General features: G+C 40.5%; 29 protein-coding genes and 2 long non-coding RNA genes across 58 annotated transcripts; 15 read left to right on the top strand and 16 right to left on the bottom strand.

Moving 5' to 3' along the window:
- Window positions 1-2,363: 2,363 nt before the first annotated feature.
- On the top strand, window positions 2,364-11,668 carry LOC117814502 (S-adenosylhomocysteine hydrolase-like protein 1). The gene is made up of 16 exons (XM_034685876.1): window positions 2,364-2,645; window positions 6,405-6,516; window positions 7,016-7,153; window positions 7,272-7,372; window positions 7,519-7,621; window positions 7,709-7,803; window positions 9,085-9,191; window positions 9,284-9,400; window positions 9,487-9,550; window positions 9,649-9,737; window positions 9,864-9,934; window positions 10,016-10,110; window positions 10,194-10,292; window positions 11,220-11,288; window positions 11,366-11,444; window positions 11,544-11,668. Exons 1-16 carry the CDS (start codon window positions 2,364-2,366, stop codon window positions 11,666-11,668), a joined length of 1,746 nt encoding a protein of 581 aa, XP_034541767.1.
- Window positions 11,669-21,880: 10,212 nt separating this feature from the next.
- LOC117814941 lies at window positions 21,881-34,397 on the top strand. 2 transcript variants are annotated; one of them, XR_004631670.1, is made up of 3 exons: window positions 21,881-22,250; window positions 26,823-27,085; window positions 34,310-34,397. It is a non-coding gene; the product is annotated as an uncharacterized LOC117814941 (long non-coding RNA). The 2 variants fall into 2 exon arrangements; XR_004631671.1 differs by lacking the exon at window positions 34,310-34,397 and adding an exon at window positions 29,180-29,276.
- LOC117814940 (ubiquitin-conjugating enzyme E2 H-like) lies at window positions 24,547-37,804 on the bottom strand. Its single transcript, XM_034686528.1, has 7 exons — window positions 37,481-37,804; window positions 32,894-32,970; window positions 32,742-32,816; window positions 32,607-32,646; window positions 32,282-32,334; window positions 30,933-31,061; window positions 24,547-26,995 (listed from the first exon to the last, which is right to left on the bottom strand). Exons 1-7 carry the CDS (start codon window positions 37,531-37,533, stop codon window positions 26,871-26,873), a joined length of 552 nt encoding a protein of 183 aa, XP_034542419.1. The 5' UTR covers window positions 37,534-37,804; the 3' UTR covers window positions 24,547-26,870.
- A 5,004-nt stretch (window positions 37,805-42,808) lies between these two features.
- On the top strand, window positions 42,809-51,408 carry LOC117815073 (kelch domain-containing protein 10-like). Its single transcript, XM_034686744.1, has 10 exons — window positions 42,809-43,079; window positions 43,948-44,040; window positions 44,761-44,982; window positions 46,468-46,622; window positions 46,724-46,872; window positions 46,964-47,048; window positions 47,138-47,204; window positions 47,293-47,340; window positions 47,434-47,573; window positions 49,152-51,408. The coding sequence occupies exons 1-10, from the start codon at window positions 42,995-42,997 to the stop codon at window positions 49,359-49,361; spliced, it is 1,254 nt and encodes a 417-aa protein (XP_034542635.1). The 5' UTR covers window positions 42,809-42,994; the 3' UTR covers window positions 49,362-51,408.
- On the bottom strand, window positions 51,400-64,542 carry LOC117815072 (putative cation exchanger C521.04c). The gene is made up of 20 exons (XM_034686743.1): window positions 64,341-64,542; window positions 62,287-62,448; window positions 61,838-61,944; window positions 61,628-61,736; window positions 57,888-58,004; window positions 57,740-57,801; window positions 56,105-56,257; window positions 55,800-55,991; window positions 55,608-55,707; window positions 55,340-55,481; window positions 55,046-55,229; window positions 54,645-54,744; window positions 54,018-54,142; window positions 53,896-53,927; window positions 53,660-53,772; window positions 53,417-53,562; window positions 53,236-53,330; window positions 53,077-53,155; window positions 52,866-52,974; window positions 51,400-52,020 (listed from the first exon to the last, which is right to left on the bottom strand). Exons 1-20 carry the CDS (start codon window positions 64,408-64,410, stop codon window positions 51,947-51,949), a joined length of 2,271 nt encoding a protein of 756 aa, XP_034542634.1. The 5' UTR covers window positions 64,411-64,542; the 3' UTR covers window positions 51,400-51,946.
- A 7,275-nt stretch (window positions 64,543-71,817) lies between these two features.
- Window positions 71,818-76,843, top strand: LOC117813978 (glutenin, high molecular weight subunit PW212-like). Its single transcript, XM_034685062.1, has 8 exons — window positions 71,818-74,297; window positions 74,863-75,047; window positions 75,140-75,237; window positions 75,323-75,483; window positions 75,748-75,940; window positions 76,123-76,270; window positions 76,345-76,420; window positions 76,505-76,843. The coding sequence occupies exons 1-8, from the start codon at window positions 72,161-72,163 to the stop codon at window positions 76,594-76,596; spliced, it is 3,090 nt and encodes a 1,029-aa protein (XP_034540953.1). The 5' UTR covers window positions 71,818-72,160; the 3' UTR covers window positions 76,597-76,843.
- Window positions 76,844-84,407: 7,564 nt separating this feature from the next.
- On the top strand, window positions 84,408-88,201 carry LOC117814513 (zona pellucida sperm-binding protein 4-like). Its single transcript, XM_034685890.1, has 8 exons — window positions 84,408-85,227; window positions 85,447-85,631; window positions 85,726-85,823; window positions 85,909-86,069; window positions 86,204-86,396; window positions 86,579-86,726; window positions 87,178-87,253; window positions 87,993-88,201. Exons 1-8 carry the CDS (start codon window positions 84,408-84,410, stop codon window positions 88,082-88,084), a joined length of 1,773 nt encoding a protein of 590 aa, XP_034541781.1. The 3' UTR covers window positions 88,085-88,201.
- Window positions 88,202-89,640: 1,439 nt separating this feature from the next.
- tmem263 (transmembrane protein 263) lies at window positions 89,641-94,934 on the bottom strand. 2 transcript variants are annotated; one of them, XM_034685888.1, is made up of 3 exons: window positions 94,700-94,934; window positions 92,252-92,322; window positions 89,641-91,209 (listed from the first exon to the last, which is right to left on the bottom strand). In XM_034685888.1, the coding sequence occupies exons 2-3, from the start codon at window positions 92,316-92,318 to the stop codon at window positions 90,881-90,883; spliced, it is 396 nt and encodes a 131-aa protein (XP_034541779.1). In that variant the 5' UTR covers window positions 92,319-92,322; window positions 94,700-94,934; the 3' UTR covers window positions 89,641-90,880. The 2 variants fall into 2 exon arrangements, with proteins under 2 accessions (XP_034541779.1, XP_034541780.1); XM_034685889.1 differs by having other exon boundaries at window positions 92,252-92,339; window positions 94,700-94,920.
- Window positions 94,935-96,210: 1,276 nt separating this feature from the next.
- si:dkey-103i16.6 (SIRT1 domain-containing protein) lies at window positions 96,211-111,184 on the top strand. Its single transcript, XM_034685050.1, has 8 exons — window positions 96,211-96,491; window positions 105,014-105,242; window positions 106,953-107,168; window positions 107,343-107,575; window positions 107,931-108,031; window positions 108,847-109,008; window positions 109,257-109,469; window positions 110,630-111,184. Exons 2-8 carry the CDS (start codon window positions 105,022-105,024, stop codon window positions 110,747-110,749), a joined length of 1,266 nt encoding a protein of 421 aa, XP_034540941.1. The 5' UTR covers window positions 96,211-96,491; window positions 105,014-105,021; the 3' UTR covers window positions 110,750-111,184.
- A 516-nt stretch (window positions 111,185-111,700) lies between these two features.
- ric8b (RIC8 guanine nucleotide exchange factor B) lies at window positions 111,701-122,593 on the bottom strand. 2 transcript variants are annotated; one of them, XM_034685048.1, is made up of 10 exons: window positions 122,327-122,593; window positions 121,886-121,933; window positions 121,178-121,807; window positions 119,848-119,942; window positions 117,705-117,855; window positions 117,376-117,474; window positions 116,555-116,699; window positions 116,297-116,441; window positions 116,072-116,191; window positions 111,701-114,179 (listed from the first exon to the last, which is right to left on the bottom strand). In XM_034685048.1, exons 1-10 carry the CDS (start codon window positions 122,408-122,410, stop codon window positions 114,071-114,073), a joined length of 1,626 nt encoding a protein of 541 aa, XP_034540939.1. In that variant the 5' UTR covers window positions 122,411-122,593; the 3' UTR covers window positions 111,701-114,070. The 2 variants fall into 2 exon arrangements, with proteins under 2 accessions (XP_034540939.1, XP_034540940.1); XM_034685049.1 differs by having other exon boundaries at window positions 117,376-117,471; window positions 122,327-122,581.
- A 3,026-nt stretch (window positions 122,594-125,619) lies between these two features.
- Window positions 125,620-141,891, bottom strand: rfx4 (regulatory factor X, 4). Its single transcript, XM_034685946.1, has 17 exons — window positions 141,811-141,891; window positions 141,465-141,525; window positions 138,547-138,670; window positions 137,066-137,127; window positions 136,550-136,763; window positions 136,001-136,078; window positions 135,713-135,876; window positions 134,779-134,879; window positions 134,614-134,672; window positions 134,357-134,501; window positions 133,074-133,168; window positions 132,432-132,549; window positions 130,845-130,964; window positions 130,196-130,357; window positions 129,925-130,090; window positions 129,682-129,820; window positions 125,620-126,937 (listed from the first exon to the last, which is right to left on the bottom strand). The coding sequence occupies exons 1-17, from the start codon at window positions 141,824-141,826 to the stop codon at window positions 126,665-126,667; spliced, it is 2,097 nt and encodes a 698-aa protein (XP_034541837.1). The 5' UTR covers window positions 141,827-141,891; the 3' UTR covers window positions 125,620-126,664.
- A 6,438-nt stretch (window positions 141,892-148,329) lies between these two features.
- polr3b (polymerase (RNA) III (DNA directed) polypeptide B) lies at window positions 148,330-174,922 on the bottom strand. The gene is made up of 28 exons (XM_034685751.1): window positions 174,733-174,922; window positions 174,385-174,417; window positions 173,579-173,635; window positions 173,430-173,494; window positions 173,230-173,305; window positions 172,210-172,310; window positions 171,924-172,015; window positions 171,720-171,837; window positions 171,369-171,477; window positions 169,949-170,071; window positions 166,586-166,702; window positions 166,373-166,507; window positions 165,028-165,189; window positions 163,674-163,874; window positions 163,335-163,497; window positions 161,216-161,369; window positions 161,005-161,079; window positions 160,773-160,871; window positions 160,520-160,647; window positions 159,194-159,403; window positions 158,899-159,057; window positions 158,029-158,146; window positions 157,696-157,838; window positions 155,188-155,291; window positions 151,324-151,490; window positions 149,373-149,486; window positions 149,013-149,186; window positions 148,330-148,692 (listed from the first exon to the last, which is right to left on the bottom strand). Exons 1-28 carry the CDS (start codon window positions 174,802-174,804, stop codon window positions 148,563-148,565), a joined length of 3,399 nt encoding a protein of 1,132 aa, XP_034541642.1. The 5' UTR covers window positions 174,805-174,922; the 3' UTR covers window positions 148,330-148,562.
- Window positions 174,923-176,216: 1,294 nt separating this feature from the next.
- Window positions 176,217-180,772, bottom strand: endouc (endonuclease, polyU-specific C). The gene is made up of 8 exons (XM_034686587.1): window positions 180,561-180,772; window positions 180,356-180,412; window positions 179,491-179,590; window positions 179,302-179,413; window positions 179,075-179,196; window positions 177,349-177,461; window positions 177,032-177,182; window positions 176,217-176,909 (listed from the first exon to the last, which is right to left on the bottom strand). The coding sequence occupies exons 1-8, from the start codon at window positions 180,755-180,757 to the stop codon at window positions 176,634-176,636; spliced, it is 1,128 nt and encodes a 375-aa protein (XP_034542478.1). The 5' UTR covers window positions 180,758-180,772; the 3' UTR covers window positions 176,217-176,633.
- A 1,895-nt stretch (window positions 180,773-182,667) lies between these two features.
- Window positions 182,668-215,775, bottom strand: ppfibp1b (PPFIA binding protein 1b). Of its 7 annotated transcripts, none has more exons than XM_034685742.1 (27): window positions 215,558-215,775; window positions 204,713-204,795; window positions 202,874-203,079; window positions 201,792-201,881; window positions 201,544-201,657; window positions 198,312-198,440; window positions 196,596-196,688; window positions 195,348-195,465; window positions 195,131-195,175; window positions 193,176-193,237; window positions 193,001-193,085; window positions 191,839-191,978; window positions 191,506-191,603; window positions 190,199-190,256; window positions 189,351-189,534; window positions 188,885-188,917; window positions 188,203-188,344; window positions 187,878-188,006; window positions 187,518-187,671; window positions 187,280-187,391; window positions 186,022-186,110; window positions 185,317-185,439; window positions 185,079-185,204; window positions 184,802-184,990; window positions 184,274-184,438; window positions 183,800-183,865; window positions 182,668-183,700 (listed from the first exon to the last, which is right to left on the bottom strand). In XM_034685742.1, the coding sequence occupies exons 2-27, from the start codon at window positions 204,774-204,776 to the stop codon at window positions 183,617-183,619; spliced, it is 2,898 nt and encodes a 965-aa protein (XP_034541633.1). In that variant the 5' UTR covers window positions 204,777-204,795; window positions 215,558-215,775; the 3' UTR covers window positions 182,668-183,616. The 7 variants fall into 7 exon arrangements, with proteins under 7 accessions (XP_034541633.1, XP_034541634.1, XP_034541635.1 ...); XM_034685743.1 differs by having other exon boundaries at window positions 187,518-187,668; window positions 215,558-215,774; XM_034685744.1 differs by lacking the exon at window positions 188,885-188,917.
- Window positions 215,776-218,439: 2,664 nt separating this feature from the next.
- si:ch211-245j22.3 (uncharacterized protein LOC563798 homolog) lies at window positions 218,440-223,390 on the bottom strand. The gene is made up of 5 exons (XM_034685405.1): window positions 221,735-223,390; window positions 220,968-221,100; window positions 220,681-220,830; window positions 220,442-220,547; window positions 218,440-218,915 (listed from the first exon to the last, which is right to left on the bottom strand). Exons 1-5 carry the CDS (start codon window positions 221,800-221,802, stop codon window positions 218,779-218,781), a joined length of 594 nt encoding a protein of 197 aa, XP_034541296.1. The 5' UTR covers window positions 221,803-223,390; the 3' UTR covers window positions 218,440-218,778.
- A 561-nt stretch (window positions 223,391-223,951) lies between these two features.
- arntl2 (aryl hydrocarbon receptor nuclear translocator-like 2) lies at window positions 223,952-252,607 on the bottom strand. 9 transcript variants are annotated; one of them, XM_034685396.1, is made up of 23 exons: window positions 252,245-252,607; window positions 249,819-249,878; window positions 249,009-249,129; window positions 248,154-248,309; window positions 247,642-247,734; window positions 234,830-234,980; window positions 234,534-234,548; window positions 232,938-233,064; window positions 232,775-232,828; window positions 232,655-232,696; window positions 232,326-232,483; window positions 232,035-232,114; window positions 231,516-231,608; window positions 230,575-230,692; window positions 230,330-230,479; window positions 228,994-229,237; window positions 228,645-228,751; window positions 228,381-228,531; window positions 228,216-228,286; window positions 227,968-228,079; window positions 227,707-227,797; window positions 226,084-226,183; window positions 223,952-225,976 (listed from the first exon to the last, which is right to left on the bottom strand). In XM_034685396.1, the coding sequence occupies exons 3-23, from the start codon at window positions 249,009-249,011 to the stop codon at window positions 225,819-225,821; spliced, it is 2,274 nt and encodes a 757-aa protein (XP_034541287.1). In that variant the 5' UTR covers window positions 249,012-249,129; window positions 249,819-249,878; window positions 252,245-252,607; the 3' UTR covers window positions 223,952-225,818. The 9 variants fall into 9 exon arrangements, with proteins under 9 accessions (XP_034541287.1, XP_034541288.1, XP_034541289.1 ...); XM_034685397.1 differs by lacking the exons at window positions 234,534-234,548; window positions 249,819-249,878 and having other exon boundaries at window positions 232,938-233,067; XM_034685398.1 differs by lacking the exons at window positions 234,534-234,548; window positions 249,819-249,878.
- A 269-nt stretch (window positions 252,608-252,876) lies between these two features.
- Window positions 252,877-255,715, top strand: LOC117813843 (intracellular protein transport protein USO1-like). Its single transcript, XM_034684881.1, has 2 exons — window positions 252,877-254,560; window positions 254,624-255,715. Exons 1-2 carry the CDS (start codon window positions 253,149-253,151, stop codon window positions 255,381-255,383), a joined length of 2,172 nt encoding a protein of 723 aa, XP_034540772.1. The 5' UTR covers window positions 252,877-253,148; the 3' UTR covers window positions 255,384-255,715.
- Window positions 255,716-262,778: 7,063 nt separating this feature from the next.
- LOC117813885 lies at window positions 262,779-269,933 on the bottom strand. The gene is made up of 3 exons (XR_004631480.1): window positions 269,727-269,933; window positions 268,696-268,814; window positions 262,779-263,519 (listed from the first exon to the last, which is right to left on the bottom strand). It is a non-coding gene; the product is annotated as an uncharacterized LOC117813885 (long non-coding RNA).
- Window positions 263,339-275,561, top strand: slc17a8 (solute carrier family 17 member 8). The gene is made up of 12 exons (XM_034684933.1): window positions 263,339-263,824; window positions 265,489-265,744; window positions 266,688-266,806; window positions 268,709-268,823; window positions 269,715-269,802; window positions 270,480-270,566; window positions 271,265-271,407; window positions 271,545-271,694; window positions 271,805-271,937; window positions 273,239-273,349; window positions 273,806-273,933; window positions 274,399-275,561. Exons 1-12 carry the CDS (start codon window positions 263,727-263,729, stop codon window positions 274,726-274,728), a joined length of 1,758 nt encoding a protein of 585 aa, XP_034540824.1. The 5' UTR covers window positions 263,339-263,726; the 3' UTR covers window positions 274,729-275,561.
- A 3,748-nt stretch (window positions 275,562-279,309) lies between these two features.
- On the top strand, window positions 279,310-293,156 carry nr1h4 (nuclear receptor subfamily 1, group H, member 4). 4 transcript variants are annotated; one of them, XM_034685961.1, is made up of 9 exons: window positions 279,310-279,623; window positions 282,873-283,250; window positions 286,980-287,120; window positions 288,221-288,363; window positions 288,469-288,567; window positions 289,004-289,103; window positions 289,228-289,374; window positions 292,178-292,291; window positions 292,414-293,156. In XM_034685961.1, the coding sequence occupies exons 1-9, from the start codon at window positions 279,527-279,529 to the stop codon at window positions 292,650-292,652; spliced, it is 1,458 nt and encodes a 485-aa protein (XP_034541852.1). In that variant the 5' UTR covers window positions 279,310-279,526; the 3' UTR covers window positions 292,653-293,156. The 4 variants fall into 4 exon arrangements, with proteins under 4 accessions (XP_034541852.1, XP_034541854.1, XP_034541855.1 ...); XM_034685963.1 differs by lacking the exon at window positions 279,310-279,623 and adding an exon at window positions 279,935-280,039; XM_034685964.1 differs by lacking the exon at window positions 279,310-279,623 and adding an exon at window positions 280,441-280,479.
- Window positions 293,157-294,191: 1,035 nt separating this feature from the next.
- On the bottom strand, window positions 294,192-303,380 carry si:ch211-219a15.3 (uncharacterized protein LOC563077 homolog). 2 transcript variants are annotated; one of them, XM_034685410.1, is made up of 3 exons: window positions 303,283-303,380; window positions 299,269-299,468; window positions 294,192-295,873 (listed from the first exon to the last, which is right to left on the bottom strand). In XM_034685410.1, exons 2-3 carry the CDS (start codon window positions 299,297-299,299, stop codon window positions 294,804-294,806), a joined length of 1,101 nt encoding a protein of 366 aa, XP_034541301.1. In that variant the 5' UTR covers window positions 299,300-299,468; window positions 303,283-303,380; the 3' UTR covers window positions 294,192-294,803. The 2 variants fall into 2 exon arrangements, with proteins under 2 accessions (XP_034541301.1, XP_034541300.1); XM_034685409.1 differs by having other exon boundaries at window positions 303,244-303,357.
- On the top strand, window positions 302,554-315,038 carry ube2na (ubiquitin-conjugating enzyme E2Na). Its single transcript, XM_034685411.1, has 4 exons — window positions 302,554-302,703; window positions 309,948-310,194; window positions 310,457-310,597; window positions 313,786-315,038. Exons 1-4 carry the CDS (start codon window positions 302,674-302,676, stop codon window positions 313,830-313,832), a joined length of 465 nt encoding a protein of 154 aa, XP_034541302.1. The 5' UTR covers window positions 302,554-302,673; the 3' UTR covers window positions 313,833-315,038.
- Window positions 315,039-320,267: 5,229 nt separating this feature from the next.
- Window positions 320,268-335,078, top strand: nudt4a (nudix (nucleoside diphosphate linked moiety X)-type motif 4a). Its single transcript, XM_034684739.1, has 5 exons — window positions 320,268-320,699; window positions 327,594-327,704; window positions 330,268-330,312; window positions 330,616-330,703; window positions 333,517-335,078. Exons 1-5 carry the CDS (start codon window positions 320,601-320,603, stop codon window positions 333,741-333,743), a joined length of 570 nt encoding a protein of 189 aa, XP_034540630.1. The 5' UTR covers window positions 320,268-320,600; the 3' UTR covers window positions 333,744-335,078.
- A 1,220-nt stretch (window positions 335,079-336,298) lies between these two features.
- eea1 (early endosome antigen 1) lies at window positions 336,299-358,036 on the top strand. Its single transcript, XM_034685910.1, is given in 29 exon segments — window positions 336,299-336,478; window positions 341,088-341,165; window positions 341,302-341,414; window positions 341,489-341,543; window positions 341,743-341,808; window positions 341,938-341,968; window positions 342,056-342,160; window positions 342,427-342,548; window positions 342,871-343,026; window positions 343,813-343,929; window positions 347,083-347,421; window positions 347,559-347,708; window positions 348,450-348,569; window positions 348,667-348,870; window positions 349,004-349,204; window positions 349,295-349,358; window positions 349,361-349,407; window positions 349,549-349,704; window positions 349,791-349,930; window positions 350,057-350,387; window positions 350,477-350,773; window positions 350,896-351,015; window positions 351,115-351,300; window positions 351,396-351,527; window positions 351,915-352,100; window positions 352,197-352,435; window positions 354,981-355,101; window positions 355,187-355,285; window positions 355,378-358,036. Coding segments are annotated over 29 exon segments (4,122 nt in total). The 5' UTR covers window positions 336,299-336,454; the 3' UTR covers window positions 355,501-358,036.
- Window positions 358,037-359,961: 1,925 nt separating this feature from the next.
- Window positions 359,962-376,472, bottom strand: plekhg7 (pleckstrin homology domain containing, family G (with RhoGef domain) member 7). Of its 2 annotated transcripts, none has more exons than XM_034685287.1 (16): window positions 376,412-376,472; window positions 369,576-370,348; window positions 368,869-368,885; window positions 366,484-366,602; window positions 365,511-365,551; window positions 365,083-365,184; window positions 364,502-364,651; window positions 364,143-364,238; window positions 363,542-363,640; window positions 363,077-363,190; window positions 362,519-362,693; window positions 361,551-361,666; window positions 361,086-361,253; window positions 360,840-360,993; window positions 360,540-360,637; window positions 359,962-360,249 (listed from the first exon to the last, which is right to left on the bottom strand). In XM_034685287.1, the coding sequence occupies exons 2-16, from the start codon at window positions 370,212-370,214 to the stop codon at window positions 360,139-360,141; spliced, it is 2,199 nt and encodes a 732-aa protein (XP_034541178.1). In that variant the 5' UTR covers window positions 370,215-370,348; window positions 376,412-376,472; the 3' UTR covers window positions 359,962-360,138. The 2 variants fall into 2 exon arrangements, with proteins under 2 accessions (XP_034541178.1, XP_034541177.1); XM_034685286.1 differs by lacking the exon at window positions 376,412-376,472 and adding an exon at window positions 370,915-371,326.
- Window positions 374,981-446,664, top strand: itpr2 (inositol 1,4,5-trisphosphate receptor, type 2). 4 transcript variants are annotated; one of them, XM_034685284.1, is made up of 57 exons: window positions 374,981-375,364; window positions 380,516-380,586; window positions 381,639-381,757; window positions 381,847-381,933; window positions 382,542-382,700; window positions 383,477-383,575; window positions 383,746-383,829; window positions 383,968-384,114; window positions 385,662-385,757; window positions 386,069-386,113; window positions 388,130-388,281; window positions 389,282-389,381; window positions 389,489-389,649; window positions 389,747-389,888; window positions 389,984-390,142; window positions 391,405-391,577; window positions 392,096-392,215; window positions 392,428-392,610; window positions 393,368-393,619; window positions 393,710-393,857; window positions 393,946-394,093; window positions 394,945-395,132; window positions 395,232-395,355; window positions 395,451-395,508; window positions 395,655-395,820; window positions 396,135-396,302; window positions 396,842-396,928; window positions 397,016-397,141; window positions 397,236-397,358; window positions 397,618-397,818; window positions 398,048-398,299; window positions 398,440-398,565; window positions 398,757-398,885; window positions 399,207-399,327; window positions 400,988-401,169; window positions 401,700-401,842; window positions 402,360-402,468; window positions 421,462-421,582; window positions 421,879-422,066; window positions 422,174-422,354; window positions 423,130-423,383; window positions 423,464-423,664; window positions 424,128-424,238; window positions 424,383-424,478; window positions 424,603-424,722; window positions 426,842-426,976; window positions 427,103-427,295; window positions 427,492-427,617; window positions 430,812-430,987; window positions 431,067-431,231; window positions 431,335-431,518; window positions 433,005-433,079; window positions 434,100-434,221; window positions 434,395-434,560; window positions 434,648-434,808; window positions 441,466-441,627; window positions 445,369-446,664. In XM_034685284.1, the coding sequence occupies exons 1-57, from the start codon at window positions 375,273-375,275 to the stop codon at window positions 445,447-445,449; spliced, it is 8,058 nt and encodes a 2,685-aa protein (XP_034541175.1). In that variant the 5' UTR covers window positions 374,981-375,272; the 3' UTR covers window positions 445,450-446,664. The 4 variants fall into 4 exon arrangements, with proteins under 4 accessions (XP_034541175.1, XP_034541173.1, XP_034541174.1 ...); XM_034685282.1 differs by having other exon boundaries at window positions 397,597-397,818; XM_034685283.1 differs by having other exon boundaries at window positions 396,135-396,323.
- A 3,894-nt stretch (window positions 446,665-450,558) lies between these two features.
- sspn (sarcospan (Kras oncogene-associated gene)) lies at window positions 450,559-459,714 on the bottom strand. Its single transcript, XM_034685448.1, has 3 exons — window positions 455,763-459,714; window positions 453,355-453,441; window positions 450,559-451,513 (listed from the first exon to the last, which is right to left on the bottom strand). Exons 1-3 carry the CDS (start codon window positions 455,973-455,975, stop codon window positions 451,154-451,156), a joined length of 660 nt encoding a protein of 219 aa, XP_034541339.1. The 5' UTR covers window positions 455,976-459,714; the 3' UTR covers window positions 450,559-451,153.
- bhlhe41 (basic helix-loop-helix family, member e41) lies at window positions 456,911-461,478 on the top strand. Its single transcript, XM_034685447.1, has 5 exons — window positions 456,911-457,888; window positions 457,979-458,045; window positions 458,206-458,313; window positions 458,405-458,516; window positions 458,831-461,478. The coding sequence occupies exons 1-5, from the start codon at window positions 457,827-457,829 to the stop codon at window positions 459,772-459,774; spliced, it is 1,293 nt and encodes a 430-aa protein (XP_034541338.1). The 5' UTR covers window positions 456,911-457,826; the 3' UTR covers window positions 459,775-461,478.
- Window positions 461,479-462,439: 961 nt separating this feature from the next.
- LOC117814230 (ras association domain-containing protein 8) lies at window positions 462,440-477,819 on the bottom strand. Of its 3 annotated transcripts, none has more exons than XM_034685444.1 (6): window positions 477,478-477,819; window positions 472,052-472,253; window positions 467,858-468,663; window positions 467,519-467,716; window positions 466,786-466,930; window positions 462,440-464,385 (listed from the first exon to the last, which is right to left on the bottom strand). In XM_034685444.1, the coding sequence occupies exons 2-6, from the start codon at window positions 472,152-472,154 to the stop codon at window positions 464,264-464,266; spliced, it is 1,374 nt and encodes a 457-aa protein (XP_034541335.1). In that variant the 5' UTR covers window positions 472,155-472,253; window positions 477,478-477,819; the 3' UTR covers window positions 462,440-464,263. The 3 variants fall into 3 exon arrangements, with proteins under 3 accessions (XP_034541335.1, XP_034541336.1, XP_034541334.1); XM_034685445.1 differs by having other exon boundaries at window positions 467,864-468,663; XM_034685443.1 differs by having other exon boundaries at window positions 467,519-468,663.
- A 4,415-nt stretch (window positions 477,820-482,234) lies between these two features.
- kras (v-Ki-ras2 Kirsten rat sarcoma viral oncogene homolog) lies at window positions 482,235-495,840 on the top strand. Its single transcript, XM_034685422.1, has 5 exons — window positions 482,235-482,511; window positions 484,749-484,866; window positions 485,652-485,830; window positions 487,272-487,431; window positions 493,205-495,840. The coding sequence occupies exons 2-5, from the start codon at window positions 484,756-484,758 to the stop codon at window positions 493,319-493,321; spliced, it is 567 nt and encodes a 188-aa protein (XP_034541313.1). The 5' UTR covers window positions 482,235-482,511; window positions 484,749-484,755; the 3' UTR covers window positions 493,322-495,840.
- A 29,333-nt stretch (window positions 495,841-525,173) lies between these two features.
- LOC117815101 (zinc finger protein 469) lies at window positions 525,174-567,489 on the bottom strand. Its single transcript, XM_034686796.1, has 2 exons — window positions 567,181-567,489; window positions 525,174-538,355 (listed from the first exon to the last, which is right to left on the bottom strand). Exon 2 carries the CDS (start codon window positions 538,165-538,167, stop codon window positions 526,297-526,299), a length of 11,871 nt encoding a protein of 3,956 aa, XP_034542687.1. The 5' UTR covers window positions 538,168-538,355; window positions 567,181-567,489; the 3' UTR covers window positions 525,174-526,296.
- Window positions 567,490-568,819: the final 1,330 nt, after the last annotated feature.

The raw sequence follows: 568,819 nt of genomic DNA, 5'->3' as shown, positions 1-568,819 counted from the left end.
TTTAGTGTCAGACAAACAGAGCAGAAGGAGTGAAACTACAATCCTCACACCATCCTTACACTGAGTAAAGAAAGGACGCTTTGTTTCTGAGTCTCATCTGCGGATAAACATTGCTGCACGCTTTGCAACTTTTATGCCCTCTAGTGGAAAGACACCATCTCTTTTAATAATACTCCAACACCTGAAGGCCTGCAAGGGAAAATCTTACTATGCCCACTTTACCCCACAGCAAAAACAGTGGCATTGGGAAATGCATGAATCAAGATTGTAAAGAGAACTTTTTAAAATTATGACCAAGCCTTTATTTTTACTTCAAGCTGCAAATTATGAAAATCAAAATAGAAAATTTGGATACTTCACAATGTAATCGCCTATCTATGTTTTTTAAATGTCACTACAAAGTCTCTCATCAACTTTTACTCCAAACCTTAACTAAAATTTCTCCAATAACCTCAACCTAAGGAGCATAACCTTCCTGACTGTAGCTCTTGGGAACTTTTTCTTTGTGTCTGGGGATTTTTTATTGACATGAGCATCAGAGAACTGACATGCCAATCAATGACTCCTATAGATGAGAATTATGACACAAAGTGGGGAACGAAAAGGAGGTGAAAACATTTACAACTTCTTCTCTTTAGAAACAAATAACCAATTCACTCCCCTGCTCAGAGCCACATAGCTTTGAGGCCTCACAAAAAAAGGCATCAAAGGACAACCTGCACAGATCCAGTATGAACTTCAACTTTGGGACAACTTAGTTCAACACATCCATAGCAAACTTGCAGTCAAGTATAGGTCAAGTTGGGATAATTTACACATGCACACACATTTGTATCTTCCTGGCATGTGAGGGGGACGAGAACAACTTGGATGACATCATGGACTTTAGCACACTCACACAAACTCATCCACACAGAAGGGACAGTGGGTGGATGCTAACACCCTATCTAACACCTACACCCTCTACAGAGAGTAAATATCAGGGCTCCAACACTACTCTGGCCTTTCTTGCTCTCTCTCATCTTCTGCTCTGTATCTAGTTTACTCGTGGAAAGCCTACAAATCTCTTGGGAATCACAACTGACTCAGAAAGAGGAAAGGCAATTATCCTAATAGAAACCTGTCTGACAGGTGGAATATTGGAAAGTCTTGGGAATAACTAAAGGAAAAAAAACAAGGCTCAACCTTCACTGGAAATATCTTGGCAAAAAATGATAATAACAATAATTATTGCTCCTCTCTGAAGGAACCCCCAAATTATTGGAAATCATACATACACACATAAGTGCACAAAAATCTTTGAATACAGGAAATGTATTAAAAATGTATTCTGAGTGTTGAATTAACTCTTGAACAATGACTGGTCCCTGAGGAGAGAGGCTCCAGTCTCTCTCTAATTCAATGCCTGTAAACTTCCGGCCCGAGTTAGTCGCGCCCCCAGGTGACCTCTCCTGACAGTGTTGATTTCGGCACTGCCTGCGGACAAAGTGGTCTGTCTCATCTCTTTGCTGATCTTGTTCTGTACATATGTAGATCATGTTTTTCCACAAATAATCTCATCCTGATTTCGTGTAAAAGAAAAATGCATCACTTATTTTGAACATTTGCTTTGTCTGGTACCTTCCCTGTGACAGCAGATCCTGTCTTGATTTTTTTAAGGTCACATAGAGACATCACTATTAATTCCAGTCAGTTTCTTTAGCAGTTAAAAACTCCTCAGGGGCTTTAAATTACCACTTGGGCACCCTTACAAACATGTGAACAGGATTTGGTTCCTCCCATCATTTCCTTCTGTTCATGAGGGAAAAAGAAACAAGAAAATAAAACCAATGGCCTTTTGTCTTCCTCCAGCCTTTCTTCAGACTTGTGGACAGAAGTGGTTGGTCACCACAGCACTACTATTGATGCTGGTGAGGGTTTAATGTAAACACGTGACCATTCCTGTTTGTTTATTGTGTAACCGTCATGTCTTTGTGCTCAGTGTGAATGTATCCAATGTTATCAAAGACAACACAGAAACAAAAGCTGGCTCCAGAGGATCAAATACCCAAAGTTTTAACAGTAAGGGATATTTCTTTAACACAAACAAAGGGCCATAAAGCACAAAGGATTGCATAACAACATCTTGACATTGTACCTACACTTAAGTTACACTTTCAGGTTACATTTCTCTAAGTGCTCCTATCAGTGTTTATCCTGCAAACATTACATTTATGACTGATTATCTACTTTATGCTGAGTCAAAGTAACACATGAACTGCTGCTGTTTAGAGTAAATAGACCCTTCAAGGGAGAAATATCAGACATATGTGGGCCTTCACCTGGTATATGTCACATCATCTGAGTACTTCATTTGTGGAGTCATGACTGAGGGTCATGAGCAGACAGGAGCCTCTTTGGAGGACCTGTCACTACCTGATGAGTTTCCTGAACCACACACAGATCACAGGTCAAAGCTGAATGAAGAGGAAGAGGAAAGAGCCTCTCCTAACAAAGATCAGTCAGTGAAATGCAGCCCAGACCTGCTGCGGATGCTGAAAGCAGCAGAGAGCAGGAGGGCAGCTCTGGGTCGGGACAGAGACGGGGCCGAGGCATCACAGTCTGAGACGGGAGAGCTGGTGGCTGAAGCTCTGAAGACAGATATGGTGAGTGAGGACACTGCTGCCTTTCTTTGACTCTGACTTGTGCTTCTGTAAGTGACCTAGAAAGGAAGCGTGAATCTGCATATACTCAGGTTGTTAATGATTTTAGCTGCTATGTGGCTCTGTGAGTGTTTGACCAGGTCATCTGCATACAAATAGCTCTCATTCAATCTCTTTCAAAACTCAGAGCAGCTTTGATTTTGGTTTGGCTGCAGCAATAACCAATTAAATCATGTAGTTGGGAATTTTTGTCTAACAGGTATACAGAGAGCAATTCAAAATGTCATGTTTGGGTCTACTACATCCCAGTAGTTACAGTCCTCAATCATTAGTGCATTGCTCCTTTAGGGTTCTGCAGAATAGCAATCACCAGAATGGTCTGCATTAAAGCAGCAGAGGCAAATATATCCTGTCTATTGTACCTACAACATGGGTCAAATACATTTAGTCTATCATTACAATAACATTTTAGTCATCAATTGCCTAAGAAGAACTTTTGGTTGACAACAATGTTGTTCTTTGTTGCCTAACTTCATTATACCAACAAACAATCAGTTAACACAGGTTGACCAGGTTGACCCTGTACAGTAAAACACAAAATACATCCAGACTGAAGACTTAATCTTTTGCACTTGTGTCTCCTCTTTTGTTGTTTGGTTTCTTTACTTCAGAAAAGGCAACATTTAAAACAATACTCTTAGACGCAGGCCTCTCAGGTGCTTGTTCACCCAAACATAGATGTGTTTATTTAACATCTTCATTATCTCTACAAACACTGCATGATAATTTTATGTTTATCTATGAACCTAAGAAACAATTTATGTAGTGACAGATAGTTGGTGATGTAAGGAAGTGTCAAGCATGACTCATAAACTAGAAGCAGCATTATTTGCATACATTTGATTTTTCAATTGACCAATTGTGAATCATATGTGTTCTCCCTCTGCTGTGTCGGCCTAAAGTTGTATGAAAGCCTTTAGTCTCATATGATTGCTGGTTTTATCTGACAGTAACAGCAAGGAAGCCTGTGATAAAGATTAAATGAAAGGCCCATGATGTCCCTACTCCCTTGCTCTAAATTATAAAATTTGACTTCATATCATTTGGGCAAATTCAACCTTATTTTACCCTAAACAGCTCTCTACCATGTCTCCTTAAACACATTCAGTCATTAATCTATTACTCATGTGTGTGCATCCCTTATATGTGTTTATACTGTACTGTGCATACTCACATTCATCTACCTCATACCTTTCCTGACAATTCTCTTCTTCTTCTCTTACGTGTCCTTCTGTATTTTCCCAGACTTCCTCTTTATCAGCCTCACAAAGACTTTCTTTATTTCCTCTTTCTTCTCTCCACCTGTCACCTGGGCTTGCTGGGTGAGGGTGTGGCATAAAGTGTCACAGAGAGCTCTCTAGTCACTTTGACCTCAGCAGCAGCAGCAGTTGCAGTTCTTCGGAGTTACTGTGTCTCTGTGAGCGAGCTCTGTCAGCATGAAGAAAGTGTACAGTTTAGTGAACATTACTAAAGCCAAGGACCAGGAGGCAGTGCAGTCCATCTGCATTAAGGTATCAACACTTCTATTCTGCTGTTAGTCTCTTCATGGGAAACATTTTGAGTTCTATGTTGGAGGGCACAAATCTGCATGTTGATAGAGGTTTGATTGGAGTTGACATTGTAGGAATAAGAGCTAACTCCAAAATGATCCTTTACTTCCTTTTTATCTTCTACAAATTCATAATGTATTGAGTTGTTGTCAATTTCATGGACAGAGATGAAAAACAAAGTATAATCCAGACTTTTTTATGTTACAAATCTATACATGAATGTTCCCCAATGATTGTTTCTTTTACTCATTGAGGCCTGCAGCCACTGTAATCAAAATAATTATTGATTGTCATTATGCTCTCGGAGTAAATGTTTCTATCCTGAACATTCTCTCTCCAAGAGAATTATTGAGTTAACTTTCACACAGCTCAGTCACAGTATAATTATTCTCTGTGTTAAAGATTACCCAGTCAGTTTTGACTATGTACATATGTTGTATTCAGGTGATCCTCACTCAGGACAAAAACAGTTAAATGTTAACCAAATGTTATCTAAAAGGCACCTTAAAAGGAAGTTTTAAATCAGATTGGTAACAGTTTCTACATAGATTTGTCTTAAATGCTGCTTTTGGATTCAACCCTCTAATTCAGACTTAACGTGAAAGAAGATGATTTCAGCCTTATTAGCCGTGGTTTATGTTTAAAACAGAGGGACTTTCAAGTCACATCAATATGATATGTTTTAAAATGTTATGCTCCATAAAAGGGTTACAGTGCTTGTTAGTGTGTGAAGTGTGTGTTAGGAAAATGACTGATAACAGATTTTGGTTTTATGTAATTATATCATTAATTGTAATTACTTAGTGAATCACCTTGTAAAAGGTAACTGAGATCACCAAGCCATTTGCACCAACAGGTATTAATTAATTACATCAGTTTCCAAGGGTCCCTCAGGCACTGTAAGCATCAGTGTTAACTTTTGTATGTGTCATCGCCTGCTAAAATCTCCTCTCAAAAGCTTTAAAGATACAGTCGGGGTTTGATTTGAGCAAGCACTTCATGACCTGGAACTGGGTTTGAGCATATATCACTATTTAATATTGAATTACTGCACTGAACCATGATGTTATAGTTAAACTGACCATAAGACCAGTTTTACAGTTAAAATTGTGTAACAGACAGCAGAGTGTTTTATGCTAACTAAGCTAAACCATTAATAAGTAGTACATGATGCCAATTAGTTGTCTTTAATTTACTGCAAAGTTAAAAATCCTAAACAATACTGTGAAATATTGCAAACATTCCAACTTCCAAATACACTGGGTCATATATTTCCCATAATGCAATTCAGTTTTCTTTTTACTGTAACAGGTGAATTTTCACATCTTCCAATCTTCCTACCAAGACAACTTCATTAAGAAACAATGATCTCTTAGTTCAGGCCAGGAAAACTCTGATGACATCAGCATGACATCAGCAAGGTTATTTTTTCTTGAGCCAAAGGACACATCATACAGTTGTGTTCACTAACTGAGTGCTCCCTATTAGAAAAAAAGTATAAAATCAGCAGAGTACCCCTCTCACAAAATGCCCAGAAGTTTTGATTCAGCACAATATATTTGCAGTTTAGTCCATGAGAACAAAGCTGCCCACTCTCACAAGCTCCAATCATAAGGTGAGTGTGTTCACTGCAAGGAGGTGTGTCTGTTTTTGGGGGGCGTAAATGTACATGTTTGTGTCCACGTGGGTGAGAATATGAGAGCAAAACTGAAAAAACAGCCAGTTACAAAGGCAGGAGACTTAGGTAGGAGGGGGTAACCCCTCAGTTAAGCCTTCGGTTATTGGGTTTTTGTTAAGCTGGACTTGGAGCTCAGGCAGCAGAGTCAGGCGAGCAGACATGGACAGGTTGGATCCCTGCAGTAGCAGCAGCAGCAGCCACAGCAGCAGCCCAGCTTTCAGACAGCCACACTGGAAGGTGAGACAGTAGAGACAGAAGTAATGACCAACAGGAGAGGGGGATTTGTGATAGTGACAAAGATTAAAGTGTATTAGAAAATCTCTTGTGATTTGAGTTGCTTTTTGGCTTTTATGACTCTGTCTGTCAGTCAGTCTACAACTTCATGCTTTTGACCTGCAATTATATAACAACTAACTCTGCATTTTTCTCTTTTGGATTCTCCCTCATATATTTGTCCTTTTTTGGACTCAACAGAAAATCCAGTTCACTGACCAGAAGCAAGAATTCAACAAACGTCCCAGCAAGACTGCTCATCGCTCCCTGTCTCGCTCCATCTCTCAGTCGTCCACAGAAAGCCTCAGCTCGGGTAAAAAAAAAACACACATGAAAACACACGCTCATAAGCCAGATCACATGTCTTTGACATATAAACTGAGCTGGTTTTGATTCCAGCAGCACGAGAACTACAGGCCCTGAGGATTAGCCTTGGTTCTTTCTCCTTCTGCTAAATCTCCATTAAAGGGAAAAATCTGATGGAGAATTAAGACTCATTAATTTTGGGCCTAATCGGTTCTTTAAGCCTTTCTCAAACGTGTCAATCACTGACTTCAAAGGCTTAGAAAAAGACTCACCTAGCTGAGACTGATCCCAAACACTATTAGAAACAACAGCTATCAGAGCAAGTACATAATGATTCCAGGTTAAGCCAAGAACTGTCAAGGTGAGTAGTGTAGGCAGAAAGGTAGAACCCAAATGCAAATTTATGAGCAGGGGTCAGGAGGCTCCAGGAGGAGGCGAAGACTGGCAGTGAAGTGGATGGAAACTGAAAAATAACAGGAATACAGACTCTAATGTCTGTGTTGCAGTGTGCAGTGACAGCTCCGAAGATGAGTCTTCACCCAAAGACAAGCTTCAGAAGACCTCCACCGGCCTGTCTGACTTCTGCATCAAGAACATCAAGCAGGCTGAGTTTGGACGTAGAGAGATAGGAATTGCTCAGCAAGGTAAGGACTAAGAGTCTCCACTTCTCTGTCTGTGTCGTAGTTTCTATAAGACGATAAAAAGATAAAATAAGTCTTGAGTTGTTTATTTTCAAATGAAATATGACGTTGTGATATTTAGAGATGCCGGCACTGATGGTCCTGAGGAAAAAAGCAGGTGGGGAGAAACCTCTGGCCGGAGCCAAAGTGGTGGGGTGCACACATATCACTGCACAGACAGCGGTCAGTTCAACACACACACTTACAATACTTTCAGAGAGACACAAGTTTTGTGACTGATTATTTCCATATTGAAATTTAAGAAGTTATACAAAATAATAATTTGTAGTGACAGAGGTTTAATATGTGCTCGGTTAACTGTCCTGCAGGTTTTGATTGAGACTCTGTCTCTGCTTGGGGCTCAGTGTCGCTGGGCCGCCTGTAACATCTTCTCCACTCAGAACGCTGTGGCTGCTGCTCTGGCTGAAGGAGGTACAACTGTTTGCTCCTTCACCAGACTCTCTCACTTTTAGTCTCCCATTCTTTCTTTTAAATTAAATCAGCTGCTCTTTATCTCAGGGACATCAGTGTTTGCGTGGAGAGGGGAATCAGAGGATGACTTCTGGTGGTGTATCGACCAGTGTGTCTCTGCTGAGACCTGGCAGCCCAACATGGTACTGTGAAGAAACCTCAACATCTGCAACTGAGATGATCTGCATAACAAATATTGTTCTCATCAATACGTTTAAGCAAGATTATACTTGAGTCCAACAAGGCAGTGACAGTACTCCAAATATGTTCTGTATTTGATGTAGGGCTGTACGATAAATCGATTTAATCTATTAATCGCATTTTTGGTTTCAGGCGATTTTTAAAAAAGAAAATCGAGATTTTCTCCGTAACCTTCTCCGCTTCAAGCTGAACATCTAGCTGAAAGTTATACTGCTTTTATTACTATGGTCGTGTCTGCCATTTTGTTACAGGCACATTTCTAGGCTTGTATTTGTTTTCAAAGGCCTTCAAATTATATTGTTTTTGAATTCAATGTTAGAGAAACTACATAATGCACTTTGAAAGAAAAGTTTACAGTTTGCACTTTTTTTTAGGTACAGTGTGTGGAAATAGGACGATTTAGCAATGTCTTAACAGTCAGATTTTAGACCGAAACGCTTCCTTTCCCACCCCTCCTGTGAAACAACAGTGGCCTTTGATGAAAATAAGTTCCTGTGATGCATGATAAGTATGATGGTTCATTTGTCAAGTTTTTACCATCAAAAAAGGTCTATCAATACAATGAATATTGTTTCCCATTCCTACCAAGTCTGTTCTGTCACTACTGCACACTGTACCTTTAAGGGGAAATTCAGTTTGCCTTGAAAATTGTATTGATAAATCTAAATCAAAACTTGTTGTTAGTCATTTGTAGATTTCATTTTTCAGGAGAAAACACAAAATCGGGATTTTATTCCTAGGCCATATCGCCCAGCCCTAATTTGACGATTACACAAATGCAGTCTCACTTTTTTTAGATGTTAATTTTTAGCTCTATAGTAATGCCAAATATTTTTTCCATAATTTTTCATTTTGAGAGTATTTTTTTATTTTTTTATTTTTTTTTTATTTTTTTATTTATTTATTTATATATTTATTTATTTTATTTATTTCTTATTATTATTTTGTTTTATTTATTTATTTATTAATTTTTTTTTTTTTTTTTATTTGGATCCCTATTAGTTACTGCTAAGGTAGCAACTTCTCCCTTCATGAAAATGTGTACAATCCGCACAAATTACATCATAAGGCACAATGTAAAAACAATAATGACAACAATAACACACAAAGAATAACTTAAGTTGTTTAACTTTTTGTAACTTTAATTACTTTTCTTGTTCAGCATGTTAAAGAACTACTACTGTCAGAAAACCTGAATAGCCAGTTTGCTTGTTTTTTGTCAGATTTTGGATGACGGAGGCGACCTGACCCACTGGATCTACAAGAAGTACCCAAGCCTCTTCAGAAAAGTCAAAGGCATCGTGGAGGAGAGTGTCACCGGCATCTATCGGTTTGTTTCACACTGAACTTAAGTAATGTTAGAACCTTATTCGATAGAGTCCTTCTCCGGCTCCAGCATGTGTCTGTCTGTCTGTGTCTCAGGTTGTACCAGCTGTCAAAGGCAGGTCGACTGTGTGTCCCCGCCATGAACGTGAACGACTCAGTGACCAAGCAGAAGTTTGACAACCTTTACTGCTGCAAGGAGTCCATTCTGGATGGGTAGTGAACCATGCAGGAACATAAAGATTTATATAAACTGGTACAGTACAGAGAAAGGGTTTGAACACTCTGACCTCTTCATGCAGGTTGAAGCGAACCACTGACGTAATGTTTGGAGGAAAACAGGTGGTGGTGTGCGGATATGGAGAGGTCAGTAAAAAATTAATAAATTTTTCTTCTTTTACATTTGATATAAAAGAATGATTTCATTCATGCTGCTCAGATCAGCCTCTTTTCTCTCCCTGTAGGTTGGCAAAGGCTGCTGTGCTGCCCTGAAAGCATTGGGTACAGTCGTACATGTCACGGAAGTGGATCCCATTTGTGCCCTTCAGGCCTGGTATGAATGGAGGAAGCTTTTAGCAGCATAGATGCAGAGTGTGTTTACATGTTTTAGAGGCACAGTGAAGAAAAACAGCATGAAATATTAGAAAAATGTTATCCTCTTTTTCTGTGCTCCTTTCAGCATGGATGGCTTCAGAGTGGTTAAACTGAGTGAGGTGGTCAGACAGGCAGACATGGTCATCACCTGCACAGGTAACAACTGCCCTTTTGTAAATAACACAAGCTACTATTTTGAGTATCAATGCAGTTCATTTTGATTGTGTCTGTTTGCAGGTAATAAAAATGTGGTGGGGAGAGAACATCTGGACAGAATGAAAAGTGGCTGCATCGTCTGCAACATGGGACACTCCAGCACAGAGATAGATATAGTAAGAACTGAGAGTGCGTTTATTTGTGAGTTCATTCTGTGTATACATTTGCTTCTGTCAAACATGGACTCTCTCATTCTCAGGCAAGTCTGAGAGCTGCTGAGCTGAGGTGGGAGCGTGTGAGGCCTCAGGTGGACCATGTGATCTGGCCCGATGGAAAGAGAATCACCCTGCTGGCTGAGGTGATTATACTGTTTTTATTAGTTATCATGAAGCATCACCACTGGGGATGACGAATGAAAACCACTTCAGCATGATGGCTTTTTATTTGTGTTGTTAAAGTTAATATTTGGAGGATGCTGCTTTGTGCAGTTACAAATTAACTTTGTGCAGTTTCTTTAAATATTTTAATTTTTAACTACAACTGAGCAGATGCTGCATTGTATGACTCCCGCTGTATTTTTTTGTATTAGATGAAGTCTTTATCTCCTTCATTTTATGGTTGGTACTATGAAAACCTGCTTCTTGCTTATTGAAACAGAGTTGCTAACATGATATATTCCTTGGCTCTCAAATCCTGAAAATGCTGGCTCACAGATATTTTTAATTAAGATGATGACAGGGAGTCTGAACAGATCTTGAAGATCCATCTTTCCTCTGCTTGTGCAATTTGATGACCCGCTGGGTAGTTCTTACTGATCTCTGGCAGTTTCAGCGAAAGTAGGGTGACCCCCTTTTGATTATATTTTCAGTGAGCATCGACGAATATCAAAGGTCACCTTGTTTCACCTCAAACCAGTTTAGTTTTCAACAAAAACCTAGCAAGTGGGTTGTAACAATCTTACTTCCTGCAACCAAATACAATTAATATACACCATTTCAGAAATAAAATAGACTCATCCTGTTTCTGACAAATATTTGACATCAGTGCTCTCCAGTACAGTCCTACAAGTCAACTCATGCATATCTGATCCATTATAAGTGAAGCACCAGGAAGAGATTTACCCTATCGTTGTCTCAGTATTAAGCTTTTTATTGGATCAAATGTGCAGAAGAGGGAATATAGGACAATCAGATAATAATCAGACACTTTGGAGAGTCTTGGCTTATGATCAGTGTCTGCTGTCATGTCACATCATGTCACTGAGATCTTTTTAATGTTCTCTCAGGGCCGTTTGCTGAACCTAAGCTGCTCCACAGTGCCTTCACTTGTCCTATCCATCACAGCTACAACTCAGGTATGACCATGTCATATTGAGGCCATTGGTTGTTAGATGCAGGGACTTTATCCAGGACTTTCCCTGTTTTGTGTCAGGCTCTGGCTCTCATAGAGCTCTACAGTGCTCCAGAGGGACGATACAAACAAGATGTCTACCTGTTGCCAAAGAAGATGGGCAAGTCCCCCGTTTCAATATCTTTGAATAACCATTGTGTCAATTTCTTATGTTTTTAATCTTTTTAATGTAAATGATAACAAATGTTGATAAATGCAGATGAATTTGTGGCCAGTCTTCACCTGCCGACCTTTGAGGCTCACCTCACTGAGCTGACTGATGATCAGGCCAAGTACCTGGGCATCAGCAAACATGGGCCCTTCAAACAAAACTACTACAGGTGAGGACAGAAAGGCTGTTTCTTTACTCACAAACAAAAAACACATTTGACTTTGTTTTTCATATAACAGAAATGGGTTTTTTTTCATACAGGTATTAACTCTATGCATGAAGCTGGGAGACAAGCTTTCAGAGGTGCTGCTGTGCATTTTATGAGAAAAAGCCATGACAGTCCTGCAGATGGAGCACTGACGCCCTCTACAGTCTGAATCTGATCCAGGCTGACGATCCTGCAGAGACTGGATGAAGACTTTTTATTTCTTTTTCATTCTTTTTTTTTAATGTGTATGTTTTATTTGTCAGACTGTGCCTTGTCACAAGTGTTCACAGAATGTAATCAGAGTGAATTTGGGGGTTACAGTTAAGAGAAACTCAGAGCTCTAAACAGACATAATTTACTGTTTGAAAAAACAACAATATACTTGAGTTATCAATAACATTTATTGAACTCACCATATTAAAATCACGTTTGCATTAAAATAGTTTTATGCTTCTAAAATTTTAGTCTTATGTTACCGGATTTATTCAAACTTAAAGAAGCAGTAAGCAACATCCACATTCCAATGGGAAAAACTTTCTCTGCTACCTCTGGGTGCAAGATGCCAGCCTCTGTAGCGTTTTACGCAAACAATAACAAAATTGTTTTTATATTCAGGTGATAGTACACTAATAAAAACATACTTACCAATATAACATTCCAATTCTACCATGCCTGTTTTGCTAAATGCCACTAAGTAATACACACTGCACCTTTAAAGGTTAGGAACGAGCCTGTCCTTTACCACAAGGAGAGAACAAGGTAGTGAGAGAGAGAGATAGGGTGCATCTCAAAGCTCTTGACTTCCATCCTCGTGTCGTTCACTCACGTCTTAGCCCCGCCCACCAGAGATGCGAGGAAATGAAATGAGAGGAGAGAGGAAACGAGGAGATTTGTATTAAGAGAAATGAGACGTCCTCTCCTCTGGAGCGTCACGTGAAGCGATGTTGGTTTATGATGACAGCTTTAACAGCTGTTTGTAGGGGGGAGGGAACTCCTTCACCTAGAGGTCAGTTGTTCTGTACAAAGTAACTGTGATTGGCTGGTTATATGCAAGTTTACCCTGATTGGTTGTTTGATTCAGACCAGACCGGTTTAAAGATGTTTTAAAAAATAACAACAAAGGGGTGAGCACTTAAAGACAGATCAGACACACTTATTCATTTAAAGAAAGGGCATTTCAATGTAATATGCTGTTAATGATAAGCAATGATTAAAATGTGCTATTTTAACCAAAATGATAATGAACTAATCTTACCTGCTGTAGCTCTAATCCCATCCATTAATGAAACCTCTGACCACCAAAGGTCCATCAAAATAAAAATAAAAAACAACATGACTTGTTGACGTGTTAATCCAGAAGAACTGATAACCTGTACTTGTGCTTCAAGTCTGATTCATGTTTTTATTGACTTGAGTCTGTGACAAAAAATATTTCCAAGGTGTTTTAAAGATGATGTTATAAAAAGAGTCTCTAGTGTGTCACGAAGAACTCAAAATAATTAGTGCTTGCATCATATTTTGGTTAATGCATATACCCATTGTTTTAAAATGTAAATTGTGGTAAACAAACAGGAACTACTGACAATTCTGAGCAGATAAATTTACTGGTTGGAAGAGACTGCAGACAAGTCAAAAAGATTTTTTTTTCAAACGAACAGTTGGCCTGTATATCAGCCTTTTTTTATTTCTGTGAAGAAAACAAGATACATTTTTGGAATTGGAATTTTATTTATCATTTGTAAAAATAAAACTGACAGTAGTATTTAAACTAACAGAAAACATAACACAAAACCACTCAGAGTTAAAGGAAACTCATGAGCAGAAATTAATCTTAAAGCTCCGAAATACCAATTTTACACAATTGCAGTTATTGTGTTCACTTTTTGAATTAGTTTTTCAGATTTTCAAGTGCTACTAATTTGTATTTTAAGTATTTTATGTAACATCTTGAAATTATGTTTAGTAGTCAAAAGTTGAAGTTGATGAAAAAGATGTCCCTGAAGGAAACGTACTAGGAAAGTTACTCAGATGAGGGACTTCATCCCCACTAGGTGGCGTAACAACACTTCTTTCTTTGACTGAACTTCGCCTCGCCGTCCACCTCAGTCTGTATGCGAGAAGATCTGAATCAATGAAAAATGTATCTGCTCAGTTATTACTGTGCTAACGACCATTAGTCTTATCAAGCAGCCAGAGCTTTGTGAGAGGAAATCTGATTTATGGATGGCATTAACTATATTTAAGTCTATGCAGCTCTTACCTGTTGTTTTCTGTTTAGAGGCATTAGTATGGATACAACTTGATACAATTATATTATTAAGAAAAAACAGGTCATTCTAACTGGTGCCCAAGAAAGCATTTTATGGACCATGTAGGTAGGCCTACTGTTAAACCTTTCTTATGTGTTATCACACTTTTTGCCACATTGGTCAACACCCTTCTCCCACAAGTGCACAATTAAAGCTCTTACTATTCAGAGTACTTTTTCACTTTATTAATTTATGATAAGGTGCGCTGCTGACCTCTGGGCCAGGTCACCCTTGTGAAAGAACTCTTGATCTCAGGTTATTTTCATATGAATTCACAAATATCCTCTGACACTTGTCGCAGCTTCATTTGCTGAATGAACGTCATGGTTCCTGCAAGACGCTCAGAGTTCATTCGGCCAGTCGATTGTTGCATCCTGTCTGTCTGATCATGATGTCCTAAAAATATCTCCTGTCCCTGGATTACTGTAATCCAGAGTCTCCAAATGTGTGTGTGTGTGTGTGTGTGTGTGTGTGTGTGTGTGTGTGTGTGTGTGTGTGTGTGTGTGTGTGTGTGTGTGTGTAAATCTGGTTAATTTAATTTTTAGCAAATTATCTAATTTCACAGGAAAGTGATCAACAGGAAGTTGGAATAATTAGTGTAAAAAAAAAATTATATGACATTGAAGCAACACTGATGAACAGTAGAGAAGAACAGTTGTATCAATGGCATTTAAACAGCCTTTAAATTAGGAGATGAATGAGGAGATCCATTGGCTTCCACGCCCAATCTAATCTAATGACCACTCATTGCCCCTTATATCCCATAATAACGTGTGTGTGCATGTGTGTGTGTGTGTGTGTGTGTGTGCGTGCGTGCGTGCTTGCTTACGTGCTTGCTTACGTGCGTGCATCATGCGTGCGTGCATGAGTGTGTGTGTGTCCTGGGCCAGAGTGTCTCATAATCCATTGGTTGGTGGTGCATCTGAGAATGACAGATGGTCTGTGAAGCCTGTGTACTGTATGACCTGTGCGTTCAAAGGCAGTTTTAGACACCAAGAAGTTGTGGTTCAGGATTCTGTGTGTGTGTGTGTGTGTGTGTGTGTGTGTGTGTGTGTGTGTGTGTGTGTGTGTGTGTGTGTGTGTGTGTGTGTGTGTGTGTGTGTGTGTGTGTGTGCGTGTGTGTGTGTATCAGTGAGTGTGTGTCCTTGCCTCCTCCCTGTTAGGGATTCTCCCTAAAGAGCTTTGATGCCTTCCTTGCATCACTCCTTGGTCTAATCACTGGTACCAGCTGTCAGCGTGTGGGCCTCCCTCCTTCCTCTCTGTGTGTCTGCAGCACCACTTAACCTCACATCCTCTGCAGGCAGCCATAATGGACTCACAGTGCTTACACTGAAACATTATAAAATGCACATTTCAAACACTAATAGCTGTGACTGCTCAGTTCACCTAATGTGCTTTAATGCTTAGCACTTAAGTGAGAATAAAAGCTAATTTCTGAATCTTCTCTCTACAGTATCAAAAGCTAAGGCACCTCAAAACCTGGTAAACCTATTCAAAATGTAAAGTAACATTTCAGGGTCCAGGCAGGAGGTCTTTTTTTTCTCCGTATGAATTATATCAATGTTACTGTTATGTTTTCCACACACTTTAACTGCATACATGGTTTTCTAAATTCAGGTTCCAGTATTTACCCAATTCTAAATAAAAATGATAGTATACCAAAATCCCTTTGTTATGATGTGTAAGATCTAAATGAATTTTTAATTTTTAATAGATCAGAATCGAAGTTTAAAAACTTGGATGTAGTTTGTTTGTGACTGTAAGGTGTTCACTCTTCCTATGATCTTATTACCCCAAAATTCAAGATACAACACTGAAGACTTTACCTCCTCAGTGATAGTCAGTCTGCTTAAAGTTCATGCTTGTGTACAACAGACAATGTGATGTTTATTCATTTGAGTTCTCCAAAGTGTCTCATATGTCAACATTTCCCTCATTTCCCTCCAATGTCACTCAAGTTGGGAGGCTCTAATGCTAAAATAATGTCATCCAGCTGATTTCCCTGTTGTAAATCACATAGATTGACTTGATTGTTTTTTTTACACTTCAACACTTTGAGGTTACTCACTAACTTAAAAGACATGTGAAAATCTGGAGGCAGTGCAGGTCATATTTTGAGATAAAACAACACAAAGGATAACCACCTGACTGTGAAAAAACAGCTAGAGCCACTCACTTGATGGTATTAGCCTACCGTTAGCTAGGAGAATAGCTGAAAGTTAACATTAGCTTATAGCAGTTTTAGAAGATATTTTAAATATGGCGTAAATTTCTATCTGTTGTTAGTTTGGAACAAATTAAAAGCTACTGTACCTACAAGCTAACATAGTTTTAGCTAATGTGTTGTTGTGAGCTTCAGCACTAGCTAAGCTGTTGTCTAAATGTAGTTAATAGGTTATCAACAAGGTTGTTTCACTTTAAAATAGGCTGTACTGGAGAGTATTATTAGGTATGGGATGACAGCATGGTATGGCAACCTCTCTGTTCAGCTCCAAACCAAGCTCTCTCGCCTGGTGCAGACTGCCAAGAAAGTCATAGGGAAGACTGGCAACTCTACCCTACAGGCCATTTATGAGCAGGGTGCTCTTGGGCAGGCTCAGAGAATACTTGTATACCCGTTGCACATCCTTTATTCTGAGTATGAACTTTTACCATCTGGAAGAAGGTACAGAGTCCCCAAGTGTAATTGAGTCGTTTTAAAAACTCCTTTGTGCCGATATCTATTAGAATTTTACATAGTAAATAGCCTGTTAGGGTTGGGACAGTGTTATGGTGCTCTCTCTCCTTAAGATTATGCTCTGTGTTGTATGACAGTGTATTATTTATTGTATTTTTTTCTTATTTATTTGTGTGTTCTTGTGTCATTGTGGTGATTTTTGAAGGAGCAGGTAACATGTGCAGCACTGATGTCAAAGATCAATTTCCCTACAGGGACAATAAACTACATTGTATTATATCGTATCGTAAAATATATATACATATGGCCAAATGTATCTTTTAATTTCTAATATCAGTCCTCCTTTCAGTTGCTCAAAATTCAGAAGCATGAAATGACACACTATTCATACAATCTGCAACTCGGAAAATAAACATGACATCAGAGGAAAATGGCCACCAAGTCTAAGTGGTGAATAATGAACCTTTGCAGTGCCAAGACCCAGAACCTTTTTGTAACTGAGCAGTATCAGGTTGCAGCATAAACTGTGCTAGCTGCTAATTCTAACACCAATAATGAGCATTTACAGCGACCCCTAGGCCTTCAGCTGTGGGTTTCACAGCCAAACCAATGAACAGGACTGACTTGTTGATCAGGGCAGATGATAGCTACCTCAGTGCTTGATGGCCTGTGTATGGATTTATGGGATATGTCTCCTGTAGATCATACCTCAGTTTGATCTCCTTAGCTATGATCAGATAAAGACAATGGAGGAGAGAGGGCATTCACAATCAAAAGCTGTTGAATGTGTCACATAAAAGCATAGAACTGAAATGTATTTCACATAAACCACTAACCATCTCGAACTGATACGAGGTCATATTTTATCTGTATCCCAATGTATATTTGACATATTGGTCCAGAGGGATCATTTATATTTTATCATATTGACTCATTTTTTGGGGGTATGTGGGTCCAAAAATATGCAACATTTTTGGAAGGCATTTCCTAGATCAGAGTAAGAAAGCTAAAAGATAAGGGAGGACTCTGTATTGATTTACTCAATATGCTTGTGTTTTCTATACGTGCAATTTACCACCTTGATTCCCCCGCTTTGTGATATAGGAATGTGCTGTGCTATGTGGAGAAGTCTAGGGTGATTTGGTTAGGGATGTGAGTTGTTATTTCAGGAGAGAGAATGTGTTTTCTGTGGGGGGTGGGGTATAAATGTAAAAATCTGTATATTGTGTTTTAATTATATGATGCATAATTATTTACCCCAAAAAAACTTTCAAAAAGGAGGTTAGAGGCAGGTCAAGGAGGACCTCTCACTTGCAGATTCACTTTCTGTGTTTACATGTTTTGAGTATTTGCAGAAATCCTCTGGTGCTCTGAAACTGCAAGAACGCTCAGGGGGGAGAATCAGATTTTAACCCCTCACTGCTCCGCCTGCAGCCACTCACACATTGTCAACCACAACCTCCCCCTAAACCTCCACCTATGACCTTCTGTAACACTGACATGAAATAATCCTTCTCCCTGGATGGGTCCTGAGATTGTGGAGCGTGGATTAAAGCTCTCGACCAGTTGTTGGCAAGTCTAGAACCACCGGATCCTCACAGCCCACCAGAGTGAGTTCTACCATTGCCAAACACTGTGGGAGAGAGAGAGAGAGAGAGAGAGAGAGAGAGAGAGAGAGAGAGAGAGAGAGAGAGAGAGAGAGAGAGAGAGAGCATGGAGATCACTGCCACCAGATCGGTGTGACGAACAGGGTTCAGGTTACACAGGACAGCGTGTCGGAGATAGAGCACAAGCCTCCGTGGTAACCAGCGATATCTGAGATAGGGGGCACAATTGATCACATCTACATCTCATCTTCTACATGATTTTCTCCTACAAAGATAACACAAGTAGATAGGAAACACAATTTAAAATGAGTCGAGTGTTTTCTTCTCCTATATTGGCACTACACATGATTGCTCAAACAAGGAGAAACAAAGCAAAAATGTGCTAGTGCCAAAATGGGCTAAGAAGAGGGTCAGTTTTACCTGGTTACATGTAAAGCAGGTGGGGGACACAGGCAGTGTGGTTCTGTCTCTACTCTGTTTATGGCCCTATGGTAATTCACTGATAGTGTGCTGTGACAGTGAATTCTACCAGTGCCATACACAGAACAGGAGGAGATACATGTGCAGACCCACATTTCTGCGAATTTGCATAGTCTGCCTTAAAACCTGACATCCTGTGTTCAGAGTGAGTAGTCCCTCACTAGTTTTCTAGGGGGGGTTAAGTCCAACAGCCATCTGCTGCACAGGCCTGTAGTCCTTCATCCTAAAGTTTATGAAGAAATTCCTCACAAGAATCAACAGTTATACTCACATACTTTTGATCTTATTTAAGTATTATCATTGGTATTAGTATTTTAGGAAAATGTCGGCCTCCAGGAGCTTCTGGTGCAGCTGGAGGAGCAGGTCTGATGCTCACATTGATTCTGGCTGTAGGGAATGATGTGCTAAGTGATTTTTGAGATGCTCCAAATGGGTCCCAAAGCAGGGCTCATCTTTCCGTTTCCGGGAGAGATCAATAGAGTAAAAAGCTTCAGAGAGTGACGAGAGAGAGAGTGACGAGAGAGAGAGAGAGGAGGGGGGGTTTGCCATGAAGCTTCTTCGCTGTGTTGCATGTTTTAGTTGCTGGCCTTGGTTGTTCTTTCTAGTGATGATTAGTCCAGGACTTACTGTAACAAATCAACTGAAACATGTGATACCTCACCCTCAATGATATCCCAGCAGCAGAGCTGATTTATATATGCTGTTATAGTGAAACAAATCCTCATGCCGCCTCCTCTTAGTCTACAGAATGAAATTTTTAGAACTTCACGTCTAAAGGTTTCCTTTCTGGTTAAATTCTCCTAATTTCAAGGAGTGGCATTTCTTCACTTTTTCCCCTGACATGACTAAACGGCCTCTTCTTAATCTAGAACACACGCCAACACATGACAAAATACGCACCTATTCATATTTTTGGGATTTACATAAGATGTCCACACATATCGAAGAGGCCTTTGAATTCTTACCTTGCGAAATGACCCGATATCCTGCACACAATACTTCAGTTACAAAAAGGAAGAAAGAAACCGCTTAATGAGAATCCAAGCGTGGTCTAAAAGCAGAAAATCTGCAGAACCACATTGTTTTTCAATAATATTAAAGGACAGAAATTAACCCGCTGCTCCTCCTGGTTTAAATAAAACTGCCTGATTGCTAAAATCTGACTTTGTTTTTAGTATCTCTTCAGTCCGCTCGTCCACACTGTGCCAGCTTACCCTCCACAACTCAATCTCCCCGCGCGCCTCACGGCTCCCTGCTTGTTTGGGCTGCATGGCAGGGGATTTTAGTGGACAGGTAATTAGTTGGTAAGCATCTTAACCCACTAGTAGTATAGTAATCCACGTCGCCCTCCTCTCTATCCTTCTGGTGCCTCTTTATGTAGGCCTACAGCACATCTCTGCGTATTTTACGCACGGAACGCGCACTGCAGTGGCGATGATGATGCTGTCCAAAGAAGTTTGTTTGAAATAATAAAGGCTACAGAAAATTAAGCACTAAAATAAATGTTGTACTACTACTGACAAAGTCAAACTTCACGTGCTACACAATAAACCTCAGCTTACAGCAAACCTACCAGAACCCCGGGTGTGGCACCCTGCTGCAACCTGGTCTGAAGCTCCGCGCGGTCTCCTCCCTGCTGCACGGGACCAAAAGTTTCTCCTAACCAAGGCCTCCTCGGTTCCTCTTTATATACCGGCATCCGAAGGTCCCTGTAGGTCTCATTTACCTGCTGTCGGTGATTATTAGCCAGATTGCAGGTGGAAAAAGAGGCATCATCCTTTCAGCTGATGTGAGAGCGTCAGAGTGGGAGAGGACAGGTTTGGGTTACGGCTCTTTCAAAGTTGACGCTGAAATCCAGCCGTGCAGCCTTTGTCCTCTCCATACATTATGAAGGAGGTGCAGCCGGACAGCAGCGGCTCCTCAGCCTCCACACAGCACTACCAAAGCCGCTCGCGTTACTCTCTGATAACTTTATGGATTAAAAAAACTGCAGCACTGTTATTAAACGTATCACCCCTCCATGTCTTGACTCCTAAAAAAATGTGTTTTTTTTTGTTTAATTTGTAACATTAAGATATTTTACCACAAGGCTGTTCTAATTAATAAACCATGTTTAGCCTTATAGTATTTTCCTTTTATTTATTTCCTGATATTTTTGTCTTTTTTTCTTTCTGTAAAATAGGCCATGCGAGTGAAGCATTGGGCTGAATGAATGGCACTACAAATCTGGTCAATTTCTAAATCGCATTGTATCGTTGAGAATGAGTGCGACGAATAAATAGCATAATACAAATGTAAAAGCCTCTCTGCGTGACGCTAAAACCCTGCAGTCAAACTAAAGTGAAATAAGAAACCTGGACGTGCCCCGAAAGGCGCTGCAGGGCCACAACAATGAATATTTCATAAGATCATTATGTGAGCCTGTTGGCCTGTGTCTGCTCATCATACTCATACAGCATCTCAAAATTCATCCACATGCGTTCAAGATGCTCCACAACCGAAACGAGTTTTATTTAATACAGCGAGAAAATAGAAGAGGGAGGTCTCCAAAAACAAAGTTTGGATAAAACTTGTACTAAGGCCTTTTGTCTTCTTATAATGTGTAGAGAACTACAGCCAATGTCTGCCAAAAACAAAAACGGAAAAAAGAGGGAGACTTTGCATCCTATAGTTAGAACTGAAAGAATGCCTTTTTAAAATCATGATTATGAAATGGTAGGGGGATTTTTAAAATATAGAATGTGATGTTTAACTGTTTGGATATTTGCAGCTTCTTTTTTTTTTTTATAACTTTTATAGGAAAAAATAACATCAAGAATGAATTTTTATTGTTGATGGTAACACACTGAATCAAGGACACAAAGGAAAAAAACTGTCGAGACAGTGGACAAATTCAAGTCTATTCGATCAGGCAATGTTCGGCCCATAGTGAATCCAATAAACACAGGCAGATCTGTTGAAAACGTCAGGCAAAGGCTAAGTCCAAAACACAAAAAGGTCACAACAAAAATAGCTTACTAAACACCAGATAACGCTGGAGCGCTGTGACAAAGGAACAAGACGAACTGGCACAGAGGGAGGGGAACACAGACTAAATACTCCAGGTGAGCGGGGACAATTAGGTGCAGGTGACTCAAATTAAACAGGGGCAGCTCATCACACGAGGGGACAGGAAGTGGAGGGGTTGACGCGAGACATTTGGATGAATATTGAAATAAAACACGAGACATAAAACGTGAGGAAAACGAATAGGCCAACTATCCAGGGGACATGGTGAACGTGTTCCAGTGAAAAATAGGAGTATCACAATGAGCCACCATGCTTTATGTAGCCTAAAACGTCAGGACCCAGACAGCAAAAGACTGCGAAATTAAGCTATCAACTGTGTTCATTTGATACGCTTTCTCACATCAGACATGAGGATAGACCTACTGATCCTTTCCCCTGAAGGCCTCTTAAGATAGCGGATTTAAGGTAAGCCCAGGGGTGTCCTGCCCCCTCCTTGTAATCTGATTGGTCACTTAAGGTGCCACTCCAAACCCTTAACTTTGATTGGCTCTTTACCTCGTAAGAGGTGGAACTTCCATAAAACAGGCAGTTTAATATTTGTATTAACATCAAAAAGTGAGCTGCACCCATAGACTGTATAAAGGCTGCACCTTATACACAATGTGACCAGATCTCAGTTTGAACTGCACAGAGTGGTATTCTACTCTGTTACAGTATTTTATCCAGAAGATGGCGCTCGATGAAGCAAATGACTGTGGATGCATAAATGCTGAAGGGTTCTTGTACATAGTTTGAGTTAAATGGTTTCTGCAGGTTATCAAATGCCCCCCCCCCTTATTCCTCTATGTTTCGTCAAATTAAGCAGTAGAGCCAGCGTCCTGGAACTACTTCCACTGTCCACCACTCAACTCAATGCGGTTTGGTTGTTCTTTTGTTTAGTTTTGTCCCTTTTTAGCCAAATACCTGGATGCTGCCTCTGCCTGCTTGGTAATGTTGGCTATTAGCCGCTTCCTAACCAGGCCTTCAATTCAAAGCAATCCAAGAGCTCCCCAGAGTGTATTCCCTGCGAAGCCCCTGCAGCCGACTTCCACCGGTAGATTCAAGGTCCTCCACCCCTTATTTTATTGGAAGTAGTGCCACTTTTTCACACTTTTTCACACTTTTCACCCCCCTTTAGGTTATCATCATGCATTTAGAAAAGACTCCTCAATTTAAGCAACGCAATGGAAGATTTTCAGGCAGGAAGACAAATTAAACCTTTTTCCCTCTGTTACCAACGGACTATTACATATTGGAATATAATTTTACAATATAAGTCCATTATACAACTTATATTGCAGTGCAAGTTACATTCCAGATTTAATGGTATGTGAAAATCACTGAAAATGGCTGTGTTGTGACAGGATCCAATAGCTTTCTTTGCATTTCAGTGTGGCACATTTTCTCTTGTTAGTACCTTATATTCTAACTTTGGACAAACATCTTCTGTTTGGGTACAACAAGAATAACACTTGTCATCATTTAATGTTCATTGTGCGTGTTTGTTTTTCCAAACGCTCCATGCCATCCCTGCCAAATTCAGTGCCCCTGTTGGGCCACCCCACAGAAATGTCATAATCCGCCCCTGTTTATAAATATAACAGTGACAGTAGGTCTGTACGATAAATAGATTTAATCGATTAATTCGCATTTTTGGTTTCAGACATTTAAAAAAAAAAAAAAGAAAATCTAGATTTTCTCTGTAACCTCCTCTGCTCCCTACTGCTTTTATTACTATGCCATTGTGTTACAGGCACATTTCTAGGCTTGTATTTGTTTTCAGAGCCCTTAAACTTATATTGTGTTTGAATTCAATGTTAGCAAAACTACATAATGCACTTTTAAAGAAAAGTTTACAGTTTGCACTTTTTTTAGGTAGTGTGTGGACATAGGACTACTTAGCAATGTCTTAACAGTCAGATTTTATACTGAAACGCTTCCTTGCCCACCCCTCCCGTGAAATAACAGTGGCCTTTAATGAAAATAAGTATCTGTGATACTTGATAAGTATGATACTCCATTTTTCAAGTTTTTACCATCAAAAAAGGAATATCAGTACAATGAATATTGTTTCCCATTCCTACCAAGTCTCTGTCACTATGTACTGCACACTGTACCTTTAAGGGGAAATTCCGTTTGCCTTTGTCAAATTTTATTCATACAATTAAATCAAAATTTGTTGTTAGTCATTTGTAGTTTTCTTTTTTCAGAAGAAAACACAAAATTGATTAAAATCATAAATTGAGTTTTTGTCAAAAAAAACCCTGGGATTTCATTCCTAGGCCATATCGCCCAGCCCTGAGTGACAGCATGTAAAGTAATGCCCGACAGATAAAGTTCAAGTTATATGACTAAGCTGCTATGGGTTTATTTTAAATACATTATCAAAGGATGGAGCTGAACTTGTAAACCTGTGTCAGCTGAAGAATCAGTCGGGTCTGTACAGTCTGCGAGACAGAGATATGATGCCACCTGGTGGACATAAGAGAGATGGACGTTATAGAGTTTGTTTTCCACCAGAGTTGCACCATTTTACTTTGTATAAAGACCAGATTTTCAGATATGGCAGTGACATGAGAGACTTCTCTGAGACCTGTAAAACTATGGTTCAAATCAGTCAGTCTATTTGAATTGCTCATTCAAATGAAATATCAAGGATGAAAAATAAATGCCATGCCTGAGGCAGTCAAACACTATCACACACAAAAGCAGAATAATAATATAGTTTGTAATTTTTTGTTGTTTATTTCTTTCTTGAAGTTACAAGGGAAGCACATTTATTCATTTTTTTGCATTTTAAAAAATCAGGGTTATCAACTTGTATCCCGGGCTTTTAAGACAAAAAATCAAAACATTCAAACAAATGATAGGCATCAAATATTTGTGTCTCATCTATAAAAAAATACATTATACACTGATGATTCCAGATGGGGAGAAATAACAAGGCTTGACAGTGGTTTAAATGACTTTTATCTGTGACATCATGTAGTCCTAAGACCTACACCAACTTATATTTGGTTACCAAGGCTAATTAGAGCCATTTTACTAGGCTATATAATAAAAACATTTTCATGCCATGTCAAAACGGTGACATACAAGTTTGAACAACTGTAACATGAATGGAAAACCTCTTGAAATACACATGGAAGAAATATAAAGGGATTATCACTTCATGTTTCGTGATTAATTTTCCTCCAAACAAAAAGACAGAGTCCATTTCGATGGTGATAAAGTAAGATACAACTTTTACCTTTCAGAAATAATACAAACAGATCTGCTTTGCAACGGGTGCATGTTTTAAAAACATGCATCAGGCTTAAAGCCTATCCTAAAAACGGAGCAAATTTAACAGTATACCGTCACTGCTCAGTAACACCTCCTCCATTCAGGCACACGCACCTTCCAGGGGTAAACCAGGACAAAAAAGAGTTTGAACTAATCAGGAGAAGGGAACATATTACATCTTCTATTTTCACCTCAGTGTAAACTTGTTTATCCTTCAATCCATTCTGAGGAGGATTTCAAGGTGAAACTAAAAAGTCAGATCTGTTAGATATTGGTCCTACCATTTTGGAAGTAACAACCAGCCATCCACAGCATGAAATGGTACATGTGACAGTGTTGAATGGCTGAAACAATGAGCACTTCTGTCTGTCAACATAAATCATCTTTGATGGACACATTTGCATAAGAAGAGGGGGCTGCAGGGGATCAGGGATGAGACATGTCTTTGGAGGATTTGATTTAACAAAAAGTCATCCCAAAAACAAAGATGTATCCATTCTCCTTATCTTTACAGGGCATGTAGTTATTCTCTTAAGTATCAAACCATGTGTTATGACAGGATTCACCACTTGTGAAATAAAAAGAAACTATCCCTACGCAATTCAGACACCTATTATAGTTCAACACAAGCAACAGGCAGAGTTCAGAAGTTCAATAGTTCAACAGGGACCTTGATAATCTCTGGAAAACCCCACCCAGCATCCTCCACATGTATCCAAGGCCTTACACAACTTTACTTCAGTGTCATGCCACAATATACAGAGATACTCAGAGAACGAATAAGACTTTCCTAAAATGGAGAAGGGGGGGGGGGGGGGATAGGAGGAGGAAGAGGAGATGCTTAAGAGGAAAAGAATGAGAAGTATTATGAACCTTCTTTTTTTTGGGCATCAGGGGTACGACATAGATCATCAATATATATACCATGATTCTCTCTGAATTACATTCCTGCACGCACACGCACGCGCACACACACACACACACACACACACACACACACACACACACACACACACACACACACACACACACACACACACACACACACACACACACACACACACACACACACACACACACACACACACACACACACACACACAGATGTCATATTGGGTGCATTGGTTGTTTGACGTGTGATGCTGAGTCAGCAGGTTTGCACAGAGGGCAGTCCGGTCCAGTCTGTACGGTGATCACTTGGCCGCACTGTTGCCTTCTGGTCTTCAGCTCCTTTAAGGGAAGTGATGATTGTAACGATGAATCCTCAGTGTCAAAGAGAAAGAGAATGTTAAATGAAAAAGGAAATCAATTTGAGGCAGAGTACGCTTGGTTGTCATATTTCATCATCCTGTGGTCCCCGGTCAGCCCGATGATGGAGTAAACTATTCAATCAGAAGAAAAGAAAAAGATGTGGCTGGTGTTGCTGGTTGATCCAAAAAGGAAACTGTGTGTAAACAGTCTTGTTTCTATGATAGTCCTCCAGACAGTGTAAAAGCCATGATTGAAGCATGGAAACAGAGATGCACTCCTTTCTGATCCAAACAGGCCTCTGTAGAGGTGAAGAGGGTGAAGGGCAGGTGGTAATGAACTCCTAAGTTAATGTTAATGTTCTGCAATATCATACTGCAAATCCTTGTGTAGCAATAAAAATTCTTGTGTTGCTGTAAAAAATTGTCTTAAATATGAATAAAGTACTATGCTCCTGCTCTTCAGGACATGTCAGTCTGCTGCAAGGTGAAGGGGGCGGGGCTTCCCCTTTCACTACAACTCCATGTCCTGAGCCTCGTCTTCCGAAAAGTCTGACATGGAGCTCTCTGAGGAGGAGTCCCCTTCCCTCTCCTCCTGCTCCTTTAGAGCCTCTTCAGTGGCATATCTCTGGATGTACTCTGAAAGAAAAACACAAGGACCCCATGAGACGTCAACAACAACTGAGCAACAACTGAAGCTTCACTGCATCTGACAACAGATAAGTTCAGGTAGGTTCAAAGGTGAGAGAGAAAGTGGTCATTAAGGTCATGATTTTTGTCTCATCCTAAAATGATTTAAAACAAATAATCTATTCAGCTGAACTTTTTTATCTACATTACCATGAAAACTCAGCAAAATTAATCTGCTGATGAAAATTGTCTTACAAAGTTTATTTCCAGTTTCCTGTTTTAAGCCAATTTTGAATTTGTCTCTAAAAAAATGAAAGAAATCTGAAGAAAATTCTTCAATTAAAAAAAACAAAACTTTGCGATGAAAAAATTGCATTTTAACAAAAAAATCTAACCATACAAGACTCTACTTCACCAAAGAGATAAAACATATTAATGTGGGGTGATAAGGAAATAGCAAATATTCTTTAAATGGTATAAGTCAATAGTATCATTTCACAGAATTGGATTGAAAAGCAATTAAGTTACTTTTTTTTTTCCAGATCACAGTTTCCAAATTTCATGTTTGATTAAACAAATTAGTTTAGTTTTGATCAAGTCTAGTCCTCCTCATGAGCTAATATTTTTTAATTTAAATGTGCAATGCATCTATTCTTTTTAGAATCATCACCAATTTCTGGAAATACCAACACACAGGTTTACTGTTCTCTGTCCGTCTCATCATGAGACACAAAAACTCTGATCTAAAACTAAACTACAGTAAACATGTCTGACCGCCTTAAGATGATACTTGGACCTAAACAATATGTTGAATCCTCCTAGCTTGAATAGATTTAGTAGCTCTTCTTACATTTGCATATTTGGACTATGAGGTCAAACTTTTGTTTTCAAAACACAGCAGTTTGTGTTTTACTTTGCCAACCCAGGGCTGGGCCATACATTGATTTGATCAATTGATTTGATCAATTGATTCACATACACTATTACTTACAAAAGTTAGGGATATTCAGCTTTCAGATTCAATTTCAGAATTTACCGTAATTGCAATATAACCTTTACTTAATTTGACCTTCTCAAAACTTTTCAATTAGCATGTCCAACTGTTCAATGTTTCAGTACTTATTGCATAACACACTGTTGTCTAACAAGGTGATCAACTGCAACCAGTGTCTGATCCATAAATCGACCACTAAATGTTCTAGTTCAATGAAAATTAGTGTTTAAACAGTCCTCTTTATTATGCTGTTTGACATAATGAGACCAAGACAACACCTAACAATCGGTCAACAACAGTACTGAGTCGTCATGTAGAACAGGGGTTCCCAAAGTGTTGGTCGGGACCCTCTGGGGGGGTCGTGAGATGTCTTCCAGAATGTTTTTATTTTTTAAGTTACTAAAATTTGTGCATTTTACCCATTCTAGTAAAAAATATCCACAAAAATAGTAGCTAAACTTGAAATAAAACCTTGAAAATAGAAAATGCAATGAATTTTCTGCTTTTCTCTTTTGTCAGATGACTCCTAAGTTTAGGGTTAGTGAACAGTTAATTATCTGAAGCATCAGTAGCAGTAGATTAATTCATAAATGCACAGGAAACACAGCCACATGCTCATATAGGTAGGAACATTTTCTGCAGACAAGCTAAATGAAGACACCTTAAATCACTTTGAGGGACAGTGAGGGTCACGAGTCTTTGGCACCTATATTTTGGGGGTCGCGGGCTGAAAAGTTTGGAAACCCCTGATGGAGCGGGTCAGAACTCTGCACCCCAGAACCTCAATGGCCTGAGGGCAGCCCTTCAAGAAGAGTGGAATGCCTCAGCAGACAACAAGTCGACTTGTGAACAGCATGAGACGTCGATGTCAAGCTGCAATTTACTCTCAAAGACACATGAGAAGTTATTGCGACATTGACATTTTTTTGTTGTGGCATACCCACCACTGTTTGTTTCAATAAATTGTTTGAGATGAAGAAATTACCATTGCATGCTTCTCCTTAAATGGCCTACATTCATGATATAATATCACTGTAGCATCAACTTTTTACATCTTCCATAAATGTCCCCTGAAAGTTGAATATCCCTAACTTATTGTGAGTAGTGTGGTTTAGGACATTTTTTCTCTTTAACTCCAACTGCTGCTTCCCTTTGAGCTCCTGGAGTTCACACCCTCCCCCCTTGTTTACTTCCTACAGAAACACACAACAACAGCATGGCTGCCAGCGTTAATGAAGACTTTGTTCCCAAAAAGAGGCCCAGTTCCATCCTCAGACAAACCACAGCCCACTGCAGTTTGTTTAAAGGCTGCTGCAACTAAAGGCAGCAGCATGACCAATTTAGTTCAATATCTTAAACAGAGGCATGCAGCCATGTGGGAGAAATGTGTCCCACTATGAGATGCACAAGACTGCTACAGTCCACAAACACCCACTGACATTAGCGGCATGATTATCCCATCGCAAACAACATCTTTGTACAACAAGAAAGGCACATAGAGGGTAGACGGCTATCACTGATGCAGTCACGCTGCTTATCACTTAAGATGTGGTGCTCAGATATCCGTGGAGAAGCCTGGGTTTATCCAAATGAATAAAACTGTAGACCCAAGGTGTGTGCTCCCCAGCTGCAAGTATTTTACTGAAGTTGCCCTGCCCCATTTGTACAACTGCACTGCAAAAAGCCAGTAAATATACAAAAATTGGGGGTATATTACTTAAACTTAGCAAAATTATCTGCCAACAGAACAAGAAAATTTGGCTTGTCAAGACTTTCCAAAACAAGTAAAAATATCTAACCTCAATGAACCCAGAAATACCTTAAAATGATCGTACTTTCACTGATAACAAGTGCATTTTTCTTAATAGAAATAAAAAAAAAATAAGACTTCTTTTCTCAATATATTGAAAAACATTCTTAAATTAAGTAAATACTAATGCCATGATCTTTTTTATTGGGCTTTAACACTTTTTCTTTGTAGAGGAGAGGACAGCGGATAGTGCAAGAAAGTGGAAGAGAGTGGGGGAATGACATGTGGGAAAGAGGCCACAGGCTGGATTTGAACCCGGGCCAACAGCTTTATGGCTGCGCAACTTAACCATTCGACAAAAGTTAAGAATATATCTCTCATTATGTAGGATCATTGTCTGCCTTGTAATTTGGAAGAACTTATCTGAATGTAATTTTTTCTGTTTGAAACCGTTTGAAATGTTAAATGTTTAAATATTAAGTGTTAGTTTACAGTACTGTGCCAACTGGACTAGTATATAGTACTAGTATTTTCTATTGTTTCATTGAAAATAAAACAGTAGATTACATTTGGCTGTCATTTGTTTTAATTGTGTGAAGAGATACAATTGTGTCAACGTCTTGATTTCTTGTAGTTTTTTACTTGTGAGTATTGATGAAACAGCTTTGTAACAGTTGATATTCAAGTTTCATGCAGGTATTACTCAATATAGGTCATAACATCTCAGTAACAAGCTGTAATATCTACACTCAAACATAAAAACTGCTTAGTGAGAAAAACTATCTTATCAGGCAAAAAATAAGCAAATTTCAGCCTTATCTGAGATATTCAATCTTACTTAGATTTCAGTTTTTGCAGTGTGTGAATGTGAAAATATCACTAAAGAGCTGCAGTGAAGGTCGCTTTATTCCACTGCAACAGACATGTAGTCCAGTTGAACCATGCAGTCCTACATGTGTTTGAAAACTCTGCAAATTGTCTCCCTCCAAACAGCTAACTTTCCTGATGACCACAAAGGTGTGAGACATGTTTTGAGTCATTTCCTTGTTATTTATTTATTTATTTTAGGAAAAGAAAAATAGCTGGAAATTTTATATCAAGTTTGTTGTAAAAATAACTAAGGCTTTTTAAGGTCATATCCCCTTCCCTTATCCCCACGCATCACCCATCTCAGTAGATTTGTAGTGCTTTTTTTTTTTTACCTTTGATCTTGTGTTTGTAGTCCTCGGGTCGGTGCAGATACATGGCGGCTGCATCTCCATTCAGAGGGTCGATGGGGTTGGGGTAGGCGAGCAGCTGGGGGAGGAATGACTCAAAGATGTTGGTGAGATCTGGAGGATGAGAAGAGATAAAGATGAGTCAGTACAGAGATCAGCAAAGCTACTATGAATGTTGCTACTACATAATCCACTAGAGGGCTCTCATGTCACTAAATGTTAAATTCAAATAGCTGTTCATGATATGGAATAATCCTCATCTTTTACATCCATAGTATCTTCAATTGAACTGTGTATACATTCAAAGCATGTCCTGAGGGTAGCTGTTTGTGTTTGTCAACAGACGCGTACATGACGTGAGTGATCTGTGAGTACATCAGCAGCACAATCAATACAGAGGTCAGAGATCTCTGACTGAAGGTCATCTTGAATCATTTTATGACCGCTCTGAAGAGATTTGTGTTTCAGAAAAATGCAGTCAAGTACATCTGAAGAAGATTTCTGTTGGTTCATGACACTCAAATGTGTTTCATCTAAGTACTTCTACATCATCAATTGAACTACACGCTGATGTTCAATATAATGATGTAAGGGTTTTATTAACACCTTAAAGGAGTCATAAAGCTGCATCACTGGAGGTTGAAACAGAGTGCATTCTGCTCATTGTGTTAGTCATCCTAACTTAACAGAGCTAACTGCTCATCACACTGAAATCACACCGCCCCCGCAAAACACACAAATACTTATCAGGGTGTTTTCAAAGAGACAACACACGACTAAAAACAAACAAATGTGGATTAAAAGCAGGCTGAACAACAAATAAATCGAGTTATCTCTCAGCTGTGATCAATATCCGAGCCCACCCCCTAATGTCACAGTGATGGACTGTTGAGATACATATTCCTGTAATATATGTCTAAAAACAAATATATAGACATGACAAAATAATAACCCAGATAATGGCAATTTAGATATATATATATATTTTTTTTTAAGTTATATTTTTTTGGGCCTTTTTTGCCTTTATTATATAGGACAGCTGAAGAGAGACAGGAAATGTGGGGAGCAGAGCGGGGGAAGACATGCAGGAAATGGTCAACCGGCTGGGAATCGAACCGGCGACCCCTGCGGTGAGGACTGTAGCCTCTGTACGTGGGGCGCTTGACCGCTAGGCCACCAGGGCCCCATAATGGCAATTTTTAAGTGAGACAATCATGACATAACACTCAGTCAGAAAACCCTTCCAGTGATGTTCTATTACCGTCAGTCAGGCTAACCCAGTGACGAGTAAACTAAATAAAGCTGTCACTGCAGGAGTCCTGTCTGTGGCCTACCGTAGAGAGCTGTCCATGTCTGGTTGATGACATCTAAGCACACAGTTCCTGACCTGAAAAAGACGAAACACTGTGAGTACAACAGGACAGGAAAAACAGGCGGGTTTTAGAGTGATGTCAGCAACCTGAACACAAAGAAACATCAGCTTATCTACAATCATATGGATCAGTTTAAAGATGCTAAATATGAGACTCTGCTTCAGGCCACAAGATTTAGGATAACACAAGTTAATAGAAAACTTTCATATTGTTGTAATAACGATTAATTCCCTGCTGGTCTGTTAACTACAGTAAACATTATCTGATATACTGTGGGCCTACTTACGCTTCATCAATGTTGGGATGAAAGATTTTATTCATGAATCCTGTTAAGAAAAGAAAGAAAGAAAATGGTTTAAACTATTTCATTATATAGTTTAACACTGAGATTTAAAATATTTGTACTAGAGTTAGTTCATACCTATTGATGGTGATTTGAAGGGGTATTTATCTGGTAGGTCTACTCTGACCTTCCACACACCTCCTTCATACGGCGCTGGGGAAAAAAGACTCGTCAGTATTCAAACGCGTTATCAAAGAGAGAGAATAAATGTGAAAATCAGAGACTCTTACTTCCTTGTGGCCCATGGAACTTGACCACAAACTCATTGAGTCCGCTGAGGATGGTGACCTCGTGTTTGCTCTCGATGCTTATAGCAAGTTAGGGAGAAGGGTCACTCAAAATGATGGCAACACAAGAGAATTAGAGCTATATCAAACAAGTCTTCAAAAACACAGATTAAAAAACAACATTCACTGCTGTGTAGGTCGGTCAAAGTGCCTGTGTGAACTTGTCTGGGTAGAGATGGGATCAATAACATGAGATCAATAATGCAGTGTTAGACAAACCCAGACAACAGGTCTGAACCTAAAGCAGCGCAGGGAGACAGCTTTTAGATAGCTGTCAGTCTTACAGTACAAAAGTTCAGAACACATCAGACTGCTGATTGGGTTTATGATCACAGCTTCACTTGAGTGACTATTTAACTACTCTGACTGATCAACTAACCACCACTGATTATAAGCCTCCTAAAGAATAAAAAGGGAGATTTTCAAGTTTTTACCTGGGTTAAAAGACTCTTAAGGGTTTTGGACAGCCTATTTATGTTCTTTTTGCCCCTGAGATCCTCTACCACTTATTTTCTTGATGCTGACTGTAACATAAATCACTCACCACTACGATCTCTATAAATTGGTGTAGTTGCCCTCCCTTCATACCCGGCGGCTTCACCACTGGCTTCATTTCGTGTACAAATCAATCCTGGGCAAGACACCTCCCTACCTGTCCTCTCTTCTTCTCGTCACCCAAGCCTAATGTCGCACTAGATCCAGTGAATACATCAAGTTCATCATCCCCGGTACTTCTACTGTTTTCGGCTGTAATTCCTTTCGTTTTACAGCAGCTAACGACCGGAATAACTTAAAAAACACCCTCAAACTCTCAACTTTGACTCCACTCACAATCTTCAAGCTAAAACTTTAACAGTTTTTAGTTGACTGTTGCTCCTGCTGATCACTTCGGACTTTACTTACATGCATACTTATATACACACACTTTTTTACACCTTGTGCACATTGCTTGTTACTTGTTCACTTTTGTTCTATTTTATGTTTATATGTCTATGTGTGTGTATGTGTTCCTGTTGGTGCCTCTTGGTCAGGTCATGTTTGTAAATGAGAACTGGTTCTCAAACATTTTTACCTGGTAAAATAAAGGTCTAATAATAAATCTTACTCTTAAACATCCTCTATTTTCCAATAGGACATATTTGATTGTTTCTAGAATATTTCACTTTAGTTTGTTAGTCATTTCATTGTTTGGTTTTATTACACAGTATTTGCTTTTTTTCCTTCTCTACTTCTCCACATAATTGGAATTAATTTGAAGTTCTCACCTTGCTTAAAAGGTGTCATATAAATAAAGTCAAAAACACAGATTGTACAGACATCAGCTCAGCAGTTAAGACACTGATAGGCTCTGTTTTTCAGGTAACTTCAGCCTGAGACGACCATTGCAATTTTGGTGGGAAGGATGTGTCATAATCACAGCTTGCGTTGACAACAGCAAGGTCGAGCGCTTTCAGTCAACGACTACGTGAGTGTGACACAATGACAGACTGAGCAGAAGAATAAACACTAAACCGCACAGGGAGCTGTCACACTGTGTTTCATCATGCTGTCATAAATCCTCCTGTCATCTCTATCCACACACTCCATCCGTGGTAACGTACACATGCTTACTTAGCCAAACTGCTCGGGTACAAATAACAGCGCTACATAGCTTGATTGCATAACTGAGAGGAGGCAATAAAAGTGAAAACATCTATCAGGGAGTTTCTCAATAGAAAAAGGTTCAGAAACCACTGACCAAGAAGACCGAGTGGCTCTAAAAGTGTTCTGAGGCGATGGGTTCTATAAATAAAACCTGCCAAAGACTGGTGCAGATAAAAACCTGTATCTCTCCTTTATGCATTTCCCTGAGGGTCACACATAGAAATCCAAGCACATGCTCACTCAGGAGTAATGTAACTACACAAGGGAGAAGCTTTTTGTAACAAAAGTTCACAGAGCACAGAGGTCTAACTCTCTTGCTTTTTCACCTCATTTCTCATCTAATTTAAGCCACAATATAAACTGTCTAAAGCAACTCTTATTAAACAGGGGCGCTACACTCTAGATTCCAGATTCAACAACAGCAAGGACAAATGGATCCTTATGTGTATTTCTAAGTGACTCCTACTACCTATTCATCTCTTTAATATTTTATACTTATGTCAGTAAAACGATAGTAAAACCATCAGCTGTTTGCTGAATTTGTATTTTTCCTTTGTTGAGATATTTTCATAGATCAGGCTGTACATCCATGAGTTTGCAACTTTGCTATTATCCTTTGTAAGCTCAATAACAATGCCTATTAGTGAATGCCAATCTACTTTAGGATCCTATCTGCCTATATGTGAGCATGCCTAAAGTTCCTGATAAAACCACACATAGATATCACATACCAAATCGCTCTAGCGAGGATTACAAACCTTATTTCATTAATTTTTCATTAGTAAAATGTTATTTTAGATGTTCAATGCAATTGTAGGAGAAACTTAAAACATAAAGGAAGTTTTAATTATTCAATTGGTTAAGAGTGACTCAAGCACTTCACACTGACTATATTTTAATTAGTACACATTTGTGTGTCTATTTTACAGTTGATTGTCTCAAACACAAAAATTGTTAAACTCAAACTCTCAGTCGACATAAACACCAATTTTAAATTCAAGTATCAATTTTTGTCTAGTGTGTATTCACTGATAGCATCTGTCCATAATGTTAACATATAAGACCTAACAGTGAATGCTGCTGATAGACATTTTTGTTTATTTCCATTTTCGAATGTTTGAAGTGTCCAAGGTTTTTTTAAAAACCCCTTTGTGTTGAATGAAGAGTCTAATATTTCCCCCATATATTTATTAACGTGCAATAATTACCCATTCCTCTATTCTTACATGTACAATACGTTTTTTCTACTCATCTTCACAGTTCTGTTCTGTACACTGTTTTATACTATGCTACAAGTCTGTGCACATTTTTCACCGCGTCACTGTTTTTTTTATAATATTTGTAAATTTCCATATTTAGTTGTTTATACGTCGTAAGATATGTTTAATTCTACTTCTTTAACTGTAATTGCTAATAACTTTTTAATAATTGCTATTTTATATGCTCTTGTTTGCTTTACACTGTCTTGCACTGTCTACTTTGCTACTGTAACACTTAAATTTCCCCGTTGTGGGACGAAAAGGATTATCTTTTCTTAAAACCAAATGTCGATTACGAAAACTGAAAATGTAAAATCTGAATCTAAAAAAATGGAGAAACTTACTACTAGATACTACTCTGTCTGTTTAAAAGAAATGTGATATGTGAAATGTTGAAACAACATGTTCAACCAGTCCAGGTCAGTGTAGTTTATAGTACACGGTTCCTGCCCTGGACGAGATGTTCCCAGCCCCCATCCCCTCATGTGCCCCGCACTGCACGCGTGTTGTTCCTCGATCAGCTGTGTGTGAAGCCCCGCCCTCCACCATGTTCCGGATGGTAACAGGCTGGCCAATCAGAGAGCAGCATGTAGCTGCAGGACAAAAACAAAACAATTCTTGCTCACGCTGTCGGAAACCCTTTCATGCAAACTTCTGCAGATAACTGTCATAAATAACACAACACATAGGTCCTGGGATAACTTAATGCAGCAAGACAACACCAGTCAGCTGTAGACCAACCCAAACAAAACATCCACAAGGAGATTGATGTTAGTCAGAAAAACTGTAATAATAAAAATGGGGGGACACCAATCCGCATTTTTACCCATTGTTCAGCTGTGTTTATAATGTATATCGAATTCGTATTTTTTACATTAAGATTAGTCGGAAAACACCAACCATGACTTATATAGTGATTTAATGTGTTGTTTTTTCTTCATTACTTTGTTGTTTAACTATTAAAATAACACGATGGGTCGACTTCGCTTTGGCCTGTGATGATTAAATACATTTAGCTGTCGACTTTACAATTTTATTTGATTAAAAAAAAAAAGCATTATGTCACGCAGCATCGACCCTGTTTGTTCTCCCTGGTTGTAGAAAGGTACACGACAGCTACCCCGACGTTAACGTGACTAATTCATGAAAAAACAAACTCTTCTTTCTGAATTTGTATTTCCAAAATGTGAAGAAGTTTTCTCCAGTCCTTCACATAATGTTGTCAGTCCGGTGGGACCCCAATTTAACTCTTTAACGGTTGAACTTTCTCGAAGCTAAGGCTAACAGTGTTTAAAGCATAGTTCACAGACAGGGCTGCTAACGTGTTAGCTCGCTAACAAGCTAACAGACAGAATAAATGTAAAGCCTCCTCTCCGTCCTGACAACTTCACTGTGAGCTAGCTAGCCCTTAAAACACAACCATACCTTAAACACGGAGCTACACATTTAAGATGGAAGTGTTTACACTTTTCTCTTCACATATCAATTCTCACGCAGCTATTAGTACAATTATACACAACACAAACAGCAGCTATCAGCAGCTATAATGAAGAATATCCACCAGCAGCAGAAAGCAAGCTTGTTTTTTTGTTCTCCACTCTTGTAGTTTATGATCTGAAAAGGATACAGTTTCACCACGTCGGTATCCATTCGCCTCTTGCCCGGACTTGGAGACGACATTTTTGTATTCCTTTACTGAAGTGAGCTAAAAATACTGCGGCGATGAGGCTACCTCAACCTTTCAGCTTGAAAAATCAGCTAAAAAGCTCTGTGGACTGTATCAACAACAGCCTTTCCACAGTGTCCATAAACAAGACCTTAGCTGCAACATCGCCCACTTTTTCCTCTCCTCTCTGTAGCTCTTCTTCAGTGTTTCTCTGACCAGCTCAGTCCTGTCCTGAAGACTCTGCTGCTGCTGCTGCTGCTGCCTGTGACATCAACCTCCAGCGACCACACTGAGGAGAGGAGGGGCCCGGGCATAGAAATACACTCCACAGAACACAACTCTACTCCTATTGTCAGTGGTGGACTGGAACAGAGTAAATTGAGTACTGTACTTAAGTACATTTTTTGAGTATCTGTACTTTACTTGAGTATTATTCTTAGAGGAAAAGTATTACTTTTACTCCACTACATTTCTATCAATGCTCTAGTTACTCACTACTTTTGCTTTGAAGTCAGTTCATGAATTCCCATCTCTTTTCTGAAATCTGATCCCTAAGACAGTAAAATGTGTTTGTGTGTTTCTGTTTGTCTCAGTGGTTTAGTCATACCTGTATGTCGTGCGTCTCCACGGTTGAATGTGGAGCAAACACAGAGAAAATGTCACTCAGATCAGGCAGGTCATTTAGAGGTGGTGATGGCTATAATTATTCATCTAAGTACCCATGGTCATTTCTTCAGCCCATGTTAGAGGTTTTTGAAATGAAGAATGATACATATCATTTGAAATGTTCACCCTGTTTCTGCCCAAACATACAAAAATTCACTGTCCCACCTGAGAAAGCATGTTGAGCTTTAACATTTGTTTAAATCCAGATAAACATTTCAAACTAAGTTGTCTGTGCTTGGAGTAACTTAGTTGCTGTTTTTATTCCATGGTATAGTTTTTAGAGATTTCAAGTAACGGTTTTGGGACAAACATGATGTAACCGAATGTACACCTATGTAGTCTTTCCACTCATGTATTGTGAAAATACAAAGTTTTGAGATATTTTCCAACGTACTTTGAATACTTAAGTATTTTTAAAAGCAAGTACTGCAGTACTTTAACTCAAGTAATAATCTGACAGAGCAACTTTCACTTGTATTGGAGTAATATTTGACATGAAGTATCTTTACTTTAACTTAAGTAAAGAAGCGGTGTACTTTGTCCACCACTGCCTATTATACTGTCTGTGACGGTGAATACAAGTGTGTTATCATTCATGAAAAGATAAAAGTCATTACTCAAATACTAGTTTCCCCTAATTTTTTGAAGCTGGTTAAAAGGGATCAAAGTAAACATGCATGCTTGTCTAGTTCTGCAAATATCTATGCTGAAAATAGTTAAATGGGTAATGAAGCAAGTAAAGCACACAGGTCAAAGTTGTATTTCTTTCTCAGTAGTCCTTTTCAACCAAAATGAACCCATAAATTGTGAATATGAATTGTGAATGGGTAACATTCGGCCTCCTAACCCACACTGAAAATTTGAGGGCATTAGCTGGTGAAAAACACAACATGTTCTGTTTTGTGAGTTAAAGCTACAAAGTACACAAACTGGGTATAATTCAATAGCATATTATAACACCTAATGTCATATATGTTATTTAATGTATATAATTTGAGTCTCTGCAGCTCTACCAAACGTTTCTTAACCCCTTCCTCACATACTTAAAGGTGACATATCACGCTTTTTTCATTAATATATATTGGTCTAAGAGGTCCCCAAAACATGTCTTTAAAGTTTATGCTCAAAAAAACACTTTGAAATCAGATTTTGGCATGCCTGAAAAGCCCTCTTCTTCAGCCCTCCTCAGAACGGTCTGTTTTCCCTCTGACCACGCCCCCTCAGGAAGTGGATGTGCTCTCGGCTCTCCGGCGTTGATCTAATGTTTACATGTTGGCTGAATATACACGGCTGCTCACAGATCACGTTACTTCAACCCTCTGAATTTGATCCAGAATCTGATCCTGACGGAGAGGCACCTGTAGCAGGACCTTTCTGAACGATTGGTCACAGATTTAGTGTTTCTTGTTGTTTTATTTGTCAGTATGTAGACGTGTGTCTTGGTACACAGCTACAAACATGTAGCTATGTGGCTATGCTAACCAGTGCTAGCACCTTTCCATGACAAATAAAAATCCTCCACTAGATCTTCAAATCTGCAGACGTGGGGAGTAAAACCGACCTTTGTGTTTATTAAGACAGCCTACAACTAGCATGCCTCCCTCCTAAGTTCCTTGTTAGCACACATTTGTGCAGGTAATGAAAAATGGAGGAGAGTTGAGTTGTATTTTATACAGTCTATGGGCTGAACAAGCTCCGAGCTCTGACTCCGTGACAGACCGGATATTGTTGTGACGTAACAAAAACACAGAAGTCTGAAACGGCTCGTTTCACACACATTTACAGAAAGGTGTAGAAACATATTTCAGGTAGAGAACCAATAAAAAGTCGATTTTGCATGATATGTCACCTTTAAGGATGTAAACTAAAGACAAATTATATCATTACTTGTGCAGACTGTAAACCCCTTTGAGACAAATATGAGTTTGTAATATGCACACCGAAATAAATAAATTAAATTAGTTTTGCATGATGTTTTTGTCAATTGTAATGACATGTGTGATATAAAACAATGATGACTTCAGTTTGACAAATTATACAAGCTTCCATTTGTACTGGCACATGCTTTTTAACAGTTAATACACTGATTTGATTTGACGTTCACTGTTTGTTTATAGATGCAAACATATAGGGAAAACACAATAAAGATATATGAAAAAGTCAAACTTACCTGATGAGGTCACATGGGGCACAAGAGAATCATGTCCTAAGATTTCATTGTGGTTACACAAATACCTCAACAGGTCATGGGACCTCTTTGGCTTGCTGATGCCCCCATCAAAAATCACATCAGTACTTTTTTTAAGTAAAAAACTTCTAAAAACTCCTCATATGGGTAGTTTTAAAAACCTGTTAAATGCTTACAGTTCAAATGCCAGAAAGTTGCATATTTTAGTTGATGGCTTTGCCAATCAACTTTAAACAAAATGACTTGGCTGTAAGAATGGGTAGACAGTGTTAAGGTTACATTTGTGATTGATTTAGACACAAGTTAAAGTGTTAAGTGTTTGTAAGAGAAGTTGATTGAGATGTTGCTGAGAAAGCTCATCTTCTTTCCCAACTTTCAGGGTGCTTCATAGAGCTAATGAAAATGTGGATAAAAAAAGTTTTGTGAGGTAGGCTTGTGATGTGGTGGTGGGGCCCAGTCTGGTGTCTTTTCATGGGGCCCAGGATTCCTGGCAATACCCCCGTCTAAACCATTTGGCTGATATCAAGTGCCACCCTCCATGAGTAGATCACTGACAGGAACAAAAAATGTTGATGACTCATATCCTGTTTAATCTCATTCACTCAGCTTTAGCTCATTGTTTGAGAATCTCTCCTGTTTCACTGATATGTGTGACATAAACTGGCCCATTAAGGCATAACTTGGAGAGTCAATGCTCCAAAATGGATCAAATGACACTTCAGTTCCTTCTATTGATAATCTGCCTATTCCTCGGTTCACGTTAGTCATTTTGTGTACTGCAGTTTCAAGTCAGAGGGTAATTTGTGCAGACTCTCTGAAAAAAACATTGATGTATGTGGATTTCCTGTTGAAATGGGTGCAGATGTCTCCCAGTTTATCACAACTATGTACCTATACATGGCAGGCAGCTAGGGACTTAAGTTGCTAAACGTTTACATGATTCCATGCTATTAAAAAATGATGGGTCAAAGTTTTTAACTGCAGGAAAACAACGCTTAATACAGTGTTTTAGACCTGACCTTTTCTTGAACATGATCTGCATTTGACATTCACAGAAACAGCTCTTTGTTACAGTTCTTCACATTTTCTCTATTTTCACACAGTCTACATAAAAAAAGCTGATCTGTGGTTTATGTTTTGCTCCTTCAGCCTATCCCAATGAGCTTCAAATCCAGATTACTGCATGTCAGCAAACAGCCCCCACAGATCTGGGGTAAAGGTTGACTCTTGGTTCAGTTAATCAAAAGGAGTCACTCAAAAGTAAAAAGTAGTTTCTCCCAGCTAAGCTTTCTTTTGGCAAAATGTGTCACTATAAATCTCTTTGTTATTGTCGAATCTTACGTTACATCCAGATGACTTACTGTTGAAGAGGTCCTGTGATATTAAAGTAAATGGTGAAAAAGTGATTAACAGACTAATTTAAATCTTTGGATGAACTCTTCCAATGTGCTTCAATTCCTATATTTCACTTTGATTAACTCGCACTTGAAAATCATTAAGATTCAACTGTTTAAGAAGCATTTTTAGCTCATGTATCCAACAGAATAATCCTAAAACATTGCATTTTTGGTAAGCTTAGATTGCTTATTTGACCAAAAAAGAAAATAGAGAATAAAATCATATTTTTCTTAATGTATTCTATTTTAGGTTGTTTTTATGTACAGCACTTTGTGTTACAATACCATTGTATGAAAAGCGCTTTCTAAATAAAGTCTGATTGATTGATTGAAATGTCTGAGGGCCACTGCAGCTTAACCCTCCTGTAATGTTGTGGGTCAAATTGACCCTTTTTAAAGTTAAAAAATCTAAGAAAAAAATGTTAAAAATATTTTCTTGGTATGAAACGTCTTTGCTTGGCTTAATAGGTGAAATCAACATATAAAATCACAGTGGTTCATTTCACATTTTAGGCAATATATGCCTTCCAAACCAGCTAAAAACAGCCAAAAAACTGGGCAGCATGCGACCGAAGCGGCGGTTGCTGTTAATTTATCAACATCACTTCAAAAAAAAATAATAGTTCAAAATTCAAAATAAAATGTAATGTAAAATTATTGTATTTATATTTAGGTCTTTTCTATGTAAATTAATACAGTTTTAACAAGAATTTTCATTAAAAATGAGTGACATATCCTCATTGAAGCATGATCTGTGAGAATTAATGAACACAATTGTACCAAATATTAATTTAAATGGTTAGTAATGGAGTTAATAATGATATTTTAAATTTTTTTTATTGTTTGGTTTTTTTTTTGGGGGGGGGGGGGGGGGGGGGTTCTCACACTTTTGGATAATTAAATATGCCCCGTGTCAAATTGACCCAGGAACATTACTGCTGCTCCAGAGAAACGAACATAACAGGGGGGTTAATAAAAGTGTAAACATCTCAGTATGACTCTTGAACACGACACGCACGGCTCCCTCCTCTGATTGGTTAGTCCGGGCCAGCTGGCTGTGACGCTGCAGGCAGCAGCAGCAGGTGTGGACGCTCGGTGCCTTTAATTTTTTTATTTTGCTTTGATTGCTTGAGCTCGCGGGCTCATGCCACAACGTGTAGTCCAAGTGAAGCGGATCCTTGTCCAGCTCTTGATGTGAGCCCGTGTGTGTGGTTCCCTGTCAAGATGTCGTCGGTCGAACAGGACGGAACCTTCAGTCAGCTCAATAAGTTTGAGAAACTGTCGTGGAGGCCTTCAATCCGAGACTCAGGTTTGTAAACAAAAGCAGCCAGTCTGCAAGAACAAACAGCGCGACACAGCATGTAGAGCAAACTGTGAGGTAAAGGTCAGTGTAGGTAACGTTAGTCATCGTTGTGTACTTAAATATGTATTCTAGGATACTAGTTCTGTCTTTAATGCTAGTTGTTGTGTATCACTGCTAACTACAGCTCACAGGCCAGAGCTAGCTAACGCTGCTGCGGAAGCTAGCAGAAATTAATAACATAATAAGCACCCAGCATGCATCTATAGAGATATCTTACATTTTACTTCTGTAGAAAGAGATTCACGTATGTGAGACTGATAGATAGGGATAGGAAATATGGAAACTACTTGATGGAGGGGACCCAGGTGCGAGCAGAAAACACTGCACGCTTTCTGCTGCAATGTTATTATTCCACAGCTGATACTGATCAGAAATTATTCTGACTTACAAATGGTGGTAAGTTTAACACAGTAGAAAATTGTGACTTTTTTATAGTATAAAAGGACATTCAAATCCACTCAACACTGTCATGAAAGAGATGGCATGTGGTATCATAGAACTAAGATGGATATGAATGGATAGGCCACAGGACTGAATGTGCAGCCTCGCGTTGACAAAAAGCTACTTTACAAGGTTGAAATAGAGACAAAAATAGACATCATTAACTACAAAAGCCATTATTAAATGTAACTCATTGTTCAGTTGATAAACAATGTAACCAGACTTTACAATTGATTGATTTTCTTACAAAGGAGATTTATCCTGAACAGGTTAAATCTTGCAGGTCAATACATGGCGCTGGTCCAACTACTGCTATGTATACATTATATTAAATGTACATATTTTTGAAACTGTCGTGATGTCTGACTCACAGGCCCCAAGAAGCGAGCAAGGTGGCTTCAGGCTCGGCGCATCTTCTCTCCTTCCTGCCCAAACCTGCGGATCCCCAACAGGTTTCTGAGAGAAGGTAAAGAAAGTACACACCTTCCTACAATGTCTCACAGTCCTCTAATGGAACCCTCTTCCCTTGTTGCACAGTGAATTGAAAGCCCCACAGTTAGGCATCCATTTTGCTCCACCAGGCTATAAATGAGCTCCATTTGGTGATAAAAAAACATTCCGACTGTTCTTATATTTATGTTGATGAATAAGGACTTCTAGTGATTTTGAAACACTTCTTTTATTTACTTTCGAGCATTGCCTTTACACTGCTTGGCAGTACCTGCATCCAAATTGACTTGACACACTTTGTTACTCTTACTTATCTTGTTTCCTCTTGTCTAGATCTTTACTTGTGTTGTTCTTGTTCTCGTATGTACGTCGCTTTGGACAAAAGCATCTGCTAAAGTACATTGTAACATTTTAACTTCTCTAGGATGCATCAAATATCCATTCATACATTTTAATTAGTTGTTTTGTTGTGGACATCACTATTTAAAGCCCAACCTACTTCTCATCAGACATAACTCACAGTATATGAGTAAATGTGCGTGAGTGATCCTAGAAGATACACGTAAAGATACAGGCAAAAATCATGACTGCATTTGGTTCAGACCACAAGCTTCACATCCTGTTGTCTAGTTTTGTACAATGGAGAAGTTCCTAGCTTACACAATCTATTTCTAATCCTCTCTTTTTCCAGTAACATCAGGGAGCTTTGTCTATGTTGTATTCATCCCTCTCACAGGACACTGTGTCCCCCCTGCTCGAAGTGGACACCGCTGTGTTGCAGACAACGCTAACCTGTATGTGTTTGGAGGATACAACCCTGACTTTGAGGAGGCAGGAGGCTCAGAGAATGAAGACTACCCTCTTTTTAGGGAGCTTTGGCGATTTCATTTTGCCACAGCGACCTGGCAGCAGGTCCGCACTGAGGGTTACATGCCCACAGAGTTAGCCTCTATGTCAGGTAAGCACCCATGTGAGACCCTTCATTATCAGATTACACACATTCTTTCTCCTTTAGAACCAGTGACAAGTCTTAACTGAAAGCTCCTTTTTGAGGTTTAGCAGGTAAGAGAGCTATGGAAAGATGTTGTAATGAGTGAGCCCCTGTTTTTTTATCCTTTGCTTATTCATGGGGTCTCACTTACAAACTTTCACTCGGACTAGTAGTCAAGAGTGGACTTCACGGTGACCAACAACATCTGTCATGATCGATGCATGGACAATACCCCTCAAAATAGGATTGTGTTGATATTTTTCCTGATAAATGTAAGCATATTTATGCTGTTCTATTATTTGTAGGGTTATGTACTCTTTCAAACAAGTATAAATATGTTCCTCATTATTGCCAAAATACTAATGGAGGAAAACTGCAATGCTGCTTGCTGGTGGAGTAATTCAGACACAAGGCTGTAACTGTAGTTAGTGCAAAAATATACACACAAGGAGTTGTAGTGAGGAACAATAAACACAGACCTTTGTTGACAAGGATACCCCACAGGGCTGTTTAAGTAGTCTGACACCCTGTAAAGTGCAAGCAATCAGTGTGTAAACATCATAGACTGTATAAATAATGGACGTAGTATCTGTGACGTCACCCATCTGTTACTGAACACTGTTTTGAAGCCAATCGAAGGCAGTAGCCATATTGGAAACTCAACCAGGCAGAGTGTGACGTATAGGGCCGGAGTTTGAGCCTCCTAGCCAACAGCTATGTGTTCCTTTCTGTCAGTCACGTCAGTCATGTCCTTATTTGGGCAAAAACTCGTAATGTTAATATCTTCTGAACCGTTGTTAGAAAAAGATTCACCCCCCGTACAGTGTGTGCCGATAGAGAAATTAGCTACGTAGAGCCAAGCCGTTTTTTGAACCAGGCTGTAAACATGTTTATTAATGCTGCAAAGATCGTCTTTTTCGAATTGGTATCTATGTGGTTTCTGGTGTTTCTGCAGCCAGCCTCAAGTGGATTCTCGAAGAATTGCAGTTTATAACACTCCCGCATGGGCTTCATATTTTGAGACCGGAGGTTGCTGCTTGGTAAACGTATAACAGTCAAGTCACGTTCAGAATTAAGTCTTCATGAAACCTATGTGTGTCCTTACTTTGTCCTAGGACAGTACAATCTTCCTAGGACAAAGGAAAAGTTAAATTATTCCTCTTGTGAAAAATTTCAAAACATTTTTGGTGAACTTACAAAAATTCCCCCCCAATTCTGTCATGCCTTTTTAAAATGCGTCATTACCATCAACCCAGTTCAGTCAGCAGAGATGTGCATCATGGATAAAAGAAACGTGAACTTAATCATCCATATGTTGCTGAATGGTTCCACTGCTGGTCCAATTACTTTGTGTCCAGTATTTAAATTTGGAGCATTGTTTTTATGCAGATGATAGCAAAATTGTTAAGCCGTAGCGGAGTCTGATTGTGCTGATGTGTTTTCCCCCTTCAGCTGTTTTACACGGCAACAACCTGCTCGTGTTTGGCGGCACTGGGATTCCCTTTGGGGAAAACAACGGCAACGATGTACACGTCTGCAATGTTCAGTACAAACGATGGAACGTGCTCAACTGCAGGGGGAAGAAACCCAACAAGATCTACGGACAGGTAACAGTGTGTGGGTCACTACAGCCGGTTTAAATAAAGCTGTAGTCCTAAATGTTGCTCTCTTTGACTGCTCTGTGTTTCTCTGACAAACCTTTTATCAGGCAATGGTCATCATTAATGGCTACCTCTACGTGTTTGGAGGAACAACAGGCTACCTTTACAGCACCGACCTGCACAGGCTGGACCTGACCACTAGAGAGTGGACCCACCTTAAACCCAACAATGCACCCTCAGATCTCCCTGAGGAAAGGTCAGATGGCAGACAGTTTGAGCTACTACTACATGTGTGAAGTTTTTTAATCAGCATTGAAAGTAGACAAAGTTATTGCTTGGTCTTACAGGTACAGACATGAATTAGCTCATGATGGACAGAGAATATATATTTTAGGAGGTGGGACTTCCTGGACATCATATCCTCTGGACAAGGTTGGAGCAGTGAGCACATGGACAGTATTTGATAGAGAACATGTCTTACTTCTTTATTTCATCATTTTAACTCTGATTGTCTTCATCAGATTCATGCATATAACTTGGAGACCAACTCCTGGGAGGAAATTGTCACCAAACCTCATGAAAAAATAGGTTTGTGATTCTTAATCTGCTTTTCATCTGAATGTGTCACTCAAAGAACATGCATTGATTTAACTTTTATTTGTCATTATCTTGACAGGCTTTCCTGCCGCCCGCCGCTGTCACAGCTGTGTGCAGGTCAAAGATGGTAAGGAGGATTTTCACACAATATTAAACAAAGAAACATCTATTAATAAAAGCAGTTTTTTCAATTGTGCCTTTATTCGGTTTACATCAACAGAGGTGTTTATATGTGGGGGTTATAATGGAGAAACTATCCTGTCTGATCTGTGGAAGATCAACCTGCAGACTTTTCAGTGGACCAAGCTGCCTGCCATCATGCCAGAGCCCGCTTACTTTCACTGTGCTGCCGTCACACCGGTCAGTAAAATATCAGTCACACACATCAGTCTTCTTCTGCACAGGCCGACATAATCCACTATGCAGCTAAACCAATTCATCTACCAATAAATCATCAAATGTTTTTTTCTTTTAAATGTAAGCTTAACTATTATAGTTCTAAGTGAAAACCTAGACCAAAATTAAAGCTGGCTTAAAAAGAGGTCATCAGTTATAAGTGCTTTTAGCAGCCAGTAAAAAATCAATCACCAGAAGGTGGCTTAAACCAGCAGCACCAACAGTGGATGACTGGTTTGGAATAATTTTGGAAATATTTAAAATGGAGAAGTTGACTTACTCTCTGAGGATCCAAAAGGACAAATTTTTATCAAATTTTTTTTATCAAGTAGATTCAATTTATAACCCCAGTGTGAGCAGATTTTGTATGACTCCACCAACAAGGTATTAACCCTCCCCCTCCTTAGAGAATAAAACATAAAGGTGAGCTCCCCTAGTTCTTATGTAAATAGTTATATATCTGATGGTTTGTGTAATAGATGTATGCAGGAAAATGAGTGTTGATTACTGACTGAAGAGGTGAGGATTAATGTATATGTATGTGTTTAAATGTCAAGAGTATAAATTAATGCATTCACCCGGAAAGATGGTAGACAGAAACATTTCAGGACTGAGCAGCTATCTGGACATACTCTCTATGCATACGCATATAAAAGACTGGAAAAGGATGAATACAATTATCCAAGTGTTGTACATTTTGTATTGTTACCCTTTCCAAATAAAAATACAATTTAAAAAAAAAAAAAAAGGGTCATCAGCTTGAAATCAAAGGAGAGTTTAACATCCTTTTAACACATGGGTTCCCAAAGTTGGGGTCGGGATCCCCCAGAGGGTCCCGAGAAGTCTTCAAGATTTTTTTTTATTTTAGTAATTTAAGTAATGTGAAATGTCATATTTTACCAAGTATTTTAAAAAATATCAGCAAACATGGTAAATACATTTGAAATAAAACCTTGCAAATACAATTTTTTTTCATTAGTTTTCTGCCCTTTTTTTTGCCAGATGACTCCTAAGGTTAGGGTTAGGGTTAGTTGACAGTTAATAAAAGCCTCAGTAGCAGCAGGTTAATTCAACACAGCCACATGTGCATGTAGGTGGCTAATTTTCTGCAGAGTAGCTAAATTAAGTATGAAGCAATATTTAATCACTTCTAGGGACAGCAGGGGTTGCAAATCTTTGGCACCTACATTTTAGGGGTTGCAGGCTGAAAAGTTTGGGAACCCTTGCTTTAAATCATAGAAATAAAAAGAAACTCAGAAGAAGCAGTCACCCAAGTCCTTACTTTTACCTTTTTTTCCCCACGGACCTTATGTAGGATAGTACATTGCAAAGGATGTGCACAGGTTCCCATATGCTCACTGCCTGTGAGTTCAGAATTCAGAAACATTTATGAAAACTTAAGTTTGTGAAAAATGTGCACCATTACACACTTTTCATTATCCATGCATATTTAAATATTGAGAAACCTGCATGAAAAGCGAGGTTGACACTGTTTTTTTGTTTGCATCTAATTCCCTTATCTTTGCTGCTATTCTTCTTCAGGCTGGCTGCATGTACGTGCACGGTGGAGTGGTCAACATGTCCGGGAACAAGAGAACTGGCTCTTTGTACAAAGTGTGGTTGACGGTGCCCAGCCTGCTGGAACTGACCTGGGAGAAACTGCTGAAAACCTTCCCTCATGTAGCCCAACTGTCCACTCTTCAGCTGCTCAGCCTGGGACTGACACACACGCTGATTCAGCGGCTCAAATAGACAGAGCTCAGAGACTGAAGGAGGCCGCATGTGATGGAGCTGCATCAACACTAAAGTGACCCAGCAGCACAAGGTTCTTGTCAGGACAAGGAAAGTCTGATGTCATGAAAAAAGTTTTGAATGCCTTTAACTTCGGTCTTTGGTAAGTGAGGTGTTTTTTTATTTTATCTTTTAAAATGCAAAGTGTGATGAGTTTCTCTGTAGAGGAATGCGTCAAAGCTGACTTTGCACACGTCTATCAGAAGCCATCACTCTCTGCTCATTCCATGAACTCCATCTACTTCAGAGGCTTCCTGAGTTTTGGGTCCACTATTGTGCATTTTTTCTGTTTACTATTCTACAGCACAACTGTCATAGGAGTTAGCTGAGCCTGAGTGGGGGCAGTTCAATGTTCAAGAAGACCACTCTTTGAAAGGCAAAATCAATGTTGCTTCTGCTTGTGTAATTTCAGCTCCCATTCAAAGGCTGACATCAGCTTGATTTTTCTGTCACTGCAGAGACAACACGGTGCAACTGGCCACCATTCTTAATTTGTTCAGTCAGCTGCTGCTATGTTCACTGTGAGATGGTCAGTTGAGAAGTAACAGTAAAACTGTGCTGATAGAAACAAGACTTTCCATTTTATGAATCCAAAAATTCTGAAGAAGCACACTGCTGATCATTTATGTGCACAATATAACTGTGAAACCTCTCGAGAGTCTGATTAGGTCTTTTATTTATCAAATCGTGTTTTAGCCTTCAGTCTTGCATTAAGTTTTTATCATTGGGCCTTCGGTTGAATTGAAAAATGCTCTCATGACTGGTCCAGTCAGGCCTTGTAATCAGATAGAGAACTCTTTAAACACCACTAACATGGCATCACTGTGAATCTTCTTGTGCCTCTTCCTCTTTACAAAGAATGAAGCCTAGAGATGAATTTATACGTGTAGCTTCACAGTTATCATCGAGCATTTATGTTTCCTCATTTGGTGCCTTCTGAATTTCCAAGTTGCACACACTTTGGTTTTATATTGTTGTTAATCTTTGTACAGTTGTTTTTTGCTTTTTCCCCCCCTGAACTGTGTACATGTAGCTTTCTAAACTGGCTTTTCACACATGAGCCTTTTGTGGCTGAATTATTCAGTTCAAGGTTCATCAGGACATACTGCTCTTCTTCAGTTCAGAGATGTTTGTTACATATTTATTTAAATCCCTTATTTTATTACCAAACTCTGAATTGAGGCAGAACTACGTTGTTTGATTTTATTCTCATTATATTTCCTGAATTTAATTTCAACCTTTTTATACTGTAACATAGGCTGTTATTTTTATTACATACATTTTTTTTCAATTGTGGTCTCGTTTTTCAGAAGACTAGTGTAGTGCAGTGGTACTTTGAAAGATAGCTGGTACAGGACTTTGTTATCTAGGAACCAGGAGGAGCATGTACAGTGCACTCAGGATGTTAAATACTGTGATCAGACTCAGTCTGCAGGGCTCCGCAAACATTCAGCTTGACGAAATGTCAACAGACACAGCCATTTTTGTGAAACCAGGTATAGGTTTGTCAAGATGTTTGGTCACTGTGGATTGTAAATCTTAAAACTGTTGTCATACTCCCTGCTGCTTGTGTTGAGTCACATTTGCCTTTTTTGTCACCTGTCCTCTATTTAGAATTAGAGTTTTCACTATCTGCAGCTTCTTATTTCACACGATCACTGTAACTGTTGGCACAATACTAAATGCACTCATCTAAAACTTACTGTGTCATGAAACTCTTATTTGTATCTTCTGGTGAAGCAGCAGCCTGCTTCTGTATGTGCTTGGACTTGATAAATGTACTGCCTTGCTCGAGATAGGGACGTTAATATTTGCATCATTTTTGATGTTAAAGTGAAATGATCTCTTTTGCATGTCAGTATGGTGTGCATGCCACTTTACATAAAAATCTCTCTCTTGGGAGAAAAGGTGAATGTCTCCTCAAAGGCAGTTGTGGCTGTAATGTTCATTATGTTTTGTAACTCCTGTCTGGACAGACAATAAAAACATAGACAGCCCGTTTTTCAAATAGTTGTCTATTGTCATTTTTCTTTCTCAGCACTGCCAGCATGCTACTTTTCCCACTTGAAGGTGCCAGGGATTTATATAAAATATGTTAACTTATCTTATGTACGCACACAGATATGTACTAATCTAACATTTTGGAATTAAAAAGTAGATAAAAAGTACAACAGTACCTATTAACAAATGAGCATTAGCATAGATTTGTTACATCATAATGTCCATTCCTCTGCAAAAATACTGCTTTTACACTTAACAAAAACATTACAAGTCTAAGTACATCAAAGTAGGATGTCAGTTTGCAAACTGTACATTTTACAACAGTTGGAGTGAGATATTTATGCAGTCAAAACATATCCGCACATTAAAAAGCTGAGCGCTGAGAAGGTATATTTCAGTAAACAGTGTAAGAACAAAAATACTTTCTAAAAGGCCTGTCAGGATTCACTTCCTTTTAGGATAACATCTCATTATTAGCACATTCAGTGTCCTCCATGCTTAAAAAAAAAAAAAGTTAGTCCAGCTTAAAAGCTCCAGTCCTGCAGTCAGCAGCCTGCTGGAGATGGAGCGTAGAAATACAGAGCCAGAAGAATAAGATAGACGATCACAAGAGCAGTACCTGATTCAGAAACAAGATGGGAAATAACATTTAGTATGAGATGAGTCTCATGGGGGTAAACATAGTGCTAAGTTCCCTTATGTTTGTGATGGCAGTCCATCAAAGAATATATATATAACCTATCATAAGGGACATTTTATTCAGCCTCAATATTCTGTAATGCGAAATAAATTCAACGCACTAAGGGATTACTGGTTCAGCCTGTTTGGCACTTAAACTGCATTGTGTGAATAACTCTTCACTTGTTTTCTCCTTCCTTTCCATGTTTCCCTTCAAGTCTGAATAACACCAAGGAAACTCTCTGGGACACTGACTGGTTTTTTAAAACTGTAGTTGTAATCCAGCTAAGTTATCCTGATGAATAGCTAAACCTGAATAGATGTAATAAATGATAATATTTGCATGGCTTATGGATTCACTGCTCTTTTACAGCCAATGTGTTCTCTGCTAATTCAAGTAGAGTTGTCTAGCTTACAATAAATTCAAACAAAACTTTGAAGTCAAACCAAATGTTTACTGCGGTGGACACCCACCAAGTTGGTTTTTAAAGCACAGAAAGGGATGGAAAACAACACAAAGGCCTCACTATGAAACTTTGTGTGAGTTTTTTAAGCGGTAAACTCTAAAGCACAGTATCAACTGTGCACCTTACACACAAGGAACCATCAGGGGATCCCTGCATAGTGACACATGCTCATTCCCTGTTCCTCACTAGGGGGCAGTATATGAACAGGTTTCTAATCTAAGAGTTTCTTGATAATCCAAGAGATATCGCTTAAAAAGATTATGTAGTTTAAATTATTTTGTTTTCGAGTGGATTGAAATAAAAAACACTCTAAACTTACCCTGAAAATAATCGGACTTGCCGTCCATGAAGATGTAGTTGACCAGGATCACACTGAAGATGCTGGCCCACAGATGCAGGTCGCTAAATAACAGTACAAAGCCCACATCCTACCGCAAACAAAAGGCAGTTTTAGATTAAAAAAAAAAAAAGTTAGCTGACACTGTTATTTTATGAATGAATAAATGAAAAAGTTAAAGAAGGGGTCTTACATAGAAGGCATTAAATAAGACCAGAATAGGAATCTGCAGCATACAGACTTGAACCGCGATACAGATTCCCACCTCCAGGCTGAAAAAAAACGGAATCATTTAGATACAGATATTACTTTTAAAAAACTTCACAGACCTTTAAATGAAGACAGGATTTACCTTAGACTGATGTTGTTTTGGAGAGCAAACTGGATCCCATTAACTATCTCTGGGATCTCAGGAACCATAGCGAGAATTGTCACTCCGATAAAATACTGCAGAAATAAAGACAACATGTTAGCACAGCAGGAAGCAGGTCACTTAGAAAGCTGTCTGAGTGAACACAGACCCATGTCCTGACCTGAGAGACGTTGGGCTGGTTGAGTATGGGCTGGATGTGCTCTGTGGCCAGATCGGCACACGCAGACGTGAGCACAGTGGCCATGATGAGGATGACCAGGGACCTCCAGCGAGACCAGTGGACCACCGCCCCATGGTGCCCTGTCTCTGCAAAGACAAACAAAGAGATGATAGTATTTTAGCAAAAGACAAGGAGATTATTTTACAAGTAATTAACTATGCTGCAAGAGAGGGACACTCCTACCCTGCCTTTCTCCAACCTGGATGTCATAAATGTGGGAATGTGTCTTCAAAGTGAATATCAGACCAATGATGTAGGCAGCTGGCAAGAGTGCAGACAGTGTGTACACCAGTGGCCTGAGGACAACAACACACACAGTACAACCATGTAGCTTCTTGTTTCTGCCCTTTTTGACCTTGAATCAATGGCAAACGTTATAAATACTGAGCATAATAATAAAATAATACATTATTACTTACTGTACATGGCTGTGAAACAATGTGCCGTTGTTCTGTTGGGGAATAAAATCACATTAAACATTAGTGTATGAACTCTAAATCATATAATGTTGCTTTCATAATAATGTAGCCAAGACGCTGACCAGATCATAGTGACAGTTGTGGCAGACAAACGGTCCACTGCTGTTCCTTGTGCCATTTGAGTTAGTGCAGGCGTCACACACCAGATTCCCATAAGCCTTGGAGAACAGCGTTGGAGCAAACACACCTGCCAATGCCAGTCAGAGGAATAAGTCCATGTGTAATGATAACCATGTGTAAAAAGTCTGATCCGATTGTTTCCTCCGGACTTTTTGAGTGAGCAGGGAGGCAAACAAACATGTATTTGTTGTTTTTACTGTATGTGTCTGGCAATAAAATCATAGTCAATCAATCAATCAATCTTTATTTGTATAGCGCCAAATCACAACAAACGTTATCTCAAGACGCTTTTACAAACATAGGAGGTCTAGACCACTCTATGTCAAATTATGAACAGAGACCCAACTTCAAGACAGGGTAAGACTCAGTCTGACCCCACCTTAATCCATCATGAGCATTGCATATCGCAGTATTTAGCTAGTTACAGTGGCAAGGAAAAACTTCCTTTTAACAGGCAGAACCCTCAGGCAGAACCAGACTCATGTTAGACAGCCATCATGCCTCGACCGAGTTGTGTCTGGTACATCCATGTGGTGTCATACAATACTAATATATATGCCAATACTTGCCTCCTACTGAGATGAAAAGCAGAGCAGAGCTCACTCCTGTGGATCGGCTGTTGAACGACTGCTCGCTGTGTTTCAGCCCTCCGATGATCATGCAAATGCCCTGAGGGAAAAAGACAAACAGGGAGCCCCATTGTTATTGTGTTTGACCATGACTTTTTCCTCCATTGAGATGTAACTAATTCAAAGATCTAATCAAAGATCTCATTAGGTGTACAGATTGAAATTATACAGTTTTAAAAGAAACGAAACAATTTGCAGATTTCAGAGAATATATCTTTTTGTTTTCACCGTTCAAAAGTTTAAAAGAGAGGGTAAATACACACAACCTTCATTCTGGTTAAATGTTTTTCACTGCTGTTGAAATATGTATGTTATTTTAACATAAATACAGCTCAGCTCACAGGGATGAAGAGGATGCATCCCAGTAGTGTACCAGTCAGCGCTGCCTTCACAACCTCCTGCAGACACGGGTTTCCTTCCCGGTGGCCTCTGAGAAGGGCTGTGATGTAAAAGGTCAACTCTGTGATGGAGCCGAAGCTTGCATTCACCACTGCACCCACAGCAAAATTACTTTGTGCTGAGATACTGCAAGAAATGAACATAAGTGAGTCCTTTAACATTTTGGTACACTGAAAATATAATTTCTCTAATTAAATCACCTCACAGGTGAGTTTGAAGTACTGAAAACAGCTCACCTGGCAATGCCCATTCCAATATAATACGACAGAGGAATGATGGAGCAGATGGCTATGGCAAACTTGACCTCAGAGCTGGCATACACGTTTTCTCTGTCAATATATCCAATCACCATAGCAACTATTACTAGAGGGAGCAGGTCTAAGATGGAGGTCAAAGATTATAACGGCTTTGAATTATTCACACACACACACACACACACACACACACACACATACACACATACACACACACATAGAATACTCAACATATACTGATAAAGGATACTGACAGCAAACACATTGATCCCATCAACAGTGTACTTGTAGTAGTACCAGTTTGCAGCATGGTAGCAGCACAGCAGAGCTCTGGTCTCATAGGCTTCATGCTAATGGTTGGATGAAACAATCAAACAGAGTACTAACATTGAACCAACAGTGTTATCTACTGTGGATGGCTGATATTAAATCTCTCCTCTACCTTCCTCTGCGAGCACGTTGAGACAGACACATCCTCAGGAGCTAAAAGAAGAATGACGCCCAGGGTGCGTGCGTTCATCTTCGAAACAGGGATGGTGAAGACAAGGATCCAGGATAAGAAGCACGCCAGACAGTGGACGACTATCAGGGGAGGATATCCCAGCAGCAGCCACACATATGTGGAGAAACGTCGCTACAAGAAGGCCACTTATTAAAAATACAATATGGTTGACTTTTCATGAGGCAGAAATTGTTTAGTCATTTATAAAAAGGTGCCAAATTTTTATTTTAAGTGACAAAAGTTACCCAGTAGGGAGTTCGCATAGGTAGAGAGGGAAACTCTCGGAGAGGTATCTCTATGGGTGAAGGCAGCAGAACTGGTGAGTTATCTTCTGTGTCCTCTGTGTCACAGTCACAGTCTGGTGCTTGCTCACAGCATCTTCTCAGAGTATTCCCAAACTGGACAAATAAATGAATGAAAGGGTTAAAACAGCAGAGCCAAAAGATACTGCATGTAAAGACAGAACACAGCAAATCTTTATACACGAGGAACTGCTTTTATTTGGCATTTCTGGTCAAGAGAAACCTTAAATTATTAAATGAAGAATAAACAAGGATATTATATGTTTGTACTTTTGGATGCACAATCTCTTGCATCATTGAAAATCATATTTCAGAAATTTAATCGAATCAGCTGATCTCTGTCTTCACTCAGGGGTGCAGAGATTAAAACGTTCAGCATTGTGAGCTGCTGAGGATTGACTGTGATTACATGTCATGAGTGGAACATAGACATCAGATAATCCAAATTGACACTAATGACGGAAGGAGCGAAAAAAGACTTCAGCTTTTCTTGTGGGAAAAAAACAAAATTGAAACTGTCCGGGTGCTAAGGTCAAAGTGCAGAAGCTGTTTTATTACAGTCATCACGTGAGCTCCTGTATTCACCTCTCACAGCTAACAGTTAATAGCTACAGCTATTAACTGTTTCAACTCTTGGTTGATGTCTAACACAGATCATCAGCAGGTCAGATTGAAATCAGGATTTGGTTTGCATCATCTGGGTAACACGGACGCTTCAATATATACTGATGATTGGCATATATGACATTCAAAAGGGCTTAAAACTGAACCTTGAGGAATGCCAAAATGACATTTACTGGATGAGATGAGGCGTTAACATAGAAATCTGACAAATACTGGCACATTTTTGAAATTAATAAACTGCATCAGTGAAAGAGGATTTTTTTATGCAAATTGTTGTACCACCCCTCAAGAGAAACATCTAGAAAAATATGAACAACCCAATAAAGAGGCACTACAATGGTGCAGTAATAAATACTCTTACATTAAACTATATTCCAAGAAAGCCACCAATAGCTAATACATTCATGTCAGAGTCATATCAGATAGTTTTACAATGCAGTCCACTTCCATGATTCAATGTTAATTTACTGAGTCACCACAAAATTATTCAAGAACTGCTTTTCTGTAATACGACACTTAAAGATACAGTGAGGAACTTTAATTTTGTGTAATTCTTGGCACCCCTGAGGATAAAGATGTCAGTCCTATCTTTGTTGAGCCTGTATGTTGGACAGCTTGCTGTAAATCACTGTCTGACACTTAATTGCAGCAGTGGGGACAAGCATTCAAAATAACTATACAGAAATACTTCATTGTGTTTCTGGTGTTCTTTGTCTTCTAAGTTCTAAAGATATATCAGTATCATTTCCAGTCTGTTTGATAACAAGCTAAAAATCCCCACAACAGGTTTTAATGCAAAAATCTGCAAAAGAAAAACGTTCACAAGACAGAGGAGAATTATTTTTGATTTGCTATCTTCATTGCTTCTATTGTTTTGTACTGATTGTATTTAACAGGAAAAGAAAAAGAGACAAGAAGAAAAGATCTCAAACATCAACTGAGCTCAAATGGTACCTCGTGGATGGACTTGCCAAACGGCCACAGGAAGTAGCAGGACAACTTCAAGCAAAGCTTGCCTGAAAAGTGAGAGACAAAAAACAATGATGCCATATCTGATCACTAAAAGCCGTTATTATACTTCTCTGCAAACTAGCTCACCTACCGTACGGTACACCAATGATGGTGATGAACATCAGAAGGCTGACCAGGAAATATGCCAGAGAGACCCAACAACCAAAGAGAAACACATAAAGTACATTTCCACATGTGATGAGATGTCCTGAAAGAAAACAAAAAAACAAGACCTTTATTAAAAACTTAAGTAGTTATCCATCAACAGTAATCATGTGTCTCCATGTGGTTCATCCATTTGGCATTAATGAAGTTAAGGTGTTAACTTAGATTCGGGAGCAGGACCACGCCTAAACCACACCCTCAATCACCTGACAAGCCTTCTTAAACGTAGCCAGCCTACTCCAACTGCTTGTCCGTGATTCTTCAAAGACGGACGGACCGTGCTTCAGGCTTCACCGCTCAGATTTCGGGGCAAAGGAAAAAGCAACAAACTCACCATGGAGCTTCCTCTGTACGGCTCCGGCGTTGATCTTTACGGTTAACCTTCCATGCAGAGTATCCCTCTCTCGGAGACGGGCAGTCACACCACAGCCGGTAGTCGCAGCGGAGCCGCCTGCGCTCCGGTTCAGCATGCCGCGGCCACGTCGTACCCATTCATGCTTCCCGGACAAGGTGTCGCCTTCTCCAATAGGTGCACAGGCTTCGTCCTCATCGCCAGGGAGAGCCGCGGACCGGAGGCGCCCCGAGCTTCGCCGAAGCAGACCGTACCTGTCCTCTCCACGTCCTTCCCACTGCTCCGTCACCGGTAATCCATCACGGGGCGATGCGCCCCCTTCCTCGCGACCGGCTCCACGTTCTCCACAGGAGTCCGACCGCTGGAACTGGACCGTCGCTTGCTTTCGACGCTTCCGCAACCTCGAAAGGCGTTCTCCTCCACGGCAATGACAACATGGTCGGATCGTTCCATTCGTACTCTTCATTCATTGACGCCACAGCGTCAAAAACCGAACTTCCCGCGCTTCCTGCTTCCTCACCTGGGCCTACTACCGCCAGCGACGTCAGGCGTGACGTCAGGCCTCAGCCGCTCCCACAGCCTCTACCGGCATCATCGGCTCCCCCTGGTGGGGATCAGGTTGTATCTCCCCCTGTGCCTGCTCCCTCTGTGTCTGACTTCTCTCAGGCTATCACAGCCTTCTTTACATCCCGTGTCCGCAGGCTTCACAAACTCCCCTTGCACATGCATCCTTTCATCCCATCATCCCTTCCTCTACCCTTCCTTCAGCCACCCGCAGCAATACGGCTTCTGTTCCCCCTCTTCCCACCATAGCCAGCTCCTCAGCTCCATCAGGAGCCCCTTCACAGTTAAATGGAACTGGCTATCCTCGACCCCCTCTTTTCCTACTGACCTCTCCTTTCAACCCTCCCTCCCCATCCCCACCCCCTCCCTTCCCCAATACCCAAATGTTTTCTTGCACTCCGTCGACGTCTACAGCGGCACTACCCATCCGGCCAGCTTCTGCTGTTAACTGCATCTCACCTGTCTCACCTACATTACGCCATCTGGAGTGAGATCGGGTTGTGTCGCCCCCGTGCCTGCTCCCTCTGTGTCTGACTTTTCTTGGACTATCACCGTTTCTCTACATCCCTGTGTCCGCAGGCTGCACACAATCTCCTGTACATACGTCCCCTCATCCCCTCATCCCTTCATCCCTTCATCCCCTCATCCCCTCATCCCTTCATCCCCTCACCCCCTCACCCCCTCATCCCTTCATCCCCTCACCCCCTCATCCCTTCATCCCCTCACCCCTTCACCCCTTCATCCCCTCATCCCCTCATCCCTTCATCCCCTCATCCCTTCATCCCGTCCTCTTCCCCTCTTTCCGCCGCTCATGGCGATATGGCTTCCGTTTCCCCTCCACTACGCTATCTGCATCGTTCCTGGGGCTCAATCTTCCTCTCCAACCCCCTCACGCAATCTGGGGCCGTTCCCATATCACGCAAACTTAGCTCCGGCGGTTGTTTCAGGGGACGTTGGTTCGCTGCCACCTGGCCTCCAGGGCTAACGTCCTTCGATTCCGCATCCCAGTCTCCTTCATCCGCTTTAATGACCTGTTTCTCATCACCATTGCGTCCATATTTTGGGGTCCCGAATGGTTAAGAAAGTCAATACTCATACACTCTGATAACACGGCAGTCGTCGAAATCATCAGCCAGGGCCGTCACACTCCCCAGTCATTATGCCGTTTCTGCGCAGAACCGCATTAATCTCAGCCCACCATCAGTTCATTCTCAGAGCAGATCAGAATCCTGGTTATCTCAACACCATCGCTTATGCACTCTCATTCTCTTTTCAGAAATTCAGACTTTGGCCCCAGAATCCGATCCGCATCCCATACCAGTCCCATTGTTTTCAGCAACAATATTCAGCTATCTCCACAGCTAGTGAACCTCTCTCATCTCACATGAAGCTTCCTCAACAGCCTCGCTCCAAGCACTATTCGAATGAGCCTGATCGTTGATATTCTGCACGTCACACATGTGCCAGTATTCCATTCCGTCAGTTATATGCATTTTGTTGCTGTAGAAAATACAATTTAGGGGAAAACAACCTATTTGGCATTGTTTTTGACGTAAGAATAATAATGTTTTATCAATTCATCGATAATTGATCGTTAACATTTCCAAAAATCGATCACGGAAAATACTTAAAATGTTCATCCCTAGTTTCAACTCCAATCTTAGCCCGTACGAACCACTTACTAAATACATCAGCTCTCGGTATGTCGCTATTGCATCTCCTCACGACCCACTCTTCATCACTGAAACCTGAACAAAAGTGGCATAACCTCCAAGCACTGTCCTGCCCTTTCATTCCGCATTGCTGCAGTGTCCACAGCAGCCTGGTCAGGCAACTCAGACATAGCCATACAGATCCTAGGGCTTTGGTCATCTCAAACATATCACTCATACATCCGCAACAGTCTCAACGATCGTGTCAAGCTCACGCTCAACTGAGCTCCATCTAATTCAACTCTTTTGGGGGTCAAGATCAGCTCCGGCAGGATAACGCTGAGACGGAACCCCCATCCTGAGTCTCCTTCTGCTGGGCACACCACGCACAACTAATTCATTAAATGTTCAACTTATATCCTTGTGTGGCGTGGTCCTTGCTAGTGAAATGAAGTTAAGGTGTTAACTTAGATTCGGGAGCAGGACCACGCCTAAACCACACCCTCAATCACCTGACAAGCCTTCTTAAACGTAGCCAGCCTACTCCAACTGCTTGTCCGTGATTCTTCAACCCACCCTCCCTCACCTTACTCTCCTGCCCTTAACCTATTTCCTTGTCCTCTCCTACTCATCTCGTGCTCGCTCCTTCTATGCCCTGTCTACTTCCAGGTAGAAGTAGGGTCAAGATCAGCTCCGGCAGGATAACGCTGAGACGGAACCCCCATCCTGAGTCTCCTTCTGCTGGGCACACCACGCACAACTAATTCATTAAATGTTCAACTTATATCCTTGTGTGGCGTGGTCCTTGCTAGTGAATGACTGTTTATTAGTGCTTTTTGATATACAGCAGTACTGTGAAGCCTTTCACAATTACCCTGAGGGGGCGTACTACCTGCTCAACCAATCACACATTGTAAGAACTGAAATTGAGGAAGTGGGTGAGAAATGAAAGGTGGTATCCTCCCAGTTACAAGTTAGCAAACCAAAAGGTTAATTTTAAGGTAAAATTGTGACATTAAGTTTGTTTGAGACATTTTGTATCAGACCTGAGTAAATGTGCAACACTATTCATACCCACTGAGCAAAATCATAGAGTACCTGAATTTGGTTTAATGATTTTCAGTTCTGAGTAGAGCTCTTTGACGACCTCTGACCTGTCTTCAAATGGGCGCTCTGTCACGTGGCTTTTCCATTTTCTGAAACCAAACTGACACACAGGCACAAACACAAAATGAGGGATGAACCATTCTGCCTGTTGTGACCCACTTTTAATTTGTATAGGTTGACATTTGCCTTCAGACTTCTTACCCTGTAGTTGTTAACCAGTTTGTTTGCTTCAACTTCGTTCTCTGCTCTGATTGTTCTCTTGCTTTGGATCTCAACCCAGGCGTCATCACAGGCGTGGTGGCTCGGACCTGAAATGTCCAGCAACAACAGAACAAATACACCACTCAGGTATAACATTATAACAATCTATGTGATCTAATACAACCCAATAAAACAGTGTAGTGTTCGATGTACTGGAGTGCAGTGTACCAAAAGGGGTTCCTTCCATTTAGTGTACTCTATTAACATACATGAAGGGAGCAATACCACAACACCTGTCTCTCTCTATATATATACTATATATACTGTGATGCATACAAGTACACCACTACCCACTATGACTTTTATAATGAAGTTATGTCAGGTGGTCATTATGTTGTGACTGGCCTGTGTAAATGTTAAATTAAAACCAGTTGGTACTCAGTACTCACATGCATGTGCAGATATGCATTTAGTTGTACACAGGGAAGGACAAACGGAGTGAATTGGAAATGGAGTGTAAGACTCTGCTGAATTGAGTTGACTTCCACACAGTCGCTCATTGCTTGGTTCATGGTTGGGACCATCCTGGGGATCATGCTGCCATGGAGCATCTGCAACAAGAAGCAGGAAACGTCTTATAGTTATAAAAAAAATAATACTTTTATTATAGTCACAAATGATGTGGCTGAATTATTGGTATCCAAGATATTATCGAGGCTTGTAATTCCCCTAACACACCTGTAATTCTCTCAGTGAAAACATAAAGGCTGTATACACTGAGAGAATTACAAGTGTGGAGAAAAAGTTGGGGCTAAAGTTGTGACTCTTTAGTGTGTTTCTAATTCATCAGTCAATTCAACAGTCAATTTTTTTGCAGCCACTCTGAAAACATTCAATTTAAATGCATAGTTTGCAAATACTGCTGATAGAGATATGTAATTTTAAAAAAGTAACAACATAAGTAGTTTGATTATGTTGTGAAGTAACGTAGGATCATAGGGGGCGTTATTAATCTTCTAATCAATTCAGAACTCTTCATTAACCATTTGAGACAAGCTGGAGAAGTCATATTTCATCTTAGAAGCTAAAACCAGCAAACAAGTCAAAGCATTTTGTGAAAATGTTTTCCTTCAAACCACTCAAATAGATGAACAGACTGTTTTTTGGCTGTTGTTTTAACACCATTATCTCACATGCTCAAATGGAAGTTAGTTATACTTAGATTTAAGGGATTCACATTTTTGAGTGGAATTGGATTTAGTGATTTCTTTAGAGAGATAATAAGACTTCTAGAAAATCACAGGCTGCCATACAAGACATGTCTTTGTCTTGTGAACAACATCCGCGTGCACCAATTTGATGCTGGTCCGTGTCTGTTACACAGTGTGTCTGCACTGCAGTTCTCTCATTAGGCCATCAGACAGGCTGAGTCAAACTACTGGTTCTTAAATATACTGCACTGCTCACCATTACACCAAGCATTACAGTTGAATTTGTTCTGCAGGGATCCCAAAAGCATGACTACAATTAACTGAAGAGCAAATCGCCTGGGGAAATTGATATATCTACAAGATTTATCTCTCACAAGATGCTGGCATAATGAATGAAGGAATCCAACAAACCACTGCTGTCAGAGCAATCGTGACTTCCCCTTTCAGACTTTTCGAAACAGTTTGCACACACGCTTGAGGTGTCTAGTTTTGTTTCCTGTTTCTTTTTTATTAATGTTTCCTGAAACTTAGAAATAAAATAAAATTAGGAATCACTGATTTCTAATTTTGAGACAAGAAACTAGGTCTTTAAGGCACCTGGAAAACATTCCAGTCATCAGCTAATTTAACAAGCAGCTATTGTGATGACTGATTAATAATTTACAGCAAATTAGACAAAACAAATAATCCCTGACAAACTCTGGTGATCTATTATCAACTAGGCCTATTGATCACTCTGATTAACAATGGATCACTTTTTTATTTATTTTTTAATTTTTACAGTTTAGACCCAAAACATAACCAACAGACTGATAATTCAACTACCCATGCTGCAGCCTGGTTGTATATGACAATGAAGGGCCTATCTAATGATCCAACATCACACACCACACTCAAAGTGCACTTTTATTGACATATTGGTACACAGAGACACTGGCACGCACACGCACACACACACACACGCGCGCGCGCGCACACACACACACACACACACACACACACACACACACACACACACACACGTAGTGGGGGCGTGGAGCGTGTCATAATCAAAACGACGTGACTGCCCCACACTCAGCCCCACTGTAAAGCGAGTGAACGTGTTATCACTGTTTATTCACATACTGATATCCAGATACACAACAGCAACACAACATGCGGACGGATTTAAAATGGAGAATGCATTCAAGTTGCTTTAATAATGCACAGTCGACTAGTTACAAATTAAGTTTAGTTTTTTCACCGCACCACATGTTTAAATCATAGTTTTAAATAAGAGCTCTGGTCCTCACCTTGTGTGTGTTCAGCCGGCCTCCTCCTGCGGCTGGATGTGTCCGAGCTGTGAGTGGATGAAACAGACATTTTAAAAGCACGGCACCTCACCGTTAAGACTTAGGTCAGCTGGTCTGAACGGCTCATATCTACAGTGAACAGACGCTGCTGTCGCTCTGCTCTTGCGAAGAGGACGCACTTTCACGGACAGCTCTATACCGCAAAGGATTGTGGGAAGTGTAGGCCTCCGTGGTTGAGTCAAGTAAAGGGAAAAGCCTATTTAACCTTTTGTATGTGCTAACCTCCTGAGGCCCAGAAGAAAAAAAGTGTTGATTTTTTTTTCTAGATAATATAAGTATTGGGGTTAAAAGAAACATATTACAGAAAAAAAATCAATAATTTTGTTAATTTAAAGGCACTATGAGGAGTTTTTCACCAGCTGAGAAACAGATTCAAACCCAAGGAGAAGTTCCCAAGGCTGGTGGTGAAGCTTTCAGCAGTGTGACTGCCCCCTGGTGGCTGGCTGCAGTACAGGTCAAAAATCCATCTCCCCCATTCATTTGAATGGGAGCGGTCAAACTTTAAAAAATAAATACACGTGGTATGAATGTTTCTCACATCCTTACGCTGTGGTGATATGTAATTAGTATTTGACTGTTTTGTGTCCAAGGCCTCTTTTTCCTGAAAAGTTTCTTTTTCGTTAGTTACTAAAGTTTAAAAAAACGGGCTTTTACTTCAAGGTTTCCTTTGATTCACAGCTGCCACAGAGGGAAACTTCAAAGGACACACAGCGTCTTGTGACGTTACGCTGTAGGGCGGAGCTCGTTACAGTGGCTTCACAGGCTCTGGCTGCACAATGGCTGCGCCCAGGAGCAGACTTTTTTGGCTTCAGAACCGTACAACGGGAAGAGGCGGAGCAAAGCTGTCCATTTTTATTTACAGTCTATGATTCAAACCAACACTGATGCCTCTTTATGACCTTCAAAAGCAAACAAAACCATAAACAACAATGCAGATACCTTCTCTGTTGTCATTTTTAATGCCTTAAACCACTCAGAGGGGGTAAGTGTCAGACCACATGATTGACATTTGGCTTTAGAAACACCCTTTTTCGGCTGTTTTCATGGCAAATAATAACATTGAGTGATAAATCTGCCTGTTAAAAGTCAGCAGGGTGAGGTTTTTGTTGAAAACACTTCTTTTGCATGTACAGAACAAGAGATAAGAGGTATCACTTTGTCCACAATGGGGCGCCAAAATTGATATAAATCAAAAGTTCCTCACACCAGCTTTAATTTTTATCATCTGTCCCTTGTAGCTGACATTAGGTCTTGATAAGTCACAGAATTTAATTACATTATTTCATGGTCTGTGTATTTCTGTTAAGATTTTTTATTTATTTTGTATTATTTATTTATTTATTTATTTATTTATTTATTTATTTATTTATTTATTTATTTATTTTATTTATTGCACATATAAAAGTACAAAACAAACATTGCATGTTCAATAACATGAGCCAATATATAACAGATAAAATTCAATAATAAAATTAACCACTAACATGTTATGTGCAGGAGGAGCCAAAAAAACCCCTATCAGGCTTGTCAAGTGGCCCTCCATAGAAAATAACCAACACAAAGACAAAGTATGAATGTAGAAACAGAATATCTACATACAAAACAAAAAAAGATTTATACGAGAGATTCATATCTAAAACAATGATGAAAAGAAAAGAAAGGAAAGTTAAAGAACAAACAAAACACAAAAGAACAGAATATTTGTTTATAAGTTAGGAAAGTGACATTAAAACACTTATATAGTGGGAACACATCAGAACATTAACATATAATTTCAAAATGCATATTCAACCCTTGAAAGTCACCAGTGTGCATTTATGGGCATGTGTGTGTGACTGTGTGAGTGTGTGAATGCATGTTTGCTTGGTGTGTGTGCATTTGTGAGTGTATGTGTGCGTGTGTGTGCATGTAAAATCCTCTCAGCCTTATTCAGCCCTCTGCTTCCTGGAGTACAGAAATTGGTTAAACACAGATGTATTTAGTCCTGCTGTCCACTACAAAGGACACTGAATAAAATTTGTGTTTTGAAAGGGTTAAAATTACTGTACATTTGTGAAATCTTACTAAATTAAGGGTAAGACTCTTACATTGAAGAATCAATTTGATTATTTGCAAGAGAAACATGATATTTGCAACAAAAAGAAAAAGATCCCTCGCCTCCTTTGGTGCCATGAAATGTGAAAGTTGAGTTTGCAGCCATTTTGAAAAGAATTTATGTGCTCTGTTGGCCACACCCCCACAAGTGAGACATCATTAGAAGGCCCAGGATGTCTTCTTCACAGAACAGTGGGGTTTTTACAGACTGCATACATGGTGCTTAACTTAGCTGGCTAAAATGCATGTCCTCCACAGAGGACAAAATTAATTGCCGGGTCTCAGGAAGTTTTTAAACTTTGTTTTGCTTTACAATGGAAGTGTTTTCTTGATTTTTTCCCCCCACTGAAATCCTTGAAACAGGAGAATAATTTATTTATCCATTAATTAAATACATGTGTATTTTTTATAAACATATGTTTTATTGATTTTCTACATTTTACAGGGTATGTACAGAATGTATCAAAATATATAGAAAACACTCAATGCTCCCTCCCCCGCCCCCAGAAAAGTGGCTGAATTTTAAACACACATAGAAAACATCAAATAAAATAATGTTACTAAAAAATATAAGATACGTTTTTTATACTGAAAGCACTAATTATAAATTAAAACTAAATAAAAGTAATGCACGAATTGTCAGAGTACATTTTTAAATAATTCCAGTAATAACCTTACAGTAAATCAAAATATGTAAAACAAAAATATTAATAATAATAATAATCTTGAGTAAAATATATTAAAATATTCTAAACATAAATATACTGGCACATTGAATTTATCATTCACACATTCGCACATCTTCAGTGTCAGAATTTTGATACAATTCAAAAATGTCTCCCAGATATCAATAAACTCAGAAGCCTGATTGTTCACAACATAGGTACGTTTTTGTAGAGCCAAATTTGCTGTTATTTCTTTCAACCAGCAACCAAGAGAGGGGCAACACATATCTTTCCAATATAATGCTATTTAACGCCTTGCCTGTAACGAACAAAGGTCCACTAATATTTTTGTTTTAATAACTTTTTGTGCGCTACAGACCAAAGGATGATGTTGCCATAAAAGCGAATAGCAGGCAATTTGAATATGTTTTCTTATATGCTAGTATGCTTGACATATCAAATGGATGTAGACTACTGCTTTGATTACATTTATGTCTCCCATCAAAAATATTTTTTCTTCTTTGGTGCTGAATTTGAGGTGTGATATAAGCTCTTTGAAAGTGGTGTGAAAACATCACTAAACCTGCCCCACTTGGTCCTTTCAAAAGTAGAGCCACTGCACCAAGTTGACTTCTACCGCCATCAAGTGTAAATTATTTGGTATTGTAGGTTTCAACAGTATTCAAAGCTCTGGTTTGTCCTTTTGTCTGTATGTAATATTTGCCGGTGGTAAACAGTAACAAAGTAGATTTACTTGAGTACTGTACTTAAGTACATTTTTTGATTATCTGTACTTTACTTGAGTATTATTTTTGGGGGTACTTATTACTGTTACTCCACTACATTCAGAAGGAAATTATTGTACTTTTTACTCCACTGCATTTCTATCAGTGCTCTAGTTACTCTCCACATTTTCTTTGAAGTCAGTTCATGAATTTCCTTCTCTTTTCTGAAATCTGATCCCTAAGACAGTAAAATGTGTTTGTGTAGTTCTGTTTGTCTCAGTGGTTTAGTCGTACCTGTATATCGTGCGTCTCCACGGTTGAACGTGGAGAAAACATAGAGCAAATTTCAGTCAGATCAGGCAGTTCATTTAGAGGTGGTAATGATGGCTATAATTATACATCTGAGCACACATGGCCATATTTTCAGCCCGTGTTAGAGGTTTTTGTAATGAAGAATGATACTTATTGTTTGAAATGTTCTCCTTGTTTCCCACTCTGCTCAAACATACAAACATTCACTGTCCAACCTGAGAAAGCGTGTTGAGCTACGTAACATTTGTTTAACTCCAGATGAACATTTCAAACTAAGTTGTCTGTACTTGGAGTAACTTAGTTGCTGTTTTTATTCCATGGTAGAGTTTTAGAGATTTCAATTAATGGTTTCTAAATAAACATAATGTAACAGAATGTACTCTTATGTATTCTTGACTGCCATCATGCTTTGTGAAAATACAATGTTTTGAGATATTTTAAAAGTACTTTGAATGCTTAAGTATTTTTAAAAGCAAGTACTTCAGGACTTTAAAGCTGGGGTTGGTAATCAGATTTAGATACACTTTTTGTCATACCTACTGGTTAAAATGATCTTTATGTCCTGATGGCAATCATTACATGATGTGTTCCTAAAAAAGAGTGAAAAAAAGCTGCCATCTACAGCCGGAGCAAACCTGGGAAAACACTAACCAATCACCGATTTTTGGCTCCCCAAATTTTAAACCAATCAAATCCCGTCCAGCCGTTCTGCCCTCCTCCTGCGCATACATTTCCCCGGCGTGCACTCCTCCGAGTCCCCGTCTCCTGCCTCTACTTCCCCTGACTCTACTCACTGCCCCTCTCGCTCGACCTCGGGCCTGTCCCCTCTGACCTGATGAGGTGCTTTGCTCAGGACTGTAGTCCGGATCAGAGTCTAAAAAGCTCTAACCAACAAGCAGAATAATTAATGACGTTCAGTAAGTCCTACAGAAAATGTATATTTATTGTAGCGTCCGTCCGGACGATGTAGTGATGACGAGCCGATTCCTGAACCCGTTGAGCTTTAATAACCGGTCACTGTCGGCCGTGATCACGACAACCAACAAAGCAACAATCAATGTTTGAATGAATGAAAAACTTCTCCTCTCCTCTCTCCCACTCGCACTCTCTACACCTCTCCTGATGCCTTCACTGACCGTCAACACTGTAGGAATTAAGAACATCTACACTGAACACGTTTAACAAACAGTAGAGCTGTTACAGTTTTATATGTATTATAACTTTTCTCCTGATATCGTGTCACCAGTACAACTGGATAATGCTAGCATGATAGTTGTGAGTACTAACAGCAGCCATGTTTGTTTGTGTTTTTAACTTTCACTATGATAATGTTTTGGTGAGGACCGGTTTTGAATCAGTCACGATTATATGGTCGAGAATCAGCGGCGCTCGTGCATGTGAGCGGGGGGGCGTCGTTTTGGAGGAGCTCCGAGGGAGGAGGGGAGGAGACGGAGTCATGAGGAAAAGCTACATTCAAATTCATGCTGGTTTTCCGAGACTACCAACCCTAGCTTTCACTGTATACCAAAAATCTGTGCTTATTTACACACAAATGAAAATGGTAATGTAGATGATGATGGCTTGCTTCTTTGCACCAGATAACTCCTCCTGGTTTAAAGGGAGCTGTCACCACTCCTATGTGTTGAAGTCAGATCAGTGTTGTTGGTCTATGTAGTCATGTTAACAACAAGATGCGATACTGAGAAAGGTCTCTGAAGAACAACGACAGCAATACAACCATTATTAGGGCCTAAGCACCAAGCAGTGCAGGGACCCTATTGAAATCGGTCCTTTTTATTTTTCTTCATGCCTGATAGGGTATCATGCCTGATACCCTGTTTTTGGTTGGCTTAGCTAAATGGCTCAGTGACACCACCTAAAGAATTTCAAAAGTTCAGTTTCCACCGCACGTTTGACCTCTACTTGTGAAACTTGTGTACATTTCACAAAACACAAATACATTTCAAAAAACACAAATACATTTCAAAAACACAAATACATTTCACAAAACACAAATACATTTCACAAAACAAAAATACATTTCACAAAACAAAAATACATTTCACGAAACCGGAAAGGGTAGGACCATGGAACTTGTTTGTGATTGGCTAAACCCAAGTCTGTCCGGCATCAGTCATTTATCATTTCCTAGTTACACTGGATACTGCAATAGCAGAGCCACTGCAAAATTTCAAGTGTTTACTAGGATGGAAGAGGAGCTTGAGTTGCTAGCGCAATACTTCAACAAGGGACATACTGTACATATAGTGTGATCCAAACAATTGTCCAGGTCCCAGCAGCTCTGATGATGTTGCCCTCCTAATGACATTCAATGAAGAATATCCGCCCCTTATCTGCAGTCCGAGGTCTTTTAAGCGTGATTTAGGGGTTCCAATTGATATGTGTATTTCATGATACGAGGAGAGCATTTCAAGAATCACACTATATGTACAGTATGTCCCTTGTTGAAGTATTGCGCAATCAACTCAAGCTCCTCTTTCATCCTAGTAAACACTTGAAATTTTGCGCTGGCTCTGTTTAGCCAATCACAAACAAGTACCATGGTCCTACCCTTTCCGAGTTTGTGAAATGTACTTGTGGTCTGTGAAAGGTTTTTGTGTTTTGTGAAATTTATTTTTGTTCTGTGAAATGTACTAGTGTTCTGTGAAATGTACTAGTGTTCTGTGAAATGTACTAGTGTTCTGTGAAATGTACTAGTGTTCTGTGAAATGTACTAGTGTTCTGTGAAATGTATTTTGTGCTTTTGAAATATTTATTACTATTTGCCTTCAGGACCGCTGTACTAAAAGGCAGTAAGCGCTGCATGACAAATCTCAGTGGGCAACTTTTGAATTAACAGTATGCTTTCACTTCATGCTGTGTCCAAAGACATGATAATTCAGAGCAATTTTTCTGCTCTTTGTCTAAAAAATATAAAAATAAAAATATGTCAACACCAATAGCTGCAGACCCCTCAAGTGCTGCTTGGAGTATTACGCAAGAGCATAATGGTAAGTATTACTCCAGGTAAACAATAATGCTATTTCTGTATTTGGTCTATGCAGAACAATCAAAACTTTAAGCTGTATTAGTGACATATAAGTTACATTTCTTGTTATTTTTAAAAAATCTAAGTACCAAATCATTCTTTCCTCTGCCTTGTGCTTTTCCACACTGATCAATTGTGATGTTCCCAAAATGAATATACATTAAATAGATGTTTTTAAATGTAAATACACGTTAAAGCTGTTACTTATTGGATGCAACATCGGGACTGTATAAATACTCAGTGTTGTCTATATTTTATCAATAAAGTTTCACTGTTGAGGGGGAAGGCATTGTCCAGTAAGACAAAGGACAGCATAGTTCTTAAAACTCATCCCCTGCAAAGCCTTTTTTCTGCTTGCTGTCTAATGCAGGGCAAAGTGAATTTAATTTGTCATGAGTAAGCAAGAAAAAAAGGTACCAAGGATGGGATTTGTGCCCTCTCTTTTGACCTTATTCTCAGTGTCATATATCTTTGACCTTCACTGCTGAAGACAAACTCCTATATAGCAAATTATAAAAGGCCTTCATAGTGTACACTGGCAAAGTAAACATTTGATAATACGTCTGGAGGCCACAGGGACCTTACAAAGGTTTGTGTGACCTAATAGTTTGACTTGTCAATACATTTTAATGTCACACAGTCATCCAATTCAGTTACCAAACACATGTTTTATCTTCTGACCTAAACAAATGACCTTTTGAACTTACAAAAAGGCTTTCACAACATCCTCTTGACTGATTAACAAAACATTAAAAGTTAATCTCAGGAGTGGTTCCTGAATAGATGGTTGGCTGTGATTGGTGGTGATTCAACATCAGAGGTGGGGTTCCCTTTTAACATCATGCTAAATGGCATTATAAATCAAGCATTACAAGTTGTACTCTGTGGCTATCAATACCAGACTGCTGTTTAACCATGGCGAAGCGATGGAGTGTCACATCTTCTTTGGTTCTAGCACTGCTAGGATGCTTAGTTTGGACAGGGGCAGCTACTCAGGATTCATGGCAGAAGCCCACACCATCAGTGTCAAAGGTCGCTCCTCGTCCGCAGACACAACAGGTCTATCAACTTCCTCCAAAGGGTCCTCAATATCCTCAAGCGCCACAGGTCGAGGCGCCACAACTTCCTCAAGCTCCTCAACTTCCACAGGCTCCAAAATACCCTCAGATGCCTCAAGCTCCACAACAGCCTCAGGCTTCAAAATACCCTCAGATCCAAGCGCCTCAACAGCGTCAGACTCCTCAATACTCTCAGACTCCCCAGGTCCAGGCTCCACAACAGCCTCAGGCTTCAAAATACCCTCAGACGCCTCAAGCACCACAACAGCCTCAGGCTCAAAAATACCCTCAGATCCAGGCTCCTCAACAGCGTCAGACTCCTCAATACTCTCAAACTCCACAGGTCCAGGCTCCACAACAGCCTCAGGCTCCAAAATACCCTCAGACACCTCAAGCTCCACAACAGCCTCAGGCTCCTAAGTACCATCAGACGCCTCAAGCTCCACAACAGCCTCAGGCTCCCAAATACCCTCAATACCCTCAAACTCCACAGGTCCAGGCTCCACAACAGCCTCAGGCTCCTAAGTATCATCAGACGCCTCAAGCTCCACAACAGCCTCAGGCTCCTAGGTACCATCAGACGCCTCAAGCTCCACAACAGCCTCAGGCTCCTAAGTACCATCAGACGCCTCAAGCTCCACAACAGCCTCAGGCTCCTAAGTACCCTCAGACGCCTCAAGCTCCACAACAGCCTCAGGCTCCAAAATACCCTCAATACTCTCAAACTCCACAGGTTCAGGCTCCACAACAGCCTCAGGCTCCTAAGTACCATCAGACGCCTCAAGCTCCTCAACAGCCCCAGGCTCCTAAGTACCATCAGACGCCTCAAGCTCCACAACAGCCTCAGGCTCCTAAGTACCCTCAGACACCTCAAGCTCTACAACAGCCTCAGGCTCCTAAGTACCATCAGACGCCTCAAGCTCCACAACAGCCTCAGGCTCCTAAGTACCATCAGACGCCTCAAGCTCCACAACAGCCTCAGGCTCCTAAGTACCATCAGACGCCTCAAGCTCCACAACAGCCTCAGGCTCCTAAGTACCCTCAGACGCCTCAAGCTCCACAACAGCCTCAGGCTCCAAAATACCCTCAATACTCTCAAACTCCACAGGTTCAGGCTCCACAACAGCCTCAGGCTCCTAAGTACCATCAGACGCCTCAAGCTCCTCAACAGCCCCAGGCTCCTAAATATACTCAAACTCTGCAGATCCAGGCTCCTCAACAGCCCCAGGCTCCAACATACCGTGAAAGACCACACGTTCAACCTGTCTCTGCTTCATGGTATCCTCAAAACCCTCAAGCACCTCAGTTTACTGGAAGTCCTAGAGGATTTCCTGATTTTCAGTCAGGGCTGCAGGATCCTAAACCACAGCAACCATATGGTCAACAGCAACCATCTGAGCAACAGCAACCACCTCAACCATCTCAACCATCTCAACCACATCAAGGATATAAACCGTCTCAACCATCTCAACCACATCAAGGATATGAACCATCTCAACCACATCAAGCATATCAACCATCTCAACCACATCAAGCATATCAACCATCTCAACCACATCAAGCATATCAACCATCTCAACCACATCAAGCATATCAACCATCTCAACCACAGCAACCATCTCAACCATATAAACCATCTCAAGCACAGCAACCATCTCAACCACATCAAGCATATCAACCATCTCAACCACAGCAACCATCTCAACCATATAAACCATCTCAAGCACAGCAACCATCTCAACCACATCAAGCATATCAACCATCTCAACCACAGCAACCATCTCAACCATATAAACCATCTCAACCACAGCAACCATCTCAACCACATCAAGCATATCAGCCGCAGCAACCCCATCAACCACAGCAATCACAACAGAGTTGTGAGGTGGCAGACAGTCAGAAAGTCCCTTGTGGTGGTCCTGGTATCTCTGCTGCTGCTTGCGGAGCCATTAGCTGCTGCTTTGATGGTCGACAGTGCCACTTTGGAAAAGCAGGTAGGTTATTTGAAAGATTGTTTTTCTTCTAATGTTTTGGACAAATGTTGTAAATACTTCAATGTCTCATTCAAGGGTAACACAAGTGCTTTACTTTACTAGTAAAATCGTCCAGGTATAACATTGCCACTGTACTAAGACTTTTTTTTGCTTTAAACACAACATATCATCAAGAATTGCCTGTAATGCTGTTTGTTCAAAAACAAGCTGCAGAGACTTCAGTAGTAAAGTAAATATATTACTTGGTTTAGCATCCTTCAATATAATAAATGACATTAAAACTATCATTCCGCTGAGTTTAAGCTGCAAACTTTTTGGTGATAGTTAAAGAATGTTTGAGACAGCATGCCAAATTACAATGGCGACAATCAGCCTCATCCATCCATCAATCCATTATTTGAACTTAATCCCAATTATCAGCCTGTTTAAACTTTCATTATAAGTCCCTCAGTATGTAAACTTAAATATCAAGTTGATGCTGAAATAACTGCTTGAATGACTTAGCATCAACGTTTACTTTGGTAAATAATGTCTAATCTTTCCACTTTCTGTTTTCTGCCACCAGTGACTGTCCAGTGTACCAAAGATGCCCAGTTCATTGTGGTAGTGGCCAAAGATGCCACTCTGCCTAACATTGATCTTGAGACAATCTCACTGTTGGAAACAGGTCAGGGCTGTTCACATGTTGACTCTAATTCTGGCTTTGCCATCTACCAATTTCCCGTCACTGCCTGTGGCTCTGTTGTCACGGTGAGACCTGTATTTTTTCTTTACTTTCCAATCTGATCATATGCTTCTGGAGGCTGTGCTCTCACCTGTATTTTATTTTTGACCTTTTGAAGGAGGAGCCTGGTGTCATAATCTATGAGAACAGGATGTCCTCCTCATATGAAGTTGGAGTTGGGCCTCTTGGAGCCATTACCAGGGACAGCTATTATGAGTAAATTACCTTTCATTTTAAAGAGGTTTCCAGAGTTCAATCAAATGTTCAGATCCAAAAACATAATGCAAGTTCTTGTTTTCAGGTTGCTCTTCCAGTGTAGGTACACTGGCACATCTGTTGAAACCTTAGTTGTACAAGTATTTCCATTAGACAATCCTCCTCTACCAGTTGCTGCTCTAGGACCAATCAGAGTACACCTGAGGCTGGCTAATGGACAATGCTACACCAAGGGTTGTAATGAAGGTATGTGTGTGTGTGTGTGTGTGTGTGTGTGTGTGTGTGTGTGTGTGTGTGTGTGTGTGTGTGTGTGTGTGTGAGTGTGTGTGTGTGTGTGTGTGTGTAGGTGTGTGTGTGTGTGTGTGTGTGTGTGTTTGTGTGTGTGTGTGTGTGTGTGTGTGTGTGTGTGTGTGTGTGTGTGTGTGTGTGTGTGTGTGTGTGTGGCAGTGTTGTTTGTCTATCATTTCATAATGCCGGCTGTCATAATAACTGGTATCTCTGCTCTCACAGCGGACGTGGCCTACAGCTCTTACTATACAGACGCAGACTACCCTGTGACCAAAGTGCTGAGGGACCCTGTGTACGTGGAGGTTCATCTTCATGGCAAGACTGATCCCAACCTCGCCCTCACCCTTGGGCGCTGTTGGACAACCACAAGCCCCAACCCTCACAATCTGCCCCAGTGGGATATTCTGATAGACGGGTAACTTCAGAATCAATTGTTTTATATTGTCCTGCTTGTAAAAAATAGTGTTGGATAACTATGAATTGCAGTTCTTCATGTATCTCATGCCATGACATCTGAGTAAAGAAATTCAAAACACTCACTGCCATATACATTTTGATTTTCTTGTCATTGCTTAAATTCGTTTTGTCTCTGCCCAGGTGTCCATACAGAGATGATCGCTACTTGTCATCACTGGTTCCTGTGGGCCCCTCCTCTGGTTTGGACTTCCCAAGTCATCACAGGCGATTTGTTTTCAAAATGTTTACCTTTGTGAACCCCAATTCAATGGAACCCATGAGGGAACAGGTAGTCAATATATATCCACTCATGAGAAATCGATGAAACATATTAGCTCGGCTAACTCTGTTTCTCTTCTTCAGGTCTACATTCACTGCAGTACAGCGGTTTGCTCTACTGCTACCGGCCACTCCTGTGAACCATCATGCTACAGAAAAAGTAAGCGTTTAATTAACAATTTGCAGAATTCCGAAGCAGCATGTACCGAAATCTGACCTCATTTGTATGATTGTGTGTCTGTAGAGAGAGATGTCGACGCTGTGGCCCAGGAGACAGCTGAACCAAAGGTTGTGGTTTCTGTCGGACCTGTGATCATTGCCGCTCCTGAGCAATAAACGCCACAGAGTTAAGACCAATAACATGGATGAGAACATGATGTGAAAGAATAGGAACATTACTTAACCCCCTTTTTTAGTTATTTGTGGTATGTACATTTTGTTACATTTGCAAAAGACTAGTGTTTAAGTTGTGACAAAGCTTCTTCAACGTTCTGTAGTCAAATTTTTCTTATCCTCAGTAAATTTAGTCTCTGTTCATCTTTGTTTGCAAAGAATTGATTAAACTGTACTATCTGAGGCTGTATTAAGTGGTCCAATTGTATATTATTCCAATTCATTAAAAGTTGTTTGTTGTTCTTTTGTACATAAAGAAGTAAACAAAAGATTACAAAAACATCTCAATTTTATTCAAAAATCAACAGCATGAAAATAATCATAAAATAGTCAAATCAACTCTTGTATTGACACAGTCTAAGAAAAAAAATAGCTATTTTAAAATGTATTCCTTTATGTTCTCAAATCAATGATTCAATAGATATGGACTATTAAAATCAACGATGAACATTGATAGTAATGTAAAATAATTTCCAAAATAATAAATGAATTAAACTGGAGAGGTCATTAGTCATTTTTTTAATATTAGCAAATGTATTTTTAATGAGTTGTATGTGTACAGCAGCAATGTGATTGCAATATTAGAAGGAAATCATATTTACAGTCATATGTACACTGCCAGAGGACTTGAGGTGAGCAAGTGTAATATAACCACATGCAACCTACATCTGAAAATACAACTCAAAGAAAGAAATCTGCTTTAATTTACAGAGTCAAAAGTATTATAATAGAGGACTTTTTATTTCGCTTTGTTGTTTAAAAAAATGCAACTGTATTCACAAGGCACACAGTGTGTGTGAAATATATTAGAAGTAATTAGTTATAATTGGTCAGATTCATAATGTAACAAAAAGTGTAATAGTGTAAAAGTTATTCCCAGAAATAGCATTAGCAATATCTGTAACATTGAATGTTTTATTATTGCTACCTCAATAAAAAACATTTAAACCAAAAAAATAAAAATAATAAAAAAAGAAAGAAATAGCATTAGCTCAGCAGAACTAAATCAAAGATACTCAATCACGCCTTAATGTACTGCCCGGTACTGCCCAGCTCTGATTCTGTCATGCAAAGAAAGCACCTTTTTTTCTCTTTTTTTGTATTCAGCATATATGGGGAAACTCCAGGATTTGTTCTGACATCACATGATCCCAGCACACCTCTTTAATACTCAGGGATGGTTGCTCATAGTCACAAGTTAATTTTCCTAAATGGTCCCAGAAATAAAGTTTACTTCTGTATCACTACAGTTTAAATGAATAAAACACATTTTCAATCAACAATTTTCTTACAGGACTTGACATTTTCCTTAACACATGTCATCACTGACATTTTAAGAATGGTATACTTGGTGGGCCAGTTCAGCACAGTTAGTATAGTAGTCCTCCAAAACCTATTGGTAGCTTTTTAGCAGAACTCCCAGAATTTTCATCCACTCTTGTTTTAAATTATGACAGAGTTGTTTTATGTGGGGATTTTAATATTCAATAATATTCATGTTGATGACCCGAATAATCTTTATGCAGCAGATTTTCACCACGTCAACTTTGAACAGCATGTGAACGGACAAACACATAATCGTGGTCATACTCTCGACATTGTTTTTACCCTGGGCATGACAATAGCTTCCATATCATCACTTGATTTTACTATATCTGACCACAAATGTATCGTTTTTAACTGTGATTCACCAGCCATAGACACTGTTCCACCCCACTCACTGTGCTCTCGCATCTTCAACGAACATAGTGCCGCAAAATTCTGCCAAGTATTTGAAAGCCAATGCCCTCACTCACCCGTACATTCACCTACCAATGACTTAACTGACCTTTTTAACTCTACGTGTTTGTCCTTTTTAAATATCATTGCACCTCTTAAAGTAAGGTCTAAGTCAGCCAAAAGGAAGCAGCCCTGGATTGATGAAAATATCCGTAACAATAAAAGGAACTGCAGGAGGGCAGAGCGCAAATGGAAGAAAACTGGCTTACAAGTACACTACAACATCATGAAAGACCTTTTATCTCAATACAACACCTTGGTTAAGAATGGGAGAGCACAGTATTTCTCTGAATTGATTTTAACTCATCAACACAACCCTCGGTTTTTATTTAAAACGGTCGATCAACTTGTAAATCCAGAACCCCCTCCTGCCCCAGTTTTTAGTAACACTGACTGTAAGAAGTTTTTATCATATTTTACTGAGAAAGTGGATTTTATCAGAGCCTCGATCACTCCTGATTTTAATTATTCTGACGCCCCTATGACGGTTTTAATCCCTTTTATCAGTTTTATCCAGTTACTTTGGTTGAACTTTTAGAAATGGTATCACATATGAGAGTGTCCTCCAGCCTTCTTGATGTGATGCCTACACGGTTTTTACTGAAAGTGATGGATTCTGTGGGGCCTTGGCTGCTTTCCATTTTTAATAGCTCCCTGTCCAACGGTTGTGTCCCTGATGATTTTAAAAATGCCTGTGTCCATCCTTTGTTAAAAAAACCTGGACTCCCAGAGGAAAATTGTACTGCTCAAGGCTTTCTCTTCTAAGTCTCCAGAGACAAAATTGAGATTCTCACTTCAGCCTCATTCAAGTTTCAAATTGTTCTCATTGGTTTCTCATTAGTTTCTCCTAAAATTCACTAGGAGAAATAGTTGAGACCATGACATGAGTCTTATTTGAGATTTAAATGAGAGATCTCATGAGAGAGGACTGTAGCCTCTGTATTTGGGATGCTTAGACTGCTAGGCCACCAGCGCCCAAAATAATCCACCCCTTTAATTGTAACAATCTGGCTAAATCTGGTCGGCCCTTTTGCGGCCCATATTTTAAATAAATGGTCTGTCATGCCTGGGATGAAATCTCTATCTTTTGCAATTTCTCTCAAATCCACAAAATCTTTGTGAAGTTGTTTTGTTCCAAACAGACTTGTAAAGGAAGGACCATATTGTGAAGTCAAAGAAGAGATTATTTCACATCTAAATAGCTGATCTTGAAGTGGTTCAAATGTTTTAATGAGAATTGTAAGTTTGTGGACAATTACATTGAAAAATTTAATTTTGCAGGGCACTATACATGTTCATGAAAAGATGAGCTCAGGCTCTTTCTTTGCTCCATCTGAGCTCACCTTGAGACACAAAAACTGAGTCTGACAAAAACAAATGGATGAGGTTAGATTGAGAAAGTTGAGATAGCTCCCTGATTTCTCCACCTGAGCTCAAAAGGAGTCACAGCACTTGAGAAATACCTGAGTACCATTTCAAATTCTGACCAGGTCTCCTTTTGAACTGAAAGGGAGACTAAGCTTTTTACAACTTTTTTTTCTGGAGGCAAGAATGAGAAACAGGAGACATAAGCTATAGTCTCATTTTGCTTTCAAACAGATCTCATTGTTGTCTAGGAGACAGAAATGAAACACTTTTGAGATCTCCTCTCTAAATTTATTTTCCTATGGGCTGGATCCTTCCCTTCCCGAGAATTACAGGCCCATTTCTAAGTTACCTTTTATTTCAAAGATTTTAGAAAGATTAGTGTCAAAACAACTCCTCTCTGTGCTGGAAAATAACAAGACTTTTGAAAAATTCCAGTCTGGCTTTCGCAAGCATCACAGCACAGAGACAGCACTACTTAAAGTCAGTAATGACCTTTTAATGGCTGCCGATCAAGGCATGTGCTCAGTCCTTGTGCTCCTGGATCTGAGCGCAGCCTTTGACAATATAGACCACAACATTTTATTGGACAGATTAGAGCATTGGTTAGGGGTTTCTGGTACGGTTTTAGAATGGTTCAATTCTTATTTTAATAATAGAAGGTTCTGTGTGTCTGTAAATAATTATGTTTCTGGTTTTACTGAGGTGATGTATGGTGTTCCTCAGGGGTCGGTTTTGGGTACGATTTTATTTTCCTTGTATATGCTCCCTCTGGGGCACATCATAAGCAAGCATGGTGTTTTATTTCATTTTTATGCAGATGATTTACAGTTATACCTGCCCATCAGACACACAGACCCTGGCATGCTGAGTTCACTGAATAATTGCTTGTCAGAAATAAAGAGCTGGATGTCAAGAAACTTTTTTACAATTAAACTCAAACAAGACAGAGATAATTTTAATCGGACCACCACACATGACCAAGCAGTTACTGCCATCTGCTGGTCAAATGGCGAATCACATAAAACCTGTTGCAAAGGATCTTGGCATCTGGTTTGACAGCAATTTAACATTTAAACATCATGTCACAAAACTTGTACAGTCGTGTTTTTACCACCTCAGAAACATTTCTAAAATTCGGTCCGTTTTAACCTTTAAAGACACTGAGATGATTTTACATGCTTTTATCTCCTCACGCCTGGACTATTGTAACAGTCTTTTTTAGCAGCCTGAACAACAAATCCCTGGATCGTCTCCAGACTGTACAGAACTCAGCTGCCAGGGTTTTAACCAGAACCAGAAAATTCGACCACATCTCTCCGGTTTTAGCTCCCTGTATGTTTTAGAATTGATTTTAAGATTTTACTGATTACTTTTAAAGCCCTGCATGGGCTTGCTCCGAGCTATATAGCAGACCTTTTAATGAGCCGACACGTACATTGAGATCCTCGGGCAGAGGTTTACTGTTCATTCCAAACACTAAAATGAAAACAAAAGGGGACAGAGCATTTGCAGTAAGGGGTCCGACACTCTGGAACCTTCTGCCCGAGGAGATCAGGTCTGCTGAGTCAGTGAGCTCTGTCTTCTTAAAACGTACTTTTATCGAAGAGCCTTCCCGGATTTTATCTGAATTTATTTGACTTTATTTTATTTTAACCATCTTAAGAAATATATTTTGAAAGAATTTTATTCCTTTAGAGTTCTTTTAAGGGAATTTTATGTCTTTTAAAATATGTTTTATTTCTTTATCTTGAATTATGTGTTTTTATGATCTGCCTGTTTTATTTTGCTGCCTATGTAAAGCACTTTGTAACCTGTTTTTGAAAGTTGCTCTACAAATAAAATAAATAAATAAATAAATAAATAAATAAATAGACGGCAAATAGACGGAGGGAAAGTTCTCTTCACATTATTACTGGACTGGACTCCGACCCTCCACCCAGGAGAACATGTCATCATCACTCAACATGTTTCTTGTCTAACCTCAGCTGTCCTAACACTTCAAAATACTTCAATGCAGCCGACATGTTGAAACTCTTTGTTGGTGTGTGTAACCTGTCACCGCTTGAGCATAATCAATCAGTCAGTATGTGTCATCGCTGTAAAATGTTAAGGTTGTATTGATTTAAAAAATCATAAATAAACTTTGTTAAAAAAAACATTTGTTGCTGCTTTAATAAATTGTTTCAACACTTTTGTTCATCTGGAAATACAGAAACAGAAGCAAATCAGTTAAGCATGGCTACATTTTGTTGTGCTGAATGGAGCGTGTGCGCCATTGACTGGATGACCTATGAATGGATGTAACAACTTTAATGTGACCTATTGACTTAGAAACTGCATTTTGGAAGCCTCAAGTTCAGCATTTAGCTAATGCCGTGTTAGTTTGCTTGTGCCAGAAGCTCCTATAATTGGATGTGCAGTTAGGAATTTGCAAATGCAGTAAAATCAAATCTATACAATTTGTGACCATGGCTGATTCATTTTATGACAAACATTGGACAAGCTTACTGACAAGGCAGAAAAAGTGACCACAAACATCTATGCCTGCAAATTGTTGCCAATACAAAAATCACAACATTAGACTTTCACCATACACTTTCAATTTATTTTTGCTAAGAAAGTATGAAATTGTTGGATGATCTGTTTTAAGGCAAAAGTGTGCAGCAAGCCATAACGTTTGTCTTACATTCCAATAAAAAACCCTAAAAGATGCCAACAACAAAAACACGGCTGAGGTTAAGTTCAGTGATTGTGTTGGCCAAGGTCACACCAAGAAACTGCAGGCAGATCCTCTCTGTTGCTGAAGGTGATACATCCATAATTATGCATTACTTGATGCCTTCATATAACTGAAATGTGTGTGTTAAAAAAAAATCACCACTGCACAATTGTCATAAATAGAGATGTTAGCTGCAGGGTTGGTTTTTTTTGCTGTAAGAGGTACTTCCGTTGTTAATTTGGGTATTTTGTTATTGGGCCAAAGGGACATTGATTCTTCTTTGGAGTTTGGACCAAACCTCAAGTGGACACTTGTGGAAATGTTCTAGTGCTGAGTGTTGCTGCCAGGTTAAATTTTAAGGAGGGGGGCTGTGTCCATTTATATGCTCTTAAGTACTTAGGGTCCCATGTGTGCCCTCTAGACCTCAGAAGTCCAGACCCCAAGTTCAAAATCGGTGACACAATTTAGAAGTTAATATACTGTGTAATGAGAAAGACCCAATTTTATTACAGAGGGTCAACATTTCTGCCACAAGAACTCTTCTGATATAGTTTTTTTTCCATTTCCAAGTGTTTGCTTGTCAGAATTTCAAACATAAAGGATTAGCATACATGCCTGTTGTGTGACAAGTAACTCAACACCCTGTTACCTAAACAATAATAGTTGTACAAAGATATCCAACAATGGAAACACCCAAGTTAGTTTGTATTTTACTTTATTAAATGTCCTTACATTAGAGTACTTTTCAATAATGCCTTTTATCTTGAGATCGTAAGTCAGTTACTAAGCTGTCTTGAGATGATGAACCTTGTATCCTTGCAACAAAGAGTTACTTGATCCCTTTATCTTGAAAAAGTAAGGGCTGATCAGTATCCACCAGATAAAAACTTTTGTATTTTGGAAATCAATTAAACTAAAGTAAAAGATTGGTCCATTACACCACACACAATTTCAACCTTCAAGATTGAAAAACTTGGAGTTCTATGCCCAAGAGGTTCAATCTTTCAATAAGAGTAGACATAAGTGTCACTACATGTATCATTGTCACACTGAGGGGATGGGATAAAATACTATTCAAACTAGTGGTACTGAGGGATCAGTAAAATATCAAGGATCTTTAATGAAGTTATTTCTTTTCATTCGTTTGGTAAATGAAACAAGGTGTAAGTAACAAATCACACTATCATCTTATGCTTACACATAAACTGCACAACCAACAGTCACCATAACTAGATAATTAAGTAACTCAACCCTCCATAGCTTTAATAATATGCAACACTGTACAGGTTCATCTTTAGAAAAGTCTTCTTACATTCACAAATGTACTTTGGCTGACATGCACCTTTTCATTATGTTTGTTTATGCTGCAGAATTATAGCTCCCTATTGGAAAATAAGACGTGGCTGTTTAAATGAATGGTAGTAAGAGTAAATGTGTACATTAAAGGCTACACAGCACTGGTGTCAACAAAGTGTTCAGAATTACATTGTAGTTATTGCAACTTCCCTTTCAGATTCAGGACAAAGAAAAAAAACTGATAAAGTCTACAGCCATGCTGACCCCCAAAAGGTGAATGTGACCCTAACGTTTGACTTGTCAATATGTACTTAGATGTTAAAATGTCATCCAAGCCTGTGATTTGGCAGGACACCTGTTCCACCCACTTGTTTCACCCATACAACTGAGCTTGTGAGCTCATCCACTTGAATGATGTAAAAACATGACATAATACTCCCAGGAAGCTTCTGAATGGCCACTGTTAAAATGGGAGGATGTGATTGGTAGTTATATGGCCATAGAGCATTTTTTGGCATTAAACCCTGTCATATAAAAGTATCAGCAGAAGTGGTTTACCAGGGGACAACCTTGATCAGACTGCTATTAAACCATGGCAAAGTGCTGGAGTACCATGTCTTTAGTGGCTCTAGCATTGCTAGGGTTCTTAATTGGGACAGAGGTAGAAGCTCAGATGGCAAAGGGCGCTACACCTCAGGCTCCTCAGGCTCCTCAATATCCTCAGGCTCCTCAATATCCTCAAGCGCCAAAGTTCCAACCTGCTCCTCCTCCTCAGGTTCCTCAGGCTCCTCAGGCTCCTCAATATCCTCAAGCGCCAAAGTTCCAACCGGCTCCTCAGGCTCCTCAGGCGCCAAAGTTCCAACCGGCTCCTCAGGCTCCTCAGGCTCCTCAATATCCTCAAGCACCAAAGTTCCAACCGGCTCCTCAGGCTCCTCAGGCGCCAAAGTTCCAACCGGCTCCTCAGGCTCCTCAGGCTCCTCAATATCCTCAAGCACCAAAGTTCCAACCGGCTCCTCAGGCTCCTCAGGCGCCAAAGTTCCAACCGGCTCCTCAAGCTCCTCAGGCTCCTCAATATCCTCAAGCGCCAAAGTTCCAACCTGCTCCTCAGGCTCCTCAGGCTCCTCAATATCCTCAAGCGCCAAAGTTCCAACCTGCTCCTCAGGCACCAAAGTACCCTCAATATGATCAGTCCCCCCAGAATCCACAGGTCCCTCAACCACAGCAACCGCATCATCCAGTGCCACAGACACCTTCTACTTACAAACCAAGTGGGGCAAAGCAACCATCTGCCCAGAGTTGTGAAGTTGAAGGAAGTTTTAGAATTCCATGTGGAGCTCCTGACATCTCAGCTGCTGGATGTGAATCCATAAACTGCTGCTTCGATGGCCGACAGTGCTACTTTGGAAAGGCAGGTGTGTTTTGAAGGCTATGCTATCTTCATAATGTTGTGGTTAAAGTGATTGATTGTAGAGCTTAGTTTGAGTATCAATGGAGGGTGCAATACATCCATTTAAGTGTTTTCCCACTAAGACAAATCCCCTCAGAAAAGCTGTTTAACATCTTTATATTTATACCTTTGGTTATTAATGTTTCATCTTTTAACCTATTCCTTTCTGTTTTTCTGCCACCAGTGACTGTCCAGTGTACCAAAGATGCCCAGTTCATTGTGGTAGTGGCCAAAGATGCCACTCTGCCTAACATTGATCTTGAGACAATCTCACTGATGGAAACAGGTCAGGGCTGTTCACATGTTGACTCTAATTCTGGCTTCGGCATCTATCAATTTCCCGTCACTGCCTGTGGCTCTGTTGTCACGGTGAGACCTGTATTTTATTCTTTACTTTCCAATCAGATCATATGCTTCTGGAGGCTGTGCTCTCACCTGCATTTTTGTTTCGGACCTATTGTAGGAGGAGCCTGGTGTCATAATCTATGAGAACAGGATGTCCTCCTCATTTGAAGTTGGTGTAGGGCCTCTTGGAGCCATTACCAGGGACAGCCATTATGAGTAAATTACCTTTCTTTTTAAAGAGGTTTCTAGAGTTCAATCAAATGTTCAGATCCAAAAACGTAATGCAAGTTCTTGTTTTCAGGTTGCTCTTCCAGTGTAGGTACACTGGCACATCTGTTGAAACTGTGATTGCTCAAGTATTTCCATTAGACAATCCTCCTCTACCAGTTGCTGCTCTAGGACCAATCAGAGTACACCTGAGGCTGGCTAATGGACAATGCAACACTAAGGGTTGTAATGAAGGTACGTGTGTGTGTGTGTGTGTGTGTGTGTATGTGTGTGTGTGTGTGTGTGTGTGTGTGTGTGTGTGGCAGTGTTGTTTGTCTATCATTTCATAATGCCGGCTGTCATAATAACTGGTATCTCTGCTCTCACAGCGGACGTGGCCTACAGCTCTTACTATACAGACGCAGACTACCCTGTGACCAAAGTGCTGAGGGACCCTGTGTACGTGGAGGTTCAACTCCTTGAAAAGACTGATCCCAACCTCGTCCTCACCCTTGGACGCTGTTGGACAACTACCAGCCCAAACCCTCACAGTCTGCCCCAGTGGGATATTCTGATAGACGGGTAACTGCAAAATCAATTTCTTATATTGTCCTGCTTTTAAAAAAAGTGTTGGATAACTTTATGAATTGCAGTTCTTCATATATCTCATGCCATGACATCTGAGTAAAAAAATTCAAAACACTCACTGCCATATACATTTTGATTTTCTTGTCATTGCTTAAATTCGTTTTGTCTCTGCCCAGGTGTCCATACAGAGATGATCGCTACTTGTCATCACTGGTTCCTGTGGGCCCCTCCTCTGGTTTGGACCTCCCAAGTCATTACAGGCGATTTGTTTTCAAAATGTTTACCTTTGTGGACCCCAATTCAATGGAACCCATGAGGGAACAGGTATTAATACAAACCATCAATAAATTTGGCCACACATATGCTGACAGTAATGCTGGCTAGTAATTCTAGCAATGTTTAAATACAGTTTGTAATTCTGTAATGCTAACAATGATGGTACAGGTGGTTGAATGCTTACGTAAGCTAACATAAGGTAACGAAATATTCAAGCAATTCTTAGCCATAATTACAGTTTGTGAGGGACTTATACTTGTATTAAGCTGTCAAACTGCAAAGTTAGCTAAGAACAAGTTAAATGCTAACATCAGCTGATGCTCATGCTAATGTTGTTTCATTTTTAAACATGATTAGATGTGCCTTCTATCTTTGTGCTGAGTCTTTATCCTTTGGGAGTAGAGCATTTGTGTTTCCTGCCTTGGTCTTGACATTACAGAAAAAGGGCCGCCACGTCAACAGGAGAATTTATATTGTTAACACTCTTTTCCTTCTTCAGGTCTACATTCACTGCAGTACAGCGGTTTGCTCTGCTGCAGGGGGCCGATCATGCGAACCATCATGCTTCAGAAACAGTAAGAACTTACATTATTTTATTTATTCATTAATTAATTAAAAAACATTTTTATTGAAATTGTACATTCAACATTTCCATGGTATATACATCATCTCTACATTCTCCTCATAAGCTTTAAAATCATAATTTTAAAATCACATATATAGGCTACCAACAGAATTAAATAACAACAGAAACTAAAAGGAAACTATGTACAACAAGGGAGTAGTTTTTTCTTTACTTAAAATATACTATAAAGCTATTAAGCAGGGAAAATAAAATCTGTTCTATGGAGGGTTACAAAATTAACCCATTTCCTCCAGTTAGCAGTGAACTGCTCTGACCTGTGATTAACAAGTGCTGTAGTCTTTTTCCATGTTGTAAATTTCCATTGTATTGTCCATCCATCCATTTAGAGTTGGGCTCTCCTGTGTCAACCATTTCTTGGTTAACGCCTTTTGAGCCGCAACAATCAGAATGTTCATTAGATACTTGTCTTTTTTCGACCAATCTTTAGGTATAATCCCAAAGTACAACATTTTGATCTCAAGAGGCTTTACATCTTCCAAAATATCTTGTAGGGCATTGTGTACCTCTCTCCAATAGTCATGAATAACAGGGCAGTCCCACATAACATGGTAGTGGTTTGCATTTTGGCTACCGCAGTTCCTCCAACATGTGGGAACTTACATTATCTTAAGTAGAATTCAGAAGCAACATGTACTGAAATCTGACCACGTTTGTTTTTGTGTTTGTAGAGAGAGATGTCGACGCTGTGGCCCAGGAGACAGCTGAGCCAAAGGTTGTGGTTTCTGTTGGACCTGTGATCATTTCCGCTCCTAAGCAATAAACGCTACAGCGTTGAGAACAATAACATGGATGAAAGCATTTCCTAAAAGATTTGGAATAATAAATAACATTATTCAATTATATCTGGTGTTAAATGAATAAAACATTTCATATTTAACTTTTAGTTTTATTACACTCCTCTCAAATAAAAAAGTAGACTTTTACAGGCTTACTGTAATTAATATGGCTTTATCAATGAATCAATGTCTTGTTGTGCTCACCATAGATCAGGGGTGTCAAAGTCATTTCAGTTCAGGGGCCACATACAGCCCGAGATGACCTGAAGTGGGCCGGACCAGTAAAATCATAACATAATAACCCTTTAAATAACGACAACTCCAAATTTTTCCTTTTGTTTTGGCGCAAAAAAGTACAAGTACATTCCACACATTTTCACATTTAATGAACTATCTTTCTACAAAAACACCTATTGTATTTTTCGCCATGATGAGTGTCATAGTCGGGCCGAATATGATATTCTTAAGGACTGAAACCTGCTGCAGACACAACAAGCACACAGGTTTAAGATAAGATAAGATACTCTTTTGTTCGTCCCACAATAGGGAAATTCATGGAGTTACAGCAGCAAACAAGAAGGTGTACAGTACAAGAATACATAGAGACGACAGCTTGGCCATAATTCTCCCAGTCACCTGACACAGTAGTGCTAGTGTTAGTAGTGAAGGAGCGCACCTATGACGCACCCACATGTATGGTAAGCACATGTACAATATGAGACTTCTTCCGAAAATAGTGGATCCACCGCTTCTACGCAAACTTTAGTGTTGGATCTTGAAGTGCTCTAAAAAGTCTATGAAATTCAACCAGATTATGCAAACTGCAAATATTATTTTTCCTCCTCATAGGTAAAAAAACAAATTTGAAATAGTAGTTACTTTTATTGAAAAATTGAAGTAAATGTCTTATCTGCAATTTTTCACTTTGCAAAGTCATCCCGCAGGCCAGAGTCGAACCTCTGGCGGGCCGGTTTTGCCCCCCGGCCATATGTTTGACACCCCTGCCATAGATGGTATAAAAAGTCTAGAGCCTCTCCTATACTGCAGTTCAGCCATCACATCAACACATTGAAATACACAAAGGTAATATCTTCCAATGTGTGATTTCACAATGCTTATGGCACAGTGGGAGCGTTAGGGGCACAGCGAAGCACAACATAAACACACACTCAGACATACACACACACAAACTGCTGCTCTGCCCTTTCAGCTCCAATGATCCTCTGTTACAACGCCCAAGGGCAGATCAGGGGCTGAATGACTTCCTCCATTCCTCCTCTGTGCATTACACATTTCAGATGAGTCGTAACAGGAACATAAATATCCTGGCAATGTGTAAGAGCTAAATGGTATAGAAAAGATTAGACCAAAAATGTTAATTAGAATAAATATGTAAATTCTAGCTGCATCAATCGAGCTGGTTAGTTCTATTTAAAAGACAATTTATTGTGGGTATTTTTTCTATTGTATTTGGTGTTTTAATTATGACATATTACAATGGTACTCATTCTAAAAAAATAGGATAGGGAAAAAACAAGACTAAAAAATATATGCTTTATTTGAACAAGCCCTGAAAATACTACCATGTTTTAATAAAGTCTAATTGTTTAACACACTTATAAATACATTGACACACTGATACAAGCTTTGAAACCTTCATCCTGTATTACCAATTTACAGTGAAAGGCAGATTTTAAAAAACAATTGTCTTTATTAAATGTAAATGTAGGTTGAGATTGAGTTGATGATACTTGAGATTGAGAATGCAGTAAGAAATTCATCCTTCAGATTGAAGTTAACACAAGATCCTAGTCAATATGGAGAAGCAGTAGTAACAAGTTGATGTTGCGGACTAAGATATTGCACTTTGGCACAGTGGGAGATATTTCTGCTATACTGAAGCTACAGTGCTGTCTATGGCAGCATTGGAGATGCTGTCATATGTACTTTACATGAGATAACGCAAACACCATGAAAGTATTGTAGAGAGCATTAATGAATTACCCTGGATTCAAAAAGTATTGGCATATAGCCACAAATTGCTTTATAACTCAAAATAAAGTACATTCATTGCAATCAAAACACTGTGCATTTAAAGATGTGACAGAAATACGTATTTCAATCAATTGTTTTTATATCGAAAGTACGATTCAAGTTCAACTGAACACAGTCCAGAGCCAGCAGGAGGCTTGGATATTAAACTTAAATTTACTTTTCAGATCACATCTCTGATCAGACATGTTTGTCTAGAAAAGGACTAATGACACTCCACACAATGAAATACTTCCAATACTTCTCAAAAAACCTCCTGGTCATTTATTTATCATATCTCATCAATGATTGTCTTGCAAGAGAAAAAGGTAAACCAACACTCTTTTTACGGTACTAAAGTAATGTGAACAATTCTACAGCTTGCAGTAAAAACAGTGTTTTAGCAGTGGCTTTATATCAAAAATGAAACACGGCCATTTTATTTGAAAATTTTCAGGCACGGGTGAGAATATTTGGTGTGCTTTTCTTTACTGACAGAGCAGGATAGTCTTTGTTAGCTCTTGCTTTGAAGGTCCTTGCCACATGATCAAATAAACCTGGTTTTACCAACAGTCACATGAAAAATAAAGTACTGAACAAAAGAAAAAGAAAAAACCCTCACCGCCATGTGTGTACACTGAACCTTTGAGTCCTCTGTTGCTCTTTTCCTGCTCATGTATGCTAAAACAGGCAAACACAGTGTAAGCCATACACCTCAGCTGCGTACATTCACACATCTCCTTCCCATGTCAGTCAGATTTGTCCTTCTTTTTGCCTCCTCCTCCTCCTCCTACTATGGGAACTCTGCTGACGACTGCAGAACAACCAGCAGTTACTCCTCCCGCTACAGCAGTTACTCCTCCAGCTACAGCACACACTCCACCTTTAACCAGCCCCACTCCCATCGCAGGTACAGCAGCTACAGAGCTCACAGCTGTTTTGGTGAGGTCCAGACTCTTTCCTCCTATCCAGGTCACACCGCCCACTGTGGCTCCTAAAGCTCCCTTGGTGGCACCGTACAGGCCCCCTGCCAACCGGCCGAACATGCCCGGCTGTGTCTGTGGGTGGTCCTTGTTGTCTGATTAAAAACAAAAGAGCAACAATTAAGATTAATTAAGAAATATCGTGGCCAAATAGTATTTATCTTTGGAATTGTACCCATTATTTGTTTGTTAATTTAGTGTTTCAAGAATACAGCATAAACCAGTGAAAGTTTCCAATTCAACCTTATTCAGTTATCTGTAAAGTGATAGCAACAAATCTTTGCATAGAAAAAAACCTACAAATCACTCACCAACTATAGCAGTTGATTTTCTGTAGATCACATATGTTAGTTGTACCTGACTCTGGTATCTTGTCACAGACCACTGGCTTAAATTCCTTTAGTAAATCCCAAACTTAAAATCAAAAGCTTTCTTGTTTAATTTTTGACTTATTCACAAAGCTAAGAGAAATATTGCTTATTGAGAAGAGCCAGCCTACATTTAAACCCACTTAACAACTATATAACACTCACATTTGGCTTGAAAAAAAAAAAGAATTACATGGTTTATTGATAAGGACAGTAAATATTGGTTAAAAATGTTAAAGTCCAAAATCAACACAAGTAGTTGATCAAATTTTGTAATTCTAAATAAGCCTTCTGCGTTTCTACTCAACTGAAAAAATTGCATTCATTAAACAGTACAATTGATTCAAATGTGTTTAAGATTAAATTATGGTGGTGAAAAATGTTTGAAAAAGCTGGTGATGTTAATTTGGTGCTGAAAACAACACTCATTTTTTATTTTTCAACACATGCATTATTTTTATTTTCAGTCAAATATTAGTTTGGTCTCAGAATGCGTGAAAAAAAAAAATCATCCAAAGGTTTGTACATTTTCCTAGACTTAAGCTGATGTCTTCAGAGTGCTTGTTGCATTCAACCATTGTTACAAATTTGTTTTGCTGATTTTCTTTGATCTATTTTACTTCAAAACCAAGAATTGTTGTAGATTTCACCAAATATTAGTTCAAAGTTGTGGACAATTGAAGTAGTTGCCAGTTAGATTATCTTTGAGCACATGTTGGTGTGAATAAACAAACATTTATTGCTGTCAAATGACTTTTGCTCTACTTACCTGTAGATTCTGGTTCATCTTTGAGGTATGCAGGCATGTCCTCAGGCACCTGCTCCGCCTGACTCATCTCTCTGGAAAAATAAATGACCTAATTATCAAAGATAAAATAAAAAATAAAAATAAAATCAAAAACAAGTGTGTTGATAAAGTAAAGGAAACTTTGGGGGAGGAGATTTAGTTTTAATACTAAACCACAACCTCAGTTTTGTAATCCTTTTAATTTCTTTTATGTTGTTAGCCTTGATAAACATCAGATTGTGCTTGGTGTTGCATAATTTCCTGTACTCATCACTGTTTTTCTGTTGAGTGTAAAACAGCAGCGTGGCAGTGTGTTGTTTTTTATCCATTTAAAAGCTGCACGCTGAAGTATTCCACATAAAGATATATGTATATATGAGCTTGACACAGCTTACAAATGTATGAGCTGCTTTAACTTTCACACCCCTATGCGGGAAAGGTCATACTGTATGTCGCTAAGAATCTTCATCTCAAAAAGAAAATGTGTTTGATCGAGTCTACAGGGACAGCTTTATCTGACAGCAAATGGTTAAGAGACTGGCAGCAGTGTGCATTAAGGAAGAAAGGAAAATAAGACAGCTTGCTTTGGGTGTGCTGCAGATCCTAAAAAACAAGGCAGACCAGTTCATGCTCTGTCAGAGTTGTACAACTACAAACATGGACAGTCGTTCTTCATTTAAAACAGCTAATGCTGAAGAAAGCATTGTATCCCTTTGAAGAAGTGTTGAGTTTCTTTTACTTGACTTTTGAAATGACAGTAAGCACCAACAAAAACTGTGAGTTCCAAGTCATGGACTACATATCTCTGGCAAAGTTATGATCCCACATAACTCCATTTGGTTGATGGCCACCTTTTTAGTTCTAAGATGTACCATCGGTTTAGTTTTCTCATGTTTGATGTTGATAAAATGTGAACAACGCTTTGTTTGGAAATCAGCTCAGTTAGAGGCACTGCAAAGTCCTGTGTTCAGTGGTGGACAAAGTACACGTCTTCATTACTTAAGTCAAAGTATAGATCCTCCTGGTCAAATATTACTCCAATACAAGGGAAAGTTATTCAGTCAGATTATTACTTGAGTTAAAGTACTTGCCTTTAAAAATACTTAAGTTTTTAAAGTACTTCTTAAAAATGTTGTATTTTCACAAAGCATGATGGCAGTCAAGAATACATAGGAGTACATTCTGTTACATTATATTTATTTTAGAAAACATTACTTGAAATCTCTAAAAACTAAACCATGGAATAAAAACAGCAACTAAGTTACTCCAAGCACAGACAACTTAGTTTGAAATGTTTATCTGGAATGAAACAAATGTTACGTAGCTCAACAGGTTTCTTTCTCAGGTTGGACAGTGAATTTTTTTATGTTTTGGCAGAGTGGGAAACAAGGAGAACATTTCAAACCATACGATTTGCTCTGTGTTTGCTCCACGTTCAACTGTGGAGACGCACGGTGTACAGGTATGACTAAACCACTGAGACAAACAGAACTACACAAACACAGTTTACTGTCTTAGGGATCAGATTTCAGAAAAGAGAAGGAAATTCATGAACTGACTTCAAAGCAAAAGTAGTGAGTAACTAGAGCATTGACAGAAATGTAGTGGAGTCAAAAGGACAATAATTGTCTTCTGATTGTAGTGGAGTAAAAGTAATAAGTATCCCCAAAAAATAATACTTAAGTAAAGTTCAAATACTCCAAAAATGTACTTAAGTACAGTACCCAAGTAAATTTACTTTGTTACTGTCCACCACTGCCTGTGTTTCAGAAACAGATGAACCTAGGTCGACAGTGAAGTCAGTACTTCCTAATAAAACGGTGAAAACATGAAGTGGTGGCCAGCCAACATCTTGAATCTGTGGTTGCTGGTTAGGTTGCAGTTTACATTCATAAATACGAGAGTACCAAGTTGGCTTTAAAAGGCCTGTGACTGTAAACTAGGTAGAAGCTAACTGTAGCATCTGTTTGGTGGAAGTCAGAGCTTACGTCAGGTTTACGTGCACTAACGTTTAAAACAAGGCGTAGATGTTTGCCTAAAAGTCGTCGAAACACCAAACAAGTCACTTATCGATGCTTATAATGAGTAAACTCTAAAGCTATAATGATGTATTTGTAGTTAGTTTTGACCCATTATAAAATGTGTTGGCTTTAGACGCCATAAGTTGTTCAATCAAGTAACAGACACGTCACTCCCGAAGTTACACAGAGCATCACTTTGACGTTTTTACCTTTACATGAACTATATTTGTTCGGTTCATCCTCTTAGTCAGTCCCTCAAACACTAACAGTCGTGGGGATTTACTTAGACGTTGGCTGATAAGATATTTTAGCTCACTTTTATCTTAACTATCGCTGCTGATGGTTCTGCACAAGTTATGATGTCTGACTTTTATCCCCCCTGAACAAGCGAACATAATGAAGCACTTACCTTGTCTTTAACGTTAGCAAACTGACCCGATGTAATGTAGAAGACCTTAACCTAACTGAGGTGGATCAATACCAGCTTCCTCAGCTAGTACCGTAGCTGCTGGGGCTTAACCTGACTTGTGTTATCTGTGTGACTAAATTTTGGAAGTGGACCTCAGTCTCCACCCATAAAAACACAGAGGCACACACTGTTCACAGACTGGAGCTCCAGCTGCAAGCTGAGCTCAGAGAACTACGGTGGCCCTGAGGGAGATAATAAATGTATAAAATATCAGATACTTTTACAAAGCTTGAGACAATTTTACATTTTGGGAAACATTTTTACATTTTGGAATTTTTTTTTACATTATATAAAACAAAATAATTTAGCATAACATTTGTACAAAGTTGGAGACACATTTACGTTTTGGGAAACATTTTTACATTTTATAAAACAAAATAACATCAGCAAAACACTTTTACCAAGGCCTAAAAATATTCACATTTAAGGAAACAAATTTACAAAAGATGAAACACTTTTACAAAGTTGGAGACAAATTTTCATTTTGGAAAATATTTTTAAATTTTATAAAACAAAAGTATCTCCACTAAAGTTTGGTGAAATAGGCCTAAAGCAAAGCAGGCAGAAAGTAGCCGGAAACAGTAAAAAAGCAAATTTCCTGATTGAAATACTGACTGTATACGGTTTTTAGATCAGAGGTGTCCAATCCGGCCCGCATAAAGACTTCCCAAAGTGAAAAATTTACAAAGAAGACATTAACTGGAATTTTCCAATAAAAGTAATTACTATTTCAGATTTGTCCTCTGGGGGTCGCATAAAATCTTAGTGCTGAAGGAGCGTCCTGAACGGTGTTCCAGGACTTTTTTTCTCAAAGTGAGAAAATAGATGACTTGCTGTTTGCATAATCTGGATGGGATTCATAAAGACTTTTTAGAGCACTATAAGATGATCCACTAACTACTAACACTAGCACTACACCCCTACACTGTCCAGCAGGAAAACTCTTCAAGCTGGATCTGAGGGGTCCAAAATAATCAACTTTACCTTCTTCATAATTATAATCTATCTGTTCTTTTGATGTAAACATTAAACTGTGTGTGTCAGGTGAATGGTTAACCTGTGAGTTTGGTGTGTTGGCAGCAGGTTTTAGGGCTTAAAAAGTAAAATATTCTGCCCCACTATGAGACACATCATGGTGAAAAAAATACAACAGCTGTTTTTGTAGAAAGATAGTTCATCAAATGTGTACATTTACAGAGTGTTTTTTTTTTTGTTGCACTAAAACAAATAAGGGACACATTTATAGTTTTCCTTATTTAAAGATTATCATGTTATGATTTTACTGGTCTGGCCCACTTCAGATCAACTTGGGCTTTATGTGGCCCCTGAACTGAAATGAGTTTGACGCCCCTGCTTTAGATTGAGCCTACAGCTCTGGATTGAGGAGCAGGCATAGACTGTAAATAAACCAGGCGGAAGAGCGGAAGAGCCGCACCACGTGACTGTGGCTCTGTTTCCCGCCTGTATTTGTAATGATTTATTCAGGACCCGGAAACTGCAGCGGAGTGACAGCTCTCTGTGCCCTAACAATAACAGTCTGAGATGCTTGGATGCAATTGTCTTAATTTTAGAAGAAGGAGGCACATGTTCAACGTCTGAACCCCTGGTGGACCGGACTACAGAGGATTGTGGATAACAAAAACGAGTTTGGTTTACAAGGAGTGTTTTTCTGTCTGCTGTTTGCCTCCGCCGTCTGTGCAGCATTCAAAAGGTCCGCCTTCTGGAAAGACAGGTAATGTTTATGATGATGACTTTAACCCTTTTACTGGCACCATCATTGTATGTTGACAATGAAGAAGTAGAGGAAGTAGAGAATTAAAAATGTAACCTTTTCAGCAATGGTTTCCTGAAGAGTAGTATATCAGTCACAATCAGCTGCAATGTGGGTGTTTCTGCTTATTGCCCTTATTTCTTACACTTAGCTTACACTTTTTAAACTAAGTTTGTTTTCCCCAGAAAATAAAAGAGCTTTCTCATGAGAAGGCTAAGAGTTTGACACTTGAGGGATATTTTCACATTCAGTGGGAAACATCTGTGTTTACCCTAAATCTCAGTTTAAGGGATGGAGGTATGAGCATGATTTCTTTGGGAGCAAATCTTGTTTCATTATGTTCAGGGTGAAGTAGAAACTTAGAGCCTCTGGGTCACCTACATCAAGAAAAATGTTAAACTTTTAGAACACCACGTATATGCATGAGAAAGCAATTCAACTTGTTTTTAAAAGGAGGCACAATTCACTTTGATATTCTTGGATCCCGTCATGCTTAAGCGTAGATGGATATCATAGACCTACTCTGCACATCTAACCAATGTGTTGCTAGTTTTTTGTATATAAATAAAATGTAAAAAACCACTGAGATTTCTACCTGGGTATGATCATCATCAGAAGCAACATCTGCTTCTTCTCTTGTAATTATATATTAAAAAGAAACATAAGGATTTAATGTCCATCAAAATATCAGTGAACTTTCTCTTTATATGATAATCAGTGGATCAAATTCCTCCTATCAACAGGAGACCCCCTGTTTTGTATCCAACAACTAAAACCATCTACAATCAGTGCATGATTTGTCAAAACACTCAGTGTATGTCTTCTTGTGAGTAATTTAAATCAATCAATCAATCAATCTTTATTTGAATAGCACAAAATTCCAGCAAAAGTTATCTGAAGGCGCTTTTACAAACAGAGCAAGTTACAGCAGTAAGGAATAACTTCCTTTTAACAGGCAGAAACCTCGAGCAGAACCAGACTCATGTTAGACAGACATCTGCCTCAACCGAGTTGGGGTTGGAAAGAGGGATAGAGGAGAATAAGAGAGAGAGAGCAATAATACTGATGAGACGAATAGTAGTAGTAGTAGTAGTAGTAGTAGTAGTAGTAGTAGTAGTAGTAGTAGTAGTAGTAGTAGTAGTAGTAGTAGTAGCTGTTGCCACTGGAGTCCGTTACATAAGATAAGATATTACTTTATTGATTTACTTTATTTATTGACATCAGTAACAGCTGGAGTTTGTAACGTCCACAGCAGCAGGACCTCTACGGCAGCGACTAAGAGGAACCTACAAGACAAGGGAGCCAAGGGACTCCCAGAAAGGTTCCCAGTGTGCCAGTTCCCCATGCAGTCTAAGCCTATAGCAGCATAGCTAAGAGCTGGTCAAAGCCTGAGCCAGCTCTAACTATAAGCTTTATCAAAAAGGAAAGTTTTAAGCCTCATCTTTAAAGTTGAGAGGGTGGGGCGCTGGTGACCTAGCGGTCTAAGCGCCCCACATACAGAGGCTACAGTCCTTGTCGCAGAGGTAGCCGGTTCAACTCCCGGCCGCAACCTTTTCCTGCATGTCTTCTGAAGGTCCCACACTACTACAGCCTACAAGTTCACCAATTTGTAGGCTGTACTCTTTGTTGCTGGAAAAACTACAAAGCTTATAAACATTAAAGTAAAAGAAGTGATTCTTAAGTGAGGAAATACATTGGTAGATGTCCTGAATTCAAAACTTCACTTAAGCCTAAATTACCGTTACGTACGAATCAAGATATGAATAATACCCTGGAATTATCAATATCCACACACACACACACACACACACACACACACACACACACACACACACACACACACACACACACACACACACACACACACACATATATATATATATATATATATATATATATATATATATATATATATATATATATATATATATACACATACATACACATATACACACATATATATATACACATATATATAATATTATTGGACACTAATTGATGTCTCAACATCACTTACATTTTGCTGCTGGTAATTTATTTAATTTATTTTTTTTCACTGTAGGATGAATAGACCAATGATGATATATGATAATTTAGATATTTATTTAATCTTTGTTTGAATATTCTTAATCTGCACTGTCTAGTTCAGTGGTCAGGTAAATATGATGGAGTAAAACACAGATATGTCAGAAAAGCTTTAAACACAGTATACTTCTGTAAAGTTTCTGTGTAAGTGGATTTGAGTGTTCAAAGGTGGAACAATCCTACAGAATCGGTCACACTTTGCACAGTGTGCCACTGAGCTTTCTTTTACTGGAGTTCAGATTCCAGCAGGTGGCAGTGTAGCTTCACTTTTATTGAAACCTTTTTGACACCTGACACTCGATTCAGAGGATGTGTGCACTCAATGTAGTGTGTGCCTGAATTTATTCAGATGTTAGAGAACCCAGCAACTCAGTCTCCTCAAAGTAATAATAATAATGATAATAATAATAATAATAATTTTATTTGTGGAACACTTTTCAAAACCGAGTTACAAAGTGCTTCACATGGGCAGCAAAATAAAACAGGCAGTTCATAAAATCACACAAGTCAAGATAAAGAAATAAAACATATTTTAAAAGACATAAAATCCCACTAAAAGAACTCCAAAGGAATCAAATTATTTTAAAATATACTTCTTAAGACTGTTAAAATAAAATAAAATAAAATTCAGATAAAATCCGGGAAGGATCTGCGCTAAAAGTCTGTTTTAAGAAGGGATTTAAAAGAGCTCACTGACTACGCAGACTTGATCTCCTACTCGTCCTCAACAACAAGCTTTGCTAACAAACCAGCTAATGTCCCTTTAATCTTAAAATGTTTAAACTATGATCCCCTCTATGATGAAGACTTGTCTATTTAGGAGACTACTTACATATCACTTTGTAATTGTATATAAGTATATAGATATATCGAGTACAAGTCTCCATCATAACCAAGGTATCTTTCTATCTGCTGTCTTTCATTTGAAAAGTTTAAGTTTGCAACTTTATACTTTTTTTATACCCCTGAAGTTCATCATACACATTATTTGGTTAATACTCTAAGTCAGGGGCATCAAACTCATTTCAGTTCAGGGGCCACATAAAGCCCAAGTTGATCTGAAGTGGGCCGGTCCAGTAAAATCATAACATAAAAACCTATGGAGAAAGACAACTCCAAATGTTTCCCTTTGTTTTAGTGCAAAAAAGTACATTCTGAAAATGTTTACATTTGATGAACTATCTTTCTACAAAAACAGCTGTTGTATTTTTTTTCACCATGATGTGTCTCATAGTGGGGCAGAATATTTTACTCTTTAAGCCCTAAAACCTGCTGCCAACACACCAAACTCACAGGTTAACCATTCACCTGACACACACAGTTTAATGTTTACATCAAAAGAACAGATAGATTATAATTATGAAGAAGGTAAAGTTGATTATTTTGGACCCCTCAGCTCCAGCTTGAAGAGTTTGCTTGCTGGACAGTGTTGTATGCAGGGGTGTAGTGCTAGTGTTAGTAGTTAGTGAATCATCTTGTAGTGCTCTAAAAAGTCTTTATGAATCCCATCCAGATTATGCAAACAGCAAGTCATCTATTTTCTCACTTTGAGAAAAAAAAGTCCTGGAGCACTGGTCAGGTGTGCTCCATCAGCACTATGATTTTATGCGACCTGCAGAGGACAAATTTGAAATAGTAGTTACTTGTATTGAAAATTTGCAGTTAATGTCTTCTCTGTAATTTTTTCACATTGCAAAGTCGAGCCGTGGGCCAGATTGGAACCTCTGGCAGGCCGATTTTGGCCCACGGGCCGCATGTTTGACATCCCTGCTCTAAGTTTTACAAAACAAACAAAATGTCACATTTAATCTTTAATTGATATTAAGTTAAGATGTGCATTGCCTTGATAAATGACTTCAGTTATCAAGACATCCTTAACCAGCCATAAGAATGGCTTGTCAGCATAACAATGGTAGTTCAATATTTGTATCGCAAACCTTTGGGTTTGTCTTTACTTAGATATTATTCTGTTAAGTTGTGAAAATAACATCACAGCCATGTTATTGGTTAATTGGTGTTTAATTTGGGCCTGATGGCTCTCAGAAGAGTTACAGGACGGGCAGAGTCATTAGTTAGCCATCGAGCGCTCCTCTGCGTGAGCAAACAATACATAAACACAAATCAGGACTTGCTGCTTTGTGTCAACAGGGAGCACAACAAAGATGCTGCACAGAGTGATATGTCATTAGTGAGCAGGTGGGGACGGAGGACTGAGAGCTGCTGCCTCTCCAACTAAGTAATGAAGAGGTTTCCGTGGCAACCCGGCTGCCTGTTTTCATCCTGTGTGTGAGGGCAGCCGAGATCAAAGTCTGCTGTCCTCGATTCAGCTGTGAGTGGAGGGTTAAATGGTGGGGTTGCAGGGGGAAAGCCCCTCATTAAACTTAACCAAATCTGCTTTTAGACACAGCTGACTGTTACTGCAGAGGCAGCAGGTAGATTAAGCCCCGACTGTCCACAGGCGCACACTGCTGCTGCTGCTGCTGCTGCGTGTGCTGAAAGCAGTCAGATTCTGTTGCTGAAGGGTTAAAAGTTTTTGCGGTCTGCATCACTGTGTGTAAACAGATCTTTAAGAATTTATTATAAATCCACAGAGAAGACGTTGTTTCTTTAATTGTCATTGTGTGAGTAACATTTAATAAAACACGAAGAGTGTGAACCGAAATGCAACCAGATTCATTTCAATCAAAGTCCAGTTTTGGAAAGATTTGAAGGATTTTCAGGGAAAGATGAAAAAGTCTGGAAAAAATGTGTCCAATCCAGAGTTGTCAAGTAACAAAGTACAAATACTTTGTTACCTTACTTAAGTATAAATTCTGGGTATCTATACTTTACTGGAGTAATTATTTTTCAGCTGACTTTTTACTTCTACTCCTTACATTTTAAAAATAGCCTCGTTACTCTTATTTCATTTCGGGTTGTTTTCATTCCGGCTTGTCATCGTTAAAAAAAAACCACATTCATGTACATTGATGTTCCCATAAAGGCCATTGATAACATGCCTGTGAAGTTTGACTTTTTGCACCATTATAATACTTAAAGGCAACCAGTCATCATATCTTCCGTTCCATGAAACACGTTAATGCTCAGTAGTACACATATATGGTTCTTTAATGTATTTGCATTGTACAAAAATGCCTTCCTTTTCAATGGGCATAAATGCGGCTGAAACAGGTGCAACCCAAATATTTCAACATTGACATACTTATATAACATTATAGTCATTATAGCCTCTGTGGCCTAAGCTTTTGTCCTTAATGGCATTTTTCCCCCGTACATTAGAATCAGAATCAGAATCAGCTTTATTGGCCAGGTATGCTTGAACACACAAGGAATTTGACTTTGGTAAGATGTGCTCTCTTTGTACAAGGCATAAGAATAAGAATAAGAATAAGACCTACAAATAAAAATAAAATAAAAATAATAACAATAACATCAGCTATAAATACAAAAGAACAACAAATAGGCATGACTAATATGTACAGGCTAAAATAATATGATAAAGTGCATTGGTGAGTTGCAGAGGTAGTTTTTACATTATAAAAATAGTAGTTAAATAATACAAAAAATAGAAATATGGAATTCTGCTTGGAGAATTGTTGCATTGTATATTTACATGTATGTTTACAGAGAGTATTATCTGACAGGTATGACACTGTTATGGTTTAGTGTTCATCAGAGTGACAGCCTGGGGGAAGAAACTGTTCTTATGGCGGGTTGTTTTGGCCCACAGTGATCTGTAGCGCCTGCTGGAGGGTAGGAGTTTGAAGAATTGTGTCCAGGGTGTGAGGGGTCAGCAGTGATGCTACCTGCCCGTTTCCTGGCCCGGGACCGGTACAAGTCCTGGATGGGGGGCAGGTCGACACCGATGATTTTTTCTGCAGTCCTTATAGTCCGAAATTACTTTTGAATCCAGAACTTTTGCACTTTAAGTTGAGTACAAAGCTTGAGTTGATACTTCAACTTCTACAGAAGTCTTTTTAAACCATAGTATCTATACTTCTACTTGAGTAATGAATGTGAATACGTTTGACACCTTTGGTCCAGTCCTTACCCACAAGTATTTAATGTATTGCTCATTTGTATCATAAGCTGTATAACTTTGAGTTCTTGCCATGGTTTGAAAAAACAGATTTTTTTTTTTTTTTTGTTCCCAGTTTTCTGATGTTTTCGGACGAGAAGTTTAATTTTCCTAAGTTTTACCTTATAACTTTCAAAGTAATTAAAAGCAAAGGTACTGCGTTTCGTAATAATCAAAAACAAGGAAACAAACTAACCTTACTTTTTTTCTTAAAGGTTCCTTTTTTACGTTTTTTTTTTCCACACATATGAACCAGGGTGACATTTCAAAGACAAAGCTACAGTTACGGTTCTTCCCCTCATCAAGTTGTTTGTCTCCACCACAAACGTTTGCTGCATGTCAGACTGCAGCCTCTTGTGCTAAATGTCAAGAAGCTGCTTCACTTTCTTTTTGTTTTGTTTCCACACAAACTTTAAGTCCTGCTGCTCTTTGCTGCTTTTTTTTTTAGCTTGTGGTCCTTTAAGTAGTAAAAGGATTACCCTGACTGTTTGGGGGGTAATGGTGATCAGTGAGGTGTGCCTGGTGTTGTAGGACAGCTCTAATTAGATAACTGTAACCCTCATATGAGCAGCGACACTCCTGGTGGTCTGGCACTGGGACACACTGACTGGGACACGCTGGACTCAGCTTTTCGACTGTGGATAGCTGTGAGAACAACAGTGTGAAAGGCCTGACAGAGGGAAAGGGGGGCTCTCTCAAATCCTGTTTAAGCCTTTTGTCATTTATACAGGGATTAATTTGTCATTAAAGAAAACTAACAGAACAGTTTGCTCTCTTTAAGATACAATAGATGAGCTCTAAAACATAGATATTCACTTTGATCTCATAAAAATCACTTTTTTAAGAAGAACATCTAAAAATTCCCGTTAGCCTTTTTCAACTTTGCTGTTTGCTGCTCTGTTTTGACTGGATGCAACCTGTTTGACTGTGTTAGTTAGTCTGAGGTAAACCTTCTTAATCCTGTCTTTTCCTGCAGGTGTAACTTGACTTCTGTGATTGTGTGTATGTGTTTGGTCTGCTGTTGCACTGCACCGTCTGTGTGAGACCTTAATAACTGGGCTGCTGATTTATTGCCTGTACTCAGCAGTGTCTTCTTTTAAAGAGGAGCCCACACAAAAGCCGAGACGATCGCCCCCCTCGCCCTCCTGTTGTTTTTAATAGTTCTTTAGGATGTGTAGGGGAGGGGGGGGGGGTCTAAAATGGAGGGGCTTCAGTTTTTAGGGAGGCAAAGTGAGAGAAGATTGAGTACTAAAATGAAAGAAAAGAGAAGTTTGTAGTAGCGACCATACAGTTTAAAGTCAAGAGTTCTTAGTTTTCTCAAGATGTTAATTTTATAATTAGTGAAAGGTTTTTAGGTTGCATTTTCATCATTTTGTATTCTAAAGTCTGCTGTTTCTTCTTCTTCCCTCTCCTCCTCTCGTGTCCCTCTGGAGGGCGATAAGGTGCTGCTGGACAGAGGCCGGGTTTATCTCCCTGCTGCCCTCTGAACAGTTGTGTTTTATGGGTTGTAGCTCTTTTGTTTCCTTGTTCGCTCCCTGATCACTCACACTCATTCCTCATGGAAGTTGTTAGAAGGCCTAGAATAGCTTTGAGAGAGTGGGGACCCCTCCTCCTCCCTCTCTCTCTCCTCTTCTCCTCTTTCTCTCCTCCTCTGTTCCCTCTTTATTGAATCCCTCCTACGTATCATTTATCTCTGCACTCCCCTCCTCCTCTGTGCCTATTTTCTCAGTTGAAGGGGGCCGTTAGGGGGCATCCTCTCTTCTCTCCCAGCTGGGTTTGTTGACACACAGTCAATCTACGGATCCCTTTCACCTCTGCCACTCCTCTCTTTTACTCTCACCCCTCTTTACACTCAACCCTCCGCTTTCCCTGAACAGTAAAGCTGCCACAGCTGTGGACTGTATTAGCATAGCCGCTGAGGGGCAGAGGGGGGTTGCTAAATATATTGCAGCCATTACCTTTTGTTCAACACTTGACACTTTTAAAACATTTCAGCTTCTCTGTGTGCAAAGGGAGCGAGGAGAAAGGGATGATTTCAGTGTAGCAGCTTTTTAAATATGGGAGACCGAAGATGGAGGGAGAGCAATGTGGGAAGCAAATCCTTGTAAACACGTTAGTATCTAATTAGTGCAGTTAAAAACAACTCATGGAAATTATGTAGAAAAAAACTAGCAGAGAGGCACAATGAAAATAAAGTGACCTCAAATGTCATGTGGACCTCTTTGAGCAGATCGCACAATTATGACATCCTCTAACAACTCTGACTGATGTTTAATTTAGCCCCAATAATTAGATTTGGATCTTCTCTTGATGTCAACAGGTGTGGGAATGAACAAGTCCAGGTCCAGCTGGGATAAAAAAGCTTCCCAGCCTGCAGTCACCAGGATAACCCGCAGCTCCAGCTCTCAGGCCAGACATCCTGACCCTGCAGAGACTCAGGACCCGGGTCCAGGTTCATATGGAAAACAAAGAAAGAAGCAGACAGACTCTGCTTTGGCCCAGGACCTGAGCCTGATGAGTGTAAGCAGACAGGACAGTTTACCTGCGAGGTGAGGATTACACATTAGTGTAACGTTTTTATTATATTTGAAAAATGTGTTAACGAAGGCCTCCGGATTGAATCTTTCTCAACTCAACTTTATTTATAAAGCACTTTAGAAACGACCACAGCCGAAACAGAGTGCTGTACATAAATAGACAAGCAACGCAGGCATAAAACAATTAAAACAATAAAACAATCAAAACAATAAAACAATAGAAACAATAAATAAAAACAAACCATAAAACACTAAAACAGGAGCAGAGTCTCATGCGGGGTTGAAAGCCAAGGATTAAAAAAAATAACGAGTTTTAAAATGGACAGTGAGGAGACTTGTCTAATGTAGAGTGGAAGCTCATTCCATAATTTAGGAGCATTTAAACATCATCAGGAAACTGAGGGAAGCAAATGAGCTACCTGTTGCATTTCAAGGTCTGAAGGAAGAGGCTGCTGAATTAACTTGGGGATTATGTCCGTGGTTGGACGACTGAAACTCATATTTTTAAAGCCCCTGTGAGGAGTTTCGAACTTGTTTTGAGAAAGACTGGAACTGATACTGATGCCTCTTTGTCACCTGCAATAGCAAACAAGACTTGAATATAGTTGGGGAAAATATATTTGAGCACAATCCTGACTAAAACAACCAGATTTCATGCAAGTACAGTTGAATATCTATGCTATTCCACAATCACATGCACATAGCACACTGCTTACTGCAGGGCTATTGAGACCACACCCCCTACATTCACTGTGCATTCCTCCATCACATGCACAGATGATTTCTAGAATCCTGCAGAAGCTAGGCTTGAGAAGCTTGAGGGAAGATGCTTTTTTATTTTGCATGTTGAATGGATATTTTTGGGGATTTCATTTTTGTTAATTTTTGAATGGGTTGGGTCGGGGGATGAGTAATATTTAACTCAACATTCATGTTTTTGGTCTTCAATGAAATAATTGATTGCTCAATAAAATATTTAACACTTGATAAAGGTTTACTTACAAATAAATCTGTTTTAATTGTATTATTTTGGATGGATGTCTGCTTATAACAAAACATAGATATGGTAAATGGACTTGTACTTATATAGCGCTTTTTCTAGTCTTTCTGTCCTCTCAAAGCACTTTTACACTACTTGTCACGTTCACCCATTCATACCCATTCACTCACTGATGGTAGAAGCTGTAGTGAGGCACCATTAGTATTAGTTGATCTCATTCGTTCACATTCACACACCTCTGAACAACAGAGGCAGCAATTCAGGGTTCAGTGTCTTGCTCAAGGACGCTTCGGCATGTGACTGCTGGAGCTGGGATCGAACCGCCAACCTTCCAATTGATAGACTACCGACTCTACCCGCTAAGCCACAGCCGCACCAGATATGCTTGGATATGATACCTTTCCATTAAATTACCCTCAATTACCAGTTAATTCCCATAAATTCCCATAATTCCTTTGGAAAGTTTCCAATTTGGAATATTTCCAAAATTCCCCAGCTTAACTTCCCATGGACATTTACCGGAAACTTTCCGGAAGTTAACCGGAAATGTTCCATCCCTTTGCAGCCCTATGGGTGACACATTTGACCCTTCCACACATAACCCCTTATTTTCAGGTACTTGAAACCCCATGTTTTAACCTACTACTGAATATAAACAAATAACTTTTGATCATTCTGAGGTTGTTCTGTTTCTTTAAGTCCCTTCTATATCTGCTCTCCAGTAAAGGAAAGTCAAAAGGCAGCACTGTCTCCATTCAGGCTGCTCACTCCTCTGGGTCCGGATCTGATCAAGAAAAGTCGTCTGTGTCTTCTGTAAAGTCCTCATCCAGGGGAGGTCTGGCCTCTGTGGGTCGGCTGGTGAAGCTTGGTCGCTGTAAGAAGGTGGTGGTGGTGGCTGGAGCAGGAATAAGCACAGCTAGCGGCATTCCTGACTTCAGGTTAGTATCTCTCTACATCTTCACTTTATTTTTGTCTTTAAAGAGATACCAAACAAAACTTATTTGATTACGTTTTTGAAGCTTTACCTTCAAACATTATCTCCTTTTTAATGAAAGATTCATCAGATGGCTGACAAGGCACATGTCAAAATGTCTCCATGTGTTTATTTTCAGAACTCCAGGAACAGGTCTTTACGCCAACTTGGAAAAGTACAACATCCCGTATCCAGAGGCTGTTTTCAACATTGACTACTTCACCAACGACCCGCAGCCTTTCTTCTCTCTGGCCAAGGCTCTGTATCCTGGCAGCCATCGACCAAACTACATACACTACTTCATCCGCATGCTTCACCACAAAGGCCTGCTGCTCCGCATGTACACGCAGAACATCGATGGACTGGAGAAGGGTAAGATAGATCTTTAAAGGAGACAAAAACAATTGTCCAGTAAAAAACATGCATGTAAATTATTATTGGTGGCTGTTTTTAGAGGTTTTCAGATCAACTTATGTGTAACGCTGGAACAATATGTAACAGTTTTATGTGATAGTATTAAAAATTTCTGCATCTCCATGAACACACTAACAGGATGTTGGTAAAGTTCTCTTCCTCACTATCATCCTCCGAGTGTTTCTGAGTGTTTGACGATTTCACGCTTACTGTCCCTCAGCTACCTCAATGATCTCTTATTTTTTGTTATGGTGTCCTTATTTGTTTTAAATCTCAGCTGTAAAATTTTAACTTTCTATAACTGTCTTCACAGTGTGTGGCATCCCTGATGACAAACTTGTTGAAGCTCACGGTAGTTTTGCCACAGCTTCCTGTCACCTGTGCTACACTGCCTATCCTGCTGAAGATGCTCAAGTATGTCTGAAAAAAATATTCCAAGTAATTTATCCTGCATACAGTCGGCTAGAGCAGGGGTTCCCAAACCTTTCAGCCCGCGCCCCCCAAAATATAGGTGCCAAAGGCTCACGACCCCCTCTGTCCCTCAAAGTGATTTAATGTGGCTTCATTTAGCTGGTCTGCAGAAAATTTGCCTACCTATATGAGCATGTGTCTGTGTTTCCTGTGCTGTTATGAATTAACCTACTGCTACTGATGCTTTTGATAATTAACTGTTCACTAACCCTTAACTTAGGAGTCATCTGGCAACAAAGAAAGGCTGAAAACTCATTACATTTTCTATTTTCAAGGTTTTATTTCAAGTTTAGCTACTATTTATGTTGATATTTTTTACTATAAATGGATCAAATTTACTATTTTTAGATAACTTTTGTCATTCAACTTTTTTATTACACTTTTTTTGGTTATTCTTTGTTCACCACAAGTTAACAAATTATATATAAGTAATACAAAACCAACAAAGAGAAGAAAAAATAAATAAATACAATAACAATAACAATAATAAACAAATAATAATAATTAACAGTACTTACAAAAAGGAAGATAAACCTGAGGAAACAGGGGTAAATAAACAAAAAATTTTAATAATAATAATAATAATAATAATAATAATAATAATAATGCATATTTTTAGATAACTTAAAAAAAAATCATTCTTGAAGACATCTCACGACCCCCCATTTCTGTATCGCGACCCCCCAGCGGGTCCCGATCCACACTTTGTAAACGCCTGTGCTAGAGTAATGCTTCCTTTCTTTATGTTTGTTTTTCAGCATGCAATCATGAATGATAACGTTCCCATCTGCACGTTCTGCGCTGCAACAGTCAAACCTGATGTTGTGTTTTTTGGAGAAGATCTTCCTCAGAAGTATTTCCTGCACACTAAAGACTTTCCCAAAGCAGACCTGCTTATCATCATGGGAACTTCTTTACAGGTAAACATTTGTTTTATCTATATGAAGTTCTTTAAATGGGCTTGTCTCTGATGGACATTTTTTTATATATATATATTTTTGTTGAAATTCTTGTACTGTACATCTTCTTGTTTGCTGCTGTAACTCCCATGAATTTCCCCATTGTGGGATGAATAAAGGAGTATCTTATTATGTTCTTATTATATCTTAAGAACTGGTTGTGAGCAGTCAACCTCTGAGTTGAGGAATATCTGAAATCCTTGTTTCAGATTGAGCCGTTTGCCAGCCTGGTGAACACGGTGCGCTCCACTGTGCCGCGTCTCCTCCTGAACCGACACGCTGTGGGTCCTTTTGAGAAGGTCCCTCTGCGCAAAGGAGACCACATGGAGCTGGGTGACCTGGAGGACACAGTGCGAAGGTTTGCTGAGATGCTCGGCTGGAGCAATGAGATTGAAGAACTGATGAGGACTCAGGAGACAGTGGTGGGTTCCAGATCAAACACTAGGCCTTTAAAAAACGTATTTTTCAGATTATACAAAAGTAGACATGAGAAATGCAGAGTAGAGGACTCGTAATATTCTACATGTACACCAGAGGCTTATGAGTCCTCAGCTGATTTAGAATTACACTTCTTTATTATTGATGAACTCTAAGAATCAAAATTGATGCAGCCATGGCAGGAATGTTGTTTATTTATTCACTTTCTTCTTTCTATTGCAAATCTGGCATTTCTTTACAACTTAGCATCTTTAACACTTTTGACAGTTAGGTTTGGTTTCAGGTGTTGTGCTAATAGCAGTTAATGTCAGATGTAACCTCAAGTGGTCAGCAGCAAATATAGACTAAACACAACAGTTTCAACATGACTTTTTTTAACAATAGTAGTGCTGTTTTAATTAGCACTCTTTTATTTCTAAACTTGGAAGAGTTCCCTTTAAACCAGGGGTGTCCAAGTACGGCCCGGGGGCCAATTGCGGCCCAAGGTCCATTTATTTATGGCCCCAAGCTTCCATCTTAAATTGTGTTATTTATAGCAAAGAAATTAATCACAGTTTCTTTCTACAAACAAAACTAAAGTCAATCCAGAAACGTCTCAAACAGCTTCATATGGACTACCTGTCTAAAGCCAAAGCTCTGGGAATTCTGCAAGACGGCAATAAAGAAGAAACACAAGGACTCTTAAAGTTGACAGGTTTTCATATTAATGTTTTTATCATGATGTGAAAATGTTCTTGATGATCACTAAAACTTCAGAAGACACAAAAGAGGACACAAGACACAAGAAATTGTGCAGAAAAGGCAAAATTTGGTGCATCAAAAAATGTTCAGAACTCAGGCAAATAATTATTTTGCTCTTAAAATGTTGCCTGCTTGTTAGAAAGGTCTTAAAAACCACATAAAAAAGAAGTGTGATGAAATCCAGATCATGATCCTGCCATAGGAAAATAATGAGACAAAATTTAAAATTGATTGTTATTAAATAGAGATTTCATATATGACTTTTGGGATTCCTAATTCTCAGTAGGAGCCACTGGCCCTGAGGTATTCTGACAACATCATATGTGGCCCTCTTTGAAAAGAGTTTGGACACCCCTGCTTTAAACTATCTCTGGACACTGATTATTAACTTTCCTCCCTGTAGAACATAAGTGGACAGACACCTTCAGTGGAGACATGCAGGTCCAAACAAGACCCTCAGAGAGCAGCCAGCAGCGGCAGCGAGGAGACAGACTCAGAAACGGACAGCAAGAGCTCTGCCTAATGGAGCTGGAGCGAGCGACACTGAATGTTTCATAAACCACGGCACTGGAAATGTCTGTGTTTGAACGAAGGTGGGAAGATACTCTCAAACTGTTCTGCTGTTAACTGTTCAGGTTTCTTCTTGTGCTCGTGTGTGTTGGAGCGTGAGACATCTTTACCTCATCATGTCGGTGTCATAGAGTGAGTCATGTTTTTTTTTTTGCTATGTTCATATGTAAATTTAAAAAATGTATCAAATACAGTTTATCAAGCCCAACAAGCATATTTAAAGCACTTACTATTCAAGGAGGGCTCATCCTGAACACTAGTAAATACATATGAGCCCTGTTTCTTCAGGTGTTTTAATTATTCCATGTCTAAGGGTATTGTTTTATATCAGCCTAATACTATATTTTAAACAGTATTCAATAAAAGTGTTGTGTCTTTTCCTTCTCGACTTTGCTTCATGTTTCATGGGTGAAAAACAAGCGGCAACCTCCGGAAGTGTTATAAACTGCAATTTATCGAGAATCCGCTTGAGGCTGGCTGCAGAAACACCGGAAACCACATAGACACCAATTCAAAAAAGAAGATCTTTGCAGCATTAATAAACATGTTTACAGCCTGGTTCAAAAGACAGCCTGGCTCCACGTAGCTAATTCCTCTATCGGCACACACTGTACGGAGGGTGAATTTTTTTTCTAACGCAACGGTTCAGAAGGTATTAAGATTACAAGTTTTTACCCAAATAAGGACATGACTGACTTGACTCCTGGTTGGGAACACATAGCTGTTGGCTAGGAGGCTCAAACTCTGCCTCTTTATGTCACACTCTGTCTGGTTGAGTTCTGCATTTCCAATATGGCTGCTGCCAATGATTGGCTTCAAAACAGTGTTCAGGAACAGCTGGGTGACTTCAAAGATACTACGTCCATTATTTATACAGTCTATGGTGAAAAAATGACAACTTGACTGGATTTCCATTTTTATTAACATTTCAGTGAAAGTCTGACTAAATAAAGCATGGTGAGTGCTTTATACAGTATGGAAAGGATGTGCAAAAAGACCTAAACTGTACCCAAAACATAAGTAAGCAAGTAAGCAGCATGCAACTGATTTATGATTATTGCTGAAAAAGAAGGCATTCACAGGGGTTAAATAAACTGATCTACAGATGCATGGCAAATAAATGAGGATAAGCAAAGACACAAGAACATAGGAGTCAAAAAAAGTATGAACATTTAGTTAAAATTTGAATTTGGCCTTTACACTGAAGTTCTTCTTAAAGCTTGTATTGACCTAATTTCGTAGAGACACTTGATGCTGGTTTTACCTTTAAATTTGTGACCCATCAATATATCGGCTCTCCAAGCAGGTAAAAAAAAAAGCATCTGATGAATCACATTTAAGCAGCTTGAAATGAGTATGGTGTTTTATGCCAATGTAAAGCCAAGTCCATGTCATTTTAATGTTTATTTTTATTGATGTGGATCATCTGTGTGAGCAGGCAGTAGTGATGACTCAGGTCATGTGAGGAGTCTGCTCATGATTCTTCACTATTAAACAAGTGATCCGTCACAGATTTTCTTATAAGACATGTTTTCTGGTTAAAGCAGTATCAAGTTTCTGTGGACTCATCATGATGAAAACAATAGTTGTGACAGTTTTCAGAAGCAGGTTTCAGCTCCGAGGCCAGATGTTTTCAGATGACTTCAGGTGGCTTTTAAATCAAGTAAGTCAAACCAACAAGAAGGCATTTTTTCCATTTTTACATACACTTGTAAACTTGTTAATTTATAGAAAATTTACAAAATGTCAATCTAGAAAACAAACAAACAAAAAATAACATGGCAGAGAACTGATTTCACATAATGCAGATTTGGCAGAAGTAACGTGGATCAGACAATCATCATAGGTTTACACATTTCTTTGTCAAGAGTCCACAACAGGCACAACCCATCACTTTACTACCATCCACTGAAGGGAAAAGTTGAATCATTCAATTTAAAGTTGCTAATTCTAAATAAAACATAGTGTTCGTGTCCTAAATGACTTCCAGTGACACAGCAGTGAGCCAACAAAACCTGAATTTGCAAAGTTTCCCTTGGTGACTAACTGGTGTGCCACATACACACGGCCTGATTTCCAACATCAACCCTGTGGTCCAAACTTGACAGATCTCATGATTTTAACCCGGGCACAACATTTACTGATGACTTTTCAATGATTATAAATTTAATGTTTTTTATAATGCGCACTTGAGTTATGTAAGAAAAAACAGAATGAACAATAAAAAAACAATACAGCAGAAATAAGAGACACTTAAAAAAGTGAAAAACAGAAGCACAAAAGGAATGATTATTCAGACCCAATTACACTTAAACAAACCATAACAACAGTGCTTTTAATGTGATACACATGATCCAGCAAATATATTATCATCTCGACTAAGGAAGCAGTAAAATAAGCAATGATGGTGCAGCAGTCACCACGGGGGCATCCTGTGCACTATGATGTCACTGCAGTCTGTCTGCACATTAAGTCCATTTCTTCTTTAGAGAAAGGCTTTCAGCTGCGAAGGACCCTCTGTATTTTCTTCTGATGTTTGGAGCTGTGTCCCAGTTCAAGCCCTGATCATCAGATGTCACATTTCTGGACTGAATATATCACAAGAGGCTAACTGGGCCTGAACTTTGACTTATGAACTTTAACTCTGAATGAAGCTTAGAAAAGGGATCCTGCTTTGTCTCACACTGGTGTGTTCAGGTGACATGTTTTAACTAGCAGTATTTCAAATTGTTGCTTCACTACTGCTACTACTAGATTATGTATTTGCATTTAACATGCAAGCAGGGACTGGTTAAATTATAGCACATGATTATTCACACTGTGGGTTGCAAAAATGGATGGCAGAAATACACGTACATTACCTTTAATCTAGCGTGTTGTTTGCCAGATGTGTGCATTTCCTACAGTTAAACAGTGTAAGTAGTTTGAACTTGCAAAACTTGTTCAAGTGAACCGTTTTTAGGGCCTCTTCCTGCTGAGACAAGCTGAAAAGTGAAGCCTAAGTTTAGCCTAAACTTCTACCATTAGTTTTGATTTCTTTCAGAGTTGTACCGATGATTACGGGTGGATCTCCTAACTGGATTCTGCTCTACACTCCATGACAGCCAACTCTTTCATTTAAGGCGGATTCAGCTGGCTACAGCTCCTTCTAAAGACCCACCTTCATCATGTGTGCTTCATTCAAAGGATCAGGTCCTTGAAGTGGGACACAGCTTTAGTTGTGTTGAGGCTTGGTGAGGTCAGCCCAGGAAATGTAGCCTGGCTGTTCAGAGCACTAGTCTGAGTCTGATCCTGAGTCGTCCACAGGCGCATCACAGAGAGTTTCTTCAAGAGGTGCTAGAGTCCCATCAGGTCTGACCCCCATCGGCCGGATCACATTCTGCCTGTGGACACAAAGATAACCATCGAGGATTACCACTTATTGTATAGAAAGGTTATAATTACACTCACATTGAATCAAACTCGTGTTTACTTTCAAGTTAAACTTGTAGACGACTCTTTTCAAGGCCTTTCACTTGTACATCTTCACTCTCGTACATCTAGAGCCCAAGGACCCCCACCCCTTTATGGACACTTGCCCCTGTCAGGCCATCCGCTCTCCCCCTCCCCTCTCCTCTCCTCTCCTGTGGCAGTTTAATTACAGGATCACAGCTCTGACTAATCTCCTCAAAGCCATGGCTGCCCCTTCATCCTAATCCAATTATACCTGCACTGAGTGTCACCACTCCCTCTGAGATGATTCATCAGAGAAATATCCATCAGAGAATCAAAAGGACCGTTTACATTCATTTGAAAGAGGTTCAAATGTAAATGACTTTGTAATACCGACTGACTCCTGCAATTAAGTTTCACACTTCCTGAGAAAACTACTATAGTTCAGTTCTTTTAAAGAAGACTTGAAATCAACCAACAATATACATGTACATATTATTAGAACATACAATCTCTCATCTTGCCCGGCTGGTCAAAGTCAGCAGGTACAATGGAGGCTAACATGTAAAGAAAGAAATAAACAACCTATAAAATAATCTCTCCTAATTACAGCACAAGTAAAAAAAAAAACCCTCATGTGCTTCTCAGAGTGATGGAGTGACTGGGAGGGGGGGTGCAGATCAGAGTGGGCGGTGGGTGGGGATGCAGAATATGTGCTAATTGGAGGACCAGTTAAGCAGTTAGGGGAGCACATTCTTGCCGGGCTCTGACCGATCTCCTTAGAGGCCGTACTCCAACATCATCACACCTCCTTTACCGAGGAAGAGAAAAAATCTTCCTCTTCTGAGCACACGTGCCTCATTACAGCTCAACCCTCTTTTTGGCTTAACAATGACAAGGTCAGCTTTCCTCTGTTTTCACATTTGTTCACCAGCGTCTCGTCCTCCTTATCCACGTTCCACCAAAATTGCTTTGTCTAGTTTCGCTGTCTCAGTCCACTCCCTGTCAGACAAAACGACCGACTCCTCAGAATACAAAGAATAAAGTCAGGAAACGTGTTATTAAAAAGCAGAGACACAAAAGTGGGACACAAAAGACTGTGTGTGCCAATTAGATGATAATTAACAGAGTGGTGGTGATGATGCTGCAGTGGCGTGCCGGCAGCCTTTATTTACTCCAGCTGAATGCTGCGGCATGCTGCAAGTCTAGGACTAATTGAGGCTTCAGCTAACGGGAAGAGATTCTTCCTTTGATAAGTCAGTTGGCAGGGAGCATCTCTCAGTTACCTTTGTACTGATGTCATGCTCAGCTAACGTTAGCCTCTGCTCACAAAGAAAAGGTCAACACAAATACAGCAGGGCTCTATGCAGAGGAAACAATAAATAAAGTCAATCATTTGTGCCGGGAAAGAAGACCAAAAAACGACACTATCTTAGTGAAGCCTTTGCAAAAAGAATGACTTCAATATTTGTGTAAGACTCTGGCATCTTCTTATGTTTGTAGTTAGCAGCATATCTTAAAACTTAGTTACTTTGAGGTTACACATTAAGATATAACAACACACGAAACTGGCGGAGGGTCAGACGTTGACAGTACATCCATATTGATTTCAAAGTTGTCTAAAGCAGGATGCCCTCCAAGCTAAGAGTGGTTTGGACACTGAACATGTTTCTAGACATCCCCTGATTGAGTCCCCCAACAGACCTTTGATGTCCTATTTATCCTCTTATACCTCTCATATCCCTATTTTTAAACATAAAAAAACATTTATAGGATTATTAATAATCAGATGATTCTACATTCCCTTGTTAAATTCTTTGCATGGACTCTTTTTTATATCTACCTTGATAACTTGTCAAACATATTGGCAAGCTTTTGTGCTTCGTACTCCTTCTGCTCCTCCGTCATCTCCTCAATAGGGTTCGGCATTGGCTCCTCAACGTGACCAGTGATGGGGTTGATGCTGGAACAAGATGTATTGATGCAAACAAATACATTATTGATCCATACTGAATAAACTGACATCAGAATGTCAGTGTTTTATTTAAGCTTTGTTCAGAGCACTCACAAAGGTTTCGCAGTTTTGTACTCCTCTGTGTCTGAGTCTTCATCCTCAGAGTACTGGGTCTCTCCTCTACCTCCTGCAAGAAGCCCTCGAGCCACCAGAAGTCCTGCTGCATTCCCATATCCTGTGTACTTCAACAGGTTGTCCACTGAAAGACCAGACCACAGATACACAAGTTAAAGAAGTGACATACAAAAGGTCTTCTGTTCACTACTTTATCCTCTGCTGTGTTGGGACCCCGTGTTTCTCCCCATCACTAACCGCTTTCTTTGCAGAGCACAAAAAGAAACTCTGCAGCCATCTGCTTTACACCCATGTCCACATGTGTCATAAGGCGAACCAGTTTGTTTCTGACAGCGCTGCCGATCTCTGGCCTGATCTTCACATCCTTCAGAGGAGGAAGTACCTGAAGAGACAAATATGATCAATATCTTACTGTGTAGTGTTGTTTTTTCTGGGATATAAAGCCTAGTCACAAGCAAATGAACACACAACAACAAAACTAAACAGCTATAAAAGGTTAATTTAGATCACGTTAGGATCCTGGTGAGTTTTAGTTTTAGGGGCGGCTGTGGTTCAGGGGCGGCTGTGGCTCAGGGGCAGCTGTGGTTCAGGGGCAGCTGGGGTTCAGGGGCAGCTGTGGTTCAGGGGCAGCTGTGGCTCAGTGGGTAGAGTCGGTCGTCTTACAGTCCGAAGGTTGCCGGTTCAATCCCAGCTCCGGCAGTCACATGTCGAAGTGTGAGCAAGATACTGAACCACGAATTGCTCCCGCTGTTGTTGTGCGGTGTGTGAATGTAAATGAATGAGAGATCAGCTAATACTGATGGTTCCTTATATTAGCAGCCTCTACCATCAGTGAGTGAATTTGTATGAATGGGTGAACGTGACGAGTAGAATGTTAAAGCGCTCCGAGGGTTCAGACAGACTAGAAAAGCGCTATATAAGTACAAGCCCATTTACCATTTACCATTTAGTTCTTCTGCAGGATCACTTACCTCATCCAGATCAAAGACGCAACTCAGTAATTGCATTTTGAAAATCTATATATTTCATTATGTCTCTGGATAATGTTTGCACTGTACCTGAGCTTTGATAAATCTTCGAATCTCCCTGTGGTGCCTGGATCCTTCAGTCATAAGGCTGAGCACCGGAGTCAAACCCTCTTTGTAGTTGGAGCCCTGCTTGGAGTGACACAATTCACAGACACTTCACAAACTAGAACAGCGGCTGGATTTTAATCAGTTGTTCTTATGCTGCAAGGATTTCATAAAGAATGACAACATTCTCTAAATCTAACACAAATCATTTGTATTATGAGTGTGTGTAAGCTTGAACGTTTTTGATATGTCCTGTAGAGTCAGTTATAACAGCTAAGATTTTTACAACATATTCAAGTCTTTTCTTAGTCTACCTTGTCGATCCTTTTCTCCATGAAGTCGAGCAACACCTGGATTACGTCCATGTTTTTCCCCCCATATTTCTCTTGTCCTCCCTGCACAGGCATGTCAATCAGCACGTCCAGGCAGGACACTGGCAGGTTATTCAGCAGGTTGACAGCGTGGCTGGAGACAGAGAAGCAAGATGTTTTAATGATAAAGATCTTTCCTAAATTTGACATATAAAGTCTGATTAAAAAAATGGAAATGTGACATCATCCCTCTTTGAGATTTAACAGTGAAAGTGGCAGTTATGTTCAGAAGGCCAGCATATGACAAAATAAGGTTTAAGGAGTGGAACTGATGCTTCATAGCTGAACACTTTGGGGCTGCAGGTATTAAAAATATGAAACTTTGTCACAGGCCTCTCCTGACAAAAGACCACACAACTTTATTTGTAATCTACGTTTTCATGCAGCTGATCAAAAGGTGAATATGTTGTTAAGACAGTAAAACATCAAATTTAGTTTCCACTTTGCAGTTTGTGTGGTTGAAATATATACAAAATCCAAAATCCAACACTTCTCGCAGATTCAATAGAGCCGCTTTTAGTTTGGAGTTTTATCAATCAAGTGTACAAAACTAGTACTGTCTACAATGACCTGCCACAGCTAACAGGAGACAAAGAAAGAAAGCTTGCATGGCAATCTCAAATGGTAAATTTGATAGTCTAAAAATCTGGTGCCTCAGGCAGCATCAATAGAAGAAACTTCAGCTGAAAGTTCACAGGCATTACGATTCCCAGAAAAAAATAAGTCTGTTTGTCTGGATCATAGGCTGTATAAAATATGGACGTAGTATCCGTAACGTCACCAATCTGTTCCTGAGCGCTGTTTTGAAGCCAATCGACGGCGGCAGCCATATTGGAAATGCTGAACTCAACCAGGACACAGGCTTCAGTTTGTGACATAAAGAGGCGGAGTTTGAGCCTCCTAGCCAACAGATATGTGTTCCCCAACGGGAGTCACGTCAGTCATGTCCTTATTTGGGCAAAAACTCGTAATCTTAATATCTTCTGTTACAAAAAAATTCACCCCCCCGTACAGTGTGTGCCGATAGAGGAATTAGCTATGTAGAGCCAAGCTGTTTTTTTGAACCAGGCTGTAAACATGTTTATTAATGCTGCAAAGATCGTCTTTCTTGAATTGGTGTCTATGTGGTTTCCGGTGTTTCTGCAGCCAGCCTCAAGCGGATTCTCGATGAACTGCAGTTTATAACACTTCCGCATGGGCTTCAGAGTTTGAGACTGGAGGTTGCCACTTGGTCTGGAAGTTTTAATCCATTTCTTTGCCACCTGGGATTTGATAACTCCAGATTTCAAGGCAGTCAGATATAGTCTAGTGTGCTTCCTGCTCACATTTGGTTATAAAATCCCAGCTCACCAAAGTGCCCTTTTTATGCCTGGCTGAAGTGTTTGTGGATAGTGGACAGCAGCAAAGCAGGTTGTAAAACCTGTTCTGTCACACACATGACCAACAGCAACAACATTATGCTGATCACTGGGCCAAACTCCTGAGACCAGATCAGCCACTAAAAAAAGGATCCATCACTTTTACATGACACTGTTTAAATTTCAGTTGGTGGTCACGGATTCCTGGCATTACTGCATAAATTACCAGGAGAGACCGCCCTGCTGCAACTTTAAGTTTAAGCCTTTCAGAGATGAAACACCCAACAAGACTTTGATGAAATGTTTCTTTCCGGTGACACAAAGGTCTGGTTTCAGAACCAGCCATCAAGTCTTATATGGACTGTGAGTTGCTTTCACAGTCACTGAGGGGATACTCTGTGATTGGCCACATATGATAAGATAATCCTTTATTCGTCTTACAATGGGGACATTTTCAGTGTAGTTCATAGCAGGTGGGGTTTCATGGAACAAATGGATACAGGTTGATGTGTTGTGTGCTTTCCAATGCAGTTTTGAGGATCTGCTGAACAGCAGCATTCAAGTCAAACAGTAATCTCTAGATTAAAAAGGGAGGGACATATATATTTGCATAATAGTGCTGGGTCATTTAATTCTTGTTTTGTTTTCTTACAGAGGTTGCAAAGAGCAGAGCACCCTAACATCATGTTAAAAAATTAGCAGATTGAGTAGTTGAGCAGATTTCCCACCTGTGTGCTTCCTCTGTTTTCTCCTCCGTCTCAGTCCTCTGCATCAACAGATGACGCAGAATAGCAGCTATGAGTCGGAACTGGTGGTCATCCTCCTATCAAATCAAAGATGTAGAAAAAAAGAACAAAACATCAAGTACACAGTTTGTAATTCAGTTGGAGGTAAAACGCAAAACTAAATCACAATGAAGTGAAAAGGACAGGGAAGCAAAAGCCCTTACTACAACAACAGCCACTTTAAAATGTAATAGCTTATCACCCCTAGTGTAGAGTTCAAAAATCGATACCAAAGCTTATAATCTGTATATAAAAAACAGCAGGAGGAAGCAGAGTTCAGATTTCAATGTTTATTCCTTCACATCATAGGATGATTACGTTTTTCTGTTTAATAAGTATGCAGATTAGGAAAGGTTGAGCTGTATCAAATAAAAGTAGACTAATGCTGTATATTACTTCTACAAATATTGTTTCAACCATTTACTTTGGCACAGAAGGAAAATTGTTGGTGTAAATTATATCAAGATAGCTGAATTCCATTTAGCTGACACAGTTTCAGGGTCCTGGTGGATTAAATAATGGACAAATTAAAGGATCTGGTTCACTTATGGATGTTCATGTGTAAAATACTTTGGTTATTCTGAAGCAGTACGAACAGTATATGATATAATATAAACAGTATATGATATGATCTATTTTTTAGTTGGTTTAAGATTTGTGGTTAGAGGTTCAATTTTGTCAATACTCATAAATTCTGTATTGACGTATAAGTGCTGAGTCAACCTTATTTTCCCACAGGTGTTACTTACAACTTCAAAGATGGCTGACTCTGACTCTGTTTAGAGGACCATGAGATGTCTTCCAGAATGTTTTTTTTTTAAGTAATGTAAAAATATTTATTATTATTTATTTGTGTTTCTTTACCTTGTTTTAGAAAGTGTAATGAGTTTTCTGCCTTTATTTTTGCCAGATGACTCCTAAGTTTAGGGTTAGTGAACAGTTAAGTATCAAAAGCATCAGTAGCAGCAGGTTAATTCATAAAGGCACAGGAAACACAGCCACATGCTCATGTAGGTAGGGTCATTTTCTGCAGACCAGCTAAATGAAGCCACATTAGATCACTTTAAGGGAAAATGGTGGTCACGAGTCTTTGGTACCTTTATTTTGGAGGTCGCGGGCTGAAAGGTTTGGGAACCCCTGGTCTAATATATGACTGAGCAAATAACTGATTCATCCAGTTCCTGGTGGTGTACTCCTGACCTGCTTTTAACCCCTCAGTACTAGACACCCAAGCATGGAACACAAGTATTTACTGTAACTTAAACACACTCACCTCACCACCCATGTATGACAGCGTGAGGTTGAATGACGCTTTGAGTGCCTCCATTGCTCGCTCATTGTCCTCTGCAGGCATGGGCAGGGCCTCTGGGTCTGGTGAGGCGGCTTCATATGGACCAACCCAGCGCACATCCAAGGTGTGCTCCAGTACCTCTGTCAGGAGTTTCACACCATGCAATTCTCTCCTCATAACCCCCCTCACATCAGGTCTCAGGGCAGACAGCAGGAAAAGAAGGCGCAGCGTGAAAAGGCCAACCTCGTGGTTCCATGTGCTGGCTGTACGCAGGCTTTTGCAAAGGCCATGAGCCAGCTGCACGTCTACACTCACCTGCTGAGCTGCAGGGCTGTTGTAAACCACATTGCAAAGGCACTTCAAGGCCTCGACAACCACCCTCTCCTCCTCCTCTAACAGTGTGTCTTCCTGGACACTTTTCTGGTTGTCATCTACTTCCTCTTCAGGGTTCAGCCTTGCCATCCGTCCCAGGATCAACATGCCCTCCCTGGTGGCTACAGGTGAGAGGACATGCTTGTCTCTGGAGAGGATGCGAAGTGTCTCTAGACATGTCTTCTGACAGCTAGGCTGCACCTGCTTCCCGAGTACAGTCAACACACTCTGACACAGCTTCTGTAATGACACAGAGAGAGGATATTACAGATTTGATCATGATCATGTATTATAGACCTCTCAGATGATCATACTCACGCTCCGGAGAGATTCCTCCTTCTGCTCAAAAGCAAAGGTGTGGCTGTTCTGAAACCGAAGAGATGCTCAATGAGGATGGGAACATTTCAGCCTGATATATAACATGTTTTATAACACATAAATCCTAGCCTCTTCGAAGAACATGAACAATGATAGACATTTAAAATCCAATGTTTGCTAACACTTCAGTATAACTACGTAGAATTGAAAGGCAGCAGCGTTAGCATTAGCAACACTGCCATGGCGATGTAAACAATAAACTATACTGGCCTCATTCATAAAGTCATAAATCATGCTTTACACTGCATACCAAAGGTCACATAACAGTGTTAACTTCTCAGCAAAGCAGGATGGAAAGTTGTCAAGCTTGCTCAATGCTATCTGTCAAGCTAGCTAGCATGCTAAGGCTAGCTGTTTGTTTTGAAAGAAAGAGAGACTCACCTCCTCATTAAACTGAAGGAGAAGCTTCTCCGTTTCCTGCTCGTTGCAGGTTTCAAGCTGTGACAAGACGTTGTTTAAATCCATGTTGGCTTTGTATATAAATCGGATAGGGTGCTTGTTTTAGACGCCGACAGTAAATGTTACTCAGGTCGCTGCCCAGCTGTCAGGCTAGCTCGATGTTTGAATATCAGGTCTGAATCAGGATCAGGTCTGCGGGTGTGAGCTGCAGGGAGGATGAGCTGCTCCAGACCGTCTCCATCACAGAGCTAATACTCCGAGGGGGATATCAAGTATAATCCAGTTTACAAGAATATAAAGCCTATTACAACATCAACATTCACTTCTAACACTAATATTTACAGAAAAGAGCAATTAGACTTATAAATAAGGTGAATGTTATACTAACAGTTTGTTTATCAGCTCATATTTGATGAAATTTAAAGATCTAGTTCACTTTAAAAAATATATTTTTTACGGAAGAGGATTAGGACCACTGGAAAAGAAAATTAAGGTCAATTTTTTATTATTATTATTATTATTATGAGAAAAAAAATCAGAAAGGTTGACTTTAATCTCAGAATCTCAGAATTCTGAATTTTTCTCAGAATTCTGACTTTAATCCTAGAATACTGACTTTAATACTGACTTTAATCTCAGAATATAGACTTCAATCTCAGAATATAGACTTTAATCTCAGCATATAGACTTCAATCTCAGAATATAGACTTTAATCTCAGAATATAGACTTCAATCTCAGAATATAGACTTTAATCTCAGCATATAGACTTCAATCTCAGAATATAGACTTCAATCTCAGAATATAGACTTTAATCTCAGAATATAGACTTTAATCTCAGAATATAGACTTCAATCTCAGAATATAGACTTTAATCTCAGCATATAGACTTCAATCTCAGCATATAGACTTCAATCTCAGAATATAGACTTTAATTTCAGAATTCTGACTTTAGTCTCAGAATATAGACTTTAATCTCATAATAATAATAATAATAATAATAATAATAATAATAATAATAATAATAGTTTTTTAAAAAACGACCCTAATTTTTTTTCCAGTGGCCCTAATCCTCTTTCCTAATTATTTATGTTTAAAACCAGAAACAGATTATTACCTGAAAACTTATAGAAATTGTGTTTACATCTCATGAGGAGGCTCATAGACAGAAAATTAATTTCAAAAGGCCATACACGCACACTACATTAAAGCAAATGTGTGTTTCAGTTTCTGGATTTAAACTTTGGAATTCTCTGGATGATGATATAAAATGCTGCTCTAATATTTTACAGTTTAAAAGAATGTTAAAAGGTAAAGTAATGGGGAACTACAAACTCATCCAGTAAATCTGTATTTGATTGTTTCAGTGTTCATTGTTAATTTGATGTTTGGTGACAAGAGAAGGTGATTACCAACGGGTTAGCCATCTGGTTTAGTGGTAGATCATGTTGTGATTAAGGGGAGGGGCAGCTATTATAAGTGTTTCTTCTTCCTGTTCCTGTTTGTTCATGGACAGTGTATATTCTATTTTGAGAAGAAGTGTATCAAATATGTTGTGTTGTCAAACACTGAAGTGAGCAAATTAAACTCATTTTGGGACTTCTAATGGGTTTTACATTAATAGACTTACGTATATAGATAGATCTTTGTCCTTAATAAGGAAATCTGTTGTCACTGTCTGTATAAGAATACATACACAATAAACACCCACCCAGCCTCACAACAATGGTGCACATCATCCCACATATATACACACCGGACACATACACACCAGACACATATAACACACAGGACACATTACTGGGGTATGTTGTTGAGGAGTGCTATGGCGGACGGGAAAAAGCTCCTGCCAAACCTGGCTCGTCTACAGTATGGAGATCTATATCTGCGACCAGAGAGAAGCAGAGTGAAAAATGAGTGAAAAAAATATACACTCAAAAAGTCAGATTTTTATTGTAACCAATGTTGAAAACAATCAAAAATACCTCCATTACCCCCCCTACACTTAAACAATTACATTTTGGTGTTTATCTAAGCAAAACAACACAGATCAAATTAATTTTAATTTAGGAGCTTATAACATGATACAAATGTGGAATACTTTTGTATTTTTGTCATATCAGTTTAACCTTTGCATGCTTTCTTTTTTCAAATTTATACTCTTGTAGCAGAACAAAGACATGCAGGCAGATCAAAAACTTTGTCTTCTCTTTATACTTGTTCCCAAGGCTCAGTTCCCCTTCATGAACTGGAACATTATTATTATTATTTTGAAAAATGATTCCTCAATTGTGAACTTATAAGTAGTTTTTAAAAAATACTTAAACAAATAATTTAACCATTTAAAAAATTGAAAACATCACGTCACTGTTTTATTTAGATGTTTTCTTGATAATTGAACCAACATGTAAAACACTTCTTTCATAGAACATAAATGTAAAGGGAGCTGTTATTTTCTCCTTAGAATAAGCAGTGTTTTGTTGATCCATTAGCACACGTGTCTCACAACTGATGGCAATGCCCTCTTTCTCACCCATGATCAGCAATCTTCTTCTACAATCTTCAGCGGATATTGATATTGACACTCAGGTCGGGTGATTCAATCATATTATTCATCAGATTTGTGTGGCTCAATCAGGGTTTCTGCATTCAGATTCTCGGTTGTGAATCCTGCATGATTTTGTATTAACAACACATAGGATCTATGTTCCAATAAACACAAACCTAGGCAGGGGTCAGAGGTCAAAGGTTATGGGACTGAGGTGCAATGACCCCAGCACAGCAGGACATTCTCTCTATAGAAATGTAATTCTTTCTGCAGTGTGGCCCCTGTGTTACCAGCCCAACCCCCCACTGTGTTGTCACCACATGGAGAGAGAGAAGTAAAATCCAGGAAATCTTTTACCTCCTCCAGCATTAAAATGCAAGCAGAATACTCGGAGGAACTTTTCAGAGGAATGATTGATTTTCAAAAGATGACACATTTCAAATTATGAAGTCAAAATATCTGGCAAATTAGTGAAATCTACCTAAAATAATCCTTCAACAGCTGCCCTACAATCATGCATAGAAAGTAGGGAAAGAGTAGAACTCAGTAGACAGTAATTATTGATTTGGCTTCACTGCTGACATTGTTTGGGGTTATTAAAATAAAACAACAATGTGTATGTATCTTTTAAAATATCTGGACATATGTGTGTCTTGTTTGCTGGAATTTGAAAGTGAAAGGATGAAGACAAAGCTAAATATAGAAGAGAATTTGACACAGACAACTCACTGTTTTAAAATGTGAAATTATTTATGTGGCAATATTTCTCCCACATACACATCAGTTTCCACTGTGATAGTTTAACATTTACTACAGACAGTTTCCAGTGCTTTTATTTACAGAAAAGTGACTAGACTTCATGTTACTGTACACTTTGATATTTTCCCTTTTTTATAAATACCCATAGGGTAATAGGTCCTCAGTAGCTTTGAGTGCATTATAAAACACACAACCCTAGGTTAATGCGTCTTTTACTATCCATAGAAAACAGAGAACAAAGTACCAATCGTAACATAGAAAATAAAGGATACACCATGTTACAAAGTTACAGAAAATACATACTATATTTATATATATATCGAACACATGTTTTGAGTCACAGCATTTAATCAATAAAAAAAATATCCAAGATAAAGACACCTAAACACAGCGCTCAGGGCCTTTCATGAGTCTGTAATGTTTTGGCTTTGTGCCACAGTGGGTAACTGGTGTCCCAAAAGAAAGTTAAGGCAGTACAGTTCATCCACAACCTGCGGCAAACACATCTGCTGTGAGGAGCCCACGACAAGAAGCTGCACAGTGTGGAGCAACAGGAGGAGACAGTCGTGTCACTGAGATTGTACGGGTGTCAGTGACAGTTTACAGCACATTGATCCTGCAGTCATAAAACAGACTGCGGGTTGGTGGGATGATGTGTGCATTGACTTGTGAGACTGATGAGGGAAACTGGCAGAGGAGTACATTCCTTAAAACAAAGGCACAGCTTGGCAGCAGCATTGCACTTTTATGATTTTGCTGCAAGTTTTAACAATCTACATGACTTTAACTGATAATTTTCACCTGGCAGGGAGCAAAAGCACTGATTGTTGAAGAAATTTCACGAAACGTCTGCACAGATTACACAACAATCATCTGGGTATTTTTTAATTGTCAGCACGTCCTAACCATGATTCCTAATACTTGCATTGGTATGCTCCACTATCTGCTCCTCCTTTTTTTTGATGTACATGATTGGAAGTGTTTGCGTCCACCGGTTTGGCAGGAGGGCCTCAAGTTATTTGGCCCAGCCGGTGGTGGCCTCTCCATTGATGTAGGCAAAGCCAGGGAAATGCTGCGAGTGTTCATACTCTGAGTTCCTGCGTGGGCCCAGAGGAGAGTACATGTCTCCAGAGGTGGCATAGCGGGATGAATGCATAGGTGGGCTGGTGTAACAGCTGTTAGCTGGCGACACATCTGGCCACCGGGGGGCGACAGGTGCAGGGTGCAACCGAGGAGTGCTGCCCATCAAACAAGGCTCCATTCGAGACATCTGGCCGTTGAGCTGGTACTGAAAAGATGAGGAAAATAAGAGGAAAGGAGTGAGGGAGCTGGTCTTCAATGAGACAATCATACAATCATTAGGAGATTCCTCGACAAATGTTTCTTCTAATTGTCTTATTGTATCGTGTTTAAAAACCCACATTATAATTTTACAATCGAAACCTGACAAGTTAGCAGGTTTTAGAAGGAAGACCCATTAAATGTGTATTTTTAGGACCACAGCAAGTTTTTTTCTTTTAACTTTAAAACTGTAATTTTTCAAAGTTCCCCAAATGCACAAGTTACACTGAGATACTGGTAACATTGTATATATATCATTGTTTCTGGTTTTCAAATCTGGGATTTGACAATAAAGCGGTAGCAGCAACTAGTTTGTTTTGTTTAGCATAAAAAACTGCTATGTGCAAGGTAAGAAAGCAATAAGCAAAATAACCCATTTTAAAATCTGTTTTCATGTGGATAAAACAAACAAGTTAAATAAATATTTCTAACTGTCATATTTTAACAGGCTGGGTACGTTTTTTTCCTTCTTTTTTATCTTTATGATAAAAGATCCTTACATTTAATTAACAGATATAAGACTAGTTTCAATCCTCATGTGTACAGGACAAGATCAGAAAAATTATGAGGTACCACTTTGTCCACAGGGGACGCCAGAAGTGACACAAACACAAAGGTCATCACACAAGCTTGAACTTTTTTCAGTATTATTTTTGTTGACCTTTTTTTCTTACTTTGTAGGGAGAGCTAAGGACAGGACATGTGGGGAAGAGAGTGAAGGGATGTTGGAAGCCAACTTAATTTAAGGCAAGGACTTGGCCACCGTACAAAGCACAATATACTCTACCAGGTGAGCTACAGGATGCTCCATTGTCATCATTTTGAACATGCTGACTAAGAAGTACTTCTAACATGTAGGTAAATTCCCATGTAACTCTGAAATGACAGTATCTTAAGCTCTACAGAGGAGCTAACCTCCATGTCCGCACAGGTAGCTACAGCCCTCTAATATCAGATTGATGCTGTGAGGTTCTGTGTGCTGAGCATGATCTGACCCTGCAGATGGTAATTTCCTGTCAGGGGAAATTGCTTCACAAGTTGCACCACAGTGGTCAAAATAGAAAATTTTGCCACTTAAGAAAATTAGCTATCAGCTGCAAAGTGTTTTTTTTCCCTGTTACACTTGTTGCCTGTGGTAACCGAACCAAAACAGCCTCAAACAGATCTGCCCGTTAACAAAACCGTGTTGAACAGATGGGACCCGACAACTTTCTCTGTTCATCTCTGCTCTGCTCTGTCCCAGGACTCTAACATGGACAGAGCAGAGGCATTGTGCCCGATTTATCTCAGACAGGCTTGAAAAAAAAAGTGGAAGTAGGACCCTTTTCCTTTTTCACACTAAATATAAACACGACAGTCCCTTCCTTTATGAGGGATCACGGCATGGAAAGAGACAGTCAGAGCAGGTCAGAGAGCAGAACAGACGGCTCAGCTGCCTCTTGTTCACTAGCAGAAAAGACACCATTGAATAACAATATTTTAATAAACGCCCCCTTGCCCCGCTCTGTGGCTACTGGCTCACACACATGAAGAGACTATTGAGAGCTGGAGAGAGGAGAAACAGAGCAGGCCCCCCCCTGGCCCCGGCTGAGCCACCTTTCACTGTCCGCTTCCGCTGCGTTGAGAGGGTGATTCTGGGACTTTTAGAAACACTGCTACCGCTGAGGCCCAGCTGATCCCCTCCCACTATAAAGCAAGCGGAGGCTGGAGGGCCCTTGACAGGAAATTACCATCAAAAGAGTAAACTCACACCAGACGCAGTCGTTACACTAGCAACGCCTTCTCACCTTAATATGTTTGGTTTACATCACGTTTAAATTATCTCTTAACCCTTTAAACAATAACTCCTGTGTTGAAAATATGTTTTGTAATATTCTCATCCATAGACGTTACATCTAAATACATTCGTAGATATTGTATCTCACATCTTTCAAGGCAAAATGAAGCTCATCTGCAAATTCTTTCACAGCAACTTCTTACAATGTTAAGAGCCAACAAGGGCGATCGTAACACACATTGTAGATACTAGTGGCTAAGTTACAATTACACTGAATTTTGTGCACATTATTGTGACCAAACATCAACTTCTTTTTGCTTTTTGGTTTGACTAATGTGACACTGGGACAGGTTTTTTATCCCTTGTGATGGACATCAGATCATTTCACTGTACTCTTCTAACGTACAATTTGAGGAACTTCTATTTTATTTTACTATTGGCACTAAAAGCCACTTAAAAATTACATTTCACTAGTATCAGAGGGAAATATTGAGATTTCTGCTCCACCACATTTACCTCAGACTTTTAAAAAGTGAAGGGTAGTATAAAGTAAACATAGAAAACAGCTGAACTGTTTGTAAAAGAATGTATTGTAATAAAAACACATATCACACCACATGGCACGTTTGACATTGTTATAGGTTACATTTCATGCATACATTGTGTGTCAATACTTAAACACAGTAGCTCGTCCTGTACTATCGTCAGCTGTTGAATGAACATTTTGCCCAAATTCTCCCAACGCAAAGTTTTGGCTTCAAACTATTTGTATTTTTCTTCTTTCCATGTCCAGGTGATATTGTTTAAAATAGCTTCACTCGCAAAAATTTCAGTTAGACTCAAATAGTACAGAAAAAAGGTATTGACTTGGTTTCTTTCAAACCCCATTAAACTCCATCTTGTCTGAGACTGACCTGTGCAGACGAGCGGTGGTAGGCGGAGTAGTGGAGGGGTGGTGGGATAGTTGAGTCATGGGCCAGGCTGGGATACTGGCTCTGGATGGAGTGAGGATGCTGGTTGGCGTAGCTGCCATAGTTGTAGCTACCAGTGTACCTGGAAAGGAATGCATTCAAAATTCAATCCCAAAATCCTCAGACTAATTAAAACGTTACTTAGTTAGCTTAAAAAAAGGCTTAAGAGTCTAAACTGATAATTACCCATGCTCCTCTCTGTGCGTGTAGACCGGCATCCTGTGGGCGGAGGAGGGCGGAGGGACTGGAGCACTGTTCCTCATACAGGACAGCTGCTGGCCGGCCTCTGGAGCGGAGCTGCCTGCTGTTGTCACTGTGTATGTAAGGGACCAGGTATATGACTGAACAGCGCCTGGCAGACACATATACACACACAGAGACACATGTGTTTGCCCAGAGAAACTACATGCTTCTGTTTATTGAAGGTATTTGTATGTGACTGTGAAACCTGGCTCACCTGTGGTGGGGGTGACTCCGGTGTACTCGGGGGACACGGCGGCTGTGGGGGAGCTTGCCGAGGAGACACCCACAGAGTGGACTGAGCGGGCGGGAGAAAAGGATTCTGGAGACGGGGAGGTGGGGGTGGTTTCTGTCAGCGTGAATTCCTCCTCTCTCTCTGCTGAGCGTGTCGACACAGGACAGACGATTTATTACATTACAGCAGTGTTTACTCACATTAGCTAATGAGTACAGTGATTCATGACCCCGTGTTTAGCTCTCACTCCGACACGCCCCATGATTTGACAGTTAGGCCTTTAAGGTGAGTATAGTTTTTTAGATTACTCTTGATAGAGTTCTTTTGAGAAGGCCAAAAAGATTCTCGTATTTATTTAAGAATAGCATGAAATAAGTGGCTACAAATAATGATTTCATCTGTTGAATGAATTTTAGGCTAATCTGTTGCCATCCACTCTGGTATACATATCTTAATGTTTAAGAACCCAAGGTGATGTCTTCAATAAGTTTGGCTCTACAAAGAGTCCAACAAAAATTACAAGGTATAATTTAATAAGCTAAGACATTTTACAATTTCATACAAACTTCCGATACTTTTGCCGCTGCTTTGTCATGAATAAGAATGTTAGACCTCCAGGTAGTGGTCTCACCTGTGCTGCCCTCCGCCTTCATGGCCCTCATGAGGTCATTGGCCCTCTCCTGGCAGTGCAGGGATTCCAACAGGTAGAGCACGTAATCATCAAACATCAGGTGAATCAGGTGGAAGGACCCTGAAGCAGACAGATAGGATGAAGAGGTTCATATGTTACAAACACTAGAGGAGAGTACATAAGTTTAAGAAGTGATGGATGTGAGATAGGGCTGAAGCATTTCTAAAACTATGTAAGTGATGACATCACATCCTGCAGACTGAGTGGACAGCTGCTGTTATTAAAAAAAGAAGCAAGCCTGCCTGAGTTTTCCGTGTACAGAGTCAGTGCCAGAAATATATCTGCTGACCCCGGGGGTCACACAGAAGATGGGACCTTGGCATGTGAGGGAGTGTCACAATTGTGTCATTGTGTCGGTCGAATCGGCTGCCGTGCGCATAATAAACACTCGTGGCCATTCAAGGGAGCGGAGCGAAATACTGACCGGTCATAAAATGGAAAAGACAGGCAAACACATCGAGAGAGGGGAGGGGCGGCTTTTGTTAATTAGCTGTTTGTGCACAGAGAGCTGCTTTATCAAAACACTGCAACCAGCTGTGTCTTTGATATTCACAGACAGAGACACAGGACACAAGGAGTGAGAGGGGAAGCCATTTTGCTTTCTTTCTTTTTTATAACTCTTCACTTAGTGTTAACCTCTGTCATGCACAACCAGCTAATAAAGCAGCAAGTGTACTCATTCTCCTCTCCTCTTCCGCTACTAATCTTTGACTTTAAATTCATGCTATGGATGAATCTATAAAAAAAAGGCTTGATGCACTACATTTATCAGATTTTATCGGAGTGCACCAGCTTTAATCAAAATCTATGATTGTGAAAACAAATATGAGAGTTTTTTCAGGGGGAATATTTATTCACTACTTTTGGTTGAATTACTTATTTGTTTATTTAATTGTATTGTTTTATACAGGCTACATAGTCTTCAAAATACTCAGCAGAGAAAGATTGTTACAAGGACATTAAACATCCAACATGTTGTCTTATGAAAACAATTACATTCTGACATAGTTGAAGTTGGATTATACCGAAAGTCAAGTTTGTGTGAGATGTAACAATTGACTCACTGATGTTTAATTTCTGGTATCTGGAGGATTTTATAACTCTTTGTCTTTTGGGTTCATGTATGATTCTAATGAGTCTAATCTTCTGCTCTACACCTCGTCTCTTTTTTTCATGATTTATGGAACCATCTCATATTTTCGTGTTTCAGCTCAGACTTATTTTGTGTTTTTTTTAAGACAAAGCTTAATTAACCTGTTAACTTTCAGGATTATTCTAAAGACATCAAACAAATATCTCATTAACAGAGTATAAAAAGCTATTTTAACATCCTGTGAGAGATCATGATTTAATAGCATTGCAGACTGGTTATGTATGTTTTGTGGTTTTAAAGTTAGAATCTGTTTAAAGCTTTGGCTACAATGAACTGTGAAAAAAAAAAAAAAGGTATCCTCATGCAGCGTTGTTAAACATCTCTACTTCTCGTCTGTTGCATTGAAAAGGCATGACAAAGCATCAGCAGCTCACCAAAGCTGGGTGCACTGTGGAGGGTCATATCCCGGATGACTCTGGTACCGAAACAAGACCACATCAGCAGGAACTGTTGGGCCACCTTCTTCAGACACCCAGGCCTCTTCCCTGCCACCTAGAGAGAACATTTCCATGAGAAAGGAGGGGGAAGGGTCGGGATGCCAGGGTAGAATTAACCCCTGGGTCCGCATTGGGGCTTAACCCTCAGGAACGAAAAACATGTCAACAAGTCAACTATTTAATTTGCCCCCGGGGACACGCCTTCCCATTGAACTATTGTCTGAGCAGTCCAAGACGTTGCCTGGGCGACCAAATTTTACAAGCCAATATCTGGCTCATAATGGACGCAAATGGGAAGCTTGAAGACATCATTAACTGGGAGGATTGCAAGCTAAGTGCCTGTGAGGAGAAAGAAGCGCAGAGACGAGTGGCCTTCAGCAGCAGCAGGTGTCTCTTAAGGGTAAAATAATCTAAAGACTTCTACTGCACAAATACTTCAGACATTTACTTAAAGCTACTGCCCAGCCTCAAATAAACCAACAACTGCATCTGAGCAACCCTAACACATACTTTATGCAAAAATGCTGAGTCAGACACGGTTTTCACACACACACAGGAGCAAAGTATTTAGTCTCTGACCTTGACGACACAGCGGTCCACCATGGAGTCCAACCACTCGATGTACGCCTCGATGGGAGACTGCTCCTCCAGTAGACGGTCAAACTCCTGATACACTGTGACGGCAGAGGGAAACACTCAGGTTACATAACATCTGACATGTTTGAAGGTGGAAAAACAGGAACATCTGGAAGCAAATAATTAGGGATGCAACAACATATCTGCTGAGCACCCTCTTGATACATATCGGCCTGTTAGCCAATAATTTGGTATTTACCGAATACAGAATGTATGTATCTTTAAATATCTGTTGTGTTGTATCAATGTAATGATGGCAAGGTAGTAAGGTTTTTGCTTTTGGAAAAATTAAAAAAAAGTTAACACATTAGCATATTTTGTATTAAAAATAAAGATGAGGTGAAAGGTGGCTGCAGTTATTATTTTTATTATTCCTAATTATAACAAAATAGTGTTTTTATATTGTTAAAAATATAGATTTTTTTGGGGTTGTGCAAGCTCTACAAAATGTTTGCGGTTGTGAATGTACAGCCAAAGAGTCTTCTGAAACTTTTTTGTTATATGCATTTTTTTATCCATAAAAAGCTGAAAATTAATTGGGTTTTTGATTTTTCGCACTTTGTGTGACAGAGTTTGTGTGACAGAGTTTGTGCTCTCACAAAGATAGTGTTGTGAAGGCTTGAATAACTTAACAATGAATGGTTTTGTATTGAAGATTTATTTGAGCCACTGGCTGAAGGGGGAATAAATGGCAACAAAAGTAAAAATAAGAAACAACCATTAAATGGAAAAACTAATTATTGGGTGCCAGTTTTTTGAGAAGGTGCCCCATGTACAAAGGTTATGGTCCTAACAGTATCTACTGTCAGTCCCCATTCTCTCCTCACATTTCTAGTCTCTCTTCAAGCTGCTCAAAAAGAGTAAAGAAGTAAAGAAAACAACCTTAAAAAGAAGAATTAGGAGGATATTCAGATTCTTGAACATTAGTATCAGCTCTGATTTTCTTAATCGGTGCTTTCCAATGAATAACATCTTTACACAACCTCTCCATATCGGTGACCTCTGATCCAGTCAGGATTGATTCAGAGGAGGGAGGTCAGAGTGAATCGTTGAAGCTCCACAGGGAGTTTCATAGGAGAGAGAACTTGTTTAACCTCTTGGTCTTAATCATTAGTGCTTTGACTCTGCTGGTTGTGGGAATGATCGTCCTTCTGCGTGTGGTACATGTAGAAGTAAAGTGTATTCCTCTGTGTGCCTGGTAGTTGTTTTAGCATTTTTGTACTTACAATGGATAATAAGCTGCCTATGCTCCTCTTGTGAGTCCTCCATGGTGTAAAGTGTCTGCTTGGTGATGCTGTTCAAGTCCACATTCCTCCAGTCCTCCAGCATTTGAAAGGTGATGTCGGCACTGTTTATCACAGTCCGAGATGCCTGGAGACAGATAAATCAACAATATTACTCACACAAGCATACCCATATCCCTTATCAGCTGTGTTTGTTCATATGGATTTTATTAAAAACACATTCAGTCTGTGACAGGCACCTGGCAGAGATGGTTTAATGATGTTTGCCGCTTTAGAATCTGAGAAAATCTTCTGGACACTGAAAACAGAAAAAAAAAAGAGAATATACAGTTCAGCCTGTGAGTGTCATTATTTACACGTTCTGATCAGAAATCATTGTGTAGAGAGGTGGAATTCATACTGACATTCAAATTTGATGTTCCTCAGGTTTTCAGGGAGGTCATGAAGTGCTATTTTAAGCCACTCATCCAGCTGTTTGGCAAATTTTCGGATAACCTGAGTCAAACTGAGCAGATGATAAAAAACAAGAACATTATTGATTACAGCAACAACTGACAAGAAGTTTTGTTATAACGTCATTTGCTAATCTCTTTTCAAAGCCGATTTATCTTTTAGAATGCACTAACAAAAACATGAAATTACTTGATGCTGTTCTTTGAGAAACCATGACTCCCAGAGAAGACATTAAGCTCACTATCATCTATTCTCTGGAGAAGCTGGGAGAGGATAATCTACAGTGTTCCACTATGTCAAGGGTTCCCAAATTGTGGGTCGGGACCCCTTGGGGGTTGTGAGATACAAATGGGGGTTGTGAGACGTCTTCAAGAATGTTTTTTTTTTTTTAAAGTTGCCTAAAAATATTACATTTTACACATAATAGTAAAACATATTGACAAAAATGGTAGTTAACTTTGTTATAAACCTTGAAAATAGAAAATGTAATGAGTTTTCTGCCTTTCTTTTTGTCAGATGACTTCTAAGTTTAGGGTTAGTGAACAGTTAATCATCAAAAGCAACAGGTGAATTCATAACAGCACAGGAAACACAGCCACATGCTCATATAGGTAGGCTAATATTCTGCAGACCAGCTAAATGAAGCCACATTAGATCACTTTAAGGGACAGTGGGGTTCACGAGTCTTTGGCACCTATACTTTAGGTGTCGCTGAAAAGTTTGGGAACCCCTACACTATGTATTTATCTATCTTAGCAGTATATTGATGCCTGAAGAGCTAAAGTTTATACTTAACATTTCTGCAAACCTTGTTACTCTTACACTAAAATGTAAGTCATGGGGGAGCTATGCTGTGACAGTAAGTTTAAAACACCTATCGCTCACCTATCAGGCAGTGCTTGCAGGACAGTGGGCATCAGCACCCCAGAGATGGCCTTATAGAGGATGGAGTCACAAACACCGACTATGTTCACCACGGTGGTGGAGCCGAGGACGGGGAGCATGTGTGGAGGCATGCCCTGCCAGAAGTGCAGCAAGAAGCTCTGGACCTGAAACACACACCCACACACACACACATTATGATTCAATATAACAGGAAATACAAGTAGGAATTAGCTGAGTATGAAACAGACTCTAAGATGTGCATGGTGTAAAGAAAAGAAGGAACCTTGCCTCATCAAAGTTGGCTCTTATTACAGTGTCCAGTATCCTCTGACAGTGCGTTCTGTACATCATAATGAAAGTTGACACCTGTGGGTAACAACGGAGTTGAAATGAAGATTGAATCACAAAATTAAATTATTTTTCTAATGTGGGAAACGAAAAAAAGAAGTGTTGGAAAAACAAGAAAATAAATCTTGCACAAAGCATGTGAACCAATAAATACATGTAACAGGTCTAGGCTGGAGCGGAGTCATATAAAGCAAGCTTTAGAGATCAGCAGAACACAAACCATTTAAAATCATGGCCCCTCTTTAAAAGCCGGACAGCTAGTGCCTGTCCTTTGTCCATTGCTAGATCTTATTATCTCCCCAAAAGATTAAGAGTTAGTGAGGAGCCAGCACATAAATCCTCAAGGTCCCTCTCTAAATGCAAACCCAGTGAAGGTCCCGGGGCAGATAAAAGGCCGGAGCCAGAGGGGGCGCAGAGATGGTGAGATGGTTTAGGAGAGGTGGAAGGAGGGAGGGGTTGTAAGGATGGACTTTTAAAACTCCTGTTTACCCTCTCCTCTGGCAGGCTGGCAGGCAAATTTAGGTCTTTGACATTTGGAAACTCTGGCAGGAGTGTCCCCAGTTTGGAGCGCGGTGAATACGCCACTGTCTGCTTCGTGACCTCTTTCTTCCCCGTCTCGTTCACCCACGCCGCTCCCTTTTTGGAGTACATCACGTCATAATACTGAGAGGTCTCCTTCACCGCTATGCCATAGTAATGGTACCTGAGGTTAAAAAGTGGACAGCATTGTTTAAGGACAAGTGAAATCACTACAGATTGGAAATGGAAAAGAAAGTCAACGAATGAATTTGTTCGATTACAAAAGTTAGTGAAATGAGATTCTCTGATTCTCTCTTATTTTAACAGCTGTTTAAAATTGCATCTTTTCATTCCAGATTTATCCTGATATTAAATGATACAAATACTTAATGTCAGTTTTAAATAAATTTGATGTGGATTTTCAGTATAATAGGACACTAAAACACAGTATGTGGTGTTTAGATATTTATGATAAAACCAACTTACTTGGACTGCCCTCTGGTCCCCAGTCTTCTGGTGGTCAACGCTGGAAACTGTTGCCTTATGATCTGTTCATCACAGAAAATAAAAAGTTATCAGTGTGCTGCAACCACAGAGAGAGACCTTTTAAAATTATTGCAACTTACAATTTATGTCGACCTTCCACATAACTCATTAAAAAGAAAAACAAACACAGGATCTTTTTAAACAGCTACTTGCATGTCATAACTTTGTGACAGAAAAAGCAGTATGGAAGAAAAGTATCTATTTTACTTTATTTAAATTTGATAAATGAATACACTTAACAAGATATACAGCACACCCACAGTATCTTCATTTGTCAGGAAAAGAACATAAAGTGATCATAGCTTTATCAACAGAGCGGTCTGTGATGAAAAAAAGTTTTCAGTGCCATCCATTTATGACATCCAGGGCATTACTTTGCTCTATATCGACCTCCCTTCATCTTCCCTCCCACCATCCCCTCTCCATCTCACTCTCTTTCTCCTCTCCTCTACCTCCTCCTTCCTTCCCTCTCTTTTTGTCCAAAGAGATTGGCTCCTTGGTCCAGCTCCTGGTGCAGAAACTTTAGCAAACAGTGTAGCTCTCCATTGTGTGGGATGAAAAAAGAGGCCAAGCTGTGAAGTTTCTGTCAGGCCCCGCTTGATAAATGAGCAGACAGGGAGGCAGTCCGGGCCCTCTCTCGTTTTTTTGTCCTGAATCAATGAAGCCTTCCTAAAGGACACCCCACACTGCTCCAGCCACTGATCTAACATTCCGCAACATCTCACCCTTCCAAATTTCCTTTAATTACACATTAATCCAGGCCCCTTCTCTTTTTCAATATCTTCCGACAGGAGCTGCAGAGGGGCGGGGGAGGAACGGGTTGGGGGGCTGGGGCCGGAGTCCAGGGTACAGAGGATGGCTGGGGGTAGGAAGGCTGAGGAACTTCTTGGGGTTGTGGGAACAGACGAAAGCACATCTCCTTTGGCTCTAGATTCAGTGAGCAGCCGCAGAGCTTTGCTTGCTTCACACTGAGCTGCAGTTGATATTACTTCAACAGCAGCCAGAGCCGCTGCAGCACAGAAACTAACCCAGGCATGAAATGGCCAGAGTACTGCTCATGGCTGAAGTGAGGTTATCACTTTTCATAAGGAAGCAACATCTGAAGGCTGCGTATTGTCTTCTTCTTTTTCATTTGTTACTTTAAACCTACAGTGCGAGTTTAAAAGAGCATTAAAAAAACTCAAAAGAGGAGAACGCACTCAGATCTGCTGCTGGGTAGTCGTGTTGTTTCTTCAGGACTTACTCAAATGCATCATTTATCAAACATCTTAATGAGAGACACCCATAAAGGATGGTACTGAGCTCATGTGCGGTAAACTCTCATGTCATTTCAAGACATTTTAGGGACATTTTAAGACAAACTGGGCCCATGTGAAGACAATGATGAGCTGCCGTCATCCCTGCTGATGTTTGAATCTTACCTTCCCAAAGCTGGCTGCGTTCACAGGCTGCGTGTCGTGCTTCTCACTGAAGTCTAGGTAATGCATATAGAGGGCACTTCGGGGGATACACACACCTTCAGCTATCTCATAGTTTTCTTCTAGCCTGGGAATAAAAATGGTGATGGTAAGTGCTGAAAAATATACACTGTGAGAGTTGGAGCATTATAAATATAAAAGAGATAATATGAGAGAATCAAAGCTTCAAACAGGCTTTTTTATGATACAATGGCATGATTGAATGAATGCTGTCACATGATAATCACATTACATAGTGCATCAAAATGAAGCATCAATATTTTTGGCACTAAAGTGAACATCACAGCATGCGCTATAGGACAAACTGGAACCAGATTTAATTTTTTTCTTAACTGACAGACGTTTAGGGAACGTGCTTTGGCATGCAAGTTTAGGTTTTCATACTCAGCAAACTTTAAGTATTAAAACACGTATATTACTTGTACTTTTCATTTTTTTTGGGTACAAATTTTCCAATAAAGGAGGTCGTTTCACATTTCACTTTCAGACTCATTTGAATGTAATATTAAATTACTTTTGGATTACGTTTGTGACATAAATGTGCTATTTGTCATTTTGCTGTGGAATCAATTTGCATAGAAATTTGACTCATGAACTAGTTAAATCTCCATAGAGCAATATATTATATAATAATACAGAATCAAATAAATCTCTATAATATAAAATGGTTACTGCTACAGCTAATGCTGCTAATCAACACAAGCCATCGCAGCTGTCTGTCTTTGCGTTCACATTAAACCAGGTGGAAAGCGGTTCTGACGTCCCTCAGGGGCTTATTCTCGACCCTCTTCAGCTTCTCACCGTAAACCCTCTGTCAACAGAATACTGATTTTAATTTCTAACAGGATAACATAAACATATATATATAAACATATGTCTCAATAAGGCTTTGTAGAATTGATCTCTTATTTTCAATGTCTTGATTTGATAAAATAAAACTGGATCTCCAAAAATTGACGAGTCTTTCTGGAACATGTTATTCCCAGTTGATGGGGGTTTAGATTTCATGTCTTAGGTTTCATTTATTCCTTTTTTTTTGCTTTTACTGTATAAAAATGTCCAACTTTCTTTGCCGTCAACAATATCTGAATGTGATTAGCTGCTTACCCACACACACTTGCTAAAGTATTTATCACAAACATATGCATCAAAGCGTACCATCATCACTTACAGTGATATGTTACTGGTATTACATTTTGAAACAGCTTCCCTATTTTTGTCACAACCCTCAAATATTTCAGTAAAAGATCTTCTTAATCATTGATGGCATTGAAAGCTTTTTTCTAAATATCACACATTCAGACTTCTACTAACACACGACTTCTGTTCATGTCAGATAAGACGCTTTAGTTAAACAGTAGACAGAAATAACATATCCAGCAAAATAGAGCAAAGAGGTTTTTAGTTTGACTTTCTTTGGTGTTGTCAGAACACTTGAAACAACTCCATCATTTATAGATCACAAATACTGACGATGGGTAGAGCAGTACAAAGTCAAAATAAATCCTTAAACAATGCTGAAACATTAAAGAGATAAAAGCATCATAGACGGGTTCACTCCTGTGAAATCCAGAGTTGTGTAGAATAAGCAAACGATCTGACAATGATCATAAAAATGTTGAGTCTTAAATCACTGCCTCTTACGTCCCTCTTTGCTCTTATGAAAAATACATGTAGTATGTGAAGCCCTATCCTGTTGTTTAATGAGAAACAATCATACAGTCTCAGAGTGAAAATAGAGATGTTTGTGACTTTACTTTCACTCAGAAGCATGAGCTGTCATCTGATTAAAGACATAAAATAATAACAGTTATGTTTTCAGTGGAATCGCAGCTAATCAACAGTATGGATTCATAACTGCTCACGTATACAGGTTACCTCACTCATTATTATTCTGCATGGCAATAATATAAAAGTAAACATGAGAGTGAAACTGAGATGAGCAGCTTGGAGGTACATTTTGGCCAAACAGCATTCTTTTTTAAATTTTGTGATTAAACAAAGAGAAGCTAAACCACTACTAGCAAACTCAGCAGTACGCTTGCAAATCAAGAGGTGTTTACATCCAACTACAATTTAAATCAAATTCCATCAAATTTCATGTGAGTGAAAATGTTTCATGTGCACGATGACACCAACTACAGCAGCATTTATGTCAAAAGGTTTCCCTTTAAAAGGTAGACCGAATGCTTTTAAGTAAGGGGTGTTATGGTCATGAGCGTCTGTTAAAAGTGGGGACATCTGAAGTAGAGGTATGTGTGAGGTTTGAATTATTAGTATAGAAGACGTAGACTAAAAGGTATGTGTCATGTCAGAACTCGACTTTATTGATAGACATCCATATTGCTTAATAGCAGTGCAACAAATTCCATGTGAACGAATGAAACAAGATCTGATCCATTGTGCAGAGTGAAGATTTGGAATAGACAAAGTCAGCACTTTAAATTCTCTTTTGGTTGTAGCTGTGGCTGACTTCTTTACCTTTAGGCTGATTTTTCTACAAAAAAATTTCTACACAAACAAACAAAAAATTACACATTTAAAAAGCAAGCTGTCTCTGAGATAGCAATCAATCAATATTATCTTTATACACCAACAGAGAAACCAGACTGTAAAGAAACTGGTGTCCGCAGTCTCATCTGAGTGCAAAATGTAAAACAAATAAATTTGTCTTCTTATAAAATGATTTTTAAAAAATGCTACAGACTTCATCACCATGTGTCCTCCGTTGATGTTATTTAAGAATATTTGTGTTTGATTGAACAGTTTCATAAAATTAGCTGAACACTGTTTGCATTTTTTTCTCGCTTATTTTTACACACACAAATAAAATAAATGTGTACAATTTTCTGAGAACTCACCATTCCAGAGTAGCCGGCGTTGAATGTGGTTTAGAGGCTCTGTTGTTCTCTTTTTCTTCATCTGTAAAAAGAGATTTTACAATTTAGGTCACAATTCAGTTATTCAGGTAAAATGACATAACACTAATGTGGTAGTGTTAAAAGTCCACATGATAGACAAAATAGAATACAAAAATTTAACAGCTATCCATGACCTCAAAAATCATTATAGATCATTTATTATACTTAACATAATATACTGTAGCTAATGAGTTTTTTATTTTCTACAGGCCTGGGAAACAGCAGTTTACATGATGCCTCAGTGAATCGTGCAGCTGAAGTGAAACAGTGTTTTTGTTCTGCTTACGTTCGTCGTTGGACATGTTCCCCAGAGACGTGTGACTGGAGTACCGCTTGCTCTCACTCTCGTTGAGGCATCTTTCAATCCAACTCTCTAAAGACGACATGACGGAGAACAGATCAGGGCAGAATCTAACGTGAATGTGACACCTCGTAGTGCCCATCAGAAAAACAGTGTAATGTTCACATTAAGACAGAACTGTAAACTATTGATAATGTAATGATACAACTTTTCTTCTGAGCTTACTTTTGTGATTTAACTTTCTGTTCTTCCATTGCTATTTTATTTTCAGTACTGTTTCTCTGCATTTAACCCTCATTTACTCTTTATTTTACAACATTTTTTTTATTATGTTTTACTGCTGCTCCTTTGTGTTACTCATATTTCAAACTTTAGCTATGAAGTGATCTTGATTTCCCCTGGTAGTAATCAAGTTTTTTTCTGATCTTTAAATGAAAGGATGAGCTTTTTGAATGGCCATTTCAACACCATTAGGTTTTCATTTTTCCTGAAACTAAAATTTCAAAGCTCACAGCTCTGGTTTGAACTCATTTTGTCCTTTAGTAAAAAAGAACTAATGCTTTATTTACATAAACAGTGCAAATCACCGCCTATAGAGGACACTTTCAATGTCACTAATGTGACAGGCTGAGCTGACAACAATCGATTGTATGGGCAGTGGTGGCGGCCATGGCTCTATTTGAGATGTTTTCAGCAGGACGGCAGGAATCCAGCTTTGTTCCCGAGGGACTATGAGCGAACACACTTGCTTAAAAGAGCCTGTGCACATTACTGAAGCAGTCTGCTGGAATAGAGGCCATTGTCCCGTTTTAATTTCTACTTAGAAAAAGCTCAACTGGTGTTCTTTTTGTGACCGAGCAGCAGCAAAACACTACAGCTTTCATGTAGAAGCAGCCCGACACACAGAGCTGGAATGAATTTTAAATTCTTACATTTGTTTTAAGACAGGTGTTTGAGTATTGATAAATCTAATCAAGGAAGAAGTTGAGCCTGATTCATCACCTTCCTGTTTATTTAAGAGCAACACAGAGAAACAGAGTTTAATTTTCTATCTATTTAGAAGGATTATTTTTTTAGAATAAACTGTGAGTTTAAACTGAGAAATAAAATGACTTGTTTTCTTCAAATCTTGGTCAATAAAATATACTATAACCATTAACTCTGTTATATAGTAACCATATAACCAAAAACTAAAGAAGAGCTAACTACTCATCACTACACATTTCTAAAGTACATTTCTTAACCAGCTACTTTGACCTGTACATCAAAATAAAACTCTCCACATAATATTTCCTGAAACTGTTCATCATATATTCTTTAAACTAATGAGTAGAACCATCAAAGCATCTGCTGTTAGGACAGAGTGCTGGCAGGACTACCTGTTGTTGCAGCATGTGTGTGATCCAGAACAGACTTTTAAGAGTTTTAGTATTTTTCCCACTTGATTGAAAATACCTCGACGTTCAGCACGTGCTGGTAGAAGTCATCAGACAGCAGTTTACAGTTTACAGAAAGCCCTCCAGAGACAGGCCGACACTCTTTCTTTCCCATCTTAGAGAACCATTATCACTGGAAGCTAACTCTTAAATGGTATTTTATTTATACATATTACCAACGTCACATTACTGGCTTATTAAATGTACTGCACATGCTGGTATATTATCAAGCTACTTACACTATTTAAAGATAACATTTGTTCTAATCAAACACTACCACTGTCACTGTCATCCCCCTCTTCTTATAGCAGTATTTGTTTTGTATATTATGTAAAAAAAAAAGCTACAAAAAAAAAACCCTAAAACAAGCAAACCCTGGGAATTAAAAACCGAACCCACTGAAGTGAAGCTAATTCTCAACACAGGCTCAGACCTCAAGCTTCATTTGACACAGGAACAGATAAGTTGGGGATCTAAATAATTGGATTATATTTGATCTGCAAGTAGAGCGGATGCTTACTCATTTAGAAACACATTCATAGTTAAACTACTCTAACAGGACTACAACCAATAACAGTATTCCTCCTCACTGTTTCCAAACCTTCATTGATCACTTTACAGAACCAGCAGTAACAAACTGTTGCATATTTGCTGTAGAACATTTTTTTAATTTCCGAAAATGTAACACTTAAATTTACTGGATAAGATTTAAAAATATTTAACTCCTAAATGTAGTTTTGAAGCTTGAGTTTTCTGAATGTTGGTCTCAAAATAGCAGCAAAATAAGGAGAGCAGGTGCATAACATTTGCAAGCATTTTCTAGGGTGTTAGCTTAAATCGCTTTTAAATAGCAACAGAGATATTTCAATTTGTTGGACTGACAAATGTATTTCCAAAAAAAAAAAAGCGATCAATTGATTGAGTCACTACTAGAGATTTAAGATCTGCGTCCCTGTTTTATATGACTATTTTCAATCATACAACACTGACATAGCAGCACTTCTTATAAATGTGTGTGACCAATCACAGTCATTCATAAATTATTCAATGGCTTCAAGAGATAAGAGACAGAAAGATTAAAAAACAGAATAAATCAACAGCCGATTGTCTAGACACTGACACTACAAGAGTTCAGAGAAAGTTTTCCCACAGCAGCAGAAGCTCTCACAGTGTTTCTGAACAGCAGTGAGATTTCAGTCAAAGTGAGGAGAGTGTAACAGGACTGACCTGTGGAATCCATATCAGGCTCCTCCAGCAGCCCGCAATGCATCCTCTTCCCATCAACAACACTGGCTCCTCCAAGAAAATGGCTTAGTGCACGTTTCCCCCTCCTCAGCAGCTCTCCCCTTTGCTTGCTCTGTTTCCGTGACCACTGCCCGTCACGGGAGATGTTGAGGATCTGAGGTTCGCCCAGAGAGGGGTGGACTTGGCGGACGAGAGGGGGGAGGTGGGAAGAAGGGAGGAAAAAGGGATGGGGTGGGGGGGTAGAGACTCCAGAAATCCAGCGGGGGGAAAGCCAGACCCGTCAAAATGTTTGCTGATGTTTCATGGGAAAGGGGCTGATTTTATAGGAGCCCTGATGGGGACATGTCATTGATAGGCTTGGAAGGCTGATGAATGGCCCCAAGTCAGATGGGGATGTGGCAAGGCTCACTGGAAGTCTTTTGTGGGGCTGTTTTGAATAAGAAAAGCTCCCTCCCAACGAAAAAAAAAGAGGCTTAGATCTACGCAGTCCTAACACTGTGGCCTCCCCGTCTTCCATTATGGCATTTAATACGTTTTTATACACCCCAGAGCTCCATATAAACATACTTCCCTACACAACCCCTGCTCCGGTCTACCCTTATGTTTTTAACTCACACTTTACATCCTCAGGACACTTGTTGTTTCATTTTGTCTGTTTCTCACCTCATTTCATCATTAAACCATCTTCGTGCTAACTTTTTTCACAGTTAATGTGCAGTCAGACTCAAATCCCCCAAATGACACAAAAATTGCACCAGTGTGAATTTACGAGTGGAGCTCTCTCCTTCTTTTCGCTCACTCTCTGGCTGTGGAAATCTTATTTTTGGTGTGCCTCTGAGAAGAGGGAACAGTCACAAAGGGGGGGAAGTAAAAGTGCAAAGCCCGAGGCTGGGAGGGCTCTGATGGAGTGCCTGAGAGCTGGAGAAGGGAAAGCTGTGATTAGAATATGAATGGAACCACAGGAGAGGGGGAGAGGAGAGGGGAAAGAAGAGGGGAGAGGAGAAAGGCGGATTATGGCTGAATTACTCACCACACCATGGATAGCAAAAGGGGGACTTTCTCCATCAGTGCGCAGGCGTGGGCACAACTGATGCTGCTTCTCAGTGACACACACCACGCAGCCACCTGAGAGCAGGTGTCAGGCAGGGTGGCAGCAACATCACATGTTCACGCTCTGTTAAGACATTTCAATACATCCATTCCCCCTCAAACTAGAAAGAAAGAGCTGCTGGAGTGAGTGACAGCTCAAATAGACTTGTAAAATGACCGAATAATCAAAACTATAAATCATTTTGAGCTATCTGCAAAGAAACGCAGTGATAAAGGCAAGATTAAACAAGCAGAACACTAAAACAACACATTAACGACACAACACTCAAAGGCCAGTGCAAAGCTGTGACTTTAAGGAGGATCTAATTAATTTCAGTCCGATAAAGAGAAGGTGGAGTCTGCACCTCCTTCAGAGGACGTCCTCTTTTTTCAGTGCCGTTATCTGCTTATTAGAGCCTCATAAAATAGGACAGGTGCAGCCACCAAAAAGCTTCTTCCACCCGTCCTATTCTCACACACTCTGCTCTCACAAACGGATGTGTACTGCTTTTGTTCACTGAAAAGGCCCCAATTGAGTTGTGTGTGTGTGTGCGTGTGCGTGTGCGTGTGCGTGTGTGTGTGTGTGTGTGTGTGTGAGAAAGAGTAGGGGGCATGGTTACGCTACATACAACATGTTGGTGGGTTTAAGAGGAAACAGAATGACTCAGAGACACTTTCTCTTCCTGATGTCATTAATGAGAGGAGTGTTTATTTTCAGTTAACACTCATCTCTGTATCCAAATATCCAGCTGTCTGCTTATCAAAGGTCGTCGAACTGTCAGCTTCAGAAAGAACAACTTAGATCACCTGATGAAGAAAGTAAGCACTTCACTTTCAGCGTTTTTTATGAGCTGAGTAATGATTACGTATTATTGCTCATCAAATTTCATGAGAACCGTGTTATATGGACGTTGTCTTAGTAATTACAAGCTGTAAAAAAAACAAAAATTATAAGGGTGTAAAGTTGAGTAATACATCAGTTAGCTTTTGTGAGTCTTCATTGAGAACTTCTACGAGATGAAAATGTGTGTGTTTCATAAGTTCCCCACATTTAAAAATATATATATAAAAAAAAAAGAATAAACCATGTACTGTTGTCCTAACTTCAGGCTATACAATTATAGTATTGCTGTCATGAAACATCAATATTTTATATAAAAAAAAACACCACTCTATCAATTAATTTCTCTTCTGACTCCTCATAGTGTTCTAATTACATTATTCCTGTACTTTTCCTTTTAAGGGACTTTTTTTCCTTCAATAATCAGATCTCATGATGTATCATAAGCTGATTGTTACTAATTATTAACCCTCCTGTTATGTTGTGGGTCAAATTGACCCTTTTTAATGTCTATTGTAAGCAATATATGTCTTCCAAACCAGCTAAATACAGCATAGAAATCTGGGCAGCATGTGACAGAAGAGGAGTCGTGTTCATTTATCAACATCACTTCATAAAAAAATTTAAAAAATCAAAATGTAAAATAAAATAACCAAAAATCTATGTCTACAAAACTATTGTATTTATATTTAGGGCTTTCCAATGTACATTAAAAAAAGTTTTAACATTAATTTGAATGAAAAACGAGTGAGTTGTCCTCACTGAACCATGATCTGTGAGAATTAAAGAACACCAATGGACTAAATCTTGATTTAAATGGTCAGTAATGGAGTTAAAGTTAGATTTAAAAAATGTAATTGAATATGCTCTGGGTCAAATTGACCCAGGAACATTATTGCTGTTCCAGAGAAATTAACATAACAGGAGGGTTAATATCCCAGAATTGCTGTGTCATGATATTGTTGTTATCCTGGGACAGGGTGTCACATTTTATTCAATATCCACCCCCGACATCAAATGTGTAGTTTTTATCACTTCATTTATTTGGGTGCTTTTCCCTCCATTGTCACTTGTATTTGTATAATCACTTCATTACTCTTTAGACTCTTCTCTAGTTGTGAACCGCTGCAACAAGTGAATTTCCCCTGTGGAAGATTAGTTACAGGTAAAATCATTTTATGATATTTCTACAATTATCCTCTCATCTGGTTATAAATGTAACTTTCAGCCATTAAAATCATAAAGTATCAACTTTATTATTTTTCTTTGGTCTTTTAAAACTCCTTATAATAAAAAACATTAATAAAAATAGATATAAAAAAATATCAACACACTATTATTATTATTTCATCATTTTTCCTTGAGGATTAAAAACCTTCAATCTTTAAGCCTGTGAATAAATTTAGAAGTCAAATGTCAAATCCCTGATTGGAGCTTTTCTACGCACATTAACATCATCAATGATCCCTGACATTAACATGAAGCGTACAGTAGAGAGCCAGAGGCTTTGACATGTAACTAATAAATGTGGATCGACTGAATAATGTATGTCACCTAATACTCCCTGGATCAAAATAACTTTACACAATATTAATCTACTAATCTAGAGATGATCATCTCTGGCATGAAACCCAGTTGTTGTCTAAAGAGAAGAAAATACAGCATCACAAACCCTTTCTATGCTTCAGAAATATTTTTAAAAAATCCAGAATTTTACATTAAAAAAATGTTATTGTCTAATTAAAGTGTAATAGAAGACTGAAAATGTTAACTTCCCCCTCTGCTTCATTTTTGATTCAATGTGTTCAGATTAAGCAAATATAAAGTATGTTAAAATTTATTTGTAATAAATATAGAAATGTATTATTGAAATTAAGAGCCCCACACAGTAGCTGAAAATGAAATAATTGTTCTGTGTTTATTATGTACACATACAAAGAGCGTAATGATGACAAAGTAGCAACAAAAATTTCACATTTTAGGGTTGTGAAAACCAACAAAAGCCAAAATCTCTCATTTTAAAGCTTAACGACAGCTCTGGTATCTTTACACATGATGTACTTTCAGACTCCTTACATAATCTCTACCTCTGATCCTTTCACTCACAGACTGTGTTTCTGTCCTGGTCACTCGTTGTAGCGCGACAGTTTGAGTCGGGGGATGATGTTCATGGACTGAAGTTCCTGGAACAGCAGCTTGCAGGCGTACGGGATACGCAGTGAGGAAACATGGCAGGATGACTTACAGTAGTGACACCTGGAAGATGAAAGGCTGAGAATCAGACTGGAGACAATACAGAAGAATACTAACTTTACTCTATCACACATAAGGACTCGCTTAGAGATCAATCTTGACTGAAAAGTCCTTGTGAAACTGAAGAAGTTCATGCAATATCTACTTTGTTGTGCTTAAACATCCTACTAAACCTATGCTAGTTTTACCCAGGCTGAGGACATGAGGCAGAAACAGGATGAAACAACAAGATTATTGAATCATCCAGTTTTTCAGAGAGACGCTCTTTAAAATACCCCGACAAACTTTCCCAGTTCTTCGAGAGAAACTGCTGTTCCACTTACCACCCTGAGTATCCCAAAAGGCCACACTGTCCGCACACATCCACCTCAAATGCATCACTGGAGATCATGAGGCGTTCCAGCAGCAACATGCTTGCTCCGTAGCCAATCAGACAGTCGCGCTCCATCTCGCCCAGACGGAGACCTCCATCTCTGGAGCGGCCCTCAGTTGGCTGCCTAACAGGGGGACAGACACATTTAGGAAATAAAGAGGGCTGCAGTTTATTACTGGACCTGCTCCATGTCTAAAGGATGATAAACAACATTGTCTTTTCTGTTTCAAAACTTCTAACAAATAAGCGCAAAAAAAAGACAAAAAAACAAACAGACAAACTCTGAGGTGTGCTTTCTTATCATGTTTACCTGGTGAGTACAGCTCTGGGTCCTCGAGCTCTGGCGTGCATTTTGTCGAGGACCATGTGCTTCAGTTTCTGATAATATACCGGGCCAAAGTAGATGTAAGCCTCCAGAGGTTCCCTAATGATAACACAGCAGCCAAACAGAAACACAGTTAAAACATCCATAAAGTACTAAACACCTGCTGATGACATCTTCTCACACGAGTCATAACCACCTCTCTGTATCAGTTTGTTTTATTGGAGTTGTTGTCTTGTGAAAATCCACTTCACAGTGAAAACTTCTGACAACAAAGGTTCACTCTGTGTAGCTCAGAAATTCTATCTCTGACATTTGGCTGCCAAAACACTGTGCTCCTCCTCACAGGTGTATTAATTAAAGAGGTCTCCCTGCAGTATGTGTTGAGTTGTCATTACTGCAGCATTACCTTAAAATCTGGACATCGCCCTGAGAATGCTTTGGATGTAATGAACTAGATTTATGTCTTCATGTGCAAGTATCTAATGTACACCATGTTCCAAATTATTATGCAAGTTGTATTTTTGTGAATATTTTAAAAACTATGTCAACAGTCATTTTCAAATTTGTCAAGAAGTCAGATAGTGAATATATTCCTGTAACTGTGTGGTTAAAATTATGCTTTTCAAAGTACGTTGACTGTATTTTTAAATAAATGCAGAATCTGCAGAAATTAGTGTGCCAAATTCTTATGCAAGTTGGTGATAAGAGCATATAACTTGTGAAAATTTAAAACTAGGCACAATTTTAAACGTTCTGTTGATTGAAAATAATAATATTTACTACATCTGTATTCAAACTTCAACAAAAACAATAGTTTTCTTTACATTTTTATACAAAATAAAACTGTTAAAGTCTTTAAAACATTTCGTGATTCTCTAATGTCCAATATAACCTCCTTACTCTCAGTGAGGGTCAGAGGTCACTGGTAAACTGATTTAGTGAGGTTTCTGATGACTTCTCTGCTGACACTGTGTGCTGTACCTTGTATGGCTTTCCAATATGGCTCTTTTGAGCTGTATTTCTTGCCATTGCTGTAAATTATCTTCTTTATAATTGGCCACAAGTTCTCAGTCGGGTAAGCAGGCAGGCCAGTTCGGTTTGTTTTTTCCTCCATGGAGGAAAAGATATTCAGCTAAAGTGAAAAAGATGCTAATGTTCATGCATGAGCACAATGCACCGTCACATGCCTCATGTTCCCAGGACAGGATGGCATCTCAGGGCTTTAAAGAGGATCGCCTCATGAACTAGCCTGCCTGCTCACCCGGTCTCAACCCGACTGAGAACTTGTGGTCAATACTGAAGAAGATAATTTACAGTAATGGCAAGAAATACAGCTCAAAGAGCATCTTTGGAAAGCCATACAAGGTGCAAAACACAGTGTCAGCAGAGAAGTCATCAGAAACTAAATCAGTTTACCAGTGACCTCTGACCCTCACTGAAAGAAAAGGAGGTTATATTGGACATTTGAGAAACACTTTAGATTTGAAATGTTTTAAAGACATAAACAGTTTTATTTTGTATACAAATCTAAAGAAAAGTGTTGTTTTTGTTGAAGTTTGAATACAGTTGTAGTAAATATCATTATTTTCAATCAATAGAATGTTTAAAATGGTGCCTAGTTTTAAATTTTCACAAGCTATATGCTCTTATCCTTGCATAATCATTTGGCACACTCATTCTGCCTTTATTTAAAAATACACTTGAAAAGCATAATTTTAACCACACAGTTGAAGAAATATATTCACTATCTGACTTCCTTACAAATCTAAAAAGGACTGTTAACATAGTTTTTAAAATATTCATAAAAATTTGGAACACTGTGTAAAGAAATGAATTAAAATTGAAAGAATCAAAGATGAAGTCAATAAAATAAGGTGTTCTTTGGATTAACGTGAAGTGTTATTTTGAGTGGGATTAAACATGAGCTCTTGATTACCCGGTGATCCCCGAGGTGACGTAATCTTTGCCCTGGTAGTTGTATCCATAACGAATGAGATCCTCACACACATCCTTCACCTTGCTTCCTCCAAAGGCCGTACCGTAGTGAAACCGTCCATCCAGGACCCCGGCCTTCCCAGCTAGCAGCTCTATCAGCTTTCCGACCTGACGGAATCAAACAAACTCTTTGAAATGCAGAAACATAACTAGTCATAACATAACGGTTTTGTGACCTGCACTCTCTCCTGGGAACAAATGCTGATATTTAAGGTGAAATTAGATTACACATGTACGCCTCAGGATGGGACCAGCAGTCCAAGGGTGACTGATTTCAACAATTCCACTGAGGTCGCATTCAGATGACCTCTGACCCCGCCACATAAAAGGAAACACCTACTCCCAGGCCACAGAAACATCCTTCTGAGCCAAACATTGCTGAGTGTTTTCCATGACAACCACAGAGTAAACACGCTGACAACTTCAGCAGTAAAGATCGCTCAAGTTTTTACAGTGTAAGGGACAAAAAGAGGACAGAATCTGAGCCAAGTTTCATGTCATTCTCATTCAGCACCACCCTGCACTTCAGATGTACTGCGCACGTTTGATAAAACTTCCACACACTGCTACAGGCGGCTGTCTCCGTGGCAACAAATATCTTTTTGTGAACAGTAAGATTGCTGCTTAACGGCATCAATGGACGTGTGCTCTGGGAGCCAATGATAACCCAGAGAGAAGAAGAGGGAGGATAATAAGAGGTTTTGTTTCAGGAAAGAGACACAAACTCCTGAACAGACAAAGTTCATTCACAGATAACTGTTTAAAGTTTAAAGTCTGGCTGTAAGAACACAAACTATTAGAGGTGGATTTAACCTGAGCCACAAAAATCACACACAATAGAAGAGATGAGTTCATTTGGTTACTAATTAATAAGATCAAAACAAACTATTTTAAGGCTCAGTTTCACACCATTTCACTATTGATAATAGTTGATCATAATAAGTCTGATGTAGGTTGGAAGTAGGGATGCCCGATATTGGATTTTTTTCCAATATCCGATATGCCGATATTTTACAACTCATTTAGCCGATTAACGATACCGATATTTTTTTAGCACACCTAATTGCAGAGATCATCAATTCTCTTCTGTATTGGAATTAGCGTACAGTATTATAGTGATACTCTTATCACATTTGTTCTGTAATATTCATTTCTTGTGCAAAGTAAGAAAAATACTTGATGCCTAAAACTGCATATTTAATTATGACAATTGCTTTCAAACAAAAAGTCATACAAAGATACATCCTACTTAAAACTTGGATGATGCTCTCCCTGAGACAATCATAACAAAACCCACAACCAGGGCAAATTTGGCCAATTTCACATTTGACATAGAAAGTAAACCTAACCTCTGTTCACAGGGAACATGTGGAAAGTGCAACTGTACAGCAATTAAACCCAAGTTAAATAAAATGGTTTACTCTTTGACAGTAAATATGCCTAAATTAGTCAGCTACATGAACCTTACAGACTGCTGCTTAAATTCAAATTTAACTTAAAACATTTTTTATTTATTTATTTGTTTGTTTGTTTATTTCAACAGGGACAGTGTAGAGCCATTTACTTGTACCAGAATTAGCTAGCAGCTAATTTACATCTGTAGTCCCTGGGCAGGAGACAAAGGCGACGCCTCTGTTAAAAACAAATAATACATCATTTAAACATGAGCCCAACATGTGTGCAGCAGCCCATTATTTTATCGGTTAATATCGGCGTGTTGGCCGATATCCAATAGTTCATTTTAAAGCCAATATTGGCCGATACCGATAATGTGCCGATAATATCGTGCATCCCTAGTTAGAAGGTCTGAAGGAAGCAGACCCAAAACAGACTTATAGATGAGATTACACCAACGTTTTCGTCTACTCGCAGACAAGAAAGACCATTGAGATTCATCGATTTGAAAACCTAGACATCTGTTGTGAGACAAAAAAAATCTGTGTGAACCCTGAGAAGTTTAAAATAAAATCATGACACTAAGATCAAGTCCACAAAGTCAGATAGGAAAAACAGAAGTAAAGGGAGTGTTGTCACAGCCAATGAATATCAAGATCTGCATGTTTATATGTTGAATCCGTGATTGGTTGCACTGGATGTGAGTTGTCTTGCCAGCAGCAGCTGTTTACAGTGCTGCATAAAGTTATCAATAAACCAACAGGAGGAGCCAACATGTTTGTTCTCTCCATGTCATCGCTGTGATCCAAAGTAAAGAGTATGGAGCGTAGGAAGTTGTCAACCAAAGGAGTTAAGTGAAATAAAGGAATCCAGGTCAGCAACAAAGTAATTCAGTTCAGGCTTTTCTTTTGTCCCAAGCATAGACTGCATAAATAATGGACGTAGTATCCGTGACGTCACCCATCTGGTCCTGAGCACTGTTTTGGAGCCAATCCACGGCGGCAGCCATATTGGAAATGTGGAACTCAACCAGGCATTGTGTGACGTAAAGAGGCGGTGTTTGAGCCTCTTAGCCAACAGCTATGTGTTCCTGTCCGGGAGTCACGTCAGTCATGTCCTTATTTGGGCAAAAACTCGTAATGTTAATATCTTCTGAACCGTTGTGTTAGAAAAAAATTCACCCCCCGTACAGTGTGTGCCGATAGAGAAATTAGCTTTGTAGGGCCAAGCCGTTTTTTGAACCAGGCCGTAAAATGTTTATTAATGCTGCAAAGATCGTCTTTTTTGAATTGGTGTCTATTTGGTTTCCAGTGTTTCTGCAGCCAGCCTCAAGCGGATTCTCGATGAATTGCAGTTGATAACGTTTCCGCGTGAGCTCATATTTTGGGACCGGAGGTTGCCGCTTGGTACCAAGCTGAACGGTTATGATGCTTTACGTCACATGGAAACAGAAAGATGAGCCAGTGGGGCGATGCTGTGGATAAATGAATTGAACTCAAGACCTGTCATCAAAATCAAGCAACACGTCTGCTCGCCAGCTCTGAACAGTGAATAAGCATGACGTTCTGTCCAGACAGAGTGCTCCAGATACTTAAGGACAGCGCAAAGGATGGTTTCACATATTAAGACAGGTAATGAGTGATAGCATTTGTCTTCAGGAGACACTGCAGTACGAACATGTTCCTGAAACTGAATGCTGTCAAGGTCAGTCCCAGTGACGCTAGATCGACTAACATCAAATACACCAATAGTGCTGTAAGATCCCAAAACAGGGTTAAAAAAAAAAGTAGAAGTGTCCTTCAGTTTATAAGTCAATTCGTGAGTGATCAATTGTTATCACCCCTGGCATAAACAGATATCATTCAGGCAGTCATAAACAGACGAACAGTCAGGCAGACGTGCTGCCTTCTTGGATCTTAAATGGTCGATACATAAAATACAAAACAAGACATATGAAGATGCCATCATGGGTTTATCATTAATACTATTTATACTAATACGTTATTTGTTCTGTTTAAGGTTAAAATAACTATTAGTTGCTGCTCTGATGCTTCTCCCACGAGTTCAGGGAAAATGTCATCACTCACGTCTACCTTTATGTTTTGTGATTAACTATTAACTTCATTGAAAGGACAGCTGAAGAGAGACGTGGACTATTTTGGTTAAAGGTTGGGACGACACACATCATGAGGGTGTCGGGTTGAAGGGCTGCAGCAAAGACATCTAAAGGCCTCTGCATTTAGGACTTGTGCTCTGACCACAAAACTAAATCAACGCCCCTTTCCTGACTTTTTTTAGATTTAACTTTTCAGGGATTTGTTTATCTAATACTCTGTAGATAAATCTGCGGTAAAAACAATCATAGATTTGAGTTTGAAAAAAGTTCCTCTACAGGTGGGGAGAGTCGTACCGTCATTCTGGAGGGATATCCGTGAGGGTTCATGATAATATCAGGACAGATGCCGGAGTCACAGAACGGCATGTCCTCCTGAGGAACAATAAGACCACAAACACCTGAGACAGAAACACACACACACACACACACACACACACACACACACACACACACACACACACACACACACACACACACACACACACACACACACACACACACACACACACACACACACACACACACACACACACACACAGGGATAGAGAAGGAGAGACAATTTAAATACACACATTTTTGCACAAAGTAGTTCAACTATACATTTACATAAACTGCAAATTAAGCATAGTAAAAATGTGAGCGATGTAACTTCAACTCACAATGCAAGTCAGACATAAAGTCTACAGAAATATCTTTGAATTTTATCCAAAAGTCAGATGAGCTTTTCCCACAAACTTAACAAACTTGTAGTAAAACATTTTTGTTTCTTGCTGCTCCTCTAGCTGAGCATGGCATTTCCATGATCCTGTGGACAGACAGGCTGATCTTTTGATTCACATGACGTGGAGAGACGAGCGCCCTGGTAGCCAGGAGTTTAAGTGTGAGTGCAAATGTTTGCTGAGGGGGCCGAAGCACTCTTCCCTGGCCAGGGTAAACAGATTGTCAACCCATTTGCAAATGAAAAAAAGAGAAAGAGGAGAGAAGAGAAGGAGAGCAGGAAGTGGAGGAAGGTGAGGCAGGGATTACACATCCATGACTTTCAGTTCAACTTGGAGGAAGTGGGAGAAGATCAACTGGAGAGGAGAAATTGAATCCATGCACGTGGGAAAAATTCACTATTAGTTGAGCAGTCAGCAACAGAGCGACTGTTGATGCCCGACAGGATGTAGTAACAGGATGTTGACTGGGAACAAGTGCAGCAATTTACTGGAAAGTCATCCAACAGCAGGAAGAAGGTGTATAAGAGAGGAGAAAAGGCAAGAACACCCGCGCCAGAAGAAAACATAAAAGGGGAAAATCAAAAGAGAGAAAAGGGAGTAAAAAAAAAAAAGCTTGAATATCGGGGTAAAGGAGTAGGATGAAAGCAGAAAGAGAGTAAGAGGAAGGAAAGTAGAAAATGGAGGAGAAAGTTGAAGGAAATAATCAGAGAGAGGGAGAGGGAGAGGGAGAGGGAGAGGGAGAGGGAGAGGGAGAGGGAGAGGGAGAGAGAGAGAGAGAGACTCTAGTTCTCATAGCAGACATCCACGGTGTTGTTTGTTTTGTGTGAAAGTGAATGATAAAAGAGGCATGAAATCAGCAGAGAATGGCAAGACAACAGCAAGGGTCCAGAGCCCTCCATCACAGCTCATAGAGCTCCACGCTGGCGGCTTACACAATGGGCCCCTACTACTGACTACCCTGCACCTCCTCCCCCACCCCCACAGCTGTGAGAGATAGAGAGAGAGAGAGATAGAGGGGGAGAGAGAGAGAGGGGGAGGGAGGGAGAGGGAGAGAGAGAGAGGGAGAGAGTGAGAGGGAGAGAGAGAGAGAGAGAGAGAGAGAGAGAGAGAGAGAGAGTGAGAGAGAGAGAGAGAGAGAGAGAGAGAGAGAGAGAGAGAGAGTGTGTGCGTGTGTGTGTGTGTGTGTTTGTGTGTGTGTGTGTGTGTGTGTGTGTGTGTGTGTGTGTGACCGGTAAATAATTAACTTATTTTGCTCTGCTGACCAGGACTTATGAGACTAGTCATGAGCAGCCTGATGATCTATAGCTGCAGGGAAATTCACTGCTAATTGATTAATTAAACTTACTTTGGTGTTAGTTTTATTCTTCTGTCAAAGTCACGTGCAAAATAAGAAAATGTGTGGTTTCAAATGAAAAAAATATTTGAAGTAGAGCAAAAAATAAGGCATTTCTTGAATCTTAAGTTACTGTGAACACCTCAACGTGACTTCAAACACTCTAATTGAAACTATCTGTACATCAGTTGCACATCTGGGACTTTCCATTATAAATCTGGCCCAGCTAACCCCACGGTGACCTTTCTCTCTCTGTCATGATCTGAGACAGAGGACATTGTCCCGTCCTGAGCTGACCGCCCAGTGGCCACAGCGTTAATGAGGAGAGTAAATTATGCATGGCGCCAGTTAGCTTTTTGATTAAAACATCATACCAGCCCTCTATAGGGGAGGTGCTGCAAAACAATGGAGGTTGTAAACACTTTTTCCCCCAGTAGCAGCAGAATACTGCTGGGGTGTAATAAATTTGCATAGTCTGGCACTGGACAAAGAGCCAATTAATTGAAAAGAGCTCTTGAAAGATGAGGACAGGGGGGCAGTGACAGAGCAACAGCCACTGGGACTTGACTCAACAAATGCTTCAGCAATGAGACGACCAAAGTTTTTTGTCCACCCGAGTCATTTACCATCTTCTATGACAACATTTAGGGCTTGAATTGGGATGCGTATCAGTAAGGTCCTCTGTGTTGTGCTCATGTAGGTTTGAAATGACTATTAGGAGGCTGAAGGTGAAAGTGCTGAGGTTGGCACCTTTCTGTCCGTGCCGACTGCTGAATTTGTCCCCAATCTCAGGTCTCCTGGTCTGCCTCAGGAGGATCTTGATGAGGAAAGCATCTTCAGCGTTTGAGGATATCATCACCTTCTCAATGTACGAGTCTGTTGAGCCTTTATAGCTGCAGAAAGGAAACGAGAGAACGGCAGGAGTGAGTTTACAAGAAATACAAATGTTTTTATTTAATTAATTTCTACATCTGGTTTCATACAGGAGCTCAACAGGTGTGTCTCACACACACACACACACACACTGAGGTTACAGTAAACATGCTGAGCTGAGGTGTGTGTGTGGGGCTGAGATAAACTCACCTGATAGGCACGTCTCTGTACTGGGGCTGGCCTGGCTGGGTACTGCCCTCCAGTGGTGTTTGGGTGACAGTTGGCATGGACTTGTTCACCAACACCTGCTTGTTCTCCACTTTCTCACCTGTACCACACACAGGACACATAACAGATTATCACTGATAGATCAGCCTGTGTATGTCTGTCCGTGTAAAGTTTGAATCAGGTCCTGAGTGATAAGTAGAACCAATACGAGCAGACAAAAACATAAATATGGGATTTCTGAATTCTGTGTGGGCTCTTTATCAATCCTGCAACTGAAACCTCTCTCACCAAGAGGCCACCAGTATGAAGCAACAGTATAATTTTAGTGAGGCACTGAACACCTGAGCTACACTGCTCTGTAAAATGTATACCGATCAAAGTACTCGTGAAAAGACTGGGCCATATGTGCAACAGTCTGTTTTTAATGGTATAGTTGATCACATTCAGACAAGAAAGGGAGTCTGGTAGAAAGGAACGACTCATTCTGAGTCACTTCCAGTAAAAGCAAACTTAACAGAAGGTCTTAAGCTGTAGAATTGAAAAGATCAAATTGGCAAATTTGAAAACATCTAAGAGAACTTTGAGGAAAAGTCGACAAGTTTATTACTCTATACTGTAATTACAGGTTCAGAACATCTGTTTTAAATAAGACTTCTTGAACTGATGGAGTGGTCACTACATTTTTTCTATAACTCTGGGATAAAGTGATTAATATCATTTGTAATTCACATTGTCGCATTAATTTCTGGTCTGTCCCTCTCATTAAATAAGGTGTCTTGTGAGCTTGTTTGGAGCTGGTTATTTGACAGGACACATGCATTAAATAAAACATCCACACTTGCTGCTTCTCACCAGGGGAGCAGATGCCATCAGCATCCAGAATGCTGTGCCTCCAGATGGGCTTTCGCGTGGCAGCATCCAGCATGGGCCCCATCACCTTGTCAAAGGTCTGGTTGGTGTAGCGCCGCAGTGTGCACTTGGCGTTTTTATAAACTAGGCAGCGGCCAAATCCTGAAACACACAGATAAGGCTTTCTAAATGTCTTCAACATGAAAAGGTTGTTTAAAATATGCTGTGATACAACAGTCTTTGAGTACAATGTGATTCAAAATGTTTCAGTCCTCTGTGACGTGCAACATGCGCTCACCTCTGTCTAGTGAGGCTTTGTTGAGGACCAGGGCATCCTCAATGTCGTAGCCGCTGTAGCTCATCACAGCCACAGTGGCATTCTGACCGGCAGGAAGCTTCTCAAAGTCGATTATCTCGATGGTTTTTGTTTTGACCATGGGCTTTTGAGGATATGCCAGCAGGTACATCAAGGTGTCAATACGATTCCTCTGGTTGTAACCGATTGTACCTGCAGAGGGAAATCAAGGATTTGTGCAGTGTTTGGAAAACTTTCAATAACTTGCTCAATAACATACGACCATCTTTTTATTTTTTATTTTATTTGGGAATGTATGTAAGTCATTATTTTCAATCTGTATGACTGTCTTTTAATAATTAATTAGCAGATTATCGTCCATCATCCTCCTGAAGGGTGGGTGGGTGGGTCAGGCCTGGGCCCAGTTATGACCATCTCAGACCAGCAGATTTCAGGAGCAGGGTGAGTTATGGCATAAAGCCTGGCCTCCCTGGAAGCCTTGACATTTGTCAGATGCTATTACTTCACAATCAGGCTACAAGCACAAAGTCTGTGATAATAGGCCCGAGCCACACAACCAGATTTGCACATGTATAGAACCAGTCACACAAAACAGACAAGGCAGAGGATATTGGGCCAAATATAGTTCCAGTCCGTGTTTTTGTAAAAGTCGGGGGAGGGGAGGAAGGGACGGACGGAGGTAAAGCGGTGGGGTGGGGGCTCTTACGAATGTTAGCAGGGCTGTTTGGGGAAGTTTTGGTTACCAAGGAGTTGCGGGTGCGCACTCTGTGGTCTTTCGCAGCTGAGCACACTGACCCCCTGAGCACAGCCAGAGCAGACACAATGAATTGCTAATGACACTCTGGGTGACTGGCAGGGAAAGGGCCTCCGCACACACACAGCACAATAGAGAACCTACGCAAGCGCCCCATGTTTGATGTCCATGCGCATACACACACTGACACACACATAAGAAAAACACTCAATCACACATACAAATGTATTCTGACGTGAAGTAGAACAGGAGCAGGGTTTTGGGGGGAGACTAACCAGCAGGCTTCTTGTATCTATAGTGTTTGTTATTCTAATGTGCTTTTGTATGATTTTAACTTATGCAAATAAAACTGTAAACTCTGAACCTGCAGGTTTAAAAGGCTTTAAAAAAGTATTGAGGGGAGATTAGATTACTGTCAGTATCGGTGTTAGTGTGTCTGCATGCACAGAAGTGAACACTGCAGCTGTGTGGAGGATGTTTGAGAAAGGATTTGAAATCTCCACAGCTGAATGCCCTCTCTGCTGACTGAAGCTACCAGCTCAGCTGACTCTTACCCATTGCCTGCTTGCCCATAGCGCACTGGTATGTGTTCCTGGGGGACTGGTTGTGGTGGGGGTAGGGGATAAGGCCTGCACACACCCCTAACAGAGTGAAGGGTTCGATCTCCAAGTGTGTCGTGTCTCTGCAGAAATACAAAACAGCATTAAAAGTGGCGGAGGCACTGTGTGAGTGTTAGATGACTTTAAGAAAAAGAGGGAATTCCAAACAATCTCCTGGAACACCTCAGGTGACTCTCAGGCCACTCACTTGTAAATCATGTGTTCATAAAGAGCGATTTGACAGTCGTTCTCCTCGTTTACATCCAGGTACTCCACCAGGCCTTCGTGCAGAAAGTCTTCAAAGGTTCTGAGAAAAATGATAAAATTCAGAAGTTAAAAGATAAGCAGGGCAAGTTACACAAACTTCCACAAAGTTATATGTATATGATTATCATGACATTTTAGAGACTGTGCCAACAAGAGGTTCTCCTGGATCTCACCTGTAGCCCTGTGACAAGTCCTCAATGTGTTTGTTTTTCACCATCGGCTGTCCCTTCTTCACAATGATGTACGGCCTGAAGAAAGAAACAGACTGTAAAATTACTCATCAAGACAGTCACTTTTAACCAGGCCTTTTGATGATTAAGAATGTTCTATCAATTTAAGATTTTAAAAAAGTGTCCTTGAGTTTCTATCATTCATGTTCCCCACCGGCAGAGACGTCCTCCATCAGACGAGATGTAGACGCAGCGGTCGGTTAAGTTAGTCGAGATGGACACAAACTCATTGATGAAACCCGCCCTGCGCATCAGTCGGAAGGTGCTGACCAGCTTCTGATGATCTCGAATCACACCTAGAATGTTACCTGTTGAGATTGTTCAGACAGATTCAGATTAAGATGGAGACCCACACATTAAGATTTATCAAACTAAAGAAACACCAAAGTTCTGCTTAACAACATATCACAGTACATTTGACAGAAAATTAGATTCACCGCACACAAGAGGGCGGACTTGCTTCTTATTTTTACTTAATCCTCATTTTCACATGTGAATCTGTGAAGATAATGTTTTTATATTCTGTCAAGTCTGGATGCTAAGATGTATGTCTTTAGCCAAGGACACTATTTGATTCTGTGGTTATGATGTTGTCATTACAAGTCCTCAACAACACTCTCACACAGCTCACTGCCTTTGTGCTTCCATACTGATCTAGTAACTGTGTAATATTGGTGTCCCAGTGCATCATTTCACATCGAACACACTCGGATATAACAAACACACACAGCGCTCTTCTGCCCGCTCCACCATCTCACTGTGATCCCGTCTCAGAAACACCTTTGTTACTACCTCCAATGCCAACACAGCGGTGGGACAACATTTTCCGACCAGCGAGAGTTTCACTCTTTCATAATCTGTTACCAGGCATATTTAAGAATGAACAAATACATGTTCATGATTTCTTTGTTTAACATTTCTGAGCTGAATTTGTGTCCGGCTTGTGTTTTCTAGAAGAGTTGCAACTGATGATTGTTTTGCAGAACACATTTTTCCAAATTGTTTATTATTATCCCGTCTGCAAAGAGTCAGCTAAATAGAAATGTTAAAATGTTAATCATAGCTTTTCTTCTTTAACCTAAAGAAAAATAAATAATGTAATTTTGATATTTGAGAAGCTGGAATGCAAAGTTGTTTGGTGTTTTTTTTGCTTGAAAACAAAAGTGTTCTTTTATTTGTTTTTAAATCTTTAAATGGTCTGGCCCCGCCTTACCTCTCTGTGCTCCTTCACCCCTACACTCCTGCTCGGTGCCTCAGGTCAGCTGATCTGCTGCTCCTGGAGGTACCGAGGTCAACACCGAAGCTCAGAGGGGATAGAGCTTTTTCTGTTGCTGCTCCTAAATTATGGAATGAGCTTCCCCTCCACATTAGACAAGCCTCCTCACTGTCCATTTTTAAAACTCAGCTTAAAACCCATTTTTATTCCTTGGCTTTCAACCCCACATGAGACTCTGCTCCTGTTTGAGTGTTTTATGGTTTGTTTTTATTTATTGTTTCTATTGTTTTATTGTTTTTATTGTTTTATTATCCTGTTTTTATTTGTTTTATGCCTGCGTTGTTTGTCTATTTATGTACAGAACTCTGTTTTGGCTGTGGTTGTTTCTAAAGTGCTTTATAAATAAAGTTGAGTTGGTGTTGAGTTGAGTGTTAGATCCATAAAGGATCATAAAGTTACAGCACATACTTTAATTTACCTCAAGACCACAAAGCTGACTCTACTCATGTGTTAAAAAAACACGACAAACTTTAAACAGAGAAAAGGGTAACAGTGCTCAAGCACATTAGTGTACATGAACCTCCTCTGCTGAGCTCAAACTGCCTGCAGAGGTTTGTTCATATCAAGCCTGACAGACAAATGAGTTGAGAACAGAGGAGACACTGTGCTCTGCCTCTGTGTGAGGGCACACGTGCAGTGAACACACTCTGAAGGGCTTTGACACCTGCTGCTACAAACTAATTAAATGGTATGGCAGCTAATATAATTTGACAGTTATCAGTGGCAAGACAAACATATACAGTAATTAAGGGGCCAAGTTCTGACTCAAGAATAATACCTACTGCTGCCCTGAAATTAATGACTTATCAGCTTCTGTGCAAAATACAAAACTGCCTTCTGTAAACTAAACACAATATTTCCCTTCATGTTCATAAGCAATGCTTTCAAAAAAGAGAGGATTAGACTTTCTTTTCATGTGATCTAAAGTAACAGCATCCAGTTTTAACTCTCCATGTTTATTTATTCATTAGGCTCTGCTTGTGGAGGGGACTTTTACCATTGAGGAAGACCAGGAAGACGCTCGGGTACGAGAGCTCCTCTCCACACAGCAGGTTGACGTCTTCTACGCCCAGGTTGAAGGCTAGCTTGATGATCGGACCGTCCTCCATGTCGGTCGTGATGTGAGTCATCAGAGCCAAGTTCTTCACCAGACCACAAGCCTTTCACAAGAACAATCATGAAAAAAACAGGTGTTCAAAGTTTGATACATACATGATACATGTGCTGCTATTACTGTTTGTTTTACCACAGCTGGAGTAGGTTTGGTTTTTAGATGGCTGACATTAGACAGATGTTTCATGTTGTTGCTCAGGTGTGGCTGCTGCAGCTTACTCACCTCTCCCTCAGGAGTGTCAGATGGACACAGCATGCCCCACTGAGACGGCTGCAGAGAGCGCGGCCCGCTGACCTTCCTGGTCTTCTCAAACTGTGAGGAGATTCTGGTCATCATGCCGAGAGCAGAAATGTAGGAGAGACGGGACAGGACCTGGGTGACACCCTGACGGTCCATTTTAAATCTCTTCAGGGACCAGTTTCCCTGTGGACAGAAATGTCTTTTTCACTCTGCACACTGGTTTGATGAAGATCACAAGGTTTTAATATAATGACCTCTGACATGGGCCCTTTTACACAGGCACAGCTATACTAAACATAAGCTGACATTGTCCAAGTGGAGTGCATGTGTGAAGGCTAACTGCCGAATTTGTTCACTACAACTCTAACACGGGACTTCCACCAGATCCGTATCCAGTCCGTCTCCGGTCCGTGTCCGGTCCGTCTCCAATCCGCTGTGGTCCGGCTCTGTGCTCTCTCTCGTCCGTCAACACCCACTGGTTGCATTTTGGGAACGCAGCACGGAGCAGGACCGCCGGACATCTGGAGTCATGTTACCGAGGTTTTCTCGCAGTAATTTCTGAATCAAGGATTCTCCTCCTCCTCTCCTCATCCATGTTGTCTTTATGGTCCTCTGAAAAACTCTGATCTGTTGACTCCAGGCCTGCCTCCGCTCAAAATGACAGTTTGTTGTTGTAGTTAAGTTAAAAGCGATCTAATGATAACACGGAGTGTTTTATTCTGAAAATTAACCCGATGTTTTCGTTTTGTTTTGGTGCCTGACTTCCTGTCCCGCTCCATCTGCTCTGTGCTGAATTGATGAGTCGTGCTCCAGCATCCAGCGAAAAAATTTGAAGTCTTGCGTATCTGATCCATTGCATTCCGACATGCCAGATCAGAGGTGCAGCTGGAATGCAAAGGAGCGGATCCAGTGGAAGTTAACACATTGACTAGAGTAGAAACCTATCAGATCCGGTGCTGTGGCGGATCGGAGATGGATCGGGGACGGATCTGGTGGTATTTGGCCTTAAGTAGATGCTTTATTGACAGACCTAGTAAAAAAAAAATCTGTATGAACACAGCAGGTCGAGAAACACCTTGAGTGAGTGGGCGAGGTGATGACATTGTTCATGTTGACCCGGGTTTTGCTGTTTTGTACTCTTAACTGATTGTCTCAGTTGCTACAGTATTCTCCTAATATGTTTATTTGGTGGAAACCAGAAAGAGTGACCGTTATAAAAAGCTCCTTCTCCTCTTGCACACTGTGAAGATGTATGTGTTTCAGGCTACATTTCAGGGCATGAGGTTATCTAGAAACTGTGAGGAGTACATGTGTAAAAGGGGCCGTGCTCACTTACTGTGGATATGGCATTGACCATGCCATTGGTGATCTGATCCTGACGCATGTGCTTCACTACATCAAACTGAGCCGCCCTTTGTTTTGGGATGATCTGGTCGGCAATTTTCTTCAGTTCAGAGTTAAACTTCTTAAACAGATCTTCAAACAGCAGAGACAGGAGCTAGGAGAGAAAGAGAAGTTGTGATTTCCTTTCTCGCTTGTTAATTCTCTAAACTGGATGTCAAGTGAGAATAGTCATGCCAGACAGTCGTCATTTCTTTTCCTACAGTCTGACTCCCAGGTGAAACTGTACATCTGCTCCTGCCTCTAATCAGAGCTGAGGTGTGTTCAGAAGTCGGCTTTAATAACCAGGTGTGGCAGCCCGCTGATAAGCCTGACCTGGCCTCTGTCCCAGGTCCCTGTCCTCTTTCACCGGGCCTAAAGGAGGCAGCCTCTCCCACAGCACCCCTCAACCCCCTCACCCAGCCTGTCATTAGCATACATCAAAACAAACAGGCAGCTCTGCTTGAAATTAATAAAGAAATTAAGCTTCCGTCGTGCAGCCAGGCCAATTAGTTGAATGTCAGGGAACCATAATTGGAGAGTGAGGAGATTGCGAGCGTTGTTAGTGTGTAAGCCCCCTATTGAAAGAAGGCTCTGTGCCCCCCTCCTCCTGCCTCCTGCTCCTTATACAGAGCAGGTTGGGGGGGAAATTAAAGGCCTTAAGACAGCAGTAATTACATTATCAGAGCCGAGCCTGCGGATTAGCTCAATCGCTCCAGTCAAGGCAGTAATTCTATTGTCGCGCTGCTGAAAAATCCCCATGCTTTCACAGCTTCTGGATTTTGGTGCCACCTCATATCTCTCTCCTGACAAAGCCAGGCTGAAATACAGGGGGAGGGGGAGGTGAAAACAAAACAGGGAAAAACAAAGCTGAGAGAAAATAATGAGAGTCTTATTAAAAGAACGAGGCAGGAACAAAGATGCAGGTGAGAGATCAGGACTGGAGCAGACCCTGCACTCTGGTTCAGTGCTGTGATCAACTGGCTCAGAAGCTCATGAGCCTTGTTTGTACTTTTTCTACACTTGTATTATTAACCAGCCTCAAGCATGTCTTGTTTTCTAGAGGAAAGAAAATTCAGTAAACATCTTTCAGTACAAAGAAATGAAAGAAAAGAACACTAAGGTTCCTTTTAAAATGAAAACAGAACTCATTGACGACTTCCTGTTAACAATTAGAAATATAAACACAACATAATGGACCAACGTGTTTCTGTCACATGACGAGTTTGAGAAGAGGACTGATTGGACCCGTTTTTTAAGCAGTGATAAGAACACAAGGTGGATATATGCATGAGGCTTACCTGTCCAGCCAATTCAAGACGTTTGTTGCCATAGTAATCTCTGTCGTCCACCTTGTTGTCGCCCTGAGCCAGGATCACTCTCCGCACCATCACAGCCAGGTAAATGCACTTTGCTCGAAAGTTAAACTCCTTCACCTACAAACGAAAGGACACATGATACGACCCAGTGGAGTTTACCTAATACTACCTCTGATTGTTCGTCTGCAGACATACAGGCACGTGTGTGAGGATCAGTGACGCCAAAAGCTCTCTGGCCTCCTCCATCTTGGTCTTCTTGGGACCTCCCCACATGCGCTGCCTCCGCACTTTATTCCCAAGGTACCTCAGAGCCTGAAACATGGAGCAGCAGAGACACCAGAGATCAGAGGGCTGAAGGATGTTTTGCTTAAGTTTTAGATTTAGGTACCAATCTGATACCAAAGTCCTCAAACTTGCTCCAAAACAGTATTCGTATTTATTTGATTTATTTGTAAAGGGACCATGTACAATATTTAACATAAATGTCACCATTTGATGCATTCACCAGAGTTAGCTTAAAGCTAATTTACATCTGCAGTCCCTTGGCAGGTCAGTAGATCAATTCATTACTTAACAGGAAATACATATTTATTTTTTCACAAAACTGCCCTTCCTCTTTTCTTCCTCTTTGTACATCAATCTGGACTTTATTCATCACTTCATTTTAATGTTTATCTGCATTAATTCCTTGTGTTGTATTTTAAGCGTAATTTAAGGTTTGATTTTGTTCAACTAATTTTATTTTTTCTTAATTATGTGCAGCAGATAAAAAAAATTATATATTCAAGGGTTTGGAGGTTCAAAAGTTAAGCTAGCAGTATGTTAATAAACTGCTTTGTTACACATATTTTTGTAAAATTGTTTAAACAATGTGCAATTTTCTAGAGAAGACAATACATCCGTCTATCTCTCTCTCTCTCCCCCCCTCATACACACGCACAAACACACACACACAAAAGCACACCTGAGTCTGTCTGCATGTGTAGTTCTCTACAATGGAGAGGTCAAAGGTTAATGAGGCTAAAGACCACCCACCCTGTCAGGTATATTAAATAAAATAACTTAAAAATATATATGAACATAATTAATGGAAAATGTGTTTAAAAATACCAAATAAATTGAATAAGATGTGTAACGGACTAATTCATAAACATGTAAAATATAAACATGTTGATCGAATCATGAATCTTTATAGCTCGGTGTCTATAAATAGAAGAAAGATGACATTTAAATTTGGTTGATACAGATGAATGATCATAATCTGTTAACTATGTTTCTTAAGCCTTATCTGCCTTTGATTATATAGATTTAGGCCTCATTGTGCACAATACAACGACCCAATGAATACCATGAAAAGACATCATGGAGGCCGGCAGACAGACGAACATGAGAGCTGCGGTGGCCGGTTGCTAGGAAGCAAATGTGGCCTCATCAATGCATCAGTGGCTCCTCTAACAACATAATCTTTATGAAAAACAAATTGGCCGATTGCATTCATCTGTAGATGTGAAAGAAAACAGGCGGGCCCCTTGAACAACACATGAAAATCATTACTTAACTGGCTGCAGACAAAATCTTAGTCATCTGATCACAAAGAAAACGCCCCCATCAAAAGACGGCGCATGTCTCTCTGTCTGAACAACATCCAGCTCTTCAGAGTGAAAGAAAGGGCGAATTAAAGCTGACTGAAAACTAGTTATTAGTGTTTTTAAATTCTAAATGATCCTTTTCTATAAAATGTTGTCATGCCATCATTAAAGTTACTGTTGAACAAATTAAAAGTTCAGCACAAGCTGTAAGTCAAAACACAATTTCTTTTTTTTTTCAACACAAAAACCTTAATAGACAGTTTGGAGTCGTAATTCATTCATTGTGAATTGTTTCAATTACTCTGTGTGTGCGTCGTTTTTTGATTTTTGCCCCTGTCATTACTGGACAGGACAGTGGGCAGTTGGAAATACAGAAACAATGGAGATAAAGTTGAGGACTGGAGCGTGGGCTTTAATCGCTAAGCTAAACAATCAACACGGTTTTAAAATTTGTAATACTTTCATACTTGAATGAATGAATGAATGCAGAGTCATGGTATGCTTGGTTTTTTGGAAGTATAATTCTAATTTCCAATTATTCTGAGAAATAAACTTAATTTTTTTCTTGAGTTGGATGATAGGAGGACCACTCTCATGTCTTTATGGTTAACAAACAAGGCAAACAAGTCTCTGAAGCTCACCGATCACACAGTCATTATTTTTTAATCTGTACAAAATCAAAGCTACATCTTGAGGTTTTACAGGATGTGGGTTATATGACTCCCTGATTACTTGCATCATTTTAAGGTTGCGACTAACTGAGCAGAGACTATGTATGTAAGTATGTTTTCGAAACAGCCTGCTACATAGTACCCACTAATGTAGTAGTCTGTAGGTACTGCCTAATACATACTGCGTTTGAACTTAGCATGTAGTATGACTGTTCTGTTCGATCTGTGTTGCAGTACGCTGGGCCAAGCGTCACTGGATTTCCGGTTTCGGAAAACGGAAGTAAACAACCACGAAGCTGATAGTGAAACTGCTTCTTTAGCATCCACTTATGATTTAAAAATGTAGGAAGTGGTTTATATGGAACTGAATAATTTTCACAGCACCTAAAAACTGAGTTCCCCCTGTCAAAAAAGAAGAGAAAAGAAAAAGCGGAACGAGCGCTGAGAACTGTGGGAAACGGTACGCGAGGCAGACTGGTTCGATGCATACTGTGAAATTTTCCCGAATCAGTAAACATCCGGGGAGTTTTGGCATACTGCAGATTTTGCTCTTTTTCACTTACTGCTTACTACTGACTGAATTTTGGCCAAATCAGTACGTTTCGAAAACAGCCTACGTTTTTAAAAGTGCTGATAAGTGTTTGTCTGTCATTGGACACAGCCACTCTAACTGCTACCTGTTGTCCCCTCTTTGTGCTAAGCTAACCTGTTGCTGACTAAGGCGTTGTGTTGACTGTACTTAACAGAGAGTACAGTAGTATTAACCTAGTCATCTAACACCCAGGAAAGAAGTAAACTACACACCAACAAACACACACACACTTGTACCACAGAGGTTGAGTTAAAGGTAACTAAAGAGTTATTTCTCCCTCTTCATTCCTTTCTGTAGGCAACTTGACGTAGTCCAAGAATGATTGTACATACAATGGCTTTTTTCTATATTTTTGTTGTCATCCATCTATGCTTACTTTTTGTTGTTTTCTATTCCCTTTTTTTCTCCTTACATTTTTTTTTACATTATTTATAGTCAATCAGGTTTGTTTTCAACCTGTGAAAATTGTTTAGAATATGCATGAGCAGTCAAGGCTTGTATATTTTGTTACAATGACAACATTTAAAATTTCTTTGTCCAAAACAGATGAATGTTAAATTCAGACAAACTAAGGGCCTAATGAGGATCACCTGTGCCTCGTAAACAAATTCTGACCTGTATTATCTCTGAATTATTCCTGTAATGTTCTTTTAATATTCATGGTCACATCACTCAGGTCTGGCTCACATGGACCATGATGAGGTACCTGAGTCTGTGTGAAGATCTGGGCCTTCTGACACTCCTCCAGGCTCGGGGCAAAGCTGGCCATGACGTGCTCCTCTGTACCGATCATCTGCACAATCTCCTGGTCACTCTCCACACCCATACCCTGTGTGAACAAGGAGAGAGTGTGTGATGTGACCTGATGGCTCGATGCAAGTGAGGGAAGAGTTTAAACATAACAAAAAATACTTGATATTTAAATGTTTTGTTTATTAACCCCTTAAAAGCCTTAAAAATGTGACATCTTACATGTTACTTGAGCAAGAATTGAGCCAGGAGTCATGGGGAGGAGAGGTGTGTGTATAATGAGGTAAAGGGTGAACTGAGAGTCATAAGGTTGTGTGACATTTGCTTATGGAAATGTGAAGCTCTGGGAACTGAATTGTCTGTCCCAAACTGGCTCTGTTGTTTTTTTTTTGTTTTGTCTACAGCTGCCGCCAAACACAGGAAGAAGTCATCCAGGATATAAAAGTGCACAGTAAACAGAGCGAGCAGGCAAACTCTGGCCTGTGGATGTTGACTCCAGATCAAAACACTCAGCACTCACAAGCTGACATGTTTGAAGAGACTTGTCCTCAGAGGGGGAAAGAAGTTAATGATGCCAGCTGGCTGACTGACATTTTCACTCAGAGCAGAGGGCAACAAGTGAATCTGATGAAGAGCAACTGAAAATATTTATCTCCAACAGCACACCTTACCTGCAAAAAACCTTGACACATAACTTCAACCAACACAGACCACTCAAAACAATGCAGTAAAACAGAGTGAAACATAAAGACAAATCACATAATATAAAAAAGTAACAATCATCAGAAACAATCAGAAAATGCTGTTTGTGCCTCTGAGAAAACTATAATAAAAGCAGCATGATCAACTTTGATCTAGCTGCCTTATAGCACCCTCTACTGGCCGAACTCAACTCAACTTTATTCATATAGCACCTTTCATACATAAAAACCTGCAGCCCAAAGTGCTTCACAGGATAACAGAGACAGAAAATAACAGCAATGGTAAAATTATTAAAGGCAGGATTATAAATAAAATACTTAAAAATAAAAGAAAATCAACACAGTAAAATTAATAAAATAAGTAAGAGTGGAAAGAAAAGTTAAAAATAAGGTAGAGTTAACAAGATCAGACAAACACATGAAATAAATAGATAAATAAATACATATTTTGGATAAGCGGAAGAAAATGGATGGATGGATGGATGGAAATACATATTTTTTATAAATAAGATAAATAAATGTTAAAGCATTGATTAAAATAATAATGATTAAAATAATAATAAAAACAATGAAAATAATAATAATAATGCAGTCCAGGGCTTAAAAACACCCAGAGACTCTCCGAAAGCTATGACTATGCTGCTTCTTCTTCATCATCTTCAACATCTCATTTACCTTGAATATGATGGCAATAGGAGCATCCTCTGACAGGGTGTTGTGCCTCAGGTAGAATCTTCCTTGTTTGACAATCATGTTGGTTCTGCTTTTCTTCTCATGAGTGGAACTGGAAAAAAAACACAGCAGGTTAAGAAGAAGAAAGTTTCATAAAAAATGTTCCCAAACACAAGAGTTGAAACTATGGAGAAAAATAGTCACAAATGATATCCTAATATCTTATTTACACCTGTAATAAGATACATTGTCTTTTAGTTAAAGGTTTGATACAAGTTTTTTTGTACTTAGTGCACATGTGAATGTGCTCCTTTTTAAAGCTCTGTTTCTTCACTGACTGAACTTTCAGGGTACCTGGTGACTGAGGCTCCGACTGCCCCCTTCCTGTCCTGCTCCACTATGATTCGATTCTTGGACAGCTGCTCTTGGATCAGAATGACTTTCTCCTGACCTTTCACAATAAAATAACCCCCTGAAATAAGAGAGCAAAGATTATGAAAATATCTGTTTCTAACTGGATATTGTTATTTGTCTGTTTCTGTGTCATCCTTCATGTACCTGGATCCAGAGGACATTCATTCAGCTTTGAAAACTCCATCGGTGTCTTCCCTGTGAGAACACAGTTAGAGCTTCGCAGCATGATCGGCATCCTGAGAAAAGGAATGGATGTACAGGAACAACAAACATTCTCAATAAATTACATGATTTAATGTGTGTTGGATCATTATTTTTTAGAACCTAGTAAAGTAAAGAACCGCAGCAAGTCGTTTACAATTAATCCAGACAAATGAGTTCACCAGGCAGGATTTTACACTGTCAGACGTTAAAAGAAAAACTAGGATACCTCCCGATGGGCAGAGCATTACGGATGATTCTCTGACTGCCACGAGTGTACTCTATGTCAACTGTGATGGGCGCTGAGTAGGTCATGTCCCTGAGACGACACTGTGGAAACAAACAGGAGAGATGAGCTGTACCTTTATGGCAGAGTGTCCTTTCTTATGTAATTTCATCATTTTAACAAAGTTATGACCAATTCAAAATATCATAGCTTTAACCCTCCTGTTATGTTTGTTTCTCTTGAACAGCAATAATGTTCCTGGGTCAACTTGACCCCGAGCATGTTCAATTATCAAAAAGTGTCAGAACCCCCAAAAAATCCCAATACACATTTTTTAAATCAAATCTTTTAAATCAAGATTTAGTCCATTGGTGGTCTTTAATTCACACAGATCATGGTTCAATGAGGATAACTCACTTGTGTTTTCATTAAATTCCTGTTAAATTTTTTTAATGTACATTTAAAAGACCTAAATATAAATACAGTAGTTTTACATGACATAGATTTTTGTCTATTTTATTTTACATTTTTATTTTTTATTTTTATGTAGTGATGTTAATAACACAATAATGACACTTGCTGTCACACTGTCACATGCTGAGCGGATTTGTATGCTGTATTTAGCTGGTTTGGAAGGCATGTATTGCCTAAAATAGACATTAAAAAGGGTCAATTTGACCCACAACATAACAGGAGGGTTAAGGAGTGTATTTAAATAATAAATTCATGAATGTTTAATTCATTTAACCCATTTATGATTCAACCCACGAATGCTGAAAACTCATGATGATGAACGGCTCCTGTAAGTTTTTAAATCAGTGATGTGTTCACAGGGCTCATTTTTGTGTCACATCAACAGTCTTAAATAAAAAAACATTGAATTATCAATGTTATAAAACATATATAAGATAAGCTTCAACCAGCATATTTGTTTATTTCTTTCCCCAAATAGGAAAAAAATCAGTTTAATGGCATTTACTTTAAAGTCACATGTTATAGTGTTGCTCAACAAAATAAGCTCACCTCATGAGGAGACACTGGTCTGGTTACGTTGAAGCTTTCTTCAACATCAGGCATACCTACATAGATATTGAGATATCTGAAAAAAAAACATTACAACATTTAAACTCAGGATTGAATCTGGAGGCTCCTTCATACATATTTGTGGAGGTTATCAGCATAGGACTGTTTTAAGACAGAATCTTACACTTCATACGACTTACTTGAGGTACCACATTGGGTCAGCATCACTTGTGATCTTCTCATTGGCTTTCATTATTTTCTTGATCTGAAAAACAAGATACAAATATTGATATAAAGACACAGCTGAAACACCTGCAGCATCAGGATTTTAGCTCATGTTGTGTTTTACCTCCACATTGATGAAATAGTTGAATGAGTCGATATGCTGCTTCACCAGTCCTTTCACCTGGAAAAGAGAATGAACACAGGGTCAAAAATAATGCTGAAATTTTAAGATATACACACTGAAATAAATGCTGTTTTTTCACGTAGACCGTTAAGATTTGCCTTTTAAGTTAAAAACAGTCGATGGATAAAATGTATCTTCTAGGACCAGATGAACATTGGACATATGGAAAGCACAGAGAGTATTCATACCAATAAATAAAGATGGGATGTCTTTTCTTAAAATATAACTCAGAAAATGTAGCTGATAAACAATGTAGTGTATAATTGATCAGTAGTTAACCTATGGATTTAATCATCTAGCTGTCAATGGCACATTTTTAAGTAATATAAGATTTCAGTATTACTTTCATGTGACAACACAAAGATCCTTCAGGTATTTCATTTAATACATTAAAAAAAACATTATGATATGGTGGCAGTATGTTATTTTGTTTTATTTTTTATAATCCACTCTTAATGTTTTATCTTAAATGTGTACTGTGGTTTGAAGGCAGGATGTATGATTTGATTTAATTCTCTTCTATTTGTGGAAAAACAAAAAACAATAAAACTCTGTTTAAAAAATTAATAATAATAACTTATCCATTTATTTTAAAGGTTAAATATTTCTTATTTCATATCAGTGTATATCAGGTATTTATTTTGAGATGTATAAACTAAGACTGAACATATTTTAAAAGGAATAAGGTTGTATGGACAGTATGAAGGGATGAAGTCAAGATAGTGCGTGAAGGTCTGTTCTATTACCTTCAGAAAGGCTGGCAACAGTTTCCATTTTTCCTGTTAAAAGAAGAAAAGAAAATAAACAAATGCACACCTGACTTTTCTATTAATTGTTTACTGGATTCTGCTGTCATGAAGCAAGGCATCATGACAAACAACACAGCAAAGACAGCTCCTCCGACAAAATGTGAACTAATTAGAATGTTTGAAGCCAGTAATTACACTCGACACACAACAAAATCATTTAATGTCTGCAGTTGGGACTCTTTCCTTCACAGTACATGTAAAGTTTGGCTCTGCTGTTAGCCACTCTGCTAGCTTGTCTGTGCTCGTGGTGTGAAGCTTTCCTTGATTATTTTATAATAAACTCACCGTCACGGTGTTGACAGGAGCCGCCAACTCCTGAGGAGTCATGTCACCAAACTCTCCTCCAAGAATCTCCATGTTTATTTCTACTGTTCAACAGTAAAAACATGAAACTATAGTCATTACATCAATGTTGTTTAACAACACCGGAAGTCCTTCCAGCATGTGTCTATCTCGTGTGTGCCACTTTAAAACTTCCGGGCGGGTAGATTCAAGGAATTCGTTCCGTTACTGTGCTCAAAAATTAGGCAGGCGTTTCATCATTTTAGATCGGGTCTTGAGATGCTGGAGAAAATAGAGACTGCATAAATAAATCGCACTACTAGATGTAAGTACGGTGGCCCTGAAGGACAAAACAAATTTACAAAAGATGAAACACTTTTACAAAGTTGGAGACAATTTTACATTTTGGAAAACATTTCACATTTTATAAAACAAAATCACATCAGCAAAACACTTTTACCAAGACCAAAACAAATTTACATTTAAGGAAACAGATTTAGAAAAGATGAAACACTTTTACCGTTAAGTCTGACTCCTTTGAGCCTGACTCCATTTAGCCTGAGGCGATGTGGTCTGAGGCCGTTTCGTCTGAATTCTGACTCATGATGAAGGTTTTCCAGAGATATGACAGAGCTTTTCTGGAGACATGATGCTTTTTCATCTGAGGTCTGACACCTGTCTCTGAGACCCGAGGATGTTCTAATATGTAAACCATGTCCATCTCTGTTTGGTTTATCTCCATCAAAACAAACTAAATGACCCCTCACTCGATCACTTCCGGTATTTGGTACATTCCCTTTCCATAAAAATTAAATGTTAATTTGTTTCAGAATTGGTTAAAGTGTTCCGTTGTTTGTAAAATTGTCTCCAACTTTGTAAAAGTATTCATATTTGTAAATTTGTTTCGTCCTTCAGGGCCACCGTTTGTAAGTAATACAATTGTTATATACTTGAAATAGGGAGTTTCAAAAGTAAAATGTATTAGAATTTAATCTTCAACACGATATCTGTTGTTATAGTTAGTCCTTATCATCTGGATTTTTTTTCAATTGCTCATTATTCTTTGAGCTTAATATTTAATTATGGTAGTCTTTTAATAAAAGGACAGTATGTGACATCATGATTGATAGCTCTGTTGAAAAATGTGGGCTCCTGCAGCCTTCTGTGCTGGATTAGCAAAGCAGAGGAGGAGCGGCAAGAGGAATCATAATGAAAACTAACACAAGTCATTAAACTCTCTGCTTTCTTCAACACAATAATCTGATCCACCTGAGAGATCTTCAATGTTCTATCAGTAAGTTAAAAGTGTGTCCTGGCTGACAGGTTACTTCTGAGCTGGCTGGTAGCATCCGAGTGTTATGTCAGCACCCATGGAGGTGGTCCTTTGGCTTTGAAGCTCACAGAGGGTGGAAATGAAATGACGTTGTCCATTCTATACAGTCAATGGTAACACTTGACAAATCAATGATCAATGAATACAAAGAGGGTCATCTTTATTTTAAAAATCATTTTAATTGTGGTCTCTGCTCTGTCCAACCACGCTAAAAACACAATAAACAAAGCTTTTCAACTAATCTATTGGTAAGTGGCCTGATGTCTGACATTTAGAGATCTGAATAACTTGGAGCTCGTCTTGTCATTTGCTCATAAAGAGTTAAAAACAGTTCTTATTTGAATAGGTAGGTATCCCCATCAACGTTTCTCTCTGGGTTACATTGAAACAAAGACAAACTCCACATTTGTGCATTTACGAAACTTTAAAGTACTGCTCATATGTTAACAGATGATTAATGAAACAATCCAAAAGAAATCATTCCTTACAGTTCATCAAACCTGTATACATTGATTACATTAGACTCATGGATATTATGGGGGTATAACTTTGTATCACATGATCCTCAGCCTCAGTGTGAGTGCTGTCTAACATGTCGGCTGTTGCTGCTGAGCAGTTTGGGGTAAGCTGTCCCGAGGGAGCGTCCGTGTCTGATGACCACCAGCTCCATCTGACACTGGTCGATGTTGACCAGCACTGTGGTGCTTCTCTCCGTGTTGATGAGGAAGACGATGGTGAAGACTGCCATTTCAAACTCAGGGCTGGTCCCGATGAAGGCACTGCCAACGGGCTTCACCAAACCATGCCAGCTGAACTGGAGGTTCAGGACGTGGTCGTCCTGATCAGGCTGCAGACAGAAACACATCAATGATGATTTAGAGGAGAAGGTCAGACACATCTGGATGTAAACACAAAGAACAGTTGATGTTGTTACAGGAAGAAATGCACCTCTTTATGTGTTGTACATACCAAGTCATTGTCCCTGGCCTTGTATCCCTTGTAGTCCAAGTGGTTGTTTTTTTCTTGCAGGTAGAACTGGACCCAGTTGTGAAATCCAACTATTTGTGTTTCAGATTTTGTCTCCCCAACAAACACATGCTCAAACCCGCAGGAGTCCAGGCTGGAGAGTGTTTGAATGTAGAAATACAATATTACTTCAAAACAATACAACATACAGTCTTTGAAACATTTGTAATTGAATATATCACTTATTTGCTTCCTGTTCACACAGTGATCTTATAAAAAAATCAACACACAGTTTTCATGATGATGTCTGTGCACCTCACCCAGCGTTTCTCTGTCTGTGGTAGAGCTGGAACCAGATCAGGTGCAGCTGACTCTTAAAGAGCCTCAGATTAGAACTGGACTTCCCTTGGCTCACCAGGTGCCTGTGAGCGTGCTATAGAGATAACACTTAAATGAACATACACACATCATATACAATTTATAAGCATACACTCTGATGTAAGACTTATTTTAATCATAAAAATAATCAATGAATTAATTGGCCATGTCCTCTGACGGTGTTGGTCCACTGAACCTTATTGAGTCAAAAGTCAACACAAACGTCTACCAGGAGATTTTAGAGCACTTCATGCATCTGCTGACAAGCTTTATGGAGATGATGCTGTCCTTTTCCAGTGAACTTATCACCTGCCCACAGCGCCAAAACTACCAAATGATACTGTGCTTGATTGACCAGCCAACTAACCTGACCTGCATATTTCTCTAGGAAGATCGACTCAAAAATAAAGAAGAGCTGAAGGCCACTATCAGAGCAATCTGGGCTTCAGTAACACCTCAGCAGTGCCACAGACTGATTGCCACCACGCCATGTCGCATGGAGCATTTTTTTCACCTTTAATGGACAGGATAGCTGAAGAGAGACAGGAAATGTGGGGAATAGAGAGTAGGGGAGGACATGCAGTAAATGGTTGAGGCTGGAATCGAACCTGCAACCTCTGCGACGAGGGCTATAGCCTCTGTACATGGGGCGCACGCTTAGGCTCCTAGGCCAATGGCGCCTCATTTTGAAGTACCTTTGAGTCATTCCTCAAACTCATTCAAATTGGGAGTAGTGCGGGGCGCTGGTGACAGCTAGGTCTGAGTGCCCCACATACAGAGGCTATAGTCCTTGTCTCAGAGGTTGCTGGTTCGACTCCCAGCCGCGACCATTTGCTGCATGTCCTCCCCCACTCTCTACTCCCCACATTCCCTGTCTGTCTTCAGCTGTCCTATCAATAAATGCAAAAATGCCACGCCCCCACCCCCCCCCAAAAAAACGTTTTTTTTAAATCAAATTTTTAAAAAACTAGGAAGAGTGCTTTCAATGTTAGATGGCCCTAACCTTGTTCTGTGTAATTATCGGGTAACCAAAGTAATTTGATCAGCTTGGACAATCTGAATACCAGGATTAAGGATCCCTTGCTCAGTGTATGCACATGTCTTACTGTCTTATTATGTGTATGTGACTAACACATTCTAGAGTTTGATTCTATTAAAAAATATGAATGACATTTTTCAAAGGTTGATTAAGAACAGGAAACACATTCTTGAACTGAAGGTCAAAACTTTGGACTTGATTTGAACTGCAGCCATCAGCTTGATCCAACACATGCGTGTTTCCAAATTCAACAAATACTCCCGTCCACATTTTCCCCTCCACAGATCCTCTTTGGGGAGTCCACTGCAGCCAACACAGCATTCCTCAGCTGCACACAGATGTTTTCAGATGTTTTTTCTCATCATAACATCTTGAAGTTATGTGTTCATCGAGCAGTGAGGCAGGAAGAGAAAAAAGTCCCTGTGGAGTTCAACTCCAGCCTCAAACCCATGAAATGTTGGAAAACAAAAATTAGGGAAACAACCAGAGGGAGCAAAAGACCCACTACAATAAGTTTTTTTATGTGTGTTATCTCATTAAAAAAACCAACAACAAGATGTTAGACAAAGTGTGCTGCCAGAAACTTTTAAGTAAACTGCTTAGGTGTAAATGGCTTGATGTGGATGTACCTTCATGACTTCTGTCTGTAAGACGGCATCCAGGAAGAGATTAATCTCAGTCTGCTCCTCTGTTGTGACTTGTTCAGCCGTGCCAGTGGACCGCTCATAGTTGTCCAGAAGTTTTGTGAACCCTGTAGGAGTATAAATCTGAGGTTTAATAGTGAAGTCTGCAAATGAGCTGGATATGTTGGAGGAGAAGGAACAAGAAAAAAACAGTTTTTTGCAGACACACTCACTGGAGAATGTGGTGATGTTATTCATCTTGTTTTCATTAACGCTGGAGAACAGAGGCAGTGCAGCATGATCCTGGACAACATGGCTGCCCTGGGTTACAAAATTGGCTCTATTCTGTATAAATGAAACACAGAATACATGGTTATACAAGTGGAGGATAAGTGCCATCTGGATGAGAATATACTCCATACCTGAACTGAAACTGTGTAGTCCACACCCGGTGTCATACGACTCACATCCAACCTCCACAGCTCATTGAAAATATTGGATAGTTCCTGGTTAACCGCAGGTCTGTGATACACATTGAGAAATACAGAAAACTTATAAGATAGATACTTTATTTCAGACCCATAGGTACATATCAGCACAAGAGTAACATAAAAGACTAAAAATAAGTAAAATACATGTTCAGCAAGAAATGAAAAGATTGTATCACAACAGTTTACACATTCATTTTGATTAGAGCATAAAAAGGCATTTGTTCCAATGTTTCCAAGAAAAATACCATGTGTCACTTAGTGTGGGCTGAGTGAGCTCCCTTAAAACTTCATTTTCTGAATCAGCTAAGCAACACAAACTTATACATCAAATTTCTCAGTACAGCATGAAATGTGGGGACATTGTTTGATACAAACATAAAACTTGCACTGATAGTTTAAGGAAAATTCAATATGCATCATTATATGTTACATGAAGCTTTTTCATTTCAGCTCTTCTGTAACTGCGCCACAAATGGGCAGTAGATAAGGTAATGGGAGTAGACAACAGAATCAGAATCAGAATCAGAATGAGAATCAGAATGAGAATCAGCTTTATTGGCCAGGTATGCTTGAACACACAAGGAATTTGACTTAGGTAGACTGTGCTCTCTATGTACAAGGCATAAGAATAAGACATACAAATAAAAATAAAATAAAATAATAACAATAACATCAGCTATAAATAAAAAAGAACAACAAATAGACATGACTAATATGTACAGGCAAAAATAATATAATAATAAGTGCAGTGGTGAGTAGCAGAAGTTATGAAATAAGTTCTTGTGGGCTACTTTACCTTGCTGCATTCAGTCCAGATAGAAGCACTGTAAGAAGGACAAAGACTCCACCGAACCTGAAAATCACAAGTAAAAAAAAACATAAAAACGAGAAAAAAAGTGTAAAAACTATCCTGCTCAATTTTTTTAGCCGCATAAAATGCAATCTGAATCTGACTCCATGTTTGAAATCCTTCAGGGATTAGTATAAATGAAGATACACACCTTGCAGCCATGATTCGTCTTACTCGCCTCCTCTCGTGCAGCTTGAACAACAGTGAAGTATTCACGTTTCTCTTGCTGATCAAGTTTCCACCCGCATGTCCTGCAGGCGGGTGGAGGGGGATCCTTTTACTGAGCACGTTCAAACAGTTCCTCTGAACAGACACCAGATGGCGCTTTGTGTCACTCGAACCAGGCATGTTTTCAGATGTTTGCAACACCTGTGCTGTGAAATCACAGTCTTCAGATTTATAAGATATATGGTATTTTATATTATTCGTTATCGTGTTCCAATCAAATCAAATTTCTGTTTATATGACGTGAACTTAAACAAAGAGGTCCACATTTAAATATTCACGTGTTATATAAAAAAGAGTGGTAAAATAAAATTGTTTGATAAACTTTAAAGTTTTCTCACCTGTTTGTCTGTCCTGCATAAACTAAGGAGAACTGTGTCATTATTATTTGAATCATTGCTTTAACATATATTTATCTTATTTGATTATTTATTTATCTTTTTATTTCTTGTATTCACCTGATCTCGTTATCACTACCTTATTTTTAACTTTTCTTTCCACTATTACTTACGTTATTAATTTTTACTGTATTGATTTAATTTAATTTTTAAGTATTTTATTTATAATCCTGCTTTTTATAATTTTACCGTTGCTGTTGTTTTCTGTCTCTCTGTTATTCTGTGAAGCACTTTGGGCTGCATGTTTTTATGGATGAAAGATGCTATATAAATAAGTTACACTATGTTTCATTGTTTTATTCAATGATGATGGTCCACCCTCTATAGCAGGGGTTCCCAAAGTGTGGGTCGGGACCACAAGACACCTCACGAGACACAAATGGGGGGTCGTGAGGGGTCTTCCAGAATGTTTTTTTTTTTTTCAAAGTTATCTAAAAATAGTACATTTTAACCATTATAGTAAATACACTGACAAAATAGTAGCTAATCTTTAAATAAAACCTTGAAAATATAAAATGTAATGAGTTTTCTGCCTTTTTTTTGCCAGATGACTATTACGTTTAGGGTTAGTGAACAGTTAATTATCAAAAACATCAGTAGCAGCAGGTTAATTCATAAAGGCACAGGAAACACGGACACATGCTCATATAGGTAGGGTCATTTTCTGTAGACCAGTTAAATGAAGCCACATTTAATCACTTTGAGGGACAGTAGGGGTCGCAAGTCTTTGGCATCTATATTTTGGGGTTTGTGGGCTTGCTACTTAAAAAAAATCTCCTTTGGTTCCAAGTATTGCATATATTTACTTAATTATGAATAAAATCTTATATTTGAGAAGTTTCATCATCATATTTCATCAAATTTATTCAGCTGTTGACAAGTTTTTGGATTTTGTTTTAAGTGCGTCACTTTTGTCTGATATTTCTTTGAGAGAAACAGATAAGAGGGAAGGAGGTGGGGCAGACTTACATCCTGTCACTCAAAAATGTACTATGAATGAATGTATATTGAGTAATATATCACTTCTTTCCAGTTTTTATCTTTAGTAGAAAAAAGAGGGGCGTTAAGGAGGTGAGGTGGAAGGGCAAAGGTCTGTTCCATCAGGTTTCTGTAAAAAGTAAATCCCAATTAATTCAATGTTTTACCCCAAAACAAATTTATATATAACTATAATTAAAACTGTGCACAAAGTTAGAATCACTGAGAGTTGAGCTGAACATTTAGCTGAGAATGAACAATATGTGATTCTTCAGAAACCAGTATTACACCACAATGAGAACTGAAGTGACTTTGAAATCTGATATCTGACTTGCACACTAAACACACCGCAGTTGTTTGCATGTAGTGCTGCATTTCCTGTCTTGCCTGTTTTCTGTAATGCACTTATTTCTACAACAGGTCACTGATCACTATAGGGGATCAGGGCAGAGCTAAGATAAATAGAAAAGATTGATATAGAGATGCTTTTGTTTTATAATATCTCAAGTTTTCACATTTACACAAACGTGTTTTACACCATGCTTTAAGGACCCTTTGTCCTTTCATTGTCATCAGTGAAATCCAAACCTTTCCCTTTATCTTCTTGCGTGTGTGTGTGACAGACTTCAACCACATTCACTGGGGAAAAATACAAACTGATTTAAATTACTTTATTGGTCTTAGAAATGGGTAAATGTAAAAAAACGGTTTATCTTTTCAGGTATTGTAGAGGGATGAATTACAACATTATTATTTTTAATCCTGACAGAGTCTCATCACAATTCTGAACAAAAACAGCCCTTTTTTAAAAATAACTATTGGCCAACAAGGTTCCATTTGAAATACATTTATAGTAAAGATAAAATAAAGAAGCTCTTTTATAAATGTGTTGAATTTCAAAACCATGCAATAATATTTTTTAGGCTTTGTTCTATATGATATGTATCTGTGCAAATGCAGGTAGAGTATTACTTCTGAGTGAAATCCTGTAAAAAGTTTAAATAAAACAACTTTCATTTCATTAGAAAGATTAAGGTCTGTAAAAAAACATAGCAGCTGTTTCAAAGTTATTACTTTACACTAACCTTTAAAATCTGGGGATGTCCACCTTTTCTCTATATGTCTACGATAAGAAGGCAATAAAAAAAGACATATATTAAAATCTATCTACACTAAATTGTAGACGTCCTCATCCTGCTGGTTCACACACCTGCCCAGAAATTGATCACTTGATCACCTTATATCAGAAATAGAAAGATGCTGCTACATAGCTGAGCACAAAACATCTCCAGAATCCAGCTGGCAGGCAGACAGGCATTGGTGTTGCTCTAAATGTTCCCTCTGACATCAGACGGCTGAGACGGAGACAAACTTCAAGAGTGATAGTGGCTACAGGACTGAATGTTCTCACACCACCTCTGTGTGAAGCTGAAATAAAGTCGACACTGTAATACTTTAGGCTCATCTTTGAATGTCACTCTGAACAGAAACCTGGCGGCGTTCTCGAGGTTTGTGGAGAAAAAGTCTCTTTGAGAGGGGGGAGTGTCAGCACAGAGCTTCATTCACAGCAGGACCAGGTCTCACGGTGTTCTCCATGCTCACAGTCTCATGCGTTGGACTCTTCGTCTGTTACGCTGAGGTTTGGTGAATTTGAATTCTCTTTGAAGAATTCATCATCTTTCAGCATGCTCTGGTGAAGGGCACAGTGGAGGAACAGAGGATGTTAACGTCATGTGACCACTTTACTGACGAGTACAACGTGTGCGACATTCAGCCTTGAGATTCTCACCGTTAGGTTTTGAATTCCCTCAGAGAAAGCTCCGATCTGTCTCACGGTCCCCTCAGAGTCGTCCATCTGTGATACAAGAAAGCAACTTAATACACTCCCAGTCAATGTAAGAAACATAAATTGACCAGTCTCTTTCCAAGCAACACTTGTTATTTTTAAACATGATTATCAATATACCGAAACACATGATTTAAAGCTATTTTTTCGTTTTATGTAAGTAACTGCCTTAGGACTTAGTAAATATCCAGCGTAAATCAAAGAGGATAACCACATCACTTTACTGCTCATGCACTTAGCTGCTGCTTCCTTTATGCGCCAGTGTAACTGGTGAGACTAGTGTGGGCATAAGTTCCTCAAATGGTGCAACATTTTTCTCATCATAGCATCCTTATTTTTGATGTTTCAGGTATAAAATATATTAAACTCTTTGATAAATGATCAGTAATAAAACCACCATTCAAAGAAACAGCTCACCTGTTCTAGCCTGTCAAGGTCGTCTTCGTAGATTTGAAGCTCAAAGCCTTTCTGAAAACTTCGTCCCTTCGGCATCTCCACATCCATCGGACACACGTACTCCTCATTGTCATCCTGCTTCTTCTTCCTCAGGCTGCCAAAGTTACCGAATGACAGCTTCCTTGGCTGGAATGAAGACAAATAAAGACAGAGAGATATAATATATTCATTTCATGAGATACACTTAGAATGATTAAACCCTGAGGGACTCAGGCTTGTATCTCAAACACATAACACTAAGTTATTGTGAATACAAAACAGCGGTGTAATGAAAATATATGTTTAAAGGTCTACTTGTAGGAACAGGTTGGAGTTTAAAGAGTCTGTAAAAGTGCAGTGAAGCCCTCTAAGTTGAATTTAATTTAATTAAATTATGTGTGAGTTGAAGAGATTTTCAAACCATTCCACTTCAAAAATGATCCTGGTCAACCATAACCCTGTAACCAGTGTTAGAGACATACTAAGGGTACTCAGTCTATTATGTATCACCTTGACTTTAGTGGTGGCAGTGAGTAGAGTGTAGTCCGGGTTTTCAAGACACTCCTGTTTGAGCTGCTGGGCCTCTGACCCGATGAGCAGGTTGAAATGTGTGGCCAGGTGGCGACGTAGCAGCGTCTTGTTTGGGGGGATGTTGAGCAGCAAAGCCATGGTCTCCACGTTGAACCGAGGCTCCAGAACCTGAAGACAGAAGATAAGGCGTATTTGTACAGGACACTCTGCAGAGTTTCTCTGTTTCCAAGAAAGACTGAAAGCCAGACTGCAGTACCATCAGGCCCCCATGCACTCCGCTGCCTCTCAGGTTGGGAGCATATTCAGCGAGATCCACAGAACGCAGCCACTCCATCACCCTGTGGTTAGTCCACTGGGAGATCTCTGCCGGAGAAATATTGTTCTGTGGGCACAAACATAGAGTGATGATTAGAAAATGTAGTGCATTATAAATGAGCATGTCGATCGACAGGCTGCTAAGCTAATTTGTGATGTGACCGTGGAAGTGGACGCACCTCATCTGATGGCCTACGACGTAAGCAGTTTGGCTCGTAGCTGTTGAGACGGAGCACCTGGATAGCTCTCTTAATACTGAGGTGATGCAGGACACTCCCCACTTTCAGAGAAAGCAGGTCATCCTGACGGACAGAGACACACATTGATTATTTATTGTAAACCACAAACAATGAGAACTTCTGCCTTTCAGATGTACTGTCTGCTTTTGCCAACCAGTCAAGTTGCAGTTCAGATGTAAAGCTTTAGCTGGGATGAGATTCAGGGGATACATTTGATCATTTGCTCCCTCCAGTGTTCTTCTCATAACGTTCTGAAGAATGGGACAACTGGGACATTGAAAAACGTATTTCAGGACACAATGATGTCATGTGCCAACAGTTGACCTTTTGCATAATTGCATTTTTGAGTCAGGGCCCAAAACCCTGTTTTGAGAGATCTTAGCAAACAAGACCTTTCAGTCTGAGTGATTTTTGTTTTTGAGGAAATTCCCTCCAGCAGTTTCTGTGATGTTGCATTCACCAGACTGGGATGGCTATGCGAAGAGACAGCCTGAATAATAAGAGAGGATTTGAGACAGTAGGAATTCTTGAGCTTCTGCAGTGTAATTATCCTAACTTGCTGTAGAGATTTATTCACTCAAAGGGCTTATTTGCCACTTAGACTTATCCCCGGGGTTTAAGGAGGGAACGCATGTCGACACTCACCACTGTCATGTAGTGCAGCATGCGACCATCCACCCTGCCCTCGTCAAACTGGGTCTTATACTGCGGCAGGCCGATGTCATCCAGCCATCCTAAGAGGAATTGAAAACAACAGAGTGTCACGTCGGGTTGTAAGTCGTGCATGTTACAAAGTTCAACTTCTAAAGAAAGAGAGGCAAAAAGTAAATGACATAAAATGTAATGTGCATGGGTATGTGAGACGGAGGCTGTTTTTGAGGGAAGGGAAAGGGAAAAGGTTCGAACTGTCTGCGTGATGACTTTTATTACATTCAGTTTAATCCACAACGTGAAGTTTCTGTGCAGCTGTGTAGCTCATTCTTGTACCATCTGTTTTCACCATCCTGCTAGCTACTGGTAGTTGAGCTCTGTCTAGGATAAAGTTGATAGTTGTGAGGTACAGACTGCCTGCCTAAAACAATTTGCTAACACGGGACTTCCACCAGATCCGTGTCCGGTCCATCTCCAATCCGCTGCGGTCCGGCTCTGCTCTCTCTTGTCTGTCAACACCCACCGGTTGCGTTTTCGGAATGCAGCTCGGAGCAGGACTGCCAGACAGCTGGAGTCATGTGACCGAGGTTTTCCCAAGTTAATCACTGAATCAAGGATTCTCCTCCTCCTCTCCTCGCCCATGTTGTCTTTATCAGCCTCTGAAAACCTCTAACTTGATGACTCCAAGCCTGGCTCCGCTCTAAATGACATTTTTTTTGGTCATAGTTAAGTGAAATATGATCTGGTGATAGATAACACAGAGTGTTTTGTTCTGAAAATGAACCGGATGTTTTTATTTTGTTTTGGTGCCTGACTTCCTGTCCCGCTCCATCTGCTCTGTGCTGAATTGATGCTTCATGCTCCTGCATCCGGCAAAAATAGAAGTCTTGCGTTTCTGATCCGTTGCGTTCCGACCTGCTGGATCAGCGACGCAGCTGGAACGCAACGGAGCGGATCCAGTGGGACTTAACAGATAGACTAGAGTAGAAACCTATCAGATCCGGTGCCGTGACGGATCTGGTGGAATTTGGCCTTTAGACTTGCACGACCCACCTCTGCTGGTCACTTGTTGTCTGAAACTGAGTCTTTTAACTCAAACCAGCACTGCAAAAATTTCATTTACTCAAAGGTATACTGCCATTTTCTTTACATGCATGATTACGACCCAATCAGGCAGAGAAGCTGTATTTAGGCCTCAGTTTCGCTTTGACCAGCAGAGCATTCATACTTTGGTTCATGTCTTGGTACTCACTTGTAACCCAGTGATAGTCCAACTTTCCCTTATTGTCTTCCTCCTCTGAGCCGAGGGCCTGCAGAGCCAGCTGCAGCTTCTTTCTGTGCAGCGGGTGTTTGATGCCCAGCTCCTAGACATCCACAATGAGACATGGAAGGATTACACACACACAAAAAACCCCACAGTTGAAAAACAAGAACACTTTGTCTGTCTGCCGGCTCTGGTAAACTTGTTAAATTCTTCCACTTCATCTCACCCTCTCTAGATCCTGTTGCGAGGCCTGCAGAAGCGTCTGTCCAGAGGAGATCCATATTCGAGCCATGTTCACGTAAAGGCCGAGACCTTGATCTTGCAGCCAGTCACACACTTGATCCTTGGACCAGCGTGCAAAGGGAGCATCGACATCACTGGAAAAAAGACAAGTCAAAACTCTCAAAATGGTACTCATGCAGCGAAATACATGCTAAGTAATGTTGTGAATACAAAACAGAATCTTTAACTCTTTGTTTTCCACACAAAGACCATCACATGACCCCTGAAGTTCACTGAACACCTGACTTTAGAAACAGAAACCACATCCTGAGCTTCATCTTTCAGGCTGAATGCACAGACTCACTTGTTTCGTTGGAGGTCACGAGACCAACCCAGTCTGGGTCCAGCTGTGGCTCGTACTCCACCCCTCTTGAACTCGCCCTCTTGTAGGTTGTCATCCAGGTTGAATGTTGTAGACTGACTCCTTTTAAGCCTAAACAAATACATCGGATTCTTTTTTTAAAAGTAATCCTACAAAACTCATCCCTTATGATTAAATAGTGAGGATGTCATGAGTAGATAATCACAGCCATTATTCTGAACATCTTTCAATTATCTTAATCATAGAAAGAATGTCTTAATGTCAAGTCTTCTGGGGCTAAAGTGACTCATGTTGTTGTATTACTCACTTTCCAAAGAGTTTCTTTATTCCTTTGGATTTTTTCTTGCCTTCTGGGGTTGTAGGGAGTGTATGGGTGCTGTCACTGTTTGAAGATCTCTGTGGAAGCCCGGCAAGGTCAAGATGATCCGTGCCCTGTTGCTCTGTTTCAGCTGTGCAAAAAAAATGCCAACAAAAAAATAATCAGCATCATTATATTGCATTTGCACAGATTGGAGAAGACAGAGCTTCTACATGGGGTCAGTGTAGTAACCAGGAGACAGGTCATGGTGGAGGGCATTAAAGGCAATGCCCTCTCTAGTATGCATGCATCAGGCACAGCTGATATCTGAGGCTGGAATAAAAACAGATTCATTTAGTAGATAAAAAGAAAGTTTGTTAGTTGTTTCTATATTTCAGTGGAACGCTTTCCAGATTTATGAAAGAGTGAAAACAAACACATGCAGGCACACGGATAAATCAACACACACAACAGACAGGCTGTGCGTTGCATTTGAGGAACACTGGGTAGTGACAGGGGTGTGGTTGTTCAAGCACTGCAGCTACTAAAACATGGCATGATAAAGAGATGTGAGCTGATTGGATGAGTTCAGAGAGTCAAAGGTGGAGAGTGACAGATATGTTGAGTAGTGTCCTTTGATTTCTTCAGAGGACTTCTGCAGCCCTACAATGACCTGCAGGCTATACTGTACCTAGCATAGGTGCACTTGCACTCCTGCTGCGATCTTCATGTGTCACAAAGCACACACAACACACCACAGGGCCCAACAGAAAAAATGAAACACAAGACAAAGGACAGGAATTATGATTTAAATAACAACAGGACTTTAGAGGTGGAAGAAACACAGACACAAATGTGGACAATACACACAAAAAGCACATATACAAAGTGAAGGGCGAACAACAGCACAGAACAGAAATCCATAATTAAATAGAGACTGAAGGTTATGTGGGCTGCAAATTAAGGTCTTGGTCCGTATAGTAAATTTCATGGGTGTGGCTTTGGGAAGAGAAACCATAGTGGAAGGACAAACTCCAGGAAAATCTCACTCTCTAGTAAACACACAAACAACTTCAGGGCTAGCTCATTTCATGGTGTTTTTGGCACCTTGCAGACTTCTCCTCATCCAGCTGCTGAGTCATGTGGTTTGCTCTTACCGAGGTTGGGGGTGCTGGCTGTCTTTTTACCCCCGCGGATCTTGAAAAAGCCCTTCCCGAAAGAAGAACGAGCCTTTCTCGAGCCGAAGCTGTCGTCCTGCGTGTTGGCAGGCAAGGTGGCAGAGGGACTGATTGGCGGCTTTTCACTGATCTTCAAATCAGTCATCAGTCCATCACTTTGTGGCTGTTATAAGATAACATTAGATACGAGTACTGTCATTACACAAAGTAGGAAATGGTGAAGCAATCAAATACATTATACATCTCCATCGGTGCCCCAAAACTGTAAATTCTCTTCCCCCCACCATCCGATTCTCCCCCTCAGTCGAGACTTTTAAAAGTCCTCTCAAAACACACTTTTATTCATTAGCTTTTAACTGCCCCAAACCACACTGGCTCAGATACTCACTGCACTGTTAATTGTATTTCTTGTCATTACTGTTGTTATTATTATTGTTAATTCAATTTTAAGTCATATTGCTCTCTTACCACTCTTCTTTCCTCTCTCTTCCTGTTTGTGTGTCTTTTTTATTTCATTTCTCTTTGTTTTCCTCATTTTCTGTTGTAAAGCACTTTAGAACAACTGTGTTATGTGTAAAGGGCTATATAAATAAAGCTGATTTGATTTCATTTGATAATGTCCTTGTAATAACAGCTGATTATTATGAATAAAACTTGCACTTTTATATCCATGTCAGCGAAAATGATCTCAATAATGCTGTGAGAAAAGTACACACAACATGTAGTTTATTTTAAAGACTGAAAACATACATTTGTACAGAAGGTTCCAGTCATTCTTCACACCCATCATGTTTACCACCTTGTAACCAACCATATATAACGTTTACCTTTTCAGTATAGCTCCTGTCCATCTGGTCCTGGCTGCCAGTCTTTGTGGTATCATGGCTGTTGAAAAGACAAACCATGACAATGTACTCTTCACTCATGCCCTAATAGTGAGCACTACAGGTGTGTCCTGTGATTATACTGAGACGGAGAACTGACTTTTTCCCGTCCGCAGGCATTCACGTGTGTTGCGGCTGACTGACGATTTAACCAAACAAAAACCGACACGCCGCGGAAGGCTAAGCACGGGAGTTTACCTGTGACGCGCACTCACAGAAACACACATCCACTTCTAATGCTCGTTAATGCTCTTTATTTCTAGCGATGCGCAACTTGAACAGATGCTTCATACAATACAAGACAAAGTACAGAACGGCAAAACTAATGTGGTGTTAAGCGTAGCGGTCAACAGAAAGTGTCACTCCCGACTCACCCTTCCTCGTTAACAAAACCAACAGACTACAGGTGCGTGGAATTATTTGTAACCAACGCGCACACACCCACAGTGACGTACCCACCACTCAAGTGCCAGCAGAGTGCACTCACCCCCCTCACATCAATATACAGCACTTACCAACACGTCACATATAAAACACACACATATGGCTCCTACAACGTGTGTTAATTGATAAACTCCCGAAAGAGCAATTAGACGCCACAAGCACGTGTCAACTAATATATCTAATCACCTATATAATCCTGTTTCTGTTAATTTCATGTTAAATAAAATAAATATGTTCAATTTAAAAAAATCTAGATTTTATTACTCTCAACCACATAAACACACAAAAGTACCAAAAATTGGTACCGTTGAGTACCGGTACTGATTCCCAGGTACTGGGTATCGGTACCGTATCGGTTCAAATGTGAAAGGTACCCACCCCTAGTTACACACATGTATTATGGATCTAAAACACTTTTTGACCACAACAAAGCAAAAAAAACAGAGAAATCTCATCTGTGTTTCTCAACATTTTTTAAGGTGTCATGTCTGATCTGTTCACATCTGACTTCAACTTATTATTTATGAACTACAAACAATCTTAAAGTTGAGGATATATATATATATATATAATTGTGTTGATTTTAGTGACATATTGTGGCATGATATATTTATTTTGTTCAAACGTTACACACTTTTGTTATGTCACTTTAATAAGTGTGCGAATATGCCAGCCAGTGTCACACAGACCTGCTACATTACACCAGCCAGTCAGACATGCAGTATTTCTTCATACTGACATTAATAGCCACACAGAAACATCAGTAACTTCTTAAAAAAAGCTACATTAGCTTGAGTCATGTATACCTTTCCAAATCTGTAGGTGGAGATTCTAATACTCGCTCTGGATCTGAAGGACTGGGTGTGGGTGACGGCTCCTCACTCAACCCGTTAAGGATCTCCAACTAAACACAGACAGAAAGAAGAAAAGACTTTAAAATATAAGAAGAGCCATCTTAAAATGTGGACTTGTTTTCTCCTGAGGCCATGAGACACACAAGTCTAAATCTTCACTCATGCTTCCAGTGAAATGGATTTTAAGAAGCATCATGTTCAGGGACACATCATCATCATCATCATCATCATCATCATCATCATCATCATCATTATCATCATCATCATCATCATAAGATCACAAACCTCGTCTGGACTCGTCCTTTTCAGTGGTTCAGGATCTGTCACTTCAGGCCTGTCTGACTCCACAAACGCAGTGTTGGCTGACATTAATGGGAAAGGTCCATCAACGGGACTCTCGAGGAGGTCGTTATCTTTGGTTCTCTCTAAAGTAGAGAATGACAAATAAGAAACTCAAAAAAAGAGACCATGTATGTTCACATGTACAAAGTAAAAATATATGCTGATCAGAAAGCTACACAACATGAAGTGATAAATGCATGTGCAGAACATCAAGGTTCCAAGGATACCTGTACACCAGGAATACTCAGTGGCCAATTCAACGTTCAAATGTAAGAGCACCTTCAAAACATCACTTAGGGCAGCTTTAATAATAATAATAAAAATACATTTTATTTAAAAGCGCCTTTAAATAAAATAACAAGATAAAATAAATAAAAACAACAAGCAAAGTAACACCAAGTTAAAAATGAAGCAGTGGAAATTAAACAGAGAATGCGGATTGGAACAGATGGGTTTTGAGTTTTGATTTGCAGAGGGGTAGAGAGTCAATATTTCTGATGTCTGGTGGGAGTGAGTTCCAGAGTTGGGGAGCAGAGCAACTGAAAGCTCTGCTCCCCAGATACAGGGGGGCGTTTTGTGGATGGCCTTGAATGTGTACAGGAGGAATTGAAGGAGATTCTGAATTTGACCGGGAGCCAGTGAAGCTGCTGGAGGACGGGGGTGATGCGGTGAAAGGAGGGGGTTCTAGTGAAGTAGTGATGATGCGGGCAGAAGAGTTCTGAACCAGTTGAAGCTTATGGAGGGATTTGTGCTTTAAAAGCAGCCCCGTGTCTGCAACATTGCTAACTTAACAACAAACATTAGAAATTAAGTTGAGCTCTTTTTTTGTTTTAGTGAGACAAATGTAACAGTTAGAAAACAAACATTAACTTTGAAGGGATTAATAAGGGATTAGGTCTGAGTTGATACTTAACAACTTTTAGCAACTACTTTGAAAACAGGGTCACGTGTAACCCCATTTGAGAAATAATGAAGTAAAGTATACACAATATGAGATTAACACTAGATTAAGTAGGATAAACCATTCAAAATCTCCTTCTCTGACATACTTCAGTACTTGTTGAAATATTGCAAAAGCAATCTAATAAAGGATGAGTTGTTTAACCTTTCTTCACTTGCACTGACATCACCATGTCTTGAACTTTCTTATACCGCAGCAGTGACTGCTTCAGCTCCTCAATCTTACGATCCTGCAAGGAAAAGACAAACAGACCCACAGTGAGAGAGACTTCTCACATACAGATAGGAATCAGACACAAATCAAAACTCACTGAACGTACCTTTTCCTCATTGGCTGCCATCAAAGATTCTACTGCCTTTTTCATTCTCTGCACTTCCACATCTGGTGAGGAGAAAAAACTATTACAGAGAGCTGCAGTGATCATGTAGGGATAATAAGTCTGAACACACAGGGCTGGACTGTAGGGTTTCATACATACAACGTTACTGACTGTCATTCCAGAGACATCGCAGCCACAATTTGTTTTCTCATACTGTAAGTTCTTCAAAACACAGACGCCAAATCCTTGTGTGAGCAGGTGTGTCACATCGTTAACTTTAGTAGGACATTTTCACTTTTCAGAGCACACTCAGCCACAAGACTCTGTGAGCATTCAACTCTCAACATCAGCAGTCATGGGACCTTTTTGAGGCTTTTTATATTAACATTTTTTACCTCAATGGGCCTCATTCACTAACTGTGTGTACAGCACGTTTGAAGCACAAATCTGGGATTCATCAATATATTCTTACTTGAATTTATTCTTACACTGCAAACAAATTTAGAACTTCCTCAGACCATGAGTACGCACAAATGATGACGACCAACTTTCTCAGAAAATGTAAACACATACTCTTTTAACTAATGCATGACATATTCAAACTACTTTCAGTAAAAGAAAAAAGCCAGATGACTGTCATATAACCATCTGGCAAAAGAAAGGCAGAAAACTCATCACATTTTCTATTTTTAAGGTTTTATTTCAAGATAAGATACTATTTTTTTCCGATATTTTTTTATTGTAATGAGTAAAATGTACTATTTTAGACAACTTAACAAAAAAAAACATTCTAGAAGACATCTCACGACCCACAATTTGTGTCTTGCGAAGCCCCACTTTGGGAACCCCTGATCTAAGACACAAATGGCTAGTTGGTGAGCATATTTTATGATATATTTATCTTAAATCTCTATCCTGTTTATGCTTAAATGTTGTTGTTTTTTTACATGAGATATGGCCTGGCTTATGACTCCATTTGTGAGTCCAGTAACTGGTTTTCTTGCCTCAACCTCCGCAACAATCACCTCTATTTCTGCCTATAACACGCCTGTCAATTTAGAATTATTCGGATTCACTAATATACGCAAGGTGGTGAGAACAAAATTGTCTGGTACGCACGTGTCATGAATCCAACGGTTATTTTGCGTAAGCACTTATTTTATGCGCAGAGTAAGAACATTTCTACGCATTTATTAGTGAATGAGGCCCATTGTCATGAGAAAAATCCATCGATTCTAATATGATCTCCAAAAAGAAACCAATAGTCAGTGGTCAAAGTTTTGAAACTTTGTTAGAAACATGTGTAATAATGTCTAATATACATTATACACATACTAATATCTTAGATTTTCAAAGGAATACATGAAATAAGTTAAAGGAGTCAGATATTGAGTCATGTGGACAAAGTCTGAGCACTGAATAAAACATGAAACTGTTCTACACAAGTGAGATATCAGGCAAACGTGTAAATACAAAACTGACAACAAAGACTTCGTCACAGAACATGACGGGAACATTACAGGTGAGTAGGGCACACACTGGATGTTGGTGTGAGGAGGAGGAGGGGGGATTAGAGGAGTTGGAGGGGAATAGAGGGGGAGGATTATCGCTGAATGACATGAGGCAGAAGGATGAGCAAGCAGCCTGAATGGTTATGACAAACAACAAGATTCATTCCTCATTCCTGTTGAGAACACAAAGCAGACATTCCTGGTGGGGACATGAGAAACACAGTTACACAGCTTTTGGAGGACCTTGGTTTTGTTCGGTCTGAAGTGCTCGGAGTGGACAAATGTGTGACAGATTGGTGATGTGATGCTCCACGGTCACTCCAATGAGTTACAATGGACAAGCAGAGTTCACGTGGCTCATGCTCTTATACGTGCAAACAGGGGTTGGGATGGGTGCGGTAATTAGGTGCAGTAAAAAAACACAAGCACAGAAACCCCGCTTACGTTTTTCTTTCAGCCTCTTTCTAAGAGTTTCGTCTTGATGAGAGACTAAACAGGACAAAGAGTCATGAAAAAAGTGGTTGTTTATCCATTATGACTTATGAAGACTTGATCAGATCTCTTTTAATAACACACAGATATTTATCACAGTTGAACCTGAATTTTACCATCATGCATATTCCTCTGGAGTAACACTAAATTGTTTGACCGGCTCTCCCACCTCTCTCTGTAGGATCTGCACTGCCCGAGGCGCTGCCTTTAAAGCCTGTCTCATCCTGAAGTCGCCTCATATCTCCATCTTTGCCCTCCAGCTGCCTCCTCAGTAATGTGAGCTCCTCCTGTACAACAGAGGAAAAACAGTGAGGATAGCTCCTCCACACAGACACCGCCTCCTGCACCCCGACTCCACACTTCAAACAAACCACAACACAAAGGTTCACAGATGCTGACGTGGCATACACCTGCTCTGAAGGGGAATAAGGGTAATGGCATGTGTGAGGCACAGCTGAGGTCATAACAAACACAGACGACTTTACACCAAACAAATTAAATGCTTTAGGGGAACAGAGTAAGAATCAGGCAAGGGAACAGAGAGATTAAAGAGGTTTTATTGAGGGGCAGATCAGAAAAATTAAACCAGTGCAAAGAGAGGAAAACACTAAAAAGAAAAAAAGAAACTGCCAACTTTTGGCAGGGAGAAAAAAAAACAAATTATGGCATTCCTGTGGTTTGAAATGCTGGTGCACACTTAAGGAAGTGGTATTTCTGACTATATACTTGACTTTTAGCATTTTGCTTTTCAAAAGAGTTCTTCAAATTAAGTGACTTCATTGTTTTTTTTTAAAAGAGACAATATTTAGAGGTTTAAAAAAAACAACAGAACTTGGAAACCTTCTGCAAACCAGGTTCAAGGATTTCCCACGCACAAATAAATAAAAGTAGAAAAGGAGCCAAAGGGTGAGGTCAAAACCATAATCATACAGCAAGCAACACAATCATCCTGAGAAAAGCAGACCTTCATAGCCAAGAGTTTGTGCTCCTTCCTCTGTTTCTCATACTGCAACTGGCCCATTTTGATTTTCAGGCTAGAAAGCTTGGCCATTAGCGACTAGCAGTAGAGACAAACCAAGGAAGAGAGAAAAATAGAGACGCTAGGAGTGAAAGATCAAAGAAGTCAATCATTCATCATGGTGGATAACCCAAGACTCGAACTGAGATATGTAAATAAGAAAGCACATTTAAATACTGACACAGCGGATGCAAAGTGTGGGAGCTTTTGTTGTGCTCAGGGGGAGCAATGGAAAAGGTGTGTTCCAAAGACATCACATAAAATAGTCATAACTCTGTGTTCAGTGTTTGTTTAAATAGCCAGTAGAATCCTTTGAACCAGATTGTAACATGTATTTCAGCAGGGGAGGGGGGGGTTGAACTAATAAAAGATAGTGAAAACATCCCTGATGTAACTCACCTTTGTAGATTTAAGTTTCTTCTCGTATTGTTGCTTTTCACTCTCCAACTCCGTCAGTCTGTACCGCAGTTCATTTATTTCAAGTATCAAATCCTGAAAAGAACAGAGTTCACACATCACAGAGTGCTAGTCAAAAACACAAGCTAACTCCTCTAAAGCTGTTACTTAAACCTACTGATGATATCTTTGAATGCTTTTAAGCGGTCCTTAAACGACTTGGAAGCTGAAGCATCTGTCTGTAGATGTTTTGTTTAAATGTGACATGCTGTTTGTCTGGAGGTACCTGTTGTGTAGCTGTTGTATGCGTCTGCTATTTCTATTCATGTCTATTGTAAAATTATAACTCTGTAACTGTGCTGCTGCCTATCCTGGCCAGGACTCTCTTGGAAAAGAGATTTTTAATCTCAATGAGCATTTCCTGGTTAAATAAAGGTTATAATAATAATAATAATAATAATAATAATAATAATAATAATAATTAACCCTCCCCTTATGTTTGTTTCTCTGGAACAGCAATAATGTTCCTGGGTCAATTTGAGCCAGGGCATATTCGATTATCCAAAAGTGTCAGAACCCCCAAAAATCCCAATACGCATTTTTTAAAATCGAATTTTTAACTCCATTACTAACCATTTAAATCAAGATTTAGTGCATTGGTGTTCTTTCATTCTCACATATCATGGTTCAATGAGGATAACTCACTCGTTTTTCATTAAAAATAATGTTAAAACTTTTTTAATGTACACTGAAAAGCCCTAAATATAAACACAATAGTTTGACATGACATAGATTTTTGTTTATTTATTTAAAATATTGAATTTTTTTATTTTTTATGAAGTGATGTTGATAAATTAACACGACTCCTCTTCTGTCACATGCTGCCCAGATTTGTATGCTGCATTTAGCTGGTTTGGAAGGCATATATTGCCTAAAATAGACTTTAAAAAGGGTCAATTTGACCCGCAACATAACAGGAGGGTTAAATACTCACTCCCTTTCTATGATTCAATTCAACAGTCCAGCACAAACACTGACTGAAGAGGAACTCCAAGAAGTCTGAAGAAGCTGAACTCCTTTGAGATTAAACACTTATAAGCAGCAGCAGTGTTAAAACAAGCGGAAGCAGCTAGTTGAAGAGGAGTGATTTATGTGCTCTGAGGCGAAACATGGACAGCAGCTTTTTGTTGCAGTGGGGTGGAAGAGAGACGACTGGGCAGCTCCAACAATAACATGACGTGTTTGAAAGCTTTCCAGGTTTTCTGCACGGTTCATCTGGGAGCTGAAATCTCCCCATCGCCACAGCTCTAGTAAACAACTGGTGGAGTTCTTGAGGTTTGTAAAGCCGTCAACCAGGGGGAAAAGAATGACATTAAATTCAAAACAAGCCCTAATCCACTCGGCACAGTGGAGGTTTTCATGTATCATCACAACAAACATATATTGTTGACATTTTCTGAGGTGCGAAAACAGCTGCTCTGAGTCGGTCAATATAATAAGAAGACTCTCTCCCACGCAGGTGTCAGACAACACAAATGAGGGTTTGTTTAGTGTGTGAGGGCTTTATGTGTGTGTGTGTGTGTGTGTGTGTGTGTGTGTGTGTGTGTGTGTGTGTGTGTGTGTGTGTGTGTGTGTGTGTGTGTGTGTGTGTGTGTGTGTCTCCTGAGGTGAGGGATAAAGGACAAAGAGGATCCCTGTCTTAAGAGTAAGCTCACATACCTCACTGTCCCTGAATCTGTCAAAGTCAAGTCTGTCCTTCCCCACGGTATTCAGGGTCATCTTCAGGTTGGACACTTCAGATATCAGCTCTAGTTTCTGGCTCTCCAGGGTTGATCTGCACAGAAGCTCCTACACAGATGAAGGAAGATAGTTAGAAAGACATGCTGGGGTTGTTTGTGGAAAAAATAAATCGGCAGATTAAAAACCAAAAGAACATACTAAAGATTTACAACACTGATTGTATAAAACCATGGACGGAACAACAGTGAGCTCCAGTAAAGCCAAAACTTAACAGCTTGCCTTGGTAACTGGCTGCAGTAAAGGTCGTACAGCCCACCTTATAACAGATGGGACATGGATCAAATCAATACATTTAAAGCTGGGGTTGGTAGTCACAGAAAACTAGCATGAATTTGAATGTAGCATTTCTTCAGGACTCCGTCTAACCCCTCCCCCCTTCCCCTCGGAGCTCCTCCAAAACGACGCCCCCGCTCACATGCATGACCAAATGATCGTGACTGATTCAAAACAGGTCCTCACCAAAACATTATCACAGTGAAAGTTAAAAACACAAACAAACATGGCTGCTGTTAGTACTCACAACTGTCATGCTAGCCTTATCCAGTTGTACCGGTGACACGATATCAGGAGAAAAGTTATAACACATATAATACTGTAACAGCTCTACTGTTTGTTAAACAAGTTCAGTGTAGATGTTCTTAATTCCTACAGTGTTTACGGTCAGTGAAGGCATCAGGAGAGGTAAAGAGTGTGCGAGTGGGAGAGAGGAGAGACAAGAGGAGAAGTTCTTCATTCATTCAAACATTGATTGTTGCTTTGTTGGTTGGCGTGATCACGGCCGACAGTGACCGGTTAATAAAGATCAACGTGTTCACGAATCGACTCGTCGTCCCTACAGCGTCCGGACAGACACTACAATACATATACATTTTCTGTAGGACTTACTAGATGTCATTAATTATTTTGCTTGTCAGAGCCCCCGTGGTGAGAGCTTTTAAGACTCTGATCCGGACTACAGTCCTGAGCAAAGCACCTCATCGGGTCAGAGGGGACAGGCCTGAGGTCGAGCGAGAGGGGCAGTGAGTAGAGGCAGAGGACAGGGACGGGGACTCGGAGTGTAAGCTGGGGAAAAAGGACGTGCAGGAGGCAGGCAGAACGACAGGATGGGATTTGATTCGTTTAATAAATTGGACCCTAAAGACGGTGAATGGTTGGTGTTTTCCCAGGTTTACTCCAGCTGTAGATAGCAGCTTTTTTTCACTCTTTTTTAAGAACAGATTTTTTTATGTATTGATTACCATCGGGACATAAAGATCATTTTGACCAGAATGACAAAAAGTGTATCTAAATCTGACTACAAACCCCAGCTTTAAGTGCACATCAATTTGTTTCCCAAAATTGTTTCAGTCATTATAATTAGTTCTTATAATGCTGATTTATGTTTAAATGTTAATTTCTCTGAGTAACTTCGTTTTAATCAGTAATCTGATGTTGTGACATCATGATTGACAGTGGTGTTGACAAACACAGGCTCCTCCAGCAGGGTTCTTTATAATCCTTAGAAAACATAAAGAACACTAAAACAAGAGTCATAATGACTTTTCCATAAAGTACGTAATGAGTGCGTTTAAATAAACTTGAGTATCCAAGTTTTGATCAGATTTTTTAAGTGTCCTGTTTTTGTGCATGTAAACTGGGATACACCCTTATCCTGGTTTTGAGAACGCTGATTGTGCTGCCCAGACAACTCCGAAAGAAAACAAGATACTGTGGCATGTGTACGATTTATCAGCTGCTGACTACCTGCAGAGGCACGGCCTCAACTGAGTGACATGTCTGAGCTGTCAACACGTTGATGCCGCTTTTTTCTCCTGGAAATGAGGTGGATGTGTCATATCCATATACATGTTGGCATTTGATAATGATAAGCCCGAAATGATCCACAGCGATCTCATTTTCTCAGATTTCAAAATTGCAGAGGTTTGCGTTGTAAAAAATAAAATGCAGTAATTAGAATCAGGGATACAAGCATTTATCACATGCACTGGTGTATGAGGCAAAGTAATGTTTCAGGTTATTATGGCTGTTTATAGATTTATTTAGCATTAGTTAAGTTAAGAAATTGTTGTGGTAAAGCATGTAAGAATTATAATTAGATTTGGCTGTTTAACAAACTGTTATAGTTTATTTATTGATGAGAAGACACTGTCTCTTTAATATAACAACTTACGGTCATATTGAATACCCATATTTATTTACTGTATCTACCATAATCACAACATGTCAACCTGTCACTACTGAAACATTTTCAATACTGCCTGTAATTTCTGCTATTTAATCTAAATTCCATTGTAACATTGTATATATCTAAATTGTATTCTATCTTATTTATCTATTTTTATTTTTACTTATTTTATTTTACTTATAGAAACTTCTTCTTGATTGTACTTATGTCCGGGTTGCTGTAACAACGGAATTTCCCCCCCGGGGGATCAATAAAGTAATATCTTATCTTATAGGTTTGTGTGTGGCACAGACAGTGGGAGGAGTCAGTGGAATCTAGACTGGTTTGGAGTCGCATGTTTTTTTACCTTGTCTGTTAAAATTTTGTTTGTTATCATGGAATCCTGCATCATCTGATACATTTTTGGATTTGTTAAACTGATGGAACATCAAAATAAAGTTGTTTTAGTTTTTACAACATGCAACGGCTCACGAGTGGATTATTGCTCTGGATGCAACAGGGAGACACGTGTAAGCCAGGACTTCCAGCTAGTTACGCAGTTTTGTCAGCTACAACTGGGATATGAAGAACCAGGTTTCTCTGTGTGCATGTAAACGCCATATCTAGAATATGATCAAAACAGGGATGAGGCTCATAACCAAGATACTCAAGTCCATGTAACACACTCAAAGAGGGTCTGCAAATCAACAGAAGAATCTACTTTGTGTCCCGTCACAACCTCAGGGATCCTCAACAGTTTTTGAGTTAAATGTGTTCAGGTTAGCAAAAGGGGGTGTGATCAGTGCAGTGCTCAACAAGCCATCTCACCTCTGTTCATGCCTTGGCTCTTCTGGAGTCATGTGTCATGCGGCACTATTTTGGCTTCACTTTTCCCAATGGGAGCACATGGAGGCACACCGTCCATATTTATATACAATAACTTGTTCACACACAAAGACACAAAGACACACACACACACACACACACCTGTTGCAGCATCTCCTCAGTGGCATTGAGTTTGTCCCTGTGCTCGTCCAGACACATGTCCAAGTCTCGAATCTTCTCTCCCTGAGCTTCCACCTGGTCTGTAAGCACGCTCACCTGCATGGAACAGAGAAGTCACATCGATTTTATCTTTTAAAAAAAGATCATTTTTATATTCAGACTTGATATGTTTTACAGCTTTGGGTCTTTGAGGGACTGGTTAGATTATGTAAGTATTGCTGGATGGATACCTGAAGAACCAGAGACTCCTTATCACTCTCTATTCGGGATAGCCTTTCCTGGTAGTGGTCACCCCCACTCAGAGAGATATGGCCGTTGGACTGCAAAAAGAGGGAAAGGTTTTATCAAATGAAACGACTTCATTAGAGTAGACAATAAGTGGTGAAGTAATGCTAATTAAGCTGATCTTGACTTTTAATGTTTCAGTAAAATAATCAATTTTTAGATGTAGTGCTTCATGACTGGATACAGTGTTCTGTCCTGCACAAACAAACCCTTACATGGCTGAGCAGGCTCACATTCAGACTGCCGTACACAGAGTGAGTTACAACATTACACAAAAACTCTGACATTTCTCTGGCCTGCAGCCCATCATTCTCCCAAACACAACTTTGGTTCTCAGGAAGTCGGCGTGTTTCTCTCAGCACACTCGCTGAGACACTGACAACAACAGCATTTTGCATTCCCAGGGAGCTCAGCAGAAGAGGACAGTCATGTTTTTGCTTAGCAAACAAGTCAGTCCTCTCTGCTCGCACCAGTGCGTGGACAGTTTGCCCACGCTGGTCTGCATTCATAGAGTTTAATGCAGCACGCAGCGTGAGCACAATCAAAAGAAAAACAGATGTGCTAAAGCTTGTTCGCAGCACATTCTGTCCTAACACCACAGACTAAACCTCTTCCAAGATAACACAGCATAAACTAATGCAGACGTGGGAAGAGCTCTGTCCTTCAGCTTACTTTGAGATTTTCATTTCCTAATAATGTTGAAGTGTATAATAGAATCTCAGTGTCAACAGCAGATACAGCAGAGAAAACAACATGAGTCTACTATTGCTTATCTCGTATGTCTAGATAAACCAGTTACTGCATGCTGCATTGCCAGTGAAGCTCATCTGACCTGAGGCTACACTATTCAGGTGAACACAGAAACAATGTACCCAACTTCATTTTATGATCTATACCTCCGTTTGGTACACATAAAGGTTGACATTGTTTCCTATCTCATTCCCCGATCTGTTCAAGTCTCAAACACTGTTAGTTCGCAGATAATCATGAGGATGCATGCGCCTGTCCCGTCACGTGAGGCTCTCACCAGGTGACCGTGGAGCCACTCCACTAGACTGTCAGCTGTTGAGTCAGGGATCTGGCAGCGCAAACTTTCCCTCTCCTCCGTGTCCATCAACTCCAGGACACTCCTCAGGTCCTCCAAAAGGTGAAGAGCCCGCAAACTGCCCATGAAAGGAGAGGTGGGTGACTGGCAGTCGAATAGCCCATTAGAGTAGTCCAGGGCCTTGGAGCCTGAGAGAAAGAAAGAAAACAGAAAAGAGAGGAACACATTAAAAGGAGCTGGAGCCCAAATAAAGACGCAATAAAACTACAGAGTGCACTAGAAAAGGGATACAACAAAGGGACATGTTCTTAGTATGGCTTGTTATGGTGATTAAAATAAGTAGGGTCTTTCAAAGAACAACAGATTATGACTTCTGCTTCACTTCATATTGTACAAAAAGGTGGGTAAAATGCATCAGTGCTGAATTAAAGTGAAAAGTGTCAATCATGATATTTGGAGAAAACCTGTTCTGGCACTAATTTGGCCTCTGATGCATTTCAAGTCCTTTATAACACTACAGCTAGAACAATGTCAAATAGTGTTTACACAAATTTAACAAAACATGTAACGATGGCCGACAAAACCACGGTGACCGTAGCTTTGATGATGGTAGATTTTGCATTTCTACCAATGCTGCGTGTAAGATGTGCAGGTTTGCACTGGTTGCATGGTCTAAACATTATCTATCCATCTGACAAATACTTCCCAAATACTCTGCATTCTCACATCAGCTCATCCCAACTTATCAAGGGAACTCTACGAGGGTCTGGCAGGAAACACCGGACAAAGTCAGGCTGTGGCTGACTGTGTTCACACATGCAGCTCACGCAGGAAATTCTGGGAAGTCCTCAGGAGTTTTGTGCACATGTGAACGCAGCTTTGGATGTCAGCTCTGTCACAACTAGGTGTGTAACGATTCATCTACTACATCGATGTGTCAATTTATATTCCTATGATCTGACTACATCGATCTGTGCTCGGCAAGTTGGCCTTCCGGACAACACATATCGATCTAACATCATTTTAAAAGGTAATAAATCGATTGTATCGATACTAGGAAATAACGCATTGGATTTAAGCTCGGCAGACTTTATATGGATGTGGTTTTTTGCACTTTTAATGATGAAGACATTAAATTGTACTCAATTTAGGTGCCGGTCTGTGACGTCAGACAACAAGTCGGCGAGCCAGAAATGATCAAGCCACCATTTCGGTCCAACGTGTGGAAACACTTTGGCTTTTGCAAAGACGGAGATGTTCTAAATAAGTCTCTCGCTGTTTGTAGGATATGTAAAGGTCAAGTTAAGTACCACAGCAACACCACAAATCTATCCAACCACCTACGAAGGCGCCATGGGATTTCACACAACGCTGACCGTCCAGGCGCCTCTTGCAGCGTTCATCAAGGTAACATCAGCTCTGGAGAAGCCTCAGGCCTCGCCAGCATGTTTAGTCAGAGACGAGGCCAAAACTCGGCTCGGGGGAAAAACATCACGGCAACAACAGGAATCTAGGACTGTCCAGTATCAAGGTATTTATTTCACAGTCACTGGTTGAATTTTGGCTAAAAAGTTACTGAATCAATTTCAAGTCATTGAATCGTTTCGGATCGGATCGTTCTAAATGAACCAATATCGTCCTTTATTTGTATCGGCAACCAGGAATCATGATACGAATCGAGTCGTTACACCCCTAGTGACCACACATAACAAGACTTATCCTGGAAGAGTTATTGTGAGAGACTTTGTTTCTGTATGTGGGTGAAAAAAGAATCACTTTATCTTTGAACTTTGTCAAGTAACGAAAAGAGGAGAATTTTACCTGCTATGATGCCGTCCATTTGCTCCAGTGCAGCTGCCAACATGTCGCTGGCATCGGACATCATCTTCAGTCTCTAATAAAAACTGGAAAGAGAAATAAAACATTTAAATATAGAAGAAAACAACTCTCTGAAGCTGAATTTTTAACTGAACATGTCAAGGTCATGAGCTGCAGTGGATTCAAATACCATTTTATTTTAAAACAACACTTAAAAAAAATGTCTGTGCCTACCAAGCAGCAAAAAAATAAAAACAATGACAAACAATGGAAACAATCCTGATTATTATGGCTGCTAACCCAGCAGGATGAAGAACTTAAAAGCTGCTCTGTGTGCCTGATGTGAGTTCAACACTGCAGGACAAAGCCAGCGGGAACTGTGGTGTTTGGCTTTCTGTGCTAAAAGAGCGCAGTAATGTTTTAGTAAGGCATGTGATTACCAAGGAGGTTTCCACCCAGGAAGTCAGCCATAACTGCAGCACATCCTCAACAAGCCCCCGATAGCTAAAAGAGGCTTCGTCAAATAGCATGTGTGACTGTGATTTGGTGAGCTGAGTGGTGAGTGACAAAAGCACCCTACACATAAAAATGACAACCAGGGTTCTGAGGTTAAACCAACAAGTGACTTGCCCTGATGAGTTTCTCCTTCATCAGCTTTATGCTAGACTATTGAATTATGCATTTCAGAGCATCAATCAGGCCACTACCTCAAATATTTTCACAGTGGCAGATCCAGCCACCAGTACAGTGCACACTCTGTTTGGAGCCGAGTGTCCAGTGAAGATTCATCTTAGTGTGCCAGTGTTGTACAAGTGCCAGATCAGCACAACAGAGCCTTTATCTTCAACCATTCCATCAGAAGGCTCTGCTGTATATTCATGCATGCTTAAACATGCAAGCACAGGCACTCATCTAAGACACGTTGCGCACAGTACCTCGCACACACACACACACACACACACACACACACACACACACACACACACACACACACACACACACACACACACACACACACACACACACACACACACACACACACACACACACACACACACACACACACACACACACACACACACACACACACACACACACACACACACACACCCCTTCCTTAAATCGGCTGTCTCACATCCTGGGAGTGGCCGACACTGGGACGCGGCACCATTTTCAAACTTTATGGAAAACACCCACAGACCTCACACTGTTATTTGAGGATTCCTGTGGTCACACTTTCCATTATGTGTAAAATAAAAAAAAGCGCTCTAAAACATGATGAAGGTCACAATGCATAGAGGGCTGAGGGGGGGATGAGGGGGGGATGAGGGGGGGATGAGGGGAAGCAGCATGGCATTAGTCAGCTCCACAGTTAGCTGAGAGGTGTTTACACCAATAAAACCCTGAGTGAGGGGGAAAATACGACTCTTAGGCTGCCTACAGTCAGACTGCATGTCCCACCTCCAGACACAAATGAGAAAAGCTGACAAACATCATGACATTTAGAAAAAAGAGGAGAGCAGAGAACAGAATCCAATGGGTCTGAATAACTATCAATGATATCAATCAGGCCATGTAGATGATCAAATTCTAAGAGGACATTTCCTACTTCAGTGTGATCACTTTGCCCCCACCACACACTCCTTAGTCTGCTCTCTGTAAACAGCTGCTCACCCCCCCCCCCCTTGTTGTCTCTCTTCCTCCTCATCAGCAGAATGTGAAACCAAACCAATTCTCAAAGCTCACACATGAGACGTGTGTGAAGGAGGTTTGTTGTGGTTCTGAATGACAACAGAACTTTTAAAAAACTTAAAAACAGCCACAGGGGAAAGTAGACCCCCTCAGCCCGTATGGAAGGAGAGAGTAGAGGTCAAAGGGAGACATACACTTCATAGATTGTGGAGAGCTGTCGTTAGTAAAATATTAGAAATGAAAGCCACTACATCGTGTTGTTCATATATTAACAAAGCAGCTGTGGAGGGATGTGTGATCAGTGATGTATGTGCTAGTGTTGTAGTGCCCAAGACATTTTCACTCGGTCTTGTCTCGGTCTAGGACTGGTCGGACTCCGTATTTAATATCAAGACCGGTCGAGACCAACACTGATGTACTCTGTCCATGTCATTACTGTGATAAGAGAAAAAACGAAACTTCAGGAGTCAAAAGAAAGGCAACAAAGACAAAACCAAACCTTGTCAATTGTATTCAAAGCAAACTTAAATAAAATAAACAGAAGTCTTTTATTTTGTTCACTCTCATGATGATTTTTCATTTATATATATGGTCTTGTCTCAGTCTTGCCCTGCCTTGGTCTTGCTCTTGACTCGGTCTCGATCCCTAAATGTCTTGGTCTTGTCTTGGTCTCGGGGCACTCTGGTCTCAGACATGTCTTGGTCTCGATAATGTGGTCTTGACTACAACACTAGTATGTGCGGTTCATCTGGGATAATTTATTGCTTTTTGTGAGATGATTAATATTTACAATTTTTTATTTGTCAGCCTTGAAAACAATAAAATGTGTAACTGAGGTCTACAGACCCTCTTCTCCAGATGGCAACCACATTTAATTTGGTGCAAGCCCCAACAACCAACGCTATCATCTTCAGGTCAGAGCTAGAAGTTATTAAACGATTGATTGAATGATTCAAAGATTAATTTTAATCATTATTCAGAGGGAGTTAAACAAAAATGCACATATCCTCTGAAAAGCGATTCATCTTGAAGTACCAGATCTGTGGCATCATACTGGATGGACATATAACATTAGACCAGAATAAAAAAGGAGAATAAGAACTAGGGATGTACCGAAATTAAAATTCTTGGCCGAAACCGAAAATGAAGAAACCAAGGCCGAAAACCGAAAACCGAAATCAAGTATTATGCCAATTATTAGTAGGGAGACCGGGGACAGTTGTAACAGTTCACTCCTTGGATTTGTGATTAAGCCATGCATTTTCTGTTTGTGTTGCACAGGCTTTTTCTAGACACTTGAAGCTAGTTTGTATAGCAGTTTGAACACACAGGGTTAAAAGAGCTCAAAGTTATAGACAGAAATGTCACAAATGTTACTACTGTCCCCGGTCTCCCCTACCACTGCATTTATAGCTCTGACTGTGTACTAACCTCACTAAAATCAAGGATCTCATTGAACATATCAGACAACCAGGGTGCATGCCCCTCATCTGGTTCAGAGAGACGTTCTCCTTCTCCTGCGCTGTGAGGATGCATTCATCGCGGCCTGGATCATTTCTCGTGCGCGTTGCTTTATTACCACATCCAGGTAATGATCTTTATCTTTATAATGATCTTTATAACGCGGATACAGTCGCGATGAAGTGCAAAGGATCCGAATAGATCTCAGTGAATCGTGTGCTGACAGACTCTAAGAGTGTACTTTTCATTGTTTTCACTCAGTGGTCCGTCTCAACCTCTTTGCTTAGAAGAAGCTTTAGTGCTGCGATTAAAGGAATAATGGAGGCAGATATGTTGGCCCTTATCCAGACAAGCGCGTACTGGACGCGGTTTTTGCTTGCGTCATCACAACATTCTGTTTCGGCCGTGTTGTTTCGGTGATAAAAGTCTTTCGGCCGAAAACCGAAAATGCACTTTTCAGCCATTTTCGGTGCATCCCTAAACATTAGACCAGAATAAAAAAGGAGAATAAGAACCAAAGCAAGCCTTTATGCTAAATGAAACAACAATTGTAGATTGATAAGACTCGCTAAATATGTAATAGCTCACTATTTTCCAGACTTATATGACTTATTTTAATTACAAGAAAAAGTTGATTTAGTAGAAATCTTTACGTCCGTTACATCTCAGACAAATGTATCTATGCTGCAGGGCACCAACTGGAAAAAAGAATCAAAGTGCAAACAACAAAACTACCAAACTTTACCTACAACAGACACCACAATGCACAACAGACTCCAGTCTTTAACAGAAGATAACACAGACAGAGCTTGGATCATGATGACTCACACTGGACTGAAGGCCTGCAGGGCATTCCCCTCTCCAAACCTGAGTCAGCTCTTCTCTCACAGCAGAAAGACAAACATGGGGAAGGTTAACACATGGCTTTCAGCAAACGCACTTCAAACACACCCAGCCAAGACCAGGCATGCTGCTCAGGGACGCACTGTCCACGTGTCAGTCAGTGCCAATCAAGTGTAAAGACCCTGTGAGAGCACATCCACGGCTTAATCCTGGATTCAGAGGACATACGAGTCCAGGAAGATCTGAGGACAAAGAATGCCTAATTACAGAGAAGTGGGCTTTGTCCACAAGTCCTGGGATGCCTCAATGGTATGTCAGTCATATGTAAACACAGGGGGGAGTCTGGAAAGCAGACAGTGACTTGGGTTTTGTTGTCTTAACTAAGCAAAGGCGAGGGATCCATTAGATTCACAGATGCAGGTAATGATTCTCATCGTCATTAATACATGATTTTATTATTTCTAAAAATAGAAGGATTTCAGAGACTCCCAAACCCTCAATAATCAGTGACTACTGGTATGACAAAGATCATGAAATCCTCATGTAAGAGTAGCTTGTGACATTTTCTATCAAACCACAGCTTGTTTAACCTCTCAGAGTTTTTATTTCTTGAGGATTTTAACTCCTATCATGGAGACAATATCTGTACCTGTACTGAGCCTGAGGTCTACATTCAATCTGAGGGAGCTTGTTATCAAAAGAGACATCTCAAAAAAACCCAACCAGCATCATCACTCTAAAAAACAAAAGTCTCTCTGTCTGCTCGTCTATACGCACCACTCACACCGACCATAAGACACACAGAGGGTGATTGTTCGTGGTCGGGGTGTATTTTGACTGAGAGGCATGAGAAGACAAAGAAAAATCTGCAAGGCAACGCTACAGTGCACATGGCATTTACAACAACACCTGCCTGCGGACTCCTCTCAGACGCACAAAAACCTCGCAACAAAATGAAATCAAAAGCATTCAAAAAGCGATCCTGCCCTTCGGTGAAAACAGCCATATAATTCACGGAGACAGGCGGAGGATAATGGATACAAGAGGGGGGAGAGTGGACGACTATAATGGCTTTTCAAATCCTCCAGGCAAGAAGAAGCATCAAACCCTACTCTCACTGGACCAAGAGAGCAAGCTGAAGTATTCCTGGGTTTATGATAAAGTAGATGTTGTAATTCCCCCATGCTCTTTTACACACAGGAAGCAGGAAAAAAAACGATAGAAGCCTGAGGCCACTTGTCTCTGGGGGAGAAAGTGTTTACAGCAGCCATGCAAGTGACTTTTACAGCTTGTGTTGAGACATGATGCACTGGTGGTGAAAAGGCCCAGGGAGAGAGGAATTTACAATGCAGGCATAAATCATACAGGAGTTTGCTTTGCTTGTTCTCTGTCCAAATCTGTGTCGATGTCTGTGGACTTAAAGCAATGGATCCAAGTCTCGCCACATAATGACACTTTCCATGTTTTGAGTCATGCAGGCCTTGACTCAGTTTCTACCTTCACAGTGTTTCCATGAGAAAAGTCTCATTGGCAATGTTTACATGAGACTTTTTATTTCCTCTTTAATTCAGAATAAAAATTAAATCCTCTTTAAAAAGATTAAAAATGACCTTGTAAACACCTAAAGGTGCATTTCGACCAAGATTTCCAGGGTCTTTTAGCCCCCAGAACTACTTTCCTGTGCCCCCATTGTTGTCTGCGTTTCAACCACGGGCTGAAAGCCCAGGTAGATTGTGCAAATCAGGCCTATGACGTGTGGAGAAAAAAAATTATATTAAATCATATTTTGAAATCTTAATAAAAAACTAAACTGGTATGCATTCCCAGGAACTCCTTCTGTGTTTCAACAACTGTGTAAACTCCACAAACACCATAACAGTCAACTGAAAGTCCTGGTACCTTTGAAAAGTACAACCCCCCAAGCAGGGGCTTTTCGGGGGGGAGATTATCTACCCCTGAACTAAATTTAGACCCTGATTCCTCCGGTCGAAACCCACGTAGTTCTGGGGTAAAGTTCCTGCGGTCGAAAAACGCCTTAATTCTGAATGAAAATGACCATTCCGAATTAAACTTAAATCCAAAGTAAGTGTCTGGTTTATTCTGATTTTAAATCCGAATTGAATAATTCCTCGATCATGTATATGTTTATTCCACTTTAAATTAATTCTGGTCGTTCTGAGCATGCTCGTTTCCTTGTCCTGTGGCGATGACGCCAAGCGGCAACCTCCGGTCTAAAAATATGAGTCAATGCAGAAGTGTTAAAAGCTGCAGTTCATCGAGGATCCGCTTGAGGCTGGCTCCGGAAGTACCGGAAGTCACATACACATGAATGGGGAAAAGACGATCTTTACAGCCGAAATAAACATGTTTACAGCCTGGTACAAAAGATGAGTGTAGTCTGAATAGCTAATTTCTCGATGTCCTCTCACTGTGAGGGGGGTGAATTTTTTTCTAATTCTGCAATTTCGAAGATATTGAGATTACCAGTCTTCCAATGAGAGGCACAGCTGCCTGTGGGAACACTGCAGCTGTTGGCTAGGAGGCTCAAAGCCCGCCTCTTTACATCACACTGGCTCGACAGAAGCAATATGGCTGCCGCAGCCGATTGGTCTCAAAACAGCTCTTCAGAAACAGATGGGTGACGTCACGGATACTACGTCCATATTTTTTACAGTCTATGGATGACGCACATATTCCGCGCTGGCGGGCACATATTCCAGGATGACCACCCGAAGCAAGCGTTGGACTCGAGCCGAGACTAATTATTTAATAGGAGCCTTAGAAGAAATAGATATCATGAAAAGAGTTGATGGACGGAAGCATAAAAATGTGGACCTTTTTAAAGCTGTAGCATCCAAGTTAATCGAGGGACTTGTCACTTGTAAGATAAGATAAGATACTCCTTTATTCGTCTCACAACAGGGAAATTCATGGAGTTACAGCAGCAAACAAGAAGGTGTACAGTAAAAGAATATATATCGAAAAAAAATGTTCATCAAAGACAACAGCTTGGCCATAAATCTCCTGTCAGCCACCACCTCCACAGGGTCCAGGACTGAGGTGGACTTCTTCCCCAGTTAGTTCAGTTTTGCTCTCCTGTATCCTGTCCGCCCACAGCAGGTGAAATCCTTCCAGTGTGGCGTTCTTGTCCGGTGTTAGCTCTGTTAGCATGATGCTACTCTGGTGCTGGGTTAGCTCGTCCACCTTATCGTAGATAGATCTTACATTCCCCATAACGGTGGTGGAAGGTGTGTGGTCTTCCAAGTTTTAACCGAAAATAAAAGAAGCAGGAACTGGAGTCTGTTTTCTTCCGGTAGATGCACATACATCACACCCGCCCCGTCCAATCAGAACCTTTCCCAACCCCCAGACTCTAAGCGGAATTGAATAAAGACGATTAAACGTGTTTTCTATGTAAACCTAAATTAAGAATGACTATTTCCATGTAAACACGAAGGAGAATAATTTAATTCTGAATAATTTAATTCTGAATTAAAAAACATCATGTAACCGTGGCCATTGTAGCAAGCAAACATCATCCTGCTTTACATCAACATGAAATGCTCCATTCAGAGGTCAACAACCTTTTCTTTCAGCGTCATCGTCGTCTCTCTCGGCTCTAATCATTAGCTGTGTGTCTTACACCCGAGTCTTCAAAAAGTAACAGGCAAACTGTCTGCTGTGATTTGATTTCCCTGCAGAGATAACGCTATTGTCTTTCAGCGTGTGGGTACAAAAGGTTCAGCGATAGAATCCGAGGGCTGTGTGTCTGATTCACTGGGTGTAGACACAAAGTCAAGGCATTCACCCGCAGCCTGCAGGGCGCTGCTCAGGAATAACCTGCAGCTATTTCCAACGGGAGTCAGCAGGCAGAATACATCACCACTAATTTTATACCACTAAACAACCGGCCTGTATGAAGACGAGATGTGGGTGCAGGCTGAAGGAGACTTCTCCTAATCTTTGGACCGGCTTGGACTAAAAATAAGAAGCCCACAAGGCATCCATGCAATGAGTGATGTAGTGTAAACACACGTAACAAAAGATGGAAAGAAAGTCCTATGTGATAAAATCTTCCAGAATCCTGCAGTATGCAAAACATCATATATGCTCTTTATTTGTGTTGGACAGCAGCATGCATTCTTTTCATATTACTCACAGCTGCAACTTCACCTATCGGAGGGATTTGTCTGAGACATGTATGCAAAAAGTACACAGCAGGTACTGAGGGGTAAGTAAATGTAAATCCAAACAGCTGACATTGTTGCTGTTTCAGCACAGCTCCACAAATGTACAACCACACAAATTTTCTGGCACACCTTTACTGAAGATCTTTCAGGGTTCCTCCTGCAGAAATGACTTGCATGTTTGGCTGTGATACCCAGCAGAAGAAAAGGAAAGGAAGGACCCTTAAAATATCCAAAAAATCTGATCGCTAATTAAATTTTCAGAGGACTTCTTTCACACAGACACCTACAGTATTACACCTGGGTTTGAAACAAAATGGCTTCATCAAGTCCCACACAGAAAACTGAAAAACAGCCATTACCTTTAAAACATCTGGTTTCTGTTATTAAGACAATCCTGTTGTTTTGGAAAGCACTTGAGAGGAAAGAGAGACAGTTTGAAGAACACGACTGAAGACTAATACAACATCTGATCAAGTTTTATGGCTTTTAAAAAAAAAAATCCCAGACAGTATACCATCAATTATCTTCGGTATTGGAGTTAGCGAACAGTATTATGGTGATACTCTTATCACATTTGTTCTGTAATATTAATTTCTTGTGCAAAATAAGAAAAATACTTAATACTTAAAACTGCATATTTATTTATGACAATTGCTTTCAAACAAAATTCATACAAAAATATACATCCTACTTAAAACTTGGATGATGCTCTCCCTGAGACAATCATAACAATATGCACAACCAGGGCAAATTTGGCCAATTTCACATTTGACATAGTAAGTAAACCTGACCTCTGTTCACAGGGAACGTGTGAAAAGTGCAACTGTACAGCAATTAAATCTAAATTAAATAAAATGTTTACTCTTTGACCGTAAATGTTCCTAAATTAGTCAGCTACATGTACCTTACAGACTGCTGCTTAATTCAAATTCAACTTAAAACATGAGCCCAACATGTGTGCAGCAGCCCATTATCGAAGGGCTGTACGATAAATCAATCTAATCTATCATATTATTTCAGCCTGTACATATTAGTCATGCCTATTTGTTGTTCTTTTGTATTTATAGCTGATGTTATTATTTGTATTATATTTCTATTTGTATGTCTTATTCCTATGCCTTGTACAAAGAGAGCACAGTTTACCTAAGTCAAATTCCTTGTGTGTTCAAGCATACCTGGCCAATAAAGCTGATTCTGGTTCAGATTTAATCGATGAATTCGCATTTTTTGTTTGAGGCGATTTAAAAAAAAAAAGAAAATCTAGATTTTCTTCGTAACTTCCTGCATTTTCAAAGAGGTTTATTCGAGAAAAGACACATTTATTTCCAGGAGGTACTTTTATTTTTACTTTTTTGAAGTAGTTTTGGTTCATGGTGCTTAATGTCACAGTCAAAGAAATGATTATTTTCATGAGATGGAAAACTAAGTCTCTCTAAGTTGTACTGTAGCTTCGTTTCAAGCTAGACATCTAGCTGAAAGTTATACTGCTTTTATTACTATTTTCAGGGGAAAGACACAAAACCGATTACAATTGTAAATTGAGTTTTTTGTAAAAAAAAATCTGGGATTTTATTCCTAGGCCATATCGCCCAGCCCTACATTATCATATTGGAAAATTATATCAGCGGATATCGGCGTAAAACAACGGCGACAGTATACATATATATACGTATACTGTTGCCTGTCAATTTTGTTTTTCATAACTATTTTCTCTTTTACAATCCTTATAATTTAAATGTCTGTTTCTTGTATTTAATGCTGCTCATACGTGCCTTAATTGCCCCGCCCCCGGGGACAAGTTAATATTTAATTGAATTGAATTGATGTCATTTTTAAGCCAATATCAGCCAATACCGATAACATGCCAATAATATCGTGCATCCCTAGATACCACCATCTTTCTCGAAATCAGAGTAAACCTCACCTGTCAGCACCATACATGTGAAACAGTCGACATCACTTCAAGACTAAAGCAAACAGTCGAGGCAAAAGAGATGGCCTCAGGCAGTGGGAGTTTTCTGTCTTACCACAAAGTCTGGAGCTGTGGCAAAGTCATAATCTAAAGTTAGACTGACTTTCTTACGTCTGGGTCTTTTATCCCATATGGGTGTTTCGGCTCAATAAGTGACCATGTGAACTGGTGACTTTCAGCCAACTGCGTCGATGGTTGTCGTAGTTACAGGTTGCGTGAGCTTACAGCTGCTTTAAAAACAGATGCATTCGGCTTTAAGTCACCACTTAATAGGGTCACTAAATAAATCGAAACACTAGTGTGAGGCTAATGCTTTTTCCACATACGTATTTTAGTTATAGAGGAAATCTATCTCGGTTATGGTAAGCTGTAACTTTATAAACTTTAAGCAGCTAGAGTTACTGAATATAAGAGTTTGTGTTGAAAAGAAACAAAAAACTCAACTAATGTGCACTAAGTGTGATAAAACTAAAGTTGGACTGTCTCGAGGGCATGCCCACAACCACATGCAGGAACCCCAAGCGTCTCCCAAGCCGTTAGTAGATCGATAATAAACTTCCTCAATGGGTGAAAAACTTTTTTAAATCAGTGCATATTTTAACACTTATCAGTGGAGCCAGAATAGCCATTTGTTTCGACAACAAGTCGGATCCTCTTGAATCAAACACATAAATCACAGGTCATACATACCGACTCTCCGTTACCGAAACTCCCCTCGAGAAGATGTCTTTTCTATTTCTGCCTTCTTGTTTTAGTCCAACAGTTCTACTTTCTTAACTTCTCCGTGGCCACCAGTGCTACTACCCCCGACCATTCGTCCACATTTCTACGCCATGATGTCGAACTGACAAGATTGTTGGAAAAGTTGGGACGTCATGGCTGGAGCTAAAATCCCGCCCTGCTGCAGACTGGATTGGCCCGGGAGGCAGGAGTCGTGGTGTGTTCAAGGAGCATGGGAACGATTAGAATTAAGAGTTTCACACTCAGAAAACAATTCTTTTACGTTTTCAATTGGTAAGATTAAGCAGTAAGTCTTTATTGTTGAGTATGTCTGTGATAAAACCTGAGCATAAATCACAACAATGAACTGATCACAGGGTCGACGGTTGATGGCACTAACCGTACATAACTGTGGAACGGCCTGCCAGAGGAAATCAGACTTCCAGAATCAGTCCCTCATTTTATTTCACTGCTCAAGGCACACTTTTATTGTAAAGCTTTTATTTTGTGAATTCGTTTTAATCTTTAACGTTTTATCTCTGCTTTTACTGTCTGTATACTTTGATTGCTTCTCTGCTTTTATTGTGTTTTTATTATTTTTGTGAAGCACTTTGTTACTTGTATTGAAAAGTGCTTCACAAAAAGAATAGAGGTATTATTATTATTATTATTATTATTATTATTATTATTATTATTATTATTATTATTATTATTATTGAGTTAAAGACGGATTACATGTTGCCTTTTTTTGCTGATACTTGAACGCACCATATTCCTAGTAGTATGGGAGGTGTCTCGTGTTTCCGCCGGTTTCATATTTACAAAACCACAGGCGACATCAAGTGGTCTTTCAGTGTTAGTGATAGAAGAAGGATATTATATATATATATATATATATATATATATATATATATATATATATATGACACCATGTCAACCTGTCACTACTGAACCATTTTTAATACTGCCTGTAATTACTGCTATTTAATCTAAATTCCATTTGTAACATTGCATATATCTAAATATATATATATATATATATATATATATATATATATATATATATATATATATATATTTATATATATATATATATATAAAGGTGCCACGTTGACCACTGACGCCCCTATATATATATATATATATAGGGGCGTCAGTGGTCAACGTGGTGCAGTCTGTGGCCTCCGTTACTGTTTAACAGTCTGATGGCGGTGGGCACAAAGGAGCGTCTGAAGCGTTCAGTCTTGCACCTTGGTGGAATTAGCTTGTTATGAAACAGACTGATATTAAGCCTGGTGCCTCTTTGAGCTACAAAAGTCACAAAAGGCTTCACTATCAATGATGATGTGTGTTAAGTGTGTAATGTTTTTTATGCCTGTCTTGTGGCTTTACTTTGATATTAGTACTCTTTTACTGTGGTGGAAAAAAGTGCCCATACTTGACCATTCATCCAGTGGCAGAGCCATGGGGTGGCCAGGGGTGGCCATGGCCTCCTCTGAAAACTGATTGGCCACCCCTGGAGCCACCCTGAAATTCTTAAACATGATTGGCTATTTGCCATGTCAGAGGCATTACTTATGTTGAAATCAGCTGTTGTGTTGTTGTGTTTCAACAAGCTGCAGAGACAGTCGTTTCTTTGCATTTGAATATTATTTTTGTTGATGCTTTGACTTTAGACAATCATCTTAATTTTGACTCCGTAATGAGTTCAGTTCAGCAGATTTAAATGTTGATAATCTTTTGAGTTACATTTATAATGTTAACGTGAGAAATCCAAAAAATGTAATATTTTTAAAATTATTTTATAAAAGAATTTAAAGTAGATTTGATTATTGGAAGTAACCCTCCTAGGTTTGGGGTAAGCCCCTTATGTTTACCACGCCTGGCCACCCCTTTAACAGTCAGTGCCCCAGTTGGCCACCCAAGTCAAAACTGTCTGGCTCCGTCACTGCATTCATTGTGTAGAGGCATCACAATAAAGTTGTTACCTTCTGCCACCATTAAGAGGAATTTATCTGGTATCACAGGTTTAAATACAAACATGTAGACTTTCAATCAATCCCTGTGTCTGTTTTTAATGTACTGATAACCTTGAGTTAGAATACAATCACACATATTATCTGCATTGTCTGGTCTGCTTTTTATATCTTCATTTTTTTTAATAACATATTTTTGCAAACATACATTTAAAATTAGACAACTATACTCTACAGTTAATTCCATGTATGTCTATGGTCATGCTAATATATCCCTGTGTTTTATTTGAAAATAATGGGGAAATTTATGTTGTTATGTTTAAATGTTATGTTTGATATAAAAATGCACCAATGCTTCAAGACAAATGATTGACTGGCAGAGTTTGAACACAGACATAAAATAAGATAAGATAATATAAGATAAGGTAAGGTAAGGTAAGGTAAGGTAAGATAAGGTAAGGTAAGGTAAGGTAAGGTAAGATAAGATAAGATAAGATAAGGTAAGGTAAGGTAAGGTAAGGTAAGGTAAGGTAAGGTAAGATAAGATAAGATAAGATAAGATAAGATAAGGTAAGGTAAGGTAAGGTAAGGTAAGATAAGATAAGATAAGGTAAGGTAAGGTAAGGTAAGGTAAGGTAAGATAAGATAAGATAAGATAAGATAAGGTAAGGTAAGGTAAGGTAAGGTAAGATAAGATAAGATAAGATAAGGTAAGGTAAGATAAGATAAGATAAGATAAGGTAAGATAAGATATTCTTTATTGATATTGATTTATAGTACCTGCAGTGTGGAGAAAAGTAAGGGATAATATATAGTGAGGGGGTTGTTATGCAAAATAGAATCCTGACAGGATGAGACAAGTCTCTGACTCAATAATTAATCATTAGTCATTTAATCAAGAGTTATTCTGTGAGGAGATTCAGTCAGGCAAAAATAGAAATTATCAAAGTTATATCAAATGATGGTATTAGAGTACCAATAAAACAGAATAGAATATCACATAATGAGTTCCTCATTACATTAAGGCAAATCACTGAGACTAGTAATTCATTTTTCAGTGCTCTCGGTGTCGACTTCAAAGTCACTCAACAGGCCGTGATATAATTCGTCTCAGCGAATGGAAGCTGTGCTGTTGCAACCATTCCTGGAAATTTCAAGCCAAACATCGATTGGTTCATTCCTTGGCTCCCAGTGAAAAGAATACCCCACTTCAGGTCAACCATGGGTCCCAAGAGCAGTGTCCCTCCTCAGGGGCCTCTCCACCTTCACAGTGCTGGGGTCACATTCCAGCATGTCCCTGATCCAATCATCATCTAGTGCTCCCTCTATGAACTCGTCCAGACTGATGATGGCTACAGACACAACAAGAACAATGATTAAAGACAAAGAACTGAGGACAGACTGTGTCAGGGTTGTTCAGTTATGTTTCCTCTTTCAATCTGGATCTGTAAGAGTTGATATTAGTCTGCAAGAGTTTAAAGGTTTAATAATGTGCTAACTACAGCCAATCATTCTGCCTTTTAAGTTATGTCCTAGATAACAGAAACAAAAAGCAAACCTCACTCTGAAGCCCCCAAGACACTTCAGCAAACCCTGACAAATGCGTTCAACATAATATATTTTTATATAGGGTAATGTGTTCTTTTTTTTATCTCTGGTTCAGTTTTATTTTATTTCTCTGACAGAACATCATATGATCTCACGTTTTTCCATGTCTTAGTTTGCAAGACAGGAACATATGTTGCAAAACATATGACAAATTGTAATTTGTATGGGCTTTACACCATACCAATACAATGTCCCTACAGCATGTTCCCCATGTCAATAATATGTTTTACATGTACAAAAACGAGCTCTACACATTCCACTTTCAATTAAATGTGTTTTTGCACATTTGAAATTAATCTTGTATTTTTTTCTTTAAGGGAGAACTTTGCACAAGTTCATCAAAAGAAGCCGGTGTATGGGAGCCTATTTCCACCAATTCCAGCAATTAAAAAAATCAATTAAGCAAAGACTTTGACTGGAGGGGAAAAAATACCCCCCAAATATTTAGTCATTGTGACGAAATAGAAAATCTTTATTGCAAAATGATATATTTTTTTAAATGATGAGAAAAATAAGTAGAATGAATCAGTAAATCATAATTATGATGTAAAAAGTCAAAATGATAAAATAATATTCAGAATTTTAAGATAGGAAGTCTAAATACATAATCAATCAAAATGTCAAAAATAATGATACAGTAGTTCATGCTGATGAGATAAACATGAAATTTCACTATCACAATTCTGACTTGATGTCCTAAATTCGACTGAATATCTTATTAAGTACTGTCTGATAGTTACCAATTGTTATTTCATAATTTGGACCACTTTCTTAATTATGACTTACAAGCTCATTTTAACTTTTATGACACAATTTCAACCTTTAATCATGAACATTTTAAAGGACCATACGATTAGTGTGTGCACCATTACTAAAAAAAAGAAAACCTAAAAACCTGAAAATATACAGAAAAATTATATATATATATATATATATATATATATATATATATATATGTGTGTGTGTGTGTGTGTGTAAATGCATATGGTTTTAAACCCATCATTTTGATATTTTTATTGATTATACTGATTAATAGTTTAATCTCATAACTCTGACTTTATATTTAAATTTTTTGAAGCCACTTTTTTTTTTGCCACGGAGCTGACGTAAATGCTCTATTTTTAAAAAAGTAATCTGCGCACTTTATTCAGAGTTTTCTTCATGTTTCCTCTCTGAACCACAGTCAAAAATAGACATGCATGGGGCTCTGTTCATACAAGAGTGATTTTGACATAAAAAATAAGAGTGTGTCGTGATTTCATCCGCTCACCGTTATTGTCTTTATCTAATCGCACAAATATCCTGTTGGTACATTCTTCAGCCGTCAGTGGGTTGGGTTCAGTTAGAGCCGCTGTGACACTCATCTTATAAACAGTCTGTGGAGAAAAAGAAACACACACACACACATCAGTTGGGCTGAATGGTAGGCTTCAGTGGGATCATATCAGAAGTGAACTGATGAACTGAGGTCCTGATTTTAGTATTTGGAGAGTAAAAGCAAACACACACCTGCATGATGTTCAGCATCTCCTCCCTTGTAATGGAACCGTCCCCATCTTTGTCATAGAGCTTGAATGACCACTGCAGCTTTTCTACAGCTGAACCTTCGATTAGCATGCTTATGGCCATGACATACTCTCTGAAGTCAACCACCCCGTCCTGAAGGAGAGCATCCTCATCAACACTTTGCTGACAGCTAGGAGGGAATTACTGACTTCTATGGTATACTGATGGAACAGACAATCCTCCAGACTCATCATGTATTCAGCGTTTATATTCTTCAGTCTTTTTCTTACCCTGTTACTGTCCAACGTGCGAAATAACTGTTCTGCATACTCAGCTGACTCACTGCCCACTGTGCCATTGCAGAAATGCCGTTGAAACTCGTGAAGTGTGATCAGCCCGCTTGGACATTCAACGATAAATGTTCTATCACAGAAACAAAAACAAAGAAGAGATTTTATTTTAGTGTCAGTTTTTTTTGCTTGTTTCAACAGACAGGAGAGCCCAGAGGAGGTTTGAATGAAGGCTCAGATTTACAGCAAGAGATACATGTACTTTAAATTTAGAATGAGGGGAATTAAGGTCAACCCCATCTGCAGCCTGTGGAGATTACATGTGTTTGAAAGCTTGTTTACACCCTGTGATACAGGCGCTAAGATAATTAGGCCCAATGATTCTGAATCACTTCACTAAAACGTGGCCAAGTGGAGCTTATCAGAAATGTGTCAACATGGAAATTCAATGGAAAAACATTTGTTGTTTGTCCCTCTGTTAAGACATCAAAATAGATTGAGTACAATGAGAAGTTGAGAATCAAATGGTCAATAATATCCTTTGCTTGTAATGACATATTCTACTTACTGTAACACAAAGAAATCTAGTGCACTTATATAATGCTGCTTCACAACAAAATGCAATTTGAAAATGCCATTTCTATATTTGTTTCCATCAACTCCCCACTGAGATTTATATATTACACACATGAATACACAGTAAAATTGAAATATTAAAAAAAAATACAGATTTTCTAAATAATTGGGATAAAAAATGTAAATCCTACCTGAACCACTCGTACAGCTCTGTTACATACTCCCCTTTCCTACAGGGTAAGGTAGCAGCTTGACCCATTCTGTAAAGATACAGCAGCCCTGCATTTACTGCTGACTTTATATACACACCAAATCCCAGCTTATGTCATGCTTTCTTAATTGCACCAACCACTACCTTATCACTTTTGACAAATTACTTGTGGCTAATCTCCTTGGAGAGAGAGGGGGGGACACAAAAAGGTCTGTAAGGTGAATGTAATTACACAGAAAGCAGACTGCTGCCTCTCAGTCTGTCTGAGGACAGTAAAGTGCATCATTCAGAAATGACTCTGCTTCTGTTTGATGCTATTTGGATATTAAAAAAAAGCTAGGTCCAAGTTTTGTTTAGTAAACTAATATTTATTAACATGACAACCTGGGAAGACAGCCCAGACATGCTGATAGTAGCAGCAATAACGCAATAGACAGATACAGTATTTCTTCAGGAGCTGTAAAATCATCAAAAAATCAACCTGTGCAGTGGCAGGAAGTGGTACCATGGAGGCAGTAACAGGCTCCCATCAGTCCAACATGAGCCCAAAGGTTAAGGTCTTTCCACCTGCGTCCGTGCACAAGCTCACACACCACTCTGTCAAAACTTCCTGATGCAACAAATTTCAGCAATAACTGATATAAAAGTGGCATGCAAGTCAACACAAAGCAGGGGCACGAAATCATAACAGTGTTCCCTTGCTGATAAAATCTACTTGTTGTATATCAAATGGAGACACAAGCACAAAAAGACTACAACAGTGCAACGGCTGAACTAAAAAAATGGGAACATAAAAAAACCATAAAGGGTGCCCTCAACTTGAGGACTACCCAGTGCCGATGACACAGCTCCATTGCTCTGCCCGTTTGGTTAAGTAATAAGTGCAGAGGCCAACATGGATCATCTGTGGAAAAGCTTCTGCTTCATTTATGATGTGCACAGTATGCCATGTTGTGTCAAGTGAATCCTTTGATACATTTTAGCCCTCCTTTCAGTCTGTGGAGTTGCCAGTGGGGAGGCGGTCTCAGTGCGTCACACAGGTTTGTTGTGTGTGTCCGAGCAGACATGTCCAAAGGCACTTCGGACTTGTGAGTTCGCTGCTCTGTCCACCGGCTCCCCATAATTCAAGCATTAGAGAAAAAGACAGTATTCTTCATGATTCATCACAACCATTTCCATCATTAAAACAAGAACTCTTGGGATATCCTAAACAATCCAAAGTGAACAACAGCCTGGCATAGAGGGTCCATCAATCATACATTTGTTCGAACATTTTCACTGACTAGTTTCAACTTCAATCTTTAAAACAGTCAGCAAGCAGGGTCTCAAATTAGTCCGAAATGAATACGCCATGTGGCAACTTCTATAGCTGGATTTCAGCTTTCCTAACGTTCTTAACCAACTCTCTCATGGATTACATTTTTAACTGAGGTTTAAATTGTTCAGAATCTTAAGCAGAACAATTTAACCCAACGTGTTCCTTCTTTATATCTCATATTTCTGATCGTTTCTTCTACTTAGTACTTTTCCCTCATAATCACAGCTTCAAATCACATCATCTGGGATTTTTTATTTCAAAATGTTGTACCTTTCTCTCAAAAATTTGACTTAATGTCATATCAAGACATTTTTTTTATATTTTAGTTTCAATTTTTAATTTGACTTGACATTGACGTTATATATTGTGATTTTGCCTTTTACCCCCTCAAAATACGAACTTTTTTTTTCATACTCTTGGCCGTTGCCATAATCTGGACTTTTTGTCACATAAATATGACTTTTAATCTCATATTCATGATATTTTTTAAATCAAGATTATGACTTTTTATGACAGTATTTTGACTTCTCGCATAATTATATACATCTCACATCATTTACCCTTTCTGTTATAATTCTGACTTTTTCTGCCTTGTCATTATTATTAAGTTTTAAAACTATACTTAGACTTTTTTTAATATCATAAAACTTTTTATCACAGTTAGCTCCTTGTCTCATATTTCTAACTCTTTTGATATAACATTACTTCACTTGGGGTTCTATGGTATTTATACAAAGTTTCAGGGGTTATATTTTTATATAAACATATATTCTTCAGCATAAATGAGTTTCCATACCTTTAACAAAGAACTGAAATAAATGCTCTAACTTTTAAAGAGGTTATCTGGGTTCTGCATCATGAGTTAACATTGGACCACAGTCAGAGGCACACACAGTTCTATTAAAACAAGAGTCATTTTGACATCTACAATAACAGTACAGAAGTATTTAATCCCCCCACTAGTACTGTCCCTGTGTCATTAAAATAACATTATTCTGGTAAATTTTGGCATGAGCAACACTGCCAATCTTTGAAAGAATCACTGTGTGACAATAATTTGACATGCATTGGATATTGTAAACTTGACCAAACACCGTCCTCATTACACCATCTGGCTAACGAATAACTCACTAACATTTCAGGTCATCACATAAAGGGGAACAATGATTTGTTAATAAAATCAAAGATATGTAAAATAAAAAAATCTACATGAGGTAACATCGCTAAGTGATCCACACAGTTCAGTCCAATATTCAAGTCCTCACCAAAAATCAATTAACTAGTTAGCGGCATGTCGTATACTTACTTAATACATGACATGGGAGAGACGGGACACACTTTAAAATGTAGCACTAATGGAATGATAGTTCTGCATAGCATAATCCCTTCACGACTATGTTCTGTTCCTGTAACTACTCTTGCCCATCAAACACATGAAGACTGTCAGTGTATAACAGTACACAGGAAAATAAAACAGCTAAAGCTATGGCTTAAAAAAAAGAGATCATATAACTGACAATAAATGTACACAGACCCATGAAAAGATGACTCTAAACAACACACCGTATGTAGAAGAGTATTTCAAACTTAAAACTAGGGACAAAATCCTGCTAAATATATTCTTGTATTTTAAAGATGGGAGCTCTATTTCCATCACTTCCTGAGTTGACATTAGACCTCAGAGATCAACCTCAGACACGTATTAAATCGCCACAGATGTGAAATGGGTTTCCTGCTTAGCTGTTGCCGCCAACCCCCATCTGAGCACCTCTTACAACACTGTTTTTAATTTGCATTACTGTAGTTCTTATACATTTATAAGAGTCCTTTCACGCTGAAAATACCAGGTGGATCATTTCGATCTAAACATGTCACATGATTAGAACAGATGAAGTCCAGGGCAGCCAACACTGGGGATAGAGGTCTTAAAGAACACAAAAAAATGAACAGATCCTTCCTATGCAAACTATCCCTTTAAGACACACACCCCAAACAGCATTAGTTAGTAATCATACCAAACCCACACATATACAGTATTTTCAAGTCAGTGTACAATAGAAGAGGTTTCTGGACTGTTTCCATGGAAAATGTTCAGATACTGACAAGTTAAGAATCTCTGAGCGGCACATTATGAGGTGACTCTCAAAGTTTAGAGGTTATGGAAGTGTGGTCTGCCGTGGTAGGCTGGCTACCTACGGCTTGTATCCTGAGGGGTCACAGATGGGCCAGGTTGTCAAGGTGTCTTCTTTGCATTTCAATTAAAAGTACAGTACCTAACAAAGTACGACCATTTAAAAAAGACATGAAATCGTTTCAGTGCATTTTTTTTTTGCATCATCACTCCCAACCTTTTGTTTTCAAATGTGGGCAGGAGCGAAAAATAAGCTATTTTTACATCTCGTCCTTTTTTGTTCATGAGTTCTTGGACCAAGCGAGGCCTCGTTAGGTGAACAGAGGATGACAGTAGATGCAAGGAAAGCAGTGAGGAACAGGCAGACTGCTGTAAGGCTTTAGAGGCACGTCTTCCTCCTGAAGAGGAAAAGCCGGTGTCCCTTATTGTCGTCAATCCCACTGCAGTTAGAGCAGCCACATGAAGAATACACAGCTTATGTGGAAAAGATCACTAATAAATAAATAGTCCTTTAGAAAAGGAATGCTGCGTCTTTGTAAGAATTCAAGGTGAACACGTCATCCAACGAAGCTGATGGTCAGAGAGTTAGTGTGCTTCACACTGTGAGAGCGGGTTCTATAGAGACCAATGCATCTCCTCAAAGTCAACAGCCTCGCCCAAGTTTGTGTCCGTCTCCAGGAGGCTCATGATCACTGCCATGGCTGCTTCGTCATTGCTGAGACTACTAAGGCCCGGTCCAACCACGCTGTCCAAATCCAGCTGGGAATTCTCCCCTGAGGCAAAACAGGATGACAGAACAAAAAAGTCAAGGCCATGTAGTTATATGAAAATATGGCTCCTATGTATAATGTTTGTGTTTTGAGAGTATCAGGTAAAGTACCCATGAGTGAGTCTCCTCCTGAGAATGCAGCTCCCTGTGGCTCATCCTCTGAGCTGGACTTTCCTGGCACCTCCATGTCTGTAACCTCTCCATTTGGCACCTAAAGACCAAAACAGGAGCATCATTACCCTCAGATGCAGCAAGGTAGGTAGAAAAGAAGGAGTAGAAACTCAAATCTGTGTAGGCTGAAACATGCCTTTCAACCATCATTTCTAACTACTCCAGCTGTGATAAATTCACAATACTCTTCAACAGACTGGGATATGGTTCAACAAAGGAACCAGCAAAACAGAGTGTTCTTGCCTAGAGGAATGTGTAGATATTGTAGGAAACTGGAAGAGAGTGGGGGAATGACATGACACCACTATAAAGTATATTAATGTAAGGATGAGTTTTCAATTTTAAATCATCATTGAACCTATGTGTGATTACCTGCCTTTGAAAAATGCAAGGTCATCAAAGTTCAACACCAACCAAATTAGGCAAAGCAAACTTGATGCTGGCACACAAGTCAAGCATGAAACAAGGGGTTGGTATTTAAAAAATGTGGATGTTAATGAAAACACTTAGGGTTTTTATTTGATCTAAGATGATCATCCCTGTCATCAGAAAATGCAGACAGAAAACAGCTATGAAAGTGTTTGAAACCTCGAAATCAGATGAGTCATCTTTATGACCTCCACATACTACTTTATAATGAACTGTCTGTTTGCTGTTTGCATCTTTTGGGGACTGGCATTATTCAAAACGTCATTGTTTCTCTGTTTACCTTGCTTACTGGTTGTTGTGTGAACTGACTCACATTGTATGTGTGCACACCATAGACTGTATAAAATATAGACGTCGTATCCGTGACGTTACCCATCTGTTTCTGAAGTGCTGTTTTGAGGCCAATCGTCGTCGGCAGCCATATTGCTGCTGTTGAGCGCAGTGTGACATAAAGAGTTGGGCTTTGAGCCTCCGAGCCAACATCTACAGTGTTCCCGCCTGTCAATCAAGTCAGCTGTGCCTCTCATTAGAAGACTCGTAATCTCAAGATCTTTGAAACTGCCGTGTTAGAAAAAAATTCACCCCCCTACAGTGTATGCCAATAGAGAAATGAGCTATCCAGACTACACTGGTCTTTTGTACCAGGCTGTAAACATGTTTATTTCTGCTGTAAAGATCAGCTTTTTTGAATTGGTGTGTATGTGGCTTCCGGTACTTCCGGAGCCAGTCTCAAGCGGATCTTCTATGAACTGCAGTTTTTAGCACTTCCGCATTGGACTTACATTTTTAGACTGGAGGTTGCCGCTTGGTATACACAAGTTAATTATTGCAGTTACAGCTGATGGCCACATGATGGCACTTTGAATGTGAACATTTTGGGGTTAATGCAAACCAAAAGTGCACTATGCTGCTAATTCAATGAGCACTAAGTGTTACAGCTGATTGAGTGACATTTGGACTGACAGACATAAGTTAATTGTAAAAAGTCAGCTGGCGTTGGATACTTTCTTCATCAAGCACGGGGCATAGGCACTAAGGCCTTTGGTGACGTGAAAACCTCCACACACCCTTAAACTAAGTGACTTGAACAGATGCACTTATGATAGAAGTCAAGATGCAAACATTAATACTTACATTGTTGCTGTTTTGATTGTGAGTTTGTGCACATTTATCTGGTGGTAAACTGAACGGGCTGGTATTACCACTAGAGGGGGATGAGTTCATCCTGAAGAGACACAGAAATAGATTTAAGATCACATCTAAAAACAACTGTTAATCAAAGATACAGTACCATAGAAAACAATGCTGCATTAAGAAGAAAAAACACACTATCCATCACACACACAGGTCTCTGTTACAAACATAAAATGGACGTTTTCTGCTGTGTGGGCAGACCTGTTAAAATCCAGGAGCTCATTTGCAATCTGGGTCCCTATGCTTCCAGCATAAATCATGGCTCCAGGTGCAGTGGAGACGCCTGGTATGACTGGAAAGGACTTCTTTCCGTCTTCAAACAGAAAAAGAGTGACAGGAAACTGAATATCTGCATTCTGAAGTATCACAGTGCATCAGTGATGTGATGATACAGTATGGAGTAGACTTCATACAAAGACATGTTATATATCTTTAAAGAATGAACTAACCTTCATGTGTCTTGGAGTTGCTCGACAGCTCAGACTTGTTTCCCGACCGACTGGTTCGACTGAGATCATGCCTTGACATGGGATGAGAAAGAGGTAAAGCCTTTGTATAATGCTTTCCGATAGATATGCAGGAGATGCAAAAAAAAGTTTAAAGCTTCTACTTACGATATAACTGTGTTAGTTGACACTATGTATTCTACTTCTTTGGTCCAGGGATTAACAAAACTAAACCACTGACTTTGCAGAGTGACGAAAGATCCATGTTTTGTTTTGAACTTATAGCAGTTTGTCTCGATCTTCTCTTTACTTCGCAGCACTATGAGAGAAAGTGATTTAACATGGTATAAGTATGCTGAATCATCAACAGACACTGAATAAAATGATAAAGGATACATGATTGATTGGAAGTAATAAAGGTTGGTTTGTGACCTTTTCTATGCCTGTCAGCTAAATGTGGTAAGTCATCTTGATGGAAGTATTCATAGCATGATGTCCCGAGTAATTCTTGGGGCAGATAACCAAGAATGGTTGTTGCTCTGTGGAAGAAGGAAACAGTTATGTTTGAGTGCAAACTAGTACATCATGAGTATGAATGTACTGTGTGGTTAGGATAGTTTTTTGGCTTTGACATTGGTTAATAAGACAGGCTTTATTTCAAAGAATTCAACATGTTAATGAGACAACCTGAAAATTCTACAACATCAACCATCAGTTGAATTAAGTCATGCATCAATACAGTACAACCCTTTAAAGCCCCTTAATTGATACACAATTCTACCTTTGATCAACAAAGGTGAATTTTCCGTCCATGGCATAACGCGTGGTGAATTCTGTTGCTTTAACTCGGACTTCTCCATTAACCTGGGGAGATGAGTGGGAGTGGATGCGCCCCACTGCCACCAGGCAGCTGAAGTGGGAGCTATCCTGCTTGTCTGCTTCCCCCTCCCCCTCTACTCCCAGCTGGCTGGTGGCCCAACTGCGCATGTAGCCTGTGCAGTGGACGGTGCAGTACTTCTGCACTTCTGTAGGTACATGTGGACACAAAAACACAGGACAAACAAAAACATTAGCATTCAAAGAAGAAAAACTGAAACCAACAGTTCATTATAACAGAGATTTTTAAGAGTATTTTTTCTGTATGTCTGCATGCTATCAACACAATTCTTTACATCTGAACATAAGTAGAGGAGCATGTCAATCGTCCAATACAAAAAAAGAAAAACATTGTTATGGGACATTTTGAGTTCAGTTATGATTTAGAAATAGAATTGGAATCGGCTATCAGCTATTTCTTATCTTTAAAACTGAAATCAGCCCTGATTGTCAACATCAGTGACCCTCAAATCTTTTCGAACAGCTTCTCATCCTCATCTCAGAACTCTCATGTCCCAAAATTACAGTCAAATTTTTATACACACGTGTGCTGATAGCATCTAGGTTACCTTTTAGTTTATGGTTATCTAAAAGATCTGGTTACCCTGAGCTTAAGTCAGAAAATACTCATTACTATTATCAGGGTTCCCACTCTTTTCCAGAGATCATTTTCCAGGACATTTCCAGGACATTTTCAGTGATGATCAAGCTGGTATGACGGTATAAATTGAGTTCCTAATTTAGTTCCTAAATAGTCTAATATGTTCCTCTCAGTGGAAGTCTACATTGAAAGACGTGCAGTCTATGGCTATCTATGAAATTATCTCTTACATGCTTTAAAATTATGGCAAATTGATAATAGAATAATGCAACCACAGATGGTGGAGGCAGACTGAGAAGACACTCATGTAGACCTTTTAACCTGAAATTTTTTCCCCATGTTATTGCATATCAGAAAACTCCTAATATAAATGTCCATTATATTTGGATTGAGGCTGGTGTCTGTGCATCAAGACCCACTGTGCACTGACATGCAAGAGTTTGATATTATTGTATTGTAAATCCTTTTTCTGGTTGATCTTTAAATCTAAAATATTCTGATAATTGAAGATACTAAATTTCTGATTTTCATGAGCTATAAAGGCATAATCATAATTAAAACAAAATATGAAGATATATAGACAGAACTTCGTGGTAGTAGGAAACACACTTGCTGAGAATCTTTTGGATTGTTTCCCTACCTTTCTTTTTGGACGAGTTGGATTGGAATTCTTTGTCCTCAACTTTGACTGAAATTTTGTTGTACTTCATGCGGCAGAAGAACGAGCGCCGTGTGCCTGAACACAACCTTGCTGCTCCGACAGGGAGGTCAGCCTGGACCTGCAGACCGGCTAAAGACAGTACAGGGGAATTAAATCTGCTCTTGCACACCACATAACCAAACAACACCCTTATGTGCACACGCAGCTATGGAAGATTGTTTTACTTTTAGCATCTATTAGTCGTTCACGAGGGTACAATTCGGAAGCCGACAGCTGCTCCTTCACCTTCCCCATGTCTTTTTGGTGTATGTAGTCAAACAGGCTCTGTCCAATCAGCTCCGCCTGTAGGAGAAACAGACAGCCTGTCAGACGGAGCTAGAAATGGCTCTGGTGCTGATGATAAAAAAGACACAATGCATCTTCAATAATGTTCATCACTGAAAAATGTTGATCCCAGAATGCACCAGATCCACTGGTCCACAACCAGAACAACTGAAATACTCGAAGGTCATTGATTTACTGTCAATATTTACCCGCTATTATTTAAATTTAGTCAAAAGTCAAATCTAAACATCAGTCACGTATTGTCTTCTATGAAATCAGGTCAAATCTGTGCAAACACTGACTAATGTGTAAAACACCTAAACACACACTCATGCTGGTGTGTTTTAAAGGAACTCCACATAATCGGACATTCTGGATTTATAAGATTAACACTGTTATTCCTTTAAAAAAATAACAAGAGATTTCTACATTTTGAGAAAATTGAATTGAAGAAATTCACTTGGACTTCACATTTGTTGTTTACATCTGATGTCAGTCAGCTGCTCCGCTATGGCTGTTGCAATCATCTCCTCTAAAGTTTCCCTGCGTAGAACAACAATATTGAAGAAATGGATCACAATGAGAACAATCAGAGAGGTGAAGAGGCGAGAGAAAATTTAGTGGAGACAAACGGAGCAGCCACAGCAGAGCAGCTGACTGACGGCACAGTGTAAATAACAATGGTGGAATAAGTGTTAATCTATTAAAGTCACCATGTCTTTTTTTGCAGGGTTCCTTTTGATCCTTAATACGTTGCCAAGACAATGTAACCCATCTGGTGTGTCCAGGGTCGCATGAACCAAAAATGCTTCAGATAAAGTAACAAATGTAAAAGTGTTACCCGACTATAATTTAATATCTTCGTGACGGACTCTGAGACAAAAACTATTTTCCCACGATCACAGCCCACTACAAACAGGAACCCATCTGCAGCCTGTACAAAGAGGGGAAAAAAAGAGAGGGAAAACAGGGGGAACCAACATGATGACAAAGTGAAGAGAAAAGCAAAGTCATTGAGTAGATCTCTTACATTTATTCATGCAGTTCATTCAAAAACATTTATAAGCTGCATCAGAAATATGTAAATATCAATGAGATAAAGCTTGTTGTTTTCTGCTCATTGACATAAACTAGACAGAAAAACAGCCACTGACTTCAAATCAATGTGTTCTTTCTTTTCAGATCGACACGTCATTGCATAAAGTTTGAGACAACATGACCTCGGAATAAATTAACTGTTCCAGATGTCTTTGAGCGACTAGACCAAAGATTATGACACAGATTATTCTCAATGATAAAAGTATTCAAGTACAGTTTCAGTCCACAGCCTTATTGTGATTTTACAGATAGATAGCTTTACCTTGAGGACAAGGTGTTTGAGCTCCTCGTCGGGAAGGAATGACGGTTTGTAGTTAGCTTCAGATAAAGATGTTCCCGAACCTAAAAACACCAACAAAACCATTACAAAGGTTCAGAGTAAGTCTTCTAGAGAACATTCTTAGATATTACTTTTAAAGACAGAACCCAGATTATAACAGATGTCATGTAAAGCTGGGGAATTATGTTAGATCACGCTTGACAATGTAACTTGTGCTTTTTACTGCATGCATCAAAAGGTATAAAGTTGAGTGGTCATTCCTTGACGTGGTACCTTTAAGAGATTTGAGGTGCTGCACTGCCATTCTGAGCACAGTGAGTTTGTCCAGCTTTCTTGACATGGGGTTACAGGTGGGGATCATGGCTGACAGTTTGTCAATGAGATGGTTCATTTTGTCCCGTCTTCTCTTCTCAATTTGGCTGTGAGGTTCCCTGCAGAGGCATTAAATCATAAGGAGTTATCTTATTTCAATCTTTGAGACGTCTTCATCTATGAAATGTATAATTTCTGAAGAGGACTTAAAAATCTAACACTTTTAGATTGATGGTTATGTATCCAGAAGGTAGAAATCTTATAAATGGGGGCAACCAAATTCAGCCTACCTGAAGCATTTGATTTTGACATGTTGGTCGTCTCCATCTGACCTGTAGAGCAGAAAGAACACATTCAAAATGTCTTTGAATACACAGATAGCACAAACCACACAGGTCAGCATACAGTACCCGTTTTGGTCGTCCTCCATATCTGCATCAGTGAAGGAAGCAGATTTTGCATCTCTAGGAAAAAAACAGATCACCATCATTAGCAATAACTAAGGTCACTAAATTTAGTCAATAAAGATTAAATCAAAACCAAATAAAAGCTAATACACATTAAACTACTTACTGGTTGTCCATGCTGCCCTTGCGTTTCCGGGGCATTTCCATGTTCAGGGACATGCAGGCTGAGGACGGGGTCATCATGCTGGACAAAGACATGGAATCGCATTGATCTTCCTCAACCTCAAGTACATCTTCTGAAAAACAAGAGACACAGTGAACTGATTGAATGAAGTTAGGGTTGTCTTTTGAAGGCCACTCCAAATTTCTCCACAAGTTAAATTCTCTACTTTCATAAAGTTGACTCTTCTGAACTTCAACGCAGCGACTCCTCATTCTACTTAATGAGGTATTTATTAGGGTATCAACTGATGGGTCATCAAACATGGGCGAGCTGCTTGAATTGTTCAGTCAATGGTGGCATAATTAGAGACAGACCAATGGAATATATTTTTGTTTATCATTAATTAACTAAAGAAAAAATCTAAAACATGTCACTGGCTAGGATGCTTATTAAATTGTAATGTGCATGAAATCATCGATTATATTATTTAATTGCATTTCTAAAAAGCAAAACAACTAAAAAACAAGATATAGACTCTTTTTAGTGGCCAAACTGTTAATTATTGGCATCAGCCATTAACAAATCAATATCAGTCGACCACTTGGCATAACATTACCCAACAGCAATGTGAAATACTGGTTAAGAGAATGGAAAAATTATGTATGTAATGAAAAAAAAACACATTCATTTTATCTAAACACAAGCCTACAGCTAGTAGAAGCAGGGAGAAACAGAGTCTTGCAGTGGTCTCTTTATTCTTTCTGGAGCTATCCACACAATGACCCTTAATAAATACATCAAAAACACTTTGAAAGACTTAGCCATGGGATTTCATATCATCATAAACACAGACAACTAAATCATAAACAAGGATTAGATAAAGACTTAATTACCAAAGCACAAACATCTATTTGAGAGGCAGCAAGAATGCCTCCCTCTCTTGTGCCATATTGAATTTGTAGTGCATAATTGTGGGGCATGATTTTTCCATTGTTTTAAGGTTGGGTAGTGACGGCTGTATTTTTGCATTGTATGTTCCTTTTTTCAGGTGTTTGACCCTGAAGGTGAAACCAATGATTACCTAAGGAGGTTCTCCTGCTCTGAAGTGTATCAAAGTCCACTGCTGCCCTCAGAGGATCAGAGGCAGTAGGAGTAGGGACAGCTGAGTCTGCTGCCTTTCACACAGGGATTGTTGTGCTCCTGTTGTGTTGCATATAATTTATTCTTTTGTTAATCTTTGTTCTTGTTTAGTTTTGTTTGTCATGTAACAATAAATCCCATGGTTTAGAATGTTTAAAGTGTATTTGTGATTGTATTGGGTCATGTTGTGGATAGTTTTTGCCATCTTAGGGTGGGGTGTAATTCACACCACTCCTCAAATATAAATAATGTTAGCACCGTAGCAAACAGTGGGCCTCATTCATCAAGAAGAAGATGCTCAGAACAGGTCATGGCTAAGAAAACATTGATGAATGTCAAAAAATCTTCTAAAAAATTGTGCATGTTTGTTTTGAGAAGTCATTTCTTCCTAAGAATGGTTGTTGAATGAGACCAGATTTAATGTGAGTTGTAAATAAATGCATAACTCAAAAAACTTACACCATGAAAGTGCATCTGAAAAAAAGGAAAAAATACATATACATTTAGATATATAATTAAATTAAAACCTTTCACATATTCTGTAATCATTACATGTAAAATTAAATATGTCAAGACTTTTTTGTTTTAATTTTGAAGATTAGGTTTACAGCTCATGAAAATCGGAAATCTAGTACCTAAAAATAATAAGAATACGTCTTAAGATCAATCAAAAAAGGAATTTAAAATACAAAAATGACCAACTTCTGAAGAATATGTTCATTTATACACTCAGTACATAGTTGGGTCTCCTTTACCACAAATTATTGCATCAATGTGGCGTGGCATGGAGGCGATCAGCCTTTGGCACAGCTGAGGTGTTATTGAAGCCCAGGTTGCTCTGATAGCAACATTCAGCTCATCTGTACTTTTGGTCGGGTGTTTCTCATCTTCAGGCAAGTTGGCTAGCTGATGAAGCACAGTTATATCATGCAAGGTTTTCAAAATGTTTAATACTTTATCATTTTAAAGCATGTGGTATTAACAAATATCAGTCAATTAGAGATAAAAGTGGAGCGAGAGCAGGGGTACGGTAAACAAAGCAGTGCAACAGAAAATGAAGTTGTGTTCTGACAGTTTCACTGTGATTATTCTCTTAAGGACTCAAAAGAATTTCCACATCTCTCTCTTTTTTTTTTGTTATGTTTTTCTTGGCATTTGTGCCTTTATTTTATAGGACAACTGAAGAAGGGGAGGAAATATTGGGAGCAGAGAGTGGGGGAAGACATGCCGTCAGGCCAACGGCACCCTAAAGTCCACATCTCTGCACAAACGTGCAGCAAGATGCCGGGTGAACAACCTTAATGTGAAATATCTGAGCGCACTGATCTGCAGCACCCTGGATCACTGAAAATGTCATGCAAACCAGTCAGTGGCCTGGTTAAAAGCTTGTAATCCGGTTTATGGAGGTTTTGCTGTGGTTTTTCTGTTAACTGTGCCCAGAGTCTTCAATCCTTCGAGTCTCAGACATGGACTTTTACCTTTAATGAGAGGAAGGTTAGCCTAGGTAGCTGGTCAGGTAGTGTTGGTTGGCTCAGGTGAGGGAGCAACAACGTTCAGTCTCCACCTGAGAAATCAGGTAATATGGACTAATGTGAAGGAGTAATTTCACCTGTTAGACCTCATGATAAAATCATGTGATACAATGCTATCATTAGCAAGCAGCAGCATGAGCAGCCCCTATTATTAACACTTTTTCCAGCCTCAACTCAGTGAGGTCTATGGTGATCACAACTGCTACAGCCAGTTCTATCACAAAGGTTTATGACTTTACTGTGTCGTTTGAAATGTTGGCTTTGTGACATGGTTTAGGGGAGAACGGGGTTGGTTGTCACACAGGTTGGTTGGCACACTCGTTATATCTCGCCACCAGAGGGCAAAGTCTCTCAAATTGGGGTATGGAAATTTTCAGAATTAGGATCAGAGCTCACGTACATAGTCTTCTCTGGAGTAAGACAGCTGAACTTGAGGTGAGAGGACTTTTTGTGTTTTTCATGTCAAATTGTAAATATTTAGCTCCTCAGTATTTTTCCTCTAGGCTTTTAAACGATGGGTTTATAAAAAAACAAGTGTTACCCTTACAAAGTGTGAGGGGAAAGCTATAGTTTAGATTTTTATTAGCCAGCTAAGTAGTTGTTAGATGGTTGTTAGCCTTGATGCTAGCAAAAAAATCCAGTTGGGGTTGGTCGTCACATGTAACAACCAACCCCTATGTTGGCAAAATCATGCATGGTGAAATTAGTTTGAGTGTGCAGACCCTACATTTGCCATCACTGTAACTCATTAGGCCTATATGTTGTGTTCTTTATGTTGCTATATAGGCTGGCCTAAAGATGTGTTTCCTGTTCATGGTCCTTGCTCATTTTATGTTAAAATGCATTAAGTTATGTAGGCCTATCACTTGTCAGTGCAATTAAACTTTGAAATTTTGTTCTGCCTTCTTGCCTTTTTTCAATGATTTTTCCCATTGAAATACCATTGTGACAACCAACCCCACAGTGTGTGACAATAATCCCCATGATGGGGTTGGTTGTCACAATGTGTCAGAGTGTCTTTGATAGTTAATTGCCTCTTTGTTACAATGAGTTGGAAAATCAGATGGATACGCATTTCAAGCCAACACCTTAAGCTTCAATTTAATGTAGGAATGACTATTGAAAAATGTTTTGATGAGCAATCATCAAAATAGTAAAAAGTGTGACAACCAACCCCGTTCTCCCCTACATTTAATCCAAGTTACAAGATACCAGGGAGACAGCATTAAACCAACTGTGACAGAAATGTTTCTTAAATAGGGGAACAAAGTTAAACAAGAGCTTTCAAATTGAGAGCACACGTCGATTGGCACATAAATATGTTCTTAGCTAAACTGTACATATTTTTACTCTAAGGTTTAAAGGAAAGATGCTGACTGGATACATCTCATGAATCAAGATCTAATATTCAGATGTGATATATACCTTTATTTATAATGTGCCTCAGTTGATGGCTGGTGTCTTTACACATACAATTATCAAGTCATTTGCACAATAAATCACAAATTTGTCAATATCACATTGTGAGCGTTAGCAATAAACATAGCTTAGCTCCTACTTTATCACAGCATGTACCCGTTACATGGAGGCCTGGGTATTATCACCATACTTTTACACTTTTTAACGTTTTGATGCAGTCAAATGAAACTTTAGCCAGCTGTCAGCTAACCTCAGTTTAATTGGTTAAAATTAAGTGACAAAGAAAATACTTTTTCAATACATCTTTGAGAAACATGTTGCAAACACAATAATGTGTAAAACATGAGGAAGAGTGGATACACTGAAACTGAGTTACTTTAGCTGATATACACTGTTTAATATTTGTTTATTTACCACACTTCTTAATATCACATAACTGAACAACGTCATCGCATACCACTTTTTTTTTTCATATTGTGGCGGCGTAGTGTCAGATTTACAGATAAAGGCTGAATTGGGTCGACATACAGTCATGGCCAAAAGTTTTGAGAATGACACAAATATTACACTTACACAAAGTCTGCTGCTTCAGGGTTTTTAGGTGTTTTTGTCAGATGTTTCTATGGTATAATGAAATACAATTAGAAGCATTTTATAAGTATCAAAAGCTTTTATTGAGAATTACACAGAATTCATGCAATAAGTCAATATTTGCAGTGTTGACCCTTCTTTTTCAAGACCTCTGCAATTCTCCCTGGCATGCTGTCAATCAACTTCTGGACCAAATCCTGACTGATGGCAGTCCATTCTTGCATAATCAATGCTTGGAGTTTGTCAGAATTTGTGGGTTTTTGATTGTCCACCCACCTCTTGAGGATTGACCACAAGTTCTCAATGGGATTAAGATCTGGGGAGTTTCCTGGCCAAGGGCCCAAAATCTTAATGTTTTGTTCCCCGAGCCATTTTGTTATGACTTTTGCTTTATGGCAAGGTGCTCCATCATGCTGGAAAAGGCATTCTTCATCACCAAACTGCCCTTGGATGGTTGGGAGAAGTTGCTCTCGGAGGACGTTCTGGTACCATTCTTTATTCATGGCTGTGTTTTTAGGCAAGATTGTGAGAGAGCCCACTCCCTTGACCGAAAAGCAACCCCACACATGAATGGTCTCAGGATGCTTCACTGTTGGCAAGAGACAGGACTGATGGTAGCGCTCACCTCGTCTTCTCCGAACAAGCCTTCCTCCAGATGCCCCAAACAATCGGAAAGGGGATTGATCAGAGAAAATGACTTTACCCCAGTCCTCAGCAGTCCAGTCCCTGTACCTTCTGCAGACTATCAGTCTGTCCCTGATGTTTTTACTGAAGAGAAGTGGCTTCTTTGCTGCCCTCCTTGACACTAGGCCTTCCTCCAAAAGTCTTCGCCTCACTGTGCGTGCAGACGCACTCACACCTGCCTGCTGCCATTCCTGAGCAAGCTCTGCACTGGTGGTGGCCCGATCCTGCAGCTGTAACCCCTTCAGGAGACGGTCCTGGCGCTTGCTGGACTTTCTTGGGTGCCCTGGAGCCTGTTTGGCAACAATTGAACCTCTCTCCTTGAAGTTCTTGATAATTCGATAGACGGTTGACTGAGGTGCAATCTTACTCGCTGCTATAAACTTCCCTGTTAGGCCCTTTTTGTGCAATGCAATGATGGCTGCACGTGTTTCCTTGCAGGTAACCATGGCTAACAGATGAGGAACAATGGTGTCATGCACCATCTTCCTTTTAAAGTGTCCAGTCACTCAGTCATGACAGATTGATCGCCAGCCTTGTCCTCATCAACACCCACACCTGTGTTAATGTGTGTGACACCTGTGTGTCATTGAAATTATGTTAGCTGGTCCTTTTGTGGCAGGGCTGAAATGCAGTGGAAATGTGTTTTTGGTGATAAAGTTCATTTTCAAGGCAAAGAGGGACTTTGCAATTAATTGCAGTTGAGCTGATCACTCCTCATAACATTCTGGAGTATATGCAAATTGCCATTATAAAAACTGAAACAGCAGACTTTGTGAAAATTAATAGTTCTGTCATTTTCAAAACTTTTGGCCATGACTGTAGACACATTTTAAACTGAAATCAATACTGATGGTATATCCATGTTCATAGAAAACACATTTATATGGTTTCATTTTATACTGCACACACTGTGAAATGTACATACTGTAAAAATAATGTAAAAAAAGAATGTAAATCTCCTATAATCACTTTGCACTACTGTAATGTATAGTCTAATGCAGGGGTTTCAAAACTTTTCAGCCCGCATACCCCAAAATATAGGTGCCAAAGACTTGCAACCCCCACTGTCCCCCAAAGTGATTTAATGTGGCTTCATTTAGCTGGTCTGCAGAAAATTAGCCTACCTATATGAGCATGTGTCTGTGTTTCCTGTGCCTTTATGAATTAACCTACTGCTACTGATGCTTTTGATAATTAACTGATCACGAACCCTAAACTTAGGATTCATTTTGCAAAAAGAAAGGCAGAAAACTCATTACATTTTCTATTTTCAAGGTTTTATTTCAAGTTTAGCTACTATTTGTATCGATCATTTTTATTACTATAATGGGTAAAATGTACTATTTTTAGATAAATCTTAAAAAAACATTCAGGAAGACATCTCAAGACCCCCATTTGTGTTTCATGACCCTCAAGGGGGTCCCGACCCATACTTTGGGAACCCCTGGTCTAATGTATACCATAACCAGTCATAGCCTGTAGCAATAGTCAAAAGTCACTCATGTAGACACATATTATATCATATTTATTCATCATTCATAACTCTGTATATTCTGTATTATTTATGTAATTTACTGCTAAAGCAATTCTGGTTAGATGCAATCTATATTTCATTGCTTGCACCTGTGACATGCCCAATGACAATAAATTAAATCTAATCTAATCATTTCCTGTATTTTTTCATATTGCAGGAAGTAAACATTGCAATTTTAGTGTTTTCCCCCTGAATTCTGTTTAAAAACAGTGATGTTCACATGTTTTTTAATGCTTCGACATCTTTGAAAGCTACAGAGATCAACATCAAACTCACCTGCCCAAAATTACCTTTAGCCGCTGCTAAACTGTACATTCACTCAATGATTTTTTTCTCATTTATCTTATTGTGTCACGAGCTGGTCTCAGGCTGGAGCAACCACTCTAAAACCATTATGCACCCTCTACAAACAATCACTGAAAACTATGGATAAAAAACCAAGGAACTACCACCACTGTAAAATCATTACGAAATATAACTTCATGACCCTTGACAGTTTTTTTGTTATGCAGATATGTATCTGATGTATAAATTAATTCATGATCAGGCCCCACCACCACTTAAACGATGTGTGTTACTCTGCAGGAACAATCTGAGGGAGTCCAGGGCATCAGTAAGAGGAGAGTGTTCAGCTAAATGTAGGAAGACTGCAAGATGTTCCTTATTTTGAGAAAAAAATAAAATAAAATAAAATACAATTCCTTACTTATTTTTGTGCATTGCCTTTACACTGCTTGGCAGTACCTGCACCCAAATTGACTTGAAGCACTTTGTTACTGGTACTGATCTTGTTTCCTCTTGTCTAGATCTTTGCTTGTGTTGTTCTTGTTCTCGTTTGTACGTCGCTTTGGATAAAAGCGTCTGCTAAATGACATTGTAACATTGTAACATTTGGACAGTCTGCATTTTCAGTCAGAGCAGCAGGAAAATGGAACTCAATTCCTACCCACATTAGAGAGTGTACAAGCCTCAGTGTTTTTAAAAGTACACTGAAATTATGGCTCAAGGAAAAACAATTATGTGATCATCTGAATGCATCAAATTAGAGACTCCAATCAGCACTGATCCAAAACACAACCAAATTAAACTCATCACGAAGCACTCCAAAGATCTGTATTTAGAACACTGGAGAAACCAAACAAAGACCCAAAGTAGAATGAATTGTTATTTGACCCTAAACCGTGATTATAAATTATCTGAATATCTGTGCAGTGTCAGAGATACAAAACAAAGACGTATCCTGACCAAATACAGGCGGAGTGACCACCAGCTAGCTGTAGAGACAGGAAGATACAGGCAGACATGGCTGCCCAGAGAGGAGCGTCTATGTGCTCACTGCTCTACAGGGGACATAGAGACAGAGATGCACTTCCTCCTCCACTGTAGCAAGTTCTCTTTTCTAAGAGATTCCAACTACAGGGAAATTACTAAAATGGTACCAAACTTCCCAACATTAACCCCAGAAGAGAAACGGTCAGTTCTCCTGGGGGAAGAGTCAGCAGCTCCTCTGGCTGCTAAATATGTGTCTGCCTGTCACAGCCTGAGGGATGCACCATCCCATGGTGTTTGATTTTGGGTGGAGGTTTTGTGAGCGTGCCGCATCGGGTGAGGACATTGAGATATGCTGTATAGATGACACCATCGTTCATTAATGCATATAAAATATGTAATATATGTAATACATGGTTGATATGTATGTGATGAATATAATATGTAATGAATATGGTGTGTGATTAATGTAAAGGTGAGTGTAGTGTATTGTGAATATATATAATGTATTGTATGAATTTATGTGCTTTGGCATTAACATCTCTTTGTTCATGCCAATAAAGCAAATTTGAATTGAAAATTGAATTGACAATAAAATGTAATTTTAAATGTGTCATTGTTAGTGATGGACTGTGTTGAGTAGCCTATGTATTGTTTTAAATGCTAGTATGTTTTTTTATTATTTGTAATTTACATTTGTTTACATCTTCCTACCCAGGGACCACAGATGAAAATGAGCTTATAGCTAACTCTGGCTTGACAGTTTTTTGATTTGCATGGCCCCTGTCAAATAAATAAAAATAAAATAATATTGCAAGTGTATACCATTGCATAACATCTACATCAACAACATATAGCTCTTTAAATGAACTATATCATTTTCAAGTAAATATCTGCTATAAAAACACAAGACATGATAGGACTGTGTGTACATTAAGAAGAGGAAAATGATGAAGCAGTGTTAGATATCTCGGATGGTCTAACTAGGAACTGGCTCAACCACTGGGGTGATGACCGTTTAGTCTGGCTAACCTGTTTACGGCCTAAATAGCATCAAGACTTTATAGTGGATTAACACACCAAGAGACCGGTTGAGTCGTACAGCACTCTCAAAATCAAACGTATTGACTGTGACTGAATGTCAGGGGCTGCAGATACACAGAAGGAGTCGGCAGAGTTGCCTTAGCAAACGAGCCAAGATACAACTGCTAAGCTAACATTAGCTTGGGTTAGCCATGTCAGTAAACATAAGAAGACAATGAAAATGCAGCTTTAGCTACATGGATTTAAGTGCCACACCAAAAGTGAACCGACATACAGTTGCTGTATCTTCGATTGGCACTTTTTAATCATAAAACGTCGCTTAGAGTCAATGTTATATAAATGGCACGGAAAAGGTTTGCTCTACTGATCTACTGACCTAGTTTCTGAATAACAAAGTTTCGATCAACCGGTGACAATTGTCTCAAACACTACACTGGATTTCTCTGTTTTCCTCTATATTCAACCACCCCAATTTCATTTACTTGATTCGCGTTTAGATTGATACAGGTTCAGAGCTTTTTACATCATTTTAATTACCTGCCGGTTCGTCGCCCGCTCGGTCACCGTCGCCAGCCATTGCCTTCCTCGCCGACATGGCTGGAGCCGCGGCCGGTGCAATCAGGCCTGGGACCCCGATGCATGGATGAAAAGGTCGGGTTATGGGGGGCTCCAAAACAGAAGTCAAATTTGTGAAATTGCCCAGTTTTGCTAGATTGGAATAGAAGAGGGGGAGAGGGGAACACAGACCTGCATAGCAGTGACTGTTTGTGGTGCAATCAGTAGAGAAGGCAGAAACAGGACGGTACCTATTTTTTACAGTCTATGGACGGTACACAGTCTCCCCCTACCGGAGGTACCACTGTACTCTTCAAAAGCTCCCAGAAAAGCTTTTCTATATACAATGTTACAATGTCATTTAGCAGACGCTTTTATCCAAAGCGACGTACATACGAGAACAAGCACAACACAAGCAAAGATCTAAACTAGAGGAAACAAGATCAGTACCAGTAACAAAGTGCTTCAAGTCCATTTGGGTGCAGGTAATGCCAAGCAGTGTAAAGGCAATGCACAAAAGTAAATAAGGATTTTTTTAATTTTATTTTTTAAATAAGGAACATCTACAATGAAGCAACCAAACAATTTAAGACCTTCCATTATCTTCATCAACCATTAACATCAGCACAATAATGACCCAAGTGCTTGGTCACTCAAGAGCTGAACACAGATTCCCAGAGTAGAGCAGGACAGTGCGAGTCAACTGTAGCTGGAAGACATGATCTGCCAATGGGGACAACAGTGGAGAACAGTCTAGCTAAGTGCATAGTGCTTCCTAAAGAGCTGGGGCTTTAGCTGTCTTTTGAAAGTAGAGAGGGACTCTGCAGATCGAATGGAGTTGGCCAATTCATTCCACCATTTAGGGGCAACAGAAGAGAAGAGTCAAGCTAGTGAGTTTTATTTTGAGGCCTTGAGTGCTGGAAGCACTAGGTGCTTTTCAGAGGCTGAGCGTAGCGGGCGAGAAGGGCAGTAGACCTGGATGAGGGGTTCCAGGTAAACTGGAGTGGTTTTGGTTACTGCTTTGTAAGTCATGATTAGAGTTTTGTATCTGATGCGAGCTGCAACTGGAAACCAGTGTAGCGAGATGAGCAGGGGAGTAACATGAGCTGTCTTAGGCTGGTTGAAGACCAGACGTGCTGCTGCGTTCTGGATCATTTTCAGAGGTTTAACTGTGCATGCAGGGAGGCCTGCCAGTAGAGAGTTGCATATACACTACAGTACAGAGCCGTGGGAAGTGGCTTTAAGTTGGGGGTGCTGTAGTAAGAGGTGCAATTTTTTTTTCTTTTTGCATTTAGGTTACTTATGCAACTGATAGGCTATAGCGCACATACATTTTATTTCTATTTATCTGGTTTGAATAAAAGCTTTCAAGAGAACTTTTCATTATAAATTCACAAATTGCAACTTCCATACCCCGTTATACAGCAAAGAGCATACAAGCCAAACCTGGTAAAACAGGCCCAAAAGACAGTAAAGCGCATTGAACAGAACTTATCCAAATACGTTCAGTTTTTAAGCAGGCACACACACAGGGCCCATGCATTGGGTTATTTTAACATGAATAATTATTTAAAATTTCTATAATTATTTCTCAAATCATCCTCAGGCATTACATTTTCAGAAAATAATACAATTTAAAAAAACTGATTTCTTGTCTTAATTAATGTATTTGTTTCAACTTATTTATGCATCCAGACAAAAAATGTGTGATGCCTTTTCCAACAGTGGGTGCTGCAGCACCCTCAGCACCCCTACTTCCCACGGCCATGCTACAGTATCTCACAAAAGTGAGTACATCCCTCATATTTTCTAAAGATGAGGCACAAGAAAGTCCGCAAACAGTTTACTAAAGACAGCAGACTAAGGACATGGATTACTGGAACCATGTCTTGTGGTCTGATGAGACCACGATAAACTTATTTGGTTCAGAAGGTGTCAAGCGTGGGTGGCGGCAACCAGGTGAGGAGTACAAAGACAAGTGTGTTTTGCCTACAGTCAAGCATGGTGGTGGGAGTGTCATTGTCTGGGTCTGCATGAGTGCTGCTGGGGAGCTACAGTTCATTGAGGGAACAATGAATGCTGACATACTGAAGCAGAGCATGATCCCCTCCCTTCAAAAACTGGGCCACAGGACAGTATTCCAACATGATATTGACCCCAAACACACCTCCAAGACGGCCACTTCCTTGCTAAAGAAACTGAGGGTGAAGGTGATGGAGTGGCCAAGCATGTCTCCAGACCTAAACCCTATTGAGCATCTGTGGGGCCTCCTCAAGCGGAAGGTGGAGGAGCGCAAGGTCTCTAACATCCATCAGCTCCGTGATGTCGTCATGGAGGAGCAATTCAGAAAACACTACAGCAAATCAGAAAACACTACGGCAAATCAGAAAACACTACAGCAATTCAGAAAACACTACGGCAAATCAGAAAACATAACGGCATTAACCAAACCGGAAAAAGTAGGTAACCTCGGGGGACATGACCCTGGACTTCTGCGTGTTCTCAAAGCCATTCCTCGTGGACTCAGTTGTTTCAATAGCCTCATTACTACATCACGTTTAACACAAAGCCTGTGTTTTTGTTGGAGAACTTGCCACATAGTCCGATAACCGAAGAGTTGCCCTGGTCCTCCCAGCTCAATCAGGATTGCACGCCTCACCTTAGGGAGAGAGCAGTAGTATGGCTGCTGCTGCCGATTGGCTTCAAAACAGCGTTCAGAAACAGATGGGTGACGTCACGGATACTACGTCCATATTATTTACAGTCTATGTCTGGAACACATACCTTGGCTAGGAGGCTCACACTACGTCACACTATCACTCAAAAAAATAACTCATTAGACGAACTCAATTTTATTGAGGGCAGGATTTCCATCCAATCAATATATGTAGCCCCAACTCAAACTTTGTATATCCATGGAATACAATAAAAATGAATTAGTCCAACTCATTTTTAACAAATAAAGCCAAAATGAAATTATTGAATTAACTAAGACTTACTTATTTACATTTGCCCAACTCATTTTTAACAAATAAAGCCAAAGTGAAATTATTGAAATAACTAAGAGTTATTTATTTACATTTGCCCAACTCATTTTTAACAAATACAGCCAAGATGATATTATTGAAATAACTAAGACTTACTTATTTACATTTGCCCAACTCAAACCAATGTAATTAATTGTATATTAAGCAAGATAAAAAAATCACCCTTAGATTGATCCCAAAAAAACACATAAGACAATACCTGGCTGGTATTTTTAAAGCAGTACAGTAAATCCTCAATTCAACAAATTTCACATGAAAACAAACACCAAGATGTCAATTTTACATGAAAACAAACACCAAGATGTCAATATCACATGACACCAAGATGTCAATATCACATGAAAACAAACACCAAGATGTCAATATCACATGAAAACAAACACCAAGATGTCAATTTCACATGAAATCAAACACCAAGATGTCAATATCACATGAAAACAAACACCAAGATGTCAATTTCACATGAAAACAAACACCTGATGTCAATATCACATGAAAACAAACACCTGATGTCAATATCACATGAAAACAAACACCAAGATGTCAATATCACATGAAAACAAACACCAAGATGTCAATGTCACATGAAAACAAACACCAAGATTTCAATATCACATGAAAACAAACACCAAGATGTCAATATCACATGAAAACAAACAAGATGTCAATTTCACATGAAAACAAACACCAAGATGTTAATTTTACATAATATCAAACTCCTCCAAAACTCAATTTTTACGTGAAACCAAACACAAAGATGTCCCAAATTTCTTGAATACAAAACACAATGAACTCAGTTTTACTGTTATAAAAACACCAAGACCTTTTGTTAAAGAACAATTCAAAGGGAGCGTTTGCTTGAAATGATTCTCCTATAACTGCTCTGTAACTGGGGGAAAAAAGAACAACCAGCTATCCTATTTCTCCCAGTGCCACAAAGACACACACAGAGAAAACTGCAAAAACATATTTGATTCCTGTATAAGTGTAGTGTTGCCATTAGCTTTAAAGCTACTAGTATTACAGAAAAAATAAAAAGCAGCAAATGCAAAATTCCCTTGGACCACATTTTGGCAACAAACAAAAACATTTTCTTTTTTAAACTAATCATTCAGACGAAGACTCTGATTTTTTCTTAAGAACATGTCCTTTAAATGTAACTAAATATGTAAAACAGCAACATGAAAACAGTACTAGGCATTCACGATCAAAGAAAACTCCAATATATTGAACCGTGTTCAAGTCCATTTCATCCTGAGTTGAGAGATGAAATTAGACATGGAGGAGAGGAATGGAGGTGCTAGTTGACTCGAGATGAATGGCCGCTTGAGAAGTGTGGATGGTAGTCAAACTCAGAGTTAGGATGGGGAGGTAAAGTGGGCAAACTTTGTCCATCCAATCTTAAACCCCCATCAGTGTTCATTAGGGAGGAGCAATTACATAATGTCTCTCTCCATTCCCCATGGCTGCATATATGTTCATCGTGTTATTCAAACAGTTCAGTAAACAGCCCCTTGCCTGCTTCTGTGAAACCTGGTCAATTCTGAGTTTCAATTCTCAGTTCCAAAATGTCAAGGGAAACACAAATGTAGGTTATGGATTGTCATTGACTGGGCTGAAAATGAAGGCAAAAAACCCCCCACCAAAAATACTCCCAAAAGATCTGTTAAGGAAACAAGTGTCAACAAGTGTTCAGCTCTCATGCAAACAACTAGAGTTTCAGCTGCTGTATCTTTGTGTTCAGCTTGTGCCCATCCAGGTTCATTAGGATCTTTTGGACAAACTCAAAAGTGTACTTGAGGACTAAACTACTAAACCAAATCCAAAACTTATTGCACCTATCAGTAATTTCAAACTCAAAAAAACAAAAAAGAAAACTGGTATTAACTTACCAGATATTCCTTGAAGACGGTGTCAGGATCTTCATTGAGGTAGATAACAAGGCTTCTCAGGATGCACTCACTCCTGATGTTGATGTTGTCACACTAAAGCAGGGGTGAAGAATCAACACAGAATTTAGCTAAATATGGGAGCAACAGTGGCACAGGGATGGGAGCAAGTTGACTAGGGGTGTAACAAGGGGTGTCTTTGAATCGATACATCAGAGACGGATCATACCACTACATCGATCCAAAATCTAATTCTTAATTTTGAGACCAGAAACATTAAATAAATAAATAAATAAATGAAGTTGATAAAACTTTTACCCCTAACGAAGACTAGAGCATTGAATCTTCAAGGCATTACTGAGCAGGGCACATACCCCTGAATGCCCCGAATGAACTGATAGTTGCCTTGCACACCAGTGAAGTAGGTCAATGAATTGGAAACACTGTCAAGTATTTTGGATAAGGCTCAGGCTACTTACCATATAGACAAAACTGTAATATGCATTTCTACTAACCAAATCTATTTTTGCCAGGACATCTTTGATTCTTTGCACCTTCACTCCTCCTTTGCTCTTGAAGATCTGCATCAGCTTGTGTGAAAAGTTGTCCAGCTGCGACATGAAATTTGACTGCAGTGGTTTCGTGGTGATCTGCAAGAACTCTGCATTAATCTGAATGATAAAAAAAAAAGATAAAAATAAATATTTTAGACAAATTAAAATTGCCATTGTCCAACAATAAATCATCAAGAAGAACAAATATCAAAACATAAACATACAAATTAACTTAATTCACTCTACTGGAACAGAGCAGGCCATCTGTTTTTGGACTCCTCTATCAACTGTACTGACGACATTGGCTTTAAAATCTTTCAATGAATGTTGGTTGTGTTTCCTGTTTTTGTGTGTGTTGAATGTACTGTAAACATTAGTTTAAATGAGCATCCTAGAAACATACATAGAACAGTTTCATTATGCCTCAGATGCCGATTTATGTGTTGAAAATAATCTCTATCGTGAGCACACGTAGAGCACACGTGACACTGGAATGTAGCCACTTCTGCTGGTTTTGGAGTTTGCTGTTTACCATGACTTTTGTATGTGTGATTTAGTAGCTTACTCCATGTACTAAAAGTGCATGGGCAATCTGTGTAGGGACATGGATAGCGATAACTGCCCCTTAAATGCCCATGAGTCTGCCTAAAATGCTGCAACAACAGATTCCTGCTAGCTAGTTCCAAACTGCATTCTTTATACTGTCACATTAATCATCCTGAAATAGAGAATAAAAATAATAAATATCACATTGAACAGATGACAATGATACAGATCAGCTTGTAACAGCATTAAACAAGTAACTTAAGTACTTACCATCACTAAGAGGCTGCCACAAGAAGCTTGGCAACTCTGAACACTAGGACATTGGCATAAGAAGCTTGGTAACGCTGACCATGAGGAGGCTGCCACAAGAAGCTTGGAAAAGTTGATTTAACTGCAAAAGATGAAAATATATTAAGTTTTGAGTGCAAGTACCAGAATACCCAAAAATGTACGGTCAAGTCAAAACAGAATTAAAGCACTGACCAATGAAATCAGATACAATTTGAACATTTAGAAGGGCCTAGCCATTTTTCATAGCAAACATTAAGCTTCACATAACTAAGATCAAGTCATGAAATTATTTTTAATTCTGCCATTTTATTAAAATATAAACAAACAGGAACAACTTTAACCTTCCTGTATGTATTAACGGACTTACTGTAACCTACAATGTACATGTATTGCTTAACTGAAAACTTTACTGAGGGAGAGAGACAGGAGAAGAGACAGAGACCGCAGGAGATGATGGAGAATATGTTTTAGTAGGACCGTATCCATCAAGTGTGTGTGTAAAATTAAAACTCTTTAATATTCAACATAAAAATAAATACATTAAGATGTTTACCAACTCTATCAATGTTTAATGGTAGCAGTTGTGAAGTTGACTGTTTCTTCTTAACACTACTACTAACCTGTTTTTATTTTTAAGATTAAGACAAAAAAAAACAAAATAACATGTGAAATCCACTCAGAGATGGGCTCCTAGGCTCATCGTGTAACGGCCAATGTACACCAGATCCGTCTCCGCTCTGTCAAGGCATCGGTAGATATGTTTCTAATCAAATCAATGTGTTAACTCACCCCGGCTCCGCTCCGCTGCGCTCCGGCTGTGTCTCAGCTCCAGCAGGATAAGCAAGCCTTCTACAGTTATGGCCAAAAGTTTTGAGAATGACACAAATATTACATTTTCACAAAGTCTGCTGCTTCAGGGTTTTTAGGTGTTTTTGTCAGATGTTTCTATGGTATAATGAAATACAATTAAAAGCATTTCATAAGTATCAAAAGCTTTTGTTGAGAATTACACAGAATTCATGCAATAAGTCAATATTTGCAGTGTTGACCCTTCTTTTTCAAGACCTCTGCAATTCTCCCTGGCATGCTGTCAATCAACTTCTGGACCAAATCCTGACTGTTGGCAGTCCATTCTTGCATAATCAATGCTTGGAGTTTGTCAGAATTTGTGGGTTTTTGATTGTCCACCCGCCTCTTGAGGCTTGACCACAAGTTCTCAATGGGATTAAGATCTGGGGAGTTTCCTGGCCAAGGGCCCAAAATCTTAATGTTTTGTTCCCCGAGCCATTTTGTTATGACTTTTGCTTTATGGCAAGGTGCTCCATCATGCTGGAAAAGGCATTCTTCATCACCAAACTGCCCTTGGATGGTTGGGAGAAGTTGCTCTCGGAGGACGTTCTGGTACCATTCTTTATTCATGGCTGTGTTTTTAGGCAAGATTGTGAGAGAGCCCACTCCCTTGACCGAAAAGCAACCCCACACATGAATGGTCTCAGGATGCTTCACTGTTGGCAAGAGACAGGACTGATGGTAGCGCTCACCTCGTCTTCTCCGAACAAGCCTTCCTCCAGATGCCCCAAACAATCGGAAAGGGGATTCATCAGAGAAAATGACTTTACCCCAGTCCTCAGCAGTCCAGTCCCTGTACCTTCTGCAGAATATCAGTCTGTCCCTGATGTTTTTACTGGAGAGAAGTGGCTTCTTTGCTGCCCTCCTTGACACCAGGCCTTCCTCCAAAAGTCTTGGCCTCACTGTGCGTGCAGATGCACTCACACCTGCCTGCTGCCATTCCTGAGCAAGCTCTGCACTGCACAGCTGTAACACCTTCAGGAGACGGTCCTGGCGCTTGCTGGACTTTCTTGGGCGCCCTGAAGCCTGTTTGGCAACAATTGAACCTCTCTCCTTGAAGTTCTTGATAATTCGATAGACGGTTGACTGAGGTGCAATCTTACTCGCTGCTATAAACTTCCCTGTTAGGCCCTTTTTGTGCAATGCAATGATGGCTGCACGTGTTTCCTTGCAGGTAACCATGGCTAACAGATGAGGAACAATGGTGTCATGCACCATCTTCGTTTTAAAGTGTCCAGTCACTCAATCATGACAGATTGATCGCCAGCCTTGTCCTCATCAAAACCCACACCTGTGTTAATGTGTGTGACACCTGTGTGTCATTGAAATTATGTTAGCTGGTCCTTTTGTGGCAGGGCTGAAATGCAGTGGAAATGTGTTTTTGGTGATAAAGTTCATTTTCAAGGCAAAGAGGGACTTTGCAATTAATTGCAGTTGAGCTGATCACTCCTCATAACATTCTGGAGTATATGCAAATTGCCATTATAAAAACTGAAACAGCAGACTTTGTGAAAATTAATAGTTCTGTCATTCTCAAAACTTTTGGCCATGACTGTACTTCTGCGGGATGCCGGAACAGTGGCGCGTCAATCTGCACAGAACAGTCGTGCACTGAAACCGCATTAAACAACCGGTTAACTTTCAAAATTAAGCAAACTGTGTCCACACCAGATCATATGTAGCTTGACTATAAGAACAAACCGACATTATGAGCGGAGCTCGGCTACAAGTCAACAGGTTTCAGGTTTTACAGCCGATTATGAATGAGGAGAGGCTCATAATTGGCGTGGGAAGCGCGGGAAGCCTTCAGTTACTCTAGCTGTCTGGCGGACCTGCTACGTGCCGGAGTGTGTGTGTGCGCGCGCAGTCAACGTGCAAAGGAGCTGAGACAGAACGACATGCACCTGGTGTATTCCCTTAATTAACCCCTCTGTTCTCCCTCACCCCCTATTACACAGGTTTAAAATACACGCACAACAAGAAGTTCAATAATTATACAATGGTCCACGGCTCGGCCGGCGAGACCACCGTCCAGCTCCCCAGGGAAACAGATGTTGCGTCTACAATCCACCCCGCTCACTATCACACACATACCTAACAGTCATATAATCAGTGAGGCCAGGTTTTTTCACCTCAATATTTGTTTGCACTTCTCAATTGTAGTTTTGCGGCTGCCATGTTCGTGTCAAGGCTGTCGTGTTAGCTAGCGGCCATGTTGGAAGTTACCTAGCCCGCAAACTCGGACTTTACAATTAAAGTTCGCCCCACAAACATTAACACACTGCATACATTTTGATATAAAGTACTAAAACACTAGTAACGGGGCACAGGCTAAAGTACTACAGTACAAAAAAACGAATACTTACCAAAGAACGGACTTCGACCTGCAGACGGTTTCCCACGATATACGGTCGAGCAGCCAGAAGGAGTGATGAATGACGTATGCCCGCGACGATGGCATAACGCATGCGCAAAGGGTGGTACCACATTCGAACTCATTTATTTTGTGTTGATCAACATCAAATAAATCCCATAGGGTATATGATTAATACATTTTATGTTTCGCTGACAAAATATGAAGGTGTATGTTTTCAAACTAGATATTTTTTAAATAAAGACAACAATACTTAAATGTGTCACATCTAAGAAGGGCTTGAATCATTTTTATGAGTTTTATGAGGGCAGATGTCAATCATAGACTGTATAAAATATGGAGGTAGTATCCGTGACGTCACTCATCTGTTCCTGAGAGAAACTCCATAGGATCTTGTGACGCTATGCTGTAGGGAGGAGCTCGTTACCATGGTAATTTCTGTGTGCCATGGTAACGAGCTCCGCCCTACAGCATAGCGTCACAAACTCCATAGGATCTTGTGACGCTATGCTGTAGGGCGGAGCTCGTTACCATGGCACACAGAAATTACCATGGCAACACAGAAATTCTGAAAACTATGACATCACAAAGGCAGAAATAAATGAGTAGATGCTAAAAAGTATAATCACTTATACTTGGCTGGCACACATTACAGGATTCTTCAAACCTTCACACATTTAGAGACAGTAGTCTACTTTTGACACTTCGACAGTGTATCAAAACAACATTGGATCAGTATGTCTGAGAATAATTTCAACACTTCTCGGAGCAGTTCAGAAATGTCTTAGTAACCACAAAGGCCTGAGCAGACCAGCTGTTCAAACAGATACGTTTGTTTCCAGGAGGAGTCGGACTCTCATTGCAAAGTTAAGGAGCTGACCTCGAAGAGCAAATTGATGGAGTCAGAAGTTAGGGGAGAAAATGAGAAGTTGCAGGAGTCAGTTAAGCAACAGATGGAGATCAAGAAAGAACAGGTTCAAGTCTCAAACCTTCTCAACGATGAAGCCAGAGCTCAGGGAAAAGATGAAACTTTTACAAGAGAGTTCGGGGAAAAAGAAAATGGTCTGACTGTGAAAAAGGAGGCAGCAGGTCATGATTTACTGACACAGGGAACCAACACGAGTAGTGTCTTAATACCTGAACAGGATGCTGAATATCAGGATGAGAGAAAACAGCGGACTAAATTATCACGGAGACTTCAGGACAAGGAGCAGGATCTGAACACAGAGGAAGCTGAGGTTGCCTGCTTAAAGACACTCTACAAAGCAAGCCAAGCAGAAAATGAAAATTTGTTAGACAGAGTGTCTCAACTTGAATGGGAGGCAAAGAAGAAGATGACAGAGCACCAAAAAAGCTTGGCAGTTGTGTATGAGCTGGAAAAAAGTAAGACGTCTATGTTAAAAAAGGAAAAGAACTACATTGCAGAACTTGAACAGCTTAAAAATCAGATTGAGGTTAAAGAGGCAAAAGCTAAAAATCTGTCGTCAGAAATTAAAGATCTGGAAGAAAGTGAGAGATCTTTATTAAAAAAGGAAAAGAACTACATTGCAGGATTTGAAAAGCTTAAATATCAGATTGAGGTTAAAGAGGCAAAAGCTAAAAATCTGTGGTCAGAAATGAATGATCTGGAAGAAAGTGAGAGAACTTTATCAAAAAAGGAAAAGAAATACATGATACAACTTGAAAAGCTTGAATATCAGAATGGGGTTAAAAATCTGTTGTCAGAAATGAATGATCTGCAGGATACGAATACAAAAATGGCAAGGGAAAATGGAAGACTCACGGATGAGTTGGCGTGTCAAAAATGTGATGAATGTGAGAGACAACAAACAAGGATTGAAAAGCTGGAATCAACTATTTTTGACCTCAATAGTCAAATCGCAGATGACAAGGAACTCCTCAGGGATAAACATGAGATATCGGAAAAGCTAAACCATGTTGAATCTTTAGTGGAGAAAGAAAGATCAGAAAGCCAAAGTTTGAGATTGGCTTTGCTTGATTTTGAGCTAAACGACAAGCGTTCCATTCAGCAAAATAATAGTTTGTTAGATGTGCTGGATAAATTCATGTATGAGAGTGAAACACTGAAAAAAACAGTTCGGGAACTTCAGCAAGAACAGGTGAGGGATAAAAATGCCATCCTCAGTAAGGAACAGCCAACAGAAAGGCAGGACAGGGAAAAGGAGGAGCAGAGAGACAAAGGACACCAAGACATTTTAACAAACACTGACATAATTCAGTCCAGCAGGAAGGATTTAGATGATGAGAATCTCTCAATTCCCAGCGATGACACCTTTTACGACTGCAGGACGGATCTCTCTGACGACGACTTCGAATCTGTTTCTAGTGAAGAGACCTTTTACGACTGCAGGACGGATCTCTCTGACGACGACTTCGAATCTGTTTCTAGTGAAGAGACCTTTTACGACTGCAGGACGGATCTCTCTGACGACGACTTCGAATCTGTTTCTAGTGAAGAGACCTTTTACGACTGCAGGACGGATCTCTCTGACGACGACTTCGAATCTGTTTCTAGTGAAGAGACCTTTTACGACTGCAGGACGGATCTCTCTGACGACGACTTCGAATCTGTTTCTAGTGAAGAGACCTTTTACGACTACAGGACGGATCTCTCTGACGACGACTTCGAATCTGTTTCTAGTGAAGAGACCTTTTACGACTACAGGACGGATCTCTCTGACGACAACTTCAAATCTGTTTCTAGTGAAGAGACCTTTTACGACTACAGGACGGATCTCTCTGACGACGACTTCGAATCTGTTTCTAGTGAAGAGACCTTTTACGACTGCAGGACGGATCTCTCTGACGACGACTTCAAATCTACTTCTAGTGACGACTCCTTGTACACCCACAGGGGGTCTCTCTCGGATATTGAGAGCATCGAGAGCCTCCCTGAGATTCCAGCTCAGACCAGAAGTACATGTGGCTGTTTAGTGAAAGTTGTAAAGATAACTGCTTGGTTCTTATTTGGACAGCTTTCAAGTTATATCTTTTATGAAGCTGTTGCATGTTTGTTTGCTATTACAAATTCGTTCTATTCGTATAACAGTCTGTACGACCTGATAGAGCGCTACTGCACCTTTGACCAAACACTTCCTAGAGCCTTTTAAACAGGACAGGTAGACCCTTTCAATTGTGTGGGTTTTCTCCAGGTACTCTGGTTTCCTCCCACAGTTAACAAACCCCCCCAAAAAACAAGTCATATTTTGAAAGAAAAGGTAAGCAAACATTTGAACATTTTCTTAAAAAAAAAAATCTTAAATTGGATTCATTGCTGTAATTATTTGATTATTTTTTGCCCCCTTCTGTTTCATGACTTGCTCCCTTCCTAATTCTGTATTAGTTATCCTTTGTCTCCCTTGCGTGTTTAGTGATCCATATCTCTCAGTTTTTGTTACTGAATAATTTTTCCTCCTTTTGGATTACCCCTATCATGGCAATTACAATCAATAAAAAAAAATACAAAAACAAGTTGTTGGAAAAAATATGTTTAATATAAAAAAGTTTGAAAGAAATAGATTGAAGAAAAAAACATTTATGAAAAATGAAAATTAATTCAGATAAATATCAATGAACTAAAATTATAATGTAAACATTGAAAATAAATATCAGCCAATTTGGCTTATTAGCATTTAAGTATTAGTCATGATGAATTTAAGGTCCATTAGGCAGTCCCTCCAGGATTTCGCGGGATTTTTTTGTGATTGTTGCGGCCCAAAAAGCCTGAATTTGTGACAGCTTTTTGAAAAAATTGCGGTGAAAGTTGCGATTATTTTTTTTTGCTTTTTTCCCCCCCAATAACGTCTCAGGGGCAAGTAAATATGCTAAATTACAGTTGTTTTTAGAAAGCATTCTTGATGTGGCCACTGACTGTATTTTGATTCTCTTGATTCACAGAAAAATACCATGAAAGGACTGTATTGCACATTTACGACGGTCCCTGAATGCACCTCGCAGCGACTGATGCACAGTCAGTTCACGGCACTCTGAAATGAATCTGCATCTTTGATGACAAGGAGTTGATCCAAACTTACTGAATGTGTCTGATGTTTCACCAAACTGGATTAAATCAAGCTGTAGATGCAGAGCTTTTTACGGTAACCACGGCAACAACGTCAAACATCAAATAGTAAACAGACGTCCCCGGTTGTGTCTTTGTCACTAACACACGCCGGGGGGGTAAAAATCATCAATGAAGATGAGACAGATGCATGGAGGTGAGGAGAGCTGGTTCACAAAGCACACCTGCTGCAGGTAGAGACCAAGCTAACACTGAGCCCCTCAATCTATAAATAATAACGTTGTCATGGTCACTTGCATGGTCGCTGTCCCCTCTTTTCACCTGTTCTCTGTGCGTGTTTTGTTGTTGAAAAGTGCCGATCAAGTGAGGACTTACGTTGTCTAAAATAGTACATTTTACCCGTTATAATAAAAAATATCGACAAAAACCGTAGCTAGGAGGAATAGAGGCCCCCAGCCCTAGTCCTCATCCAGGGGGAGGAAGTGGAGAGGGTGGACTCAAACAAGTACCTTAGAACCTAGAACTGGACAGTCTGGAGTCAGTGGCTGAGAGGAGGTTGATGGACAAACTGCAAGCCATCCTGGACAACCCCTCTCACCCTCTCCATGATGAGCTGTGGCTGATGGGGAGCTCATTCAGTCAGCGCATCATCCCACCACGGTGCAAGACTGAACGCTTCACGCGCTCCTTTGTGCCCACCGCCATCAGACTGTTAAACAATAACGGAGGCCACAGACTGCACCAGACTGACCACTGGTCTGGGAACTCCATTGTTCTTCTGGGGGACTTCAACGCCCACGTGGGCGATGACGGAGACACTTGGTGATTGGGAGGAACGGCCTGCCCGATCTGAACCCGAGTGGTGTTCTGTTGTTGGACTTCTGTGCTAGGCATGGACTGTCCATAACGAACACCATGTTCGAGCATAGGGTGGTTCACAAGTGTACCTGGTACCAGACCACCCGAGGCCAAAGATCGATGATCAACTTTGTAGTCGTATCATCTGATCTGCGGCCGCATGTTTTGGACACTTGGGTAAAGAGAGGTGCAGAGCTGTCAACTGATCACCACCTGGTGGTGAGTTGGATCAGATGGGGGGGGAGGCTGCCTGACAGACCTGGTGAACCCAAACGAATAGTGCGGGTGAACTGGGAATGTCTGGCAGAGGCCCCTGTCCGGGAGGTCTTCAACTCCCACCTCCGGAAGGATTTCTTGTGCATCCCGGGGAGGTTGGGGACACGGAATCTGAATGGACCATGTTCAGGGCCTCCATTGTTAAAGCGGCTACTAGGAGTTGGGGCCTGAAGGCCATCGGTGCCTTTCGTGGCGGTAACCCTCGAACCAGCGATGGTGGACACCAGCGGTGAGGGAAGCCGTCAGGCTGAAGAAGGAGGCCTTTCGGGTTTGGCTAGCCCAGGGGTCTCTGGAGGCGGCTGACAGGTACTGGGTGGCCCAGAGGGCTGCAGCATCGGTGGTCGTGGAAGCAAAAACCCTGGTGTGGGAGGAGTTCGGGGAGGCTATGGAGAAGGACTTTCGGTTGGCCCCAAGGAGGTTCTGGCAAACCGTCCGGCGGCTAAGGAAGGGAAAGCAGGGCTGGACCCAGGCTGTTTTCAGCAGGGGTGGGGAACTGCAGACTCAGACTGGGGATATCGTCGGGCGGTGGAAGGAACAGTTTGAGGATCTCCTAAATCCGACATTGTTGGGCTGCCTTGGCTGACAAGCCTCTTCTGTGTCGCGTGCAGGTCTGTGACAGTGCCTGTGGAGTGGCAGACCGGGGTGGTGGTTCCCATTTTTAAAAAGGGGGGCCGGAGAGTGTGCGAGTACGAGTTGTGTCTGCATACTTGGCACAAAGTCAGACGCGTTCTCGGTGCGTGTTGGCCTCCGCCAGGGTTGCCCCTTGTCACCGATCCTGTTTGTAATCTTTATGGACAGGATCTCAAGGCACAGCCGGGGGGAGGAGGGTCTTGGAGAGCTCGGAATTTCATCTCTGCTTTTTGCAGACGATGTGGTTCTGTTGGCTTCCTCGAGCGGGGACCTCCAGCGGGCATTGGGGCGGTTTGCAGCTGAGTGCAAAGTGGCCGGCATGAGAGTCAGTACCTCCAAGTCTGAGGCCACGGTTCTCTGCCGGAAAACGGTGAATTGCTCTCTCTCAGTGGGGAGCGAGACTTTGCTCCAAGTAGGGGAGATTAAGTATCTCGGGGTCTTGTTCACGAGTGGTGGTAAAATGGAGCGTGAGATCCACAGGCAGATTGGTGCAGCGTCAGCAATAATGCAGACGTTGTATCGGACCATTGTGGTGAAGAGGGAGCTGAGCCGGAAGGTAAAGCTTTCGATTTACCAGTCGGTCTATGTTCCAACCCTCACCTATGGTCATGAGCTGTGGGTCGTGACCGAAAGGATAAGATAGTGGATACAAGCAGCTGAAATTAGTTTTCTGCGAAGGGTGTCTGGGCTCGGCCTTAGAGATAGGAACAGGAGCTCGGACATCCGGAGGGAGCTCGGAGTAGAGCCGCTGATCCACCGCGTCCAAAGGAGTCATCTGAGGTGGTTCGGGCATTTGATAAGGATGCCTCCCAGACACCTCCCTTTAGAGGTGTTCCGGCACGTTCAACTGGGAGAAGGCCCCGGGGTAGACCCAGAACTCGGTGGAAGGATTAGCATCTGATGATCTAAGGCGGCGAGATGGGGAGTGGCGTCTGAGGTCAACCAGGTATGAGGGGGCGAGGTTATTGAGGGCTTTGTAGGTGATGAGCAGGATCTTGAAGTTGTTTTTATAACCTTCACCTGTGATATTGTGATAGTTACAACTATCAGCACTCTCATCGTCATAAGATTCACACAGCTTGGATCGCAAGTCACAACTTAAGTAACTAGCAAGAACAGGGCTACACCACTTGACAGAGGGATGGATAACATCTTTAAACACTGCAGAAGTTTGTTGAACTCATAACAATTCGTCTAAACACGTTTTTAAAAGGGCCGATGCTCTAATAAACACTGCAGCAACTGGTGTCACACAGCTACCTGTCGCACGGTCTCTGTGTTCACCTGCTGTCAGAAACCATCTCATAAGATAAGAGATTCCTTTACTCATCCCACAACGGGTAAATTCAAGTGTCACAGTAACAGAGTAGACAGTGCAAAAGAAATATATAAAGCAAACAAGAGCCTGTAAAGTAACAATTATTACAAATGTATTAGCAATTAAAATTAAAATTAAATTAAAGAGGTAAAAAAATAAGCAACATGCAGCATCCTTTAAATGAAACCATCTACAAGTAGAAGGTTGGATGTTTTTTTTTTTTAGGTTTGAATATAAGGCTCAAGTAGAGGACTTTTGGAAAATATACGCAAGGTGGCAAAAACAAAATTGGCTGGTACGCACGTGTCATGAATCCGACGGTGATTTTGCGTATGCAGTTATTTTATGCGCAGAGTAAGAACATTTCTACACATTTATTAGTGAATGAGGCACACTGCACCTGCTGACCAGAACAATGAAATGTGAAAGTCAGAAGACTTACAGGAGCAACCAAACCTGACTCACCTCCCAGCCTACTGTAGACCACAATGCAGACCCCAACTGCTGCCCGTATGATAATTAATACATCATACAGGATTAATACAAACTACGAAAACACAATACAACATCCCCTCCAAAAGAAGACAAAATATACCAACAGGTCAGCTTACAACACATTTTATGATTAAGTCTTGCATTTAATATACTGTAAAACATTAATACTGCAGATCATACCCAGAAATTGTTGTAATAAGATGTAATTTGTGCTTAAAATATCCTAATTCTTAATCTTAAATAATTCCAATCTATAAATAAAAATGGATAATATTGATACTATGTCATTTAATAACTATAACGATTAAATATATCTTTAAACTTGTGAAAAAAAAAGTGACATTCCAACCATTACTTTTTCCAAGTTTTCCTGGATATGCCAGCTCCAAATGTGTGACCCCACTCATTGTCTTTTATGACAGTTAAGCAAGGGCAAAGAGTTAGAGTCAGATTTTTTTTTTCTGGAGTAAATCTAATCTTGTACAACTGATAACAAATTTAAGAGGATGTTATATCATTCTGTACACAGAATCCACAGTATTCACTTCTCACTGCAGAATCTGTTGACAGCTGCATGTGTCACCCCCTCATTCAAACACTGGGTGGCAGGCATGACTTACTTAGAAATGTAAGACTCAGGGTAAACTATTTTGGTTCTGAATGTCCCTCATATTCAGTTGATACCTTTCTTTAGAAATAATATTGCATCCCAGACTTAAGAAAAATAGACACAACTATGTAGTTTTTTTTTGTTAATTAGAATTTTGATTTTGCTATGAGCTAGATGTATTTCTCGAAACCGTGGTCCTGTCCAGAGATGATCAAGATCAGTCTTTACTCCAGTTTGATGTAATAGCTAATCAATGCTAACAACAATGTTTTATAACATAGAGACATATCCTTTAGTTAATCCTTAAAGTTTCTTATTTAACACTTTTAATAAATGAATCATAGGTGGCCTGTTAGGGATGTTAGCAAGCATCTTCTATCTCCTGCTGTGTACATCATGTGTGCACCTTTTCCCCACAGTGCCTTGTCATCAAAGTAACCCCATTTGTATTTGTCAGCTTAAAGTTTGAATAATGCAGTGTTTCTTGTTGAAATAAATGATTCTGTTTACCTCAAACTCATACATTCATGAATAACGAATGATTTTCATTTAAATAATGCATGAGTTCACTCAATTTGATGATTATTTTGTTGGAATTTGTGTGAAGAAGTGTAGATATTTATGATACACCACCTTTAATAAAGGAGGCAGGTCCATTTTTGTTGGAGTTGTAGTAATGACTTTATAAGGTACCTTATTCAATGAATTAATGGTAACTGAGGATCGATCTCCCATTTATTGATGGGGATTGAATTACTGAAGTACACACACCACATTGGGCAGCCTCTGTTTCAGTGCATATCTTAAACAGACTTAAGGGCTTAGGCCAGGTCAATACAGTTTACTGCTTCAACCTCAAAACCTAACGTTTTAAAATTCTGCATATGTGATAATCTGGGAAGAAATAAAATCACTCAGATAGCTAATTAACCACTGCAGAGAAAACACCTGTCAGTGTGAGATGCTAAGGGATGAGGTGTTGTGTCTTCTATCAGGTGTCCTTTCACAGGCTCTGAAAACTGCTGTCATCAAGCCCCTGTTAAAAAACAACTATCTAGACCAGATGCTAATGAACAATTACAGGCCCTTATCAGATTTACTGTTTTTGAGTAAGACTATTGAAAATGTAGTTTTCAACTAGTAATGGAGTACTACACATACTGGAACTCAGTGCTGCATTTGACACAGTTGAACAGATTATACATGTAGTGGCTATCTGTTGTCTTCTTTGTTATTTCTATGTATCTACATGTACTTATTTTCAAAACCCTTCTTCAGTAACGACAGGACACTGTTTTCGTTGAGTCAGCTCGGTGACCTGCTTGCACACAGTAAAACAACCATGACGCTCTGCCGCACTCGTTTATTGAGAACAACAGAAACCTTCTTGCACAATATACTTCACTTCCTGTTTCTTAGTAACATGACTACAGAGCTGCATAAGACAGCAAAACTAAAAGGTATTAAGTACAGGAAATAAACCGGTGAATGTACCACAACACTTTCCAAAAGTAAACACAATGATTCTCTCTCTCTTTAACCTATCAAATGATATCATTCAAATAATGTAAACAGACTTATCATTGTTAGGTGGCGCTTGCAATACCACTTGATTGACTAGAGAACTGGTTGGCACTTTCTGAACTGGTTTCAATCTTACTGAAAGGACAAAGATTAGTTGTGTCTAAAGGGTAACAACATATCTGAGCAGGCAAAAAATATATGTGGCGTCCCCAAGGCTCAATCTTGGGGGCTGTTCTGTTTAACAACCACATGCTCCTACAGGCTCAGATTATAGAAAATGATGAAATATGACCTGAATTTTAAAAAACACATTAAGACAGCCTATTTTGACCTGAAGACCAAATCTAGGATTAAATGACTAGTGTCCCAGTAGGACCTGGAAAAACTGGTCCATGCATTCATCTTCACACTTAATGAGTGTAACAGTGTCTTCATAGGTCTCACTAAAAAAAATCCGTCAGACAGCTGCAGCTGATTTAAAACGCTGCTACTAGAGTCCTCACTGTCTGTACACTGGCTCCCTGTCTGTCAGAGAATAGATTTTAAAATACTGCAGCTCGTTAACAAAGCACTGAATGTTTTAGGGCCAAAATACATTACTGATCTTCTCATTCAGTACATCTGAAACTCTCTGTTCTTTTAAATCCTTGTTGAAGACTCACCTGTTTGCAGCTGAGTTTATCGTTTCAGCAAATTAGTTCAATAACTACCTTCATCATACATGACTAAACTTTAAATTTAATGATTATCATTTAAAATTGTCTCATTATATTTAACCTTCTGTTTTCTTTTTAATTTTCTTTCTGTGCTATAATTATTGATCGCATCACCTCTGATGTCTTGTGTGAAGCACTTTAAATTGTCTTGATGCTAAAATGTACTATAGAAATAAACTTGCCTTTCCTGTCTATGAACTATACAGCTGTATGACAGAAATTATTATTTCTACCATTGCCTCATAAATATAAAAACTGTTAATTGCAGTCATGATTTTAAGCCTGGAACTTAACGGCTTAGTGTCAGGTTTCAGCGGCTTCATTTTTACACCACGGCAGTCAAGCTTCTCCTGTCTTTCCTCAATGCAACTTGTCAAGCTCATGCATATTTTAATTGTTGGTCCTCTGAACTGCTATCAGATGGACCTAACTAGCTGAAGGGGTGGTGCCATGGAGATGATAATGATGATGATGTGTATACGAAGGGGCAGGGTTTGGAAAACCAGCTACACCTGCCCCTCCTCGCCAGGAATGGATGAGTTATGAGATGAAGAGATCTAAGCCGTCCATTCAGTTCAGCTGCAGACAAAAGGAGACTCACAATGCCTGACTGAAACCTGGATTCTACACTGTCATTTACTCTGGTCCTTATTAATCTGTCTCTCTCAAAACTGTGTTTAATTTTTTTTTTTAATCTGGAGATGATCCCAGCTCCACAGGCTTTGGCTGCATGATGCTTTGAGCATTGAGGAATACTTCAACATCATCCTCCTGTCTTCTTCTCCACTGAATCCTCACCTTGAAGGGGAGAAAGGTGAAAAGAAAAGGTCTGTCTTTCCTCTGTGGGACCTGTGGCATCACTGACCATCCTGCGGTGCCACAAACTCAGAAAGGATGAAGAACAGCTCTTAGTGGAATTTTATTTTTGCCTTTCTCCAAACAAAGTGTGCTAGTGAGGTATCAAGACACAGTTTTGGGATAAAGCAACAGAGGAACAAAGATAAAATGCCTTTTGGGTTAGCAGGTTTGAAAGAACAGGTGCTTAAGCCTGGGAAGGAGGAAGTGAAGAACACAGTGGGGGACTCTCTAGGAAAACTGCAAAGGTGAGAGAGTCTGAACACAGAGTGGAGAGTGATGTGCTTAAATACTGTCTGGGCAGGTCTTTGATCCACACTCCACAGCTTTTCATATGTTTTTCAACCACATGCAAGCAGCATTTCCCTCATTTTCAATACACTGAGCGGTGTGTGTACGCTGATATGTGGGCTGAGATGTGGAGAGCGCACACATTAAGCCCAATGTGTTCCCAGAGATCCTGACGATAAATAAATATTTGATTTCAGTGCTTGTCAGGCAATGCTAGTGATGTAATCACAGATTTTATTTTAAGACATTAATACATATTTCATATCTGATACATATTGCACACTGGGAGGTGAGTCTGTGGTGTGGGTTGTATAAGTTATCATTTTCAAGAGATAAAAGAATAAGTAGGCAATATCCTGGAAAATGAATCAATGTGAATGCATTTTTGTCATGTATAATAAGAAAGCCATGATTAACATATAAACAAGTATGCTTATTGTTAACACTTTCAGCCCTTTATATGCTATGTGAAGAGACTAACACCTACTTGTTTCAGTAACATTTTCAAATTTGGATCTTGGACACATATCTAGCATCTGTTTTAGGTGTTATCCATGTTATCAAAGTTAAACTATCCTCTTCTTTACCTTTGAGACTGATTGAACTAGATATTAACCACAAAATATACAGCATAAAGACACAAAAAGGGTTTTCTATCTCCATTCATTTCACTTCTTTAATGCAGCTGTCAGAAGGATGAGGAAGTGTGATAAAATACTTAATTTACATTAAAATCTTCATTTATTAATTCGAAATTATGATAGATGATAGAAAAAAAAAACCTTTACTTTTTAAGAATAAGATTCATACATACTTCAACAGGACACAACTGTAAATAAATCTATGGTTACACTGGCGATTTATGGTAAACTGAGCTTCAAACATCAAAGATTTGAGTGCTTTGAGCTTGCTGGAAAATAAACTGAGCATAGATCTTGCTGATTTTATTAATATATTTATGTAGGATCCCCATTTGTTGTAACCACCGGGGTATTACTAAATATCGAGTTGTAGAACAGGTGTGCAGAGTGATGCATCTGAGAGCAACCTGACCTTTTTGGTCCTGGCTTCACCTCCTGCCCTCTGTGAGCACGCAGACGGACTCATGTTACTTTGCTGATTCTGTTTCCACTGAGTTACATGCAAAGGTGACAGGGTCCTGAAATAAATATGAATTCTGCACAAGATTTAAGATGAATTGTATTGGTCATTTCGTTTATGCATCTGCATACATAAAACAAACAAAGTATATCTGAAACGACCTCCCTTTAAAACAACTATTTAATTCACTTTATAAAAATCCCTTTATTACAATAAAAAAACTGCCTCAGTATAAGAATAAGTAACAAAAGTAAGGGAGCATCATACATTTGGCAGTACAGTTGTTCAAGTAGTTGTTTGTTAGGGTGCAATATATATATATTTAATAGCCTACAGTTATATATTTAAGTTTTCAGCTCAATCAATGTCCTTATGATGCCATTATTCAGTTGAGAGTGATGTGGATGGAGGGCAAATTTTCTTTCTGGTTATAATGTTTGACTCAAGGCCAAATATGACCATTTTTATGTGCAATGTGATATGGTTACATATTCAATAACCCCCTTTCTTTGCTTCATAGGAAAATAGATGGAAGTAATATAGAAGAAGAAGACAACATAGAATTGACAGAGGATGGGCGCCCGGTGGCGTCAACTCCACGTCCTGTCCCGCTGGTGGACTGCAGCTGTGGCGGTCTCCCTAAGCGCTACATCATTGCCATCCTCAGCGGGCTAGGCTTCTGCATCTCCTTTGGCATCCGCTGCAACCTCGGCGTGGCCATTGTGGAGATGGTGAACAACAACACAGTGTATATAAATGGAACTCCTGTGCTTCAGGTATCTGGATATTTCAAATATGGTCTCCACTCTGTGATTTTTTTTCTGTCTCTCTTTTCTTCTTAGAACAAAATCTCAGAGGGTACTTTGACCTTAAGGGTCAAACAATAAATAAGAAATCAAGGGAAGCTGTCAGGTGGTTATGAAAATTAGGTCCCTGATAGGGTGAGCAGGACCCTGACGTAGAGTGGAGATGTCTTGTCTCACCTTTAAGTGGTTCTGATTCACATAACCACCTGCCTACCGTTTATTACCTCACTTATAAGTAGACGCAAAATATTAATTTCAAGATAATTTTATTGGCTTTGTAGTGACACACCTTTAAACATACATGTTTGAAATGTCACTTTCTGCATTGTAGCTATTACCTCTCATGGTATAAGTTACCTCAATAGACAAATTATAGATGTACTCACTAGCTCTGCTACCATTTCCTGTAATGCAGGACAGAATCAAGTATTAAAAATATCCTCCTCCTTAGAATGCTAATGTAAGCTAATTTTTGCCACAGTGTCAACAGCCAGAGGTGATATGTGCCAGAACTACTTTCCACGGTTTGATGTAATAAGACGTGTGACCTGGTTGCCCCTTTATCTCTCTATTAAGTACCTTTCATACAAATATCCATGAAACCCAGAGTGCTTCACCACAGATGGAAAATAAAAGCACTGACGGCAAAAGTTAAAATAATACAAGATTTAAACAAAATTGAAGACAGTAATAGTAATAGTAATAATATATACAAAGTCCCTGGCGTTACCTTTGATAAAAACATATAGCCATTGCTGTGGGGTTTTGACTAATCTGAAAAATGTAACATGGCCGTGTGATCAGTAGGATATCTGGGTAATAATGTGATAATGATTTTAAACCACTATTTCAGGAAGGTCTCTGTGTTGTAGCCAGATTTCAACATGCTTGTTTATCTTCTCTGTCTTTAAAGAAAGCTCAGTTTAACTGGGACCCAGAGACAGTGGGGCTGATCCATGGCTCCTTCTTCTGGGGCTATATTGTCACTCAAATCCCTGGGGGTTTCATCTCTAACAAGCTGTCTGCCAACAGGTGACACTGCTCACATTGAGCTATGTAATCTCTGTTTTTTTTCATTTATTTGTGTCTTTTTTTTTGTTTGGGGGGGTGCAGCTGAAGAGAGACAGGAAATGTGGGGAGCAGAGACTGGGGGAAGACAAGCAGCAAAGGGTCAAGGCCAGGAGTCAAATCTGCAACCACTGCAAAGAGGACTGGCCTTTATACATGGGGCGTGTGCTTAGACCACTTTGCCAAGCTGGCGCTTCCTTATCCCCGATTTGTGTCAATATTAATTTCATTTCTTGCGGCTCTGGAACATTTATTTGAAAAAAATAAGAAGATGATGCTTTGGACTCCATTTAACTGATATTTCTTGACTTTGGGTTCATCAGAAGTGAAAAACAGTTCTCGTATGTCTGCTCAACTCTGCTCATGCTGTTGTCTGACAGTTTATTAGCAACAATGTGAAGTGCTCAGAAACAGCTTTTTTTTAAATGTATTTTTTTGATGTTTGTTTGAGTTAAGGATATTTTCTTGACTGCATACGTAAAGCAGATTTTAAAAGATGAAGATTTTTGGTGCTCCTTGTCCTGTGTGCTTAAAGGGTTAAAGCAGTACGGTGTGCCGAGCGCCGCTGATGGAGCAGATAGCAGTCCTGTAATAAAAGCCTCACAGGAAAAGAGGACACGCCACTGACAGAGTTAATAATGAAAGATCCTGCCTCTGATTTCTTTCTGAAACACCAGCCACTGGAATATTACAAGTGTCACTTACACACTGTTTTGGAAAAAGAGGAGGAAGGGGGGGTGAAGGAGAAAAAAAACAAGGAGCTAAGCGTCAGTGTGGTGATGAAGAAGAAGAAAGTTGTGGATTGAACGGGATGTCTTTGTCATGGTGTATGAAAGGCGGAGGCGTGAGATCTGTCTCACTATAGAGCTGACTGAGATGCTTTGGAGATAGTCTGCCTGCAAATATTAGACATCTGCACCACATTTCAGACACTGTGGCATTGGTCTGTGATGTTCTTTACCTTTTTCTGACAGATCTGACAAATAAATCAAGGCTCAAATTAACATATCATTTCTCGAGTCACTGATATGTCGTGAATTTTGACATGTTTGCATCTCAGTTTGATATAATTTTAAGCAACGAATGCTTAACACTATCCGGTGGACACTGTAATGGATGTAGAGTTTGTTATTCAGCTCAGTCCCTCCAACAGCTAACAGTGTATTGGAATAAGGTAAACATATTATGCGCAACATGGGTTGTGTCATTATGCTTTAATAAAACAATGAGAGCCAAACACTTAATTGAAGATGCACTTACTGACTCACAGTTTACACATCTGTACCACCGGGTAACTCTCAGGGATCTCTCTTGCTCTGCAGTTAGCCCAGAGGTTTCTCCCCTGTCCTTCAGCCCACTGAGTCTCCCTCTGTAAACCCTGGTTCATATAGGTGTCCACAGTGTGCAGCATATCATCTTGCTGTCAGAATCACTCATTTTTTAGCGTGGTTGGATTTTTGTCAATTTCAAAGCCCACAGACCCGAACAGCTGATCAGTGCTCTCATGCCTATGAGTAGTGTGAAAACAGAGTGTTACATTTAGCTAACTTGTGCTGTTGATAGCCTAGCTTCCGTTCTGGTTTAGGTTTCTCAACAAAGGGGCTGAGCTTACTGGCATCCCCTGTAACTGATAAATTTACTATTGACAAGTATACAAACCCTCTCTGAAAAACATCCCTCTATTCTTGGGTAAACATTGCTCTTATATTATTAGAAACTTTAAATTCCATGCTGTGATAAAGTTAAATTTTTATGCTCACTCAGGATGTGTACTGACAAAAATCCCCTTGGTCCATGGCGTTTTTGATTTAAAAGGGTTTCTTTTCCCTTTCACCAACAAAATGTTGACTCACTGTACTCTTGCAGGGTGTTTGGAGCAGCCATTTTCCTGACATCAGTGCTCAACATGTTCATCCCGTCAGCAGCCAGGGTGCACTACGGCTGTGTCATGTTTGTGCGCATCCTGCAGGGCCTTGTGGAGGTAAGAACAAAACATGTTGGTGGTGATAGAATAGAGGGGACAGTTATCAATATTAAGCAATACTCTGACATCTTGAGAAAGTAGGCCTGTTTGTATAGTATAGTAGTAGAATATAGAAGTAGAGTATAATTGACTCTCATTTATGTAAAAATAAATACAAAGCTAACACCTGCTGCCTGTTAGCCTAACTTGGTATATGGACTATAATTAGGGGAACAGCTAGCTAGCCTTGCCCTGTCTAGTTAGCCAGGATAACTACTTTGTTTTTGGGCTTAGCTAAACTCCATAATTTATAGTCCCTTCATATTAATAACATAGATATGTAGTCAGTATTATTGCTTATGTAAAATTCTCAGCAAGAAAGCAACATGTCCAACTTTACTGTCTCTCGTCCATCTTTCATGAGTGGCAAATTTCATTTCATTTCAAACCTTTATTGATTCTCGAAAGAACATTGAGGTTTCCCTCATTTACAATGTCCTGGAGATCACAGGCATATTAAAGACAAGGTATAAACACATATTATCATTCACCAAACAAAAGAGTAATTAAAACAGGTACAACTGGAGACACAGTGGTTAGAAATCAAAGTGAACTGAACTCTGCCAAAGAGGGAATAGATATCATCTGTAGAGACCTCTGTATTCCATGAGTTAGGAGCATTAATGGAAAATGCTGATTTACTGAGTTCTGTCTAAGCTTGAGGGGCTTTCAGAACTAGCCAATCAGAAGAACGAATAATGTAGTATCCATAATGCTGATCCAACAAGTTCAAAATGTAAGCTTGCCAGTAAGGGCTTTGAAAATACACAAACACCAATGTTTTCTTCATCGCTAGTCAAGAGAAAGCTGACCAACCTTCTCATAGTACACACCATGTCTCCACTATAGGGTGTCACCTACCCAGCATGCCATGGGATGTGGTCCAAATGGGCGCCACCTCTTGAACGGAGTCGACTGGCAACAACTTCATTCTGTGGTGAGCAATGCCTCCGTTTACTCTGTAAACACTCCCACAGCAGACAGATTTTCACTCATACCACCCTCATAAGTCATAGTGGGAATGTTCAGTCAATGGACACAAGAGAGCTTATTTTGCTTTGCAGATTTAGTCCACTGCTACCTCAGCTAAAATTAAAATAACCATGTTGCACTTTAAACTGGTACCATGACAACCCAAGCATCAAAACCCTCTTGACATTGTCTGTAAATAAACGGGGCTCACCTGCGTACTCTAAAGGAGCTTCTGTCTCTATTCACCTAAATGAAGTGTCACAATGCTTGATGTACGATAGCACTCTCATGCTCCCTGCTCTATTCAAAATAACAGTGTTTATGAATCTGAGCCATAATAGAAAACACATTAAAACACCCCATCTGTCTCAGCAGTAGCAAAAAACTCATCTTGACTCAGTTTATTCAATGATACTAATGTGTTTCCAGGATGTGTTTGTTTTTATCATCCCACATTTGCACAAGTAGAGAAGGGTTTTTTGCCCTTAAATGACGTATAGTTGACTGGTATTCAAAATTGTAGGGGCACATTTTTTGTAGTATAAGATTTTTGTCTGTATAGTATTTTTAGTTCTCTTATCACAGAGTTGTGATGTTACCTCTGGTATACTGACATTGAAATCTAAAAACATTTGTTCCCAGGATCATACGCAGGAGCTGTGATTGCCATGCCATTAGCTGGAATCATGGTTCAGTACGTCGGATGGTCTTCGGTCTTCTACATCTATGGTATGACTGATGTTTGAATGACTGTCACATATATCATATCACAAAAACCCTGCAGGGCCCTATTGAAATACAAACAATAACAGTGGTGTATTTTGTGTTTGTGTAAAAATTAAATCTAAGGATTTATTGCAATGATAAAAAAACATTGAAAACCCCAGAATAGTCTGCAAGCAACTGAGAGTTGATTAAAAGTGCAATCTGAACACCAGCAGAACCAGACTTGTAGTTTTCACTTTAATCTAGTGTGGGTCATTGGTTACACTAAATATCAGTTTAGTGACATGCAAAGTGTTATACACAAACCTCTCCTGGCACACTGCTCTGTTGCATTTGTATGCTTTGCACATTATATGTTATCTGAACTGTTGCAGAGTTTGATTAAAATCATTAACAGTGACATAAAATTCATACTTTACCAAGTGTGCTTTAATAAAAATCGACTCTGCTTCTGCTGTGATATGATCTCATGATTTATTGATGTGAATTAGCATTTTCCTGTCTGGGCTCTGTGCCTCACACCTGCTTCATTTCGTTTTAATAATGAAAACTCTCGTGGTCCAGAGAAGGTCAGCCTCGCTTTTTTTTTTAGTCTATCCTGCCCTCAAGGTGGTCTTTTACGTCTAGCCCTGATGACTAATAAAATGTCTTAAAGTGTGTTTTCACAGAGAAAAGTGTCATTTTTGTTGTTTGTGTCAAAGGTGTTTTGGGGATCTTGTGGTATATCATGTGGCTTCTGCTGGCATATGGGAGTCCTGCGGCACATCCCACCATCACTGATGAGGAGAGGATGTACATAGAGAGCACCATCGGAGAAACAATGAACCAGATGAGTTTGACTGGGGTGTGTAAGCACTATTTCCAGCCAGTTTAAGGGTCCTGCAGCACAATTTTTACTGTTGCCCTTAAGTCCTGACACACAAACACACACACACGCACACACACACATCTTTAACAGCAACTTCTGTGTCACCATTACAGAAATTCAAGACTCCATGGCGTCGTTTCTTTACCTCCATGCCTGTCTATGCCATCATCGTGGCCAACTTCTGCCGCAGCTGGACCTTCTACCTGCTCCTCATCAGCCAGCCGGCGTATTTTGAGGAAGTCTTTGGCTTCCCTATTAGCAAGGTTGTCCCTGAAGCCACTCAGCAGCTCATATTGAGATATATTCATGAACAGTCTTAATTAGCCAGCTGAATGACTAACCTGATGGCTTCCTGTGTGTGATCTCCAAACAGGTGGGGATCCTGTCTGCTGTCCCCCACATGGTGATGACAATAGTGGTCCCTATTGGAGGACAGCTGGCTGACTACTTACGCAGCAACAAAATCATGTCTACAACAAATGTGAGGAAACTTATGAACTGTGGAGGTAGGTCATGTAAAGTAGGAACAGGTTGTTTGTCATTCTGAAAGGTCCTATAAAGTTTTTCTTTGCCTGTACACATATATGCTTTACACATCCCCATCCTAGCAACTCCGAGACTGTGGAAGGGAAAAAGCCTCTGCATTGTTTCTATTGCCCACCTTCTTGAAAAACATAGCTTCTACAGGATTATTTGAATTTTCTTCTCGGGTGATTTAACAATGTGACAAATTTGAATAGAACAAAACCACTCCCATTCCTGCTTTTTGAGTGATACTGCGTCCTCTCATGCTATTGTGCTTTTGCTTCGATGTTGCAGAGTCAATATGTCAAAAGTTAGAGCCAGATCAAGCAGCAACCTCCGGTCTACAAATATGAGTCCAACGTGGAAGTGCTAAAAACTGCAGTTCATTGAGGATCCCCTTGAGGCTGGCTCCGGAAGTACCGGAAGTCACATACACATGAATGAGAAAAAGCTGATCTTTACAGCAGAAATAAACATGTATACAGTCTGGTACAAAAGACGTGTGTTGTCTGGATAGCTCATTTCTCGATCAGCTCACACTGTGAGGGGGGTGAATTTTTTTCTGACGCGGCAATTTTCGAAGATATTGAGATTATGAGTCTTCCAATGAGAGGCAAAGCTGACTGCGGGAACACTGTAGCTGTTGGCTAGTAGGCTCAAACACCGCCTCTTTACGTCACACTGGCTCGACAGCAGCAATATGGCTCCTGCCGCCGATTGGCCTCAAACAGCTCTTCAGAAACAGATGGGGGACACCACAGATCCCACGTCCATATTTTATACAGTTTACGAGCCAGACACACCAACTACTTTGTTTTTGGTTGCAAAAACTAACAAAACATCTCTATTCTATCCCAGCATCGGAGGATTAAATTTAATAGTGCTTCCCTAGTGCTTGCCATATTTGATTTGGTATTTTTCCACCTCTACATCTGTATGCACCAATCATCAGACAACATTCAGCTAGCAAATCAGCTTAGCTCCTCATATTGAAAACGTTATCCTTTGCTGATAATATTTCTGTAAGTGTCAGGAATCACTTGAAGAACATGATGGGATAATATAGAAAAATATCCTCAGGAATATATTAAAAAACGGTATATGGTTAATTTTGGTCTGCAGTCCTAAAGAAGAGTTTGGCATATTTTGACATTTTATTATGGTGTCTAGCATGAGTTTTTGATGCTGCATTCAGGCTCAGTTGAAAAGTCCTCCTCATGACTTTGGCGTGGTAGTGAGTCCCTTCTTTTTGTCCACGTTTTCTTCTCTTGTATTTTTACAGGGTTCGGGATGGAGGCTACCCTGCTGTTAGTCGTTGGGTTTTCTCACACTCGAGGTGTCGCCATCTCCTTCCTCGTTCTGGCTGTAGGGTTCAGTGGATTCGCCATCTCAGGTACTGCAACACCTGCACCAAAAACATTTGTGTGTTTTCCCTGGAATTATAGCTTTTAAGTTTGACTGTACAGTAAACCTTAAGCATGGTGCTTTGATTAGAGCTTGTTTCTGTCAAAAACAGACACATTTGTGAATAAACCCTGTCTTTTTCTCTTTCTCTGTGTTCTCTGGCTCTTGGATTATAAAGACCTGTTAGAAACTGAAATGCAGCACTCATCCTCCTCTGGGTGAGATGTAGTGTATTGCATTAGCCTGCTAGGTCTTCACACAGACAATTCTCCTAAATATTTTATGGACTGTTGTCAAGGAAACAAACAAAAAGTGAATCAAAATTTGTGTGTGGATGTTATCCATGATCTCATTCGTAAAATATTAAAACGTTCATCTGTTTCATGATTGTGTCACTGTTCAGTTATGAGCTCATGTTCTGGTTTGATCCCCTCTGTGTCTTCAGGTTTTAATGTCAATCATCTGGATATTGCTCCTCGCTATGCCAGCATCCTCATGGGCATCTCTAACGGGGTGGGAACTCTCTCTGGGATGGTGTGTCCTCTGATAGTTGGAGCCCTGACCAAACACAAGGTATAAGAATATTTCCACCTCTGCAGCTGATTTTAACACTGCAGGAACTTTTTAATATAGATATTCAAAAACACGATGTTTGCTTAGGTCTTCATGTTAAATATTTTACTCCTATGCTGTAGCTGAATTTTAATGCGATTTTAATCCTCCGGGCATCTCTTATTCTGTTGAAATGTGTATAAAACATCACAGATTCAAACATAGTCCTTTGCCGAGGTTTTCCCCCAGTGCATTATTAAAACCATCATGATTGCTTTTCAGTCATCAGAATCTCTTTGTGTAGTCTTGTACTGATCAGCGGCTGTTGTTAATAATAGATGGCCCTATAAAATGTTTAAAGCACAAAGAAACAAAGAAGTTGTACTTTTTCTGATGCCATGAGCAGGGCAGTGGATTTACTGCATTACATCAGTGTTAAGTCTGCTATGTACAGGAAATTCATTGACTCTATTCCTCCCCCCTCAGACTCGTCTGGAGTGGCAGAACGTCTTTGTTATTGCGTCCATGGTGCACTACACAGGGGTCATCTTCTACGCTATCTTTGCCTCTGGAGAGCAGCAGGAATGGGCCAACCCTGAGAGCACCAGCGAGGATAAATGTGGCATTATTGATGAGGACGAGCTGGCTGAGGAGTCAGAGCTGAACACTGAGAACATGATTGCTCCCAAAAAGGGCTACGGGACCACGGAAAATTCATCTGGACGGAAACAGAGCTGGACAAAGAAAAGAGGGGTGACCATGCAAGAGGAGGAGGAACATTTTAGGAATGGGGACTACCAGGAGGGGTACCAGTGAGACGCCTGTGGGCCAAAGGACTCTCTAAACACTCTAATCACCGGAAGGCTGCAGGTTTATTTCACTCATGTGGGAATGTTACATGGAGAAGAGAGGAGCAGCTGCATCATATGTACCTCATAATGGCCTTTTTTCGTTTTCGACTAATACAGCAGTTTAACTGTGATGTACTGTCATGTTCGCCAGAAGAAACCAAGTGGAAGCACAGCATTGAAAAAGTCATAATTTGAAATCATATTATCATAATTGAAGTGACAAAATAGAAGAACAAAAAAAAGATTTAATCAAAAACAGAAGCATAAATTTACACTTCATTGACACAAACAGTAGACTAGCATTTCTCTAATGATGGAAACTAAACAACAGACCAACATTCATGAACAAACTTCTGCAAGCAAAACATCTTATGTCGCTTTCTTCGCACTTTGTGAACATTTTTTGATATGTTTAGTGTCAGCTATGCAACGAGAAAAGAGACGTGCTCCTGGAATGTGATAATGGGTTTGACAGCAGACCACAGTGTTAATGTAATGAGCTGTATATTGTTTTATTGCTTGTATGTATTTGCTGTTCTTAAAAGATTGCACTCTTTCACTGCTAACTTGCTCTCCTTGTCTGAGCAGGTCTCTGCTCAGCGTCCTTTTGTAACTCCTCCCAGCTTCATACTGAAATGAAATGGACGGTGAGTTCAGAGCTAACGTTACTCCTTCAAGCATTTAGTGTAACTTCTGTTGTTGGCTTCTTTGCAACCTCTGAATGTTTGTAACATGGAGACCCGCTTTGTTTCTCAAAAGAAATGATGTACTGTAATGTTTCACTTTAATCATAAATGACTATGGGAAAAGTTTAACTAGTGTTTATCATTACTGTTAAGGGCACTTAGTCTGCGCAACTCTGATTATGAAAAATGAAAGAGCCGAAGGATGCTAACATGGAGGATCAATTTGTGATAACAGCTCTGCTGCAACAGATCTAAGTGGCTGGTAGAAATTAGAGCCGTAATTGCATAAAGGTGCCACATGTCCAGGTTATGCTTATGGTGACTGTAATACTCTGCTCGCTTTCCCAACAATCTTAGTTGTGTTTATGAGTTGCAGCTTGAATTAACAAGTGTGTGAAGATGTGATGATCTTGTGCCAGAAGCACATTTCCTAGTAAAATTGGTCTGAACATACAACTCAACTTTTAAAAAGAAGACAATGGACAAACTTTCACTTTTGGACATCTCCATCGTCTTGGATGGTGGCCATAGACAATATTGAAATGGTGCTTCAACTGAAAATGCTCACTTGCCATGTTTACCATATTAGTCTAGCTGATTAGCATTTCAATGTTTACCTATTCACAACAAGAAAACTGTATATTTATAATATATAAAGTAGGTAACTAGTCATCACTAAAATTTTAAACAAATTCTAATTAATTAATGACAAAGTAAGACATTTTTGACTCCTGGCTGGATCATCTCAGTTTGTCCAATCCATTAATTGTGTAAAACATGGACGTCATAGATTCTCTGTTATGTTTCCAATTGGTTTCTCATGAGGCATTATGAATCCCCAAGATGGCAGTCAACATGCTAGAAACACTAACTTTCAGCTAAACTAGAAACTGGCAATAAGGCAGAATTGAGCCCACAGCTTTGCCTCCTGGGAAAGAGATAAAACCCCCACCTATAAGTCAAATCAACCATGCCCTTCGTAATCTATAGTAATGCAAAACGCTTTGCACCATTCCATATAAAAATGATGAAACAAATCCCCTCCACAATCATATTTTGTACCAGGCTGTAAAACATGTCTAATTATGTGGTTAAAATGGGCTTTCTCTAGAGCGGTTACCTCTGGAGCCTGCCTCAAGTGGACACTTGAGGGACTGCTTTTTTTTGGACTCACAAATTCATTTTCAATACCTGAGTTGCCAATTTAAAGCTAGGGTTGGTAGCCACGGAGAACTAGCAGGAATTTGAATGTAGCATTTCCTCAGGACTCCGTCTTACCCTCCCCCCCTCCCCTCGGAGCTCCTCCAAAACGACGTCCCCGCTCACATGCATGAGCACCACTAATTTGCGTATCGTGACTAATTCAAAACGGGTCCTCAGCACATCGTTTGTGTTTTGCACTACGTCAACTCATGTCTCACTCTGCGATAAGAAAACACCAAAACATTATCATAGTGAAAGTTAAAAACACAAACAAACATGAAATGTACGCGCAGGAGGCGGGCAGAACAGCAGGAAAGGATTTCATTGGTTTCATATTTTGGCTCCTGATGGCAGGGATTGGTTGGTGTTTTCCCAGGTTTTGTAGATAGCAGCTTTTTCCGCCCTTTTTAAAGAACACATTATGTATTAATTGCCATCGGGACATAAAGATAATTTTAACCAGTATAACAAAAAGTGTATCTAAATCTGACTACCATCCCCAGCTTTAAGCCAGTCCTTGTCAAGAACGTTCACTTGAAACCAGAAACGCTATCTTGATGGTGGCACCAAAGCAAGGGGAGTCATTCTCCAGAGATCACATTTTACATTTAAATTATGAATTTGAGGCCTTTATAAAAACACTGCTCAGATTCCTCTGTAGCAGCTCGTCAGAATAGGCATGTCCCTCGTGCTGCTGTTTATATTCGGGGGCTTAAAGTAGGTACTTTTGCATTTTGCAAAGATGGCTCTGTTTCCCATCACACTTTGGTAAACATCCTCTGTCTTATCTGTCTTTAAGCGTCTGCTCCACTGAGGAAGATAATTACTGGACATGATATTTCTCACCACTGTCTAAAACTGCTTCTAAAGATGACAAAAATTAACATTTGTTTTGAAATATAAACATGTCTAACTCTTTAAATTGATGCTTTCTTTGCATCTCTGTTTTTAAAAAAAAAAATCTAATAATCATAAGGACTTGCACTCCTTGAGATCTTGAAGGTTTTGGATTATTTCACATTTCAAGGTGTATTACTGATATTTCATGATTCCAGTCTGGAATGGGCAATGAAACAAAAAAGGTTTCAATCAACAAATCACATTTACTTATGAGGGATTTTACAACTCCACATTTAAATATGTGGAGGGGAGTTGTGCTCGTCCTTTCCCAGAGGCCTTTGCTGCTCGTTCCTCACATGCTCTTCAACACAGACCAGATAGTCCACAAACATCCAGCAGCCAATGGCAAAGGTTCTGTTTATTCCAGAGAGACTGTCTGTTGACTCAGGAGGGCCTCTTTGGGTGAGGCAACAGCTTATCAATGATTAAACTATCAATCGTGTTTTTGGACAAATTAAGGATTTTAAAGACTGGAAGAATTTGATTTTATCTGTGTGTGTCCTTCTTCAAGTACACAGGTAGGCTGAGTTATAAAGTGCCAAAATAAATAAGTCTGTTGTTGACTGGCATTGCAAACTGCAGTGATATGATATAAGGGTTCGATCGGTTCAAGGACAAACGGCAATGATTGTCACAGTCTGATTTGGGAGGTTCTCTTTTCCAATCCTTAATTGTTTTCAGTGCTTTGTGAAAAAATATCAAAAAATTCAAACATGATGGTATTGAGTAAAGAAGCCTAATAATACAAAGATGCAAACGAAGAGTCTCTGTTGCGAAATAAGAAATACAAATGAATCGATAGCATCCCGTCTACTCACATTACTTGTACTAAAACAAGTTTTTGGTTAATGATGGGATGTATATTATTGTGTTAGTATGTGGGTGGGATTTCTGCTCTGCTGGAAAATTCATGAGGCAGCCTCTTGGTGAGATAAAGGGGGATTTTTTTGGGAGGGAGGGGGGATGACATGGACAGGAATGGACAGTTTAATTAATAACCACCATCCGTTTCTCCCTGACCTCAACTGGTCACACATGCTGTAACTGAAGCGCAGACACAAGCAGTTTAATGTTCATTATATTGATTTAGCTGTAGCTCCCTGTGTCGATATCAGAAACAAAGCTGAAAAAGAGTCTGCACTCAGGAGTTCAACATCAGATGTCCAGGGAAAAGGTAGGAACTACGAGATCGGGCCTCGCTGCATTTCATTTTTTAAGAATTATGCAGGTGACTTCTATGAGTCCGTGGTGTGCCACTGTCTGAGGTGTGATGTGCTGTTGTGTGGGTTGTTGGAGTGGACTGCTGGTTTTATGAATCCGTGTGGGTTGCTTTTGGATCTCTGGGGAAATTACACTGAGTTAATTAAAAAGTGTGGCAGGCGAGGTCTATAAAAGTGCTGTTCACATGCGACCATGTTGTGGCCTTGAAACAAGTAAGGCCATTGCTGATGTAAAAACATGGCGTCTGTTTTTATAGGCGGTAGGTTGTATATGAAAAACCATACAGTATATACACTGTAAGTGAATGAGCTTCACAATATGATTCAGACTGATAGCTTGCAGAGATTATATTCAGTAAAATTAGATAAGGGGACATTGATCTTGTAACACATCCAAGTACAATGTAAATATTTAAAGTCATCGGACTGAATGTACAAAAGCCTGTTTCTATGACTGACTCTTAAGGAATCTTTGTTCTTGCTTTACCTTGTCCCCCTCCTGTGAGCAGCTACAACGCTGTGTGGGAGAGAAAAGAACCTGTCACATGTGTAAACGTAGAGGCTCTGAATGATGTTTAATTACCTCCTGCTGCAGGCTTCAATCCTGTGGATCTGTCAGGGTGTTCAAATGACTTTCACCATGGTTCATACATCACATTTTCTTATGCTTGTTACAGAAGTAAACAGAGGCTGAATACTACTTTGTGGCCCAGTCCGAGGTGTTTTCCGAGGTGGTGCCAGACGACCCTCCTGAATGAATGAGTGGGTGGGCCCCGACATCAATGTGGTGGGACAGCTGGAAATCCCACCCAGCGATGAATTCTCCATCCCAGAGAGCTCTCACTTGTTTGGTAAGCTTACTTTGGCCAAAGCAGATCACACAGAGACGAACAAAACTACGGGAGACTCACACAGCAGTGACGTGAGCTTAATGCTAGTTTTAGCATGCTAACCTCCTTATAGTCACAATTTCACATGTTTAGTAGATATATATTTTATTTAAACACAGATTAAAATGCTTGGAGTGTCATTGACAGTTTGCAGACATTTGGTCACAAACAGAGTACTGGCCCATTGATGTATAAAAAAATCATATAGTGACATCACATATTGGTTGGAGGACTGTCTTTTTAAAGCTTAAGCTCGTCATTTTGGCTATCTCCATGTTGGGTTTCTGAAGCCAGGAGTAACCTTGTTTAGTCAAGAGCAGGGGTAGTAGTCAACAATTAAGCGCCATCACCCTTGCTAGCCAACACCAGAATAACTAGTAGGTTAAACAAAGTATTTCTGTTATTATTATTAATGTAGGCCCAAAATAGTGGTTGTGGGTTGTGTGTAAGCTGTAGAGCAGCTAGCTTCTACTAGTCAGGGCTTTAGCTCTGGTTAGTGGCTACTGCTATACTGCTTTAATGCTCTACTTAAGCGGGTGTACTAAACTATCTTGTTGTGCGGGGCAGTTTGGCAGTATTTTGATCTGGAAAAGTGGAGATGAAGCTATACGTAGGCTGTGTCTGGTTAAAGCTGGGGTTGGTAGTCAGATTTAGATACACTTTTTGTTATACTGGTTAAAATTATCTTTATGTCCCGGTGGCAATCAATACATAATGTATTCTTAAAAAAGGGAAAACACCAACCAATCCCTGCCATCAGGAGCCAAATTGTGAAACCAATCAAATCCCATCCTGCCGTTCTGCCAGCCTCCTGTGCGTAATTCAGGTTTAATTAATAATTCATGTTTGTTTGTGTTTTTAACTTTCACTATGATAATGTTTTGGTGTTTTCTTACCCCTGAGTGAGACATGAGTTGACATAGTGCAAAACACAAACAATATGCTGAGGACCGGTTTTGAGCGGGGCTAGTGCATGCGAGCGGGGGCGTCGTTTTGGAGGAGCTCCGAGGGGAGGGGGGGAGGGATTAGACGGAGTCCTGATGAAATGCTACATTCAAATTTATGCTAGTTTTCCGTGACTACCAACCCTAGCTTTAATTGGCATAGAACCACTTGCCCAGATCAATGAGTAACCAGCGCAGGCATCAGCCACCAGCATACAGTACAGTCCTCCTTGTAGGTTAACATACCTGAAAGAGGAACGTATTATGGTGGTGCTAGCTCTGCTAATGTTAGCTATGCTATGCAAACCAATTTGACAGGGTTTACCCTCAGACTCTGTGATCCCATGGTTAGCCTTAATAGATAAATTGTGCTCCATTTTGACTCTTTAATGAGACTAACTGGTCAGTCAGTTGGTAAATTGTAATTAAAATTTCTGTTTCAATCACACGAAAATTAATTCCTTCGGGAAGTTTCCATGATATGTTACTATATTTATAGATTCCAACCATTTAACTTTAACTTATACATCAAAAGCAAGCATGCATAAAAAGAGTAATTATAAAACAAAATGATGGACAAAGAGAATCTGCATTATAATGTTTAAAACATACAGAAATGTATTGACTTTTTTTCATAAGGACAGTTTCTATAAATAGTGTGGTGTGATTCTGAGCTGTTTGCTTGCTGTCGAAACAACCAACCAACAACTTTCCATCGTTGTCTGACTGCACAAGACACACCTCTAGTGAATGTTTTAACAGCATTACATAACATGCTCCATTGAAAGGGAGTGAAAAGTACCTATAAAGCTAACAGAACAGTGAGATAGACAGCTTTAAATAACCCATAAATAACTGAAATGCACAGCTTTTGTTTCTTTAATTGTTGCACAGACATTACGGAACAAAGTGAAAAGGATATTTTATCTTTTTAAAACTGTTATAGTATTACATAACATTAATTTGATATCAATTTAACAGAACATATGTGAGCAAGGTGCCTGGCTACAGTAAATAACTCTTTGTGTGGTCACAATAAATCATAATACATGAATTCACTGGTCCATCATCATCTTCTGGAGCATATCTAACAGCAGTTTGAAAGAAAAAATTAAAAAATAATCTTAATCCAACAGGCGAAAGGAACAAATATAGTAATGGTCATAGTTTCATACACGTCTCGTCTGGCCGTTCACAGCCACGGCACACAGTAGCAATCAGCTGCTAGCATTACCCAAACCTGAAACGACTTCACACTTCAGCCAGCTACTTGTAATGATGTAAAGAAATGTGACTGTGTGGTTAATGAGTAGCTGTGGCAACCTTTGTTCCTGCTGGGATTTCTTAAGAAGCTGCCATTGTAGTCTAGGACTACATCTGCTGATTTCCCGTCTTTAAGGAGCGTTTATCCTCAAGGTATATAGATGGAAAATAATTCATTAGTTGGTCTTCGAAACACAGCTGTGAGTCAGGTGTCTGAATAATTTGTATGAGGGGTCACACGGAGATTGCCATGGTCCAGACCAAATCTTCAAGAGGTCAGTGTTACGAATACTCCTGAGAAATTGGGATATTTTGTGTTAGATATCTTAGACAAGAGATTTGAACATCTGACAATATTTCAGTACAGCTGAGGGATCATTTGTGAAGACTTCACATGATTTTTAATATTGTACTACTTCTCTCTCAGCTGTCACATACAACCAAAACTGACAGTTTGCTTGGAGTTACATGTCACTCTGAAAGGCACAGTGTGCTCTGTGCAAGCCAGTTGTTAATCATTTATGGGTTTATAGTATGTGTTGTGTGTGTTACTGACTACTGCACAGCCAGTTTCTGTTCTAACAAGCTTCTGCAGAATGTACTTGAAACCATTTTCTTATCAGAACAAATGGTTTAATGATCATGCAGGTATCATGTTACACAGACTCATCTTTTTTTATTTTGTTGGACCTCTGGCAATGTGAAAGTGATGATCTTACATAGAGTTATCACCAGATTCTGCACATTATGTTGGTTTATTTGCCGTATTAAAGCTCTCTGTTTTGGGTTTGTGCTCCTCTATGTTCCATTTTAGTTCACTCTTTAGGCTCCTACATGCATTTCCAGATGAATCAGCCAAATGTTTTTAACTTTAGATCAATAACAAACAGGCACCTACCTGCCCCCACATTCAAACAGAGAGAGCCAGTGAGTGGATTGTGATTTTTAATTCTTCTGTCATGCTGTTTGAACAGTTTTAAAATCCCTCTTTCTTTTTCCTCAGATATTCTGGCAGATCAAAGCAGTCCTCTCCTGCAGGATCCTGACATCTTACCCTTCACCAGCTATCCGAGTATGCAGTACCCATCTATGGAGCCAGCCATGTCTTCGACAACATATTACTCCAGTCAGAACTGCTACCCTCAGTACAATGGAGATGAATGGTACTCACAAACAGGGATATATGAACTAAGGAAAGGACCTCTGGAGGCTAGCTATGACGCTGAGATGGAGGAGACAGCTGTCGTGGTGCCTGCTGTGTGCAAGAGGACCCGGCACATGTCGCAGGCAGGACGGATCAAAGGGGAGGAACTGTGCGTGGTTTGTGGAGACAAGGCCTCTGGATACCACTATAACGCTCTCACCTGTGAGGGATGTAAAGGTGAGAGGCGATATGCTGCGGCAACACCAATACACTGAATTTAAGTTTAAGACAGTTAAATGTCATATCTGTTGTCTGAACTATTGTGTACATTTCTACACTTTCATGAAGTAAGTTTTGGCTGAAGGGTAACTTAACTCCTTGAAGACATTAAACTTACTAAAATTGTACACACTGCAAAAAAACTCCCTGACCAGGGCAATGTCCAGATTGTATGTCTGAGGTGGCCTTGTTGGGGCACTGATTCAGGTAGGGGTGGCCTAAAGCATATGCGTGAGCGCACACATGTCAAAATAAGATTTCTATATGTTTTCAGTTACACTGGGTTTGGTATGGTGTTCTGGTGTCTGTTTGTTGTCTGTTGTTGAGTAGTTCCAAGTTAGCAATTTAGCTTTAATTAACCTTTAAACAGATATCTGAAAGCCAGTGCAGCCCTCTAAACAACATGTCTCAACCAAACGGCAACCTCCGGTCTCAAACTATGAAGCCCATGCGGAAGTGTTATAAACTGCAATTCATCGAGAATTAGCTTGAGGCTTGCTGCAGAAACACAGGAAACCAGATAGACACCAATTCAAAAAAGACGATCTTTGCAGCATTAATAAACATGTTTACTGCCTGGTTCAAAAAACGAGTGTAGTCTGGATAGCTCATTTCTCTATCGGCACACACTGTACGGGGGGTGAATTTTTTTCTAACGCGACGGTTCAGAAGATATTAAGATTACGAGTTTTTGCCCAAATAAGGACATGACTGACGTGACTCCTGGTGGGGAACACATAGCTGTTGCTAGGAGGCTCAAACTCCGCCCCTTTATGTCACACTCTGCCTGGTTGAGTTCCGCATTTCCAATATGGCTGCCGCTGTCGATTTGCTTCAAAACAGCGCTCAGGAACAGATGTGTGACGTCACGGATACTACATCCACTATTTATACAGTCTGTGGTCTCAACACTGACTGCATTCTCGTATTCTAACCACTATCTGACAACTCAGCTGGATTCTGTGTATATGCCCACAGGAAGTATCACATTAAGGTGTCATCAAGGTACATTTATTAATTCCAAAATAACTAAACAAACTTAAAAAAGAATATGTTTCTCCAAAAGTACTGACAAAAGAAAAATACAGCACAGAGATGTTACAACAGAGCGCCATAAATCGGTTAGGTCCTCCCATCTCAATGGTGCTTGATCAGAAGTTTTAAGTTTTTATTTCTTATTGTGTCATACATGTATTTATATGCCCAGCCTGCATGGGCTTACATGTCGCCATGTATTCCAGGGTCAGGGCATGCAGCAGGTGTATTCAATGTCATTGAACAGAAGACAAAAAATATTTTTAAAGCACATTTTTAGGTACAGATGAAGGCTGCTGCAGTAAGAAGTGTCATATAAAGCATTTTTTCATTCATTGCTAATACAAGAGCACTGCTTGTGCTACCTGGGCTTAGAGGCTGGTAAGGGACACTTTTCATTGAGGGAATTATTTGTAAGGAATTTCATTTGATGCTGCATCTGATGGTAAAACCAAGATAAGCATTGTTTGATTGGTCCTTAGTTATCTCCATTACCACAGCAAGTAAAGGCAAGCATAACTTTATAACTCTATCTCATGTAAAAGAATCCACCTCGGGCCTTCAGAAGATCCCCTCTTGTTATTATAGCATGGTGAATATGCTTTGATTCCTGCCAAACCACAGGTTGAATGAGTATGAGTGTAATTCCACACTGCAAGGCTGGACAATGCCAGGAGTGCGGCAGCAGGCCTGTCCTGCCATTTGACTGAGAATAGGCTCAGGTCTACCCGGTGCGGCTGCCAGATTGGGTTCCCTCTCAGCTTTCTGCTGCACAATGCAGGAGGCAACCTGAGCTCAGTTACGCTAATGCATGTCATTCTGCTTAATGTCCTCTGTCAGAATGTCTAATAACTGCTCCAAAGTTATTCTCAGTGCGTGTGTGTGTGTGTGTGTGTGTGTGTGTGTGTGTGTGTGTGTGTGTGTGTGTGTGTGTGTGTGTGTGTGTGTGTGTATGTGTGTGTGTGTGTGTGTGTGTGCGCGTGCATGGGTGCGTGCGTGGGTGCGTGCGTGCGTGCGTGCGTGTGTGTGTGTTTTGCTCTGTTGCTCTTCCTGTCTGGATCATGGCCCACATGCCATCATCCAGACATGATCCTTTACAGGATTCTCTCTGTGACGTTATATATGAACAATGTGCTTCCTCACCTTTGTCATGTATCCTTTCTTTTTGAAAAAGCTGGTGTTCATAATTGATATTTTCATTACTATGATAGATTACATGACTGATGTGTCGGTGTATAGGGTTGCATGAACCAACAAAGAATGTTTCACCTAACTCTGCTGCTCCCAGAGCTCTGTGGAGCCTTATAGACTCTGGTTGTTTTGGTTTTCCTTCCTGCAAATTAGACTCTGGTGGATCTAATCAGTTTTATTTTGAAAAAAAGGTTGTTTAAGCCTCATGCACTCTTATAGTTGAACTGCAAACATCAAGCACTTACAGTCAGTGACCAACTGATGAGCATAGTGAAGCATTGAGCAGCTTATTGCAAACTCAATTGGAGGTGTAAATGTGCAAAGTGTGCAAAGCTAATTTCTGCTGCTGTCAAATGGGCAAAAAAATCAATGTAGACAAAAATATAACATTAATATATACATCATTATGATACAACTATTCCTGACACATTTTATATAAACAACCATTTTTTTTAACAATATGTTTATTGAATTTTTTAGTCATTTCCAAAGACAGACAATTACAATAAAATTTAATTCTAAGGAAAAAAATAAAAGAAATATATAAACATACACATGCACATATATACACATCTATCTCCAACTCAAACCCAACTCAGACTTAATCTATAGAGCACGTTTAAAACAACCGGGGTTGTCCAAAGTGCTGTACAGATCAAAAACAGCACAAATGACAAACATAGCATACAATACAATACAATACTAAAATACAATATTAAAATACAATACTAAAATACGTAAACACAGTGCAAATACATAATAAAATAAGATAGAATTAAATAAATTAAAATGCAATTAAGATTATGCCAGATGTCCACTCAACCTTGATTAAGAAGAGGTGAATCTTATTTATCTATAAATACAAGGGAAAAAACAAACAAACAAACAAAAAAACAAAAAAACAAACAAAAAAACAAACTTAATTACAAAATGTTACAACACTATTATTGTCTGTGTTAACTAAAGATAACCAAAGGGAGTACATTGCCTTAGATGATTTGTTACTCACAAATATTCTGTCCGAAAACAGTTTCTGGAAAAACGACTAATGTTACAGACATTGCCAATTCTTTCCCAGCCTAGTTCAATATGTGTGACAAATCTTTATCCTGAAGAAAATTAATAAATAGGCCCCAGATACCTTCATTGAACTTTTAAGATTACATCATATGTGCAGGAAAAACATGTTTCACATTGTCCCAGTCTAAAAAAGTAACCTGTAAACATATTTGCCATTAACCATAATTAGAAAAGGGAGTGCAGTGAGAATATTGTAGGGCAGAGGTATAACAGCATTAATTGGAAATAATTAATCACAAGTACCTTGGAAATAAACAGAAAGGGGTCCCTATGTGGATGTACTTAGCCACTGTATACCAATGTATCATAGTGTGCCCCATGTATGTATAACAACCTCTGCACCTGGTCATGATAACGCTGTGTTTTGGCTATCACTTTCAGGTTTCTTCAGACGGAGTATAACAAAGAACGCAGTGTACAAATGCAAGAGTGGGGGAAACTGCGAGATGGACATGTATATGCGCAGAAAATGCCAGGAGTGTCGTCTCAGAAAGTGCAAGGAAATGGGCATGCTGGCTGAATGTGAGCATCTCTGATTGTTTAATCCTGACAAGATTTCAAATGAATGTTCATCAATACAGTTGTTTCCATCAACACTCATGCTCGATTTGGACTGATTCACACTGTCCACATGCAAATACTGCACAGTGTATTCCCCCCAGAGAGGCTTTCAAAGGCTGTCGTGGGGAGCCCTCATTTTCCATTCTGACATGGGCTGTTAAATTTTACTGAGGGGTTGAGTGTCACATGTCACACAATAGAAAGGTAGAGCTTTTGTTACTCTTACAGGAATAGAAACGGGTGACCAGACTCTTTAAGCTCCGTTTAGGAAAAATCCACACCTTCAATGTGTCTGTTGTTTTTAAAAAGGACTCTGAATTGAGATGCCCTACATCTGTCATAACACCTTTGGACATGCTGGAATGTATTTTTGATGTAAACTGAACAAAAGTCGAGCCTTTCAACGTGATGCTGACTTTTGCAGTCTTTGGGGGGTTACTAGTTTTAAGAGTCTATTAAGAGCTGTCAGTTGAAAAGAGCAGCAGGATGGATTGGACTCATGTTGCTCATAAATAGTGCAGGGAAGTTGTGATGAATATTGCAGGGCAGCAGCCAGGCATTCATGACTCTAACCAGTGCAACAAGAGCTCAACAAATGAGACTTCACTGGTCATCTTGTGAAAACACAGACCCTAGTTTTACAGAAGATGAGGATTTCTGTTGTTTTTTTCCACTTTGGTCACTCCCTTTTCTTTACCGCCATCCAAATTCCTGTTTAAAGACACAATTTCTCTTTTCCATCTTTTTTAATTGAAGTTATTACACCAAACAGAAATTAAAACAATGTGTTACGAGCATTATAAAATGTAGTTATCATAATGGATGATGCTTAAGATTTCCTATTATTGAAAGTGTCCTGCAGCAAAAGTTGGACACAGCATTGCATTACAGTGGGTATGATTTTAATATTTGAATCTTTTATTAAGTTTTTATGAGTCATTTCTTGTATTTGAATAAAATATAACCCCATGATAGATGGAAGGGAAAATATACAAATGCTGTTGGATTAAGAGCTGTGAGGTGTTTAACACACTAAGTGAAGCCTTCATCACCGCTGACAGGCCTGCTGACAGAGATCCAGTGTAAATCAAAAAGGCTGCGAAAGAACACCAAGGCCTCCCCAGAACTGTCCACGGGAGACGAAACAGAGGGGGCAGACAACACAGACAGCAAGCAGGTCACCTCAACCACCAAACTGCCAAAGGTAGCCTCTGTCCTGTCCTTACATTTGCATTCATCCACATTTTATGTCTTTTCATATCCCTGATTCTGTCTTGTAGTTATTGTTTTGTTTTCTATTTGTGTGAAGGAGAAAGTTGAAATCACCAAAGAGCAGCAATCACTCATAAAAGTTGTCCTAGAGGCTTACAACAGACATCAGATTCCTCAAGATGTGGCCAAAAAACTGGTAGGCTAATATCAATATCACTTCAAGCTTCTATTCAAACTCTTTAAGCTCCTGTGCTGTGAAGAACTTTCTGTGTGTTGATTTTGCGATGCCTTTGGACAAAGCAGAACCCTGTATTTATTTGCTGATTTTGTCTTCTACGTGTTTATTTGTGTTTTTAATCTCCTTGTTTCTCTCAATAATTGAATGTATCACTAGTCTTCACTGTCGATAATTCAAAACAACACTGTTTGTCCCCTCGTCTCTGACACCTACCTTACAGCAGTGGTTTAAGGCATTCAAGATAACTATAATGAAATAGCCATCATCTTTGCTGATGATCCTAATGACGTAGCAGAGCTAATTTCAGTCTGAGTTTAGAGCTAGCTAAGAATTCCCCATAAAAGCTTTAACTTTTCATGTGTCTGGTGTTTTACTCTGTTTGTTTCCCTTCCAGCTTCAAGACCAGTACAGTGCAGAGGAAAACTTCCTCTTGTTGACGGAAATGGCAACAAGTCAAGTTCAAGTTCTGGTAGAGTTTACGAAAAATATTCCAGGTATTGTGCCCTGGTTTGAAAACCTTTCTGACTAAAGCGAGAACACAACAGTCCTATAATGCCACATTTATGCTGTGCAGTTAGTTCAAATACAACTGAGTGACGGGTGTGTTGCCTCTGACAGGCTTTCTCTTGCTGGATCGAGAGGATCAGATCGCTCTGCTGAAAGGTTCGGCTGTGGAGGCCATGTTTCTGCGCTCTGCTCAGGTTTTCAGCAGAAAGATGCCCAGTGGACACACAGAGGTGCTGGAGGAGAGGATACGGAAGAGTGGTGAGTCAGCTGCAGTGGTGTGTAGAAATGCAAGGTGCTAACTGTTGCAACTCACTGACTTTTAGTACTGAAGCCTGCAGAACTTCATCAAAACTTAGAAAATACAGCCACACCAGTCCTGGAGGTTTTACTCAAAGCCCTCTCACAACAATCCATGTCAATCTGATTCCCCAGGGTTCAGACCTTTGAATCCGTCCACTCCACCTGTGTAGTATCAGGTAAATTCCCGACCTTCGAGATTCCAGTCAAAGCAGGATCACATAATTTGTATTTCCACCTCCAGCTGAGCAGCCAGCTCCAGTCAGATCCTCCTTTAATTATTGATCTGCCTGATCTGTGTGATGCAGCTGGGAGATGTGTGCTGACCTGTTGATCCTGGCTTGGTTTTTGTTACACCTGCACACACACCTTCACAGGGTACAGTTTCACTTTGGGCATGCAGACTGGTAAGAAGGAGCATTCAAGGCGAACTCGGGTTCACTTAATGAAAGCATACAAACACATGTTGTTTGACCATGACCATTTTTCTCAAACTTACTATTTCTGCAGATTCTATTTAAACACATCAAATATTATACTGCTTGCTGGTTTTAAATTCATTTGTATTAATGTGAGTTGTCATTATGTCAGCCAGGCTGGACAGTTAGACAGACAGCGGCGGTCCCTCGGTGCAGCTCTGGTGTGAATGGTTGAGATATTCACACTAAAGGCCAGTCTGGGAGAATAAGGGAGCAGAGCTGTCTGAAGGGACCATTGTTTCTTATCTAACATCAAGAGTGCTATTGTCCACTTCTCTCCCTCTGAGCCCTTCTGACATTCTGAATGCTTGATGATGTGTCCGAGCAGACAGACACCCTCTGCCAGTTTGAAGAGTGACAAAATTAGGAGCTGCTGCCAGTGTGTGTGTGAGAGAGAGGAAACAGAGTATGAGTTCAAATTATATTGCCAGAGCCTTTTAATAACTTTCCCTTGTGGTTAAAAAAAAAAAAAGCCAACTCACACAAGAGGGTTCTGGGTTCAAACCCAACTGGAGCACATCTGTATGATTGCTCTGACCTTTTCCCCACAAAACGGTGGACTATAATCTTGATTTATCATTATTTGTACAAGGCAGTAAATAAACAAAGTAAGAACTGAAAGGCGACACATCAAGGATTCAAGGATTCAAGGTTTTTTATTGTCATACCAACACAAACTGTTGCATGATATGGAATGAAATTTCGTGTCTCCGATCCTGTATAAAGCCACAAAGAACACACAATTAAAGGAAGACAACAGAAATATAAATATTCTGCATGGACTGATTGAGTTGTTTATGTCCTAGTGCAGTTGAATGTGCAAATGTACAATGTGCAAGTTTTGAGTATGTCCGTTGCATAGTACCTTTCGTATCGGAGTCTGTATGGCTGGGAGTGGCCGAGACTACAGAGCATCACCAGTGTTCAGCAGTCTTACGGCCTCAAGAAAGAAGCTGTTCCTCATTCTGGTGGTTCTGCTTTTGATGCTCTGCAGCTTCCTGCCTGAGGGGAGAGAAGCAAAATGTGTGTGTGCAGGGTGGGAGGTGTCCTTCATGATGCCAGAGGCCCTTTTCCTGCATGTACTGGTGTAAATGTCTGTGGTTGGTGGTAAGCTGTTCCCTACAATCCCCTCAGAGCTGAGCTCCCAAGTCCTGCGCGCCTCAGCTTCCTAAGACAGTAGAGCCGCTGGGCCTTCTTTACCAGACAGGAAGTGTTCATTCTCCAGGTGAGGTCCTCAGCAAGATGTATTCCCAGGTACCTGAAGCTGGGGACCACTTCCACAGCTGCTCCTCCGATGTGCAGGGGAGGGGGTTGGTGTCTGCCCTTCCTGAAATCCATGATCATCTCCTTTGTTTTTTTGGTGTTGATGCAGAAGTTGTTCTCCCTGCACCGACCCTCCAGGTGTTCCACCTCCTGTCTGTACTGGTCATATTTACCTGAGAACCAGAATCTACTGTAGTTAAAACTACATTCAAAACAACTTTGAAATGCTTTTTTTTTAACAAAGGTCAGATAATTTTTTTCTGATGCATCCAAGGCTGGAAATCTAAACACTGATTGGCTTTTACGACACTGCATGCACTTGTATGCAAATGTCTAAAGGAGATAGATAGTTGTTGGAATACTGGAGATTGTGTTTTACTTACCTTTGCCTTCCATACATAATGTTCTTCCAGCATACACCAAATACTGCTGATGCGTAATTGGACAATATCACTTAAACCAAAAAATATTACAAGGAGGAAAAGGAAAACAGACAAGACACAAGAAACAAGGCAGAACACTGCTCGTGCTGAAAATCCAAACCTTGGAGTACAGATTTAACATTTTTATGGGTCTGGGACATTATGTTTAGCTTTAATGTTGGGGTTTCTTCCTACTGGAGTATAAACCACGCTTTTGAATTACCACAATGTGAAAGAAAGTATTGTACTTAACAAGTTGCCACTGAAAGATTGCCTGTTAGTGAGGTGGTCAGCACTGCTGTCTCACAGTAAGAAGGTTTTGGGTTCAAATCCTGGTTCCATGTAGAGCTAGGATAACGTAGCTTCCTCTCACTGCAGAATAGAAAATGTTTTTAATTATCACAATGGGCTGAAAAGGTAATAAACACCCAAAAGATCTGCAAAGAGAGAGTCATATCGCAGTAATTGCCTTTTAGATGTAGGGCTGCATGTATGCTAAATTTACTATACAAGCTTATTTGATGGCTCATGTCATCACTGATCTTATATTCAGTAAATCATAAATATGTGTAAAAATGTAATGTATATTTTTCTCTACAGGCATTTCAGAGGAATTCATCACACCAATGTTCAACTTTTACAAAAGCATAGGTGAACTTCACATGGTGCAAGAGGAACAGGCTCTCCTCACCACCATAACCATCCTAACACCAGGTAAGCAACTATCATCACCTTTTATTTTAAAAGACACCCTTTAATGTGTTTTCTCATCACTAATTCCTTCATCACTTTGATATTCTGAAACTCTTTCGCATCATCCCTTTATCACTCCCCAGATCGACCTTATGTAAAAGATCAGCAGGCCGTGGAGAGGCTTCAAGAGACAATGCTGGATGTGTTGAGGAAGCTGTGTGTCCTGCAGCACCCGCTGGAGCCGCAGTACTTCGCTCGTCTCCTGGGTCGCCTGACGGAGCTGAGAACACTCAATCACTACCACGCAGAGATGCTCACGTCCTGGAGGACAAATGACCACAAATTTACCCCACTGCTCTGTGAGATCTGGGACGTGCAGTGATTCAGAGGAGAAATCAGAGATATTGAAGACAACATGAAGAATTAAAGCTACGAGACAAAGGCATGGACCAAATTAAGCCCAGATTTTTATTGGATTGTGTGAAGGTGTGCAATTAAATCTCTGCACAACTTCATTGCCTCAGTGCTGCAGTGAGGATCTGAGTTGACTCAATGAACGGTGTAGTTTATTCTTTGTGTTTACTCTGCTCATGGACTTTATATGTACTGAGTGATTCTTCAGTCTTATATCAGTGTGGAGAAATTTGAAATATTTTTACCTTGTACATCATGTAAAGAAATATCCTGAATTCCCAGCATGATTGGTGCGAAACACTGGAACTTTTTAAAAACAAAGCTGGCGCCCATGGAGAGTGTAAAGTTTAGATTATATGAAGTTTAATAGTGGGTTTATATTTTATTTGTGAAAGTCATCGCACTTATCAAATGTACTTTCTGTAAATATGTGAAAGCTGTGTGTCCTGTCTCAATAAATAAGATACAAAGGAAATAAGGTTTATGTTGGAGCATTCATATGTTTCTTTTATGTTTATTCTTCTTAATGCAGAGAAACTATAGACACTATAGACTATTTTCCTTTTGTCATTCTTTCTTCCTTTCGTTCTTTTTCTCTTTCTGTCTTTTCCTTTTCATATCGATCTATCTTTCTTTTTCTTTCTTTCTTTCTTTCTTTCTTTCCTATTCTGTCTTATTCTCTTTCTGTCTTTCCCTTTTTATATCTTTCTTTTTCTTTCTGTTTAATTTTTTTTTTCTTTCTTTCTTTCTGTCTGTCTTTCTTTCTTTCTTTCTTTCTTTCTTTCTTTCTTTCTTTCTTTCTTTCTGTCTGTCTGTCTGTCTGTCTTTCTTTCTTCCTTTCTGTCTGTCTTTATCACTTTCTTTCTTTCTTTTTCTCTCTCTCTCTCATATTTAAGGAATAGTGGCAGGAATAAGTCCATTGTTGTGGAAATGGCACCACCTCCTGGAGTAGTACACGTAGTGAAACGTCTACGTAGTGTGAACGTCTGGTGTGAACGTCATTTACAACATGTTCAGGACTGTGTGTTCATTAAAGTAATTTCTTAAAGCAAAACGTGTGTCATATTGGTGACCCTGAGACCATCTTATCAAATGGTGCTCTCTGGTTTGTGTTAGCTTCTGGATCCCTGACTAAAAGAGTTTGAGAACCACTGTAACAGAATAAAAACATCTATAACAGTTCATTTCTAACATAACTGAATCACTGTGACTTCAATCATTTGTATCACTACTAACCAGGTGATTTGAAGTGGCCTATATAAATCCTATATCAAACTGTCCATCAAAACTGATCTATTTGGTTTTATTGGTACAACACGGGCGTCAAACTGACTCTCATTTCAACAGTGAGTTGATACGCCATATCTAAGTATCCTCAGCAGTCAGCCATGACAGCCTATGACGGATACAGTTGTGTAATATTGCTTAAGGAAAATATACTTTGTGTTCAGTGCAACATATTGTTTTATTAGCAAAATACTCACAGGAAACAGATCCTTTGAAACCGTTACAGTCTACTAATGTATTTATTACTTTCCATAAGGACATCAAACATGCATAGGTATATGCAAATAGAGATAAGTTTATCCACAGCATTCAAGTTTAATACAACAAGACTGTTACCTCTGACATGACTATGCTGCATTTCTACATCTTATTTTTACAGTAAGTGAATGTTAATAAACTATACATCATTTACATCCTTATTCTTACATGCACTGGTACTTAGTGGTTAAAATGTATTATTTTTCTTACTTATAAATGCAAAAGTCATTGAAAGAACATTACAGACTAAACCCAACGTTTATTACTAAATCAAAGACGATGTTTATTGATGCATTATATATATACATATATATATATGAGCTAGTTGCCTTTTGAAGTCTGGTTCCATATTGACTCATAGCACCATCTTGTGGACTACTTTGGCAACAGATGTTTTCCATTTAATTTACTGTTTGATGAATCATTTTTTTAAAGAAGCAGATAAAAATGTTGAATATTTTCTGCATTTTTGCTACATTACAGAGATAAACTACAGAAATTCTACAGAAACATTAGATCTAATGTCTTTTCATCTCATTTGTTAAAAAAAAGGACACCATTGAGGGTGACATATTTACAGGTGAGTTCTGTCCAAGGGGGTGGGAGATGTGACTGTCTCTACTTCAGGATAAACCAAGAAGCCAGAGAAGGTGGTGTACCTGCCCTGGTTGCTGTAGACAGCATAGCGCTCATCCTGCTGACTGTACAGCCACACATTATCGCCCCGGCGGAGAGACAGCAGTATGCTCTGACTCTGCATCTCCCGTCTCTTTGACGTGTCCTCATCGAACACCATGGCCTGCACCTCGCCTTTCCCAGTCATCAGCTTCACAGAAACAGCCTTGCGGGGGTGTTTTCCCACAGTGAAGGCGAAGAAGTACGCACCCGGAAAGTGGCAGGTGAAAAAGCCTGAGGTTTTGTTGAAATGTCCCCCAATGTTGACATATTCCACATCAAAGCTTAGAGGTGGCTTGTCCTGGTGCCGGCTGCTCTGACCCATGAGTGTGGATGTCCGTGCTACAGAGAAGGCAGACTGCGACTGATTTGAACTTTGACCTCTTGCCCCAAGGTCACCCTGAGGAGGGCAATTTGGGAAAGACATCCCTGGTGGGGACAAGTGGTTGCTGATGAAGCTTGAGGAGATGTCAGGGTAGACAAGATAACCAGAGAATGTGATGTAAGGGCCTGCATTGCTGTACAAAGCATACTGTGGACTTTGCTGTAAAAGCAGCCACACTGTGTCAAATTCCTTCAAACTGATCATGATACTCTGGCTCTGAACTTTCCTCCCTTTCTTGCGATAGTCATCGTACGCTATGGCCTGCACTTCCTCTCCGTTCTTCACCAGAATCACAGAAAGCATTTTCTTTGGAAATTTCCCCACAGAGAAGGAGAAGTAATAAGCCCCGGGGATGCGACAGCGGAAGTGGCCGGTGTCTGGGTTGAAGTCACCACCAATGTTGACTGTAAGCCTGTTGAAGGTGATGGCCTTCTGCTTGCCTCCCACCATGCTGCTGGTCCGTGTGGCAGAGAAAGCAGAGCGGAGACCTGCTGTCACTGGAGGTGTATGCATGGGGGAAACAGGTCCAGTGCAGGAGACCATGATGACTACACATGCCAGGTAGCAGCATGTGATCCACTGAGCTATAAAAAGAAATCAAAGGAAATACATCATTTACATAAACCATACATGGATCACATGTGTCTGCTTGTGCAAAATAAAAGTCTGGACTCGTTGTCCCCAACCAAACACTGCATAAAATTATGGAACAGCTAGCCCGAGTGAAGCCGATACTTTTAGAGCTTCCCCTTGTGACTTGCTGCAGTATAGGTCAGTGTAGACCACCTCCTCCTTTATATCAGATGGAACATGGGGTCAAACTCGAAAATAAAAAATTAAATCAACATCTTTCTGATTTTGTTATTAATATACCCATAACTTATTGATTGAAGTGAACTTCAAATCTACATCGCAATGTGTTCTGCTGTGGACTACAACAACCCAAGGGTTCTTTAACATTTTAGCAGAAAGTTAAGTGTGTGTTCCTGTTAACAGAATGGGTGTGAAATCAGTACCGCAGCTTCACCAGCCAGAACGTTTCTGTGAATTCCTTGGCTCCACCAGATGTGTGAGTACTGGTGAGCACCAATCGAGGTGGCACTATGGCTTAACATCTCACCCTGGGAGCAAACGGAGGGCCTGCCCATGTTAATATACAGTCAATGTCCCCAACATGGTGGTTGGACCAAATTTTGTTTTTATCCAGTAAAAGGATAAGAGTTTTTTTCTTGAAATGTGGAACTTTTGCTTTCAAGGAATAGTTAGTTTGTAAAACTGTAAAAATAAAGCAGTTCATTTTTTTTAACTGTATCTTTCTATGCTAATGTCATATTTGAAGCCTACACAAAATGTTAATTTTAAAAACGTAGAAAATAATTCACTGTTAAGTTCAGTGGACCCCAAGGTGGGAACATGGAGTATGGACCCACTGCCTTGACATTTGCATCTTTTTTGAGGAACGATTAAAAACAGGCAAATACACCAGCAATGGTGTTCATTAAAAAACAGAGCTGACAGAATGTACTGATATCAGACAGCGATGAGAAGAAAAACTTCCATTCAATACAGAATCCATTTCAAAATCTTATTATTAGTTCAAAAAGCACTCAATGGTTCAGCTCCCCAGTACATCTCTGACTTGCTCACAGTGTATAACCCGACCAGGATCCTTAGGTCAGCAGGTGGAAGTCTTTTAAATGTACCCTGAGTCAAATCAATGTCCGGTGAAGGGGCCTTTAGTTACTGTGGTCCATCCTTTTGGAACAAACTGCCTGCTGACCTGAGGTCCATAACATCTGTCTCCACTTTTAAAAAAAGACTGAAAACATATTTATTTTCTCAAGCATATGAATGATATAGTGACTGTTGTGACTGGATGCATGTGCAGCAACAATAGCTGTGTCTGATGTATGTTGGGTGTATCTATTGCTTTTTTAAAATAAAATTGCTATTGCTATTCTTAATCATCCGGAAAAAACAAGACAGTTGACTCAAATATTCATATTGGCTGCAGTGGGAGATGAGGAGAGATCGGTGTTTCGATTCGACCTTGTTAACTAGAGACCGTAGGCTGGATGCATCCGTGGTTATCGCATTTAGACTACAGCAGTACTGAGCAATATTCGTCACACATTTACACAAACAACACTGTAAGGATGTATCTTACTGACATATTTTTACATAAAGATTAAATAATGTATAAAGAAGCATTCGAGAAGGCAGCTATCCTCTTTCTTCGCCAGTTAGACTGAAACACTAGAGTATATTTGAAGAGTTCATTTGCAAAAACAGATAACTCAGTTTTATTTATTTTTTAAAAATGCTTAGAAAAACTTTTTTTTCTATTACTAGGTTTAGGTATTATCAATTGAAGTTGGGTGGCTTTTACTAAGTCAAAATGACATTACTAATTAGCGGTATCTTAAAAATGTAATTTTATTAAAAATGTATATTAAAAGGAAATATGTTTTTTGAAAATTTATAAAAACTGAGATATCTGTTTCTGCAAATGAACTCTTCATTTGGTTTCTGGAAACGTTGGCAGCTGGTAGAATGAGACCAAACCAATAAAAAAGAAACTTTAGAAACATTACACCCCAATCAAGCTAAGCAATCACTTGAGTTTTTTTCATATGGACAGGGTTACCTCCAGCAGACTCATCATTTTGTGAAACATGCGTCAGTTAACAAAAAGTACTAATCGCTTCATCCAAAGTTCATACATATTCGCCCAGTGCAAGATACCACACTCCTTCTGGCATAGTAACTGCAAATTAAATTTAGATTTTTTGTACTTAGGAGAACCCAAAAATAAACAAAAATAACAAACAGAAAAAATCAGTCTGATGTAGCAGTCTGACAATATGTGAAAACAAGCAGTTCTTTAGGGAAATGATTGAAAAGGGGATTTATAGTGCCATGTAAACTAGTAGTTAATGTTACAAAAAGAGGTCTGATGGATGAAGATGAGATGAAATATAGGCTACCTTTTCTAAAGTTTTACGAGTGATATGACCCCTTTCTCAGGAACCACTTTAGTTGGACTACCCAGTACTCTTATCCTGTGATGCATGATAAGGTAAAGTACATTTGGTTTCAGTTGTGTCTTCAGTGCCAGACTAGGTTCATCCCATAAATCCTGTTTATAAAATAAGGAAGTCTGGCCAAGGCCTGTCGAGAACAGTCTTACCACTCAAATCAAGCACTCTAATGTGGCTGATATTGTCTGTTCTCTATGTGCACTGAGAGAAGAGGCGAAATTAGCTGCTGGTTCATCTGCTCTTGTGTGTGTTGAACAATGGAAAATTTTGGAGGTTGGTGAGGTGGTGCAGGGCAGAATGCTAACAGACACCTCTGCAAAGCGTACATTACTTTTGTGTTGTAAAACTGCAGAAAATCTCCTGGTACTATTTTTTGAGAGTTGTTCTCATTTAAAAAAATGACATTACTTTAAATTGTAGAGGTCACACGTTCTCTACTCAATGAACAGAAACTTTGCATCTGTAAGGACACTAACACAAGGCTCAGGTTTTATACCTGGCTCTTCCCCCTCCAGCCTGACATGTGCATATTTTACACAACTCTAATGACAGATATTAAGACCTAAATTGTGGTGAAAAGACCAACACCTGTGTCAGGAAATTAATGCTGAGAAAGAAAGTTTAGTCATAATCACAGCCTTTCAATGTTAGGTTGGACTTTACTTCTCAAAAAGCATTTTGCAACAATCAGTCAATGATCATCAGTATCAGTAAAGCATTCATTTTAAAGAGAAATGTGAAGTGAAGAGGTAAGGCGGAGATAGATCAGAGAATTGCACATCATTGTAAAAAACTCATCAATCCCCATATTGTTTAGAGGCAAATAAAACATACCACACTCCTGCCAAATAAAAACATTGGCCTCTTATCCCGCTTCTGTCTTTACAAACTGAATTCTCGCTCAAAATTAAAGCAATTACAGAAAAATACACACCCACCTGTTAAGCTATGCTGGGATAGAAAGTGCATGCTGGACTTCTTCTTTGTCAGATTTTAAACAAAGCTGCTCTCAGTTTGTTGCACTGCTGATGTCAGTGTTCCATGCCTGACACCCAAAGGAACAACACTTTTGACCATCCAGATATGTCAGGAGGAGGAGCATCAAATTCTGTCCAATCTTCTATAGCCTCCATTCAGCCTGGAGAGAGAACAAAAACACAGAAAGAAAAACAGTGAAATAGCAGTCTTATTGGTCTGCTGAGTCTCATTTATTATTTGTGTTGTCCATAAATGTTAAAGTTGGAATACAAAACAGAATTGTTCTTTGTTTAATCTGCAAATCACTGATTCCCCCCCCAATCAAGTGGTCATCTTTAATAAATTGGTCCTGGAGAATGGCTAATTGACCTGTAATTTCATGCACTGCAATATTAAGTTCAGTACACAATAGTTTTGCTTGTCAGTGACTATAATTCACAAACTTCACTTTTGAAATGATGCTATGGAATATAACAAAGTTTCATGGAGTTTAAAGTCACCAGTTGTCACACTAGCATTCAAATGATTACTTGTAAGTTTGTTCAGTCTATGATTTTTTTTAATTTATTGATCTTTTATGTTAAATCTGTAATTTATGTCCAGTTACTTCTATTTTCTTCTTTATTTAGTTAAAACAATGACATATGAAACCAATGTCTCTGTGCCTTGCTCCTTTTTCCCAGGTAGCTTGTAGGTTTGAAAAGGACAACCTGCATTTCAAATACATGTTTAAAACAACTCATAAGCATTACTTATTCTTGATTAAATGTTCTGGGCTAACTAGACAAACATCAAACAAAAAGGAAATCATTAAAACTGTTTAATTTTAAATATGGGAGATTAAGACTGTCATACAAAATCTGACATAAACCATTTTTTTTCATTGTTGCAATCTCACGTTTTATAAATGCATTATATCAACTTTTTCTATTTTCTGTCTTGGAATTTTAATGAAAGATTTAGAATTTAAACATTATAATAAAAAGCTTACTTCTTTTAACTTTAGCTAATCTTTTTCTAGCGAAGTCTTTTTTTATCAATTCTCTTCATCTTGTGTGTATTTCCTATGTTTATCTGTTGTTGTTGTTGTTGTTGCTAGGGTCTGAGAGAGAATCACAATATTAAATCCTCTGTATGTCTGGTGCATACTGCAGTTTTTTGACAATAAAGAAAACGTTGACTCTTTTTTTAACTTTGGTGTATGTTCATTATTCCAAAATGAATAAATAAATAAATAAATAATAAACATTTAGTTGTATATTCTTCAATAGGGTGACCACATTTTAATCAATTTCACTGTAACATAAGAACACAACTCCTGCCAGGATGTCAGATAGAAATGATCTGTGACTTTAAAATAAATGTACTTCTTGCTGCTTAAATATGAAAACAGGCCTTCCTCCATCGATTTTATCCAAAGCAGGGCCGGCCTGTGGCATAGGCAGTATAGGCAAATGCTAGGGGCGCCGGCCATCCATAGGGGGTGCCACTAAATGAGTGAGGAAGAAAATTTTAAGATAATGGGAAAAACAATATTTTTTTATGTAATTTAATTTTGGATTGAATTGCGGAATGATGCCAGTAAACATTTAAAAGCGTGTGATTCACTTTTGTTTTGAAAAATAATAGTATGCAAATCAGATTTTGAAGTATTTAAGTGTTCATGATTTACCTGTTTTTGTTTTGTTGTTGTTTTTTTTCTTTACACTTTGGAAGATGTTAGCTTAATTAGATCGAAATGTGAGCTAGGCTTAAATAAGCATTTTGCTTCTGCCTTTTCAGTCATCACTTAATACATTACTGTTGCTTTGTTGAAAGGGTCAGCACTGTGAAAATGATTGTGTTATATAATCAGTGGCGTGTCCAGAGGAGAGGCACTGGCACCCCTTGAAATCCAATTGGCCACCGCAGGGGCCATCCCAAAATCCAAAACTATGATTGCCTTGTCAGAGGCCTCGTGGGGTTTCTGTTAAAATCTATAATTTGGGATGAGTTAAAAGGCTGACGGTAGATTTATTTATTAATGCCCTCAAATGTGACTTTGAAAAAACATCTTTTGTAAGTCCTTAAAGAATTAAGCTAAGAAGATCTATGCCACTTTGTCATGGGGTATTTTTTGAAGTCAAAGGGAATATAACAACTATTTAATACTTTAATAAATGTAGGTTGTGAAGACAGAAAGGGTAAATGTTATTTATTTGTAAATGCACTGGCCACCCCTGCCTTTGTGAGAGCCTCAGTTGGGCCACCCTGGTCAAAAAGTTCTGAACACGCTCCTGTATATAATGACTGAATAAATTCTACTACTATTACATTATGCATTATTTTCCTGCTAAATATCAGTGTTATTACCAGTTTATTAATGTTCTTTTAAAAGGTCATTGCTATTTTAAAACAAAGGAAATCTGTAAAACATAAAGCTGGATGTCAGTTGTCTTTCAGTGTAAATGTGATGTGATTGTTGGAGTTGGTTATAAGCAGTTGTGGACAGTAACAAAGTAAATTTACTTGAGTACAGTACTTAAGTACATTTTTTGATTATCTGTACTTTACTTAAGTATTATTTTTTGGGGGAGCTTATTACTTTTACTCCACTACATTCAGAAGACTATTATTTTACTTTTTACTCCACTACATTTCTATCAATGCTCTAGTTACTCACTACTTTTGCTTTGAAGTCAGCTCATGAATTTCCTTCTCTTTTCTGAAATCTGATCCCTAAGACAGTAAAATGTGTTTGTGAAGTTCTGTTTGTCTCAGTGGTTTAGTCATACCTGTATATCGTGTGTCTCCACGGTTGAATGTGGAGCAAACACAGAGCAAATTTCACCCAGAACAAGCAGTTCATTTAGACGTGGTAAAAATAGACTTCAAGTAATGGTTTCTAAATAAACATAATGTAACTGAATGTACTCCTATGTATTCTTGACTGCACTCATGCTTTGTGAAAATACAAAGTTTTGAGATATTTTAAAAAGTACTTTGAATACTTAAGTAATTTTAAAAGCAAGTACTCAAGTACTTTAACTCAAGTAATTATTTGACAAAGAAACTTGCACTTGTATTGGAGTAATATTTGACCTGAAGTATCTATACTTTGACGGCTCTGATCCAAAGGCTGACTTCCACGTAATATCACCAATGATTAAGTACTCATCTCTCTTTGGGACAGAGCCTCTTTAATGCTTCGCTATGACCAGATGAACTGGAAAAACAGTCTGTATGTCTTTGGGCGCATCAGCCACATTCCTGCACCTTCCAGCCTCTCTCATCATGACGCAAACAACCCGGAAGTCGTGTGTTTGCTGTCAATGCCAACCGTAGAGAGGAGGCACTGAAAGAGAAAATCCCGCATTTAAGACAAGATGGCAGGACTGCCCCGCAGGATCACAAAGGTATCTGTTTAACACTTAAAACAGCAGCATGTGTGAAAGTTATGTCATGGCTGAAGCTTTACAAGCACGATTTTAACCCCAAATGTCTCGCTTGTTCGCCCGGCCAACGTCTTTTTGTGCTGGCTAACGCTAGCATGTAGCTCGATAAAGTAACTTCCGTTTCATTTCTTAGACAGAAAATAAGAACAAGAAGAGGTCAGAGCTTCGTTTAAGCTGTGAATAAATAAAGCACAGTTTTAACGATGTTATTTCAGATGGGGTTGAGGTCTCAAGTTGCTTCTGATGAGGTTTAATGATGACTGAAAGGCTAACCAAGCTAACCTAGCTAATACCAGTTTGTTAGCTTTGTTTCCGTGAAGCTAACGCAGCCTGTTAGCCTGTCCGCATTAAACCATTAAAGCCTACCATCACTTACTATTACTATTATAGTCTTTTAATGTACACTAATGTACATGTTTGATTACGTTAATCATTTTATTTATTAACCAAGAGAGAATTAAACGTACATTGAATTAGTCCTAAATGTACCCAAAGGCTTACATTGAAACGTAAGAAGGGATAAATGTTCGACACTTAGACCTGAAACAGCTTCTTCTGTCGACCTCATGGCTCTGTAGAGCAAAAACAGACTCAAAACATTCCTCTTTTTAGCTCGTACACTGCTCAATAATAATAATAATGCAAACCCATTTTTAAACCTTAGTGTTTATTTCTAAAATTACAAACTTTTAATTTATTTTTAAAAAACTGATTTTTAATTAAGTTTGGTAACTAATTTTACCTTCTTTCTTTCTTGATCTTAGATTTTAGGATATTTTATGTTTTCATGCTTATGTTTGTATAATCTCATTTTAAAATTTGGTATTTTCTGACAAGGTATGGCGTTATGGAATTAACCTTATTTTAACGGTGGCCCTGAAGTGCAAATCGCAACGGCAATTCAGAAAACTCTACGGCAATTCAGAAAAAACTACGGCAATTCAGAAAACACTACGGCAAATCAGAAAACACTACAGCAAATCAGAAAAACACTACGGCAAATCAGAAAACAGAAAACACTACAGCAAATCAGAAAACACTACAGCAAATCAGAAAACACTACGGCAAAACAGAAAACACTACAGCAAATCAGAAAACACTACAGCAAATCAGAAAACACAACGGCAAATCAGAAAACACTACAGCAAATCAGAAAACACTACAGCAAATCAGAAAACACAACGGCAAATCAGAAAACACTACAGCAAATCAGAAAACACTACAGCAAATCAGAAAACACAACGGCAAATCAGAAAACACTACAGCAAATCAGAAAACACTACAGCAAATCAGAAAACAGAAAACACTACAGCAAATCAGAAAACACTACAGCAAATCAGAAAACACAACGGCAAATCAGAAAACACTACGGCAAATCAGAAAACACTACAGCAAATCAGAAAACACTACAGCAAATCAGAAAACAGAAAACACTACAGCAAATCAGAAAACAGAAAACACTACGGCAAATCAGAAAACAGAAAACACTACGGCAAATCAGAAAACACTACAGCAAATCAGAAAACACAACGGCAAATCAGAAAACACTACAGCAAATCAGAAAACACAACGGCAAATCAGAAAACACTACGGCAAATCAGAAAACACTACGGCAAATCAGAAAACACTACAGCAAATCAGAAAACACAACGGCAAATCAGAAAACACTACAGCAAATCAGAAAACACTACAGCAAATCAGAAAACACTACAGCAAATCAGAAAACACAACGGCAATTCAGAAAACACTACGGCAAATCAGAAAACACAAAACACAACGGCAATTCAGAAAACACTACGGCAAATCAGAAAACAGAAAACACAACGGCAATTCAGAAAACACAACGGCAAATCAGAAAACACAACGGCAAATCAGAAAACACAACGGCAAATCAGAAAAAACAACGGCAAATCAGAAAACAGAAAACACAACGGCAAATCAGAAAACACAACGGCAAATCAGAAAACACAACGGCAAATCAGAAAAAACAACGGCAAATCAGAAAACAGAAAACACAACGGCAAATCACAAAACATGTGTAACGTTAGCTGGTGTAGGTGGAGAGAGCTAGCCGCTCCGGATAGCCACTTAGCTCACAGACTCGACAGATAAGAATGGAGGTTTACCACGGTAGTTTATTAAACAGAAAGAGACAATCAACCTTACGAAGCCAGGTCTCCACGGCACTATTGTTGTTCAGCACACATGCCAAACAGAACGACAGACCAAACTGGAAGAAGTAGGTACCCTTGTAATGTTGTAGGGTTTTCTGATTTGCCGTTGTGATTTGCACTTCAGGGCCACCGTAGATGTTGGATCTACAATTAAATGTTGGGCTGTTGGGCACCCTGCGGGAGTGTTAAGATGTCTGAGCCAGCTTCAGGCTGGGACTCGACTCAGACGAGATTCAATGTGTGAGTCTTAATCCCTGGGAAGAAGTTCTGAGATGAATCAAATAATTAAAGGGTTCATTTCGGTTAAGACTAGATCAGTTGTGATTCTGTGTCCGGCGGGGCAGTGAGACTCTGCAAGTTACGGACTTCAGAGCAGGGGCTGAACACTATTTACAATGTACGGTAAGTTACATAAATACAGAGAGAGAGGGAGAGTAGATCAAACATAACTGGCCACATATAAAATGTAAATGTTAAGCTTATCCATGTTTGTTTCTATGCAAATCTGGGGATGTAAGAGATCCCAGGTAAACTGAGCAAATAAAATGCAGTGTTTCCTACATAATCATGCAGTACCTGTGGCGGTGGGTTTGAAAATATTGTATCTTCTTTATTTTATATACGTGTAAGAGCACCATCCATGGTCAGTTTACGGGACAATCTCTTGTTGCTTTCTTCCCTTTGCAGCTGATAATCTGCAGCACCTGACACATGCTGTGCAGGTGATCAAGAGAGAAAGTCCCATCTGTAAATACGCTCTGTTAATGATTGAGGTGTGACATCTGATGTTAAATATGAACCTTCTCATATTGCCGTTCTTAAAGTTATGTGCAGCTGTTTCCTGCCAATGTCAGTTTGCACTATCTTAGTTTTGAATTGCAAAACACAATGTCATTGTTAAGCCTCACCTACATGGATCTCCTGCTGTGATAACGTAATACTGAGGGAATGATTTTGAAACATGAGTTGTGGTATATGGCCTCTCAAAATGTATTGCTGATGACTATTGTCAATAATCAGATACTTACAGAAAAGAAAAACGTCAGGAGGCAAGGTGGGACACACTGCTCTGTGGGGTGGTGTGTGCATGATGGAGGAAAGAGGGATTGAATAACAGAACTGAAAGAAAGTAAAGACGCACGTCTAAATAAGTTGGGTGGAAACAGAATTATTATTGCTACTGACCTACAAAGGAATCGGTATAGATCATGTATTTCAATCCCCCACCTCCCCGCAGCCTTCACCACCACAGGTGTATGAGGCCACATAGCGTCAGTCTGTTGGAAACTCTGGTTAGTATAACACCTGTGCTTTTTTCTCAGCTTATGTAAGTGTGTGTTCATAACATCATCTTTCACTTTTTATACCCTCTGCACACACCACACACAGGTCTCCTCTTTTGACGATATTTATCAGCAGCATGTTTTATAAAGACGGCCAAAGCACAACTCACATTATGAATTGTTTCATTTGATATTTTGTTAACCCACCAGGTGAAATTTGGACGAGGCTTGTTAATGACATAGTGTTACAGGAAGAAGACAAAAAACATGCAGAATGACACAGACAGTGACCAATGGAGGTTAGCTCCGGAAGTACTAGAAACCACATACACACTAATTCAAAAAAGTCGATCTTTACAGCAGAAATAAACATTTTTACAGCCGGGTACAAAAGATGAGTGTAGTCTGGATAGCTCATTTCTCGCTCAGCACACACTGTGAGGGGGGTGAATTTTTTTCTAACGCAGAAATTTCGAAGATATTGAGATTACGAGTCTTCCAATGAGAGGCACAGCTGACTTGATTGACAGGCGGGAACACTGTTGGCTAGGAGGCTCAAAGCCCGCCTCTTTATGTCACAATCGCTCGACAGCAGCAATATGGCTGTCGCCGACGATTGGCGCTTCAGAAACAGATGGGTGACGTCACGGATACTACGTCCATATTTTATGCAGTCCGGCTCTGCAGGTTATCGGACGCAAGGAGCGATGAGATCAGCTAGTTCATTGATCATGAGTACTGATCATAGATGGATGAAAGAAAGAAAAATGTAAGAACAGTATATACCTGAATGGACCACACAGGCGTTTGAATGCATGTCCGCATTCTCACATGGCGTTTGCAGTTGCATTTGGATTTGGATGAATCATACAGCACTAGTATATTAGTATCTGTCATTTAGTCTGTGTGCGCTCATCATTATTCATAGATAAACAGGATATGACATATAACATTAGCCTCTCTACAGTGTGAAACTAGCAGAAGGTGAAAGTGACTCAAAGCTAGCAAGTGTCAGCAATCAATGAGAAAGCATTATAAGGAACACTGTGAGCACCTCGGAGAAGGTTACACAGGTGGGTGAGTAAACACACTACAGACCGGCGATTGTGGGAAAAGGTGAGAGATATGGAAACAGTACTTAGTGGTCCGAGCCCTTGAGCCCTTAGAGCGTGTGACTGGGACTGGGAGCCCCCATCCCGTCTGTGTTTTCACTGCATGGTTTTGTCTGTGGGTTATCTGAAACATTTCAGGAATCCCAGTCCCAGCTGCATTCAGGAAAAGAGCGTTCAAAACAAGAGTGCTGCTGGGCTCTGCCAAGCTTTGTTTGACGCTACACTGTCACATATCATTTGCTATGCTGATATGCAACGTTTAGTTAGTTTAGACAGGTGTGTGTGTGCACTGCTGGTTTTTTAGATTTGGAGAACAGCAGGGTAATAGTAATACCAGAGCCACAGTTTGGATAATGCAGAACATCTTGTGAAGTTTTTAGAAGGGTGGTGACAACAACAGGGAGTTCATGTTAAAAGCATTCACTCATGACACATGGGAAAGTCATTCATGACACATGGGAAAGTCATTCGTGACACACACATACCAGAAGAGATGTCCGATACCTGCTACTCCTTCACAACAAAGGTGTGTTTCTTAAGGTCGCTTGGCTTTCCCTTTGAGACGGGAGAGATGCTGCAGTGGCTTATGGGAATGACGCCATGTTGCCTTGAGTTGCAGTGGCAGAGGGAAAGACTCTGCGGAATCCACTGCTGTAGTCTCTCATCAAAGCCAAGCAGACCCCCGACCACCTCCTGCATGATTTGACAGTTTTTAGACTAGTGATGGATTATAACCCTGCACGGAGCAGTTCTCAGGGCATTCAGAGAGTCTGGTTTGGGAGCTGTAAAGTCGTCGTCATTGTCATCATCTTATCATTTGAGCATCTTTGGATAATAACAAGAGTTTAGCTTCACTTTTGTCCTCTTTGACTGAAGACATTCACTTTGTTTATTAGAAATACAGGTACAGGTTTGGGAGGCGGCTGTGTCCTCTGTGGTGTACTTCACATGCAAGCAAAAAAACTGCTGACTAACTTGCTGTTGCTACAATCCTGCTGTGTAATAGGTCTTTGATCAACCATGATGTTTGATAGTCCATCTCTAGTTTCATCCTGTATGTCTAGGATGACTATAAATCCTTATTTGGAGCTGTCATGATTTATTACCTGTCTCCTATTTTGGCCCTGCTCGCTCATTGTAGTGTAGTTTTAAGGAAACGCATATGAAAACCATCCTTGGGGACCTTGTATGTGTGGAAGTGAGGGTGACCAACAGTTCTGAGGTGACAGTGGTGCTGAGGAACTTTTGGTGTCACAAATAAAACTGATTCTCCAAGCTTCGTCAGTCCACATTTTGGAGGACATGTAGGGTCAGTGACTTATACACCTAAGATAAAGTCATACAATATTCATCTTACAGCCATTGAATTAGTCATGAAGCTGAGTTTTGAGGACTAAAGCCAAAATGAAAGACCTGTGGGTGTGAAATCAAATAACATATAAACTCTCATTCTTGTAAACTTGTTCATGTGGACAAAACATTTCAGCAGCATGTGTCAACAGGAAACCTTGTGAAGAACCAGTACAAAACAAAGTCTTGAATGAATCTGATTCCTGAGCGAGTGGACGTCACAGGCACATGATTTTAGAAAATCAGTGAGTCATAACCCCGGGCAACAAAAAGCTGTGTTCACTATTAGAGTCCATTGTTGTTTTTGTAGTATATTTTTAAACTTCTCACATGTCATCAGACTGATGATGTTTTCTTCATTTACATGTGTTCTGTTGAGTTGCCCAGGGTTGAAGCAGTGTCTGCAGTCAGTGAATAAAATAAGCTTTATTATTATCTTGCACAGTGAGAACTTATCTTGATGCACTTGTCATTTCCAAGATAAAGTATCGGTTGCTCTTGCTGTTCTGTAAGCTCATTGGTTGATCTGAAGGCATGCTCTGGGCTGCATCTAGGGTTGCAAAATTTTCCGGAAATTTTCAAAGTTGGAAACTTTCCATGGGAATTGACGGGAATTCATGGGAATTAATGGGAATAAACCAGGAATTTACTAAATTGAAGGTTGGCTCTGAATAGGGAACTTAAATAAAGTTAGGGGAATATATTTTAGCATATTCCTGACTAAAACAACCAGATTTCAGTACAGTTGAATATCTATGCTATTCCTCAATCACATGCACATAGCACACTGCTTACTCCAGGGCTATTGAGACCACGCCCCCTACATGCACTTTTTATTTGCATGTTGAATGGGACTCTTTTGGAGGCAGAGGGGCTCTTTTCATTTAGCATTGCATTTTTGTTAATTTTTGAATGGGTTGGGACGGGGGGATGAGTAATATTTAATATTCATATTTTGGTCTTTAATTAAATAATTGATTGTTCAATAAAAAATCACACTTGATAAAGTTCTACTTACAAATAATTTATGCTTGGATATGATACCTTTCTATTGAATTACCCTCAATTCCAATAAATTCCCATAATTTCAAATTTGGAATATTTCCAAAATTCCCCAGCTTAACTTCCCATGGAAATTTACTGGAAATGTTCCACCCCTTTGCCATCCTAGCTGCATCCTCTTGCAAACTTTAACTTTTCTCCCCTCTTCTGCTTGTGCAGTAATTTGTTAATGTAGTGGTTATCCACACACACAAACGTTCTCTCTCTTTTTTTTCTTTTTACAGGAGACTCAGCGTTTGATGCAGGAGCCCGTCCCAGGCATCAAGGCAGAGCCAGATGATGGCAACGCTCGCTACTTTCATGTGGTCATTGCCGGACCTCAGGACTCACCGTTTGAGGGCGGCACATTTAAACTTGAACTCTTTCTACCAGAGGAATATCCCATGGCAGCTCCTAAAGTACGCTTCATGACCAAAATATATCATCCCAATGTAGACAAGTTGGGAAGGATATGTCTAGACATTCTGAAAGGTAGGTCCACAACCCTTTATGCTTCTGTCCTGTGAGTCATTACATGATGTGTCCTGTGTTGTTGCCCTGAGAGATTTGTCAGTTTCATCTTGCTTAAAAGATCGAGGGCCTCTTACATTCGTGCAACTACTTCCTCACATCACCACTGGCTCTTCACCTCAAAACAGGCACACCATGTCTACTCATAGTCCTTATCTCTATTGTGTCTCCTCTTTCTTGAACTAGTTTGGTCTTATTCATCTTTTTCTTCTCATCTTTTCAGATAAATGGTCACCAGCTCTGCAGATTCGTACAGTGCTGCTGTCAATCCAGGCATTACTAAGCGCACCCAACCCAGACGATCCACTAGCAAATGACGTGGCAGAGCAATGGAAGGCTGATGAAGTCCAAGCCATAGAAACAGGTGAGAGCTTCAAACACAAAGCTTTTTCCTTGGTGTGTTTAGACTTTAAGCAAAGCACATTTTGGCGTTTTGTATCTACCACAGGATTTTTTGTGCTGTTCATGTAAATTCACCAAAATCTGTTATTACCGTATTACTCACTGTATCGAGAGTGTTGCATAAATGAACCCAGTGTAAACAAATTTTGGTTCGATTATGCTGCAGTTTGTTGTTGGAAAGGATGCAGGAAGAACTCATCATTCATCAAACTCAGGTTTGTGCCTGACAAGAACAAGGACTGAAAGTTATATCATTTTGCAATGAGTGAATGCTCAATAGTCACAGGACATGAGTTGTCAGTCATATGACCTAAAACACATTGCGCTGTCAAAGTAACTTGTTTTCCATGAAGAAAAAAAACCCCACCCTCACCGGAACACACTGATCGCTGTGCATCCAGAGTCTGTATCTATGTGTCACATGTAGGGGCGTGCGATATGACGATCTTAGATCGTGAAGGATTAGAATCTGGCGACGATCTGCCAAAGCACAGAGATCGTAGAACCAGCTGTAGTGCACATTCTATCCCTCGTTGTGCCGTGTCTGTGCCTTAAGTCAGTGTGCCCATGCACAGCCGCATCCAATGTTTTTTCTCTCATGCCAAATCACACCATTTGTTAGTCCGCTTCATGTAAGCACTACAGACACACGGATAAACCAATCAGAGAGAGCTGTAGGCAGTGTCTTGATTTGTTTATCCCCCCTCCTCTTTTGCCCCAACTACGTCAGAGAAAGCATGGCTGCTAATGAAAGCGAAAGTGAGGAGTTGGTCCCGAAAATAAACTCTACCTCGGTAATATGGAACTGGTTTGGGTTTTCCTAAAGCGACACAACGGAAACAACTGTTATTTACAAAGTTTGCAACGAGAAGGTCCGCACCTCGGATGGAAACACAACTAACCTTATTCAACCACCTGAAGGGACGGCACCCGAAACACATGCAGAAAGTCAAAAGGTGAGGAGACTGGTGTCGAGCCACCATCCACACAGACAAAACAAACAGCTTTGACACAGGCGTTTGATAAGGGCACTCCGTATGAGAAAACAAGTAAGCGCTGGAAAGATGTAACTGAAGCAGTAACGTTTTATCTTGCAAAGGACATGACCCCCAGCAAGTTTGCACCTTACTTTGATGTTGTGTTTAAGTTGTTTTTCATTTTGAGTTAAGAAAAGAAAAAGACTATGAGTAAAAGAAGTTGAAGTTATGCATGTCAATATTTTTGTTACTAAGTTTTCTAAATTGCTTAACTAAATAAAAAAATGTTCGAACAGTATCCTGTCTTAAATGATCTTTTATCCGTTTAAGGCTATGATTTTAAAGAGGTAAATTAGTTTGTTTTACTGGTAAATGACTTGTAAAATAGTCTGAATAATCTAAATGAAAGAATTGTGATAAAATTGTGATCGTGATTTTGCAAAAATAAATCGTGATAAGATTTATTTTTCTTATCACACACCCCTAGTCACATGACTGTAAAATGTAAACATGCATGGGATGCTGCTGCTGTCACAGGTACCCTTGAATTCACTCGATTAAGAGAGACAGACTTTAAGACAGTTTGAACCTGCTCATCCCAGGACTCACTAACATTGTTCACTCACACACAGACCTGCTAATGGGAACACAACTGTTCACTGTTGGTGTATACACCTGTAATGTATGTACAGTGTAGTATTGTGAAAACAACATGCAGAGGAAGAAGTTGAGTTCTCAGTCGGTTGCATGTATTAGTGAAGTTTATGAAGTAGCTTGTCAGTGCTATTCCTTTCTTTTTTCATATCACAATAAATATCACGGAAAGGAAAAATATCAGAACACTATTTCTTATCACAGTCCCTCCAGAATTTCGCAGGATTTTTGTGTGATTGTTGCGGCCCAAAAAGCCTGAATTTGTGACAGCTTTTTGAAAAAATTGCGGTGAAAGTTACGATTATTTTTTTTTGCTTTTTTCCCCCAATAACATCTCAGGGGCAAGTAAATATGCTAAATTACAGTTGTTTTTAGAACATATTCTTGATGTGGCCACTGACTGTATTTTGATTCTCTTGATTCACAGAAAAATACCATGAAAGGACTGTATTGCACATTTACGACGGTCCCTGAATGCACCTCGCAGCGACTGATGCACAGTCAGTTCACGGCACTCTGAAATTAATCTGCATCTTTGATGACAAGGAGTTGATCAAAACTCACTAAATGTGTCTGATGTTTCACCAAACTGGATTAAATCAAGCTGTAGATGCAGAGTTTTTTACGGTAACCACGGCAACAACATCAAACATCAAATAGTAAACAGACGTCCCCCGGTTGTGTCTTTGTCACTAACGCACACCGGGGGTGAAAATCATCAATGAAGATGAGACAGATGCATGGAGGTGAGGAGAGCTGGTTCATAAAGCACACCTGCTGCAGGTAGAGACCAAGCGAACACTGAGCCCCTCAATCTATAAATAACAATGTTGTCGTGGTCACTTGTCCTACCTGCTGTCCCCTCTCTTCACCCGTTCTCTGTGCGTTTTTTACTGTTGAAAAGTGCCGATCAAGTGAGGACTTACATTTATGTTCCAAGGAAGTCAAATTGAAAACCAATGACTTGCAGGGGCTGAGATTGAGGTAATTGGTCAAATTTGCGGGAAAGTTGCGGTGATTGTAAAAAAAATGGCAAGGCTGCGAAAAAATAGCGCTGATTGGTTGAATTTGCGTTGATAGTTGCGATCGCGAAATCGCAACTTCCTGGAGGGACTGTTATGAATATCATGCAGCCCTGGTGCAAACCAATCCTAAAATAGTTTGTTTTGGATGGAGTTCTGACCAAAACATTTCCAACGCAAGCTCAGGAAAATCACATGCTCAGGATTTGACGACGTTTCCTGAAAATATTTCCCCTTAGGTTGAAGAATTTCATGTCGAGTTTATTCACCTCTTTGCATTGACTTTGTAACGAATCATGTCATGCTATAATTTGCTTTGCTTTTAGTCCCAACACACCTCAGCACTTTGGTTACCTTCTCTCCCTCTCCTAGGGTCTTCCATGTTGTGTTGGGTTATGCCGATAAATGTTTCTTACTTTTGAAGAGAACAGTATTGACAGCTGGTCATCTCATGTGTACCATGTATTCATCGTGTTCTGTTTTTATGACATTTACAGCCCGGACATGGACCAGGATTTATGCTGGAAACAAAAATGAAGTGTAGAACAGCCCAACAAGTGGAGAAAGTGGAAGTGAAGTGTGAAAACAACTCCTCATGTTCTGCCAAGACCTCTTCTGACTTCATTTGCATTTAAAGGACACAGTCTTAAATATATAAATACATATATATTATGAAATAAACATGAATATATTGTAAAGGAAAAAAAAAACAACTGCTGACAATTGGTGATTTAAATGCACACTAGTAATGAAATGACTCGTCGTTGTCCTAACTCACTACTGTTGAAATGCATGGGCAGAGGTTGTTAGATCTTCTCACCTGGCTTTCTTTATCCATTGGTTTTTGGAGGCTTTTGCCATCTGCTTCTTTAACAAGCACGTCGTTCAGGGGGGGTTGGGGGTGTAGGGGTGAGTGTCCAATGTCCACAGTACTGGTGGAAATGTGGACTCTGAAGCAGTAGAACAGAATGGGGCATTGGCTACATGTGGTCAATATTGTATACTTAAAATAATTTTCTTTTAACTTTGTTTTCTTGTGTCGCTGTTTGTTTATTAAAGTAGCTAACTACTACTAGCCCACAGTACGTAGACACTTAACCAGGAGGCGGACCATTTTTTCGTTCTGTGTAGATGGCCAAGATTGATGCAGAAACAACTGTAAAGCCTACTTTCTCTTAAAATTACATCGGGCTGCATTAAATATAAATTATACGACTTAAAACCAAACTGAGCCTGCCACTGTCACATTAACTCGTTCAACCACTCAGTGTGAAGTGTAGGCTTGTGGATGGTGTGGAAGAGTGTTTAGCAGAGGGTGAACATTGAGGACCTTTTTTTTGTTAAGTTTTAGCACATATGTTTTATTACCATATCCAGTCTTTTATATGTGTATCTTTCGTGCTGTCGCCATACTAACTTCTCTGCTTTCTGGTTTACTTCTTCCCATGGCATTTATTCACAAAGCAGTGGTTACATTTGAGCCGAGAAGGGAGGGAGTGCTGAGGGACCGTTTTGTGCGGTAGGAGATGCCTAGATGCCGAGGAATAAAACTCCTAATGTTGTATGAAGGCTTTGACTCACCTGTTGTGATTGGTCTTTGACTGAAATGTCTGTATTCTATTCACTGTTGTAAAATTCATTCATTCTTTCAATCTGGGGAGGAAGGGTTTTCCTGTGCTCAGAACGTTATAAAACAGTCCACCTGCATACTTTTTATGTTCTGTAAATAAAATCTGTTGATTAATAAAGAGCTGCCTGGGTTTAATTCTTGAGAAATGTGCTCTGCTGCTGATGTTCAGTTATTTAGATGATGATAGCTGGCTGGTCAGTTTATGATCATGAAGAAGAAAAAAGTTCGGCCCCTGAAGCTGAGAGGTAGAACCAGAGAAATGAAGCACAGCCATGTTTATCTACAGCTCTATCATGTCTCGTTAATTAAATATATGGTTAATAAAAATATTTTTACTGCACTAGTTTTGGTTGTTTTATAGATCGTACCAAAACCAGAAACTAGTTTAAACTGTGGTCTAATTGGTAGGAGTTTTGGCGCTGTAGGCAGGTCTCAATGTCCTGGTAGATAGCTGCGTTGACTTAAGTTTTTGAAGACAGTGGAGAGACGCCAACGGACAACATGGAACCCCAATCGTCACAATATGCCAGAAAACTTCCCTTTGGACTTCAACCAGCTTGGATCCTGTAACTTTCCACTCTTCCTCCAGACTCTGGGACCTTGATTTCCAAACAAAATGCTGAATGTGCTTTCATCTGAAAAGAGGACTTTGGACCACTGAGCAACAGTCCAGCTTTATTTCTCCTTAGCCCAGGTAAGACTCTTCTGGCGTCTCAGGTTCAGGAGTGGCTTGGAATTAGGAATGTGTCAGTTGTAGTCTCTTTCCTGAATACATCTGAGGTCCGTCTGTTGTGGTGGCTCTTGATGCACCGAGAAGAGCCTCAGTCCACTCCTTGTGGACTTTTCATTCTATCCTTTAAAGACTGTGGTCATCCCTGTTGCTTGTGGACCTTTTCTCCAACTCGACAGTCTTCCCCATGACTGTTGTTGCATGTACTGAGCTAGACTAAGAGATGCACTGTATTTATTCTCTTCAACTAGTGATTTAATCAAAATTATAAAAAAATATTCTGGTATTTAAAGCTGTTTTAAAAAAATGTTTAGCTGTAGGTTATCAAAATTTAAATGGAAAATTACTTGAAACACTTAAGTTTACATTAAATTAGTGTATCATATATCACTAATTTTAATTTCTGAAAAAAATTATGGAAAATACTTTTTCATAATCCAATTTTGAGCAGCGTAGACATTTTATCTGCTGTTACTGTGACAACACTGAAGATGGCAGCAGAGGACCATTATTAATTGTTTGCTTGTGAAAAAAAAGCATAATTTCTAGCTGCACCATTGCTACAGTAAAGAATCCACTCTTTTTGGTATGTTTATGTAAATACTGAGTTATAATGATAAAAGTAGCACCAAGTACAGTTAAGAGTTGGCCATTGAAGGTCAATCTCTCCATCTCCTCCCAACACCTAAAGACACTACCTGACACAGAGGGCACACTCACATCATACTTCTCTTGATTGGTAATGTTTCTGGTCTTAACAAGAAAAAAAATATAACCTGAAAATGTATCACAGAAGGGAAAGAAATCTTTATATACTGAATCATACGGAAAAATATGAATTATACTTAAAAACTATGACATTCTGCAATAACTTCAGGAACATTTCAGAATGCATATGAGGTGACATTGGGTACACTGGCAAACACTCCCTCTTGTGCCCGAAGCCAGTAAACAATGAAAATAAATAAGTTGATAAATCATGAGATCAGAATTATCATAGTCTCTGTATGCCAAGGGGTAAAAAGGGGGAGTTATCTATTTGTCTCCTCCCTTCAATCCTCCTCCTATCTTTCCTCCCCAGCTCCTATAGGACTCCCCTCATACTCCCCTCGAACTCCTGAAAGAAAAACCTTCTCTAACCCACCTCTAACTCACCTGTAACTCCCAACAAAATGCCCTCTATCTCCCCTCAACCACCTTTCTAACTCCCCACAAAATCTCCCCAAACTCCCCTCACCCCTTTTGCTTCAAATGAAATCCCCTCTAACTCCCTTCGTAATCCACAACTACTCCCCGGTAACCCCCTCTTTCTGCCCGCAAACATCCCTCTCACTCCCCACAAACTCCCTTCTAACTCTCGTTAACTCCCCTTTAACTTCCCTCTAACTACCCTCTTGCCCCCAGTGTACTCCTCTCTAACGCACCTCTCATTCCCCACAAACTCCCCCTATCTCCTCCTGAATTCTCTCTCTTACATTACACAAAACTTCCCTCTTACTCCCCTTGAACTCCCCTCCTATTCCATTCTTACTCTCATGTTACACCCCCAAAACTCCCCACAAACTCACCTTTTTGTCACTCTATAATCCCCTCTAAATCTCTAACTCCTTGCACTATCTCCTCTCATTCCACTTTTAATGTTGCTCTTACTCCCCACTCATTCCACTCTAACTCCCTCAGCTTCTTCACAAGCTCCTTAAACTCCCCTCTAATGACTCATAAACTTTCAACAAACTCTCCTTGAATACCTCATTAGAAGGCCATCACCAGGATTTGAACCCTGAACTGCTCACTGTGAGGTGTCAGGGCAAACTGCCACACTAATGTGCATCCTTGCTGTGCTCTCTTGCTTAGGTTTATATACCCTCTGGCACATTGTGGTAATTTCAAAGCGTGCTCTTTATTTAATATTGACATATACTCCACGCTCCAGTTGGAGAAATGGTAACTCCTTCCATCGCCATGTAAACAAGCAATAAGTGGATCTTCTGAAAACAGCATTGTCACAGCCTTGGGTGGCATTGGTCCCCACCTGAAAATGTTATGTGCCATCCCAGGTGCCACCCTAAAACACATTACTATTATGCCGATTTTCCTTATCAGAGGTAGGAGGTTAAAATCAACTGTCTTGGTTGTGTTACAATCAAAGACTGTATTAAATTGGACACCTTTAGTGTTCACTGACTGTGAAGCCAAGATTTAGAGCTCCTCCTACTGACTGGCTGCAGTAAAGGTCATAAGCACTGCCTTCCAGGAGGACCGTAGGCCAAACTATAAAATTAAAATACGTATCAAATACATTTTTCTTAAACATTGTTTTTATTACTCTACTTGGTTCTTATCATGCTGATAAATTTCCTAGATTTGAAAAAGATCTGTCTGACAAATGCAGGCTCTCACAGCAATCATTACCGGATAAGTATAGGAGGAAAAAAAGAGAGAAAACTTAATAAACACAGACACAAGAGTCATGGATCATCTATAGACACGAATGTGTGCTCCAGATCAACACAAAATAACCTCTTCTGGTGTTTTATCGATAAGTTAAATGCTTGTATGTGAGTATGCCGTCAGTCCTGCAGCTCTACTAGCCAGGTCGATTCTGCTTCTGCATGCTTTGAGTGCACCAGTGCAATGTGTCAGCACATATTATTTTTTTATTTAAATGTTGAAGGGATATTTCAGTTTTTTTTTAAGTGGGGTCGTATGAGTTACATTGCACTATTACTCCTGCTAGCCACAAACAGTGCTGATATGCCATGTATCCGTGCTCATGCAGAAGAACACAGGTCTGTGAGGTGAGTCAGTAAATAGTGCAAAAACAAAGGGGGATCAGACGGCAAACTGAATAGCTAAAATTTTTCCTAGTAGAGCATGCAATTGCACTGTGATGAGTGCCTGGACCATATTTTATTAACTTTAGTGAAATTACGCAAAGGAGGTGTCCCCGTCTGCAGAAAATTGTAGCCTAGCTTGCCTGCCGGTCATCTGGGAATTTTTCTCATTAAAGGGGAAGAGCTCACCGGCACTCATTGTGGCTAGCAAGAGCACTAGTGCACTGTAACTCATAGGAGCCCACTTAAAAAAAACCTGAAATATCCCTTTAATTGAACATTTAGTATATAAAAACCATCTTGATGAGGATATAAACAGAATATACAATAGAGATGTGACGTATGTGAACAAGTCGGCCTTTTGAAAGGCCTCTTTAAGTGAACCATGAAAACCGATTCACAGTTGTCTACACTTTGTTATTGTTTACATTGTTTTGATGTGGATTCGAGTCAAGGAGCTGAGCTCCTGTTTGTAAAGTATTTCAGGTGTAGAAACACCAGGTGGTATTATAATGTCCTAACTTGTATTTATATTATTTATATACATATATATTTGTATTCTTATTTATTTATTTATTTATTTTTTCTGTATTGTTAAAATTTCCTTGTGTGGACATTTTTACAGAAAAGTTGTTTTGCATGGAAGTTATCTGTAGCCTGCGTAGTTTTTATAGTGCCACAAAGTTTTTTAGGTGAGGGAAAATTCAAAATAGTGATCTCACTGTTGAAGCATGGGGATATGGCACCATCTTATGGAATGTTTACAATGCCAAATGAAATTATAACCAATATTTCAAAATAATTCCCACCAATAAAGTATAAATGTAGGTGGGATATGTAAGTTTTAATTATTCAGATCCTAATCTTAATGGATCCTTATAACTGCTGATGCTTGATAAAAACGAGTTACCCCTGGTTGACTTCTAAAAAATAAATAAATATAACAATGAGCCAAAGAGCCAGTCTTTTGAACAACTCTTTGAAAGGAACGGCTCCTCAAGATCCGGTTCCCTTCAAAGAGCCTTAAATCCATAGACTGTATAAAATATGGACGTAGTATCCGTGACGTCACCCATCTGTTTCTGAAGCGCTGTTTTGAGGCCAATCGACGGCAGCAGCGATCTGTCGAGCCAGTGTGACGTAAAGAGGCGGAGTTTGAGCCTCCTAGCCAACAGCTACAGTGTTCCCGCAGGCAGCTGTGCCTCTCATTGGAAGACTTGTAATCTCAATATCTTCGAAATTGCCGCATTAGAAAAAGATTCACCCCCCTCACAGAGAGAGCACATCGAGAAATGAGCTATACAGACTACACTGATCTTTTGTACCAGGCTGTAAACATGTTTATTTCTGCTGTAAAGATCATCTTTTCCCCATTCATGTGTATGTGGTTTCCGGTACTTCTGGAGCCAGCCTCAAGCGGATCCTCGATGAACTGCAGCTTTTAACACTTCCGCATTGGACAATATTTTTAGACTGGAGGTTGCCGCTTTCTTAAATCCCATCTCTAATATACAATATAAAGAGCCTATCAATAATAACCTTGAAATAATACAATCTGATAAAAAAAAAAAAAAACAAATAAAATATGCATAATAACATATTGGGGAATCATTTACCAAAAGTTTCTCAAAATGTAAATTATTAAATAGAATACCATGCATATAACACAAAACAAAAGGAGCAAGCATATTTCTTTGTGTGCACACAAACCGTGACACAAACTTAATACCACCCCTGTCTAAGTCCCCTCTAGGACCCACCCCGTCAGTAAAGTGTGGACACGCCTCTGCTTTCTGAGTTCGTTAAAGCTACGTTGAGTATTTTGGGGAAATTATACTGGAGATAGACATTCAATTGCGCCAACGGCGGAGTGGGAAAAAGACATTTTGACTGAACTTTTAAAGGAGGCATTCACGAGGACGGCTACATCCTCTCTTCCTGTTTTCATCAGCTGGTGTAACTACGACAACCACAGACGCACGTCCCACTCGACCCGCCAGTTCTCTCCCTTTCAACCTGTGCTGGGTCCGGGTCCTGGTTGGGTCCACGTTATCGCTTTTCCTGACTGATTCCTGGCACCGAGGTTTTACTTAGAAGTTGCTGGGTGGACGAACATAAATGATGAAGTTTAAGCCAAACCAGACCAGGACGTACGACGGCGAAGGGTTCAAGAGAAGGGCAGCGTGTTTGTGTTTTAAAAGCGAGAAAGAAGACGAGGTAGGAAGATGTGTCCGTGGAAGGTTTGAGTTGACATTTGTGAAGTGGTCTCAACTTAGAAGAGGGGGCTTAACTACAGACATGGCATAGTCCTCACCTTACTTCTGCACTGTAGCTTAATATAAGACAAAAGCCCACCCTGATGTGTCAGTGTACTTTTACAGAGACTGACAGAGAGGTGCGTTCACGTGCCTTTGATTGTGGCTTTGTAAAGGTAAACACGACTTCACTATATGACAGGATATTTTACTTTTACAGTGGTACTTGCAAGCGGGAGCCCACCGCAATAAGGCAAGGCAAGGCAAGGCAAATTTATTTATAAAGCGCTTTTCAGCTATAAGGCAATTCAAAGTGCTTTACATAAAATGATCAGTACAGTTAAAAATCAGCTGAACATTAAAAAACATTTAAATGAAATTAAAAATAGTCTAAAAATCGTAAAATCATATTAAATTGTCAAGAATAAAAATAATAAAAAGTTACAGTTTAAGTTAAAAGCAGCGGCAAACAGAAAAGTCTTCAGCTATGATTTAAAGGAGCTGAGAGTTGCAGCGGACTTGCAGTTCTCTGGTAATTTGTTCCAGATATTTGGTGCATAAAAACTAAAGGATGCCTCGCTGTGCTTAGTCCTAACTCTTGGGACAATAAGCAGACCTGTCTCAGATGACCTCAGAGGTCTGGATGGTTCATAGTGTGTCAAGAGGTCACTAATGTATTTTGGCCCAAAAACGTTTAGTGCTTTGTAAACCAAAAGTGATATTTTAAAATCAATTCTCTGACAGACCTTTAGCTAGTGTAAATAAGAGATCAAAAATCCAGAGAGAGAATTCATATTTCATGCTCATATTTCAAAGAGACAAGCTGTCATTATTATGACCCGACTGGTACCATCACTGACAGTCCTGCCACAGATTTATTTGATTGTATTTGTGTCTAAAGCCAACCTATACTGCCCCTGTTTTATTAATTGTATCTCCACATTTAGATACAAGGCACTAGACATGCACTCACTTGGATGGGGTTTGTTTTCGAGCTTTCACAGGCATCAGCTGATGTGTTTTGTGCAGGGTGATTTCCATACCAACACATGTCATTGTGATCACTAATCTGTGCAACTTTGGTGGTGTGCTGCTGCTGCTGCTGCTGCAATCTATTTACTGCTCATCCTAAACATAGCCTAAACTGTTAAAGTAGTATTGCAATGTAGTGCTGCAACATTTGTCTGTTTAATCATATTTAAGACTGTTCAGAAGAAGCATGTTAGAACTTGATCCAAACTCACTCAATTTTAACACACAGAAAATGCTCAGCCTAACTAAAGAGCTTCTATAGTTGAATTTCCGAAGTGAATATCTACCTTGAAGAGTTACATGCTGCTCCTGAAATAACGCTTTTACGGTTTGGGAATTATAAAAACGGATTTAAAATGGAACAAGTTATAGATTTGGGGCAGCCGTTATGTGGGATCACGAAGTGTTTGCCTAGTGACTGCTACCCTTCTCAGGACCACATGTGATATGAGGAGTGGGGTCAGGGGCCTGCGTGGGGGTGTGTTACACTGTGTGCTAGTGACCTATCAGCTGCAATTTATAGCCACAAGGTGCAGGCACTTGCTGTCCCATGACAGATTTGCTTTCTTCATGCTGCCACCCTCTCCTCTTCCCCATCACTCTTTCTCTCTCTCTGCTGCGGGTCATTATGCTCTCCCTCTGTCCTGTTTGTCTAAGGCAGAGCATACATACATTAAACGTGGTTTTGATTGTTCTTGATTAGAGATAGACCGATATGTTTTTTTCAGGACCGATTATTAGTAGTCAAAGGGGCCGATAACCGATATTTGGAGCTGTAACTGCTGCAGGCGGAAGAGCAAGTCTGTGTTGCGGCCGTAAATAGTGCAAAAACGAACGGACTTTCTGGTGAAATTGGCAAATTAAAGTGCTGAAAAAAATCGAAGTGGAGCACACACCTAAACAGAAGTGAGTGCTCAGGATGGAATCTTGAAAAATTTGCTAAATCACGTGGCAGAAATGACACCGTCTGCAGAAACCGTAGCCTAGCTTGCGTTCCATTTATCCTGCAGTTTCTCATTGGCTGATTGGCTGTTGCCCGTGCCGTGGCTCTGCGTGTAACCAATCAGATGGTGTAGTGACAGCAGACAGAGAGGAGCGGCTGCAACAGAGCCAAAATAACCCAGTTTTAAATTGATCTCTTATCGGCCATTGGATTTTAAAAAAAATGCAGATGCCAATATGCGTCAAAATGCCGAATATCGGCGCCAATAATCGCCCTGGTCGATAATCGGTCTATCTTTATTCTTGATTGTCTTGAGAAGGAAGAAATGGTCTAACACTTGTGTTCTGATGATCCTCACCATCATTCCTATGATTGATTGACTTCTTACATTTAATGTATTCAAGTGCGTGGCAGGTTTACACTTCCTAGATATGACAGGTGGAGTTAGAGACAGAGGAGAGGTTCTGCTAAGAACACTACAGTGGATGCCTTCACACTGGGTGTTCTTTTTTACCATTTGATACCAGGGAAAGCAAAACTATCATTATCACTCTCCATGTTTATTCTTCACATGGAGAGTCACTTTTTGTAAATGGCACACAGTGTTTTCAGTAATTACAGTCATGATAAAGGAATCATATTCCAAGTTATTCAGTGAATCTTACATTGTGACGATGTCATCAGATTGGTGATTTTGGAAGAGAATTAGGGTGGAAATGTGGATTAGAATATGAATAGAAATCCAAATATTTCCCAACATGGCAAATTAAGGCAACAACACATGCAGTGGTCAGAGTTGTATGCATTAAATCAAACCAATGATAAAGCCCCCTAACTAATTGGATTAGTTTTGTATTATGACTAAGTCAGGCTAGCTTATTTATTTCAGAGTTTTTTAAACTGTCAAGCATAACATTTCTATAATTACATTAGGTCAGGGCTGAACAAAGACAATAATATTGAAGTGTCCTTCTTCTCTCATGACTAAAACAGGAAAAGACACAGAAAGGTTCACTACGTGTAGCAATGCTGTTGTGTTTATGTGCAATATAGTATGCAGAAGTTCAGATTAATGCCCAGTCACTCTAAAAGAAACACAACCTCCACATATGTTTGCACACTACCTTACTGTCTCATAATCATGCATCAAGTTCATGAGTCTGACATCTGTTCAAGTTTTTAAGCTGTGATTGTTATCAGGTGTTGATTGTCATGAATCTGCATCAGATGTCTGCCCTCCTAACTCTCACAGTGGTGTGTGTGTGTGTGTGTGTGTGTGTGTGTGTGTGTGTGTGTGTGTGTGTGTGTGTGTGTGTGTGTGTGTGTGTGTGTGTGTGTGTGTGTGTGTGTGCTCGAGCCTGTTAGGCCATTAACCTCCTCTGCTAAGCTCTTTTGTTGTCATACAAAAGGCAACTGCTGATCCAGGAGTTTTTGGAGTGCCTGTGTTTGTGTGAAATTGCGTGTGTGTGTGTGTCATATGTGTTTGTGCCTGTGAGACTGCTGCCAGCACTTCTGCAGCCAAGATAGTTTACAGGGCTGTACTGTCATCCTTTGAGCTCCTGATTTGTGACCTCATTATCATTATCATCATCATCATCATCATCATCATCATCATCAGTCATTACGGTGAATGGTTAATACACTTTTACTGCTTCTAGTCTCTCTGATCACTCTAAGCGCGTCACTACTTGACACATTCACACATTGACGCTACATTCATTCACTGATGACAGAGACTGCTACAGTGGAGGACCATTAGTATTAGTTAATGTCGTTCATGTGCACTCAAACATATTGATGACTATGTCACAACTTGGGGGTTCAGGGTCTTGCCCAGGAACACTTTAATATGTGACCGTGGTAGCTGGGATCGAACTGCCAACCTTCAGATTGAGAGACAACCGACTCACAGCTGACCCACAGCGAACTCTTTCCACTACACTTTGGATTTGCCTATTATATAACATAGCTATTGGAGATAGGGTTGCAAAGGGTTGGAACATTTCTGGTAAATTCTCATGGGAAGTTAAGCTGGGGAAATTTACCAGAAATATTCCAAATTGGAAACTTTTCATGGGAATTAACTGGGAGTTGAGGGTAATCTAATGGAAAGGTATCATCCAAGCATAAATATTTGTTTTGTTATAAGAAAACATACATCCAAAGTAATAACATTAAAACAGATTTATTTGTAAGTTGAACTTTATCAAGTGTTACATTTTTTATTGAATAATCAATTCTTTCATTGAAGAACAAAAACACGAATGTTGAGTTAAATATTACTCATCCCCCGACCCAACCCATTCAAAAATTAACAAAAACAATCCCAAAAAAGTCCCATTCAACATGCAAATAAAAAAGCATCTTCCCTCAAGCTTCTCAAGCCTAGCCTCTGCATTTTTTCTAAACCCTTTCAGGCTATGGGCTCGTCCTGGGTCTCATCAACATCCTCCATGTCCACTTCCTCAACATTCAACTCTGACTCTTCCTCTTCAGTGTCACTGTTCAGCCTGGTTGAGGATGGCTCTGCATATATATTCAACTGTACTTGCATGAAATCTGGTTGTTTAAGTCAGGATTATGCTAAAATATATTTTACCCAACTATATTTATGTTTCCTATTAAGAGCCAACCTTCAATTTAGTAAATTCCTGGTTCATTCCCGTTAATTCCCAAGGAAAGTTTCCAACTTTGAAAAATTCCTGGAATTTTGCAACCCAAATTGGAGATCAAATAATGAATGGATTCTTCGATTGTAATAAAATTTGGTTCCTTTTGTATGTTGATATTTGTATCACTTACACTTTAGGATGTCAAAAAGTCTATTTGGACCCAGAAAACGTTCAGTGGGATGAATACTTGTATTGCAAATATGTTCTAAGTTAGCTGAAATAATTTAAAGTTCTGCTGTGTGACTGATGCAAGGTATAAATCAAAGTAAGTAGGTCAGGGTTGCTTACTTGAACACACTCTCAAGCATATTTTGTCATCTTTGTTTGCCATAACTGCTGTAATAATAATGTGAACCGCAGTCTGAAGTTAATGTGCTCCTACTCCAACATGGAACAATGAACAGTAAGTTTGGGAAGCAGTGAGATAAAGATCTAGCTCTGCAGGTTTTAGCCTCTGTAGATTTAGTTCATCGAACGTGATGGCGTCTTATCCAAACATAAATATTGACACAGTTGCCCAAGCCCAGAACAAGTCCCCAAAAGAGTTTACTAAAGCAGGGACAGAGACACAGACAGAGCAAAGAGAGTGTTGTCACATCCACATGAGTTTAGGTGTTTATTTCAGTGATCCAGAGTATGGGAACAACTCAACCCAACTCAACTCATTTTATTTATATGGCACCTTTCATACATTCAAAGAGCTTCACAAAACAACAGAGAGACAGAAAACAAGAGCAATAGGTAAAAATAGAAAGGTAAGTGATATAAGATAAAATCATGGTGATCAAATCAATAAAATGATATGAAATCTGAGAGAAATATAAGAAAAAATAAAATAAAAATTTAATAAAATCAATAAAATAAAATCAGATAAAATCCAGAAAAATAAAATAATGTGGAAATATATATTATGATAGAATAGAATAAATAAGATAAATAAAAATGTTACTACAACAACGGTCATAGTAAGTGATAATAATGCATTCCAGGGCTAAAAGGAAATGACTCCAAGTCAAAAGCCAGATTAAAAAAGTAAGTCTTAAGTTTAAGCTCTCTGGCCGGTGCGTGTGAGGGACGCATGAGGAACATTTAAAAGGGAAGCATTCGAGGACCTCAATAATCGTGGTGGAACATAAACTGACAGGAGATCTGTGATGTATGGAGGAGCAAGGATGTTAAGAGCTTTAAAAACAGGTAAATAAGAGGTCTCCATGAGCTTTAAGATGAAGGTTCACTGAGTACAATTTCATGTTGAGATGGGTGCCTGAAGATCAGTTAACAGGCTGACTTACTGCAATATGTTGAAGTGAAGCCTTGTTTGAGTTCAGACATTTTTAACTGGTTTTATATAACTGATGACCTGCTTAGAATTTGCCAAGGGTCACATAGTGAGAAGTTTCACTCATCACAGTCATTTCTGTGCGAGTGAGAGCAGCTTTGACAGCAGTGAAGATGTTGTTACTGGTGGTTTTACAAATCTGCCATGTCTCCACTATCAGGTCTCAGCGTTAATGCACACACATCCTAACGTTGGGAAACCTCAGCGGGGACAGTTGTGTTTGCTGTCTGTATTAAAGCATACAAAAAAATTGATCTTCTGTGCTGTTTTTTTGAGCAATCTCCGCTGAGCTAGCAATATCACCTGGTGGTCTAGAGTGGGAGACTGATCCGGCTGCACATGCTGCGCAGGATTGTGAAAGTATTCACACCTGAGCTTGATGTGGGTCAGTGTAATGCCATAAAGTGTTTAAGGTCAAATGACCGCATCTCCCGAGGGAACCATGCTTAAAAAAAGACGAAACTGAATGTGTTTGAGTTCAGCTACACAAAGTGTGTGGCTTCAGGTTGTTGAGGCTGCTCAGTTTGTTTTTATTTCCATCCTCTATCTTTTCAGGTTTATTGTTTTTAGGTGTTGTTTTCATGTGTATCTCACTGATAGTTGAAAATCATCCATCACACATATCTTAATAATGCTGTGAAAAGCATGACATGCTCTGCAGCCCTGTACCCACCATGCTCATATTGCATGAAGTAATTGAAGGGACTTAGCGTGGCATGTAAAATGCTCGATACACGTCCTGTTGAATGAGTAGCACCACGTTCAGCCGCCACCAGACACTTCATAGTGGTGTGGGTCTCTAAACTTGTGCATGCCGTAGTCCTGTTTTTGGCAACCTTCACTCAGCAGCAAGGTCTTTCTCTTTGAAAGGTGCTACTTGTGAGCAGCAGCCGGCATCCCGACCAATGGATCGTGCCAGGAGGAGGGATGGAGCCTGAGGAGGAGCCCTGTGGGGCCGCTGTCAGGGAGACTTATGAGGAGGTGAGTTTAAAAACATGCACATGCAGAGTTCTACATCATGTTACTGTCCATGTGAAATGGTTGTTGAACACAATCCACTGAAAGTTCATAGTGGTGTTAACCACAGATGGAGTACACAAAACGTAATGCTAAGTTTACTGTTTGTGCAGACATGATTTTCTGCCTCTGGTGAAGCCACTGTTTCCGGTTAGTGCAGAAACAATACCACCTGAGACTTTGAATTTAGTAATCTTGAAATAAAAGTAAATCTCTTTCCACTGCTGCCTGAGATTTCAGCTGAAAACGGGACTTTTTGAGAGGATATTCAAAACATCAGCTGTGAGAATCAGCTGATCATCAGCATTGCTTTCACAAGGTGCATTGTCATCAAATGAAAGTGGAAGATAAATAATAAGCAATCATGAATTTTGGGGTCATTTAATGGAGGATTACTCTCTAAGATGCAGATTTAGTAACTTTAAAACTGAAGTTTGTAAACCCTAGAGCAAAGTCTCTGTTATATCTGTATAGAAACAATGTGAAGGTGGCCTGTTAATTGTTCTGTGGTTTAGTGAAGGGCCTGCTGGTAGTTTGCCAGTGTGTTTGGATGGGAGTGAGCTGTGAGCTTCTGCTTTGGATAGCTTTGTGCTGACAGCTTTAAAGTATGGCAGTGACATTTGGGAAGGGTTTCCAGTTACCTACATCCTGTGCCTCCCAGACCTGACATGTCCCTGAGTATGGATGAGCTGCAGAAGAACTACTGTTGCAAGCTTAGAGTTCATAACATCATATTTGAAAAAAAGCTGACCAGTTGAACAAATCAAACTCATGGTTTCATTAATGTTGATAAGTAAAAAAATGGGCTATGTTACTTAGAATTTACTATTATTGTGTTATCACTTGTTGTATAAACATGATAGTGATTTTTCGTTATCACTTCTGAAAAGTAAATGATACTTTTGCGTCTCAGTCCTGTACTCACAGTGCATATTGATTCAAGGCAGTTTTGGGTGTGGTATGTGTTAAATTTTTTAAAGTGAAAGATTTGGCGTGAACAAAAAAAACTGCACAACACAAGGCAAGGCAAATTTATTCATAAAGTGCATTTCAGCAACAAGGCAATTCAATGTGCTTTACATAAAATGATCATTCTTTGTTTTCTTTGTGTTGTTGATGTACACTGTTTACAATGCTACACACACTGATAAGAGAGGAGCAGCTTGTAGGTGCATAAAACTATGATACATTTGAATTTGTAAATAGGGTTGCAAAATTCTGGGAATTTTCAAAGTTGGAAACTTTCCATGGGAATTAACAGGAATAAACCAGGAATTTACTAAATTGAAGGTTGGCTCTTAATAAGGAACTTAAATATATTTGGGTAAAATATATTTTAGCATAATCCTGACTAAAACAACCCTATTCCATGCAAGTACAGTTGAATATCTATGCTATTCCACAATCACATGCACATAGCACACTGCTTACTGTAGGGCTATTGAGACCACGCCACCTACATGCACTGTGCATTCCTCCATCACATGCACAGATGATTTCTATTTTGGAAGGATGCCTGCTTATAACAAAACAAATATTTATGCTTGGACATGATTCCTTTCCATTAAATTACCCTCAATTCCCAGTTAATTCCCATCATGGAAAGTTTCCAATTTGGAATATTTCCAAAATTCCCCAGCTTAACTTCCCATGGAAATTTACCGGACATTTTCCAGCCCTTTGCAACCCTATTTGTAAAGCATATTTGCTGTCTCTTTATTAAGTTCAAATTAATTCAATTTATTTCATATTTACTCCAAGAGCAATTCACTATGTTTAAAACAGAGCAGCGCAGTCAATTGCAGTTTTATCATTATTGCTAGATGAGAATATGTCTTGAACCCAATGTGGAAGTCTAAATGAATTTCAGTAAATATAAAACATATTTTAAGTTAACAAGCAAGTTTGTTCATAAGGTGAGTGCAATAATTTGAACCTTCAATAGTTTAAAAATAATCAAAGTTTTTAAATCAAGCCTTTATTTTTGTTTATTACTCTACTCCTCGTCTCAGCACCTCATCATTTTAAACTGTCTATCTGGGGCCAGACCCCCTGGTTGGTAAGCACTGCTCTAGCATACATGTTAGCTGATGACGTTTCTGCAGCTAAATGCAGCATCTAAAGTCACTAACAGTGCATAAGCAGAAATGGATCTAGACCCGTGTAACATATGTGTGTTATGATCCACTGTCTTGTCATCCTGTCACTCAGACTATGTTTAGTTACCACAGGAACATGTTGAGTTTTCTGTCCTGTAATGACACAAATGTTCAACCTAGACCGTGAATACTCATTAGAAGAGAGACATGCTGTTCCTTCCACCAGCTCATGTGTTCTTACTGTATGAAAATACTGCACAGTGAGGAGTAATAACTAAGCTTTCAGATTCAGAAGGAGAAGGAAGATTCAATAATTTTTATTCAGAGGTTAAGTCTTAAGTCTCAAATGTATCTGTGAACATGTAACACTGTGACCTTTCACATATTAATCTATTGAATGTCCCTTGATTAGTTTTCTGTGTTTGCAGGCTGGTGTGAAAGGAAAGCTTGGTAGGCTACTCGGGATTTTTGAGGTAAGCGTGTCTGACTGTCAGTGAAAATTGTACTAAATTCTCACTTGGCATATAATACATTGTGCAACGCTGTTTAAAATCCTGCATCGACTTAACTGGTAGCCCTACAAACATGCCAAGGATGCCTGTGTAGGCAGCTTCATGCCTGTGTGTCTGCGTCAGCCAGAGCATTCAGCTGATTTATTCATGTGGGCTCTATAATTAACCTAATGTCTTTACAGTGTATGAAATATTTGCATTCATTGGCCTTACAGTATTTTTTTTTTTTTTGCACCAACATGAAGGAATATGTTTTCTTTGCAGCACAATCAAGACAGAAAACACAGAACTTATGTGTACACCCTTTTAGTGACGGAGACTCTGGAGGACTGGGAGGACTCTGTCAACATCGGTAAGCCTCGGTATTTATCAAGCTGCAGGGAATGACTGACTTTTTTAAGAAAACACTAGATTTGTTTCTATTTTAAAGCGTTTTTCCCTGCAAGTCAGATGAGGTGAGTCACTCTTAACACTTAACTCAGTTTAATAAGTAATTTTGGGCCCTTAACATACTGACATGAAGTAAGGGTGCCCTGTAGACGGACCTTTACATTAACTCATTGATAGGCCCAGAAGAAAAAGTAAAGCACTGAGTGGCCAAACATTTACTTAATCTATGTCAGGCTTCTACAATAATGTAGTTTATTTGTTAGAAATGCAACTTCTGGATCAAAAGACTGGATTGATGTTTTACAGAACTGCATCTATCCTGTGTAATGCACCCAAGGTGTGAGAGATAACTTATCAGAGCAACCTTTTTTCATTTTAGAGTTTGTATCACTTTCTTTGTAAATGATTATGGGCTGTAGTTAAGGCTGATTTTAAATGGTTAATCAAGGTAAGATTTCATATGAAAAACAATATTAATATTTTACATTTAGTGTTTCTCCCTAAAAACACAATGTTTGTATCCTTGACGTGTAACACATGGGATTTTTGTTTCCTCACCAGTGAAACTCCTACTATTACAGTAATAAGTATTCAGAAACCTTTAAAGTGCAACTTGCAGGTTACATTTTTTCAACTATATAGCTGCTAGCTGAAGAGCTTCCGAGAAAACAACAAATCACATCACATAACATCAGGAATCTCCCACTCTTCCTCTGCTTAATGTGCATAGTAGGAGGCTGAGAATATGGGCTGACTTTTCTGGCAAAAAAGTATTGGGACACTGTCATCATTCTCCTCCAAGAGCCTTAGAAAAACAAAAAGAAAAGAATGAAAGATGGAGCTGCAGACACACAGGGAGAAAGCTGAGATTATGCAGGATAATCACAGAATGATGTGACAGTGAAATAAAACTCTGTTTGTAAGCATAATTGTCCTCTACAGTGCTACTATTTGAGTTAGAAATAAGGACTAAACTGCAGACTTGAGTCTCTGATTACAGTGCAAAAAATAGAAAAAGTATTTGAGTGATAAACACACAGATCCACATTATAAAATGTCTGTATCTTTAATTTAAGCATGTCTCATTGCTCCTCAACTTCAGTCACTCTTCTGTGGACGTGCTCTTTCAAGTCCTGTCCTGTTCCTTCTCTCTTTGACTTCTAACAGGCTTATAGTTGTGAGCTTGTGGTCCATCGTATGCAGATGGATGAACATTTTCTTCCTCTTTATTGACAAGACTGACATTTAGATTATTGTTTGTTAATGTTGAAGATGAGGTTAACCAGCAGGAGTCCCTGATTCTTCACATGTTCTAGCTTGATTTCTTACTCTTCTTGTCTTAGTTTGATCACTGTTAAAGCCACCATGGTAGATTATCAGAACAGTAATAAACCAGCTGGAGGACTTTAATTGCTGTGCACTGTAGAAACAAACTATGGACCAACTAAAGAACACTGCTCCATGGCTCAACCAGAAGTCATTAAACGCCACATGAACCATTTGGTTTTGGAGCAAATTGAAACCTAATGCAGGCCATACAGCACTGCATTTTAACTCTTAAATTTAATAGACATGTGTCTTTATGACAGTCGTTCTCTTTGATTTCAAACTGAACCTCGAGATTTTGACCAGTTGCACCAATCAAGACATATCAGTGAGTCACCTCTGGCTCTCATGATGACCATTTTCAGTATTATTTAGACCACGCTTGGTCAATAATGATAACAAATGCCAGAATGCCTCTACTTATGTAGATACGAGAACTCAGAATGTAAATCATTTCCAACTTGTCAGGAAAAAAGTGGTTACTATTGACTTAGTTCATGTACAAAAATAGAGTTAATCCTGTTCACAAGGGGGAGGAATGTTTGCTGAGCCCAGTTGTTTTCCAGCTATCATCTCACCACGGCCCCCTCCTTACTTGTCCTCTCTTGCCCTGCGCAAGGACTGGGTGAGCCAAAAGAGCTTGCCACTACTGCTCTAATTTACTCTCCCCCTGTCTGCTGAAAGGCCTGCGGTGGAGTGCTTCAGGGTGCAAACATAAAGTCTCACACCCTCTCTGGTAAAGGAATTCAGGGTGGCTTATGATTATCAAACAGACATCATCACCTCCCATTGGAATTGAATGGGAGGACATTATGGGTTTGCATGAAGTATAAATAACTCCCAGCTAATGGTTTAATGGATAGATCATTTCTGTACAAGGGTTGGTGACATTAGGGCTTCGAAACCATAATCTGATAAAGATTATTTTCTAACTAACTGAATCAGCCCTGTCTTCTGGTATATGCTAACACTGCTAGAGCTGTAGTGAAAATGTCAGAGGCTACTGATACCCTTGATGTCTATCAGTTTCATTTAAATGAAGACCAGTACAGCAACATAATGGACAGAAGAACGGACACAAGGCAGAGCTTTCACTACTTGAGAGCAAAACAACCCTCCCTAAATACACAAAGCGAGTTCTATGTGAAACTAAATAGGCAATGAGACAGAGTAGAGCAATAACCCCAAAACCTCTGGTCTGCAGTTGCATCATCCAGAGGCTTTCTATAATATTTCAGCCTAAAAACAACAGCCGACAACCTCTGATATCCCTCCTACCACACCTTTCAGACACACAGCAACACCACATCTAATATCTGTACATTTCCAAAGGCAACACTCCAAGACCCTTAAAACTACAAGATCACCAGGCCAACATGTTTTCATAAATGTTGCAGATGAATTTTCATTGTCATCACCTGCCTTTGTCTTTTATTGATTGTCTAACAGGTAGGAAGAGGAAGTGGTTCAAAGTGGATGAAGCCATCAGGGTGCTGCAGAGCCACAAGCCTGACCATGCAGAGTACCTGCGCACGCTCACAAACACCTGCAGTCCCAACTGCACTCAGCTGTTTAGCCCAACTAATGGTAACACCCCCAGCTCCCATGTGACAGACAACAACACACCTCCCTACGTGGTTTGCCCCACACAAGGCTCAGATCTGGTCAACAGATAGGACTGTCAGCAGTGCTGTTCCTCTAAGAGGATATGAATATGGACATTCAAAGACTTCTGCATTACTAACACAGCCTCTCAATAAGGACAGTATGGACTTCCTTGAAGTTGAACAGTAACCAGTTTCGAGTGGGCTTGAAGAGTGCCACATTTTTTTCTGGGTATTTTGAGATTTTTTATGTTTTTTCTTTTCTTTTTTTTTTTTTTTTTTTACAAATATCAATGGCTGATTGATCAAATGTGTCCCAGTTATACGTGTAAAAAGATTTTCTTAATGTGCTGCTCATGCAACACTGAGATCCTTCTATTTTTAAATATCAGTACACCATGTGTTTTGGTGGTTTCCTGGATGCCAGAGCTGGAAAGTTTGCTTTTAGAGGAAGTTATTTCCCAACTGTGACTCAGTGCCAAATAATGCCCATGTGTGCTGAATTGAAAAGGAGTAGCGTTTTTCTATTGTAACAACTGTTTTTGGGAATAAAATGAATGTCACCTCCCTGTGTTTTGCCAAAAAAGAGCTGAGGGCAAAGTCTTATTTGATGCATCAAGTGCTAACAACATTGATCCTCCTGTAAGTGACGCCTTAAAAGTACACAGTGAGAATTATATCAGCTTGAGTGCTGATAAACAAAGCTTGCCTTTGTACCAGAGACGGGCAGTATTCCACTCTACAAACACAGACTGTGTTGTACAATGAACAATTCATATTATCTGAAACATTATCAAGAGCATATGAAACAACAACATCAAACATCAGTGACTGAAAAAACATTAATTAGGCCTTTGTTTTAGAGGACAGATACATTGTGTTTCAGTCTGGTTATTGTAACTGCCTTACGAACACAACGGTAAAATGTATTTTCTCTATTTTTACACATGTGCACCTCACATAAGGTCTTACAATCTGCCTTACACACCCTCTGAAACCAGACTCTTTTACTTATCAACTGTGGGAAAATACGAAAATAGGGTTTTGACAAAAACTTGAAAATGGGGTTAGAATTGAATGTGCAGTATTTATTATGCATTAACTGAATTTATTTATTAGTGTTTCAATGAGGAAATACTCCCACACATAGGAAACTATGACAGGAAGTCATGGTCAATGTGTCATGGAGGCGGGACTTTATTTCCAACATTCAAGAAAAGAAGCCAAATGAAGAAATCAGTGAGATTAAGAGATCAGTTTGGCTTTGTTTGTCTCTTTTGCCTTAAGAATATGTGAAAGATCATTCATAAATCCATTATTTTCTTTTTGTGCATATGACTGAAATTTTCTGCTGCTCATCATCACGCTGTAAATAAAACATTGGAATAAAAAATAAACTAACATCTTTTTTATTTTGATTTGCAGTGTTTATTTCGAACATGTCAAAAAAAATTACAAATAAACAAAAAGACATACACCCCCCAAAAAAAGCAAACATTAACAACAATGCAAAAAAATTCAAAACAGAGCTGCATCACTAATATGAATTCTGTAACATGTCCGAAAAGGAGTGGGAAGAAGTAACATTTATTAAATCCCACCTCTTCTCTGTAATTAATAAGTAATTAATAATCAAGTAAGCATCCCTTTTATAGACAAATATATCCAATATTCATCTCTTTTTAAAGATTGTCCATTCTTTTTTTGTTTTGTTTATACCTATACATTAACATCCATGCAAACATCCATGCAAACATACACACACACATACACATACACATACACACACACACACACATACATACATACATACATACATACATACATACATACATACATACATACATACATACATACATATACACCCATACACATTGTAAACATATGCACATACATATACACACACCCACAGACAAACCTACATCCCCACCAATTCATAAGCATACATAGAAAAACATACACTTGTAATTTTACATGTCTATTACTCCCACATACCTGTAAACTACAGAAGGAGATTAGGGCCACTAAAAAAAAAAAATACTTGAAATAAAGGTCAATTTAAAAAGAAATTATTATTCATCTGAGAATTATGACTTTAATCTCGGAATTCTGACTTTTTTTTTTTAATTCTGATTTAAATCTGAGAATTCTGACTGATTTAAATCTGAGAATTCTGACTTTTTTTTCAGTTCTGATTTAAATCTGAGAATTCTGACTGATTTAAATCTGAGAATTCTGACTTTTTTTTCAGTTCTGATTTTAATCTCAGAATTCTGACTATAATCTCGGTTTCTGTCTTTTTTCTCAGTTCTTATTTAATCTCAGAATTCTGATTTTAATCTTAGAATTCTGACTTTTTTCTCAGAATAATAATTAAAAAATGTTTTAACCTGAATTATTAATATTTCTTCAGTGGCCCTCATCCTCCTCCGTGGTAAACAGATACACATCAAAATACTGATACAAGTAATCCTTCCCCCAGTGATTATCAAACCCCTTCTTCAGTCCTGTACTGTGAACATCATGTCGTTATATATCACTTTAAAATCAATAATAATTATTCGTTATTTGTATTATTTCTTAATATAATTGATCCAGCCTGCAGGATATGTGGGCGACTGTCTTCCAGTCTTGAATGTAGCCGAGCTGTGTGCCCTGCTTTCACCATCCCTACATGACCCGCCCATCCGCCGCCGCCGCCTGAGCCTGGTCAGGTGTTCATTGTACAGCGACGTAAACTTTCCCTGATCGGATTTATTGACCGGACAAACACAGTCGAGGCCATGCTGAGACGGATACTTCAGATGGTAAGCTTATGTTGCCGTATAATCAACCATGTTGGCTTTTGTGGTTTAGAACGAGTCGTTTGGCTTTGTAGTTACAGGCCTATGTGTTTTCTCGGTGGGAGCGCACCTTTTAAAACCCAGGGTGTCACGGGTGGGTGGGCTTTCTCTATGTAACGAGAGTTCGTTGATTCAGAATAACCCCCGCCTTCTCGTCCAGCTGCAGTGATCATATCAAGCGCCCACTCAAAATGCTAACTTGGTTCTGTTGATTGATGCTAGTGTTGACAGAGATGTAGCAAGCTAACATAATGTCTGTCTGTACAATGTAGTGGTACACTGACTGGCTAACCTTGTCAAGGCTAGTGAAGTAAGTCACTCCTTGTCTAGTTACCTGCCAGGAAGCTGAATCATTTAGCTATAGCGGTTTAGTAATTCATCGTCCAGTCATCACATGCTAAAGCTGACGTTAGCCACAGGTTGACCGTCAGGAAGTCCAGTGTCAGCTGCCTGACCGCAACATTATTTACATCTGTGAGCTTGTCCAAACACACACGTTGAACAATATATGTAGATACATCGATGGCTTGTCATTAAAAGAACCAGTGGTGGTGGTAGCAAAGGTAACCCACTCGATTAGCTCAAAATAGGACTACATTTACCATGGGGCATTGCTAACGATAACTGCATCATTGTGTACACTTTGAAGTCCTAGCCGATCCAACATTTAATGCTTTCATTTATATGAGGATTTATCAGATTGACATTTTACTGTAAGCTGTCAGAAAGGGAAAGCGAAATTAAATGCTATATTACCGCCTGTTCTGTTCCCGTTTTACTCCAAACAACAGCAGACCACTGCAGTAGCTTGTTAAGTATTCACGCAGTGTATGTAATAACAGAGGCATTGGGAGGGATTAATATAAGGACACACTTTTCAAAGCACAGTCATTCTTTATTTGAAGACATTTTGGAACCACTGCCTTTTGTGTAGAAAAAAAAGTACATTCAGAAAAAAACAATGATGGACGGAAGCTGGAGCTCTAACCAACGGAGACAGTAGTGTACCTGGGTGTAGGACTAAATTCAGTCAGATGGTGGTATCTGTAAGAGGAACACATTCCTGGAACAAGTTACCATCACACATCAGAAACTGTGACAACAACTCAGTTTTGATATTGTCTGCCTGTGTTTTATTAGTCTTGATATTGTCTGCCTGTGTTCTATAGTCTTTATTTGTCTGCCTGTGTTTTGTTAGTCTTGATTTGTCTGCCTGTGTTTTGTTAGTCTTGATTTTGTCTGCCTGTGTTCTATAGTCTTTATTTGTCTGCCTGTGTTTTGTTAGTCTTGATTTGTCTGCCTGTGTTTTGTTAGTCTTGATTTTGTCTGCTTGTGTTTTGTTAGTCTTGATTTGTCTGGCTGTGTTTTTTAGTCTTGATTTTGTCTGCCTGTGTTTTATTAGTCTTGATTTGTCTGCCTGTGTTTTATTAGTCTTTATTTGTCTGCCTGTGTTTTATTAGTCTTGATTTTGTCTGCCTGTGTTTTATTAGTCTTGATTTTGTCTGCCTGTGTTTTGTCTGTCTTGATATTGTCTGCATGTGTTTTGTTAGTCTTGATTTGTCTGCCTGTGTTGCGTTAGTCTTGATATTGTCTGCCTGTGTTGTGTTAGTCTTGATTTGTCTGCCTGTGTTTTGTTAGTCTTGATATTGTCTGCCTGTGTTGTGTTAGTCTTGATTTGTCTGCCTGTGTTGTGTTAGTCTTGATTTGTCTGCCTGTGTTTTGTTAGTCTTGATATTGTCTGCCTGTGTTGTGTTAGTCTTGATTTGTCTGCCTGTGTTGTGTTAGTCTTGATTTGTCTGCCTGTGTTTTGTTAGTCTTGATTTGTCTGCCTGTGTTTTGTAATTGTTTATCGTATGATTTGTAGCTGTGTTGTGTAGGTACCTGCCTTGGGACTACGGATGAAATTTAGCATCTGTGCTTAGTCCGGTGCATTTACATTGATGCTCAATGCATTAATGTTGATCAATGTGCATTGTCCCAACTAAATAAACAAATAAATGAAATGAAAATGTATATAGTTCTCAAACTGAAGTCCATATTACAAAAGCATTGGGTGGGGTATACTGTACAGTCCTGTTAGAGCTACCTTTAGAAAAATGACCAGGATTTGATTATATTTTACAGTACCTATAAAAGGGGATTTTTACATTTTTGAAACTATAGCCTTACAAATTGTAGATACCCTGCTGACTGGTGAGCTCAAATATACCAACATTAACCAACTGATGTTAACTCATTCTACTGTGTTCAACCAAACCTAGTAAATAATTGTACACTTTTATATAGTGAGTATTTATGAGTATGTAGTTAGTGTGAACTGGGTCAGAGATTGCTCCATGATGCAATGCATATCCTGCCTTCAAAGTGGTGTTTGTCGGCCCTCCAAACAGCTCTGAGATGAGTCAGTTCAAAGTCCCTCTCCCAACCCACAGACCCACGTGTCCACCTACTTATTTACGTAGACTGCCACCAGCTCAAGGAAGTCCTTATTTTGTGAATGGACCACTAGTTGCATGCCCAACTGATATGTTTGTGCTGCATGTTTGAGGACTGAGCTGATTTTATTGAGACCATGTTTTTCTAGTTGCAAGATAATGCTTCTTTTTTTTAATCAGTCCTACAGCTGCCCACCCCCTCAGATATCCCTAAGGACAGGGTGTGCAGGTTAATATAAATGGTCTATTTGAAAGTTAACCACATAATACTTTGAGGGGTGCGGCAATGCATGCATAAACACTCCTATCTGGAGCATTGAAAAGCTGGCCATTGGGAAGACCGTACTGTACAAATGAAGGACATTTTGGACTACTGTTTCCCAGAGTAGTAAGGCATGATGGCCTTAAATGATCTGAGAGGAGAAGCCAGCATTCAGATTGTTTTGTGTTAACAACAAACACTGCCACCATAAAGCATGGGGGTTAATTCCAGCATCATGCTGCTGCCATGCTACTCTGCAAAGAGGCAGAAGTCTTAGATAGATGAAGTATAGAGGAGAAAACAGGGCCAATTACAGAGAAATCTTGTGCTGTCATAATAGTGCTTTTTATGTCAGTGAGTGGCCTGAATCCTTCGCCAGATTTGTGGCTGGACTTAGAAAATACATTTTACTCACAGTCTTGCATGATGAAGCTTTAGCAGGTTGCAAATAAGGGAAAATAAGTTAAGTTGACATGGACAGATGATTGCCATGAAGCTCTAACAAACATTTCATATAATTATTTACTTCTTTACCTATATTTTCTGATGAAAGCCATTGTATGGAAAAATGTTGTCTTATTTTCTACAATAGTTTTTGTCCTCATTAAGACTTAAGATCCACTATTCTACCATCATTTTTAATTTAACGTTTTCTTGTGTCACAAACGATTAATTACATTTACTTGATTCAAACCTTGAAAAAAATTATTATTTGTATTCTGATGTATTTTTGAGCACAAATTTGTCATAAAACCGTCTTTTGTAAAGGGGCACTTTCTCCATTAAAATGATAAATGCCTGGTACTTCCTGGAAGAATGTCACATTTTGAATTGTAGTGTGATCATTAATGTAAGTCTGATCATTAAACACACAGAGAAGTTTACTTGTTTGGCTAAGCTGTATCATCTCATTTATAGACTCATGAATGGTCAGATTTACACTCAATAGTCTACTAGAGTTGGAAACCTATTCTTTTTCCAATGCCATCTCCAGGTCTGGAACACAAGTATTGATATGACAAGCTATTTGTATGACCTGGCTGCAGCCTGTTGTGAACTCAGTGTTTTCATGAAGAACTTATTTTACAAACTCTGCACAGGTGTCACTTTGTTTTCTTTCTGTTCAAGTTGCAGCCAGCAAGCATTATGTACTGGCCTTTTTTTTTTAGAGTAACAGAAACACTAATCTAGCAGAGCCTTTACAATTAATTAACCATGAAGTTTTACAACACAGTTAATAGTGAAACCAGTTAATCTCTGCTTTCCTAGTTTTGAATAATCAAAGACTTCAATCATATAGTCAGAGGTGCAGATGTGACGCATCTGGTTAAATGTTTAAAAACCTTCCCCCTTCCTTTACGTAAAGGCTTCTTCAATGCAAAAAGTCAACTAGGGATGCATCGACGCATCAGTTTAACACCATTATCAGCGATGTTGGCCGTTTTGATGAACTTGAGCCATCTGCAAATACAGATCCATGATGAGCCAATGTTTCTAGCCGATATACCTCTGTTGTATTGCATCCATTTAATGATGGCATGCTAGTGTACCTAACTGCAGATTCTCAGAAGAGACTTTATATTGGGCAGAAGTCCAAGTCTGGCTTCACGTAGGAGGGCATCCAGTGCTGTGTGCTCACGTCACGTGGGATTTGTTATGATGGTCAAACCTGAAAAACTATCTCAGCAGTGTGGGAGTATTACACTGTCTCTGAGAAAAAAAACAGATTACATTTGAAAAACAGACACAAGACTTACAAAGAGGTAATAATGCAAAACATTCAGTATTGGAATTGGAATTTTCGCAATTGGTGCGTCCCTAAAGTAAACCAACACATATGTAAATTCGCACTAATCAAGTGTGTCTTCCTCTTCAGACTCCTGGGAAGGGAGGCTCCCAGAACGCAGAGTCAGAGCAGCCCAGCACGGACCTAAACCATGACCAGACATCAGAGGTAAAGTGCCAACCTTGTTTTCTTCTATGATTACTTGTAGGCTTTCTTCTTCTCTGCAAATAAAAGGCACAACATTCAAACTGTTTGATAACTAAGTGTCAAATAATTTATACTGATGGTGTGTTTCTGCTTTCAGGGCTTCATCTGTCCTCAGTGCATGAAGTCTCACAACTCTGCCGAGGAGCTTTTCCATCACTATGAGCTGTTCCATGACACCGGAGACCTGCCCGCTCATGTGGCCCCCACTCGGTGAGACACAGAGATGTTAATGTCACTCACAGTCATTTTTCTGAATGTATTTTTACACTCTATTCTTCTTCTAGGGAGGATCTCACAATGCTGCGGCAAGAGGTTCAAGACCTGCATGTTTCCCTTAAGGTATAAGCTGTGTTTCCCTACTCAGCACAGGTGTTTGGATTCTGAGTTCTTACTAAGACCTGAATTTGTGTGTGTGTGTGTGTGTGTGTGTGTGTGTGTGTGTGTGTGTGTGTGTGTGTGTGTGTGTGTGTGTGTGTGTGTGTGTGTGTGTGTGTGTGTGTGTGTGTGTGTGTGTGTGTGTGTGTGTGTACCTAATTAGGAGGAAAGGTGGTTCTCTGGTGAGCTCAAGAAGGAGTTAGACAAAGTCCAAGGACACCTGAAGCAAGTAATTCCCTCAAGATATTTAATAGAAATTAGATCTAAATGTCTTTCTGAATCTGAAACTGCTTCATCAGACATGATGGCATAGCTCACTCTTACTGTACATTTTGTTCTCTTTCCCTCGGTTCCACAGAACGATGGGCAGACGGGCCCAGAAGACACAGGTGGGGGACTTTATTTTGACAACGCCTCTAAAAAAAAAAAGACCGCAAAAAAGTATGACTTCTAACTTGTGGTGCTCTTTCTATCAGCCCTCGAAAGGAAGTTAAATGAAGCTGAGACCGAGAAGTTCAACATCAAGCAGATGAAAGACCTGTTTGAGCAGAAGGCTGCCCAGCTGGCCACGGAGATAGTAGGTTAGTGTGGGGCGAGGGGACCGGGAGGACGTTAAACAACACTGAAGAAGTCTGTTACTCCAACACTGTTAAGCTCAATCCATCCATTGTGTTGTTTGTTGCATACATTGTGCATTGTTTAGCATTTTCTGTGAGCCTACAGGCTAAGATTCATGCATTTTACAGCCCACTGATAACATCTTCATTCAATCAGATCTAAATGAACAAGTATGTGTGTTTTTGTTGTTTCAATATTTCAATGCCCTCTTTGTGAATGTGCGCAACAGATTTAAAGTCCCGCTATGATGAGGAGAAGAGCCTGAGGGAGGCTGCTGACCAGAGGCTGGCCAAACTGACCGAACAGCTCCAGAAAGAGAAGCAGGAGAATGAGAGACTTCAAACAGAACTGGTACTACACACACACACACACACACAAACACACACGAAAACCATTGAATCGGCACCGTGAAATCTGTTTGGCTCTGAGCTGTTTGGTGAAAGAATCAAAGCAGATCTCATCGAGAAAATCCCTTCAATGTTGTTATAGAACCATTAAAATAACTTAATCCCAGGACTGGAGTCTATCAAAAGAGCCATGAGAGGCCACAGCTTCTATGTTTATAACCTAGTTTATGATATGACAAACATGTACTACCTTGTAAATATGAAACCTCTTATAACATGCATGGCTCCTCACTTGGCTAACACACTGCACCCGCTCTGCCCCCTAGCTGCAGCGGCCGGGAGTGGAGGATGTGGAGGTGCTGCAGAAGGAGCTGGTGCAGGTCCAGACCCTGATGGACAGCATGACTCGCGAGAGGGAGGATGAGGGAGAACGTCTCAAGAACCACTACGAGCAGCTAAAGGCTAATTACACTACCTCAGAGGTAAGGGGGACAAAGAACCACACTTTTTTTGCTGTCTGCTGATTCCTGAACTTTTTTCAGCAGGTTCCCACATGACTGCTACTCATCCACCTTCAATTCTTCTTGTTACAAACACCTGAACACACTCACCGATTCAGAGATTTCTGCCTTAGTCTCCTTAATGAATGCTTGGTGAATAATTCAGGCTTATTTCCTGCATTATTGATCCTCAGAGAAGAGGAGATGAGTATTTAAAAAAGCTCCATTAGGCACTGCAAGGCCCTAAACATCTACTTCTGCACTTGTCTGCACATTTGACTTTTCATCTTTTTACAAGTTTAGTTCTGTTATGTAAGTTATACTCAATGCAGCCGTGGTGTATTCTCTCCCCTGCAGCATCTTGCTCTGTGTCATAGATGTGCCTGTTGTAGTTGTATCGTGAGACTTACCTTTGTCTGTATCTCTGTGTCTGTTTCCCCCTCATCTTCTTCACATTCTGTATCCCTCTCCACTCTTTCTTCAAGATTCGTAAGCTGGAGGTAAAAAATGTTGCTTTTAAAAAGTTGGCCTCAAGTTATTTACATTTCTTTTTCACTTTTTGAGTTCCTCTAAGTTTGAAATATATTTGAGTTTTTTTTTTCTTTCTCAAAGCATGTTGCGTCCTCATATTATTGTGGGCTGTACAGTGTTGTTGTGACTCCATGTTCTGTTTTTATTTTCCTTCCTTCACAGTAATGCCTCAGTTTTTTTGTATTTGGACTCCTTTTCAAAAAGAAATAACTTGAATATTGCTCTGCTATATTTCAGACCACCATATCCCAGCTAAAAGCAGAGTTGGAGAAGGGCCCGCAAGAAGCTGCCGTCTACACACAACAGATCCACCATCTTCAGAGCAATCTGAATAATCTGCAGCAGCAGAGCCAGGTAACACAGGATGCTTCATCAGGAATACACAACTACAACTCTTATGGTCTTGTGACCAGTGTTAATTTCGTTAACAAAATGATGATGATAAATGTTCTTCAACGATTCATTTTTTAATGACGAAAACGAGACTATGACGAGCTAAAGTCCATCACTGATAATAAAAACTGTGACGAAAATATGTTTTGATTTTATTGACGAGACGATGACGAGACGGAAACATTAGTGGCCGACCGTCGGACATTCAAAATCCATGTTTCCCCCCACTGTGCGTCTAATCTTTAAAGATAAAAGTGATAAGGTCCTGTGACAGGCTGAGTTATTATTTTAGGGGTTCAGTGTTAGCTTGGTCACTACCTGCAGCAGATGTGCTTTATGAACCAGCTCTCCTCACCTCCATGCATCTTTCTCATCATCTTCATTGATGATTATTGCCCTCGGTGTGTGTTAGTGACAAAGACACAACCGGGGGACGTCTGTGTAATATTTGATGTTTGCCATTTTTGCCGCCATTACTGTAAAAACCTCTGCGTCTACAGCTTGATTTAATTCAGTTTGGTGAAACATCACCACATCACCACGCATTTAGTAAGTTTTGATCAACTCCTAGTCATCAAGATGCAGATTCATTGAGTGCTGTGAACTGACTGTCTGTCCAGTGCACCTGTCACTGCAGGTACATTCAAGGACCGTGGTAAATGTGCAATACAGCCCTTTCATGGCATTTTTCTGTGAATCAAGATAATCAAAATACAGTCACAGTGGTCACATCAAGAATGTTTTCTTTTGACATTTTAGCAGGGCCAGGCGGAATTATTTAACTTAAGATATTACACAAGCAAAATTGTTAAAGGAGTGAAATGTTGATGATTTTAACACTTTGTATAACCCTGTTACCGATATCTGATCGACTACATGAATTATTTAAAGAGTGAAGATGTTTTGGCAAAAATCAAAGACTAAAATGTTTTAAGTTTCTGTCGACTAAAAGTAGACTAAAACTATAAAGGGCTGAAAAGACTAAAATGTGACTAAAACTAACAGGTATTTTCGTCTAAAGACTAAGACTAAATCTAAAATAGCCGCCAAAATTAACACTGCTTGTGACTATCCCACATTACTGAATGACTCTACCTCTATCACGCCATGTGCCCCATATTACTCGGTATTACAATTCATAGAAGTTTCTATTTCTATTATAATACTAATGTTAACAAGCCCTGTCAGCTGTCCCTCAAGTAAACAGAGCAAGCTGTCTCAGGCCTCTGTCAGTCTCCATGCCCTAATGTCACCAGCTGTCTGTGGTAACTTAGACATGTGGATTAAAAAACCAAATCAAACACACAGCCCTATAATTAAACCAGCAGGGGGCATGTTTGCCATGCCAGCTCTGACACTTGAGGTGAAACACAATCACAGGTAACTGAACCAGGGACAGAACTGTCCCACATCAGACATGCCGTGCCCTCTTTGCCAAGTAGGTTTCAAGGATCACAGAGCTGGATGGTCGCCCCTGTCCAATGCCCAGGATACTCTTAGACATGAGACAGAATAGATCCCTCATAAGGAAAGAGACTAAAGTGTTAAGGAGTACACAATGAGGCAATTTAGACTTGATATTAGCGTGTGTCCTCACTTTTCTGATTACAAGTGGACAGCTCTGAGCACAGCTGATCACACTGGGCCAAATGATGCTTCTCTAATGCATCTACAGTGATCAGATCTCATTGTGCTAATGAACAAGGAGCCTCATTCACTTTCATTAGCCTTTCAGATGATTTAATTGTTACGAAAAAAATGAAATGAATGCAGAGCAGCAGCGCAGAGGGGGAGAGCTGTGTCAAGTGGAGGTTGGGGGGGGAGAGAGGAGCATGTGGTAATGGACTGAAATGGTGACAGGATTTTAAAAGTTTATGGTTGCAACAGCCAAGGGCTCCCCATTGGGTCCTATGCTAATACGCCCATTTTTACAGCACAGTTAAAATAGTTGACAGCTTGGATCAGGATATGGTTTTAGTCTGTATAGCCTAATTCTTAATTCAGATGGGCGCACTGTAGCTGTTTGCATGAAGGCTTAAGGCCAGCCTCCGCTCCTCCTCTTTGTTAGTTTCTAAGTTGACGGGCCATCCTTGTGCTTTAGAAGGTTTAATGCACATCCTACGTCCCCACATGTTGGAAAGTAAAATAGATTCTCACAAGACACACCAGAGAAACACTTCATCAGTGAGATAAGAGAGGCAGGTGGTCTGTTACTCCACATGATCAGTGCTGTGAGACATGAGTGTGCACACTGCAACGCAGCCAGTGTGGATATATGTGTCCCAGACCATCTCTTTAATGTGGCCTGAGTCATCCCTCCATCCTCACTTTGTCCTTAACCTGTACTTGAAGTTAACCTGAGGCCAAATCTGATCACTCGAACCACACGGTGATACCGGGTATGAGCAGAGAAAAGAGACTCAGGGGATCAGGACTGTGGACAGACAGGGCAACAGTAATAGAGGTTTTATTTGTCTGTAACACCAGGATTAGAAAGGAGAGACCCAGAAACAGGAGAAGGACAGAAACAAGGCCATGAGAAGAAAAGAGGAGTGGAAAAAGATGAAAAAGTCCACTGAGGCTTGTTAACGTTGACCAGCTGCTGTGTAGACCTGCAGATATTTACTGAATGACTGTAAAGTTCAGGTTCCTTGTCACAGTCCCTGGTTAGCAGCACACTCCTCTATTAACAACATTTTGTTCTTTATCACCTTGTTGCCAAGTGCATTGTCAGCTACGGGGCAAGTGCTGCACACATGCCACATTATTCCAACCTTTGTAGTTAACCTTCTCCTGGAAATGCCATGCATCTCTTCACTCCTGACGCTGACGACTGTTCTTTTCCATAACTCATATCACATGAGGAGGAGGTGTTTGTGCCCTGGTACAGCTCCTGTCATGCTAACCGTTTTAATTTAGAAAAGACAAATGGATATTGGAAAATAGAAATGGATATTTAAATTATTTCTTGTCCAACTGTCCTTAAGCCCTTACAGGAGACCCAAATTTCTTGAGATCTTTCAGAAAACCACAAGTTTATGTCTTTGCTCAGTGGTTCTCAGTCCTCTCTCAGCCCCATCATATGTCTAATGTTTTCCTCTCATCCTCCTACAGAGCCTGTCTGAAAAGCTTGCACGAAAGGAAAAAGAGTATCAGGAACTGGGGGAGCGTCTGGGAGCTGAGAAAGCTGCTAAGAAGGGAGCTCAAGGCAGCCTGAGGGAGAGAGAGCTGGAGGTTCAGGAGCTCCAGACTCGGGCGTCAGGGGCCGAGGCCTCTCTGCAGAAGGCGCAGGCGGAGCTCGGAGAGAGGGCAGAGGAGGTGGCCAGGCTGAAGGGTGAGATTACGGAGCTGGAGGTGAAGCACGCTGAGCTGAAGGTGGAGCGGAAACAGCTGGAACACCAAAGGGAAGAAAAAGAGAACAAAGGAGCTCAGCAGCAGACTGAGATCGGACAGGTGAGGCGGGAGGTCAGAGGGTCACACAAGACAATGGCAATCAGGCTGAATTAAAGTAACAGTTGATGAACAGACCACATGGGAAGAGAATAATAGTATGCTGAGGCCCTCTCTCTCTCTTTCTGTGCTCTTCCTAGCTGCACTCTAAGCTGCTGGAGGCAGAGAGGCAGCTGGGTGAGGTTCAGGGTCGACTCAAGGAGCAGAGGCAGCTCTCCGGGGAGAAACTAAAGGACCGCGAGCAGCAAGCAGCAGACCTGCAGCTCAAACTGTCCCGAGCTGAGGAACAGGTACGGAGGAAATTTAGCACAGACAGCATCTGTTTTCATAATGTGAGAGATGTGAAAGCAAGCATTGTATGATATAATGTAGCTGAAGGATAAGCACGGTTTATTTTTTTTACCTAATAGAGAAGCAGAGCAATTACACAACAAGGAAGGTGCTTGTGAGATTAAAACTGTGGAAATCATTTAACCCTCCTGTTATGTTGTGGGTCAAATTGACCCTTTTTAAAGTCTATTTTAGGCATTATATGCCTTCCAAACCAGCTAAATGCAGCATAAAAATCTGGGCAGCATGTGACAGAAGCGGTGTCGTGTTAATTTATCAACATCACAAAAATCTATATCATGTAAAACTATTGTATTTATATTTAGGGCTTTCCAATGTACATTAAACAAAATCTTAACATTAATTTTAATGAAAAACGAGTGAGTTATCCTCATTAAACTATGATCTGTGAGAATTAAAGAACACCCATGGGCCAAATCTTGATTTAAATGGTTAGTAATGGAGTTAAAAATTAGAATTAAAAAAGTGTGTATTGGGATTTCTTGGGGTTTTGACACTTTTGGATAATTTAATATGCCCGGGTCAAATTGACCCAGGAACATTATTGCTGTTCCAGAGAAATGAACATAACAGGAAGGTTAAAAAATGTAAGATGCACCAAAGAAAACAGGATTAAAAATGCATTATGTTGGTCAATAAAGGAAGAGAACTTAAAGTCTGTCTGTGTTTTGCTCTCTCAGATGAAGGAGAGTGCCAGCAAGAATACAGACCTACAGCACCAGCTGGAGAAAGCCAAGCAGCAGCACCAGGAGCTGCAGGCCCTACAACAAAACACCAACGGCAAACTCAGAGAGGCACAGGTATTGATCAGATTACTTTCATCTTAAAGGAATAACTGCCATGAGTTTGATATGACGTGTGACCTTCTTGTTTTTATGGCCCACCCCCACGCTGTAGAATGACCTGGAGCAGGTGCTGCGTCAGATAGGAGACAAGGACCAGAAGATCCAGAATCTGGAGGCTCTGCTCCAGAAGAGTAAGGACATCGTGAGCCAGCTGGAAACTGAGAGGGATGACCTGTGTGCCAAGATCCATGCTGGGGAAGGAGAGACGGCTGTGCTCAACCAGCTGAAAGAGAAAAACCACGCACTACAAGAACAGGTCAGTGCACACATGCATCAACGGAAACACATATCAACCCATTCATTCATAGCTACCACAGCCTGAAGAGTGTATTCATTTATTTTACATTGTTAACACGGATCATTCAAAATAATCTGTGGGGGTCCTAAAGGTGGCACAGCTGACAGACAAGCTGAGGAACCAATCAGAGAGCAACAAGCAGGCCCAAGATAACCTACATAAGCATGTCCAGGAGCAGAAGACCTTGGTGCGCTCAGCCCAAGACCGAGCCACCACCCTGGAGACATCAGTCACTGAACTCACCACCCAGCTGGCAGACAGCAAAGAGAAAGCAGCCCAGCTGGACGCTCAGGTGAGGCTGAACAAGCATATCAATGTTTATAACAACAGTAAGATGAAATTTTTTTTCCTAGTGATTATAACTGGTGCTGTTTCTATCCAGCTGAAAGCAAAGACAGAGATGCTGCTATCTGCAGAGGCAGCAAAGGCAGCACAGAAGGCTAACCTGAGAACAACCTGGAGACGTCTCAGCACGCGCTGCAGGATAAGCAGCAGGTCAGTGCCTTTTTTTGTGCCACTGGGGTTTGAATTTTGGGGCAGTTTTTCCTCGTAATGCACCATGTCTCTAACCTCTGTGTGTCCTTTTTCTCCTTTTCCCCCCTCTCATCCTGCCCTATTCCTCTCTGTCACATACAGGAGCTAAATAAAACTCAGAAGAAGGTGGAGGAGCATGCCCAAAGGCTCAAGGAGAGGCAGAAGCAGTGCACGCAGCTGGAGAGCAGTCTGAAGGAGTGCAAAGACAAACTAATGGCTTCAGAGCAGCGCATAGAGCAGCTGGAGGGGCTCAATAAGGTCTGTGTGGGGTTTACTTTGTGAGTACCTGACAGTGTGGTTTAACACACACATTAGTAAATTAATCTTGTGCTCTTATCTGACAGAAACTGGAGACACAGGTTGGGGAGTTGCAGGCGACTCGTGACCAGGTGCAGCAGGAAGTGCAGAAGCTGCAGAAGGAGGGGTCAGAGGTCAAACGGAAAGCCAAGGAGCTGCACCGCTTGTTGGAGACAGAGAAAGCAGGGTAAGATTAACTGTACTGATACATTACTTTAAGGAAGTACAGATAACATGCACAGTAGTTGCATTTACATTCATATTTCACCAACTGTATAACTTTATACAATATCAATTGATTCACTCTGTTAAGGGCTGCAACACTACAAGAGGAATTAAAAGCAAAATCAGCTGCTCTTAGTGACATTCAGCAGCAGCTGGAGGGCAGCGAGAAGGACAAAGGTGCTCTTAAGGTCAATCTGGACAAGGTGACCCAGGAAGGGAAGGCTAAGCGTGCAGAGCTTGAGAAGAAAGCTCAGAGCCTGGAGGCCGACTTACAAAAGGCGCAGCAGGAGAAAGAGGCTCAGAGGAAGGAGTTGGCCTCCGTGCAGGAGAGCCTAACGAAGGCTAACAAGGCACTGAAGGAGAGTCAGAGTCAACTGGACGCAGAGAGGAAGAAGCATACGTCAGCCATGGGGGAAAAGGTAGGTCAGAAACACCCCTTTTTTTGTGTGCTGCAGAGTAACAAACTGCCACCAGAACACAGCTGACACTCCTCTGTTTGAATACTCAGGAAAAGTCCAATGAGAAGGCCAGGCAGGAGCTTCTCAAGAGTAACGAGGCCATCACGAAGGCAATGAAAGAATCGAAAGAGCAGTTGGAGCAGATGAAAGAGGTCGAGAAAAAGTTAAAAGTGCAGTTGACCTCATTGGAGCAGCAGCACTCAAAGACGCAGGAGGCGCTGAAAGAGAAGGGGGCCGCGGCGGAGAAGCTGCAGGCGCAACTTAAGACAGCTCAGGGGTCCTTTGAAGAGGAGGTGAAGAAACTGAAGAGCAAAGTGGCAGAGTTAAAGGAAGTCAATGTCAAGAAGGCAAGTAGCATTTTACAGACTCATGACCACAATAACGACACTTACATTTGTTTATGGAAACTACTAACGTCTAGATTTTGCATGTATTTATGAATGCTTGTATTTGACTCTTGAATCATCAGGCAGAAGAGGAGAGTAAGCTGAGGGAGCAGGTGTCTCAGAGCCAGGAAGGCCTCACCAAGCTTCAGTCTGACTTCTACGGCAAGGAGTCTGAAGTCTCTGCCCTGCGCCAGGACCTGAAGGTAGCTTTATGGAGGAAGGAGTGATGAGGGAGGATGTTAAAAAGGATGCCTTTCTTGAGCCTCCTCAGTGGCTGATTCTTCACTTCTCTCTGGTTGCAGGCATCAGAGGATAAGATGAAGCTCTCACTGGAGGAGCTGGCTGCCAACCGGACCCATCAGACCAGCTTGGAGGCTCAGATCCAGGAACTGCAGACGAGCCGGGGATCACTGAAGCAGGAGCTGGCTAAACGGGACCAGAAGCTTCAGCAGCAGGAACAAACTCTGAAGGAACAGCAGAAGCAACAGGTTTGAACAAAAATATGTTTATCACACAAAGACACAAACATGCATGACTTGATGGGATTGAGTGCATCATGAATTACTTGTGCTTCCTTCACAAGGGTCAAGCAAAGGAGGTGCTGGAGAAGGAGAAGAGTAAAGTGGAGGAGCTGAACAAAGCCAAGAGTGTTCTGGAAAAGAATAACACCAAACTGACATCGGATTTAAAAGCACTAACGGAGAAAGGCGAGAAGGTCAGTCACTTTTCATAAGGAGCTAAAGCTAACAATGTATTTGTGTTGATTTAAAGAGGATCAGACCGGCTGGATTATACCAAAGGAGTGTTAGAGCTCCAGCTAATGACCACCATTTCATGTCTAATAACCTGCTTCTCATGCCTGTGTCTTATGTAAACTGCTTAAGTCAGAGAAACTGAAGGTCATCTGGGTCACATGCTTCAGTCATAGCTGGGAATTTGACGTTAGCCTGAGTTTTCCGACCTTTAAAGCATCTTAAAATTGATTGTCAGAGCAAGCTCAAAGCTGGTAAACTAAACTTTAGCTAAGAGTTACTGCTTCTTTCCTGGAAGTGTATATACAAGTATATATTTGAATCAAACTACATGTGTATTGCTTTTTCAGGAGCTGGGTGAACTGCGGGAAGCCAAACAGCTGTTAATCCAACAGAAGCTGGAGCTGCAGGGTCAAGTGGAGGGAGCACAGAAGAGCATCGAGCAGGAGAAGAAAGGCCACCAGGCCACCAGGGACAGCATCAGCCAGAGAGAGGAGCAGCTCATCGCCAAAACAAAACATGTGGAGGATGAGTTGGTAGGCTCACCATTTCATTCCTAATCAGTGCAAGTACATAGCACCCTCTCCCTGGTCTGATTTATTGTGTGACATGATGAATGCTTCTTTCCAAAGTTGGCAGAGAGGCAATCCAGAGAGGAGCAGGTGAAGCGCGGGGAGGAGCTGGAGGCTAAGCTGGGCGTGCAGGTGACGGCTCTGAATGAAAATGTGGCCACGCTGAAGAGAGAGTGGCAGGGCAGCCAGCGGAGAGTGGGTGAGCTGGAGAAGCAGACGGACGAGCTGAGGGGAGAGATTGCTGTGCTGGAGGCCACTGTGCAGAATAACCAGGACGAGAGGCGGGCTCTCCTGGAAAGGTGAGAACATGAGAACCTTAGAGTCATGAGTCACGAGTTATCACCAAGTGAATGTGAGAAACTGCTTTCAAACAGGACTTTACTCTAGCTCAGGAAAAAAAAACAACAGTTATAATTGCTGGAATGTCTTTTATTACATCCTAACACCATCAAACAACCCTTTTTGTAGAAATTAAACTCATTTATAAAAGTTTCTTTCATTTGAACTGCCTCTCCTTCTCACAATCCATCACCAAGAGCTGCTGATTGTGGCTTCAGGGGAGTTTCATCAACATCTGTCCTACAACCTCAAATTTACTCATTTATAGTATCAATTTTTCAAAAACTTAATCTCCTACAGCATAACAAATTCTAATTAAACTATCACGTTAATTAATTATGAATTGTGCTATAATTAAGGCTTCTGCATGAGTCATCTTAGCAGTCACAAAGAGGAGAGGGGAGGTTTTAGATTCGCTAAACAAGAACAAACCCGAAGAAGCAGAAGGGATGACTACATTAATTTGACTCAGCATGTTTATATACAATTTGTTTTCACTTCAAGAAAGTCAATGAATTTCCATTCATGATACCCCAAATCATAAAAATGTCATCATGATACCTTACATACAAAGAAGTCAAGTCAAGTCAAGCTTTATTTATAAAGCACATTTAAAAACCTCAGGCGACCAAAGTACTGCTGTACAGTTATTAAGATACAATATAATCATACACAAATATAATAATAAATAAAAACAATAAAAGAATAGTAAGAGCTCAATTTAGGACATAAAAAGAGTAAAAAAGTAAAAAGCCAAGGATTCTTGCTTAGCTGGGACTGAATGCCAAGGAGCAAAGATGAGTTTTCAGTAGTGTTTTAAAGTGCTCAACAGACTGTGCAGCTCTAACCTGGAAAGGTAGGCTGTTCCAAAGCTTTGGGGCCACCACTGAGAAGGCTCTGTCCCCACGAGTAGAGAGTCTGGACTGAGGTACTGCTAGGAACAGCTGGTTTGATGACCTAAGTGCTCTGGAAGTACTGTGAGGCTGTACAAGGTCTGATAAATAAGACGATGCAAGACCATTTAAACACTTAAAAACAATTAATAAAACCTTGAACTGGATCCTAAAGTTAACAGGCAACCAATGCAATGGTGCAAGGACAGGACTGATGTGATCCCGCCGTTTCCTTCCAGTCTGCAGGTGGGCGGCTGCATTTTGGACCACCTGTAGACAATAGCAATGCTGACTGGTGGTCTGCTCTATGAAAGTGTTTCTCTCCTCACTGGGTTAGATCACTGCAATGATTTCTATGTAACGGATCAACCTGAAGAGAACACTGCCTGCTGACCAATCAGATCTCTTTATCACAGAGGTCTGTGAACTAATCCGGAGAGTTCAGAAGTTACATAGAAGTTATCATTGTTAGATCCATCATAAACTAATGATACTGAGGCTGTTTTGTTCTGCCCTCTTCCTGCATGTTTCAGCTCCAGCTCTGTTGATTGAAGTCTGGAGTTTGTGTTTAGCATCTTCATATTTTTTTAAAGTCATAGGCTATTTTCGAAATGGCCTGCTACATACTACCTACTAATGCAGTAGGTAGCATGTACTGCCATCTACATACTACGTTTGAATTCATTATGTTGTCTGACTGTTTTGTTCAATCTGTGTTGCAGCACGCTGGGTCAGACATCACTGAATTTCCGGTTTCGGAATGTGGAAGTAAACAACGGCCAGGCTGATAGAGAAACTGATTCTTTAGCATCACTTATGATTTAAAAAGTTAGGAAGTGGTTTATATGTAATTTAATAATTGTCACAGCACATAAAAACTGAGTTCCCCCCTGTCAAAAAAAGAAGAGAAATAAAAAGCGGAACGAGCACTGTGCATTGTGGGAAACAGTACGCGAGGCAGACTGGTCTGATGCATACTGTGAAATTTTCCTGAATCAGTAGACATCTGGGGAGTTTTGGCATACTGCAGATTTTGCTCCTGTTCACTTACTGCTTACTACATACTGAATTTTGGCCAAATCAGTATGTACTTACTTACAGTACTAACTTAAATAAGTTATGAAAACAAAAGTTTAGATAAATCTAACAACTAATACTACTTATCAATTCTAAACTAAATAAAGAATTTAATACAAAAGATAAACAAATAGCTCCCACACATACAATGCTTTTCATGCATTTTATGAAACATGTGAGGCTGTGCGCATGAGTGCATGTTTCAACACATGTGTACAAACAGAATAACAAGGTTATTTGAAAGGCTACACATTCAATGTCCAGAATGTGCTTGTCCTCCCTCAAGGCTTCAGTGAATGGGTGCAGTATAATCAGACAAAATTACTTTTAAATTAGGCGAACACTCTTGTTAACAACAGAGTGCTGTGCTCAGTAAGAATAGCCGTGGAGATCAAATTGTGATTTCTCCTGATTGCTGTGTATTCAAAGTATTATTTAACAAACCTTTTACGCAGCCCAAGTGGTACAGGATGGTCATGAGTTGCTAAGAAACGTGCACAAAAATCTTGATCGGTGCTCTGTGGTTGTGTTTCAGGTGTGTAAAGGGAGAAGGTGAAATAGAGAAACTGCAGGCCAAGGTGGTGGAGCTGAGGAGGAAGGTGGACGACACGACAGCAGCCATGCAGGAGCTGGGCCGAGAGAACCAGTCACTCCAGGTCAATAATCAAACACTTGCTGTACGGAAGAAAACTTTTGAATAGCAGATACTCTGATTGTAACTCCTGCTGCTGCTCCTTTTAGATCAAACAGTCCCAGTCCCTCACCAGGAAGTGGGCCGAGGATCACGAAGTGCAGAACTGCATGGCCTGTGGGAAAGGCTTCTCTGTCACAATCAGGAAGGTAAGCTATCTGAAAATTGATTCCCACAGGTGGAGAACTCACATTGACTTGTCTGACACTGAACCTTCTCTCTCTCCTCTGTGAACATCCAGCACCATTGCAGACATTGTGGAAACATTTTCTGCGCCGAGTGTTCGGCAAAAAACGCCCTCACGCCGTCCTCTAAAAAGCCGGTCCGTGTCTGTGAGACATGCTATGATGAGCTCGTAGGCTGATTCCCATCTCTCATCCCTTTTCCTCCCTCCCCCTTCAAACATCCCCCTCTTCCCTCTTCTTCCTCCTCCAGCAGGCAGAAGGCGGCGTCTTTGTCATATTAAATGTGCACTATAAAGGACAGACCCCGTGTAAACACTCCCACCTGCATCATGTGACGTCTGGTTCTGGTGTGGAGGGGTATAACTGGTTCGAAGTAAGATGCACCAGAGCTGAGTGTTGGGAATGTGGTGGGATTGGTTGGGATTTGTCTCTATCTGTTTTTGTGCCTTTGCTACTCCTGTGGACTGCCAGAGAGCGGAGACAGTGAGAACTAAAACAACACCTGTCTCTTTTAAGTTCACATCTCCACTGTTGTTTTGGCATCGTTAGCAAGGTGGTCATTTCTTTGTTATAAATGTTTGTCATCATTGAGAGAAGGTGAAAGGTCAGTGATGTGGAAATTCACTGCTGCCCTACAAAGGTACATGCAGGTAACTGTTTTTTTAAATTACCTGAGATTAACTGAGAAAACATTTAAATTCAGATGTATTTTTATCCAGTTTCACCGAAAAACTGTATTTAAATAAGTGTTAAACTGAACATGTGAGAACAGGAGTCCAACACTTCTTATATTTATGTATCTGATCAGGATGTCATGAAGACATGAGTCAATAAATCCATTGATGGAGAGCACTAGTTTCTTTTTACCTTATGTGTTTCTCTGTGTAGTGCAGCAAAAGTTTAGGTTCAACAACTCTATCATTTTTTGTATTAAAAATGAAATATTGAAAAAAAACTGCCCTCGCCAAATCAGTTTGAAATACAAACCAGCGTATTTATGTACAAAACTAAAGAGAACCATGACATCATTGGTTTCTACATGTTTCCTTTGTGTGGCAGCACGTTTGTTAAACGTTTTCATCCTATTTCATGACCAAAGAATGTCTGCAGCGAGGATCCAGCTGAGATGAAAACCCTGACTTTATTTCATGTTTCAGTATTTTTCTTAGCCTTTCGTTGAAAGCTTTGAGTTTTTAAATCAGTGTCTGACATTTTATCTTGAAAGAAGTATGTATTATGATGATCAGAGTCTTCTATGTACAGTCTTTTTTTTTTTGCCGTGCCATGTTTCTCTTTGTGTGTTTATTTTTACAAATTGTGGTGCTTTCTGCAGAACAGTAATGCAGTCATTGAAGGTGCCTGCATGTACATTTTTATTTGTTTCCTGCTGCTTTTTTTTTCAAATCAACAGCACTGAGGACTGCTGGATCTGTGTGTGTTTGTGTGTGTGTTTGTGTGTGTGTGTGTGTGTGTGTGTGCGTGCGTGCGTGTGTGTGCGTGCGTGTGTGTGTGTGTGTGTGTGTGTGTGTTCTGCTTAAAGCAATAACTGTGGCTGTGTGTACCAGTGCAGTAACAGAGTGTGTGTGTGTGTGTGTTTTAAGTGTTCAGGCCTGCTGTGTTTGGCTGCTGTGCAAGTGACAGCTGCTCAGAACCCTCAGTGTCTCTCTGGCACGTTGCTCCGGAATGTCGATGCTGCGTTCAAGCGCAGCTCTGAATAACGGTTCTCTGTCCAGCCTGTCTGCTACTGAGGGCGCTGTTCAAGTACATTTCTGCTTTGTATAATTTATAAATGATGTCAGATATTGATCAGATCTTCTTAATAGTTTGAAGTCTGGAGCGGGCAGAAAAACACTGTAAGCCAGATGTCAGCGCTGGCATTTTGCAACACTCAGCTTGTTTCATACTCTGGTTTACCAAATTAGCTTAAAGCTGTTATGCTTGTTATAAAACATCGTCCATCTCAGTTTAAAGCTCTGGAGAACACCTGTCTCTTTTTGTGTTGCATTGTTTTTGTTGTCTACCTCAGATTGGCACAGGAAAAGCACTATTTCTAAATCTTTGATCTCAATTGTTGTGTCATTGCTTGCATTTGATCGAGAGGTTCATGATTTATCTGTCAAACTGTACAGTCCCTTCAAACTAAAGAGAGATGATCTGCACCTTATCGTATTCTGATCTCATCCCAGCCACACAAGTTAGACCACCAACTTTATACAGGCTTCTGCATTTCTAGCCCTGATGTACGTACATGCTCATTAATACTAAGGCTGTCATAATTATCTTTGTAAATGTTTGTAATTTAAGAGGAAAATGAATTATCTAACACTCGTGGATGTAAAAACATGATGTGAACTCATCAGTGTCTTACTTAGTTTTTTAACAAATTAGCAGCACAGATGTGTAAACACTGAACTGTGGCTTGCTTTGCGTTGCTGTCAGTTATCATGCATGATGACTTTACTGGCCTGCGGCTCTCTCACACACACACACACACACACATTTTCTTCATGTTTAGAGTCGTCACACGTGATGGTTGTGAAGGTGTGCCTTAGGCCAACGTCTTGTAGGTCACTGCTCACTCTGAGCGGTGACACACTGTGTATTACCAGTCAGGGCAAACTGAGAGAGATATAATGTACGTCATGTTCACATGCACCTGTTGATTTTTCTAATTCATCATTATGAAACCTGAATAAAATCTACAGTATGTTTCTATTTTTTGTGTGTTTGTTTTTGGGCTGTAAGAATCCGCTTCAGAAGCTTCTGAATGTGAAATTCCCGAAAACTCTGAAAAATGAAAAAAAAATGCATTTTGTATTAAAGGCACTAAAAGGAGTTTTTCACCAGCTGAGAAACAGACTGAAACCAACACTGATGCCTCTTTATGACCTTCAAAAGCAAACGAAACCATAAACAACAACACTGATACCTTCTCTGTTGTCATTTTTGATGCCTCAAACCACTCTGAGGGGGTAGGTGTCAGACCACATGATTGACATTTGGATTTATAAACACCCTTTTTCTGCTGTTTTCATGGCAAATAATCACATTGAGTGATAAATCTGGCTGATTAAAGACAGCAGAGGGGTATACTACGAAGCGAGTTCAGCATATCCGAGATATCCTCTCCTGATCCGGCTTCACTGAACCTGACAAAGGAGATCGTGCTAAACTGTCACACGAAGCTGGTTATCAATGTTGAGTCAATCCAGAATTTCCCCGAGCACGTGCAGAGAAGGCCATGTGACCAATCACAGGCACGGACAGTCTGCCGTCAGCACATCCACATGAATTTCAAACACTGCACTGATATTAGAAAAATATGAAGAAGTTAAACACATAATCCAGATTAACTTCAACACAGCTGTGTTTGAAACATGAAGAAAGAACTGAGAGATAAGACAAAAACTGTTTGAATACGCAAATTACGTCTTATTTCTCATCATTTAGTGCAGATATATCTGACTATAATAACTGTTTGTTCCCTGACCGTGATCTCTCTCTCTGATTGAATCTGGTGTCGTGTGTAAGTTTTAGACGTAATATTTCAGCTGCAGCCCTGACGGTATCAAACTGAGCACTGTGGTTAAAGGACTAATACAAATGAGAACATGATTCAAAGTGATAAGCACGCGCAGTTTTATATTTAATGTAGTAAAATAATTTCATCTGAATAATCTGACTTCAGACTCTGTTTAAGTATGATGTCAGGAAAGATAATCAATAACTGTCATCAGTATTTTATATTTAAAATCATACAGGTAGACAAAGTGTCCTGCCCGTCTCTTCTCCACTGCGGGCTTGACCGCAGTTCTCTCCCCTCCCCTCGCCAACAGCTCACAGAGCTCCGAGATCGAGTGAGCGGATTGGTCAGCGGGAGGAGTTTTCTCCAAACTGATCTCTGATCTTGAGCATAACCTTCTCCAGAGTAGGTTAGGAGTTCAGCATGAGTAACCATGGTTATCTACCCTGGTAAGGGGTGAACCACCTTCGTAGTACAGAAAATCCAGAGTTAACCCTGAAGTTACCTCGATAACCGCAAATCCGGCTTCGTAGTATACCCCTCAGGTGAGGTTTTTGTTGAAAACACTACTTTTGCATGTACAGAACAAGAGATAAGAGGTATCACTTTGTCCACAATGGGGTGCCAAAATTGATATAAATCAAAAGTTCCTCACAGCAGCTTTAAATGTTTCTACTAAATATGACAGAAAAGTCTTCATTTCTCTAGATATAAAAATGCTTGTGTGAAATATAGAATCACTGAGCAACCCTTTCAATCGGATTTCAAGCAAATGAATCTTATTTTTTGGTATTTTTTTTCTTCACATTGCATTTTCTTTACATTTATTTAGGAGGTTTTGATCATAAAAAAATCACATCCAAATGAGCTGATATTGCAGCAGAGATTTTCACAAAACACAAGTTCAGATAACACTTAAAATAACTTGTACTCCTTATTGTTGTAAAATTTAAAACACCTGAGCAATCCGCTTATGAAGCATGTCATCTGATCTAAAGCTTACTGTAAGAGGTTAATGATTTGATCAATTGTCTTATGCACTATTTAATCTTCAGGTAATAACTGCATAGAGAAAGCACGTTTTTTTCTTTTAAAAAAACAAAAAAGCTTACCAAAGTTTACTATATAATGACATATTTATTTTACACTACTGCAGCAGCTGCCTTCATCGGCAAACATTAAGTGTACAAAAAGGAATCTAGTGCTAGTACTTTAAGTTACAGGACGTCAGGAGACAGTGAAGTGCACATTGACAGTAGATGGGTGTCACATGGCTTCTGGTGCTGCTCGTGGCTCAGATCTGAGAAGACTCCAACCACAGGGAGGAGCTCTTGACTCGAGGCTGCTCAGAGTCCAGCTTCAGCAGCGCTGTCACAGCGCCCTCTATCTTTGACATCCACACTCTCTGAAAAAGGACACATGAAGAGGTTTAGGAATTGAAGTATCACATTTAGCAGTCGATCTTTTAAGAGGAATGCTCAGATGGTTCTGATGTACTGTTTGTGGAGTGGGTTGATGTGGGTCATCAGTACAGCTGTGCAGCAACTTTAGATGTATATATAGTGAAATCAGAAACATTTGTTTTATCATTTAGAAATCCATACACCCATCTGTATGTAGGTTGTGATCAGTGCTTGCTGACTTAAGACAGCATGCCTTTTGGAACCAGAGAAGTCCATGGTTGAAGTGAACTACCTTTGCAGCCTCTGAGGCAGCTTGCAGGATGAAAGCTCCGATACACTGCTGGTAGCGATTCTGGTGCATGATGATGAATGAGTGAGGGAGCCCTGATGCTGAGAAAGAAGTGAAGAAAATGAACAAACATTACTGGCTGCAAACATTGACACCAATTATGTTAAAGAATCCTAAATGTCAGGATAAAAACACATTCATTACTTAAAAAAGTCTGTTAATTACAGTTGTATTTGACCTTAAATAAACAGACCAAACTGTGTTGCTTCTTATAAATATGTTAAGCACTTTAAACCAAATTACTTGAGGCATTGAGTTGGTCAATGTTCTTGAGCTGGAGTCGGTCCAGAGACACAGGCTGGTCCAGAACAGTAAATGTGGATCCCTCCTTCAGCAGCTGGTCCAGCTCCGGGTTCTGCGGAGGCCTCAGAGGATTCTGCTCTGGACCGATAGACCGCTACATAAGAAGACATGAACCAAAATGAACAATCTATGAAGTAAAGTGCTACAACAGCACTTCATTTGTCCAATGGCACCGCATTTATGTACCTTCTTGTTTCTCTTTATCTTTGTGATCAGCAAGAATTCGTCAAACAGGAACAGATAGACGTCAATCAGCTTCGTGTTCTCAATGAGCACCAGCTTCCCTTCATGCAGCAGACTTCTGTGCGAGATGAGATTCTCCAGAGTGACGGCCTTTAATAGATGTTTCAGATTCTGACGGAGAGACGGACATTCAGAAACACATTTTCAACTTTTGACATGTAAAGTGAAACTTAAAGATCCTAGTTTCTGATACCAAAGTTACAGCTAATGACACGCCGCAGTGAAAGAATGTGAACACTCTCAGACAGTTTGTTTTGCCTTCAGGATATCTGATTTCACGTCTAGATAAATGATTGCATCTTCTTATCAGCACACTGAAGGTATCAGAGGATGACATTCTGGTGCATAAACAAAAAATCCCAAAGACACAAACATTTTAAGAACATAGAGGCACATAAAAGGACTGACCTCAGGAACGAAGGCACGCTTGTCTCTCTCCCACACAGGAAGCCACACCAGAGCATCTCTCAGCTGTTTCACCTTCTGGTAGTTGTCGAGCCACTTCACCTTTCCTTCTAAATCACCTGGAAACAGAGAGCTATTGAGTCAATAACAAACCTGCCTGTGATGTTGGGCTAAAAATACTTGTACTTCACAGATTTAGGATCAAACTAAATGGAGTCATCATGTGTTTAAGTCCTGTTAATAACTCCTTTCATTCTTAATGACAGTGTTGCAACATAAATAATGAAGCTCCACTTTGTTATCTGATTGTGTTTTGTTGTACAGTCATGGTTTCTGCCTAACTAGGGTGTGACCATATCGTGACAGATTGCAGCACACTCAGCTGTTACAGTCAATTTTCCCCCACACCCAAAGGACATTAGCCTTGACATCACAGCCGTGTTACAATCCTCCCCGTCATCCGTGCAGCTCTGCCACACCTTTATAATGGTTATGGGAAAGTGTGTGGTTAAAGATTTGTGAGCCTATGCTGTTTGGATTTGTGTGTTTAATACAACAGAGTGACATTGAAGCACAGTGCTGCAGCACATTTCCCACAGCCTGTCCCTCTAGTTACAGAGTAAACCCACACAACAGGTCTGCAGGCAGAGGCATGCGGTGCAGGATAAATGGTCATGGCTGCTGGCAGCTGTCCAAGACTAGCAGCATGCTCGCTCATGAGGACACATAGGGTCTGTTTGTGTTGACAGATATCACCTTACTCACACCTGCTTACCATGCATCTTGTATCTTGATATGTTTATAAAGCACCTGCTGACAAACGCCTCAATCAGGCTACACTTGAGTCATCACTAGTAGAATGAAACTCTGGGGAATCTAGAGCTCATCATTAAGACAGTGTCATCATTTTCAGGTTTTGAAGAACATTTTGAATAAAAGTGAAGTTATTTTCTGTGATTTACATCACTCACATATAGAGGTGTCCACTTGCTCGGCTATAACCTGCAGGCCTCTGGTCTCGTCCTCCGCCTGGCATCTCTTTGCAATATTCCTCAACAACAGCGGGTATCGGGTTAGCCTCTGCAACGGCGCCACTAGCAAGTCCCGTAGTTGCAGCCTCCTGCACTGTTCGTTCCTCTCACACCACTGGGTAGAAAAAAAAGAGGGAGAAAAAGCCAGGACAGGGTGAGAGGAGGAAAAAGAAGGGGGTCAAAGGGGTGAAAAAGCTCATCATGGGGATTGTTAGAGAAGAGGGGGGGGTGGGCCGAGAGGAGCGAGTGCAGAGGAACAAGATGTACGAAGAAAACACGATAGAAGCACAAACTAATACATGACAGGGAGGGTTACACGAGGCGATGAACAGGAAGGTTACACTGGGGACTCATGGTGCAGTTCATCTATATGTGACAGTGAATTAAGGATAAATGTTGCTGTGTGTCCGCTCCTAAACTTGGCACTCTCTGCCTACTGCATTGTAAAGGTACAAAGTGCCACCACTCAAACTTCTTTCAGGGAACTCCCTCCTGTACCTTCACGTAGGATCCAAAGTCCTCTCGAGGCTTCAGGCTGTCCAGATAAAGTAGAGCCGTGGAGTAGTTAAGGCAGTACTTCTGAAGACAGTGGCATACGCTCTCCTGAAAAGCCTGCCAACAGAGAGGAGTGGTAAACAAACACTAGTGAGAAGACTGCTGGGTTACACAGGCCATCAAACTGCAGATAAACTGCTCTTAAAAAAGACAAGAAGAAGAAAATCTTTTATACAAGTACAAGACACTGGAACATGGAAGGGATAGTCCTTGCTGAATTAAACACACTGTGCTGTGAATTGATCCAGTTCTGCCTCATATCCTAATGTGAACACATATAGAGCATTCACTGACAACAGCTTGGTGAAATATTTCTTCAGTCTGCAATTTCTTATCTGTCATGTTCTACAACCAAGCTAATAACTGAGCATAGACTGCAGTCAGAGTCAGCTTGTGTCCCTCGCTTGCCTTGCTCAGCAGCTCCAGCAGGGTGGGCCCGCCACCCTCACTGATCTCCAACATGTCCTTGATGACACGCAGGAGGTTGTTCAGGAAACCAAAGCTCACCTGTGGCAGAAAAAAAATACTCAGTGTCAAATGTCAGCAAACAACAAGGAAACGCTCCACTCAGTCCCTGTCAGTGTGTTAACAATAGAAGTTACGTAAAGTGGAGAGTGAGAGCTGTCCACTTAACATGAGGCGTTTTTTACCTCCTGTTTGCAATGAACAGCTGTCAGATTTTTGTGTATGTTGCTTTTAGGATTCAAACTTTTTTGATTGAATAAGTTTTTTTGTGTGTTTAATTTTGATAATGTGACCCACTCTAACTTTTGTCATTTTGTTTTTTGTTCGTGGTCTTTTACTCGTTGCGTTTTGCTTCTCCAGGTTAGATTAACTTTAAATTGATAAATCATGAGTTGTCAATTTCCTGACATAGGGCTGCTTCATTTTTCTCTTTTATCTTTAATTGATGCCCCTCAACAATGTAATACTACTGTTTGTTGTTTGTGATCATACACATAAACATCCCAAACTAGACCTCATGCTAACTATTTGCATCGGGGCTCACCAGGCAGAGCTCGTTGAGGTTTGCAAACAGCCTCCATGAGTCGACATCAGTCAGGCAGCTGCTCATCTGCAGGTTTGTGAGCGTAGACAAAAACACCTGAAAGTCACAAGAAGTCAGAGAGAGGACAGGCACAGGCTATCTGCTGTAGCAGCAATGAATTTCAAATCCACTGCTGTAAAGAATGGAAAACCCAAAGAGACTTTCACATGAACCTCACTCACAGGAATTCATAGATAGGACTAAAAAGGAGAAACACAAAGCTTCAGGTGTAGAGTTTCATTAGGGTTTGGTCTGTTTATTTGTGGTCCTGTGTGTGTTTCCATGTGCTTGAGTATTGTATGTCTTGTATGGACGCTCACCTCTTTGAGCACCATGAGCTGATCCAGGAAGTAGACACACTCGCTGGTGAAAAGTTCCCAGATGGCTTCCTGTCTCTTAAAGCCCTGAGGGTCGGAGCTGAAGCTCACCTGGGAAGACTGGTCCCGCAGGAACTCTGCCAGAGAGAAGTCCTTAACACAGAGAGGGGACAAGAAGAAAAAAAGAAACAACAACTTTCAAGAAAGACCAAAACAAATAAATTATACTTTCATTTACAGCCCAGCATGCAAACTATTCGTTCTGTTGCTGTGAAGTTTCCACCACTATCCTGACACTCACATCAGTGTTTGTTTATATACGTGTGGGTTCGACCTGACTGGTTTCTGCCTCGAATTTCTGGTTCTTTCACAACTTGTGTCGTTCCTACATGGCAGGATCTTCCCTCTGACAGCCTTCCTGTAATTCCTGAGTCACTTGTTAAACACTCAACTCTGTTTGGTTAGGAAATCTGGATCTCTTAGTTGTCTGAACTCTGACTTTGCATGGATTAGAGGCCACTGCAGAACCACCACAGTGATTTACAAAACAAACAGCCTGGTTTTCTGCTGACTGTGTTCCTTACCTTAAACCTCTGGAGGTCTGGGTTTCTCCATTCTGCAATCTGAGACGTTGAGAGATACTTGTCAACATCTGACGCTGTGCACACCGGCGCCTTCCCTTTGGTCTGACAGAAAGAGGAGGAGATGCACATTTTCAGGCAGATAGTAAAAAAACGACTTTAAGTGATGGATGAGTGTTGAGCCCACTGAGGAGGAATTTAACCCTCTTCATATGATCTAACTAACCTAACAAGTTTGGCTCAGGTTTTAAGTGTTGACAACTTAGAAAAAATGTGGTCCAAGAGGCAAAGAGGAACCACTTTGAGCTGCTTCAAGGGTCAGACAACAATGTCCAAACAAATGCCCTACTCGAATAAAAGCACTTCAAAGCAAAAGACAAGCACAATGTCAGCACCAGCTCTACACCACAACAACAGACAAACACACATACCGTGCTGCGCCTTGAAAAGGGCCACTTTGACTTCTTGGTATCTGTGAAACCCCAAACAAAACATAAACTTAAGAAAACAATGCCAGAAAAATGTAACAATGTTGAATTCAAGGACTTAAGAACTTAGTAGAAATCAATCTACCCCTGCAAATATAAAAGAACCAATTAAGTGCAAAGTGGCACTCAAACGGTGTGTGTTCAGCCTTTTATCTTTCGGATAATAGTTGTGGTTTTGTGCCTCAAACACACACACTGATGATGAGCATCCTTTGAAGCACAAAGACACAGTGGATAACTGATCGACCTCTGGGGAAGCCTTCCAACCTGAGGCCAGAAACTGTGCTGCAGTGCTGTCTCCTTTAATCTGCAATTAACTTCAAAAAGGCCCATGCAGCACAAAGTGTCTTTTCAGAATATCAACACGAACACATTTGATGGGAATAATTGTATTTGCATCTTGGATTAAAACTGAATTGAGAGCAGAATCCAAGATTCCCAGGTAAAATGATGTTTCACGGCTTGATTTGATTATGTGGAAAGCTCCTTTAAGAGCAGAATATGTACGAATGAGTGAAATGTGGGACAATTTGGTGAAACTGAATTTATCTTTGAGTTTCAGACATTTGAGCTTTAGAATTAAGCAGAAAAAAACTTTGCAAGTGTGAAAGAAATGTATTCAGGGTGTGTTTATGTTAACCCAACTCACTCTCCTGTCCATATAGAGGTCAAAGGTCAACAAAAAGATTGTCAATCATTTTAAAAGAATAGGCAAGTGGTGTTGATGACAACGTTTAAGGCAATTATACAGCCAAACATGACAGCTCCTCCAAACTGATTTACCAACAGCCAATGTAGAAGCATCACTTAAATAAGGGGCCAGACCACCGGCCCTCTGCTGGAACAGGTAGGGTTAAAACAGCTGTAACACATGTTACATTAAAAACTTGATGTAAAACATAACTTATAATTTTACCAGAGAAGTTTGATCCATTTAAAATGTCAGCTACTCCATTAGATACGAAAAGGTCTCCTGGTGAAACGTCCAATCCCGGCAGGCTGACCACCACAGAGCTCCGCCTCCTCTCCTGGAGCCTGAAGAAAAACAGAGAACAGGTGAATGTCTTCAGATGGTATCTAACCTTTCAAATCATTCTTGACATCAGTAAAAGGACTCAGAAGACATCCCAGTTTCACTGCCATGACTATTGTAGATGTAAAACAGCACACAGAGAATAGACTTTGTGCAAGCCACAGGAAATAACTGAATTACTTTTGTCATTTTACATGGCTGACATGCCTCTGAAATACCATCTACATTGTGCAGCAGATTGGGATTAACATGAGCATCAGAAATTAGAAAGGCTAAGTGTACTGTGCCTGGATTATGCGTGGATAGATGCTTATTAATGGATCACCCTACGTGAGTAAGAAGGGGAGCTGTGTGTGTGTCACTTATAATCCTCTTGGTCTCCTTTGCACAGTTACTAACTGAGGCTTTGCTGCGGCTGGAAAAACACAGGCCTGCCTTTTCGCCTCAGGGTAAGCTCAAACAGCCACTGTGCTCAAGTGTTTTGACTTATCCTCTGCTGTTGTACTCCAGGGATTACTACTGGGACTAAAATGTACATTTGCGGATTGAAATTAAAGCCCAAAATCCTGATGACTGCAATTCTAACTGAACGTTTTGAAGAGCGCGGCCTCTTTAACCTTCCCTTTTGTTGTTGCAAGAATAAAAGATCCTGAACATTGTGAAACTTGATTGGTGACTTTCTGACTCAAACATCTCCATCCAACAATAACACACGGCTCCTCGTCATTTAGAAGAGCTGCAGCAGTCAGCAGAAATAAACTGCACAGCAACCAGACAGGCTGGTTTTGCTGAAGATAAGGTTCACTTTCAGCTCACTGACACTGATCGACAGCTGGTCAGTGACCTGTGTCAACATATTGTGCTTTCCCTCACTCATTACTCTAGAGTCTAGATTTAGAGAAAACAGCTAATTCAAACAAAAATATTATGGTTTTGGAGAAAATAATGACTTTATTTCGGGAAACACTTTCGGTTAGACCAAGGTTATCTGGACATGATCCGAACACAAGGAAGCCAGGCTAACAGACGAGGGCCAATGTTTCCCTTTATGATGATGAAACAATAAAGTGTAGCAGAAGTACCGTCAAGAGGAACAATGCTAGTCTGTTCTCTATCAAACATAGTGTGCTGTGTTAGAATGGATGAAGTTTCTTTCTTCATCTCACAGATTATAACTTCCCCTCAAACAGTAGCTGCATTGCTACTTCTGAGCTCACAACGTTGCACAAGCAGCAAACGGGACTAACTCGAATGCACATGTAGGCCACATGGCTGCAGGAACAACCTGTACAGTATAAGTTGGCCTATAACTGGTGTTTTTTTTTTCTTCTTTGCAGGGATACTTTTGTGAGACTGTGAAAGCACTAACTGTTCACCGCTCTTAGTGGTCGAGTCTGTGTTTCTCCTCGTAAACTGATACAACCCCATTTCACTTTCCTGATCAATGTATAGGCAGTCAGTGCTGAATCAACAGTAAAACAGACAATAGTCAGCTGCAGCACCTGAGCACTGTACAGGATCCGTTAGCTAATGGGATGGTATGAAAGGCCCGATTACTTCTCCAAACCAGGTCAGTGCCTCCTTGCAGCTCATTCCACAGCATCCTCACAAAGGCATCCTGTTGCTTTGTGAGTGCTCAGAAAGCTTCCTCTGTGTCCGCCTCTCTGCCACTGAGAGCACTTGTAAAAATGGGTGTTTTGTTCCTGCACAAGAGAAATAATGATGCCCCCAAAAACAAAACTGTCCTGACCAATGGCTCGCAGGGCCCGGTCACTGTAAGAGGCACAGTGCCAGGGTGTAATTACAGGGACAATAGCTGCCTAATTATCCAGTGAGGGGAAGAGCCCTGCAGCCCATTAGGAGGGGTGTGTGTGGCAGTAAGAGAAAGCCTTAATGAGGGTTTCTCTAGCCCATACATAACCATGGGGCTCTCAAAACTTAACTCGCCGTGCTGATGCTTTGCTAACAAAGACATGAAGGACAATAAATGCACAATGGGGCTCCTTAAAGCAAACATCCAATCCTACTCCCTGATGGCGTGGCACTCATAATGAATGCAGTGACATGCTCAGATTTTTGATTCAACATTTCTCAAACAGAAATTGTGAGGGAAATAAGAGATCCTCCTCTGTCGTAGTCAGGTGTGTTGGTTACGGGAAAAGTTTTACTGCATTCCTGATATGCAAAAATGTTCTGATAAACTTGGAAGTAGAAGTCGTGGGCACAGGGCAAACAGACAACATGCAAAACAGGCCAAAGTCCTCTTACCTGTTACGCTCCCTCTCCTGCAAAAATAGAAAATATGGCGTCAGTCAATGCAAAAAAATTGAGATTGTAAGCGCACTACATGTTACATGAAGAATTTGAGGCTATAAAGTGCCTCAAATTTAAGTTAATTGGATAATTCTACAAGCTAGACCTCCTCCTGCTAAAACTCTACTATATCACTTTCAAAGACACTCAAATCTGAATCAGTGTTTTAAGTGGCCGCTTGGACTCAAAAGACTCTGATATCTGAGGAGAATGTCAGGACTCTATTGAGAATGTGCTCGCTTGAATACCACAAGCTGATGAATAGATCTCCCCATTATCTTTTTCCATCGCTCACTGACCCCTCCATTATTGGGTGACTGCTGACTGCGGTGAGCGGGGGCCAGAGGAGAGCACTTCCCAGGGCTCTGTGGGTAGTGGGCTTGGTCGGAGCTGTCAGTGCATGTAACTGCTGATTCATTTGCTGTCAAAAGCTTGCATTGTAAGGGACCACCACAGGAGGCAAGACCGAATGAGGGAGCGAAGGTTTGGGCAAGGAAGGAATGTGTAACCTTTTAATTTATAGATCAAAAAATGCTCGCTAGACTACACAACATGATTTGATGTGATGTTTTTTAGAAGAAGTCTGCAGGCCACTGAAGAAAACAAGTGATTTATCTCTGATTGTGTGAGCAAAACCACAAAGAAATCCTGTAAAAACTCACCTTAACTTCACTTTCAGTTAATCCAAATACTTTCACACCAGTGGGATGAGCATTGTTACATTCTTGTCTTTTAGACGTACAATTGTCAAAAGTATTTGATCTATATGATCTGGTTCTCTGTCGGCCAGACAATGAGTTGGTCTGACAGATCTCTCCATCAAAGAGGGGGCTTGCTGCAAGAGGGGACCTAACTTTGTGTACTGGGGACAGGGGGCTTATGGAAGACTGTGAGATCCCAGAGGAAGGCTCCTCCCGAGTGCTACCCATCCTGACAGGGTCCCAGGGGTCCAAAAGGGGACGTCTGGTGCTCCTCATTCTTCTCAGGGTCGGTGAAGTGGAGATGCGCCCTGGGGCCTGCCGGTCAAACTGGAAGAAAGGTGCATCCAAGCGGTCAGGGTCCACCAGGGATGAGTGTCTGAGCTTGGAGTGTGTGCGTGTCAGGTCTATGTGCATTATGACCGGGTTGCTGGTCTGACTCTCCTTGTGCTCAAAAGTCTGTTCCCAGTCTGTTTGTGTCTGTGCATTTGCCACACCTGTTGGGATAACTTCATTTTCAGCCCACTCTATGTAGCTCCAGTCCAGCTTCTTCTCCACGTCCTGGTCTTTATCTTGTAGGATAACGTGCTTCAGTGCAGACATTGTAACCTCAAAGGCATTGTAGTGCAGGAAAGATCAGAAAACGTGCGATCGAATGGTCTAGTTGCTTTGTCTCCTCAGGGTTAAGGTCAGGTGATAATCCTTTTGCATTCCCACACTGTTCACCTCTCAGGCTTCTGGGGGAGGAGAGAAGAAAATGTATCAATACTTACAAAGAAAGTGAACAAACCTCCTAATCTCTAAGTAGCCTTCAATTAGTAAAGATCAGTTTTTTAAGCGTCTAATGACACGTGTGAGTCTGTAAAGGTGGGGGAGCAGGCAGAGAAGTCTATGGGGCAAATATGAAACAGCTCTACAGTGTACAGTTGCAGCATACTTTTTTCCATTTTAAGCCTTAACAATATAATGTGAGACAAAAGAACCAAAGGAAGCCACGCACCTTTTTTTTTCCCACATAGCCTATCCTGTCTGCGTCTATTGTCTGCGTCAATGAATGTACGCTCACAATGACTGATTCTCCTTTTCTAGTTGTCTGCTAAGATGCAACACTGGTTATAACAGCAACATGAGCTCAACTGTACGATGTATTCAAAGCCGCGGGAGCAGTGAACTCGTTACATCCACGAGGCCTCCTAAGAAGAGCCCATATATCGAGAGTTTACTGATTCACTGAACACACAATATCACCTGTGAACACGCGAGAAAGAAACTCATTAAAGTGTAATACGTCAGGTTCACTTACATTCACCGCTGCGTCGCGACGACTTGGACGGATGGTGGCAAAGTGCAGGGTGACACCGGGGTCAGTGCCGCTGCTGGTCGTGGTGGGAAGGAGAGGATTGAGCAGGTTCAGATGGAGAAAGTCCACGGTGGGTGGAAAGACGGGATCGAGATCTTCTAACACGAGGAGCGCGAGAGGGAAACAGGTCGGTGTTGGTGCTGAGAGAAGGAGGGGACCGAGAGACTGTACCACGCTCGTGGAAAGGTGCGACTGCTTCACTGCTTGCATGGGAACGTCAGCGTCTCTCTCTCTCTCTCTCTCTCTCTCTCTCTCTCTCTCTCTCTCTCACACACACACAAACACACACACACACACACACACACACAAACAAACACTGCACAGAACCAGGGGCGTCGTAGTGGGGGCAAAAGTGGGAATGACTACCTTGTAGTAGTGGGCGTATCGATTCTGTGGGATAGCTATATCGATTCTGACACACTTGAGTATCATGTACTCGAATAAGATATTAATACTAATTAATAAATGTGAAATAAAAGCGCATGTGTCACTTCTAATTCTTTTAGGGTAACTTACTTCAAAGATTTGTACCGAAGAGGCTTTTTTAAGCTCTCCACTCAGATAATTTTAAAAAAGCATGTTCATTATTTATGTTTTTCATAATGTATTTCATTCTTTTAAAAAAGGCCACCAAAGGACTGGCATATTAAAGTTATTAAATGAACAGTATTTGTCATTGGAATTGTTTTTCAAGTGTTGAATATGTGTATGCCCAGCACTACTACCAAGGGCCCAAGTGGGGAGGGGGGCCCTTAATGGACCTGAAATGAAATGTGTTTTATGTTGTTATAACAGCAATAAGATAACTAAAGTTGTCTGAATAAATAAACAAACAATCAGAATTCCTTTGTGGAATTTCGTCATTTTTCATCAATTGTCATTTTTTCATAACATCAAGTGTGGCTGAATCTGATTGAAAGTAAACTGTAGGTTTTTAGAGTTTTATTTTACTTCATGGGGTTAGATTATACCAAATAATTCTCCCTTGTGGTTATTCAACAAGTCACTTGGCTTCAATAAATCTTTGTTAAAGAGGTGGACAGTCTGAAGGTCAATATTGTGTTACATTTGGAGAACTTGTAAAAAAAATTATAATATTGATATGTAGCTTAGATTTGAGTCAGTTAACCAGGATAGTTTTCAGAATATATTTTTGTTTAATGCAAATAAACCAGTATTATAGCAGCAATGTTATATTTTGTAGAGTTGGCTGCTGTGATGGGGACCACTGACATATCTTTTCAGGGGGCCCAGAATTCCTGGCGACACCTCTGCACAGAACACACAAAGAATGAGTGGGTTATAAAGGCTAAACTGTTTAAATCAATATTTGTCATTTTACTTCATGGGTGGATCTAACTACTTATATTAAGTTATGACACGTATATAAAGATACAAAGTTTAGACAATTATTCTTATAACTTGTCTTCTTATAACGTATAAGTACACAATGTACTGTTGACATAGAGTATAGTGTAATAGGCCATAGTGGAAGAAGCACGAAATTTGCTTAAACATTTAATTAACTCTTGCAAGTGAACGTGCCACAATAAAATATGCTGAAAGTGGTACAAGTATTAATTCATGAGTTGATCAAGCAGAATAGCCCCTTTAATTCATTTGAAGTGCTTCACGTGAATCTAGTTTAATCTAAAGGCTTTAAATACACTATATTGTATCTGTTGTTGAAGTTTTGATGGAGTAATAGCACTTGTCATAAACCTCTGAAATCTGTTGGAGCAAAATACAGAGTAGGATAAACACAAGAGAATAAGTACCTCAGCTTATAGTTAAGAACAAAGACTTAATAATTGTACTGAAATCATAGTCTTTACTGTCAAATCAATACGTTTTTCATCCATCTAATTTAAGGGTTAAATCTTTTGGGTCATGCCAGTAAAACTAGTTTTGATTTTAATGTTTGAAACAATAAACAGGGATTATATGAGTTGGAGTAGGCCTACTGGCACCCACTTTGTCTGTATCAAATGACTACACCGCATATCAAAGCTGTAAACTTACTTCCTCAAAAGACATGGATCAGTTTGTGTGTCAACATTAAATAATTTTACAGCATGTAAAGGTCACTAGCTAATAATCATGACGCAGCAGTAACACACCTTCTAGAAACTTCTGGGTTTTTTCTGATTCATAAGTGAATCATCCATTAACAATCCCGCCTTCTACTCCCGCCATTATTTTCTCTTTATGTGTTTGTATCTTTTGTATTTTTAAAACATTTGGTCTCATTTTCAGGGCTTCCATTGCTGAAAACTGATGGTGGTTTTTAAATATGTGCCACTGTGTCCACACCTGCAGACTGTGTTCACGCCTGAGCTGTTGACACCTGCATGAAAGAGGCTTTTCTACTCCATTTGTTTGTGTTAAATACAAAGTCAGGAAAATTACCATTGAGATACCACTGGTTTGTTCTGGAAAGTAAACACGAGAGGGCGTTAAAGCTCAGAAAATGGGATAGCATTCATGACTGTGCAGTTGAAGCTGACCCCTGTAAAACTTGTTCTCTTGTGCCCCCTGGTGGATTGCAGTAGATTCTACATTGAAATATCCAGAACCCCATCTTATATCTTTATTTCTATGACTATATCGGTGCTAGAGAAGGCCTTTTATAGTATCCTTTGTCACCTATAGTTTTCCAGAGAGACATCTGCTAAGATAAGAATATTACTTGTAACTCTATAGTCGCTCCACCTTTATTATTATAAGCCTCATATATTTTGATATCATCAATGTTATGGTTTTTGTTGTCTATGTTTATATGTATTCAGCCTGCCCATGTTCAGAACTGTCTTTCTATATTAAGTTAAGTCTAGATCTGGCTTTCATGTAAAACTCTGATGGATTTGTTTGTAATATTTGGAGAAACTTAAAACCAAAGTCAAAATAACTTAGTATCAAAACTGAAAGTTTAATTCCTGCAGAAAACCACTCAACACATATGTTGAGTTTCTGTTAGTGTCACTTCACCGCAGGGGCGAATACAACAAAAAAGGGCCACATCCTTTCAAACCCCTGGTACTTAAAGTTTAGGGTGAATTTAAATGTATTGACGGAGGAATAACAAGGGGTCCTCTCCCAGAACATTATGACCTGCTAACGCTTAATTCCCTGCATTCTGGTGAAAATTTATGTGACCATTTGTGCTGGAAATTGAATTATGAAAACAATTGATTTATTTCTATATTATTGATAATAGTATATAATTAACATAACACAACATTATTAACTACAAGGGCATCCAGAGGGAACTTTTCAAGGTTTTATACATCTGAGGGGCATCCAGAGGGCACTGTTTTTTTACACTTTATACATTTGAGGGGCTGTCAGAGGTCACTTATTTATGTTTTATACATTCAAGAGGCATTCAGAGGTCACTTTTTTGTGTAATGCATTTTAGGGGCATCCAGAAGGAACTTCTTAATGTTGGCATAGAGGACACTTTTCATGAATTTTTCACTGAAAAGGCTCCAGGGAAGCCAATTTTTAATGTTTTATCTACTATGAAATCCTAAAGAGACATGATCTCCCCGCCACCCCTGAGTAGACTGGTGAAATTGATGTATGCACTTTATCAGTTTACATTATGGCTTCTAGCAGATCTCCAAATGGCCACAAGATAGGCTATATCTCAGGAGTGAGGAGATAGTTTATGGTTTGAGAGCCAATTAAAAAAAACAGTTTCGACACATCAATTTTGCTTTACTCTATCTAGCATGTTCAGTGTGATGGGGGAAACCCACCTTTAAAAGATATAGAGTCGTAAGGCTTATCATCATATTTAAAAAAATAAAAAGAAAGATTAAACTGAGCACATTCATTTCCATTATATTAACAGTACAATCCTGCAGCTGCATATCCTTTGTGATGTAACTTTACTCCCAAAGTTTTAAGGGGAAGGCTTCATTTTCTGTAGGGCCTGCAGCTTGTGATTGAAAATAAAACCATGTCATTGACGGAACTGGCTTTGGGCCCTGACAGCAGCAGTCTCCTCCCCCTGAAGGGGATGTGAAGAAGAGCACCCTCCGGTCTGTCTGACATACAGGAAGAAGTTGAATAAGTCTCAAAACACTGCGCTTTCTTCAAAAATCGTCTCCAGTTTTTGTACTTTTTCGCTTGCATTACCCTGCATCGACTTTTTGAAATGTAGATCTAGCAGAATGAATCTGAGGACTGCTGTTAAACTGGACCCGCTGTGTTAACGCGTGGATTTCTTCACGAGCAGGGGAGTATCTGTCGTTCATAAATGGAAAACCAGGACTGACCTACAAACAGGGTGAAACATGTCCGAGCACCGATCTAGTTTTCTTCACATTGGAGACATCGTGTCTCTGTACGCGGAAGGCTCGGTGAATGGCTTCATCAGTACTTTGGGGTAAGTTCCTCCTGCCTGCCTCTCACTTTCTACCAACTGGGTGACCTCATATGAAGTAATCCTCATAAATTACTACTTCCACTTTACACCCGACTCCACATTACCCTCCCTTCATCTGTATGTGCACACTACAAATTGCTGGAGTCAAAAGTGAGTGCTGGTTGTGGTAAGGGCCTGTCAGCGCGCAAAATGCTGCTTCTTAGGAAATTTCCTCACGTTTACGCAAATGTAACAGGAATGCAAAGCAGCGTGCTCAGCCAGGTACACAAGTGCTGGTGCTGGTTACACGAATATTTTCCCCTTTGGTCTTCAATATCAGGTTCGGGGTCCGAGAAGGTGACATCAGAGGGTTTCAGTCCCCCTCCATTGGCAAAACAAGGAAGGACTTTCACTGGGTTTGCATTCATTTGAAGAGACAGAAGTTGAGAGGGTGTGATCATAGACTATACAGTGTCATCAATTTTTATGCTGCAGGCGTTTTTAGATATTTACCACTATCATTCAGCCTTTACAGACATTTTGATTACATCTGTATGTGACCACTGCCTGCCCCTTTAGTCTTTTAAAACAATTCCACCTTGTGCACGCCTGTGGAGGAGCCAAACACACACAGATCTGAGCCACATGTTGATTGGAAGGAGCATGATTTGGAGTTTCCTGCCAGATTCAGTCATCAGATGTCATTTAATGCAAGGAACACTCTAAAAAGTCACAAGATAGATCTCACAGATCACAAGATGAATGATAAGAAAGGAAAGAAGAATGAATCTCTTGATTTTATTGATATGTGTCTGCCTGTCTGTTACATACTCCTTAGGTGTTAGAACAATCAAGTGAAAGTAGAACTTGATTTGTAAGGAGACAAGTGTAATGAGAAGTTTTTTTAATTTTAATTTGTGTTATTTTAAGTCAGTCTGACTCCATATTTAAGTTTGTGTACAGATGAGATTGACACTGATACACTGTGTAGTTATCCAAACAGGAGTGCAGATAGAAGCCACGAGCAGTTTGTCTGTGAGCTGAAAGCATCATTGTCAGGTGAAATACCTTGCTGGTTCCGGGTGCACTCTGGCCTCTGAGCCTGCAGAACGAGCGTGGAATGATCGGCTGGCCCTGAGGAATGAGACTGCCCCACCTACCTTTTCTCCCTTTTTTTTTCACCCTCGGTCTCTCACTCTCTCTCATTCCTTTTAACTCCTCTTACAAACAGCAACTTCCAGAAAAGCTCTAACACCTTGGGCTGCGGAGGATCAAAATACAACATTCTCTCATACCTTGACGTACAAACTCAGATAATGCATCATAACAGAGCTCACCAAGGCCTGAGGAGAGCTGCAGGATCTTAAGCAAAGACCCTGCAGGAACTTCCCACCAAGTGTAACCTCAACTATCCAGGGCTTCTCATGCCTGTGATTGCTTATGAATACACTTCCATGCACACCTTACATTGCACACATTCAAAAATTCGAATGGCTTTAAGGTGTCATATAGTGTCATTTGGCTGATGCATGTCTCAAGTGAAAATCGACCTTGTGTTTGTCATAGTAATCGTGAAACATCTTCCTGGACCTTAAGTGCATAGATAAGATATAAGAGTAATTATGAGACGGAATAACTGTATCTATAATGTAAGTGTTTTCATGTGATTATTTTCCAATTTAGATAATGACAGGATCCATTAACGGGGACGTGTATGACTCAGTGAGATTACTTTGCTGCTTTTCCAGCAGGCTCAAACATGCAAAACCAGAGACTAGTTGTAAAATCTTTCTCACATTTCCACTTTTCTCACACGAGTCACACCTTTTGATTTTTCATAAAAGCATATATGAGAGGTTTCATGCCTGACTTGCTGCTCTGCATTTAATTGTGCGTTTTTCTGTGTTGTTTTCTCAGTTTGCTTAACACAAGCTAAAATTAGCCTTTCTGCTTCCAGCCTGTCACATTTATCATGGGTTCATGTTTAACTCTGTCACAGAGCAAACTCCTGCTCTGCCTGTGAGTGTCAGCCTCTGTGTGAACTCCAGCCTGGCTTCATGAGGCCTTTAAGGTTACTTATTTATGAGCATGAGGGACTTTTCCAGAGCGCCTTCCTGTTTACCCATTTAGCACTTAATTCTGCTTCCTGCTGGCCTCTATTGTTTCTAATTTAGATGTAATCCTGATACAGAGTTGAAGGGAACAGCACAGGCATTGGATTGAAAGTGATCAGCTGCTGTGACATTAATAGGAAATGGCTGAGCTCACTTCTTCTGGGCTGCCAGCTTTGTATGAATTGGAGGAATTGTGCTTTGCATTATGTTTTTCCTCAGTGGACGGGATGAATGGACGTGCTTGTCCACCTCGGCCTTCACTGCAAATGGGATAAAGAGAAAGGGATGATATGGAGACTTGCATGTAGCCAGTCACAGCTGGTGTTGCAGAAGGGTTTCAGCTGGTTAGAGTTGAGGCATTTCTTTGTTTTAAAGCCATCTGTGATTCAAGAACTAACAAAGCACACAAAAACGTGTTCCCAACAACACCTGTAATAAAACACTGTGGCCACTGTGACCTTTGCCCTCAGAAAACTGGTTTTAATGCATAAGTTAGACCTGCTTCCTTACGTAAGTGTACTTTTACATTAATTAGCCTAACTTGCTCTCTCAGTTATGGTGTGGTCAGCATAAACCATGTCTTGACTCAACTAATCCGACTTCCTAATGGAGGATTAGAGTTTTTTTAGACTAAATAAAGTCTTTCCAAACATTCAAAGGAGGTGCAATGTCGATCAATGTATTATTTGGTCAGTCTAAAGCAAAGCCAACTGGATAAACACGGATATACAGTCAGGATAAACAGATTTGGTTATTGGCAATAAATCACGTTCATGTATTGCCAATACCTTTAACTGTGGCCCAGAGTCACAAAACGAACAAAGAAAGAAATGTCTGGGTTTCGGTGCTCTGTTGGTGCAGCTGCTTTTTCCTCTTTCATTGTGTCGCCCGGTTAAGATTACTTCTCAGATTCCCCTGGATAAAGGACCCTTTGCCATTCCAGTTTTTACAAACTCCTTCAGCCTCTCTCTTCAGTGTTGACTGCTAACAAGGGTGCCTGAAATGGGATCTTGTTTGACATGTTTTTCAGAAAGCCCTCTCTAAACAAGGATGACTTAGTCCAGATGAAGACCTCTCCCTGGTTTAATTTACATCAAGGAAACAGTCCAACATCAACACCAAGACAAACTTCATTTCATCAGCTATAACTCATTGCTACAAGCTCAGACTCACAATTAGACATGACAGAACAATACAGTCTTTTCATAATGCTCTGTGTATTTTTACTAAACGGCCACACTTGACACAGTGTTAACTTACATGTGTAGCTCCTGTCAGCTCTCGACAGCATTTACTCTTGAATGATCTGTCTTGAAACTAACTGTTGGTAAATGTGCAAATTTCACTGACCTGCTGTGCATCTCATAACTTTACATCTCTGACGTGTCAAACAATAAGTAACATGAGATAAAGGCTTGGAAGTGAGAAACAAGGCAGTTATAAACTGGATGACACCCTTTGAATGCCCTCGAATCAACCCTGCACAGAAACCACATAGTTTCCCATGGTGACGGCAGCTTGTGCATGCTCAAGTAACCTACAGAGGACTTCACCATGAAGCTAGTGGACCAACACATTAGGCCTCATTAACAAATGTCCTCCTAACTTTATTCTTGAATTTGATTTGAGAAGGAGCCGGAGAAAGTCCTAGTCAGACTCAGATTGCAGAAATCTTCACACCTGTGTTTTTGTTGATATGCCATGCCCTAACATGCAGGAAGCTTGTTCGAGTTGTTCCATATTACCATACATCAATACCCTTGACTTATTTTAATTAATGTATTTATGTGTTACATATGCAGAATAAGGTATACATGATAAACAGGTTAACCCTGACAAATCAGTACTTAAATGTTCAAAGAATGCTCCTGAGTGTTTATAGATCTTGACATTAGCCAAGAAGAAATCCCAGCTGAGAAGTTATCAATTGTCAGAATATCTTTGGGAACTGTTGTGGCTTTAAGAAAATAAATCCTTCCTTGGAGGTGTTGGTGAATGTGACTCAGTCTCTCAAATCTTCATTCTACTTTTTACACCATGTTAGTTGCTACTTTTGAGGGTCAAACAAAAACTTTACCTGACTGACTTGAAGTGTTTTTTTCTAAACCGGTATCAGTATGATTTTAAGGGTGGGACAATTGCAGATTAAATTTGCATATATTGGTAAGATTGATAGATAGGACAGTGGATAGAATAGGATACATGGAAGAGAGAGTGAGGAACCTGACAAACCAGCGTCCCTAGATCTGTTGAATTTGAAAATAGACCTTCTCAAAGAAAGTTTCGCGAGGATCTGTTTTTAATGACAGCAACGTGAAGGCTGCTCTCTTAAACAAATTACTAAATTAAGTTAAATTAACATTGTTATATAAGTCAACTAATGTTACTGTGCACGTTGTCTGTTCAGCTATGATGCTCTGCTTCGTGTGCTGCAGACAGTGCTAGGAGTGTTGAAGGCCACTCTGCTTGAAAAAACTAAATGATGTTGTGCTTTTGAAATAATGTCTAGAATTGCTTTGTGCAGTAAAGGATCTTAAACTAATATGTTAGTGTTCCTCATAGACCAAAAATTTGAAAAGAAAAACTGAACTGTGTCTTTCCATCTATTTTCTTTTTGCACTTTGAGAAAGCCACTGAACTTTTTGAAGCCCTTTTATCCTGGCTTGATACAAATAAGGAGAATGAGCAGATCTCCCTCTGCTTGGCTGTGAAGCATACATCAAAGATCGGCCAGACATGTTCCAGCTCAAAGGAGATGGTTATGATGGTGAAGTAGCAGCACTCACTCTTACATTCGCTGCCAGCTTTACTTTTTAGCCACAGGTGGTTGGTCGGGTATAGACCAAGTGTTGTTTTAGAGCGAGTATTCAAATGGTGAGTTTTAGCCTGTGACTCTGCATTCTTTATTTGCATGTTTGTGATACGGCAGCTACACTACAGTTTTACTATGTAAATCTTTGTTTTGATGGCGAGTGGTTCGCTGGTCTATAGAACCACAGCATTAAGATTTAACTTAAACTTTGACAGTTGTGTTTAATGGCAAATCTCTTCTCTGCAGGCTGGTGGATGACCGGTGTGTGGTCCAGCCTGATGCAGGAGACCTGGCTAACCCTCCTAAAAAGTTCAGAGGTGTGTAGAAAAATACACTCAACTCAACTTAACTCTCTCAACTCAACTCAACTTTATTTATATAGCACCTTTCATACATAAAAACATGTAGCCCAAAGTGATTCACAGAATAACAGAGAGACAAAAAACAACAGCAATGGTAAAATTATAAAAAAAGGCAGGATTATAAATAAAATACTTCTACTATAGTGGAAAGAAAAGTTAAAAATAAGGTAGCATTAATAAGATCAGATGAATACAAGAAATGAATAGATAAATAAATAATTAAATAAGATAAATAAATGTTAAAGCAAAGATTAGATAATAATGATTAAAATAATAATAAAAACACAGTATATTAATACCAAAGACATCAAAACTATGAAAGAACACATATGGAATTATTTAATTAACAAAAAAGTGTTAAATGAATCAGAAAATGTTTTATATTTCAGATTCTGTAAAGTAGCTCCCTTTTTCCTTCATGACAGCTTTGCACACTCTTGGTATTCTCTCAGTCTGCTTCATGAAGTGGTCTCCTTGAAAGGTTGAATTAGCATGAGCCTTGTCAAGAGTTAATTTGTAGAATGACTAGCCTTCTTAATGTGTTTGAGACCATCAGTTGTGTTGTTCAGAGGTAGAGTTAGTACCCATTGGATAGCCCTATTTGATGACTGTTGTCATCCATATTATGGCAAACCCATATTATTTCATAGTTTTCATGTCTTCAGTATTAATCTACAATGTCAAAAATAATTAAAATGAATGAAACCCATTGAATGAGAAGGTTTGCCCAAAGCTCAAGGTAACACACACAATTACACAGAAACACAAACACACACGTGTTCAACTGTCAAGGCTGACCAGAGCATTTGCACTAAATGTTTTGTAAGACAACATTGAGATTTTAGGAAAACCTCTGTGTGTTTAACGTGGCTTCACTGGCCTCGGCTGTGTAAATAACCATTTACCCAAAGAAATGCAGTTTCACCACATTAAAACACTTGAGTGGCACTTAACATGCCTCACAGAAATGACTCCTGTGTGCCTAAATTCTTCTTGTCTTTCTCCAGACTGCCTCTTCAAGGTGTGTCCCATGAACAGATATTCAGCCCAGAAGCAGTTCTGGAAGGCAAAACAAGGAAAACAGGGAAACAACAACACGCAGGGAGACCTGTTTAAGAAGTTACAGGTAGCAAATGTATTAAAATCATTATCTACATTGTTATTTTTGTTTTAATCATATCCTAAAGCTTTTTTGAAATATGTTTTATCACTCAGCATGCAGCCGAGCTGGAGCAGAAGCAGAACGAGTCAGAGAACAAGAAGCTCCTTGGAGAAGTTGTCAAATACAGTAATGTCATCCAGGTACAGCCTATCTCTTCTGCAAACACCTGCAGAGGCAGACTGTCTCCAGTCCACAGCCTTTGTTTTTGTTTTCTTGTTTACCAAGGTTGCGTGTCTGCCATCCAACTCCTGATAGTTCAAGGGAATTTTTTAAATGACCATGGTGTGTGGTTTTATTTGGTCTCACTGATTACTTCTTTCTTGGTTTCACACTTGGATTTAGAAAAAAACCCCTCATATTTATCTGATATTGCAGAATGTTTTGAGGGCATTGTACTTTGTCATGTAACTTCAGTAAGCAGACCTTATCACCAAACAGTCTGTCTGGGTTGACTTCAAATGCTAGCAAATTTAATTTGTTAAAAGCAATCAGGAAACTTGTTTTTGCATGCACATTTTTTAATTGGATGCAGATATTCTTTAAATTAGCTCCTCCTAAAACTATTTTAAACAAAACAGTACACTTTTATCACATATTAAAGCTTTAATAATGATAATGGTATGTTTTTCCTGTTAATGCATTTCTTAGCTGAAGTAGCCATGCAAGACTTTTAATTGCATTCATCAGGGTCTGAATACTGCCTCCATGCTGCCCTTCTTGTATCTAACCCCTTGATTCCTGTTCTCAGCTCCTGCATATTAAGAGCAATAAGTACCTGACGGTCAACAAGCGTCTCCCTGCTCTGCTGGAGAAGAACGCCATGCGAGTTTCTTTGGACCCAGCTGGGAACGAGGGCTCCTGGTTCTATATCCAGCCCTTCTGGAAGCTCCGCAGTGAGGGAGATAATGTAGGTTTCCTTTCACTTCACACCGAACGTAAACAAACATAATTTTCTTCTCTCTTACAACTGCAGCAGATATTATTTCAGCTGACTTTTTCATCCTGTCAGTTCATTGTTTGTCATTTTCCAGTAACAGTTCTGATTTTGTCCTTCCTCTTTGGCTTTAGCATCCTATGGTTAAAGGTATTGCTCTTGATTGTGCATGGTGTTTGTGCATTATTCAGTCGCACACTGAGCATCATTTTAAAAAGCATGGATCCACCAGCCCTTGACTGCATGTTGACTTTAAGATCAACCTTTAAAGCATCTTAATAGTTGTTACTGCCTATCTACTGAGTGCCACTTATGTTATTTCAATGAATTCAAAATGTATGTAAAGATTCTAATAGTGCTTTGGAGTAAATGTCATGAGGCATCCATATTTGATGCCAAAGTTTGCTTGTGTGTGAGATCCACTCTAGCGTGCAGTCTATTATGACTTTGATTTTGAGTGAGAGCATGTGTTATGCAAGCCATGGTAGTGTACTTTTCATTCGCCACATCTCTGTTTGCTTAAAAAAATCTGCTTTTGTGAAGAGCTCAACCCCTCACTCATGAGAGGCTAGGCCTGTTTCTGCTGCACATATCACCCTTTGTATAATTTAGAGGATGTTTGCAGACATCAGACAAACCCCATGCATGGTTACATCCTCGCTTTCTGTTTGATCCATTTGAACACTGCTGGGATTTTTTAAGTTCCTGTGTCTCCTACTGGGATAAAACTGTCTCTTACTGCGTTCAAGGTGGTGGTTGGAGACAAGGTGGTGCTGATGCCAGTGAACGCAGGGCAGCCTCTTCATGCCAGTAACATTGAGCTGCTGGACAACCTTGGCTGTAAAGAGGTGGGAACAACATTATTATTGAGAGGCATTTCTTGACTTCTCGTTATATTTGATCTCATGTAATTCTCCAAATGTGTTTTACATAAAAACACCTAAAAGGTAGAGTCACATGTGACACGTGTCTGATGAAAATCTGTGTGTTTCTTCTACCTCTCACTCTAACTCTGCAGGTTAATGCTGTGAACTGCAACACCAGCTGGAAGGTCACCTTGTTCATGAAATTTAGTGACTACAGGGAAGATGTGCTGAAGGGGGTACGGTTTACCAATTTTAAAGCTCTATCCTCAGTTTATGTTTTAGCGCGGCAGCATGTAATGTGCACCTCCTTTGGAGCTGTCAGCATGAAGTTGTCATGCAGCAGTCTCATTATTATTTTTCATGTCCTCTGTCAGGGAGACGTGGTGAGGCTGTTTCACGCAGAGCAGGAGAAGTTTCTGACCTGTGACGAGTACAAAAAGCAGCAGCACGTCTTTCTCAGGACCACGCTGAGGCAGTCTGCCACCTCGGCTACCAGCTCCAAGGCCCTGTGGGAGATCGAGGTAAGACACTCTTAGCAATGAACAATTTCTCTCTAAGAAAGAGGAGCACAACATTACATTTTTAAACCTTCCTGTCATTTGAGGAATGGAATTAGCTTATTTGAAATGATTGATGCTCCAGTATTTAGTGCAGAAAGAAGTCATATTCATTAACAGGGTTCCCACGCGTCCTGGAAAACCTGGAAAACCTTGAAAACAGTTGACCAGTTTTCCAGTACTGGAAAACACCTGAAAAATGGGAGAAAAAGTCAAATGTCCTGGTAAATTATTCCAACATGACTGCGTGCGACCTGACACGATTAAAAAAAAAAACACATCCCCATTCATTGAAAGCTGAGTGCACGCTGTGCTGGAAAAGACAGCGACACAGACCGGTCCGGCTGCGTGACTTTTCCACATCTTTTCTCCCTCACTTGGTCATAATCATGCATTCACAGAAAATGGGGGTAGACTATATTGTTTATGTTTTATGGTAAATTCACCTTGTGGAGTGCTCTTTTGATTCAAAGAGTCCTATATTTAAGTTAATGAGTGACCAGTGGAGTCGAGCAGAGAGCTCAGGGGTCTGTGCCTCACAACTTTCCCTGCAGGCTGAGAGCTCAATCACCGTACTGTAGCTAGTAGGGGTGCAAACTGCTGATAGTGAAAAAAAAACGGAACAGAAGGAGCGACACAGCTGCAGGAAGACAGTTTAAAAAATTTTAAATTGCTGAGAGAGTTCAAAACTTCACTGAAAATGTCCTGGAAAATGATCTCTGGAAAAGAGTGGGAACCCTGCTTAAGTATCAATTAGCCAATCAATCATTATAAAGATGCTGTAAAGCCAATAAAATGGTAAACTTTGCCCTTGTCAGCTTAAATAATCATAAAACGATAAATGTTGAACTCTTTAGGCCTTCATCAAACAGATTTATTTTTTAAAAAAGAATAATTTTCTAACCATTTGGCTGAATTTTCCCAGATCATACCAGCTGTGTAATATCCTCAGCTTTAACCTTTATTTTTTAGTCTATTGTTCTGCATGTTCCTCTTATCAGCCTGCACTAAATTGAAGTTCCTGTTCTCCCTCAGCTGTTTTTGCCAAAACGTACTTCTGTTGCCCTATCAGTTGTTGACATGCTGTTATACAAGTGTGACATAGAAACATTCCTGCTGCACTTGGCACACTGCATCGCTCTCATTCTGACTCGCTCAGACGCTTCAGTGATAGGCTGGACTGATGTCAATGTGGCGAGTACTGAACGTGAATCTACACACCTCTGTATTATTCAGTTTGCAGATCACTTTTTAATTTACAATTGTTGACCCAGAGCTGCTCTGTCTACCTAATAAGACCTGTATTTAATGAGCAGTGTTGTAAAACAGACATTAAGCAACGTCTTGTACGATGTCATATGAGTCCCTCTACATGATCATAGACCACTAGGAATAAAAACCAGAGTGACATTAGACCATAAACTGGCAGGACATAGACTAAATCATAAAAAACAAATTAAAACTCAGTGTTTTGGGTGCATAACTCTCTATATTCTGTGTCTCTATGTCAGGTTGTGCACTATGACCCCTGTAGAGGTGGAGCTGGCCAGTGGAACAGCCTCTTCAGATTCAAGCACTTGGCGACAGGAAATTACCTCGCTGCTGAGGTCAGTTCTACATCAGAACCTTTCTCAAGCCTGCACAGTGCTTCTTCTCTCATCATTTAACTTTCAGAGCTGCTAATAATCATTTTACCTTTCAGAGGAATAATTGTGTTTCTTTTCAGCATGTGATTGAGCTCAGTCAAAGAGGAGTTAAGCTGATGTGCTGTAGGTGGCAGTGTTCCCATTGATATGGACAGCGTCACCCATCTTCAGCTCATGAATAGTTTGGGTTTGGGTGATTGGGGTTGATAATGATGTGATTATCATCAGAGCTTTGTGAATCTGAGTTCACTGACCATTTTGCTTCTCTGCAGGTGAACCCTGAATTCAAAGACAACAGTGTGGAGCCGAAAGGAGAGGTGAGTCAGCTGACAAGGATGTTTAAATGCAAAATCAAGTCCACACATCCTCGAATCAGCCATTAATTATAGATATTTTCTTGCTTTTGGACGTACTCATAGAGAATAATTATGATTCAAGACATGAGCAATGCAAATAGTTTTCCATTCAGCAACAAAAATTGTTCAGATTGCGCTTCACTGAAAAAACGAATATTAACAGTAGAGAAGATTATATGAGTGTTTCAGGGGAACGAACGATTATCTCAGCAGTTAAATATTGTCTAGATAACTTCAGGCCCCTCTCCGTCTCAGTGGTCTTTGGTTATGCAACACCACTAGTTCTCTTGCTCTCACAAAGTTATGTGCACACACACAAACTCTGAATCTATATCCAGACACTTCTTTCGGCTCTGAGCTACCTTGCACATTTGTATTCTGGCGATGGAGAGGAACACGAACACAAACTCTCTCAGCCTCACACTTTCTCATGCACACGCTGAATTTCAGACACACAGGGGGCTCCTTACATAACGTCTGGGTGTGGGGGTGCCCTGCGAGAGGAGATGGAGGGGAGGCAGACGTGCTGTCTGCTCCGCTCCGCTCGCTTGTGCTAAGCTGGTGGGGTGAGTCACCAGCAGAGGAGGAGAGGAGGAGAGGAGGGGGGGCAAGGGAAGGGAAGGAGGGAGAGAGGAGTGGGAAGATAGAAAAGCTGAGGCGTGGAGGGAGCTCTGGGGAGCTTCCCATTGACATGCAGAGAACAGTGGGAGAAATTAACCCTTGGCATTATCTGCTGCATCTGCATCAGTTCAGATTGTACCAGCACTGCAGAGTCTAACACAGCACACTGAAGACTCACAGATATGGCTGCGTTTGTGTGTAATTTAATACCTCATTAGTGTAAGAAGCTGTGACAATGTAGTTCTGCTCAAATCCGTCTGTCCTCAGTTATAGATTGTATCCACAGTTTTTTCACATTCATCACTATTTAACTGATTATGTAGAAAAATATGGCTACTTGGCACAAAACCATGTTTATGCTCAGTTTTTCATCCATTTGCAGCAACATCACCCAACATACACTTTATAGTTCACATCGATGAGGTAGAATCTTTAAAATGCAGCAACAAAATATATAATTTATAAAAACTGTCAAATGTAAAGTGCTGTTTTGCATGTTATCCTTTTGGTGTCGTCCTGCTGTGTGCGCTGCCCTTAAACACTGAAATATTTATCAGCTCATCACTTTGTGTGCAAAAAGATCATCTTTGAAGTTCAGAAACACAAGTAATGTCATAATCTAGAATAAAATACACGCATTTTCTGTGTGTAACAGGAAATATTTTACTGTCTTATAGTATTGGAAAGTGAATGTAATTAAATTAACTTAGCGAACTTTGGTATTATTATGATTGTCCAGTTTAATCTGTCCGCTACGGAGTGTCATAAAAATGAATTGGCTTCCTTCATTCAACAGGCATTTCAGAAACCAATGATATCTTATTTCTTTATCACACGTGAAGCATAAAAGAAGGCAATGACTTTTATTATATATTTTTTATTTAAGAAGATGCTTTCAGGATTTATCTGTTATCAAAAAAAAATTATGTATTGTTACAAAATTTTGAGATTTTTGCCAGTTAGCCAAAAAAATGCGCAACCTGATTATTCAAGGTTTCTCAAGTTCATTTCATAGAATTCTGGATACATCACAGACCTAAAATTTATCACAATAACTTGTTGCAGCCAACTTCTGTCCCAAAAAGTCCCGGACTTCTTACAGAGTAAACACCCTCGCCCCTCTTAATGCAGTTTTATTTTGACTTAAATACGGGCTGAAAATATGAAAGGACCATAAAGGGAAATGTCTTGTTGAATAGTGATCGTCTAAAGATTGTTAGGACAGAATAAAATTCCCTGTGTAAGTGTTAAAGTGATAAGTCTTTGAAGTCTGTGAAGTATAAGCATTCAGACTGCTGACATTCATTTCTAATTTGTTTGTATGTGTGCCTTTTTCTGTTCGTGTGTGTGTTGTAGAATGAGTCAGATATTGTGTTCACCAAGAAGAAGCATCAAGCGGCAGAGAAGATTGCTTTCACTCTGGTCTCTGTTCCCCATGGGAGTGACATTGCATCTCTGTTTGAGCTCGATGCCACCACTCTGCAGCGGGCTGACTGCCTGGTGCCCAGGTCAGTCACTCACAGGGGGGCAACAGGAACAATAACAAGATAGATTTTCTGTGGTTGTGTCCACTGGGGCATTTTTTTTAAATAGAGTCACAGCCCAGGGCTGAGCAGATTTTTTCAGATAATCTGTCATCAGGGTGAGCTCATGTGCCTTATTTGGATGCTGAACCATCTGCTCGTGCGAATAGTCATCAATTAAGTGTCATTTTGTTTTAGGATAGAGATTAAACTGAAATACACAATACGGGTTACTGGATAGTTTCTCAAACAAGTGAAACCTGTAAGAAACTCATGACAGTTGCTCATTGCTCTGGCAACATATACATGTACATATATATAATACATACATTATGTAACAAGGCTAAGAGTCTGTAGCAGGGTTAGCTGCTCATTCAGGCTTCATTCAGGCTTAGCTATGCTGGAAATCAATGCTAATGTCATCATGCAAAGAAGTTCAAAGCCCTTATATGCTAACATTTAGCAGGTTATATGATTACTGTGTTTCTATTAAGTATGAAAGCATGCAAATATTTGGCATTATCTCAATATTCAAAGAACAGTTGAGTTTTTCAGGTATTTTTCCATGAACCAAAGTTCAGGACACATTAATATTTTGACCTGTTGACAGCACAGTACAAGTATCATTTCTCCTTTCACCATGGGGAGGACATCTGTGTCTGTACCAAATGAAACGGCAATCAATTCAAAAGTTTTCATGATAAAAACTTAAGTGTTGGTCTCATGGCAAAACTAAAGTAAATTACATGGAATCACCAAAGTTAGGAGCTCTAATTGTCTGGGTGGATTGAATCCCTGTACACAGTTTAATGGCAATTCACACAATCCCAGAGAAGAAATATTTGTATAGACCAAAGTCCAAATGCAGACATTGCCACCCCAAACGCCCCCACATTTTAACATTTGATATGAGGCTAATTGGCTCACCAAGATAAACCATCAAGCATGAAATAATATTATTTCATGGATATGATTTACTCACCAGGAACTCCTACGTAAGACTGAGACACCTGTGCACCAACACCTGGGTGACAAGCACCAACGTCCCCATTGATGCAGAGGAGGAGCGTCCAGTTATGCTCAAGGTCTACACACCAATAATCACATACACCACATGCACCACATTTACACAAAGAGGCATTGCATAAATGGATACAATATTTAAAGGTTCCTTTTTGGGCTGTCACACTAGATTGGCACCTGTCCCACTAAAGAGGATAAGGAGGCTTTTGCCATCGTGTCAGTCCCTCTGTCGGAGGTCAGAGACTTGGACTTCGCAAACGATGCTAGCAAGGTCCTGGAGTCAACTGTGAGGAAGCTGCAGTACGGCAACATCGCTCAGAATGAGAGGAGGTACAGATACATGAACACAGCAGAAGAAATGACATTATATGGTGCACATATTTTAGGGTTTCATATGCCAATTTATTTGCGATTATCCATATTTCAGGTTTGTGACTAAGCTCCTGGAGGACCTGGTTTTCTTTGTTTGTGTGGTACCAAACAATGGCCAGGATGTGCTGTCTGTGGTCACCTCGACACCCAACAGAGAAAGGCAGAAACTTATGAGGGAACAGAACATCCTTGCACAGGTCAGCTGAACTCATATTTTACAACGATTAATGTTTGACCATGAGAAGTTGATTTGGACACAGTTATTTCTTCATCATCGTTTCTGTTCTTGCAGATCTTTGGTATCCTGAAGGCTCCGTTCACAGATCAGGGTGATGGTCCGATGCTGAAGTTGGAGGATTTGGGCGACCAGCGCTATGCACACTTTAAATACATGTTAAGACTGTGCTACAGGGTGCTACGCCACTCCCAGCAGGACTACCGCAAAAACCAGGCATGTGTCATCCTTGTACACAATACAGAGTTGTCGTTATGTTGATGAAAAGGCTCATTACTAGAGAGATGTGGAGCAGTTTAAAGCAGTTAAAAGATATACCCTATGTTTAATACCCTACGAGCCGACGCGTGCACTGAGATCTTCGGGCAGAGGTTTACTGTGCATTCCTAACACAAAAATGAAAGCAAAAGGGGACAGGGTGTTCACAGTGAGGGGTCCGACACTCTGGAACCTTCTGCCCAAGGAGATCAGGTCTGCTGAGTCAGTGAGCTCTTTTAAATCCCTTCTTAAAACATACTTTTATCGCAGAGCCTTCCAGGATTTTATCTGAATTTTATTTGACTTTATTTTCTTTTAACCGTCTTAAGAAATATATTTTAAAATAATTGTATTCCTTTAGAGTTCTTTTAGGGGAGTTTTATGTCTTTTAAAATATGTTTTATTTCTTTATCTTGACTTGGGTGTTTTTATGATCTGCCTGTTTTATTTTGCTGCCCATGTAAAGCACTTTGTAACTTGGTTTTTGAAAAGTGCTCTACAAACAAAATTATTATTATTATTATTATTATTATTATTATTATTATTATTATTATTATTATTATTATTATTATTATTATTATTATTATTATTATTATAGCGAGATGGCTTTTTACTAACACTTATCAGTTTAGAGTAGTAAGTGTTTGATATATTGACATATTTTATTTTATTTTATTTAATCGGACAGCTTTAGAGGGGCAGGACTGTTGACTTTGTACCTGGGGCGCCTGCTCTACCCAGTGAGCCAAACTGGCACCTCTCCTGGTTTCATTTTTGAACTAAGAAATTATTTGAAAAAACCCTATAAGCAAGAAGATTTCTTTTTATAGTTATGACTGGTGGCTGGTGCTAGCTCAAGGTTATCTTGCTGTTATAAATCACAACATGTATGCACATGGTTTCTTGATAGAAGACAACAAAAAAGACCTCAGTCTGTTTTGCAGCTTTTTTCTCATTGACACTTCTCTCAGTCAAGTCACCTAATTATTATGTAATAGAAGCCATATGTAACCCACAAATAGCCCAAGCTAAGTAGTGGCTGTGGGGTTGACAGGAAGCTGTGTGTGGAGAAACTACCTTGCTGGTTGTATGAGAACAGCCTTTGCAGTGATTTCTCACATTTTTATGCATTAGAAGCCACTCAGACTTTTTCTGTCATCTCCACCACCACTTGCATTCAAATGTTCCTAACACTTTTATTATTTCCTTGTGCCATGTAGGAATACATAGCCAAGAAGTTCTCAATCATGCAGTCTCAGATTGGGTACGAGATCCTGGCTGAGGACACGATCACTGCTCTGCTGCACAACAACCGTAAATTGCTGGAGAAACACATCACAGCCAGAGAGATCGAGACCTTCGTCAGCTTGCTGAGGCGCAACAGAGAGCCCAGGTCAGACTGGGACACCTAGTGTAGTGCATGTCTGTATATGATAATGGAGTGGTGGAGTGGGTTGTCTCTCATTTAGATGGTTATGGTCTTTATTCCATCTCCTGGAGTGCCAGACACTGAACCCTAAATTGCTCCCAGTGACATAGTCACGTGTGTGTTAATTTATTTAATTGGGATTAGCTTATATTGATGGTCCCCATCTATAGCATTGTCTGCCATCAGTGTATGAATGTGGTGTGACTGGAATGTGCAGAGCAGTGTAAAAGCGCTTTGAGTGGTTGGGAAGACTAGAAAAGCTTTATGTACAAGTCAATTCAAAGGGTGCATTCCCTGTCAAAGTAAAATACAGAATACCCTGTAAGAGCCAGAAAAGGCTACAAAGTAGTATGTTGACACTGACTGTCCAAAGTCTGAATGCAAAAAAAACGTCCCTGTGTTGAAGTATTTCATGTGCAAAGACTTTGTGAGTTTAAATTATAATGAAATGTGGTGATTCATGCATGGTCTACTTTTTCCAGATTCCTGGACTATCTCTCTGATCTCTGTGTGTCCAACAAGACTGCCATTCCTGTCACACAGGAGCTTATCTGTAAATTTATGCTGAACCCCACCAACGCAGATATCCTCATCCAGACTAAGTGAGTCACACCCTGTAGATCTATATTTAAACATCCAAGCAAAGCCTGTCATTTTTCAGCCATTCATTTTGAACATGTCTAAGCTTGCATATACGGAGCCCTCTCTACATGTCTCCTCCAGTGTGATAGAGATACGTCCTGCAGCAGTCTGGTGTCAGAATTGAATGTGTGCAGTTTTTCTGGTAACTGCTTTATGTCATCCTCTTCCTCAGATTCATCCCTAACACTGAGACCACCCTGGAGTCCTCTCTGCTGCAGGAGGAGGTGGAGGAGGAGGAGGTTTGGCTCTACTGGATTGACAGCCACAAGGAGCCTCATGGCAAATCCATTCGGCACCTGGCCCAGGATGCTAAGGGCAACCACAAGATGGATGTAGACATTATCACTTACTACAGGTGATGGTTGTGATGTTGCCTTTAGTTACACCCACACCATATTTCTCCGGATGTTTTGGTACAGGTATTCCCCTCCAAATACCAATTCTGATACCTGGACTTGTGTCTTTGTAGAACTGGTACTGCCAAAACTGAAGTAAATATTGTTGTTTTATAATGGCTTAATACTACTAACCTCTATGTATGTGAATATGAGATCAAACGGGAACAGCAGACATTTTGCTAGCACCTCTCTGTTGTTGTTGTTGCTAGTGTCCCATGGTATTTTACCTGAAATCATTATCTCTTTGCTGTTCTTATACAGTCTTTAGCATTCATAATAGACATTAATGTGTTGTGGGCTACCTATCTTTGAATTCAGGGGTCATGGCCACTGTGATGAGAAATATCGCCCATGCTTATAGGGCCCAAAACGGCACCCCTGAAACTTAATACACTTCTGATTCCCAAATCTGGTCCTGAGCCTACAGATGCTGCATATCCAAGCATAATCTGCAAATAGAGTTTTTTTCCTTTGACATGTTAACAAAACATGGTATTGGATCAGTGCATTTTCTGGCATCCATTACTGCCTTTAAAGATATATCCAATTGGGGGCAGCGCTATAGGAAAACGTTCAGTTCTTTCCCCAGTTCAAAACTGTAGCTAAAACAAGAAACTAGAGAAAGCTCATCCCCTCTTCTTTTCACGTGTAATCTCTACAACAGGAGTGCCTTTACAGTTGTTTTTCTTACTGTGACCATCCCGTCCTCTGTAGGTACCAGCTCAACTTGTTCGCCAAAATGTGTCTGGACCGTCAGTACCTCGCCATCAACCAGATTTCCTGTCAGCTTCCTGTGGATCTGATCCTGCGCTGCATGTTTGACGACTGCCTGCCCTATAACCTCAGAGCGTCCTTCTGCCGCCTCATGCTGCACATGCATGTGGACCGGGACCCTCAGGAGGCAGTGGTGCCCGTTCGCTATGCCCGCCTCTGGACCGAGATCCCCTCCAAGATCACCATCCATGAGTGAGCATCCATCTATGTCATTTTGTGTGTTATGTTCAGGTGTATTTTTCTGGTCACCACATGCAAAATAGTGATTGTGATTTTCTGCAGGTTTGAGTACGAATCCACGGACACCTCAAGAGACGAGATGAAGAGGAAATTTGCTGAGACCATGCAGTTTGTGGAAGAATACCTTAAAGATGTGGTCAACCAGCCTTATCCTTTTGGGGACAAAGACAAGAATGAACTCACACTGGAGGTGAAAAAAACTCAAGATGGAGGACTAATTAAAAAGAAAAAAAATCTCACACAACTCATCATGTTCTCTTGTTACTTCTATCCCCTAGGTGGTGAATCTGGCTCGGAACCTGGTGTACTTTGGTTTCTACAGTTTTAGTGAGCTACTGCGTCTCACACGCACTCTGCTGGCCATCCTGGATATTGTCCAGCACCCACTCACCTTCATGAACAAGCTCAACAAGAGTCCTGAGGCTGGTCAGTGCTGTTACAGAGTACACAGGCAGTAGATTATTTCGCTGGTCAGTTACCTTTTGTGCAGCGGTAAAAAACTGCCAGAAGAATGTTTCAAGCTAATGAGTAAACGTATCTTTTATGTCTGCAGTTTAAGGGACTAACACAACTAAAGTGGTAGATGCCAGTTGCATAATTTGGGGGGTAAAAAAATGGCTACAAAAAACCCCAACATGATTCAGTTTGAAATGTTGACCCAATACTTTGACTCATCACAGTGTAGGAAGGATAATAAACCAGCATCAATAGTGCCCTTTTTTTCAAGACAGTGGTACTGCTGAATTTAGCAGTTGATACATTTTTTACATGGTGATTCGAGTTTATGCATGAATGTGAGAACTAAAATTAAACTGCAAAAGTAGCAGGTGGCAAAATTCTTCAGTAATTATCTGGATTTGTTGATTTTGTAGACTTTTCAGTTTTGGGGACCAAATGAAGTGTCCCAGATCTCTTTGGAACCAAGTTATGAAGTTACAGAAATAGAGATGTCACCATGAGATTACAAAAGACTTGATGGATCACAGGAAGAAATGTCAGGTCTCCCGCTGTTATGATTTAGGATAAGTAACTGGTGTGACACACTCTGTTTGGGGGATTAAGTGGTAAATGCAAATAAATTTTACAGGCCTATGTGGACCTTACTGTAGATGTATTTCTGCTGGAAAGCATTCTGCTACATCCGTTTGATTTTGTTTAAGCTTTTAAGATACTCCATTTCAATCTTTCAAAGGCTTGAACTAGCACACTTTATCACAACTGTGGCATGACACACAAAAGCACAGTGCTAAATGTGTGAGGTTAAATGTCCCCCCTAGGCAACAATGTCCTTCGTACGATCCACGGTGTTGGGGAAATGATGACTCAGATGGTGATGAGTCGTGGTGTCCCTCACAGCCTCCCTGACACGCCGCCCTCCCTGCGCTATGGGAAAGGACACTTCTTGCCAGATAATGAGGACGTCATGGTGATGGACACCAAGCTGAAGATCATTGAAATCCTGCAGGTTAGCGCCCCCTGCTAGATAAATCTGCAATGTATTCTTCAGAAATGTGGCAGTATGCAACGATTTGATTCTGTTACTATATGCTTTTATCTTTGCTAGTTTATCTTGAGTGTGAGGCTGGATTATAGGATCACATACTTGCTGTCCATCTACAAGAAAGAGTTTGGGGAGAAGAGCATCGCTGAGAGCTCTGCCTCTTTGTCTGACATGCTCCCATTCATACGTGAGATTTTATTCTCCTTCTAAAAAGTCTTCATTTGTTCAACCCTGTACACTACCATGCTTAATGACCTGGTGTCTACTTTAATTTGTTTCCAGCTTCTGAACCTGACATTGATGAGATTGCAACAAACGCAGAGAGCATGTTTGCGGGGAGGTAGGTCAAACAGAGACATGAAATAAAGATGAAAGCAGCTTTCTTTTGAATGACCTGGCTCCTTTGTCTCTTTGGGAGATTTACATCTACTTAAAAGCTTCTGTCCAAGCTTTATTGTGGATGTTCATGCCTATGTTTGCTTTCAGTTCAGAGTTAAGTGCGGTGGAGCTGGACGACGAGGGTGGACGGACTTTTTTGAGGGTTCTGATCCATCTCATCATGCAAGATTACCCCCCACTTGTGTCTGGCTCGCTGCAGCTCATCTTCAAGCACTTCAGCCAGAGAGCCGAGGTGCTGCAGGCCTTCAAACAGGTAGACACACAGCAGTGACGCTTTTGCATTTGATACTGGGTGTGCTTACAGAGTGTGTCATTAAGCACTTCCTGAGTTAAGTGAGTTTTGTCAGTTTGGATTAGGAGGGTCCTCCAAACAGAACAACTGTTTTAAACAGCTTCGTCTGCTGGAATCTAAAGCTGCACACAGTCACATTGTTACAACACAATGACTTTCCACTTAATTATAGCACCACTTGGCCAAAAATGTGCTTTCACTCACATTTTTTCTCTTTGTGACGATCTGTCTGGTTTATTTCTCATCGACTGTATGTGTCTCTGCATGTTTTCCAGGTCCAGCTGCTGGTGTCGGAGCAGGATGTAGAGAACTACAAACAGATCAAAACAGACCTGGACCAGCTGCGTCTGACTGTGGAGAAGTCAGAGTTGTGGGTGGAGAAGAGTGGAGTGTACAGCGGGGAGGACCTCGGAGTTAGACAGGGCAAAGAGCAGAACATCGAGGTGGTGTACCATCACTTCATGGTATCCAGCATTTAGGAGCAAAAAAAATCATGTTTCAGTGTGTAGTGTCACATTTATTTCTCCACAGAATAAGTTATATATCCCAAACATCCTATCAGTGATTCAGCTACACTGTAAACAGCTTTGTTTGCGTTTACTGCTCACTGGAGCTGATAGAAGGATGTTTTGTTATCTCTTTAGGAATAATGATATGTGGGACAGGAACTGGCTGTAAATACGTTTACATCGGTTAAGCCGGTAACAGTCGTATGCATTTTTATATTATTATTACAATAATGCAATAAGAGTGCTGATAAAGATCAGTACAGGGAATTTTTTCCATTACGCTATGAAAAATGCTGCTAATTAGGGACTGGATGTGAAGGTCTTTGCACGCCAAATAGAGATCAGTTATAGGGCACATGGAAGAATTGTTGAGCTGTCCAGCATATGAGCGTACTATTTGATTTAGTAATGAAATGAAACTTGACATGAAGTTACCTAATGCTTGTTTTTTCTCTACGCTTGTGTCTTCCCAGGAGGTTGTCCTGAGCCCTGTGCAGGATGGAGATATAAAACCCCAAATAGACAGCAACAAAGCAAACAATTACAACATCGTCAAAGAAGTGAGCTTCCAGTGTATATTTCTTTTCCTTTTTTCTATTTTTGTTTTACGGTGTGTCAATAATTCCATGTTTGTGTCTGATATTCAGATCCTGCTGCGGCTCAGTAAGCTGTGTTACCCCAGTAAGAAGAGTCGAGTGCAGCAGCAGAGGCTGCTGAAGAACATGGGGGCTCACACTGTGGTGCTGGACTTGCTACAGATCCCCTATGAGCAGGTGACTCACTGAGAAACTTGCACCAAGTTGTTGTTATGTCCCCTTTAATAACTCTTTATTGAATATGTTTTTTTTTTCTCTTTTTTCATTACAGAGTGATGAGAAGATGAATGAGATCATGACCCTGGCACACACATTTCTGCAGAATTTCTGCAGAGGAAACCCTCAGAATCAAGTTCTTCTGCATAAAAACCTGAACCTCTTCCTCACTCCAGGGGTAAATTCATGAAACCTTCCTGTGCACCCTGCCTCTATTAGAGCAGGGCATGTTGAAGCATCAGAAAAGTTGCCTATAATGAAATATAAAAGTTCCTACAGAACAGAAGCCTTACCTCAGGAAGCAGATATTGCGTTCTTGTTTTATAATCAGTTGTCTTTGTTAATTTCTACCTGTTATAAAATCATGAATGCACACTTTCTTTTTCACAACTTTATACATTTTCTTCTCCTAAAAGACTGCCTCCTGTTTTTACCAGCTGCTGGAAGCAGAGACAATGCGCCACATCTTCATGAACAACTACCAGCTGTGCAATGAGATCAGCGACCGAGTTGTCCATCATTTTGTCCACTGCATTGAGACACACGGAAGACACGTACTGTACCTCAAGTTCCTGCAAACCATTGTTAAGGCTGATGGGAAGTATGTGAAGAAATGTCAGGACAAAGTAATGACGGAGGTGAGAAATACATCTGATTCACACCTCTTCAGTACACGTGAATATAACCTTAAAGGAAGATCAACCACTGATCACCTGAAAGATGTGACATATTCTGATTACTATTTTGACACCTCATCAGCGCTGTCTTCGTTGGGAATATAACTGAGAAAATGTATTTCTTTTCTAATTTAGCACCTGATGCAAACCCTGCATTCACCTCATGTAACTTTTCACTTTTGATTTCCAGTTAGTAAACGGAGGCGAGGATGTGCTGGTGTTCTACAACGACCGCTCCTCGTTCCCAGTGCTGCTGCAGATGATGGGCTCTGAGCGAGAGCGGACAGACGAAGACGGAGCTCTGGCCTACCACAACACGCTGGTGGAGCTGCTGGCAGCCTGCACGGAGGGCAAGAACGTCTACACTGAGCTTAAATGCAACTCTCTGCTCCCCCTGGATGACATCGTCAAAGTTGTTACTGATGTCCACTGTATACCAGAGGTAAAGGCTGGATGACTCAGTCGAAAAATGAACAAATGCTGGAGATCTGTAGTGTAGATAAACTATAATTGTCTTGTCAAAAGTTTAGAACATTTCTGTATAAACCAGCCGTCTTATCTTTGGTGTCTTTCCCCCCTCAGGTGAAGACTGCTTATGTAAACTTTGTGAATCATTGCTACGTGGACACAGAGGTAGAAATGAAGGAGATCTACACCTCCAACCATATCTGGAAGCTCTTTGACAACTTCCTGGTGGACATGTCCAGTGTAAGGCTCTGTCAGATTTATAGGTCAAACTTGTCTGACTGATTCTTTTCTAATGAGGCTCTGTATGTGTCAGGATACACTGAGGCTGAATCGTGCAGAGAAAATGGTGATTTGCAGAGAAACCTGCAAAAAATGTGATCCGAGGTTGAGTTTGTCCAGTCATTTTCCTCTCTTTTATGTTTGTATTTCAGGTGTGCAACACTACCACAGACCGTAACCATGCAGATCTGGCCCTTGAGAAGTATGTGACGGAGACGGTGATGGCTATTGTCAAAGGTTTCTTCAGTTCGCCTTTCTCCGTCAACCACTCCAACCTGCAGGTATAGTATTTCACCTTCAACGGGCAGGTGCAATGTGCTCACACAGGGAAGCTCACACTTGGCACATCCAAATCCTTTGCCAACTTTTAGCTACTACACAGTAAAATATTTATGAGCAGACAACCTCCCTCAGTGCACCTTCACCTGGGACCTGTTTCTATTGTTTTATTGCAGAAATGTGAAGCCAGAGCAGCAGCAATTGTTTTATGCTTAAGTTTGTACAGTACCTCCTATCATGTCATAGAAGTGTTCCCATCAGTGTCTTTTTTACACTTATGCCTTTAAAAAGCAAATCCCCTACACTCTCCCTCCTTGTCACAGACAAATCAGTCTGTCTTCATCAAGCTGCTCCAGTCCTCCTTCAGGATCTACAACTGCACGTGGATCACCTCAGCTCAGAAGGCTAATATTGAGAGCTGTATCAAAACACTGGCTGACGTTGGTGAGTGTACTCCGATAATAATAATAATAATAATAATAAAAAACTTTATTTATATAGCATTTTGCTAAACAGAGTTACAAAGTGATTCACAGAAAGTAAACAATAATAATAATACATATAAAAAAAGATAATAATTAAATAGAAGAAAAAATATATATATACATATACATATGTGCACACATACACATATATATACATATATACATACACACATGCATACACATGCACATGTACACATACATACATACGTACGTACGTACATGCATACATACATATATAATTACGTACATACATACGTACATACACACACACACACATACATACATACATACACACATACGTACATATGTACGTGTATAAAAATAAATTTAATTATTCAATTTAATAATAATAAATAAAAATGAATAAAGGAACTCCAAAGTACGAGAACACATAACAATACGTCCAGAGCATATCAACATGTCTAATGGCAATTTATTGTTCAGGGTATGATGTCAGCGTGATGAATGAAATAAATTCATGGAGAGACAAATGATTGTCTTTTGACAAGTTTTATTATCAGCACTCTTTGCAAAGAGGGAGAAAAAAAGTGAACTTCACTCAGTGGATGTCAGATATCTTCTGCCCCCACAAATGTGAATTCAAACAATATATAGAAAATAATCAAATAGGTGTGGTACATTGACAGGAAGCTTCTTCCAAAAAAGGTAACATCCTTTGGTCTAACAAAGATCATTGATGGGTAGAGTGCAGAATCTGTGAAAACAAAAGCCTTCTGTACATGACCTTGGACAAATGCACGTGCAACAGTTCCTATCAGTTTCTTACAGAAACACAGAGAAACAGAAAGCAACAGTTTATTAATTTACCACCAGAATACGTCAACAACGAAAGAGGGAGTGTATGGGAATACAGGAGATCTTACTTCTTATCAAGCAAAAAGCCTACTATGCAGACCTTGGAGATTTGCACCTGGAACTGTTTATACAATAATTTTCTACCACACGTTACAAAGTTATGAAGGCCTTTTGGAAAAAAAAAAAAAGGTTTAAGAAGTGATTTAAAATTAAAAACAGAAGTAGCACGCCTTATTTCAGCTGGTAAGTCATTCCATAGTTTAGGAGCCCTGACTGAAAAAGCCTGAAAGCCCTTGGACTTTAAACGGGCACTAGGAACAACCAATAAGCCCAGGTAGGCTGATTTGAGAGGGCAGACAGGCTTTTACTGAGTGAGAAGGTCTGTGATGTACTGGGAAGCCTGATTGTGTAGAGCTTTGTAAGTCAGTGGTAGTATTTTGAAATCAATTTGGAATTTAATATGAAGCCAGTGTAAGGAAGCCAGAATTGGAGTTATGTGATCTGATTTTTGTGAACCAGTGATGTCAAACCTTAAAGTTTAAACATGGATGGAGACGGACACATCAGAATATATTGAAAGTATTTCAATTTAAATGTGAATTATGATTATGTTTAGTTGATAGTGCTAATTTTGTGCAGGAAAACATTTGTTTTTCCCACATATTGATGTCACAGTAAAGGTATGAGCTACACTGTACTACTGACCACAGGAAAAGCACCACTGGATCAGAACAATTAGCTGTTTAATCTTCATACAGAACAACTAAACTCACATACACTTGTTCCTGCATGTTTTCTGTCAGCTAAGGCACGGGCCATAGCCATCCCAGTGGATCTGGACAGCCAGGTCAACACTTTGTCTCTCAAGGTCCACAGCAACATGGTGCAGAGAGCTGCCAAGGACTGGAGAATCTCTGCACGTACACGGCCCAGGAAGGAGCCCCTGGGCGGCCCAGACTACAAGAACATCATTGAGAAGCTGCAGGTGCACATTTTGTGACAGTCTGAAGCTGTGCTAGCAGCTCTGGGAGTACACGAAGCTCCAGCAGTGCTTTGAGTTTAATGCAAATGCTGGCATGCAACTATGCTGGCAGATTTTACATGTTATGAGCACTAAAGTTGATAGCAATGTTTTTATTTTCAAGTCAAAGTGATGGACAGATTAGAGATCATATCTGATGATAGAGTTGGATTAAAGGTTATGAGTAAGGTAATATATTTTGTAAAGATATTCATTCTAACAGTGGCATGGACCCTTGCAGTAATCTTTGTTGAATCTGTCTAATATGTGTCGACACAGTTCACATTAAAAAAAACTATCATCCTCATAGTGGTGCAGAACCTGATCACTAACAGATGTTAAAATATTTCAGTCTGAACCAAAGACATCAGCAGATAAACTGAGTTTGTCATCTCTTTAGCTGTGCTGCTAACATATAGCTAAAAGGCAAAGATCATTAACAACCATTCCCAAGTTTAAAACCTTCTTTTTGTTTCTGCGTTTCTTATCGACAGGGTGTCGTGTCCCTCCTGGAAGAACAGTTCAGCCCGAAGGTTCAGGGAGAGTTTTCTGTGCTGGTGGATGTTCTCCACAGCCCCGAGCTGCTGTTTCCAGAGGCTGCTCGCTTACGCTGTGAGAGCGGAGCCTTTATGTCCAAGTATGTTGCTGTCCATGAACTGCTAAAGAATACATTTAAAGGTCCATACACAAACACAATGTGACCTCCAGACTGTCAGAACTTAGCTTTTACAGGGAAGTCCAGCAACACTTCTATTATAGAATAAGATGTGTATGAATTTCTGAAATTGCTGATTTCTGTTATTTTTTGTTTATACTTTCTGTGCATGCTCACTTAAAAAAAACAACTACTTAGTCAAGAAAGTAACGTTTGCAGACAGGAAACTAAAACTAAGAAACCAAATATAGAGAAGACTTATTTAAAACGAGTAAAGTAACAACATTACAAAGAGCAACATCTAGCATATGTTTAGTATGTTAGGAAAAAATAATTTAGTGTTTCTTTCATATTACATCAAGCCTCCCCCAAAAGCAGAGAAGGAGATTTCTCCTGTAGTGGTCAATAAAACGTTTCTTCAATTTGACTTTTAAGCTACTGACTCACAGCATTTGCCGGATATGTAAATAACACAGCACTTCTCTCGTCATCCTGCCAGACTGATCAAACACACCAAGAAGCTAATGGACAAAGAGGAGAAGCTGTGTATCAAGATCCTGCAGACTCTGCGAGAGATGCTGGACAAGAAGAATTGCTTCGAGGAGTATGTGAGTACTCAACTCTGTATGAGGAGTACGTTGCTTAAACACGGTGTACACTTAATTTTCCCGTTATCCTACGAGATAATTGTTAACTTTTATTTGACTCTCACTTCACATTAAAAGCACATCAATAAGCTTAATTTTGGGTGAGGATTTAGCCCTCTGTCTTCTGATATCAGCAGTGCTTTCCTGCTATCAGCTATGCTGTTCAGCCCTTGTTTTCTCCTAGGTCTATCGGCCCAGAGCCCAGACTCCCCTTCATCAGTATGCTGTAGGCCTTTCTATGTTACATAAGGTAGGGAGGGAGGCACTTGAGGACACACTCACACTGAGAGGGAGAATAGGAGGGAGGAAGTGAGGAAAAGGAGGAGGAGGAAGAGGAGGGGGGGGGGGGGGGCAAGCACCGAACAAACAAATCAATACTGCAGTGTGTGTGTGTGTGTGTGTGTGTGTGTAGGGGGAAAATGCTGGAAAGTGAACGACAGGAGTTGGTATAGGAGACCTAAGGAGGAGGCTTCAGGTTTGTGTGTTTGTGTGCACTGAGGAGGTGCAGGATAAGGGCAAAAGTACAAAAAGAGTCAAGTCTATAATCATGCTGGAAAGGTTTAGGAGAATTTGTTCCAGCTTCATGGTGAGCTGAGGTGATGCTGAGGAGACACAAAAAGAAATACACCACTGAAAACTCTCTTAGTGGAGATATGAAGACTCCTAAATCATGAGACGTTAGCTTTTCATGGATTCAGTGTATTCCACTAAACTTTGTCCTGAAGTAAAGTAAGGGGAAGTTGATATTGGAGTCCTCTTATCATGCAGGATTTTATGTGGAAATGCAAATTTATGGCTGACAGTGCTGTTCTAACAGCTGTTTTTGTTGCACCAAAACATCACTTTTTAAAGCAAGATCATATTTATATACGTGCCCTTGCACCCTCTCTCATCGAAATTGCATTAGTGAAACTGTCAAGTCCAGATGTCTTAATATAGTCCATGTCAGCAAGTGTCACTCGCAGCTGCTTGAAGAGTCAGAGTTTTGTTTTCCCGTATTTGTTTGTGCCTGGCGTCAGTCAGTCGAGCAGTTTTGAGGAAAGCAAATTATTCAACAGTTGTGTGGAACGAGATCGGACGAATTCAAAGTGGTATAAAAAAACAGCCAATTTTTTTCTTTAGAAAAAGCGGCTCAGTGCATTTGAGAAGCCAGACAGTGCGGTAATGATATGTGAAATGTCAGTTTGTGTAGGTGTGCGTGAGTGTGCTCAAGCATGTATTTGTGGCCTCTCTTTGTCATATCCCTGTAGCCCTGAGCGTGGAGCTGCAGCCTCGCCTCACAGGAGAGAGTGGAAGAGAGAGAGAGAGGGAGAGAGAGAGAGGATGAGAAAAAGGGAGAGAGAGGGAGAACAGTTGATGGAAATAATGAGTGAGAGAGAGGCAGACAGACAAAACACAGAAGGAGAGAGAGAGACGGAGTGACAGCATAGGCAGCAGAGGTTGGTAGCTCCCCTGGGGTGCAATGAGTGGGTGGAGGAGAGTGAGAGAAAGGGATGGAGGGAGAGTGATCGAGGGAGGGAGGGAGGGAGGGAGGGAGGGAGGGAGGGAGGGAGGGAGGGAGGCAGGCAGGGAGGGAGGCAGCCATGTGAGGAGCCATGTGAGTGGAAGAGAAAAAAAAAGTGGGCAGCGGCTGCAGGGTGAGGGATTGGAGAGAAGCAGAGTCTGCTCAGTCCATGAGGAGACAGGGCAGGGGGGTGCGCTTACGTAACAGCCTGCAGTGGCTGAGCCAGCGTCACGTGGACCATCACGTTCTGCTTCCCTCCCTCCCTCCCTCCCTCCCTCCCTCCCTCCCTCCCTCCCTCCCTCCCTCCCTCCTTACTCTCACTTTCTGTCCACTCGCCGCCTCTCTCTTCCTTCTCTGCCCCCTCCGTGCTTTGTCTCAGTCTATCGCATTCTGTCTGCCCGCCTGCATTATTTTGCCCCCCTCCCCCCCTCTTGAGTCCCACCCTGGCCAGGCTCTGTGCTTGCCCGGGTCATGCCAGGAGCTTTGTCCAGGCACTGATTCACAGTGTGGAGACGTGTTAGAACTCACTGTTGCACTTCACTTGTCCGTAAGAACAAACAGATATAAAGTTTGTGACCCCAAAGCAAGGTTTTGTGTTTGGAGTAGACTTGAAAAGTTTCATACTGACTGATAATTTCTCAAAAATATGACATGGAAAAAAATATATGCTTGAATTGCCAAGTATAGTCTCAAATTTGACATGTTAATCATTGAAGGGATATGACCACTATAAACTTCCTGAGTAGTCCTGTGGAAAACCAAGTCAGTAGTGTGTGTCTGTTTGTCAGTGCCGTCCAACTACCCAGTCTGTGATACTCATCTGTGTGCTCCTGAAGATGTAAATCTTCAGAAGTGGGTTACAAATACTCAGTTTCATTAAAAGGAAAGGCGAAGTGCCTTCTCAAGTCATTTGGGAGCTGTAGTTTTCCACGAGTATTACTCAAACAGGAATGAATAATGCATTTGTTGGGGACTACTTTAAAATGTTGACTATTAGACTTTGAGGTACTACGGAGCATTACTAGTCGCAAGACAATATTAGATTCAACATAATTATACCATAACTAAGATACATTCAATACAAATTGCACAGTCCTTAGTTTAATCCTGTGACATGCAACATTTCTTTTCCTGCCTCTTCGTCAGACATGTCCACAAAAATATTTTAAACTCCAAAAAGTGTAACCAGAGCATTTCCTTACAATGCGTCACCATTTGACCTCACTGACTCAAATAAGAAATATCATTATAATCTAGAGACAGTTCCTAGTTGAGCACAACAATGAAGGTCAACAGCACAGATGGATATGTTGGATCAGGCTTTGGAAACAGACAGAACTTAAAAGCAGGATTAAGTCGTTCTTGGTTTTATTCTCTATAATGCATCAGTTGATGAGATGAAAAGTATCACTACACTTATCCTTTTACACAACAAGTTGCTTTTAAACGTTAGCTTATTTTAGCTGTTACTAGATGTTTGCTGTGAGCACATGCATGCATATGTACGAAACGTGGTGTCATGTGTGCATGCAAGTGTGTCCTCTTGTTTACAGAGGATTGAAAAAGCCCGTTATGTAATGTAAACCACGCTCACACTCTCTTTCACACTCATCCCTGTCATTCACACACTGCCTGTCTGTCTGTCTGTCTGTCAGTCTGTCAGTCTGTCTCTTTCTTTTTCTATGTCCCTTCCCTCTCTCCCTTTCTTTTCTTTCTTTCTTGTGAGCCAAGTTTCACACCACCTGCCCAAGGCAAAGCAGATTTACAGATTACCACTCTCTCCATGCTAAGCCCATCACACAGACGCATGTAGACGGAGACGCACACAGACACACACACACACACAGACACTAATACACACGCACATGCAGTCCCAGGCGTGCAATGCCATGCTGGCTGTCCCAGTGTGAGCTCATCCTGCTGGGTCTCCCTGTTTGTCAATCTCTTCAGGGGAGTAGAGGAACATGGTCCAGGGAGCGGGTCAGACAGACAGGCAGAAAGCAGGGTGAGATTTCAGTTTGACCTTTGGATGGATTCTAGCTGAGGCAGCGTGATGAGTCAACTCACAAAAGTTTAAGCTTAAAGAAATATAGAACCAATATTTTTCCCTTGAATGCATTTTGTCTGATGCCAGTCAACATGTGGAAACCTGTCTGTCCTGTTTGTTTGTTACTGCCTGAATTTGTGCTTTCCTGCACACTGTACTTCCCACGATCCATCAGTCAGGTGTCTACTAGTTGAATATTATGTTTTGGTTTCCATGACAATGTTGTTTGTCTGTCTGGTCTGGCTGTGTCTGTATACAGGAAGTCTGTGTGCCCTGTGCAGAAGACCAGGAACTCCCTGGCCTCTTGTATAGACATTCTGTTAAGTACTCATAAGGCCTTACCTTCATGCCTCTTAGAACCACTATGAATGATATAATTGTCACCATGAACAATGATTTGACACAGTTCACAGTGTGTTATTTGGATCTGATTGCATATGAGTTGGCTCACTTGTGCTCAGCGAGGCACATGACCAGTGATAGGTTAAATTACGTATGAGTGCTTGTGGACCCTCTGATTGATTCTTGCTGTCAGTTTGTCTCATGGTTATAGCTTGAGGAAATGATGATAAAAAACAACTAAGAGTAACATTCATAGTCTGTCTGTAGAGAAAAAAAAAAAGCTCATTTTGTGAGATCTTTGTAGATAATGTCGGAAGGGGTCATCTTCGAGGTTGGAGTTTGAAGAGCTGTAACACCCTTGTAGCATTATCCCCATTTAAGCTAACGTTTATTACCGTCATAAGTTCTTCTGTTTGAGACAGACTGGCCAGATAACTTCATGAAGTGGACAAAGACAGCAATAAACAAGAAATATAGACTGTGGTTATTTAGTTTTTAGTGCCCAGTAAATTAACTTAAAGCTGCCATGCTAAGGCATTTATAAAAATAGTCATCACATAAAAAGCTTTGACTCTGGATTCAGATTAATTGAATGGCATGGCCTTAATAGTTGCTGCTTTTGTCAAAATGTACCAAAACAGAAAAATTAGTTCTCAACAAGCAACTGCAGTCCTGCTAGCTCTGGCAGGTTGTATGTGTCGTGAGCTCAGGCTATGGTTAGCATGCTAACATAACCTCAATGACAAGGCAATCATGCTAATTTATAGCAGGTGGGGGATTTCCAGCAGTCACCATTTGATGATAAGCCCTTGACGGAACTACAGCTGCGGCTGATGGGATTGTTGTTTCTCTTTGCAGTAATTTGGAATTTGGGCCTGGTTGTGCTGCTGCATATAAGCTCAGAGATGACTGACTTTACAACTCATCCATTGAGGGACATTATTGTGCATATAAAACATAATACTAGCCCATTAAATGGTAGTTGAGATAGGTTCAGATTGCCATTGACAAACATGACCAAAATCTTGAGCAGAACTTTATGTGTTGCAGAGTTGTTTGTAATGGGTTCCTTCCTTGCTGTATACAAGCTCAGCTACAAATCCTGCTGATGACATGAAAATGCCTTGCTTGCACCTTGCCAGCTAACTTATCTTTAACTTAATAATCTTCCAAACAACCAAAATCTTCACTAAACCTAGTTAGAGAGTCACATGTAACACTTTCACAGTGAACCCGCCTGCTAACAGTTGGCCTTTTTCTGAGCGCTTGTTTACACGGCTGTCTTGTATTTTTCTTCGACCAGTCTCACCAATTGCGCTCACATGGCGGCTTAATTTGTTTTGGTGATGTGCTTGTTTATTGGGTAAAAGCATTTAATGTGCTGTGCAGCTGCAGCATTTTGTAAATGGCAGAACGTGATGCTGTCTCAGCACACACATATTTTGGGGAGATGTTATCGGATATATGGATGGTAGACTTTTGGCTTTGTGCATATGACAGCACAGCTTCCTGTAAAGACCACAGGGCAGGACACACTTTTCTACATTAGAATAATATTGAAATAAGTAACCACAGAAATGTATTTGAAATGTTTGCCTGACTTAAATTATCAAAAAAATATCATTTCTAGAAATCCTGGGGTCACAAGTTGAAACCACCAGGACATGTTAAATTATAGTTTCTGAAAATTTCTTAACATGGAGCTTTTTCTTCCAAGAATGAAGAATCAAAAACTGCCTAAAAACTTTTGACATGAACTGCAGTAACTGTCTTCTCGGTCCTTATTTCACACCTATTGCCACTAACTTCCATGGTAATTTATTTGTTCATGCATAGTGCACCGTGACAAAATTAGCTTCCTAGGCACCTTTTTCCCTTCTCAACAAAAACAAAACACTTTTAGGTTGACATCACAGCCAACAGTGGCAGCTGAAGCCCTCACAGTGTTTTCTCACATCCCTTTTCCACTCTTTCACTTCATGTTACCAAAGTGTCTGGTCTGAGGGTAATGTGACCTTATCACCTAATATGACTTGATTTCCCCCATTGGTCCTCTTGTTAAAAAAAATCCTACGGAAGTGTGTAAAACTTCCACTTTCTACTTTGCAATGCAGAAAACAAAGCAGAGGATCTCAATCACTGATGGGAGGGAGCTGAAATCTTTATTGAATTAAATGCATCACATTATTTTGGACTGGTCACAAACAGACTGTGTTTTTCATTTGAGTCTAGTCTGCTAACACATTAACATGCAGACACTGTGTCTGAATAAAAAGAAACAACACAATACTAAAAGTAAGATGAATGATACTGGAAAAATAAAGACTACAAACAGTACATTGATTGAGTACATTGATTGAGTACATTGATTGATTGATTGATTGATTGATTGATTGATTGATTGATTGATTGATTGATTGATTGATTGATTGAGTACAAAGATCCAAACGAGATTGAAATTAGACATGAATCCAAAGGACAACAAAATAAAGAAACAAAGGTAGGAAATGAGACGCAGGTTGACTTTTACCTCAAGGTGACGTGAGCCGCACATTCTCAACATTAATGCTATACAGTGACATGGTCATTTATGATGTAATGGGAGTTTTCAATAAAATGGAATGTGGGGATGTTCCTTGCTCTGAGCCACATCTAAAACAAAGGGACCATACGTCAGGATTGTATTTGTACAGTTTATGTGGGTTCATATAGAACTGATGCAGGAAGTTGCATTTGTTCAGTCTACACCTTGAGTTTAAGGCAGAGTTAAAACTCTCTCTGCACAAACTTCCCCAAAGATCGAGTTGCTGATGTAACCCCCAAGACTTTCTCCAGGGTAGGTTCAGATCTGTCAAGGTCAGGTTTGAATACATTTGACAGAAGAGCTCCATGCACTTTAAAGGTACTTGTATATTTTTCCACAGGTGTCATGATGGGTAAGGTCCATAAGCTCTTTTAGACCTCATTAAAAATCTCTTATGCAGTTGGAGACATCTTATGAAATTTGTTGAGCAGTATTTATTTTAAGACTACCTAATGACAAAGGGTCACTATCAAACATCCGTGCCAAAAATCTAGATTAGACAGTAGAGTAAAAGTTTTGAGATTACACCCTCACATTTTTTGTGGGAAAACTCAACTGACTCTGTGTCACTGAGTTCTTGATCAGTATCCCCCGCTGTTTACAAAAGACACACACACCTAGAGTCCTTTCATGTTTTTGCTGTGGGAAGAAGACAATACAGAAAAGAAAACTGTTAGACCTCCTGATCTGAGCCATGTTTGGATAACTTTCCCCTCCTTTGTGGCCTCAGTATCCTCTGTAACTGACCTTGTCTGACCTGAGCAGCTCCAACACCCTCCCTCCCCCTGCCTGTTCTTGGCTCTGTCCGTCTCGGTTCACAGCTGGTGCTGCCCTCCGCTGCCTGTGTGAGTTTTCAGACCACCTAAAGAAGCAGAGAGCAGGCTGTGTCTTTGTCTTTTTCTCCATGCGTCTCTCTGGAGTCACTGCAAACAGAAGGGCTGTGAGGGTGGCTAGAAGGAGGGGAGAAAGGGGGGAAGAAAAAAAAGGGGAGGCGAGGATGCAGGAGGTTGAGAATCAGCAGCTCAGCCCCGGTTTGGACACCAGAGCCGCAGTGTGGCGTGCCGGTGCACATTTTAAAACCCCCACAACTGTCTGCTTCTCGCTGGGTTTTGTTTGTTCCTCCTCCTCTTCCTCCCCCCTCCTCCTAACTTCTGTCAGTTCTTCTACCTCTATTTCTATCTCGCTTTCTTTCTCGTGGCTCTTACATCACCTGACGGGAGTTTTTTCTCGTCAATGCAGCAGCGAGCAGATGAGTCAGGCTGGGCTGAATCTCCTCCACAGCCATCCTGCCTCCCCTCTCCTCTTCTCTCCCTCTCTGCAGACGTAGTCAGCAGGATGGAGGTGAACAAGTGCAAACCCTTCAACTCTCTTCTTTTTCAACTTGACCATCCCAGAGTGTTTATCTAACTGTTTGTTTAGAACAGTGAAAACACAACATGTTTGTTGTAGGAAAAAGGGAAATGTCAAGTAAAAAATGATCCAATCAGAGCATGTGTTTTAATTTGCTGCCTTACAAAGTGTAGTGCTAAGTTTGTACTTTCACCGATTGTATGTCTTTGTGGAAATGACAGAGGCTATCTCAAAGGATCCTCACCTTCAGTTCAAGAAGTGTGTGCATCTTTGTGTGTGTGTTTGTGTGAGACAGCCAGCCAGACAGCGCAGGCAGACAAGTGTCTGTACTGACTGCAGATGAGATGGAGTGTTTACTGACACAGGGAGCATCTGCCACACGTGCTCCTCCATGTCCTCACTCTTTGGTGCTCTTATTTTGATAGGATCTTCAGCTGGGCTGTACCTGGACAGCCTTTGAGGCGAGGCATGTCTGATCTCTCTCTGTCAACATATTGATCTATCTCTTTTTTTCTTTTTTTTTTTGAAGAGTGCAGATTGAAGTGCTGTTAAAAATATACCATCAGAAGTGACCAATACTTCTCTGTGAAAACTTTGGTCTTTTGCAGAGATATTTTTTTTGTCTGTTCTTCATTTTGCTTTAGCAATATGGGAATTGCACCAGTAATTTTATGTAAGCACCAGCAGCTAGGTAAACAACTCTTACAAAGGCAACTACACAAATGAGTCATAGAGAGCTGAATACAATTAGCAGTATGTGTCAGCTTTAAAAGAGGTGTGACAAACACAACAAGAGAACTTGCTCATGGACAAAGAGGCCAGAAATGTTAAATACATGTAATATAAGAAAAGGTTTAAAATGTATGACAAAGGTTAGACAATACCACACTGCCACAACAAGGAAAAATAAAGGCACACCTTCATTGATTAACAGAGAAACATACTGCTTCTTGAGAGCTGTATCTTCTGTAAAACTCGTATATCCTCAGATGTTTCTTACTTTGGCCTTTCCGTGTTAATTGCCATTTGACCTACTAACATGTAACTATAGTAACCATAGGTGGCTAGTATACAGTCCATTCAGCCTTCTGCTCCACCCCTCCATCCAACCTCCCTCTATCAATCAATCAATCCATCCATCCATCTATTCATGCACCTGTCCACTGCCAGGGTCATTTGAGTATTCAGGTTGCCATAGAAACCTATGCTGGCTTTCCTGAGTGTACATACCTTCTTTATATTCCATCCATCCATCCGTCCATCCCTCTGTTCGTCCCTCTATCAATATAATCGTCCATCCGTCCATCCGTCCATCCGTCCATCCATCCATCCATCCATCCATCCATCCATCCATCCATCCATCCATCCATCCCTCTATCAATATAATCGTACGTCGTCCATCCATCCATCCATCCATCCATCCATCCATCCATCCATCCATCCATCCATCCATCCATCCATCCCTCTATCAATATAATCGTACGTCGTCCATCCATCCATCCATCCATCCATCCATCCATCCATCCATCCCTCTATCAATATAACCATACGTCCATCAGTCTATCCATCCATCCATCCGTTCCCCCCTCTATCAATACAATCGTACGTCCATCCATCCATCCATCCATCCATCCATCCATCCATCCATCCATCCATCCATCCATCCATCCATCCATCCATCCATCCATCCATCCATCCATCCATCCATTCCTCCCTCTATCAATCAAACACCATGCCTCCCTCCATACATCAATCCATGTTTTTATCCATCCATCCATCCATCCGTTCCTCCCTCTATCAATATAATTGTACGCCCATCCAACCATCTATCCATCCATCCATCCGTCCATCCATCCATTCCTCCCTCTATCAATCAAACACCATGCCGCCTTCCATACATCAATCCATGTTTTTATCCATCTGTCCGTCCGTCCGTCCGTCCGTCCATCCGTGCAACCATCCATCCATCCATTCATCGCTTCCTCCTGTTACACAATAGACGGAGGTATAAATAGCACAATCCGAGTCCTCCACCTGTCAGTCACTCTAACACTTTGATTGCACAACACACAGTATGTAGATTATATCCATGAATCCTTTAATCGCTTCTGCTAGTCTGCGTCAAATGTCACAAGAGATGCTCAGAGATGTTTGTGAGAGAAGGATTGAAAATAAATACTGTCCTTCTAAATGTAGAGGCAGGAGCAGAGCAGTGTTGAGTAAGGCAACCTTTCATGCATATAGATAAAACATCTCTATTAAAAGTTAAAACATGCAGCCTGCTCTAATTGTTCTTGTATAGATGTCTATATCAGGGTTCCCACGTGTCCTGGAAAACCTGGAAACCAATTTTCCAGTGCTGGAAAACACCTGGAAAATGGGAGAAAAAGTAAAATGTCCTGGAAAATCACATATAGTCCTGGAAAATGATTCCAACATGGCTGCGTGCGACCTGACCCTATGAACAAAACACATCCCCATTCATTGAAAGTTGAGTTCACGCTGTGCTGGAAAAGACAGCGACACTGCACAACTTTTTTCACATCTTTTCTCCTTCACTTCATAATCATGAATTCACAGAAAACGGGGGTATATTGTTCATGTTTTATGGTACATTTGGCTCAATTACTGTACTCTAGCTCAGTTGTTCTCAAAGTGGGGTCCTGGGACCCCTGGGGGTCTGCGAACCATAGCGTGGAGGTCCGTGAAATAATTTGAATACATTTCTAATAAATCATATAATTGTGCTGTGTCATTACAAAACAGCATATACACCATTGTTATGATACCATTTGGTGTCTGAAGGGATATGTGAGTCTTGTTACTGTTAATTTTCTGAAAGCGTTTAAGATCACTTACTTGAAAAGTATAAATGCTGTCATGTTGAGTCCACAAGGAATGAAATGACCCTGTTTTAAAGTATGCAAGTGGAATTTCTTGATTCAAAATGAAGTGTTATCTGTTTATCACTATGGTACAGGTCTGAAGTATTTACATTGATACGTTTTACAATATAAATAGTTCCAAGGGCAACTAAGAGTGCAAATGGTAGTAAGCAAGTGCTTTAGTGATGGGAAGTTCGGCTCTTTTCAGAGAGCCGGCTCTTTTGACTCGGCCCCCAAAGAAGAGCCGACTCTTTCGACTCCCGAACGGCTCTTAATTTAGGATCTTTTGTAGCCGTATATTTTACCTTAATTTTGCAAAAACTAATGGTTTGTGTTAAAAACCCTTTTACGTACAGTGTTTTTATGAGAGGCCTTATAATTGCCCAATTGTGTGCATTTATTCTGTTACAAAATCATTATCACCCTGATCCTAGGGTTGTGATTAGGGTTAGGGTTGGAGTTAGGGTTAGGTTTGGGGTTACGGTTAGGGTTGTGATTAGGGTTAGGGTTGTGATTAGGGTTAGGGCTGGGATTAGGGTTGGGGTTAGGGTTGTGATTAGGGTTAGGATTAGGGTTGTGATTAGGGTTAGGGTTGGGGTTAGGGTTAGGGTTGGGATTAGGGTTAGGGTTGGGATTAGGGTTAGGGTTGTGATTAGGGTTAGGGTTAGGGTTAGAGTTGTGATTAGGGTTAGGGTTGTGATTAGGGTTAGGGTTGGGATTAGGGTTAGGGTTGTGATTAGGGTTGGGGTTAGGGTTCTGATTAGGGTTAGGGTTGTGATTAGGGTTAGGATTAGGGTTAGGGTTAGGGTTGTGATTAGGGTTAGGGCTGGGATTAGGGTTAGGGTTGTGATTAGGGTTGGGGTTAGGGTTGTGATTAGGGTTAGGGTTGTGATTAGGGTTAGGATTAGGGTTGTGATTAGGGTTAGGGTTGGGATTAGGGTTAGGGTTGTGATTAGGGTTAGGGTTGTGATTAGGGTTAGGGTTAGGATTAGGGTTAGAGTTGTGATTAGGGTTAGGGTTGTGATTAGGGTTAGGGTTGGGATTAGGGTTAGGGTTGTGATTAGGGTTGGGGTTAGGGTTCTGATTAGGGTTAGGGTTGTGATTAGGGTTGGGGTTAGGGTTGTGATGAGGGTTAGGGATGTGATTAGGGTTAGGGTTGTAATTAGGGTTGTGATTAGGGCTAGGGTTGGGGTTAGGGTTAGGGTTGTGATTAGGGTTGGGGTTAGGGTTGTGATTAGGGTTAGGGTTGTAATTAGTGTTGTGATTAGGGTTAGGGTTGGGGTTAGGGTTGTGATGAGGGTTAGGGTTGGGGTTAGCGTTGTGATTAGGGTTAGGGTTGGGGTTAGGATTAGGGTTGGGGTTAGGGTTGTGATTAGGGTTAGGGTTGTAATTAGGGTTGTGATTAGGGTTAGGGTTGGGGTTAGGGTTGTGATGAGGGTTAGGGATGTGATTAGGGTTAGGGTTGTAATTAGGGTTGTGATTAGGGCTAGGGTTGGGGTTAGGGTTGTGATTAGGGTTAGGGTTGGGGTTAGGGTTAGGGTTGTGATTAGGGTTAGGGTTGTGATTAGGGTTAGGGTTGTGGTTGGGGTTAGGGTTGTGATTAGGGTTAGATTTGTGATTAGGGTTAGGCTTGTGATTAGGGTTGGGGTTAGGGTTGTGATTAGGGTTAGGGCTGTGATTAGGTTGGGGTTAGGGTTGTGATTAGGGTTGTGATTAGGGTTGGGGTTAGGGTTAGGGTTGGGGTTAGGGTTGTGATTAGGGTTAGGGATGTGATTAGGGTTAGGGTTGTGATTAGGGTTAGGGCTAGGGTTAGGGCTGGGGTTAGGATTAGGGTTAGGGTTGTGATTAGGGTTAGGGTTGGGGTTAGGCTTGTGATTAGGGTTAGGGTTGTGATTAGGGTTAGGGTTGGGGTTAGGGTTGTGATTAGGGTTGGGGTTGTGGTTAAGGTTTTGATTAGGGTTAGGGTTGTGATTAGGGTTGGGGTTAGGGCTGTGATTAGGGTTAGAGTCAGGGTTGTGATTAGGGTTAGGGTTGGGGTTAGGGTTAGGGTTGTGATTAGGGTTAGGGTTGTGATTAGGGTTAGGGTTGGGGTGAGGGTTGTGATTAGGGTTAGGGTTGGGGTGAGGGTTGTGATTAGGGTTAGGGTTGTGATTAGGGTTAGGGTTGGGGTTAGGGTTAGGGTTGTGATTAGGGTTAGGGTTGTGATAAGGGTTAGGGTTGTGATTAGGGTTAGGGTTAGGGTTGTAAATAGGGTTAGGGTTAGGGTTGTGATTAGGGTTGGGGTTAGGGTTGTGATTAGGGTTAGGGTTGTGAGTAGGGTTAGGGTTGTGATTAGGGTTAGGGTTAGGGTTGTGATTAGGGTTGGGGTTAGGGTTGTGATTAGGGTTAGGGTTAGGGTTGTGATTAGGGTTAGGGTTAGGGTTGTGATTAGGGTTAGGGTTGTGGTTGGGGTTAGGGTTGCGATTAGGGTTAGGATTGTGATTAGGGTTAGGATTAGGGTTAGGATTAGGAATAGGGTTAGGGTTAGGGTTAGGGTTAGGGTTAGGATTATGATAGGGTTAGGGTTAGGATTAGGGTTTCGGTTAGGATTATGATTAGGGTATGGGTTAGGATTAGGGTTTCGGTTAGGATTATGATAGGGTTAGGGTTAGGGTTAGGGTTTCGGTTAGGATTATGATTAGGGTATGGGTTAGGATTAGGGTTTCGGTTAGGATTAGGAATAGGGTTAGGGTTAGGGTTAGGGTTAGGATTATGATAGGGTTAGGGTTAGGATTAGGGTTTCGGTTAGGATTATGATAGGGTTAGGGTTAGGGTTAGGTTTAGAACCAGAAATAAACTTAAGCATACAGAACCAAACTCATGCAAACAGAACCAGAATCAAACTCAACCAGAACCTAACAAGAACCGAACCAGAACCGAACCAATCCCAAACCAGAACCGAACCAGAACCCTACCAAAACTGAACCAGAACCAGAGCAAAACCGAACCAGAGCCGAACCAGACCCGAACCAGACCCGAACCAGACCCGAACCAGAACCGAACCAGAGCCGTACCAGAACCGAACCGGAACCGAACCAGAACCGAACCAGAACCGAACGATACTTGAACCAGAACCAAACCAGAACCAAACCAGAACCGAACCAGACCCGAACCAGAACCGAACCAGAACCGAACCGAATCAGAACTATATCAGAACCAAACCAAAACCGAACCAAAACCGAACCAGAACCGAACCAGAACCGAACGATACTTGAACCAGAACCAAACCAGAACCAAACCAGAACCGAACCAGACCCGAACCAGAACCGAACCAGAACCGAACCGAATCAGAACTATATCAGAACCAAACCAAAACCGAACCAAAACCGAACCAGAACCGAACCAGAACCGTACCAGAACCAAACCAGAACTATAACAGAACCGAACCAGACTTGAACCAGAATCGAACCAGAACAGAACCAGAACCATACCAGAACCGAACCAGACTTGAACCAGAATCGAACCAGAACAGAACCAGAACCATACCAGAACCGAACCAGACTTGAACCAGAATCGAACCAGAACAGAACCAGAACCAGAACCAAACTCAAGCAAACAGAACCAGAACCAACTCAGGTAAACAGAAACAGAACCAACTCAAGCAAACTGAACCAGAACCAAACTCGAGCAAACAGAACCAGAACCAAACTCAAGCAAACAGAACCAGAACCAAACTCAAGCAAACATTATGAATATCCTCAGGTTGGCATTGAGAAAAATCAGATGCCTCAGCTTGGATGGGCTGATCCGATTATGGTTAGGGTTGTGTTTAGGGTTGGGGTTGGGATTAGGGCTGTGATTAGGGTTGGGGTTAGGGTTGTGATTAGGGTTAGGGTTGGGGTTAGGGCTGTGATTAGGGTTGGGGTTAGGGTTGTGATTAGGGTTAGGGTTGTAATTAGGGTTGTGATTAGGGTTAGGGTTAGGGTTAGGGTTAGGGATGTGATTAGGGTTAGAGTTGTGATTAGGGCTAGGGTTAGGGTTGGGGTTAGGGTTGTGATTAGGGTTAGGGTTGGGGTTAGGGTTAGGGTTGTGATTAGGGTTAGGGTTGTGATTAGGGTTGGGGTTAGGGCTGTGATTAGGGTTGGGGTTAGGGTTGTGATTAGGGTTAGGGTTGTGATTAGGGTTGGGGTTAGGGTTATGATTAGGGTTGTGATTAGGGTTAGGGTTGTGATTAGGGTTAGGGTTAGGGTTGGGGTTAGGGTTGTGATTAGGGTTAGGGCTAGGGTTAGGGCTAGGGTTGGGGTTAGGGTTGTGATTAGGGTTAGCGTTGGGGTTAGGCTTGTTATTAGGGTTAGGGTTGGGGTTAGGCTTGTGATTAGGGTTAGGGTTGTGATTAGGGTTGGGGTTAGGGCTGTGATTAGGGTTGGGGTTAGGGTTGTGATTAGGGTTAGGGTCAGGGTTGTGATTAGGGTTAGGGTTAGGGTTGTGATTAGGGTTAGGGTTGTGATTAGGGCTAGGGTTAGGGTTGGGGTTAGGGTTGTGATTAGGGTTAGGCTTGCGATTAGGGTTAGGGTTGTGATTAGGGTTAGGGTTGGGGTTAGGGTTAGGGTTGTGATTAGGGTTAGGGTTGTGATAAGGGTTAGGGTTGTGATTAGGGTTAGGGTTAGGGTTGTGATTAGGGTTAGGGTTAGTGTTGGGATTAGGGTTGGGGTTAGGGTTGTGATTAGGGTTAGGGCTAGGGTTAGGGTTAGGGTTGGGGTTAGGGTTAGGGTTGGGGTTAGGGTTAGGGTTGTGATTAGGGTTAGGGTTGTGATTAGGGTTAGGGTTGTGATTAGGGCTAGGGTTAGTGTTGTGATTAGGGTTGGGGTTAGGGTTGTGATTAGGGTTAGGGCTGTGATTAGGGTTAGGTTTGGGGTTAGGGTTGTGATTAGGGTTAGGGCTGTGATTAGGGTTAGGGTTGGGGTCAGGGTTGTGATTAGGGTTAGGGTTCTGATTAGGGTTAGGGCTAGGGTTGGGGTTAGGGTTGTGATTAGGGTTAGGGCTGTGATTAGGGTTAGGGTTGGGGTCAGGGTTGTGATTAGGGTTAGGGTTGGGGTTAGGGTTAGGGTTGTGATTAGGGTTAGGGCTAGGGTTGTGATTAGGGTTAGGGTTGCGATTAGGGTTAGGGTTGTGATTAGGGTTAGGGTTGGGGTTAGGGTTAGGGTTGTGATTAGGGTTAGGGTTGTGATAAGGGTTAGGGTTGTGATTAGGGTTAGGGTTGTGATTAGGGTTAGGGTTAGTGTTGTGATTAGGGTTGGGGTTAGGGTTATGATTAGGGTTAGGGCTAGGGTTAGGGTTGGGGTTAGGGTTAGGGTTGTGATTAGGGTTAGGGTTGGGGTTGTGATTAGGGTTGGGGTTAGGGTTGTGATTAGGGTTAGGGCTAGGGTTAGGGTTGGGGTTAGGGTTAGGGTTGCGATTAGGGTTAGGGTTGTGATTAGGGTTAGGGTTGGGGTTAGGGTTAGGGTTGTGATTAGGGTTAGGGTTGTGATTAGGGTTAGGGTTGTGATTAGGGTTAGGGTTAGGATTAGGAATAGGGTTAGGATTATGATTAGGTTTAGGGTTAGGGTTAGGGTTATGATTAGGGTTGTGATTAGGGTTAGGGTTAGGGTTGCGATTAGGGTTAGGGTTAGGGTTAGGGTTAGGATTAGGAATAGGGTTAGGATTATGATTAGGGTTAGGGTTAGGGTTAGGGTTATGATTAGGGTTAGGATTAGGGTTAGGGTTAGGGTTAGGTTTAGAACCAGAACTAAACTTAAGCATACAGAACCAAACTCATGCAAACAGAACCAGAATCAAACTCAACCAGAACCGAACAAGAACCGAACCAGAACCGAACCAGAACTGAACCAGACCCAAACCAGAACCGAACCAGAACCCTACCAAAACTGAACCAGAACCAGAGCAAAACCGAACCAGAACAGAACCAAAACCAAACCAGCACCGAACCAGAGCCGAACCAGAGCCGAACCAGACCCGAACCAGAACCGAACCAGAGCCGTACCAGAACCGAACCGGAACAGAACCAGAACCGAACCAGAACCGAACCGAACCAGAACCATACCAGAACTGAACGAGACTTGAACCAGAACCGAACCAAAACTGAACCAGAACCGAACCGAACCAGAACCATACCAGAACCGAACCAGAACCGTACCAGAACCAAACCAGAACCATACCAGAAACGAACCAGAATCGAACCAGAACAGAACCAGAACAGAACCATACCAGAACAGAACCAGAACTGAACTCAAGCAAACTGAGCCAAAACCAGAACCAAACTCAAGCAAACAGAACCAAAACCAGAACCAAACTCAAGCAAACTAAACCAGAACCAAACTCGAGCAAACAGAACCAGAACCAAACTCAAGCAAACAGAACCAGAACCAAACTCGAGCAAACATTATTAATGTCCTCAGGTTGGCATTGAGAAAAATCTGATGCCTCAGCTTGGATGGGCTGATCCGATTTCTCCTCTCAGTGAGTATTTGCCCGGTCTTCAAGAAGACTCTCTCTGAAGGAACAGATGTAGCCAGGATACACAGCCTCCCCTCCATCACCTGTATCCTATATCCTCACATATGATTGGCCGCATGGCCGCCATGCTGACCAATCAAAACAAAGTTCTGCTGTGAGCAGAGCTGGGGCTGAGCACTGTGAGAGCTAAGCAGTGAAAGGAAAAAACTGTGAGCCGGCTCTCTCTTGATGTGAGCCGGCTCTTATGATTCACTATAAAGCATCGGCTCTCAGAGCCGCAGCTTTTGATCATGACACATCATTAATGTACTTAATCTGTTTTACAATTATGAGGGGGCCATGGAAAATTTTCTCACCTGTAAGGGGTCCCTGGCTCCAAAAAGTTTGAGAACCCCTGCTCTAGCTAGTAGGAGTGCAAACTCCCGATAGTGAAAACAAACGGAACAAAAAGAGCGACACAGCTGCACAGAAACTCCACATTGTAGACATCGCTGATCATAATAGACATCGCCATGCAGGAAGACAGTTTACATTTTTTTAAATCACTGAGATCTTCAAATACAGAGTGCGTCTTTACACCGGTGCGATTTTTTCAGAGTTTACGGTAACTCAAATAAAAAAACCTGACATTTGCTTTGTTTTATATCGACCACTTAGCAGGATGAATATCATGATTAAGCAGGTATATTTTGAGTCTGAGTTGAGTTGAGAAACATTTGTGGCCATTTTTGTCATTCAGATCTATTTAGGTCATTAAAGCACTGATCCTCTGATCATTATTATTATTTATTTATTTCAGTAAGGCAGCTTCCTGATTCCTTTGCAGGCTCTTTTGTTTTTTTCTTAGCTCATTTAATATTTTTTGAGAAAAGAGAAAGCTGAGATGAGAGTTGCCCATTATTGTTACTTGGTTGCACTAATAAAGTGAAGTGCTGTACATCTGTGGTTGCATTATTCTATTATCAATTTGCCATCATTTTTAAGTATGTAAGAGATGATTTCATTGATAGCCATAGACTACATGTCTTTCAATGTAGACTTCCACTGAGAGGAACGTATTAGACTATTTAGGAACTAAATTAGGAACTAAATTTAGACGGTCATACCAGCTTGATCATCAATGAAAATGTCCTGGAAATGTCCTGGAAAATGATCTCTGGAAAAGAGTGGGAACCCTGCTATATACTTTAAGTGGGTTTCACATTGACAGTGTAAGAGTTTTGCTTTTGCTTTAGTTTTTTGTTCTTTTTTCCACTTCTGATCTCTGTCCACTTACTGGATGCACTTTCACAATCACTGAAATCAATTATCTGGTGTTCTAACTGTTGGGGGAAAGAAAGTCGATGTCACACATTGACACTGTGGCCTAATGTGTTCAAAATGGAATGAAAGATTTTTTATAAGTTATTGTTGTAACTTTTCTGTCTTTGTTGACATCTCAGTCAGAATTCAGTTATGAGACCATTAACATTGTCATGCTTCATTTTTTGTGATGGCAGTTATCATTCCCATAAGGTGTCAGATGAAAGCCCTTAGCCCTCTTGTTTGGATGATTTTGCGATTTTGCAGCAGTGAAAAAAAAGTGAAAATGTTCTCTTGGATGGGACATTTGAACACGTGTTTTGAGGTTATTTTTATGGTTAAGGCTCACGAAGTGCTGCTTTTTTCAAAAAGGTGAATTTCCTTGTTTGAGGCTTGTTCTCTCTCAGACTGTGATATGGATTTAACATCTTGATTTCTGTCTCCACAGGGAAAGGAGTTGAGAAAGATTCTCCTCACACGCTACTTTGGAAATCAAAAGCTTCTTTCCAAGTCAGAGCTGGGGAGTGGAAACAGCTCATCTGGCGGCTTTGTCAAGCCGTCATCTGGAGGTACTGAGAACCCCAAATAAACCCTGTTAGACACCACAATAACCGCTCACTGCAGAGGAAACAACAGCGACTGACATGACAGCTTTCTTCTTCTTTGGAGAAGAGCTATTTGACAAATGCAGGCAGACTTTGGATCTGGCTTAAGCGATTCCTAAAGAAATGCATAAACAATACTTTTGTAGAAAGCACTCATGGAATGTAGACAGAGAAAAATATAAAAACGATAAGAAAAGAGAGTAGAGTTTTACTTTTTTTTGAGCAAAAAAGTGTTAAATGCTGATATATAATCTCTGCAGGAGGTTCTCCCATGCTGGACTCTGACAAGCCCGGCAGCAGTATGATGGAGATCCAGTGTCTCTTGGACAATGTCGGAACATCAGAGCTGGTGATCGACCTCATTGTCAACACCAAGAATGACCGAGTGTTTGAGGAGAGCATTCTGCTGGGAATCGCCCTTCTGCAGGGGGGAAACACACAGATACAGGTGAGGATCACATAATCCTTTGATTCAGTGCACATTGCATGACTGACATGCACACTCTCAAAGACTCAGATCTTCATTTGTTTATAACCACTCTTCTTTGTCACCAGAACTCCTTCTATAGTCAGCTCTACAAGCAGAAGAAGTCAGAGAGGTTCTTCAAGGTTTTCTATGACCGCATGCGTCTGGCACAGCAGGAAATCCGAGCCACTGTGTCTGTCAACATGTTTGAACTCAGCTGCAGAAAAAGGGACGATGACTGTGACGTCAGCGGCATCAGGTTCAAGAAAGGTAAAGATGAGTGATGACTCATGTGACCTTTTCTTTTCGGGAATATAGCCAAACACTACATGGTATCCCAAGTGTGGCTATTCCACATTCATCATCTCTGCTACATGATACTATATCGTCTACTTGACACAGGCAATTCAGTGTGTTGCAGTATAGCAATAAGTATGTAAGGTTTATTCAAAGTGGAAAAAACTATTTAATATTACTGTCAGGCACCTTTAAGTGAGCATCTTATAGTGACATAATGAGTCATGGGGGTCATGTTCTCAGCAGCACAGTGAGCCTTTTCATAGAAACAGACCTGGAGTGAGTAAAAAGCCACAAAAAGACTGAAATAAAACTTTGAAAAACTTCACTTCCATTGCCTTGAGTTGAAACAATAGTGGAGGATAAATCCAGAATGATCTTTGTTGCTCTGCTGATCTCTTTGTAGACTGTTGTTCCCGTTCCTGCAGTCACATGTCAGAGGACATGTGAGGGCTCACATCACAAGCTTATCAAAAGACTATTGTATCAAGATCGGGTGCTTTCATGCAACAGAGCCCCCCTCAGTGATTGCCTTCTTGTAAGAGGGGGGAGTCTTTGAATTTGTTTTCCAAGATGTCTGGATGATACTGATACCATAACCTTTATCTGAATGACAACCTGTCACAAATTGTACTTGTTTTCCCCATGCACTGACAAATATCCATCTTCTGCATAATGTTATTGAGCTGTGCAGTCATTAGACAGCAACATGCTTATGTGTATTTTTCACCTCTATTTTGTACTCTAGGCAAAGACTCAGGCCTTCACATGAGGGAGGACATGCGCGGGCAGCTGAAGGAGGCCTCCTCAGTGACCTCAAAGGCCTTCTGTGCCTTCAGAAAGGAGCTGGATCCTGACCTGGAAGGCCTGGGCCAAAACAGTGAGATAATCGGTGCAGAAGACGCTTTGGAGGAGACTCAGATGAGCCCCTCCATTACCATCATGAAACCCATCTTGCGCTACATGCAGCTGCTCTGTGAGAACCACAACTCAGACCTGCAGGTACCTGAGCCTCTTTCATGATTAAGAACAAGAACGTTGAACATAAACAACTCGTAAACTGAAGTTATTTTTTTTTCCAGAACTTTCTACGCAACCAAAACAACAAGACAAACTACAATCTGGTGTGCGAGACTCTTCAGTTCTTGGACTGTATCTGTGGAAGTACAACTGGAGGTCTCGGGCTGCTCGGCCTTTATATCAATGAGAGTAATGTAGACCTTGTACGCCAAACCCTGGAGACCATCACAGAGTACTGCCAGGGACCCTGCCATGAAAACCAGGTAGTTAAGAGATAAGGTCTCTTGATAACTGGATGTTGAACAGGATGATAATTTATTTTACCAAAGATCTAACCCTATAGAAACTAAAAGATGTGTCAAGCTTCTGACCCTAAAGTCAGTCTCAGGAGAGAAACAAAACACTAACCCAAGTATTGTAATGGTAAATTCTTGTATTTAGAACCGCAGACCCTGGGTACAACACTGACCCTCAGCAACATGCCCCTTGCCATTTCCCACTATCTCTTCCACATTTCTGATTCTATCCACAATCCCATCCAACAAAGGGAAAGGTCAAAAACACAACTCTGAGAGCAACTCAGATGAGTCATATTTGACCACCAGGACATGGCCAGTTTCCCTGAATTCAATCATATTATCTTGTTGTTTAATAATGATCAGCACCACTCTTTCCTCTGTAGCATCTTCTTCTGGTGAATTTTGTTGTTGTCTTCAATCACTCCAGACCTGTATAGCCAAGCACGAGTCAAACGGCATCGACATTATTATAGCGCTGATTGTGAACTCCATCAACCCCTTGGAGAAGCACCGGCTGGATCTGGTGCTGCAGCTCAAGGTGAGCAGCAGGTGTCTCTCTGAGAGGCAATTATTACCATTACTATAGAAAATCCATGTATTCTGTATTGTAGTGTTTGCCTGTATTGCTGTCTGTGTATGTATTAAAAATGTTGAAGCTCTTTGTTCAATCCTTGTGTTGTAGAACAATGCCTCCAAGCTCCTTTTGGCTATTATGGAGAGCCGCCATGACAGTGAGAACGCAGAGAAGATACTCTACAAGATGAGACCGACTGAACTGGTAAGTGTCTGTCAGCATGTACACACAAACACATGTCCGCACAGCATTGTATGATTCAGAATCTGGTTTCAAAAGAGGAAACAAACGATAGTTAGGAATTACTTTTCATATATTTTCATGTCAGGTGGATGTGATGAAGGAAGCGTACGCTCAGGGTCTGGAGAGCGAAGAGGATGAGGACAGCGCCGGAGACCTGATCAAACCCAGAGACGTCGGACACAACATTTACATCCTGGCCCATCAGGTAAACCAAATTCCTAAGCTTTATTTTGTATGTGACAGAGGTATTACAGCATTTCCTTCTCTCTGTATGTATGACCCTTTGTCGACCTCTGGGCCGTGCACAGCTCCAGTCTGTATGTGTGTAACCACTTGCATCCTCCTTTTGTTTGTCTCCTCTAAGCCAAACATATCACTCTGCCAGATTTCTAAAATTATCTTTTGGGATGTGACACCAATTCTGCAGACGTGGGTGTTCACTGCAGCAGGCGTTAGTCACCGTATCACTTGTGGTTTGTCTTGTCCAGGCCGTCAAAAGTAGAGAAGTGAGGGTGTCATTGAGGAAGTGGTTGTTTTGTGCATGTTTGTCTTCCTCTGTAGTTTTTGTCAGTTTGAAGGGTCAGAAGATGTCTGACAGGTTTTCACTTCTGCATCTTAAAGCCACGTGTCAAACAGTATTTTTATCAAACAGGCTGCTAGTTTCATTATTTTATGGCGAGGGGATTTTAAATCGTTGACTGACACATATTTCTACTGATGACACAAAAACTTAGATGTGATCTTATCACGCGTCTTTTCAAGACATTATCTTGTCTTTGCTGCTTGGGACTGTACAATTCTTACATATTTTGTTAAGGGCAACAATGATATCCACAGAAAGAAAGCTTCTGTTTTTGTTGAAGTACTTGGTAAATTATATATATACTTAGGAGAAATTAGTCAATAAAACAAAAAGAGGAAGAGAAGGAAACAGAAACCATCCAGCATTACAGGAAACTTTTAATTACCCACTGTTACACAACTGCTGTTCTGTTCATACTATGTGCTTTTCATAATTTCCCTCTATGGCACAGTAGCACACACTTCAGCTCAACTTCACTCACTTTCACAGAAAAGCAGAAGAGGAAAAAAGAAAACAAGGCATCAGTTTTGAACAAAAAACGCTTCATAGTCCCAGCTGTACACCTCCTGCTCAGCAGCAAAGGGCAGACAGACTCAGTTGGGGAATAGTTTGTGAACATAGTGGAATGTTCAAAGACTAAAGAGACAGATACATTTCCATTACAGTGTTTACTTTTTGTTTTCATACTGATAAAAAAGGCGCAAAATTCAGCAGGTTACAACTTTAAATAATGGACAGGTTCATATTTTTATTTTTGCATGATGTACTTCATCTCCCTACAACCAGATGTCTGCACGTGTATGTGTACTGAATCACAAATTAGTATACAGTCAGTACGGGTAAGGAGTCTTTTAGAGTGAGTTTTTCTCAACGCAAGAATGTGTTCACCAAGGTGTTAATAAGTAACATACAAAGATTATATATGTATTATCACAGAATCCATTTATTTTGGTTTTCTGAGGAGTTGACGTATCCTGGTTTAAAGATTTCCTAATTTAAATTGTAACAGTTCCATGTAAATGCATGACTGTTCTTTAGTCGTTTTTGTTTCTGTAAAAATGAAGCATGGAAATTGACCCAAATGCAAGACTCAGTACACAGATCAAAAAGTTCAAAGTTGGTTTAATCAAAAACAAGGTGCAGTACACAGGAGGTCAAAAATGATCAAGCAAAGGTATCCGAAAACATGAGGTAAAAGGCTAGGTCAGACTTAGAAAACACTGATCAAAACACTAGGGAAACCTAAGGGAAAAGGCAGGAACGCTGACTCAGAGGTAAAAGAGGAGCAGGCACAGAAGGGAAGGGACTAAACACTAGAGGAGTGGAGACAACAAGACACAGGTGAGGCAATTTAGGAGGGAAAAGAAGGGCAGGAAGTAAACAGATCAGAAATGATAGACAGCGGTAAGTATCAAAATAAAATGGGGAGCTCAAGATATGACACATGAGGGAAGGAAATAAAACAACCTCACTATGCAGGCGATGTTCCAGGTATTTACCTTCCTGATAGATAGCCATGAACTCCAATTGTATTTAGTGTCACAGATGGTTGTAAGGTTCAAACATAAGTTAATCGCAGTTGAAGGTGTCCAAATTCAATTCTAAACTCTTTGTGTGTCATTTTTTTTCAAGGCTTGTTGATCCTTGAGCCAGTGAGGTCTTAGGAGTCAGATTTAAGTCCCTTGCTTTGGTACCATCAGAGATGAAAACTTGAATAAGTTTAACTTTCTTTGAATTCCAGCTAGCACGGCACAACAAGGTCCTGCAGCAGAGCCTAAGACCAGGGTCGGTGTTGGGAGCAGCGTCAGCAGTTGATCCTGACAATGAGAAGGATGATGCCCTACATCACTTTGCCAATCACACAGCTCAAATAGAGGTACACCTTCACCTCAGCACTTCTTCCTCTTGACACTGTATTTAACAAGCTGATCACACTTTTCTTTGTAAATAAAGCACATCTATTTTTCAAGTTGTAAAAAGGACTTGTATATTTCTTCCTCAGATTGTGCGTCACGATCGCACCATGGAGCAGATCGTGTTCCCAGTTCCTAACATCTGCGAATATCTCACTGAGGAGTCCAAGGTGCGAGTGTTCACCACCACAGAGAGAGATGACCAGGGCAGCAAGGTTAACGACTTCTTCCAGCAGTTTGACAACCTCTACAACGAGATGAGGTGGCAGAAGAAGATCCGCAGTAAGTCTTTACATTCTATATCCAGTGTTTGGAAAATAGTGATGGTGGCAGAGGAAGCATCCTTCAGATTGGTAAATCGTGACTACCATTCGTAGAAACTAGTTATTGTTAGTGCAGGATAAACTGAAATGCCTACAGCACATTTTTTTGTGTGTCTGTGTTGCTGTACTCTTTCGCTTTCTGTGTGTTTGTGCAGAGAATAAGGCACTGTTCTGGTTCTCGAGACACATCTCTCTGTGGGGGAGCATCTCCTTCTACCTGGCCTGTTTGGTCAACATTGCTGTGGCTGTGTTCTACCCCTTTGGGGATGACGGAGATGAAGGTAAGAATTATCAACAGCTATAGTGGATCAGTTTAATGTTTTTGCTTGAGACTGAATCTAGATGGTGATATTGTTTAGAGAGACAGTGTTGCAGAGAGTTTGAGGCAGAGGTGTGTCCAGAGGTGTGTCCAGAGGTGTGTCCAGAGGTGTGTCCAGAGGTGTGTCTAGAGGGGTGGCGTGCCCCCCCTGGGGTGGGAACAGCCAAAATCCTCAACTTTTAAATAACACACAAACAAGTGCTATTCATTTGTGTGTGTGTGCAAGCCGACCCTGTATAAGCTCATGCCTGAGCTAGGCAACAAACTCTGGACATAATCTTGGTTTGATCAAGACTGGTTTCTTAGTTAGCCTAGTAGCCAGAGTTTTCCCTTTTCATTTTCACTGCGACAGCTGGACCTCAATCAAAGTTATTTGACCTCCAAACAATCGCTACAATGTAGCATGTAGCTTCTGAATTGTTAGTAAAATAGACAGTTTTTGGTGTTGAAATAATATTGTTTTAACAAAAAAGAGTTGGAAAAATGTGAACATTTAATTTAACAGTGTCTTATCAATTTATTTAAATGTAGACACAATCACAGTATTATTATTTTTAGTTGAACAATCAGAAATAATACGGACCTTCTGTTATATTCCTGCATTTGATAAAAGGCACAATCACTTCTTTGTCTTCATAGATAAGCTGCAATATACTTAAATACTATACTTGATATAATTAATTACTCCTTATTGTAAGATAAGTCTTGATTTTTTTTATGGCTTCATTCCTATGATGAAACCATGGATAGAGTAAGAATCTGTGGAGATAGAGTGGAGAATGACGTGACAAAGGGCAGATGGTCAAATGTGAGCCCAGGACGCCCACTTTGAGATTCAAAGCCTGTCAATGGAGCGGGCAATTTAACCGCTGAGCTCAACGGCGCCCCCGTTCAACGACTTTCTATTTAAGCTATGAACTGACCCAACCTCAGTCATAATGCTGGATGTTTATCTGTTTCGAGGTGTAAAACAGTTAAAAACATCACAAGGACAAAGAGCAGCATGAAAAAAAAACTGTTGAAAAAGAAAATGAAAATAACAAAATACAGGATGACAGAATTTCACTCAGCAGCTTCATTTTCAGTATCCTGGTCTTTTAATTGCTGATGCACACTCACCCAGTCATGGCTTATTTGTATATTCAAATAGAACAGAGCCATTGTCGACGTCATTAGTAGCAGTGCTTCTCCAACTATGACCATTCAGAATTTGAGTTGTAAAAAGACCTGTTAGCAGCTTTGATTTCACTGTGAAATAAACTGTCCTGTGTCACCTGAGGTTGCTCATTTGAAAGCCCTGAACACCCACACAGTTGTTCTTACTTACTCGCCTAATGAGACCTATATTGTAAAATATGAGATCATCAATGCAGCATGCTTTGCACATAATACTCTGTCCTGTACAGTTCTTGCCTTTGTAGTGCCAACTTCAACTTTCATCTTCTTTATTGGTGTGTAAAGATAAGGTATAGATAAGATATAGATATACTTTATTTGATCCCCCATTGGGGGAAATTCTTTTGTTATGTTAAAATTGTTGATGTCAGTGAACAGGTGTGTCAGGTAACTGTAACAGATGTTACACCCTCACAAACTGCCTCACTGAAATAAACTCCTGGATGCAAGCAAATTTCCTTAAACTCAATTGCAGTAAATCAAAAATTCTTATCATAGGTCTAAACTCCATCACTACCACCTACCCGGACCTCTCACTCGATATTGACAAACTGTTCCAGCATCCACCTACATCCGGAACCTTGGTATCATTTTCGATCAGTCACTCAACTTTGAAAGTCATATTAACAATATTTCAAAAACTGCATTCTTCCACCTCAAAAACATCACCCGTCTCCGCCCCACCCTTTCCTTCGCTGCTGCTGAAACACTCATCCACGCCTTCATCACCTCAAGACTTGATTATTGCAACAGCATCCTCTACGGTACACCCAACACCCTCCTCAACAAATTACAATACATACATAAAACTCAGCTGCACGCCTTCTCACTCACTCCTGTTCCAGAGACATCACCCCAGTCCTCCAGAACCTCCATTGGTTTACCATCAACTCCAGAATACAGGTCATTATCCTCCTTATCACCTACAAAGCCCTCCATTATCTAGCTCCCTCTTACCTCACCGACCTTCTGCAGCCATACAATCCCACCCGCAACCTCCGTTCCACTAATGCCAACCTCCTCAACCCTCTCACCAAACCCAAGCACCGAACCTGGGGGGACAGGGCCTTCTCTGTCGCTGCCCCCACCCTCTGGAAATTTCTCCTCCAACACCTCAGACTCTCTCCCTCACTTACCACATTCAAATCCAGTCTCAAAACACACCTATTTAGAAAGGCTTTCAAAGTACAACTATTTTTAAACAATGTCTCTGTCATATGTTTTTATTAATCAACTCTAATTACAACCTTTGCATATCTATTGTATAATCTATATTATTATTATTATTGTTATTATCATTACTATTATTATTGTTATTATTATTATTATTATTATTATTGTTATCATTATTATTATTATTATTATTATTGTTATTATTATTATTATTATTATTATTATTATTACTACTATTATTATTATTATTGTTATTATTATTATTATTATTATTACTATTATTATTGTTATTATTTTTATTATTTTTATTATTATTGTTATTATTATTATTGTTATTATTATTATTATTATTACTATTATTATTGTTATTATTATTATTACTATTATAATTGTTATTATTATTATTTTTAATATTAGATGTAATCATAAAGAGTTTTTTTGTTGTTTTTTTTGGTCATAATTAGTTTACGTCTCAGTTAAACATGCTTATAAATGTCGTCTCTTTGTTTTGATGATAAGTGTTTACATTTTTTCCTTGAATCAAAAACCATCAGGATGATACAGTTTCCTAGACCAATGTGATTACCAAACTGGTGCTTAATGGTGCAAACTTGAAAAGAGACGGCTGTTTTGAGTGATGAAGTTGACAGTCGCAACAGACCACTGTTTGACATTTAAAAGTGTTGCCACTGACTGTTGTGCAAAGTTAAGCTCTTAGATCTGTTGAATTATTCATTAAAGAAATGCCACTGTGTTTTAGAGTGTTTATGTGTGGTTCTTTGATTGATGCTTTATTGTCCTGCACAGGCACCTTGTCCCCATTCTGGAATATCTTACTCTGGGTGGCATTGGGGGTGTTTACCTCGTTACTTCCTGTCTTACCCAAGCCCTTGGGCATCCTGTTCTTCCTGGTCTCCCTCATTCTACGTGCTATCTACACCATGGGCCTCGCTCCTGCCCTGCTGTTGCTGGGAACTGTCAATGTAAGCAATGGAAGATTGGACAAAGTGTTGTTTGTGTTATGATGATTCTTTCCTCCTTAAGTGTTTTCTTCTTTTTCAGCTGTTCAACAAGTTGGTCTTTCTTGTAAGTTTTGTGGGCAACCAGGGGACGTTCACTCGAGGCTACAAAGCAGTTGTTATGGACATGCTCTTCATCTACCATTTAGGCTACGCCATCATCTGCGTTCTGGGGCTCTTTGTGCACGAGTTCTTCTACAGCTTTTTGGTAAGAAACCTCTCACACGCATCCAGATATAGAAAGACTGTGTCTTTGGATTTTAGATGAATCAATATGCAGAAGACTCACTGATGTATGTTGCATTCCTCAGTTGTTCGACTTGGTGATCCGTGAGGAGACCCTGCTCAACGTCATAAAGAGTGTTACTCGGAATGGCCGCTCTATTATTCTGACTGCTGTACTGGCCATTTTCCTCGTCTACTTCTTCTCCATCATTGGCTTCCTGTTTTTTAAGGTCGACTTCCGCATGGAAGTGGACCGCCTTCCTGCTCCAGGTCAGAATTTCTTCAACTGTCAGAGCGGTCATTGCTTCATTGTTCCATGCACTATGAAGAGACCAGTCTTTGCAAATTAGGTCTATTACTCACCAGGTACTCCATGGCCCTGCCCATGTACAGTAATCGTAATGTCTGGGGATTGTCTGGCAATGTCTGGTCTGATTCTAAGTAGGAATCTTTGTTGCATGTAAAACCCCTAATTTTGCCTTTAAAAATAGTGTGTTATGTTTTGAGCTAAAATTGAGGAGGTGACTTTGACCTTGTGCCTATTTTGAGTTACCAGGTTTTCTGCATATTATGCTTTAACCTTAGTTTACCTGAAGCATAAACTTAACCTTTAGTCCTCAACTGCATGAACATAAACATCTGTGTCCTTAACATGCACTCCATTACAGTGTGCTTTTTGTTTTTATGCCCTAAACTTATCTCTAACTCATAAAGTTTTACCTGGCAGTTAATGATTTTCCAGCCTACAAAGTAAAGTAAAATGAAAGATAGCAAGCAGATTGGATAGTAACTTTTGAGCTGTTTTTACCACAATAAAGGGATTTGTTGGCCTGGAATGACTTCATTGCCATAGAAAGATAGCATTTATTCATTATTTAAAACTTTTTTGGACAATTTATGAATAAGAAATGTACAATCAGTGTTTTCATATATACAGTCTTCACTTATAAATGGTAGAATATGTACAGTCTAGGGTATATATACACATCCAGACACACATGTTTTGAAAACAGAGTGAAGAGTGTGGGCGTGTTAATGAGCTCCGGCAGTGTGCTCCGATGGTCAGGAAGACAACCTGCTCGCACATGTGCACCTGTTGCATAACCTGGTGGCCGTGCCATCCTGTATGAATAGAGCGCAGCAGACACAGCAGAGCAGTGGTGGGTTATGTAATCAGCCCAGATCACGCCTGTCTATCTGTTATCTGCGGGGTAAGCTGAGGTACAACCTGGAGCTCCATCAATACCTAGGAGCAACCTGTCCACACTGCCTCTGCCTGGAGGCTGTGACCCCTGCACCCTCCCTCAGTTCCCCCTTTTCCCCCTCCACTCTTCTTCTCTTCCCTCCTCTGCTGCTTGTGTCCCAGCCCTGCCCTCTGTGCTCCAGCCTGTCAGTGGAAAAGCCCTTTTGGTGACATTCTGACCCAGGTGTACAGTTCTCCTTCTGCCTGTCTGCCTCAGACAATCACATTCAAGAGCAGCTCCTCTGCTGCTCAGGGCCTTGCCGATGTGCAAATGATTTGTTCAGGTTTTTTCAGCAGCACTTCACCGCCCACCCAGCAGCTGCTGCCTCACTTTACATAATGTCTGACTATATCCTTCTCGCCCATTTTACCGGAGCGAATGAGAATTAGCAGGAAGTAGTTTCAGTGCCAAAGCATAATTGTAAAAACTTCTTTCATATGTGGATTTTCAGTGCTGTTGTTATTCATAAAATGCTGAATATTCCTTTTTCCTTTCTTTTTTGTTTCAAACAGGAAAAGAGGAGTTATTGAGTGGCAAAGGACTTTCTCCCACATGTGTGAAAGAAAGCTGCCCTATAACAACACCTGGTGAGTTTAACAAATACAGAAACACTTATAATTCAGTTATTAAAAACTTGTTTTCCTTCTTTTGTTTTTTAAAAATGTATTTATTTTTTAAATCTTACATCATTTCCCTCCCCCCTCAATCATGAAAGACACCGCTGAGTAGACAAGTTTTAAGATTTTGTGGTCTGACCAGGGTGTGAATGTGACCTTTGCAGCAGTAGTCAGTCCATGAAAGGTTACTCTCTCTCTCTCTCTGACACACACACAAACACACACACACACACACACACGCACACACACACACACACACACACGCGCGCGCGCACACACGCGCACACACACGCACACACACGCGCACACACACGCACACACATGCACACACACGCACACAAGCACACAAGCACACGCGTCCACACAAAGAGACTTGATGTGGCAGAGGGGGTGACTCACTCTCCTGTTTGTTCTGCTGCGTCTCCATGGATCACCTGCGCCATAGGTGCTCACACGTGATTACCTCTACATCCTTCACCTCCACTTGCTCCTCAGCAGTCATGCTTTCATGCCATTTCTTATTTACAGCACGGGTCCATGTCATATGTGATATAAATAATATATTACACCTCTTCATAGCTTATAGAGGGTTTTTTCCCCCTTTCATTTTCATCTGTTTAATTCTAAATTTTGAGGAGTCTGGAAAGCCGCCTGCTCGATCTTCAGTCATATTAATATCAGAATTTCCTATAAACTCAGTTTAATTTAAATCAATTATTGAAGAAGTTGTGAATTTGTATAAATTGAAATGATCTTTTATTGATTAAATGAGAAGAAAAGGGTGATGTAAAAGATAATCTACTTTATTTATGCTGTATACTTATGTATGAGTCAATCTTCTGTCATTTTTTTAAGTTCTTCACTTCTTCTCTCTTGACGACTATTCTGTCTACTAAAATAATGTATATTTTTAACTTCTAACCTTTGGTCATTCTGCTCTATTCTACCTCTTCATGCTCCTCACATGTTGTGCTGTTTATCTGGTCATAGATGAAGACGATGGAATCGAGCGTGTGTGCGACACTCTGCTCATGTGTATCATAACGGTATTAAACCAGGGGCTCCGTAATGGAGGAGGAGTGGGAGACATTCTCAGGAGACCCTCTAAGCAGGTGAGTCAACCTCCAAATAAATGAAAATAGAAGTTTCTCAACTCAACTCATTAATTTATTATGAATGTCTTTAACTTCTTCTGTTTGAGCATTTTTAGGTTCAAATTAAAAAAATGGAACAATCCTGAAAGATAGATTTCATGTTCTTTTATCCCTGTTTTTGGACCATCCAGGAGCCTCTGTTTGCAGCCCGAGTGGTGTACGACCTTCTCTTCTTCTTTGTCGTCATCATCATTGTTCTTAACCTCATCTTCGGTGTCATCATCGACACTTTTGCTGACTTAAGGAGTGAGAAGCAGAGGAAAGAGGAGATCCTGAAAACCACCTGTTTCATCTGTGGTGTGTAAAGTTAATATTGTATGCAATGATAGTAAAGTACGAGTATGTTGGGAAGAACACAAGTTGAACAGAGCTCATGTCTTTCAGGGCTGGAAAGGGACAAGTTTGACAACAAGACGGTGTCCTTCGAGGAGCATATTAAATCTGAACACAACATGTGGCACTACCTTTACTTCTTGGTTCTGGTGAGAGTGAAGGATCCAACAGAGTACACCGGTCCTGAGAGCTACGTGGCCCAGATGATTGCGGTTAGTTGACAGAAAACACACGCACACAAACACAAACACAAACACAAACACAAACACTATCCTTGTCATTCCATTTGATGTACTTTTAAAGTAGCAACCTGCTCCATCATTTGACACTGTAGCTTAGGTTACAGTGAAAGACTTCTTTTAAGTATTTCTGGAATGCACAACAATGTAAAAATTGAGGGTTTGGAGACTGCATTGCACTATTACATTAGGATGGCAGACAAGAGCATAAGCACACCCAGTCCTTGGATGTTTTACTTACTATTCTGTGAACATATGGACAAACAAACCCATTCATCTCACCCCCTAATTCATATTTTACTGGTGAGCCATACCAATCAGAATACAGATGTGTGAGTCTTGGAGTCAGAAAGTTGTGCAGCCCTCCTCACTTCTCACTTTGCAGACTTGCAAAGTGTGCTAGAGGAGCGTGAGCCTCCACAGCAGACAAGCGATCGAAAAAATGAGCCTGAGCCTCCAGGCCTGTGCCAAGCATCCCAATTTATTCTCCTCCCCCCTCACTGCTGGAGAGACATGGCTCTGTGTGCTCAGGTAGTCTTCACTGTGCTGAGCTCCTAACCTGCTGGGACGCAGAGTGGTTAAATGGTAATTAAACTCAGTCCAGCTCTATTATCATCAATGCACCAACTTGCTGCACTGACACACAGACAAGAAGTTGAAGGATGTAAGGGTGACTAAAGGTGTTGCCGTGAGGTTAATGGATTCAAATGAAGCCGAGCGGCACAATGGCACATTTAGTGATTAACATTTGGCCATGACAGGCATAAGAATGGTGGCATTATAATGAACAATTTGCATAACAAACAGGTGACAGACATTGAATTAATATGCATCAGCAAGTCCTCTAACAGGTCGGCTCTGTGATGCCAGGCCAAGGTATCGCTGTGTGATGAGGTAATGATGAGTCAGGAATTTATACTAACGCCTCCTTATGTGCCTCAGAGCAGAAACACACAGAGCAGCAATAGACTTAAGCTAATGCCACTTTATTTGAACTTGTTTCAGACTTTGTTATACTTATTTGAAGCACATTTGGGTATTTTTGTCCTGTGCAGGTTTTTCCGTAAAGGGGAAAAACTATTATACCACACAAACATGCAGTTAAAGTCCAATATCACAGAGAAATACCAGCCCACTAAAATATGTGGTAGCAAAGACTCTTCAGAATGAGCTGTTTATTTGCTGTACACAAAAAGTAAGCTACTTTGGATGGCACTGCGTTGGTGCACTGATAGATGTTTGGCTGGATGGATTGGGAAAAACAGCACAGTGTACGGTTTGAGTTTATGTTTATGAAGGGAAAGGAGCGTGTGTTTGAGGCAGGTGGGGAATCAGTCTGCAGGCTCAACATGTTGATCTACAACTTTATCCGAATGTCTTAGACTATAGCAGTGAAGTTTTTGCAACAAAGTGTCAGCACAGAGCTACTGCATGAGTAAAACACTACCCTTTCCTCTCTTTGTTGGTAAAGAGCTGAAACCTGATGACCTCAACACATGCACACACACACTCACACGTGCACAAACACACCCTGACTCTCACAATGAGTGCGTGTGGCTGCATAGGACAGAGTGATTTGGTTCAGAAAAGGAAAAAGAACAGGATCGTGTTACACTTGATGCCTGTCTTGTTGGCGTGTTGTGCATGTGGATGTGCATCAGTGTGCGGGTGTTTGTGTGTAGAATTATGACAGCGACTACAGGCAGAGCAGGTACTGCAGCAGCCACAACGCTGTTATATAACCCATCTCAAGTGGCCTGCTAATAGCTCAGCCCTGCCTGGCACGTGCTCTCCTGTCCTTTTCTCTCTCTCTCTCGCTCTCTTTATGACACACACACACACACACACCCATCATGGACCCTGTATTTACTTTACAACACACATGTGACACATTGCTTGTGACAAAAGCTACACAAGAGTGTGAGTAAATCCATGAGCTCAAAGTTAGAATAAAAGAGGAGGAGAGCTTAGATTTATATTTATTATTCTTTTTTTTCTTTTTAATTATTATAATGAACTTCATCTCATGTCTGTGTATGTTTAAGTCCAGTGACTGTAATAAGTGCTACTTTCAACACTCTTGTCTGGTGCACTCTGCATGCTTTGTCTTAATGCGTCTCTATATTTTGATGGTTATTGGTAATAAAAAAAATGGTGTGTACATCTATGTAATTTAACATTCAAATCTCTGTATTTGCTGTACAATATTGCGTATAAGGTTCACAGCTCTGCATTTGGGTTTGTCCCGTGTAGACTGAACCCAAATTCAGAGCTACAACAGTGTCTATGTTCTTTAAAACAGCATAACAGGGATTACACTATAGCCAGCTTCATGAATAGTGTATGTATCAATTGAGATAGAAGTTCTTGCAGAGCATTTTTAAAGTTTCCTGTTTTTTCTGACCAACAGAAAAAACCCAAAGACAAAAAAGTAGAAAGTATGAAGAAGAGAAAACTTAAAAATAAATATATGTAAATATATGACTCCCAACTTTTCTATGATGATCAGTTTGTGGATTACCTTCACTAAATTGACTTATAAAAGTTTCAAATAAAATTTAAGGCAATCCTGGAACTGTATATTGCTTTGATAGTCATGGTAAAATGCAGATGTTGATTTTTTGGGGTAATTGACACGGGGCTCAAAGCTTTGATGGCTGGATAAACACTTAAAAACATTTTCATTGGTATTGCAGTAGACTGGGTGAATCTCTGCACAGCTGAAGAACATTACGTACATGCATGTGGTAAAACACTTGAGGGGTACGGTGATGGCATCACACTGAGCAGCACATGAGTGCGTGTAGATTCATGCTCACTGAGGTGCCTTAATGGATCAGTGAAGCAAACCTAAGGCTTTGCCTTATTCAGTGCAGTGCAGCACAGCACACAGTTGACCACTATACAGTATAATGACGGCAACAAGACATGAGCGGGATCATTCAGAATCTGTACAGGCACTGTTTAACCATATGTCTTCAGTCTGAGGATAATGTTTCCTCTGATATGTAAGTTCAAACAGGAAATTCTATTCACCTCTCAATAACTGAATCTCTGTGGTTACTGAATGCATCAGTCATGGATGACTTGATAAAACAAATATCAGACAGTGCTCAGTTTCAATGATCTTGAAGCTCACAGAGCCATCACTGTGTCTTTAAAGCTGCAAGGAAGGAAACTTTATTTCATCAGCCCCTTGATGCCAGAGGCCCAAATTAGCCAAAGATTTATTTGCAATCTCTTATAGAATGACTGGATTCATACTGTGAAGCTCAGCAGTCATACTTAATCAGACTTACTGCTTCCCCTGTGTCCAGGCGTAGACAAGGTTTTCTGTTCTAATGTAAAAATCTGCCGAAGTTCAGAAAAAAGACATTTCAAAGTAAGAGTGGACTTAGATATAGATATACTCAAGTCTATTATCATACTCCAATTTGTTATCATGGTAATGACCTTTAAGCTTAAATCAACCCCCCTGTTTATCTGTCCTTGAGTCAGTAATGTTGCTAAAAGCAGCGACAGCTACGGCTCACATACACTTTACTCTGAAAGTCACATTAAATGTACTATTACAGGGGGGTAACACTCCGTTTGGGAGAAAAGCATCTAATTATTAACTAAACCTGGATTAACATGGAGCATGCAAGACATAATAATAGCTTGTCTGCACATTCAGAACAGTGGTAGGAAACTTTACCTGTGTGGGACTGTCATGTGTTTCCCACAAATCACTATCTTCTTCCTCATTTTGGGAGACCACATCAGCAGCGTGCATAGTAAGTCTTACTTCCATAATCTCAGTCACTGAAATGTCAGCTCAGGTACCTTTTATAATGTTGTGTCCCCCAGATCTCAGTTTGATCAGAGTCGATGGATTCTATTTTATTTATTTTTAGATTTTGTTACATTGTAGGTGCTTGTTCTCGCAGGTGCAGAACTTTCCTTGTGTACCACATATGTGATGGTTCCTATGCAGATGTCTCTTTTACTGTTTCGAGATTCCCACATGACTCTTCATAGACCAACAGGTGCCTGTCTCTGAGGGATTCTCTGCACATGTGGTGGGAACTCAGTTAGTTCTCATGGCAGTGACAAGGTCCCCCTTGAATTCTGTCATAAATACACACAGACATGGCATTTACAGTTTCACAGCTTCAAGATTCCTTTAAAAAAAAAAAAACATTTTCCTTGATAGACCTGCACTGAAGGATCTAAAGTCCCTCGAAATATTTTCATTCTTGTGTGTTTTGGGTCATCAAAGCAATTATTTGGCGTGTTTTTTTTTCTGCTGTCAAGTCTCAAACAAGTCATATTTGACAAGAACAGTATGTAAGGGTTAAATAAAAAGTATAAAGGGTGTAAAAAACATGAACTCTGCTAAACTGTAAAAATCAGTGGAACGAGGAATGTCTTACAGCTCTGAATCTACTCTGAAGATGTGTTTCCCTCTCTCTCTGTTGGGTCATAAAACACCTTTTATGCTGCTTTATCATGTTTTCCTTGTCATGCATGACATACACTTATAGATCATCCACTTAAAGCTAAAGTACCGTGCCTTTTTTGGAAATATAAGGAGCAAGTACAGACAGGTGTGTTGAAACGAAGGAGGGGTCAAAGTGAAACTTGGGAGACAAATAAATACTCAAGTAAAGTGCACTTGCAAGAAGATCCAACTGATGACTACAGGCAATGCACAGGGTGTGTGGAAGCTTGTTTTATTGTCATTTTTTATTGTGCCATAGAAAATGTTAAAAAGGTGTGCACTTAAACACTTTATCTGACGTCTACCCCCTGGCAGCAGTTATAGGAATCAATACATAGAGGTATATAAATAGTAATTATTGTCACTGAGGGTCCTGTTTGCTTTTGTAGGTCACAAACAGACATCAGTATTCATTTCAGTCAGATAAAGTAGCTAAAAACTCCTCACAAGAGCTTTAAGTGAAGATAACAGGGGTGCTATGACAACTGTAAACTTCTCATGTTGTTTTTTCTTTACAGACAGTTTTGTCTTAATAGCTGCTTTATAGTGCCATTCTGTTCTTACTGTATATATGTCAGAAACATAGGTCAAAAATAGCATCCTATTCTTCGTCATATGGAAATCTTGCCTGAAATAAACTGCAACAAGCTGACCAGGTCTGTAAAGACAACATGAAGGATATGAGCTCTAAATTGATCTAATAGATCATTCTCAAGAAAGACTGTATGCTGTAGTACTCACCAATCATAAATAGTGAAACATGCAGCTGGCACTTGAAGGTTCTTTTATCTCTAGTGCAATTCATTTGGACAAAAAAATATTGTCGGTTCAAATATGAGAATTGAAGCTATGGGCATGAGAACACTGACTGTTGTAAATCTAAGGTCTTTACTACGTATCATGTTGACATGTTTGTGTTAACTTCTATTGCATTCTGCTCTATACATCTTACACATCTTTAGTCATAAGAAATCCAAATAAATGTCCACATTCTGACTGACTTAGTGACTCATTTGAAAACTAATCAAGCATTTGTCAGTGCTAGTCCTTGTTGTTTTGTTTGTTGTGTCTGTGTATGAATGTTCAAAAAGTGACTCCTGTTATGGGTCATTTATATGCCACTGGGAAAAGTGTGATAAACTAAGTTATTAGGGACACAACAACAAATAACCCACACACTACACATTCCTCCCAACCCCCCGACTCCCTTCTCCTCTCTTTCCGTGGCGTCTAACACTTCCATTTTTCTCTCCCTGTAGTCGTTTCTTATGTAAGAGTAGGTGGGAGAACTCCTCAATCCTCCTACTGGACTGACTGTGGTGCCTGTCATATCCCACTCTCAGCACCTTTTAAGTCATTTTTATCAGAAGAGGTGGTACAGGAATATTACATAAGATCAGCTGATGGCAGTCTGTCTGTGTGACACCTATCTCGCTGTCAGAGACGCACGGGAGCATGCATGTTGTAAAACACACACTCCTGCTCACAGTCTGCTGTGTACATATCCATGTAGATGCATGCCAACAGTACACACACCCACACATGTACAAACACAGACGCACTTAAGGCTATTACATAATGCCATAGGTCGATTTGGCTCACTGATTTCTCATTGCATCGCTGCAGACGCTTTGCTGCGTCCGCTGCACAGTCTGAAAAACAGATAATAAAGTACATTTCTCAGCTTTTGCATGACTCACACATATGGATAACACTAAACTCCCAGTTGTTTTCCATAGATGACAGTGAGTCATTTCCAGTGTGTTTTGGGAGTGGGTGAGAATTGAAATGCCAGTTTCTGATCATTTAGTGTACTATTGCTTTGTGCAGTATCCTAGAGACAAAAATTCAGCTTTCAAACAGACAGCACCTTTTTTTCCTGTGGATTGATAAATCTAAAACTCCACAGCTGTCTATAGTCACCTCTCTGTTTCTTCTCCTCCTGTAGCCTAGCGTTAGCTCCTTAACGCTCCTCTCATGTCTATGCAAATCCCTGTGTCCTGGCTGTCTGATGGTCTTTGCTAACATTCTCCAGCTGCTGTTGCTCTGACCCACTGAGTCAGCTCTATTTCCGCCTTTTCATTCCTTTTACCTTTCATGCTGCTCCTCTCACATCACGTCCCATCTCTTACTCTCTCTCCTCCCAGGAGAAGAACTTGGAGTGGTTCCCCCGAATGAGAGCCATGTCTCTGGTGAGCAGTGAGGGAGACAACGAGCAGAATGAGATGCGCTCCCTGCAGGAGAAGCTGGACAGCACCGTCACTCTGGTGGCACAGCTGTCAGGCCAGCTGTTTGAGCTCAAGGAACAGGTAAAGACTATCTTCACAAAGGTTTTTTTTATATATACTTTTCATTTATATAAAAACACAAAGAACAAGAAAAGACTTCCAAGAGAAAAAAATAAACACATTTGAGGGGGACCTGAGCTTGGGAAAATCCTTGTTTATCATGATAAAAGTCCACTATTGTCTAAAGAGTGTCACAAAAAAGAAACATCCTCCTCCTCTGCAACAGAGAGTCCATTTCTCAGAAAGAAGTTCCTTCTTTTAGTCTTGTCTGTTCATTTGGGGAGGTTCAGAGGGTCAGGTTTAGACCATTTCATCATGTTTAAATTTTTACAAGCAGTAAAAAGTATATTGCACAGGTATAAATAATTTCCCATACTTACATCCTTGTTTTTCACTCCAAGATACAGGACCTGTACGACAATAGGGTCCATAACCCAATGTCTTTCTCAGAACTAAACATACGTTTCCCCAGATTGTAGAATTTGTGAACAGTTCCAGAAATATGGATGTAATCATTGTCTGTGTGCCCAAACTGTCCCCAGCATTGTTGATGTTCATTATATTAATTCATGCTAGGGAGTGAAATAAGCTCATCAAAGGCCTTTAGTCTGAACTGCAATTGCAATTTCATCGACACTGCAGTATGAGCGCAAACACTCAACCCATAAGCACATGAGCCAAACAGGTACACCTATCTCAAGAAGCGTAAACTAGCTGTCAGCTAACGTTATATTAATTGGTGCCAATTTGTAACAGTGAGGTAAGCTAGCACAATGACTGCGTTTGAAGATGGTTAATTGACTTGTACTTATACAGCACTTTTCTAATCTGTCTTACCACTCAAAGCGCTTTTACACACTACCTGTTGCATTCACCCATTCATACCCATTCACTCATTGATGGTAGAAGCTGCTACAGTAAGGGACCATCAATGTTAGCTGATCTCATTCGCACACATTTACACACCGCTCAACAACAGCAGGAGCAATTTGGGGTTCAGTGTCTTGCTCAAGGCATTTGACTGTCAGAGCTGGGATCGAACCGCCAACCTTTCGAGTGAAAGACGACCAACTCTACCCACTGAGCCACAGCCGCCCCCCAGATCAATCACAATGTGGAAAACAATGACTATGATGTTAAAAACTTCTGCTATTTTGCATCAAAGAGACACAACTGCACAGGTAGTGTGCCTGAAGAACAACAGCATGACACCATAGCTCTAACCTTATAGCTTATATTCATACAGCCCACAATCTGTTTATCTGTTGTGTGCCACACTGTCACAATAACACACCCAATGTCATCCATGTCAGTGCACATTGCAGAGATTTGTGCTGGCCTAAAAATAAGGTATTTTTCAGATTATCTCTGCTCAGCTAATTTTAGCACATGCTCCACGAACTTCACATGCTGCCTGACCTCATACTCCCTCCACATAAGAGTACCCTCAGGGCAGGAGGTGCCATGGCAGAGCTGGTGTCTAGAAATCTATATGGATCCATTCAGACCTGCCTTGATGTTTGTGAATGCAGCGTGACAGGTGACTATAACGTCAACAATTGACACCACTGAGAGCTGTCTGTGAGCCTCTGGCTGTTTTTATGACTCGCTCTGCTACTGCAGTGTGACTGAATACTCTCATCACCTGCCTCCCCTGCATGTGATCTCAGTCACAGGCCCGTCCTTGTTCCTCTTCTACCAGATGTTGGAAAATGGCCCAAATAAACAAAAGAACAACCTCCCTCAACCTTGATTAACTGTTAGTCTACTCTAGTACATATCCCTGCTGGCTGGGTTTTCTCACGTAACCTCTGAAAACAACAAGTTAGTGTGCAGTTGAAGACAACAAAGCTCTACCTCAGAATCTTCTAGTTGGTTCAACTGCAGGGCGTTTATCCCTCGAATGTAGCCTCTCAGCAATCTGAAGTGACTAATATGTAGTCATGGGGTTGGAAAGGCTGTCACTCCTCCTTTATGATAAACAGAGATTGAGGTGAGAATGTTTATGCCGGCTGAACCACAGCTCAGTCACGAGCCTGCACAACACACCAGCTCTGACCTCCAACTCCCTCTGACAGGGAGGAGAGAACTCCTGCTGCTTCTTCCTCCTTACAACCTCTGCTGACCTCAGCACAGGTTAAAGTTTACAGAACAAGTAACCTTCATTTATAAAAGCTACACCCAAACCTATGAAAATGTGAGGCTTATTACAGACAGCCGCTTCTGATTCATGAGAACTCCCACATACTTATACAACATCCAACACATGGTGTTCTCTGATTGTTTAAGGGGACATTTCATTTCAGTCATACTGGAGCTCTTTGCACAGAACGATGGGGATAGTTTTCTCTTTTAGAACATATCAAAAATTAATTATAAAATCAACATAACTACAATACATTTTTTACTAATGTAGGAAGTCTGGTATTACTTTTCATATACGTTGTAACACGCCTTATCTCAATTTATTTCTGAAAGCAACACGTTTAAGATTCTTCTTTCCTTATGTGTTACAATCTTACAATGTTACAATGTCATTCAGCAGACGCTTTTATCCAAAGCGACGTACATACGAGAACAAGAACAACACAAGCAAAGATCTAGACAAGAGGAAACAAGATCAGTACGGGTAACGAAGTGCTTTAAGTCCATTTGGGTAAAGGTACTGCCAAGCAGTGTAAAGGCAATGCACAAAGTAAATAAGGATTTAAAAAAAAATAAAAAATTGTGAAATAAGGAACATCTACAATGAAGCAACCAAACCATTTAAGACTTTCCGTTATCATCATCAACAATTAACATCACCAAATGTGGAAGAATTTACCAGCTTTGCGATAGGAAATGTAGAGCTCAAACAGACTGACACTCCCCTCTGAAGGTAGGAACTTTGTGGTTTTCATTAAAAGTGCCAACTAAGATTCAACTTATCTCATCTAAATCCAACATTAGGAAAGCACTTTTTGTAATTTAGCAAGTTATGGAAAGGAAAAACTTCCTTTAAGAGGCAGAAACCTCAAGCAGAACCAGACTCATGTTTCACACCCCTCTGCTGAGAACGTGTTCGGCTTGGAAAAGAGGAATAAAGGGGTGTGTAGAAACAACAACAAAGACCGCTACAAACTTTGGCTCACAGTGCAAATAACAAAGGTAAAAGTATGTGCTATTTACAGGAACAGCAAATAAATGATAAAAAACTGATCTCAATAATTATGGCAGTTAAAGTCAACAGGTGCAATATTAGCATTTATAATAATGATGATGATAACAGGGGTAGACGAGATAATGATTAAAACAGTTGCAGTCAAGTAAATGTAAAATTAACATTAGCATTAGAACAGTGATAAAAATGCAGAGACTGATATTAATAGTTGTAGCAGCTGGAGTCAGGCAGATCCACGGCAGCAGGCAGACAAACCCACAGGACAAGGCATTCCCCAGAAAGGTCAATGGTTAGTAACTTTAATGGGGCATGAAGATTAAAGTTACTGACATACAGATAGAGAAGAGAGAGGGAAAGACAGAAGCTCAGTGTTCCAGTTCCCCCTGCAGTTTAAGCCTATAGCAGCATAAATAGGAGTTGGTCCAAGCATGAGCCATCCCTAACTATAAGTCTATAAGTACAGAGGGCATCTGCTTCCTGGATCCTGACCGGTAGATAATTAATGCATCATAAAGTACACAGGTTTACATTCATTGATATGTTACATGCAAAATTAAGAACCACTCCAGGCTTATGTGTTTTCCTCTTTGTCTCCTCCACAGATGACAGAACAGAGGAAGAACAAGCAGAGGCTTGGATTTCTGGGTCCTCCTCAATCTAACCATCACATCCCGACCCACTGAGGGGCTCCAGGTTCAAACAGAACACAGAGATTGGACCTTTGACTGCAGCACTGGGTTAGAAACCAGATGAAAGATGCAGACACACAAACTTCTGCCTTAAGAACAATACATGTACTACAAGTACATTAACATTTACTGGAAGAGGCCAGCAACTATGGACACATTGTTGTTGACATGGTGCCTTTTCTTTGACACAATCACTGCCTTATGGGATAGAAACGGTGCCTCATTTGCCACTGGGAGTGCTTTACTGGCCGTTTAACCACACCCCACACAGAGGCACAGCACGGCACACATCAGCCAGTGTAGTGTTTGAGCGCCAGACAGAGGTCGAGGGTTGTTGGGGAAAGGTTAATGGTTAAGTGCTGTCAAGTCTGCGGACGTCCATGTTTCAGCCGTCTCTCCTCGGCTGTCTCAACCCTGATGTGTCAGAGAGAGAGAGAGAGAGAGCTGACTGGCCGCACAGTCAGTGATTGGCGCTGAACAGAGAAGTCTGGGGTTTCTTGCATGACTGATTGGCCTGCCGGGTGAAAGTCTGAGAGAACATCAAGTATTCGCCCCTTCACGTTTTAAATTTCTGACGGTATATCTGAGAGAACTTGCAGTTCATAACTGGAGTATTATTTTTATATTCTATTAAAGGAATCATGCTGCCTCCTTGTTAACTTTTATAAACAGTACAATCGCTAAAAGTGCACTTTTTGAATAAAAGGTTAGTAATGAAAGCCTGTAACTGGAAACAGTGGTTAGATTTGGGTATTATTTTTGTTGTGCTTCTAAATGCATTTACTGCGCCATTTCAGTTGCCTTTTTACAGATTTCTACAGAGTATATAAATAACATAAATGTGATTAAAGTGATGATTATTTGTGCAGAACTTACTTGAAATTCCTTTCAAATCTAATCTTATATTGGTACATAATGTGAAGATGGTAAGCTTACAGTTCTTTGTTACAAATCATGTCATACTGTAATGTATCCACTACCATCTTCTTCTTCTACTATCTTTTTTTATGTGTAAATCATCTCATTTGTCTCTTTTGGACTGTAATTGATTAAGTGTAAACGTGTGTTTTAAACTTGCACAAACTCATTGCAGATTATCAGTGCATGGACTGGATGCTGTCCTGCATGACACTTTGTGTTTAACTGTATAGAAAAATATGTTTTATGTGGTCAGGTGTTGTAATAAATTTGTAACAAGAGTCAATAGCATGCTTTGAGTCAGCAGTTTTGCCTGAGTCCTTGTTATTTGGGATGAATGACCCCCTCTGCACCCGACTACCCAGCAACACCCTCACTGTTTACTCACACTTAACACTTGTCCCTGGAGGGAGCCAGGACCTATGAAAAGACCCACTTCATACAAACAGGATCATATTCCAGCACATGCGGCAGGGGTAGTCATCCTATTTAAAATGGAATCTGAAAAGATCTTTTGTAAGTATTTTATCGTACTGCTTTGTGCTGTATGACTCCTCTTTGCATTAAATCTAAGCTAAATCGTTAAATGAATGCTAAATGATGCTTAAAGAGGAGAAAAGGCTCTGGAATTTCACTGTGTACTTGTGTCCCATAAAGTCCAGTGTATGGAATAGAAAGCTTTAAGTACAGAAGTATGTAGCAAAAAAACATATAAACAGTTGGGAAAAAAAGGAATAAATGGTGGGAATGGTTCGGTATAAGTGAATTCAGATGTCATTTGCTGTAAGGTACCGTCACTTCAATAACTAACGAGCTGAAGGATTGACAGTTCACTTATATAAAGAAACAGTTGTCTCAGTATCCACTTTTTTAGTGTTGAAAATAAAACCACTTCATAATCAATTCAATTGAACATACTTGAAACCTAATGGGTACTGTTCATGAAGGGAGGCTTGCGTTCTTCTGGCTCAGGGTGCACTCAAAACAAAAATTGGGAAGACCTCTCTAGAAGATGTGAAGAAGTGCACATTTAAAGTGACTGTTGCTTAGTGCCTCAGTGTTTTTCTTTTTGATGCAATGTTTATTTATAAAGGAATCAAACTCCTCTTGAATTATAAAATAAATATTAGTTATAGATTGGCCTGTCATCCACACATCTCTCCACATTGTTAACTTAGCACTCCGTACTGATGAAAATTTCAAAGCTGTGGCTGGTTCATTTTCTGTATGTTTGTGCTTGTGCAACATATTTGAGTTGATAAACGAATCACAGAAAGGCCTCTGCTGCTCTTGTATCCCGTCCTGTCATTTACCCTCCACAGAGAGGCCCATCCTTCTTGGCTTCGGTTGGCTGTTTACGCTGGCAGGCCTGCATTTTCTCCTGCTGCCTGTGACAGCCATTAAAATTAGCTCACGCAGTGCCATAATGGTGAGCAGCTGTCACTGCGCAGACAAGAAGGCTAAAGTGCAGCATTACTGGAATGTATTGGACTCCGAGAGGAGAGGGGGGATAATAGCAGGACCATCATTATCGTCTGGCAAAAGTCGTGCAGCCGTCGAGTGATACCAAACAAACATGCACTGCTTCAGTGTGCTGCACTTCCTGAACAGAACATTCTATCAGAGATGTAGTTTGATGATTTTTCACACGGAGGGAAAACAGACTTTGTCCACTTTACAAAAAGACTTAAGTTATCGGGAGGATCCTTTAGTACACACAGAAACAAGTGCACGTGACTAGTGTATATTTAGATCATGTACACAACGTTTGAGTTTATTGTATAGTATTGTATGGTATGAATTGTAATGTGTTTTACTGTCCGCTATTGTACCACCAGGTATCTCACCGCACTGTGTCATAACATACCATACCACACTTTATTGTGTCGTGTGGTGTCGTCAAGCAGCAACCTCCAGTCTAAAATTATGAGTCCTATGTGCAAGTGCTAAAAACTGCAGTTCACTGCAGAGGCTGGCTCCGGAAGTACTGGAAACCACATACACACAAATTCAAAAAAGACAATCTTTACAGCAGAAATAAACATGTTTACAGCCTGGTACAAAAGACAAGTGTAGTCTGGATAGCTAATTTCTCGATCGGCACACACTGTAGGGGGGGAGGCACAGCTGACTTGATTGACAGGCTCAAAGCCCGCCTCTTTACGTTACAATTGCTTGACAGCAGCAATGTGGCTGCCACCGATGAATGGCCTCAAAAAAGCGTCAACAAATGGGTGACGTCACGGATACTACGTCCATTATTTATACAGTCTATGGGTGTGGTGTTGCATTGTGTCGTGTCACGTTGGTTGTGTCAATTCGTGCTGCGTCATATGGTAACTAGCGTAACATGTTGCATCTCATTGCAATGTGTAGTGTGGTATCGTATTGTATTGTATTGTATTGTAGCTAACGTAAAATGTTGCATCTTATTACGTGTCATCTGGTATTGTATCCTAACAATCGTAACATTTTGCTTCTCTTGCAATGTGTTGTATTGTGTTGCGTTGCACCGTGAAGCGTTGCATCATGTCGTATTATATTGAAATGTATTGTAACTAGCGTAACTTGTTGCATTTTATTACGTGTCATGTTGTGTCACCACAACTTTTTAACTTTTTTAGACAATTTGGTTGTGACGCCCTGATCCAGTCTTTAGATTTCAATTAGAAATTTCAACTGAACTATATACTCACCTTTGTACATCACTAAATATACTGCAGTTAATAATTAATCAACAAAATTATAAGTGGTCTTATTAAAAATACTTGATGTGTTTGTTGTTGAAAGTTGCTGTGAATTGTGTCAACACAGGTATTGATCTCCCGTCTTGTGCAGACTTCTCTTAAGACTCACAGCATTATTTGTGGCGGCCAGAGTCTGATATCATTCAGTGCTTTCTGCCCTGAAAGATCAATTAACCCCACAGAAAGTTGTTGAGCGTGGAAGGTCCCTCCTCACTGTCATTCTTAAAAATAAACATGCCCCCGTGATGACTGGCATGTGACTTCCTGTGTCTGGAGGCAAGATTTGAGCCTTTGTAGTCACATGATAAACATCATAACACTGCGTGAGCACATGGAAAAACACTGCAAACCAGGCCTGCTGTCTGTCACACGATGCTGTATCAACAGTGTGTGAAATGCACCATTTAAAAGAATTAATAAATCATGCTTTTCTTTGATTCTCCAGGTCATTGGCTGGTTTTGGTTCTAACTCAACATGAGTGCTGAATGTATCCACATGGACACCTATCACTTTATCACTGCGAGCCATCACTGTTAACTTGCATCAGTTACAAGTGAAACAATCACAGAATATCCCAACCAGGCTCAGACAAAGAAGACTTTGTTCCCTGCTGATGTCACAGACTGTGTCAAAACAAGGACAGACTGCATTGATATTACTGTGAATGACAGAAACGCTTTGAATGTGTATTCTTCTGATTCACTGGCCTCATGTTTAGACTAGACTAACACTTGCGCAGCAAAAAATGATAACATTACAATATTTAGAATTGTACAACTTAACCCAGTAAGTGTAAACCTATGACACTTTTAGGCCTGACTTGATTCATGTATGAGCTGTAACTACAAACAATCTAGAAATAGATCTTTTTTTTTCTTGATTTTTAAAATAATGCAAATCAGTTATGGTATCTTTAAAACACAAGTAATTATCTTTTATGATTCCACAGTGAGATGATTTAGTTCCCTCAGTCCAGGAGCCTGTCTGAGTCCCCCTTTCCGCCCCCAGCCCCCCTCTCCCCTCCCTTTGTGGCTGCAGTAGTTTGACTCCTACAGGCGGTTTGAGTCATGCTGGCTACTGGCCTGGCCTCCACCTTCACACAAGCCACAGCCCAGTTCAGCTTGGATCACATCTTGTGAAGCTTACTTGGACAATATAGTGCTACTAATGGTGAAATACCTTAGTAAGTGTATAAAACTGGAGTATTACTGGGGCACTGAAAAAATACTTTGCATATGTTTTTGATAAGTTGTGCAATATTTACAGAGCTGCACACGTTCCCTTTGTATAGTAAGAAAGTAAGAAAGAAGTTGTTCAAGTAAATATCCCATGGTTCTTTGCATTTCAAACAGTATGAAACTAAAGCAGGCTTCTTAAAAACATCAACATGTTAAACATTAAACACAGAAATGAAAAAGGTAGACATTTTTCATTAGATTAGGATAGAAAGAATATATTCTTGTATTTTATTTCTACCACATTTTGACTAAACATAGCTTTGGTAGAGTGAAAAACTAGAGCCACTGTCATTTCAAACTTACAACCCATATTTTAAAAACACAAAAAATAAAGTTTTAAAGTTCAATGCTTTTTTTGGCCATAAATAAATCTGGCTGCAGTGTCGCGCTTTTAGTTTGCTGAGAATTGTAACATGTTCATGTTTCACAAGAGAAATTACAATATTTAGAGATGGTGAGTAATTATTTCATAACACAAATTATTTGTTTATGTTTTTAAAACAGATTAGATGTTTCTGTCCTTTTTCATACTTTCAAGTCATTCTTAGAACATCAGCACCTGGTAGTACTAAGTCACTCGTACTTTTGGATGTATAAAATTTGTGCAAAAAGCCTTCAGAGTAGAACTACAACCAAAGGTTACTATAAAGTGATATCAAAGTAAAACACAAAAGGCGCACACACACAGAAAAGGCAATTGTCCCTGTCCTTCAGAGTGTAATCACACAGTTGGCATCCTCCCCCATCCTGATCTGTCTGATAAGAGTCATCCCATCAACGCTATCATCATCACATTAAACCTTCTGCCACTGCTGGGAGGAGGGAGAGCCGATCTGCAGGCCAGCGAAGAAGACCTGGTACCGGTGCTTCCACATGATGAAGGCTCCCACGGCACAGACAAGGGCCTGGGCCAGATTCAGCACAATCTGGATCAGGTAGTAGAGCGTCAAGGTGTCAGGGAACTCCTTGCAGTCGCTCACACCCCCGAAGGTAAAGGTGCGTGCGATGGGGTCGGTGTCATCCAGTTTGCAGACACAGTCCCCTCCCTCTGGCTCACAGATGAAGCTGCTGGTTTGAGCGTAGTGGTGTCCTGCAAACGCTATGACCAGCACTGAGATGACCAAGCCGATTGTACACAGGATAAAGTACAGGAGCTGCAGAGGAAGGGTGAAAGGTCATGGACTTGGATCACATAGGAAAACTTTTGTCTTCAAACCTACGTGTTTCTGATTCTAGGAATCTGGCTCCTTCTTTAGTCTATTGTCTTATGAGTAACCAAGAGTGCCAACTGTAGCTTAGAAACAGACATTCTGGCTCAGCGCCTATAGCAAGTTAAAAAGATTACCCACGATACTACAGCACAAGTCTGGCTCAGGTCTTAGCACAGATAAGGCACAGGACACATATACATGTCTGCCCTGCAGCTACAGCCGCCCCCCACCTTTAGTGCACATCCTGTGTGAGTTTCTGAAAAAACAGAGTCTTAAAATGCAGTTATAAAATGTGACAGAAGCTTTGTGTTGTTTATGCAACTGCACAATTTCAATAACACTAAACCTTCATCTTAATCCATCACTTATATAACAGGAGAGCTCATTCCCCAGTGTATTTCACTCTCGGCTACATGCTGCTTATGGAATTACGCAAGTGAGGAGAAGGGTTTGATTTGAAAAGCATTGATGTTAATTTTGGAACAGCTGTGAAATCTGGTGTGTGGTTGGTTACAGGAAAATATGAGAGCGCCAACAGGTACTTCGCTGAACATAATGTACAGTACGTCACGAAGCGCAGATTATCTAAAACCCCAACGCACACAGGAACTGAAAAGAGTAGACACTCAAAACTTTGCTATTCACACTCCAAGAGAAGGCCTTAAACACCTGTAAATGTGTGCTTACAGACTCACTGAACCAAATCTAGCATCTTGATACAATCATTAATAAGAGAGAGTTATCAGATAGCCACCGCCTGCAAACAAATAGTAGCATTTTATTTTAGTGTCCACTTATTTTCTACTCCCTTGAAGTGTTATCAGCCTTGCGCCAAGGTTAATTGAAATAAGCAAATGAACTGTAAAGCCATACATTCTACACTGAATACAGTAAGGCCATGAGATCGTAGAGCTGTTTTAATTAATGGCTCTGATAAATTAAAGCATGTTTGTTTTTAGAGTCAGGGAAGAGATACCACAGGGTAAAGCAGAGAAGATCAGCTTTTAAAGGATACAGCAACGTCTACGCATGAGAAAGTGAGGGAAAAGTACAAAAAAACTCTCAGGGAACAACACTCAACACTGTCATAATTCAACAAGAAAGAAATATGTATGATTTTGATAACTACACTTTGTTAGACTTTTTAATATTTCCAACGTCTGCTTAGTAAACATTGCACATAAACATGTGCAACCTGTAATTTTGGTGATTCAGACAGTCTGATGGGATTTTAAATTACACAATGCAGACGTATCCGGAAAAAGGTTTTTCATCAGGCATTTCTGCAACGATTAATTTGCAAATTAGCTGAACTTCCTGAAGAAAAACACCACGTAGCAGCTTTACACAACTGATGTGCACATTTGAACCTGGATGTACACTCCGGCTAGACAAAAATACAAAGTGGATACTGATTCCAAGGACCCAATTCTTTGTAATAAACAATGATGGGGGGGGGGGGGGGGAGGATTTTAATTGCCTTGAAACTCCAACTGTGTGTACCGTAGAGCTAATTAAGCTGTACAATCCAGTCACATTAAAGGATGTGCTCATCCACTCATAGGAATCCCTGCAGAGCTCTTTTAAACAGGAATGCAATTTAATGTATTTCTCCCCATGTCATTTACCATTACAGATCCCTGAGAACAATTATATCAGTGGGTGAAGCATTGATCTCTGCTACGAACTTCTGTGTTTGGAAAATACACAAAGACATCTGTTCATGCTGTACTGATTCTACTTTTCACTTCTACACCTCCATGTCAGCGTGTGTGCAGACTCACCTTGCCAATGAACTGCATAGATGTTCTCTCATCAGGGAGGTAGGTGATGCAGTACAGAATGAAACCCACGATGGAGATGAAACACAGCTGCAATAATACAAAAATAATTCATATAGTTGGATTACATCCACCTGAAACCAGGGCATTAAAAAACAGTCTATCAACTTTATAGAGCATGCAACCCATGCACTTGTATCATGTTCCCAGTATCTTTATTTGTGATCTATAAATGTTATTGTAAAACATATTTGAAGTTCAGTTTTTGCATTTGCTTGTAGACACAGTCTAAATACAAGAATTGGGTTCTTTAAAGTATGTTGTACACAGGTTTTCAGGCCTGTTTTCTCATTTTGCATGATTGCATGATTCAGCAGTAAGCTGTCATCTGATTACATTACTCTCTCCCTCTCTCCAGCACAGACACGCTCTCACTCTATCTCTTCAGTGCAATTGGAGTCTTGTGACTAACGTGCGGCATCTTATTCAAATGTTTTTCCCAGGTTCTTAAGCACTCTCTGGAAAGTTCTCGGTGACCTCAGTGTTTTTCACTCGGCTGAATCTCGTGAGGATCTAACACGGGATGTTCTCGTCCAGGGATGTTTTTCCAAAGAAGATGAGGTCTGTGATTGGCTGCAGTTGGATACAAACAGCAACAACACGTTTTCTGTCCATCACCAAAATGTGACCTGGAAATCTTTTCAAATTATGCTGAAATATATATTATAGCTTGATTTTATACATTTCAGAGACAGTAAGCTAGTCATTATGTAATAAAAATTCAAAGAAACATTCAACACTCTCATTCACTTTAGCTGTCAACTTAACTTTCTTTGTATGTCGGATGAATTCATTGTAACTGCATCTCTTTGTCTTAAGTTGAAGCTTCAATCTACCTCACTTTTTATTCTTCATAAGGTGCTTCAAATGCTCACTGAGCCCACATTTCATTCCTTTTTTGACTTTGACATTATCAGGCATTGCCATTTCTTTTGTCTTTTACACTTCAGTTGACAGTTAACAAGTTCCACTCTTTCTCTTCAGCGCTTGTTTGAAGTGCTCACACTGCTTACACACAAGCTGTCACTTCAGATGCTTTGAGTGCTAACACGACAAGTGACATTTAAGTTAATCCAGTGGCTTTAACATATACTAATATGTCAGGATCCTTTAGTGATAGCACTCTTCACACAGTGATAACGCAACAGCACTGGAACATAACTCCTGTTACACTACCTTTAAGCTTTTATGCGGAAAAAGACAGCAAGATGTGTGATTTTACACGGCTCTGTTGCATTGTCGAAGCTAAAGAGGCATAACATGAAATCCAATGACTGTATATAAATATGGACAGCACGTCTTCATTTCCAGCCTTAGTTCAAATCTAAGCCAAAATAACCACTTTGATAAATGCTGACTGATTTTGCACTGAAGGATTATCGAAACACATTGAACATAGCAAAAAATGTCTAAGATCCTTGTTCAGTCTGGCTGGTACAGTCCACAGCATGAGTACGTACTGCAATTATGGAAAAAGTTATTTGACGTGTATTTCATTCTCTAGTTTGACCCATGTTCTATTTGAACAGGAGGTGAACTTTCAGACCAGTACTCCAACCAACCAACAGGGGGAGCTCGACAGGTTTTGTCTTCACTCAGGGTACCTGTTGTGCTGTTCATGATTCTGTACAGTATGTAGTGAATCACCAGCAGCTTCACATAAACACACACAGATGCACTTATGCCTTTGTGACTATCGCTGCTGCGACACAATTATGAAATGACTTCACTTTTCTGCATCCATAACTTTTACTCAGACGGCAAGCAACAACAGAGGCTTAATAGTCTGGCCTTGAACTAGCAGTGTAAAATTGGCTTCTAACTCTTCAGCTTCTTATGCTGCACTTAAACTACCCAACTTCCAGCTAGGCGGAAATTGTTAACAGCTTTAAAACACTTCAGCTGCTATTAGCGCACACACATCTCAGCATCTTTTATCTCCCACACTTTATCTGCTTTGAGCTGTTGTATCCTTCAACCAGCAACTTCTATACATTCTTTATCATTAATAAGGACTACATTTTAAGACTTTTAGCCAATTTTAAAATTGCACCAAACATTTCACACACATCTTATATAAGCATGCAGTTTATGTTACACTCTCTGCAGTGTTTTTGCAGAACTTTTGGAAAAGCTAAATAAAGTGTACACTCAGTTTAATATGAGAGATGGAGCTTTGTTAGAGCAAGGCTGTCTTGGCGTAGCGGGTGAGTAGGGCCAGTGTTGACATGCAGTGTGTTGACAATGAAAAACACATTGAGTATTATATCTGAGGGTCATGCAGAAGATTCAGTCTCAGGCTCCATGCAAACATGTAACCGCTCTTGTTATTGTGTAAGGGCCGAGCTTACAATGATCCCAGCCCAGTGTGGCGTCTCTCTGGCCAAGAGTGAGGGGCTGAAGGCCAACATGAGGAAGGCCACGGCTGTGACGGACACCCCCAGCAGCAGCTGGAGCACGGCGACGAGTAGAGGGAAGCGACAAAACCGACACTTTTTGCCATCCTCTGGTGCTGGGCTTTCATCTCTCCTCTTCTTGTTCTCCTTCTTATCTTTCTTCCCCATTTCTCCTCCTTTCTGACCTTTCTCTTTTCCCTCTCTGTACGCTCAACTCTTACTTTAGAAATGTTTGGGGTGGATCAGTCTGTCTGCTGTCTGCATCTCTCCCTGTCCTTTCCCCTCCCTGCCAAAGCCTTCCCCTCACCATAAGCCCTGCTCGGCTGCTATTTGGAAACAGAGACGCCTCTGAACTAATATGGAAAACATTTGGACCGGATTCCTAAAGCAGCTCCAGTGCCACATATAGAGCAGGCGGCATAGTGTGGAGGAAAGGAAGAGGAGGGAAAGGGGGCAAGCAGACACAAAGGGGGGACTCAGACTTACGACAGTGACATGATTTCATTTTTAGCTCCATAAGACAAAAAAGGGTAAGTACAGAGGTGAATAAGCAGGTATGAGTTAATGGAAAGCCAGCATAGAGGAGGTCACACTTCATTTGAGAGCCGGAGTGATTGGATCATTCTTTGTCAACACTGTTACACAAGAGAGCCATATGCTGCCAGCTAGAGACAGTCACATGACTAACAGGAAGAAGTAATGTGATCATAAGGCATGTGAGGGCATTACAGGGGCTCAGATTTTAGCGTTTCTGAGTGCTTTAATGTTCAGAAGAGAGGAGCAGGTGTCACTGACAATCACATTAAAGTCTTGGAGTCATGTATAAACTTCTCTCATTTGTAACAATCTATTTTTATGTAAAGTTCTGCCCTCTTTTATCTCTAGTAAATCAAACTATCCCATAACAAACTGAAATACCTTGAATTACCTGATCCTTCTTTCAAAGTAAAGATCACACTAAGACTCAAAGCCAACACCTTGTCTGGCAAATATTCAGCCAATCGTTGTCAGTATTTTATTATCAAAACAGAGGCTGAGATGAAGGTGGGAGAGCGGCAGCACCCATGCTGAGGTTAATAAAGAAATGCGGCGCACGTGTCTGAGCACACAGCTGGGCCGATGCCATGGTTACTGACAACGCAGCTCAGAGAGGCTGGAGATGTGTGACTAGGTAACCCTGCCCTGCTCAGGGCAACAACACTGAGTTCTAGAGGCGCACGATCACACGCTGCGTGCACGCGCGCACACCTTGAGTGTTTCAAAGGGATCCCGTGTTTATGCAGTGTTTACCAAATGAACCTAAAGTGGTTTCATTTTAGATTTGAGTGGATCTGAGCCCGTGATGGGGGAATCAAAACGTGTTCATATATGTATTTAAGCGAAAAGCTAAATAACGTTATAGAAAAGAAAATCATAAATGTATAAAAAGTTAAATTAAAGTATACAGGGGTTTTTATTCCCTACTAGTCTTTGACTGTTGTGATTTATTCTATGTTTAAAGTCATATTAGTTATATTATTATATACCACCGCCTTTCCGGACGGTTACAAAGAAAGGCTCGAGTTGCAAAGTTAATGAGCTAAAATATAAAAAGTATGCTGGATAATGTGTATCAGTCTCTCTCTCCTCACGCCTGTGCTTTTTTCAGCCCGCCACATTTTGCCCATGAATCACGTTTCAGCAACCAGGTCGTAAATGTTTGGACTACATCACTACAGGAACAGCGACGCTATAGCTGCTATTACACACAGAAGGTCTAATTACCGGACTTTGTGCTGGTGCAGGCTACACGTGAGTCGGAAGCTGTTCCCTACCGGAGGCGCGCGTGCGCTCTAACCACAACACCGACGGCTTTGCGAAGTGGCAGCTCAGGGAACTCCAGACATCAGTGTGAAGCTCAGCTCCACCGGAGGACACGCACTGTGCATCATCTCCCTCAGCCGTCCGTCCGTCTGTGGGTCGCGGAATAACAAACATTCCCCAAAGAGGCCGAGGAAAGGATAAGCACAGACAGAAGTGATGGATGAAAGAATACCGCATTTACAGGACAGACAGTTCATGGAGCACGCGGATTTCTTGGGGTGAGTGTTGCTTTTTTGTAAACTCTATCAAACTATCCGCAGTAAAGCTACTCGCATGTTAACATTCGGTCACTTTTCTCCTCTCTTCAGGGTGGATTATCCCTCTCTGTACATGTGCAAATCCAAAAGAGGAATAAAACGAGAGGATGGTGGCAAGGTGCGTGTGCTGTCTATTTCTTACACTATCATGATTATTATTTTTTTTTTTCATCAAACAGCAGTTTGTGTTCAAGAGACTAAAAATTATAAATCCATGAGTTATAGTAACTTTTTTTTTACCCACATTCCAATAAAGACCCTTGTGTTTGTGTCAGCAGGACGCGTACAAGTTACCTCACCGGTTGATAGAGAAGAAGAGGAGAGACAGGATCAATGAATGTATCGGACAGCTGAAGGACTTGTTACCCGAACATCTGAAGCTTTCGGTACGATCATGACCCAACAAAAATTTACCTGCTCAGGAAACTTGGTTCTGTATGACATAGATCTTATAAACTTCTGTGTTTTCCCCGATAGACGCTCGGGCATTTGGAGAAAGCAGTTGTCCTGGAGTTAACACTGAAACATCTGAACGCACTGACTGCTGTCACCGAGCAGCAGCACCAGAAGATAATCGCTCTGCAGAATGGTAAGTTGAACGGTCGTGTGCGTAATTGAACAGTTAAATTAGAAGCCGCACTTTTTTGGTCTTTTTATTTGAGATTATGTTCGAATTTTCATTTGCTTGGATAACATAAAACTAAACTGCCCGCTCTTTGGAGCAAGTCTGTGTTTATGATGGCAGAAAAAGACCATGAATAGACCAACAAGGCACGGACTATAATGCGCATTTTTCCAATACTACCAAACATTTGGAGGAATGTTGTTACATTAGACTGGTTTATTGTTTGTGACACTTTACAGGATAATAATCTGTTCATCTTTGCACATTGTGTTTCGCAGGGGACCGGTCGATGAAATCTTCCATTCATGCAGATCTGGACGCGTTCCACTCCGGGTTCCAGGCCTGTGCCAAAGAGGTCCTGCAGTACCTCAGTCAATTTGAAAACTGGACGACAAGAGAGCAGAGGTGCGCGCAACTCATCGGCCACCTTCACAAGGTGCTGGCGCAGTTCCAACCTGGCGCGTCACCGCTCCAGCACCAGCTCCCCGCTGGGGACTCTCAGGACGGACAGAAATCAGACAGCCAAGCGAACTGCGTCCCGGTTATCCAGAGGACCCAGGGAGGGGAACTTAACGAGAATGACACAGACACGGACAGTGGATACGGAGGGGAGGCAGAAAAGAGTGAGGCTAAAGACAAAGAATGTGAGCGCAACAAGGCACAGCAGGGACACAAAGCGGTGAAGATCAAGCAGGAATTTGGAGACGATCGCGCTGCCAAGAAACCAAAGATGAACTGGCCTGGGAATGGGATAGCCGGTACGGACCCCACCAGACCTGACCTGGCGTTTATGAACTCACTGATGGGAATAAGCGGTGTGGGACAGCAGACACCTATTTGCATGCCTTTCTACTTCATAAACCCCTCGGCTGCGGCATCGTATATGCCTTTTTTCGACAAAAGCAACATTGAGAAGTACATGTACCCTGCGGCTGCTGCTCTCGCCTCCCCTTTCCCTTGGCTTTACCCAGCACACGCGTCAGCAGCGGCGGCCGCGGCTGCTGCTGCTGCTTTCCCCGGTCTGTCTGCGCACTTTGGAGCCTCCCCTCAATCCAAGGACTCCCACTCTCCAGACAGTGACGAGTCACGCGACGCTGAGACAGGCTCACCTGAGGAGCGCGAGGAAAGTCCCGCGAGTGAAGACGGGGAAGATGACGTAGACACGTATCAGGAGAGCAACAGCAGCCCACGTGATCAGCTTTCTGCTTCTTCGACGAGCTAATTTGTCTGTGGTACTTTTCTGTTCGTTCAGCCGAGGAGTTCATGTGTTTTATTTTTTTAAATTAGGCTTAACGAGGTCAATGAGGAGTTTCTCATGTACAAAATCTTGGCGAAGGGGACAGTTGTGACTGCGTGTGCCTTTTGCACTTACGCTAGTTTATTCAAGCTTAATGATTATCGACAGTGATTGACATCAACACACAGCTGTGTCGTGCCGGGAAAAGTTTTTTATCCTCTTTGATAAAAATATTTTGAAATGGCAACATTGGTGCCAAAAACTTTGAGAACTATAACAGTTTCCCAATCAGCAAACCTCTTTGGATGTATGTCGTTGCAACTGACCTCAGCCAATGTTGTTAAAAGCCTGGCTAACTCTGTAAATATACAGACTGATTCATGAACATGTAAATGTGCACTAACTGGGCCTTTAAAAGAAGTGCAACGCCCACAGTACCTCATCCCTATAGGGAGGCACATTACTGTCCCTCCTGAGAAGAAATGAATTGTATCCCCCGCCAAAACACACACACACACACACACACACACACACACACACACACACACACACACACACACACACACACACACACACACACACACTTTTACCATAACGCATTTATGACTAAGAAAGTATGAAAGAGGTACTTTCCTGTTGCCTGATTTAATCTGGTTCCCTTTACTCGTTCAGTCATGTTTGGAAGTGGAAAACAATCATTGAAGTTATCTGGAATAATAGAAAGTAGAAACCCTGCATTGAAAAGGGGCTGCTTGACCAGCACAGTGTGTCCCCTGAATGCAGCATTCAGCACAGAGGTGAAGTGACCTGAGACTCCTGTACCTCCAGGAAAAAAAGCATTGTAGGATAGCACCTTACAGATCTTTGATATTGAATGTACCTGTATTTTCCCAGCTATTAAAGTTTGTATGTAGGATGATCTTTACTCTTTGAGACGTAAAGTGCACTTTTTTCTGCTTCCCCCCCCCCAACTATCACTTTGTCCTTTAAATAAGTCATTCACTGTAGTTCTCTTTGAACCTTTTTTGTTGTGTTCAGTTGTCTTGGAATAAGAATATGATTTCATTTCAACAGAGAAAGCAGAGATACCACATGCTTTGTGAGTAAAGCGGTACTCGAGTAAATGTCCATATTAACAAAACACTGCATATTCCAGATCTTTCAAAGAAAAATGTTGCAAATCCTTATCAGATTTGACAACCTCGCCGAACTGTCCCTCATTCTGTTATGTAAAACCTCACTTTGAACTTTGACAATGGTGGGAAAGAAGCTGTGGTCATGTGACCATCAGACTATTAATATTGCCGTTTTAGGACCTCTAACTTTTTATCTCAGCCTGTTTTCTGAGAGACTAATTCCTGCAAGTGTCGTGTTGTTCAGCTTTTACATGTGACTGACTAAACAGATGGTTTTCATTGTATTTTGCATACATGACATTGCTTTTGTAGATTTCTTCTGCTGGTTTTTGCCTCAAATTCGTTTTCAACTGTGCTATGAAGTGGCATGTGCGTCTGTATATAGGTTTTTTGTGAATATACCATAAAGAATACATGTCTATGTCAATGCTGTAGAAGTCTAAGGATTTTTTTAAAGTTTTAACTGAGCAACTGTTGCACATTTCGTTAATGCTTTACACTATGCTGTTCTAAATTATTGCTGATGAGTTGTAAAATAAATATCAAAACTAAACATTGCACGCTTCTTCTTCAACTCAATCTGTTCAGTGTCTCTTGTAGGAAAAAGCAGGAGAGCTTAAGCGAGGGTAAAACTCTTACAACATACAGTATGACCTGCATTAGTAATGTTTAGGTAATGGGAAACGCACACAGTGACACACTAAGTTATGTATGCACAGCACAAAAAGATCAGAGTGTAGTAATGCTACTTTGGATAAAAGGAACTGGAAGTCCAGTAGATGAAACATATTTTTACAAAGAGTGTGATCAGCTGACGTGTCACAGCGGAGGAATGTACAGTAAGCCCAGGCTTTCAACAAATATCATGTGATAAAAAGATGATGAAGTGAGATTACTCTGTCAGTACAGGCGGATGAAAAACAAGGGGCCCCTTTCCAACTTGTCAAAAGCTTTAAGCGGTGTCAAATCCAGCATTTGTTGTTGCCACTAACTGGTTCTCTTCAATATTCTTCCTTAGTCTTTATGAATAATCTCAGAAGTGGATGACATTGTGCTCATTTAGAACCAGCTCTGGTTTTTCAAGACTTTGGAAAGAAAATGAAACCTGACACAGAAAATCATTATAGTTTATTCCTAAACTCAGTTTAGTTCTGCAAGTGTCTTCATCCAGTAGTTAAGGTAGCATAAAAAATGTGAGCAGATGCTTGTATTACAACAGACATCTTCCTCTGTATGACTTCTATGAATCACAGTAAACTCTCTCCAACATGTCTGTGAAGTAAATGCAACATTGGTCATTATTTCAACCTACTGGGTCAAAATAAAATCAGTTATGCCTTGAAACTTTTCCAGCCATATTGTATCAGTGTTAACCATTTTTGAGTGAATGTCTCCATCTACTGGTCAAAAGAGTTAAACAGCTCAAGCACAAAGTGTACAACAGCACAAATCCCCTCTAATTTACATCAACAGGTAAGTAATATCATTTACAATGAGCAACAGATGTGACAATCTCATTTAGTCAGATGGTTTATTGAATCATGCAATCAAAGTCATACCAGCAGCCAGTTACAGCCATACATCAGTCAACACTTTGCAGTATATTAAGGCAGGAAACAATAAAAACAGGTTATGTACAGTCGACATCTTACAGTTCTACAGAACATATATGGTTGTAAACAGTGACCACAGCTACCTCTCATCCTAGGGTGGGTAATGCACACAAGTGGTTTCTTAAAGGGAAATTACAACCAAACACACAAGACTATCAGTTTAAAAATCAGAATTTAGAATCAGGGTCTCCTTTATCTGAACAACAGGGAGACACTCTGCTGCTGATGTTTGTGTGGATACTGAATGTCACAGGGGGAACTTCCTGTCAGTATTTATTTCTAACAATGAATTGCTAGGGGCCAGTACATTGATGACTGAAGGATACAGTAAGTGTTGCATGATGAAGTAAATCAGATGACATTAAATGCATTCTACAGCACATTTTACTATGGCTACAGTAATACAGTCGCAAAGTGGAAAGCACTATAAACAATGTTCTTTCCACTGACATTTCTACAAAACAGACAGACAGATAAAACATTACAGTTTCCTTTTTGCTGCTGCGCTATTTCTACGTCTCTCTGTTGATCTAACCTGACTACAATCATTGCTTCAATGTCTCTACTAAAGCTTCACTGTACATTATTTGAATACAACAACTGTGGAATGACTATAAGGCACTTTGATGTGATTAGCAGCTGAACTACAACCTACGAGGCGCTCCATACCGTGGCTACTCTGACTCTACAAACACACATACAACCACACGCATACAAGTCTTTCCAATCACTGTTCACTCACACTGATGCTGTAGCTATCCCTTGGATTATTACATGCCACCATTTAAACCAGGAAATAATTGATTTACTGTACTGTGGTCGCCCTGCACATCCAGATATGGCTATATAAACAACACAATCATGCAACAAGACCTGCTAATCTTTGGCCACCAATCCTTTGAAGAAACAAGCATAATAGATTTGGCAAAAATATATTGTGTAGTCATCTTAACAATAAGAACAAAAATAACAGCTCAAAAGGATAATTAACACTGTTTCATTATGCAGATATGACTGCAGGAATGAGGGCACTCCTTTTTGTAGCTGTGAATGCACATCCCTGTAATAAAATAGAATAATTTGCTGAATAAAGCTGAAAAGTATTTACAGTAAACCATCATTTTGGTGCGTACAGACAGTAATATTCTTCAGTAACAAAACCATTACCGTTTGTGCATAGTTTTAACATGAATACAGCCAGAGCTACAGGAATAAATTCTGATATGCAGAATGAAAGATTCTTGACAGTTTTATCACAGACACATGTCGATCCTTCATTTCTTCTGTAAGAGCCAGTCACTATGCTGGGTAAAATGCTTTCATTGCAGATATTACATGTTTTTAAGGATATAGTTCATAGATTCACATACAAAGATTCTCAATAATGCTGTTGAAAAGGCAATCATTTAAAACCATGATGCTAGAGAGAAAACAAACTGATCATTCAGCAGGTGGTAAAGTGAGAGTAAAAGTACACTGAGTGGACATGGTTATAAAGAAGAGCTTAAGATAAGAAGGTCCTTACATGTTCAGGGAGTTACTTCTTTACGTCTTGAACCACCTTTCACTCCCACCAAGTGCTCCATGACTTCCACTCAAAGACACTGTTCCTTCACTATCTCAGTCTTTACACTCGAGTCTGCCTTCATCTGATCGCGACAACAGTGCATAGAAGTGTGCTACTGAGGTATCCAGTACAGAGCTATCCACTTACAGCAGAACTGATCACACGTAGATCCCCTCTGGGTTCAGGCCTGAACTGAGAGGACTGTGGAGCACCCGAAGGTGACTGGACATCTGGTGGGACGACACAGGGCGCTTCAAGGAGCCAGTCAAGGGAACTAAATCTGAGAAGCAAAACACATAAAAAGAAAGGAAATGTTAAGAATGAGGGCGGAGGGCAACATGGAGGACAGGAAGAGCCCCTGGGAACTTTTTTGGAAATATTCAAAAACTGATAAAAACACTGGAACCAGAGACTAAATGCAGAACACTTTTATTCAATGGACTGGGTTTCTTATACTTATATTTCTTTTTATAGGTGATATATTTGTTTTGATTGTCTAATCTAATTTTCTATATGACATGTCAGAGTATGTCCATGCCAAAACAAGACTCAGTCTTTGAAAACATCCTGTACTTGTTTACATGTTTATATGTTTATTAAAATTCAATAAAAAAAATTATACGACAAAAAAAAAAGAATGAGGGTGTATTTCACTGAAGCCATAATATCACATACATTTGTCTAACACTGATATTTAATAAACATTCCAAAAAGGTGCAATTCATTCTAGTAACTCCCCCAAATCAAAAAAACATTTAAAAGTTATATTTTGGGCCTTTTTTTTTGCCGTTATTTGATAACAATAGCTGAGGAGAGACAAGAAATGTGGGGAGCAGAACGGGGGTAGACATGCAGCAAATGGTGGTGGCCGGGAGTTGAACCAGTGACCTCTGCGACAAGGACTGTAGCCTCTGTATGTGGGGAGCTTAGAGCGCTAGACCCCCCAATGCCTCAAAACAAACATTTTAAACTGAAGGACAGCTCTACTTTGGTGCCACCAGGTGGCAGTACAGAGCTGTGCAGAGATTCTGCCGATGCAGTGAATTTACAGTCGGGCACAAAAGCTCTTGCTGATTTTTTCTCACATGAACTGGAAGGTTACTAGAAGGACATGAACAGTCAATTCATTATTCTTATTCACTGTTGAAATCCATCAAGATTAATAACTAGACCTGAAGCTCTAAAAGATGCAATGATGGAATACAGGTCAAGCAATTAGAAAATGATCAGAGCTCTTTTTAGAGGGGAGATATTAAAGTTAACATTGTGTGAACTGTAGTGGAAAAGGTTTTTTATTATAATCAAATTATGTGGGTGTTAAGTTTTAGTCTTCACAGTTAGTGTCATCACTACCTCCATGTTCCAGATTGAGCATATTATCAAACTTGTGAAAAATGAATGATAAAACATGGCAGTTTCACAATGAAATTCTTTATGTTTATTAGCATGAGGGAGTTTTTGAGTAGTGGGCATGACATTATGCTAGCATTGTGTCAAATTGTGTGGAAACATAAACTTTGATACATTCATTTCCAGACATACAGGCATATTTTTTATCGATATGCTCGTTTTGGTTTTTGCTTATAAACGATTTCAATTTTCTAAACTTCATTATAAAAGGAAGTGGTCATTTGTCATGGTTACAACACTCAAGATTAGCCTCAAACTTCCCTCAAGTCAAACTTTGTTTCTTTTAGTTTCTAATTATGGTGTCACCACGCAATTATTGTAAAGTTTTTAATAGACCGTTCTTTGGGAGTTGATGTGGATAGCATCTTTCGCTTTGTGACGCCTTTCCCTTAATTCAGAGCTCTCAGTTTATGTGTCAGCTCTCCTGCAGGGGGGACAGAGCTTTGGTCCATTGAGCCCATCACAGAAACTGCTGAGCATGAGATAGAGGGACACAGTGATGAAGGGAGTGAGAGAGAGACACAGAAAGTCAGACGAATGAATGATGCAGGGTCTGCTTGTATCCAGGCAGCTGTTGGCATGGTGACTGTAATTGCTACTGAAGTCAGTCCAAAGCTAATTCTGTACCCTCAAAAACCCCCCATTTGCTCCATCACAATCTCTTTGACGCAAACACGTGTCGAAGCTTCAACACTTGCGAGGACACTCATCGACATAATGGCATCAACAGGCCCTCGATCTTACTTTGACCTAACCCTGATTCAAACCTGAACATCACAACTACATCTTAACCTTCAGGATCACTCTGTGGCTGTTTGTCTGAAGGGAAAAAACAGTCAAATGTCCTCACTTTACTTTTCCTTCCTCACTCCCAGGGTCTAAAACTTAAATTGGTTCTCGGAAAGATAGCTGTACAAGCAGTCTTACACACACACATAGACACACAGTCGTGAGCACGAAGCTGAGTCATTTTCACTCAGCAGGCTGTCAAGACACAAGATAGGAAAATAAGAAGTGCCTTGATATACCAGAATGAATTCACTTATGCTCACGCTGACTCAAAGACAAACTGCACTTTATGCACTCCAAATAAATAAGTCATGTGCGGTAATAAAATCAGTTAGCTATTTCTCAGCTGTTTTAAGTGATAGCTAGATATCCATGAGGCTGTATGTGACCTTTCTCCCGTATTTACAACACTGGATTTAAATCTTAATATCTACACTTTAACTGCATGTTCCTCAAGAGACAAGAATCCACAATACTCTACCTATGCCATGACTGTTTGGAGTACTTTCATCCTCAGTGGGTTCAGCGGGCAGCACGGTGACCTTGGTGCCGGTCTGCTTGATGAACTGCTGCAGGTTAACCTGCCTCAGCTCCTTGGTCAGCTGCTCCAGCTCGTGCTGCATGTCCTTTAATGAAACAGAACAAGAGAGTGATTCTTCTGCAAACGGGGAAGTGTTGGCAGAAGCTTAGAACTGGCTTCCTCGGCTACAGATGATGAAAGACTCTGCTTGTTTACCCTGACGTCAACACTCTGGGGATAGTACTTTAAATCTGGTGTCTTGAACATGAGAAAACCGTATTTACTCTTATTAAAAATATAATATCTATCTGTCTGTCTATCTATAGATATCAGGGTCTGTTATGTGAGCAGTGGATCATTAAGCTTTAATTCTGATGAGCTTTCTACAGTAATCTGGTAAGCTTACTGCTGTGCAACTCTACAACCACAGACTCTCTTCCTTCTTAGATTTAAGTGACATCACTTTTGTCACTTCATCAGACTTCATACAGTTCCCTCTGGGGCTGCAAAGGGCTTACAAGAACTTTAAAAGCTGATGTGTAAAAACAACAACAACAACAACTAAGAAACAGATACATTCACCTTCATACAGGCAAGAATTCAGTAATATGCTGTGGGATGAATACTGAGTATATTTTAGTGATGAGGAACAAAGTAATAAAGGAAAAGATTCAAATGTATTCATGTGACTCACCAGCAGTTTCTTGCCGCTTTGTCCGATTGATCTGTCCACCGCTCTGCTGCTGCTCTCGAGCTGGACAGCTTGCCTTTCTTGAGATTTCAGTTCGGCTTTGACCCTGAGGACCTGAGCCCGAGCCTCTGCCTCACTCACCCACTGGGTCTCCTGCTGCTCCCTCTGCAGCCGCTCCTCCTCCAGGCCAACCTCTACACCCTGATGGTCAAATAATAAAGGAAAAGACTCAGAAACACTTTTAATAGCTAAATTCATTACAATTACAGTTATTTTTTTACTGAAAGTTCTACTTAAATATTTTTTATTTAATATCCCAATAATCTCCCACACACAGCACACCTGTACCATTGCCAGCTTTTCTTCAATCTCCAGCTCACAGCCCTGCAGACGCCCTCGCAGCTCCTGCAGTCTCTCTTCCAGCTGCCTCTCACTCTCCAGCTCAATCTGCAGCTCTGTTGCCCAAAACTCCTCCTCCTCCATCTCCACCTCGTTCTTTCTCAGATGTTTCTCCAGCCTCAGGATTTCCTCTATCAGCCCCCCTCCTCCTCCAACACCTGGGTCCATGATACACCCTCCACCTCGCCCTCCTCGTCCTTCAGCCCAAACCTGGAGCTCTGCCTCGTAGGCCTCCAGCTTCTTCTCCAGCACATTGAGAGTGTCTCTCTGTATGCTCACGAGTCTGACTAGATCCTCCATGCGACAGGCCCACAGGCCCGGAGAGGCAGTCCCCATGGGGGGTCCTGCATGATGGTGATTTCCACCATTTCCCAGGAGGATTCTTCTTTTTGCTTCTGCTTCAACGATCCGGCCTCCACTCAGTATCTCCCTAAGGCCTCTGGGAGCACCGGTGAACGTGAGCGACTTGCGGCGTGGTTCGCGGCGCCTGAGGGAGCGATCATTAGGATGACGAAGTTTTGCAAGCGGAGGGAGGCTCTGTCGATGTAGCCCTCGTTCAGGCCCCCTGAGAGGGGGTCCTTCTGAGGGGGGTCGTTCGGTGAGGGAGGGGCCTGTGCGAAGCAGGATTAGCTGGACGTCACCTGCGTACTGACCCCAGGTGTTCAGAGATGCCACAGGGCTCTCATGAGGGGCAAGGTGACGCTCTGTGTCCCGCCATTTTTCAACCAGAGTGTATCTCCCAGTGCGACCTGTGAAAACAATGATTGTAACAGATTATTATGATGGTAATTAGCTGTGCCAGTTTCTAGGGATGCCCCAAGTGATTATCATTTGGAAAGAAAGCAAAACAAACAATAGAAACATTTTTTTTAATGACATTACAAAATAATCAAGAAAACTGCTTCTGCCAAACTGAGAAAAGACTGAGCACAAAATCATTGTGCCACTGTCAACCTAACACTCGAAGAATTTCAACAACCTTGTCTGAGTGTGGTTAATGAAAATAGCATGTGCTTTTATATCTGATATGAGAGCCTCAAGTATGAACCAAGCTACAAGAGGCTAAAAGCTGTGTAGTTCTGAAGAGGAGAGCGTTTTCAGTAGATTAACCCTTTAAGATTACACTTCAGTATTGTTCACAAGAAATGCTTTTATTAATGCTTTTAAAAGAAAACCTACACACAACTTTTATAGAAGTTTAAACGCAGGAACAACAGCGAAATGCCAAAGTACTAAATCAATACCAATGTCTGATTACTTAAAGTGGTGTATATGATTTTAACAGGAAAAAGGCAGAGGAGGGGATCAGACACCAGGCTTTCTCAGTTTGGCAGGAGACCGAGGACTGAGTCAGACTTTCCCTCCTCCTACACTGCGCTTTGTGGGAAGTGATGTCAATACGGCCTGTTCAAGTGCCCCCGCTCTTGAAGGAGCCATATGGGAAGGGGAGGGGGAGGCAGGGGGGGGGGCTTAGATCTAAGAAAGCACCAATGCATCCTCTGACCCACTGGATCTCAGCAGGAGCTGCATGTAGGCAGAAGACAGAAATACCCGTTTACTTCATGTGAGTGTTTTTCAGGTAACAGAAGATAACTGTTACAGAGATCCATGCACTTTTGTAGTTGTTGCTTGGGGCATGCCTTGAAACACTAAAAGCTACTTTCAAAATTTCAGAGTTAAAAAACAAATCAAAAGTGATCATATTACAATTCCGGGGTCTTCTGTTTGCTTTGTTCTGATGTTATAAAATGATCTATTATTGCATTGTGTCCCTTGAGCTGTTTTGTGTTCACAGTGTAATATTGAAAAGCGGGCCAAAGTGCACCCCATCGAGGGGCTGTCCTTACATCATTACATCAGAGTCTCTTTCCCATGGCGTACGTAAACAAATGTCATGCATGTTGGTGGCACTGGACACTAAAATGAGTGGTTGGTTGACTTGGAGCAGTGGGGAGGTTAAAGCCTCATGGACACCACTCATAAAAATACAGAAGTAGAGTGCTGTGATGTTGCTACACATAGCTCTTCTGCTGATGCTGAATCTAATAGAGACGGTGAGTAACGGTATCCTATCACTATTCTTATGCTGACTATCGGCTGTAATCAAAATTGTCCAACGGCTGTGTCACTGCATCTCTTACAACGAGCAAAAGCAAAGGGAGACCAAACACCTCTTCCACGTGATCTCGGCTTGCTTGTTTTGATCTGCATCAGAGTGTAATTGCTGTGTTCACATATGTCCAAATGATCTGAGCCAAGGGGGAAAACAATCAAGGCATGAAAGAAACCTTTGGTCTATCCCTTATTTGGGAAAGACCATAAGATTGGGGTGCAGCTAAAATAAAGCAATTAAACAGTAATTCTGCAACAGCACTGCAACAAAGGTCTGCAATCCCCACCCCTTTGTAATACACAGAGAACCATGAAACTGTAGTACTGGTGTCCAAGTGATTTCACATCACAGTACACCTTACCGCTTTACATCAGTGTGAGGGGCATGGTCTGCAAACACACAGCTGGTGTATCACACGCAGGCATGGACATACAGTTCTGCCATGCCAGCTCAGCTGTTACACATCGCCACCGTCTTCCCCTCAATCTGCCTCTGTAACTGTATCCGTGGGGATCAGAGGCAGAACAACTTTGCCCTACCATTACGCCTCCATGTGTTGTATGTTGCAGACGAGGTGTAACAGAGGTGTAAAATATCCCGCCTTGAAGTGGCATTATGTAAGATCCTATTATAACAGAATGCAATTGACATCAATCAGACACATAGACTGTATAAATAATGAACGTAGTATCTGTGACATCACCCATCTGTTCCTGAGAGCTGTTTTGAAGCCAATCGACGGCGGCAGCGATATAGGAAATGCAGAACTCAACCAGGCATTGTGTGATGTAAAGGGGCGGAGTTTGAGCCTCTTAGCCAACAGCTATGTGTTCCCGTCCGGGAGTCATGTCAGTCATGTCCTTATTTGGGCAAAAACTCATAATCTTAATATCTTCTGAACCGTCGCGTTAGAAAAAAATTCACCCCCGCACAGTGTGTGCCGATAGAGAAATTAGCTAAGTAAGGCCAAGCTGTTTTTTGAACCGGGCTGTAAACATGTTTATTAATGCTGCAAAGATCTTCTTTTTTGAATTGAGGTCTATGTGGTTTCCGGTGTTTCTGCAGACAGCCTCAAGCGGATTCTTGATGAATTGCAGTTTATAACACTTCCGCATGGGCTTCATAGTTTGAGACCGGAGGTTGCTGCTTGATCAGACACTGGCTGTTTTCGAAACGGCCTGCTAGATACTACTTACTAATGTAGTAGGCAGTAGGTATTGCCTACTACATACTGCGTTTTGAATTTAGTCTGTAGTATGTTCTGTTCGATCTGTGTTGCAGTACGCTGGGCCAGACGTCACTGGATTTCTGGCTTCGGAAAGTGGAAGTAAACAACGGCCAAGCTGATTGAGACACTGATTCTTTAGCATCCACTTATGATATAAGAAGTGATTTATATGTAATTTGATAACTTTCACAGCACCCAAAAACAGATTTCCTCCCGTCAAAAAAGAAGAAAAAAGAAAAACATAATGAGCACTGTGCATTGTGGGAAACAGTATGCAAGGCAGACTGGTCCGATGCATACTGTGAAATTTTCCTGAATCAGTAGACATCCGACGGTTTCGAAAGCAGCCCCTTTTTTTTAATTCCACACTGGTGGTGAAAACAAGCACTACACTCTGAACTTCATTGATTTTAGACAATGCCAACTGCCTTGAGTTCCTGCCACCTTTGGTAACTGCTGCTTGGATGTTACTACCACTCTGTGAGTGTGATGTGGGAAGGCAGTTCATCAAGACTGGAAAAAACAACAAGGCAAGACAAGAGATGCTCTCACTCTCCAATGTTACATAATATCCAAGGTGTGACTTCAACAGTGGTGCAATCTTTTCCTACAAATATCCACACACTTTTTGCCAACAAGAAAAGCTGCCTGTGTGTCCCATAACTGACAAGATGATCAGACCCTATGACCCTATGAAGAAGTCATAAAATGCAGTACAAATTTTTACAGCCTTGTGGTATTCCACTGTTCTTGTGTGGTGTGTGTGCGAGTGTGTTCATTGTAGAAAAGGATCTACCTATGGCCTGAGCCAAAGCAATCACCACTTCCTGGCAGGTGGTTGCCTCGGTGACCCCGCAGACGACCCTCTGGACTCCATCCACCCAGACCTTAAGCTCCATGTTAGGTCAGAAGCGAGGAGGCCGGTTGTGGTGTGTTGGCCCCGACATTATTGAAGGCTCCAGTGGTGCAGGGCAGCTGAAGCCCCTCTGGCTGCTTTACTGGGGAGGAAACATGAGGGAAAACAGGAAACAGTTAGTCAGGATGTGCTCAAGGACACAGTTATAACACTCTCTGTGTGTCCAATAAAACGGACAGACTGCAAATATTTCTACCTGTGATAAGATCTACTAACACACGTCGTGAAATAAGCAGACAACACCAGGTACAGTCTGCCTTACTTTGGCAGTAGCTCTTGAATAAAGGATCGTCCAGTTGAGACTCGTACGGCCAAGCTGCCAGGACCAGCTGGCCATAACGCTGCTGTTTTGTTCTTCGCTATGAATAGGTACGTGTCTGTTGGGGGTGCAGGAAGGGTCTGCCAGCAGACATTCCCAAGTTCAGTTCCTGCTTTTGTACGGAGAATTACCCAGAAGCAGTGAAGACGGAGCAGGAAGATTAAGTCAGTGACAAATCGAGGACGGGAACAGAAAGGGAAACGGGACGGCATGAAAATGTTATTAAAAAATGAAAAGAGAGAGCTGAAGAATTGTTACATAAGGGAGCAGAGCAGGGTTTTGTTTTGGATCTCACAGTTCTTATTACTATTGTGTAACACAGGAAATATTAGGTGGAACGCATCATTTGTCTAGGAGTCAATAGTGGGATATTAACACAAACAAGATGAGGCTTTAAAAAGGTTTCTTGAGACATGATCATGACTGACTGATGGATGAGGCAATCTAAAAGACTTAAAACACAATGCACATGTGAATTCATTACTCATTGTTGAATCACATAATAAAACAAGAGTCTTAATTACTGGCTCAGTCTATGAAACACCCATGTAGGGAGAGACATCCTTCAAATTGTCCTTCAAGGACAGCATGCTGGCAGAGAATGAATGGCATCTCCTCTGATCTCTATCACTCTCTCCGTGGATCTAACCTTCACCGCAACTACACTACCCCAGTCAAAAGGTCCTTTTGTTCGCCAACCCCCCACCAATTACACCTCCCCCATCCCCAATATTCCCTGTTCACCCTCACAAAGTCACCCACACTGGCCTGCGTTTCACTCCACCGACTGCTTTTCCAAGTATGGTGAAGACATCAGGGAGAGCTGGGATGGAACGTTTGAGTTTGACAAACTAATGATGATTTCTATCATTGATTGTTTGATCAAATGTCAGCTGAAGGATTTGTTGTTTAGCTTATCATAAAGATTCCCACAGCCCAACATTTGTGAAATGCTTGTTTTGCCTAAAAATGCATTAAAAAAGAAGACAGAAGCAAATCCTAATTTTTAAAGCAAAAACAAGAAATAATTGTATATTCTTCTTTGTTCTTAAAATAAAGGATCAGTAGAGTCGTATATTGCTTCTTTAACCTCCTTTTCAGATCAATGCCAACCATTAATTGACTTAAGTTCTTTAACAAAATAAAAAAAGGGAGTAAAAAGAAATACAGAGACGGGCTACCATCACTATGACCTGGCTCTGTCTCTCTATTCTTGGCGTGATCACAGCTGCATGGAAAGTGCATTTGTCCTCGATTCACACCGTCCTTAAAAGGCATTAAAGGCCAAAAGTAAAGGACTTTCAGGAAAGTAGTTCCACAAAAGTAGAGATTTTTCAGCACTGATCCAAAACATTGTCACCGTTTTGCTAAAACCTATTTTCCAGAGGGGGTTGTGGAAACAGTAATGTGAAGAGGAGAGGGGCTTGATTCAAAGCAGACGTAGTGGATCAGCCAAGGAGAAAGTTTTATACACTGGAGGGGGGAAGGGGGAAGGGGGAAGGGGGAGAAGTGCCTGAAAAATACGAGCAATAACAGCACTGAGCTCAAGGGATTTAAAACAACCAAGTGTCCAACACTGTTTATGCCAGAAAATAAAAAATAGACCCAATAAACAAAGAAAATACAAATGTTCAAATAAAACTGAGCTGCTTCTGATCCATGTGACAGCTAAACAAGACTCAGTGGGGTTTTCAGAAATGTCACTTGCTCTAGTCCAGCCTTGTAGCATGTACATTCATTAACAATAACCCAGAAAAACCGACTGATGATACAGGCACAGCGGTGTGGGGCAGAGTGCCATCCTAAGCTTTGCAGGCTCCATTCCTTCAGCCTGTCAAAGCCCCGGCCTGGGGAGAAGCCCACTCTCTGATTTGTGCTGCTCGTCTTATGCCAGAGGGGAGGGCTTTAATATCCTGAATACTACTCAAGCTCAGTTAAAAGATGATCAACAGCAGCAAAACGCAAACTCCCAATGGCTCCAGAGCACATTTGTTTCAGTCTCATATTGGTTCGGTAGTGTTGACTCAAGATGCATTCCTGTGAGAGCAGTGAGGTGTGTGAGCAGTGCTGAGCAGCCTGGACGCCCGGCTGCTGCTGCTGCTGACTCTTCTCCAGGCCTACAGGAGCACACCGAGCTGGCAGTGAAAATGGTTTCAATGGGCTGCTGGAGTAAACAACCTACCATATGCTCCTGTGGGTGTTCCAACACTCGCCTGTAATGTACATTGTGATGAAATTTACTGTAGGAGTCTCTACTGTAGGAGCTTAAATATAGCACCGCTTTGTTTGGGGATTTCTCCGTCAGGCATTGTGAACTGGTCTGGGAGTCGTGCCGTTTAGCAGCAGAAGAAGAAGGGGGTGTTTGAGGAAAACAAAAATGGGCATTCATTACATTAAAACAAACAAACCAAAAAAAAAAGACTGCGCTTGAATCAGGAGGAAGCCTGCAGGGAAGCAACTGAAACAAGCTGAGGAAAAGGATCCTCTAGAAAGACAGTACACTCATGTTCCAAAAGTACAACCTCTATTACACCCTGGTTCCTATCCAAACTTGCAGAGCATTGTTCTGTGAGGAAGAAAACAATGCAGCCATTTGGAGAAGCGTGGAAGTGAAGGCACTGAAGTTTGAAGAATCCAATTAACATAAATAACTAATACATAATAGAAGGTTTCTGACACGCTAAACTCCCTCAAGCTGCTTTTAATTAAAGGCAATGAGATACTGCTTATAGCGACAGCAGTCTGTTCAAGTACTTAAACCTCTTTGCCTATTGCTAACCAAACTTTAATTCAAATTACGCTCCCTGCAGCGCAGCATGTAATTACCAGCAGTTTATACCCTGCTGTAATTGGTAACAGATCTGTTGTGAATGGATCTCTGTGAGCAGCCAAAGACAGACGCTGGTTTAATGTGGCGCAGGTTGGAACTAACCGGAGAAATCTTTTCCTTGCTTTGAATTCCTGGAGATTGTCATCAAGTGGTACAGCCCAGTTTAATCCCTGAGCCTGAAACTTATCAGGGTGGCAAAAGTTAAGGATTAATGCCAGACAAGCTGAAAAGACAAGCTCCCCTGTGGTTAAAAATTAAGAGTCTTTCCATGGGAACCAGACAAAGAAGTTCCTCATCATTAGTGCACCAGCCTGGCTTGTATATAACACCCTCTGCAAATGTAAACGTTCCAGAGCAGGGCAGAGACTGTGGCCTGATACAGGCCTTGATCCTGTAGAGAGGAATCTGATAACGTCCAGGGTATGCATTCCTGGGCTGTAAGAATCCAATGAGCCATGACTAAGAGACAAGAGGGCTGTGGGTCCAACTGCTCTGTGATCTTGGAACAGGCTGCTTCTATGCAAATACACTTCAATAAAATGCATCCAATCTGGAGTTTGTTGAAGGTGGAGAATAATAATAAGATGGGCAAACATGTCTGCAACATCATGAAGAACTGAAATGTGCATTGAAAAAACTGAAATACAAAAAGCAACCTCTAATTGAATGTAGTGTCTCATTAGCATTACCCTTCCAGATCAAAAGCCTGCACTATAGGTGAGTGTTAACTAATGAGCAGTTAAAGGTGACACGGTGCCACTATTTCATCAAAAGCTGGAAGCCAGAGGTAGTCATTCTAAGCACATGTATTTGATTGAAATTTCATGAAGCTTTTGAAGACAGCCTGTTTTAAACCAACTGATCAGGGCAGCAAAGTAATCCCAAATATATACAGGATAGGAACGAGCATTCCCCAGGGTTTCCTCAGAACTGCACTCCTAAATCTGTAGCTCCAATCTTTAGATTGTGGTGTTTAGGATTAAAGTCAGATCCTGTCACGCTACAGACTGCACCCTCATGTCCTGAGAGCTCTCCAAGAGCCTCTACCCTGCAGCCAGCCTTCCTCCTCCTTCTCCCTGACTGATATTAAACTATTAGGTACACTACACCCCCCCCCCCCCCATTTGGGAGGTCAGTGCTGGCAGGAGCTTGAACATCTGGACGGCACGTTCAGCCAGCAATAATACCGCCTTTGTTCATTTGCCATGTTCACTGCTCACTGGCCAGCTTTGAAGAGCCAGCAGGGCAGGCGGCAGGGCTCCTGCAGCGGGGCAGCAGCACAGCGGGGCAACCAGAAGGCCTCAGGTCTGGGTTTACATGTTACAGCAGTTTGCAAAACATCATCTGGAGCTGAATCACAGTCCACCGTGTCAGCATTTATAGAAGTGAAATGGTTTTACAGGACCCATTGAAATGGCAGCCAAACATAAAAAAAAGTGGTAACATTTATTTTCCAGTCTGTAGGTGGTTCCCTGCAGCCTGGTCTTGACAACATTATATGCAGTTAAGAGCCACTTTTTGCTTACTAAGAAAGTCCTCAAAAGCAACATAGCATCAGACTAAAAGGCATAAATCTGTGCAGAGTGCAGCTGCTCCACAGGTTGGTTCTGCTTCACCTGGTGTGAATAAGTGTAGTACAACACTGGGGCTTTATATAGAATGACTACAAAGGGCTTTACAGGTAAAGATCACAGTATAGTATTGGTATGTAATATTTTTTTTTAGGTTGTGAGGGCTGTTTTGGTGTGGAAGATGCTGGATCTTAAGATTGGAAAGAGTTTGAAACAGAGCAGAGCAACATTTATAAAAAAAGAAAAATCTGGACCTGTGTAGATAAAACTACGGATAACAAAGTCCATATCATTGTAGGGCATCCACAAATGCTTTCAATGGGACATTTATCTCGAACTGACTGAAATAAAAGCAGTGTTATTGATAAAACACTAACTGAATATCCTTGAGACGTTTCTTTCAGTCTTAAGCTTCACCTCAACCACGAACACAGAAGAAATGGCGAAGATGGGCTGTAGTGGGCTCAGAGAGTAGCCCAACTATTCTACTACAGAAATGTTTCCGTTATATCTCAGCCTCACAACTACACCGGGGCTGAGCCGCAGCACGTTATAGGCTATTATTAGGTCTATCTAATGCTCTTACCTCTGAGGTGTAAATAAGACTCAGTGTTTCCCCTCAGACGTGAAGTTTAGGCTGGAAAACACAGGTAAAGGCGAGAATTCCGCAAAATGTGTCCCTCTTCACCATTGCCCAGTAAATCACTTCCCATGAACTGCGACAAAGTACGTGAGGCTGCTGGGTGAAAGATGGGATGGGGGTACGATTAAAAAACGACTCTAGGACCGATAATTGACGTTTCGGTCCTCTGTCCGAAAGTTTGTGTGTCCTCTCCCTACGTTAGTCTTTTGCGGTCTCTCCGGTAGGCTGCGGAAAAAGCCCCTCTCCCCGTTTCAGTACTCCTGCTGGTAAATACACGGTATTGGAACTGGGACACCGCAAGGCATTGTGGACTGTTTAAAGCTGCAAAACCCTGAGAGGGGGAGGCTACCTACAGACAACTTTTACACATCCAGGACAGTAACCGCACAACAGAGAGACCAAGGAGACTTTGCTTAGATATTCCCCTTACATAAGTCGTTTATAAAACTGTCCCCAATGTCTCAGTTTGAATAAGAAGTTCAGAGATTACAGTGTTGGGGGTTGATCCTTCTTCTAGAGCAGGGGTGTTAAACTCATTTCAGTTCAGGGGCCACATACGCCCAAAGGCGTTTTTCCATCACAGGAACTTTACCCCGGAACTAGGAACTTCACCCCTGAACTTTGTGCGTTTCAACCGGAGGAACCAGGGTCTAAATTTAGTTCAGGGGTAGATAATGTCCCCTCTGAAAAGCCCCTGATTAGGGGGTAGTACTTTTCAAAGGTCCTGGGACTTTCGGTTGAATGTGGAGTTAACACAGTTTTTGAAACACAGAGGGAGTTCCTGGGAATGCATACTCGTTTAGTTTTTTAATTAAGATTTCAAAATTTTATTTAATATAATTTGTTTTCTCCATACGTCACTGGCCTGATTTACACAATCTACCTGGGACTTCAGCCCGCGGTCGAAACGCAGACAACAATGGGGGCACAGGAACCTTTTAGTTCTGGGGAAAGTAGTTCTGGGGGCTAAAAGAACTCTTGGTCGAAATGCACCTCAATTTGATCTCAAGTGGGCCGGACCAGTAAAGTCATAACACAATAACCTATAAAAACAAAAACTCCAAATTGTTCCCTTTGTTTTACTGCAAAAAGGTACATTCAGAATCAGAATCAGAATCAGAATCAGAAAATGTTCACATTTAATGAACTATCTTTTCACAAAAACAGTTGGTTTTTTTGCCATGATGAGTCTCATAGTGGGGACAAATATTAAATTCTTTAAGCACTGAAACTTGCTGTGAACACAGCAAACACACAGGTTACCCAGTCACCTGACATGTTTACAGCAAAAGAACAGAGAGATTATAATAATGAAGAAGGTAAAGTTGAATAGTATGTGCCCCCCAGCTCCAACACAAACAGTTCGCTTGCTGGACAGTGTTGTATGCAGGGGTCCAACAAGTCTTTGAATTTCTACCATATTATGCAAACTGCAAATATTCTTTTTCCTCACTTCAAGGAAAAAAGTCTTGGAGCGCCGTTCAGGTGCCCTCCATAAGCTGTTTGATTGTAGGACAAATTTGAAATAGCAGTTACTTTAATTAAAAAATTGCAGTTAATGACTTCTCTGTAATTTTTTCACTTCGCAAAGTCATCCCACAGGCCGGATTGGAACCTCTGGTGGGCCAGTTTTGGCCCGCAGGCCGTATGTTTGACACCCCTGTTCTAGAGGCCCTGTGATATAAGTCAGTCCTGCACTGATAATGTTACTTAAAAGGACACTCATCAAAAGTAATCATAATATAAAATGACCTTATTAAGAGTCGTTTCTCAATATTTTCAAATAAACATCATTGCTCCATTCACTTTTTTATTTTTGAATTTGATTTGGAAAGTCTTTATTGTCCCCAAATGACAATTTGGTTTGCAACAGAAGTCCCCACAAGCATCATATTAAACAAACATAAGTTCACACATTTGATTTAAATACCGAACTACATAACTCCAGTGGATGACATCATTTTTCTGCATATGAGACAAAAGGTGACACAATCCTATGTGAAATGGCAACAACCCTACAGCTTGTTTAACACAACAGCTGATGGCACAAATACAAGATAACAGTTTGATCTGGCCCTCCTAGTATAAGTGAACCTCCTCCCTGTTGGCAAAAGTCTAAACTCTGAATGAAGGGGGTGGTGAGGGTCTTCAAGTATGGCCTTTATATCCTGAGTGGCTCTAAATTGAGAAAGGTGGCCAAGATCATTAAGATTAACGCTGATAATCTTTCGGCAGACTATGATAATATTACCTGTTTTTGTTAACAAGGCTAAGGTTACCCAACCAACAGATCATTGCAAATGTTAAATTAGACTGTTTCAGCTTTTTTAAAGATGCAGCTAGGAAACAAGTGAGATTTATTTACTTTTTGATTCTGCTAATTAATGAAGTATGTATTAATTTTGTACTTCTGCACATACAGCAATGTGCATGAGTAAATTCACTCAGTTATTGTCTACCAGTAGAAAGTTGTGGCTGTCTGTGTATTTTAGTCTTTCTTAATACTTCCTTAATTAAAAGGAGGAGAGGAAGGTCCCACATGATTTAGAATATATACTGATCGATAGACCAGCCAAACTGAAAAAAAGGCATAGATTAGGTTTTATGATGAATCAAAACAAACCGCACATTCCACTAAAGCAGCTGATTAACCTTTTGGTTGTGGGAATCTGTATAGGCTATCGTAAATGGAGGCCTACTGCCCTCTTGTGACTGAACAGACTTTTACTCTCATGTAACAAAATGTCTTCTGATGCCATCATAAGTTGTCTTTTCTTGGAACTTAGTTTATCGCCATGACTCAGGGGAAGTGAACTCAGCAGATTTAAGTGCACTCAGTCATCAAGATTCACTAATAGCTACAGGTCAAGTCCTTTTTTCCTTCTCTGACGTCCCTTCTAAATCAGTTAGTAATAGCATTCTAATCCTCATACTAATCAAAACACACAGATTCAGCTCATGCTAGAGTTTTGAAACATGTCAATTTATATAAAACATGAATAATTTCATGTGTATATGACAGTGTCAGTTGATAAACTGCACCAATTTCCTCTTCTGGCTTTCCTTTGTGACTTGATATAAAAACTATCATCCCATTTTTAACTTAAAGTAGATATTTACCACCGGAGAGGATAACTGTATTGGCATTGTATCTACTTGTGATCACACACAGGATATAGGGGTGTTACTAGAATAAAAAACTCAAGTCTTCAAATTTAAAAAAACTTTTTCACATTTTATTTTTTTAAGTAACAGTAATTAATTTTAAAACTGTACAACTGTGATTTTAACATAATAGTAAACTATTAAATGGTTACAGGTTGTTCTATGACCTCTTCCAGTAAAAACTTTGTGAGGAATACAGCCATTAGGAGTGTGACATTAATGATGCTTTAACTTTAGAAAATATTCTCTATTCAACAAGCTTTTCCAGCCTGTTGGACAATTAGATCTAAAACAGGTGCATCATAAAGCTGTACACTTCTTTTATCTATTTTTTTGTTTTTGTGTGCATGTAACTGTAACTCATACCATAAATAGCCTACTGAATATTACTTCTAGTTGTTCTCATAGGAGAGCAATACTTATAATGTGCCAATGTGCACAACATAGGTATACAAATTCATATTTTCTGACTAAAAAAAGACAAGTCAGTCTCTGATCTCTGAACACTGCCACATGGGTCAATGTCTAAATATGTGTAAGAAATGTATGTCAGGCCTTTCTGAATTTCAAGTAACGTGGGATCTCTTTCACTGAAAAAAGACAAATGCAGAACAATGGTTAGGCTTGTCATTTGCTTAAACCACAACCTTAGCTCAGGTCAGGCTGTGTGCAGCTTGGAGAACATCCTGACAGTTAGTCAACAGTGACCTCTAGCGTGTCTACTGTAGGAAATTAAAATTGTGTTTTGGTATATTTGTGAATCTATTTGATCTCGTATTTTTGCCTCTTATTGTTCTTGATTATTGGGCTGTTAGATTTCGTGGACTAGGTCAGTTCTTTATCAGTTTTTGGGTTCCTACCTCTCCAATAGAAGAAAATCACTCACGTACCATCATCGTAAAATAATTCTGGCTCTACCAGACAAGTAAATTGAAAATAATTAAATCATGTCCCACGTCATCCGTAAAGAGGCGTAGATTGTGTCTTAATCGGTTTTAGTATTAGTGCTTGTTTTGTTGCGAACCTCCCAATATGCACATCCAGTGCGCAGGAGCTATCCCAGGGAACGCTTTGGAAAACTGACAAGGGATTGCCAAATCATTTCCTTGCCTGGGAATGACGTCCCTGCAGCACAGCTCGGTTATATTTAGAGCCTATATATAGTGGAGTCGCCCCCTAGGCTTTGTTGACTCTGCAGCAGGCAGCAGCAGGAGATCACGATACAGAAGAGACGTCCTGAACTTGACACCATGTGACCTACATAGCTACTACAATGTTTATGATTAAAAAATATAAATATAAAGAGACATCAATCACTTTAACTGAGCTTTCATGTAAAAATAAATGTGGCAATATTTGCGCACACACGGCGTGTAGAGCACTTGCAGGATCGACTCAGGAGTAAATACACATACAGTAAATAATTAAAACCCCGATGTTACATTTAAGCATGACAATATTAAGGATATCACGCCTCACGATGCGTTATAAAGTCGATAAATATGCCCCAAATAGCTTGAAATCCCCTGCTATGCTTTCTGGGTAAAGTGCGCCCCGGTATCCGCCCATATTCGCGTAAAGGAGGCCAACCTGAACAGCTAGGCCGGACGCTGGATCAAATGGAAAGTTCAATCGATTAATTTTCCCACTTATTCGTATATTCCTGCTTGCTTCTGAGACACAGTAGACCAACTTACATGCGGGGCGTTTCGGTGTGAAATAGGAAATGCAGAGATCGTGTGAAAGCAGAGGAAAATCAGCTTGACTTATTTGGTCGCTACTTCGGACGCGGAACTCCACACTTGCTAAAAGGTAAAACAAATGGATAAGATTCAAACATGTGTGCCGCTGTGGGGATTTGATATCACACTGTACAGCTAATGTAGTAGACAGGTCAGCATGTCTAGTGTGTTACCAATGAGCAATACATTTGTTGTGTACATGTTTATTTTCGGTGAAAGTGCAAACTACGCCCAATTGTTAACCTAACGCCTGGCCCTGCAATGCAGACCATTGGGCTAGCCTGTCAATGGCGGCTCCTGAATTTGCACCCCTTTCCTTTTGAATGAATGATATCGACATGGTCACAAACTCCATGCAGACACTCTGCTGCAGTCATGAGTTATTTTTTGTTATTACCATACATTAGCACAAAGGGGCTAAGTTAGCTTTCTGTTGAGGCTGTGGGCGACCTCCAGTGCTAAGCTATTAGCTAACACAGCAGCCTGGTTATTTAAACAGAGTGCTCAGAGGGTTTCACACAACCAATCTGGCAACCCTGCGGGCACACAGCAGTGGATTTAAATCAAATTCCTCCCCATTTTTAAGCTCTAGGTGTATTTCCCTGCTAGGACACAGCGGTTTAGAGACCCTGTTGTGTCCTCGACTAACATAGTTGGCAGACTAGTTAAAGGCTTGTGCGATGACGGCTGGAAAATGTAGTTTTATAGAGATATATAACTTTGTCTTCGGTGGTGTAGTCCATAACATTTGGATATATTAAGCCACCCAAGTCGAGTGAACGCTAGGCTAAAATGTCCACAACTTGCAGACATATATTTTCAGACATGTTTGTCCATGACTGCAATGTTATCATAACTTAACCACAGTTTTAGACGCAATTTGTAATGTTATGCTACACTTTGAATAGTTAATTGTTGCTTAGCTTTACTAAAAAACAGCAGAGGGTTGGGAACAATATTTTTTACTACTTATTGAACCCTTAAGAAGCTCCATGACATCCCTGTTTGTCAGCTCACTTCACTAAGTTATTCATAGATAGTCTAAGTGCCCTGTAACACAGAAGTGGTAGTATGTAAAGTCATCGCAAGCATGTTCTCTAGAGAACTTGCAGTGTTGTCTGACATAGTCAGAGCTCTTTATCTGCATACAGATAAGATGTTTTTCTCCTGTTGTAAGACAAGCCACTCTGTAATATGTTTAAATCACAGACTGTTGGGTGTGACGTACACATGATAATGTCAGGGAGCAATTTCAAGTGTTGAGATCTCTAATAAGTGTAGTAGTAAAAGTATACCTTTGTTAGCCAAATACCTATCAAACCACATTCTGTTTTTTTGTTTGTCTAGAAAAGGCAATGATAGTCAGTGGAGCTCCTCCCTGACTGCAGGCTGTGTGGAGCTGTGAGCAGTATGTACTGTAACTTCTGAAAAGGCCAGCTGCCACTATTGATGGGTGCCGCTCCACAAAGCAGTCAGACAGCACAGAGCCTCCCAGTCGCCTGTCAATTCTGGAGCCTTAATGTAATGTCATAGATTTCTGCCTGGGGATAGTTTCTGTTGGGTGGCTGCTGCTCAGATAATACAGCTGAATGTGCTGCTGGATTTAGACATTTGATTACAGGGTATTTATAACTATCTCCTTTCTCTTTTAGCCTAGTCCATAATCATTTGTGATCAGAAAATTCCCAAAGGATAAATATTGTTTATTTTATCCCCTGGTAGCTAAACTTTTTCAACAAAGATTGTTGTTTTGACACAGAGAGTCATAATTTATTTTATATCTAAATAGGGGGTTCATCAACATTGTATTTATTTTTCAGGGCTGACAGAAACTCTCCTTAATTCCTGAATTCAACAGCAGCCTTTCAGTGGTTCATATTCCCTCATTCACATATAATCTCATGAAGCATTATCTAATAAGTCCGGTGATTGTAGTTATTTCAGCAAGCCTAAATGATAAATAAGAAAGATGGTATGAGATCTCACATTCCAGTAAATCAGCAGAATTATTAAAATAATACTCTGGCTCTTTTTGGACAACAGACACAAATCACAATTTTCTCTGACTGCCAATCCTTCGGTCACAATTGTCCTAAAAGAAGTGTCAGCTTGTCAGATAAAATGAAAAGTGATAAATAGAGTTAGTTGAAAAATTGTAGTAGTATGTCATTAAACAATTAAAAGTACACATATGATCTTGTCCCTTAAGGCATTGATGGTGCACTGGATGGGTAGTTGATGTGCCAGATGACTGTCTTTTTCAGTGGAAATATATGAGTAAAGTGTGCTTCTCTTTGGATCCTGCAGGTGAATCATGACAGAATATAAGCTGGTAGTGGTGGGAGCAGGTGGCGTTGGCAAGAGCGCACTTACAATTCAACTCATCCAGAATCACTTTGTGGACGAATATGACCCCACCATTGAGGTAAAGAAACTGTGTGTACTCATATGTGTCTGTCCCCAGTCCACGACTGTGTCCATGTTTTCTTTTTGTGTGTGTATTTTGGTACAAGGCGAAACTCCTCTTGAAAAGGAGTTGCAGCAGGTTCTTCAGGTTTAAGTCTTAAAAAGACACCCAACAGGTTTTTAACAACTTTCCATGTGTGTCTGCCAGCACGCTTTCTCAGGGGGATAACCTCTGTGGAGTGAACATAGTCTGTGCAAGAATCAGTCATTGTAGTGCTGTTGCAGGTTCAGGCTCCTCAAAAGATCATTCAAGTTTGGGGTACCATCTGAGCAACAGCTGCTCACAGGATGAGACTTGTATTTGTTTTGGATCAGATTTAATGCAGCCTTCAGTGTAATGAAGGCTAGAGTGTTTCATCACAATGGAAATTAGGACTTTGTTTTAATTTGAGCACATTATGATATATTACCTTTTATCATAATTCACCATTCTTTATCTATGTTTAACTTAAATGTTATGAAAAGAAAAGCTTTTTCCTCGCGATTGCTGCAAAATTATCTATCACTTAGCCATCAACATGAAAAAGTGTAATCCAGGAATGTCACGCAGTCTCAAATTATTGCACTTTTTCATGCCATGGCTGTTCACAGTACACTATTTATAACAAAGTATTAAGAAAACTATTAATTATTAAATTATTTTGTCCATAATCTGCCTTTCATTGTTCTAAATTAGCCTGGATTTGGTGACTCAGTACTCTTAATCCCAGAGTTTTGACGCTCTCTGACCTCCTTTACTTCTAGGACTCGTACAGAAAACAGGTAGTGATCGACGGGGAGACATGTCTGCTGGACATCCTGGACACTGCAGGTCAGGAGGAGTACAGCGCCATGAGGGATCAGTACATGAGGACAGGGGAGGGCTTCCTCTGTGTCTTTGCCATCAACAATACCAAGTCCTTCGAGGACATTCACCATTATAGGTGAGCTGAGAAGCTGCAGGTGAACGGTACTGACATTGTACTCTCCACGACCCTAGTTTGATTCTGTCTGGGAAACATTTGTTGTAATTTATTCCCCGTCTTTGATGCTGTGTCAGCTTTTTACAGTCTAATGTCTAACAATGACATTAAAAGATATGATACAGATTATTTTATGTGCAGCGCTTTTTGTTACAGTCCTTGGCACTTCACTGATATGCCACTTATTGCTTGTGGATGCTGACCCTTTGATACGCTGAATTTTAACAGACAATCAAGAGATATAATTCAACATCATTATTTGTAGAGGCAGGGATTGAAGGGTAACTTATAATGACATACAATACCCAATAAAAGCCCCATGATAATAATAATACATTTTATTTATATAGCACCTTTTAAAATCATGTTTACAAAGTGCTTTACAGAGTGCAAGACATAGTGAGTTAAAACACAAAAGCACATGACAAAGGTAAGGAGAGCTAAAATGAGTTAAATAAAAAACAATAGTAAAAACCATGCAGAAATTAAAAAGTCAGTGATGAGTTAAGAAAAGCACATTTAAAAAAGTGTTTGTTTTAAAAGAGGACAAGGATGAGGCTCATTCCAGAGTGATGGGGCCCTGAGTGCAGAGGCCCGGTCGCCTCTGGTTTTTAACTTTGCCCTTGGAAGTTCCAAGAGGGACCTGCCGGAGGATCTCAGGCAGCAGTTGGGCACATACATTTTAAGGCATTCACTTAGGTACTCAGGGGGCAGTCTATTTATTGCTTTAAAAGTGAGTGTTAAAATTGAATTCAAAAACCCACAGGCAACCAGTGAAGGGAGGCTAAAATTGGTGTGATGTTTTCCCTTTTCTTGATGACATTATTATCATGATACAACAATTCTGTGATAACTGCTAAATTGCAAGACAACCATATAATACATCATAATATCTGATTCCCTGATATGATTAATGTCATTGGTGCCCCCTAGGGGAATCATGAAGTAGTGCCACAGTGAGTCAAAGTGGAAAGACATTTTTATATTGAAATATTATTATTTGGCATCAGCGATATGACAGTTGTGTCACATAGTTTTATTATAACATGATTCTCTTAAGGTAATCTATGGGTCAAAGTCCTCATGTTGAGATAAACAATAACACTACTTCAATCAATCAATGCATCACCAATGCTTTATTATGAAATAAAAATTGGTGTTGTAAAATATGATCTAGGTTTGTATGTCCTTTTCATGTTGTGAACATGATACCCATATTTATTTATTTATTTTACTCCAATGACATGTTGAAAAGTGTTTTTTTTTTCTGTTCCAATCAGTGTGAGTTTTGATTCAATCAAATTAAAAATCCTTGTGTGTGTGTGTGTCCGTGTGTGTCCGTGTGTGTCCGTGTGTGTCCGTGTGTGTCCGTGTGTGTGTGTCTGTGTGTGTCCGTGTCCAGAGAACAGATAAAGCGGGTGAAGGACTCTGAGGATGTCCCCATGGTGCTGGTGGGGAACAAGTGTGACCTCCCGTCCCGAACAGTGGACACCAAGCAGGCTCAGGACTTAGCACGCAGCTACGGCATTCCCTTTATCGAGACCTCAGCCAAAACCAGACAGGTGAGAGTTCAGAAAGAGCCGGCAAAGCTTTCAAGATTTAAATCAGTTTAACTTTTCAGTCTGCTGCTGTACTGTTACTGGAATATTCACAGCAGGTCTGAGGGGCATGGTGGATGGTGAGAAGCTGCATGTGGTCTCAGGGGTATTTGCTTTATTGGACACAGCAGCCTCTCCACAAATTTCACTCAAAAATCAAATAAATTATCAAAAGCTCATGGCATCTGTGACAAGTGTCCTTACAGAGGGCTTGATTTTCTTGACACTAGAAGTTTAAGTCCTGAGTTGTGTGGTGCTGTTGATTTGTGTCGCATTTCGTGGCTTGAATGTTTAAATCATGTTGCAAGAAAATGTTTCCGGCAATGGGCTGCCCATCATTAAATCTTCTTTGGTTAATTGAATTTTTTTATTTATTGGTGATAATGGAATCAATGCATGCTACTCTGCCAGGGGTATATGAAATTATATCCTCATTATGACCATCCTCGGTGGACCCTGCACTATAAATCAGTATACGTGTGTCAAGGAGTTTGCATGAAAGGACAATCTGTCAGTAATCACTCAGCGGGCTGGATGATTCTGCTTCCTGGTTACTGTGACTGGGTGCTGGAAGATTTGCGGTGGTGTTTAAAATTGTGTTTGTTTTGCGCATGGCCTTGTGTCTGACTGACAAAGTGATCTGTAAACACATCTTTACTGGTCTTTCTGACCCGAGGTGAATCACAGCTCCTTCTGGTGTAGGGGAATTAATGATACAGTGATTGATTTCTTACAGTTCTGTTGTGTTCACCTTTTTCTTTTTCTTTTTTTCCCTGAGTGTTTCTCTTATTCACACTCTACACTGTGCTGCTGCTGTTGAAAAGCAACTGTCTCTTTGCATTCACAGCCTTTAAGTTTTCCCCACATCTCAGCGATTCCATCCGAATTATCCCACATACAGAGAGATGCTCAATTAGACAATGCTCTTAATACAAACCCAATTCCTAAAAAGATGTGACCAAGTTGTCAAATGTTGATTTTAAAAAAACTGAATGTTTTATGAATCACTCGAACCCTACAATTAATTGTAAATACTACTGATTTTAAAAATAGTTTTCTAATATGAAAAATATATGCTCATTTAAAATTTGATGCAGGCAACATGTTTCAAAATAGTTGGGACAGAGGCATGTTTACCATTGTGTTACACCACCTCTTCCTTTAACAACATTCAGTACACATTTGGGAGCTGAGGAGACAATTTTGGCTGCTTAGAAGTTCAGGGTCTCCTTTGTCGTCATTTTTTTGTTTTATGATGCACCAAATGTTTTCATTGCAAGACAAGTTAGGACCAAGTGGCAACCTCCGGTCTCAAACTATGAAGCCCATGCGGAAGTGTTATAAACTGAAATTCATCGAGAATCCGCTTGAGGCTGGCTGCAGAAACACCGGAAACCACATAGATACCAATTCAAAAAAGACCATCTTTGCAGCATTAATAAACATGTTTACAGCCTGGTTCAAAAACAGCTTGGCTCTACGTAGCTAATTTCTCTATCGGCACACACTGTGCGGGGTTGAATTTTTTTCCAACGCGACGGTTCAGAAGATATTAAGATTACGAGTTTTTGCCCAAATAAGGACATGACTGACTTGACTCCTGGAAGGGAACACATAGCTGTTGGCTAGGAGGCTCAAACCCCGCCCCTTTACGTCACACTTTGCCTGGTTGAGTTCTGCATTTCCAATATGGCTGCCGCCACCGATCGGCTTCAAAACAGCTCTCAGGAACAGATGGGTGATGTCACGGATACTACGTCCATTATTTACACAGTCTATGGTTGGGACTGCAGGCAGGCCAGTTTAGCACCCGGACTCTTCTACTATGGAGCCATGCTGTTGTAATACGTACAGAATGTGGTCTGGCATTGTCATGCTGTATTATGCATGGACTTCCCTGAAAAAATGCATTTTCTGGATGGTGGCATATGTTGCTCCAAAACCTGTACATTTTATTCAGCATTAATAGAGCCTTCCCAGATGTGTGAGCTCTCAATGCCATGGTCACTTATGCATCCCCATACCATCTCAGATGCTGGCTTTTGAAATTGCACCCTGATTTAAAAAAACAAACAGGTGGTCCTTCTCCTTTCAAGAGGTGAGGATGTGGCATCCATGAGTTCAGAAAAAGAATGTCAGACCACAGGACAGTTTTCCACCTCGCCTTAGTCCATCTTAAATGGCTGGGCCCTAAGAAGTTGCTGGCATTTCTGTATTATGTTTATATATGACTTTCTCACTCACTTTTGGTTTCCTCAAAGTACAGTTTTAATTTTGCATATGTGAATGCAGCAACAGACTGTAGTCCCACATGATTTTTGGATGTGATAAGTCCATACAGTGATTTCCACTACATACAGTGATTTCCACTACAGAATCATGTCTGTTTTTATTGCAGTGCTGCCTGACAACCTGAACATCAGTCATGCTGTATTGGTTTTAGGTCTTGACCTCTTTGTACAGAGATTTCTCCAGATTCTCTGAACCTTAATAATATTATCACCTGTAGATGACGAAATCCTCTTATTCTTTACAATTTGACACTGAGTAACATTTTTCTGAAGTTGTTGGAACTTTTTTCTCACACAGTCTCTCACAGAGAGAGATGAATGTCCTCCCATTTTTACCTCTGAAAGACTCTGTCTTTCGAATGCCCCCTGTATACTCAGTCATGTTACTAACGTGTTGCATATCATCCTCATTAGTTGAGAGATGTTCCTCCGGGTCATTTCTAAACATAACCCAACCTTTTAAGTGTTTTGTTGTCCTTGTCCCAACTTTTAAACATTTTGCTGGCATCAAATTTAAAATGAGATTTTTTTTTTCAATACAAATTCAACATTTTTCAGTTTCAACACTTAATATGTTGTCTTTGCACCTTTTTTTATCAATGAAAAATAGGCTTTAAATGATTAACAAACCCAAATCAAACCATTTTAAATAAGGAAAAAGTGGATTGTAGCCTTTCTTGTGTTGCCAGCCTACCGTAGGCTTAAAAAAATGTAAATGTTCTAAATGTTTTAATTCAATTTAAATTTCAGCAACAAGTCAATTATAATTTATATGGAAATTTGGTACCAAATGTCTAAATCCAAACATTCAATGACTTTGAATTAACATTGAATCACTGCCCATGTGGGTTAGCATTTACAAAAAGTGGTAATTTTGCTAAAATGTCGGCGTTGATCTGGTATTTTTGCACTTTGATAAATGTTTGGCATTTACAAAAACAAAACACATTGTTTCTGCACTTTAAACTTGTCATGGCTAGAATTTATGAAGAATGTATTTTGCTACAGCTGCTTTTCTTTGAAAGGAGGAAAACTACAACCCTCTTCAAACCTATACAAAAATTAGGTGCCAGGTTTTAACAAGACGGATATTGGTTTGACTTCGTTTTCAAAGATAAGGCCTCTCTAACACTTTAGACTTACATAGTTGATCTTTACTCCTTTTATATCTGTAAGCTGTAACACATGCACCCATACAGTTTGTCCTTCTGTGTTCCTCAACATTGAGGGAAAGTTGTGTCTCACACTGCAGAGAGTGGAGGATGCCTTTTACACTCTGGTACGGGAGATCAGGCTGTACCGGCTCAATAAGCTCAGCAAAGAAGAAAAGACTCCGCGCTGTGTCAAGCTTAAAAAGTGTGTTGTGATGTGAAATGGGTAAGTGTATGCTGCCGTGCGCCCACCAGCTCTGTGTGTCTTTTGTGTGTGTTGTTGGGGAGGATCGTGGAGTAGACACAGGGCTGGTGCTTTATGGGATCTCAGAGCCTAACCTGCTGGTGTCTGTAGGGGCTGTGGTGGAGCTCTAACAGGAGGCTGACACCGCTGATGATTTCGTCTTTTTTCATGGACTGTGTATTGTGGCTGATTATGATCAAAGGCTGTTTTCACACTGGGTCTGTTCACATAAGTCTGCATTTGGATTTTATAGCCCCTCACCCTTCAGCTGTCACATAGTTTGCTTTCGGACTTGTCTACCTTTGTTGTAATCTGGTTTGTGAGATATCCCAGCAAACTTCGGGTGATTATCCTCCCTTCCTAAAGACAGTGATGAGGGGGCACATTAAATTGTCTGTCAGAAAAATGCAGCGCCTTCTTTCGAAAGAAAATAGTCATCATAAGAATGAGGTATTTTCTTCCTCTTTTGTTGATTAAAATTACCAGAACCACCACCTGAAATATACACCAAAGTCATAGATGGACCAGAGTTATTTGTCCTCTCTCTAGTTCAGAAAAAATGTTAATATTATCAAATTTGAAGGCAAATAATGTCTCCATTCAGACAAGACAACCAGTGTGACAACATCCTAAATCTGCTGAAATCTATATGAGAAGGGTTTCGGGGCTGGTGAGGCAATGCGTTTAATTAAAGGAGATTACGGTGAATCTGGGACCAAATCATGGGCTGAACTGTTTCACATGAAGATGTGGTCTAAGAAATTGGCAAACTGTGAGTGCGTTTGTGGGAGAGAGAGCTTTTTCTTCTGGTCACACATCTCAGATCTTCTCTTTCCTGCTCTGTTTTTTTGTTACAACCTGAAGTAACCTCTTACTCTTCACTCTGAAAGCTCCCTCCAAATCTTTGTCACATTCATAGCACTGTACGACCAATTGTTGTACTCAGGTACTCGTCTCAGTGATGCACAAACAGACAGCAGCTGCATTCGCATGGAGCCTTTTATTCACTCAGAATCAGAATACAAGCTCACCATGGATATAAAAGCTTCATTTAAACGCCTCCATCACAAAAAAATTGGCCTGTACCAAAGGAAAAAAAATGAGTTTGGGTGGTTTAAACCTTTTTACAAACTCATTTTTTAAATTAGTTAAGGTTTTTGGAAGAGCACCCACTTTGCTTTGTCACTAAAAATCAAAGCTGTTCACTTTGGAAGATGCGTCACTCTCCTTTTTATTTCTTGCTTAGAAGAGACTTCACTCTCCACTTTGCGCATCCTTCCAAGAGAAACCTCTTCAGTCAGTTTGTTTATTAGTTTAAAGAGAGTGAACAGAAGGTGAGCCTTCTGTTGAGTAACTCTGTAGAAGAATATTTTCATAAGACTGTTGCCTCAGTACTAACACCAGTAAACAGGTGTAATTGCCAAGTGCTCATTGGAGGTCCATCTTTTTTAACCGATAGCACATAGTAACAGACTTCCACGGGACAACCTGGGAAGTAATTTAAGAGGTTACTGGAACACATCAGAGCTTGAGTTTGGATTGATTTCATTAAGAGGGATAGAAATGGCTCAAAAGTGCAGCAGCTGCCTGTGTTTGTCTGTGGGAGTCGAGCTGAATTCCCTCCAAAGTAATTGTTTTGTAAGCTTTGCTTTCTTCAGCTGATGAAATCATCTGCACTTTGATTTGTGTCATGTGTTGAATGTACAGTACATATCACAGAAAACTGGACTTTGACACAATGACAACACCATTGTTTGAGATTTATGTTGTTTCTTTAATTGAAAAAGAAAACATTGTTACAAAATTAAGTAGCTTTGACAGAAAAGTCAAAGCATCATCGTTGATGATCAGATTTTATTTGTCTTAAATGTGCTTAAAGTAGTGAATTGTTTCAGTTGAAGTATCACTTGAATCAAAAAACAATGTTTGAAATGACCAGGCTGTTTAAAATGTGTTTATTTATTTTGACACCCTATGATTTTGGTATCATGTTGTCAAAATAACATCCTGTATCCAAAATAATGTGATCTTTGTATTTTCTCTGTTTTCAGGGCGTTGACGATGCATTTTACACATTAGTGCGAGAAATCCGGAAGCATAAGGAGAAGATGAGCAAGGAGGGCAAAAAGAAGAAAAAGAAGTCCAAGACAAAGTGTACACTCATGTGAATAATGACCCCTTTTCCAGACAGACTAAGAAAAAAAAAAAACTATGTTGAACAGTTAAAGTAATACATTTTGTACAATACACTAAATTATTAGCCTTTTTCTCAGTACCTACCATACTGAATACTAAACCCTGACCTGATTTTTCTGCCTTTCTGTTGTTTGCTACGTGGACACCAATAAGCTTTATTTTCAGTTCAGTGCCAGTTGCCCACATGTGTTGGTCCAATAGCCATGGTGATGATGATGATTGGATAATTTGATACATCAACAAAGCTGTGACACTATTCAAATACGGCTTGTGTTTGACTGATTATTCATTCAATTAAATAGAAAGTTTTTCATTATTTTTTTCACCCCCATGCTTAAAGGATCATGACCTGTAAAAGCTCTGTCATGATCCTTTAAGTCTGGGATGCCAAAGAATGACTTTTAATCCTGATTCAGATCTGAAAAAAGGACCAACACTCAGCCAGATGAGATCCAAATGTCCCAGCCACTGTGTACTGTCCCCGTCTTCTATGACCTCTTGGTATTACTTAGTTATGTCACTGATATAAGTATGCATGCAAACTCCTACTCTTCTCCTGATGTGTTAACACCCTAATTAGCTCTGAATTAATTTGTCAATGCTTTGTACTGTGTGGGGAGTGATTTCTTGCCTACATGGGTCGTTTGTTCGTGTCTTTTCTTTTTGCATGCGTTGTGTCCTAAATGACATGGGTTTTGCAAAAAGACTGCCTCTAGTGGAGTCAGAAACGAGGAACTCTGAACCAAGTTGAGAAAATACAGTTACACAGTTCTTTTAGGGCTATAGGAAGTTATACGGACTTGTTTTTGTGAGGAAGAAATTGGCTGTTTTGAATGAATCAATGACTAATTCAGAAATCCAGATGAGAAGTTTATGTCTAACAACCCAATGGGACTAGCAGCCAGGTTTATGTGTTAACCAGAATCATTAAATGTAGCAGGGATTGATGCCAAGTCACAACTGTATTCCCAACAGCTATTTAAACTTACCAGTCATGTTTCAGGCAAATTTTTACTGTACGGCTCGACTGCAGGATGGTTTTAAATCATCCTGAAAATTATCGTTTTATCGCCTGTTGATCCAAGACATGTCTCTTAAACAACCTTCTGATAAAGGGGATCATATTTAAACTCTATTGATCCCTTTATCAGTATTAAGTGCTATTAGGTTTGAAATGAATGATTCCCCAGAAGCTGGCCACAGATGTTCCGCCCTGTCCACTTTTTTGAGCTGCTGACTGTTTGCATCTTTAAGCAGCTCTCTCTCTCTCTCTCTCTCTCTCTCCCTCACTCCCTCCCTCTCTCTCTCTCTCTCTCTCTCTCACTCTCTCTCTCCCTCTCTCTCTCACTCTCTCTCTCTTTCTCTCTCCTCTCTCTTTCTCTCTCTCTCTCTCTCCTCTCTCTGTCTCTCTCTCTCTCTCTCCCTCTCTCTCTCTCTCTCTCTCCTCTCTCTCTCCCTCTCTCTCTCTTCTTGGTTGCTTAAAAATGTCGTTCTGGATTGATGTATTTTCAGATTCTTCCATTCGGGGTGCTTTGAAAGACTTTTCAGAATAACTTCCCAAAGTGTTGAAATAGTTTGGTGGGCTGCCTTTTAACAGAGATGATTGTCCAGCAAATATAATTAGTAATTTTCTCTCACAAAGCTTGTTTATCAAGGTGATGTAACTGGAACTGATGTGTGGAAATGAGGCAACAATTGCCATTAAATTGGTTTTTAGAAAAAGTTATCAGAATATTTAAAAAAAAACAACCAACGTTCTGTTTTCCATGGGTTCAACAATACTTCACCTTTTCCATCTTATTCACAAGCTGTGCCCCGGGGATTTTTTTCTTTGCCTTTTATGTTTGCATTAGGTGCTACTTTTAGACGGTAGGAAGAACCAAGACAACATTGACTTTGTCCTGTGTGCTCAAATAATGCACAAAATGCTGTCTTAAGGAAGCAATGTTGTTGATGCAGAAAATCTAGACATATTTTGCTTTCAGGATAAATGAATTATGACCCAGTTTTATTATTACCTCTTTTTTTCATGAAGTAGATAATAACTGTTAATGCGATTTGAATAATGGAACCCTCTTTGTTAAAAATACTGTCTCAAAAGTAGATTTACTGAAATGTTTGAAATGTTCCTCTTCCTTTTTTTGCGTGCCAACAGCTGATTTCTGAAATGTATCATTTATACCTGGATCATATTTTAACAACCTTTGTATAGTTGTGATACTGAAAGGTGCATATTTTGTAAATTGTGCTTCATTATGTTGGTGTGTCTAATTGAATGTTGCTTTAATGGAGGTTCCCTCCGCTCTGTGTATGTGACTAGAGAGTGTGTCTGGGTCCAGGTCGAGGGAAGTGAATGAATGACCACTTTACAGCACACCTGTTGTGGCCGGTGATGAGTGGTGATCTGATCTCAAATGAGTCTATTTTTTGCCATGAATCTCACCACTCCTATTTAATGTGTAATAAAGAACAAAGAAAAAGAGGAACGTCACTTTGCCTGTCTTTTATTGTCTTTGGTTTCTTGTTGTTGAAAAAAAAACTAGTTTTGTGGGACTGCATGAGGACACAATGACATATTAAATATATTTAAACCAATAAACAATTAACAGTAATAAAATAGATGCACATGCTTTAAAGCAGCAAGGTGTTTCTCATTATTTTTGTTGAAGCTCACACCTTTAATGTCCAGCAGGTGGCACTGTTCACTCACTGGCAGGTCTAATGTTAAACAACACAATCAGGCAATCCTGCAGTACAAAGTGAGCCCTGACTCAGCTTTAAAAAGTTGTGTTCTTCACCCAGAAATAAACACAGGTCTAAATCTGCTTGTTTAAGAGAGGAAAAAGTGGGACTTGTATACATTTCTACCAAATATTTGCATTGTTCATAAATCATAGTTTCTAAAGATGAGGAAAAAGTTCATTTTATGCTTTGTCAAGCAAATGATCATTGAGGTTTAGAGGAAAAGAACAATGGGAAAAAACATAATTTTATGGGAATACCACTTGGCAGTGGAGTGATATGTGGTATTACTTTGGAAACACATGAACCACTCTTCCTGTCTCTGAGAAGTTAAAATACAAGACTGTGAAAAGACATAAAAAGTGCTACATTAGCTGAGGTATTTGAGTCATTTATTTTGTTCTTTTCAAGTTTGCATGAGCTCTAACTCATAAACAATGATAAACCTGATTACCCATTGTGCTTTTTGAGTTGGGTCCTCAAAAAAGCTGGAATCCGGATTCAAGTTTTGAAAATTAACTTAAACAAATCACAATCTTTTGGGAGAGGAGCCTGTTTTTTTTAACATATTAGAGCAGAACACAGAGGACAAACCAATTTGTAGAAACAGGTTATTAACTTAGACATACTGTAGAAAATGATTTATATTATTCAGATGCAATCTATGCAAGTCTGCTTTTTTTGCCAGTCATTGCATCCTCATTGTCATTCTCTTACTTCTTTTTGTGTGGATCAGCCCTTGACTTTTTACTGCGGCTGAAGAAATATTGGAATATTTGTTCTGAAATGTAGCACCACAAGATTTGTCTTGAAATGTAGCAGGAAAGGTGATGTGGTAAATCAGAATCAGTGTAGATATCCCTAGATATAACACAATACTGCTGACAAAATAAAAGCTAACTAGCACATAGTTGAGCATTAATAGAATATTCCTCATGTGAAATGCATTTACAGAAATGTTCAAACTTTAATTTTATGCATCATTGCTTTATCTTATTTGTCCAAGCACCTTGTTTCCAGACTTGTTCAAACAGAGACTAACTCAGGTCTGACATTCCTCAAGCTCTGTATTAGAGGGTGAAAGTGTGTCTTTAACCTTTAGACGATACTTTGGGACTGTTTTAAGTTTATTTTCGGTGGTTTGTTGCTGCAACTTAAGTTCTCAAGGACCTAAATTCTTCTCTCCATCAACACCATAAAGATCCCGCTTACCTGGGCTCTGATGTGGGATGTTACTAAAACTGCAGACCAGTGTTTCAGGTGAACATTGATAGCGAGGGGTTTTTCTATGACAGCAGTGAAGTAAGAAAGAATGTGCTCAGTCAAAAGACATTTTGGGGTTCTGTCCCTTTGTAATAAAATGCAATCAATGACCTGCATTTTATGACCCACATGGTCTTCTGTATCTGAACCTTGAACCAGCATACACTGCTTATTTTGGGTGTTAATGGACAACTTAAGACTCATTTTAAATTTCTTTTTGTACAGTTAATTTTTTACTCTTCTCTGACTCTAGTGTTATCTGGACGCGTTTTATTTTAGTTTGAAATCTCCTCGCTCTCATTTACTCATGTTGAGTATTCAAATACAACCCAAAATGCTTCCTGCAGAGGTAATCCTAACTCTGAATGAGAAGCCAAAAGTGTTTCCACAAAGCAGCATCAGAATACTAATACCAGCCTGTAAAGTTAAAAGTTCTGTTCACTTTCAGATTAATGTGCAAATTCCAGTTTCTACTTTCTGCATGCAAATAAAAGTCTAAACTCTGCAGCTCTGTTTTTCTCCGAAATGTCTGTGGTATAAACTGCTGGCTACAGTCACATTATGACCCTTCTGTCAAGCAAAGCAAGAATCTTATTCATTGAAATTAATCTTTACTGAGGATTACTTTTAATATGCAGTCTGTTTGTTTCTAAAGCATCTGTCTTGAACAGCAGCTACCACAAAAAACAGAAAAAGCAATTTGCCAGCAGCAGATAAAGATAATGATACAGGCAAGAAAATGAAACACCCTCTAAGGCTGGAATTGTCTATTATAAAACCATAACAGGGCTTATTGCTCCTTTAACATGAGCCTGGTTGCTCATTCTTTTAATTTACCTGTCCATTGAATATTGCACTGAAACCTCAGACTGAAGCTGTCTGCTTTTAAACTCCCAATTCCTTTTATCATTTAATGATCAAACCTTTTCTGAACCAAAGACAAAATGTCCTAAAACTGAACATACTTGAGGGATATCATATACCTGCATGGTGTTTCTGAGGTCAACACTTCTCTCTATTGGCACACTTTCATATAAAGTCTGTACAGCTCCTTTTTCTGTCACTCTGACAGAAGTCGTCCGCTGGTTTCGGCGTGCAGGATCGGTTGTTGGAGGATGTGCTTGTTTAGTCACATTCTGTGAAGGGAAATGTCATGTAGCATCAAAGATGAGATATTTTCCCTTGCAGATTTCTAAGAAATAAATGCCTGCTACATCATGACCAGAGACAGTATACAAGCCTAAAAGGACAGGCTTGTGTATGTGTCATATGCTGCGATAATTGGCTGCAAAGCAATGTTTGGTGCAGAGATAACCTGGAAAAAGCTGAGGCTGTTTATTGACTTTGTAGATGATCAGTAATGAATCCTTTTTATGTTGCTCTCCAATTATAAATTAAAAGTGTTCCTGGCTGTTTTGTTCTAATGGCTCATTTGATCTTGCGTTTTCTACATAATTATTCTACACTGAGCTGCAGAATTACCTCTTTTAAAGGAAGTTAAGTTGTTTCAAACTGTTGCTGTGAACAATAAACTCTGTTAACATATTGTGACAAGCTCCATTACTCTTTCTTCTTAAACAATGGGTCTACGCTGCTTGCCCATAGAAGCCAAGAGTGAAAAAGAGAGAAGATCTAATGAATTATGCAGAGAGAGCTTTCTCTCAGCCTGACAGTCTGAAACCAGCCTGGAGAAAATTGTAAAAGAAGTAAGAGTCAGTGCAGCCATCACAAATCCCCCTCCCCTACCCCCAGGGGACCGCCAAGGCCAAGGCCTGTCAGTCAAGCGCCCCCTCCCTAAACTGTAATCTGGGGACAACGCTAGGAAGCCTGCAGGTCTGATAAAGCACTGAAAAGATGCCCCAGAAACCAATCCAAGGCACTCTGGGCTCCTGTCAAGGAGACGGGCAGTGAGAGAAAAAAGACACAGCAAATGTTCCTAAATTGCTATCAACAAGCCTCAGACTGGTTCCACTCAGGAACCACATGGCCCTGCCCGGCTAATCCATCTGCCAGTTTGGCCTGTGCACATGCACTCTATGGATCCAGCTCAATCACAATCAGCAGCTCTGACCCCCGTGAACGTGCAGAGGAGGGTGAATTCACAATCATCTCTCTTCCTGACCTCTGCCTTGTTAGTGCACAGAGCGAGAGAATTTCCTTTTTATTTTAATGAAGCACGGCTTCCCTTCGCTGGCAGGCAGCTGAGTGTGGGGCAGGAAGAGTGCAGTCCGGTAATGAGAGGCCAGAAGGTTCAGGTGTCTTCAAACCGCGGCACATAGGAGAAGACTTAACACAGAAATGTTTTCCTCGGGCCTGGAGGAGATGGAGAGCTGGATGAATATTCATGAAAGGGTGATGAATTGTGGTGCCTACAGCGTCGTGCCACTTTGAAAGCCCTCATGCTGCTTCTTTTATCACAGGAGGTCCTCGCCACTGAACCTCACGGGCCACAACACAGCAGCCTCGGCATCCAACCACCAATTATCATCTGAGATCATTAACTTGTTATGTTGACACAAACACTGCAATTTCTGATGCCCTTCTTTATTCAAATGACCCTATTCATGAGGAGTGGCTGACTGAGCTGATTGGATTTTTTTCTCGCATGCCTCGCAATCACTCAACAAGTGATGTTTGGACACAAAATTAATGAACAGCATGCAGGCGCTTTGAACTGTGTGCATGCTGGGTTTTCCAGACGGATAAACAAGCTTCTTAATATCTTTCAAAGTATGCATCAGCACAGATTGATACAGTAATGGCATGCTGTTAGATCTGTATACTTTGCTGCATTTAGGCAGCTTTCTCCTCATAATGATAGGAAGTCAACAGGCACAGAGAGAAACAGAGAGATGGAGGAGCGGGGAGGAAGGCCTGGGGATTGAGCAGCGTCATGTTCAGCAGCCCCAGACGGGTGATTCATACCAGCCTCATCACCAGCAACAGACAGGACATCCAGGCCTTTATTACCTTCATCCATCACCATCACTTCATCAATCTGAGCGCCTGTGAGCCAGCTCTCCAACCGGTCCCCAAACACCCATCCCAACGTGTGGCTGGACGGAGATTTACACCTACCCACCAACACCCACTCCCTCTCCTCGCTTTAACACACAAAACAAGAGAGATGAGCTTCTATTCTCGACTTTAGACTTATAGCCACACACAAACACACACACAAATACACACACACACACACACACACAAACACACACACAAATACACACACACACACACACACACCACACACACACACACACACACACACACACACACACACACACACACACGGGGGCGCAGGGAATGAGACAGAGAGGGGGTGAGTAAGGCCATTCTGCAGCCAGACATGGTGTGAAGCTGTTCCCTTGAGGGCCCCAGGCTGACAGGCTATCCTGCATTCTGAAAGCCACTTACACTTCAGCAACATCAGACCACCTGCTGCTGCTGACCAGTGTGTCAGAGGGGCACATCATGATGGATACACTTAACTGTGGGAGAAATCATTAAATCAACCACACTACCCCTCCTTCCAAGAAACCATCCACCATGCATATCAAGGGCCTAAAATTCCCTTCAGATGGTCACATTATCATGAACATCTTTGCAGTCTCATGCAATCCAACACAATGGCCATGCAATCAGCGCTACCTTGTTCTTGTGTCAGAGAGGTGTTGAATGTATTCTTGTAATGTGCAGACTGTAGTAGTGGAGGTGTTGCATTGGATTGCGTGATACTTAAAAAAAAAAGAAGGCTGACGTCATTCCCTATTTATCTTATTGTCAATGCATCCCATGAAAAGATCAAACCAGCAATCTGTAAGTCAGTCTCTGAGTACTTTCTGGCTCCCCTACCCTGTCTATGGTATGTATTGATGACTGTTTGAAGCAGTGGTAATTAATTATTCAACCACTGGGGGGCAGTGGAACAAATTGAAAAACATCTTGGCCACATTATTAATTAAGAATTGTATAAATCCAGCAAATGAGCAGCCTTAACATTCATCAGAAGTTGTGTTCATGTCCACCTGAAGCATGAAGGCCCAGCATTGATTCTACCTCAAGATCTGGTTTGGATTGAGCTAGCTGCTAACTAACCTTTATTACCCAGCTGTCTGAAATACATCGTTCTGATTGGCCAAACCTCCGTAACTACGCTGATCTATTGTCAACAGCTAAAGCGACGAACCTGATCACACACGTCATAGCAAATCAATCCGCGCATTTCACCTCTTCCTGCTGTTACTGTGGCAAAAACCTTAGCCGTCTAAAATGTAAATAATGAGAGTAACCAGCTCAGATGTGAGAGCAGCCTGAAGAGCTACTAGGCCCCAACCATCTCTGATAGAGAAAAGTGGAGCAACGTGTTGTCCAACAATCCAGGCAACTGAGGTAGAGCTGGTGAGAGCATCTGTAAGTTGCCAATTGCTACAAAATAATTGAAGCAATGAGTGGCAATAATAGCCCCGTGTTAAAACGTGTGACATTTGTCTTGTTCATATTTAATGGTGATTCAACCGCAAAGCTCCAGGAAGAAGGAGAGCTGAAATAGGACGGAAATGTACACCTGTCCATACACCTTATCTAACGTTACCTTCAGTGGAAATCTTCAGTTTAATGTGGATTAAGATAAGATAAGATAAGATAATTACGGTGGCCCTGAAGGACAAAACAAACTTACAAAAGATGAAGCGCTTTTACAAAGTTGGAGACAAATTTACATTTTGTAAAACATTTTTACATTTTATAAAACAAAATTACATCAGCAAACACTTTTACAAAGGCCAAAACAAATTTGGCTATGTGGTCTGAGGCCGTTTCATCTGAATTCTGACACATGATGAAGGTTTTGCGGAGATATGACAGAGCATTTCCGGAGACATGATGCATTTCATCTGAGGTCTGACACGAAGATGTCCTAATATGTAAACCATGTCCATCTCCATTTGGTTTCTCTCCATCAAAACAAACTAAATGACTCCTCACTTGATCACTTCTGGATCACTTCTGGTATTTGGTACATTCCCTTTCTATAAAAGTAGTAGAAGTATTCCGTTGTTTGTAAAATTGTCTCAGACTTTGTAAATTTGTTTCCTTAAATGTAAATTTGTTTTGGCCTTGGTAAAAATGTTTTGCTGATGTCATTTGTTTTATAAAATGTAAAAATGTTTCCCAAAGTGTAAATTTGTCTCCAACTTTGTCCAAGTGTTTCATCGTTTGTAAATTTATTTTGTCCTTCAGGGCCACCGTAGATAATCCTTTATTCGTCCCACAATGGAGAAATTTACAGGGTAACAGCAGCGAAGTGGATCGTTTTAACAATAATAGCGAGCATTCAAAATAGTAAATATTCAATTATAAGAAATTAAAAGTAAATTAGTGTATCCTATGAAAAAAATTCACAGAAATAAGTATAAAATTGAATAAAAGTCAATTCACAATACATGTACACAACAATTTAATTACAAATGTAAATGACAGAGGTTGCAGTACACTTAACAGGGGAGATTGCACTTGTGTTCTTTGGTCAGAGTTTTTGTCGCTGGTTATAAAGTCTGACCAGTGCAGGTATTAAAGACCTGCGATATCTCGCCATAAGTGAGGGAGCCCCTCACTGAATGAGCTACCCAGTGTTTTTAATGTCTCCTGCAGGGGGTAGGACATGTTTATTATCAGAGATGATAGCTTGGCCATCATTTTCCTGTCAGCCATCACCTCCACAGGGTCAAGAGGGCAGCCCAGGACAGAGTTGGCCTTCTTAACCAGTCTGTTAAGTCTCTTCCTGTTCACAGCAGAGATGCTGCCCCAGCAGACTACTCCAAGTAGCTCCAAGTACAATTCACACAGGTTAAACTAGTCCATGTCCATAGTTAATAATTTTAAAATTTTAATTAAGTTCACTGAAAATAATGTTAGGTGTATTTACACCACAAGGCTGGTTAGGAGGATCAATTCATGGTGGGATTTCATGATAATTTTAACAATATATAAAACCACCAGCCTTTTCCTCTGTGGTATGTGTGGAATTTACTTCAACAGTGTATGTAGTAGAGGTGAAATACATAAGGAAGAATGTATAATGAAACAACCCTTAAATAGTCCTATTCTGTAACACCCAAAGTAACAGCAAAGCAGTAACCTAAGAACTTCCCAAAGGCTTGAATCCGCACTTCTCTGTCAGCCATAAAATAAATGTAACTTCATAAGCTTCAGTATTTATTGTGCCCATAATAATATGACCACCTGCTGCATTCACAGAGGAAACAGCATCGGTGTTCACTGCAAATAAGCAGTTTGGAGAACAGATAAGCTCAATATTATTGTTGAAAACATAATTTTCTCTATTTTTATAGGATTAAATTGTTGCATGATTAATCTCTTCCTCTTATTTATTCACAAATTCCTCCCAGTCTGCAGCTTTTCTGTTTACAAGCTGCAGAACTTCTCACTTGTATAAATCATAGATACAAATTAGTGTTGTGTTAAACACTTAAGGGGAGAGAAAAACCTTCAGTAAAAGACTGTGTTGTGTTGTGAAGGGAAAAAAGGACAAAAAGAAAAGAAAAACCTTTCACATTTAAAACTGTGACATATTGATTAATAGCTGCTATTACACACCTCTGCCTATTCTGTACATCCATGTACACAGGCCTTTGTCACAACGTTTGATGTGTCACAGAGGGTGTCATTAGAGGGTATGAATATAGCCAGCTATGGGGAGATAAATCAATGTTCTGTGCTGAGAAACATTTTACTCTTGGGTATGGATTAAGACACCACTTCGTGTTCCTACAGCGTCTTTAATCCATTGGTAAAATCTTGAATCCACTCTGAATTTTTTTCCTGTCTTTTTGTCTGTTTGTTTTTTGCACGTGAGGGTTAATGGTGTTTTATCTGATTGTATTCTCTCCTACTCTGGATCACCATAAGGCTACATCCTCTCCCTGCTTGTATTTGAATGTAAGGGTGAACATGAGAGGCATTATGTCATCAAATATGATTCTATAATTGTACTTACAAGTGATGACCCTGATCATGGCCCTGCTTTAACCGATTTTATTCACTGGTGCAAGTAATTTTTGTTGAACAGAAATGTCACCAGAACGAGGGGGATGGCAATGCATTTTATGAAGAATCCTACTGCCATCACTCCATTGAGGACTGATGGACAGGCAGTGGAGAGGTGCGCGAGTACAAAAAACTTGGCAACACTGTTGATGACTTTTGAGCTTCATGTGAATGCTTTCTGTCAGAAAGCTCATCAGAGAATGTATTTCTATTGAAAGCTATGCAACTTTTATTTTGACCCTGTCCTTATGGAATGTTTTTGCTAGTTTTATATAAATCTGTTTTTACATTATTATCTTTTATATTTATTTTATTTGTATGTGTGTATGCATGTATGTATATACAGTATATATATAGTTATTATTATTTCAATTTATGTATGTGTACATTATTATTATTATTATTATTTATTTTTATTTATTTTTCATATGTACATATATATGCTTTCATATGACTATGTTTAAAACATGAAGATATGTTTGAAATAATGGACCTGTATTGTAAAGTTTGCGTTTTGCCAATAAAAAAACAAATCTTGAAAAAAAAATCTGTTCTTACATTCTCTTTATTTTTGATATGGGCTACTTGATTTTTGAAAACAGAAACTGGATGTTGGGCTTTGTCAAAATGTATTTCACAATTGCCGGCATGATTTGAGCAAGATATTCACACTCAGGAGTTTAAAAAAGGCTCAGTCAATCATAAATGATCCCAATCACCTTTAAAGAGTTAATACATCCCCCTGCATGCAGGACAAACAAGCTGAAAAACTCCTTGTCTAAACTGCCATCATCTCCTTTTATACTAGCCTTCTTTATTTATGATATTTATCTTATTGCCATTGCCTTTTTTTTAATCTATTGAGTTTGTTGTTAGTCTTCTCTATTGTCCATGTGATGGTGGTGTGGTACTGCTGGCTGTAAAACTAATTTCCCCTCAGGGATAATAAAGACATCCTTGATCCTTGAACCTGAGTGTCTTTTTTTTCCAAGATCCTGTGCTCAGAACAAAAAAGAAACACTGAGTACGAGAGGCACACACAGTTTCTCAGAGATGTTTGCTCTCTTCATAGAATGATGCAAGTGATGACAAGGGAGAGCGAGGGGAAAGACACTTTTAATGTAAGTGTCCATCAGTGTGGGGATGTTTGGGTAATGGTGGTTTCCATGGTGACAAAGCGCAAAGCAAATACACTAAGAGAGACACATTTTGTGCTTTTGGAGGGGCAAGTTGGGGATCTGGTTTTACAAATAACTCTTTACGTGTTTTTTTTCTTAAATATGTATTTATTGAGTGTTTTTCATAGTGCTATCCAAGCACGAGTGTGTACTCGTGTGTGGGTTCATGTGCATTCGGATGTAGGATATTACATTCACACCCTCACATGCGGTTATAAATAGACGAGCAAGAATCCAGGAGAAAGTGAATAATAATTTGTTTCGCTGGCAGCTGTTCAAACTTACAGTCTGTCACAGAGGCGCTGTGCAGAGCAAGCAGAATGCAGAGTTTAAGAGCAAATATTTGCTGTGTGCTGCAATAATATCAAGATAAGGATGGCTTTATTTTAGGTACAATTTAAAATCATTGTACAAATCAGATGATTTAATGCTCACTGTGTCTGTTTGTCACACTTGCATAGCTAAATCTTTGAGCAAGCACCAAGCAGTCACTGGTGTCATAATGAAAGGGAAGAGGACTCAGATGCAGAATTTTTCTCGAGATTTGATGAACAAAATCAAAACCAAAACTTACTTTGATAGAGTTCAAGGAAATCAATATCAAATTAGAAGAACAAGATCTAAGACAGCAGGTGAAAACAGGAGAAATACACGAAGAGCCTTTAAAAAGTTAGACAGTATGAACTGACACAAAAGGGAATAAGTAAACAATAACTGACTCAGCTGAGACACAGGTAAACAATAATAAAATAATAATACTTTATTTATATAGCACTTTTCAATATACAGGTAACAAAGTGCTTCACAGTGGGTAATAAAAACAAGAAGAAGTGCAAAGCAAATCGAGCGATAAAAAAAATGAAATAAAAACTAAAAAGCATGCACGCTTATAAAACCGACCCTTAAAAACAGAGGTCAAATTAAATAAAATCACACAATAAAAGCTTTTCTGTAAAAATGTGTCTTGCGTAACGACATAAATAAGGCTATAGAGCACTAAAGAGGGAAGATCAAATTACAAACTTTGACATAAATGATTAAATGATCACTGAAATATAAAATAAATCAAATACAAATTTAAAAAAGAGTAATGTGACAGAAAGAGAAAAGGGTGTTTTTTGTTGAAATATTGGGCTTTTATATCCACATAAGAACGCAAACTTCACAAACCAAGGTTCTAATAAAACACACATGTAAAAGATGTAGAAAGACCCTCTACTTTGATTAACAACAAAACAAGGTATCAAATGTCCAGATCTGATTGAGCACAATGAAACACTAAGAAAGTCACACACTGGTTTGGCCAATCAAATGATACAGAAGGGTGAAGCCAAATGAACACTAAACTCAATAACTTATTAAACCCAACTTCCCATGGTATCGATGTACTCCCTTAACATACTGGCTTCTGACGTCACCCCTTCCTTTTAAATTGTAAACCATGTTTTGATCCACTATCAGAAATAAAAGGCTTGAAGAAGTGAACTCACATAAAGACTAAAAGATATCAAGATGAAGTAAGTCTACTGACAAGCATCATTGGTTTTTTGTTTCACTATTTTAGGAAAACAAGAGAGAACATCATTTTTATTTTCTTTTATTTTGTTCCTCTAATAGTTTTACTTTAAGTGTATTTCCTTTTCATTTAATATTTTAATCAGAAAATATCTAGTTTGCATAGCCTTTTAAATACATCTTCTGATGCACCTTGACACATCATCAGTGGTGTAACCGGGGGTCATTGAGTGTTTTGGTTTCTTCAACATCAGACAGTCTTACTCAAGCGACCAAGCCGCGGTTGATCAGACCGCAGCTTGTGTTCAGGTAGCATTCGCTTCTCTCTATGGTTGTGCTCTCCGGATGCATAGCCATCTTGAGGCCTTCTCAGCTGCTTTGGTGGTGCTCTTGATGGCTCTGTTCCTTGCTGTTCCCGTAATGCCCAGTGCACTTAGGGCTTTATGGAGTAATCCTAATCATAACCCTAACCTTAACCCTAACTCTTACCCTAATCATAACCCTAACCCTAACCCTATTCTCAACCCTAATCCTAATCATAACCCTAACCCCAACCCTAACCCTAATCATAACCCTAACCCTACCCCTAATCATAACCCTAACCCTAATATGAACCCTAACCCTAATTATAACCCTAATCATAACCCTCATCATAACCCTAAGCCTAAACCTAATCATAACCCTAACCCTAATCATAACCCTAACCCTAATCATAAACCTAACCCTACCCCTAATCATAACCCTAACCCTAATATGAACCCTAATCCTAATTATAACCCTAATCATAACCCTAAGCCTAAACCTAATCATAACCCTAACCTTAATCATAACCCTACCCCTCATCATAACCCTAACCCTAATATGAACCCTAACCCTTATTATAACCCTAATCATTACCCTCATCATAACCCTAAGCCTAAACCTAATCATAACCCTAACCCTAACCCTAATCATAACCCTAACCCTAACCCTAACCCTAATCATAACCCTAACCCTAATATGAACCCTAACCTTAACTCTAACCCCAACCATAAACCTAATCATAACCCTAACCCAAACCTTAACTCTTACCCTAACCATACACCTAATCACAACCCTAACCCTAATCCTATTCTGAACCCTAACCTTAATCATAACGCTAAAACTATCCCTAATCATAACCCTAACCTTAATCATAACCCTAACCCTAATCATAACCGTAAACTTAAACCTAACCCTAATCATAACCCTAACCCTAATCATTTACCTAACCCTAATCATAACCCTAACCCTAATCATTTACCTAACCCGAACCTGTAACCCTAAACCTAATCATAACCCTAACGCTTAGTGATGTGTACTGATCAAAAGCTGCTGCTTTGAGAGACGATGCTTTGAGAGACGATGCTTTATAGTGACTCAGAAGAGTCGACTCGCATCAAGGGAGAGCCAGCTCCCAGTTTTTTCCTTTCGCTGCTTAGCTCTCACAGTGTTCAGCCACAGCTCTGCTCACAACAGAACTTTGTTTTGATTGTTCAGCATGGTGTCCATGCGGACAATCCCATGTGAGGATACAGGTGGAGGGGAGGCTGTGTATCGTGACTAGAGCTTTTCCTTCCGAGAGAGTCTGCTCAAAGACATGGCAAAAACTCACTGAGAGAAGAAATCGGATCAGCCCATCCAAGCTGAGGCATCAGATTTTTCTCACTGCCAACCTGCACTGAGGACATTAATAATGATGTTTGCACCAGTTTGGTTCTGGTTCTGTTTGGTTGAGTTTGGTTCTGGTTCTGTTTGGTTGAGTTTGGTTCTGGTTCTGTTTGTTTGATTTGGTTCTGGTTCTGTTTGCTTGAGTTTGGTTCTGTTCTGTTTGCTTAAGTTAGTTCTGGTTCTGTTTGGTTGAGTTTGGTTCTGGTTATGTTTGCTTAAGTTGGTTCTGGTTCTGTTTGCTTGAGTTGTTTCTGGTTTTGTTTGCTTGAGTTTGGTTCTGGTTCTGTTTGTTTGATTTGGTTCTGGTTCTGTTTGCTTGAGTTAGGTTCTGGATCTGTTTGCTTAAGTTGGTTCTGGTTCTGTTTGCTTGATTTGTTTCTGGTTCTGTTTGCTTGAGTTTGGTTCCGGATCTGTTTGTTTGATTTGGTTCTGGTTCTGTTTGGTTGAGTTTGGTTCTGGTTCTGTTTGTTTTATAATCACAACCCTAACCCTAAACCTAATCTGAACCCTAACCCTAAACCTTATCTGAGCCATAACCCTAACCCTAACCCTAACCCTAACCCTAACCCTAAACCCTAATCCTTAACCCTAACCCTAATCCTAACCCTAACCCTATTCATAACCCTAACCCTAATTATAACCCCAACCCTTAACATAACCATAACCCTAACCCTAGCCCTAACCTTAACCCTAACCCAAATCATAACCATAATCATAACCCTAAGCCTAACCCTAATCATAATCCTAACCCTATTCATAACCCTTACCCTAACCCTAACCCTTAATCATAATCCTAACCCTTACCCTAACCCTATTCATAACCCTAACCCTAATCATAATCCTAACCCTAAACCTAACCCTAACCCTAATCATAACCCTTACCCTAACCCTATTCATAACCCTAACCCTAATCATAACCCTAACCCTAACCCTAACCCTAATCCTAACCCTAAACCTAATCATAACCCTAATCATAACCCTAACCCTAATCACAACCCCAACCCCAACCCATAGTGATGTGTCATGATCAAAAGCTGCGGCTCTGAGAGACGTTGCTTTTTTGTGAATCAGAAGAATCGACTCGCATCAATAGAGAGCTCCCATTTTTTTCCTTTCGCTGCTTAGCTCTCACAGTGCTCAGCCCCAGCTCTGCTCATCGCAGAACTTTGTTTTGATTGGTCAGCATGGTGGCCATGCAGCCAATCACATGTGAGATTATAGGTTACAGGTGATGGAGGGGAGGCTGTGTATCATGGCTAAAGGAAAACTGGGAGCCAACGCTCTCTAGATGCAAGCCGGCTCTTCTGATTCCCTTTTAAGCTACGGCCCTCAGAGTCTTTTGATAATGACACATCACTAAGGGTTAGGGTTATGATTAGGGTTATGATTAGGGTTAGGTTTATAATGAGGGTTATGATTAGGGTTAGGGTTATTATTAGGGTTAGGGATATGATTACGGTTAGGGTTGTGATTAGGGTTAGGGTTATGATTAGGGTTATGATAAGGTTTAGGGTGAGAGTTATGATTAGGGTTAGGGTTATGATCAGGTTAGTGTTATTATTAGGGTTAGGGATATGTTTAGGGTTAGGATTGTGATTAGAGTTAGAGTTAGGGTTAGGGTTATGATTAGAGTTAGGGTTATGATTAGGATTAGGGTTATGATCAGGTTAGTGTTATTATTAGGGTTAGGGATATGTTTAGGGTTAGGATTGTGATTAGGGTTAGGGTTAGGGTTATGATTAGGTTTAGGGTGAGGGTTATGATTAGGGTTAGGGTTCGGTTTATGATTAGGGTTAGGGATAGAGTTAAGGTTATGATTAGGGTTAGGGTTATGATTAGGGTTATGATAAGGTTCAGGGTTAGGTTTATGATTAGGGTTAGGGTTATGATCAGGGTTATGTTTAGGGTCTGGGTTATGATTAGGTTTAGGGTCAGGGTTATGATTAGGGTTAGAGTTAGGTTTATGATTAGGGTTTGGGTTAGGGTTAGGGTTAGGGTTATGATTAGGGTTAGGGTTTTGTTTAGCGTTACGGTTATGATTAGGGTTAGGGATAGTTTTATGATTAGGGTTAGGGTTATGTTTAGGGTTAGGATTATGATTAGGGATAGAGTTAGGGTTATGATTAGGGTTATGATTAGGTTTAGGGTTAGGTTTATGATTAGGGTTAGGGTTATGTTTAGGGTTAGGATTATGATTAGGGATAGAGTTAGGGTTATGATTAGGGTTAGGGTTAGGGTTATGATTAGGTTTTGGGTTAAGGTTATTATTAGGGCTAGGGATATGATTAGGGTTAGGGTTGTGATTAGGGTTTTGGATCAGGGTTAGGGTTTTGATTAGGGTTAGGGTTATTATTAGGGTTAGGGTTATTATTAGAGTTAGGTTGTGATTAGGGTTAGGGATATGTTTAGGGTTAGGATTGTGATTAGGGTTAGGGTTAGGGTTAGGGTTATGATTAGGTTTAGGGTGAGAGTTATGATTAGGGTTAGGGTTCGGTTTATGATTAGGGCTAGGGATAGAGTTAAGGTTATAATTAGGGTTAGGGTTAGGGTTAGGGTTATGATTAGGGTTATGATAAGGTTCAGGGTTAGGTTTATGATTAGGGTTTGGGTTATGATTAGGGTTATGTTTAGGGTCTGGGTTATGATTAGGTTTAGGGTCAGGGTTATGATTAGGGTTAGGGTTAGGTTTATGATTAGGGTTAGGGTTAGGGTTATGATTAGGGTTAGGGTTTTGTTTAGCGTTACGGTTATGATTAGGGTTAGGGTTATGATTAGGGTTATGATTAGGTTTAGGGTGAGGGTTATGATTAGGGTTAGGGATAGGTTTATGATTAGGGTTAGGTTTATGTTTAGGGTTAGGATTATGATTAGGGATAGAGTTAGGGTTATGATTAGGGTTATGATTAGGTTTAGGGTTAGGTTTATGATTAGGGTTAGGGATATGTTTAGGGTTAGGATTGTGATTAGGGTTAGGGTTAGGGTTAGGGTTATGATTAGGTTTAGGGTGAGAGTTATGATTAGGGTTAGGGTTCGGTTTATGATTAGGGTTAGGGATAGAGTTAAGGTTATGATTAGGGTTAGGGTTAGGGTTAGGGTTATGATTAGGGTTATGATAAGGTTCAGGGTTAGGTTTATGATTAGGGTTTGGGTTATGATTAGGGTTATGTTTAGGGTCTGGGTTATGATTAGGTTTAGGGTCAGGGTTATGATTAGGGTTAGGGTTAGGTTTATGATTAGGGTTAGGGTTAGGGTTATGATTAGGGTTAGGGTTTTGTTTAGCGTTACGGTTATGATTAGGGTTAGGGTTATAATTAGGGTTATGATTAGATTTAGGGTGAGGGTTAGGGTTATGTTTAGTGTTAGGGTTAGGTTTATGATTATGATTAGGGATATAGTTAGGGTTAGGATTATGATTAGGGTTAGGGTTGTGATTAGGGTTTTGGATCAGGGTTAGGGTTTTGATTAGGGTTAGGGTTATTATTAGGGTTAGGGTTATGATTAGAGTTAGGTTGTGATTAGGGTTAGGGTTATGATTAGGGTTAGGGTTATGTTTAGGGTTAGGATTATGATTAGGGATAGAGTTAGGGTTATGATTAGGGTTAGGGTTAGGGTTATAATTAGGGTTATGATTAGATTTAGGGTGAGGGTTAGGGTTATGTTTAGTGTTAGGGTTAGGGTTATGATTAGAGTTAGGGTTATGATTAGGGTTAGGGTTGTGATTAGGGTTATGATTAGGGTTAGGGTTAGGGTTATGATTAGGTTTTGGGTCAAGGTTATTATTAGGGTTAGGGATATGATTAGGGTTAGGGTTATGATTAGGGTTAGGGTTATGATTAGGGTTAGGGTTAGGGTTATTATTAGGGTTAGGGATATGATTAGGGTTAGGGTTATGATTAGGGTTAGGGTTATGATTAGGGTTAGGGTTGAGTTTCAGATTAGGGTTAGGGTTAAGGTTATGATTAGGGTTATGATAAGTCGACCGGCCTTGTTTGCATTTTGTTCTCAGCAGAGGCTTATTTTTACATTCTTGATATTTTGATGGAGAAGTTTGAGAATCAGAAATGGCAAAACTGTTCACAATAGTGACCACCCTGATTTGGAGAAGAAAATGCATGAGCTCCCCTGTTTCCATTCAGAAGATATCTCCAAGCCAGAGGAAGTTGTGGAGGAGTTCCAATCTTTTTGAGACGTATTCATTGTGTCAGCCATGGATCCTTAAACTGCGGTTTAACGTGTTTAACTGATCTCGGCTCCTTTGTGCCATCTCCTGAGGTGTTGTAGACTGCCTTTGAAATTGCATGGAAACTGCTGTGTCTATTTCATGTTTATGTTATTCCTGAGAAAGACAGTACTGGACAATGCACCAGTCTGTCGCTGTCCATCGGCATTGGTGCTAAACCATTCATTAATCAGTGAAGTAGAGTGCTGTGTGCTGTCCTCGTTGCAGCTGAAACATTTGAACTCGACAAGCAGTCTTGGATCAATAAGTGAGAATTAGTGTTTTTTATTGATAAGTAGAGGAGAAAGTATATCAGCTGCAATACAGACTGTTGAAGTAAGTCTACTGACAAGCATCATTTGTTTTTCGTTTCACTATTTTAGGAGAACAAGAGAGAACATCATTTTTTATTTTCTTTCATTTTGTTCCTCTAATAGTTTTACTTTAAGTGTATTTCCTTTTCATGTAATATTTAAACTAGAAAATATATAGTTTGCATAGACTGTATAGAATATGGTTGTAGTCTTGGTGACATCACCCATTAGCTTCAGAATCAGAAATACTTTATTTATCCTTGGGGAAATTCAGCACAGCCTTTGTATTATCTTTACCTGGGCTTTATAAGAAGCTTAAACCCAGCACAGTGTGTATGGACAAATAAATAAGCTACATACCCAAGAGTTTTGTTGAACCAGGCTGTAATTTTAAAACAGGCATTTTAACATGAAACCCAACAGGTATTCCTTGACATTTTCAGCAAGCCTCGAACAGATACTTAAGGAACCACAGTTTTTGGTACTTTTGCATTAGCTTTCTTTTACAACCTGAAAGATCACTGCTTGATAGTTTCACACTCGATGTCAGCTGCACCAAAATGACGTTTGCCAATTGCTATAAAAACAACAACAAGAAGAAGCCCCAATTCTTCACTGATCAGGAAATAACAACCCCTAACAGTTAACTACAACTAAGAAAAAATTATGAATACAACAGAAATATTTGTATAATCCTAGAGTGTTTAATGTGTGCCCTGGTTTAGAGATTAAATGCAAAATAAACACATTCTTAATCAAACTAGGAGTGTTTATGTTAGTGTGAGCCTTAAACGCAATTCAAAATGAACATGTGGTGTTAGGAAACTAATGAGGGGAGAAAGTTTAAGAGCAGTTTGTATTACCATGTGCGACTGTGGCCATTGCAGTATGTTTAATGCCTACAGTTTTAGTGTGTGCTTGTGTGTGTCTGTGTGTGTGTGTGTGTGTGTGTGTGTGTGTGTGTGTGTGTGTGTGTGTGTGTGTGTGTGTGACAGCGTTATCTCTTCCTCATTCAAGTCATGTCACAGGCCAGACACCATTGTCAGGAGAGGCTTTCATCGGCTGACTTCAGATGTGCCTGTCATCCAGTCCAATTATACAGAGAGAAATAGGTATTGTTACACTCTGGGGATTGATTCAAGACAAAATAGAAAAGTGGAGATAAGACTACACACTCATCTACGGCCACGCGGCCCTTACTCGCACGCACAGATGTGAAATCACATGGACGAGCAACTTCAATAACTCGCTGAGAACAAATCCTTACAAGCCAACGTGGTCTCACTTCTGAAAGAGTCTGGCAGGTGGGTTACAGTAATTTAAAAAAGTGGAAGATCGAGTGCTGCACCTCCGCCCCGGCTGCACTGTCAGGGCGATAGACTGGCTTTTTATGGAGATAACTCTCGGCTGATGGAGCAGCTGAGCAACGCTGGGCTTAAGACGACTTCAACCTGCTGCTGAGAGGCGTTCAGAGCCACTCAAGCATCAGTCTGCAGTGCTGACTTGAGCTGCCTCTTTCTGAATTCTCCCTAACTCCTCTTTGGGCTTTCTTTTTCTCCCCTCTCTGACAAAAACAGAAAAAATGTCAAGAAGCACCACTTACCTGCAACCACTCAGGGGGAACAGCTCCAATTTATTTAATACCAGCCTGCCGTTGCACTCAGATCATGTTTGCCTGCCATCTTAGTCATTGTTAGCCTTTCAGACAGTGTTGGGAGCAGATACAGAACAGGCGTGTTAAGATATCCTGTACTTCTTGAAAAGTTTTCCAGGGCTCTTATAGGCCTTTTTTTGCGGCATTTGTAGGATGAATAATGATTATGAAGGGAAAATAAGATCAGCGTTTCTTTCTTCAGACTCCATTTACCTCATCCGTCATTTCATTAACTTTGTCAGGTGTAGCCTTGTTTGTACACCAGAGCTGTGACAGCTGAAGATGGCAGACGTCTCAGTTTGAACAATCCCCTTATGTGTTGTCGACCCAATGTCTCCAGTGTCCTTGCTGCTGAAACTGATTCACTGATGTGGAACGCAGTTTTCTGAGATGCTGGAGGGCATGGAGAGAAGGGATTTGCTCCTTGGGTAAGTCTTTTCTCCATGCTGAGTCGTGTCAGGCCACAAAAGAAGATTTAAACTCTCACATGTACACTTTTGAATGGACACAGCACACACATATAAGCACACACATCTGTTTTCCTGCCATCAATCTCTCAAGTCCACCCAGGTTGTTGTGAAAGTGATAAATTCAGCCATTTAATATCCATAATTAATAATTCATTACACACAGAGCGCCACAGATTTAGATTAGGTAGTATTTTATCTTGCTAATAGTTGTTCCCTTGGAGGTCATTCTGGATGTTTTTCATTATTGCCTTTTTAGTTTATAATCCACACAGCAAAGCAATAACTTATATGTAGTGTTAGTGTATGTTTTTGTTGGTAGAAAATGAAAGAAAAACACCTGCAAGGATCCTTAACTTATTTGTTTTTGTACATTTTCTGACTGCTACCTGACCATATTAAGTAATCTGTAGGACATTGTCTTATCATTTCTGATGGCCCAATTGTGATCAGTCGATTGACAACTATGTCTCAGTTGTATGAATGTCTTTTTTTTGGTTCTTTTGTCTGTGTGGTTATCAAGAATGAAGGCTGGTTTACCAAGTAGGCAGGAAATAAGTAAGGTTTAGTTCAACTTCTGTGGGTTTCATGCAGAAGAGCACGTCTGTGTTGCGGCCGCAAATAGTGCAAACATGAACGGGCTTTCTGGCGGCAAAATAAAGTGCTGAAAAAAAACAAGTAGAGCGTACACCTAAACCGAGGTGAGTGCTCGGGTCGGAATCTTTCAAAATTAGCTAAAATACGTGGCAGAAATGACCCGGTCTGCAGAAATGGTAGCCCAGCTTGCGTTCCATTTCTCCCTGCAGTTTCTCATTACAGGGGATGAGCTGAGCAGCATCCATTGTGGCTAGTACAATTACTAGTGACATAAAACTCATATGACCCCACTTTAAAAAGACTGAAATATCCCTTTAATGCGATAATCTTGATGAGACTGAGGTCCGAATTTAATGTTTGCATGTTTTTATGTCCTTTTCAGCACACCATAGTCAAGCTGCCATGGTGTCTTCCTGGTTCCTCCTGCTGCTGTGATTAAAGCACCACAGGGCTTTTTTATGACACATTTCCTTTTTAAAAAACTTCTAGGTGTCTCAGTTGACAGGTCAAAAGTAATGTGCACTTTGTGTCGAATGGAATTAAGATATCCCTGAGGTACTTTGAGTTTGAGCTTCCACCTACAAGCTAACATACAGGTGCAGCTAATCAGACCAATGTCAGTGGGCAACTGCATCACAAAAGCCAGCAGAGCACTATTTGAAAGTGTGCATATCGCCACAGACCTGTGAATGAAACAAATAAGTCATATAGTTCTTGCAGCTGACTGCAGGCCAGTCAACACTGTGGATGGCTCAGTTCCAAGAGACATGTTGTCACCACTTTTATGCCTTACCATTGCAGGGAACAATAGTTTCATGATTACAAGACCTGTATGAAACAGACAAAGGAACCAAACTGGAACTCCTGAAGAGTGCTCTTGCTGTCACATTAACAAGGGATCACCTGACATCAACGAATAATCAAATGATCTCAGAATAGCTGCACATCATATGGACACTGAACATTTTGTGCATGCATCCTTATTTGTTTCTTAATGTATAACAGTGTTATCCTTTGAAATAAAGAGATTTAAAACACTTTGAAGGGTGGTGCAGTGGGTAGTGCTGTTGCCTCACAGCTAGAAGGTTCCTGGTTTGAATCCCCGGCCGGGCGGGTGCCTTTCTGTGTGGAGTTTGCATGTTCTCCCCGTGCATGCGTGGGTTCTCTCCGGGTACTCCGGCTTCCTCCCACAATCCAAAAACATGCTCACTCTAAATTGCCTGTAGGAGTGTGAGTGTGTGCATGAATGGTTGTCTGTCTCTCTGTGTTAGCCCTGTGATAGGTTGGCGACCTGTCCAGGGTGTACCCTGCCTTCCGCCCGAAGCCAGCTGGGATAGGCTCCAGCCCCCTGTGATAATGGATGGATGGAAGACACTTTGAAGCTGTCTCAAGTCATGGTTTCAGACCACATAGCAGCAGTGCAGCATTTATTTAATAAAAGATATAAAGCCAGTGCATTAATTTGATTCAAAATCAAGACACTGGTAAGAATAGCTTTACGTTGTTGATACGGATGATTTTGAAATAATTAAACTAAACATACAATTAAAAGTGCAATTTCTCATGATTAACTACTTATTCTATTAACTACTGTATTTCTATACTTTTCTAAATCTGTGAGCTGTATTTTTAGATGTGCTGGCAGCCCCCACACTTTGCTCATCGCTCAGTGTTTAATCAATTAAAAACTCTCACAAAAACAAGCTTCTGAAGAATGAACTCACAGACGCAGGATTAACACACAGCTCTATTGTTGGTATCGCACTTTAGGTAACAACAGCTTTATTTTTAGCCAAGCCATTATAGTAAAAAAAGTGATAGATGTATCTGTTGACGATTATTGAAAAGTGAACAGAGGATGCAGAAAAGTCTCTGTGTGGATTTTTTTCCTTTCTCTTTCTGTAGTGCATAAATGTAAGTGAACCAAGTTATCTCGCTGTCACCCCCCAACCCCCCCCCCTACTTCCTCCCTCCCTACGCCTGTCTTTCTCCTCTCTGTGTTTCTCTGAAATACACACACACTCTCCCGCACAAAGGAGGGAAAGTGTCACTATGGAAACAAGGAGGCGAGATTTCTAAAAGCTACCTCTTGAGGCGAGAGTTAAGACAACAAAAAGGAGTCCATGGTGTGAGTGGCAGAAAAAGCGAGCGATATACACAGCAGCTATATTTCTCCTTCCTGTTTGCGCTGCTGTGAATGTCATCATCAAGCTACCTTGTGAGCCCTTTAGCTTACTGTTTTTTTTTTAAGCCTACTGTGTGCATCTTTGTGCAGTGCACGGATGAGCATTTTACTACACCCTGCTGCACTGGTGTGTAAAGGCTGAGGCTTGTGCTGTGTGTGTGTGTGTGTATATGTGTGGGTCTAGGTGTAATATACACCACACATTTCTTTAATAGGGCTAATCCATTTTAATCCCACCTGCCACTGTTACCTTACAATGATGAATGTAAGCCTAAATGAGTTGAGACGCAGAGAAATGCCCGTGGGAGACACGGGAGGAGGAAGCTGTGAGGTGGATGTAAGTCTCTATATACTTGTGTTTGTGTTGTGTACTTATGTGTGTGTGTTGTGTGTCTATTTGTCAAGGTTTTTGCAGCAGCTGAAACAGGTTTTTCCTACCTAACCCTGTTCAAGGCTATTTTCTTTAGATCTGCAGGGTCATTGCTGTCTTTAGTGATGTCTCCTTCAGCTGTAATCAGCACCATGGACAGCAACAGCCGTCCCCACATCCACTCCCGCCACAGCAGGCATCCATCTCAATAGACTTGGTGAAGCTCCCTCTGTTCACCCCCTTTCCTTTTTCATTCCCCCTGATCTAAAAGAATTGGAAAGCCTGCCCATTAGGCTTCAGACTTCAATCCTTGATCTTGAACAGGGATAGAAAGGTGGATGCAGGGAGAAAGACCTGCAGAAAACCTGCCTATTAATAAAACTTCTAATGGAAAACACCAATTTTCCTCTGGGATTCATGTGCTCTATTGTGAAATGAAGCTACAGCACAGGTCTAGACTGCCGCGAATAGAACAGTCCAAGTTTAGCACTTGTTACTGTGTATAGAAGCACAGTTTCAGTGCCAACATCTCTCGCACGGGCTGGCTTTGAAAAATAGTAGCAATATGTGAAAGCAATTGAAAGAGAGACTAGGAGGAGCAGGGGAGGGAGAGATAGGAGGAGAATACTACTGTACAGAGTCAGTGAGTGGCCAAGTTAGGGCGAGAGAGAGAGGGAGAGAGAGAGAGAGGGAGAGGGAGATAGGGAAAGCGACACACACACACACACACTTACACACACTGAGGGTGCAGATAGCGGGAGGGGAAAACCTCCTCTCTGAAAGGGATGATGTCAGTCTCTGCAGCTGAGCCCCGGTCCCCGACTCGACGGGGTGAACACTCTCTCCTCCACAGAGAGGGAGACACAGAAGGGGGGAGACGCAGGGAGAGTGTGCTGAATGAAATCCTGCAGGTATGTATGTATGTATGTATGTATGCATGTATGTATGTATGTATATATATGTGTATGTTTGTATGTTTGTATGTTTGTATGTATGTATGTATGTATGTATGTATGTATGTATGTATGTATGTTTGTATGTTTGTTTGTATGTATGTATGTATGTATGTATGTATGTATGTATGTATGTATGTATGTATGTATATATGTATATATGTATGTATGCAGCCTTATCAACCATCTCCCAGTTCATTCATTAGTGCCTTTTGTTACTTGATGCTGCCATTATGCTCTAAAGCTGCTGCCAGTGTCTTATTATTTCAAAGTGATTATCAGGTTTTTACAATGTGTCAAACCTCAAGAGTGTGTGTGCGTCTGTGTGAGTGTTTGTACACCTTTGCAACCCAGCCTGTCTGTGTGAATTTGTGTGGGTGTGTGTATTTGAGGGGGTGTGGGAGGGGAGTGCTCACTGTAAATGGGGGGCGCGCACACACACACACACACACACACAGACACACACGCACACACATACATACACACACACACACACAGACACACACACACGCACATACATACACACACACACACACACAGGCATTAGAGGAAAGTTTTTAATGAAGAAGAAACTGCTGTATCGAGTCCTCCTGGGGGAGGAAACAGCAGATTTATTTAAATCTAAATCAGACACGGGGTCTCCAGAGCAGAGAGCGTGACAGAGATTAGAGATTAGAGTGGGGGGATTTTTATATGAAGATAACCTCACGACATTGGGGCGATTTTGTTTTCATTTCTTATTTTTTTGCCTCTTGCGTCATCTTCCTCTGTCTGCATGGGGGAACTGCCTGGTTAAAGCAGTGCTTTCTGGGATACTGGTGGTCAGACAGGTGACATAGTTGTGGTGAGTCATCCTGTAACATCTGCTCCTGACACCTCTGTTATTTAACTTTAGAGAGCAGGTTAGCTTATGCACAGTGTCACTGTCAAACCTTGTAATTCATGCTCTCTCCCTCTCTATCTCTCTCTCTCTCTCTCTCAAACACACACACACACCAGTGCTTACAGTCGGATGTGTGTGTGTTATACAGGAAATATTGATTTTCTGTTGCTGAGATTATTTATGAATGTCACAGCGGCCAGACAGCAGCAACAACAAGAGCTGACATTGACAAAAGACAAAATGTGTCACAGCCAGGGCTCCTGTGTGTGTTTGTATGTGTGTCCTTTCCTTTCTCCGTCTAATGAACTCAAAGGCCATCAGACGAGAGAGGGAGAGAGGGAGAGAGGGAGAGGGGGAGAGAGAGAGAGAGGGAGAGAGAGAGAGAGAGAGAGAGAGAGAGAGAGAGAGAGAGAGAGAGAGAGAGAGAGAGAGAGAGAGAGAGAGAGAGAGAGAGAGAGAGAGAGAGAGAGAGAGAGGAGCAGGTCACAGACAGATTTCAACAGCAGCCATCCATTTACACACTCCGGCTGTTGGCATGCCACTCAATTAGTCACAGCGTGGATTACACTCCACCGGGGGCTCGGGGAGAGAATCACACTGGAAATCCAATTTTGTGCCACATCAAATGTCAGGGTAGATCCTTCAGCTTTCTCTGTGATAAGCACAGAGGCAGCAGGAGGAGAAGCTGAGGGATGGCACTGTGGAGCAGGAGGAGGAGGAGGAGTAGGGGGAAGGTTAGAGGAGAAGTAATGAGGGGTTGTTAAGGAGGGGTCGGAGTCTTGGAGGTATGAGAGGCATCCCTACTAGCCTGCAGGTCATGCTTTGTTACAAATGGTCATTTGGTATATGCGCAATATTGGAAATTATGGCTCTTATATGCATGACTGCAGTTTGGTCTATATTTAGAATCTCATGCCTGGGAGTGCAAGTTTCCTGCAAGAGAAAAGCTTTGTCTTCAGTTTTACCAACTACTTAGCAATTATTTCCAGATAAATCAGTCCCTTGTCTCTCTTACAAATAAAATGTTCCTCTAATAGCATGTAGAAGAAGAGTTGAAGGATAAGAAGAACATTTAAGCGATATTTATTGGGGTAACTTTATCTATAATAAGAGAGTTGCTTTATATTCAGCGAGCAAACTAGTTGGAAAAAGTGTGTAAAAAACATTGTCAGAATCAGCTGGATGTCATGTGGCTCTGAAGACACCTGCTGTTGGCTGCAGTGCTCCGCTCTCTGCAGGCTCCCATTTGTTTGCATAGCCCCTACAGAGCAACCCCGTTTAATTCTATAAACCCAGAACATCAAACAGGTACTTTTAGATATTGTGCACATCCTGTTCTCTCTCTCTCTGCTGCTGACTGCAGTGACAAATTGAGTAGATAAAGGCTCTGCTGGCAGCAAGGAGGCCACAACTTACTGTTCAGGAGCAATCAATTAGGAAGTCCCTTGATTTCACTTTAAGGTTTTACTCCTCACAGTAATTAATTTTCATCTGCTTATTTGTTCTGTAATTCATTGTGGTGTTATTTCCACTGCCTACGTTCCTTTGACTCCTATTCCAGGTGCCAGTCTAATGGGAGAGGTTTACTCAGACAGAAATCCCATTTGAAGATTTTGAGGTTGTAGGAAGTGTTAAATTGTCAGAGAAATGTTGGTTTTATGTCTTGATTTCAAAGATCTCTTTGTCGTCTTTATTCACACTAGGGGAATATGTTTATATTGAATTATTCATACATTCTCACTGTTGTACACGAATTATTTCAGATATCATCCCAGTGGAAATACATCCCCATCCCCCTGTGTGTGTGTGTGTGTGTGTGTGTGTGTGTGTGTGTGTGTGTGTGTGTGTGTGTGTGTGTGTGTGTGTGCATGTAGGGATGCTCAGTCATTCCCCCTCTCCCCCCTTCATGCAACTAATCTGTCCCCATCCATCCATCTATTTATCTCTCTCCGTGATGGCTGAAACCTCACATTCCCAATAGATGCGACCTGCGTGGCCCCACAGCCTGAGTGTCATTACCGCTGACCAGCAGCCCATCTCTATCTGCCCCTGATCTCCCCGACCTCCCTGAGAGGCAGCCAGCAGCCTGTTTCACAGTGAGAGGAGAGAGAAAGAAGAAGAGAGGAGGAAGGGTGGAGAAATGTGAAGGCAACATGCCGAGTTGGAAGAGGAAAAACTGAGGGAGGGGAGAAATTGGCTAAGGTGAAAAGGAGGTGGGGAAGAAAATGGAGAGAGGCAAAGCATAAATTGAAAGCGGAGGTGAGTCACTGAGAGGGGAATTGGTCAAGAAAAGGGAAGAAAAGAGGAGAAGAGGAGAGGGGGGCTGATGACTGGAGGAAAGTGGGATATCACTTGAGACAGGAAGGGGGAGACCCAGAACTGGAGGGAGAGGCAGAGAGAACAGATGCTATTTCAAGAGCGTACTCACCGATAATGTCACTCTACTTCAAAGTGCAAAGCGTTCCTGTCGTGCTCCTGCATGACAGTGCCTCTGGAGAATCTCCTCACTGATCAGATGATGAAAGAGGGGTGTGTTAGGCTCCTGCTCACACTGTGTGACATGCTCTAAACTGTGACAAAAACACACTGAGACCTTTGCTTTCATTTTGTTTTAATCAATGCGCAGCTGCTGACCTGTGGACCTGGAGGAGATTCAAAGGAGCAGTGAGACTGAGCACAACCAGAGGATCAGGTACAATCTGAGTCAATTAGCCATAATACTTATAATAAATTTCCCCCAGGAAATAAATTAGCACAATCTGTGTGGAGAATACATCAGCGAAAAGAAAAACCACGCAGGAAAAATGTAGAATAATTAAAAGGCTCGAGTCACTTTTATTTGGCTTCTCTTACAACTGCTCAGTCGGACACGTCAATCAAAGGCTTTTCATGTAAATGTCCTGATGGCTCAGACATCCCTGAAGTCATCAATCATGCAGTTTGCAGGAGCCACAGTCATACCTGAATCCTCGACTGGCCAACATTTTTGCAGAGGGATGAATTCAATCTGAGTTTGGAGAATGAATCATGCATTCTCTGTTGTGGAGTGTTATACTAGTTTTAGGTTGTTGTTCGCAGAGACACTGACAGCAATATGATGCTTTTTGGACATTATATGATCTTTACTGAAGTACATACAGATTTATTTTTTTTATCCACTTTCTATATAAATTTTATTTTTAAAAGGAAGCATGTTGTTAATCTCCGGGTTTGTTTCTAATGTATTGATACCAAACACACATTTAAAAATGGATAGTTGTGCATTTTTCCACAATGACCCTTTCATTTTGGTTTGGAGCTCTTAAATCTGTAAATGAGACTGAATTATTTTCTGTTAAAAATAATTTGACCGGGAGTGTATATCAGCGACCGATATCATGATTAATGAGCCAGTGTCACTACACTTCAATTGACCATATCCCTAACAGCTAATTAGGTAAGTTTAGCACTAAGTTTGACATTAAACAATATCTTTTGTTGAAATGATTAAAGGATTTCAGAGTAAAAGTAACCCAAACAAAAACTGTGTATCCAAAATTAATCTTTGTTGTGATTTTTATGTGTGTTATAAACTTGCCCACAAAGTCATCATGACAGCTCGTGATCTCTCTCAAGGAACTAAACGGAAATTAATGCATGTGTAATATTCTGTTCATGATTTAACTGTCAAAATAAGTTCAAAATATAACAGCTAGTGTACCATCATGAAACAATCTTTTCTGCCTGAGAAACTTTGACTCTGAGTGAAACAGAGAATGAGAGAGCGATTCAGAACCATGATTCACTATCAGTTGAGCTCAGAGTATTTTCTGTTGTCGTCAGTGAGTCCAAAAATATGGTCTGTATGGAAGCTGCCAAACCAGCTTCAGTATCCCTCTGAATTAATTAGAGAAGTTATTTGAAAAACAACACTGTGGTTCTGTTTCCTCCACACTTCCTTTGAATGCCTGCCATGGTCACTCAGCATGGTGTCAGGATCAACACATGATTGTTGCATTTTGTTAATAAAACTTTGCATTATGGAGCCTTGAAGGATCTTATAATACTGTCCTTATGTGCTTTGAGTCATGCAGTATAGCTATGACTTAAAGAAAAGTTTGGCACATTTCTAAATGTAAAATCTGTTTATAGTCAATAGATTTGAAGCATAGAGCCTGCTGATCTTTTAGTAGAATTTGTTGCCCTCTGCTTTATTCACAGTAGTGCTGTCAAATAAAATAACCTCATTTTGCTCTTTCTTCTTTCCTCAATCTCCTTTTCTCAGATTCCAATAAATTAAGTGAGGATATCCCCCCTGTGTGTGTCTACATTTATGCCACTGTGTGCTATGGCTTTTTATTCCTATGTGATGATGAAAAATGTTCACGTAGGGATAGAAGCCGTTTTACACATGGTGAGAGGGCAACATGACAGCAGCAGCAGAGATCCTCTCTACCTCCTCGACAGTTCTCATGGATACTAACACGTGGTTGGATACATTTTACTGTCTCGTGTTCAGTGTTTCCCTGTAGAAAAGCTGCATTTATGATCACTGAAGTACTGATCTGAAGAGGGGGAAAAAATGGAGTCAGACTTTGTTGTGTGTGCACCTGTTTTTGCCTCTAGGCACAAGCAGCTTCCACTGCTCCCAGTGTTTGATGCATGTGGTGACAGCTGCAGTCCACAGGGATGGAAGTTGGAACATTTGCGAGAAACTTATCATGAACAAAAGAAGAAAAAGAGAACGAAGATACCGATTCAGATCTTTATTAACCATCTCTAAACGAGGCACTTAGTGAACCACTTTACAACTTGCACGAGGCAATGCATTTCTATTTCTTCTCATTCTGACTCTCTTTGCACATTATTAAAATAAAACTTTGACATGAAGCATTACACCAAATAATCCAATAATCTACCTACACTTTTATACAATATAAGATACATACAGTATAAACAAGATAAAGCACCTTTGTTGTCCTAGTAAATACTCATCATAATTAAACAGTTGGAGTTACAGACACAGATGATTGAGTTTGTGATTTGTGTGTGGTATTATCAGTGCATGGGAAGAACTCCGAATACAGGTCTTGGGACTGTGATGTCCTTGTATGCACCTGAGTTTATACAATGGAAGCTTTCCTAATCTTCTGTCGGCCTACATATGAAATACTTGGATGGTTTACACAGTATCTTTGACAAACTACAGAGAACCAGTAAAAACAGTCGGATGAATGTACTGTAATTGCTACAGATCTCATGTTCCCTTCCGAGGACATTGGCATTCACATTACAATAAAAACACAATGTAGCACCAAGTAATGTTTATACAAGAGGCTAATATGATGTCAATGCAGTACAGTAAAGTTAAAAAATAATACAAAATGAATATGTAGGAAGCATGTACGGAAGGTGCACAGACAAAAGTCCAGGTCAGTTATGATGTCATTTGGTCCCTTAGCAGAAAGACTGAAACTAGTAAGATCATGTTATGAATGCAAAATAAACATGCATTTCTTAAAAGAGAGTATCGAACTGTCATTTCAAGTATTCTTTTTTCTTTCCTTAAGGTAAATGAAATATAATCTCTGAAATGGATAATATCCAACAAAAGAAAAAGATAAAGTAAAAGTCAAATGATTTTCCCCACTAGCATATTCATTTTTGACCCATAAATTCATATCTGCCATTCGTCCTCACATTTGTGTAATAAAAACACACGTACAAAGAAGACATAAAGTGACTACGTAAGTATTAAAAGATAGCATTTCACAGAAAAGAGCTGTGCAATCTCATTCACCATAATGAATCATTTAAAACATTTATTACTGTGAAATATACAGTCCCTTATTCACAGATCCACCTCGCCCCAGCTCAGTTTATAGATTCTGATGTGTCCTTCCTTAAAGGAATCTTAAAGCTTGTGAGTTTTTGGCCAAACAGCTGGCTTAGGAGGTGGTTCTGGGACTCTGCTGTCCGGTAGGAGTGGCTGTCCATTGACCTTACCCCCATTTTTGGCCTAGATTTATTTAAAGAATTGTTCATTGGAACTGAAGTCACTTTAGAAATAGGGGAATGCAAAGGCCGCCCCTGAGGTCCCTTCTTGGCTTTGTAGTCCCCGTTCAGAGGAGTCACAATGTCAGCTTTCTTACAGCCATCAAGCAAGCTTCTTTTAGACTGCAGGCCCAGGTTTGAAGTCTTGCACTTGGAGATGATTTTGTTACTAACAACGTCATCCCGTACTGAGGAAAGCACAGGGTAGTCATTGGGTCCATCCGACTTTCTCTGCAGGGAAGTATTTGCACACTTGCTGGGGCGAAATTTCTTCTTGGCCCTAGAATCAACACCAAAGTTCTCTTGTGTTGCTGGAGAGGAAACCCTCTGAAGACTGTGAGGGGATTTTAAGTCTTTTCTCTTCTTCTGTGTTCTCACAGATTCTTTGTCCTCATTTGAAGCATTAGGGGAACCCTTGGAGTGGAGGATGGGTGTTGATTCTGTAGCCTTTGGGCTACTTGCTGTAGTGCAGGTTTTAGTGTTGTCGTTTGTTTTGGCTGGGGCGACTTTGTCTTTGATGTGACTGCTACATTCCTGCTCAGCACCTTGAGATACAGTCAGCTGTTTGCTGTCATTATTTGAAGCTTTTGAGGTGTGATGCTCATCATTCCTCTGCGGGTCCATCACAACAGCAGCTATTTCACTCTTTGCTACGTCAGGTGATGCTGAAATGATTTGATTGTCTTGTAAGCTGACACAACTGTCTTCACTCTTTGGTGAACCTGTTTTTTCTGTCTCAGCTGCGTCACCTTCATTAGAGCCTTCCTTTTCTTCAACCATCTCCTCCTCTGCACAACAAGTCTCTTTTGACACTGGCCATGAAGCTGTCTCTGCTCTAATGCAGACTGACTCATCCTCCTCTTTCACATCACATGGTTCAGCAATTGATTTTCCATTACCCTCTTTATCATGAATAGGTGAGGTGCTTGGGTCAATTTCCTCTTTCTTTGGTGAAGTAGACTCTGAAGAGCCATGGTGAATACATTTCTCCAGCTCTACTAGCAGCTCAGAGTAGTCCTCAGCGATGTCCTCGGTCTTCACGTTTGGACTGTTTGTGTCACTGTGGTACTCACTGGGGATGGTCTGTGTGGAGTCATCAGCTGTGGACACAGAGGGTTTTGAAGACTGCGATTCAGAGTTTTGACTCGAGTGAAGTGAGCTGACGCTGGCGATGCCGCTGTCTGAGCTATTTTCCTGCAGACTGTCTGAGTTAATTCTCCTCTTCTTGCTGGCTGGCGAATCACATTCATCTTCTTTGGACGCAGATGCTTTGACAGGCCTGAGAACACCTCGGAATTTGAATATTTTGTTCCCACCTGACAGGTGCTTTTCCATGTGGCGATCAAACTGTTCCTTCTTAGAGAAGGTATAGTTACAGGTGCTGCAGATGAAGGATTTTTTGATCACATGCATGACATCAGCACAGAGCTCACAGGTGTAGAGGGTGGTGTGCTTTGAATCGAGCTCATCCATCTCCTCGTGTGCTCTCTTTAGGTGATTTTTCAGCTCCTGGGCCTCCTGATAAAAGATAGGGCATTTGTGACACAGGAAAATCTTTTCCAAATTGTGAACCACTAAATGTCTCTGGAGTTTAAATGGTTTGGGGAATTGCTTCCCACAGTGGTGGCAGTCTCTTGAGGGGTCTTTGCAGTTGGGATGCATTTCAACACTTTTAGGTGCCTCTGTTTTGTGAAGGACCTCGAGTGGGGTTAATGTGCTTTGCTTCCCACCTGTTCCACTGCTACTTTTAGTTTTGTGAACTTTTGGCTCAGTCCCCTCAGAGGCTTTTCCCTCTCCCACAGTGCCGTCAGCTTTTTCCTGTTCTTTAGTGGCTTTGCTGGACTCTCTGTTGGCTTTGCTGGGTCGGTGCTGCATGATTGAGGTGATGAAATTCTTCACAGCTGTCTCCTGCATGAAGCAGCCTGAAATGCCTAACATGGAGCCTTGAGTCTGACCCCTGCGGGCAAACTGAGTGGCATGCTCACGTAAATGTTCATTGTACATCCACACATCTGATATCTCCTTCAAGCACATTCCGCAGGTCCAGATCCCTGTCTTGTTCTTGGCATGTTTCTCCCTCAGATGGTCTCTCAGTTGTTCCCTGGAGCTGAACTTCCGCTGGACACACATGTAGCAGGTTGGAGGTGGAGAGGGGTTGTGAGAGAGTTTGTGGAAGTTGAGCTCGCCAAGAGTGAGGAACCAAGTGAAGCACACCTTGCACTTATACTGCTTATCTTTCACTTTTATTCTTCCATCTTGCCGTTTCTTGCCTCGCCGCTCAGTTTCTCTGTTGGATTTCTCTTCATCTCTGTTTTCCATCTCAACACTTGCACTAGGTGGAGCCACTGCTATGTCTTTATTGGGGTCAAAGAACTGGATTTCAGGAAGCTGAAATGTTGTGTTGATGTTCTGGATGTCGATGCTGTTGAAAGTTTGGACGTTCTCCGTGATGCATGGCTCTGTAGTGTAGGGGGTAGAGGGCAGGGAGGGGGGGCAGGCTGCAGCTGGCACTTCTGGATTACAGGTGCTAGAAATGGAAGCCACTGCTGAACCTGCATCAAAGCTGCTGAAGTCATTGGAGCCACTCCACTCAATGGATGATTTATCAATGGTGCTCTCAAGAGGATTCAAGAAACTGTCCCCGAACTCTTTAGTGTTCTCATTCTGCTTATCACTTTCTTGAACATCAGATAATGGCTTGTCATCAGTATCCACTGTGTTGTTATGACACATATTCAACATGTTGTCACCATCAGTGGGTGTTTCCTCATATTCGCAGCTCTTAGTCTGATTGTCAGTGAATAATGACTTGGTTTGGTTTCCCATGATTTGATCTTTATCTTGCATGAAAGTTTCTGAAAGAGGATAGCTCTGAGTCACATTTGAATCAGGCGATAGCTTCTGCTTTTTACTTTTTTTGCTGTACACCCTCGGGCACTTCTTCCTTTTTGCCTCCTCATCCCTTGGGAACAGCTGTGAGAAAGTGGTGTCATCGTCAAGCAGGGCCTTCAGATCAGGGCTCAAGCTTGGAGGACTGAGAGGAGAGGAATTCAAACAGGAGAGAGGATGTGCCTCGTCTGAAGGGCCACTGTTATTCTCACATTTTATCTCGACTGTCACTTTGCTAAGAATCTCTTGGGCTAGGCTCTCTTCTGATCTTGTCTGTTCACACATGTCTTCCACAGTGTGTGGAGTTGTTCTGGACTCATCACATTCTCTGATTACATCCTTGTCTACAGATAGAGCACTTTCCACTGCTTTATCTGTGCTCACGTCCCCATTTGCCATCTCTGTTATGCTTGCAGATTTTTGTTCATGTGTATCAGTGACTTGATTCAGCGTCACAGTTTCATTACGTACATTTAGTTCTTCTGTTGGAGATTGAGGCTTTTTGTCCAAGCTACAGTTTAAAGCAACATGGTGAGGAAATGTCTCTGTTCCAGTCGCAGCCCTGTCATTGATTTCCACCTGTTCTTCAGGAGATTTGTGTGGCGCTTGTAGTACACTGCTTTTGAATTCTGGAGTTATAGCTTGAAGTATGTCTGTTTTTAATATATTCAAAAGCTCATCAGAGAAAGGGGTCAGCTTTATGTTTGCTTCGCTATTTTTGTTCCTCCTAGCCTTGTTGTTCTTTTTAGCTTTGGTCGGCAGCTGAGGGTTTTGATGGCCCGTTTCATCCATTGCCACTGCACTTGTCTCAGATGTCGTTTCCTCCAGGACTGACTCAGTCTCTGCTGCTTTAGATATGGAAGTGCTTGTTGTCTCAGGCAGCCCATCTATTTTTGTTGGGAAGCAGGTCTGTGAATCATCTTTATGTCCTTTCTCTGTGGTTTGTGATGCTTCACAAATAAGCATAGTCCCTTGGCGGCTTGATGTAGTGCTCAGTGGGCCAATGTGTTTTTCAGTTCTGACCAAATGTTTCATTGCCTTATGTCTCTTTAACCCTGGCACAGTCCTGAAACACATGAGGCAGATTTCACACAACACTTTTCCCTGTTGAGAGATATTCTGTGTCTTCTTGTGTGTTGTTTCTTTGGTTACTTGGTGAGTTGTTGAACACTGGCCAGTCTCTATTATTGGTGGGTCTGGTGCAGGAAGCATTTGTTCATTTTCACAGCTGAGGAGTGGCCGAGGAGTGGGCGGACCATCTGAAATATCTGTCCTGATAAGTGAACTGTCCTCAGTAGAAGCAATTACAGAATCCAAAGTCTCTGCCTCCATCTTTTTCAGCATGTCAGCATCAGTATGCAAATGCCCTGGAGGTGCAACTGGAGAACCAGCTGAGGAGTCTTTGATTTTAATTTCAGGTGTGAGGCCCAATGAGAAACGTGTGTATTTCAGACTCTGCTGGAGGACCAGTGGTTCATCTAATAAAGTCAGTTTAGCTGCAGGATCTGAGTCCAGTGATACAGCTGTATCTGTGTCTGCTTTGCTTTTGTTCAAAATCAGTGCAGGGTCAACACTCAGGTCACATGGTTCACAGTCACCTCTGGGACTCAGCTTGATGTTTGGGTTCTCTTCAAGTTTACTGGCTGGAGAAATTGGTATGTAGTTGTATTGATTCAACGGTAGAGGTTCTTCTGTGATGCTGCTGTAGTTGAGAGGACTGAGCTTGAAATCATAAATCAGGTTGCTTTTTTCAAGTTCATCTGATACACTTGGTGATTCTGCTGATCTAGTTGCAGGCAGTGGGGAGAGAATGGGAGTTTCAGAGCTTGGGATTTTACTCTCTATGATTCCCATATCCAGGGCAGGTGGGCTTATCAAAGAATACTCCAACTCTGTTGTTGAGTTAAGTTGTTTATCACTGTTTAGACAATCTTCAACACCTTTTTTGTGGATTGGGGAGTTCAGATTTTTATCTGAGTCTTCTTGGTTGATGGACATGTTATTGAAATTGCTTTGTTTTGGACACAAATCCTCCTCTATGAACCAGTTCTGCATGGGTTTTGGATGGGAGGTTGATAAAAGAGGACTGGCTGATGGTGACGTATGCACAAAAAGACAGTTGCTGTCCTCCACCTCGTCTCTGCATGGTGAGTTTTGGTGACTTGCCATGAAATCAATGGGGAGATGCTCTTTGATGTCCTGAACATTCAACAGCTCTTCTTGTTTCTGGATGGTCTCAAAGGGAAGAGCAGTTTTGAGTGAATCCTTCAGTGGAGTAAATTTGCATGAATCGTTGTCAATAATGTCATCAGTCTGTGAAAGAGATGGCTGATTACTGTGTCCCTCTGTAGATTGTGCATCTTGGAAAGGTAAGCAGTGACTGGTGGTCTCTGGGTTGGTTTCCACCAATATTGGACTGCAAGGCTTGTCAGAATCGACTATCTCCACTGACATGTGAGTTGTTGGACTTGAGCTGTAGGTCTCAGCAGGGCTGCAGCTTTTGGAAGGAGATAGTTCCATCAAATGTTCTTTTTCTGCTGTTTTAACAGTAATTTCCCTGATTACGCTGTCTGAACACTCAACTTTCAATTCACCAGCATTTGTTGAGTCGCCCTCTGCATCATTAGTGGGTTGTTCTTCAAGTGACGGTTTGATCTCATTTTGCATGTCCTCGCCACTATCTAAGCTGATGCCAGGAAGAGCTGGTGATAAAGGATGACTCAGAGTTTGACCAGTGATTCCTTTCACTGCCTCTGCTACCTCATAGGCATCTGCGGTTGACTGTTCTGGACTGTCACTTCTGTTTTTGAATAAGTGTTTTGCGTTGTCAGATGCATTAGTGTTCCCACCAGATCCCTCGGCCACATGTGGGCCAAGCGTCACTACACTTAAGCAGTGAGCAGACTCAATTATATTACTAGTTTCAACGATATCCCCCCCTGATGTGACTTTAGTCTCTTCTTCGCTTTTATTGTTTTCTGAGTGCTCCCCTGGCTGCAATGAAATTGGCTGGTTTCCATCAACAGTGGGGTCAGTGCTGTTGGAGAGAGATGACTGTGACTCATTCAGAATGAATTTAATATCATCCTTCCGCTCATTGATATTTGGAGGTGATAATGTATTCTCCTTCCCAGTAATTGCTTCCTTTTCGCTGCCCTCTTCTCTCTCAACTGCATCAGTTTCCTGACATTCAATTTCTTGATGTTGTTGACTTGTGAGAGAGGTGACATTCAGCTCCCTGTGTTCTGATATAATGGGTTCTTTTTTGAATATAGAGTCTGAAATCACCTCCAGGCTTTTCATGAGGTTTTCTGTATATCTCTTCTGTTCTAAGATTTCTTCCTTTGTTTCTCCATGAGTCTTTTTTTCAGCCTTTTGCTCCTCTGATTTCTGGTCACACTGGAGCTGTCGTTGAACAATTTGTGAAGCTGTAGTGATCATATTTGATGCATCATGTCCTTTTTCAGTGAAATGTTCAAGTGCCCCTGGTTCATTGTGAATTGAATTGTGGGGACTGTTGTGTCCGCCTATTAGCTCAAACTGGAATGGGCTGGCCCATGGTTCAGTAAAAGGCTCTGAGGGCAAACTGGTCACTGGCACATCTATAGTCTGCACAGGGCACCTCATCTCCAGAGCACTGCTATTACTCCCTGACTCATCGTCAAGACGTAAAGGTGAAAATTTGCTCATCTGCAGCTGCTTGGGGACATCCTGTGCTAGCAGTTGTGGGCTTTCCAGCTTGGTTGTCTGCAGCTGGTTTTCAAGCTCATTCACTATTCTTTTTATCTCAAGCTCATCCTCAGAGGCACAGCTGTTGAGATTTGCACCATAGTCAATTATTTTTTCTGGAAGAGACAAAGGAACATCATTGTAATCCGGTTTCTTTTCATTTGATTTCTCAGAGTTGCTTTTGTACTGAGATATCTCATCTGGTAGCACAGGGCTCACTATAAGGTTCCAATCTCTTTGTTCCAGAAAAGGAGAGAAGGATGAAACAAACTCTTCCTTTTTATCTGCACTCTCCATTGAATGAAAACCCTCTTTCTGAATGGGCATATCTGAATAAAGGCCACTGTCAAATCCTGCGAGGTCCCCAAACATTGATGATGTGTCAAAAGAAAGGGGGGACTTCATCAGCCCCTGTTCCTGATCCAGGGGGTAGGGCATTAGGTGGAGTGTGTCTTTTTGTATCAACTGGCCTTGGCCTTCAGTTGGAGATAGACAAACCTCATCCATCAAAGACGTGCAAAGAGTTGTAGGCTTGTGCGTGTCTCGCTTGTTGACTGAGGTTATTACCTCTTTCACGTCACATACACTGTCACTATGTTTTCCAAACATGCTACTAGATAGCTCTGACTGTATGGCGTGGGTTGCCTCTCCTCTTTTGCCCTTTGTGTTTCTGTCAGTGTTGAATTCACTTTCTTTGTTGATCATTGGAGTGTTTGAATCCAACTGTAGTGACTTTTGATCTGAGCTGCGACACTCAGTAGCTTCCTCTTTGGGGCTCAGACTGTGTGTTTTCTGAGTGGTGTCTCTGTCTGAACTGACTCTTGTGCCCGTTTCTTTTCTGTTCAACTCCAGCTTCTCACTGGATTTTGTTTTGCTGCTTTTTTCAAGGTTTTTGAAACTCTCTTTTCCTTTTTGTGAGGTTGCTACTTGATCAGCACCTTCTGGAGTTAAAGGATACCTCCTTGTATCATCTGTGCTGTCTTTGCTATCACAAAGACCTGCTTTGTCAGTATGATACTTCTTGACAAATTTAGTGAATGTCAGTGCAAGTGTGCTGGACTCTTTGGATAACTTCTGTGGGGAGGACCTTTCAATGGTTTTTTGCTCTGGAGACTCTTTCTTTTTGATATCTGTCTTCTTCTCACAGTCAGAGTCAGTGCGGTCAGTGCTTTTGGGGCTGTTGATACAATCACTTGAAACACTCACAGATGTGCTGAGTTCACTGCTTGTGGATGACCTGCTGCCCCTCCTCCTGAGTCTCGGGTGAGAACTGTGTTTCTCAGGCGAGAGAGAAACCTCCTCACTCTTTTTCACTTCAAAACACTCTTTGGACTCATGTCTCCATGCTGCCTGGTCCCTTTCACTCCGTGCTCGCCATTTGCACTCTTTGGTGTATGTGTATTTACATCGACTGCTTTGATTCAGTCGCCCTTGGCTTGCTATCTTTACGGGCTCACATTCATCATCTGTGTCAGAGACATAGTCATATTCTCCAAATGCAGGGTTCTGCACAGTGGGAGTCAGCCTCTCCATCACTAAGGAAAACTGGAGGTTTTTGGTACCTTTAACATGAAGTTTGTGCAGCTTATTTTTCTGCTGAACTATTTTGTGAATAAGCTCTTTGCTCCAGGTCCCCCCTCCAGTGCTTTTCCTCTTGCTCTCTTTCACTGCAGTTCTTGAGGATGGAGATGTGGAGGGCTGTGAGGGTGTTGACCCTCGAAGTGCAGAGCTTTCCTGAATGCTTTTAACACCACAACGCTCAGAAAACTTGCTGGATAAGAGAAACCTCTGTGTACTTGTGCTCTCTTCCTCACCCTTGCACAGTTTTCTTGCCTCTTTCACTTTGCTGTCTTGTTCCCTCGTCTTCTCCCTTGAGGCAGTTCTTGAATTTTTATGAGAGACTTCCTTTTTGATGTTGATTTTCTCGTCTTTTTCTAAATTCAGAGTTATTTTCTCAAGTTTGCTTTCTGTGTAGTGTTTATCCGTCTCAAGGCTCTCAGCATCAGAGTCAGAGAAATACTTTCCCTGTGTGAACGACCTGGCATCATTTGCTGTTTGTTTATTTTTGCTCTCATAGACCAGGGATTCCTTGGTTTTCAGGCACTGTTTGTTTGATGTTGCTTTCACAGTGGTGAGGTCATCATCAGCAAATGCATCGATAAAGCTGCTATCAATCTCTGCATTGTCTGACTGGTATCCCAGTCCGTTCAAGGCTTCTGTGATTAGGCTGTCCAATTTGGCATCCTCCATTTCCAGCTCAGGGAGGGGGACTGGCAGGTTACCAGGACCAGGAAACAGATTGAGCTTCATCGGATCGTCCTTACTATCTCCTTTTGTTTCACTCTCAGATATCAGTTCACCGTTTTTATTGAGGCCCAATAAAGACAGATGGAGGTCAGATGGGCACCTTGGGATTGCAACATTTGACACAGGTGACACTGCTTTTGTTGATTCCACATGAAACTTCCTGCTGTCCTCCATCTTTGACATGTCTTTCAGGTCATTTTGTGCAAATGCATGGTGAGCGCAGTATTGCTTATGGCCTAGAAACGAAGCCAGGTTGTTGAAGTTCTGATCACACTGCTTGCAAGTTAGAAGCACATCTAACTGGTCAAGATTTGCTGTTGCTAATGAGGTCGCTAACAGCTGATGTGCAGAGTATGGTGGTGGAGGCTGGTGATGCTCTACTCCAAAACTGTCCATGTAACCTTTGTTTCCATCCATAGGAGTCTTTGGATGTGTGCTGTTTTGCAGGTAGCTCATCATGTTGTCTTTGGATCTGTCCGGTGCATAAGGGAGGTTTCGTGGAGGATCCGAATGAAATTGGTGAGGGTTAGAGCTCATGTGATCTGAGGATAACTGTGTCTTCGTTTGGGACTGATGATAAAACGAGTGAGGGGTCCCTGACTTTGACATTTGACTGTCCTCTGAACTGATGTTAACAGGACTGGTGGATGCTGGGGAGAGGGAAGAGCAGGTACTACTTGATGCAGGGTTGTGAACTGGTGAGGGCAAAGGGGATTCATATGGTGACACCATCATAAGTCCCATGGGTGGGACCTGTAATGGAGGATAATTGTAGTTTCTTGAGGGTGCTGCTGGATGAGATTGGTTTAGTCCAAAGTACACCGCCTTTTTGGACTCGCATACCTGTGCGTGGCTCATCTCTACATTGAATGTTGAGACAGTGTTGCTGCTGTGTTTTACAGTCTCCTGTCTTTTGTTAGAAAACCTGTCACCAGTTCTGCTGTTGAGGAATGGGCTTGTGCTTTTCAGGGAGCTATGTTTGTGTGATTTACTATCATCCTGCCAGTCTGAAGGGGAAACCATGTAAGACAATTTTTGGCTGCTTATTTGTCTCGATTCAATTCTGTTTTGGTTTGCCATGGCAGCATTCGGCCGTATCTGCTGCCAGGGCATTCTGTTGTTTTTTGAGGGGTTTTGCCTTTGGTCAAGTTGTTGGTTCTGAAACTGAAACTTGTCATTCATATCATTATACTGCAGTGTGATTTGATCAGCTGTTGAATACGTCTTATTAGGCCCTTCCCAGGAGTGCTGTAACCTATTCAGAACCTTATTATTGATGTTTTTGTCAAAGGGAATTGAGCCTGTATGAATGTTACTCACTTGAGGGTTGTTAAATGATTTGCTAGAAAAGTGCAATTGGGCGGGGGGACCTTGGGAAATATTTCTTGCATGGTGCACACTGCCTTGGATGAGTGTTCTTTGGCTGGCAGCTGTGTCTTTAGAGTGACAGTTCCTCTTACTCCCAGAGGTAATGGCTGCATCCCTGCTGTCTGCCTGTCCAATAGCCTCTGTGCTCTCAGGTAGGGCAGTCTTCCCTTGCTCTGACTGCTGTGAGCTCGAGCCAGAGCTGTCACTGCTGGCTGAATCCTCACTTAGATTCCTGGGACACTGTATGGAGGATGCTACCCCTTGAATAAACTGAGATTGTTGGGGTTGGGGATAAGAGTTTCTATCCTCTGGCTGCTGTTCATTAATGAACTGAGAGCTGTTCTGGGCAATGCTTTGCCCATCTCCAGGGGGAAAGGGAAAAGAGTTATGGCCCACATGAACAGAACCAAGGGAGGAGTCAGTATAGTCTTGAGATTGGGGGTTCGGTTCACATGGAAAAGAGTCAGAGGTTGATTCTTCCAGAAAATTATATCCATATTGGAACGGACCAGGCACAAAGGCATTTGCCTTATTAGCTTCTGTAAGGGCAGTGGATTTTTGGGATGATACCCCATAGTTAGCACCATTAAAAGTCCTTTCGGGAGACTGCCATGTAGTAGAGCCACCCAGCTGAAAGTCAGCCAGAATCAGCTGACTGCTGGGCTGTGCACCGTTGTTCTCCATTGATACAGGCTGCTGCTGCTGTGACAGGGGTGGATGTGGGTGGGATGACATTCCACTTGAGGAACCCAGTGCCTGTGAGGTATAACTTGGGGAGGTAAGGTTAGAGGGGGATTCTTGGAAGCACCGGCTATAGTTGAGCTCTTCTTGTTGTAGTTCCGCCTCCCTCTCTGGTATACTGGGAACGTGGAATCTGTAGCTGCCCGAGACTGGGCCACGACTGGTCTCCAATTTCTTGGGTGGCAGAACCTTCTGTTGTGGGTAGGCAATACCAATGTTGGGGTTGGAGCGTGGATTTGTAATGCTCAGTCTGTACAGCTGCTGGGGGTTGCCACGCTCTGTTTTTCCGGACCTCTTTCCTTTCTCTCGGTTGCGGCCCTTTCCACTCGGAGACTGGGGGCTGCCTTTACCACTTGGCCAAGTCCTGTCAGAGGAAAACTTTGATTGGTTCTGAAGTGACCTGAAGTCAATCTTTCCTGCCTGCTGTGGCCGTATGACAGCTTCACGTTGCTGAGGACAGTCCCTCTGCTTCTCTACTTTTTCAACTTTGGCCTCACAGCTTCTGGCTCTGGCCTCAGTGCCTGTGCTTGCAAAGTGCTCTGTAGACTCCTTTGTGGTTTTGTCACTCTGCTGTTCCAGCGCCGTCCCCACATCCTGCAGTTTGGACTCAGTGTCCAGCTCTTTGACAGCATGCAATTGCTGAGTCTCTCCTGCCATGATGCACAATGCGTGCTGTGAAGGCCTTGTCCTCAGAAGTGCTATCTGGGAGACAGGGGCTTCTTCGTCTGGGAGGATGAATCAGTAAATGTCCAGTGGCAGGAACTGCAGGGACAGGGCTGCTCGCTGCAGGCTCATCTCTTCACTCTCATTGTGAGCTTCTGATCTGTCACCAGAACAAAACACACCTGTCAGGGACAGAGAAAAGACAGGATCAGATGATGAAATTTTGTAGGTTTTTTTTTTTTTTTTTTAATCTCTGTGTTTAAATCGTGATTTTTCAAATAATATCTGTAAATGATGTTCATTCATGCCAGTGAATCATAATACAACTCTATAAATCATTAAAAACCATACACACAAAAAAATAAATAATAATGTACTTCTTCATCTCAGTAGTATACAGAAACATTAATCATGTGGTTCACGCATAAGTGCTGAAAGTAAAGTTATTTAAAGGTATGTTTAAAGGATACATTTTAAAATCAGTGTTTCTCGATTCTGCCAGCAGAGAGCGCTAGTGCAGCACTCACAGTGGTGCTGTCATTGTACAAAGAACCCCTGTAATGAATAAGGAGTTCAAAAATACTGCCAAACTCACACTCACAAAGTCTTGAAAATACTTCTGACACTTAGATTTGCATTCCTCACAACAATAAAAGTCTCTTCAAACAATTAAATAAAGTTTAATCGGCATGTTGGATTCTCGCTGAAAAACAAATAGCAGAGGACTTGATGGCTAAACAAGTATCACAGTCAAATCCTGGACATGAACAGTCCCCCAGGACACCAGTCTGGTGAGGCTCATAACAGTACTAAGAATGAATAAAATATAGTTCATGGATCCAAAAAGCACTGCCAGTAAATGAATCACAGACTTTTAAGAGCAGGGACACAATGCCACAGTGTTCTTTTGCTTCATGGGGCTGCAGGTTTAGATCATGGAGGAATATCAAGGATTAGTCAGTCAGCTATTAGACAGTGAGAACTGTGGGCACACTGACGTTTGCTGCTTTCCTCAGGGCATCCCAGACACAGTTTCCCAGGTCCCAGTTTACTTTGGCCCTCCACTGCTCCTGCTTCTCTTTCCAGGTCAGAGCGGATGGAACTAAAAGTTAGCACCAAAATGTAATCTCTAAGCCTGAATACATCCAGTTCACCTTTAGTTCTCTTTCCACAGACTGTAACTAAAGCCGGTTGGGTCGGCATAGGAGTTAGAAGGACTCGCTTTTAGCCCCTGAATTGGCTACCATTTATCCTGGTAGAGCGTCCTTGAGGAGGACACATTCCTGAATGTTTTAGGGGTGCTATATTTTTTCAGGAAAGTGTTAACCTGGTAGGAGGGGATAAAACCTATGTAAACACACTCCAGTGTTGCTGGGTGAATGTGGCATGTACTGTATGACCTTCAAGTGACCAAACAACACTCAGCAAAATACAATTGCCTCTGCAGATTTTTAGACTTGTAAAAGTTAAGCAGAAAAAGTTTCAAACATCCATGTTTACTCCCTGAGTGCATTAGATTAATAAAATTGATATTTTATAGCAGGATTCAAAACAAATAATACCTAAAATCAGTGCCCTGTCATTAAATAGATGAGGTAAATGGGTTTGTGGTACAGTGTGTCATTTTCTATCCCATGCTGCATCTATATTCCATACATACATACATTAAAAAGTGCTGGATGTATTATGTAGTAGGTTTTTGCACATGTGGGAGCAAAGTTTTCATTAAAACAAACTGAAAAATGTCTCAATTGCATTACCTTTTTATAAAGAACTATTTTGCAATTACTGCAACAAATCTAGATTCCTTTACCAAAGATCCTTGTAATATCAGATTGTCTGACATTGCATCATAAATTGATTGACCTTGCATCACTAATGTTAGTAAGAGAAATAATCACAGCTTATTATCTGCTGAATTCTGTGTGAAATTGGTCAAACATAACAAAAAAAAAATCACTACTAACCGTAATCCTTAACAGTAGGAAGGCCTTATTAAGTGCCTTGAGGAATAAGTCTACAATCTGTGAGTTGTTTTGACTGCTTTACAGAGTCAAATAGTGCTCATAGCCTCAAAGGAGAGAATTGAGGACGCTCTACCTGCCCCTGCTGCAGACATGCAGTTTCAAAGGCAAAATGTATTTATTGAAAAAAGTCAAGGCTTTCCAATAAACAGAGCAGCAGGAGATCTGAGGGTGCAGAGATCTGATAAGAAAGCTTGGCCTGTGGCATGGTAGTCTTAAGGGCCATGTGTATGCCTGCAGGCCAATAGCTATGGTCCAGACACCACCTAACAAATGGGATAGTGAGATATGACTCCACACTATTATCCAGAGGAATGACTCTGCCATGTGTTTCCTTGTCTCATCCTCTGGTAAACCTCTCAGAGGTATTTAGCAGGTTGAAAGGGACGTTTGTGGCTGAGACCTGGCTGAGTTTAGGCCTAGTTGTGAAAAATCACATCCACTCTACAGCTCAGGAGAGCCTGAAAGCCGGAGTGTCTGCAGCTATCTCTGCCACCGGTTGGAGAGTCTGGCCCTGCCAGAATCTCAACCAAGAAGTGCTTGATCCAGCTCGGCAGAGTCAACAGTCAGAATCATATATCATAGCCCCAATTGTATTTGAGGCTGCGGATGAAGGCCTCCAGCAGCTAGACAAGCGGTATGAGGATCACATGGGCCTTCCAGAAGTAGCACCAAAGCCTCAGCTGTCAGTTTACAAAGAGTAAGAGCTCATTTATATCCTAACAAATATCTGGTCCACTTCCCCTTCAGTCTTGAGCAACTCAGTAACTCTCCTTTTGCCCCAACCTCCTCCACACAAGCCAGAATAACTGCACTCACAAATTTTATGAATATCAATCCACCAATTTGGTGGCGTCTTGGTTCAGCTTATTCAGTTTTATCTTTCAAAGTATAAATTGCACTTGGACTGCACATAAAGACAGTTTGGTGGTGACAGAATTGCAAGCTGGGCACAAGTTGGTATCAAACCCTGTGTGACTGGTCTAAAATTTGTTCTATAAAAGTGTGTTTTAGTGGAGTTTTACAAGTCAATTAAGGCAGCATGTGTGTATGTGTTTTTGTGAATGTGTGTATTCTGTAAGCCTCCTGTCAAATCACTAAGTTTCTCATGCAGTGGCGCCCCATATAGCTTCACCACAACACCACCCTGATGCTTGAGACTGCTGAGTGTAGTAGAACTGGTGTGTTTGTGGTATAGGTGCATGTGTGTTTTAGTGTGAGTGGAGTACCTAACTAGACAAAAACGTAAAGAAACTAGAGTACTTCATTATTTGCAAGGGTATGTTTTGGTTTCACTCTGAGTTGGGGAAAGTGGGTGAAGGTGCTTGAACGAAACTCAATTTCCTGAAAGTCTTTTTCCTGTCATTTTGTGCAGGATGTATGTGGTGTTGGTTTGAGTGAAAATATGCTGGTGGCGCTGTGAAAATCTCTCTCCACTCATCACGTGAATGTCTTAAGCTTCTAAATGCTCTTGCAGTTTCTGTTTTCCAAGATGTCGAAGCCCTCAATACGCCCCATATCTCTCAAAGTCAGTTAACTTGACAGACTACAGGCTCAGCGTCTCTTTCTTCTGAGCTATTCAACATATCTGTTGATGTGTGTTCTGTAACAGGAGAGCACCCAAAGGTGGCTCAAAGAAATGGTAAAAGCAGACCACAGCTAGGATGGCGATCTTTAACAGTGCAGCAAATTTAACACGTGAAATATACCACACAAAACAGTCAGGAGCAGGACAATGACTCTCCAGAGACACATAGCTTTATTAGAGCCAAGCGAAGGGCAGCAGCAGGCCGAGCAATTCACTTCTACAAACAATGACTCCCTTTATAATAATGTAGATCAATAACTGGCATTAGCTGGAATTTCCAAACTTCTTCAGTTTTTCCAGATGCTTTGTCTCTGAAATATCACCACACAGTTGTCTGAAAGATCACTGAGAGAGAAAAGTCGGATGAAGATGAGGGGTGATGAGATCAGAGGTGGTGGTGAGGAGAAGGGAGCAGAAGAGAGGGGGGAAAATAATCTGGACAAGAAGTAGCAGGGAAAGCCATTAAAGAGTGGGAAAATCATACAGAAGGATGAGTGTCAGGACCTGAAGGGGTGATGTTCAGTATCCCAGTGGGCTGTGTAATCAGAGGGATGCAGGGGGGAGAGGATCAGGTGGCGTTATGAAAGCTGTCTGACTGCTCTCCTCACACCTCTCCCAGCATGACTGGTCCAGCAGAGGGAATGCACAGTGAGAGCGGCTGGCTCAGTCCCATGCTGGGGCGCGCCGCCAAAACCTCGGTCAGCGTGCCTGCCTACTCTTCTGTATTTTTGGAAACATCCATTATGCAAGCAATTTGCCTTTAAGATCTCTGCGTCCATTCAAAGGCACACGAGGAGGAGAGATATGTCAGCAATGTGAGGAGAGCCTGGCCTATTTTCACAACTCCACCACCACACAGTTAATAACACAGAAGCTCTGGATATGGAAGTGTGAACAGTAGCGGCATGTCAGTGGTTTACAAACTTAATTTCTCAATTTATGATTTACGAGGAGTAATTAATGAGTCATTTGTCCTCCTCCATACTAGTGACGTTTATTTAGAAGCCTGCAGAGTGTTGGAGAAACCTACGTTCAAATGAAACACTGAGCACAGCACTGAAGGAGGCTTGTTACACTCGTGCCTCCCTACCTCCACCAACCCCTAACCCCGCCCTTTACCCAATGTGGTTAGCTGCACAGTAGGGAAGATGGAAGGAGTGTGTGTGTGAGTGAGTGTGTCTGAGTGTCTCAGAATGTGTCTCTGTGTATAAATGTGTGAGTAGATGGGGCTTTTGGTGTGTAATTCCAGAGGCTCCCCTCACCCCCTCCCAAGTTTTTCCTCTTTCTCAGAAGACTTTTTCTTTCATTTAATTTTTTTCTAACCACTGGATTCTGGACTCCGTCTGTTTCCATATTGCTAACCACGGCATTCCACAAACATGATGGAATCTCTGTTCTCGAGTGTTTAAAGGTTATTTTTTCCTCTTTGACACAATTTCCCTTATTTCTGCAGGTCAACGGAACATTACTTGTATGGCTTTGCACAAACGTAATGTTAAGTGTGTGATATAGGGTGAAAAATGACAGAGTAGAACGGGATATTACTGAAAGGGCGAGCTATAGACAAAATTTCCTGTGTCCTACTTCTAACTATGATAACCTAATCCTTAATGGACAAAATCCCTCTTTGGGGTTTTATTCCCCCTTCATTCCTCTTTTTCAGTGCATCAATATTTGCTTGTCCCTTATTACGCTTGGGCCAAAGTATTTGGTAGCCACTCAAAATCAGCAAAGTTTTATTAAATGTAAAAGACACTTTGAGACGGAATGGGGCAAGGATTCATTAAGGAAAGCCCTCTGTGACCCCAAACTTCATTATCATAGTTTTGTCTGAGGCTACACACTTAACCTAATGTTAGAAGATTTAACCAAGAGACAGTTCTTGCACGGACAAAGAAGTTTGCCACATAAAAAGCAACTTCACTAGCTACAAATGTAAAGATATTTGAAACGCAACAGACACTTGATTAATATTTTTCTTAACCACAGTCCCTAAGAGGCATCCTAAACTCTTCGTCAACAAACAAAGGGGACTAGCAAGAGAAGCATTCTAAGGTGGTCAATGTGTGGAAAATATTGAATCTGGATGTGGTGGCTGGACCCCCCACACGTATAAACAAGAGGTTAAGGATAAAATACGGCAGCCTTCTATTCAACCGTTTCTGCTGCACACTCAAGGAAACCATAAATCTTTGATTTTAGTCCTCCTGCAACGTGACAACTGAACCAGCAAAGAACAACAAACACAACTAAAGTTTGGATTCTCACTATTCACAAACTGTGAGTCAGGTTTGCCAGATTTCAAGTATTCACAAGCTGACAAGAGTTCAACTCTACGATGAAAAACAGTCTGGATACGTTTTTCTTTATCTGCAGATGTGACATTTGTTATTGTAACATTTCTCTCCCTTTTTTAATCTACATTCTTTCAGTTATATAGACATAAGCATATACGCACAATTCCAAAGGCAGCAACTCCAGCTCATACACCTACGCTTCAGTAGCATGATACAGTGGAATGATTTTCATTTGTATATAATAAGTTTACTTGTTTTATCTAGTTCAGCAGTTTCCAAGTTATGCAGTAGTGTGTTTCAGCATTCCTCAACAAGCTCCCATTGACTGTTGCTTCTTGAGGAAAGTAATACAGAGGAAGCCTTTTATTTTTGCCGGAACTGAATGTTTAGCTCCGTTAACATTCCCATATCCTCTCACGACTTCAAGGAGAGCAGAGGCAGTGAGAGGAGTCTGGGCACACTACCACATAGGTAAAAGTCCAGAGGAGATTGGGCCTGCAGAGGCAGAGTAACAACCTAAATGTCAGTGGCCTCAGCCTCTTCTAAGTGACCCGTCACCCTCCCTCCCATGAATCAATGGGCAAACTCTCCTAAGACAAGCATGCACAGGCAGGCAGGGCAGTAGATAACTGCGTCCTCATGTCACTAGCACCACGTGTTGGAAGTTCCTTTATCCTCATACATAATGCATTCAAGGCAAAACAACAATTAAGCAGACACATGGTATTATTTGTGGAGAGTAAGTAGGGTCCATTGTCACAAGAGTTTGATGACGGTTTTAACAGCTGGCAAAGAACTGGTTCTTCACAGTCAGGGCTAATGCTTTGAGCAGCTGGGGAAATTTATATTCCTCTGCAAAAGAAGCAAATACAAACCCACCAGCATCTTGAATTTAAAGCATTTCTTGTGTTCTTGTGACATAAATAAGTTAAAAGTACAGTACAGACCACATGAAGTTAATCTTTGTTAAATAAATGTGACATCTCAGTTTGATGTTTCTCTTGTGCACAGCTGCGTCTATGAGCCAAGGGCTGATTAGCCTCCACACTTTCACCCTTTGCTTCACGCTGTTTACGTAAGAAATAAAGGAAAAGAATGACTCCTTTTTGAAGTGACATTTGGGAAAAATTATTTTAAAGTGTGACTCGAGCAGATTGAGAGTGGGAGACATCAATCCAAGAATGTCAGGACAATGTTTGTTTGGAGTAAACGCTAGCACACCTGCAGGCCACACTTGTAACCTTTCACCTTCAGGTAAGACCTTTGCTTGTAAGACTCAGACTGAGCTCTCTGTGGGTTTATATCTCCAAACAACGGGACAGACCGTCAAGTTCCGACATGCGGCTGTGAAAGGGGTTTTCCTCAAACCTTGAGAAAGTATATGCGCCACATCATCATCAATGCCAAATGAAACAAGCTAAATCTCATGAAATACAGTTTCTCTGTGAGCCTGCAGAGCCAGTGGATATACAAAAGCACTGTTTGTGAATGAACCTTTGGTCTAAGTTCATGTTTGCAATTAGGAAAGAGGGAGAGTGTTTTAGGTTTTACACAAATGCACGAGTGCGTGTGAGTAGAGGTGAACACTCAATTGGGTATAATTGTATATATGTGCGTCTCTAGGACTGCGGGTGTGCAGTACTTAAGTGAGCAAGTGCTTTCATGTATAATTCCAGTATACATTGTGTGAATGACATGCAGTTTGTTAGACAGGTTTTTATAGAGCTGTAGGTATAATATTACTTTCTAAGCCCCACTGGATGAATAAAAGTGGTTCAGTCAAATTTAACGCTGTTTTACCAAGGTCAGACTGGCACACTGGCACTAAATCAAAGTGGGAGCAAACTTTTGACAGGCTGTGATTCATATTCTGTAAACTTGGCACCAGTTTATGTGTTATTTGGTAACAGCTCATAAATAAAACCAAGCTGGTGGTCTGAAAAGAATAGGGCCTGAAAGTCATCATCACAAAACTTCCCCCTTTTAAAGCTCATTCAAACCACAGTGCAAAACGTAGCATAGTGTTCTCTACCGAGTTTCTTCATTTGATCCTTCTTGCTGTCTTTCTTTCTGTCTCCTATTCACACACATGAAAGCAAATCTCTCCATTTTGGGCACAGGAACAGAGGGGCAGGTGGGCTCAGGTGCCGGGGGAAACAAAAACATTTGTAGAAGATTTAGGATGGACATTAGTGAAGGAGGCGCATGACTGACAGTCACAGCTTAGTGCTATAAGCAACAAAGTTTACCTGCACTGTGTGTATGGGATGTTTTTATAGAACTGTATTTAATTATATTTTATAGTATTTTATATTTAAATTTTAGATATTTAAAAGCTGGAAGAGAGAAACAGCATCTCATTTTTCCTGTATGTCTCGTATATACAGTGAAAATTGACAATAAAAACCTTTGAACCTTGAACAACGGGCTGTGTGAATTGAAATAAAGTGTTCTTGGGCAAGATTATGTGCTTACATTCACAAGCACTATCCCTGTAAGTATGATAGCAGCACAGTGGAAAGGGTAGCAAAGAAAAACACTGGGTAATAGTTGTCTCTTCCTTTTTTAAATTTTCAGTCAAATTTGCATCAAAGCCAAAATCAGTAGTCCCCTGGCCAATCGTTAGGAGGGAATTCCAGGCAGTGTGCGTGAGTCAGAACCAGCATTTTCCAAATTCACCCTGCCGGCCTCCCTTTAAACAGTCCAAGGAAATGTCCCAATGACCTAATTACGACTCAGGCTTTCCTAAGTAGCCCGTGTCAACACATGACACGGTGTTCAAAAATACACAAAGTCACAAAACAGCAGGGCTTTAGTGGCAGTGCAGCGTGTTTTTCTGCTGTTTAGTTTTATTAGCTTTATGTGGGGACAGTGAGCTGGATTCTGTCTGTGTCTATGCTCCTCTTTGTTGTGTCTATGTTCTCAAACTTTTCCCTGGCCTGGTCAGACCTTCAAAGGCTCACTGCAGCTGAACGGATTGCCAGGGACAAAGATTTGACTGGGTCAAACTCTTCATTTTAATCCGTCCAACAATAATGCAAACCACAAACTGAGTTTTAGTAATGCACTCTACAATGCTGAAGTTCAGCCAAACTACTACTCTACTTCTTATTCTGGCATTATCAGGCACTCAGACACAAAAGCTGCCCTGCCCAAACAAACAGCATTAAATAATTGTTTCTGTTTTGGGGCCCTGGTACTTTGGTCCACTTCAGCAGCTTAGCTGCACCTAAAGTAGTTATTGGAAACAATAACAAGGCATCTTGTTCAAACAAAGCCTCATTCATACCAAGTAAAGCTTGGTTGAGCTGTCATTTAGTGACATTTCAGCAGGATTCTAACTTTATCCTTTTACTGTGTTTGTTTAGCATTGCAGGAGACGAGGTGGTATGCATCCTGCTCAAAACCACTTTATGGTAATGGTTTGGAAATAGCCTAGACAATTAAAGCAAAATGAAGGGGGAACTGATGGACAAGCTGGAGTGCCTGGAATTCCTGCTCAGTGTTTAAACTAAGTGTTTTGTCAATGAGCCACCTTTGTGAGTGAGGCCCTTTTTATTTGCAGCTGCAAAAACTATCTATAAACAGAGCAGCGTGGATGATGACCTTGGGCAGTTACTGGACATGAAATTAGATATCAGAGTAAAGCTTTTCACCAACAACAATTAGTTTCGCATGGGAAATCAACAAGTTGGAAGATGGATAGAGGAAGGGAGGGGGATATGAGGAATAGGACTGAAAGTGAAGCAGAGAAAGAGGAGACAGATTGCTGCTCCTGAGGCGTTGAGTGCTTACTGCCAATGAACTTCAGATCTAGGATGGGATAGGACAGCAGCTTTTTCAGCAGCAGCAGAAAGAGTTAAACAAGTTCCTCCACTGGATATGGTGGAACATCCAACCGGCCATGCACCTGTAGCTTGATCTTCCACCTCTGATTTCAGTGAAATCAACACATTCTCATCTTCATCATTCCTTGCTTTGTATTGTAGTAGAAATTCATAGATAACAATGGATGACTGTTGTCCAGCCATTTGTCTGGAAGAAACCACTGCAGCACTCAAAACATCTTTTTCTATCGGATCAGTGACCTGGGAAGTGAAAGCTCCAATCGAGTGCCCAATTGGCACTCATTCTCCTTTCTGCATTATACCAAATTTCTGTTCCCTGTTTTATCTCATCCTCTCATCTCTCCCGTCTCTGTCTTTAGGTCCCAAGAGGGTCTGGCATGTGTCCTGCTGAGGCTGCAGCAGGAGGACTACCTGATGTGTCGCTGTGCAAAAAGAGACCAAGAGGTCTGCTGTTGAAAAGCAGCTCTGTGCTGCATTTGCAGATCGCCTTACACAACCACTTCCTGCTTCCGACCCACTCTGCACAGGCAGCTCTGTGTGCCAAGGCCTAAAAAAGCGCAAACAGAGGGGTTCAGTCCAACCAGGGGCTGAGCACAGGACCCTATTCATCCTCTCCCCAATGCTCCTCCCTGCATCTATTCCACCAGCTTCGGGATGGTTTTATTTAAAAATTTAAAAATAATTCCCTCTCTGAGGATCTAAGATCAACTAAGCGCTCATTGCCATGTTTGAGTTGAGCTTGAGGGCTGAACTGTGCCAGTGCTACATCCAGACTGAGAAGGTGAAATGTGCTGGTGTTAAGTATTTGATACATGTCCAGCACAGATATACTCCTGACATCATGTTCAAAGAGAGGAGCAAAGATCAAAGATTGACAGATAACACCAACTGAGCCAAAGTTTCATTGATGTTGGGAGGGTAAATCAGTCTTATATTTTACTATAAAAAAGCTGTCAATGTGTATGGGAACCCTCACTGTTAGAGGTGCAAGAGTAGAAAAGGTGCAGGGTATGTAGAATTCCCTGTGCGAGGGGGAGGGGTGCAGGTGAGTTTGGGTGTTGGAGTCGTGTTGCTATTCCTGGAATGCTCACTTTGTCCCATCTAGACTTGGCCACAATGGGGTGGATAGAAGCTTGGAGATGGCAGACTCCCACTGTGTCTGAATGTTTAAGTAGGGACCCTGTGAGGGCCAAGGGGGCAGGGGTATTTAAGATTCTTGGGGAAATGGCAAAGTGGGCAAATAACTCTTAACACAAACAAGCCCAAAGCATTAATAATGAGTCTGTCCCTGGACTGGATGTTTTTGCTTTACTCCCTGTACACTGCAAGATGAGGCCAAACTGCCTGAGCCACAGGCTGTTTTCACTACTGTCCTTGTCGTTTCTACTTTGGGTCATTGGACACTGCCTTGTTTTTCTACTTTAAACGCATTAAAACAGCACCCGATACGTCCATTCCTACCAGGGGGATAGAAAAACATTTAGCCGGCTGCTGGCTCCCTGGGCTTCCCCCCTCGGATGTCAGCCTCAGATGAGGGTGAGAAGAATGACGCTCTGTACGGCCATTGCAAGAAGCCATTCATAAAGCCACAGCTCAACCGCAGAGAGTGTGTAGCACTGACCCATGGTGGCTGGAACAGCACCAGTACTGAGCAAGCCACTGCTGTCCCAACACATAACACCAGTATTGATCTTATCCATAGTGGACTGGACGATGCTACTTTAACAACATCTTCACTGATTCAGCAGGATCACCGTTGGGTTTCACCAGCCCAGAGAGCACCAGGAGGAAAGACCCCTGCAGCGTCCCACTCAAATGGCTCAGTCAACCTTTGCATGGATGAGAAGATGCATGATGATCAGCACTCTTTGACGGCAGAGCTGAACAATGTGTCCATCATAGCTTCATCACCTTCAGCAATGATCAGAACATCATTGCTGAAGGTGATGAGGAACTGACGTGTTTTTAATGGAACTAAACAGTTCACAGGACTAATCTATGGTTGATCAACAAACTCAGAGGACCTGAACTACTGTAAATTCTTTTTCACTCTCCAGTGCTTTCACCATTTTCAACAGGAGGCCTTATTATAGGTCAGCAGCTGACTGGAGGTTGAGAAATAAACCAAAGCCCCTGGCAGAGCTCACGTTGTTCCCCTCAGACCCGCTCTGGCTCACTGGAGACCATGGCTGGAGGCTTGGATAGAGAAAGTGGCTTCTGTGCTTCGACCATGCTCAACCTCTCTGGCTTCACATGCCTGCGTGTGAGGCAGGCAGCTGGGCCAAGCCAAAGAGCGGCCCAAAGAGAATGCTGTGTACTCTGGAATATTTTTCCTAAACCCATGTCTTATGGAAAATATACTAGTTCTGGAGCACTTAATAAGGCATTGACGTAAAATTGACAAAGATAACATAACTTTTCCCCTGCTGTGATACGTTAACTTTTCTGAGAGTGTATCTGATGAATGAGCGTGATTATTCCAGGTCCATCAGACGATGCTGTGCAAGAGGCCCAAAACATACTCGAGGCACAAAAATGCTTCTGACAGAAGTGTGACTTGGCACACTAGCCTCCAGGCCCAACATTAAGGAATCTTATGGATATACCAGTTGGATGAGTAGCTGATTTGAAACTCTCTTCTAGCAAAAAAATCATATAAGGGCATTATTCACAACAAAAGAATGAACCCTGTAGTTTCATAGGCAGGTCATGAGTCACAGCTGTCCCCCTTCTTACGCAGATGATAAGGCCTGACTTGGGCACAACATTTGGATGCTCTTCATGCAAGCTGGAGTAATCCTGTCCTCCATCTCATGAATCATACTTTCCCTCTCCTTCCTATTTTTACAGCTGCCGTGCATCTAGATCTGCTCAAACGCTTTACTCCTTGGTGTGTTCAGGACTCAGGTTCCCACAGTCACTCTGCTTTCTCACACTCTCTGCATAAACAACTACCAACGATTCCCTCTTGACCTTCAAACGTACGCAGGCACTCATGCCCACAAATGTGTGTGTGTGTCTGAGCATAATGACCCATGCATATGCATTTCAGGAAGCTATCAGAGAACAATTGAGGATTCATAGACTCCTTCTTTCTTTTCTGATACAGTCGATTGACTCCAAACTGTAGGAGGTTAAAGAAGTTAAAAGAATGTGATACTGTATTGAATTTCATAAAAATTACCACTTCAGAACCATTAAAAACACACTGAACTATTGCTTTAACAAAGGCCAGGACTTCAACCAGACAGGAAACGGTATATGAGGCACTTAAGACTAGGAAACTGTAAAGGATAAGCCGAAACCATATTTTCTTGAGACTGAAATTGAAAAAAAACATAAATCAGGAACAAAGATACACAAAAGAAAAGGAAATACTTAGTGTGATCTCGGGCTGTTCTTTACCATTATAAGTTATTCTTTAACTTTGCTGTGTCACATTTCTGACAGCTTGTTAACTCAAAGGCAGAAACACAAATGAAATGGCTTTGGTAAATGTTTCTGTAGAGTTTACCAGTTTTCTTTGCTGTCAGAGCTATGCACATCATCCAAATGAAAACATACCACTAATAGGAAAAGACAGCGTGCCATGATTGATGTGTCCACTTTTACATGCACCAAATATGCTAGTGTTGCATTAAAAAGCAGCTGATGAAAAAACCATCAGTTGAGCGGTTAGGATCGGAAGCCCTGTCTCGGTTCATTTAAAAGCTGAGACAGAGAGACAAGCCAGGGTCTGTAACCCTCTGCCTTTGACCCCTCAGCTCAGCAGTACAGTCCTAATGCTGCCTCCATGCAGCTCTGCAAGACAGAAACCACCAGTCTGGGCTGTGGTCTCTCTTTTGCCCTTTTGCCCTGGCTTCAATTTGTCATGCCAGCATCGCGTGCCCGATCATTTGTGTTGGCACAGCCAGCATCGCTGGGGCAGCAGGAAGGCCATTAATCTAGGGCTATTGGGTCTTTAGGGACTATGTGAGGACCATTGGTCACTGAAACACACCCTGATCTTGGTCAAAGATGCAGTCAGAAATAGGAGCCATAATTTAGGAAATGTGTATAAATATTTGAAAGTGCAGAAAAACAAATAGAAGCACGTTTAAAATGACCTTTTGCTTGTCTTTGATCTTGTTTCCCTGTCCCTTTTCCACTAAGTGAAGACTGACTGTGGCTGATGTATTTTCAATGCATTATGGGTAAGCTAGTTTTTGCACAAATTACCTGCGTAAAAATTGTCCTTGATGTATTTAACCGCCACCACAGCAAATGAACTGAAAGTCCCTTTGTCCCAGTTGTTTCTCTTTGAGCACAAGAGGGAACAGAAATGATTTAACAACAGAAAACAGTGGAATAAAAACCTCCAGGTAGAGATTGGATCTTATTGTGAATGCACAAGTAAGATACAGCGTCACTCTACACCACTAAACTCTTTTATATAGCTTAATTTAGGCTTTTCATGCTCTCTTACATTTTCAGGTCATGCTCTGATAACTATGTGGAGGAGTAAATGTATGCAACACCTCAAGGAAAAAGAAAAACAAATGAACATATTCCCTCTCTGATCAAACACGGATTCCCAAAAGGCAGTGTATTGGAGGTTTATTAAAATGAAATATGAGTTTGTAAAGCTTTGAGAGGATTTAAAGGAAAAAACATTGTCCAGCCTTGGGGAGACAAAAAAATCCATATTTCTGTTGTGCTGTTTAAGGGTTAGTAAAAACTAACTGTATCAAAAATACTATATCAATGAAAAAGCCAACAAAATGTGTTCTTATTTCACCTGGAAACACCTTTCTTTTGAAGTTGGCCACCTTTAATTTAAAGCATCAGTAAGGGGCATCAACACATCAATGTGTTTGTACATGACTACAGAGTCAGACATACACTTATCTCCAGGTTGTGTGGATACAATCAGAGGAATTTATGAACGCTTTGGGTAGGGTTGGTCAGAAGCTCAGCTCCTTTTGTGCTGTTTTGTTTCTCCCAGACTTCTGCTGCTGCTGCTCGTACAGGCTTGAATAACCTCAGTGATGTAATCTCTCCTCAGACGCCCAGCTGATGTTCCATTGTTAAAAAAAAAAGAGGAAGAAAAAAGTGGTGCTGGTAGGGGTTAGCGCCTCTGTTTTAAGGGGAAAAATGACATCATGCAAGCCTGATAAGCTATATGACTTCAGAGAGGTCCATCCGTTCTTTATCTGCTATGTGGGGTAATTGAACTGCTGTGATTGTGTACTTAGAAGCCAAAGCTGTGCTCTGTGTATCGTCTCAGGGAATATCTGGATAATATGTAATTGCTGGCACTCACAGTATGAGAATGTGTGTAAAAAGAAAGTGGCTGCAGTCAGGATGACGGGATGTCTTCACTTACCCCTGTAGAGGTGGAAAATTGAAATTGTTTAAACTGAGGTTTGGGTTTTTAAATGTAGGTCAGTGGAAGGTACAGCATACTCACTTTGGGATGAGCACAGTGAAAGTAGCTGCTATGAACTGTGCCAGGTTTGTTCTAAATTGTTCAGAAAGACAAAACCATGGGTGTGTGTAGTCTAGGGGTGGTTCTAGTCTTGGGCAGATTTGTTATAGAATAAGACCAAATACTGTCTGAAGTTTCCATAGGAGGATCACAACGCCCCGGATCCTAGACAGTGTCTAGTATTTTAAGAACCCGCTACCCTCTTTGTCTTCCCAAAGGTCTCTGGCACAAATGCCACAGTCCCTACTTTGAACAAGCCAACACTCACCTGTTCCATTCACTTTCCTGGAAGTGTGGGGAAAGGAACAACGTAACAGTGGATGATGACACATCAGTCTGGGCAGCTGGCTGAACTGCTACAGTAGCAAGCAAGCTATGAGTCAGAGTTTAAGACTGGAAAGCAAGGGAAGCATCTGAAGAATGGGTGACTATTTTGTGTGTGATTCACTACTTGTGTGGTGAACCTCTCAGAGAAGAGCTGTGCCACCAGGGCCTGTAAAAGCTCATCTGTTATTCCACCTTTGCAAGCAATAGGTGCTTTTATTGCCACACCAAGACTCACAAAAGGCCTCAGGGCCAAAGAGGTGTGTAATGGCACCGCATAGAGCCAGTTGACTGCCATGATGAGGGGGAACAGTCGACAACACAGAAGTGCATCCGCTCAGAGGGCTTAATGAACTCATTCTCACACTCTTGAAGGTTCATCTGTCCCACATCTTTCCCACAACACTTCCTTCTTTTGCTCTTTCTCTGTATTGCCCTCCCACTTGAGCCCCATTTTCCATCTGAATCCCTCCCTCCTCTTTTTGCTTGGTCCTCAGCAGCACTTTGACTCCCTCTCTGTGGAGACAGACTCTTTAACAAGCCTGCCCCAGTGGGCAGTAGACAGAGAGGGGAGGGTTATTTTTAGTTTGCACCCAGATTAAAAGTGGAACGTTTTGCTCCGTCCTTGTAAAGAGTCTTCTTCCCTCTTTCACTGTGTAATGGAGTTTAGCATCTCTGTAGGGGATCTCGTGTTACCTCCCCCACACATACCCTCCTCTACCCCTCCGCCAGACTCATCTAACCCCCCCACAAACACTGACACACTCATCCTCTCCAAACACTGACATCATAGGACAGACCAAACTCTTTCCTCTGCCTATGGGAGCTGTTCTCTGTCTGTGCACAGTGAAGTGTGTGAGTCTTAGATCCTCACACAAATCAGGGAACGGGAGAAAAAAACAAGCCGTCAGAAAACACACATCCGCTGCAAGAAAACAAGCCTGATATATCATTACATCGTCAAAGCAGTTATCCTCACATGACCTTTTCTCTAAGCAACACCAGCACATTAGACTGGTGACTTACACACACATACACAGACACACAAACTGTTAAAAGGGGCATTAAAAGCATAAATCACACTACGGCATTGGGTTAAATTAGGCCAGTGCTGTATCCAGGAGTCTGGGAAGCGACTAGTGAGCTTACTTCAGCATTTTCCCGTCTTGGATGAAAACCAAGGTCTAACTTTTTCCTCCTGTCTCACACACTCACATACAACCCCCCCCCACACACACCCACACACATACACACACAAACTTCCCACACCATGTGGATCACCTCATCTCTGGCCCTGAACTGGTGAAGTGAGAGGGGGAGACATGGCCCTCTGAGTTTTACTGGTCCTACTCTCACTGACCCATGCTGGGGTCTAAAGTCGGATACAGCTTCTGTTACCTCCTTGAAAACGCTCCTGTTCCATGAAAATATTCTGTTTTTAGCATTTCAACTTTTCCTGCGCCCTTAATTTGAAGGAATGAGCTTTCAGGGAGTGGGTGATATTGCGTGGTAGAAGGCCTGGCAAGGAGCAAGCAGGAAATCTTTCATTAAAACTCACTCAAGGTCCGTCATGACTTCAAGCTCTGTGTTAGATATTGAATAATAAGTGACATAGAGCTGCTCTGTTGAATGGTTTAAATGCCCTCCATTACAGCCTGACTGAAGAGAACTTTATGAACAGTCAGAAGTGGAGATAGAGGACAAAAATCTTCAACTCTTAGGCCTCTGATTGACAGCTGTGTTTTAAGTCCTATGCAGGCCTGTGTGCACTTGATCAAAGAATTTTTTTTTTTGCCTCAGAACTTTCATGATAGTTTCACAATGGAGCCAGAACAAAGAGCAAAGAGTGTGAGGGGGCTGTTGTAAAAGAAGAGAAACGAGCAGGGAAAGTGATAAAGACAAACCAAAGGAGAAAATGAAGTCTAATCACAGAGCACTCTGCCGGGTTACAGCACATCAAACCACTTCAAATTGCTCCTCCTCAAGCACATTTTATTGATGCTTTGGGAGCTTCAGTCAGAAAACAAGGAACACATTTGGGCTAATTGTTGATCACACGTGAGTGAAAATATCTATGTGGGATGTGTTACTTTATCTGAAACATATGTCTCGACTGAGAGAGGCTGCTTTACAAAAGGAAGAGATGAACCCAGCTGATTTAACACAACATTGCCACCCTGCTCGTTCTTATCCTTCGCTTCATCAGACTCATGGAAAACAAAATGTCAGCAATAATGGTGAACTTCCAATGAAATAGAATAGCTAAGTCTGAGCGTGCTGTTCTATTAGCAGAATGCGCAGAAGTGCCTCTGGGAATTTGAGGGGCTGTATGGCAGCTCTGGATCTGGCCAATGCTGTTTTTGCTGTATTTGAGGGAAACCTGATAATAAAACCTCTATTTTCTTTCCTGCTGCTCCTTTCTCAGTCTGTCATTCTAGCTACAGGAGGTGCCGGGACCACAGAAGCAGTCCAGCATCTGATAGAAGCATTGAAAGTATAAAAGAGGCGATTTGAGGTGGTTTTCAGTAGCTCTGTTGTCCCTGAGGCTTCAGAGACTGGGGGTCTGTGTTTACGTCTGGAGACAAGGGAGAAAGAGTGGCACAGCTGAAAAGAAGACAAAAAAAAAGGAGGAGTACTTCAGTGGCAGGGAGAGTAGAAGATAACATCAATGCTCTCTGCTGATAGTGAGACAGTGCGGGGGGATTCCCTCGCCTCTCTCCACCAGGTCTACGCCTGTGTCTACAAGACAGCTAAGCTCCCTATACATGTTTAAGCTTCTCAAATAAGAAAGTAGCTGAGAGAAAGAGGCATTTGTGGTCCAGGCGATGATCTGCCTATTAGGATTTGTATTGTTCGAAGAAATCTGAAAGCCCATGGTTTCCTTTTTCAGACGTCCAACAGGAAAAGCCTTTCTGCTCCAGGGCTGCAGAGCATTTATGTTGTTAGCATACCTGGAGCTGTGCCTCCTGCCGAAAAAACATTCCCCTTTAGCCCGGGTTCTCTGGGAAGCATACGCAGAGGTGTTCCTTCAGTGAGCTTGGCTGCCACACACAATGACTGTTAGAGTTATAATTTGATATGCTTGATTCACCAATTTTAATGGTCTTAGACGCTTTGCTCTTTGAAAAAGTGAAACTCAGCATATGTAGTAAAAACAAAATATAAATCTTTAAATCTGTTTAATCCTACTCCATTCTGACAAAGGATAATTCTTCAATCCTGCATTGTTTACCTAAGCTGCTTAACCACAATTATGCATTACAAGTAAAGCCGTAATACAGAGTAAACTTGCAAGGATCTTGTCTGTTTTGTGCAGTTACCACACAACTATAGCACAATGACACATACAGAATCTGATCCTTACGCAGCTGTCCAGAGTCAACACCTCTATGATAATTTTGTCAGCAAGAGATGATTTAATACTGTGTTAACATGAAGCAGGACAGCCTTCCCAGGGCAAAATAAACACCTAACACAACCCGGCGCAGCACTGCACCTCACACTGATGAGGCCATTGTTAGCCCACTGCGAGAGGATCACTCCCATAATCTGTGAATACATCCGCCTCCATGGTGCACTATCTGTGTTTGTTGTATTTACTTGTAAAACCACTGTGGCTCACAGGGGGAAGCTGTGTTGGTTTAGCACAGCTGCACAATCCCACTCAATAGATCTGGATAAAGGAGGAGGCTTGAGGAAGAAGTCCATCTAAAAAAGACAGATGTCTAACAACTCACTAAGCAAATTGGAACTACTGAGCTTGAAATGTTGCAGCTACTGGTTTTTAAACAGTTTGATCATCGTGTTCACTTACGGTCCTGGATTTAAGTGTAACCTTAGGGGGAAAACATAGATTAACAACAGACCTATCTCTACTATCAGTGGTGATTTTCAGCCTCAGTGACTGTCTCAGAGTTGATAGCATCTCAGACTGTCAATCTCACGTCTGACATCAGATGCAGACTGAACCAGATTGGCAGATGAAGCTTCTCTCCTGGAGTTCCCCACTGCTTTAACCTCTCCCATCTGCGTCATCTGACACACATGGTTCATATAACAAATCTCTTTCTTCTTCACGGCAGTTTAGGGCTACATGCAAACACGGAAATGAGATATACACTACTGTGCTCAGGCTCGATCGAGAGGGGTGGGCACCAACTTTTTACTGATATATCCAGCTGATAGCCATGAAGAACCACAAGGGGCCGTTTAAACAAAAACACATGTAGGTGTGTGTGTGCATGCAAGGCTGCACCCACACACAAACACACACTCGAAAACAAACTCACACACAAACAAACATAAATGCTCTCACACATACAGTCAGTCAGCTGTGTTGATAGAGGTGACCAATCTGTACAATCCTTTAAATCAAATGGGTTCAAGATGCTGCGTGATGTTGGGTTGCTGCCGGTGACAGGAAGCTCAAACTTGCCTCTGGAGCTGTTTTATGTTTAAATGGGACTTATTTCTAAGACTGTAACAATTTTTATGATCAGTGGATTTTATTTACAGCTTGGCCAGTGTGATGGACAGCAGATGAAAAGTGATGCATTCACCAAAATAACCTAATTATGGCATCCTTTTTTTTTTAACCCTTTAGATTTACAACTTCCCAAAAGGTAAAAAAAAACCTGTTTAAAACAGTAAAACTGAATAAAAAAAGGGTCCAGCAAATTAAAGGTAGATTTCACCCAGCCTGACACTCCCCTCAAATGACAATGTTTAACTTTAATTCATACTGAAGTTTGTCATTACTCCACCCTGTCACTTCACCTCCCATTTCTACAGCCCAGCCACCTGCTTTAGCCTTATAAAGCATTAGTGTATTCCCCTTGAAAAGTGAGAAAAGGTCTGTGTGAACAAATTGCATCCTTCCTTCACTGTATGAGTCAGGCTGCTGCTCTTTCCCTGATTCCTGCAACCATATCCCAATCAATTTTATGTGGAGGGAAATTAATGTGAGAATGCAGACAGTTAATAGCTTTCTGAAGAGGTTCAGGCTGTTGTAGATCACGATCGAGAGAAAGAGACATGTCTATGGACCTTCTGGCACTGACAAAAAAAAAGTATGAAGCAATCCGATCATGAATTTGGCCAAAAATGAATTAATCCAATCCTGCCTGGTGGGATTTGAATTCAAAATTAACTGTCAGAGCTCATTCTCTCACACAGTGTTATCTCACGTACTAATCTTTGCATACGTTTGTAAACGTATGTATTAGTGTCTGTGTTTAAATATTCTTAAAAGCTGAGGGCACTCATATACACTCCTACACATCCTCCCTCTCCTCTATGGCAGACTTTGTGAATGTTTGGCTGTGCCAGCTGTGTGAGCTTGAGGCTGGGTGTGGGGTGTATACAATTGTCTGATAGTGTGTATACACAGAGTCATAAACAGAATCTGGAGCGGAAGCGCTGATCACCTAAATGTGCTTGACCTTATGACCCCATGGCTGAACTGTTATGCTCTCACTGCGTGTGATATCGGCCCATACGGCTGGAGGAAACAGTGGGTGCTGCTCTAGACTACAGCAGGAGAAACTATATGTGTGTGTGTGTGTGTGTGTGTGTGTGTGTATGTATGTGTGTGTGTGTGTGTGTGTGTGTGTGTGTGTGTGTGTGTGTGTGTGTGTGTGTGTGTGTGTGTGTTAGATAGAGAGAGAGAGAGAGAGAGAGAGAGAGAGAGAGAGAGAGAGAGAGATAGAGAGAGAGAGAGAGAGAGAGAGAGAGAGAGAGAGAGAGAGAGAGAGAGAGAGAGAGAGAGCTTTCATAAGATAGGACTCACTTTCTGGAGAATACTCCTGATTTCATCTTTTAGTTTATGTTCTCATATGAGAGTAGGTATAAATTATCCAAAAGTCTGTTTGCATGTCTATGCATGCTAGAGTGTAAACATGTCTGTGTCCAAGTCTTTGAAGTTGACCACAGTGAACTTAAAACTATGAGAGAGAGAGAAGGAGGGAGAGAGAGAGAGAGAGAGAGAGAGAGAGAGAGAGAGAGAGAGAGAGAGAGAGAGAGAGAGAGAGACCCACATTTTGGTGCTCAAGCATCTGCACTTATAAGTAACGACTCTCGAAATACAGCCACAGAATTATATGTGTGCTCCAAAGTAGGACGACTCAATCTGCAGTGCCAACTTGTTTAGAGAAGTCCTCCCAAAACAAATGAAACAAAGCAGGTTAAGCATTGGCCACACACTGAAGAGAACAAATGCAGCTCACCTGGATTTTAAGGCCGTCATTCCTCACAGGTGACGCAAGCAATGCTTTTAAAAACACTCAAGAGCCTGCTTTCATAGGATGACAGGTTCAACTTTAAACCTAAAGAATCTGTACCCTTAAAACACTCGTGGCAAAGAGCAACAAAGCTTTGAAAAACAACTGTGAAATGCTAAGCATTGTCAGGATGTAGGTCTGTTGCCCTGACGCAGTGTGATGTAGGTCACTGGGAAGACATATATACAGAGAGAGACTGTCTGATGTCTATATTACCCAATGGCTGCTTTCCCTTTCTCTGTGTCTACACATTTGTGTGTTCGTGCGTGTGTGTGGACACGACTGAATTGAAATACGCCCATCGTCTGCAAGCACTTCATGTCATTCCAGCTTTCAACTCCTGAAGGGCCAAGAAGCCACTGTGAACTCCCTGAGCAAACAGTGTGGAAGGAGCGAGGAGAGCCAACAGTGAGGGATGAAGATACAGCAAACATGCCCGTTTGAACCGGAAATATTCAGCAGGGTACGAGCTTCGAACTGTTTGAACCGGGGACACTAGAGAGGACCTGGCAAATACATGTGTGTTTGACGGCCAAACAGTGCTGAAGGCAGAGCTCCCATGGGGAATCTGACAGTAGAGCCTGATAGTCAGCTGCTGACTCTCCACTGCGCTGACAGTTTAAATAAGAAGACACAATAAGCTCAGTCATCGAGGAAAATATCCACCAAGCCTCCCCTCGTGAGGAAAAGGTGCTATTCTTGTCTCGCCTGAAGCTGGGAGAACTATGGATTCTTTAGTATTCAGGTGGGGCATCATACTCTACACATACAGTATATCCACACACCATACACAGTGAGAGACAGACCAAAAGACAGATTCATTATCCCATTCTTCAATGGCATGAGGTGCCAGGTTTACTGACTGACAGAGCTCATTAGAGAGGCATGAAAGTTTAGGCAGCATGTGACTCCTCTGACCCATAACAATCCCAACATGTTTGTTGGTTCAGTTGAGGACATCATCTTTTCATTTTATCTATGGTTTCATGTATCACTCAGTAGTACCAGAAGTAGCCACAGTGCAATCTTCACACAAACCTCAGCATTATTTCTGCATGTGATTGGCAGATTCTTTCAAGTATCACAGAAACTGAGATAAGCACAGAGTGCCCAGCTATGTGAGATAAAAACCAACAGAAAAATAAATTCCAACTTTCTGGCTTTTGTAAAACGTGGTGCCTCTTCTTTGAACCTTTTCAAAATGACATGTCTGTCAACACTTAAAATGAATGTGGTCATCTGTCCATGACACAGATTGCTGTGCCACGGATGACAGTCATCAGTAGCCCTAGACACAAGCTTTGATGTGAGACCACAGCGCTCTCCTTTCCACCCAGTTCTCATGGCTTTCCCTTTAAATAGAGCATGACATCAGACTCCACGCAGGTCTACCGGCCCAAGCCCAAAACAAATGTGTCCAAACAATGCCACATCTGGAGCGAAACGCAGGAGTGAGTAGGGGAAGAGCAGGAATTTAGCAGAAGAGGGGTTGAAAAGGGAAAGCGGTCCTAAAGCTGTTTAGCTCCAGGACCCTGGCCAAAATGTCTGGGGATGTGCCTGAGCTATAATTTACTGGTGATTCCCCTCACTTCCTCCCTCAAAAAAGACCTGATGTCACAACTGCAGACTCAAAATTAAGATAAAATTAAAATTGGAAACATTTCTGTCTTTCCCAGTGTAATACCTGAGTATTACAACATTAAACTTGTACAGACAACCGCCAACAATGTCACTTGTAAGGTTAAACAGAAAAACCTTAAGTTCCAAAAGGTTTGCAAAGAAGTTCGCGGAGAAAACCCATTGCTTGTTTGATTTGGCTCATTCTTCTGACTTGTCTGTGCAGATGCAGGAGGAGGTCTTCACAAAGTCTTCTCGGGCAGCCTGTTCTTGTTGTCACTGTCAGAAGCAATCAGAGCTGCTGGGTCTGCGTTCAGGCAGCAGAAGGAGCAGACGAGCAGGCAAATATTCAGGCCAATTTTCTGCTTGTTGGATAAAGTGTCTAATAAACACATGACGGCTGATCCAACCGTTATTTGTCAGTGGACACGTAGTAAACTGCCGACAATTTGACAGAGATACTTAAACTAATAGTCAAGAATGCGTAAAATGAATAAACAAACACATACAGTATATGAACGCATGAAGCACACACACAGACATCAATCTGTGGGTGGATTTGTGTGGGAGCTCAGGGAGCTCTTTAGGTTGAAGGTGTGACCTGACAAATGAAGACGTACAGTAGGATGGAAAATATGCTGAATGCGTCCTGTTTGAAGAGGAGGATTCAGATAAGGAGGAATATGAGGAGAGGAAGGAGGCGGGGAAAGACCAGAAATGATGGAACCTGAGGGAATCTCCAAACCCATAAGTTATGTGTTATCATCCTCACTGCACGGAGTCTGCTCAGCTCAAGAAGCCTCAACTCCCAAAAACTACTTTCTGTTCCTGATTTCAGATGTGGGCTAAATGGAGGGTCAGACAGAGCACCACAAGCTGAGGAAGAGGAGGGCACAATACTGTAGAGAGAGGTGGAGGACAAGTAAAGTAATAAACAAGCCTGATGCAGGGTCTTATAAAAGCTCTTTAAAGTAAGATGAGATAATCTAAGCTGAAAGCAAACAGGTGGTTTGGAAGCTTCCTGGCTTAGTTTAGAAGAGCTGCTTGAAAAAATTGAAGGAGGTAGAGGCCTGCAGCTCAAGTGTTTTAACTCTTGGAAACTGTGTTGTTCCACTCCATTGCTACTGCCATCCATAATTTCAATCCACACAGAAGTTATGATTAACCACCAAAAAGAGTTGTGTTTTTTTATGATAAAAATCAAATGAATGAAAACTGATTTATATAAGAGTACAGTTTATGTAAAGTTTAAAGATTTAACCACCAACAATGATTTCATCGAAGTTTTGGTGTCTGGAAGCCAATCTGGGAGGCCTGTTATGTGGGATTTAAATCTTAACAAATACCCATCAGGACAGCTATGACCAAGTAAGGACAATGTTCCCTCCTTTGATTTGCCCCTGTTGATGCTATTTTTGATACAAATAGCAATATCTCAAAACTGTTCCTATTCTAATTCATAGAGTTAGAGACAGGAGTGACGTTCCCAGAAGGATACTTCACATTCCTTTTTGTAATATGAATTGATAAAGGTGTTTGTTTTTCCCCAAGTAAAACCCAGCAGGTTTATATCATCTGTTAGTAATGTTGACTAACAGTCTAGTTAGTCTAGTTGAGTCAGAAATGTAGTATTTCAGTAATTTCAGTGGTCAATACGTCAGTCCGCTGGAGATACAGGCTGTTAGGTTCACAAAAAAAGGGGGATAAGTAAGAGATAATGTAAAGTGAGAAGGTGATTATGCAAATTAAAATCCCAACAGAGTGACCAGGTACATTATCCTGCTTATCACCCAGCTAACAGAAATAAGCTAGAAATGAGTTCACACCTAATATTGGTTTTAAGATGATTTGATTGATTCAAAAATGATTTATATAGACCGTGAAAAAAAGAATAGTTCCTCTGATACCAAGGTCAAAAATGCTTCCATGGCAAAGGACGCAAGTAGGCCATACTTGCGGTATGAATCAAACTCAAACTGAACATTTCAATTCACAGGCAAGTCACAGTCACATTTTAGGCTGCTGATTGGTAATAATTCACATTGAACTAAACATTTTCACTGAATGTAAAGTTAGACGAGGTGACTGGGACTCATGCTTGAACACTGATATTGAATTTTGTCCTCATTTACCCCTCCTTCTTCTCAGAGCGTTGCAGTTGACATACCTTTAAAGGCAAATGACACAACTTTTAACATTATTGCTATTATCACTACCCCTCATGGGTTGAGTTACTTTATAGTGATTTGCAATTTAGAGATGCACTCACTAGCTCTGCTGCTGTTGCCTGGATTGCAGGACAGTATGCAAAATTAGGACTCAAAAATCCATGTTGGTTAGCCTACCAATTGGGCATGCTAACAGAAATTAACATTTTTGCCTCAGTGTGAACAATCAGAGATGGAAAACTCCTTTCTGTGGATTGATATGTGATGACATGTATGATCTGGTTGCCGCTGGAATTGCTGTTGCTATTCTGAATTAATAGCCATTGTCAAGGGGTTTTGGCCAATCAGAATCAAGTATTCAACACAGCTGGGTTATTAGTAAGACAGCTGGATAATAATAGATTTTAACTTCAAATCCTTTTTAGATGCTGCACTCTGTTGTGTCTGCACCACTGGGACCTTTGTTTGATGACTGCTCATAAGTTTTGCACACTGAAGACAAGCTGGCACTAATGGTTTCCAGAGAACTGGTGAACATCAAATCATTTCAGCATTATGATGCATTTACTCATCATCCATCTATGTATATCTCGACTAGTCATTCAACACCATGATGCAGGTGATGAGGGGCAGATTAAATCACTGACAGTTCATTTTAGGGCTGAGCTCCCTGTTCAGCTTTCACAATTGAAGCCTAATGAAAGTCAGCTCAGGCCTGTCAGGAGGGAAGCACAGAGGTCAGAGGTCATGACCATTTCACTCAGCATGGGAATTACGGGATGAAAAACCTCCCTGGTCCTATGTAACATAAGAGACTGGTCTGCATTATACCCACTCTGTAAACCACAGAAAGTAGACTGTATTTAGCATGCATAGTCTTACGGTCACAGCAACTGGCTGGGGGGTTGTGACTAACAATCTTAAGTGGGTTAAGATGAAAATGCAAATGTGTATTAATCATAAAAAGAAAAATCTCCCTTCCCTCAGAGGGTTGAATCAGACTTCCCGAGGTCATCTTTTTATCCACACGCATCTCCACACACACACTTTCCAGTTACAGTGAAGTCATCCCGCCTGCTTTTTCATCCCAGCATCCCTGTGGATCTTCTCTTAGAAGACTTCCTGTAACTAAGACCTACTGTTTCAAGTGTTGATCTTTCCATACTTCTCTCTCAGTAGACATGCATGAGTGTGTTGGAGGAAGAGTTGTGTAGAGTAACAGTAAGCCAGGAGGTGGTGGCTGGGGTCAGGGGTCAAACTGCTCCGAAAAACAAATGAGCCACCCAGTGAGGAAGTCAACAAAAGATGCTTCCCCCCGTGGCCTGGTGAGCCCCTAGCAACAGTAGCGGCTGGCAAACATGTGTGTGACAAATGTGCCATCCGAACTGATGACAGGGTCTCAATCACCACCATATGGGGTTGCCACACAAACATGTCACATAAACACAGCAGAGGGGGCGGGAGAGACGGAGAAGGGAGAGACGGAGAAGGGGGGGACAGCACAGACAGCAGACACAATAAAAGATAATGAGAGTTATTGATAGGATGCATCCAGTCATGTTTCTATGGGAACAAACTTCCCCTATTTCTCACTGGTGGTCTGTTTACAGAAGAGACACACTTCCAGCTGAGCAGACGCTTCACTGGGGTTAAATGTTATGATGACTCCCTTCTGGGGGATTCATGGGAGAGTTGCTGCTGTTCGCCAGACTGCAATCTAGTAGGTTTAATTGAGGTTTCTATTGGTGCTCTTTGGGGCTTAATGACCAGCAAACAGTCTCAGGATGGCATACTTTGCCTTTCTGTCTTCCTGAAAATCCCATTTGATATACACACTCACCAGACTGACAGAGCAGATGAAACTAAACTGGAATATCACACACCACTGTTTTTCTGTTTCTTCTCCTCATTCACCACCAATCCAATGTTTGCAATCATTGCGTTTGATTTTCCACACTTTCATTTCATAACTTCATTTCCCCCAGTCTTCTGTCTCTCCTCTATCTCATTCTCCTTCTTGGTATTTTCCTCCTTCTCTCTCTCTCACTCTCTCTCTCCCTCTCTCTCTCCTCTCCCCCTCGCCAGCTCTGGAAAGTACATTCACACAGTTCAACAGTGACACAAGGACCGTCTCCTCCATGGCAGACCATAGCTTGTGTTTTTTCAATTAAGCCCGGCTCCTGTACAGTATTCATTTGGGAAACCATAATTCTCATGGCCCAGCAGAAAAACTAATGGAAAGTCGCTTAGGCTTTTTTCCGGGAGAGGTATCGGAAAGACCTGCTCCCAAGAAGCGAGCCCTGCTAGTGTGGATGGAGAATAAAACCATAGTTATACTGACTGTGAGAATACAGGAGGTGTTGATGGGAGGTGAAGGCCTCATTGAGGGGTACCAGGGTGCAAGAACTCATAGGGCGAATGAGAGCAGGAAGGAGGTGAGTGAAGGAATACAGATGGATGGATTTCCAAGGGAATGTGGATGAAAGTGAGCAAGTCACAGGCCGGATCTGAATTGCCCAGCGGGGAGGAGGACAGATCCACTGAAATCACTTCAAAGCCCGGTGTCACTGGGCTGCAGATGAGCACAGACTGTCTCCTGTTTCTTTTTTATTTACAGCGATGAGCCCCAATAGCCTGCTGCATCCATCTGCCTTAAACAGCAATCAACTGAGCAAATAAACATTTCTGCACGTGGCCACACACACACACACACACACACACACACACACACACACACACACACACACACACACACACACACACACACACACACACACACACACACACACACACACACACACACACACACACTCTCTCAGGTGCTGTAAGACTGCCCTGTTTAGCATTAAACAGCTCATTGAAGTATAGCTCTATGGTTGTACATCAATAGCAAACCCCTGAACTACAATAAAAGTCAAAAAGCTTTATTAAATTGACTGACAGAAAAAGCAAGTTAAGTAAAAAATCTGAAGTGTCTCAAAAAACTTCTTTCTGGTAACTGTTTCTAAAGTTCACATCTCAGAAGTGATGTCCCATCTTCCTCCTCTAGTCTGACCCTCTTCCTTGCCTGACCAGTAGGAACCATTTGTCACTATTAACATAAACCTTTCACTGAATGCTAACTCAGTCTGTGTTCTCATGTTAATAGTGCAGGAAGTGTGCAGACACACTTATACACACACAATATATTTATGAGTGCATGCTCACACAGACACAAATGCACATCTACCTATCACTGCACATACTGTATGTGCATGCATGTAATGTGGGAGGGACTTAATCCAGACAGCTCTGCATCACCCTCCCTCCCCGTCCCTCCTCCCTTACCACAACAATCAACAGAGACAGACAGACAGTAAAGGAGAGCAGTGAGAGTGAGACAGTGTGTAGTCTTACCTCAGGAGTAATGCTGGGGAGCCTTTAGAAGTGAAAGCCTCATGACTGTAGTGCTCTTTCTCTCTCTCTCTCTCTCTCTCTCTCTTTCTGTCAGTCTCCTTGTATCTCTCAGCTGTGTGGGTCGGGCTCTGAGACACACACAGGCAGCGCAGCACAGCTCAGTACAGCACAACTCAGCTCACCACAGCTCAGCACAACTTTACAGGCAGAGAAAGCAGCGGAGCCTCGCAGACCCCAGGCCCGTCCGCTCACACTCTGCCTTCTGAGGATGAAAAGAGAAGACTTCATTACCAGCTGTAGACCCCGCCTCCACCCCTCCAGCCTCCCTCCCTCTCCTCTCCTCTACTTCACTACCTCCCTGCTTCACTTCCACACTCTCAGCCAGTAGCATGAGCCTGTCCCAGCCAAGAGAGGGGGAGCAGACTGCCAGAGAAAACCTCCCATCCCAGCGCTTGCCAGCGGTGTGCAGTGCAAAGAGAGAAAGAGAGAGAGAGCCAGAAAGAGAGAGAGAGAGAGAGAGAGAGAGAGGGAAGAGTGAAAGATGAAGATAGTATGTGAGCATAAGGATTGTATTCGCTAACTTTTATTTGTTTGTTTTGATCTACATTAAGTAAATTGCCTTGGATTTGTTTCAGTGCAACAAGTTTGCCTAAGCTTTAAAAAGCAGCAAGAAGGAATAAAGCCCGTACGCGTGTGTGTGTGTTAAATGACTATGAAGGAAAACAAAGAAGGAGAGCAGCAGCATGAGAATTAAATTTGGACCAAAAGAAGAGTGTGGGGCAGCAAGAGAGAGAGAGAGGAAGCATGAAGCCAGGCAGGCAGGCAGGCAGGCAGATGGAAATAAAAACAGAGACACACTCCTGGACAGACATAGAGCAAGACGGGTGATCAATTTGACAGTTGTAGAGAGAAAAAGAAGAGAGCCATACAGTAAATATCCAGCAGTTCTTGGAACTTTTAATTAAGTCTGTAAGAAAGATCACATAAAAAGCTGTAGAAGAAGAGTATGACTGTGTGTTGGCCTCTGGGGAATGGGGATAATGTCTGTTTCTATGTTTGTGTGTCTATAAACCTGTCACTAAGTCTCACCAACATGTCAATAACAGAAAATGAGGATGACAGCTTTCGTCCATCTTCACACTGTCTTTCCCCCTCTATGTCATCCTCTCTGCCTTTTCTTCTTCTGCCAAAGTGAGCTCTCATCTCCCCATTAGACGGGGAAAATAGGCCTAAAAGCACTAACTGTTTACTGTCTGTAATTATGAGGGGCTGGGTACACTTCAGCCATGCAAACAAGCTCTGCACCCTGCCCCTAGTGCCACCACATATACACAAACCAAACTAAACCAAACCATGACACAGACAGAGGAGTGCACGGAGTCACAAAAGAAGAGTGCAGCTTGGGTTGTTGGGATTCATTTGTGATTAAGAAAGAGTTTTAGCAAAAGGGGATTTGGTCGACCTGAGAAAAGCAGACATGTGGCACATTTTATAAACAAAGTTTTGACTTAGTGTTAAACTACACTGATGGTTTTTGACATTTAACAGAAAAAAGAGTTCAAAGTTGTAATTATCCAAGAATCCAACAACAGCTGAGGGTTCCACACAAAACTGGAAAGAGATGCCCCCAAAGCATCTC

Source organism: Notolabrus celidotus, chromosome 6, assembly GCF_009762535.1.
Source record: "Notolabrus celidotus isolate fNotCel1 chromosome 6, fNotCel1.pri, whole genome shotgun sequence".
Classification (NCBI taxonomy): domain Eukaryota; kingdom Metazoa; phylum Chordata; class Actinopteri; order Labriformes; family Labridae; genus Notolabrus; species Notolabrus celidotus.
The sequence above is the reverse complement of the archived record's forward strand: the minus strand, read 5'-3'. Positions and strand labels throughout refer to the sequence as shown.

Excerpts from the sequence above, each read along its gene's own strand:
- LOC117814502 (XM_034685876.1), top strand. The coding sequence starts at position 2,364 with ATGACTGAGGGTCATGAGCAGACAGGAGCCTCTTTGGAGGACCTGTCA. Across the intron at positions 9,192-9,283 it reads AGTGTCACCGGCATCTATCG|GTTGTACCAGCTGTCAAAGG; the intron begins GTTTGTTTCACA and ends TCTGTGTCTCAG. Across the intron at positions 10,111-10,193 it reads CCAGCACAGAGATAGATATA|GCAAGTCTGAGAGCTGCTGA; the intron begins GTAAGAACTGAG and ends TCTCATTCTCAG.
- LOC117814940 (XM_034686528.1), bottom strand. The coding sequence starts at position 37,533 with ATGTCGTCTCCAAGTCCGGGCAAGAGGCGAATGGATACCGACGTGGTG. Across the intron at positions 32,817-32,893 it reads GTTCCATGGGCCACAAGGAA|CGCCGTATGAAGGAGGTGTG; the intron begins GTAAGAGTCTCT and ends TTTTTTCCCCAG. Across the intron at positions 31,062-32,281 it reads GACATGGACAGCTCTCTACG|ATCTCACCAACATCTTTGAG; the intron begins GTAGGCCACAGA and ends CTCATCCTCCAG.
- LOC117815073 (XM_034686744.1), top strand. The coding sequence starts at position 42,995 with ATGTCGTCGGTCGAACAGGACGGAACCTTCAGTCAGCTCAATAAGTTT. Across the intron at positions 44,983-46,467 it reads AGAGTTAGCCTCTATGTCAG|CTGTTTTACACGGCAACAAC; the intron begins GTAAGCACCCAT and ends TTCCCCCTTCAG. Across the intron at positions 47,574-49,151 it reads ACTGTGCTGCCGTCACACCG|GCTGGCTGCATGTACGTGCA; the intron begins GTCAGTAAAATA and ends ATTCTTCTTCAG.
- LOC117815072 (XM_034686743.1), bottom strand. The coding sequence starts at position 64,410 with ATGTCTGTTTCATCCACTCACAGCTCGGACACATCCAGCCGCAGGAGG. Across the intron at positions 57,802-57,887 it reads CATCATTGGTGTACCGTACG|GCAAGCTTTGCTTGAAGTTG; the intron begins GTAGGTGAGCTA and ends CTCACTTTTCAG. Across the intron at positions 53,156-53,235 it reads CAAAACAACATCAGTCTAAG|CCTGGAGGTGGGAATCTGTA; the intron begins GTAAATCCTGTC and ends GTTTTTTTTCAG.
- LOC117813978 (XM_034685062.1), top strand. The coding sequence starts at position 72,161 with ATGGCGAAGCGATGGAGTGTCACATCTTCTTTGGTTCTAGCACTGCTA. Across the intron at positions 75,941-76,122 it reads TGGGATATTCTGATAGACGG|GTGTCCATACAGAGATGATC; the intron begins GTAACTTCAGAA and ends GTCTCTGCCCAG. Across the intron at positions 76,421-76,504 it reads ACCATCATGCTACAGAAAAA|AGAGAGATGTCGACGCTGTG; the intron begins GTAAGCGTTTAA and ends GTGTGTCTGTAG.
- LOC117814513 (XM_034685890.1), top strand. The coding sequence starts at position 84,408 with ATGGCAAAGTGCTGGAGTACCATGTCTTTAGTGGCTCTAGCATTGCTA. Across the intron at positions 85,632-85,725 it reads CCTGTGGCTCTGTTGTCACG|GAGGAGCCTGGTGTCATAAT; the intron begins GTGAGACCTGTA and ends GACCTATTGTAG. Across the intron at positions 87,254-87,992 it reads ACCATCATGCTTCAGAAACA|AGAGAGATGTCGACGCTGTG; the intron begins GTAAGAACTTAC and ends TTGTGTTTGTAG.
- tmem263 (XM_034685888.1), bottom strand. The coding sequence starts at position 92,318 with ATGAGTCAGGCGGAGCAGGTGCCTGAGGACATGCCTGCATACCTCAAA. Across the intron at positions 91,210-92,251 it reads AGATGAACCAGAATCTACAG|ACAACAAGGACCACCCACAG; the intron begins GTAAGTAGAGCA and ends GTTTTTAATCAG.
- si:dkey-103i16.6 (XM_034685050.1), top strand. The coding sequence starts at position 105,022 with ATGAACAAGTCCAGGTCCAGCTGGGATAAAAAAGCTTCCCAGCCTGCA. Across the intron at positions 105,243-106,952 it reads CAGGACAGTTTACCTGCGAG|TAAAGGAAAGTCAAAAGGCA; the intron begins GTGAGGATTACA and ends TCTGCTCTCCAG. Across the intron at positions 107,576-107,930 it reads CATCGATGGACTGGAGAAGG|TGTGTGGCATCCCTGATGAC; the intron begins GTAAGATAGATC and ends CTGTCTTCACAG.
- ric8b (XM_034685048.1), bottom strand. The coding sequence starts at position 122,410 with ATGGATTTAAACAACGTCTTGTCACAGCTTGAAACCTGCAACGAGCAG. Across the intron at positions 117,475-117,704 it reads TGGAGAAAAGGATCGACAAG|CAGGGCTCCAACTACAAAGA; the intron begins GTAGACTAAGAA and ends TGTCACTCCAAG. Across the intron at positions 114,180-116,071 it reads ATGTTTGACAAGTTATCAAG|GCAGAATGTGATCCGGCCGA; the intron begins GTAGATATAAAA and ends TTGTGTCCACAG.
- rfx4 (XM_034685946.1), bottom strand. Across the intron at positions 136,079-136,549 it reads CCAGCCTGCCAGAGGAGAGG|GTGTCAACTTTCATTATGAT; the intron begins GTAAACAGGAGT and ends TGTTACCCACAG. Across the intron at positions 134,673-134,778 it reads GAGGAACATCAAATTTGAAT|TGTCCAGAAGATTTTCTCAG; the intron begins GTCAGTATGAAT and ends TTCTGTTTTCAG.
- polr3b (XM_034685751.1), bottom strand. The coding sequence starts at position 174,804 with ATGGAGATTCTTGGAGGAGAGTTTGGTGACATGACTCCTCAGGAGTTG. Across the intron at positions 171,478-171,719 it reads GTCGGAGCCTCAGTCACCAG|TTCCACTCATGAGAAGAAAA; the intron begins GTACCCTGAAAG and ends TTTTTTTTCCAG. Across the intron at positions 160,648-160,772 it reads TATGAACACATGATTTACAA|AGACACGACACACTTGGAGA; the intron begins GTGAGTGGCCTG and ends GTATTTCTGCAG.
- endouc (XM_034686587.1), bottom strand. The coding sequence starts at position 180,757 with ATGCCTGGTTCGAGTGACACAAAGCGCCATCTGGTGTCTGTTCAGAGG. Across the intron at positions 179,414-179,490 it reads ACTACACAGTTTCAGTTCAG|AATAGAGCCAATTTTGTAAC; the intron begins GTATGGAGTATA and ends TCATTTATACAG. Across the intron at positions 177,462-179,074 it reads TACAGACAGAAGTCATGAAG|CACGCTCACAGGCACCTGGT; the intron begins GTACATCCACAT and ends TTATCTCTATAG.
- ppfibp1b (XM_034685742.1), bottom strand. The coding sequence starts at position 204,776 with ATGATGTCCGATGCCAGCGACATGTTGGCAGCTGCACTGGAGCAAATG. Across the intron at positions 193,238-195,130 it reads AAAGAGGCTGAAAGAAAAAC|ATGTGGAAGTGCAGAGAATG; the intron begins GTAAGCGGGGTT and ends TCTCCTCACCAG. Across the intron at positions 187,392-187,517 it reads CGCAACAGGATCTAGAGAGG|GAGCTGGGCATCAAACACCC; the intron begins GTGAGATGAAGT and ends GTGGATGTCTAG.
- si:ch211-245j22.3 (XM_034685405.1), bottom strand. The coding sequence starts at position 221,802 with ATGGGTCAAGCTGCTACCTTACCCTGTAGGAAAGGGGAGTATGTAACA. Across the intron at positions 220,831-220,967 it reads GCACGTTGGACAGTAACAGG|GACGGGGTGGTTGACTTCAG; the intron begins GTAAGAAAAAGA and ends GCTCTCCTTCAG. Across the intron at positions 218,916-220,441 it reads ATTAGATAAAGACAATAACG|CCATCATCAGTCTGGACGAG; the intron begins GTGAGCGGATGA and ends TTGTGTCTGTAG.
- arntl2 (XM_034685396.1), bottom strand. Across the intron at positions 228,752-228,993 it reads TTCACCTTTGTTGATCAAAG|AGCAACAACCATTCTTGGTT; the intron begins GTAGAATTGTGT and ends CTTCTTCCACAG. Across the intron at positions 225,977-226,083 it reads AGGAGGAGACTCACTCATGG|GGGAGAATTCCCAGCTGGAT; the intron begins GTACTTTACCTG and ends GTTTTGCCTCAG.
- LOC117813843 (XM_034684881.1), top strand. The coding sequence starts at position 253,149 with ATGGAGTCAGAAGTTAGGGGAGAAAATGAGAAGTTGCAGGAGTCAGTT. Across the intron at positions 254,561-254,623 it reads GACACCTTTTACGACTGCAG|GACGGATCTCTCTGACGACG; the intron begins GACGGATCTCTC and ends TTACGACTGCAG.
- slc17a8 (XM_034684933.1), top strand. The coding sequence starts at position 263,727 with ATGCCTTTTGGGTTAGCAGGTTTGAAAGAACAGGTGCTTAAGCCTGGG. Across the intron at positions 269,803-270,479 it reads GGCAACAACTTCATTCTGTG|GATCATACGCAGGAGCTGTG; the intron begins GTGAGCAATGCC and ends ATTTGTTCCCAG. Across the intron at positions 270,567-271,264 it reads TTCGGTCTTCTACATCTATG|GTGTTTTGGGGATCTTGTGG; the intron begins GTATGACTGATG and ends TTTGTGTCAAAG.
- nr1h4 (XM_034685961.1), top strand. The coding sequence starts at position 279,527 with ATGAATGAGTGGGTGGGCCCCGACATCAATGTGGTGGGACAGCTGGAA. Across the intron at positions 279,624-282,872 it reads AGAGAGCTCTCACTTGTTTG|ATATTCTGGCAGATCAAAGC; the intron begins GTAAGCTTACTT and ends CTTTTTCCTCAG. Across the intron at positions 288,364-288,468 it reads CAACCACCAAACTGCCAAAG|GAGAAAGTTGAAATCACCAA; the intron begins GTAGCCTCTGTC and ends ATTTGTGTGAAG.
- si:ch211-219a15.3 (XM_034685410.1), bottom strand. The coding sequence starts at position 299,299 with ATGCACTTTCTATCCCAGCATAGCTTAACAG. Across the intron at positions 295,874-299,268 it reads ATCCCAGCATAGCTTAACAG|CTCAGTGGATCACATGCTGC; the intron begins GTGGGTGTGTAT and ends TTCTTTTTATAG.
- ube2na (XM_034685411.1), top strand. The coding sequence starts at position 302,674 with ATGGCAGGACTGCCCCGCAGGATCACAAAG. Across the intron at positions 302,704-309,947 it reads TGCCCCGCAGGATCACAAAG|GAGACTCAGCGTTTGATGCA; the intron begins GTATCTGTTTAA and ends TTCTTTTTACAG. Across the intron at positions 310,195-310,456 it reads ATGTCTAGACATTCTGAAAG|ATAAATGGTCACCAGCTCTG; the intron begins GTAGGTCCACAA and ends TCATCTTTTCAG.
- nudt4a (XM_034684739.1), top strand. The coding sequence starts at position 320,601 with ATGATGAAGTTTAAGCCAAACCAGACCAGGACGTACGACGGCGAAGGG. Across the intron at positions 327,705-330,267 it reads TCAGGGAGACTTATGAGGAG|GCTGGTGTGAAAGGAAAGCT; the intron begins GTGAGTTTAAAA and ends CTGTGTTTGCAG. Across the intron at positions 330,313-330,615 it reads GGCTACTCGGGATTTTTGAG|CACAATCAAGACAGAAAACA; the intron begins GTAAGCGTGTCT and ends TTTTCTTTGCAG.
- plekhg7 (XM_034685287.1), bottom strand. The coding sequence starts at position 370,214 with ATGTCTGCACTGAAGCACGTTATCCTACAAGATAAAGACCAGGACGTG. Across the intron at positions 363,191-363,541 it reads TGCTGGAGCTGCTGAGCAAG|GCTTTTCAGGAGAGCGTATG; the intron begins GCAAGCGAGGGA and ends CTCTGTTGGCAG. Across the intron at positions 361,667-362,518 it reads GCAAGTGGACACCTCTATAT|GTGATTTAGAAGGAAAGGTG; the intron begins GTGAGTGATGTA and ends CTCTGTTTCCAG.
- itpr2 (XM_034685281.1), top strand. The coding sequence starts at position 375,273 with ATGTCCGAGCACCGATCTAGTTTTCTTCACATTGGAGACATCGTGTCT. Across the intron at positions 389,889-389,983 it reads AACAGAACATCCTTGCACAG|ATCTTTGGTATCCTGAAGGC; the intron begins GTCAGCTGAACT and ends CTGTTCTTGCAG. Across the intron at positions 396,324-396,841 it reads TGGTGTACCATCACTTCATG|GAGGTTGTCCTGAGCCCTGT; the intron begins GTATCCAGCATT and ends GTGTCTTCCCAG.
- sspn (XM_034685448.1), bottom strand. The coding sequence starts at position 455,975 with ATGGGGAAGAAAGATAAGAAGGAGAACAAGAAGAGGAGAGATGAAAGC. Across the intron at positions 453,442-455,762 it reads CACACTGGGCTGGGATCATT|CTGTGTTTCATCTCCATCGT; the intron begins GTAAGCTCGGCC and ends GTATTATTGCAG. Across the intron at positions 451,514-453,354 it reads CTATGCAGTTCATTGGCAAG|CTCCTGTACTTTATCCTGTG; the intron begins GTGAGTCTGCAC and ends CTTCCTCTGCAG.
- bhlhe41 (XM_034685447.1), top strand. The coding sequence starts at position 457,827 with ATGGATGAAAGAATACCGCATTTACAGGACAGACAGTTCATGGAGCAC. Across the intron at positions 458,314-458,404 it reads CCGAACATCTGAAGCTTTCG|ACGCTCGGGCATTTGGAGAA; the intron begins GTACGATCATGA and ends TTTCCCCGATAG. Across the intron at positions 458,517-458,830 it reads GATAATCGCTCTGCAGAATG|GGGACCGGTCGATGAAATCT; the intron begins GTAAGTTGAACG and ends TGTGTTTCGCAG.
- LOC117814230 (XM_034685443.1), bottom strand. The coding sequence starts at position 472,154 with ATGGAGCTTAAGGTCTGGGTGGATGGAGTCCAGAGGGTCGTCTGCGGG. Across the intron at positions 466,931-467,518 it reads AAAGCGGCAAGAAACTGCTG|GACATGCAGCACGAGCTGGA; the intron begins GTGAGTCACATG and ends GTTTCATTAAAG. Across the intron at positions 464,386-466,785 it reads TCCAAACAGTCATGGCATAG|ATTTAGTTCCCTTGACTGGC; the intron begins GTAGAGTATTGT and ends TTTGCTTCTCAG.
- kras (XM_034685422.1), top strand. The coding sequence starts at position 484,756 with ATGACAGAATATAAGCTGGTAGTGGTGGGAGCAGGTGGCGTTGGCAAG. Across the intron at positions 484,867-485,651 it reads AATATGACCCCACCATTGAG|GACTCGTACAGAAAACAGGT; the intron begins GTAAAGAAACTG and ends CTTTACTTCTAG. Across the intron at positions 485,831-487,271 it reads GAGGACATTCACCATTATAG|AGAACAGATAAAGCGGGTGA; the intron begins GTGAGCTGAGAA and ends GTCCGTGTCCAG.
- LOC117815101 (XM_034686796.1), bottom strand. The coding sequence starts at position 538,167 with ATGGCAGGAGAGACTCAGCAATTGCATGCTGTCAAAGAGCTGGACACT.